This window comes from Aythya fuligula, chromosome 3, assembly GCF_009819795.1.
Source record: "Aythya fuligula isolate bAytFul2 chromosome 3, bAytFul2.pri, whole genome shotgun sequence".
In the NCBI taxonomy this organism is placed as follows: Eukaryota; Metazoa; Chordata; class Aves; order Anseriformes; family Anatidae; genus Aythya; species Aythya fuligula.
Window position 1 is genome coordinate 98,914,058 of NC_045561.1, and position 576,716 is coordinate 99,490,773.

At 37.1% G+C, this 576,716-nt stretch overlaps 2 protein-coding genes across 5 annotated transcripts; both read left to right on the top strand.

Moving 5' to 3' along the window:
- Positions 1-193,448: 193,448 nt before the first annotated feature.
- SNTG2 (syntrophin gamma 2) lies at positions 193,449-435,079 on the top strand. 4 transcript variants are annotated; one of them, XM_032184891.1, is made up of 17 exons: positions 193,449-193,470; positions 274,625-274,762; positions 295,891-295,947; positions 296,044-296,101; positions 307,609-307,652; positions 307,771-307,812; positions 327,622-327,709; positions 332,850-332,941; positions 348,120-348,247; positions 361,796-361,925; positions 369,646-369,684; positions 384,938-385,054; positions 393,912-393,983; positions 398,002-398,244; positions 414,117-414,209; positions 419,964-420,074; positions 434,545-435,079. In XM_032184891.1, the coding sequence occupies exons 1-17, from the start codon at positions 193,468-193,470 to the stop codon at positions 434,674-434,676; spliced, it is 1,587 nt and encodes a 528-aa protein (XP_032040782.1). In that variant the 5' UTR covers positions 193,449-193,467; the 3' UTR covers positions 434,677-435,079. The 4 variants fall into 4 exon arrangements, with proteins under 4 accessions (XP_032040782.1, XP_032040783.1, XP_032040784.1 ...); XM_032184892.1 differs by having other exon boundaries at positions 398,035-398,244; XM_032184893.1 differs by lacking the exon at positions 369,646-369,684.
- Positions 435,080-465,342: 30,263 nt separating this feature from the next.
- TPO (thyroid peroxidase) lies at positions 465,343-506,395 on the top strand. Its single transcript, XM_032185194.1, is given in 14 exon segments — positions 465,343-465,436; positions 465,618-465,668; positions 468,207-468,288; positions 472,061-472,230; positions 474,585-474,717; positions 479,478-479,607; positions 482,319-482,525; positions 487,913-488,428; positions 495,371-495,629; positions 496,209-496,379; positions 497,669-497,906; positions 501,972-502,180; positions 502,739-502,909; positions 506,235-506,395. Coding segments are annotated over 14 exon segments (2,592 nt in total).
- Positions 506,396-576,716: the final 70,321 nt, after the last annotated feature.

A 576,716-nucleotide genomic window follows, 5' to 3' on the forward strand; every position in this document is an offset into this window, starting at 1 on the left:
GGAGAGGGTGACCATTTAATCAATCATCTTGGGGAACAGATTCCTTAGTACTGTTGCATCTCTATGGGAGTATTTCAGCCTTTTCTATTACTTCCCCCTTTAGACCATGGAAGACAGTAATTAAATCCCTTTTTACCATAATCTTCTCAAGGTTAAATAAACCAAGTTCCCTCAGTCTCTTCTCATGTGTAATATGTTCCTCCTATGTAACATGCTCCAGCCTCCTAACAGTTTTGGTGGCACTTTGCTTCTTGCTCCACTCCACTTCATCATTATCTCTTCTACCGGATCAAAGCTATTCACAGAATCCCAAATGCAGCCTTACAAAAGCTGAAGAGAGGGTTAAAATCCCTTGCCTTAACCTGCTGGTTGTACTTATGAAATTTGACGGCAAGGAAGTTGTTCACAGACTGCATCAACATAGAGAGAGCTATTCTGTCCCAAATCGAAGACTTCATATGTACATGTACCTTCACAAGTTTTTTCTTGGCAACTGTTCCTCCAGTTGTTTAGGTCATCTGAGTGGCAGTGCTGGCCTCCAGTGTACCAACCATTCCCTCCAGCTTGGAGCTATCCACAAACGCAACTTGGAAATGCTCTTGGATAGCATGCTTCTGAAATGTTTCTGAGCATGTTCAGGTACATGCATGTATTTAGGGATTTTTAGTACGGGTGGGCACCTGATTCCATATGAATCATTCTCATGCACGACCATTTAATTCTGCCTCATTCATAACCTAACAGCTTTTGTGCTTAACCTCTCTGTGCCTCTCTTCCTTATAAGACATGACAGAAATAATGGCTTGCAGTAAAGACAATTATCTTTGTTCTGCCAAATGATGTTTCCAAAACATCAAAATTATCATCAAATGAGAAATAACAATATCTGTCTTTGACAAGCTCTCATCTGAATGAGCAATTGAACTAAACTGGGCACCTGCCTTGTTCTAAAAGCATTGCAACAAAAAAAAAAAAAGACACATTGAATGTAGCAAAAAGTAGTGGACTAATTTGAGAAGGCATTTTATTACATAGGTAGCATGACAGACATTGCAGGGAATGTGATGAAATTCTGCAACAAACTCGGCTTTGCCTGGGAAAGCATTTATATTATTACCCGTTTGCTTTCTCCAGTAACATACAGAATCACAGAATCACAGAATTTCTAGGTTGGAAGAGACCTCAAGATCATCAAGTCCAACCTCTGACCTAACGCTAACAGTCCCCACTAAACCATATCCCTAAGCTCTACATCTAAACGTCTTTTGAAGACTTCCAGGGATGGTGACTCCACCACTTCCCTGGGCAGCCTGTTCCAATGCCTCACAACCCTTTCAGTAAAGAAGTTCTTCCTAACATCTAACCTAAAACTCCCCTGGCTCAACTTAAGCCCATTCCCCCTCGTCCTGTCACCAGACACGTGGGAGAACAGGCCAACCCCCACCTCGCTACAGCCTCCCTTGAGGTACCTATAGAGAGCAATAAGGTCGCCCCTGAGCCTCCTCTTCTCCAGGCTGAACAAGCCCAGCTCCCTCAGCCGCTCCTCGTAGGACTTGTTCTCCAGGCCCCTCACCAGCTTCGTCGCCCTTCTCTGCACCTGCTCAAGCACCTCGATGTCCTTCTTGTAGCGAGGGGCCCAAAACTGAACACAGTACTCGAGGTGCGGCCTCACCAGAGCTGAGTACAGGGGGACGATCACCTCCCTAGCCCTGCTGGTCACACTGTTCCTGATACAAGCCAGGATGCCGTTGGCCTTCTTGGCCACCTGAGCACACTGCTGGCTCATATTCAGCCGACTATCCACCATCACTCCCAGGTCCTTCTCTGCCTGGCAGCTCTCCAACCATTCCTCTCCCAGCCTGTAGCTCTGCTTGGGGTTATTGCGCCCCAGGTGCAGGACCCGGCACTTGGCCTTGTTGAACTTCATGCAGTTGACCTCAGCCCATCGGTGCAGCCTATCCAGATCCTCCTGCAGAGCTTTCCTACCCTCAAGCAGATCGGCACACGCACCTAACTTGGTGTCATCTGCAAACTTACTGAGGGTGTACTCAATGCCCTCGTCCAGATCATCGATGAAGTCAATGAATACACAGAATAAACAGAGAGGCCCAGCAGAGTAAGAGCAGCACTGACTGCTGGTATTCCTGGAGTGTGGCACTCCAGTGTGCTAGGTGGCACTCCAGGATGTCTGTGCTAGGCTTGTTGCTATTTCTCCTTCATCATATTCTCCATTCTTCATCTCCATTCATAAATATATACAAAATACAGCCCCTACACAACCACAAAACAAATCAAAGTAAAGCAAAGAAAAACAATACAAAAACAACAACAAAAACAACTTTGACTTAATTATTTATCTCTAAAAGATAATAACCAACCTGGAAAATGTAGTTTCTGCTGACAAGTTGTGCATATACATAAAATAGCTTATACGTTAGCATGAAAGTAGAGCACAGCTGTTTTCTTTTTTCCATTTTGGCTGACATTTCTGTCTCTTCTGATGTTACAATTTCAATTATTTCAATTCTCCTGCAATAAGTCTTTTTAAATTGAAAATCTGCTTTGCTGACATGAATTAACATGGAAACTAAAGCTACAACATTACAAATGGTTGTGATTTCATTTATTAAACTGTATAATTTTAGAGCCAGGTGAATCATTCATATTAAAAAAAAAATCAATTAACCTTCCCATTTTGGTTGTACTTGTATTGTCTACCCATCAATTAAAACCTTCTCTACATTTTACTTATTCAAAATTATTTTTCAGAATAAATTTAGTAATTAGTTCTTGGTTTTTGGATTATTCATAAGTAATTCAAACAGAATATTGTGTATTCATACAATGTTAAATATTGGTTAGTTCTGAATGAAAACTGTCAGCTCCAACAGTAATCTAAGAATTTAATGAAAACTTAAAAATTCCCTGATATAGCTAATTTAATAAAAATAAAACCTTCTGAGTGTTCATCTCTTTTTTTCCTAAGACCATTTAATACATGTGTGTCACTCACCCAGACGTTTCCTTTTCTGGAAATTAGCTGCACAATATTGGACAATTAAAAATATAAATTCTTATGCTCTTTCTATGACATGACTTCAGTGAAAGAAAAGAAAAACGTTCAGAGGTATGCTTGTATTTATAGGCTATGTGTTTTTGCTGTATGATAAAAGAAAATCTGAGAGCAGTTTTGTTATTCACAACCACTGCTTCAAGCTATACCTAAAATGAGGAAATGACAGGGGATTTTAGGAAAAGATGAATTTAATGTAAGCTTGTTGCGTTCTTGCAAGAAAGTTTAATAAGAAAAGACACTTTTTATTTTACGTTAACCAATCTCAGGTTTTATCCAGCACAAGCATATAAACTTGCTAGTTTAGGAAATCTTTTCAGATTCCCTCTGCTGGTCTTGTAATATTTGCTAAATTGATAAAGGCCATTCAAGGAGCTTTTAATCAGTCTTGAAGTCTTCTAGCAGAATGTAAGTCTAGTAAGCTCAGACTTGCATCCTAAATCAAAATTTTCCTATACAGTTGCAAAATCTCTAAGGAAAGTTTTCAGCACAATCAGTTCTAAGTAAATTATGAGACACCTGGATGTCTAATGAGAAAATAAAAACATAAGATGAAAAATATGTAATTTTGCATGTATTAAAATGGTAACATCAGTGTTGTAGGTTGCAGGAAGTAAAAATGTGCAATCCAGGAAGGTAATTATAAAGAGATTATTATATATATATTAATTTCAGGCTTATTATACTACTTAAACCACATAATTTTTACAGCACCTTTATGTATTACTTTTTTTTTTTTAATTCCAGAGAAAATTTCTGACAAATTTTCAGAATTTTTCTGAAAATCTTTATTAATACTTATTTTTAGGGTTATTGTTCATATCCATTTGCCACTAACATCACTCAAAGAAAATTTGGTCTGTAAATATAAATATATCATAATGAAACCTTAACAGGTTGGATATAATTTTTCAAGTGATGTACTTTAAATGGGCTGTGAACTTTCCAGAACTATGCAGATGAGAGTGATGGATCTGATTGTGTAATTAAAGAAATGATCTCTGCACTTGGTTAAAGAAACATCCTAGATACTGTGAAAACACTGGATATTACTGCATATTCACTAAGATATTGACAGCAGAATAGGTAAGAGACTGGATATGTTTTTGTTTGTTTGTTTGTTTGTTTCTGCATTTTGGTAATTTCCATTAAAAAATAATAATAATAATGCTGGAACAGCTCAAAAATGTCAAATTTTATTCTAAAAAGCAAGGTTTATTGAAATTTAGTGTCAAGGTTGAAAATCCATTACTGGAGTTCTCTCCAAAACTTTATGGTCATATAATGTATTATGAAGACAGCAATAACCTTTGCTACAGATGCCTAGGAAAGTTCTCTGGTTTGCGGTGGTATTTGGAAATCTTATTTTTGAACTATCTCTCAATTAAGCCAAATTCTACAATCTCTTACTCCCCCACTCCCTCCCTGTTTTTTTTTAACCTTCTTCCCTCAGGTACAGAGATCATTTCCATCATTTCTTTTTTTTCACAGTCACATCCAACACTCCCTCTAAAATCCACAATATTTGGCTAATAACTTCAAAGATACAATCTTAGAAGCTGTTCTTAAAATGGAACTGAAAGCTTCACTCTCTGACTTTCTAGCAAGAAATCTGGCCTCCTCCAGATAGGCATAACCTACTGTATTGCCTACTAACTCAATAGTCCTCACCCCAAGAACAGGAAACTACAAGATAGACAGGAAAAAAAAAATAGTTTTATTGCTTCCAGTGAAGCTTTTTCTGATATGAAAAGGTTCTGGACATCAATATAAATAGATAAATAATACATATTTAGATGATTTATTCGCTCCAGAATCACATCTAATTTTCTACCACAGTCAGCCAAATATTGGAAGGAGTTTTATATTGACCTGAGTCTCATACTTAGGTTATAAGGGTGGAATTTTGTCTTTGGGTGTAAAGGGTGCTCAGGAAATTTGATATAACTATTAGATATTTTTGGATTACTTTCATTGTACTTTGAAATGGTAGCTTAAGTTTAGCTATAAAATTAATAAAGTGAGCAGGGGAGTTAACTTAATGAACCCCTGGGGTCCCTTTCAATCTGAAATAGTTTAGGATTTTGAGATTTTACAAAAGTGTTGGATGGAAAGAAAAGAGATCATAGATCACATCTGTAAGGCTTATAAGTGATGCAGCTTGTCAAGTATGTGAATTTTGAATGTGAAAGCCATCTGCAGAGGTTTATGATACCACCAGTTCTTTATAGTTTGATGGTGAAGGGATTTTGAAACTAGACTTTGGAAAAGGTTTAGAGAACAAATCCAGAGTAACCTCTTGAGTGATGGCCTAATCTCTTTTTGTTCCTTGCTATTGATGGTACTTTAACAGTTCTTACTGTGGGCAAGACAATGCCATCAATTTTTAAGCACAAGTCCTCATTAATATAAACGTGTTTTTTTTCTACTTAGCAACAGATAAGATCCCGAGTCTTCACTCTCCCTTAGCACTCCCTTAGCACAAGTTTTTCCTTTTTCTTCCTTAAAAAATAAAATAAAATAAAATAAAATAAAATAAAATAAAATAAAATAAAAATCCAAAATTCCCTAACTAGTTATTTGACTCATCTCAAATCTATGATCTTGATAGTTGTAACTGTCCTCCATGGAGCCAGATTATACTACAGTCTGTACTTCTCATGATTATTCTGTAAAAATCATCAGATAATTTGAATTCTGGTGGCATTCAACCACTGGCTGCAATGCTTATGGAAATAAAGATTGTTCAGATGCTTACAACTGGAGTAAATATTAACACATTTACACCAATGCAGATACCTCTGACATCCAGGCAAACACTTGTCAAAATGTCAAGTCCTGCTTCCAAAGCAGGGGAGCTGCTGTCTTCTCATTCAAAAGGTTGCAGGAGGGATTTTGGATTACACTTGCTCTAAAAACTTGCAGGACCTTGAGGAGCAATGCACATTTAGGGAGGAAGACCTCACAAATATAGCTCACTGGGTGACCTTGACTCTATTTTTTATCAATCCCATGTGTTGTGGGATAGGAAGGCTATGCGATCCCACACACTAACAATCTACCCCCAATGAGCAAGTGGGAATTACAGTGAGGGTTGTTCTTTAGCACTTCTAGAAGTGGTGAGATGAGACCATACTTTCATTTTCTAAGCAGAAATATTCATTGATATAAATGGGCATTTCTGATTACTAATCAAAAGAAACATCTGGCCCTCAGTCTTCTCTGTGTTCTCACAATATTTAATTTTTGTTTCTATGGCAGATACAGACTTGTTTTCTAACCTGCCACTGTTATCCTGCTTTGACCACATCACCAGTTTCCTTCTACATCTAACTTTTCCCTCATTTGTCTTTATTTTTTAATCCTAAATTACCAGTTGGATATCCCTTGCTGAAGGATAATGTCAAATATACACACAAGCCTCTTAATTTCAACCACTAGGGTCCAGAACTGGCATAGTCAATGAGTACAGCTGTTTTACGGTGTTCTGTTTTTTTTTTGTGAACTTGTCTTAGTTTTCCCAGAACTAATTAAAAATCCGAGTTGAATAGATTGTAATTGAACATGTTCAGTTTAGCAAGTTACTTCCACAAATTTCGTTTCTTTTTTTTTTTTTTTTTTTTTTTTTTGTAAAATATTTACTATCGTCAAAGCTGTAATACAGTTTTTCCATCTTTTTTTTTTTTTAATTTCACTTTTAATAACAAATTTATGCATAAACTGAACGTTTTTTCCATGATATGTTCATAAAGAGGAGATCAAAGCAAAAGTAAAATAAAATAATCCTTGGTGATGGCCTGATGCATTTTTTTGATTGCTAAACTGAAGAATAGAAGTATTAGTGAGTTCTGTCCTTTGGTTTTCTTGAAAATGGGATTGAGAATCACAGATTTTACTCAGTGCCTGGAACTCAGATCAGATCTGAAAATTGATTTATTGCATTTAGTGCAGCAGGATGTCTGGAGTTCCCAGAGAACAAGTGGAGTCATTACATCTGGCAGAGGATAGGGACAAACCCCTAGTTCTGTGCTTGGGCAATAACTATTCGAGAATGGCAAGAATCCTGATGAGCAACTTCCAGGTAAAAATGTGGACTATGTTTGTAACTTTTGGTTATTCAAGCCAATTAACATGGGTGGAATTTTATATTTGATCGTAGGACCCACCAAATAATTTCTCTACACACCAAATCTGCTTCTAAAATGTTGTTTCTTTCTTCCCTATTTGCTCTTGGGGATGGAGAGTCACTCAGCTAAAATCTGATTGGCATTACCAGAGTTCATATGGGTTACGACATTTTACCACATATCATTGATAAATACATAGCCATATTTTCATTTTTCTCTCACATTCGTTAAAAGATATAATATACATTGCTGACCAGCATGTAACAAAAATACTTTTTTTTTTTTAAGAGAAAACTCATTAAATAATTTAAAATATAAGAACAAGATTAAATGCACAGGGGTAGTGAGCATATAAATCAAGAATGATCTAGAATCCAAAGGTGATATCATACTCAGACTCCCATGCAGCTGATGAAAAAGTTAGTAGTATAAAAGCTGAAGAATGTGGTTGGACATATGCTCAAAGGAATAATAAAAATAAAAAAATAATAATGAACTAATAATAATAATAACAGTAATAATAATAGTTAACTTTATCTTAAAATAGTACTTCAGGGCAATAGGGATTGTCCAGCTGTAAAATATTAGTGCTTATAAAAGCAGATAATCAGTGTGACATACCAAATTCCAATCTGATATCCAAATTGCTTCATAAAGTATTGATTGACAGAAGATGGCCAAGGTGTACTGAATGGTAAAGGTAATTGTTGAAAAGAAAACTGAAGAAGCAGGTCATGTCCAAAACTGATCTACTTGTAATTTTGTCTCAGTATTCATCCTATCTGAACTGGGAATCTAATTACCTAGTACACCCTATATCATGACTCCTAGGGAAAATTCAGCTTTTTCCTTTCCTTGAATCTAGGGAGAGCTGAAGCAAGTAACTTACCTTCTAACTTTGATAACTCAATGTCTTTAAAAAACCTGTCAGACGTAATTATATTCCATTTCTATTCGCTGTCTACAGTGATATCACAAATTACTCTTAACTCTGAATAGAACTGAACAGACAGTTTCCACCTGTCTTTCAATGGTCACAAGAGCTTGATAATGTATGTGATTTACATACTGATAAATCACAAAAGAATTTTTCATATATGTGTATTTTTTGTCAAGATGATGATTTTGGTGGAACTAATGTGAATAGTAAAAGAACATGATAGAAGTAGATTGCAGATAGTGTTAAAAATATACAGATTTTTCAACTGCCACAGTTTAATCTGGATCCCCAAACCAGTTTTTAATCAATAAAATATTATTTCTAGTACAATTTTTCAGCCTGCAACCAAATATCTTTTATACATTAAACAAACAAACAAACTACTGCAACAAAGAAAGACATTTTTTTTCAAGAAATAATATATTTTACCAGCCACTGAGAAAATATCCAAGTAGAACTAGTCACTTTTTGTCACAACTATCTTATGACAGAGGGGTTTTGTTTTATTTTGTTTTTAAGATAGAGAAAATATCTATAGTTTGGGGAAAAAAAATAAAAAAATCCTTTAATAAGGATAAAAACAAAATAAAACAATCCCTCTGTGCTTCTATCCTGTAGAATAATTCTCTTTTAAAGCATGACAACAGTCTGAGAATTAAGCCTTCAGTCACTAACAAGTACTATTCTAGCATAAGAATAAAAGGGAAGAGTACTCTGTACCATGAGTTGTCTTTGGCCATAAGACTAACCCTAAGAAGGGAAAGCATGCACGAGACATCAGTCTGAAGCTCTCAGAAATGCTTTGACAGTCTTTCAGATTTATTTTCTTTGTGTCAGAAGTATTTGTGCTCATTACTTAATCAAATCATTGATTTCATCTGTAGCTCCACGACATCTCTGGGCAACCTGTGCCAGTGCTCTGTCACCCTCAGAGCAGTGCTTCCAGATGTTCAGATAGGCAGTTTGTGCAGGTTGACTGCTGCCCTGTCCCTGAGTCCCACTGAAATGAACCTGGCTCCATTTTCTTTTCACCCTTCCTTTAAAAATTTATATACATTGATGCGATCCCCCCAAGCCTTCTCTTCTCCTGGCTGAGCAGTCCCAGCAGGCAGAATTCATACAAGGAGATTGATGGTTCCTTGAGAGATGAGATGTGAGAAGTTTCTGGAGAGCTCCAGTGCAATACCTCCAGAGGGAACTTGTTGAGCAAGCTTCCCAACTGTGAAATGCTGCAGAAGGGCCAAGAGCCTATACAAAGTCAGTCCTTAAAGGAAAAATAACCACTGTTCTTACATACTTTGGCAGAGGTTTTGTAGATTCTGCTGAAAACAACAGCTACAACAAAAATATAAAAATCTGAATTGAAATTAGAAGAAGGGATTCTTCAAGGTTTTGTAGAATCAATAAAAGTCTCTCTATAAATTAATCTAAAATAGACTGAATAGATGTGAGTGTTTCAGAGGACTTTAATTTACCCGAACTGGTTCTTCATTCATTACTGTCAACAGACAATGCCTAAGAGCCTAGGTAAAGGATGTGGACACTCATCTGCCTTATTCTTTACTGTGCTGCATTTCTTCTCTTTTTCTCTTTTTAAGTTTTACATTTTTGTATGTTATGCCCATGATTCTTCCATGATTTTTTTTTCTGGTCAGATAAGTTAAAAGGAATCAATAATGGAAAAATTGAAAATAAAAAAAAAAAAAAAAAAAAAAAGGCAAGGAAATTTTATATAAAATATAAAAAGTTGTATTTAAATATATAAAAAGCAAAGAGGTCTGTCAGGGATTACTTGAGCCATTAAGGGAAGAGTGGGAATTTAGTGACAGATACTGTAGGTGACAGCGTGAAAGAATTCTTTGCTTCATTATTCATACAAATAAACTGAGGGTCAAATCCCAGAGAGTAAGGAACAGTAAATTTTCCTGTGCAGTGAATTAAAAACAGTGGAACAGGAGAAGTTTAGAGGCTTTATGTCTGCACCAGAGCAGATAGTTCAAAATAGTCTAGTAAAGGTAGTAAAGGCATTGAGCCTATCTTATAGCTGTGAATGATGATGGAAATAGCAGGGGATCCAGGAAAGGTACCATACAGGCTTTGGGAAGTATTTAAACAGCTAGTGAAAGTAATATCACAGAATTGCCAATTGTCCCTGCGAAGAGCAGGATGAAGGGGAGAGCTGGGAATAGTGAAGAAAATTTTCTGTTCTTACTGGGAACTCTGAGAAGAGCTTAAAATATGTCCTATCACTCCCATTTGCTAGGGACCGAAACTGGGTTGTTGTAGAGCAAACAGAAATAGATTTGAAGGAAGTTAAATCCAGAATAGTGTCATCAGGGAAAGAGAAGCTCCCTGCACCATCCAGAGCACCCCTGCATCTGTGGTACCCAAAGGCCTGCCTGTATCTTTCTTTCTTCCCTCTTTAATTCAACCACTAGTGAAACCCCACTATTGCTATGAATTTCTGTGCTGACATAAAGGAAATTTCCAAGAGTTTTGTTTTGTCTGGTATTCTCTCCCTTTCAGCTCAACAGAGGACTAAAAATATAAATAAATAACTTGAAGAAAAAAAAAAAAAGAAAAAAAAAAAAAAAGGATGAGAAGAGTGACTGACTCCCTGGTATGGACTAAAAGAGTATAGGAGGTGTGATGGAAAGTGCCTTTCATTTGTGCTCTGTAGTCCCATAGACCTTATTGGTTAGTGTGTAGCTCATTATACTGCTTTTTGCCTACCCATTTTTTTCAGCTATAGCAGCTCAAAAGGGTAGCTGAAAAAATGGTCAGTAGTATCCAGTTCTACCAATGAACATGAGATATGGGTATGAAGTATGTAGAAACTACATTGTTCATTTCTGGTTATTTTTGTTTGTTTTGTTTGTTTGTTTGTTTGTTTGTTTTCCTACTTCATACTGTTTCTTTAGGCAAACAGTCTTTGAAATCACAGGAAACTGTATTTGAATGGAGCATTCCAAATTGAGTTATTTTCAATCCTTGCTGCAACTGAAACAATAAAAATAGGCTTTCTTTTTCATGTGATAGTCTTAGAGTAATGACTCAAGGCTCAAATGTTCTAATAATTGGGAAGTAATATTATTGTCTAAAGGTCTCTAGTTTAATATGCAACTTCTGAATAAAACATTGTCTCTTGTTAAAAATAACTGAAAACACATTGGGGACCTTTAGAAGGAATTGTCTTAATTAAGAAATTAGACATGACAGTGCATTTATGTTAATTTATTTTCCACTTCCTAGATTATAAAAGTCATTTCGTCTTCAGTTTGAGAATATTACACTGAACCTAAAACAAAAAGGCAGAATGCATAGTCAGTATTGATTGACTTATTAATTAAAATAGTTTCATCCCCTGAGAAGAAGTCTAGCTAGCCTTGTCTTTATTCCCATACTTTTCCTGGTCCCATCTCTATTCCTGGTCTCTGATGGTTTTAGATCAATAAACTGTTTCCACGTAACTTGCATTTTTAGACATTCTGTCTTCCTATCCTAAGTGAATAGAAAGAAAGTCATTTGAGGAATATATATTGACCAAAACTTTCAGCTAGAGCAAATAACTGATGTCAGATGTGCAATAACAATGATGTAATCCACTCCAGCTACTGTTCAGAAAGCACTAAAACTGGGGGAGGTGAGTAAACTCAAAATTCTTTCTGGGAAAATTGGAACAACTTTTCTTTCTGCTAACGGAACATGTCTCATTTCTCTTTCACTGGTGTCTAAAAAGCAAAGCAAAGCAATGATATATACATAAAATGGAACAGTTGCTCATAAAGGTACAGTATGAAAGAGCTGGTGAGTTATTTGCATCTGTTTGGCTGGGAGGAGGTAGATTTTTTTTCCTTCAATCAATACATTCTTTGGGGAAGACAGAGGTGCAAATTCTTATTAAACAGGAACATAAGCAATTATTTCTGAAGAGAAGGAGAAATTCTCTTACTGTGAGGGTGACTGAACATAAATTGTCCAGAGAGATTGTGGAGTCTCCATCCTTGGAATTATTTAAAAACCATCTGGACATGGTTCTGTGCAATTAGCTTGACCAGTGGTAGCCAGGAGGAAATGACTTCCAAAGGTTCCTTCCAACCTATTCTGTGTTTCTGTGAAATGTTTATGGCCTGAAACTTTAATAGTCTTTTATGTTCTGATTTATAATGGGTAATTTTAAAATTATTTGATTTATAATCCTATGTGGGTATGTATTTATTTATTTATTTTGTCCAAACTAAATTTGTATATGACATACCTTTCTTTAAAACAAAGTGAATTAAAATATCTTCCATATTAATTTTATTCGAAGTGAAGGAAGTCAATAATTGCTGTAAGTCCCTCTGAGTACTGTAAACTGGATTTTTTTTTTTTCCTCAGTAACTAGAGTCTGTGCAAGATTGCAAGCAGCAAATACTGGTCTGTTCAGCATAGCCTTCATTAGCAAATATGTTATTCAAAATCAGCAGTTCTCTGTGTATCCAAATATATATATATATATAAACAAACTGTGAGTTCTGAAATGTCTTAAATGGGATGAAATTATTAATCAGTGTATAGCTGTTCTAATGACTTTGTCTGAGAAAACTGAAAATATTTCCTCTGTGTAGTTTACAGCTACGGGAATCTTCTTTTAGCTTTTTGTTAGACATTAAGAAGTTAGTAGCTGAAGTGCCATGAAGATAAATTTTTCATTACTCCCTGATGCTAGGAAAGGATGTGTAACTTGCTGGGAACTTCTGTTCTCAGTGGACTGAGAATGCTAGTTCCTCAAATCTGGCTAAGTGGTGCAAATTAGGTAAAGGACATCTTGTTCATTTTCAGATGAAAATGTCTTAAATATAAGTTAAACTAAAATTAATCTACATTTTAAAGACATTTAATGTGTCTCAGTACCATCAAAGGAGAAAATCCCCCTGCAATCTCAAAAGTTGCTCTTAGTAATGATGCTGTTAGGAAAATATATTTGAGAAAATATCCTGTTTTTTGGTGATCCTCCAGGACCACTCAGAATCAGTAGGAGCATCTGAGACTGATTATCATGCTTTGATTTTGTTACAATTATTCAAGGCAAGTAAAAGACAAAGCAAGACTTGAGTGGGGAGGAATGAGTAACAATGAAATGAAGAAAATAGGGAGAACTTATCATGCCAATTGCTTTAATTCATTCCATCACAACTGCAGTGGAGATTATTCATAGATGCCAGTTGAAATCCATTTATGAAGGCTTTTGAGTACTCCTCTAAATCATAAACAACTTAATACTTTACATATGGTTCATTGCTTAAAATCTAAATACTTTAAAAAATCCTGAATTCCTTTTTGTAAATCCCATATCTCCTTAAGTCTTAGTATGACACATACATATTAAATGTCATTCAAATGTTTTACATCAAACTTCATATTTAGGTATTAAAGTGCTTCCCAGAAATGATGGTAATTAATGTCACCAAAATAACAATCTTTTTAGTCATTCTCAGTAACAGGTACAAACATTATAGAATGTCTGATGCTAATTGCTGACATAATTCAAAAACAATATAAAAGTTTTGTACAGGTAACATTTTCCAGAATTTTCAGGAACAGTGCATTCATATTTGGTTCTTTTGAAAAGACAGCTAAAAAAATCTGTCATGTATCCTTGCTTAAAAAGGATGTTGTTTATTCCAGAGATTATTCCTGCCTTATCAGAAGAAAGAAGGTGACAAATAAAGTTCTTTTATCATAAAATACCTTTATACTTCCCATCTACCTTTTAAAAGTAGTGAATTGAGATAAGGCAATAAAGTCAATCTGATAAAACACCAAGTTGTGATCCACTTGCTTCTGATACTGTCTTTCATGGCATATAGTTTTCAATATTCTATGCCCTCTGCAGCAATAAGACATTCAGAATTATGCATCAAACAAGGTTGTGCTCTGTCTCAGTGAATAGCTGTAAAATGTGCCAAGATTCAGTGTCATGTTTTGATGCTTATAAATCAGACTTTCTTCAGAGGTATCACCACAATACATCATACATATAGGGATCTATAGAACAAATTATGAAAGTCTGAAAAGTCTTTTCTTCATCACAGCGACACTAAGACACATCCGTTCCTGTATTTAGCAGACTTTAAGAGTTTTGAATCAGCAGTTAATCTGAGTTCCATCTACTTAAAACATGATGTGGTCACTTGCAAAAAATATAAAAGATGCCTATCAGCCATAAACAGGCAAATAGTAAAACACTTTTGTATAAACAGGATAGTGACCAAAGAACAAGACTAAACTGTGCTGCTATGTGGACTGCTGGTTCTAATTTAGTAGGTTTTAACATGGAAGCTATCCTTTAATAGGAAAACTGACCATTGCATTTGACAAAGAAAAGATTTTTCAATTTATTAATATAAGTCACATACTAGGATTCATCTCACTGTGATATGCCATGTGTTTATAGTCTATGAAACAACTTTGTTCTTAACAGAAAGAGCTAAAGAAGAAAATGTCATAGACACATGAAAAATACCACAAGCATAGTAGTATATCCAACAAATAATCCGTCTGTCATCAGCGATGATGAACTTCTGGTGGTTGAAAATTTCACTGTCTCTACAAATGTGGTAATTCGGTCACAACTGTTACAGTTACTTGCCCTTAATAGCAGAACACTTGAAAGTTCAACAAGCCTTATTGGTATAGCATAAACAGTGAGAAGAGCTGAAAATATTCTCACAAATTCAACAATTAGCAAACCTGAAAATGTGTAGGCAGATAAAAGCAGTCTCAAATTGGTAGAATCTGTAGGTAATTCCACCCAATGCAATCAGCACCTTTTGTAATGCTTATAAATTGATTTCAGTGTTTAAAAATAAAATAATTGAAAAAAAAAATCAATACTTATGCAGGTATCAAAATGCTTGTTTATGGTTTTCCTATTTGTGAATCTGTGGAGCTAATGTAATTATGTTTCATCAACAAGTATACAGTGCACACACCATGTGTAAAATCCACAATGTCATATGATGCTACAAAAGTGGCACTGTGGACTTTATTTAGATATTAGAAATACTCCTGATATGCATATGGATTTATATGTTCATCTTACATGAAAACACAAACAAAAAAAAACTTCGTGGTTGCAATTGAAATTGTATATGCAAGCACATACATTATTATAATAATTATTTTCTGTGGAAGAAATCCTCAGACTTAGACGTATAATTGTATAATCAGAATGCCATTTTGTGTTATACTAAAAGGGTTATATTAAATCTAATAAGGCATGTGACTATGATATTTGAAGTTTCATAATTTTAACATCAAACCTATTTAATCCTGACATAAATCTTCAGTGCTTTGTGGAGCTGGAGGAATGTTCTCAAAATGCATTTACAAGATAACATGGAAATTAAAATTGATTTCATTTCAGTCCATCTACTGAGTAGGAAGAAGACTCCAAAAACAGCTGTAAAATAAAATTAAATACTAATACTACTACTAATAATAATTTTGACTTCTGTTTTTGTCTTAGTTTTGTTTGTTTGTTTGTTTTTGATCTGGGGAGTAAATCCAGTGTTGCCAACTTTAAGACTTCAAAAATGAGTTCAAAAGGTATTCAAAACACCAATTATGTCTTAAGAAAATCACAAATTTTGTCTTGAATTTAGGATTACTTTATTTACCTCTAGCTCTCTCTTCCTGCTGCTATCATTTCTCTGTTTCTCTTCACCCTTTAACAAAAAAACTGTCAAAGAGCAACCTTATTAAGAAGGGATATTTAATTTTTTACATATATATTTTGGTACAGGATGGGAAGTGAATATTTCACAGAAAGATATTGACATCATGAATTATATCCAAAAAAACGTTCTTGTATTTTCTTCCTAAAGGACTGAAAACCATCTAAGCAGTGCACATAAAAATACCCAAGCAGGTCCCACACTGTGTGAAAAACATACATGCTACGTGTGTATTGAGAGTGAAGAATATTTATAATTTCACAATTTGATGTAAATAGAACATTCAAATTGCAACTTTTCTGTAGATATTTCACAATACGTTCTATCAAAACAGTAGGAGTAAATAGGTAGAAATAATCTAGGGAGAACAGGAGGACAGAAAAATGCTATGGAATAAAATGAAGTTAGCAGAATGGAAATTAGGAGTTGGAGACAGACTGTTGGTCTTCCCTTCACAGAAAAAGAAAAGCACTTCCAGTTGCTAATGAGTTGTGTCATCACTTTCTTGATGTAAAAGAATAGAAATGTCAGTAGTGTCAACTGTATCACAGAATTTCCTAGGTTGGAAGAGACCTCAAGGTCATCGAGTCCAACCTCCAACCTAACGCTAACAGCCCTCCACTAAACCATATCCCTAAGCTCTACATCTAAACGTCTTTTGAAGACTTCCAGGGATGGTGACTCCACCACTTCCCTGGGCAGCCTGTTCCAGTGCCTCACAACCCTTTCAGTGAAGAAGTTCTTCCTAACATCTAACCTAAAACTCCCCTGGCTCAACTTAAACCCATTCCCCCTCGTCCTGTCACCAGGCACGTGGGAGAACAGGCCAACCCCCACCTCGCTACAGCCTCCCTTGAGGTACCTAAAAAGAGCGATAAGGTCGCCCCTGAGCCTCCTCTTCTCCAGGCTGAACAAGCCCAGCTCCCTCAGCCGCTCCTCGTAGGACTTGTTCTCCAGGCCCCTCACCAGCTTCGTCGCCCTTCTCTGCACCCGCTCAAGCACCTCGATGTCCTTCTTGTAGCGAGGGGCCCAAAACTGAACACAGTACTCGAGGTGCGGCCTCACCAGAGCTGAGTACAGGGGGACGATCACCTCCCTAGCCCTGCTGGTCACGCTGTTCCTAATACAAGCCAGGTTGCTGTTGGCCTTCTTGGCCACCTGAGCACACTGCTGGCTCATATTCAGCCGACTATCAACCATCACTCCCAGGTCCTTCTCTGCCTGGCAGCTTTCCAACCATTCCTCTCCCAGTCTGTAGCTCTGCTTGGGGTTATTGCGCCCCAGGTGCAGGACCCGGCACTTGGCCTTGTTAAACTTCATGCAGTTGACCTCAGCCCATCGGTGCAGCCTATCCAGATCCTCCTGCAGAGCTTTCCTACCCTCAAGCAGATCGACACACGCACCTAACTTGGTGTCATCTGCGAACTTACTGAGGGTGCACTCGATGCCCTCGTCCAGATCATCGATGAAGATATTAAAGAGGACCGGCCCCAGCACTGAGCCCTGGGGGACGCCACTAGTGACTGGCCTCCAACTGGACTTGGCTCCATTCACCACGACTCTTTGGGCCCGGCTATCCAGGCAGTTTCTAACCCAACGAAGCGTGCGCCAGTCCAAGCCAAGAGCAGCCAGTTTCTTGAGGAGAATGCTGTGGGAAACAGTGTCAAAAGCCTTGCTGAAGTCAAGGTAGACCACATCCACAGCCTTTCCCTCATCCACCCAGCGCATCACTCTGTCATAGAAGGAGATCAGGTTCGTCAGGCATGACCTGCCTTTCATAAAGCCATGCTGACTGGGCCTGATCGCCTGCTTCCCCTTCAAGTGCTGCATGATGACTCTCAGGAGGATCTGCTCCATGAGCTTTCCTGGCACTGAGGTCAAACTGACAGGCCTGTAGTTTCCCGGGTCTGCCCTCCGGCCCTTCTTGTAGATGGGCGTCACGTTTGCTAGCCGCCAGTCGATTGGGACCTCCCTCGATAGCCAGGACTGTTGATAAATGATGGACAGTGGCTTGGCCAGCTCCTCTGCCAGTTCCCTCAGTACCCTTGGGTGGATCCCATCTGGCCCCATCGACTTGTGCACATCTAAGTGCCGTAGCAGGTCACCAACCAGTTCTTCATGGATAATGAGGGCCACATCCTGTTCCCCATCCCCTTCCACCAGCTCAGGGTACTGGGTATCCAGAGAACATCCGTACAGATGTTCTCTGGATGTTCTCGTATCAGAGAACATCAACTGTATGAGACACTGCCTTTTGTGTTTCACAGCCAGGTGGTCAGATGCTACTTGTACTTGGAAGGAGTCTGCCACTGTCCTAGACCTATAGCAAACAAACAAACAAACAAACACACCACTCTGAGAAGAAGCTAGTAGAAAAACAGCAAATAGACTTCTAGGGATCCTTCAATAAAATGTGACTCCCCACTCATTGATCATTGGCATACATTTCAATAAAGATAATTAAGATTATAGTACAAGTGGCACAAGGTAATACAAGTGGCAGGCAATTCAGAGAAAGAAATGTGACTGGATCAGAGCTGCATCTTGGCTATAGCAATGAAAAGTCAGTTGCAGAAAGGGAGAAAGAATTAATCTGGTCTCTTTCATGGAGATCAGTCAGATGGATCATACAGCCACTTCTTTTCCTGCAGAGATGCATTCAGACTAGGAAGCAAAGCCTACCCCATAATTAATATATCATTGGTTTTGTTCAATTCAGTTACAAATTTTATTTTAAATATACAAACAAAACAAAACAAGCAAACAAAAACAAACAAAAAAAACCAGTTTGGTCTCAATCTTTACAGTGCCTTTGTAGAATGCTAAATGAGTAAAAAAAATTTAATCAAACTAAAAACATTATCTACAATATTTAGCAAGTAATTAATTATCCTTTACATAAGACTGTTTATGCCCATTTCCATGCACAGTCTCTATCTTACAGAATGCTGTATTTGAACGCATATCAGAAATTCCATAAATTTACCTGGACTCTCCTCTAATGTAATTCTATAATGTAATTTGTTACATTATAGAAGTTATATTCGCTATAACAAACACAAAATTCATCAATACCTTAATATCTCATTGAAATCTGAACACAATCCCAGTTTCTGAAGTACTTTGGGGCTTTTGACAACTCAGGTGTTCTTAAGTATCCTGTGAAAGTAATTAGCATTACCCATAGCCATTTGTTTGACAGTTTTATCTTGATTCCTGAAAAGAACACTTTGCATTCCTTCATAAAGAACATTTATAAAAATACTGGCGTACTGTTTGTATGAAGAAAAATTCCAGAATATTTTGGTCAATGGGGTTTGGACACAAAGTGAACACTTTTGAAATACCTGTGCCTGCCACCACAAAACCCCTGCAGCAATACCACTTAAGTCATTAACTACTAAAAAGACTACAGCTATGGATTTAGAGCATGGCTTGACTACTATGTATCAAAAGCAATGCAAATAAGGAGGACATCTGTTCAGCTTCACATGGATCTCTTAAGATTTTTAGATTCTTGGAGCAGTTCTTAATAGTTATTATATCCCCTCCCCACCCTACCCCTCCCCTCCCCTCCCCTCTCTTCCCCTCCCCTCCTCCCCTCCCCTCTCCTCTCCTCTCCTCCCCTCTCCTCTCCTCTTTTTTCCACCATGGACATTTCCAAGGCTGCCTTCAAATTCTTTTTCTCTTTTTACTTTCTCCTAGTCTGTTCAGAGCTGCCTTCTTTCTCCAGGAGAAATATATCCATGGATGTAATATTGAATTACTGCAGCTCTCACAATGATACCTGAGTAAACTCCACATGGGTGGAAATCTTCTGCCTAGAGCACCACTGACTTCATGGGAGTGAAACTGTTATATGCTAAGCAAAAGAGAAGCATTGCCAATGTGCAACATTTCCTTAGGCTTCCTGAAAAATGAGGACAAAACCTGGTGTCTGGGCATCATTTGTAGTATATGAGCTTTATTTACTGGGTCTGTCATAATGGTGGATAAGACACATAGAATCACCCCAGTATTTCTTTATGGCATGGCGTTTCTAGCTCCTGGCAGCCATAATTTTATACAAGGTTGTATGAAATAGTTACTTTCAGTACTTTTAAGTTCTGAGAACCAAATAAAGTAAACTTCGTGGTGGCTCAAAGACACCCAAATTCTTCAGAAGGTGTCACTGTATGGCATAGAATAACATTTTTAACTGTGCTTTTTTTTTTTTATCAAATGTGACAAGCTGTCTTACATTGTTTGATGTTTTTAAAGCAAACTTACTACCTTGCAAAAATGTACTATTACAATTAATTATTTCAGAATTAATTTGCAAAGCACCTACTAGTAGATATATATGCGTTCTAGACATTCTTACACAGCTGTAATTATCAGTTGTCTATAGAGAGGACTATAACATGACTTCTTTCTTGCATTTTTTCGAGAATTGAATTTGATATTAAATCTCATACGAAGAAACACTAGATCTTAAATTAGTTTCTTAAAAGTTGGAAAAGGGTATATGCAGTTATTTTCTAATGAATATGCAGAAGTCATAACAGGGCACATCACTAAGAAAATTACTATTTTTTCAAAAAAAAAATTAAAAAATATATTAAAAAAAAAATGATAGAATCACATTTTAGGCCACTTGCTGTGTTCCTGTGGTGTAGCACAAACTTTTCTATACAATGAAACTCTAATAAAGAGCTTTAAATATCAGAAAAGGAAAGCTCCAATTGAAATAGAAAAATGGCTTAATAGCTTTCCTGGTTATAATTAAAAGGAGTTTTGTTCAACTCACTGTCCACAGTCTGTGTAATCATTACCTGAAACAACATTTCAATAGAGTTGAACTACATAATGAAGCCTCTTTTACCCTGGTAATTAACAAGGTTAAATGTCATTTCTGTAGCACAGAAAAAAAAAGTATTGTTTAAATACATCCCTAGTCTGATTGAATCAAGAGAAATAATCAGCAATAAAAGCATTTACTTTATATTTTCTGATTTCCATGTAAAGTGAAAAACTTCTAAATATCCCATAGGGATTTTTATAATCACATGCATCCAAAACAACAAAAACAAACAAGCAAATAAAAAAAATATTATAAGAAAAATGAAAACAAACCTCATTTTTCAATAACAATTCTCCCTCTTAGTACTGCATTTAAGACTATACAAATTACTTTAGCATAAAAATGAAAAAATTTGATGCTATATATAGCAGATAAACTGTGATGTGTTTGCATTTCATCTTACAGTTTGAAGATGTGGTATTACATTATCAAAAAACTTTGTGTCATTCTTTTTAATTCTGATCTTGAAATTCTTTGATGACTCTTGTTAGAGTACTTTTAGACACTTCCATTTTGAGGGAGAACTATTTTCCAACAGTTAAAATTCTGTTTCTGTAACATGGATGCTTTCTCATTCCCATGTCCAAATATTAACTATTTATCTGTTTTTCAGAATCTGGGTCAAAGAGCCTTTGTGATATTTCATGAAGGTTATCTTTAATTAGTTAAATATAAAAAAAAAAAAAAAAAATTGTTAAATTATGTAACAATTTGGCAGACAAAAATAAGGTTGGATTTTGCTATCGTAGTATGATTCTATGTAGTGTTCAAAATACAGACAAATGAATAGTCATGTATATTTGACTGGCTTTATTTGTATAGGGGTAAGTATACCCATAGGATCTTAACCGGATCAAGGTCTTCAATACTACTTAATAGTTTACCAATTTAAATGCAAGTTTCTAGATCAAGGTTTTTAAAATGTAATATCTAAAACTTTAAATAAACTGCAGGACGCTAGGTATGTTTTCAGGCATTTTGGGATGTCTATTTATCAACTACAAACAGGGTTTTCCAAAATATTTTTGGATCAAATGCCTTATTTCCTGAATGTCTTCTATTTCAGTCAAGCCTTATAGTCAAACTTATGTATCATACACCTATGTATTGTAGCAGCAACTGGCCACCTTGAAAAGCAACTATAACAGAACTGATCTTTGAACTTTATTGTTAATGGAGATTGTTTTTCCCTTTCTCATACTGTCTGCAAACAAAATTTATATAGTACTGCTTCAAGTGTAATGTACTGAATTTCAGATCAGCACTGAAACACCTACATTTCTGAACTACTCCTGACCAGAAGAGAACTTACCAAAATATGAATAAAAAAAAATAATAATAAAAATAAATAATAAAAAGGCTAGCTAAAAAAGTAGATTATAAAATTGAAATCCTTAAATTTATGTATATGTAGTCTCTTCCTGTCATAGTATAAAAGAAAAATAATGAGATAAGGAGTTGAACAGTAGGGAGCAATAAAAGATACACTTTTTAGATGTTATGATTATTTCTTTACTCTTATTATCACATTCTTTTTCATATTCTTTACTGTCTTAGTCCACTTAAAATTGTATTCTTTATCTCAGATCCTAGTAGTTGGCAGATGGCAAGTGGACTACACCTAGAGTTCAGAGCTGCTGAAGGCTGATTATAGCTGCACAGAGATGGTGAGTTACATGTCTGCTACGTGGTTCTGGTTATTTTTGCAAAGTTCAAATGTCACTCTGATTTTTAGCTGGTAAAGTGGAATTAGATTCCATTACTAAGATGAAAGTAATGATACTTTTCCAGAAAGTATCAATAAATATAAATTTTTAGTTTTTAAAAGATTTTAAATAGTATTTTATCCTTTTGTCTGGGTATACCATATTCTATTTTCTTTAGTTCAGAGTTATAAAATTAAGTATATGTGTGATTGAACTGTAACTGGGGTTCAGGGATGCTATAAAATGTGGGGAAACATGAGAAGAACTGAAATATTCAGTCTGGAAGAAGAGAGACAGAAGAGAGGCAAATAACTACCAGCAAACAAAGAAAAGGGTGACACGAGGATTCTTTGACAATGTTCGGACACTTTTGACAATGAACTGCCAATAACATAACAGTGAGACAAAGCAATAAACAACTACATTTGGGTTACATATTATCAGGAAACAAAAATAAATATTAGTGTGTCAGGCAGGGAAAACAGGTGAACAAAAGATAATTTAGAAACAATTTCACGCACATGAAAGTGAGATCCAGTCACACATTTGACAGATGTGTTCCAAAACAAATCAAGTCCTTTCTTCAAGAGGAAGAACAAAGCACTTATCTCTGATCTCTGTTATTGTCTCCCAGATCCTGACTTCCTGTACTCTGCTGGCTTGCAGCGTGTGAGTACAGTTCCCTGCAGTTTTGGGCAGAAGTGCTAGAGAAGGAGAGCATGAAATACCTACTCAATAGTAGGAATACTTCTGATATGATTCCAAAGGCTTTTTTCCAAAGCCTAGATTGGAAGGCAAAGTCCTGAGTGAGTGTCTCTAATAGGAAACCTAAGATCCCAACCTAAATGAGTGAGCTGATCTAAGTCATTGTGTTACTGAAATTTTAGAAAGGACTCTTTCAGTATGTCAAATTATTGAAAAGTGAGGATTCCTCTATCCAGTCTACGTATCAACTCATCGAGGAGAGTGATTATAAAAATTGCCTTTTTGATTTGAAAAACTCCATACTGGATGGCTGATCTTTTCAACAATGAAAAAGTGATCTAGCTCAAAACTGATGCCAGTATTGAAAAGATGCCAGTCTTTCTCTTGCTTTCTCTTCCATGAAGGCTACGAAAGTGACTCCAATCTTGATTTGCAGATATTTGAGATTCTGAGTTTACTCAGAACATAAAAACATAAAGCTCATCTGCCTTACAGCAAAAGAAGAAAATGTCTGGCTGCCAGAGATATGGAAGAAAGTCATTTATCTTTAGAGCAGTTTAAATTGAAAGCCATTTTGCATTTGTGGAGGGAGAGATGGGCTTCCTGAAAAGTGGAAGCATATTTTTAGCAATTTCCATTTGTTAATAGTTGTCAAGGGGACACATAATAATACACAGGTATTCTTAGTCATTATAATACTCTATCTACACTTAGGGTCCCAAGGAGAATAAAAAATATGTATATCCTTGAGTATGCAGAGTTCAATGCAACAATAAAATGGGAAACAGAATGGGAAACTCAGTGACAAAATAAGCACTATTTCTTCAAGTCAGCCAAAAAAAAAAAAAAAAGACTCTTCCTCTCCTTTTAGCTATGGAAGTAGTTGTCATTTTAGGGACTCAGCCTGCAAGGTGCTGTGTATTATGAGCTTGGTGATTCTGCCTGGTCAGAGGCAGAAAAGTGAAGGAGTTGTGTACTCAGACTCCATCTTCTAGAGTGTGATTGTCAGAATTAATGAAAGCAAATAGCAGTATAGGAATGAATTGAGAAGTCAGAACTTCTGCCTTCTGATAATTACAATAAGACTGTTAAAAAAGCATGTCTGTGTTTAAAACAATTCTCTTTTCAAATTTAATTTGCAATACTAGGCAGGTAACCATGTAAATGTTACATATAATTGGAATGAAAATGGTAAATAATGCAAAATAAAATTTAGTAAGCTTGAGGAAAAGTCTATTTATTTCAGACGTCAATAACAGTCTGGTGTACTGTTTTATCAATATTCTCAGAAAAATGAAAAAAATGACATAATGTCTTTTGCATGTGTACTTTCATAAGGATAGTGGAAGCTGGGATTTATGAAGTGTGTATTACCATTTATAACAATAACAACAATTTACATATACTGTCTAACAACTATGTATACTAGACTAAAATAAGTTGTACCTTAGGTAATTTTAGAAAAGTTAAGGATTTTAATTTGACATCATATTTAGCAAACTAATGCAAAAGTATTCTTTGTTAAAAAACAAACAAACAAACAAACAAACAAACAAAAATATTCTTAATTGAAATCTACACATCTCTGTCTCACAGCAACCCATGTACCGGGCAACATTTGTGCTGTCAGGAAGTGCTCTGAAGAATTAAATAACAACATCAACATTATGAATAGAAAATGGGCTAAGCTTTACAAAAATGTGACTCCTTGTACTATTTGTTTATTTTTTTTTTTAATAGAGAGTTTTACTAACAAAATCCGTGCACCTTTTCATTCTCTAGGGGTATCTGTTGTATCTTTTTCTACTTTTTTTGCTAGATTTTTGACAAGAACAGAATCAAAATTGTCTCACATGTTGTTTTCTGTTTTGTTTTGTTTTGTTGTTTGTGTGTGTGTGTTTTCTTTCAGCTTTGCTAGACTGAGCTGAACTAGCTCTGACTACTAACAAGAGTTTAAGCTATTTGTTGTTTATCACACACATTATTTATAAGGCACTCTATTGCATAGATACAGAAGCGGACATGTCTCACATCTTGTCAAAATGCTGCAATTGCTCTCAATTTCACGAGCACTCACACCTCTTGTGAAGAAGTGGATCAGATACCTGAAAATGGGACATCCTGATCCTGACAGTTCAGCTGGGAAACGTTTATATTCACTGAGTGTTGCTATCACACTGTCTGCTTTGAACACATGCACATACGCACACACAGATGAAGTTGTAAGACTAACCTACAGGCATGATCTTAGCCATGTGGTGACATGCCTGCTTCTAGAGCTAATGGCCTGATCTGAAATATCAATCAAAAAATACATGTATTTGTCTCATGTAGCTCATAAAAGGTCCTAAAAATGTTCTGTATCTTTAGTTTGTGTAATTGATCAGGCATTTACAGTTTTGGCAACACTGAGCATTTGAAAATCAGGAGTCACTCCTGAAAATATCAAATGTTTAGCTCATTTTAAACAAAACAGCCTTTTTGTCATATGACACTTCAGGATATCCTGAGCTCTTCAAGTTTCCCTTGTACAGCCACAAGAGAATGAGAAATTTGCTTTATCTAAATATTTTTAAGTGAGAGCTGAGATTATGGCATCATTATCTGATTCCAGGAGTGAGAGATTAAAATTAATTTCAAAATTCTGGGAAAAAAATAATATTGAACAGCTATCAGAATGGAGAGACAGCCAAAAAGATGAATAAAGAAAATGATATATTTTCACTATTATTAGGACCAGTTGAGAAAATTAAACAGAGGATGAATCTTTCTGCTCTCTAATTGGAGGAAGAAGAAGAAGGTATGAATTCAAGCTAAGGGGGTAGTGCCAAGGAAAAGCTGAATACACTTGTTACAGATAAATCAGGATGTAATCCCTTTCATGCAAAATCCTGATGGAGAATCCTAATATAGGTGCTCAGGGGAACATTTTCCAGGGGAAAAAGGTAGCAGTAATGTCTCTCCCTGTGATAATGTTACTGAACAGAGCCACCCTGTATGTCTGGGGATGGATGGAAAAGCATTGTGGCAGAACAATGCTTTTCAGGCCCTTCACTGCCACCACCACATCATCATCCAGGCTTTCCAAAGCCATGCACGCTGTCCCCAGCTAGCCATGGTTTCTTGGAAGACCTCACAGGCACATTCAAATAATTGACTGCCCAGCTATAAGTAATCTTTTGTGAACCTCTGTGTCCTTCAGAGGGTGACAAGTGGAGAGAGAGGCCGAAGAGTGCTTGTGACCTGTACAGGCACATACACAAGTATGCAAAGTTACCAGCCTCTGAGGTGCATTTGAGAAACAAATGCAGTGCACTTATAATTTATTATAAACAAAAGCACAAGTAAGAGGTTCCTATTAGCTAGAGTCTTTGGTCAACCAGCTAGCCTTGGAAAAAATAGGGAGCACTTGTAATTATGTCCTGATTTTAAGACCCTGTGTGAGAGCACACGTGGCAGTAACTTCCAGCCCAGATGCAGAAAGGACACCAGAATTTCACCCAGTCAGGCTTTCTCTGCTCAGTCCCATCAGTGATGACATTTGAGGTTGCTGAGGGGACCTGGCACAGACCCCACAGAAAGCAACCTTACTGCTCAAGGGCTCACTGCAGGGGCCCAGGAGGCCACAGACCAGCCTTGGGCCAAGACTATCATGTTGACTCTACTGGTGCACCTTCTGGGCTGCCATGGGGCAGGAAGGTTGTGTGAGGAACCACAGTGCTGACTCCTTTCCTGAAGTGGACGTCTCCCCAGAGTGGGACCTGGATGTTGAGTCCCACATCAACATTAAATCAGTGACTAAACATGCTTTAGTATCTATGCCCATCTAGTCCCCACACTGTCAGCTCACTGTCAAACCATGACAGACACCAATGTCACAAGGGCTGGAATAGGCACTGTCATGGTGATGTCAGGATGGTTGCCATGCCAGGAGTGCCCTTTCTGCAGGTAAGCACCCCATTTCCTATTTATTCATTCTCTTTTTCATCACATTTGTACCTCCCTTTCACTGCATCAGACCCCTCCTAAAGTAACAATCTGCTCCCAAAATACCTTTTCTCTATTGGTACCATGTTTGCCAATTCTGTACAAAAAAAAAAAAAAAAAAAAAAAAAAAAAAATTAATATACCATCACACAAATATTCTTAGTTTTATATATATACATACATATAGTATTACTGTTACAATTATCTAAGTAGTACTATCCTCTTAAGGATACTGCTCTGAAGGTCCTCAGTACTCACCTTCGACCACCTAGGAAGTACACCTGTTTTTCCTATAATTCCCTTGGAACCACCTTTGAAATCCAGCTGTCCCTCATGGCACTGTCTTTAACTTCTGCCTGCCATTTGTATTGTTATCTGCCATGACTGGCAATTTCTCATTCCCTATCATCTCTTATGTCCTCTTCAGTTAGCTTAACCTTAGAATAAAGACAAGTGAGTCTCTTAGTCACCTTCCTGAAGCCCTATCAGGGCATATCACCCAGTTTTTGCATCAGAAAAGTAAACATGACATTGAATTACACTGGATGTTCAAGAAGACTGTAGACTACCAAGGTATGAATTTCTGTATGTAACATATATATATATAAATTCATATAACTTATGTATGTAAGTATATGTATAGTTGTATATTTCAATCTCAAAAAGTAAAATTAAGTAAATAATTATTTTGTCCACTGCACTTGACTGAATGTATGAAAAGGATATTTATATGACAAATAGATAACAGAGTGCAGTTTTAGAAATTCATCTGTTTATTTAAGATGCATTCTCTCATACATAGATTCTGAATCTTGAGGTACAGGCAGAACTTTTCTTAATCTATACCATTAAAACTGCCTTTCTTTAATATTTTTAATGTTATTATTAAATATTCACTTTAATAGTCAAGTATAATTGTTGGCCTGCTGCTTTTTATAAAAGCAGTTATTGAACTTTCACTTTTATTTCTTCAGCGTGGGCAGACTGACAAAGGTGAGCTGTTCTCCATCAAAGATTTTTTTATACTGGGGCAAAATAGTCTTTCATTTTGATGTTGCATTTTCTGTATTTTTTCTTTATCAACAGTTTTGTTTGCTTTGCCTGCCCTTCATTAATCTAACCCCCGATCACTCATCTGTTTGACTGTATATAATTCTGTGTTACATACAGTTGGGTATACTTTATTTCTTTATTTAAATGGATCAAATAATGGATGTTTTCTAAAGTAAATGTGTGGTGTTTTTTTTTTTTTTAAAGTGGTGAGTTAAAAAAAAAAATCTACAAAATTATTCTAAAGCCAATGTTTCCATACTAAAAAGAAATGTCAAAGAGAATGTGTACTATGTTTTTAAAACACTTCAGTTCATTGAATTGAGTGGGAAGGGATTTACTGACATGGATAGAAACTGGTAATTAGAGTAGAAACATGTTCTGGAAAAAAAAAAAAGTGCCCAGTTTCTTAAAAGAATATGAGATTTTTTTTGTAAATGTACTGTGAGGTTCACATTGCCCTATAGGTAAATGGTCTATTTAAACATTAATTCAAACAAAACATTGAGCTATAGGGCCTTGGCAAGTTAGCACACTTATAAAATGAGTTACAGTGACTCTAAAGTCATCCAAGAGTCAATAATTGTGTGAGCACTCTTATCCTGTCCAATAGATATGATTGCCCTTCACCACAAAATTTGACTTGCTGACACATAAAGTTGATGACTCTAGTACTTTCTCACAGCCTTTTTTATCAGAATTAAGACTCCACCAGGACTAATACTTTTGAATTAAAAAGTCACTTATGATGTTATTAACTGTTTGCTGAGCAGAACTAGATGATAATGGAGAAAGCAGAAAGACCTTTCTAAGCTGATTTTGCAAATTCGTACAGAGGCTGGTCTGCCTCTGATCCTGAATAGTCCTAGGAGACTTTGCCTTCTGTTTATTTCCACTTTTTATAAAAATAAAATAAGAGTTTCCTTATTGATCTCACCAGGGAGTAGAATATGGGTCACAGGCTACCCAGAGGTGAATAAAACTGGAATTCTTCAGGGGCTACCCTGGACCTGTCTTACTTAACGTCATTAGTGACTAACAATAACGTGGGCAATGGGCACTGCAGTGGGCTCTCAGGAGGGCAGATGACACCAAACTAAGGTATGCAATCAATATTCTTGAGAACAGGGCTGCCATCAAGCCAGACATGGAGAGGCTGGAGGTATGGGGCAACAGGAACTTTATGAAATTCACCAATGATAAACGCCAAGTCACAAACCTTAACAAGAAAAGCCTGGGGACTGGCTCTGCTGAAGAGGCCCTGGAGCTGGGGTGCTCAACTTGGTGGGCAGCAGGTTTAGCATGTGGCAGCAGAGCCCTGGAAGGCAGGATGGCCAACAACATCCTAAGTTGTACTAGCAGTAGTTTGAGACCATGTCATTAATGGTACATCCAGTTTGGGCCCCCTAATACAAGAAAGATATTGATAAACTGAAGCGAGTTTGGTACAGGACCACCAGGTTGGTCAGATGCTGGAGCACTTTCCCTGTGAGAAGAGGCTGAGGGATCTGGGCTCATTCAGCCTGAAGAAGAGAGAGCTCTGGTCGGGACCAAACAGCAGCTCCTCAGTACCTGTAAAAAGGTCGCCAGGAAGACAGAGCCAGATTCTTCACAGTGGTGCATTGCCAGTGAACATAAATTGTTATAGGGGAGTTTCTGACAGGACATAAAAAGAAACATTTTCTCCATGATGACAGTCTGCAGTAGAGCAGATTGCTTAGAGAGGCTGTGCAATTTCTGTCCCTGGAGGTTTTCAAAATAAGACTGGATAAACCCAGTTTGATCTCATAGCTAGCCCTGCTTTGAGCAGGACTGCCTGAAATCCCTTTTGCCCTGAATTATTCTATGATTCTGTGAAAAGATTTTCAATGAAACAAAATCCCTTAAAGTTGCCAAAAGTAAAAATTAAGATGGCACATACCTAGTACAAGTGCAGTTCTGTGTTAATCATATGCATCCCTTGGAGTATATTTTATTTTACTTATCCAGGTAGTATTCTTTCTGGATATCATCCTTTGTGGCTGCATTTGAAATACCCTAAAATCCCTAACTGGGAAAATATACCGTTTAAATTTAGGATTATATTATATATATATAAAATTTCTTGTTGCTTGTATGTTCCCCTGCTATTGTCTAGTGCTGAATACAGCACTTAGCCCAATTTTGACTTTGTGTAGCTCAGAGACCACCCACATAACCAGAGAACACCTCATTATGCCAATCTTGATGGTTGAAACAGACATGAAGGGCATCAGTCTGTTTCTACAACAAGAAATACTAAACTCAGTGAGACCAGTTCATCTTTCTGATTACTTTGCTACTTCCAATGAGCTGAATGAGGTTCAATAGTCTTAGCATTATGAAAAATAAAAATAAAGGGGGTTGGCGGGGGAGAGAGGAGGGTGTCATTAAGCAAAGGATACATCTACTTGCAGAGGTAGCCAAAACACCTGTTACACACAGATAGAAAAAAATACCTTTTGACCATACATTCCTTTAATACAAAAACACAAACTGTTTTGCTATATCCAGCGATTACCATACTCACAAAAAATGTACTACTTAAATATTATTAGTGCTTAAATATTATTCCTTTTTGGAAGAAGAAAGAAAGATATCCACTAATCCAAAATGCAATGTGTTGGAAAAACATGTCATTTTTCTAAGATTGCAAAATGAATCCTGAAAGGACTTATTCCACATGTGAATTATTGGACAGAGCAAGTCTTTTCTTCCTTAAATTTTCCTAGGGATTTTAAAAATTACATTAAAAAAGCACAGAATTTTAAAGTAAATTCTCCATAAATGTAGTGCAAAGCTCCATACAAGCACAGTCTTTGTGGGACTGAGATCTAAAGACATAGTAATTGCATCAAACTACAACCTGAAGAACTGAAGCATTGTGTATAAAGGTAAGGAAAAGAAAGGTACTTGCCAATGCATGCCAACCAGCTAATTCCGATTTGTATTTTTCCTGGGTATGGGACAATCATATTATGTCACTGTTCAAAAACAATACTCTTTCCTGGGTAATGACTGAAAAAATATTCTGTGCCACAAACTTCTCTTAGAGTCATTAGAGAGATATGGCAAAATGCAGGCATTGGTGCATTCTATATTGTGTAGGTAAGGGAACAGACCAACACCTCTGTTTTTTTAAATCTTTCCCGAATTTTAACAGCACAAATCTGCATGCTTTTTGCAAGGTATGAAATCTTAATGCTGCCCTTTTTATTTTCATCATCCATAAAATCCCATTTATAAAAACAAAATAAAATTAAAACAGATAAATTATTGCTTTGTATTTGTATTATGTCTTTTGTCTGTCAACAGACAGTAAATGCATCTCAAGAAAATTAAAGATGTAATTTTGCCTAGTGATATTGTTAATGCCAGAGGGAGTTTAAGCAACATAAAATTAATAGTGTATTTATTCAAGCAATACAAACATTATTTTTTTTCCTTCCCTCCCCAAAACAACGGTGTGTAACAACTCAAATTTTTCAGATTTAATAAAATGCATATTTAGGCTAACTATTTTTAAACATATATGTATAAAAAGTGTGTGTTCTTAATAAAATAAATATACACAGCTTTATTTTAGATTTATTTTCACCTTGCTTTTTTTTTTTTCTTTTGAATAATAGTTAGAAATTAACATCAGTTTCTCATAAAATAATTGCAGAAATTTTTGCAAGCAATATAATCTATATATTTTGCCAGGAAAAATAAAAGAATTTTTAAAAGACTATTAAGAAGACAAAAGCATTTTTGAAGTATTGAACTTTAGCGACACACGAAAGTACAAATCTGGAGACAGGAAATATGGCTAGGGGCTGAACTGAACAGTGAAGATTCCCTTGGAGATAAAGAGGTTAATTTAAAAGTTCTGCATGTAAATAGATTTCCTATTAGATTTTTCAACATAAAACAAATGGAGTGGGGGTGGTGGGAAGAAAGAAAGGAAGAAAGGAAGAAAGGAAGAAAGAAAGAAAAAGAAAGAAAGAAAAAGAAAGAAAACAAAACTGTTATTTGGCACAAACTAAATAAAGAGTATCTGTTGAAAAATTTTGCTGAGAATTAAAATGTCATATAATGTAAATAATAGCAAATGACTTTTTTTTAAGTATCTTGGACAGTCAGTAAAAGAATAATATCACAAATTGTATAGAAATCATGCTATTATGATCATCTGTTAACTGTTGTTAATGTATGCTAACCAGAAGGGCTTTTGAGCTTTTACCCTAAAGGTTAAATGTTTGTCCTTCTCCAGGATCTCTCAATTATCAATACCCTTTCAGTTTTTCAACGACAGTGTAAAAATGAAAAACATCGTATTGATTGCGTTCATCTTTTTCTTCCTCTGTACACTTAAGTAAATACACTTAAGTAAATACAAATACACTTAAGTAAATACAAGTAAATACAAGATCAGCAGTCATATGGAGATGGAAAATGTGTGTTCATATTTTGAGAGATCTCAGTTCAAGTGTTCATCCAATGCAAGAAGTAATCAGAAACAAAATGAGTTTTGGCAGGTAAACTCTTCAACATCCTGATTTTTTGTAGACATAGTGGGATTGAGCCATGTTTCTAGTTAAAACTACAGGAGTAGGATAAAGGAACACTGGCTTTAAAGTTTATATAAGCAAGAAAAAACAAAAGGTGAAGAAAGTCAATAAAGGAAATCAACACGTTCAATTGACTTTGTCTCTATTGCTCACAAACTTTTTCATTAATGATATGTCAGTATGTTAGCACTCTTTAGCTGGACTAAATTCATTGAGGTTTTCATCTATCTTCAAAAACTACTAGTACAGTTATTTATAAAGAAGAAAATTATTCTCTTTTTCATCATAAATGTTTTTTTCTCTCATTTTATTCATAAATTGTAAAAGATAGGGCTTAAGATATGCATTGTTGGTTTCTTGTGTACAAAACTATTATCACTCAAAGATCTCTACAACAGCATGTCTTAAGCTTCCATATTAACAGTTAAAGTTTCTGGCATACTGCAGGCAGAACCATTCATATTGTATTTTATCCTCAGAGACAATCACGTTAGCAACTGCTAGGATACATATATACTATTTTAGATTAAATGATCTGGGGTACTGGACTGCTGTGTTTTAATTTAAGAAATGCACACAGGAGTCACCAGCCAGAGCTTGTCCACTGGCATCTCTGTCTCCTCTCTTATCTCATGCAGTTGTGACAAATTAAAGAACACCATTGGCAGGAACAGCTATATGGTATTCAGGTTTTTAATACAAGTCTGACTTCATCTGGTTTCAAGTGTTTTAACTTTAAATCATTTTTAGACTAAACAGGTGTAAAACACACATTCCGTATCAGGAATCATGTACTTTAATTCATTCTTAAAACTTTCTTAAATGTTCTTAGATAAACTGAAGGAGACTTTGTTTGTTTTGTTTTGTTTTTTGTTTGTTTGTTTGTTAAAAGTGAAAATATTTACTTTTTCGAAGCACAGACTTACTAGCGGACTGAAAGACTAGGGGGAGGGTATGTTAGGGTGGCTTAGTCTCTTTTTTTTTAATCATTGATGGTAACAGAGAATGATGAACTGAGACTGCTCATGCTACTCTACAGTCTTCACATTAATATCAAACATCTCCATTCTACACACAAGGATTTATGTTAAGTGTATTATGTAAAATGTTCCTAGTGGAGAGGTCTGAGAAGACGTTATCTCTGACATTCTGCCTTCCCCTGACATTTTTAAAACACTGTCATCCACCCCTTGACTTTTTCAGGAGGAAAGACACCATGCAGAATTCCCCACCGCAGGAAAGTGGCGGGTTCAGTCTCTTTCCTTTTTAAAGCAAATGGCTCCTGCATGGCAATTCCCAGTTTGTTCTGAATTCAGCAGGAGCTGTAAGAGCTCAGGGAGACAGTCAGAGAGTTCAAAACTCAGCAGGAGTCTTGGACTCTCACAGAGTCAAATAAACTCTTCAAAATGCAGCCCTTCCTGATTTCCAGCTCCTGCTGAGTGCTGTGAAAGCCCACCTCTTGCTAAGCTGGAAGCCATTACCCCATCTTTTTGTTATCTCTAGCTTCAGTACTTGCCTTCACTTTAGCCACAGCACATTTCTTATGGATACATTTCTTCATATAAGCACGGGAAGAAAACTAGCAAAATATTGCATTCCTTGCTCCTCGTACTCGTTTAAAAACAGCTTTCTAAATTATACAGCTCTAAAATTAGTAACTTACCCAAAGTATGAATTGTAATATAATTACACTTAAAATTGAGAGGGAAAAATGAAAAATTTTTAAAAGAAATTAAAAAAGAAATCTTAATGTGCACCTTTCATTCTCCTATTTTCAGCAGAATTTGTGTTTTACTGTTTATACCTTCCAATCATAGTCTTAATGCAACTGTATACATGTTTTGGTGGTGGATCTAATGTAATATTCTAATCTCAACAGGAAATAAATTTAAGTAAAAGAACAGATCTCTGGGAATTTCAAAATTAGTTTTACTATTATGTCACCACTGTTGGGACAAATCATGTGGCACCACAGCAGTTGCTCCCAGCTATTTGTTAGCATGTGTGTAGCCTCAAAAATAAATGTTTATAGGAGTTGAAGGAAAAGGGTGTATTTTTATGTAATTTTGAAGTAACACATGGTAGGATGGCATCTCTTGTTCTAGACAGCTTAGAGATACTTTAAAATGTGCAACAATATCCTAGTCTTCTCATGAAAGGCATGCAAATTCACAAGGAAATTCACTCAGATGAATAATCCATTTCCTGCTGATGTCACTTTGACAGAATCAGTAAATAGTTTCACCAAACTGTATTGTATGTACTGTTCAAAGAGATCAGAGACATTGAAATGCTAAGTGTTATTTGTAAATCAAAACCAGATGGCATGATGGGATGATACAAATGTGTTTTTTCTATGCTGAAATTCTATAGTGCCTTCTACAATCCATTTGGCAAACAAGTGTTTGATAATTGAATTTGATGCCAGGTATTGAAGATCAGACCAAGCTCCAAGTTCTGTACATGGATTCATTTTATTCTTTCCATGTCTCTGTGGAATTCCATTTCAATAGGTGGTTTATGGAGAAACACTGGAAATTATTGTCTATGCTATTCTTAAAGACATCCAGAAATATATCTATCACACTGATACTGTGCTGAAAGAGAATTAGTCTATAAACTGAGCACTAGGTAACCTGAGAGCCCTGAGAGCTCTCCAATTCTCATATCAAAGGTGCCTTCTTATACCAATAGAGAGTGATATAAGAGTAGAACCTCCAAATGTGATTTATAACAGCTGTGAAAAGTATTTTCTGCCAAGTAAAAGCAAGTCTTATGTATTAGATAGAGACATACAACCACCCTTTTTAGAGAACTTAATTCAAGATCGTTGTTGAATTTTTATCCTACCCTGTCAAAACCTCTCTCCCAAGTTGTTTTTGTTTGTTTTTCTTTTTGTTTGTTTATTTGTTTGTTTTTCTCCCTTTCGAAGAGCTTATCTATTTTACTTTTTTCAATTATCAGAAGTTTATGGTTTCTGAGAACTCTGTACTTCCAATAACTGCAAGGTAAAAAACTGCTTGCTTCTACACGTCATCAGTTGCTTTCATACAAGTCTTTCAGTTTCAGTGCACAATCCACATACACATTTGCTCAAAGGGATTCTAAAGTCCATAATTAATTCTGCATTAAGAAGTTGCAAATTGGGCCGTTCTTCTTGCAAGATTGTATTGGCATTAGAAACATAAACTTGTGTGTTAGTACCTAATAGGTAAGGTTTCCAGATCATATCAGTAAGAACAGAGGACATTATGTCTTCTGAAACAAATGTGTAGGAAGATTATTAAAAATTTCCATACAAAACCTCAATCTAAACGTAGGCATAGGACAATCTAAAAAGTAGCACTATACTGGGTTGGCTAATTTCACCATAAAATGACTTAATGTTACTCAAAGCTTTTCTTTCAGAACTTAAAATGTTTAATAATTCTGGGAAATTCAAATCATACTGGCAATAAAACACAAGTGTTTTGTTATAAGCCCCTTTTTGTTATGAGATTAAATTAAAGAGAAAAGCCATTGCTCTGTGATTAAAAAAAAAAAAAAAAAAAAAAAAAAAAATCTCTTCTTTCATTAATGCACTGAGGACTAACATATAATTCAAATGAAGAGAGATTTGGATAAATCCTTGTGTATCTACAGGAAGTCATTTCCTACAGCCTTGATCCTGCAAATAACTCAGCATAATTTTATTTCAGGTATGTGAAAAGTTTCACAGGCCATGATGCAAGATCAGGAACTATGTAACAAATAGACAAAGATAAACTCATGTTTGATTGCAACAACTAAAATGAATTATTAAAGTAAAATATTTTTCTGTCAAGTAAAATGTGTAGGAAAGCCTAATTTCATCTCATTCTTATTTACTTACTATGAAATATAACTTGGTTGCCATCACGGAGACGTGGTGGGACCAGTCTCATGACTGGAGTGCTGCAATGCCTGGCTATAAGCTCTTTAGAAGGGACAGGCAGCACAGAAGGGGTGGTGGTGTGGCTCTCTATATTAGAGAGTCTTTCGAGGTTGTAGAACTCGAGGCTGGGAATGACAAGGTCGAGTCCCTTTGGGTTAGGATCGGCAGGGACAACAAGGCTAGTGTCCTGGTTGGGGTCTGCTATAGACCGCCGAACCAGGATGAGGAGGCGGATGAGGAACTCTACAGGCAGCTGACAGAAGTTGCAAAATCGTCAGCTCTTGTACTCGTAGGGGACTTCAACTTCCCTGACATATCCTGGAAGCACAACACAGCCCTGAGAAAGCAGTCTAGGAGGTTTCTGGAGAGCGTGGAAGATAGCTTCCTGACGCAGCTGGTTAGTGAGCCTACCAGGGGTGGTGCCCCGCTAGACCTTCTCTTCACAAACAGAGAAGGACTGGTGGAGGATGTGATTGTCGGGAGCTGTCTTGGGCAGAGTGACCACGAAATGGTGGAGTTCACTATTCTTGGCGAGGCCAGGAAGGGGACCAGTAAAACCGCTGTATTGGACTTTCGGAGGGCTGACTTTGAGCTGCTCAGGACACTAGTTGGTGGAGTCCCTTGGGAGGCGGTTCTGAAGGGCAGAGGGGTCCAGGAAGGCTGGGCGCTCTTCAAGAGGGAAATCTTAATGGCGCAGGAACGGTCTGTCCCCACGTGCCCAAAGACGAGCTGGCGGGGAAGAAGACTGGCCTGGCTCAACAGAGAATTGTGGCTTGATCTTCGGAGAAAAAAGAGGGTTTATAAGCTTTGGAAAAGTGGGCAGGCCACTAGGGAGGACTTTAAGGATGTAGCGAGGCTGTGCAGGGACAAAATTAGGAAGGCCAAAGCTCATCTGGAGCTCAATCTGGCTACTGCCGTTACAGAAACAAAAAACGTTTCTATAAATACATCAACACAAAAAGGAGGACTAAGGAGAATCTCCATCCTTTACTGGATGCGGGGGGAAACTTAGTTACAAGAGATGAGGAAAAGGCAGAGGTGCTCAATGCCTTCTTTGCCTCAGTCTTTAGCGGCAATACCGGATGTTCTCTGGATACTCAGTACCCTGAGCTGGTGGAAGGGGATGGGGAACAGGATGTGGCCCTCATTATCCATGAAGAACTGGTTGGTGACCTGCTACGGCACTTAGATGTGCACAAGTCGATGGGGCCGGATGGGATCCACCCAAGGATACTGAGAGAACTGGCAGAGGAGCTGGCCAAGCCACTGTCCATCATTTATCAGCAGTCCTGGCGATCGGGGGAGGTCCCAGTTGACTGGCAGCTAGCAAATGTGACGCCCATCTACAAGAAGGGCTGGAGGGCAGACCCGGGAAACTACAGGCCTGTCAGTTTGACCTCAGTGCCAGGGAAGCTCATGGAGCAGATCCTCCTGAGAGTCATCATGCAGCACTTGCAGGGCAAGCAGGCGATCAGGCCCAGTCAGCATGGGTTTATGAAAGGCAGGTCATGCTGACGAACCTGATCTCCTTCTATGACAAAGTGACGCGCTGGGTGGATGAGGGAAAGACTGTGGATGTGGTCTACCTTGACTTCAGCAAGGCTTTTGACACCGTCTCCCACAGCATTCTCCTCAAGAAACTGGCTGCTCTTGGCTTGGACTGGCGCACGCTTCATTGGGTTAGAAACTGCCTGGATAGCCGGGCCCAAAGAGTCGTGGTGAATGGAGCCAAGTCCAGTTGGAGGCCAGTCACTAGTGGAGTCCCCCAGGGCTCAGTGCTGGGGCCGGTCCTCTTTAATATCTTCATTGATGATCTGGACGAGGGCATTGAGTGCACCCTCAGTAAGTTTGCAGATGACACCAAGTTAGGTGCGTGTGCCGATCTGCTTGAGGGTAGGAAAGCTCTGCAGGAGGATCTGGATAGGCTGCACCGATGGGCTGAGGTCAACTGCATGAAGTTCAACAAGGCCAAGTGCCGGTCCTGCACCTGGGGCGCAATAACCCCAAGCAGAGCTACAGGCTGGGAGAGGAATGGTTGGAGAGCTGCCATGCAGAGAAGGACCTGGGAGTGATGGTGGATAGCCGGCTGAATATGAGCCAGCAGTGTGCTCAGGTGGCCAAGAAGGCCAACAGCATCCTGGCTTGTATCAGGAACAGTGTGACCAGCAGGGCTAGGGAGGTGATCGTCCCCCTGTACTCAGCTCTGGTGAGGCCGCACCTCGAGTACTGTGTTCAGTTTTGGGCCCCTCGCTACAAGAAGGACATCGAGGTGCTTGAGCGGGTGCAGAGAAGGGCGACGAAGCTGGTGAGGGGCCTGGAGAACAAGTCCTACGAGGAGCGGCTGAGGGAGCTGGGCTTGTTCAGCCTGGAGAAGAGGAGGCTCAGGGGCGACCTTATCGCTCTCTATAGGTACCTCAAGGGAGGCTGTAGCGAGGTGGGGGTTGGTTTGTTCTCCCACGTGCCTGGTGACAGGACGAGGGGGAATGGGCTTAAGTTGAGCCAGGGGAGTTTTAGGTTAGATGTTAGGAAGAACTTCTTTACTGAAAGGGTTGTGAGGCATTGGAACAGGCTGCCCAGGGAAGTGGTGGAGTCACCATCCCTGGAAGTCTTTAAGAGACGTTTAGATGTAGAGCTTAGGGATATGGTTTAGTGGGGACTGTTAGCGTTAGGTCAGAGGTTGGACTCGATGATCTTGAGGTCTCTTCCAACCTAGAAATTCTGTGATTCTGTGATAAAACATCAAAGATCAGGGTTTAAATACAAGTTGAAATACCCATTATAAACATTATAAAGTATTCATTAAAGAGCACAATAGCAGTAGCACAATAGCAATTAGATTACTTCATATTGAATTATTTTAGGAAACTATTTTAACGAAAGATCATTCTTAGCTCCGAGCTGTATTCTTTTAGTAGGCTAATCCCTAATTTCATACTTCAAACAGCCAGTGAGAAAACTTTACTTTTAAATGTTGATTTACATTAATGTTTATGGCATGTCTTTAATTAAATATTTTCTTTAATGTTTGAAAAATTTGTGCTACTATCTGGCTATATTTCTGAAGAAAAGAAAAAGCGTCTCTAAAAACAAAATATCAATAATCGGTTTGTATCTCACTGTGAATATAACTTCACTATTGCTTGAAAAGCAATAAAATGTTTCTGTATTTTGTAAAAGAACTACAAATAGGCTAACACAAATCTACTTGAAAGATTGAATCCAACATGTTTTTTTGTATTGACTTATTTATATAAATCTGAGTGTCACTTGATTTTTATAATCAAAGTATCAATTCATAAAATTTAGTGGACATTAAACACTCTTTCCTGAAAATTTATTTCTACTTCAGGCTGGTAAAATATCTACCAAAATATATAAAGAACTGATGAATATTTGTCAAGTACACCCTACTCACTTGCAGGGCAGCATGAAAATCCAAAAGTCCTTGATTCAGCATAAGCACTTCTCAGCAACACTAAAATATTGGTGTGATACGAATATTACTTCTATCTTAAATGCTAAACACAGCACCATACCATGTCAATAAAATTTGTACAAGTGCTGTGTAGTTTCTAATTTGTGAATGTGGTTTGCACTAAAAGATCTTGAAGACTTACAGAGGGTATATCATTGGTTATAGAAACATAGAATATCCTGAGTTGGAAGCGACCCACAAGGTTCACTGAGTCCAACTCCTGGCTCCACACAGAACCACTAAAAATCAGATCCCATGGCACTGTCTAGATACTTCCTGAACTCTGGGTGCTGTGAGTACTGCACTGAGCAGCCTGTCCCAGTGCCCTCTGGGTGCAGAACTTTTCCCTAACACCCAGCCTGACCCTCCCCTGTCCCAGCTCCATGCCGTCCCCTCGGGTCCTGTTGCCGTCCCCAGAGAGAAGAGCTCAGCACCTTTCCCTCTGCTCCCCTCGTGAGGGAGCTGCAGGCTGCCATGAAGCCTCCCCTCAGCCTGCTCTGCTCTGGGCTGGACAAACCAAGGGACCTTAGCTGTTCGTCCTAAGTCTTGCCCTCCAGACCCTTCGTATTATTGTCTGTTCAGTACAATTTTATGCTCCTATATGAGTTGAAGGCTTTCCTTTTAAATTTAATAATATTAAAATATAATATTTTCAGCTATGAATTTTAAAATCCAAAATTTCTATCTATTTTTAAAGTATCATAAACCAATGGTAAGGACAATTTTTTAATTTGGGGGGGGGGGAATAAATAAATAAATAAATAAATAAATAAATCGCATTATTCTCATTCCCTCTAGCTAAAATGTAGGTAACATGTCTTATAAAACTTCACCAACTCTTCTGTTTCCTTCTGGAAGGAACACAGAGTCTGTGACAGCTGGAACTATCTGCTGTCATGCCATGTGCTATACAACACCATGATACAGTAGAACATTCTCTAATGGCCTTATTGAGAAATACACATTACAAAACTCCTTTGCCTACTAAGGAAAGCAGTGTCTGGATTTTAATTACTTCAATACACAGTATTCAATGTGGAAAATAAATCTTAAAGAATTGGCTTTTTAAGGACACAATTGTACTGACACTTACTAATGGAAATACTTACACATTTTAACAATCATCCATCTCATGAGATTAGTGCAGTGGCCTCTGGTTTTTGGAAAACTGAATAGCAATCACAGGTAAAAATAGGTTTGGTTCCATACATTTGCTAGTACTTTTACTTACTTAAGCAAGCCACTGTTGGACTGTATCCCGAGAGCACTATCACTTTTAATACCATTGACAGTACTGATTAGGGAGTGCCTATAGCTTTTGTTTGCAGATGACTGCTGATAAGGCAGTCTCAAGCACACATTCATCTGCTCTAATGGGGATGGTAAGGTAGGATTGTGTAGGATGGGATAGTGAAGGAGCAGCTCAGGCTTATGCACCTCTTGTATGGAACAAGCTGAGTGAGAGCTTGTGGGTCATATCAGAGAGACCAATGAGGGCGTTGTCCTGAGGGAGTGTATTACAGACCACCTGATCATTGTGGGAAAGTGGATTCAGTATTCTTTAAACAACTCAGCCTAGAGAAGAGAAGGTTTCAGGAGGTCTTTATAGCAGCCTCACAGTACCTAAAAGTAGGTCATTAGTAAGACAAAGTCAAACTCTTCACAGAGACTGTTGTGTGTGCTGGAATGATGAGTGATAATGAACAAAAGTTGAAACAAGATGTTCAAACTGAATATAAGAAGAAACTTATTTCCTGGAAGAACAGGCAACCAGTAGGGCAGGTTGCTCAGAGAGGTTGAGCCGCATCCATCTTGGAGGTTTTCAAGATCTGCCCTGAGCAATTTGCTCTGATCTGACAGCTGGCCTCTCTTTGAGCAGGAGATTGGACTAGAAACCTCCTGAGGTTTCTTCCACCCTGAATAGCCCTTTAGTCCTTTGAAAATGGTCTGTTTCTACAGCTCCATATACTTCACAATTATGAAAACCTTTTTAGTAATGCTCACTAGGAATATGACACATACAATACTTGTTGCCTACTGTATCATACTTGCTGACAGAGGAAACTAGGTAATAGAAAATAGAGCAGCTCCAAAGATAAAAATATTACAGATTTTATTACCCTGGAGACCAGAATAGTCTTCTCAGAATACAGAAAATAAATATGAAAGATATACAGTGGTTCAGAGCTCCAGGGTTTGCAGTGTGTGCAAATGAACTGTTGTGGTCTTCTGTGATCCTAGTGAACCTGGAAGACCTTCACAAACAGGGAACTGAAAATGAGTGTGAAGTTCATCCAGAACCCAGAGGTACACAGATTATACAGGCCAATATATTATAGTGAGGAAAGCCTTTGACCATTCATGCCAACAGCAGAAGTAGATTTTCAAATCTGATTCAAAGGTCACTGGTGTTAATTGGAGTCTGATATTCACAGCTGTTGTTAGTTGGAGTCTGATTTCCATAGACACAGATTCAATTCCAGCACTTTTACCCTTCTAAAGGAAGGCATAGGCGATGAAGTAACAAATTTTATATAAACTACCTAAAATTCAAAGTATTTTTAAATAGTGTCATTTTTCCATCTAACTAAAAATATGGTACAAGCACTTAAATATAGAAATAGAAAAAGACCAAAACCAAACAAAACACAGCAGAATCCAGATCTGTTTGCAAGATCTCAGGAAACCGCTGCAACACAGAGGAAAAACAAGTTCATGTTTATGTACTTCAATATATAATACCTTTTAAAAATAAATACATGTGTGTGTTAGGCACTTAGGGCTATAATTTTAAATTGCATTTATATATAATAATAGAGTAGATGCTGTTCATTGACCCTAAACCAGAAAACTATACTGGAAAAGTAAAGAAGGAAAAACATTCAAAGCACTAGGATACATGGCCAGGATTATCTTGGGAAATAATAACAAACGTGAAGACCTGTAGTTTTCTCAGGAACACCTCAGATATTTTTAATGTCTGAGATAGCAAGTGCCTGGACCTCCAGGCACTGGACCTCACCTGGACCTGGACCTCACCATGCTTCATGTTTTCCTTGGGCCCTTGCCATCCCAAAGAGCTTAGGTGATAAGAGAACATGGATGGAAGAGGTGTGACGGAGGAGTGGGAAAGGTCAATGCTGATTGTTACATGTGGTCCTTAACATGCTGATGTGATTTCTAAGAATTAGATTGTGTGATCTTTGTTTGCATACTGATTGCAAGATCTGGCCCTGAGTGGACTATTTTTTAAAGCCTATGCACCAAATGACTGGAAACATGAGTAAACACTGCACTTGTTGATAATCCTTTGGCATTTTTGCAAAACACTTTGAAAAAATGCTAGTCTTAATGCTGTGCAGTGTTATGCCTTGCCATAAGGTATCAATGTGTTTACTGAAAGGCACTCAACCCTTTTTATTGGAACAGAAAGATCAAAATCTTTTGTGGGAATGTAGAAACTGCAAAACAAATCAAAGTCATTGCTTTTTCTTTTCCTTTTCCTTTTCTTTTTCTTTTTCTTTTTCTTTTTCTTTTCTTTTTCTTTTTCTTTTCTTTTTCTTTTTCTTTTTCTTTTTCTTTTTCTTTTTCTTTTTCTTTTTTTTTTTTTTCTCTTTTCTTTTTTTTTTCTTTTCTTTTTCCTTCTTCTTCTTCTTCTTCTTCTTTCTTTTCTCTCTTCTTCTTTTCTTCTTCTTCTTTCTTTTTTTTTTTCTTTCTTTTCCTTTTTTTTTTTTTTATTTTCTCCACATTTACAATTGTCTGCATGTGAAGAAAATGCAACTCAGAAATACAAAAAAAAAATCTTCTGTTCCCATAGAGAGTTTCAAAACAAAACTTGCTTTTAAAATGTAAATCAACCAGTGCATTGATATGAGGAGGAAAAAAAAAAAAAAAAAAAAAAAAAAAAAAGGTGGAAGGAGGCAAACACCACCAAGAAGGAAAGGAAAGGAAAGGAAAGGAAAGGAAAGGAAAGGAAAGGAAAGGAAAGGAAAGGAAAGGAAAGGAAAGGAAAGGAAAGGAAAGGAAAGGAAAGGATAGGAAAGGAAAAAGGAAATCTAAGACAAGAAATTTAAGAAATAGAAAATAATAATATAATAAAATAAAAAGAAAATATAAATAAATAAATAAATAATAGACAATTTGCTAAGGTAGAATGCAAAGGAATCAGTAGATATGCAAATATACAGTATACAAGTTCTCCAGCAGGCTCCGATCCTCTGGTGAATAGAAAAATATGTTTGGTATTTCTGAAAAGAGTATGAATAAATCAAATGTCTCACGTTATGTAAAACTAATTTGTGAATCTGGTAACCTGTCAATTAATACACTAACAATATATGCAGTAAAATAATTCATTTATTATTTATGGCTGTAATTGGGGACAGAAACAGGGAAGAAATGTTTATTCAGACTACAACACAAAAGCAGTTCTGGGTAATGAACCCTAAAAGTACATATGGCTGTGATTTTCAGAACTGAATGAAATAGAGACATAACTACCATTAATTTTAATGAGTACTGACTGTGTTAATGATCCTAGACAGCTTTTAAGATCTTACGTATCTTTTTTTCCTGTCATCTCTGATGGTCCAAAACAAGGCCGTGGAGGTAATTTGAAGTGATTGCAAGTAAGAAAGTATCTTCAGTGAAATTGTTTTCATATTTCCTTTCCTTCTCTAGTTTTTTATAGACATAAGTGATATGAGGTGCTTTAAGAATTTAGGAGATTCTCCTACTTAACAGTGTGAAAAGGATTGTGACAGGCAATGAGAATCTCTAAAAGGAAGTGAAGTCATATTGACTGAGGCATCAACAGAAACTTAAAAACTGTTTATTTATTGGCTAATATTAATTTGTCAGCATAGCTGTAAGTGCCTTTAAGTCCATGACCAGAACAAACCTTGTTCTAATGTTGCAAATGATTAAGCAAAGCCTGTTTGAACACTTGGAGTGCCCACAGAAAACAGAATCACAGAATCACAGACCTAATATTCCCAGCACTCCACAGCCTAGACCCACAATCCATACAAATTATTACAACTCTACCAATCCAAAGATTTGCCCCAGTTTAGCCAGCAAAACGGCCTCGATACAAAAATGGGAGTTGGTAACCAGGAAGGCCATGTTATCCACAAGACCCACAACTAACCTGTGCTTGTAGCACAGGATACAAAGACATAGAATAGAGTCCACATAGGCTTTTAAACAGTAATTGTGATGACTGTCATTCATCATCTAACCTTTGTGCCAAATGCCATTCTCTTTTGTAGCTAGCAGAGAACAATATGCTTCTGTAGAAGGCCATTGAGATAGCATAAAAGATCTTCTGCCCAAAATTGAGCTCTGGATACACATCCTCCTCCTCTGAGTGGCTACCCAGAAATGTTCCTGTAAAAATCCTCTTGCCCTGGATTCTCATAGTTAGATCTTGTGACTCCCTGCCTTGCCTTGCCAGAGAGCAGAGATGTTGTAAAAGCAGGAAACAGTTGCCCAATACAGTTCCCCTAAACTTATCAGCTATTCACCCTAATCCTTCATAGCACTACTGCACAGTATTCAGCTGAGAAAATTCCACTGTCAGCAACATTCTTTTCTCCTTCCTCCCACAGATTTTAAGCCACATTAACAGGTCTTTCCTAGTTTTTTATATCATATAAAAAGCCAAAGCAGACTAAATTCACACAAAGTTTCTCAAATGAGGATGTGAGTTTTACATTTGAAATAACATTAAAAAAAAAAAAAAAAAAAAAAAAAAAGATGAAGAAGAGTAAGTGGAAAGTATGTGTGGGAGGGATAAAGAAGACGGAAAACTATTTAAAGGTTTAGAGAAATCTGAATGAGTATTTGAATCTATTGATGCTAATTCAAATAGAACTGCCTGAAGTTTGTCCCAGCACAGCTGGGACAGAATGTGGTCGCTGTCAGCAAATTCCCCATCAGAATGTTACAAACTACTTCAAATGACAAAGCAGAGAGAGGGGACAATAAGAAGATAATCCAAAATGTAGCAAGGGTTAAAACATGCAGCTGAAAAGAGAATAAATGGCTAGTCACTTGAAATCTATGACATAAATGTTTTCCTTATTGCTGTCATTATTCAGCTGACAGATCTACTTATTTTTTTCCAAATATAAAAGATACTAATGTTTCAGAAGAATCACTATGTTCAGTGGTGTATATTGTAAATACTTGCCAGCTTGTTTATTAATTCCATGTGCAGCTAGAGGAACGTGCCAACTTATTTAAATTACAAGATTTTGGAGAATCAAAGAATCTTAGGGATACAAGGCAAATATACATACATATATATATACATATATATTTATATATATATAAGTAGTGGCATTACTACAGTTCCCATTAAAATTATCATATTTTTGAAAACGACCCTCTCTCCCTAATTGTGCAGGCAAGACGCAAGTATTGCTTACAAAAATACCTCCAACCACTCATACTTTATATAATCAATTGATTTGCTAATGAGATATTTTTCCAACACCCACGCTTTTTTTTTTTTTCCAGATCCTTACACTTTTTTTTTCCCTTTTGTTCCTGCTTCATATAAAGCAGAAGATTTTTATTTTTTTTCCAAACAGCCAAAGACATAAACCCTAAATTTCCATTAAGTAAGTTGTAATTTATTTTCACATCCTGCAAATATGAACTACTTCTGAACGCAATAAACAGCTGATCCCTGTGTCATTGCGGATATATTTATGTTAGTTTTCAGTTTAGATCATGAGAATTATGTTGTTATCTGTAGTTAAAGGAAATTCTTCATAGCAAGTCATCCAAGAAACACCACTCTCTTGTCCTTGATAAGTCTCAAGGTCAGTATGACCGAGTAGGTTTTCTATTAAACCATGCAATTAATTTCATATGAACAATTCTCATTGTTCCTGTATAAAAACAACTTTCATGCATAGCTAAAGATCTTTCGCTGCTTTGATGTATTATATCAAACATTCATACTCAGATTTTAGTAAGATATTGTCCCAGATTACTACAAAGCATGATTTGGCATACTTATTTATGCCAGGCTTCACTTCGGATATTGTCAGGGATATTCAAAGTCAGTCTCTATGGTATAGAAAAATTAACCTACTCACAATTCCTACCATCCACATTATGTATGATGCTCTGAGCTTAAAAAAACTCAACGATAGATTTCATGTAGGTTTTCTTGTACTTTTCATTACAGTAAGAACAATAGGAACACCAAAAGAAGGCCTTAATACTGCGAGTAGGTGTAGTTAGAGCAGGAAGGAAAGCAATAGGTTTCTGTAACAGAAATAAATAAATATACATAAATATATACATATCCTCTGTCAGGTTATGGAAAGGAACAGGACAAGGAAAAAAGACAAAATCTAGGTATATGGCTTCTTTGTAGGTGAAGTCTTTTCTGGGACCTTTGCATTCAGAATTTCAATATTGTAATAGATCGTCATCAAAATGTCAGAATAGTCATCTAATTCTACCAAAAGAAGTGTCTGTCAGTGGACTCGGTAATCTTTGCTCAGGTATTTCAGTAATCATAGCCCCACAGATCCTTCCTAATCAATCAAAACAAAAGTGGCAATTCACATTTTTGGTAACATATGAATTCAGGCTTTATACCTAGTGTTGTTTACTGCCTGAGGCACTTATCAGGTGTTCGATTTCTCTTAAATTCCATCATGTCTTAGAATCTGTCAGAAGTCATTCTGTCTCTGAAGGCTAAGTAAATATTTTGTGTAGAATTAATTAAACAAATAGCATTCTTTAGAATAATAATTATGAACATATATTTCCCTTTAAAAGACAAAAAATAAAAAGCATTATTTGAAACCTGTGGGTCTTTTCCATTTTTGGCACTTTGGAGATAAGGAGAGCTTTCTATATAGAAAAGCTTTGGCTCTTTCTGTGCCAAAGTCCACCAAGCAGAGATATGAAGTGTATATTAATTTGTGAATATTAATTTTCACATGGCTGGTAAAGAAAATTTTTAGATTCTCTAGGACATTTCTGAAGTTCATTTCACTACCCTAATCTGAATATTTGTCAATATAACATCCCTGATCTGATATATGCTGATATATTGCATGAATTTCATCCTGATTTCATTGACTGTCTCCTTACTTTTTTTTTTTTTTTCATCTTTCTAGCCTGCAGGTTTTGAAGTGTCATTAATATACTGCTAACTGTGCAATAGTCTTAACTTAAGATAGCCACCCATAACAGACATTATAAGCTGCCACAGTAGATCAATGTTAACCTCATAGACTGAAAGAGGGGCAGCTTTGAAACTCATTTTTCTTGGATGGCAACGTGATAATAACAGAAGCGCTAAATGCCTTCCTCCTTTTCCTATAGTTTTTGATCATTTGTAAACAAAAAGAGACCACCTTTGTACATTATTTCTTTTTGCTTTACAGCTGACTGCCTCTGCATCTTCTGATGTTCTTAAAGAGAACAGTCTTTTATGAATTCTCAAAGATCTCATAAAACCATTGAGCTGTGTGGTTGCAAAGAAGCATTGTCAATTTTTCTAACTTTCTAGAAATAGATGCTTTTGCAAATGGAAGCGAAGTGCTGATAGCTTTTCTCTCACTGTTATCTTCATTTCCTTGGAGCACTTGAATGAACCCATCTCACCTGCAATATATGTTAGGTACTAAAAGTTTCACATATAGTCTAAACTAAGCTGTCTGGGGGTCTCTCAGCAACCAAGGCTTTTATTTTATTTTATTTTATTTTATTTTATTTTATTTTATTTTATTTTATTTTATTTTATTTTATTTTATTTTATTTTATTTGGTGCAATTAATTACCCACTGGATCAACCTGTTTCTACAGCGAGCATAGGAAGTATGATTCAGTATGACTAGGTTAGGCAAGATGCTTAACTTTAGATGCTGAAGTTAATCTCACCATCATCCCAATAACAGAGAGTGTGTCCTGAATATTAAATATTGTCATTGGAGCATTATGTTCTATAGCACCTTGGAAACAGAATCAACTAATACAGATGTGTCTCAGAAGGAATTTCTAGAATCCAGACCCTGAGAAAGCATGACCACGACAGATATCTGTAGTGGTTCAGAAAACAGCACAAGTCACCAACTTGAATTTGACTAGAAACTCCAGAGTAAATGGGACCTTACAACAGTACAATACCTACTAAGCCAAGTAGCTACTGAAGCCTGCTGCCCTATAATGAGGCCAAAAAAAGCATGAGGTGAGGTACTATAACTACCTTGATGATACAGAAAATTAACTAGACTAAATCAGGAATCCTAGCAGAAAGGTTCATTTGTCCTCCACCCAAAGTGAATCTTTCTGCTGACATAGCTGCTGCAGAATGTTTAGGGAACTCCATTATCTTTTTTCTGGGAAATGAACCTGATTCTTTTCCATTTTAAATTACAAGGCTCAGGCTGAACTGTGATGAGAATTTCCAAAATGTTTTACTGTTTTGAGAATATTTTTCATTGTCATTTTTGGGGAATTCTGCATAAAATATGATGTACGTGTTTATATACAAGATTATAGATAATATTATTTAAATACAAGCATTTTCAAGGCTACATAGCCTGTGTAGTAGACAAACAAGTGCTTCATGACTGATAATGCTTGGTTATGACAATAGATGGCAAATGGGGATTTAAACGTGCAGCTTCTGTTGTTGTCACAGGGAACTATATATAAAATTCTAACACACTGTGCTGAAGGATAATCTCCAAGAATCAGATGTTCTCTCTCAAGATTAGTTTATAATAGAAATGACTTTCATACCTAGCTCAAATAAAAACAGACCAGTTGGCAACAGGAACAATTGCATAAAAATGATTAGCAGTGTCATTCGGGTTAATTAGATCATGTTTCTTATCCAACTTGTTTTCTAGTGGTCATTTTTGCTTTTCATTTCAATCCCTCCACTACACTTCCCAGTCTTCTGTTGTTTAAGTCTACAATGGATGTTTTTACCATCTATTTATGTGCAACAGGTAATATGTGAAAAATAATTGTTCTCCCTTAGCATCTGTCTGAAAAGTATGTATAGAAAAAGATTCAGAGAAAGTCAGGGAAAGCTCTTAGGAAGTCTAAGTAGCAGATCTGATAATGAATAATGAAAAAGAGGGAATGCAGACAAAAAAAAAAACAAGAGTATTATCCACAAAAATTTGAAAGCATAAACAACCACATAATAGAAGAAACATTTAAGGTATTTGACGATGATGAACCACATTAGCTTCTGATAGGCAATAAATTTGATATCTTAAGTCTTTTTATTTATATCTTCTAAGTAATGAAAAGAGATAGCTGAGCCAATAGACTCAAAACACACTAGATGTTATTAGTGTAAATGTATAATCTTCTCTACTTTGAATTTCTTCAATATTAAAGCCCTGTAATAGACTGCTAACACATTATTCACTACTACCACATTTCCTTAAAGAGGGATAATAAATACTTATCAGAAATTTTAGACCAGTTAGGACTACTTTTGCCATGTTCTGATCCTATTTTTGTCCTCAACATTGTGTAAATAATTTTTTTTGAATCCTACAACTTTTCTGTTTTTCTTATAGTAGACTCTCCTGTCTTTGAAGTCTATCTATCTATGAAATGTAGAGAAACATACTATTCATGGAAATATACTTTATTAATACTATATTTTAAATATAGTTGTTAGCTGCCAACTGAACCACTGTACCTCTGTTGCACCATTTCCGATTTGTATTTAATTCTTTGGTTTGACTTTAGCAAATTATGTTAGCAGTGCTAGACACTGTTGCATGTGGATGGAAGCTGGGGAGAGGAAGAACAGGAACAGTGCTTTGAGTCAGCTGGAATTGATAGTATGTAGAGCTATCAGGACTTTCCCAGTGTCTACAGATGTGCAGCAAACCAAATCACCAGGTAACAAAGCACTTTTTGTCAGCTGGTTTAGTTTATCTATCCTAGTGAATGTGTATGCAAACTCAAACTCAACAAGAAAAAAAAAAAAAAAAAGACAAATCTGAAAGCAAAATGAGAAGATAAATTAATTTCATTAAGGTTATTAAAGCCAATTAAATTTAATTTGAGATAATTATAGGCAAAAACTTCTAGCATGCTGTAAAACTGATTCATCAGTTACAAGAAACATAAAACTGAGTTTAGACAAAAGGTTAGTGCAGTAAATTAACAAGGTGAATGTGAAGCAACAATGAGATATATGTACCAGGGCCCTCAGGGCACCACCAGCCCTGACTGTCCCTGCTCAGCCTCTCTGGGGCCTCTCACATAGCCCAGGACCCCACGTCATCCCCAGGACCATCATCCCTTCTCCAGTGAGGACAGCATGGACAGTCTCTGGTTCTCCCCAGTCCTGCCCTGCCCAGACATGGGCTGTGCTGAGCCAGGCTTGCCCATGGGCCTACACCCTGGGCCAGCCTTGGCCCAGCCTGGTTCCCAAGGAAGTACGTGATGGACGGGGCTGGAGCTGCCCCAGTGCTCCGGCTGTCCTGCTCCTGCCTGGGGGATGGGATGGACATTGGTGCCAGCCCCTGACCCTGTGGAGATGCCGACCTTCAAAGCTCCCTGTAATATACACAGGGAGAAAACTGCAGCATAAAACTTTAGAACCAAATAAATAGTGTGGGAGCTTCATTGTCCTGCATTATAACTTTGTACAAACTTTATTGAGTCAACACCAAGGACTGATTAGGTGTCTGTACTCAAAGGTGATTACACTATTACAATGCCTAAACACTTTGTTTATTACAGCAGTACTTTTGTCAACACATTGCTTATGTTTAAAGTTAGAAACACTATCATGTGTTTCTAATCAGTCTTTTAAATATGTTTTAATACACCAAAGGACTTCTGCTGGTTGCTTGTCAAGACTGAACCAACTTCACTGAAAATCTCTTCACATTGGAAATAGTGATAAATAGCAACCTACTACAATCACTTATTCATGTGGGTGGACATTCAGGTGCTTTTCATCTAGCCTATCTTTAGCACTCTGCTGCAGAGATACCTACCTACCTGTGACCTTCCCCCTTTATAATTAGTAGAAAGAAATAGATACTCTAGGACATGATTCATATGACCTACTTGTCATCTACTTCGGGATGAGATGAATTGCACCCTAGAGGTGTCAATCTCTCCTTTGATTATAAATAGAGTTTCAGATCACTAGCCACATGTATAAAGACATATCTAGATGTGGCCAGATGAATCTCACCCTCAGTGACATGACTGAATAGGGTTTCAGCCAGGCAAGCTTTCTCTGAACATAGCATAGAACTGGCAGCAATGGAACTGTAAACCATCAATGACCTTGAGAAATCCTGTTATTTTATTCCAGTGTAAAAGGAGAATTTTCATACCTTTACAGTATTGACTACATTTTAAACTTTTTCTGTCAGGTTAAAAAATGTATATGAAATTTATTGCAGAGTATAATCTACCTTTTTTCTTTGATCATATTCTCAAAAGAGCTGCACTCATAAATCATATAGAAGTTGTATTATGTACTGGTTTAATATAGTAACTATTTTTATTCTTGTCAACTTACTTTTTTTTCTTTATAATGAGGGTTGTAAAGTTTTTTGATGTTGTTTATGGTGGCTTGAGGCTCTACATATCATTTCACAGATTACAAACTTTCCACTGCCTAATACTCTGTTGAATGCAAAACACATTTTATTCTGTACAATTGCAGTTTGTGCTGAATACATATTACAACCAATTATTCCTCATTACAGTGTAGCTGTCTACTTATGTCATACCTCATTATTGTGTCTTAGAGTCTGAATTCTGGTACACAGGAGTTTAAAATATTTGAATACAAAATAAGATGCATACAGATCAACAATCTTATGTTTATTTTTAGCAAGACATTTTTATCAGATTGACATTTTAAAAGACCTTGACTTTAGGACCTTGACTTCCTTGCTCTTGGATACCAGTGTCATGAAATAAAGTATCATGTTTACTTTACTCAGTTAGCTTTGTGTGTCAGGAAAATCATTTGTCAGATTAAGTCAAACGAAACTTCTATAGACTGTGGAAAAAGAATTGCACTAGTCCTGACCATATTAAAAATACTATTTAGTGTCTTAAACTTTTTATCTATACTACAGTAAAAAGAAATTTCACTGAATTATTCCTGAAAGTATATTCACAGTGGGGATCCAAACAACATCTAGGTGCTCGTGTAACTAACAGGCCAGGGAACCAAGTATAAAAATGCTATCTTCAAAACTCCCTTTTAACCTAACAAAGGTTCTCAGAGGTTCCTGAGATCTCTCGGTGTCCCAATTTTCAACATGTTTCCAAAATAACTCAAAGCCTGCTTCTGCCCCAAAAGTATCTCAGTCAGAGCTTGTACCCCAAACTATGTAATTAGTCAACTGGGGAAGGACCCAAGACATGAGTATCAGCAGTAACACTTAAGAGTGACTTTAGACACCACATAACATACCAACTTTTAGTTTACCTTCACATATCTTGATTGCAAGAGGGGTCATTTTAGTTTTAGGCACAACCCTGTGTCGATTAAATTAACATTGTTTTAAAAGCTTCCTTTTTCTTTTCAGCTATGGAGTTCATATGTCAGAAAGAATGCTAGTCACTGCTTTCTCTGCTGAAAATCAAACTGTAGTTTCAAAGCCTTCTTACTGAATACGCTACTTACACAAATGGAATTGCAATGTTTAACTTCTAAGTCTGATGAAACAAAGCAAAAACAAAAAAATGGGCAATGATAATGGTTTTATTGTTCCTGAAATGCTGTGCTGTCATGGAAATTCAGTATGGATTGTGAGACCCCATGAAATTTTGTTGTTGATGGTGGTGGTGGTAGGGGAGGAAGGGGTGAGGAAGGAGAGGAAAGAACTGTAATGCTAATGAATGATGAATGATCTTTCTTAACTTTTTTTAATTATTATTTTTAACGGAATATGATTATTTTTGTCCTATCCGAGTTTATCATTTGAGAAAACAAAGGAGAAGAACAGAAACGTTAAGGTTACTATGGAACATAACAAATACTTTTACACAAAGCAGATTTAGCCTCACTTCTAACTATCCAAGTATGACTTCCCACTGGGCTTTCTCATTGCTCCTGCTGTATACTTCAAAGGTCCATTTGAAAATTCAGCTCTTTTAACAAATTAAAGCATTCTGGCAATCCAGCCATGAGTCAAAGTTTTCTTACTCAAATCTTCTTTGAGTTGTTATGCAAAACTGTTGCTGACAGATCTGTTTTGTTTAAATACAGGATGCATTTTTGCCAATGAATTCCATAAAAGAAACTTGAAGAAAAAATGTAGATATTTAATAACTCACTCCTTGATTATTCACAGTCATACCCAAGTGCCTTGAGCAGTCTAAACACGATCTGTTCCACTATTAATAGTAATCAAGATTATCTTCTATTTCACTTTTTTCTAATATAGAATGACTTTAATCTGCTCTTTCATTTTTACTTCTAACTTCTCTGTTCAGCTTTTGAGTTGTTGTTGTTAATATTTATAAAGAAAACAGGCAAAATAGTTTTCAATTTGAATATAATTGCCCAATAGATTAATTACTGTATCCATATGAATGTTTAATTATAGTTTACTGCTCTCTTCTGAATGCAAATTATAACTTTGTAAAATAATTGTTATAGATAAATAAGCACAAATTAATAAATAATCTCTTTTAATATAACACAACTATTAAGACATATATTAATTCTATTATTTGTTTCCTGTATGTCACTGAAAATGAGTATGAATTAGTATATTTATCATTTTCAGGACAACTCAGAGCAAAGATGCATAGTTATACTTTAGACCACTTAATTTCTAGCTATCTTGCTATATAGCACTACCAACCTTACTACAAAACAAAATTTATTTAAGCTTTCTGGATTTTCTTTTTCACTTGAACTTGCAGTCATTGAAAAAGAAATAGCTTGCTTCAATTGCTTTTGGGGAGAGCATAAGGTCAAAAAGACAAAGCAAAACAAAGATGCCAAGACTTTGGCATATGCATTGAGCTAAAGCTACAAATATGTTTTGAAGGTTAAATATAGTAACCACTCATGCTTATGAGAATGTGTGTATACATGTATGTAGATGTATAAACACATGTATATATAATTAATATAAGTATTGCATACATAGAAATAAATTGAGGAAGAAATTCATGCCTGTGGAGATGTAAACTAAAGAATCTCAATGCAGTTGCTGTGCATTGATTAGCTTGCTATTGATTATTACATTTTGCCAGAGTGATCCTGGCAATGTTCCAGGAAAAAATGTTCCTCCACATTGTTCACTCGTGGAAGGGAGGAGATGTTTACTTCATTAACTACCCTGTGAAAACAAAACAAAACAAAACAAAACAAACAAACAAAAAACACTAATGTAAATATATTAGCTCTTTACATGTTTTTTCAACAAATTATTTGTTTAAAGGTCACAGTTTTAACACCTAAGATCATCAGCTCATGGTGCTGAAAGGTGAAAAATTCAGATTAAAAACAACAACAACAACAAAATAATACTCACAAGCTGCACAACAAGGACTTGTAACTTTCTGACCTTTTTTTGGAGTTCATGGGACAATGCTCCCTTCCCTCCTGTGCAGGGCAGGAGCTCTGTAGCTGTAGAGGTACCTCAGCAAAAGAGAAGCTAAGTGAAACAATAGCTACTCACCTCAAAATACTTGAAATAGTGTTTTTAAGTGTCAAAAGAAAAAGAAGCTGCAGACGATAAGACAAGATACAAACACTGAACACATTGGTCACAGCATACAGTCAAGATTACATGTGTGTTCAGAGAACCACTTTGAATGGAAAGCAAGGATGTAATTGTATACTGCATTACTGTTACTGAGCTGGATGTCCTACATGTATTTACAGATATCCGTAACATACCTGATTTCTTCATGTCTGTGATGCCTTCCTTTCTCCCTTTATTTTTCCTTTTAAGTTTGTTCTTTCACAGTTGATTTAATTTTCACAATCTGTATTACATTTCTGATTCTATGTTCATCTGCAGATTTTTCCCGGTCTATCCTAGTTAATTTTTCAGATGTTCTGCATTCAGCTATCTTAGGAAAGAATGGAGAAGATGCATCTCCCATGAGCCAGTAAACAGAACACTAATAGCTGTCTCAGACAAAACTGCATGTTCCATATTTTCACCCAGAATAACAATTTTACACTCACTGCTCCACTTACAGCTATATCACTGAGACAGATCTGACATCTCTCCAGCAAAAAAAGCCCAAACTTATAACAACAAGAAGACGCATAGCACAACTTTCCTTAATATTAATAAGTTTAGCATCCTAGGAGTGCACAAACCACCTGTCTCTGGGCATATGGTTACAGTTTACTGTTACCCTGGAGTGCAACGATGAGTGGGTAGGGAGGAAAGCCAGAGAAAGCTCTGGGCAAAAGAGCTAGAATAAAGTATAAATAAAGACAGGGGGTGGGGAACTGTAAAAATGCTTGTTCTGTTAAACTCCTTGCTTCAGATTCAGGAAATAAATGAACACTTCAGTGGTGATGTGTTCGTACAAACCTTGTGGAATCATTTCCCAAATAACTTGTTTCCCTTGTACTTAGTTCTGTCTCCTTTACTAAAAATGAGGATGTTACTTTGGGTGTGCCATTTTAGTAGGGCTACAAAAGAACTAAAAAAAAAAAAAAACAACAAACAAACAACTGAAAACTATTGCTGATATATACTTACTTTCAGTAAAGCTTCTTTGTTTAATGGCTTCACATTTCAAAACCAACAAGAAAAATGTTCTTCACTTAGCCATATAAATATTAATTCTGTCAGTTCAATATCTTGAAGAATTCAAAATATAAGCTGAAAATTCAAAATTTGAATCACTGTTAATATACTTGATATTTTTGATAAAATACAGGTAAAAACTTAAATCCTCATGCTTTTAAAATACTTGTAATATATATAGAATGATTCAACCAACTTGACCAAATTGATCTTGACCAAAATGATCAACCAAATGATCTTGACCAATTCAACCAAATGATCTTGAAGGCTCCTAATCAGGAAAAATAGAGCTATGGGTATAACTTTTCAACAATATAATAGAAATAGTATTCTAGAAAACCAGAAGCCATTTATTTTCAAGGCTGGATCATGCAAAGACCTTCAGTTTGCACAGAAATTGTTATCAACACAATTGATAATTTCCAGGGGCTCTTAACACAAGACAGGATGTTAAGATATAAACTTTATATTAAGAAGTCGTAAACATGTTGGTTTATTTAGAACTTTTTCCTTTGAAATAGCTCCAGATGAATTGAAAAATTATATTTGAAAACAGTTTGGGAAACAAAAAGAATGTGAGAAGTGTTAAAGAATTATGACTTTCAATGTTGCAACAACCACAAAGACTCTTCTACTTCCACATATTTTAAAGAGATAATGTTGACATCATTTTGTATGGAAACTGAAGTTTCTGATGTTTCAGAGACATGTATAGTGCAGTCACATGCCTAGCTTAAAGAAAAGTCATCTTCATTCTCCACTGCAAGAGAAGCATATTTATCATGTTGTAGAGTAGCCTAACATGACAAGAAAGGTAAAAATAAATAAATGCATATAATGGCAATGGTCATCACAAATTATGCTAATCTGTCACAACAAAAAAATAGTACACTGAATTTATAATTTAGAATATTATATTTTGTAAAGCTTATCAGGTACTTGTAATTATAACAGACAATAAGAACAAAATCAATAACATTTTCATAGCACATTCACTGAGTGTAATGAATCTACCTTTGCAATGAGATGTGATAAATACAAACTAAGTAAACCTGACTCTGCTTTTACAGTTTCCATGATACATCATAAAATGCTTCATGATATGTCAGAAAAATAGTCTCCGATCACTGTTTGAACAAAAAGTGAAATAATACTACAGTATGAGAAGTATAATCTTCCAGGGAACTTTGGTTAAAATAAATCTCTTAAAGAAACTATTTCAAATAAGATGACACTGTTCCAGCATTTAATTTTAAAGATCACGTGTATGCATTAAATTAGTTTTACAGGTAGGATGGAAGGAAAATGAGCACAGATATTTCAAGGGAGCTATTTCTACAAATAACCAATAATAAGTATTCTCTAAAACTACCTTATGGAATAATGTATATATAGTTTTTATTCAAAACAGTCCATCTACTTAGTAAAGAATTCTAGGTGGTCTACTACCACTATTAGTGTTGCTACTTGAGTTAACAATGTAGTGAGAAGAAATTAAGTTTAAGATAGTAAGGAGGATTGCTAGATGATATAAAGACACTATGATTAACTAAAATATGAGAAACCATAGTGATCTTGTCAGGAACATTTGGGAAGATTTATGCAAGAACAGTTTGGAGAAACACATAAGTAGGCAACGAGTGAAATACTCAAGGCTCAGATTTAATTTCAGTAATGAAAAGAACAACCATATCCTAGAGACCTAACATTTATAAATTGAGCTATACCACAAAGCTAATCAAAGAAAATGCATAAACACAAAGCTAAATCAAGAATTTTGAATTTAAGGTCAGGACAGCATTATTATGCTGACAGGATATATAATAGAATTTGAGGGAAAGAACAAGAATTCAGTAATAGTCGATACGAATTTTACTATGGACTTCACTAGATTAAACCCAGTTTATGCACAAATTACAAACTAATTACATTGTTTTACATTGAAATTTATTTTCAAATGTTATTTTCTATTTTATAGCTTTTATTTTAATGTTATGGTTTGATCAAGTTCAGATCTTGTGGGTCTATTAAATACAAATAAACTCTTCTATATCACAAAAAATAAATCTGTTATAATTAAATGTTAATCTGAATATGATTAAATCTTAAATTTTAAATTTACAAAATGCAAAAGTCAGTTATTTTTTAAATTCTGGATATTAAAATGACTACAGAACTAAATAATTTTTAATATTTCCTAGCATATTCTCTAGGGTCTATTTCATTCAAGTGAATATGGAGAGTGGTAAAACAAGCCCACACAAGTGCTCTAAATTTTCACTTGAAAATTTAAAAAGGGTTTATTTTCAAAGGTTCATTTTATTTAATTTGCTTTCTTCATATGGAAGAGAATCCTAGTTTTGTCAGATTCATTTAAATCTGTGTAAAGGTAGTTAGCTTTCAAATGAAAATATGTTTTGGTTGAAATAGACAAAGCTAAATTTCTGAAGATTTGATAAGGTTATAGAATTTGAAAAATCAGAAAAGTGAAAAATTAAAAAAAAAAAAAAAAAGTGATGCTTTTGCTGTCTTTAGCACTTGTATTTCTCTCTACCTGTTGCAGGTTTCCCCAGATATAAACTAACAAGTTGCTGTTTGTTCAATAGCACTCTGACCTCATAGTGCTTGAGCATCCTTGACTCTAGAGCAGCTAAGGTTTGGAGAGCTTTTCCTTATCTTGTAACTACTACTTTCTCCAAGGGAGAATTCTTCCTATCTTCAATATTACCCTCTAGGTCTCTTTGTAATAGATTAATGTAGCTTCAATAACATAGAGCTCTTAACATTTATAACTGACAGTTCTTTCCCTCCCTCATTCTTCATTCTTAGCTAGTGTGTCAGAAACTGATAATGTAGCAAATAGAACTCTCATCCTTCCTGTGGGCTTCTGAAGGTGTACTTTCCTGTTGTGTCCAGTAACTACTGCTTTCCTTTCAACTTTAATGAGGAGCATGAGATTTGATCTCTTTCCAAAATCATAGTTTTTGGCTTACTTTGAGACTTTTACACAGACCACAAATGATATGTTAATAAGAAACTCATGCAATGAGGTATTCTTTCCGATTCTACTTCCTACCTTTTGATAATTCTAGGAATTCCTGCTACCAGGCTTATCTACATAAAATGAATCAATGGATAACTCAAACTCCAGGCTTATCAGTTCTTGTTAGGCTAAGTGATATTGCTTAATGGATAAAAAATAAATAAATAAATAATAAATAAAAAATCTTGTTTGTTAGAATAAAAAATCTTTTCCTTTTACACTTCAAAATATTTATAATATTAATACTGGTATTTATAATTAGAATTAATGAGAATTAGTAATAATAAATTTTAAAATGGGGTACATTTAAATCATTTTTTGTTTATTCCACTATTTGACCTACAAAACCTTCCCTAACTTTCCAACTGAGACATTATGCAACTCAGAAAACTGAAGCAGGAACTAGAATAACTAGAAAAAAGCTAAAAACAGGGTGAGGATTTTTTATTTCTGGCTGCTCTGTTGTTCCAGAGAGCAACAGTAGAAAATCACATACTATTACAATAAAACATTAGGTGGCTCTAATGAAGACTATAGATCTCTTTTTATTTTTTTTTAATGAAGCGCTCATTAAAATTAAGAGGACAAAAGAGATATCCTTTGCACCCAAGCTCTTACATTTGTCCAAGAAGGTGCAGAACAAACAGCTCACCTTGATACAGAAGTGTCAGCAGAACAACATGCACTCTGCGAGAGCTCTTAGGCAAAGAAGCTGTAAAAGCAGGCTTGTTTCCAGGGGGCCCAGCATCAGTAATTTTAAAAATTCCCTTGAATGAAAAAGTTATTCTTTATATGCTAATTGATTCAGTTCAAAGAACAACTGAGTTGTTAAAAGTATGAACACAAAGGGAAAACTAGGGGGTAAGGGGGATCATAAGTGGCTTTGTGGAAGAAAGTAAAATTTAGCTGCCAAGAAGGAAAACGCCACCAATTCTCATTAGAAAACTTCTGTCTCAGCTACTCTGGCTTGAGGGAGGGTATCCAATGGAAGAAAGAAGATTAGTTTTTGTCACCTCACTGATCATGTCTGACAAACTAGTTTGTCACTCAAATGTGAAAAAGCAAACATTTTAAGGCTTATAAACAACATGTAAACAGCTGCTGTAAACAATCTTTCACTCTGAGGGAGCTGGGAGTTTAATTTCTTGTTGTGCCTATATTTCTATTTTCATTCAACACCAGAAGTTAGGTTACCTACACCTTATCTGTTGCTGTGGCAAATAAATCAGTCCAGATTGGGCAGCCTATCAAGCACATTGAAGTTCAATTTTATGACCTCGTGGGAACTAATACACCATGGATCTGGCTAGATTTTCTCATCCCAAGGAATACTGAAAGAATTCCCCTCATGGGAGTAGCAGTTTGGTTACTCCTCTGGGATCTGGGAGACCCCAGATCAAATCCTCTCTGTCACCTCTCCAGCAGCATGGTGGGATGCACTCATCATCATTAGCATGGTGGGATGCACTCATCATCATTAGTGGCTGGTGTCACCACCACAGGTTTCTCACATGGCAGTTTCTTTGTTCTCCAATAAAATTTTAAAGGAGGCAGGGATGTACTCTTACATACCATCACTTTCAGCAGAGCAGAATGAACTTCTGTTAGCAACTAAATATCAAATTTTTATATTTACATAACAGAACATTTCCAAAACCTAGAATGTTGTAGTAATGAGAGAGGGAGTTACTAACTCATCATAAATAATGTGGTCATTTATTTGGACTTGTGCAAAGCATTTAACAATGTCCCATATGACATCCTTGTATCCAAATTGGAGACATTCAAATAGGACAGACAACAGGATGGGGACACATTCCTGAATCGCTTGAAATAGGTATATGATATACATGTAAGCACAAGGCTTATTTTCTGCTGTGGGAAAGTAGTATCTAGTCTATGTGCTATCAACCTTTTGTTATGAAATTGGACCTTAAAAGAGTTGGGCAGAATGAAATCTTTTAACTAATATTCCCCAAATCCAGACAAAACAAGTTTCCTTTCATTACTGCCAGCATGCATAAAGGAATTGCAAAAAGAACAATACATATAATCCCAGATCCCTGAAATCAGAGATGGCTCAAAAAAAAAAAAAATTAAAAAAAAATAAATAAATTGAAACTTCCTTTCCTTTAGGCCTTTAACAGAGGTTAAACAAAAGACATTGAAAGTGAATTATAAATTAAAATCTAAAGATCCTCAAGAAAATCTCATATCTTAAAAGATGTAGTCATGGTTTTTACTGGAACCAGTATTTACTACTTCTATACTTTAAAAACTCTGAAAAAAAAAACCACCCCTGTCATGGTAAATATTATTTGCTTTTCATAAAAAGATTTCATTTATTACCAAGACATTTCTTACAGGGGTGAGAGCTGCAAAAATACATCAGATCATTAACTTCTGCCTAATTATAATTAATTATTGCATTACAGTAAAGTAGATATGCAAAAACACCTTGATGCTCCATTGTATTGGGCATTCAATCCACACATACACATTACAAAAAAAAGCTCTTGTCAGGAAGAGATTATGATCTGAACAACACAGGGTAACAGAGGGTCAGAGAGATGAAGAGTTTATACAAAGTCACATAGCAGATAGAAACTGGACCTGAATCCCAGAGTAATTTCTCTTCTGTAAACATGCTGTCTTACGATATTTGTGAAAATACTTTAAGGACCCTCTTCTGGGTGTGAAACATTTCCTTCAGAATAGACCACTAAAAACTGTTCGTTAATATAAATGATTAATGGGGAATAAAAAAAAAAAAAAAAAAAAAAAAGTCAAAGCAATTAAGATATTTTTTTCACTTACACCATTTGCTACATTCAAGTTACCAGTTTAGAGGACAGGAAATGATGTTGCAGCAAGCAAAGTCGAGCAAAGTCATTGTTACAGTTTTTGTATAGTGTCCTGCTAAAAAGATATATCAATGATTTTCATTGAGGGTTACTACAATACAGCTTTGAACTGTATTGTAAAATCAGACCTATCAGGGAACAATACAGGAAAAAAAAAAAAAAAAAGTGGTATTCTATTAAAAGAAACTGAAATACTGACTTGATGTAGTTTTCAAGGGGAAAATATTTCATATACAGAGAGTCTCGAAGCTTTTGTGTGAAAGAATTTATTCGAGAGAGTCCTCCAATTTTGCTATCAAAATGTAGCACCTTTCTTGCAAAGAAAATCTGAAACATTTATCATTTTGCCTTAATGTTACATTGATGTAAATTCCAGGAGGACCATCAGTCTCTAGAGTAAAGGAGCCAGTTTTATCAGGTGGGAAATAATAAATGTCAACACACAAAAAAAAAAAAAATAAATAACAAGGCAATTATATTTAACAGTCTGCTGACACTGATTGGCAGATATAGTGACAGAGATTCTTATTTCATAATGACCTAAGGGTTCATTATGAAAGCATCATTTCAAATACCAGTGTTGTTTTGTTATTGTTGTTTGTTTGTTTGTTTGTTTTTGTCTCATCAATTTATAGCAGCAGGAATAATGAAGTACATGTTCCTTGTAATAGAAATACATTGAATCTATGTCAATGACGCGTGGACACTGTATCTTTCCCCTTGGAGAAAGGTAATTGCAGCACTGATGTGAAAACTTCTATTGTTGCTTTCTTACAACAAAGAGCATTTTGTGTGTCTTTATGACAAGGTTTTTGGGTCCAAGGTGATCATCAATAACTGTTCTTTTTACTTAGTGATTTTTAACTGGTAATTATAAGAGACTAATTATTTGATATGATAGAGCCACAGAGAGGAGCAATACTGAAAAATATGTTAAAATATTATTCATTTTGTATAAATAAATAAATAAATAAATAAATAAATAAGAGACCTTTTATAGAAGCATTAAATGAGAATTGTACAGGAAAAAAAAAAAAACAGCTGGGAAAAGGTTACTCAAGAGCTTCCCATAAGAAAAACTGTGTCCTAGATTTGGATTCTGACACATCTGTTGTGTTCAAAATCCACAGCATAATCATTATCTTTATTATATTTTATTATATAATTATTATATTATATTTTCTTATTTAAGGTTGCTTGGGTAAGTGTCTTCGTTTTGTGAGACAAAAAGTCCATTGTAAATACAATTACTACACTTCAAAAAGCAGATGAATTTTCACTTCCCCTCAAATATCTAGATATCTCATAGCAAGGCTGGTTACAGGATGGGTATCAGACATCAACATCTGTAAAGAAATTGCTATGTTCTACTTAGTTCAAAGGAAGCAAAAAATAAAAACTAAACTAAACTAAACTAAACTAAACTAAACTAAACTAAAATGTAGCCCTTATACAAATTTCACAAAAAATCTCTACATGATTTTTGATATCTGTTTGTCATATTGCATGTGTCAAATTAATGGTTTATTCATTACATAGTTTTATTCATGTTTCTGATGATTGCAAAATATTTTTCAATTATTTCTTCCCTCTGGAAATTTTTGAGAAAATTTTTCATTGCAACCGGTGGTTAAGAAATAAACTATTAATAATAAGTTTAGAGTGATATTATTCATGATACATATGTATGCATATTTTGTTGGATTTTTAATAAACTTTTTTTTCTTTGAAGGGATTGCATATTTTGGCCCAAAAAAAAGTATAATGAAATTCTTTCTGAAACAACTTTCAGTGAAATTTTTCAAAGCCCTTAATTTGAACATTAAATTTGTATATGCAAACATTAATTACATGGTCTTGTTTTTTCTTTATTTATTTTTTTCTCAGAAATTAGTTGAGAACCATCTGTTAGAGTGGAAATAGCTTATGAACAAATGACAAATGGTAAAAGATTAGAATTCTCTTCTTTTCCTTTTAAGAAGAAATGTAAGCAAGTGCTGTAGTATTTCTCCAATGAAATCCTAAAATAGATGGATTTTAAAAAAACTGAAATCCATCCATCTATCAGCAGAAAGAGTATCAAATACCATCTTTGGAGCTGTCATATGAACTTCAAGTTTGAGGCCTTTTACTGAGAGATATAAAACATTATTATTCACTGACCAATTTGAAAACTTAATATTTTGCTTCAAACTTTATTTGCATTTCAAATGGCTGGAACAGGTAAGCACATGTCTACTGAAATAAAGGTTCCTCATGAACCTCCTTTTCTTTGTCAGGCAGTTCTGCACTATAGCATGAAGAAAATCCTATCAAGATACCGCTGCATCTGACAAATGGGAACATCATGTTTTTCAAAGCTCGGTGTTCTACATTCTAAACGTGATCTGGAAACAATTTCTTTTGCTTATGTCGTGGTTTAACCCGACCGGCAGCTAAACACCACGCAGCCGTTCGCTCACCCTCCCCCCTCCCTCTCTGGGACGGGGGAGAGAAATGGAAAGTGAAGCCCGTGAGTTGAGATAAAGACAGTTTAATAAGACAGGGAAAAAAAAAATAACAAAAATAATAATAACAATAATAATAATGATGATACAATGGTGATAATACGAAGTAATAATAGTATGTACAAACAAGTGATGCACAATGCAATTGCTCACCACCCGCTGACCGATGCCCAGCCTAACTCCGAGCAGTCCGGCCCCCTCCCCCCGGCTAGCCACCCCTATATATTGTTTAGCATGACGTCAGATGGTATGGAATACCCCTTTGGCTAGTTTGGGTCACCTGTCCCTGGGTCTGTCCCCTCCCAGCTCTTACTGCACTCCCCAGCCTGCCCGTTGGCAGGACAGAGCAAAGGCTGAGATGTCCTTGGCTTAGTATAAGCACTGCTCTGCAACAATTAAAGCATCGGGGTGTTATCAGCACTCTTCTCATTCTAAGCCAAAACACAGCATTCCACCAGCTACTAGGAAGAAAATTAATTCTGTGCTAACTGAAACCAGGACAGCTTAAAATCTGAAAGAAGACATTGCAAAATACACTTAAAAAGGCTGTTACTTAGGCTGTCACTATTCCAGAGTAGGGACATGTTGGCATTTCCTGAAAAGGAGTCTTCTGGGCAGATCTGATGGAGAGCAGCTCTGCAGCGAGGGACCCAGGAGTCCTGGTGGACAGCAGGCTGATCATGAGTGATCAATGTGCCCTTGTGGACAAGAAGGCCAATGGTATCCCAGGCTGCATTCAGAGGGTCAAGGGAGGTGATCCTCCCCTCTACTCAGTCCTGGTGAGGCCACACCTGGAGTATTGTGTCTAGTTCTGTGCTCCCCAGAACAAGAAAGACATACAAGTACTGGAGCAAGTCCAGAGGAGGGCTATGAAGATGATTAGAGTACTGGAGCACCTGTTGTACGGTGACAGGCTGAGAGAACTGGGCCTGTTTAGCCTGGAAAAGAGAGGACTGAGGGGAGACCTCATCAATATGTATAATATCTGAGGGGAACATGTTAAGAGGATGGAGCCAGTCTCTTTTCAGTTGTGCTCAGTGACAGAACGAGAGGCAATGGGCACAAACTGAAGCACAGGAGGTTCCAGCTGAGTATGAGAGGGCACTTCTTTACTGTGAGAGTGACAGAGCACTGGAACAGATTGCCCAGAGAGGTTGTGGAGTCTCCTTCTCTGGAGATATTCAAAATCCGCCTGGATGCCATCCTGCACAATGTTGCTCTATGTGATCCTGCTCAGCAGGGGGGTTGGGCCAGATGGTCTTCAGAGGTCCCTTCCAGCCTCGGCCATTCTGTGATTTTGTGATTCCTTCCTATCTCCATATCTGTGAGAAAAAACAAACAAAACAAACAAACAAACAAACAAACAAACAAAAAAAAAAAGAAAAAAACAGAATAATTTTCTAGACAGAAAATGAGTCTCCAGAGAGACCTGGAGCACACAAGGCCAGGCAGCAGGCTGGTGGCAGGGAGAAATTTCTTGCATTCGTGCTCCATTTCACTGGATGTCTTGTTTTCCTATTGTATCTCAGTAGATGGCTGTCTCCCTGTAGACCTCCTGCACTGTTCCTTACTGCTCCTGCACAACATCACCAGCTGCTGCTGTCTCATCCTCACTTCCAGCATCTACCCAACACCACCAAAGCATTGCCCAGAATAGTTTATTTGGCTTGACGCACTGGTATGCCATGTGGTATGCCCCATTAATAATGCCATTTGCCGAGGCAATTGGCTCCGGGGCAGATGCGTTCTGCAGCGGAGCGGGGGATCGGGGCCAGGCAGGGCTAATTTTTTCCGGCATCGAGCCTACTTGAGGGAGCCGCCAGGACCCGGCAGCCCTCGTGAGGGAGGCTGACAAGGCGAAGGCGGAGCCAGCAGCGCCCCCCTCCCCAGGTGTTCAAAAGCTGCCCCTAGGGAGTGCAAGCGACCAGGAGCGCGGCGACCAGGGCGTGGTGCCGTCAGAAGGGAGTGGCACGGCAGTTAGCGCGGCAGTTCGCGCAGGAAGGGCAGAGCGCTCCCCTACACACAAACAACACATCCTTAACAACAGCCGTAGCTAGGTGATTATGGTCTCCACCAGGCAAGGCGCGCTCTCCAGGAAGTCGGTACACACGCAGACCGACTACCCGTTAAAAAATGCCGCAGTTCAGGTCACCGGATGCGGGAGTGTCTGAGCCTGTTGCTGCCATCGGCGGGAGGCGGAGAAAGTGCGTGCATGAGGTGCGAGCAGGTGGATGACTTGGTCCGCATGGTGGCGGAGCTCAAGGAGGAGGTGGAGAGGTTGAGGGCCATCAGGGAGTGTGAGCGAGAGATAGACTTCTGGAGTAACTCCCTGCAGGGCCTCAAGGGGAGGTATCGAGGTGAAACTCCTCAAATGGGGGTGGACCCCCTGCCCTGTAGCCGACGGGCAGAGGGAGGGGATCTGGGAGCTGAGGAGGAATGGAAACAGGTCCCTGCTCGACATCACAGGCGATGCCCTCCCCTTCCGGCCCCGCATTCCCAGGTGCCCTTTACGCAACAGGTTTGAGGCCCTGGAGCTCGACAGACCAGTAGCTGAGGAAGAGGTAGCAAGTGTTCCCAGGAGGATGCCTAGGGCGAGGAGGTCGACTCCACGCCTCAGGACTGCCTCCACCAAGAAAGACAGGAGGGTTATTGTTGTTGGAGATTCTATTCTTAGGGGAACAGAGGGCCCTATTTGTCGGCCTGACCCTACCTGTAGGGAAGTCTGCTGTCTCCCTGGGGCCAGGGTCAGGGACGTGCCAGGAAGCTTCCCAACCTGGTATGCCCCTCTGACTATTACCCTCTTTTGATAGTCCAGGCGGGCAGTGACAACATCGAAGAGAGAAGCCTCAAGGCTATCAAAGAGACTTTAGGGGACTGGGTCGGTTAGTGGATGGAGCAGGAGTGCAGGTGGTGTTTTCATCCATCCCTACCGGTGGAAGGCGGGGTTCAGAGAGGACACGGAAAGCCCCACCTGTTTAAAACCCGTGGCTCCAGGGCTGGTGCCAACACAGAAATCTTGGGTTTTTTGATCATGGGGCACTTTACTCAGCACCTGGCCTGATGGCCACAGACAGGTCCCTATCTTTTAGGGGAAAAAGGATCCTGGGGCCAGGAACTGGCAGGGCTCATTGAGAGGGCTTTAAACTAGGTAGGAAGGGGATGGGGATGAGGCTAGGATTGTTGGGGGCTGAGCCAGGGGGAATTGATGGCAAGGCCGGAGGATAAGGCAATGGCCCAGCTGAAGTGCATCTACACCAATGCACACAGCAGGGTAACAAACAGGAGGAGCTGGAAGCCATCGTGCAGCAGGCAGGCTACAACTTGGTTGCCATCACGGAGACGTGGTGGGACAGTCTCATGACTGGAGTGCTGCAATGCCTGGCTATAAGCTCTTTAGAAGGGACAGGCAGCACAGAAGGGGTGGTGGTGTGGCTCTCTATATTAGAGAGTCTTTTGAGGTTGTAGAACTCGAGGCTGGGAATGACAAGGTCGAGTCCCTTTGGGTTAGGATCGGCAGGGACAACAAGGCTAGTGTCCTGGTTGGGGTCTGCTATAGACCGCCGAACCAGGATGAGGAGGCAGATGAGGAACTCTACAGGCAGCTGACAGAAGTTGCAAAATCGTCAGCTCTTGTACTCGTAGGGGACTTCAACTTCCCTGACATATCCTGGAAGCACAACACAGCCCTGAGAAAGCAGTCTAGGAGGTTTCTGGAGAGCGTGGAAGATAGCTTCCTGACGCAGCTGGTTAGTGAGCCTACCAGGGGTGGTGCCCCGCTAGACCTTCTCTTCACAAACAGAGAAGGACTGGTGGAGGATGTGATTGTCGGGAGCTGTCTTGGGCAGAGTGACCACGAAATGGTGGAGTTCACTATTCTTGCGAGGCCAGGAAGGGGACCAGTAAAACCGCTGTATTGGACTTTCGGAGGGCTGACTTTGAGCTGCTCAGGACACTAGTTGGTGGAGTCCCTTGGGAGGCGGTTCTGAAGGGCAGAGGGGTCCAGGAAGGCTGGGCGCTCTTCAAGAGGGAAATCTTAATGGCGCAGGAACGGTCTGTCCCCACGTGCCCAAAGACGAGCTGGTGGGGAAGAAGACCGGCCTGGCTCAACAGAGAATTGTGGCTTGATCTTCGGAGAAAAAAGAGGGTTTATAAGCTTTGGAAAAGTGGGCAGGCCACTAGGGAGGACTTTAAGGATGTAGCGAGGCTGTGCAGGGACAAAATTAGGAAGGCCAAAGCTCATCTGGAGCTCAATCTGGCTACTGCCGTTACAGAAACAAAAAACGTTTCTATAAATACATCAACACAAAAGGAGGACTAAGGAGAATCTCCATCCTTTACTGGATGCGGGGGGAAACTTAGTTACAAGAGATGAGGAAAAGGCGGAGGTGCTCAATGCCTTCTTTGCCTCAGTCTTTAGCGGCAATACCGCTTGTTCTCTGGATACTCAGTACCCTGAGCTGGTGGAAGGGATGGGGAGCAGGATGTGGCCCTCATTATCCATGAAGAACTGGTTGGTGACCTGCTACGGCACTTAGATGTGCACAAGTCGATGGGGCCGGATGGGATCCACCCAAGGGTACTGAGAGAACTGGCAGAGGAGCTGGCCAAGCCACTGTCCATCATTTATCAGCAGTCCTGGCGATCGGGGGAGGTCCCAGTTGACTGGCAGCTAGCAAATGTGACGCCCATCTACAAGAAGGGCCGGAGGGCAGACCCGGGAAACTACAGGCCTGTCAGTTTGACCTCAGTGCCAGGGAAGCTCATGGAGCAGATCCTCCTGAGAGTCATCACGCAGCACTTGCAGGGCAAGCAGGCGATCAGGCGCAGTCAGCATGGCTTTATGAAAGGCAGATCCTGCTTGACGAACCTGATCTCCTTCTATGACAAAGTGACGCGCTGGGTGGATGAGGGAAAGACTGTGGATGTGGTCTACCTTGACTTCAGCAAGGCTTTTGACACCGTCTCCCACAGCATTCTCCTCAAGAAACTGGCTGCTCTTGGCTTGGACTGGCGCACGCTTCATTGGGTTAGAAACTGGCTGGATAGCCGGGGCCCAAAGAGTCGTGGTAAATGGAGTCAAATCCAGTTGGAGGCCAGTCACTAGTGCATCCCCCAGGGCTCGGTGCTGGGGCCAGTTCTCTTTAATATCTTCATTGATGATCTGGACGAGGGCATTGAGTGCACCCTCAGTAAGTTTGCAGATGACACCAAGTTAGGTGCGTGTGCCGATCTGCTTGAGGGTAGGAAAGCTCTGCAGGAGGATCTGGATAGGCTGCACCGATGGGCTGAGGTCAACTGCATGAAGTTCAACAAGGCCAAGTGCCGGGTCCTGCACCTGGGCGCAATAACCCCAAGCAGAGCTACAGGCTGGGAGAGGAATGGTTGGAGAGCTGCCATGCAGAGAAGGACCTGGGAGTGATGGTGGATAGTCGGCTGAATATGAGCCAGCAGTGTGCTCAGGTGGCAAGAAGGCCAACAGCATCCTGGCTTGTATCAGGAACAGTGTGACCAGCAGGGCTAGGGAGGTGATCGTCCCCTGTACTCAGCTCTGGTGAGGCCGCACCTCGAGTACTGTGTTCAGTTTTGGGCCCCTCGCTACAAGAAGGACATCGAGGTGCTTGAGCGGGTGCAGAGAAGGGCGACGAAGCTGGTGAGGGGCCTGGAGAACAAGTCCTATGAGGAGCGGCTGAGGGAGCTGGGCTTGTTCAGCCTGGAGAAGAGGAGGCTCAGGGGCGACCTTATTGCTCTTTACAGATACCTTAAAGGAGGCTGTAGTGAGGTGGGGGTTGGCCTGTTCTCCACGTGCCTGGTGACAGGACGAGGGGGAATGGGCTTAAGTTGAGCCAGGGAGTTTAGGTAGATGTTAGGAAGAACTTCTTCACTGAAAGGGTTGTGAGGCATTGGAACAGGCTGCCCAGGGAAGTGGTGGAGTCACCATCCCTGGAAGTCTTTAAGAGACGTTTAGATGTAGAGCTTAGGGGATATGGTTTAGTGGGGACTGTTAGCGTTACGTCAGAGGTTGACTCGATGATCTTGAGGTCTCTTCCAACCTAGAAATTCTGTGTGATTCTGTGATTATCCAGTTGATTTGCTTCATCAAAGAGAATTCCTGAAATATTTTTCCAGCCATACTTGTACACGTGTTCTTTGTCAATAGCATGTTGCTAACTCGTTCTGGAAGATCCAGATGCACTACCTGTCTACCTTTGTAATTTTCTTAGTGTCGTGGTTTAACCCGGCTGGCAGCTAAACACCACGCAGCCGTTCGCTCACCCTCCCCCCTCCCTCTCTGGGACAGGGGAGAGAAATGGAAAGTGAAGCCCGTGAGTTGAGATAAAGACAGTTTAATAAGACAGGAAAAATAATAATAACAAAATAATAATAACAATAATAACAATAATGTTACAATGGTGATAATAGGAAAATAATAATAATATGTACAAACAAGTGATTGCACAATGCAATTGCTCACCACCCGCTGACCGATGCCCAGCCTAACTCCGAGCAGTCCGGCCCCCTCCCCCCGGCTAGCCACCCCTATATATTGTTTCGCATGACATCAGATGGTATGGAATACCCCTTTGGCTAGTTTGGGTCACCTGTCCTGGGTCTGTCCCCTCCCAGCTCTTACTGCACCCCCAGCCGGCCTGTTGGCAGGACAGAGCAAAAGGCTGAGATGTCCTGGCTTGGTATAAGCCACTGCTCTGCAACAATTAAACATCGGGGTGTTATCAGCACTCTTCTCATCCTAAGCCAAAACACAGCATTCCACCAGCTACTAGGAAGAAAATTAATTCTGTTCTAACTAAAACCAGGACATTAGTCTATGAAACAGTTTAAATATTTGGTAAGAATCCTTCAGAAGTAACAGAAGTAGGCTTGCTATTTTTAAAACTATATGCAGCCTATACCATACTGTAGGCCTTGAAAGAACAATTTTCAATTAGAAAGATCAAAGGTCATATACAAACTACAAATGCTTGAAACAGTTCATTTCTAGTATTTTGTACAAGCAGTTTTATTTTTTGAGGCAGAACTGAGTAACTGCTGTCACTTTCTTTCTGCACCCAGGCTACTAGATATTATAAGAAAAGTTAACCAGATTTTTTTAAGAAAGATATTTCTTTTCAGTCTACATTACAATTTGCAGTACTCAGAAATAAATTACATAGTGGGTAGAACACGTTTCTCCAGTTCCTCCTGTGACTCTCCTCCCCCTCCTCCTTTCTTTTGATTTACTATACCAGAATTTTTTTATTTTTTTTTTCTGAAAGCCCTTGATCTTACAGAGTATTAAACCAAATAATGCTCCTGAAAATCAGTTCACCAGGTTTTGTCTTCATCCCCTCACCTTTCAGAATTGATTCTTTCCTTTCCAACATGTTCATAGCCAAGAGAAATATAAAAAGACACGTGCAGTTCATTATTTTTCATCATATTTTGAATAATATCAATTTAATTCTTTAACTACTTGAAAAGAGAGAATTCCTTGGTGTTGGTAGCTAGGCTCCACACAGGCACTTGCTCAGTCACCCCTACCTCAATGAGGGAGAGAACCAGAAAGGTAAAAGTGTAAAAACTTGTGCAAGCTCCTGGATTCACAGAATATATGTGACAACTTCTTAACTCACAATGGCTTTGAGATTCCTTCAACATTACTTGTAATTATTGTTTTTAATAATTGTTGCAGTGATTACATTTAATCTAGAGAAGACGTTTCTGGAGGTTTCCTAGACCTACTTAAGCGTCTAGGACTCATTTCCCTTGTGACCTGAATTTAAAAGTGTTGTACACAGAGTCTATCTGAATGACACAAAATTAGAGAATGTATGTAATAAACAGTTTTCTCCTCCAACTGATCCTGCAAAGGCTGTAAATATCCATGGAAGAGTTTGAACAGGAAAGAAAGCCATGTAAGCTAATTCTTTCAGATAATCTAATGGTTAAATAGCATTATGAAAGACTTTTTTTTTTTTTTCAGTCTCTATGTTCCTGTGGGAAGCTACACAAACTCCTGTTGGCAGTTTCTTGCATTTTAAAATTTGTACGGCAGGAACAGGAGTGTCTAGATTTTCCAATCTGTGTCTCCCTTATAAGATTTTAAACTAACAGAATTCACATCTTCATGGACAGGTCACTATTACAACACAAAAGTCTATTTTAGATAACAACAGAATTTTTTTATCTCTAACCTTGACATCACATTTACAGTGCTGATCTGTCTGCTATTGTTTCTATTGCCTTTAAAGCTTATAATATTACTGCAGAACAATTCCACATAAAACAATTTATTATTTTTTTAACTTGTATACAGCAAATATTTCAAAGCCTTTCTTCTGCAAGTCTTTATACCTAAGCTTCTTATCAGAGAGGTATTCAACAAACATAAAGGTTACTCAGGTATAGCGTTTTGACTGTAATTTTTATAAGAGCTGAGTCTTCAATTTGCTCTGCTGTAGTTCAGGGCTCATTAACATTTTCATTATAAACCCTGATACTAAGGATAAGAATATCAGCTGTCACTAGCCACGTATCTGAAAATAAAGCAGGTTTTCAGCCTTGAATATATTTTAATGCATTATTAAGAAATTCTGAATGGCTGGTTGGTGAGAAAAAGTACTTTATCCAAGAACAATATGCACTTATTCAGGTACAATGAAATGTCTAACCCATTAAAAGATTTCCCAGAATTTTGTTATGCTAAAGGTTTGTTCATTGTATAAAAACATTCCTTTGAATTATTTCTAACTAAGCAGACTTGAACGGTGTCAATAATTTTGAATGAACACGATGAGGAAAATATTCAGTGGCCCTTAAAACATATAACTGGAGAAAGTCTAGCACAAGGCTACAAAAATGATAAAGTGACCTGAACATCTTACATGTTAGGAGAGGCCTAGAGAGCTGGGACTGGTCAGCCTGGAGAAGAGAAGGAGAAGAGAAGGCTTAGGGGCATCCTATCAACATGTATGAATATCTGATGGGAGTAAATGAAGAGGGACACAGACTCTTTTCAGTGGTACCCACTAGCAGGACAAGAGGCAATGGAGACAAATGAAAACACATTGAATTCCATCTGAACACAAGAAAACATATTTTTTACTCTGAGGGTAGTCAAACACTCGAATGGTTACTAAGAGTATTAGACTCTCTACTTTCATTTAATATATCTGTAATTTCTGATATTAAAAATAATAATAATAATAATAATAATATAATTTCTATCTGGGGAATAGCTGAAATAGAAGTATTGATTAAGATGCCACAATAGCCAGAATGAGTGTGTGCTGGGGCTGGCTGGGATAGAGTTAACTTCCCTGCAGCAGCCCATACAGTGCTGTGCTCTGCACTTGTAGCTAGAATAGCACTGGTATCACACCAGTGTTTTGTCTGCTGCTGAGCAGTGCTGACACAGCATCAGGACTCCCTCCAAACCCCCCAGAGCCAGCAGACTGGGTGGGCAGGTGATGGAGAGGGGACATCATCAGGGCAGCTGACCTAACCAACTAAAGGGATATTCCATGCCACATAGCGTCACACTCAACAATAAAAGGTGGGAAAGAGGAAGGAGAGGGGAGGCTCTTGTTATGAAAACGTCTATCCTCCCAAAAAAAAGCTATGTTTATTGAGGCCCTGCTTCCCAGGATGGGGCTGAACATCACTAATTGATGAGAAGTAGAGACTAACTGCTTTTCTCTCTCTGTGCTTCTGCACAGCCTTTGCTTGTTTTTGTTTGTTTGTTTGTTTTGTCTTTGTTTGGTTGGTTTTTTTTTGTTTGTTTGTTTGTTTGTTTTTTTTCCCTCTTCCCATTCCCCTTAATTAAATCATCCTTATCTCAACCCATGAGTTATTTTTTTCTTTCCACTATACTTTCTTCTTCCCTTCTTCTTGAGGAGAGGGAGTGAGAAAGAAGTTGTGGTGGAGCTCAGCTGCCCACTCAACTAAAACCACCACAGAGTGTAGTCAACAGACTAGTTTGTGAGAATACTGGAGACCTAAGTCAGGCCTATATAACAAAGATTTGAACCGCAGCTTCCCAGTATTACATGGAAAATTCCGTTATCAATGTCGTGGTTCCGCTCGAGTGGGCAGCCGAGCTCCACCACAGCCGCTCTCTCACTCCCCCTCCTCAAAGAGGAATGGGGAGAAAATATGTGAAAAGGGCTCAAGGGTTGAAGATAAGGACGAGAAAATCACGCAATAATTATTGTAACGGACAAAACAGACTCGGCATAAGGAGATAGTAAGATTTATTGCCTACAACTAACAAGCGAGAGAAGTGAGAAAACAAAGGAAAAAAAAAAAAACAAAAGCACCTTCCCCCCCCATCCACCCTCTTCCACCTCCTCCCCCCAAGCGGCGCAGGGGAACGGGGAATGGGGGTTATGGTCAGTCTACAGCACTTCTTCTCTGCCGCTCCTTCTCGGTCACTCTCGTCCCCTGTGCTGTGGGGTCCCACCCACGGGATGCAGTCCTTGATGAACTGATCCGGCGTGGGCTTCCCACAGGCAGCAGCTCTTCCAGAACTGCTCCAGATATGGGTCGGTACCACGGGGTCCATCCCTCAGGAGAAAACTGCTCCAACCTGGCTCCCCTATGGGCAGCAGCTCCTGCCGGGTCACCTGCTCCTGCGTGGTCTCCTCTCCACGGGCTACAGGTCCGGCCCGGAATCTGCTCCGGCAGGGGTCTTCCACAGGCGGCAGCCTCCGTCGGTGCAGGGCCACCTGCTCCACCGTGGTCTCCTCCACGGCTGCAGCGTGGAACCCTGCTCCACCGTGGTACTCCATGGGCTGCAGGGGGACATCCTGCTTCACCATGGTCCTCACCACAGGCCGCAGGGGACTTCTGCTCCGGCGCCTGGAGCACCTCTTCCCCTCCTTCTGCACCGACCTTGGTGCCTGCAAGGCTGTTCCTCACTCTCACTCTCCCAGCTGCTGTGTGGTGCAGCGTTTTTTTCCCTGTCTTAAATATGCTCTCACAGAGGTGCAAAACAACATTGCTTATTGGCTCGGATCTGGAAAACAATGGGGCCCTTCCCAAACATGGGGCAGCTTCTAGATCCTTCTCACAGAAACCACCCCTATGGCTCCCTGCTACCAAAACCTTGCCACGTAAACCCACTACAATCAAGTACATATTTATGTGTGTGGTAAGCTTGCCTACAGTATCTCCCCAAACAGGAGTAGAAATAGCTACTCTGAGAATCTCTCTTCATTGTGATTATAATACCTATGGCATCAAGGCAACTATCTACCTAACAAACAGAGACCTACACACCTTTGTTAATCTGGGTATATATTTGTTAGTGGATGGTGGTCTATGAAGCTTTAGAGGTCAGAATTTTCAGAAGTTTCTGAATTTGCCAAAATGAGTTTTATGATTTTAATATTAAAGCAATTTCAGCTATTTACTGAGGTCTGGACCAGCAATTTTAATCAAGCAGCTGGCCTGTGGGATGATTGTGATGTGGGTATTAGTCCTTAGAGTGCATTAAAGCTGCAATGTAGATAGAGATTTTCTTTTTTTTAAAAAAAAAAAAAAAGTTTTGTGTCTCAGCATGTACCCTCTTTAATATTGTAATGCTTAAAAATTAAAACTCCCAATTCTTTGCCAGTATTTCCAAGTCAGCAAATTAGCAAATTAGCAACAGAACACATTATATAGGGATACCTCATCAAGACAATCAAAATTCCTCAGCATCCTTCTTTTTTTAGATTTATTCTGGTTTAGTGTGCAGGGTGTGAACTGAATGACACATCATACCTGTTAGAGATTCTTTTGCAGCTTCTTCTTGGACTGGAGAATTCCATCGATTCTATTAAATATCATTAACAACAGTGAAAGTATTCCATACAGTTTTTGTTAAATCTAAACCCCAAGTTATTACCCTAATATGTATTTTTTTTCCCCTCATTTAACCTGAACAGCTTTAATCAGCAATTGGCTCATTAAAATATATGAGGAGTATTCTGCACATTCAACTGATGGTGAAAGGTACATGATGTTGTAACAATGAATTGTCTTTGCATCACAATATTACTTGCTATGTACTGCATTTTGAAGAAAGAAATATATCCTATGAGGGGAAAAGCAGAAGGAGACCATATAAATTGTGTCTTTAACTAGCAAACCTATCCTCAGAGCATCTATAATCACATATTATTATAATTATTTGCAACTGTAAGACCTGAACATAAAAAAGTTCATCTTCTCTTTTCTGAATAATGTGTCCCACTTCTTCTACTATCCCAAGCTACATTCTCCAATGAGCTCCATGCCATCTTCAATTTGCAGAAACACCACTTTTCACATGGAAGTTGCATAAATTTTTAAATATACATGTATGGTAAGTTAATATATTTCAGATGATTTGATACTATTACCTGAATACGGTGTTGTCAACAGTTTACCATCTCAAAACTGGAAGATTTAGTCTTTAAAGCTCTAAACAGTATCTATGTTCCCTCTTAATGATAAAACTGAAATCTAAAATCTATGGACTCACTCTTTAGAATATTTTAAACAACTTAGCCAACTTAGTCATTGTCTAGCCAAGGATCTTCCTTGCCAGTAGTAGTACCCATCTGTTAAGACTCTGAACATACAAGAGGAATTCCCAGAAGCAAGGATAAGGTGTATTATGCTGTTTACTGCACACCACATAGTTTATGTTAAGCAAGTTAGTGATTTATCATTTTATTTCTTTGTCAAGTAAGCATGCATCTTTCCCCATGTTATCTTACAAATGGTGTAAATTCAACATTTTAAAAATACTTGAATCATTTTACTTCAGAGTAAATTAGGGCAGAATAATTAGAATTATCAGTTCAGTTACAATCAATTTACTTGATAAAAAATTATAAATTCATTATGTGTTTTTCATATTATTTAACTTCGAAATAGGCCATAAATCAGCAAATATCAGAAGTCTGTTTAAATAATAAATAATTTTAAATTTTAACTTTTAAATAAAACTTTTAAATAAAAGTCTGTCCAAATAATTCTATCCACGTCTGTGGAGTAAGTAATACATGGGATTGCAGTTAAATGTCTTACCTTTCTCATCCTCAGAAACCACCAAGAACAAATTAGTGAGTATGACTGTTCTGAAAGGATAACAAATATATACAAATATTGACTTTCTTTGTTGTTGTTATACTGAGAGCTGTCAACTTCTTTTTCAGTGATGATGGGTTCATAAGATTTTTAAAAGGAGGGGGAGAGGGGAAGGCTTTTAGGAAGCACATACATCAAACACCTGTGAATGGACTTTTTTTCACAGAATCACAGACAGGTTGAAGTTGGAAGGGACCTCTGGAGGTCATTTGGTCCTACCCCCTGCTCAAGTAGGGCCACCCAAAGCAGGTTTCCCAGGACCATGTCAAGGTAGCTTTCGGAGATCTTCAAGGAAAATGCTCCACAGCAACCTGTGCAACCTGTGCAAGTGATCCTTCACCCACACAGTAAAGTGGACTTCCTCATGACACAGACATCTTGCTTTCTTGTTTGTTCCCATTGCCTCTTGTCCTGGCATGGAAAACCACTGAGAAGAGAGAGAAGACTTGTAAAATACAATCAAGAGAGCCAAGGGACTAGGAGACAAGCTTGATAGATTTTGCTCTCCAGTTCCTGAGAGAAGGAATAACATCTTCACTAGTTGAGTTGCTCTGAGGTGATTTCTGTATTTCTTAGCTCCTTTCCCTTGGTTAGCAAATCATATGCAAACCACTTAAACCAGGCTTGATTGTCTTTGATTGTATCCATTATTCATGGATATTCACTAAAAAGTCTTGATAAACACTTTTCAGAGATGGCTTCAGGGCTTTCGATATTTGCTGTTAGTCATATGTGGTATTCTTTCAGTCACATGTGAAATGTTTCTGCTCTTTGAATGGATAACTATTCTGTTAAGAAAATCACACAAAGCATTCCTAGACAGTGATGTTAATGACAGTCATTTGTACTAAAATGGGTTTGCATTTCAGATTCTCTGTCCTCCATTGCCCAGACAGTTGAATAATGATTAATGAAAATGAATATAGATGGTCTTAGAAAGTAAAGTACGCTTACTGACCAATCAAGTAAGCTGGTTTATTATTAAAACTTCATGCAAAACTTTAAAATCTTCCTAGGTTAGCTTTTCACACAAGTCCAGGAAATATGAAATAAGTAAAATATGTTCTCATGTATATTCCTAAAAAATCTGTTAGGTTTAAATTTATTGGTGCATTTTAGGTTCTCCTCTTTTGACTTACAAATATGAGTTCTGACAGGTGTAGCAATATGTACCAAAACCACAAGTGTAACTTCATTTGTAATTGTAAGTCTAGCTGACATCAGTAACAGGTGCATTTGTGTAGATGAAAACATTTTCCAATGGGCCTCTTACAAGTCTGAAACTGAACACATTGGCCATTGCCTCTGTAAGTCTGAAATCTTCTCACTACCTGTGTTTGTTGGATAGCATTTAAAGCTTATAACAACCCTTAAATTCTCACAGTAATTTCTGCTGCTTTTCAAGTTGGTGGCTCATGTAAGTTTTAACTTTACATTATCCTCTCATTTAAACAGCTATGGATGTCCTCTAAAGTAATAATAACATTTCACAGACTTGTGTCTGTCACCATCATCTATATTTATTATAGTGAAATAGTATTTCAGTAATTATGAACATCTCATAAATGACTGTTGCATTTTCTTACCTGGAGACTTTTGTTCATCCTTAGCCAAGATTCATAAATTTTCAAAGTTCAAGAAATAATCTATCCAACAAAAAAGCCATAAATTCTGTCATGGTTTTGGCTGAGGATATAGTTTGTTTCATCAAAGAGGCTAACACAATGTTGTGTTTTGGATTTCTGGTGAGAATAACACACCAATGTTTTAGTTTTTGTTGAGGCAGGTGCTCACACAGAGCCAAGAACTTTTCTGCTCTTGGTGGTGCCCTGCAAGGCTGGGGTGCACCAGGAGCTGGAAGGGGGCACAGCCAGGACAGCTGGCCCAGGCTGGCCAAAGGGATGATGCAGGCGATCAGGCCCAGTCAGCATGGCTTTATGAAAGGCAGGTCATGCCTGACGAACCTGATCTCCTTCTATGACAGAGTGACGCGCTGGGTGGATGAGGGAAAGGCTGTGGATGTGGTCTACCTGGACTTCAGCAAGGCTTTTGACACCGTCTCCCACAGCATTCTCCTCAAGAAACTGGCTGCTCTTGGCTTGGACTGGCGCACGCTTCGTTGGTTAGAAACTGGCTGGATAGCCGGGCCCAAAGAGTCTGTGGTGAATGGAGCCAAGTCCAGTTGGAGGCCAGTCACTAGTGGCGTCCCCCAGGGCTCGGTGCTGGGGCCGGTCCTCTTTAATATCTTCATCGATGATCTGGACGAGGGGCATCGAGTGCACCTCAGTAAGTTCGCAGATGACACCAAGTTTAGGGTGCGTGTGTCGATCTGCTTGAGGGTAGGAAAGCTCTGCAGGAGGATCTGGATAGGCTGCACCGATGGGCTGAGGTCAACTGCATGAAGTTCAACAAGGCCAAGTGCCGGGTCCTGCACCTGGGGCGCAATAACCCCAAGCAGAGCTACAGACTGGGAGAGGAATGGTTGGAAAGCTGCCAGGCAGAGAAGGACCTGGGAGTGATGGTGGACAGTCGGCTGAATATGAGCCAGCAGTGTGCTCAGGTGGCCAAGAAAGCCAACGGCATCCTGGCTTGTATCAGGAACAGCGTGACCAGCAGGGCTAGGGAGGTGATCGTCCCCCTGTACTCAGCTCTGGTGAGGCCGCACTCGAGTACTGTGTTCAGTTTTGGGCCCCTCGCTACAAGAAGGACATCGAGGTGCTTGAGCGGGTGCAGAGAAGGGCGACGAAGCTGGTGAGGGGCCTGGAGAACAAGTCCTACGAGGAGCGGCTGAGGGAGCTGGGCTTGTTCAGCCTGGAGAAGAGGAGGCTCAGGGGCGACCTTATCGCTCTTTATAGGTACCTCAAGGGAGGCTTGTAGCGAGGTGGGGGTTGGCCTGTTCTCCCACGTGCCTGGTGACAGGACGAGGGGGAATGGGTTTTAAGTTGAGCCAGGGGAGTTTAGGCTAGATGTTAGGAAGAACTTCTTCACTGAAAGGGTTGTGAGGCACTGGAACAGGCTGCCCAGGGAAGTGGTGGAGTCACCATCCCTGGAAGTCTTCAAAAGACGTTTAGATGTAGAGCTTAGGGATATGGTTAGTGGAGGGCTGTTAGCGTTAGGTTGGAGGTTGGACTCGATGACCTTGAGGTCTCTTCCAACCTAGAAATTCTGTGAGTCTGTGATATGTGGTGTCATGCTCAGCAATAAAACTGGGAGAAAGAAGGGGGAAAGAGGGATGCGGGAGTGATGCCATTTATCTTCCCAAGAAACCATTCTGCATGATGAGCCCTACTTGCCTGAGAGTGGCTGAAACACCTGCCTGCTGATGGGAAGCAGCAATGGAATAAGCAACCTTGTCTGGCTTTGTTTTTATATGTCTTTGCTTTCCTTACTAAACTGGTCCTTATCTCAACCCATTAGTTTATGACATTTTTTTTCTCTGGGAAACCTGTTACAGTGCTCTGTTACCCTCACAATAAAGTGCCCCCTCATATTCAGCTGGAACCTGCTGTGCTTCAGTTTGTGCCCGTTGCCTCTCGTCTTCTTGCTGGGCACAACTGAAAAGAGACTGGGCTCACCTTCTTGATACCTTCCCCTCATAATTTATACACATTGATGAGGTCTCCCTTCAGTTTTCTCTTTACTTCTAAGAATATTTATAAATCTATGGTAAGAATGTTTATTATCTAAAAATGTATATGAATAAGCACATTGATTTGTTTCCAAAATCATAAATTAGAAGGTGACCATAACACAGGCACGTTTTTTAACAGACTAGTCTTTGTTATGTTCAGAGGAAGCCATTCATCATCGTTTTATCACATAGCTTTTTTTTTTTCTTATTTTTAAAAAATACATATTCATTAACTAAGAGGCAGAATATATCTTGTGCATAGTTTGAAATATTACTAAGAATAAAAAGTAAATGATCAAAAGAAAAGTAAATAAACTTCAATTATCTAGAGTCTGTTCTTTGTTCCAGTAAATACATGTTAAACACAAAGATATTCACAGAAAGCAGGACTGATTAATTAACTATTCACATGAAAGAAAATCTTGGTTTATTTAGTCCTCAATTAATTCCACTGCTATGAAAGTAAGATTATAATCACAGTTGTTTCAAATACAATTGCTTGAATTGTAGTGGCTTCACTTTTAAAGAGGATAATGAACATTTGAAAGAAAATGTTAAAATTTTTAAACTAATTCATTTCTGTAATACCATGCTTAAAATTGAAAAGCATTTGAAAACTCTTGCTTAACTGAAGATGTACTGATGAGTAGCAATTCTGTTAGGATAGGTTGTCCATTGAAAGACCACAATTATTGTTATGCAAGATATCTGTAAATGCACTTTTTAGTGCAGCATTTTGCCAATAAATAAATGCTGTCCTTATTCTATATTCATCTAACATATGCACAGGCACATTTTATGTATTATTTTTATGATCCTTCTCTCTCTTCCTTGGAGACAATTTAAGTGACAGATCAACCTAAAGACTTGCAAGCTAATATGCAAAATTTGGTAGGTTTGTCATATCAGTGTTTATAATTAGTGAGCTAAGAGTCTCGTCCCTCTGCTGTAAGGGGTACTGGAAATTCATTGGGAATATCCTTTACATTGTTTCTGCCCAGGTGCTGTGACTCCAGAATACCCTGCATCCAGTTTGCGAGAAACACACCCAGAGCTCCCGCTGCGCACAGCCCCAGCTCTGCTACTTATGCTGCAGTGGGAAATTCTGTGAGCAGAGTTTTACTGGACTCCTCAGAGCTACACCCATGTTAGTAATCTTCACAGGTCCAGGACATGATTCAATTTTTGTTAAGCTCTTGTCCATGATGAGTGAACAAAGTGCTTTGTGGATACAATAAAAGCTTGGTGGAAAAAAGCATTTACAGATATTCCATAAACTCTCCTGACCATGGCCAGGCCTATTTTACTTACTGTTTCAGGCTCATGTTATTTTCAAATAGAGCACAGCAATGTTTGTGGTGTAGGCTCATTACCTGGTCCAACTCTTCTGATGCTCTCTTTGCCCTGGCGTTGCAGGGCAGATTGGGAAACAGTACTGCTTAAGAGCTGTACTGTTTGGGCCACGAGTCACACTGTCAAACCTCTCCCAGAGCCATAAATCCTGAGGTGCCATCAATACATGTACTTCCAGTGCAAGGCCAAGGTGGGTTTTAGGGTGCTTTGTCTTCATACACTCAAACCTGGAGCCAGACAACTTTGTCAGAAGCCAGTCAGCCTCTATGATGAAGTGTGTCAAATCTCAAGAGCTCAAAGACGTCTGACATTCCTAAGACAAATTTATCTTTTCTGGAGGTTTTTCAGTCATTTTTTTTGGCAGGGATGATTCTGCTGCAGGGATCATTTTCTAATTTTCTACAAGACCACTGACCATTGCAGCCCACAGCTCCTAATCAAGAAGAAGAAATGCCTGAAGGCATCCATCATTCCAGTGGGATTCCTTTTGCTGTCCCTCTGACACTTTCTGTCCCTTGGTGACACAAGATGCTCCATGCATGCTGAGTGATGGGCCCAGTCCCCATTGCACAGGATAGCAAGTTGCAAACAAGATAGAACAGAGCAAGACATAGTAACTCAAAACAGATTTTGTTTTTCAGTCTCTGTTATGAATAAAGTGGCTTGAATATCAGCTTAAAGGTGAGTATAGTTTGTGGTTTAATTGATTAAAAAGAAATGGTGCTTTTTCGGCTTTCAAAGAAATAAAAACATTCAAAGATCCAGTGGTCCATATGATTAGTTTTATTTTCCTAGTTTTTATGATCTACTTAGAAAACAATATGTTATGATATTGAGATTATTTGTGATACTGTGCAGACACAGCCTACATTCACTTGATATAAAATTGACAATGCTCACTGCTTCAGATATAAAGTAAATAAACCTGTGGGTCCATGTCAGCTTTTGATTTTCAGTCATGTTGAGGAATGTATGCAGATCAGCTCTTCATTAATTAACTAAACTGAAATGTTTACTGTGGAAAAAAATAAATTATATATTTTTAAATTCTTTGTCACACTGAATTACGAAGAAAATTAACCACAAACAATAAATAGTGTGAATCATAAAACAACTCTAACAAAAATAATATTTGATTAAAATTACTAAAACCTCACAACTTGATCCAATTGAATACCTGATGATCATTCATAATATTGAGGAAGAAAAAAGTCTACAAAAATAGTTCAACATACATGCAAAGCTTTATGAACTCCTGATCTATAAAACATTAGTCATTAAATAAGAAATGACTTATTCCAAGTGGGAATAGGAACTCCATAAACTTTAAATAAACAAACTAGTTGATATAATCATTTCCAATGGTCACCATTGGAACTAGCCAGTGATGTGTGATTGCAACCCAGTAATAATACAAGCAGATAAAGTAACTAAAGTAATCATGATCAAAATCTCAGCTCACAGCTGTTCCTTTCTCCTATGGATCTCGAAGAACTTGCTCAGAGTGGATTCAGTTTTACACACTGTGAAAGACAAGAGTTCAGCATTCAAAATTTCTGTGAATTCTTTTATCTTGCTTATGTCTGTATTATTTAGGCAAAAATAATAATATAAAAATCTCCTATTTACTTCAGTAGCATGTCTATTAAAGGAACACTTCAGAACTGTTTCCCTAGCTAAAGACAGATAAGGCAAAGCACCTGACCACAACAGAACTGACAATGCTGATCACTCTTCTATTAAATACAAGCTAGTGCAGGTAACAGATACATTTTTAAGATTTTGGACACTCATTTTATTCTGCAACTAAAGATACCTACTGAAGACACCTTAGTATTTGAGCTAGTTATTATCACAGGCCACATTACTGTTATCACTTATAATTTATATCAATTATAATAGTTGTACTATTAGTGTGTATTACTAATGAATAATAAAATTTGTGGTCAGTATCTATCATGCAAAAGGATAGTTCAAGAACTAAAATCTCATTAAAATGGGGATTCTTTAGGAGACACATGACAGTTCCTGGTGAAAATTCCCACCTTGTACACACTCCTTACTGTATACCCAGAATTGTTTACGCTGAAAGGGACCCCTTGAGATCATCTGGTCTAGCTCCCCCTACTCCAGAAGTCACCTAGAAAAGGTTTTTCCAGAACCATGCTTTAAATATCTCCACTCTACAACCTCTCTGAGCAACTTGTTGCCAGTACTTGGTCACTCTGACATGGAAAAAATGTGTTTTCTTGTGTTAAGATGGAATTCATAAGTTTTTATTTTGCCCATTGCCTCTTGTCTTACCAGTGGGTACTACTGGGAAGAGTCTGGTTTCCTCTTCATTTCCTCCTATCAGGTACACATTAATGAGATTCTCCCTGACCCTTCTTTTCTTCAGGCTGAACAGTCCCAGAGCAGCCTCCCTTCATATGAAGATGTTCTGGTTCATTATCATCTTTGTGTCCCTGTATTTCTTGTACTAGCACCTAGAACTGGACACAACACTTTGGATGTGAAGGGAAAGTGGTGGCTGTCTGTGCATGTACCAATTCAGGTTTTTAACATCTCACTGGAAACTGGATCACCTTTATAGTGGGTAATATCACTACATTTGTCCATGTTGCATGTGCATCAATTTGTATAGTCAGGATTGACATTACTTTTCAGTACAAAACATAACCTTTGATGAAGTTATTTCTGACAATCTGTTAATGTAATGTGCTATAACATGGATCATACAGTGAGCTCTCTCAAAACAATACAAGACACTATTACACAATAGTGCTTCACACCCAAAATATATTACATACTCACTGATTTCATTGACACATTCATCAGTTCTGCTAATTAGTTTGTGTTCTATATATATTGACTCTTTTCATTGACCTTAGCAGAATGCTACAAACTCAATTAGTGTCTTAATAGACCATATATTCAATAGCTTGGTAAACTGTTCAACCTGTAAGGCATTGATCCTTGACATTATTGCCCAGTTTATGCATTCCACATAATAAATTCTCTTTACTTATAACAAACACTAATCAAGTGGCAAAGGTATTCTGGCAGTGTGCTTCAAATATTAAAGATTTATGTCAACAAGATTACTTTTATAATCGCTGCTTGTGTGGAATTTAGACGTGTGTAGATTAATGGATCTCACTTCTACTGTTGTAGATCTTTGAAGTTCGTTCACATTGAACTTTATTTCCCTTTGGCTTTAAGTAATTGAAGATAACTGCTCTACATAACTACTCATCGCATTAACAGAGAAAGCTCCTGAACCAGAGAAGAGGAGAGCCCTTGTTTGTCAGGGTTTTGTGTGATTTAGCTCAGTGATGTAATTGGTGGATATGAACTAAACCCACAACTTTATGAAAACAACAATACAAAGTTGAAATGTATTGTCAGGACAAACACAAAACAAAGCAGTACTTTCCCAGATTTACTGCAACACTTAACAGCAAGAGCATCTATCACTAAGGACATTCATTGCTAAAATACATGACATGATTACAAAGGCTATTATAGAGCTGAATGAAAATAGCTTTAAACAGAAAGTACTCTTTTTAAAAATGGAGGTTCCTTCCTTAATAGTAAGGATTAAACAAACTGGGAGAAAGCACATTTTTCCAACACATTTCTTATCCTATTCAAATTAATATTTTCTCTTATCCTATTTAATCTAGTATTAGTCCCTTATATGCTTCATCAAAGATATCCAAATCTCATTAACGACAAAATGACTATAGTTCTACTTTTTTAAAGCTCAAAAACAGAAATAGGTAGAGGATATTTCATTTCATTTGCCACAACCTAAAGCAATACACGCTAATTTTTACCATAGTTATCTTAAGGAAATATCTTTGTAACCATTGTAACCGGGTAGGTTACAGTTTTCATAGATTCATTCAGAACTTGTTACCCCTGTAAAATGAATCTCTGTGAAATCTCCCATTAGGTCAGGATGTGTTTATTATGTGTAATATTGGAAAATATGTCTTATTTTCTTAGTATCCTCTTGTTTTATCATTGTAGTGTTATACCTTGTGGAAGATTTTTTTTTTTTCAGATTAAAGAACAAGTAAACACAAAAAAAGTCCTACTGCCTTACACTGGCTGTCCTTCCATCACTGTAGTGTGTCCCTGGCAGAGGCAATAGGAGACATCACTTAGGAAGTGCTGCCTGATGTTCAGACAGAAACTCCCATGTTTCTCTTTGTGTCCATTGCCTGTTGTCCCAGCACTGGGCACCACTGAAAAGATCCTGGCTCTTCGCACCCTCCCCTTAGGTACTTGTAGACATTGATGAGCTTTCTCTCATCTTTTCCTCACAGGAGAGATGCTGCAGTCTCTTAATCATTGTAGTGACCCTTTGTTGAACTCTCTGTAGTTGCCCCATGTGTCTCTTGTACTGGGGAGCCCAGAACTGGGCACAGCATGCCAGGCATGGACTCACCAGAGCTGAATAGAGGAAAGGATCACCTCCCTCAACCTGCTGGCAATGCCACTAATGCAGCCAATACTATTATCTGTCTTAGCAGTGAGGGCACATTGCTGACTCATGCTGACAACTAGGTGTTCAACAGGAACCCCAGATCCTTTTCTATAAATCTGTTTTCCAGCTGGGAGTCCCCCAGCATGTATTGATGCATGGATTTGTTCCTCCCCAGTTGCAGGACTTAAATAAGTTGATTTAAAAATGGACAGACATGCTGAGGCAGGGATGAAGAGAATGCAGACATCCTAGATAAAAGTAGCAATTACTGGATTATTGAATATTGTATTATTGCTTTCCTTAGTCTAATAAAATTCCTTTCAGTGCTAAAATTGACTGTTACTGAAATCTTCTCGCTGTCAGCTCATAATCTTATAAACTCTTCTAACTGTGTTATTTAGATGTGACCTTCTCACTGGTTTTATACTACCTACCGTATTGCTTTCATTTGTCCAATCTTCAATACAAGCTTTGCACATTGCCTTCACCCATTTTCTACCACTTCCCAACTGTCTTTATTCACTATATGAAAGGACCCTTCAGCATCCCACACTTAGCACTAGTGACTTTTACTTGCTAGTCCTTCTCTAAATAGCTCTCCTTTTCCTGCCATGCCCAATAAGAAGGAAGGCAGTACCGTAGGAATATGCAGTGCATCAGAGGTGTTTAAAGTTTTGACAAGAAACAGATCCAGCAGATTTTGTGAGTGTCCAGGGAATGTTGGGAAATAGCCTCATTTGATATCTTCAGCTTGAGAAATTCTTCCCTCAGCAACTTTCCACTTGTTGCCTGGAAGTGTTATGAGACAGGCTCGATGCCTGAATCAAACAAGACTAGTCCCCTCCATTTTCATCATGATTTCCCCTGTGGCTGTAAGCGGGAGAAATGCTTGAAAGGACACAGCTGATGAAAGGAGCTGTCAGCCTCCAGGTGCCAAAGGGCAGCCTTCCACCTCCTGTTTCCTCTATGTCTCCCCTAGGTGTATAGTGGAAAGAGGAGATTATGGCAGAGGAAACAGTAGCAGTGATCACTTTTGTAGGGGTGTATTTCTGTCCCTTTCTGTCCATGACCAGAAGGTTCTATGGTTTAGCAGGAGGCTGCTATGGCTTTTATTTTTTTTTCCTTTCTGCTTTTAACCAGTGGTATAAAACATTTTGTAATTAGTACTACTACATGCTTAATGTTCTGTTTTGTCTTAATGGAAGTAGTGGTAGAATGAAATCTCTGTAAAAATTTATCATGGCAGATTTGCCCTTTCTGTCCTGTAAAAGATCCTGTAAACATCAGTATCAACTGCCGGCTTCTGACCTCTGACTTAAAGTCCTTATCCACCTGCCCTCTAGAGAAGAAATTTACATTCCTACTCTCTAGTTGTTGTTGTGTGTGTTACTTGTTGTTGTTGTTGTTTTTTTCTTTAAAAAGGCAAAGAAATGATTTCTTGCTTATAACACCTATCACATATTCCTCACTTCCCCGAAGACAGAAAGATCTACAATAGCCCCTCTGTAAATAGGAGCAACATAAGTCAATGTGTAGTATTCTTAAACACTATAGTGGTTGTATATACTTCCTATCCCACCTACTTATTTTCATCAATCAGCTGCTCTTCCTTTCTCCCTCTTACAAGCTCTCTATAGTATGTGAATTTGATATAGAGAAAGTTCTCCCTCTCTGGTGAAGATAATTCTATTGAGATATAAAACACTTAATGTTGTGCAGCAAGAGTGGCTCTTATATCAAGGATGTCATTTCTGTCTAACCTGTTTTTTAATTCTAGTAAGATTCTATAGATAGTTGAATCAGACAAACATGACGTGCTGAATTTAAGGAATATATACTTACATTTAGGGTTTTTTTGGTCACCAAATTCAAATTTTCACAAGCCACAACAAACTCACGCATTGCACAGCACTAGCTGAAATGGTAATTAGGGTACCAAAAATACCAAAGAGAGAGCCATACTCTTTCAGTTGTATAACAGTGCAGTAGAATGTCTTTATAAGAAAGTGTTGATTTCACTATATTGTTTTAAAAGGGAGCTATTAAAATATTAATTGTCTGGTCAACAAGGTTTTGAAAAGAAAAAACTGAAAAATTTTCATATCTATGTGACAAATGCAGAAATTGTCAATCATGGAGAAACATCATAGGATCATCTTTGATCTTGTACTTAACTGCAAGCTATTCAGGGAAGTCATTTTTAGTATATATTCACTATTTAGTTGAGAATATTATATGTTTATAACTATGTAGTTGAGAATATATTGTTTATAATCTTTTAAACAGGATCCTAGACTTTAAGCAAACTATGGAAGCTAGGCATTGCTTCCTCAAAGGGGTGAAGTGCCATCTCCTCTCATTTTAGATCAGATGTATAAGGGTTGTGTTCCCTGGCTCTGCACTTTTCTACAGTGTGCCTTTGAAAGAAACATTGCCTTTGAAGGAAACATTGCCTTTGTAACTACAACAATATAACCAGAAGTGATTTGCAGTAGAACAGATAAGGGTTTCCCAGAGAAACATTTATTGTTCCCTTGATCAGTTTGCCTAAGTCAAGCAAAGGGAAAATAACTCTCAGAAAAGGTAGGCAGCCATATGTCACTGTAGTCCTTATTGTCTATATTATCCATTTCCTCTTCTACTTTTTTTTTTTTTTTTTTTTCTTTTCCCTATCTATCTCTCTTGCTTCCTAATCTCACTCACTATTGAAGGTAGGAGACTAATCCCAGTGACTGGAAGTCATCACATGTTGCTACAAGAGGCAGCCTCACCACAGAGTCTCACCTCCAGCCTCTCGTATTGTTCTAGGTTAGCCCTAGTAGTCAGCTCAGCACCACCCAGACACTCACTTACTCTCCCTAGGTGCAATGAGGAAGAGAATTGGAAAGATAAAAGTGCAAGAACTCCTGGGTTGAGATAAAGACAGTTTACTAGGGAAAGCAAAAGCTATGCATGCAAACAAAGCAAACCAAGGAATTAATTCACTCCTTCCCATCAACAGGGGCAGACAGGTGTTCAGCCACTCCCAGGAAAGCAGGGCTCATCAAACAGAATGGTTTCTTGGGAAGACAAACACCATCACTCCCAGCGTCCCCCCCTTCCTCCTTCTTTCCCCCAGCTGTTACTGATGACTCCACAAGACATCCCTTTGGCCAGCCTGGGCCAGCTGTCATGGCTGTGTCCCCATCCAGCTCCTGGTGCACCCTCAGATTCTGCACTGGCAGGGCACCACGAGGAGCAGAAAAGTCCTTGACTCCATGTGAGCACTGCTCTGAAGCATCAGTGTGTTTTCACCACTATTTCCATCAAAAATCCAAAATACAGCATTGTGTGAACCTCTACAAAAAATAAAAATGAACTCTGATACAACCAAAACCATGACAAGTATACAGAAAGCAGGAAAAGCGCTATGTGTCCAGATAGCATAAAATTATACACACCATTACCACTTACCAAAATAAACAGCAATGCTTGAGAGTATTAAAAAAAAAAAAAAAAAGTTCCCTTAAGAAGTATCACTTATGAATTTTAAGACCGATGATAGTGAGAGAACAAGAGAACACTTCTCAGCATGGTTTGGCTGTAGAAGAGCTCTGAGATCTTGGAAAGTATGTGACTGGGGCAAAGAGGTACTTGTGGTTCAGAAAAGGGACCAGAGGTGAGATCCTGATCTATCCTCCACAGGACTTACTCTGCAGGGATTTAAGATGTTGAAACACTGTGTAGTCTACCTGTTAGAAGATCCCCTTAAATAATCCACTTTTAATCTCGTATTCACTGCAGGCAGTAATTGCAATCATCCTGGAAGAAATGTGGAAGAAGTTATAACTACTTAGTTTGTCTTCACTTGTTGTCTGTGCAGGGTAAGACTTTGAAAATTTCTGCTCATTAGCAGTACTGAAAGTGAAGAAAATGTTCGTCTTTCAACATAGACCAAAAACCAATTAAAATAAAATAACAGCAAAGTTTTGGTAATTATAGGAGTTTTTAATTCTATATTCAGAAAAAAAAAAAAAAAAAAAAAAAAAAAAAAAGTTGCTTTTAAATCTCACAGTAACAATGAATTTAATTTTGATGTATACATTGCTTTTGTCAATACAGCTGATACTTTTTTCTTTAAAAAACAGATGGAAAAAAATAAAACCATACCATGCACACCATCATAATAAATGTACTATCTTTCTGTACACACTTCTTCATTAGCTTTTACCTTCATAATCTCATAAAAGACAAAATACTACCAGATTTGAACTGAGTGTGGGCACTGGACATTCTTAAAATTCATATTATCAATATGAATTTTTCACTGAATTGAGAACATTCATACATTTTTGCATATATTTGTCACATTTGCATTATCACTGTCCCTGATAGTCAAGCTAGACTGCATATTAGTACGTATTATCTATTTGCTATGAAAATAGTACAAAATTCTTTGAATTGAAGTAGAAATGTAGCATTTTCCTGTTTCTGCATGATGAGAATATACTTTTGAGACTGTAATGCACTATTTATTTTTGAAAGTTAAAAATAAAATCTTCCATTACTTCCTTGAAAGTATTAATGTTGTACTGTCAGGAAAGATTACTGTCCAGAACTGAATTGTTGTGTGATTTATTCTCTGCAGATATACCATAACATTTGATTATTAAAGAAAGACACAGCTTCTGGAGATGGAGCATTAGCTTTGCTTTAAACTTGTTTCATCATTGATCTTTTTTCTTCAGGTTTATTTTTCCTTGAGAAAAATAGAAACAAAAGTAAACCTTTTTAGACTTTGCTCATACAGAACATTGTTATAAGAATGTTTATTAATAATTTAATCAATTTCTATGAAAAGATATCAAATTTAAAAAATTGGTTTTATTATTCCAGACAGAAATATATTCCAGTTTATCTGGTATATCACATGTGAAAAAGTATGCCATGAAAGCTATTTTACTGTATCAAGTAAGCAGAGTTAATCTCATATCAAATGAAACTAGTACCTTTACATGGCAATGAAATTCAGAATTGAAATATTTAAATGTATTCACTACATGTACTGAAATCATTCATAGAATCTAAATCACCTGAAAAGTTAATAAATATGAATTATCTTTTTTCCCTTTGGTTTGTTTGACTTTTGTCTTTGAAGATGGTAACAAAAAAAAATGAATCATGAGATTAAAGTTCTATTACTAGAAAATATTATTAACAATTAATTTTAATTGAAAATGGATAATATTATTAACAATTAAATTTAGTTCTTATAATTCTAGTGGTAAAGAGTACATAGCATACTTAATACCTTTTCAAAACAATCTAGACTACTTATTTAGATGTGATACTCCACTTGAAAGCTGTTTGAAGATGCTTCAAGTGAAATTCTGCAGAATTAATTTCAGTACAATTTTCTAAATTCACAATCTTGGTAAAGTCTTCTGATTGGAGAAAGACATCAGAAAAGTTATTCAAACCAATTTAAAAGTTTGGGGCAGAAGTTCCATACAAGGTGTCTATCAGATGTCTTGTATGTATTTCATTTGAATTGCAAAATGACACATTTCATGAAATTACTAAAATATCAGTTATTTCATTAGTAGATGAAAAAGGCAGGTAGACCCTATTACTTTGGAGGAATAATGTTGGAATAATATTGAAATTATTAATATGAAATGTTAGAGGGCGTTGCAGGAAGCACGGCCGAAAGCACGACAGACATCAGTAGTCAGATCATGCTCCATTTTATTGCCCGAATAGCCTAACTTTTATAGTGAACTTAACAGGGGCGGACAGTGTTTCATACAAGATTATTGATCAAAAGCACTCAGACAAACAACTACAAGAAAACAACCCCACCTGCAAGAAAACAACCCCCCTTGTGATTAGCAGTCACGTAGATCTTGTCCTTGAAGCCAGTTGTGGGTAACAATATTTTTCTGAATTCCTCAATTGGGCAATGTGGGAACTCTCATAGTTGCCCTGGTAGCTTGGTTTGCTCAGCTACAGCAGGCCATGGGATTTGCTAAGACCTACTCCTGGTTGCTTAAAGCAAGCTCAGATCAAACAATTGTTTCACGGACTCATGTCCACGCCCTTTGTGCCAATTCCCAACAATGAAATATAAAGTTATTTTAATAAGTTTCAACAATGGCTTCAAAGCAGCAACTTAATACATATCACTATACAGAACTGTTTCTTTATTTTCTATTTATGACAGTTTCATGAACAAGTCAAAAGTGGAAGGCACTTCCCAGATTTACCATCTTTTCTAAGAAGAAAACAATTTTTATATATGCTGCAGAATGTGTAAGGCAGAGGTTACATTTCTTTGCTGAAACTCAGATTCAGAGAAAGTCTCTTTGGTAATTCTCATTTCTCCAAGGTTTCAGAGAATACCTTTGAAGCTGAGAAGAACATTCTTCCTAACATCAATGTCACCATGGAACAATTCCTGGAGCTGACCCTAGCACCCTCTTCTCTCATAACCTATTCAGTGGAAAGGAGGCAAAGATCTTCTGAGCGTCATGGGATGACACTGGAATCATGACCCTTAGGTATTCCATCAGAGATTTAAAGACGAATCCTTTGAATTTCCCCCCAAAAAAACATCTGAGGAAGTAGACCGGATGTAAGTTTAAAGTAAATCAAAGATCTAAAAGCATTCAAAAGGGAGAGGTTTTTGTCAAACTGCAAAAGAAATTTCTTTTTTCCTTTACTTTCTAAGCAGATGGGACAAACGACTAAAAAATAAAATAAAATAAAATAAAATAAAATAAAATAAATAAAATAAAATAAAATAAAATAAAATAAAATAAAATAAAATAAAATAAAATAAAATAAAATAAAATAAAATAAAATAAAATAAAATAAAATAAAATAAAATAAAATAAAATAAAAAGGAGAAAGCATACCTGAAGTATATTTGTGTAAAACAAAGTTCCCAGAAGAGAGAAGAGCCAAAAGAGGACCTCAAACTTACAGTTATGTGCAGAGAATCATGGAATAGAGGCTTGATTTGCAACATTTGAAACTGTTTACAATTAATTTTATCAGTAAAAATTCTTGCTGCATTATTTCCTATAAAGACTATTTTCTTCCAGCAGTGATGTAATACAATGCTCATAATGCTAGGTTTCACAATACATCTATAACATATATCAAACGGGAGCAGGTCTTACATAAACTTACATAGTTTGGGTAGGATCACAGAATGATTGAGATTGGAAGAGATCTCCAATCTCATGAAAAAAAAAAAAAAAAAAAAAGCAGAGTCAGCTACAGCTGGTTGCTAAGGGCTTTGTTCATTTGGATTTCGGGTATCTCCAAGAATGGAGAATACATATGCTAACATTATCATTTTGTCTTACACATACACACTAAATAAATAAATGACAAAACTGGGTGCATTCAATTGGCTCAATCATTAATATTTGTACATGTTAGATACAGCTGTAAAGTACTTTTTTTTTTTTTTTTTTTTTTTTCCCCAGAAATTTCATTCTGGGACAGGGAGAGGCCTGTCATGATGGAGGATCCCATTAATGTTGGTCATTAACAGGTAATTGCTGATGGGAGGAACACACTTTCTGCAGCTCTACATGGCGATGAAGGGTTTCCCTGGGTCCTCACAGCACAGGCTTTAGGAGCTAGAGAGAATGTGAAATACTAGACTCTGAGCACTGAAGAACCGTAGATAGAATTAGTGGATTTGTGAGAAAAGTGATGTGAAAATCCTCACTAGTCCAGTTAAATCTAACTCTTCAAAAAAGCCTGTAGCAGAATGGAAAAGGAATAAATTAGGTATTTTGTCAAAGTGGCAGAGTAAATCAACAGAAGAGAGCCACTAGAACTCCATAACCCCACACCTAAATCCAGAGCTTAATTTATAACAAATTTTGATCATCTTTCTTAAAGATACCCTACTCCTTTGCACATTTTTTTACTAAAACCACTTTGAATAAAAGGTTGAAATTTGTGTTTCTTTTACTAGGAATCAGTTTCTCAGGTAAATAAAGCACTTAATTCAGAAAGTCAATATTTACCAAAAGATTTCACCATGTGCTCCAACCAATAATAAAAAAATAGCTTAATCATAAATTCAAGTAGTTTACAAAGAAAATACCTTTATACCTTGCTACAGGAACTTTAGCTTCTCCTACAGTGTGTAGGGGTTTTGTTTTGGCAGGACCAGCATGGCTGTCAGATCCCCTGTTGTTAACTAGCCAAGTGGCCTCTGGTAGATTTATATCCCAGTGTTTCCACGTCCCAGCACTCAATGCTCGTGACATAGTCTTTAACAGTCCGTTGTACCTCTCAACCTTCCCAGAGGCTCGTAGGTGATAAGGGATGTGATACACCCACTCAATGCCATGTCTCTTGGCCCAGGAAGTGACCAAATTGTTTCAGAAATGACTCCCATTGTCATACTCAATTCTTTCTGGTATACCATGTCGCCACAGCACTTGTCTTTCCAGGCCCAAGATAGTGTTTTGGGCCGTGGCATGGTTTACTGGATATGTTTCCAGCCACCCAGCAGTTGCTTCTACTATGGTATGTACTTTTTGCCTTGGCGGGTTTGTGGGAGTGGTCCGATGTAGTCAATCTGCCAGGCCTCACCATATCAAAATCCAAGCCATCTCCCCCTATGCCAGGGAGACTTTACCCTCATGGCTCATTTGATTGCAGCACAGATCTCACACTGATGGGTATCCTGTGTAACAGCCTCAATGGTCAGGTCCACCCCTTGATCACGAGCCCATCTGTATGTGGCATCCCTCCCCAGATGTCCTGATGTTTCATGGGTCCATCGAGCTACAAACAGCTCACCCTTACGTCCCCAGTCTAGGTCCACCTGAACTACTTCAATTTTCGAAGCTCGATCTACTTCTTTGTTGTTCTGATGTTCTTCGGTGGCACGATTCTTAGGCATATGGGCATCTATACGACATACCTTTACAGCCAGCTTTTCTATCCGGGCAGCAATATCTTGCCACAGGGTAGCGGCCCAGATAGGTTTACCTCTGCGCTGCCAGTTGTTCTGTTTCCATTGTCGCAGCCACCCCCACAGAGCATTTGCCACCATCCATGAGTCAGTGCAGAGATTCAGTACCGGCCATTTTTCTCTTTCAGCAAGTTCTAGGGCCAGTTGTATGGCTTTCACTTCTGCATACTGACTCGACTCACCTTGCCCTTCCATGGCCTCCACAACTCGTTGTGTGGGACTCCACACAGCAGCTTTCCATTTCCGATGGCTCCCTACCACACGGCAGGATCCATCAATGAACAACACATACTGCTTTCTGTCTTCTGGCAACTCATTGTATGGTGGTGCCTCTTCAGCACGGGTTACTTCTTCTGTCGGTGCTGTGATGATGTTATGTTTATTTTGGTGTGGTGAATTCTTTTTCTTTTTGATGTAAGTGAAGTTTGTGAAGGTTGTGATAATTGTAAAGTAAGAGTATATTGTGATTAATCTTAAACATGCTTTTAACAGAGGTGAGGGGTGGAATGTAGTGGGTTTATGTGGCAAGGTTTTGGTAGCAGGGGGCCATAAGGGTGGTTTCTGTGAGAAGGATCTAGAAGCTGCCCCATGTTTGGTAACGGGCCCCACTGCTGACCAGGAGCCGAGCCGAGCCAATAAGCAATGTGGTTTTGCACCTCTGTGAGAGCATATTTAAGACAGGGAAAAAAAACGCTGCACCACACAGCAGCTGGGAGAGTGAGAGTGAGGAACAGCCTTGCAGGCACCAAGGTCGGTGCAGGAAGGAGGGGAAGAGGTGCTCCAGGCGCCGGAGCAGAAGTCCCCTGCGGCCTGTGGTGAGGACCATGGTGAAGCAGGATGTCCCCCTGCAGCCCATGGAGTACCACGGTGGAGCAGGGTTCCACGCTGCAGCCCGTGGAGGAGACCACGGTGGAGCAGGTGGCCCTGCACCGACGGAGGCTGCCGCCTGTGGAAGACCCCTGCCGGAGCAGATTCCGGGCCGGACCTGTAGCCCGTGGAGAGGAGACCACGCAGGAGCAGGTGACCCGGCAGGAGCTGCTGCCCATAGGGGAGCCAGGTTGGAGCAGTTTTCTCCTGAGGGATGGACCCCGTGGTACCGACCCATATCTGGAGCAGTTCTGGAAGAGCTGCTGCCTGTGGGAAGCCCACGCCGGATCAGTTCATCAAGGACTGCATCCCGTGGGTGGGACCCCACAGCACAGGGGACGAGAGTGACCGAGAAGGAGCGGCAGAGAAGAAGTGCTGTAGACTGACCATAACCCCCATTCCCCGTTCCCCTGCGCCGCTCGGGGGGAGGAGGTGGAAGAGGGTGGATGGGGGGGGAAGGTGCTTTTGTTTTTTTTTTTTCCTTTGTTTTCTCACTTCTCTCGCTTGTTAGTTGTAGGCAATAAATCTTACTATCTCCTTATGCCGAGTCTGTTTTGTCCGTTACAATAATTATTGCGTGATTTTCTCGTCCTTATCTCAACCCTTGAGCCCTTTTCACATATTTTCTCCCCATTCCTCTTTGAGGAGGGGGAGTGAGAGAGCGGCTGTGGTGGAGCTCGGCTGCCCACTCAAGCGGAACCATGACACTTATCCATAGTCTCGATCCAATATTTAAATATTTAGTTTAAGAAGTGTTGGGATTGTGCTCTTAGTCATATGGTCTGAATTTCCAGGTAGACCTGTGTGGTGCCAGGAGTTGGACTCAGTGATCCTTGTGGGTCCCTTACAACTTGGGATATTCTATGATTCTATGATTCTGTAAATATTACAAACTGGTAACTGCTGGTAAGCTTTAGTGTGCTAAGTTCTTTGTATCACTCTAGATCTGCTTGTACAGATGCTAATATTCAAATGTAAATGTAGTTAATATTTTAACTCCCAATCTATCTTTCCATCCCATAAACCTAAATTCCTAAGGAAAAAATATATATTAATATTTAATTTAGTATGACCCTACAGCAAACATGAAATAAAAAGTCATGGAAAATTGTTTTACCATCTGCTCAGCATGGTCTTAGACCTTAAGAATTTAGATAAACTGGACAGGTATCCAGAATTTTAAGTGCTCATTTCACCTGATCTTTAGGGGCCTTCAACATTATGCATGTGTTTTTTTTGTTTTTTGTTTTTTTTCCCCTTCTTTGAAACTTGCATGTCTCATTGCATATTTTATTTTCATAAAGTCTTGCTGGTTCTTTGAACATAAAAAAATACATTATTTTCACAAACTCTATAACATTTATCCCAGCTATTCTATGTAAAGCAGTTGCTGTTTGTGGTATGAAAATGTATTAAAGAACTTTAGGCCTTTTCTCTTATCTGAACTACAGAAAAATTTGGAATGACTCCATGAAGTCACTCTGATTTTACTGGTGTAAAATGTAATGGGAACAAAACTACATTCACCTGAGGGCCATTTTTTTCTCTATGTTTATTTAAAGTATTTTAACATAATTAGGCTTACCATGCTTTAGCTACTTGTGTTTGTAATGTCAGTTTTAGAAGGTGAAAAACAGCACAGGATCTTTGTCCTTATTAACTTTTCAAATCCATTAAAATAGAATTTCCTATTTTATTAACTTGCGTTAGTTAAGTGATAGGTGATACACTCTAGGGAACCACAAAATCATGAAGCAGAGAAGCAGAGGGAAATCGAGGTGTTTCCATCATGAATGTGCAGGTGCTGTGATATATACCCTCCTGAAAGTACTTTTTCCCTCCTCTTTGCAAAATTTGTCTTACAGCTTAAATCTAATGATTCTGTATCTTGAAGCTAAAAACATCAAATCATAGACTATCCTGAGATAGTGTATTGTCATTTTTTTAGAGTAACCTTTGAGATTATGTTTGATTAAAATTCACTTGCTCTGTTTTTGCTGGTGACAGATTAATTTTCTGCATTTAATTTAGCTAGAATCTATAAAGTGTCATCAGTTTGCTTCTGGTACTTTTTGATTTTCAAGGGCCTAGAAACTAAGAAATAAGCAAAACTACAACAACTGCTTAATCCCAGTGAATGGGAAACAAACAAACAAACAAACAAACAAACAACGCTATATTCTAAAGCAGGATTTCTCATCTTTGTGAAACGTGAAATATTTTCTGATAGTTTGGGTTTTGCAGAACTTGTTGCTCATTTATCAAAATTACTTTCTTCATGTCTTTTTAAAAGGTGCGTCCAGAAGAGCACTTTATAAAAATCTATTTCAAGCCAGTACCCCTGTCCACACTTTAAGTTCTTTAACTCCAAAATACTGTAGTGCATCTGTTCTATATTGTCACTTATCCTTTAAATTCTTATTGCAGCCCAAGAAGCCCTAATAAGCTCTCCAACTAACCCCATATGCTCCAGTTAGAACTGCCAATCAACGTGACCATACAGCATCACCACAGATATCTCTACATCAGCATAACCACTGGAAAAAGATAACATTTACATGCAGTTTACATGCAAAGCAATGATTCCAGTGCCCTGCTCCTCTCAGAGACCATGTCACAACAGGGACCAGATACAGACTTTAGTGTCAACATCCACAAACTTTAGGCCTTTAATATCCAATATATTATTGGACAAATTGATGGAATGAAACCTACAGAGTTCAGCTCCTCTGCCTTACAAATCTCTCGACCCCATGTCAACAGATGCTAGAAAAATGTTTCAGGGTATTGTGGGTTAACCACCAGCAGGCACTAAGCCCACACAGCTGCTTGCCTCATTCCCCCTCAGTGGGATGGGGAGAGAATTGGAAGGACAAAAGCAAAGAAAACTCATGGGTTGAGATGAAGACAGTTTAATACATAAAGCAAATGCTGTGCACACAAGCAAAACAAAATAAGGAATTCATTCACTACTTTCCATTCACAAGCAGATGTTCAGCCATTTCCAAGAAAGCGGGGCTCATCGTGCACTAACAGTTACTTGGGAAGACAATCGCCATCATTACAAATGTCCTCCCCCATCTCCTCCACTTCATTCCTCCTTCTTTCTTTACCCCAGCTTTTATTGCTGAGGCATGCTGTGGACATCCCTTTGGTCAGCAAGAGGAGCAGAAAAGTCCTTGGCTCTATTTAAGCATTGTTCTGCAACAGCTAAAACATCAACATTTTATTTATCATAAATCCAAAACATAGCACCATATGAGGTACTATGAAGAAAAATAACTCTATCCCAGACAAAACCAGCACATGGATAAATGTTGCTTTATGCTTTTATCATTCTTACACCCCTCCATACGTGTTTGCAGCTGGACACTCTGAAAGGTTGTATAGGTGGACTTCTATCTGATTCAACATTGCTATATTTAATGATGTCTTGTGATAGTTTTAGACTTTCACTATCAATATTTTTTATAGAACCAAAAATTCGCAACAGATCGTATCCAGTTTTCATATGAGTAACACCCTGGATCTATACCAAGATCTGCCACAAATCTAGAGGTAGTATGTTCTTTTCAGGACCACTTTATTATCCAGACAGATTTTAAGAATCCTGCAGGTTGTAAAAGTCAGAATCTTATAGTTTGAAAGGGTCATCATGCACTTTCCAAAGAAAGTTCTTTGTTTTACTAAACCTCTTAATTTGTATTAAAGAACTGAAAGTCTGGCTAAATTCATCTGCATATTAAAGCAGCACAATATAAATATATGTTTCCTGTCAGATTTTATCCTGGCATGTGAACATAGACTGTGCCTTTGAATTTGTATATAAGAGGATTTTTTTATTATTATTTTTTTAATATTTAGTGATACAGACAAAGAGGGATATTTCTAAAAATGTTAATACTTGCTACAGGGTTTGGATTGCTTTTCACACTTCATGCATTGAGAAAGACTTGCTTATAAAAAGAGAAAGAAGAAAATTAAGACTAACTTTAGTACAGAAGTTGGTGTTACAACCAAAATATTGATATAAAATTGTGTCTTAAACCCATTTTAACAAAGCAGTTTGACATATATTTGGAATTACTAAAGACACATCTAAGCACCTTACAAGTTCAGATTCATATTAAAAAATGATCTGAGAAGTTCACATCAGATAAATACCTATTCAATGTACTTGACACTTCTCATGTAATTTGTTCCATAACATGTTCTATACTATTGTAACTTTGGTATCATTCTACAACATAAACCAGTCAAAAGCTGTCTTATTAGAATAAACATTAGAATAAACAAACTCCTGCAGCCGCACCAGTTCCAGCTCCTGCAGCTGCTCCAGCTCCGGTTCCTGCAGCCGCTCCAGTTCAAGCTCCTGCAGCCGCACCAGTTCCAGCTCCTGCAGCTGCTCCAGCTCCAGTTCCTGCAGCTGCTCCAGCTCCAGTTCCTGCAGCTGCTCCAGTCCCAGCTCCTGCAGCCGCTCCAGTCCCAGCTCCTGCAGCCGCTCCAGCTCCAGTTCCTGCAGCCGCTCCAGCTCCAGTTCCTGCAGCTGCTCCAGTTCAAACTCAGCATAGTAGAAGCTGTAGAAGCTGATATGTCTGATTTGTGTCTAAATAACTCTTATTCTTTTTTTAAAAAAAACTTCTCTCTTGGAAGGAGTTGAAACATTCTTTTACTTGTAATTTTTCTTTACTTGTGTAGCAATTTTTCTTCAGCAAGCCTAGATTGAATTTTAGGACACTATTCCCCAACCAAAAGCATACTTTTTATGATTCATTTTTTCCAAGAATAAACAAGCAAATAAATAAATAAATAAACTGGGGAAAAAAGTGAAAAAAACATATTGAGAGAGTTATAAGGTGATTATTATCTGAACTAAAGTACTCCTTTAATAGGAGTAATAGACTAATCCCCATTTTCCCAATTTACCTTATAAGTAAGAAGATACCACTGCCTGTTCAATTTTACATATTTATTCTATAAATTTATAGCAAAACCATGTTTTGGTTGTATTTATCAGAATAATATGTCAAGTAGCATTGCACACAAAATGAGATGCAAGTCAAATTCAACACATTTTTCTTCCAAAGGATCCAAGATTACACCTCATTACACTGAACTGTCTTTATGCATATGCATTTCTTCTTTGATCCTGGCAAATAAAATTTATATGCTGACTATATCAAATAAAAAATCTGGAATTTTACAAATACTATTTTTATGTTTGCAAAATTTAGATATCTTCTGTATATAATCCTTGTAGTTTGCTTATGACATTTTTAATTTAACTGTTCTCTTCTTTCATGAGCACTTTTTCATCAAATTTAAATTTGTGAAGTCTTCCAAGGACAGTGACAAGGAAAAGACAATTTATATATACAAATAGAATGAATATACAAAAGGAAAACCCATAAACTACCAATTGCAAGGTCGTCTGTCTTAGATCTGACACTATTTCTATTATTATCCACACTGTATCTAATAGCTCTGTTCTCACCTATATCAAGAAATATGATTCCTGTCTTTGTTTACACTGTTCTCATTTTCCTCTGAAAAGACATAAGTAAAGCACCAGTTCAACAAATCTACTATTCTTTTATCATTTCTATCCTTATTCATCTATAATTTCAGCAATTTTTTTATCTTCAGTCTCCTGTAAATATAGTTGAAGAACAATTTACTATTAGCTGAAATGCACTTTGCAATTCAATGATTAGTGTATTTTTGTGTTCCTGATTCTTTTAGTGTTTTTCTGATCTATTATGTCTATTTAGCAGATATCTGTAGTTTGAAAAACATGCATTAATATTTTGTTCTGAGGTCAAAATGCTCTGCTAACCTGGATTCAAGATTAGAAAACTATCCTTACAAATCTGCAATACTCAGAAGAGAATGTGGTAGTGTTATTGCTAAAGAGAAAAAAAAAATGCACATACTGAAAAAAACAACACAACAGTTCTTTATCATGCACATCAAAGTATCATTTATTTATCTGTGTAAGCATTCATGTAACTGTCATCATCTCAGTATTTAACTGCTTCCCAACTATTTAAGCAGAGTAATATATTTAATTGCATTTCTCTTGTCCCCTTTCTGAAGGAGACACAGCTGGATAGCTGTGACAGGAAGTTACAAAGGGAAAATAAGTATAAGAAGTAGAAGTTGTTTTTATTATAGTACATGTTACAATGTGAGTGATTCTTATCTGCCACATCAGTGGACGATAGCTTGCATCCTCTATAAGAGCTTCATCGTCAGAAGCTCATGAACGTCCCAGGGCTGGCTGACCTCTCCACCCATGCTAGCAGCTACAGCTGAATGGCAAGAGAATTGATCTCTACAGTTGTGAGGGACCTGTCCATGAAGAGGTCCTTTGAACTCATTCTTTGAACTGAATTGCACAAATGCACACTTTTCTTTCTTTGCTACTTTCATTCCATCTTTGGAAGCAGTGCTATTTTTGGATCCAGAAATTCATTTATAGCTATGAGTTATCATCCTATGTAGTCCAACATTCAAAAGAAAGACACAATGTCCAGCAATTCACATTCAAAAGGAAACAAACAAACAAACAAAAACACCAACCAATGAATGAAAAACAAACAAACAAACAGAAAAACAACAACCCAAAACATAAGAAACAGCCAACATACCAAAGCAATTGTGTTGTAAACTTTTTAATGGCAATTTTAAGATGGACAGATGTATCATTTAAAGGTATCCCGGAATATCTTGTATTGTGCTGTAAACTTCCAATATGAAGTCTTGAAATTTTAAAAATTATACTATCTGAAATACAAAAAATATACACTTTTTTTTTTTTTTTTTTTTTTTTTTTTGTCGTGCTAAACTTTCCACAGAAAACCCAGTTGCAACAATTTTAATAGTTATTGCCTAACGGTTTCGGATTTTAAATGTCATTCTGTGTGTAGATTGGATTGGTCAAATGCAGAAAGAATTAATTTGCTAATATTATATTAAAGAAACATTTTATTGCTATATGTTAGGTCATATTACTTGCCATTTATAACTAGTTACTTATTCATGAAAATATTCATAAATCTTTAAAGCATTACCAAATTAAGCATAAATAGGAATGTATCAAACATTTGCTCTAGCTGTGTTTTGTTTTCATTCACTACTTGCCATTTATTATTTGTTAGTTTTAAAAAGTTTCAGTCATCCAATTAAAGAGAATAAAAATAAAATTTGATTTATGAGTTATGTCACACTTACCAAGTAGTCAGTGTAAATAGTTTGCAAAGAATACATAGCTGGAAAATTTTTGAGAAATCATTTATCTTGTGTGTGTGAATAATGAATGCATCTGCCAGAAAGAGAAGATAGTTTTGCATAATCTTTATAAACAGGAACAAAAAATAAAACTAAATTCAGCTAAGAATTTGTTTCTAGAGAACAATTTAATGAGCAGCACTAATGACACTTGAATAAACTTAGCATATGGTAATTCAGTGAAGTGCATTCCCCTCGGTATTACATTTGTCTGTTCAAAAACTTTCAAAACAGATATGAATGTATGTATGTACATATGTGTATGTCTGTATACATTCAGAATATAGACATGAAATATATACATGTTCAGCTTTTATTATTTTCATTTCATATTTTCATTTTTCTTGTTGCCTACTCACATCTGCAGCAGCAGTTTCCATCCTAGAGGTCCTACCTGAGCTCTGGTTACAAAAGATTGTTCCTAAAGTACACCATTAGCAAAATTCTTGAATATATGTGAGCATATTTTTACACACACATATATACAGAGAGCGTAAGTCTGCAAGGGCAGACAAAATGCCATAAATAGTTGATGAGGAGTAGCAGGTGTGCAGAAGGCAAGTTGACTTACCTTCAGTTCCTGGTTGTTTTCTGATGGAAATTACCATGAAAAATATTAACTGTCTACTCAAAGCAGAACTGAGATTACCTCAGCCTGGTTTCAAGAGCTGTTGTATATGCTAAAGTTTCTTTATTCACCTCCACTGTGCATTTTTCTTCTACCTTCATTGATCGTTGATCTTTTTTATTCTTATTTTTTCCCCTTTAACTAAAGTTAAATTCTCTTAAATTCTCTGTCCATGAAAAATGTTAGAAGACAGCAGAAAACCATGCATGAAGCTGGGACGGGGGGGGGGTCAGTCTGGGTGTTAGGAAAAGGTTCTTGCACATCTTGTCATCACGCAGCACTTGCAGGGCAACCAGGTGATCAGGCCCAGTCAGCATGGGTTTATGAAAACCCGTCCTGCTTGACGAACCTGATCTCCTTCTCTGTCTCTAAAGTGACATGTTTGGTGGATGAGGGAAAAGCTGTGGATGTGGTCTACCTGGACTTCAGCAAGGCTTTTGACACCGTTTCCCACAGCATTCTCCTCAAGAAACTGGCTGCTTGTGGTTTGGACTGGCATACGCTTCGTTGGGTTAGAAACTGGCTGGATAGCCGGGCCCAAAGAGTCGTGGTAAATGGAGTCAAATCCAGTTGGAGGCCAGTCACTAGTGGCGTCCCCCAGGGCTTGGTACTGGGGCCAGTCCTGTTTAATATCTTTATTAAATCTGTTCGAGGGTAGAAAAGCTCTGCAGGAGGATCTGGATAGGCTGCACCGATGGGCTGAGGTCAACTGCATGAAGTTCAACAAGGCCAAGTGCCGGGTCCTGCACCTGGGGCGCAATAACCCCAAGCAGAGCTACAGGCTGGGAGATGAGTGGTTGGAGAGCTGCCAGGCAGAGAAGGACCTGGAAGTATTGGTTGATAGTCAGCTGAATATGAGCCAGCAGTGTGCTCAGGTGGCCAAGAAGGCCAACAGCATCCTGGCTTGTATAAGAAGCAGTGTGGCCAGCAGGTCCAGGGAAGTGATCGTCCCCCTGTACTCGGCTCTGGTAAGGCCGCACCTCGAGTACTGTGTTCAGTTTTGGGCCCCTTGCTACAAGAAGAACATCGAGGTGCTTGAGCGAGTCCAGAGAAGGGCAGCGAAGCTGTTGAGGGGCCTGGAGAACAAGTGCTGTGAGGAGCAGCTGAGGGAGCTGGGCTTGTTCAGCCTGGAGAAAAGGAGGCTCAGGGGTGACCTTATCGCTCTTTGTAAGTACAATAAAAGAGGCTGTAGTGAGGTGGGGGTTGGTCTATTCTCCCATGTGCCTGGTGACAGGACAAGGAGGAATGGGCTAAAGTTGCGCCAGGGGTGTTTTAGGTTGGATAGCAGGAAGAACTTCTTTAGTGAGAGGGTTGTTAGGCATTGGAATGGGCTGCCCAGGAAAGTGGTAGAGTCACCATCCCTGGAGGTCTTAGAAAGACATTTAGATATTGAACTTTGCAATATGGTTTAGTTGAGGACTTGTTAATGTTAGGTCAGAGGTTGAACTCGATGATCTTGAGGTCTCTTTCAACCTAGACAATTCTGTGATTCATCAAGAGGGTAGTCAGGCACTGGGACAGCCTCCCCAGGGTAGTGGTCACAGCACTGAGCTTGCCAGAGTTCAAGTGTTTGGACAATGCTCTCAGAAACATGATCTGTTTTTTGGGTGGTCCTGTGTGGAGCCAGGAGTTGGACTTGATGAACCTTGTGGATCCTTTCAACCCTGGATATTCTCTTTCTGTGATTCTATGAATATAAAAGCATCTCACTGCTTTACTGCACTGAATATGCCATTTCCTGTTTTCTTTTCCCCATCCCTTCAATAAATCCTGAAACATGATATTTTAAAACCCCAATGAATTTCCAGTTCAGTGTCCCTGTCATTCTAATATTAATCTCATATAGTGCTTATATTTGAAAGCATGAAAAAAAAGATGAAAGAGAAAAAGACATTAGAATTCTTTTTAATATATTATGCTTTGCCATACCAGCATACGGCTTATAGTTTTACTTCTGTCCTTACTGATGAAACAGAATCATGTCTTCAACTCTCCTTGTTTCATGAAAGTTTCCACAGTTATCTGCCTTAGGGATTTTGTTCTATTTTATTTTAAAAAATGTTAAGCTTTCATTAACGATTTTTCAATTTCTAAGTTGTCTCTGTCAGCTGCAGCAGCAATATCAACTCCTGGAAAGTTCCCTGTTAAGATCTGCCAAAGACTGGGCTCCTGTTGGTTTGCTGTTATGAGACCCCAATTCAGCAAAATACTTAAATATAGTTAGTAACTTCCTCCATAAACACTGACATACTAACTAAGACTAACTATATGTCTGAAATTAAAGGTCTAAATAAATCCCAGCATGAATTTAGGTCTGTATGTGCAATATTGTTCCAGAAATAGTACTGCATTTGCAAAGAACATGGAAATTTCAACATGAAGCACATCTTCAGGAATGACTTTTTTTTCTCCTTTGAGAAAATTTTCAAAGCAGAAGTACAAACTTTGTAGATTTACTATGTGAATATTTATGGAAGGATTAGGGCTTGCAACTGCACTGATAGAGAATCTGTTCTTGACAAACACATGAGGCTGGCTCACTTTTTCCTTCAAGATATTACTGAAGTATTTTACTTAATTTTTTACAGCAAGCAATGTACCAGACTTGCTTATTCCCATATTTCTCAAATAAAGACTTGCAAATTTTTGAGGAATTCATAATATATTATTCTTTTGTGTTATTTATGGCAATTAAGATCAAAAGATTTTATCCAGAAATGGCTTTTCACAGAATCACAGGCTGATTGACGGACCTCTGGAGGCATTTAGTCCAACCCCTCCTCAAGCAGGGCTACCCCGAGCAGATTGCCCAGGACCATGTCCAGGTAGCTTTGGAAGATCTCCAATGAGGGAGACTTCGCAGCTTCTCTAGACAACCTGTGCCAGTGCTCCATCACCCAAACAGTAACGACGGGCTTCCTGGTGTTTAGACAGAACCTTCCATGTTCCTGTTCATGCCCATTGCCTATTGTCCTGCTTGTCAAAGAGCCTGGCTCCATCTTCATTGCATGTTCCCTTCAGGTATTTATATACACTGATAAGATTCCCCCTGAACCTCCTTTTCTCCAGGATGAACACTCCCAACTCACTCAGCCTCTCCTAAGAAAGGTGCTCTAGTCTCTTAATTATCTTAATGGTCCTTCGTTGGACTCTCTCCATTATGTCAATGTCTATCAATGTCCAAGGAACCTAGAACTGAATGCAGTACTCCAGATGTGACCTCACCAATGCTGAAAAGAGTGGAAAGATCACCTCTCTTGACCTGCTCGCTATAGACTACCTAATGAAGGACAGGACATCACTAGCCTTCTTTGCTGCAAGGACACATTGCTGGCTCGTGTTCAACTTGCTGTCCACCAGGACCCAGGACACAAGGACTTATCTAGATATCTTTATTTTTTTTACAGACTGTAAAATAGATCTTTATTTTTGAACAATTTTTAAGCAGTTATAAAACATTTAAGTATAGCAGATTTAAATCACGCTGACCTTCTTAAGCAGTTAAAAATTATATGCTACAATTTCTGAAAAAACAAATACAGAGACAAAAAATAGAGACAACAAATAGAGACAGCAGCAGGAAAAACATACTTTAAAGAAAGTCAGAAACACCCGTAACACCATGTGACCTAATCTGTGACATGGATGAATGTTATAAATATAATAACTGACTTAATAAAACAAAATTTAGCATGTAGTGGTCTCACCTTGTTCAGCCCCCGGGGCCATCTTACAGGATACTGTTCGTCGTTAGATTAATGACCTTTACTCAAGTGCTGCTTCAGTGAGTAAACTCATTTTTATTAATAGTTTTATTTCTTTTTTTTTTTTTTCCACTTTCTTCTTGTTTTCTCACTTTTCAGCAAGCCAATTTCCACTATAAAAAAAAAATAATTTTTCTATGTGTAATGAATACTGGCCAGTTATTTTCATAATAGATACATAAGATCGTCCTATTAGAACAGAAAAACATATTTATATTGTTCTCATTCATCTATAAAAGTGTCTCTTTCTGAAATCTAAAATTCATTAACCTTCAGGATGATACTATCTCTTGACAGTTTTTTTTAACTTCATCAATACTGTCAAATTAAATGCTATATCTGTAGAATACTGCATCAAAATTATAAGCAAACCTTCAGGGCAAGGTGTCAGGCCAAACAAAAGCAATAGAATGTTAAGACTTATAAACAGAACCAATATATATTTCCTTTTAATTATAATAATAATAATATATAGCAGTACTAGGTATTTGAGTGATTAGTTTTCCATGCCCAGTTCTGACTTAAGGAACCCGCACAATTAGTTGCTTTCCCTTCTGTAGTTGCTGTTTTTCCTTACAGCCTTTAAGAGGTGAGTTGCTGATGACATGAATAATGTTAGATTAGCCCATTTTAATCATACATACATCCTTGCTTAAGGGTCACAGAATATCTCACCTCACAAACATAGAGGACCATTAGAGGATATAGATACATAATACTTTAGTAAGCACTTGTCATTAATCACTGTAAGTTACAAAAATATGACTGGCACGTTACCAGAATTAATTCCCAACACAAGCAAGTTGCCATGATGGGAAGTCAAGATTCTGACTGAATGAATATGAAAATATAATCTGTATAAACTGAGCTCATAAAATTCTTGCAATTACAAAAAAGAGTTAGTCAGTCAAACGTGGCATTAGTATGTGAGCCTCATGGGCAAAATATATCTTAAGGAATATTATTGAAGGAACATTTGTACCGGATAACCATATGAAAGAATCAAGAAAAATGAACTGGATCATTAATTAATGATAGATCATTTACACTGGGAAAAATACACCAGCTCTGTGTTTCTGATTCACTTTTAATTTTTCAGAATACATGGGCTGGGATTGTAAATGGTACATTTAGAGACTGCAGAAAATAAGTATATTGTGTGGCCAGAGTTCTCCATTGATAGAGCATGCAGGTTACCAAGACTTGTGTGTTTGCACATAGTTGCTTATTTATACAGCATGAGTGTTAGCTCCTATTTTACCAACTGAACATTATAGGCTGAGTTCATCTGCCTAACGGTAGGCATCTAGTACCATTTGAGATGCTCCAACATACTGGAAAAATCTGCATGACACTGAAGAACTGATATTTAACCTACAAGAGGTCCTTGACCTTTTAAAGCAGCATCTGAAATCTATATGGGCATCACAAGTGGAACCGGATGCATTTAATACACTGAATTGAATGTCTATGTTTAATCACCTGAGTCGAGCCAGTATACAGCAACCAGTTTACACTGCAAATATTCTCACTGGTCACCAAGTGTCTTCTTTAGACAGTAACTTGAATTATTCTCAAGGCTCCATTGCCTGGATTGACTAGAACTCTGCTCGCTAAAATAGGTTCTCAGACACAGGGATTGATTTGGGTATCCAGAAAGAAGCATCTAGTGCCAAGTGATACAGCATTAGAATATCTGAGTCATACACAATGTGGTTAGTAGATATGACACAGGCACTAGGGTAGATGTAAACCTTTTTGAGCTGCACAACAAACAGAAGGTTCCAGGTCACCTCAAGTAGCACTAAAAGTTTTTATCACTCGGAGGGTGAGTCAAGCACCCAGCTTACATGTCCATGTACATGTGGACACATTAAGATCAAAATTAATCTCTTCCCTTTCTATGCAATACTCCAAGATTGCCACTAATGTGGAAATTAGATGCTATAGTACCAGCTTTTTTTTATACATGTACTACTACTATTATTTATCACGTAACCTCAATAGATTTGGAAACAGTTTAACATAACACAGGTTTGTTTGAAGCATACGTGGTGGAAGTAGGAACCAAGCTCTGAAGTGGAAGGTGCAAATAGACATTCTCATAAGCAAGCACAGAAGATGTGTAAAGTTTAAAGAGCTTCAATAAGCCCAAATACAAAAGTCATGTCATTTCAGGACTTAATGGATTTTTTTATTTTATTTTTTTTTTTTTTTTGGTAAGGGTTTTCAAGATCTATGATTCCATTTAAGTTCTGTACTTGATTAGATCATGGTTGATCCAAGATACCTCAGGCTATATATAACTGGAACAGCATATTCACAGTGAAAAGTTTTTGAGTCCTTCATTTGCCTTAACAGAGGAAAAACAAAACCTTTGAAGAAACTAGGTAGGTCGGACTTATACAAATACTTAAGTGAGAAATGTCACAATCAAGAAGATAGTTGGCAGGGTCCATTCATTGTCATTTTGTGATTTTGACAGCAGAAGCATACATAGTATCAGTCACAGGGCTAAACAAATGCAGTTCAGTGGACTCTGGTTTGTAACTAGTTCAGACTGCGAGACCAGATGCTCATTTACCTTTAAAGTACTGTGCTGTTGTACACTGTAATTCAGTTCTTAAGTGACTCTCAAAGAGTTATCTGAACGTCTTTCAAAAAAAGCATTGTATACTTGCATTGCTATTTGTGCATTCAAAGTTTAGATGACAAATACAATATTGCACACAACTGTGAGACTGGCAGCTCAGACTTTGAATGTTCAGAGATAGAAAATGCTGAATAGCAAGAACTGTGATCACTAAACCAAATATATCACTCTTGTGATCTAGATGTGGTAACAAAGACTGACTTCAAAGTGCGACCTTTGAATCTATAAAGTTATTAATCAAAAGCAGATCTAAGTGGATTTAAACTTTGGAAGAACACAAGAATACTATCATCTATAATTACAAAGGGACATTTACTGTCTATCAGAACAACATAATGATGGACAGTAATGCCAAAAAATAACACATTGCAGAAATATAGTTGACAGAAACCAAATCACAGCTTTCCAAACAGTTTTGAGATGACATTAAGTATAAAATGTGAAATGAGCTGTGGCTTCCTCAACCCTAAAAATTCAATCAAATTTCACTGTCTATGTCTGCTTCAATCATCTATTTTACTCCACACAGCGTTAGCAGTATTCACTAAGGGACATCTCACCATTTTCTGGAAAAACACTAATAGACAACTTGAATTTACTGGGATGTTCAATACAGTGAAATATCTTGGTCAGTAGTTATCTGACACAGCCCTTTGCCTTCAGAAATTAGGCTCAGGTAAACAACAAGGTGTTGAACATCACCAAAATGTTCATTTTCACTTCTATACCATTTTAGCACAATACAGTGTTGACCTGGTGCATTAAAAACACTGCAGTTCATAGTGGGGACAGTTGTTCAGCCTCCCCAAAAATGATAAGCAATTCAAAAAAGTCTTTATTGAACCTTACAGTGAATAAGTAGGGCAAAATCAATGTTATATAATTGTCAATGCCAGACCACAGGTTCAGTTTCATGTCTTCCGGTGTTACAGAGGTAGAAGAGTTTTCCATTATTCTAGTGCAGAGAACAAGAAAGAAACCCCCCTTATTTTCAGTCAAAACATTACAGAATCGGGGTGATTAGCTTCCTGGCCAAGGTAGGATCCCATCTATTGCCAACTTCTCCACAAAATAAATGTCCACATAGGTGGTTGTAGTGATCCTTACCTGAAGACCTTGTGCATTGAAGATATAGTGATCCACATAGCAGGTAAACTGAGTGGGTCCAGGCCTGTGCTGTGCTGCACCATGCTCTGCATACAGCCTGGTCTTCAAGTTGTGCACAGATCCTTTGGCTGCAGGATAACCTCAGCCAGCTCGTTCTAAAAGAGGAGTCCCCAGGCTCTCAGTACCAAACACTCAGTACCAGCAATTATACCACCTGCATGGGATTGCCTGTATCTAAAAGTACAGCAAGAAGTTCTTGTGAGAACGTCCTTTATGGATGGAATTGTTTTCTTACAATAAAATTATATAATACCTCAAATGATCAAAAAGAATGAACCTTCCTCCATGTATGGATGGAGGGGAGCTGTGCAGTGTGTCTGCACAGGGAAGATCCATCTGGGGCTCATCTGAAGCTGTACAAATGAAGGGTACCCAGCATCTGAAGGAATATAATGCTTACTCACTATCTATCTATCTATCTATCTATCTATCTATCTATCTATCTATCTACCTACCTACCTATATTTTTTTAATCTCTCCAATTAACTTGCTGTAATACTAAGCCATTTGTTGTTGGGCCTTTCTTACTGTGATCCAGAAAGAACCCTGCACCAACTCTGTTCCCTATGCCCCATCCCAGTACAAAGCAGTGGCATGATGTGCAGTGCTAAAAGCACTAACATTAGTAGGCATAATTTGTTCATTTGATAAAGTTCCTTATATTAAGGCAGCACAAGTACTACATGGGAGTACTACAATGTTTTTCAAATAGTTAGATTGAGTGAACTTCAAGTATTTTTCCATCTTCTCCCTGCTCCAGGGGAATGTTTCCAAGATGCAGGTTTCTCAGTGTTATGTGTAGCATCTGGGAACATTACGCAAGGATCTGTCTAAAGGTTAATGGAAGAATATTCTCACAGCCCCGCAGTCAGGCTCTACAAAGTTCAATACAAGCTAGTTCTTAGATTAACATAGAATTATTTTTTTCCATGGGATAATTAGACTGCTGATGTTACTCACTTTGAAGTGGCACTTAAATAATTGTGATGGCATCTGCTAAGTGCATTTTGAGACAGTCCTTTATAATTAATTACTCATTTTCATGAATCATACCTCTGTCTGAAGTATACCTGTTACCAGTAAGATGGCTGTAATGGAAATTTAATAGTATTTTCTTAGTCTTTAGTGCATTGTGGGTTTTACACTTTTGTCCATCTGTGGTGGACATTATATCTGAGTGATTTCAGTTAGATACCATGACAGCCTTGATTCACTGGGCTATATCTATACCTGTTAAATCACTGAATGTTCAGTCACTGGCAACAGGCTCAAGTTGACAAAAATGCACAGTCTGCAAAGCTATAACAACTTCTCTTCTGGGGAAGAGATATCTTGTGTGCAAAATCCCTCCTGAATATATGTGGAAGAGGACAAGAATCATGGCACACTCTACTAGTTCTTCTAAGCCAGTTTCAAATATCATCTTAATTTCATAGTGCAATATGTTTAGTCTATATATGTTCGTATATTTATGTTTGTTTGATTTCTTATTTTTGGTAAGAATTTATTTTAATCCATGGATATATAAAATGCCTCAAAGTGCATGCAAAGCTTGTCTAACCACACTATAATTATTTTTTTTTTTTTTTTTTTTTTTTTTTGATAGATGCATGTTTCACTAACAGAATTATTACTAGTAATGTATCAATACTGAGTAATAGTATTACATATAGAAAGTTATCATATCTAAATAAAGTTCTTAGCTATATACATCTTCAAGAAACATTATTAGAACTTCCTGCCTTAGGGAAATCAATAGGAGAAATTTCTGGTTGTGTCTGACAAAGTAATAGCTATGTTTGGTGAGGTGACACTTCTCTTTTTCATTTTTTGTGAGATCCAGATCTCCCATATTTCTCCCTTATCCTCTAGTCTAACACTTTCTAGATGTAGCCTTCCAGAGCAGACTACTTACTATTTTTTGGCTTGCTGAATGCACGTTAACCAAAGTGATAATGTACTGTTCAGAAGTCCTACCCCCTTTAAAAATCATTGGTTGCTGAGAAGGAATTTGACAGATTATTTTCCTTTCACTGCTTATAGGCTGCGTGATGTCTGAACAGCAAATTCCATAATTGGGGCTTAGACACAAGTATTCCAACAAAGGCTAAAGAGCTACCTTAAAAATATAAAATAAAAATCTCAGGAGTTGCAGATAACGCAGTACAACAATGAATAAATATCTGTGCAATCAGGGTTATCTTATGTGGTCTTCATCTGCCTAATGGGAGGATGCAAAGCAAAGAGCCAGGTGCTTCTTGGAAGCTTGTAGGAATATGACAGGAAGCAATGGACACAACTTGCAACAGGAAATTTTGACTACATCCACCCCACTGAGTGGTTAAATGTCACAGGTTGCCCTGTAGTGTGGGATCTCCAACCTTGGAGATAACTCTAGTTATAGTTGACATCAGGCAGGATGCTGTGCTAGATGATCCTCAGAGATCCCTTCCAAACTAAATTATTCTACGGTTCTATGAAACACTCCCTGTCCTTTTCCTTCACCATGAGTAAGTTTGGCCTGTGATTCAGTCAGCTTTCCTAAAAGCTACACACTCTCACAATTCAATTTTAATGGAAATGATTAGTCTGTAAAATATGTGAAAGACATGCAGCATTTTAAATTATTTTATAGCTTTAAGGGCCTCACCCTGACACTTTTACTGTGGTAAAGCTGTCAGTGGTTTAAGAGTACAGTAGAAGTTATTTGTATTATTTTAATCACCATGTCCTAAAGACCTCAATATAAATATCCTGTTACTCTATAATGAATTATGATATTTGTATAGACAGTAGCACAGTACAACTTTTACACTCCTGAAATTCTACTTTAAATGAAATCTAATCATCTGGAGATGTCACTCAATTTGGCAGCACATTGCAGAAGATGTAATGCCATGCTCAAGCAAGTTGTAATTGAACTGCCCAGAAATTTAATTCAGTTACTTGAAAAGGGATAGTAGACAGATTTTGTATTCATACCTCCTATAATAAAATTCACGTTCATTCCTTTACTGTGTTGCAATTATCTTCAGTAGCTAATAAGAGTTTATCAACAGATCATAAGTAACTCAACATTACACATATTTTTAGTATGTATAAGAATAAAGGTTTCATGGTGAATAAAAATTTAGTTAACAAAGGAGGTTGCACTGCCAACTGCTATGCAAATTAAAGTCACTGAAGCATTGTTCAAGGCTCTTGTGCAGATCTATTTAGTGCTGCAAATATTTAGTATTTGTCCTTTTAATTAATTAACTAGTGTAGCTTTTTGTATGATTTGTTATACATTTCTGATGTGCACCAGAACAGAAATCCTGGCACAGCTGATAACTGTTGGAAGATCTCCTCTGGGACATAGTACCACTTTGGATTGAATGCAAAATAACAGATGCCTTGATAGTGATAATATTACATTGCCCAATTACAGTTACTTAAATAACTATACAAATGTTATGAATCCACAGGAATTATGTGGGTAATATATTCATTTGATATCTAACCAGATAACGAGCAGATAAAATAAAACAGTTAAAAATGATTATGACTATTAAGAGAATTCCTGCTGGTGTGCAAAAATAACCTCAAGCAGGAAGTTTGTCTTCTGCAGCATAGGGTAAAACTTCTGAAAGCAAGTGGAAGGATCTTTGGCACTGGCCTGTAATGACATCTGGACTCCAACTTCCTCTTAGCCAAGTGTTTATATGAACATTTAAGTACTTAGCAGTAACTCATCAACATCCAGCCTAGAAAGTATGTACTTTCCAAGAAGAAACTTCGGTTCCTCTACCTTTGCTTCTGTTCTAACTCCTCATCATCATCTTTGAATCATGTATTTCCACCATCCATTTTTTCTTGGTTCTTCCACTACAACTGATGGATGACACTTTCAGCAATCAGAAATTAAGAGTTGTGCCTAATGCAAGCAATATTAGGCAAATGAACTTTAATTAACTTCAAGGAATTCCATCAATTAGGAACTAGGACTGTATTCACTGTAGGCAATATTACCCAAATGAAAATTATTGAACTTCTGAAATCTGAAGCTACTTTTGTGAAGATACTATCAGCAAGGGTTGTCAGTGCAGCTTCTGTGTGGGGAAGGACCAAACATGAAGTAGAAATCTCCACATGGAAAGTTCTATCAAGCCCTAAAATTTGCATGGTTCTTAATGGTTCTTATACTCTTTCCCTAAACATCTGCTGCTCTCTAGTATCTGAGGTAGGATGCTGAGTTATTCTATACTAGACATTTAATCTACATGTATAGATCAAAGGCTGTATCTTGAGAGTATAAGAAAGCTTGAACCATACAGATTTTATTTCAGTGCCACAGATCCATAATTTAAACCTGTAACCCCAGGATCTAACAAAAACAGTTACTTTTTAATATTGTTCTTAAAATAGACATAAGTATTTTCGTAAACACTGGAATCAGTGGTGTCTGATCTCCTTTAGATTTGTGCTAGTTAACTTTGAATGGAGGTAAAAATATTTACCTTGTTTGTAGCATTATAAGGCCACACTGATGTCTAATAAACTGATTCAGATCATTGACGTCTAATAAATGTAAAGGAATCCTTCAGTTATATCAGTAGCACAGTCTCTTTTCTTTGTTCCATGCTAGATCCATTAATTTGTTATTTTAACTGTGGTATAGCCATGTATTAAAAAAAAATGTAGGAAGAAACATAGAGAAATACTTATGTATGTGCACCATCTTTGTATAAAGCTTGCTTTTTCAGAAAATGAGACTGTGGCAGTCTGTTTAATCTCCTCTGCTCTTGCTTTCTACAGTTAACTGCAGCAGCTGCTCAGTAACACCTTTCTAGCAGATTATTCTTCTTTTGACTGTTCACGACCACTACCTATTCTAGACATTATGACCCAAGAAATTTCAAATATTATGAGACTATTCTACCCAGATAATATAGAAAATGTAACCCTATCAAGCTTAAGATAAAATAATTCAGTATTAAATGATAGTCATTTAAAACAGATTTTTATGTTCCATTTCATCAATTTGAAATATGCTTTTAAATGATTCACAACAGTAAGCAATTATGCAGTTTTGATTAAATCAAACTATATACATAAACAATACTGGCAATGAATCTGTCACCATTTGTTTTCAGTTAGCACACTGCTAAGATGAATACAGGAGCACCCTCACTTTCAGTTATTTGTTTATTCTTATTGAAAACTCAAAATGTTTAATTCTATTACACAAAAATCTAAACAACATGTTGGGAGAAAGAAAGAAAAAAGGAATTTTATTCTCAATGCACCATCAGACGGATTTGGCTCACAGATTTTCATCCTGCAGTGATGTCACTTCTAGCATTTTTCCCTGCCATGATGCATCTAAACCAACATCTAAAGAAGATATACTTATAAATGCAATTTACTTTACTCCTATATTGAAACTAAGATGGGATTGAAAGACAGCCAACATCTTACTGAAATTACTGGTTTTGGTAGCAAATGACTATTGCAGATAGTTCTACTTGTGAATACATGCTCAGCTAGTTTTGAACATTTCTGACATGAATGTATACATTTCCATAGGTACACAAACAAGGTCAATAACAACCACATGGATAAATAAGAAAAAAAAAAAAAAAAAAAAGAGAGAGAGAGAGAGAAAAGATTCTGAGCAAAATCCTCTTTCAAAGCTGATCTATTTCATTGTTTACTATGTAATCTTTAATAATCAGTTTTCCCCATCTATATTATGTTTTTGTTTAGTCTGTTTGACTCTTCATGCTCTCCTGCTGGTCCAAAGAAGAACTTCCTAGATATTTGACTTGTTTTAACAAGGCATTTGGGGTACTTTCCATGGTATGAAGTAAGTGAATTTGGGAAAAGAGCAGTAGAAAATGGGCTTATTTTATCTTAGGTCCATCTAGCTATACATGAACAAGAACTGAAGCAGCTTACTTAGGTCTCAGGGTAAGAACAAGAATTTTCCTCAGAAGAATTTTTAAATCCATATGTTTTCAGTGCCCTCTGAGTGTCTGCAGTGCACTTGTTATGCTATTAATCATTCAAGACTCATGTAAACCCACGTATCCCAGCTAATGAATTAATGTGTGGTAAAGCTACAGTGAGACTCAGCTGGCATTGATGTCTGCTCACCTCTCAGCTGCTCTCTGCTCACTAGAGAACAAAGCAGAGAGACAACTTCCTTCCCACTTGCTCAGAACAGCTATGGTACAACCCTGCTTGTGGGACTCTGGGTAATATAATCAGGTCTCATACACATCACTGAGGTTGCTTGCTCCTTTCTAGTGATCTCTGAGGGAAAGATATTTGTCAGGGAATGGACACAAGGTGCCTCAGTAACCAGCAGCCATCCTTGCCCAGCCAAACTGCTTTCTCCTCCAGCTTTGCACCGACAGTATTACCCTTATTCCCTGAATCCCCTGATTCAGTCCCAGCACTGACCAATGAGGTAAACATTCTCCAAAGAAAAATACAAAAGTTTGTATCTATTCAGTGAAGAGGTCTGAGGTATGCCTCATTCCATTAACATGAATGTAGAGAGCCTTTTCAGACTCCAGATGAGAATTTGAAGCCCTTTCCCACCCCAGTTCTTTCCAGCACTGTTTTACTGTTTCTACCCTGATGGCAGCTGAGCAGGTCAAGGCACCTAAGCACCCAGAGGAAGCTGAAAGGAGACAAGGTCAAGCCTTAATTTCCCCAGACCTTTCGGTTACTCTGATGTTACTGAGCCTTTGATACTCTCTGCCATCATGGTGCTCCAGAAGAGATATCAAGATCAAAATAAACAAATAAACCTTAAAAATCTCTCTCTCTCTAATAAATAAATAAATAAAAATAACATTAAAATTTAAAAAGATAATCATTTTATTATACTGAAAGATCACTGGAAAATGACATGTGAACATGCACCATGGTGCTATAATTTACATTAAAGAAATTATCTGTAAATACAATGCCATTTTGATTTTTTTCCACTCATAGTCTCTGTTTTTGGTGATGTAACTATTTCCATACTTAACCTCTGTTTAACATTCTTCATAAGAGTTGGTAAAACAAACAAATAAACAAACAAAAAAAACAACAACAACAACAAAAGGGAAAATGTTCTGAAAAATACACAGACAGTGTATTTTGCAATGTCTTCATTAATATTCTCCAGTTTTTAATTATTTTGTATTAGCTTGTTTTTAGGGTAGCTACAGTGTTCAGAATCTACCACAGAATATAAATGCCATTATTAGACCAACTGATACAGCTGGAAAAAGTGAGGTTTAACAACCAATTTCATGTTCAAGTCTGAAGCTAAAGGTTGAAAAATGGGTCCAAGTTCACATTTGTTTGGTGAATGAATTAATTGCTGAGCATGCAACGACATTTAACTGTTATTGCAGTCACTGACATATTTGGGAACTATTTCTTTCTGTAAGAAATCAAAACTACTTTGACATAATTTAGCAGGGCAGCCAGAAAATCAGAAAGCTTGTGAAAAGCCAGAATTTATGAAAGCTGCTATGATCTTGAAAAGTCAGGTAGGTACTTCCTTGTACTTCATTCTGCCATTCTGTACCTAATTCTGTGTAAATGGAGAAGCTGTCCACAACTCTCTTCATTCCTTATCACAAGTGTTGGACCAAATGTAACAGGTGAAGGCTATTGTGTATTCTGGTGCATGTTCCCTGCATTCATAGTGCTAGCTTGGGAACACCTATAGCTCCCTGTCTTACATATCCAACAGTGTTTTGGAATAGGAGAAGTTATTCTGTTCTACGAAACTTAGGTGACTGCTTTGCTTCATAAGAGCTTGTTATGCAACATTGAGTGATTTTTTTTCCTTTTTTTTTTTTTTTTTTTTTTTTTTTTTGCATTCAGACTTTGGCTTTGCTCTGTACTAATCCTTCACAAAGCACTGATACAGCTAATTAATTCCTGTTTCAGTTGAGGCAATGTTGTCATTTTCCCTGTTTCTCACCATGATGAAGAGGAGGACTGCATAAGCAATAAGATAGGAGCTTATTTATTTCTCTCTAAAAGATGTCAACAAATTACAAAATACTGACATGTCTGGGGTACATTTATGGATTATATTATAGCCTAATAGCATAAAATCAGGCTTGCTTTTAAAAAGGTGACCACATAGGCCTGTCAAACTTTTTATGGAACATGAGAATGTCTTAAAATGTGACCTAAAATTTCAGTTCCCCTTCTTCACTTTTTGTATTTGGCTTACTATATTGCAATAATTTAGGGGAAAAATCTAGAAAATATAGCTAAACCATAAAATCATTTCATACAAATGTCATGCTAATAATCTGAATTTAGTGTGACAGTTTCACATAAAATATCGAAGTGAATAGATGTGTCAGCTAGAGAGAGAGCGAGACAGCAATGACAGTGGTGCAGGCAAGGAAACGAAGGGGCAAAACACGTAGTGTGGGAGAAATTAGAAAGTATCAAAGAGGAGAGGAGAAGCAAACATTAGGTGTCAGAGAGGCAGAAAGATCACAAACACTCATGAGCAATAAAGCATTTACAACTTCTGTTAAGTTTCCCTGAATCTTTCCATGTATTTGCCATTTTCTTGCATTTCTTCTGCTTAAGAAACTGTGCATAAGTATGTTTGTGTGCTTTATTTTTAGAGAAATAGCTGTAGGTAAGAACCTCCTTACACCCATATTTCTGAGTTGCTGCTTTGGGTTTAAGTGTTCAGTTGTGAACTCTATAATTTGAAAATCTGTTACTTTCACATTGTTCTAGTATAGAAAAATCCATTGTTGAGAATAAAGATGCTCACAAAAATTAGCCAGAGCTATTAATGGAAAGTTGTTAATAGTTAGAAAATCATAGAATATCTTGAGTTAGAAGGGACCCCCACAAGGCTCATCAGGTCCAACTCCTGGCTCCATGCAAGACCAACCAAAAATCAGATGTTATGTCTGCCAGTGTTGTCCAAATGCTTCTTGAAATCTGATAGATTTGGTCCTACAACCACTTCCCTGGGGAGCCTGTTCTAGTGCCTGGCCATCCTCTCAGTGAAGAACATTTTCCTAACATCCAGCCTGAACCTGTGTATTGGGTTTACATGGCAAGGTTTTGATAGTGGGGGGCTGCAGGGCTGGCCTCCGTGAGCAGAGCCCAGCAGCTGCGTCCATGTTAGGTAAGAGACAGTTTCAGCCAGCTGCAAAGGGACCTGCCACTGCAGAGTCAAGCCAATAAGTGGTGTTGCTTGCACCTCTGTGAGATCAGATTTAAGAAAGGAAAAAAACCTGCAGCTGGAAGAACAATGAGTGAGAACCAGGCCTGCAGCCCCCAAGGTCAGTGCAGAAGCAGGGCAGGAGGTGCTCCAGGCATGCAGCACAAGTTCCCCTGTGGCCTGTGGAGAGGCCCCTGGTGGAGCAGGCTGTCCCCCTGCAGCCCATGGGTCCCACATGGAGCAGATCTCCACGCTGCAGCCCCCTCATGGGTGGAGGAGCCCCCGGTGGAGCAGGTGGATGTGGCCTGGAGGAGGCTGCAGCCCATGGAGAGCCCCTGCAGGAACAGGCCCCGGGCCGGAGCTGCAGCCCGTGGAGAGGAGCCCACACAGGAGCAGGAGGTCTGGGGGGAGCTGCTGCCCACCCGTGGGGGACCTGTGCTGGAGCAGTTTGCTCCTGGGGGATGGACCCCGTGGTACAGAGCCATATGGGAGCAGTTCTTGAAGATCTGCTGCCTGCCCCTGCAGGCTCAGTTGGGGAAGGACGGCATCCCGTGGGAGAGACCCCATATGGAGCAGGGTCAGAGAGTGACCATGAGGGAGCGGCAGAGACGAAGCGTCAGGGACTGACTGCAGCCCCCATTTCCCATTCCCCTGCATTGCTTGGGGGGAGGAGGTGTTTGTAGTTTGCTTCTACTTTCTCTCTGCTCTAGCTTGTTAATAATAGGTAATAAATGACATGAATCTCCCTATGCTGAATCTGTTTTGCCCAAGACAATAATTGTTGAGTGATCTCCCAGTCCTTATCTTAACCCTTAAGCCCTTTTCATCATATTTTCTCCCCCTTTTCCTTCGGGGAGGGAGAGAGAGAGAGTGTTTGTAGTGGAGCTCAGCTGCTCAGCTGGGTTAAAATACTATTCCCTCCCCTGCCATCCATGCCATTCCCTCAGGTCCTGTCGCTGTCCCCAGAGAGCAGAGCTCAGTGCCTGCCCCTCCACTCCCCTCGTGAGGGAGCTGCAGGCCGCCATGAGGCCTCCCCTCAGCCTGCTCTGCTCTGGGCTGAACAAACCAAGTGACTTCAGCCACTTCTCGTGTGTCTTCCATTCCAGACACTTCCCTATCTTTGTTTCCCTCCTTTGGACATTCTCTTTATCTTTTTTATACTGTGGTGGCCCAAACTGCACACAGCACTCGAGGTGAGGCTGCACCAGCACAGAGCAGAGCATGACAATCCCTTCCCTTGACCAGCTAGCAATGCCGTGCCAGACACAGGACACAGTAGGGCCTCCTGGCTGCCAGGGCACACTGTTAATTTTGTAATTTATTTGAACTGTTCCCAGAGCTGTTTCTCAGTACTTTCCCCTACTTCCAGAACTCATTATCACTAATAATAGTGAGGTGACATCAGGAAGAAAAAGATAGCCCAAGAGCATTGTTTAATTTGTTCCATAAGTGTAACTAGTTGTATGTGTTCACATAAAATGTTGCATTTCACTTGAACCTGCACATCTGTTTTTCTGAAATCAGGTGCAGGGGCAGTTCTTATCTGGGCAGCAGCGGGAACTCCATGGGAACTTCATAATCCTCATTAAAATCTTACTGAGTTTTATTTCCCCCTCTTTCTAAGCATGGATAGCACTCTCATCCCAGTACAATGCCCTGCAACACAATATACCAGTACAACTACATGCTGCCAGAAGTAGATAGCATTGCACAGTGGTAATCCCCAACAGCTAAAAAGTACCAAAGCCACAGTTTCAGTGTTATTTACTGTACTATGACTGGAATTATTTTACTCTTTCTATTTAAATCCCTATTTTTAGAGCTTTTAATATAAAACTTGCTTCTGACAACTATTGACATCTGACTGCATTTGAGCGCCTACTTCCTCCAGCTAAACCAGTGTTGCATGTATGTAGAATTGTTGCTTACATCAGAGATTTCTAAAAATAGATGCTATCATGCCATCTATAGCTTCTTCAGAAAGCTTGTAACTGTCAAAGTGTCCTCCTATTAGGAAGGATCAGAAGAATTCTGGAAAAGTCAGGTAGAATCTCTGAAAAAAAAAAGAAAAAGATTCAGTCACAGGAAAATAATTTGTGTTTTACACATGTAGGTAGCAAGCTATAGGTTACAGACAAATGAAAAGACTAATATAAATAATTACTGAAAGCCAGAAAATAACTCAAATAATTTACAACAGAATTAATTCCTGATTCAGTATTCAGAGGTCACAACTGTACTAGCACCAGTAAATATTCCAGGTCACCAGATCTCCATATAGAGTCAGTAGAAAACAACCTGCCAAAATTTGGCATGGTTATGGTGCAGGTTGAGTAACATATCTCTCATAGAATTCATGGTATTTTGAATGTAGTATACCTCCCACATTTTCCCTCCCCATTTGGAGGCTACAGAATTTTAATTGCTGCTTCCTAACAGCCTCTGTGCCTGTAAATCGTTCCTGGCATGTTTAATTTGCTAGTACAGATATAGCCAGACCATTTATTGAGTCCTATTAGAAGTATAGCAGATTTCAGATGCCATCTGAACTACTGTGATTCTATAAGCTTATAGGGATTGCATTATATACAGGAATTAAATGTAAGCCAACTTGAAATATGGCTTGAGAGCATTCTACTGATTTATTTAAAAATCTATATATGTTGATAAGAAACCAGAGGAATATCACAAACACAACCTTAACGTAAAACAAAATAAAGCAGAGTAATTTTGCAGAGAGATATTTTGTAGCATTCTAAGTACATATCCCATGTATCATGCTTGGATTCTTAAAAATAAGATTTTAATTGTCCTTTAGCCAATGAATTATTTCCAACATGAACACAAAGCAATAACAAAAACAGCAATAGGCTTACCAATACTTACAACTTTAATTTTCTGGTAAAGGAATATAAGACCATTAGTGAGCTCAGAACATTGTCCCTCTAGGGTAAAATAAAATGGCTTAATATTTCTGGAGCTGCTTAAAACACACAGCTACTGTATGTTGCCAAATTAAAGTATCTTCATTTCATTGTGCTGAAGAAATAATCCCTCAAGCATTTAGAACATATAGATATATAACAATCGGTATTTTTGTTTAATAGTGCATAGAAAATAAGGATAATGTATTTTAGAAAAGTAAGCTTCTAAATCCTCAGGGACCCGAGGATGAGATATATAGCCAAAGTGTTAGAGTGGCCTGTTAAAATAAGTTTCCTAGTTTACACAAGATGTAATATGTGAAAACATGGTCCACAGATCTCTCTCTGTTTTAAAATCTTTCTATCTGTGTTGGTATCTCAACTGTTTGTACATTAGAGTCCTCTTAAACACCACCAAAAAACGGAGCAACTCTGTCATTAGAGTAGAAGTGGAAAGGGAAAAAAAAAAATAAAGAAACAAAAAAAAAGCATCTTGAAATGAGAGCAGAAACAAAAGAAAGTATCTTCAAATGTTGGCATAGAGGAAAAAGCAATTACAGTGTGGAAGCAACATAAAATTAAATATAGCACTGGGAATGTAGCTGAAATAAAGATCTGAAAAGAAAAAAAAAATCTCTTCATGAAGGTGAGAGGAGTCACAAAAAGCAACAACATAAATATATTTTTAAAAAATAAACTGCTGTCTCTCAGTCATTTAACTACCTTCAGTTAAGAAGGGAAGAACAAGTTGCCAGACTGTGCCACAAAAGTTTGCAGATCATTGCATTCCTAGCAAGAAAAAAAGCTTTTGAAACATCTTACTTTCATTTCATAAAGCAGGAAAAGGTAAGAAATATTTGAATTATTTAATAAAGATTTTTGTGTTCTTGAGCTGAATATTCAATTTTGATGAATTTACAGACCCCCATATGAGATCAGATATTAATGGACCTCAGTAGCCTAAGAGAGGGAGTGACATTAGGAGAGGTTGACTTAAGTTTACTACACCATAGAGAATTAAAAAGCAGAACATTCACTCAGATCAGCTTGCATGTTCTGGCGAGGCAAAAAGGAGTCTGTTGCAGAAGAGAAAATCAGGCGCCCACACAGACATTTATTCCAGTAAATGCACAAAATACTAGCAGCTTAGCCTTTTCAGCAAGAGACAATTAATACACTAGATGTGGAATGAAACACAGCTTCAGCATCCTGCTTTTAAATTGAACTGCTGTAACAAAGACTGTTAAAATGTTGAGACTGGAACAGCATACAAAGAAGGAAAGCCTAAGTTTTTGGCACAGAGGAAGCAACACTGCCCAGAACAACAGCAAGCTGTGTAAAGATGGCAGCAGCTGCAAGCAAGGGAACTTCTGAACACTGGGAATGATTTTAGATGCATCAACTTCAATAGCACTTCTTCACAGAATTTGTTCAGGAAACTCTCGAGTGTTGGATATATCTCATTAAATTTTAGATGTGTACTTGCTAGACATCTGAGATGGTCCCCCAAGTTACTCATGTAGGTAGTGTTGGAGAAATAGCCAATCTTAGAATTTGACTCATCCTAAATACCTGTTTTAAGAAGAGATGAACCCCTCTTAAAAAGACTATTTGCTTCCATCAGCTTCCAAAGACGTCAATATGAATATGTTCAATTTAGTTTAGGTAGCGCGTATAATGTTAGTCAAATGTGTCTAATGTGCCACAAGAGCTCATGGAGACAGAAAGAAAAAGGTATACACAGAGAAAACATTAGGACAGGAAAAAAAAAAAAAAAAAAGAGAACAAACCAAATAAAAGTAAATTAAAAAAAAAATCTTGAAATTAGCAAGAGACAATCAAATAAGTGAGATCAAGAACATAGATTTGAAAACTGTGGTATCATCAAAAAGTATGGACTGAAGATGCACTAAAGCACACAACAAATAAGAAATATCAGAATCTTAAACTTTCTGTGAAAATGTATTCAAGAAATGTTAGATATATGCTGCAAGATTTGCATAGGTTTGTTTATGCTGAAGAAATAATTGCATCCTGCTTCTGGATTATTATTCACAGTATCTCACGTTAGTTTGTTTTAGGGACCTGAAAAAGCAGCTGTTCAAGTAATCCAGCATTGATATCTGCTAGACATGGATTCCAACTTTGATAATGACAGAAAATAAATCCTGATTATATTGTTAAGAATTTAAATATTTTGTACATTTTTAAACACAGCACAATGATTGTGTCCAGATCACCGGGGGGGAAGATACATAGGGAAAACCTGTTGGTGCTCAGGATCCTGAAGCCACGCTATAACACTTCCAAAGCTGAAAGCATTATAACTGCTACATAGGTTTTGGAGGAAAAATGAATTTGGGCCAGCTGATATAGTGTACGGTTGCTGGATCACTAATCTTCCATTGTATAATATTGACTGTGAAAGATACCATCATACATCTAGCTGTGATCAGGCATTTGTCTTGGTAATAGATGGCAGTACACATATACACTGCATATATGAATAGGAAAGTGTAGGCTTCCATCTTTCTTTCATGAGAGATAACTTTATGATTGAGAGGTGATTTTGCATTACTAAGGCTGTTTTCTAGTATCTGCTACAGAAAAACTTAACTCTGTGCTTCTGAGCAAAAAGCTGGGGCTGCTGTCTCAGCCGTGCACCAGCAGGCTGCTGAGAGCATGTCTAAGTGTGCCAGCGACCTGCCCAAGTGAAGAAGCACAGGTATTGTGTGAGTATGAATGGCTTGATTTTATTAATAACAGCTTAATGACTGAAAGATGCTGAGGAAAGGAAAGGAAGAAATGTTATTAAAGGCTAGTCCTACTGTCATCAGTTAACACTCTAAAATTAGAAATCCTGAGCACTCCAGACTCCTTAGTTGTACCTAATTCACAGTGAATGAGTCAATTTAGAGAATAACATTTCAGTCATGTATATTTTTAAAAAATGACAGCATCTCTGGGTTTTAAAAGTCTTGCAACTAATAAGAGGTACAAAACAACCATGAGCATAATCAAAAATATCAAGTGAAACATCCACATAGGGTTATACTCGGCTTTGAATTTTCAACAGACTTTGAACTTTCAAACATTTTACACTGATGTTGACATTTGCATCTCTTAGTAGTTTCAGTGCAACACAAAATTAAAAGATGTCATTGAATTGTATAGGTCTACAACCTGCATATCATGGATTTTATAAACTGTCCCTTGGTTCTTCTGTTTAAGATCTAATAATGCATATTTTAACTAAGTGGTACTTGTATTTTGTTACCCAGTAGTTGTAATCTGATACTTAAACTGAATTTATGAGATTTTTCTTTTTCCACCATCATGAGGAGCAATAAGAGATTAGAGCAATCTTGGGGACAGAGAAGGCAGAGGACAGCTCAGCAGTTTGAAAGGACTTGAGAGATAGTGCCTGTGTACTTCTTTCAAGCCTATCAAGCTTGCTGTCATTTTCAAAATTACATTTTTTAAAAAAATAAAACCGCCTATGTGATTTTATTTACTATAGCAGAAGGAAACTGAATTCAATGACTGATGGGTCTGCTGCAGTCTTAAGAACACTCATAAACAGCCAAAAATCTTCATGTAATCTCCGATGGGTGCTTCTTTTCGTTGTTGTTGACATATTTAAGAGTTCTTGAATTACAAACATTTAAATGGATTACCTCAAAAATAGTTTTTCATTTCCTAGTCCATGTCCAAAGTAATAGCAAAGGATTTAATTTAGAAGCTCGGTGTTCTAAACTCCTTACACTTCTCCGTCTGCTGTTTGTGTGTTCCATTAGCTGCTTTCCCAAAAGGTCCACCTACAAAACCTGTTTACTTTCCACAGGATTACAAATATATAGTCTGGTCAGAGAGCAGCAGTTAATTACATCTCATCTTTCCTAATTCATTCTGTTTCCTCTTCTTGCATATTCTCTGGGGATTTCATGATTCTTCTTGCTGCATTACTGTTATAAAACTAAAACAGGAAGGTTCTTCAACGGTGCTAATCTCACTTTCCTCATTTTTTTTTTATATCTATAAACCTTGGTAGTATGCTGACACATTATGATAGCCTGCCCAAGTCTGACTGTAAGCCAGTGTGGACAAAGAGCAATAATCTCTTACATGGCACCTTTCCCATTATAAGTAAAAATATGCCTTTGCTGAGACTACTGAAGTTAAAATCAATTCGTATTGAATAGTGCTTCGTGTTTACTCTTTATAGGTTATTTTGGTGATTTTTATTGTTTCTGCTTCTGTATTTCTTGTATTTATGATGATTATCTCTACATGAAAACACTTCTCCTACATGAGACTCATTGAAATATTGACCCTATTATCTTGTATTAAAACTGACAGTGTATTTAAATCACTTCTTCAAATAAAAAATTTATATTAGTTCAGATCATAATAGTCTCCTTATCTATTGAAATGTTCTGTTACAATAGGCTTTATCAAGAACTTCTAATCACAGTTTAACATTTATGGATGCTAGTTAATCCTTTAAGAATGATTTTGTTAGCTTTCTGATGTATTTTACACAGGAGGAGCTGAGACTTCCAGATTTAGTTTCATCTTTGCCTTAAGCACTCTGGAGTCTAATTTGGTAGACGGTTCCCTCTGGAAGCAGCCCTGCGGTATATTAGTAGGGATGCCTCAAACGGTTTGCTGCTTGCAGTCACCTCAGTTCAATAGCTGATTTGTATAAAAACATAACATTTGTATAAATATTATGTGTGTTTATGATGAAGAAGCAATACTACGGACAATGCAAAACCTTTGGATTGCTGGTTTATTCTTTCCAGTGGCTAAAAGACCTGCAGAGAGCCCCTCATTGTTTGGTACAGAGTTGGATTATAGGTCAAGAAAATATGGAAACTGCTTTATCTATTCCCACTCCAGGTGCACAAAGCTGCCATAATCCCAGATGAATTTATGTTGAATGATTATCTGGGAATACTGTCTTCTAGTAGCTTATACACAAGATCTTTGTGACTTTGTAGGTCATGTGGACAAGAAAGATGGAGATAGGATAGCTAATGTCATACCATACGTATATTATGTGAACTATTTGGAATAGTTTTCTAGTCAAGTCATCACAGTAATGGCTATTAGAAGGCTTGGGTACTCTTCACACTCTTTATCCCTCTGTGTAACCTTAGGGGAAATTGCCACATGTGTAATTTCCAGAAATGCATAAGCTTTTCAGTGGTTAATGGACTTTTATTCCTAAGTCAATTAAGAGCTTATTGAAAGTTCGGGTCTGCTAAGACTTTCCTAGCAAGTCTATGCCCTTTATAAGAGCAGCATTTTCCCATGCCATGTGGATTAAAACATATTGTGTAGAGAATCATAGAGCATCAATACACTACCATATACAAATAATAAAAAAACATCAAAATATCCAGATTGGTCTAAATTACTTGTGGAAAGTCTCTTACTTTGAACTGCATGAAAGCTCGAATTACAAAAGAGTTACTCCATTACAAAAGTTAAAATTCAGATCCTACACTTTTAATGATGAAGTGTTACAGTGTTTCATTCCTTTCCTGTAAATGCTGCAGCCTAATGGGACTTTCAAGAATTAGAATGATCAAACCAGAGCCTGGCAATTAATGGCCTGTCAGTCTCACTTCAGTGCCTGGTAAAATTATGGAGAAGATTATTCTGAGAGTTGTTTAAAAACACTTAAAAGATAATGCAGGCATTGGTCAGAGTCAACATGGGTTCACTAGGGGAAGGTCAGGTCTAACAAACTTCATTTCCTTCTATGACGAGATCACCCAGCTAGTTGACCAAGGAAGCTTTTCGGTGTAATCACTATGGATTTTAGTAAAGCTTTCAATACAGTCTCTCACAGTATCCTTCTGGGCAAAATGACCAGAATAAGTTAGATAAAGCATAATAAGATGAGTGAAACAATTGGCTGATGGGTTGGGCCCAGAGGGTTCTTGTGAATGGAGTTACATCAGTCTGGCAACCTGTCACTAGTGGGGTTCCCCAGGGCTCCCTTTTAGGATCAGTCCTCATTTTCAGAAATGATTTGGATGAAGGTTTTGTGAGCAAGTTTGTGGACAATACCAAATTGGGTGGAGCTGTTGACTCTGTTGAAGGTGGTGAGGCCTTGCAGAGAGATCTGGACAAATTAGAGAGCTGGGCAATCACCAACAATATGAAGTTTAACAACAGCAAGTGCTGGATTCTGCACTTGGAAAGGGGCTTATGAAAAGCTATTTCACTGAGGGTGGTTGGGCACTGGACAGGCTCATAGGACCGAGGCCACAGGAAACGAGCCTGCTGGAGTTCTAGAAGTAGTTGGGACAACACCCTCAGACATATGGTCTGATTATTTTTTTTTTGGTGGTCCTTCCTTCGGGGACCCAGGAGTTGTACTCAATGATCCTTGTGGGTCCCTTCCTACTCATATATTCTGTGAAACATAATTTTATGATTTAGTCAAAAATATCAGCATATTGTTTATAATTTACATGCAGCATTTTTCATTGAGAAATGGTCAATGGATTCTACATTTAAAATTTTCCATTCTTTCTGATATATTCCATGTATGTTCTTATTCTTTCTAAAACCTCATTCTTTAAACGCTTCCTGTCATTGAAAGAATAGTACGAGCACATCTAAAACTGTTTAACAAGACACACATTCAAACAGCTGCTTGAAATATTTTGTATGTGTTTTTGCAGAAATTTTTCAACTGTCTTGCAATACCACAGAGAGGTAAGGAAATTAATTCCAGTCAGGTGTGTCAAAAAAATGAAAAGTTTTGATATAGAAATCTTGCCACACGAACTGTTGAGAAGAATCCCAAATGACTGGAAGACTCTCATTAGTACTGCGATTTCTGCATTATTTTCTGCCCCCGGTGCAATCAGATATTACTGCACATATACATTGAATATCGTCCTCAGAAACATACTTGGTATCCACAGAATGCACATAAGTTTTGAAGGACGCCTATATTTAGGCAGATACTTCTATTTATCTGAAATAGGTGTCCAGCCTTGGCCTGTGAGGGCATCCTTGCAGGCCGCTGTCAAGCTGGAGGCATCTTCTTGAAGGGCCCATGCTCTCGTGCAGTAAGAACAGAAGCTATTTCCATTGAGCACAGGGTCACCAGAAGAGTTCCTCTTCCACAGGACTCCCAAACTACACAAGAGTAGGGAGCAGAATGAGAGCTCTGCAAGTTTTGATGTTCCTGGAAAAGAAGGAAAAAGGAAGCTTTTGACTCAGTTGCTGCAGACCTCACAGTCTGCATTTGCAGTAACTGGATTTTCTCTGTCGTATGCTACCCACAGCAGGACTCCTGCTGAAGCTTTTTCTCAGATCTGTGCACCTGCAGGATACATTTCATTCTGCAGTATAGATTAACTCCACGTATTACAGATTTAGCAAACATATAGAAAGTAAACCTCTCGCACGTAACCAGCATGTTATTTGTAAACTCTCACAACTTGGTCAACTCAAAACAAATGCTTGCAAGAACATTCAGAGGCTCTTCTTAAGGGCAAGAGGTCTTTCCATGCCAAGTTTCAGCAGTTGAAACAGCAACAGTGACAGTGGTGCTGGTAAAAAAAAAAAAAAAAATGGAACTTTTTTTTTTTTCTTTTACTGTGAGAGAAGCATATTTCACTCTCCTTTTTCATGGTGTTCTAAAAAATGGTGAATTTGTGTTTAAAGAGAAAGAACAAACCTGTGGGAAGAGATTAGGTCTAAAAAACTGTTCTGCAAAGTTTGAAGTGATGGACAACTGAAATACGTACTTTGAGACTATATTGCAGTTACTGCTTTCTGCAATGAGAAATTTGATTTTGAGCAGACCTTTCTGAATATACTACAAATTCTGAAAGTGTAAGAAAGAATCCATGGATTTTACTTCTATTGTTTAATTTCAAATCAACAGATTTTATTTAAATATTTTTAATCTTGAGTGCCTTACAGCATATCCCTGTACGTCGAGGGATCGAAATACAAAAGGGTTGGATTTTTCTGTTTGTTCAGGGCACACTGGGAAATCTGTGCACAGAAGGTCAGATATTACAGATGCTGTTTACTTGAGCCTCTGTGTACCAAGGGAAAAATAAACTCCCTGCAAATCTTCTCAGACAAAATATATATATATATATATACTTTTTGCTACACTGGAGAGCATGTTGAAGGTAGAGAAAAACAGAAATGGTTTTTAGTTTGGGTTACTGCTTTTACAAGATTTTAACTAATTCTAAATCCACCAAATTAGTTAGATTTAATATGACTGCAAGCCTACAGATACAGAGGCCTAAAAATTCTTGTCACTTTCAGATACTATGTTCATCGTTAAGCATCTCTGCTTGTTATAACACTGAGAGAAATGTTATTATGCTGCCAGAAAGATGAAGTATTATCGGCAGTAGCAGAAGCAGAGGCAACCTCCTATGTAAAAAGAAAAAGAAAAAAGAAAGAAGAAAACAACTAAAAACCAACTGATGCTTTCCACTTCCTTTCTCCCCTACAAAAGCGATAGTGCTTTTTAAGGCATTCTGCCATAGTGAAAGATCACAAGGCTCAGAAGATTGCGTATATATATATATATATATATATATATAATTTTTATTTTTTTTTCAACTACTTTATCATATAGATAAACTCAACGTTATTCTACCTGCATATGTCAAGGTGCCATGCCTGCCCCCAGGACAGACCCCTTGGAGGGGCAGCATTTCTGTTGTCAACACTAGGCAATGGAAGCTAGTTGGGATAGTGCCTCTATACAAATTACCCAACTAAATAACAGAAGTGATCTTGTTAGGGCTATTATTCAGCTATGCTAGCTAATACAATAACAAATCTTGCTTTAGATATATATATATATATATTATATATATATATCCAAATTGGTTTTAAATCCTATACAATTTGGGTTCCAGATTTTAAATTTCTGTAAGGCACCTTTGTTTTTTTCAGTTTATACTAGTTAATACACCATTTACACTAAGGCAGAATGTAGAGAACAGAATAACAATGACTGGTCATTACATTTAGATCTAAATTATAACTCTATTATAACACAATGAACTGCAATAATGTCAGCAAATGAGCACAGAAGCCCAAAGTATTTTTCATAAATTTCAAGGGAGGAGCAGTCTTTTGGGTACTTTTTTTTTTTTTTTTTTTTTTTTAATCAGGGCAGGTCTACTTCAAGATAATAGTGCAGCAATCATAAGAAATGCTCTACTGTTAATGTACAATGTATCATCTATAACATTATACCTACACTGGCTTTCCAATCACAGCTCCTGACATATTTTTGAGGACCAAGATTAGGCACTTATTCAAACACTAATAGCACAAAATTAGAGACAACAGTGTCACAGTTCAAAACATAATGTGCAGATTCAAACAGAGATGCTATCGAATGTACACATAAAACTGGGCTTTGCAAATTAGAAGCAACCTGAAAATTTGCCCTTTTCAAAACCTGATTGTAGTGCATGAGCTTGAATAATTCAGTGAATGGCTTAATATTACTTGTTTCTAATATTGAAGGAAAATATCTGATTCCCCTGAACATTTAAAGTAATGAGAGCATCATCTGATCGTTGTCCCTTGAATTTATTTTTTTAACTTCTTACTGATCTCAGTGAGGCACAAGTTGGGTCCTTTGACAAATGGGAACAGTTTCAATACAAAGAAGAGAGTTATGGAAACAAACATTTTTGTTCTGAAGCTCTTCAATTTAAATGACACCAGAAAACAAGTGGGGGCAAAACCTCATAAGCCAGTTTACCATACTTTATGTGTGGGGTTGACCTGTTATATTAAGATACAATGGTAGAAGTTAACTTAATAATGCTATTTGCTTTTATAGTAAAGTGTTGGTGATTTTTGTTTGTTTGTTTAAACACATCACTTGACCTCTGTGGAAGAGGAAGCGTCTTGATGTTGCATCTTAAACTTCTTATAAGGGATGCAGAGTCCCACTGTTATGCTATAAAGAACAAACTTCAGATCAAAGATGTACAAAGTATTTTGTAGTTCTCCTTATTTTAAAATGAAACAAATGCTTTTTGAGCTATCAAATCATTTGGCATAGGTGACATCAACTCTTTTGGATAAAAATATTTACCTAATAGATTATTATGAAACCACTAATTATTCTTCATTTCTGTAAGGCAAAACTGTTCCTTTCTGCAAAGGCTGCAAAATTCTGACCTAGTGAGGCATTTCTGTCAGGCACTAAAAATTAACATATGAATTTACTGAACACTAGCAAACCTTTGATGTTTTAATTCTTTCTGCTATGAATGGGTATGATCTTTTATTTCAGGAGTAATCTTTGATGTTGCAGTTACACAAATATATTAGGAAAATCCCACTGACAGGAAAAAGTGTTGATGAAATTACTGCATTGCATGAATAAATTCTTTAAAGTGGCAGATGACGTGACTCACTGCAAATAAACATGTGGTTCATGTAAATTCCAGCTAAATCAAACTGGACAGATATGTTGCTTAATCAGTACCCTATGCCAACTGCATAGATACACGGAGAAGAGATTATATAGACATAGTTCTTTACGAGGTGGCTTATCACTTGTCCGGAGTGATAATGTGTACTTCATTCGGGTGTGATATCATATTTTTAAAACCTGTATATAATGAAACACATTGCACATACATGTTAAGAACAGAGTGGCAAGATTATTCAAGACATTTTTTCAAGATCTTTTTCATTAGTGGTTAAAAGTCATAGCCCAAACAAATTGACCTGGCCTCTCAAGCATTTCCATCAAAGTGCCAAAGGTGTAATAACCTTTGGGTAGCACAATCAGTCCATCTCACTCTTTCTGTGAAAGTCACTGCAAGACTATGGCCTGTGGTCAAAAATCACGTTAAGTGGACAGAAGGCAGCCCCTCCACCTTTGAATTCTCTTCCTACTCAAGAGCAGAGCAGAAACTTGGTTTTCAGGTCATAATTCATATTCAGACATGCCTTGAGTTTTACTAATGTATTCTATATTTATCAAAGGTCTTTGTATTGAGGTTATACTGAGCATGAACTGTTGTCACTGGTATGCTGTTCATCACCCTGATTTGTTCTTGTGGATCTTCCTTCCAACCTTAGAGGAAAGCTCTAAGCAAACTATGCAATCTTTTGATAATTTCTCAGGAGAGAGGTTGGAAGTGAAAAAAAGAAAAAAAAAAAAAGAGTTTTAGTTTGGATTCACTTTTAAAGTAAATCTTCTGATTTACCATCCTTGGGTCTGCACTGAAGAGTGCTTGAACTACTTTGTGTATTCATCCAAGATGATGATGTGTTGGCTGGAACTAAAATCGAAAGGTGCTCTTGAGTGCACCTGAACTGCTGGAGTGTTCAGCTTAGGAGACCAGACAAGAATTACTCTCCTTGAAACATGCCTTATGCAGGCATAAGGTCTTCACACCTGTTCTCTACTTCTGCACCGTATTTTTGGACCACAGTAATTACATTACTGATTGTTTATTCATAGCTGTTAAATTCAAGGAGTGACGGAGTATTAGGAGATGTTTGTTTGTTTGTTTTACAACACTTAAATCTTCTGTTCCTGAGACATGCTCAAATAATCTGTCTGAAGTTTCAATTTATGAGGGTTTTACTACCAATACTAAGTCTGGAGAGTATCTACTCTATCTGCCCCCCTAGCAGCTCATTCCCTTTTAATAGGTGCTTTTAAACATTGGATTTGGTCAGGGATACAGTCTACAGAGATACAAACAAAATTTCTTTGGCAACAAGCCAAAGGGTTGCACACACAGGATGGATGTGGAAGTTTCTCAGTCAAGTGCTATCACCAGATTACGCTCATTGTAGAACTCTGGACTCATATAATGACTATTAAAATGGAAAGGTGTTTCTCACCTTTCAAAACTTTTTTTTTTTTTCTTCCCCATATCAGGTACATATACATGATATGTGCCCAAAATAAATAGATGGATCCTTTGCTTCTGGGTGAAGTATATGATTTTACTCAGTATTTCATCATATTTAGCAGTTTTGTTTTTTTTTTTCTCCATATTTTTATACAGACTATGCTAATTGTCTTTTCTCTTTACATAACCTATTATTTTTCCTATTCTACTACAAATGTAAAATGGCAAGCACTATCTGCCTCAGAATTAATTAATTTTTGTACTAATTAATATAACAAATGTCTTGACCTAATTCTGTTAGCTATGTCCTGATGCTAGTTTTATTCCTGAGAATTCCTATCTTATTTATCACACTAATACTCCTCTAATGAAACAAAAAACAAACAAACAAAAGCCCCACATCTATCCTCATTGTATAGAATGGAAAATAGGGAAACAGAGGAAAATGAGTGCTTCTCCAATAGCACCTTAGAGTCAATGACACTTTCCTAAGTGAAAAAATTTCTTCATTAACTCTTTTTTAGTTCTCTGTATTGCAACATTTTCTCCTCAATACAGCTTTGCAATTTTAGAATCACATTTAAATACGTCATCATAGATTTAATCAGAAACTTTGTTGTGACTGCAGGTGTCCTACAAAATAATAATAATTAGAAAAAAGCATTTATTTTTTCTTTTTTCCCTAAAAAAATCAAAAGGAAAAAAATATTTCTATTCTTACCACCTATCGAGTTTTCTATTTTCTGTAGGGGAATTCTGCTGTAAATGATTGCTGTCCATGAATGACAAATGACAGACACTGAAGTCTCATACCTGACAGACAAAAAATTTCAGTTCCAAATGAAATTTGATTACTCTTTTATAACAAGGTGTTACTCTTTTATAATAAGGTGTATTACTACCTGAACTGGAGCCTCTGTTGTTATTCTTTGTGAAGGCATAGAACTGAACTTCACTGTGGCACTCTGAAAAAAGTCCAAACTATGTACAGTGTGAGTCTCTGTGTAGATCTTCTTGAACTACTTAGTATCCCAGACTGTTTCCAGACATCTATAGTTCTTTAAAAAAAATAATACTGACAGTGCATTTTTAATTCAGATTCGTCTTTCTTGATACTGCATTTCTGTGGGCACAATCAACAGTAATATAATTGAGGCCAAGAACACACCCAAGCTTTTGAAAAAAATGTTTTCTGTTTCCAATCACAATGTTAATGCAAGTAAACATATCACTTCATTCTTTACCTTTTTATACTTTGAAATAGAAGACTAAAGCAGTTCCTTAATTTATAGAACCAAAAATAAAATAATTGGCTTTCATAGCAGAAGAAAAAAATAAATAGAACAAAGACTGATAAGAGCACATAAACAAAAGAAAAATAAAAGTGCTGTCAACTTTGTCTACAGCGGTTTGTTTACTATACAATTGGCAAACCATATGATCCCCTTTCACTCTTCAGTAAATAAATTCTAAGTAAAAATGAACATTATTTATATTAATTTCCTCTTGCCCAAATGATCCTCTTACATGAAACATTCACAATGGCTTTTGTGTTATATCCTTGGTGAGTAGAGAATTCTTCAGCTCTCTAGTTTTCTGTTTATTGCATATTGCTTATCCATATATATCAAATTGGATTGAATTTCAGATCTGCCTAATTCCATCAAAATTCCAATTGGTTTGAAAAATAAGAGACCACAGAAGTGGACCGATAATTGCAAAAAGAATCAGAAGAACTTATTGTCTTGAATGATCAATTAAAATTTATATAAAACATCAGATTATAATTATATGCAGGTTACTTTATTTTACCTAAATAATTGTCTCTTACTTAATAAAAATTACAACTGAGTCTATGAAAAAGAGACCACTGACTTGATCAGAATAATAACACTTTTACACAAAATATGACAATTACAGCTGGATCTTCGTCTCACCGAAGCTCACTGCACACTGCCTTGAACATAAATGTTAATAAGAATTCAGAGTAAACAGCTCACCTCTGACAGAAAGAGTAGAAATTGAATCAGTTGCTAGTTTTATCTGTTGTCTCTCAGTACATTAAAAATTGCTAAGAAAAAGATGAAGGAACTGAATGGAACAAATCTTTATTGAATATGCCAGTTTTGTAAAGGGAAACCATGGAAAGGTGGTGGTGGGGAAACAAGTAACAGGATTAATAGACGTGGTTCTTTACATTGATTGAATTTAAACTTCTGCTGTGATACCAGATGCACTCAAAATTGTATCTAAGCCCTACGTCTACTATTTAGATCCCAACTGGGATCTACAAAACCCACATGGTTTTACACTCATTATACAGGATATCCGTGTAGTTGCAGCATACTGGATACAGGTCTTGTACCTGAAATGGTCAGTCTGAGAACAACATCTTATACAAAGTACTGTGAATTTGAGAAGGCTCTCTCTTCCTGGTATTTTATAAAAGTTGCATGCAAAATTATTCTGGTAGCTCCACACGTTACTATTAATACAAGACATTTTAGTGTCTTCAGTGGGAGACCAGTGGGTTTGTTAGAGTAGATTAAGAGGATAGCTGCTAAACTCATGGAATATATATTTGGACAAAATGAAGACATCACATTTAGACTAGAGGCTAGAGAGAAGTGGGGATCAATCTCTTCTCCTAAGCACCAAGTGGTAAGTCAAGAGGAAATGGCCTTAAGTAGCATCAGGGGTTGTTCAGGTTGGATATCAAGAACAATTTCTTCACTGAAAGGGTTGTGAAGCATTGGAACAGGCTGCCCAGGGCAGTAATTGAGTCACCATCCCTGGAGGTCTTCAAAAAGTGTAGTTGTGACATGGTTTAATAGTGGACTTGGCAGTGTTATGCTAAAGGTTGGACTAGATGATCATAGAAGTCTTTTCCAACCTAAATGATTCTATGATTCTATGACTACCACTAGTTGCATTTTGCAAGAAGCACTTGGTGGAGAACCAGGTGTTGTGGGTCTTTCAGCTGTCTACCAATACTAGAAGTATTATTCTGAAACAAAAAGCAAACCCACACACAAACAAAAAAAAAAATGCAGGGTTTTAGTCCCTCTTCTGTAAAGTGGTAAGGCTGGTTATCCCTTTGACCTTTATTCACCCTTTTGTACATCTTATTCCCTCAAGAGAGCCATAGGGTTTTGTTTAGCCCTTTGCTCTTTGTTGACTTCTATATAAATTCAAAGCTTGTCTCCTCTAATGAGGAGGCAGAGGACTCTGCTCCTTGGCCAATGGATACTTCAAAGAGGTTTCTTCTGATTATTTCTCCTAATCAGTGAAACAGGAGACTTCCCAAAGTTCTCTTTCAGCAATCGCTCTCTCAGATATTCAGCAAATCCTTAAAGGTTTGCCTACGTTTGCCATCATATTCCACCACTTTGTTGCATTAAACCACATGCAATTAATTTGGCTTAACAGAACACCCGTCATATGCAGAAACCATGAATTTATTAGTAGTCTAATTAGTGTCTTCGCAGTCTAGTACAACAAAGACATATCATTAATCCAGTTACAATGATACTAACATGTGTATTCAAAATATCCAATTACTGCTAATCCCCATTAATCTTTATAATTTGAGTTGTTACATACTGACTTTCTGCAACCTTACCTTACCTCAGTGTTAAACTTAACCACCCATGACCTCCTGCATCCTAAAATTGATCCTGACAGCCTCACTTTGTAAGGGGAAATGTTTGGACCAAGTCACCCATGACCTGAGTTCTCTGCTGGGAGTCTTATCTTGCTTTTTTTTTTTTCCCCCTTGATCTTAGGGTTCTACTTAGGGTTCTTTTCATGCATTTTTGTACAGTATTTTTGACCACCCTGCCTATTCTCATTGTTCCTTAGGTTAGTTACACCATCGTCACTTTTTTTTTTTTTTTTTAAATGATTATTTAGACCATACAGTTGCAGAGTCAGTGCTAAGCTAAGGCAAAAGCAAGATGAGCAATAGCTCCCTAACTCTTAGGCAACTTTGCCGGTGCAGTTAAACAGAACACATGATCCTCCAAGGCAATTCCTGAAAAGTCCTTGTTATTTGTTAAGTTTATTTGAAAGCCTCTGATCAGCTGCTCACAGAGTGTATAAAAATCCTAGTTGCCTTTGTTTACATTCACTTAATCTTTGTGTTTAATTACTGTGCAATCACAGGAAATAGGCTTATCAAACATTTTATTTGTCCATTCAATGAGTATGATTGAACAATGTAATAACAAAAAAAAAAAAAAAATTATTTGATAAAGGTAGCTAAATGTCTTTGGAAACATTTATTTGGTATGAATGTTTGACATTTTTCCCCAATATCTTAAATATAAATACGACTGCAAACCTTAGAGAAAAATTGGATTAGGAAAAAAAAAAAAAAAGAGTATTTTGTGGTGCCAGAACACATGTAGCAAATTTTTGTTGTAGAAAGATGAGCAGAAAATGGAAATTATCGCTGCAATGAATGTTTTCTTTCATTTCCTACTCCATTTTGCATGGGAACTATTAAATACAGACTCTTCTGGTATTTTTCAGGCAATAAAACCAGCACTAAAATTCTTAACTTTCTTCTAATTGTCCACTTCCCACCATTTTATTTATTTATTTTTTAAACAAAGCACATCTGTCTCAAAAGAAGCTGCATCTGTGTCTCAGAAAATGAGCTGAAAATTGATTCACAAAGGTATAGTGTAGTCATGCAGCTATATGAACAATTCAAGAAATGTATTGCACTCTTAATTCTGTTTATGAATTGGCCACGAACAAATCAACAAATCCGTAAAAATAATTTCCATCAGTACCAAAATTATCCAATGTACAACGCTATAGGATTTTTGGCAGAAGTAGCCCATGAATTATCTACTCAGAAGTTTCTATTTGGTTTATTTATTGGTCACGCAAACCACATAACATTGCATCTATTCATTGATTATAACTTACCTGTGCCTCTACCTACAATCAAATTTATTTTCTTTGCAAAACACATTTTCTTTCTTAATTAAATGAGTCTCAGCTATTTGCATACACTCATGTGATTCACTGGTCAAATACTGTTGAAACATAAATAATTAATATAAGCAAACAAGCTACATCAAATAGCTTGCAATTAGGGTTATACATTTGCTGCCAAATGTAATGAGCAGAAATCAGAACAAAAGGGAAAGCTGGAAGGAGCATCACATGCTATCCCAGTGATACAGACACTTTCCAAGACGGAGGGATTTCTGTATCCTAGTGCCTTTTCTCAGAACCGTGCCAAGTAATCACTGGATAAAACTGCGTACTGAAAGTAGGTTTCCAGAACTCAAGTCGTTGCCTTTTCACAAGCTTGTGAGCACAAACTTGTTTGTGCTTTCTTTGGCCACGATATTGTATTTCTTTTTTGCACATTGGCACAGTTTTAAAAGAACTTCTTGACATGTTGATATCTGCAGAGAATGAGTACACATAAAATACTAGTTTGCAGAACATCAGCTCCTCCGTTTGGTAATACGAGGCAGATTTTCAAGGACAACGCAAGTGAAAATAAGTGCTTAAGAACATATTCAAGAAATAGTACCGAAATCCCACTTGGTTCTGCAGCACCCAAAACATTTGCCATTTGTCCACCTGCTTGCCACTTACTCCTTGCTGCTATTCCACTGCTGGCGATGAATGATAGAAGTATACATGGATGTTTTCAGAGGTATCAAAATTGTCTGATTCTGAAGTAAGAATACATACTGATCACTCCAATATCTCTCTATGAACACCTGCTGGGAATACATCTTTCAGATACCCAGTGGTTCAGATACCTATTTTTGATCATCGTTTGTATCAACCTGCTCAGGGCAGCAATGATGAATTCCTCTCTTGAACAGCCTGAGATGCTGAACTCCTGATTGATGCAGTCAATATTCATCCCTTCATCAGGAACAGACACAATCGTACCAGTGTGCCTCAGCCAACCTTTGGCAGCAGGGTGCCCTGCTAAGGTCTACTGCCCCTGAACAAGGGAGTCAGTCAGCAGCAGGGCAGGATGGTTTGGAAAATCTTCCTGCTGTCTCTCCCATCCATGGCTCAATCTAACTGCTGTAAAAATATGAGGTGTTTATTTCATCCACCTTTAATCAGTGAATGCTTGCTTGTTCAAGGGAAGTTTTTGTTTGCTTGTAGTACAGCAGTGTCTTGCTTTCACTGGATGCTATGCTATTTTACTGCCTCTTTACATTTTGCTGCTCTTGTATGTACAATTACAGTTTCTTACCCCACTCAGCAAACTGAGGAAATTTCTGGGACAGCAAGTTACAGGGCATTTGGTGCACATTATAGATTGGTGAGAACAAAGAAGTGTTTGTCTTTTGAAGCAAAATAACATACCTGTGAAATTTTAGTGATTTATCATTGTATATTTTAAGCAGTATCTGGCATATTACTGTGCTGTGATGGGTTGCCAAGATGTAATGCCCTGTAATTTGTCCTTTAAACAAGAGCTGAATAATTAAAAAAAAAAAAAAAAAAAAAAAAAAAAAAAGCAAGCGGAGAGTACATCAAGATAGGGGTCTAATGCTGATTTTCAGTGTACTAGGGTCTTCCTTCCTCCTTCTCCTAAGCTGGGGCATACTGGTGGCTAAATGGCAACTTCTCCATGAAAGGCTGTAGTTTCCTTGAGACATGTGGCATTTTTACCTTGCTTTACATGTGATTTTTAAGTGAGAAACTTCTAACTGGCATTCCTTAGAAAAGTGTGGTCTACTTCCTCATAGCTTTGATCTCTCTCCACAAAATTAAATGAATGAGCATTTATTTTGTTAGTACAATATTCAGTATAATGATGCTCAGAAAGCAATTAAGTTTTACAGAAAGGCCTTTTTTTTTTCCTGAAGAACACAGCAAATATTAATGTCTAAAACTGGAACATCTGCAAGTTTTCATATTTATATTAAGACAACAACCTGACTTCAATAGCCGTGTGGATGTTTATGTATAGACAGAGAAATGTTTGTAATGTCTTTTTTAAGACTTAGCAACATTTCATGGAAAAATATAATTACACAGTTTCATCCACTTTCCTTTAAAAAGCCTTTAACCTTGACATCTATTTGGCATAATAAAATAAATTATTAATTGTTTTAATGGAAATAGTCTTCATTTTTCATTCTGTAAGCCAAGCGTCTGTGTGCATGCACTTTTATGTATGAATGCAAGTATCTGTATGAAAACAGAAGGAAATAAAGACAGATGTGTAACATGGTATTTTCTGAATTCACCGGTTTGCATCCATTTTCATGAATTCTGAACTTATTCAAACTTCACATACAATTGGAAATCTTGCTATCAACCAGGTTAAATCTTAATGAAACTTTTTAGGCATTATCTAACATAAAACATTGGGAGTTTGACTTACATTCATGGTATTTTACTGAAATCACATTTTGCATTCTCTTGACTTACTCTCTCTTTTTGTAACATTACTTTATTACTATTTTTTTTAAATAAAATCTCCATGACTAGAAATTTCTAAATATTTGCCCTATTCCAAATTAAAGGGTATATTGTAACGCAGGAAAAAAAAAAAAAGTTAAAACTGTCATCACTGCAAAAGCTACCTGACAGTTAGCTTTCAGTAGGTGTATTTCAGGAATGCCAAAAGCAAGGATCAGGTATGCAGTGAAATTGAAAAGTTATGTACAGAGGAAAGAGAAAAACACATAAAAGCTTTTCACTAGTAACAAACTGAGCGATGCATGAACTCCTGAAAAGCTTATAGGTTTCATAAACTATTAAACCTTATTGTCCCTTGAAAATGAATTTATTATTTCAAATTAATTAGTTTTGCAGACTATCACAAATTGGCTTAGCTTACATAACATTAAAAGCCATTTTTTTTCTTAGTTGTCAATCAAATCATGTATTCCCACTTGCTTTCAGTACAGCAATACTGCAGGAGAATATAATTTTGTGAAATGCATTCATTAAATAAATAAATAAAAATGGTATTAGTAGTTGCTTAGCTGTCTGATGTTATCCAATATTCAGTGCATTACACAAATAATTTATGCAATTGTCAGTTTTCAGATAAGCTTCCCAGGAAGTTGTATTTTGTGCAACGGTTGTTATATCCAATTGACAAAGAGTTTAAAATTTAAAGAGTACAGTTTATAGATAAATAGAAACATTCTGAAAAGGACAGACTTATCTCTGTAAGTAATTTTCCATATTTTCCATATTTCCTGTACACTACGATACTACTATGCCATGTACTTTGTATTTACCTGCATCTCAATTTTTTAAACCCCACTTATGCACCACATTTATGTAAGAACATAAATAACCATGAAAAATGTGGGCAGGATAACAAGGTTTTAACTAGAGCAAAACTAGTATCCATACTACCAAATACCCGTATCTCTTCACAGAAGCCAAACTTCAGTAATTCCCATCCTTCCTAAATGGTCTAAGCACATTTTCATTAATAACCAATACCCTACTTGCACATTATTAGAGGTGTGTACATGCCAACAAAACATGCTGGGTGCATGGGAATTGCCTGTGACTTCTGCAAAGCACAACCACAAAGGGGCTAGGTGTGATGTTTCTCGAGTTAATCAGGACAGCCACTGTTACTTGCTGCTTCCTCTCAATCCCCAGCCCTGGGAGCCTGGGGCAATCCATCTGCAAACAGGCTGCAGCTCTTCTGCGTGGCTGTTCTTTTTCCTTATTCTTTCACCATAAGCAGAAAGACTCACACCTCTCAATGTCAGCACACTCTGCATGCACACAGGTTTATATGGTTGCGTTAGGTTCCGGCCTGGACTCCCTAACGTTTCACACTGCCAGCTTGTTGTCACACATTTTTCTTCAGGCATGGAGTGTGATAAATGATTTTTTTTTTTTATTTTTTTTTTTACCCACAGGGTAGATTGGGACAGATTGGCTTGAGTATGAGCACTACCTGTTTAGGAGAATCACAGCAACTACTTGCTGCATGGCAAACTCCAAGGCTCTGGGCATGGCAAAGAAAACCACTCAGGCACAGGCAGAGAGTCCTGAGCACATCTGGAGAACACCCAAAACACCATAACCTCTCAGAGCAAGCTGCCCTCTTGTCCATCTCTCCACATCTTCTGTGGGGCTCTGGTATGTGCAAAGGTGAATCAGTAAACAGAAATGGCATGCAGCACAGCATGCAGTACTTGTTTGAGATAGTATGTGGTTCCAAGAAGTTTGGGATTTGGAAAGAGAATTTTCTCGATAGAGTAAAGCACAGCAGTGTTTTGTACAGTTACCTCTGAGGTGCACTTTTCATTCCTGCTCTAACTACTGTGCTGCTTTTACAAAAACAAGCAAAAAAAACAACACTACTTTTGCAAAGAATAGAGAGAACATCCTTAAAATTAACTTTAGAAAAAAACATGGCTTGCTCCACTCATCCTTTTTTCTTTTTTTTTTTTTTTTTTTTTTTTAATTTTTTTTTTTGCATGATTGATTCTCATGCTTGCAGGGAAAGACAGCAACTTCAGAATGGAAAAAGAGTGTCTTTTCAAACTTTAGTCAGGTAAGAGAGCAAAAAGTTGCATGTGTGAAACTGCAACCTTGTTAAATAAACCAAGGGAAAAAAATAAGAGCAAAGCTTTTCCCTGTGTCCCTTCAGAGACCCTACTAACAGTTACTGCATCAGGGATCACACTGCACCTCTTCTCCTTAATTCAAGTTCCAGTGTTGCAACACAGGCCTACAAAATTTTCCCAGAACTGATGGCCCAGGCTACCCAGGTTAGGAACTTAGGTGCTGGTAACATCGGAGTTAAAACCGAAGATCAACAGAAGAACAAAACCCTACGGTAACATTTGGAGGTGCAAATGTTCCTCTCTTGAGTGACACCATGATTAGCAGAGGGATGTCAAACCCCTCCTGATCTTGATTTGGAGATGACTTCAGCAGGGTGTGCACCTTGCGGGATGGCCCTGTGTCACTGGGGCCTGCACACTGACACCAGCATGGCAACACCCCCTAACCCTGGCTCCTGCAGCCGCCCAGCGTCCCCCTTAGAATCACAAAATCATTAAGGTTGGAAAAGACCTCCAAGATCATCTGGTCCAACCATCACCCTACTGTCATCATCACCCACTAAACCATGTTCCTAAGGACCACGTCCAACCTTTCCTTAAACACCCCCAGGGATGGTGACTCCACCTTCTCCCTGGGCAACCTGTTCCAATGCCTGACTCCTCTTTCTGAGAAGAAACATCTCCTAGTTTCTAACCTAAATCTCCCCTAGCACAAGTTGAGGCCATTCCCTCTAGTCCTATCACTAGTTATTTGTGAGAAGAGGCCGACCCCCAGCTCCTCACAACTCCCTTTCAGGTAGCTGTAGAGAGCAATGAGGTCTCCCCCGAGCCTCCTCTTCCCCAGACTAAACAACCCCAGTGCCCTCAGCTGGTCCTCACAGGACTTGTGTTCCAGGCCTTTCACCAGCTTCGTAACCCTTCTCTGGGCATGCTCCAGGGCCTCAATGCCCTTCTTGTACTGAGAGGTCCAAAGCTGAACACAGTACTCAAGGTGCAGCCTCACCAGAGCTGAGTACAGGGAGATGATCACCTCCCTGGTCCTGCTGGCTACACTATTCCAGGATGCCGTTGGCCTTCTTGGCCACCTGGGCACACTGCTGGCTCATGTTCAGGCGAGCATCAACCAGCACCCCCAAATCCTTTTCCTCCGCACAGCTTTCCAGCCACTCTGCCTCAAGCCTGTAGCGCTGCATGGGGTTGTTGTGACCAAAGTGCAGGACCCAGCACTTAGCCACGCTGAACCTCATCCCATTGCCCTCTGCCCATCGACCCATCCTGTCCAGGTCCCTCTGCAGGACCTTCCTACCCTCGGGCAGATAAACACTTCCCCCCAACTTGGTGTCGTCTGCAAACTTACTGAGGGTGTACTCAATTCCCTCATCCCAGTCATCAATAAAGATATTAAGGAGGTTAAGCCCTTCCCCGGGCACAAGCTCCCCGGGCAGGAGCTGCCCATCCCGCCGGTGCCGTGCCGGGGAGGAGCAGAGCCGCCCTCCCGGCTGCACCCAGAGCCCCGTCTGTCGGGATGCGGCCGCAGAGGGGAGGGGAGCCCGAGCGGCGGCGCCTTCCCCCCGGAGAAGAGCGAAGTTAAATAGGCAGCGCTCCTCCGCCGCCTCCCTCTCTCCCCTCCCGGCTCGCAGCCTCCGGCGAGCCCCCCGCTCCCCGCCCACCGTGCCGGGGCCGCGGTGCGGAGCCGGGACACGCCGCTCGCCTCTCGGTGCCTGCAGGCGCCGCGTCCCGCCGAGCCGCCCGCCTGAGAGGAGCCAAGCCAGCTGCATGGGAGGAGATGAGCGTGGCGGGGAAGCAGCCGCCTCCAGCACCGCTTGAGCGCCCCGGCAGCCTCCTCGTCCCCACCTGGGCAAGTAGCCGAGCTCCCCGCCGCCTTGTCCCGGCACCAACTCCCGCCGCGCTGCCCGGAGGGAGGCGCCTGCCTGCGGGGAGAGCGGGGGGCAGCGGGGTGGGGAGCGGGGCGAGAAGGCAGCCCGGCCGCTGCAAGGCTGCCCCTCTCACTGGGGGCTGCGGGCAGCACCCTCCTGCAGCCCCCCGGGAAGTTTTGGGGGCCCCGAGGGGAGGGAGGTGGCGGTGGGGGAAGCTGCCTCAGGCCGGGGGGCTCGGTGCGGTGATGGGGGGGGGGGGGCCGGGGAGTTGGGAAATACTCGCGACTTTGGTGGCAGCGCCTTTGAGAAATCATTTATAAACGATGCCCTCTGATGGTGGTTCTCAGCTGTCCTTGATTTATTAAATTAACGTCATCTAGTGTGCCCTCCGTACCTTTTAAAATAATGACGGGCTTCGTGGTTTAGTACGGCGCTCGTCTTGGCATTGCAGGGTTGTTTTGTGGGAGTGTAATTGCAGTGTTTTTCAGCCACTGTCTAAAAAGTTGCATCCGTTATAAAATAGTTTACCGGTGCTAAAATAAACAGCTGATTCATTTTTTTGCCCTGTCCTTCAAGCTATTTCGGTGACCACAGCCTTGTGATTTATGAAGAAAAACTGTTATCTTCCTAGTGTTTTACCTACCGCATTATTTAGGAGTCACCTGCTTTCAGCCGTGTTCTCCTTCGCAGTAATTTCGTAACTTCTTTGAGTCTCTGTAAGCTTAGGACAGAGGATAGGTATTTGGAAGACACAGGTGGAGAAGCAAAGATACAGGTTTTGTAGATACCTGGAATCACAAGCAAGTACAACTGTCTGCAGATCTGTGGAAATAAATTTCATCGTGTCCTAGCCCACTTTTGCACTGTATACGTTTGCATTCCTCTTTTGGCAGTGTAGGAAGAGATGCAAGCATTTCTTTTTGGGGGTCTAGAATTTTTTTTAATTAAAAAGAAAATAATCAAATTATTATGCTGTAGGATCCTCTGTGTTGCAAAGCTGTTGCACAGCTCTTGATCTGCAAGACCTGTTCCTGAACTGTAAAAATAATTTGTGCAGCAATTACCTAAAATGTTAACAGCTGAGTAGGTTGTATGGCAGTTCAGAATATTTCAGCGTTAAAGGTGAGGAATAATCACTATCATTAGGTGAAATTTATGACTGGTATTCTTGTAGTGGTGTTAAATATATACATCTAAGGCCAATAGGACATGCTGTTCCTTCTGATACTTGTGGGACTTATGCCTGTGAGACTGCCTGGAGCAAAGCTAGTTCCCAAATGAAGGTGAGCTGGCCCCTTGGGCAAGTGTGGTAAGAACTAAAGGCTCGTGGGCATATAGTTTACCTGGACCCTCAATGAGAAATAGGAACATGAATCAAAATCTTTGGCAAGCTGTTTCAAATAAATGCAGAACAACTTTGCCTCACTTTCCAGAGTATTTAAAATATGATTGAAAGAATGCCTATATACATAGTATTTAAAAAAAAAAAAAAAAGTCTTATAGACCTTAAGTTCAACAGGGACATCTTATGGCAGATATTCAGATACTTATTTATATGAGTTCATAACTGCATAGCTTCCCAGAGATGTAACGTACTTGTGCAGAGAAGTATACTCTTAATATCTTAAAAAATAAGGCCTTCTTTTATGATTAATAGTGTGATAGGTGCTTGATTAATTGAGTGGCTTTAACACTACTGGAATCTGAGTCTGTTTACCTTGCTAAAATAAAAATCTCACACATATTAGTATCAGTGAATGGATTGTGTTTGTGCAAGTTTTCTCAGAAATAAGATATGACAACACCAGTTACCATTTAACTATTAAATATTGCATGCTGAGTCCAATTCATTGGGATTGTAGTAGCTAGGCAGCCTTAATTTTTAAGGGTACCCTTATTTTATTTTTTTTTTCTTCTTCAGAAGGATGACAGTTAACACTAGTCCTTGGAAAGTAGCTCAGCTTACTTCTAAATTGAAGATAGCATTATTTGAAACATAATCCCCATTTATTTTATGTGTTTTATGTGAGCCTTTTAACACTAAGGGCTCTGTTAAGGCTTTTATTTTTGCTATGGGTCTATTAACTTCTTAAAGTTTAATTGCTGATGCTCTGTTCTGTAGAACTGAAGTTTCAGTTAGACTTTGTCTCTAACATTTCGATACTCGTCATTCTGGATCAGACACATGCTCGTATTGAGCCGATTTCAGAAAGCTGTGTGTTTCCTTCATCTATAGTGAGCTTTTTATTTGGATTTCTAGTATAATTCTTCCCCTCTTTGCCCCTCAGAAAATACCAAGAGGTCAAATCCTTTAGGGATTGTTACCCACTATGTCAGCATGTATCTGCCACAGTTTTGTGTGAATTTTTTCAGTCTCATTGTTCTTAATGTGTTAAATATTGTGGCTTTCATTGTATTACTAGAAGCATGAAAGAGAAAGATAGCCTTACAGTCATTCATACTACTGATATGCTAGTTTTTTAGAATGAAGAAATAAAAGTATATAGCTCATTGTTATGTAGGAATATCTTGTCAGTAGTTTCTTGGAATAGGGAATATTCTCTTAAAATTCTATTGTTTAAATTACATGTCATCAACTAGTAGACTGTTTTCTAATAGCTTTTCTTGTGACTCTGTATGGAAGTTGTCAGCAGACTTTTTATTTATTTATTTTTTTTATTTATCTGTTTGTTAATTTATTTATTTATTAATTCAGCAGAAACCCAAAGGAAAAAAGGGATTGGGAACTTTTTTGGATGGTGTTCTTATCGGGAGTTACCCAAATTGGGATCTTGATAAGAGGACAAAGTGCAACACATGCAGATTTTCTGTTTCTTTTCCCCTCTTTTTTTTTCACTATATCTGTGTAATTCAGATACTCGGATAGAGGCGCAAATACAAATATTTATTTACTTTTGTGTGTGTATGTTTGTTTTTGTTTGGCACCCACCAGCACAGAAACTTCCCGAAGGTGAACACTAGGTGTCATGTTACCACAAACATCGCTGCAGCTTGCCTTTTCCCTAGTCACCTTTTCAGGATCATCAACATTCAAGCTTGCCATTTTCCTAAAATAGATGGCCACCACTGATGTTCCACATCAGTATTTTGGTAGGCTTGGACCACATTCAGCCATACTATATGTGACCGTAAGAAACACTGCTTGCTTCAACTTTCTTTTGTTTTATTATTAGAAGTTACACCAGCACTTAGCATGGATTTCAAGTTTATTTCCATGGTCTGTCTACACCACAAAATGAATCAATAGGATATACTTACTAATTGAAGCTTTTGCTACTGCACAGTCATTTTTGGTTATAATTTATTGCTGAGCAAAGGCTGATCTCAGATTTTTCTGTTAGCAATTGAGCTAATTTGACTCCTAATGTGGGGATGGAAAGCACAAGAAGACAGATAGTAGAGCTTTATGATATGGAGGGGGTGTCCTGGTGTTCCATTGTATGAATCCAAATGATTACTTATCAGTGCAACTTTTGTTGATTTCACACCAATTTGGGAAGAATGTGGTTTTTTATTGTTATTTTTTCATTTTTTTCCCCCACTAAAAATCTGGAAAATAATAGTTTCAAGATCCTATTAAAAATTTACCAAGCTTTTACTAAACATCAGACAGTGCAAGTTTTTCATGTTTCTTTACTCTTCAACCCTCCTCTCAAAAACAAAATCTGACTCCTGCTTCTATCTGTATGTATCTCCATGAAAACAGTTATCAAACCTATAAAAATAAGATTCGAGCTTCTGGTTTTAACAACTTAATGGAAATAAGCCTTGCGCCCACCTGCTGCTCTGAAAAACAATGTCTGATCTCAGACAAAGAACAGCGTTGGTATTCTCTTTACACCTCAGATCTGTGTTTCATATTGTAAGCATTTTTTTTCCTGATGTTTTAAACATTTTATGAGATGAATATAAATAGAATGACTTGCGCTTGGGCACGCAAAGACTGCTGAGAATAGAAGTGGTAGCAGAGCTCAGCAGAAGGAATAGTGCATGACCGTGTTCCTACAACGTGGACAGCTAATACTGCTTGTCCGTGACACTGTGGTAATAGAGACAGCATGCAAAAATCAGACTGACTTGAGTTGGAAGGGACCTTGGGTGGTCAGTGAGTCTAACCTGTGGTAAGCAGCGACAGTGTTGAGCTATGACTTAGCTGCTTGAGGCTTTTCACATTGCATCTTGAAAATCTCCAAGGATGGGGACTGTCAAACCTCCCTGGGCAACCTGCTCCACTGCTCAGCCATTCCCATGGGGAACTGGGGGGCTGCTGCTAGGACCCCTGAAGCCATCTCTTCTCCAGGTTTGACAAGCCCAGCCTCTCACAGGGCTCCAGGTCTGCTCTGGCTCCCTTGGTGGGCATCCATTGCCACTGGTCCAGTTTCTCAATATGTTTCTGGTCCTGGGGGGGAGAAAACTGGATGCAGTGTTCTGGAGGTGCTCTAATGAGCCTTAAGTAAAAGGAAGTGTTCAGGGTGATCTCGCCTCTGATGATGCTGGTGCTTCTAGCCTTTGTGGCTGCTTTTTTTTTCCTTGCTTTTGGAAAAAAAAATAAAAAAATACTGATGTTGACTTTCATCTGAAGTTAAGATTCATTTATTATAAAAAAACTTCCTTCATGTTAAAGTAAAATACTTGGAACGATTTGCTCATCCTTCATATTACCGACGAAGCTGACAGTTAAAGCCAACAGAGGCCCAAGATGGTGCTACATTCCAGACACCATTTATCAGCTTCACTCATTTAATCCAGAGGTGATCTATTTTTTTTTTTTTTTTGGTCTGTTTTCTTTTAAAAAGGGCAGGCTGATTCTCATGTTTTGAACTCCTCTGTACCTGTCTGTCTGAACTTTCTGTCTGAAGAACAGAGTGACTCCAGTGAGATCTGTCACGCAGGAATCCTTCTGCCACTCCTTATTTATGTTTGTCAGCAGGCAGATTTCTGTAATGAGATTAACAAACTCTCTAAAGGATATAACCTTGAAAGCTGGAACCCTTTAGCACAGCCTAATCAATATTATCTCATTTATTATCTCCTTGTGAAGTTCAGATTGTAGTAGGCACAAAATACGTTTGTAGTATTCAGAGACAATCTGGGTAGGAAAATCAATGCAGAACCTCAGTTGTTCTGTATTGTGTTTGAAGAGGTGTGGTGCATGCTCGCACCACATATGCCACTTTAAAGCCATTAGCCTTACAATGCTTTCCCCTGCCATCCTGAACTTGCACAACTGTTTGTTGCTTTGGGATTTTTGTCTTAGCACAGTTTGTATAAGATGTCCAAGTCAACGGATGAATAAAATCTGAGGAGAAACTCATCCTGTGACTAGACACACTCTGTGTAACACAATCTGCTGGGGAAAGTGAAGCCAGGATAGTTTTCTTCACAGGCAGTTCTTAGCCATGCTGTAGCTGCGTTTCCCAGACTTTGAGTAGCCCAATTTCATAGCACCTTGAAGGTTTAAAGCAGTGCTTACTTCCCCATTTTTGTGATGGAGCTGTAGGGTTAATTAATGTGGTGAGGACCACAGAAGCAATCTTATCCAAAGAGGGATGAAACCAAAGCCTGTTAGTATCAAATCTTTATTGTCATTTCACAATCATTGCTCCCTGCCATAAAAGGGAATTCTAGTTGTTGCACCTTTTGATGGGGATTCCCTTTTTATGACCAGTTTTGCTGGAGGACTAACAACAAGTAGACAGGGTTCAAATGGGGCTCGGAGAAGCTCATTGTTGTGATGAACTAGAAGTAGAAGCCTGTAGAGAAATGGTTATGTAGGCTACACTGTGTGCTCTGGTGGACAAGAGCTTCTTCAGTGATATTGTTCTGATTTGTACTATCAGTTACTAATATCTGCCTGTAAATTGGAAAAAAATAGAAACAGTAATACACCACTGCGAGTTGCCAATTATGCTGCCAAGGGGGTGGGCATTATTATTCCTACTTTACCAGTGGAGAAGCTAAAGAAGTTATAGTTAAGGTGTTGGGTTAATTTGTTTGTTTGTATTAAAATTCTGATTGAGTGAATTGTTTTTGAGTAATTTATATGTCTTGAATACATGCAGAAACTTTTCTGAAGATTATATGGAGAATGTTTTTCAGCTTTAATGGTTTCTTCCATATCTCAATTAGATACGTTTTTGGGGGGCTTGAATAAGTCACGCATTATCCTGTCTCATCCAGTAATGGACATGGACCTCTGTGGAGAACACTAATTCATCAAACTGAAGTGCATAAACATACTTGCTTCTGCTGCTCACGTAAATCAGGAGTCATATTTTTGTCGTCACTGAAAATGTCAATTTGTAATATAATTTATATAATAGTTAATATGTAACATAAAATGTTAAACAGAAGAACAAGCAAGCACGTTAAAAACTGTCTTAAATAACATGGGAGACAGCGATTAGTATTTATTTTATTTCCTCTATGGAAACTGTCTTTAGCTTCTAAATGTATGTAAGACTATTCAGTTTATTGGAGTAAAGCATCTAAATTGTTCTCATATTGAATATAAGGAGGATGCATTCACATTTGAAAACTTTTCATTGCAAGCATGTATTGCCATCTTCCTCTCCAGCAAAAGCTGTTCATTCAACAGGCAAAGAAAGAGATTATTTGTTTGTTTGTTTGTTTGTTTTTTCCACTGGCTGCAGCTAAGAGCTAGATACTGCAAGAAAATTTATGGGCACATATCTTTCCATGCAAATCCCATTTAACAGTATTAAGTCAATTTTTTAGAAAGGCTTAAGGACTTATTTACAAGTCTGGTTGTATTAATAAAATGCAAGTTTCTTTTGTACCAATAAAATATTCTACTCTCTTCCAAGCAGGAATTAGAATCTAGTTTTATGTGCTTTGTCGTTTCCTTTATTTTTTTTTTTATGATATCCTTCTGTCTTAGGCAGTGTTTTAGTAAACATAACATTAGTCATCATTCTGCTACCCTCTGTGAGCCCCAAGTGAATGGCAATATAAGGATGTACAGCAATCCACAATATTCTAATTTTTAGAGTATAGTTGAAGCACAAGGTATGTTGCCAGATGAGTCTGCCATTCTTCTTTTGTGATGTAGCTATCGCTTTTTATAAAATCCTTTCTTTTTCTAGTCTTCAGTTGTCAGCGTATTTATCAGTTGCATCAACACACTGTTTTATACAAGTATTTATTGTACTTTTCATTTAAAAGCTGGATTAATTACTAAGGCATCTGGTGCGTCATATGGTGTATATGCTGGATGTGCTAAACAGAACAGTCTTTTTTAAATAAGAGAAAAGTGACATTGCATAAAAGGATTAGACTTTCAAGTGTGCTTTGAAGAGTTACTTTACAGTACTAAAATCTCCAAGTCTGTTCCGGATTTTGTGATCATTAAAGGAATCTTTGATTCTACTGGAAAAAATATGCATGCCTGTATGCATCTATACTTGTAATATATTCAAAACATTAAAAAAAAAAGACACTTTTCTGACAAGAACTTTATTATATACAGGAAAGTTATATGATACTTCTTCCTGATGAACTTCACAGAACTGCTGCTACAAATACTTCTGTTTACAATTTGTAAGGCAAGGAGTTTTTACTGTCTATAGAAATTATGTCCTCCACGGTTATCATACACTAAACAAAGAACTTCTCAGTGTTCAGTCTATAGATAATAGATACACGCTTAATACAAACTCCAGGCTTATTTTACATTAGAAAATTACTGAATTCTACTGTAGCCAAAATTACTAAATGACACCAGTTTAAAGTTGAATTACTAATTTATCACGTTGTGGCATCACCAGGGGAAGGGTGACAGAAATTGAATATGGATCAATTTATTCACTGTTTGCAGTTTTACATCTCTGCTCCCAATTGACTGAAATTAGGTATGTATTACCCTTTTTACTTCAGAAGTTTCAGAAGATGAAGCTTAAATTTACCTAGTGTACCTTCCCTTTTCAAAAATTAATTTCTTAATTGAAGTTAGACTTCCCGCAGTTTAATAGCTGTGTCTATATGTGCACATATTTATATTATCTTTTGTTAAATGTGGCATTGACAAAAACATGGCACTATCACAACTCAGTTTCAGCAGTCAGAACTGGAAATGTGGGATGTGCTGGTCTCAATGGAATTTCAAAAGAAAAGTGATCTTTTCCGAAAAAATACTGATTCAAAAAAGAAAGCAATCTTCTTTGAGTGGGTCCTCCTGAGAATCTGTTTAATATCTTTATTAATGATATAGACAGTGGGATTGAGTGCACCCTCAGTAAGTTTGGGGACGACACTAAGTTGAGGGATGCAGTTGACACAACAGAAGGAAGGGTAGCCATCCGGAGAGACCTGGACAGGCTTGCAAAGTGGGCCTGTGCAAACCTCATGAAGTTCAACAAGGCCAAGTGCAAGGTCTGCATCTGGGCTGGGGCAATAGCTTGAGAACAGCCCCCTACAGCAGGACTTTGAGGTACCAGTGGATGAAAAATGCGGCATGAGCTGGCAATTCATGCTTGCAGCAGAGAAAGCTGCCTATATCCTGGGCTGCATCAAAAGAAATGTGGCCAGCAGGTTGAGGGACTCCAACCTCAACTTTCAGCCTTGTGGGACCCCACTTAGAGTACTACATTCAGCTTTGGGGCCCCCAGCACAAGAAGGACATGGACCTGTTGGAGCTAGTCCAGAGGAAGGCCATGAGGCTCATCAAGGACTGGAGCACCTCTCTTACAAAGAAAAACTGAGAGAGATGGGGTTATTTGGCCAAGAAAAGAGGGGCTCCAAAGATACCTTATAAAGAGCTACCCTTAGACCTTCCAGTACCTAAAGGGGGCCTACTGGAAAGCTAAGGAGGAACTCTTTGTCAAGGACTGTAGTGATAGGACAAGGGGTAATAGCTTTAAACTAAAAAAGGGTAAGTTTACATTAGATAAACTGTGATTTTAAAAGGGAGGTGTTCTGGGAAATGAGCCTGAAATTTGAATTGTCAAAATGGTACCACAACAAGTCTGCTGATGTGGATTAGTGAAATGAAGTTATTTAGATCTGCTTTACATACACAACCCAGAAGAGCTTTCTCTCGATCTTGACAGTCAGACAATAGAAATCGTAGGTTGGAAGAGTGCTTCCTTCTCCTGTCTTTTACCACCTGTAATTCAACCTTTACAGAAAGAAAACAAAAATCAGAGTTACGATTGTTACCAAGAGCAAACTTGGAGCTGTTGGAGTCATCGGTGACTAATACCCTCAAGAATATTTCTTTCAGATGTCAGGAAGTAGGAAAGAATGGGTAATCTTGTACTGACTCCAAGTCAAAACCAAATCAAACCAAAATCCACAATCATTAATAATCAGACTCGACTTTATCACCTCTTCTTTTTTTAAGTTTATTGTGTGACTAATTCAGAAGTGGTGGCAAGGGGCAGGGCAAACAAACTGCTTATATACCCCTCTATTTCTGTATTTCACTCATTTCTGCTCCTTTCCTCTTTATAATCATTGTGTTGTATCTCAAACGAGGAGTTTCTGGCTTTCTCATTAGCATCTACTTTTCAGAGACGTTCTGTGTAACTGTCACATTGGTTGACAAGAAGTAAACACAAATGGAGAGAGGATAAATATATATTATATATATAAAGAACAGAATCATTACTCGAGGAATGACTCCAGGGTAGTTATTCAAGGGAGTGGATGTGAAAGAAGGAGTGAGAAGGCAGCCAGGAGTTACCTAGACCTCAGGGATTGCCTGGTGTTTTTTTTTCCATGTGACTTGTATCAGTGTGTAAAAAGGAGAGTCCATACTTCAGTCTGATAGCTGTGTTTCTTCTTTTCAGCTTTCAGTAGTTTGACAGACTTTCAGAAATGTCAGTAAGGTTAACTTAATGTCTATTGGATGTAGGTTTCATAGCTAAATATAATTAAATGTAGTAAACCTGCTTGAATTGACTCTGTAATTCTTATAATTCTAGTGTCATTTTAATCTGTCCAGGGTCAATCTAATTCTGTTCCGCAAAAACAACTTGCTTCATCAATTTATAGCATAAATTGAAGACTTCATCATTTAAATTTTATAAAATTTCCCTTCCATTAATCTAACGTGATTCACTGCCAAGTGCTACAAAAAAGTGCAAAGAGTGCTTCACGTATATTTTTTAAGCAATTAGTGCTAGTGCTGTCTGCTCTGGGAGAACTATAAAAATATTTTTTCTTTGAAAATTAGCTTCAGACTATGCAGCTCTACAAAAGTTATGACTTAGCGCAGAATGTCTAGCAGAAGAAAGATAAATAAAAGTAAAACAAACCCACCAGCATACTGCCATGGTTTATGGCGCTGAGGTGTGAGATGAACATAATGTAGTTCTATAAATTCCTTTTGGTTGGAATTTATAAGTGGTAAAAAGTAGACTGTTTTCTAGAGCATCATTATTTTTCAAGAATTTCTGTGAAACTTTGGCAAACTGGCTCCCGTCCAAGAGAATATTGCCAACATAAATGTAAAAGTCTTGTCCTGAGGAGGAGGGATCTTTCCCATTTAAATTAAGTAATGAAAACATTCTCTAAAATGGAAAATGAGGGAACATGATTTAGGGATAAGGACAGTTTCCCTCTAACTTACTTGTCTGACTATAATTTTTGCTTTTATTTGTGGTGATGATGTTTCATGAGGAAGGCTTCTGCTCACTGAGAGCTAATGTTCTATCTTATATTTAATTGGAAGTTGTTTAAAATAACAATCTAAGCAGAGTCTGTGTGCTCCTTATATGATCTGCAAGAAATCTGAGAAGTCCTCTCTTTAATATCATGGAAAATTGTTGTCTTGAACGTTATTCCACAGGATAAAAAATTAGATATGCTAATTGTAAATTGCAGTCTAAATAGTCACTTAGCAGCTTGCTTGATATTTACAGATCAAATATCTCATGGAACTAATTTCATGTTCTTATGTGAAATTAGGTACTTTCACTAATGAGCTCTTACAGATAGTTTTTATGAGTGTTTCAGTTATCTGGAACTTAACAACTTGTCATGGTTTTTCAAGACATAATGGTCTCCTAATCTTTCCATGAGTGATATTTAGATGTATAGCTACACTTCAAAGTTTTGTAGCTCTAGGCCCTCAGCTGCTTTATTTGCTAGTATAGATTTTACCACTTGGACTTGTCCTTCTCGCTGTGGCTGTCCTGTTCATCAGTGATGTTAACCTGATGTGCTCAGAAGTCTCTTAGTCTTGCTGACCCTTTTATTCAGGGGAGTAAACAAGCAGTGAGCTGAGTAAAGAGCGAAGAAGGAAACTGTTTTCAAAACAAACATATATTTATACACTCTGTGGCTTGCAGAACAAAGCACAGAACTGCAGTGGAAAATACTCCCTTGCAAAGAGTCTTTATTTCATCCTAAGAAATGTGCATCCATATTTTACCTTGGATTAGGGATATGCTTTTCAAGTGAATCTCATTATTGCCCATATTTACTGCCCTGCAGTCTGCATTGTAAAGTGGTTTGGAGTGCACCAAAGGTACGTTAGGCATTGGTAAGTAGTGCTGAATATGTTTAGGTTTGTGGAGTAAGGCAGAGGCACTGAACTACATGAATGTCTGAGGTTTTATTTCAGATTAGCTATAGCCTTATCCTGTGGACTGTCTACCTGTTAGGGGAGCTCACGTGCCCTAAGGCCATGCTACAACACAAACCGCAGCACGGTAAGTGGGAACGACTAGGAGAGATTTACTTCAGAAAATGTACTTCAGGTGTGAACTAACATGCTAGTACCTAGCAGAGCTTCTTTCATCCTGAAAGATATTTCAGGAAGGCACCTGATTAATAGCAGCCACTAATGAGGGTTTGGTCCAAGGGACTATGCAAGTCCAAAATAGAACCTTCCCAAAATGCTGATGGTAGAAAGGCTGGGTCCTTGACAAAGAACAGTATTGCTCTGCAGATCTACTTCTCTTCATTAGTAGTCTGTCTGGACATAGTCTCAGTAAATTTCATTCTATGTTCATATTCCATCTGATTAAAAGAGGCAGCCTTCTTATTATATCCTTTTTGTTGTCTCTCATTTTTTACCCATTAGTGTACAAATGAGGAGAGTGCCTGTCTCTTCCTCGCCTTTGCCTGCTAAACTCCCACTTTCCTTAGAACCTGCAAGCTCTAATACAGCATATTTAAGCTTCAAGCATACATAGCATTAGAGAGCAGGCTGAATGAATAAATGTTGACAGCGCTTTCTCTTACTCCTTATTCCTACTCCTTTCCAATTTTCTTATGTTTGAGAAGGCCAGATTTTGAGTATTATCCTTAAACATGCTGAGATGTATGACAGAAAATATTTCCTCAGTTTGTGAATTCCATTAGTTGCACAAACTGAGGAGCTTTGTAAAGCACAGAGCTTCTGCTTCTTGAGGTGGCAGAGCAGATTGTTAAAGAATATTCCAGGCAGTAGACATGGCTTATCTCTGAGGCATGCAAAAACATCTTCTTTTTGCTAGGGGAAATTATTCCTGTTATTAATTAACCAGGAGAAGTTAGGAAATACATTACAAATTGAGTGGGGATTAGACTTTTAAAAAAATGTTTTGAAAGGAATGTGCAGGCTCTTTAAATCTGGTTCAGAGCATCTTTGCACAGGAGATAGCACCCAAAATCTATCAGTAAGGTAGGGCTTTTTCTCTCTGCAAAAAGGAATATATAAAGATGACTGCCACCCTCAGTGCCCAGTGCAGGTTGCCGAGTCTAACTAATATCTTGACTTTTAGTCTGCCAGTCACTACTCTGATTATAGTGATAGTGAAGGGAAGTGAAAATATGGCACAGCTGTTGGTTTTGTTTGTTTGTTTTTCATTATGAACAGGCAGACTTTCTTCTGAACTGGCAAAACTTTCTGATTTGGTCAAGCTTAAGGGGAATAGGCATGCATGTCTCTGATTCGTGAATTACCTGTGTCTATTTGTAAACATTTCTCACCTGTTTGTATGTTTTGATCTTGCACTTTGGCTGGTGCTGTACACTGCTTTTCTTGCTTGTTCCCTCTGGGATGTGCTTCTGGTTGGTAGGGCCTCTGCCCCTGCCTGCTGCATGGCCACCCTGGGCTCCCACTTTCCTGCTGGAGCAGCCCCCTCTCGCTGCTCCATGGCATCCGGACCTCCAAATTGATCACTACCAGATTAAGATTATTAATCTGCATTTCTTCATTCCTTTGGTTTAACTCTTTTTATGTGTGGGGGTTTTTTTTTGTTTGTTTGTTTTTCCCCTGCATTTGAGGCTTTCTCTTACTTTGTTTAGTCTTTGAAGTAGGATATTGTTCTTTGCAGCAGCTTTTTGTGTATCTGAAGACTATTAATAATTGAACAATAATTGAGACTATTAATTTTACAGTATAAGCAGCATCTGTCTCCTGACTCCTTTAGTCATGCCTTTTCTTTGCACTTTCTTCAGTTGGTCTATATCTGTCTATAAAAATACATCATTGATTTATGTTCAGCTTGTGATTTTCCTTAATCATCCTATTTCTTTTCTGGTAAAAGGGTACCAATGTTTTTTGTAGCTGTTCCTTTGTGTTAGAATGTGGTTTTGTCTCCCTGACTCTGTTAGGTTGTTCTTTAGCATCTGTATTTCTAGCTTTTGGAGGGCAAAATGCCTTTATATGATTGCAAAGTGAATGCTGTTCTTTTTTTATAGCAGTGATACCAGGTTCAATAATTGAACTACTTGTGTGGTTTCTGTATAGCATGTCCCATAAAGAGTATTCAGAACCATACACACCAACCGAGTCCACAGATCCAAACTACGTGTTTGCTTGGTGCATGTGGGAGGAACAGGGTTATTAATTGCTGCTCAGTTTACATCATGAATTGTGGGGGAGAATCATTCTGCTTAATTTTTCTTCAGCAAACTAAACGGGAATTTGTGATTCAGGAATCGGGAAGCCTTTCAGGAATGGAATGCTATATAGAATGCCACTGTCACCCATGTGCATGTATGTGCATATATTTTGCATTTTTCTACTTTGCCAAGGTAGATCTAAGTTTCAGAGCTAGGACAGTCTGACTCTTTAAGGTATCAGAAATACCTACCTTGTGAGGTCATAATCCCATGATCCCTTAGATGTGGTGGCCCAGGGCTTTCTCCAGTTAAATTGTGGAATCCCTCTCCTTAGACACGCACAGTCATCTGAGCAATCTGTTCTCATGCAGTTTCATGGTGAAGTGCAAGTTTGAATTCTAATAATTGTTTCTAAAAAGAAGAAAATGAAGAAACACAAGGAAATGAAGTTGACTCATCAAAAGTTGCGTTGTTTTACCAACAGCAGTCTTTTTCTATAAAGGGGATATGTAGAAGAGTTCAGTTTTGGGGGTTATGAAATGTTCTTCATTCTCTCCCATCTTTTCTGAAGATTTTTTATTACTGGAATTATTTTATGAAGGAGAATGAAGGAAGCCTCAATTTTCAGAGTAAAATAAATAAAGATTTGGCTGTGACACCTATCTTTAAGATCTTAATGTATCTTTATACTAGTAAACAATGATAATGATACTGTTTTGCTTTGGCTTTTTTGCCATATGAGATTGCTTTTGTAATGGTGAATTCTGTAGCTAATGAGGTCCAATTCTATAGGTCCAATCTCTCCAGCCAGAGTGGAGACTGGAAGGTTTAAATCTTGGTCTTACTTGCGTGAAGGATCTTGTGGACACACATTGTGTATGTGTTTTAGCTGCTGACAGCCTGATACTTAAAGGGTTGCAAAAGATGACTTACCCACAAAATGCAGAGCTGGTGTTATATATTGCTTTTGTGTATGAGTATGAAATAGAGAATGAAATGAGAAGTTTCTCTTGTTTTGTGCTACTTCATTTATTTGGCTAGTTTCGCTACACTTTATGATAAAACATAAGCTTAAATACAATCTCGAAATTTGTCTGAGCTGCAAAATTCTGTAAGAAAGGATTGTTATGATCCCTGTTCATCCAAGGGTGAAGGAACCATCTAACTGCGGGAAGAGCTTATTCATATGGTAATTGTTAGGGCAGAGATACTACTTGTGCCAGATCTCATTTTCTTAAATAAACCCCTGCTTTGGTACGTGAACTCTAATCTACTGTCAGACCAGAAAGGATTGTGCTAGAATTCTTATCAGAAGGCTGTGACATTAACTTTTCTAAGTTAGAAGTTAATCAATAATTTTTGCTCAAATGTTCAAGTATTTATTTCTTGAAAATACAAAGCTTGGTTTTGAATATGCTGTTTACTACTTTTCAAAACTGCTCTTAAAATATTTTTTCTCCAATTATCTTAAAAGTGAGAACCTGTTCATATAAAGCCCCAGTGACTAGTGAGGGGCTGGAGGTTTTGTTCCTTCAACAGGCAAGATAAAAACAGTATAGAAAATTTACAAATTTACTTAATTATAACTATGAATCTGTGTGAGGTATATCGGGAAATTCTTTTTTTTTTTTTTTTTTTTCTATTTAGAGTAACATAGGAACCAGAAAATATTCTCAGCTCAAAAATAAAATAAATAACCTCTGTACTACACCCCTAACTCATCTATTTAGTAGATTCGAAGGAATCCTTGTAGTTTCCTGATCCACTGCAGCAATTACCCGCTGAACTGCTGGATAAAATTCTTTCCCATAGGTAAAATGCAGCAATGCTGCTATATTTGTGCATCTCCGCTCAAATACTAAAACTATTGCCATTGCTATAAATGAAGGTGCTGGAACAAGATCTGTGTGCATAGTTACAGAACAACCATGAGGTGGAACAGTTTGCACAAGTGGAGCACTGGAGTGGGTGGATACCAGCTCTTCAGGAGGGGCAGATGGGTCAGTTAATGTGTCGGGGAAGATGGAGAAGGAAGAGTTAGCTTGTGTATGAAGGAGCAGCTTAGATGTATGAAGCTTCTGCATGGGATGGAAAACAGGCTGGATTAGAATTTTTGGATCAGGAGAGGCCAATGAGGATGACCCTGTGGTAGGAGTGTGTTACAGACTACCTGATCAAGTGAGCACACTTCAGTTTCCAGGGAATTTATATCCTAGAAATACCAGCTACAACACTGAAAGGTAAAGGTATTCAGGAAAGCCAGCAGGTCTATAAGCAGTAATATCCATCGCAATACTCAGGATAAGTAGACTTAGCTGGATAAGAGCTTGGCTCAACAGAGAACTCATGGCTAAGCTTCAGTGCAAAAATACAGCAAAGATGATAAAGGAGGAATTTGTAAAAAGTTGCATGGTTGTGTGAGAATGGTATTGGGACAGCAGAAGCTCAGCTAGAGTTCAGACTTGCAAGGGACGTGGAGGGCAACATGAGTTTCTACCACTGCACTAGTAATAAAAGGCTAAGCGAGGAAAATGGGGGACTGTTGCTGATTGGGGCAGGTGACAGCGGACACGGACAAAGCTGAGGCACCTGATGCCTTCTTTGTCTCAGTTTTCACCTGTCAGGTATCCCAGACCTCTGTGCTTTTCAGGATAGTTTGAGGAAAACTACCTGCAGTGGGTGAGGGGCAAGGCTGAGTTTTCTTGCAAGAACTCATCCTGTACAACTCCATGGGACCTGATACGCTACATCCTGAAAAAACATACTGAAAACACTGGTTGATGACTGTGCAAGGCCACTCGCTATCATCTTTGAAAGATCACAAACATCAAGAGAGCTCCTGGATGAGCAGAGAAATGCAGATGTTGTAACCACCTTAAGAATAGGCCTAGTGGGCCTACAGGCTTTTAGTCTTGCTTTGTGCCCAGCCAAAATCATGGATGAGTCCTCTTGGAACATGTGAAAGAGATGTCATGAACATGAAGATGAAGAAGGTGATTGTGAACAGTCAGTGTGTATTTATCAAGGCTAAATCATGCCTGACCAACCTCATTGACTTCTGTGATAAAATAACTGGATTTGCGGGCAAGGGGAGAGAGTAACAGATGTCATTCACCTGGACTCTAGCAAGGCTTTTGAAATTGTCTTCTGCAATATTCTTGTATCAAGGATGCAGGCACATTATGGTCTGGATGGATGGACAACAGTGTGGGTAAGAAACAAACTGGATGGCTGGACTCTTGGGGTGGTGGTTACCAAACCCTACCAGTCCTGGGTGACCCTGCGTTGAGTAGGAGGTTGCACTGGAGATCCCTTCAGCCCTCACTGATTCTGTGATCCAAACAGTCTGTGTGGTGCCTCTAACAAGTAAAATATAAGTAATACAACTTGGATAGAATTACAAAATTAAAATCTAGCACTTTTGTTACAGATATTGTGCTAATAGTATAATAATGTTTGATTGTGTTAGTGAAAAAGAAAGTCATGTTACATTGCAGAGTCTCCTTCTCTGAAGATACTCAAAACCCACCTGGATGCCCTTCTCCTCAGTGTGCTCTAGGTGATCCTGCTCAGCAGGGGATTTTGACTAGATGATCTTCAGAGGTGCCTTCCAATCTCAGCCACTCTGTGATTCTGTGATTAAGGCTCTTGCTCCTTCAGAACTGCTGGAAATAAAATAGGACAAAATGAAACTTAATCCCCAGACAAAACATGAAAAAGCTGCACAATAAAGTGGCTGTTACTCTGGAAATGCCTCATCAGATGCTTTTTTTTTTTTGTATTAAAAAGTAACTAAGAATATTTTATTTTTTAATACAAAGATTTAACTTTTTTGGTATATATCAGTGGTATAGAAGAAAGTAATTTTGCAGGCTAATGTTATGCTTTCATTTTCTTTTTCTATAATGTGAACTGTTTGGTGCTTTTCTGCAGCAATTCATTTATTAAAACCTTGAAAATGCCAGCATTCAGTAATGAATATTTGTTTTCATATTAACAATTAGAGTAGACAAAATTTATTAAGGATGTATTGTTGGGGATAGACAAAACTACATTTCAAATTCAAACCCAACGTTACAGTTTTGTTATTACAGTTTTTAATTACTTATTATCAGATCTTTTAAAATAGTATCTGAGTAAATCTGTCGTGCAGTCCAGGATTTTAATTTTCACGGAAGTACTCAAATCATGAAGCAGCTGAACAGAATTTGGAAACTCTTTTTGGAAACTCTTTTAATTTTTTATTGTTTTTGTTTCAAACCAGGACACAAAACCAGGAAACCTGGTTCATGACCATGGATGAAAAACTACTAATACAAGATGTAAAAGGAAATAAATGGATGGACTAAAATGTAGACAAGAAATAGTAGGGGGGGAAAAAAAAAAGTGTGGCATTATTTTCAGCAAAACTTTTTTGGTTTTCCTTTTGAAACTGTGGTTGTCTTAGTTTTCTAGATATAACTGAATTATTTATTTCAAGCAGTAAAAGGCAAAGCATATCTCTTCTGTGTGTAATGCAGGATGGATATCTGAGAAAATAAATCTGCAGTTACTACACAGCTTACATTAACAACTAAAGCTGCACTGAGAATAGATTTTGAACTGGTTGAGCATGGTCAGCGATCACCGATGTCTTTATTAATAGTCCCTTCATCTGGGAGCCTTTACCTTACTAGGGATATATATAATGTTGCATGTAAAGCTTGTCTCTAAATAGCTTCATACTCTTCAGTATTAGATGAAGTCCTTCTGTGTTAGGCGCCAGAAAATGGAGCTTTACACAAATGCACATAATTGTCCCGCATTCTCGGAAGTCTTTCTAGCCAGTTTCCAAGAGTGCCTGTTTACTGGTGTCAAAATTGCCTTCCAAACTGTGTTAAAAGCTGGTTTTAGTGTCAAGTTCTAGATTCAGTATACACTTTGACTCTTGCTTTTGAAAATTTTGAGTTCCAAGAGTCTCATACTCTTTCAGATATATGTTATGAGAAGTCAAAGCAAATTTTGTTGTTTTATTTGTTTGCTTGCTTTACCTTTTCATTAATGTTCTATAGACTATGTCAAAAATCTTTTTAATTTTGGTTATTGCATGGACCTACTTCTGCAACGTAATGTATAATAATTGGATTATTGAGTGACTATAGTAGTTATCAAGAATTGAAGTAATAGATATAGGCAGAGTAATTTCATGCTTTTCAGATGAGATTGTATTACATTGAGGATAGGTCACAAATGACTCCATAACTTCGCCAATTTTAATTAACTTTAATATCTAAGAAGAAGAACCTTCCTAAAATTGTCAATCTTTGTAACTTCGGTTGTTACTTTACAGCTAGCAGTTTTCTGCACAAAAGATTTTATCTTGTAATTTTTTTTGACATATTTCCTTTTCATGGTCTTTTCAAAATGTTTTCTCTGTTAAACTGAGCTGTCCTTGAAACTGAAGTGGGTGATCTGCGAGACTGAGGTTGATTGTTCGCCAACCTGCCAGTCACTTTTCTGTTTGCGAGGGGACTGTTATTGAAGCTTTGATGCAGGCATCTCGATGTTTTGTCTGTGAAAGCCATTTAATGTGAGGCTTGAGATCTCTTATAATAAGATTGATGAATTTTAGGGTTAAATATCACGCCTCATACTCCTTCTAAACCATGGAAATTTGCTCAAAGGCAGTGCTTGTGAAGTAGGCAATGCAGTGCTTGTTGCTGCCTTAGTAATCTCCTTGCCAGTTACACCCCTTGCTAATTTCTTTCCCTTTAAATTATCATATGCACTCCACTAAATTTAATATCTTCACAGTTCTAACTTGGGTTCTTCTAGACTCCCGTATCATTTACATAAATCACTAAGGCATGCAAGAAGCCTCGTCCCAGCATGGCACAAATCTGCAGAGGAACTCATTTTAATCACGACATGGCTCTGTGCTGTGCTGGCTGCATCATGCTGACAGAGGTTAGCCTGGCTGTGGTGAAACTGCTTAATTTTCACAATTCAGAAGTCATAAACAGAGCTTACTTCAAAGCTGAGATAAAACACTGTAAAATCTCAGTCATAGGGTGACATTTTGCAGAGTTCTCGTGCCTTCGGAAGCAGAAGAGAGGCATTTTGGCAGCAGTTGAGTGGCAGAGCCCTGAGGCGCCAGCAGGACGTGGTGCCTCTGACCAGCCTCCCCTGGGGCCTCCTCTGCCCGTGTCCCAGGAGCCCCATTTCAGCCTGGACCTGCTCCCACTGCCCCTGCATGAGCCATGTCGTCACTGCTTGGCACCAACTCTCTTCCTGCGTTGTCGTTTGGGCTTTCTGCCTTGGCATTGGCGTGTCCCCATGCCTGATGTTCGGAGGTCTGTCTCCAAGACGACCCTCACTGCCAGCTCGTCTCCCCCTGGGGTGCACCCCTTCCTCCTGCAGCTCCCCGACATCAGGTTCCCGCTGTGCAGGAGCTGACTGTGGCAGCTGGCTGGCTGCCACTGCTTTAGTAGTTGCCTGAGGCTGCATTTATTCCTGTACCAGCTGGTGTTTTTTTCCTCAGATAAGGTATAGAGTGGGATAAATGGCAAGCAAGCAGTATTGATTTTGTTTACATGTATAGAAAATATATGCAAAAAATACAACTGAATTAATGTCATTTTCTGCCCCCAATCATATTATATTCTCTGAATTTATGAATTTCAAAACAGTACGACAAGGAGGGAAGGTTTACAATGAAAAGCTTTATTAAGTACATTGCCAGTCTAGTAATCTTTGAGGAGGCTGTTTACAATAGCATTTCTCCTGCACATTATTACTAACTAAATGAAATAATTCAGATTTGTAATAACAAGTAATTTCTGTAATCTAATCAAACCATTTCACTTTTGGAATGTGTTTCTTCTGGAATGTATGGACAACCCATTACCAATTTGGCAAGACAGATTTATTACTTCTGGCTTCTCTGATAGGTGTCATGTTTCAAGCGATAATGAGTCTGTAACTTCACTTGGCAGATTGTTTAATGATGTGGTAACTATAATTTTTTCCTCTGGTAGGGATGCTAATGGTATAGTACTGCAGCTTGAAGTGTTGCCTCTTGTTCTGTCATTAAGAACAAATGAAATTAATTGTTTCTGATGCACTTTCAAATGTATAACAGGACATTATAAAATAGTTGTCAACTTTATCATCAGAATTTACTTCGAAATGTGTCTGTGCTATTCAGTAAAGGTCTGATAAAATGACAACAGTGGTTGGAGATAGGAAGTCAAGTGAGGAATACTTTGTGTTTCCACACAGATGCAATGCTTCTGGTTGCAAATCTCCTGTAGCCTGGAGGAAGCTTGACCAAAACACAGAGAAAAGCAAAGTTTATGTTTTATATCATTTAAATAATGGAATTTCTACTCTATGAAATTTGTGAATAATACAGTGTATCTGTTTTAATAATTTCAAGTTGTTTCTGTAGACATAATGCTTTGAATTGAAGATTCACAAATTCATCATAAAACAGGTTGGGAGATGGCAAATGAATATGGGAAAGGTGGGGTTTGTGTTTGTTTTTTGTGGGAGCCCAAAGGTAGCATCACAATGTAATCTTACTGTTTTTAGCAGGAAATTCATTCCGAAACCTAGTTAGCATCAGTGATAATGTTGTATTGCTAATTGCATCCCACTGAGATGAACAGTGAATGCAGTTCATCCTCTTTTCAGACTTCTTTTTTAAGCTGTTTTGTCATTCAGAGTGTCCATGTTTGCACTGTGCTGCCATATGTTCCCTAGCACCATACACAAGTCTTGAATCTTAACCCATGGCCATTCTGTGTGCAGGCACTGCAGTGTCAGACTGTCAGCTAGCAGCGTGGAGATACTGGAAACGACAGTGCAGATGAATTCAGAAAGTTGCATTCACTGGATAATAAAATAATCAGTTATTTTACTTGGTATGGAAAAACTATGTAGTCCTCATTTTAAAGGTAATTATATTGTGAAAACAGTTATTCTTAAGTATGAATACTGTTCCCTATGATTGATAATGCTTCATTTTGTGCCAAGCATGCAAACTTTTCATAAGCTCCTATGATCAATGACGCTTGGTTGAATGCTCAACAAAGATATATTTCTGTCTTCCTCTTGTCAGGCTCATAAGACTTTCATATTAAAATAAGAGAAGAATTTAGGAAACTAGCTACAGATGAGGAAAGCCTGAAGCTACTCCTCAGCACTTTTTGCAATAAGTGACAAATAAGAAAGGGATTATGTCTCATTTTTTAGGGCATACTCTGTGTTAGCATGGCTCTGCAGTCATGGTATGATTAAAGCTAAAGACCACAGCAAGTGCTGAGCATGTAAGGCATCTGTAGCACAAATAAGTGTCAACTGGTAGCTGTGTGAAGACACTAAATCGAGGATTTCAGGATTACTGTCCCACATGTTGCATGTAAAAGAGATTAAACAGCATGGAATACGGTTAAGTAGGTGCAGGTATATAAAATGCAAGAGAGAGAAATTCTGTGATACTCATCCAGTGAATGAGATTAAAATACTGAGGAAACATGCTGAGCTAGGTGTTTGTGTAGACCCTCCTCTCTTTTCTTCTAAACATTTTACTAATTTATAGCATTATAGGATCCTGCTGTCTATAATAAGATTCAAATCAGATAGACACTTCTATAATATTTCTGTTGAGCAGAATAAGGCTGTAGAATCAGTCTCCTTGCTTGATGGAGGAGGGTGGCTTTTCTTGAGTTCCTGACTCCAGGAGGGGGTTAGCAGCTCTGCGTTCTCAGCTCAGTGTGTGTGTGTCCACCCGTCCTCTTGGAAAGACCTCCAGTATTCCTGTATTCCTCAGTATTCCTGTTTGCTCTTTGGGGCATATCTGATGCTTAGTTTGCAGGTGCCTGGCAAAGTCTAACTTGGTTGCTTGCCTCCTTCTTGTACTAAAGAGGACCTTGGCATCCCTGAGGTGCAAGAGTTGAGTCATGCTAAGACACTGAGCTAGGCTTACCTTTCTTATTAGGGTTATTTGCAGACTTTATCATAGTCTCTGTAAATCCAGGTGCCTTCTTTGAACCTGCAAAGTGTGTGTTTAAATACACGAGCCTCTCTATTACGACAGTCTTGTCATTTCGAAGAAGTCATGTGATGTTACCAAAATATCAGGAACTATTGTACAAGTGTCCTTTTCATCTATTTTTCAAACTCAGATTTGTCTGGTTTAATCATTTAAAAAGGTGTATGCATATGTGTGTTGGGTTGGGGTTGGAGGGAGCTGGGACATAACCGTGGAAGTGGAAAGGGTGAAGGAATCTATTTCCTTTTGGAAATAATGTAGAGATTATCAGGCAACCATTACGTAAAGAAAAAGATCACTAAAACTTATATTTTAGCTATCAGCTACAGTGGAATTTTCTACATTTATGTGAAATGCACTGGTGCAGTTTTGAAATACTGCTCTTTTTTTATCTGTGAGTTAAGTTCTAAGGGCAAACCCAAAATTCAGTCATGTGAATAGTTGTGTACTTTTCAGTGTCTATTGACTTCAGTAAGAATTGAAATTGCTTCCATTTGAGTATGTTACAGTACACGAGGTTTTTATATCCAAATGTTACAAAAACATATTTTCTGGGACAAATGTTTCTTAGGATTTATTTCTCTTCACAAATGGCATATTTGGAGACTAATCAGTTAGCCAGTGTCATCTTAAAATGCCTGATTCATTTGAAATGTGAATCAGTCCTTCAGTTTGAGTCTTAATTCAGATTACCTGTGGGTTTGAGGATATACGCTTGAGTCTCTCATTTAAAGTTTTAAAGATCAAAGAGTTGCTGTCTAGCTTCAAAGTATATTGCTAAAACCCTCCATAAACAATTAAAGCTGACTCAGTGTCTCAGGAGTAAGACTCCTTAATATATGTACAACATAGTAGTTAACAAAATTAGAAGTATCTTAAGGGATGGTCGCAGTGCTTATGTTGTGCAATTATGTGGAGCATAGTTGCCAGTCTTACTAACACAATTAGGTAAAAACTACCGGAGGAGACAAAGTAAAGGTTGGTTTGTCAAAATAATTTCTTAAGAATGCAGTCAGGAAACTGAAGCAAGATTTATCTTTCTCCTGTTTGTTTGCTCTCCCTCATGAGTTGCTGGGTGATTGCATATGCTGTAGACTATCTGAAAGAAGCAGGGCATTTTTTTAAAACTGTTTCCCTGGAGCCATTTTCATTTCATAATGCATATAGCTACATTTGACTTGATTAAATCGAGTAAATGTATATCCGTAGATTAACTTTATTATTCATGTCATGGAATAGGGATGGTTTGACACTCACATAATCATTTGGGAACTATAGTGCTTGGAGGGTGGGTTAAGACAACATGATTTTTATGAAAATGATACAATCTGTTAAAGCAGCATCTATATAAGCTGTACACGTACTTTCTATTTAAATTTATTGAGACACAATTATGACACTTTATTAATTTCTGTCTCAGACATGTAATCCTAATTTCAACAAAATTAAATCTACCTTAACACAATATGCAACAAGCTTCTGTTTTACTGCCTGATACACTCCTCTGTTGCTGGTGCTATTGAAAACTTCCGTGGCAGCTGCTTCATCCAGTCTTTGCAGGACTCCTCATGTATCATCATGTCTTCACTGTTCTCTCTCACCTTGGTCACGTAGTGCTGCAGCTTTTTCACCTGTTAGGTAAGAAATGTCCTGTAGACTGTGGCTGCGTTAGGTATCAGAGTATGGTTCCATGAGTTGCAGGCTCATTTGCACCAACATGGGGAGGTCCTGCTCGTGACCACATGAACAGCTTATTTTGTCTATGTGTTTTTGTTACGCTTATACAGTAAAAAAGCAACAAGCACACAAGTTGCAGATGTCTCCAGAAAAGGCTTTTCTTGGAGGAACTGGGGCCAAAGTTCAAGTTGGTGAAATGCATGCATACTTTAAACATCTTGTAAACTACAGTTATTTTAAAGCAAATAAAATGTTCAAAATGGTGTAAAAGAATTGAATTTCAACATAAAATGTATCTTTGACTACATCTGTTGATGTAAACCAGAGTTACTAAATATCTGGAAAATGCAATGTCACTGACAGTAGTCATGATGCCTTTTCCTAAACAGTCATTCACTAAATTTGTAGTGCAATCATCAATAATAATAATGAGAAAAAATAGTAAGATTATACATGCAATTTTTAATGTCAATGAAAACTTTTTTCTTCTTTTAATGGGAAATTGAAGGCCAGTCAGAATCTGTGTGAGGGAACATCAGGCTTAGGCTTTATATTTAGTTATGATGTGATATGATAAACTGTGGCTCTTTGTCTTATCTTAGTGTATAATTTCTGTAACAGATCTTACAGTTACCTCTTAACTGGATTGTTGGATTGAGAGGAGGGAAAGATACAAATACTCTCATTTTCCTGAAATAAACTGTCCCTGCAAGATTCCAGGGAAGGGATAGATGGAACATGACCTTACACAAGAGTCTCAAGAATAAACATAATACAAGCCACCAAAGGGTTAAGGAAGAGCCAGTTAAGCCCATTTAGGTTGTCATATAAAACAGTGAGTGGGTAGTTTTAGTTTTTCTTTTTAAAAAGTCTGCCAATTGTAACTCTAAAATTCTGTCATGTGCCTGAAACTCTAAGCAGTAAAATTTTTGTTACCTGGAGAAAGAGAAAGCTCAGACCTACAGCTGCAGTGAGATTCAGGCATAGGAGCACTTCCATGTTTTTCACTGGTGCTACTTGGGTGTCCAAGTGTTTGCTAATTTGAGGTTATGGTTGTCAATTGCTGTGTCTGTCTTTCAAGTCTAATATAGAGAAAGAGCAACTGTCAAAAACTTTCTGCTTGTCATGTCACAGATTGGTACTATTTCCACCTGGGTCAAGTTTTAGAAAATGCTTTTTTTTTTTTTTTTTTTTTTTTTTTTCTGGGTACTGTAGAGAGTATTGAAAACTAAGATTTATGTGTGCTTAATAAAAGACTCAAGGATGAGAATTGCTACCAGTGGACAAGGATCAAGTCTGGCATTGCTTTGGAGAACCTGGCCCACACAAATCTTTGGCACATGATGGGCTGTATCCAGGAGCACTGAGAGAATTGGCTAATATCCTTGGATATCATTCATACATGTCAACCATGATACCCTCCCCCCTTATGCCCCCCATGTTCTGTCATCTTCAAAAGGCTGTGGAGTTCAAGGGAGGTTCCCAACGACTGGAGGAAGGTAATGGTGCACTAGTTAAAAAAGACTAAAGAAAATATGGGGAACTTCAGACTGGTCAGCCTTGTTTTGTTGCCTGGGAAATGATGGAACAAGTTCTCGTGGAACCTATTTCTGGGAACGTGAAGGAGAATGGTTGGAAACAGTCATCGAGCATCATATCACAGAGCAGTGGACATCACTCACATCAGCTTTAGACAAGCATTTGATACTGTCTTCCAAAATACTGTATCTAAGAATGCAGATCTGTTATGGTTCAGATGGACAACTAGATGTGTGCAAAACTATTCGGGATTAGAGCTTAAAGGGTCTACATTACATGGAGGTTGGTAACAACTGCAGTTCCTCCGGAGTCTGTCCTGAGACCTGTCTTGTTTGATGTGTGTATTAGTGACCTGGAGGAGATGACAATGACAGCGCTTTCACATGACACAAACCTGGATGGATTTATGGCTATTTTTGAGGACAGGGCCGGCAGCCAGAGCAGCCTAAACAAGCTGGAGGAGTGGAACAGGAAATTTTATGAAATTTTGTGGTGACAAAGCCAAGTTGTGCACCTGGGAAGGAGGAGCCCCTGGAAGCAGCACTCAGCACACAGAGCCTGAGCCAGCAGTGAGCACTAGCAGCAATGGCCACCAGCATCCTGGGCTGTGCTAACAGGAGTACAGCCAAGAGGTTGAGGGAAGGGGTTATCCTCATCAATACCAGAAATACCAGAAATAAATTGATAAACTGAATGAGTTCAGTGGGGGTCACCGAGATGTTCAGTGGTTGGTGCACTTGCCTTAGGAGGAGCTGAGGGAGCTGGGCATGCACAGACTGGAAAGAAAAAGGCTCTAGGGTGACCTAGCAGCATCCACCAGTTCCTGTGAGGATGTTATCAAGAAGGTGGAACCAGGAAAGACAACAGGCACAAGCTGCAATGAGATTTTTCTGACTGCATGGTAAAAGCAAAGCAAAACCTTCCAAACACAGAGGCATCCAAGCAATGGAGTAAGTTGGCCAGAGAGACTTTGCAGTTTTTATTCTTGGTAGTTGTCAAGACCAAGGAAGATGAAGCCCTGACCAACCTGGTCTGACCTCATAACTGACCCCACTTTGAGCAGGGAAGTTGGACCAGGTGACCTACTGAGATCCTTTATAACATTTTTTTTTTTTTTAATAGTTTACATGAATGTTTTGGTAAAATGTAATTATGTCATAAAATTTAGATTAATGGTGTGCCAGTGACTAGAATGATGCATTATCTGTGCATTGTAGAGGATAATGTACAGTTAAAATCAACCTAATTCCAACAGCAAATACCTGTACAAGCTGTGCTAGCTGGAAAAAGTGATATAGTTGAAGACATGAGTCAGTGGGGTTAAGGTACGCCACATGCTGTGTCCACCTGTAATCTATAAAGCTTTTGTACCTGTTCTGTGAAAATGCTTTGTAAATTATAGGGATTTTATACAGAGGAAAAATATTTATCTGTCAGTATTGTGGCAGTTAACCTACGTGGCTGTTCTTGCCATGCTGGAACCCAAATCTTCAGAGCCCTTTTCTTGCTGTCAGTCAAGACAAGGAGATCTCTGCACTTAAGCATGCCAGATCTCACAGTCTCTCTCCTGACCCCTCAAAAACTATGCAAACATAGTTTTAGGGCCGGTACTTTTCAATATTTTTATAAACGATCTGGATGTAGGAATAGAAGGTATTTTGAGCAAGTTTGCTGATGACACCAAACTTGGAGGAGTTGTGGACTCGAATGAGGGTGGAAAGGCCTTGCAGAGGGATCTGGATAGGTTGGAGAGCTGGGCGATCACCAACCGCATGAAGTTCAATAAGAGCAAGTGCCGGGTCCTGCACCTGGGACGGGGAAACCCTGGCTGCACGTACAGACTGGGCGATGAGACGCTGGAGAGCAGCCTAGAAGAGAGGGATCTGGGGGTCGTGGTAGACAGCAAGTTGAATATGAGCCAGCAGTGTGCCCTGGCAGCCAGGAGGGCCAACCGTGTCCTGGGGTGCATCAAGCACGGCATCGCTAGTAGGTCAAGGGAGGTGATTGTCCCGCTCTACTCTGCGCTGGTGCGGCCTCACCTCGAGTACTGTGTGCAGTTCTGGGCACCACAGTATAAAAAGGACATGAAACTGTTGGAGAGTGTCCAGAGGAGGGCTACGAAGATGGTGAAAGGCCTGGAGGGGAAGACGTACGAAGAACGGCTGAGGTCACTGGGCCTGTTCAGCCTGGAGAAGAGGAGGCTGAGGGGAGACCTCATCACAGTCTACAACTTCCTCGTAAGGGGGTGTCGAGAGGCAGGAGACCTTTTCTCCATTAACACCAGTGACAGGACCCGTGGGAACGGGGTTAAGCTGAGGCAGGGGAAATTTAGGCTTGACATCAGGAGGGGGTTCTTCACAGAGAGGGTGGTTGCACACTGGAACAGGCTCCCCAGGGAAGTGGTCACTGCACCGAGCCTGTCTGAATTTAAGAAGAGATTGGACTGTGCACTTAGTCACATGGTCTGAACTTTTGGGTAGACCTGTGCGGTGTCAAGAGTTGGGCTTGATGATCCTTAAGGGTCCCTTCCAACTCAGGATAGTCTATGATTCTATGATTCTATGAAACAACCCCCATTAGGAAAGCAAACCCTTCTTACCCTGCACAGCAGCTGAGTGGCGCTATGTTTTTCTAAGGGCCTTGTGACTATCCTGAACGGTAAGAAAGGAGATACCAGATGTGTTACACTGCTCATCCCCAGGGCTCTGTGGTAGAGGTGCATCATATGATGCCCATCTGAAATCCTGAAATACGTGTTAACTCATTGCTTTGAGAAAACATTGTGAATATAGGTATAGTGCTGATTCATATAATTGCTATGAAAAACAGTATTTTTTCTGATACTGTAATGCTATAAAATTACCCGAATTCAGATGTGGATGGGGTGGATCCCAAGAAGTTCTTTATTTGCTGCATCTCGTGTGCCATGACAGCCCTCCATTAACGTGTATGCTGCGTGTTTAAGGCAGCATCACTTACAGCCTTACTGGCGTGGGGTCGGGGCAGCAGAGTGCTGGGCCTGCTGGGCTTCTCTTGTCTATAGAAGAGGCAGCAGGAGAGGGTGGCTGTGCAAGGAGCCCAGGGGGTGTTTCTAACTCGTTGGGAACATGTACACTTTCTGTAATGGGGGATAAAATGATGCATAATGTTTTTGCATTTTTTTTATGTTCCTCTGAACTATCGATTAATAGGTGTAGGCTATACTGATACCTGCACTGTTACATTTTTGTGCAGTGTTATCCTCTGAGTTCAGACAGTTCCCTTCGTTTGAGTTCTGAGGGGCAGACTGATAATTGCTTCAGGTTCAAGAAGGAAAAAACGGAATGGCAAGAAAGTTCAATGTCTATTTTCTCCTGCTGTGAGACAGCACAAGAAAAGCTTACAGTTCTGGAGCGAATATTTTCTTCAACCTCTAGAGATTATATGATCACTGTTACAGAAGTATGTCCCTCACAAAAAGTGCAAATAAAATTAATTGTGAATTGCTAAGCAATTAAGCAGCTAGTTGTGAAAGCCAATTATTGATTGATTTATTTATTTTTTAATTTATTTTTTATTGCTTCAAGCCTCTGCACATGTTTGGAAACACGATTTCCACCGTGTCAAGATTACAGACTAAGATATGGTCAACGAGAAAAAGTTGATAGCTAAAGCTCTTATATGTAAAATACCATGCAACTAGCTTGAAACGAAGCTTCAAACAGATAAAGCTGTGCACTGTCACACCAGTGCCTTCTGAAAAGAAACTCATACATCACATTTTTTCAGGTCAGCCTGTTGCTAAATCAATTAGCCACACCACTGAATTCTGACTTCCTTTTTTTGGCTGTCTCAGTTGCCCTTGTTTGGATATGCTGCAGATCTGCAAGACTTCTGCAGGGCTTCATCCAACTGTGCAGATCAGAAAACCACACCTAAGCCTGTGGTACTGCAAGAATGTATAGCAGAAAATAACATCTCTTCTGTCTCCATTCAAAAAATGTAATCATTTCAGTTTGTTTCTCTGGTGTTGAAAAAGGAGGTGGCAATGAAGAAGCCAAGCTGCAGGTACTACTGATATGTTGAAAGACAGGGCTGTTTAAAGACAGATGAGAAATTTTGCCTGGATGTGCAAGACCACAGAATGTATTAAGGAAGAAAATCAACTCTCTTTGCTATTAAAAATAATACTAAGCAAGTTTCTGAGCCAAATACGCTGCTTAAATAAAAATGTTTAGGAATGCCATATTTACCATGGTCAGGTGCAATCGGTTAATAATATATTATTTATTTGGGCATTGTTTACTTCTAAGGTTGTACGATATGGATAACTGAGATCTTGTATGCTTGCTCTTGGAAAATTACACAAGTGAGGTTACTGTAGCTCAGTTTCTTTCTTAACTTCAGGTAACCTGCAAATACCTTTATGGTCAGGTGGGGATTTGCTTCTCCTCACCTTCCATACTTTTTCTGGAAAGCTGCTGTATCATTTGATTAGAAATAGTAGTATTTTTAGACTTGACTATTTTACACCTATTAGTTTTGTGCTGATAGTGACTTTAGGAGAAATAAAAATCATCAGACACAGAGCAGATCTTTCTCGTGTATTTGTGGAGAGCAACCATATCCTTGGTTTTCATTTCCTTGGTAATCTTTTTTTTTTTTTCTTTCCCAGATTTATGTGAAACATAGTCCCTTCCTCTGATTTTTCTCCTTGCCAGCTTCTGTATCTGTAATAATATTACTTCATTTTCCTCAGATATAGCCAAAATTTTGGACATGCATATAACATTTTAGCAGTGTTTACTCATCCGTCTTTCATCCTGGTCTGATAGTACAGATTTTTTTTCTATTTTTTTCTTTTATTTTTCAGCGTCCATTCACATGTTACAGCTTGCAGTTCTGTTTTGACTGTCACAACAGAGTCTTTCTTATCCTCTAACTACAATGTATAAACCTGGGGAAGAAATTCTTTCTTTGTCCTTTCTGTGTGGCCCTGCATTATGTCCTAACTAATTGTATATCCTACCTTTTATACCAATAGTCAAGGCTTTACCTTCTTTCTGGAAGGTCCTAACTGGTGGTAACCATCCATTTTATATGATCGGTAGATTCTGTTAGTGGTTTTAGCTTCTCTGCTATTAACCTACTTCTTTCTCTTTCCTTTCTAAAACTGGAGACAATTGTATGCAGAGAGTGAAAAAAGAAAGTAAGTGAAAGTAGGGATTTGGAATAAAAAGGTTTTATTCTTTAGGATATCCTCTTTATCCTCTCTACAGTGATGTTAACATGAGAGATTTTAACAGCATTATTTTTCCCCTCAAATTAAAAACAGAATAAGAATTAAACATAGTATCTTGTATGTAAGAAAATTATACTTGCAAAATTGGATTTGTAGCCCTCTGGAACTTGAAATCAAGATGAATGTGGAGAATAGTTGCCATTACAGATACCAAAAAAGATTTATATAGTTAACTGTTGGTGCCTTCCTCTCAAGGAGTCTGTATATTTTATCAGAACATGTGACTGAGATACAGTAGCAATAAACATCTGATTAAAAGAGATGAGAAGTGGGGAAAGTTGATACACAGTCTGTGCAATCTTGATGTAAGTAGAATTGAGTGAACTGATGTATAAAAGGTGAATCAAAGCATCAGTATCTTGTACTATTGAAAATTCCAGTATTCGTTGTGTATGTTTTCTGTCAAGGTATTTGGGATAATGCACACCCAGTTTCCCATATTGAATAATTTTATCACTTAGCTGCTTAATGATCTTATCTGTTTGAAAATCATGCAAAGTCTTGTTAATAATCAAATCTTGTAATAGTTGTCAAAGTGAATCTTTCTACTTACAGGGAAGTGAAAGTGTTGCCTTCCTGGTAAAGGTGCAGCCTCAATATTTAAGAGAATTGTGAATTTATTTCTTCATTCAGCCTATTTTTTGTTCATTTGTTTTCTCATAAAAGGTAAATTTTGACTTAGAATGCTTGCTCTGAACCACAGTTACTTTCTACTTCTGAGATTTGTGAACATGTCTCAGCAAACTACATCTGTACCATTTCTTGCTAGGATTTTTCTTGTAGATCATTTTGGTAGCAAGGTAGAGAAAGCTTGTTCCAGACTTCTCTGTAGCAGGCATTCAAGCCCATCGTTACCTTTTTTTCTCTAGGTGTCTGCACGGCAAGCAAATAATGCTTTGCCTCACAAGTGTATTGCATGAAATGCTCTCAAGGCTCTAAAACAATTAGTCATTGTGTGAAAGGGATTTATAAATTACATTACACGAATGATTGCTAGCATGTAATGTGTTTGTACTTTCTTCACATATTCAGGGAGACAGTATCTTTCTTACAGACTTTTATTTCTCTTTTGTCTTTTTTTTTTTTTTTTTTTTTTTTTTTAATTAGTGAACTGTCCTTCTGTTGCATAAACAGAGAAATAACGGAGTGTTCCAGGTATGGAAGTCTTAATCAGCTTAAAATAGAAAAGTTTAAATTAATTTTTGATGGGTAAGTCTTACTTTTCCAAGAAGATGAAACATATGAATGCCTCACTTTCTGTAATGCTATAGTATTGTGGCTGTCACTCAGGCTTTTCTTGCTAATCCAATGAAAGTCTAATGTGTTATGATTAAGTAAAATACTTCTGGCAATCCTTTAAGGCGATATTATGACTAAAAGTAAATTAGTTATGAAAATACTCTGTTTTGTTTTAATAAAAAAAAGTTGTTTCATTTAGAAACAAATACTAAAATCTTTGTAGTGAAGAGTGCTTTAAAGAGACTTTCAAAAACTAATTTTTTATATAAAATAAAATGAACATCACAATAGTTTTTGGAAGAACAGAGCAATGATATCTTAGTGAAACTGGATGTTTAGTTAATACGAATCTGAAAGGCATATGAGTTATGCTCCAGATGCTTGTAATAAACAGCATGTTTATATTGTTAAATAGTGATAAAATAGCAAAATGCACATATTAGAGAAGAAAAATATATTCATGCTATCAATGTATTTCATAAAGACATATTTTGGTATAGTTGGCTTTTCACTAAATAGACTGTTAAAGAGCTTCATAAACTAATGTATTGCTCTTCTGTTCTTTCATCAACACAGTTTTTGCAGTGGTGGAAGAAAGGCAGGGTATATGAAATCACTATTGGTTCTTAATTGGCAGAGGTACTCAATGGCTACTCAAAATCTAAAAGGAAAAGAAAAAAGAATCATTCAGACAGTTAATGTGTTTCAAAGAAAAGCTGGTATGTCTGTGAGTGGTATGCCTGGGAGAGATCTTAGTTTCACTTGTGCTGGTGAAGTTCCTCTTAATGAAGATGCTTTCTGTTCATCTCTATTAGCACACCACTGGCACAATGCTGCAAAATGGGTATAAATGCTCTCACTTTCTCATAATCACTTCCAAGTTTTTGGTTTGTGGTCTTTCAAGTTTTTAAACAGGGCTATTTAATTCAAGTCAAAAAGTCTTGTATTTTACCATTTATTCTAGCTGTTGGCTCTTTGCCAGAGAATGTCCTAAATGCACACCAGAGTATGTTCTGAATGTCAAGAAAAGCTTCTAATTATATTTTCCGTATAGAAACCTGTGCTTCTACACTTACCTATTGGGTTTTCTATTGCTGAACCTGTTGTAATAGCTGCTAACAAATAGGTTTTGAAAGTGTTTTTTTTTTTTTTCTTTCTTTTTTTTTTTTTTTCTGTCACTTCCTGTCAGATTTACTCCTTTTATTTCCTGCAGAGGAATTCAATTCTCAGTTCAGGAAGGGCTGCTCTCAATTTTTCTTTCTTTACTGGTGAAGTAAAATTTGCAAAGGTAGCTCCTGTGTTAGGTCAATAAAACTGCATGAAAATACTAAGCTTTGAGCTAGAAGAAAAGGTTTTGTTTGTTCTGTTCCGTGTGACAGATGTATGAGTGACAACTCTATTTCTCTCATACAGAGGCTTCAGTAAAGCCATTTGTCCATCATTACACATTACTTGTAAAGATCCTTGTGACTTTATCAAATTATCTAAATATAATATGCTCTGAAATAGAGTTCCTTTACTTAAGAACACCGTAGTATAAACGTGGTTTTTTGTTTTTTTTTTTTTTTTTCCTGATTGATGCTATCAGACAAATTTGAATACTATTTGAATGCTAGTGGTACTTGATACCTAAAGCACTTGTGGTCCATGCATAAGTCCTCTAAAAACCAAGAAATAGTCTTGGTATACATGCATGTGTGCAGTGTCTAGCAGTAACTAATACGAAACTAGAGCCAGGAGTTGGAACTTAATGATCCTTGTAGCTCCCTTCCAACCTGGAATATTTTATGATTCTGTAACTGTTTGGGTCTTTTTTGTATATTATACTGAAATGATACATTCAGTATTCAATCGAGCCACTTATGCTCTCAAATTTTATTTAAAGTTTTGCATTTTACAATGCCAATTTAGCATGTCTAAAATTCAGCAAGAAGTAAAATGCAATCAGGAAAAAAAATCTCTCTTTAGTGTTGGGGAGAGCATGTGTTCTTTGTTTAATTTGTTAAATGATGAAAATTTATGCATGCAGCGGAAACTTGCTAATTTGCACTTATCATGTGCCCACTCTAATTCAGACTCAATGTTCGACATCTTCATTCTTTGTAAGAAAAGATTTTGCAACTGTGCTTTGCTTTTAGGTCTTCTGTTACCAAGTTTCAAACATTCTGTAAACTAGATCATTATATATGTTTGACTTCAGAATATAATTTTAAATAATTTAGAAGTAAATAACCAACAAGTACATTTTCACACATTACCATGCCATTTTCAGAGTTTTCGGTTCAATCTGTAGCTAGTTCAGTTTGCATTGGGAAATTTCAACAATTATTCAAATGTATGCAGATTACACAAATTAATTGTCCTAAAAGTGAAACTAGGCCAGATTTCTGGCAACTCCACACATAAGACTGAGTGACTTTTAATTTCTTTAAAATTTTATTTATATTTATATTTAAATAAAGCATTTCCTTTAAACAAACAAAGAGACAAAAAACAAACAAACAAACAAACAAACAGAACCAGAATGAAACATTCTGAAATATTCTAGATAATTGTTCTTTAATTAAACAAAAAAAAAAATACATAATGCGTATCTATAAATAATGTTCTTGTTTTAGTTTGAGGCAGCTTCCACCTATTCAAATGGTTAATTTAATTGCATTCATCAAATTTATCATCCTGCGAAATACCTATTTGAAGGCACTAAATGGCCTTTAGGTTATTAGGCAATGTGTGCTTAATGTATTGGATCCGTTGAAGACAAAGCTTTCTGAGGTCTAGCTCACAAATTCACTTTGAGTCAGATGTCAGGTTTTTAATTTTGGCTGCACATTGCAGAACCAGCCCGATGTTGAGACAGCGGTGATGGACTGGGCCTCCTCATGGCCTGGATCAATGTCGGCAGCTTAGAAGGCCAATAACTCAGCCCGAGGAGTCAGACAACTTCATGTTCTGGTTGTGATTGCTTTCATGCTGCTGAAGCCTCTGTTTTCTAAATTCCTGTGTGTCTTTTTCTCTCTTTTTTTTTTCCCTCCTCTCTACAGGGTAGAGCAATGGGAATTGGGCAGGCCTGCGTCTCTGCAGGGCTTTCTGGCCCTGTCAGCAGGACTCCATTCTTAGACTAATAAATGGGAATGAATGTGCGAGTGTAATAGAGGATTACTTTAGACTATGAAAGTGTTCATGGTGTGATGTGGTGGGCTTGTAGTTTTGTTACTAGAGTGATCATTTGATAGATTTTCATTGTGTTCCTGGCCATAATGAAAATGACCTGACCGCCTGTTGTCGGAGTTGGAACATGGTGACTTCAGCAGGTGATGATAGCTCACAAAAAAAAAATACGCTGATACTTGATGTCCACCCTCATATGTAAGTCCTGTAATTGCTTCTGGTCTTTGCAGTTGTATGGCATGATCTGATCCTGCTGGTCACTCTTGCCCCAAGTCTCCAAAATGATTGGTGTAGGTGACAGGGGGGCTTGTCGCCATGCTCTGCCATGTCCAGATGCCTCCACACAGTGATGGCTTACCTGACACTGTTCAGGATGACAAGGTTGTAGCCATCAGGAAGATGATGCAGACCTCTCAAGTAGAAGAGCAAACAATAAGTGCTGTGGTGCCAGCTATATAAGTAGCAGGTGCACCACTTTTTTTGTGGAGAAAAAAATAATAAATTGTGGCATTTTTCCAGCTCACGTGGGAGGAGGGAGGGCCTTTGAACTGAACTTTTGCTGTCATATGGATATGTGTATCTGGTAGCTTACTGTTGGGTATGGCTTGGATATTGTATTAGAAGTGTGCTGGGTAGGGGCTATCTCATGAACTAGTGCTTGCTCCTGGTGCTGAGAAGTGAAAACTTAAGTTTTCTACTCAAGCATGCATCAGAATACTACTGGGTTATTCACTTGCTTTCTGTTGTACATGCATAAGTATCTAGTATCACTAAGATGCCTCTAAGTGCCTTTCAGAGATCTGCTCTTTGCTGCCACACTGCAGGACACAGGTCTCCTGTAGGTCTGGCTTTATCCCCTGGTTCTATCCATCTTCCCCCAGAGGGCCTTGAATGACATTGGATACATAGGGGTAGGCACCTAAATCAAGCCCCCAGCTTCAACTGTTTATTGAACAGGGTTTTTACCTTTTTTTTTTTTTTTTACACATTTTTTTTTCTTCAGCTCTTTATTTTAGTGATTTTGTCTCAGTATCGATTGTCCTGGCAAACACTTTTAATGAGAAATAAGTCAGTTTGAGACGTAGATTGCAGCAGCTAGTATGAAAATGGGATTTGGCAATTAACAATTAAGTCTAATGCAAACAGCAGCACAGACATTCTAGATTTTGTTGGATTGATGAAGATTGAAAGTTGAATTTATTTGTAAGACAGTTTTTACTGTGCTTTATTTGTATACACAACTAGACTTATGGTCAGATGTCAGATGTCATGACAGGAAACTAGACCTTTTGTTTCTGTGCAATAAAACTGTCACTGAAATAGGTGAGCTGTTGCAATTGGATTTCAGAATTTCTCTAAAAACAAATCTTGTAATGAAACCCTAACCATTTATTTGCCAAGAGGTGTATGAAGATCCTTCATAATTCTGCATGAAGTTTTTGAGGTTGATGAACATAATTGCCTTAAATAGTCCTTTGAATCCCTGAATTTTTTGCATCCAGATATAAAACGAATGCTTATTCCTAGCTATTCATTTTCTTATAGTACTTCTGTTATATATCAACATCTTCATTTTGGTTGTTGAGCCATTTTTGTTTGTTTATTTTGTCTTGGTGCATTTTACATTTTTTTATATGTATAGTTTCTTCATCTGCAAAATGTAAACGTCTGATTTTCAATATCATATTATATATTCACAGTAGAACACAAATTTTAGTATGGAAAGGGAAAATGCTGATAATAATGGAAGCAGTTGTTTTCTGGTGGCCTATAAACCAAACATTTGAAGAAGACAAAAGAAAATAGGATGCTACAGAGTCTAAGGAATTACAAGTGCTGTAGGAATCAAAAAGAGGCATCGCAGGAGCTCATCATTGACATTTGAACTGAAGCCCATTGAAACCAGTGGGGAAACATCCCAGTGAGATCTTTGAGTCAGGACTTAGATGAGATTGTGTCAGCTCTTAGAGCTGCATAACCACTGGGGTGGGAAGGCACCTCTGGAGATCATCCAGTCCAACTCCTTGCTCAGCCCAGGGTCAACTGGAGCAGATTGCTCAGGGCCATGTCCAGTTGGGTCTTGAGTATCCCAAAGGCTGGACAGTCCACAGCCACCCTGCTTAAGCTGTTCCAGGGTTTGACCACCCTCACACTATCAAACCTCTTCATAGTACATCTCAGTATTACCAAAAGTAGGGCCAGAGCAATTTATGGCTGTGGTTGCTACTTATCCTGATACACAGTAAGACTAAAATCAGTCAAATATTCTTGGTCATTGACAGCAGTGTTGCTCAGAATCATCTTTTTGTGCTTTTTGAGTAGTATAGAGAGATGTGTCAAGACTGCTTTGTGCTGTTGGACACAAGCAGGATATTGGTGGTGGTGCTTTGGCAGAACAGAGTGGAGAGGAAGGCTGTACAGAGATCTAAGCGACTAAGTTTGTGGAAGAAAAAAAAATACGACTGTAAAGAATAAGGACAAAATGCTTATATATCTCCAATGAGAAAGGAGTTTGGAGAGCTTTAATGTTATTTGGGAGTAAGAATGAAAGAAAAGTAAGAACATTTGAACAGAGCACTTCTAACGTGCTTGAGGGAAAGAATTTGGGTGCCAAGAACCTCAAAAGAAGGAGGACTGCGCTAATTACTGTGGTTCAGGTGGAAGAGGAATAGACAGAAATTTACATGCTATTTTTGTATGTTTTCCAAGTGGTTTTTGTGTCCCCGGGGTCTCCTGTAAAATCATATCCTCCTCTGCAGAAGGAAGGATAATGGAAGGTGTTTGACAAAATGGTGATTCTTTTTATTTTATTTTTACTTCATAGCTTTTACACTGTAAGCAACCTTCCAAAAGTATTGGTATTCAAAGCTCCATTATTTTTAAAGAGCAGCTAATCACAAAGGCAAGTGGCATAAGAAAGAACATACCTGTTATGTACCTACTTGTAAGCCTGCTGCCTGAACAGAAAAAAGGTTGACATACAGGTTAGGGTGAAATTCAGCTCACCTTACTCATACAAACATTCTGTATATCTTTGGGGTTTTGGGCTGTGGGTTTTTTTGAAAATCAGATCAGAAAACCTTTTTTTTTTTTTTTTTTTTTTTTCCCAGCATGGGGAAATATTTGTGTTAAGAGCGTAGCGATGGAGGTGGGCAAACCCATTATCTTTTAGCTTTCAGCGCTGTTGTGAGTGTATGTAGTATTGAAGTAGCTCAGAGAGCAGCGTAAAAGTGTCAGTGAGAATGACTGCAAGGAAAGTACATTCTTGATCTGGTTTTGGGATTTGAATATGAATCTCTGAGGATCGTCTGTCTTGTGTGTAAAATGTAATTACAGCTTGACTTTGAAAGAGCGAGGAGATTGAATAAAGATTTTTAGTGTCAGTTGTTGAATGATATTGTCCAAGTAATTAGTGTTTTTGATTGACAATTTTTAGATTTTATGTAAAACACATTCTCAGTAAGAAAGCTTGTTTCATATTTTCTTCCATCACTTTTATGCTGAATGAAAATTCTATTATAATCCTAAGTTCATGACTCTTACCCTGTGTACAGTATTTTCAAGGTATGAGCAAGTTGTGTGTGTTTTACCCTGCAGCCATAAAATGGATGACGACAGTGAGCTGGAAAGGTTAGCCTTTTATCCTGAAGTGTTTCATTTTCTTCTTTTTCAGCCTTAAAACAATACTAATAAAACCTGTCTATATAAAATACTAATGTTATGTCTCTATACAATGCTAATAAAAACATAAATCTTGTTTTAATTTACACTTCTGTAGTGAAAACAGTCAAACCTGTTGAAAGAAGAGCAAATTTATATTAGTTTATTAATAGTCTAGGATTCCTTAATACAGTAAACCAAATGAAATACAGCAGTGTGATAATTCCTTCAACTGTTGTCTGCAGAGTAAGTCTGAGAATGCATAACTGGGTGAATTTAATACTTCATTGTTGAACATACGAGGAATCTGTAGTTAATGAAAGAATATACAGAGAGAATAGCATCGATATAAATACATAGATAAGCAGAATGTTACAAAAAAAAAAAAAAAAAAGCTGTTTCCTTTCCAAACAAAGAATTTTTACTCTCTTGCATTGCAGGTTTTCTTTCCTTATTTATATATATGAAGGGCATTGAAGAACATATACAAGAATAATAATATGCATTTAAAAAAGGAAATCTAAATGTGAACTTCAGTGTGCATTATATACCACACAAAATAAATGGAACAGAGAATACTAACTCCCAGAATTCTCGAAGATATGTATTAGCTGTCATATATAAAATTGGAAGTGAAGGGGATGAATGCACCATAAACGGATGCATCATTTCACAATGACTGGATGAAGTTGTTATTCAGTACAGAAGTTTTAGAAAAGTAGAAAAATGTGCATGGTTTGTATGACATGGTTGAGGGTAGATACGATAATGAACTTAGTGACGTTACTAAATGAGAAATGATAAAAAACAACATTGCAAATTTGATAGTAAGCATACAGTTACTCTACACACAGGAAGAGGGTAGAGAAGATTTTGTCCAGCAGAGAGAAGTTAGTAATTCAGCAGATAAGATCATCATCACTGATTCTGGGGAAAGTTGTTGTTTGGATTTTCAGCTGGATGTCTAATAAAAATACAAATATGAGCATGGGTAAATGTGGAGAGAAAGAAAAATGGTAGGGGAAGATGAGAGGTGACTGGAGAGAGATAAAGATATCACTTGTTAAATAGAAAAATGTGTACCGTTTGTGTCATGGTTGCTCCCAGGAGAAAAAAATGCTTTATCTAAATAACTCGTACTATGAGTTCTGTGTGAGAATATCTTGCATGTCCTTGTATTTAAGGTTAACTTTATTGCTTCCAACAGTGCAGAATAGTATATTTGCTATGTTACAGACTGAAGTCTTTCTTTTTGAATTAAAAGACTCAGTGCAATTGAAGGTAGGAAAATTAAGATTTTAATTGACAAGGCTTTAGTTATGGGGTAATCTTTCACATTTACAATAAAACAATAACATTTTCTAGCATCTTACTGTTGTTGACAGAGCTGTTTTGGATTCCACTTCTGAAGAATTTTTGATGGTAGGGAAGATGATTTACTGAAGAGATACCTGGTCCAGCTCCCATTGAGGTTTTTCAGTGCCGAAGCAATAGAGATGTATTAGCGTCCTTCAACCAATTATCATTACTGAGAAGCATAGTACTTCAGACATTTTGGGTCTACTCCCATAACATAATGCTGCTTCTCAGAGCCAAGCTAACTCAAGTACCTCTCTCTAATTCTACTGAGACCCTAAACATTGACTTCTGTTCTTTCCAAGCCATAAGGCAGCCTTTTTGGCTGCAATGTCAAATACCTGTTTTTAAGGTGTCTAATTCAAAATCAGGCCTTTGAGACTTTAATAGCGTGTTTTTGGGGAAATTTCTCTTCTTAATTAAGCACCTACTTTATTCTCCATAATTACTAAATTAAATGGATTCCCTGGGATGCATTCCCACAGAGCAGTTCGTAAAATCAAATCCTGCTTGAGTGTCATGTAGAGCTTCAGCTGTTTTCTGATCTTTATGAAGGTACTCAAGAAATTTGTGCATGAGGACTTTTGCAGTAATATGTTATCCTGTCATAATAGGTGATTTTTTCCATATGTACCAGGATTACATATGAAGTGTGGTTTTAGGGTCGATCATAGAATCACAGAATGGCTTGGGTTGGAAGGGACTACCAAGATTCTATCACACAGTTCCACCCCCTCCTGCCATGGTCAGAGACACCTCCCACCAGACCAGGTTGCCCAAAGCCCCATCCAGCCTGGCCTTGAACACCTCCAGGGATGGGGCATCCACAGCTTCTCTGGGCAGCCTGTGCCAGTGCCTCACCACCCTCAGAGTGAAGAATTTTGTCTTAATACCTAATCTAAATCTACCCTATTTTAGTTTAAAACTATTCCCCCTTGTCCTATGGCAAAAAACAAAAAACAAACAAACAAACAAAAAAACACACTTTTTTTTTGTAAGCCTCCTTTAAGTACTGAAAGGCTATAAAAAGGTCTCCCCAGAGTCTTTTTTTCTTCAGGTTGAACAACCCCAACTCTCAGCTTGTCTTCATAGGAGAGGTGCTCCAGCCCTCTGATCATCTTTGTGGCCCTCCTCTGGACCCACTTTCAGAATGCACCTGCACTGGAGCTGATTGCCTTGGCGAGTCAAAACTTGACTTTTGATGTCAAAACTGAAACATTTCAGAAAAGGAAAAATGCAAAGAAAAGGTTTTTATTTAAGTATTTAATTTGTCTTCTATTCCCTTTATCTCCAAACAACTGTTTTCATGTAAGGACACCCAAAGACCTCATCTGTCTCAAGTGGACCCATTTTTTGTTGTTTTTAACACACTGGTATGATAAACTGATGGTTTTGAAGAACCATAGAATGGCTGAGGTTGGCAGGACCTCTGGAGCCCACCTTGTCCAACCTGTGCTCAAGCAGGGCCACCCAGAGCAGGCTGCCTAAAATCATGTCCAGGTGGCTTCTGAAGATCTCCAGGGAGGAGACTCCACAACCCCTCTGGGCAGCCTGTGCCAGTGCTCCATCACCTGCACAGCACAGAAGTGTGCCTGGTGTTCTGGTGGAACCTCCTGTGTTCCTGTTTGTGCCCATTGCCTTTGTCCTGGCAGCCTGTCAATGTCTTCTCTGGACCCTCTGTTCAGGTATTAAAGGGATGTTTTAAAGGGATGAACAAGATATGTCTGCTCAGGTGTTGACAAAGGTATGGCCAAAGCTGTTTTCATGACATTTTTCAGACAGTGAAACGTGTCAGCATATGAGGCTGTTGTTAAAGTATATGTTTTGCCTTATACTGTTTATTTTATTGACTATCTATTATGATTACTATTTAAAAAAATACTCTGTAATGAAGACTGTAACTTTTTATTTCTATCTAAATTGTGAATAAATTATTCTTCATGGTAATTTGGAATTGTTCCCCAGTTATGTTTATTCCAAAATAATGCAAATCATTCAGAATCATCAAACCATTTCTGTGTCTGTACATATGACAATATCCCTTCCTGGAGCACCAAAATAAGTGTTAGCTCAAAAAAAAAAATTGTCACTTGTTTTAAAACAGCACCTGAGATCTCAAACTTAGATCAGGTGTTTGCACAAATGTGTATGAAAACATTGTCAATGGAAACATTTCTACGTGCAATGAGACTAAGAAGGGAATGGATTTTAACTGGGTGTGATTCAGAATAAGCTGTTGTTAATTATAGCTTGACAGTGCTAGAAATTAACATGCCCTCTGTCACAGTACTATAAATTATGTTCAGCCTCTGCCTCTCTTAAATCATATAGCTTCAGAAAGAAATTCTAATGTTTCATTAAAAAGGGAACTATTTTGTAACATGATCACTTGTTTTTTCTAAAACCTTGGCTTTTTAGTTATAACATCTTAAGGAAAATAGATAGAGATGGCATTTCAGCTGATTCCAAATATAATTGACTAAAATTCACTAAAAATACATATATTTATAAAGTATATTTAAAGTCAGATTTAAGATAAATCAGATTTTTGTTTGCACATTTGTTCAGTTTCATTACATAAAACAAGATTCGTCAGTGTATCACAGTTTAACTTCCTTGTTTTGAATGTTGTTGCCTGTTTGCCAAAAAAAATATATATTTTAAATATATACCCTTGATTTTTTATTTTATTTTTTTTGTCATGAAAAATTGAATTTCATTGCAAAGTCTATCTGGCCTATCCCCGCTCCTGACTAATTCAACAACTCTGTTTAATAATAAGTTCATGTAGGGATGTTACTTACAAATAATAATAATAATACTAAAAAAATCCAGTGCTGCAACTAACTGCTCTTCTGTGCAAAACATGAACAAAGTTTTTACATTGCTGTAATATATGAGGTTATTTGCTGATGTGAAACTCAGATGTGTGGATGTTACATGAAATTATAGCTACTCTTTGGATAAATTTGAACTGTCTCAATCTTGCATACTCAATTTGTGATAGACTGAATATGTAGTCTGAAATACAGTTTTGCTGTCCCACATAAGGATGCTCTCTTACACATGGGTGGACTCTGATGCTACAGTGAGGGTCTTGTTTGTTCCTTCTGCAGTTTCACGAGCTCTCAGTGCCATGGGCTGAGGCAGGAGAACAAAGCTGTTCAGCTGGTGATGGCACCATACCTGGATGTGGAGTATCCTTCCTTCCAAAGCCCTTTGTGCAAGGGCTTGAAAAGGGCTGACTTTTGTATTTATTTACTTTTATTTTTAACACTGACTTGCTAGTAAAGGTGCCATAACAAAAGCACCAAATAGAATGAAAAACAGAGGTAACACTCTAAGTTAGGAACTATTTCAAATAAGGTGCACTTATTATAGGCTTTTGCTTTATATAGTATTAATAGTGTGCGCAGAGGCAGTGTCTTGATGTCTTGCCAAGTCACATGCACCCGTCTCCTTGCTTGGGTACAAAGACACAGCATCTTGCTATACTGCTAACTCTTCCAGGGCATTGCAGCTTGCTAGTTAACAGCACGAAGCCTAGCAGTGTTTGACCCAAACAGCTGGCGCTGGCTCAAATGCTTCACAGACAGAGTCAGAAGTTAGCAGGAGGTGGAGGAGTTTGGGTGAGGTCCCCACGGGGAGGGACACGGGAAGAACTAAACAGTAAGGACACAGCCGTGTCAGCGGGGCTTCAGGCCAGAGAACAGTCCTTGGCACATCCAGTTCATGAGTCTAGACATAGTTTTTGGGCTGCAGCCATGCTCAGGGCAGCAGCCAAGCAGAGTAGACAGCGAGCGCACAGACCATGGACCTCTACAATGTCACTCCTGGCTTGAGTGAGAGCTGACTGTGCTCTTCTTCACCTTGGAAAGTTCTTTGCTGTGAAAACGGAACAAGTAAGCCCCTGCTTGCTGAACAGGCAGAGCATCTGCTCTGGGCAGTGGTGTGCAGAAGGCAGCAAGCTGGGAAACCACACTCTGGCCTTGGCATGGTGAGTTTCTCTGCACTATGTCCTAGTGGTGCGCTCATCACTCTGGCATCTTTCAAGGGCTGGGCTGTGCTTGGATAGAGGTGCTAAGGCACCTTTCTAGTGCCATAATCCTGCTCTGGTCTCCCCCTCCTTGAAATCTCCATGAAGAGGCAGGGCTGCTGACAGTGTGAGCTGCTCTTTTAATGTCACCTCTTGCTCATCCCAGATAAGGGAGGAAAAGGGTTGGGCAAGATAAATATATAAGGCCTGATTAGGAAAAAGTTAACTTTTTTTCAGCTGGAAGTCTGGTTTTCCTGCAGGTTGGGGTCTCAGGCCATTTGGTGAGGTGATGCAGAGCTGCTGGCAGTGCAGGGAAGTGAGGACAGATGATGGTGCAAACTGAAGGTGGGACCAAGACGGACCAAGAGCAGAGGCTGGAAAGGATGGCATTGCTCTGAGGTGATCCATCAGCTGTGACTTAGCTGGATCAGTCACCATGTCTTCTGGCCCAGCCTGGCCAGGCACCCAAGACAGGTGCAGTTTTGTATGAGTGAGCGTTTTCCCTTGAATTCTGCATATTTCTCTTGTTTTTCAGTCAGCCATATCAATAAAGCTCTACTGAATGTAGCTTATTTCTTGACTAATTACTTCTTCAGGTAACATGCTCCTTAAGCTGATGTAAAGTACAGGTAGCTGTAGGATATTCGTAGAAATCTTTAGCAATGTTCTTGAAAATTATTTTCTGAGTCTTTGCACTAGCAACAGAAATAACAAATCTCTAGGTTTTGCAGTCCCTTTGACAGTAGATAAGGCTATTTTATCTTTTACTGATACTGTAGGTTTAAGATACTGGAGAGGTCTTTAAAGTGCCATTATATTCGGAGAGCTGAAAATTAAGCTATATCAGGTGATAATGGAGTCCTGTAGAATTAGATAACAGCATACAGTTGGGCCATATAAAATGGTGATGGGAGAATGACATGTTAGAATGGCAACCCTTTCTGTGCCTCTATAATATTACATAAACATGCAGTGCTAGTTACACACAGGAGTGGAATTACAGTAAATTAAATAATCTGCATATGTCTTAGTTTAATGGATGTTTCATTAGGTTTGTTGTTTTTCAGTAGGTATCATCTGCTTTATTCATTTTGTTTAATCTTGAAACCATAATGCCTGTGCCATATGTTGTGCTGTCTTTTTCAGATAGTATGTGGATAAGGTAAACTTTTATATTTTGCTTCAAATCACAAGCTCCACTTTTTTTTTTTTTCTTTCTTTTTTTTTTTTAATAAGAAGCAAAAATTAATTTGAAGAGACTTCTTTGAAAGTCTAAGACTTGGGGAATTGGTAAAATGGCTTGGGCGGATGAGTGGAGTTCTTAATTCCTTTCAAATGAACAATTCTAGAATCGTATAGACTTAATAAAGAGATGTTAATAATTTTTTGTAAGGACTACATGAAAAGGTCTACGGAGTCAGACTGAAGGATGACAGAATCTAGAGCTTAGTTGGCAAAGGGACACTGTAAATAAACCTTTCATAGCTATTTGGCAAGCTGAATATCTTTCTTGTCAATATATGCCCATATTGCTTTCTTTGAGAACAAAAAAGTAATCTTTGCTTACAAACTGTTCTTAAAATTAAATGAAAAACAGAGGTTGGAATTGTCCATTAAAAGGCATTTGTTGCAGATGAAGCCAATGCATTTTCTACCCTCATTCTTAGATGCAATTTTGAGCAATGCTTTTGCTAATTGAGTATGTAAAATGCTTAGCAGTATAGTGACTGTAGAACTTCTGGCATATATTAACTAGTAGGATTTTGTGAAGAAAATTTTTGAAGCCATTAAAATGCAAATGGACTCTGCTTTGACTAGTATTCATTTTGACTGTGCTTGTTTTGTTTGCTTGGTTTTTAGACTTGAGATCTTCTTAAACTTTTCAAGGAAACTTGTTCACATTGATACTTTAAAATTGATAGGTAAAAACTTGATTGACATTTTTATAAGGTCAAAGCATGTTATACTTCCTTAATATGTTGTAATAAATTTTTATATTCTCTGATGTGATTGTTATTTACCAAGGAGTTCTTGTTTATAAGGAGCATAATCTCGGTAAGCATTTAATGCAAATGCTAAAATACAAATATTTAGTGAGTTATATATCATAGTAGAGGTTGTAATTCCAATTTATTTCAAATACTTCCCTGTGGAAGGGCAGTGTTCCAGGTGTCTCATAGCTTTTTTCTTTGTTTTTTTTAAATAGCATGAAATTCATAAAATATTTGGAAGAAGTGTAGATACTGTGCAATTTAGCAAATAGCACACACTTTAAGTTAAAATTTCAATTAAAAAGGAAGAATATGTTCTGTATTGTACTTAAAGTTGATGCAGTTGCTGAACTTTACAGGATTGCAAGGTGCAGGTGAGTAAATACTGAGAAAAGAAGGGATGGAGAGTGGATGTTGTGATGAAACTACCTCGGGATGAGTGTGGATGAATGACAGCTCACTTAGAAGCAACTAGTCTCTTTTCTGCTCATAAGTGCCCATGTGTACTGCCCATTAGACCTCGTGTCCTTGGTCAGTGCTGTCACCTGAGCTGGACTGGGGCACTTGCTGGGAGAATGCTAATTAGCACAGGCCGAACTGTACCGAGGAGTAGACTAACATTTAATTAGTATGGGTGACTTCTGTGCATGTTCTGTCCCTGGTGCTGTGAGAATGGTTGTGCTTTGGGAGAAGTCATAAATTTTCTGCACAATTTGTCATCAGTTTTAGCATACGTCTGACTCAAATTGCTTCAGCTTGTAATCACTGGTTGACAGTAAATCCTTCTTCATTTAAAATGACAGGCTTTCTCTAACATCTTCATTTTTTGTCACTTTAAACATGCTGCTATTACATTTTATGCTAAAATTTATTTGCTTGAACTCCTACCAAATCTGTAAGAATTGTTTTGCGAGGGGTTTCCTGGGGTTTGTTTTTTTTGCAACTCAAATTACGTTTCTAATATTGTACGTGGTAAATGCTGTTCAACACGAAAAAAATCTGACAGTTATTTCCTCGTTGTTTATAGCTAGAATAGTGATACCTGATAAGAAATTTATAAACAAGCCATTTATTCATTTTGTTGGTTCATAGATGTGTATCCTTATTGTTTCCAGCAGATTTGCATTTAGAAGTGGTTATATGTGAAGAGCAAACTCTTTACATATCAGAACTCTCTGAGAGTCCCACCCTTGTGTGCCTAATCATGTCAGATGCTCTCGTCCTTGATCTTCATGGGCCTTTCCAGCACTTGCTCCAGTATGTCCATGTCTCTCTTGTCTGGGAAGCCTCATACTAGCGCTAGCACTTGAGATGGCTTGCCAGTGCTGAGTGGAGAGATAGACTCACCTCCCTTGACCTGCTGGATAGTCTTCATTGTGCAGTCCATTGCTGCCAGCATTCTTTGCCACAAGGGCACATTGTTCACTCAGGGTCATGGATTATGCTCAACTGGGTGTCCATCAGGATCCCCAGGCCTTTTTTCTGTAAAAGGGCTTTTAATAGCCAGTTGCCCCTATGCTGTGTTGGTGCATGAGGTTATTCCTTCCCATGTGCCAGACTTTGTGCTTCCCTTTGTGTTTCATTAGATTTGTATTCGTTATATTTGTATTTCTTCTGCCTCTCAAGGTCCACCTGAATGGCCTACAAACATCTTGTATGCCACCATTCCTACTTGTAGTCTGCAGATTTGCTCTGGGTGCGGTATGACATATTTTAAGGACATAAATGATTGTGTTAAACTGTATTTGCCCTCATATCTGCCTCCCATGTACTGCTGGCTTGCTTCCAGTTCGACATCCTGCTGCTCACCACCACCCTTGAAGCCCAGAAGTTCAACTGTTTTTCAGTACACTTCACAGGAAACTTTGTCTGCATTCTTGCCTGGTTTTCCTTTTTGCTGCTTATATACACACAGAAATCATTTTTGTTGCCCTTCAGGTTTTTTTGTTGCCCTCACCAGATTCAACTGTCAGGTGGGCTTTAGCTTTCCTTACCTCATCTCTGCACACTTGGATGGTGTCTCTATAAGTCCTCCCAGGTCACTTGTCCCTGAGAACAAGTATGCATGCTTCTTTTTCCAGTTGCAGTCCAGTCATTCACCCATGCAGCCTCCTTCCACCTCTGACTTCTTGTTTGTCAAGATGGACCATTCTTGAGCTTGGAGGAGGTGATCCTTGAAAATCAGCCACACCTGCTGGACTCTATCTTCAGGACCCTATCCCATGGGATTCTTTCATGCTGGGCACTGAACAGGCCAGAGTCTGCTCTCCTTAAATCCAAGGTTAGCATCCTTCTTTTTGCTTTCTTCCAGATCCCGAAGTGCACCATCTCATGGTCACTGCATCTAATTCTGGCCGTGGCTTGCACATTGCCAAACAGAGCATGTTTTTTTTATGTGAAAGTTGTGAATAGAGCTATACAAGAAGTCTGTCTGAGATAAAGTTTACACTTACAAGGCAACAGAAAAGGAGAAAAGTTTCTGTATGGCATGCTCTGAACTAATTATAAATTCCCTATGTTTGAAGAGATTTTATTAAGTTGTAGTTAGGTGGAGATTTCATTAATTCTAGATACTTTTTGATCGAATCTTTTGTGCCAGACACTTGTAAAAATAATACAAGTACTGTCAGAGTTACTTCAACTGTTAAATATCTCATATCTTGTGAGCTATTTCATTTTGGTAGCACAAATGCAATTTGCAGATAATAGTCATGTCACAAACTTTTTGACACTGAGGACAGCAAGTATGCCTTACAGAAAAGAGAACAATCTTTCCTTCACTTTATGTATTTGTTTGTTAATAACCAGTTAGAGCAGGGACCGCTAGAATAAATGGACAACAATGTGTTTTTATTAGATCGAAGCTGTTTTTTTTTCCCCAAAACCAGAAGCTGTCAAGTCCTGAAGCTTTTGAATCCTGCTGGAAGCTAAATTCTACTCTTACTGCTGCCAATTAAAATGAAAAATTACAAAAGGTGCTGGCTGTTAGTGTTTTGTGCTTCACACTGTATTTTTAAACTGAACAGAATTCAATATTTGGAGTATATTTTGGTTTAATCTTCAGGTAGGTAATGGCATTATTGTAGCCTTTTCCTTTCTGACACTTTTAGTGTTTCTTGAAGAAAAGTGTATTCCTGTATGCACTTTTTTTTTTTTTTTTTTTTTTTTCAGGGAACAGAGAACATATAAAAATTGTACTGCCTTTTCTGCCTATGCCTGATACAACCTGAAAAATGAAAAGTTGTTGTCGTGGTTTAACCCCAGTATTCAGCTAAGCACCACACAGCTGACTCCACAGGGGAATTGGGAACAGAATCAGAAATGTAAAAGTGAGATAAGTGATTGTGGGTTAAGCTAAAACACACTTTAATATATAAGCAAATGCTATGTACGTAAGCAAAACAAAACAAGGAATTCATTTGCTATATCTCATCAGCAGTTCAACTACTTCCAGGAAAGCAGGGCTTATCAGAGATAATGCTTACTTGGGTAGACAGATGCCATCACTCTCAAATGTCCCCCCTTCTCTGTTGTTTCCCCCAGCTGTTACTGGTGAGTGTGATGCCACATGGTAAGGGACATCCTTCTGGCCATCCTGGGCCAGCTGTCCTGGCTGTGTCCCCTCCCAGCTCCTGGTACACCCCCAGCCTCCTCTCTGGCAGGGCAGCACAAGGAGCAGAAAAGTCCTTGGCTCCGTGTGAGCACTGCTCTGCAACAACTAAAATGTCGGTGTGTTATCAACACTTTTTCATCACAAAACAAAGCACCATATGAGCTTCTGTGAAGAAAATAAGCTGTTAGACAAAACCAGTGCAGGAGTTCTTATTTTTTTTGTTTTTTTCTTACCATATCTGTTGGATGCACTTCGATGTCCTGGTCATAAAAAAAGTCCTTGAAAAGGATTAGTTCTATTTTATTTACTCTAGAGATAACATAATTTCAGTAGGTGTTCCTTCAGGAATCATAGTTTTTGCTGGAAAAAAAATAAGGTTTTGTTGATTTATTAAGGAAAGTGATTGCATGTAGATATAAGCAGAGGAGACTGTGAAGCATTTAGGAGGAGCAATTCCATGGGAGAGCTGAAAAACCAAGGATGCAGAAAGAAAAGAATGAGATCATGTACTGAAGCTTGTTGCGTTTTCATCAGTGAAGTCAAACGCTGGGAATAAATGAGAACTTGGCATATTTTTGCAGGGAATGGTATTTGGTTATTGGCTGATGTCTTACACTAACACTTTGGACTTCCATTTACAAAGGAAGAGGTTTCTCCTTGTTAAGGTGAAAAGTGAAAGTTTTGAAGGATTTTTTTTTTTTTTTTTTATATTTAAAGGATAGGCCTAGGCTTGGTGCTTGCTTTGACGTTGCTTCACCTTCTGTGTGATGCCAAAGTCTAATTCAGTTAGATTGGCTGTGGAAGGAAAATTCTTTTTAATAGTTCCAAGGTAAATAAAATAAAGAAGCAAACATGGGGAAAAATAGAAGCACATATGATTTAATTGCGACTAAGCTAATTTTTGTAAGGGTGAGGGTGTTTCGCTAATGACTGATGGATAAGCAAATGCAGAGATCTTGCACTGAGAGAAGGTAGACTGGTCTCAATAGTGACAGTGCGTTTTGCTTCTAGTTGAAGAAAGAAGGAAGAGGAGAGGGTGAAAGAGCTGCATTAGAATGAGATGACTTGCTTTAACAGGTTTGATAAGTATTTATAAATTTTCAGTTGATGTTTTCTGTATCATGTGGTTTCATAACAGTATACTTGATTATTGATATTTCATCAAGAGGGTGGTCAGATACTGGAACAGGCTCCCCCAAGAAGTGGTCATGACACCGAGTCTGCCAGAGTTCAAGAAGTGTTTGGACAACCCTCTCAGGCACATGTTCCAATTTTTTGGTTGGTGCTGTGTGGAGGCAGCAACTGAACCTTGGCTTTTGATGAACTCCGTGATTTCCTTCAAATTCAGGATATTCTATGATTTTATGATATTTCTTCATATGTCTGTCTTAAACTACATGCCATTACATCTTTGTGTATACATTTGATGACCTGGAGGCAGAATGTAGGCATGTGCATTAGAGAATTTGTCTTTATTCCTCCACCTTTTTCTCTTCAGTTTTAATAGTTTGAAGATTATTGAATTTATCATTATAATTAATCTAGGACGTGTTCAGGTCCCCTGGGAAGACTTATTTGGTAAATGTAAGCAAATACTGATATTATTACAGCTTAGTTTGAGATTTGATGCACCTTTTTAATAGGAAATTGCTGTAAATGAAATTAAGAAATATTTAGGTATTTAGTCTTGAACTTACTTTAAGCAGAAAACAAGGGGGAAAAGAAGAAAACTATATTGAGGAAAGGCTAAAAATTCCAATTTCTAACAGTTTTGAACTAAGATTTTTTGTAAACTTTAATTTGTGCATAACTTCTGCAGAATGGAAATAAATTCTACCCAATCTGTTTCTTGTGTCTGTGTCAAGGTTAAGGTACAATTTACTGTACTTCGATGTAAGCAAAACCAGACTAGCTTTATTCCCTCCCCCTGGAGCTGGTTGCATGTGGATTGTAATATATGGTAGAAATGACCTGTGAATTGACAAATAGAAAGCAAACTAAAAGAGCAATAAGGAAAAATAATGGAAATGGTGGAAGTTATTGCAAATAACTGCCAACCAAACTGCTGGAATGCCATGCAGGTTCTGCCAGGTATCATCTTTCTCCATTATGTGTGCTGCAGTACAGCAAGCCAGCCCAGGCAGTGTTTCTGGGCATTCAGTTCAGCTGCCTGCTCTTGCAGCTTGCTAGCATGATCTTGGGTTTGTTTTGGCATGGGCTACGTGGTGTTCTCCCATCTGCCATCCTAGGCATGCAGTGGGAACTAACTGTGATAGGGGCTGTAGGCAACAAGTGTCTCATCTTCTTAGTCAGGAGGGCAAACAGCCTGGACCTGATCTATTCTGTGCTATTTGGCCTTGGTGATGGAGGACAGTCCTTGCTCCATTGAATTTATTGTTTTTTATCCTATTGCGTGAATGTTATCTTCAGTGGGAATAGTCAGAAGATCCCTGATAGCTTTTACTCTTTCTGCTGAGGGTAATGTCAGGATGATAGTATTTATATTAAACGACTTCATGTTTTGTATGATATCCCCGATGAGTATAACAAATCTTAATAGTATAATAGAAATAGAATTTTCCAATCATTACATAGTTTGTGTTCCTGAACAGGAGACTTGTGATATGAGAGGGTGCATGAGAGCAATACAAATTCAAATTATTGGCTTGTGATAACTGTTGTATCCAACTGAAGAATCTGATTACACTGTTGAAATAATATTTGTTTTCCCAGTAGGTTCTAAATTGATCTTTAGTCGTATTGTTTATTGAAAATGCCTGCAGACTGTTAAAGGCCTAACTTTGTGCTAAGCAGATTTTTGTTGTGGTGTAATGTATGATGTGTTTCTGATCACATTAAGATTGTCAAAAATTAATAGCTAGAAAACTAAACCAGTCTGAAATACTTGTGATTTTTTTTATAATTATTTATTTCCAAAAACAAAGTTGTACCCTACAACAAGAATGCTGTTGACTACCTGACAGCAGCCTTTCTCTCTGGGAGAGAAGTTTAGAGGATTTACATTAACTGGTAGGGGATTAGTGGGTTCAAATAGAAATAGATTTGTGTGCTTTATTTTATTCCAGTCTTGATGTTCACGTAGAATATTAAATCCTGTGGTGTCTGCAGCGCAGCAGCAGAGGGATAATGTCTGCCCCACTAGAGGCATTTACCTTGAGCTCATGGGCTGTTCTGTGCTCAAGTCAGGGTGCCTGGGTCCTGAAGTTATCTGGGTTTCTGGAGAAGCAGGCAAGCAACTTGGACCTGAGTTAATTCTCTGCTTCCGTGAAGCAAAAAGTGTAATGGAAGTCATAAGATGATGCTATTTAGGAAACAGTAGTATTGGAATATCGTAACTCATATTTTGACTTTCACAGATGGCTGAATGCATTTAAGAACATAAAATACTAAATTCAAGTACCCATAAAATGCTGGGTTTGGTTTTGTGCTTTTAAGGAAAAGTGATGTTTGATTAGAGAGGTTTTGACTGAATAACTCAATGTATCAGCTAACCACCATGATTAATGCAGTACTTGGTGGTGTTTGTCTATGTAGGCTTTATGTAGAACTTTGTAGTAAACAAGAAAATGCAAAATGAAACCGTGAAGGGGAAGAGTAGCACATGTCCTCTAAAAGACAGTTATTTTGACAATAGGGTTTGTTTCAGATGTAAACAGCAGGGAGGTGTCCATTATGATGTTCTCAGGTCTGAGTTATCATACGAATATTGTTGGACAACACTTCAGGCAGTTAATTCAATTTAATAATGTTTTTGACGATTTACCCAATAGCTTATTTTCCCATAGACAATGTCTTTTTAATCTTCAGAGATCTTGTAATTCTAGTGATCTGAACTTTTTTATTTCAGTATTACACTTCAGTCAGTAAAATACATTGATATAAAAGAGTAAAAATAATTCTTACTATTCTTCTAATTATATATCATGTAAACAATTTTATCATTGTTGTGATCACTGTCAACTTTTAACATATTTTGATTCTCAAAGATGCATTAGGAATACTTCAGGTAGTATGCCTGAATCTTACTTCTCCTTGTTAACTTCAGTTCCGTATCTATATGTTAGAAACTTATGATCAGCAAGAAGGAAGTGAAAGATTAATAAATTAATGCTCATTTTATGCAGAGGAATTGACAGGTCGGACTGCAGAAGATAAGAACAAAAACAGCCATAATTGCCTGCTAATTTTTATTTCCCAGCTCCATTGGAAAGTTTCTTAGCATAGAGGAAGTGGCTGGAGGGTTGCCTCCCACGAGGAGAGGCAAACATGTCTTGTATTTAAAATAGGAAATATGGGAATCTCATGTGCACAGGCCAGTTTTGCTTGGTATTTCTAGATTTAGTAACAAGTTGTTCTTTGCCACGTGAATAACTTTGTCATGAAATAGAACCACCACTAAAGAAACACAGGAAAAGGAAAACCCCTTTTCCCAAGCACGTTTGTGCATGCTACATAGTTAATCCCCATAATAATTTGAAGTATATTCAGCGAAGATTTGGAGTTTTTAATTGACAAAATATTTTCAACAGAAGTGATCATTTGGCACTAAGTTTATAGAACGTTAATTATATTACAGTAATTAATTCTACCTCACTTTGAGACAAAGGCTGCGAAGTATGTGCCAGCATAACAACACGTGCAGAGTCTTCGGTTTATGCCTTGGCAGAAGTTACAGTTCTGCTTTTGCTACTTCTACAACACCTGCTTAAATTACGTGCTCTTATGCTCTTAGCTAAGTTTCTCTACAAAGTTTGTAGTGTTTTTATATTCTTCTAAAGACTGTTTATCCAAAAACCTTTTTTTCCCCGCTCCTCTTTACTTCAGCAAAGCTACCAGTGACTCCTGTGGATATCAGACTGCCCGAAGGCTTCACGGTGCCTGTTACAGCCTTACTGTGGCAGCAAAGAGATGCATCTTTGCAGAGGGTCTCGGGAGAGACTCTTTGCAGTGTAGCAGAAATCAGCAAAACTTTCTCCAGGGTCTAGAGAGAGCTCACCAATAGAGAGATGCCTCTGTGGCTCCGGAATGTTGTTCTGATAATATATTCAGTATAATCAGTTCAGCTGTCCCGATATGTATAACCATCTGCTGTCATGGCTCACTTATAGCCCCCAGTTACTCTGCTGTTTTTCCTCATGTTTTCAAATAGTTCTAGCACAGATATCTTTAAAGACTGAAGCCTCACCAGGAGAGTTGCATACAGCCATTTTTCTGATGACTCTGGCTACTATGCTGTGTGAATGCTTACATATCTTTTTAGACAACTTAGGTTTCCAGGATGGGTAGCAGGCTAGTATGCAGTTCAGCTTTTAAAGGGTCCAAATGCAGATTCCTGGAAGATGTTTGTTGTGTTAAGCACTTGCAAGTGGAGGTGAAAGTCACGCAAAAAGTGTTCTGGCAGCTACCTTGAACTGTTGGAGGTGCAGTTACAAGTCTAGTGGAGCCACAATGATTCGGTTACTGCTGGGTAGTGGAATAAGGGCACCAAATGCAACTTCTGTGGTTTGGGTTGAGGGTAGAAAAAAAAAGATTTCCTCTAGAAGATGGGGTAGTACAGCACTGGAGAAGTTTACTTAAAGGCTATTAAACCTCTTTTCAAGGAAGATTTTCAGGATCCTCTCAGACAGCAGCAGCTGAACTGGTGACCTAATGGTGGATGTAGTTCTGCTTAAAGCTCAGGGTTGGACAGGAGACCTCTAAAGGTCTTTATTGTTGGCATGATCCTGTAACTCATAATACCGAAGTGGATCAGCCAGACCTCAAACATGTATTCCCTCAATTAAGCCACTTGCTCAGTGAACTTTCAGGCATTTTTAATTCTCCTTCTGATCCAGGTATTCCCAAGTCTTCCTATATCAGGCCTGACCTTTGAAGACTTAGTGTTTCCAGTGAAAAGCAGTTTTAAATATACTTTTTCCAGCTTTCTGGCACTCTCATAAAACTTCCCCTGCAGTCATTTTGTTGCTAATGCCAAAGCAGTAACAGGAATGTACGGGAAAAGCAATACTGGACTTTAGATGGGGAGAGGCTACTTAAGGAAATGCAACGCAGTTCGAAGGGGAAGTAAATACAATCTTTTAATACGACTCTTAGTCTCTTGGCCTCAGGCAGTTCAGATTCTGAGCCAAATATCCTTCACTTGTTTATAAAACTACAGGTGTTGGAAGAATCCATTTATCTAACCAGAAGCATACAGGCATAAAGGGAAGACAGGTTAAGCAGAGGGCATCAGGGAAAGAGTCATGTTTATTTTATGGTTGGATGGTGCATGGACAGCAATATCAAATTATAGCTCCAGATTACATGAGCAAAATCCCTGAATTAAGTAGAAAGCAAGATGAAAAATAAATCTAGTTGGATGAATAAACAGTGTTGTCTTCTGATAGGAAACTGTTTTGGGGGACCAGCAGGTTTTAATTAGTCTTTATATCTGAGGAACTAACTATATATATATACTTTTCTGGAAGCTGTTAGCATACAGTACTTGTGGATAGATACCACAAATTTAAGACTGTCTGCCCCCATTTTCAATTTCTGTCTAAATACTACTGGAAATAATCTTTTAAGGGGATGGAGCTTAAATGATTTGAAATCTGGTAAGGGTGACACCTGGAGGAAAAGTTGTATTTGCTTTCCTGTGGAGTAATGCACAATTTTGACCAAGCTTAATATCTCTAAGTGTCTGTTGTTGGTGATCATTCTAATGTTGGGCATGTGTATTGAGAGTGGGAAGTCTTTTCTGTGCTTCTGTACCGTTTAATACAACATAGACAAACATAGTGGATCGAGTGCAGCAAATTTGCAGATGACACCCAGCTGAGTGGTGCGGTTGATACTAAAGAAGGAAGGAAGGAAGGGATGCCATCCAAAAGGCCCTGGACAAGCTTGAGAAGTGGGCCCACATGAACTGCATGAGGTTCAACAAGTCCAAGTGCAAGGTGCTGCACCTGGGTTGGGGCAATCCCAGGCAGGAGTACAGACTCACCCTGCAGAGAAGGACTTGGGGGTTCTGGTGGATGAAAAGCTCGACACGAGCCAGCAGTGTGTGCTTGCAGCCCAGAAGGCCAACTGCAACGTGGGCTGCACCAACAGGGGAGTGGCCCGCAGGTCGAGGGCGGGGATTGTGCCCCACAATCACTTCATTGTGAGGCACCACCTGGAGTACTGCGTCCAGGTCTGGGGCCCCCAGCACAAGAAGAATGTGGGGCTGGCAGGGTCAGTGGAGAGACATGAAGATCATCAGAGGGCTGGAGCACCTCTCCTGTGAAGAAAGGCTGAGAGAGCTGGGGATGTTCAGCCTCCGAGAGAAGGCTCCGGGGACACCTCATTGCAGCTTTTCAATACTTCGAATTACTTACTACTTTCAATACATAGGATTACAAAATACTAATTACTGATTACTTTAGGTTAAAGATCAGGAGGAAATTCATCATGCAGAGGGTGCGGATGCACTGGAACAGGTTGCCCAGAGGAGCTGTGGATGCCCCATCCCTGGAGGTATTCAAGGCCAGGTTGGATGGGGTTCTGAGCAAGCCAGTCTAGTGGCTGGCATCCCTGCCTATGGCATGGGGTGTGGAACTAGATGATGTCTTTAAAGTCCCTTCCAACCTGAGCCATTCTATGGTTCTGTGTTTCTATGATTCTATAAGAGAAGTTTATACAGTCATTCCATCATCTCTTTGAGGGAATGTACTGAACAACATCATTTTCTCTAAGGAACATAATATTTTTCAGACTTTATGCCTTTTCTTATCCAAATTCATGAACCTTCTCAGAACCCACTTTTGTCTCATGTATGTGATGGAGCAGACCACCAACTACTAAACAGCGACTTCTCTGAGTAACAGATAAATATAGAAAGGCTTCAGGCATTCAGCGAACCACCCCAAAACACATTTCATCTTATGCTGAAGGAAAGAACTTAATCCTTAGCAAGTTGCATGGTTCTAACAGATAAAATTAGGTTACTTAAATACCACTTTGCTTGTGAAAACCTGCTTTATTAAAAGCAGACTTTAAAAATAACTTTCTTGAACATTATTTCACATGGGAATTTGATCCATTTAGCAGCTACTCATGTGTGATTATTGACCTAGTAGCTGTTCACTTAAGCCGTAGGTTTATAAATATGCATATGTTTTAGTTTTGTAATTGTATTATCTGCCTTTTTCGAATACTTAAAGTATTTTTAAACTATGTGGAACCAGATACTTTCATTATTATTATTATTATTATTATTATTATTATTATTATTACTTTTATTTGAAGATAAAACATAACCTGCTTTAAAAATGGACTGTGGATATTTAAATGATTCAGAACAATAATCTCTTTTGAAATGGATGATTTTGCATTCCTTGCAGATTGACCTATTAGTGAACTAATGGCAGATCTGTTATGTGGAGAACTAGGTTTCTGATTAATGCCTTGTTACTAGTTCAAATGAGTAGTCTTAATGGGGGCGGGCAGGAATATGTATACATATACATAAATTATTCTTTAAAGCAAATGATTAAAAAAAAAAAAAAAGACCCAAACACATCATACAGCAAACACTAATGGTATTCAGCAGAGGTGGATTCAGCAGAGGTGGTGTGGGGGAATTTCAGATCTGGATTTAGAAGAATATGTAGGTGTCTATCTTCACTTGAAATTTGCCGTTTTCCTTGTCTACTGTTAGCTGCAAAATATGTATTTAATTAACTTTTCCCACAAGTAGTTGAAGGCAGAAAAAATAAAAATAATCTTACATTGCTTTATTATTTTCTTTTGGATAGCTAGAAATGTTCATCTTCCATAACCAAACTTTTTTTTTTTTTTTTTCCAGAAGTCTTTTCTTATTGGAAAGTTGTAACAGAATAGGGAGTGGATTAGTACTAGTAGTAAGGAAATGGAATATTTTCTGTTTGACAAGCAGTGTTTTACCTCCTTCTGATTGCACTTGATCTGCTAGTTTGCTCACAGCCATACAGATACTTGGATGAAAGGTTAATGAATCTAGAAGACAGCAGTCATGCAAGCAGCACAGGAAGGGACCCTTAATTTTGGAAGACTTCACATGGTAATCATAAGACCCCAAAGTAGACCTGCTTTGTAATTTATAACTCTGGCTGCTTCTGGAGACTCAAGCTGGTAGTAGCTGCTGGGAGCACTTTGGATTTTGTTTTGCAAGCTATTTTTTCAGCTGTCTAACTTTGAATGTTTTAGTTTAACTGTCTGAAAAAGTGTATGTGTACCCAGTAGCTAGGGATTGGTACACATTCAGGTACTTCTGCGTTAAAAGTTTATAGGATTGCTTTTGGCCAAACAGTATGATTGGAAATATTTGTAGTTAACTGTATTTGCATGGCTTGCAGACCAACCATTCTTAACAGCAGAGCACTTGGTTCCAAATCAGGAGTCTTGCTAGGATAGAAAATGCACACCAGTATCACAGTAAATGTTTTCATTGCCTGTGACAGGCCACAGGTTTGTCTTTCTTCACTTTGCTTCCTGACAGTGGCTTGTCAGGCTTGCTTCATTAGACCTTAAGCTTGCCTGGAGCTCTGTTACAGCTTGCTCAACTGTAATTGCAATCATGTTTTAAAAACAAACAAACATCATGTTTAAAAACAAACAAAAACAGGTAATTGTTATCTTATTGCTGTGGTTTAACTGGGCAGGCAGCTTAGCACCACATACTAAGTTTGCTCACTTCCAATTCCAAGTGCAACAGGGAAGAGAATTGGGGAGGGGGGAGGGAGGGAGGTAAAAACTTGTGGGTTGAGATAAAGACAGTTTAATAAGATGGAAAGGGAAGGTGGAATAATAATGATAAAAATCTGCAGATCAGCTCTTCAAGAACTGCTCCCATACAGCTCTGTACCACAGGGTCCATCCCCCAGGAGCAAACTGCTCCAGCACGGGTCCCCCATGGGCAGCAGCTCCCCCAGACCCCCTGCTCCTGCATGGGCTCCTCTCCACGGGCTGCAGCTCCAGCCTGGGGCCTGCTCCTGCGGGGGCTCTCCATGGGCCACAGCCTCCTCCAGGCCACATCCACCTGCTCCACCGGGGGCTCCTCCACCCATGAGGGGGCTGCAGCGTGGAGATCTGCTCCATGTGGGACCCATGGGCTGCAGGGGGACAGCCTGCTCCACCAGGGGCCTCTCCACAGGCCGCAGGGGAACTTGTGCTGCATGCCTGGAGCACCTCCTGCCCTCCTTCTGCACTGACCTTGGGGGCTGCAGGGCTGCTTCTCCTCCTCATTCTCCCAGCTGCAATTTTTTATTATTCTCCCAATAATAAAAAAAAAATATATTTTTTTTATTATTATTATTATTTTTTTTTTTCTTATATCTGCTCTCACAGAGGCACAACTACTGCCTCTCCCTGACTCGGCTCTGGCCAGCAGCAGGTCCCTGTTGGAGCTGGCTGGAGCTGGCTCTAATCGGACATGGGGCAGCTGCTGGGCTCTGCTCACAAAGGCCACCCCTGCAGCCCTCTGCTACCAAAGCCACTACAGGTGCAACCCCAGCTGCCTTGCTGGCAGGGCAGCACAAGAAGCAGAAAAGTCCCTGGTTCTGTGCAAACAGTGCTGAGCAACAACTGAAACATTGGTGAGTTATCACCAGTGTTTTCATCCAAAATACAAAACACAGCACCGTACCATATACTAGGAAGAAGATTAGCTCTTTCCCACCTGAAACCAGGACACCTATCCATTTTAGGTTTAGCCTAGTTTTGTAGGATTATCTAGTGAAAAAAAAAAATCATTTTTGTGTGTGTAATTTCATACATTTTTGTGACTAATAATGCAGTAGGAACAAGCTGTTACTCTGCATAGGATGAACCGTCTCCATAGGAGAAACGTCTATCTTGGAGGAATAGAGGCATGCAATGACAGCAAGGAAATTAAAATTACAAGCACAGAGAATGATGTGCAGACCCCAGGGCGATGAACAATTCACCAGTGTTCAATTACTGATCGCAGAGGGAATGAACTCTTTGGAATAAAGAATAATTGGTTTTAGGAATTAAAAAATAATAATCCAACATAGAAAACATAGTAAAGCAGATTAAATTGTGTGGTATTGCAGGTCAAAGAAGAACATACTCTGTTTTCTCACGTACAACACTTCGTGTTCTTAATTTTCTTCTGAGTTATTTTGGTTGTAGTTAATGAGAATTTTTCTACCTATCATCTACTATTCGACTACACTATTTAATATATTATACCATATGCTATTTAATGCATTTGTTGTGAAGGGTAAGAGTAAGAAAGGTGGGTTGTGCAATGAGATCTCTGAGCAGAGTTCCAGGGCAGCAGCTCAGTTGTGTCTTAAGTTCAGCGGGACTATGTCAATACAAAGATACAAAACCTGTAGGATCTGAGCATAAGAGTGTAGTTCTCTCATTTCGTTTTCTTTGGCAAGAAGATGAAATTTAGTTTTTGCTGACTAGTTATTTACACAAATGTAATTTACAGCCCATCCCTGTAAAGAATTGTATTGAAATAACTGAGGAGGTTGCAAATTGGGGGATAGGAGAGTTGGTTTGGATTCTTATATTTCTTATGCTACTAAACGAATTACAATTAAATGTAGGAGTCCTTCTTACCTAAAAATGTTCCACTGCAGTGCTTAGAGTGCTTTTAAGATGAGTATGTATTCCTGTTACTTTTTTTTTTTTTTTTACCATCTTGCATTTGTATAGGGCACAACCATATTTTTTTCCAAGTTTCTTTTTCTAATAATCTACCTGTATTGCATTTGTCTGCATTATGTGGTAACGTTAAGAATGCTTAGCAAATTTATGAATGTTATAATTCCAGTGAATAATCACAAAACATAACTTTTACTTATCAGTTACCTAAAGCTTACTGCAAGACTTGTTAACATAGCTCTTACCTCAAGCCTTCCCTTTTCTTCCCAGATCCCTGTAAGCATCTTTGTCAAAGACTGAGAAACAACATATTCTTAGCAAATGAGAAAGTATTTATGAAGAAATAAATTTGACAGGAAAATGTTTCAGCCTTCTCTTAAACAAAAATATGTTAACTGCTTATTGGGTTCGGTCCTTGTTGTGGTTTTACCATTCTAGGCAGCTAAACATCACAACCACTCTCTTACACCCTCTCATTAGATGAGGAGGGAAAGAAGTAAAGTAAAGAACAACTCACAGGTTGAGATAAGGATAATTTAATTAAAGAAAAAAGAAAATAATTATTAATGAAAGATCATTATTAACTAAACAATTTAACTAAAGGGAAAAAAAAAGGAAGGGGGAAAAGGGAGGGGGAAAGGGAAAAAAAAAAACAAAACAAATGAAGGCTGTGTGGAAGTGCAGAGGAAAGAAATTACTCTCTACTTCTCATAAAGGAGCGATGCTTGACCACATCCTTGAAGCAGGGCCTCAACGCACGTAGCCGGTGTTCGGGAAGAGGACCGACGTTTTCTCAACGAGAGCCCACCCCTCCCCTCTTCTTCCTGTTTCCACCTTTTATTGCTGAGTGTGACACCACATGGTATGGAACATTCCTTTGGTTGGTTTAGGTCAGCTGCCCTGGTGATGTTTCTCTTCTCGCTTTTGCCCACCCCCTAGGAGGGTTAGAGAGAGTCCTGATGCTGTGCCAGCACTGCTCAGCAGTAGACACAACACTGGTGTGATACCACTGCTGTTCTGGCTACAAGTGCAGAGCACAGCACTGTATGGGCTGCTGTAGGGAAAGTTAACTTTCCAGACAGACTCAATACAACCTCCACCCCTTATTCCATAACATTTGCGTCACTCTCAGATCCCGCATACTTTAACATATAAGTATTCTCATCACCATTATTCCTTGTCCTTTAACAGATTAATAGGGAAATATATCTTTTCATTCCATAGGTCTTTCTTGGAAAATGTTCATAAGAACTGTTGACGATTTGGTCTTCATCTGCCAAAGTAGTCACTCAGGGCAGGTGGAGTTGGATGTCTGGACGCCAGCACCAGCTTAGCTCAAGTCCTTGTTGTACTTGCCCGGTTCCTTGCAAAGTTGACTTGTCGTTGATCCTGCAGTGTTCTCCTACAACATATAACTTAGATTACAGATTAGTTTTCTCTCAAGGTTAAATCTCCTTGAGGCACGCACTTGATATCCCCATTCCTTTGCATGACCCACCAGGTATACTCCGGTCCTTGGGTGAAGACAATCCCACGAGTGGGTTTGCCTTTACCCAAGGCAGGAACAATCCACACTGCCTTCCCCATCCACTTTCCTACATGCACTACAGGGACTTTAGCTCCTTTCACTGTGTGCAGGGGTTTTGTTTTGGCAGGACCAGCATGGCTGTCAGATCCCCTATTGTTAACTAGCCAAGTGGCATGTGGTAGGTTTATGTCCCATTTTGTCCATGTCCCAGCACCCAATGCTCGTGACATAGTCTTTAACAGTCCATTGTACCTCTCAACCTTCCCAGAGGCTTTTGGGTGATAAGGGATGTGATACACCCACTCAATGCCATGCCTCTTGGCCCAGGAGGTGACAAGATTGTTTTGGAAATGACTCCCATTGTCAGACTCAATTCTCTCTGGTGTACTATGACACCATAGCACTTGCCTTTCTAGGTGAAAGGTAGTGTTTCAGGCCATGGCATGGTTTACAGGCTATGTTTCCAGCCACCCACATACCATAGTTGCTTCCACCATGGTATGTACTTTTTGCCTTGGCGGGTTTGTGGGAGTGGTCCAATGTAGTCAATCTGCGAGGCCTCACCATATTGAAACCCTAGCCACCTCCCCCTGTTCCAGGGAGATTTTACCTTCACGGCTTTCTTGATTGCAGCACAGGTCTCACAGTGATGGGTAACCTGTGTGATGGCCTCAATGGTCAGGTCCACCTCTCAATCACGAGCCTATATGTATGTGGCATCCCTCCCCAGATGTCCTGATGTTTCATGGGCCCATTGAGCTACAAACAGCTCACCCTTATGTTCCCAGTCTAGGTCCACCTGAGCCACTTCAATTTTCGAAGCTCGATCTACTTCTTCGTTGTTCTGATGTTCTTCAGGAGCACAACTCTTGGGCATATGGGCATCTACATGACGTACTTTTACATCCAGGTTTTCTACCTGGGCAGCAATATCTTGCCACAGGGTAGTGGCCCAGATAGGTTTACCTCTGTGCTGCCAGTTGCTCTGTTTCCATTGCTGCAGCCACCCCCACAGAGCATTTGCCACCATCCATGAGTCAGTGTAGAGATACAGTACTGGCCATTTTTGTCTTTTGGCAATCTCTAGGACTAGTTGTATGGCTTTCACTTCTGCATACTGACTTGATTCACCTTCCCCTTCCATAGCCTCCACAACTCGTTGTGTGGGACTCCACACAGCAGCTTTCCATTTCCGATGGCTCCCTACCACACGGCAGGATCCATCAGTGAACAACACATGCTGCTTTCTGTCTTCTGGCAACTCATTATATGGTGGTGCTTCTTCAGCATGGGTTACCTCTTCTGTCGGCACTCCGAAATCTCTGCCTTCTGGCCAGTCCATAATCTCTTCCAGGATTCCTGGGCAATTAGGTTTTCCCATTCGAGCCCGCTGTGTAATTAACGCTATCCACTTACTCCACGTAGCATCAGTCGTATGGTGTGTAGTGGGAATTTTCTCTTTGAACATCCAGTGTAACAAAGGTAGCCGTGGTGCCAAGAGGAGCTGTGCTACTGTACCCACCGCTTCTGAAGCATCTGGAACACCCTCATATGCCATGAGTATCTCTTTTTCAGTTGGGGTGTAATTGACTTTTGATCCTCGATAGCCCCAGCTCCAGAAAGCCAGAGATCGACCTCGAGTTTCTTCTGGGGTTTTCTGCCAGAGGCTCCAGGTGAGGCCATGCTCCCCAGCTGCAGTGTAAAGTATGTTTTGCACAGCTGGTCCAGTACGGACAGGCCCAAGGGCTACTGCACGAGTTATTTCTTGTTTGATTTGTTGTTGCTCAGGGCCCCACTCGAAAGAATTTCTCTTTCGAGTTACTCGATATAGAGGGCTCACAAGCTTACTACAGCCTGGAACATGCATTCTCCAGAATCCCACAAGGCCTAGGAAAGCTTGTGTTTCTTTTTTGCTCGTTGGTGGAGACACTGCCATTATTTTGTTGATCACATCCATTGGAATATGGTGATGTCCATCCTGCCATTTTACCCCCAAGAACTGGATTTCCTGTGCAGGTCCCTTGACCTTACTCTGTTTAATGGCAAAATCAGCTCTCAGTAGAATTTGGATTACTTTCTTCCCTTTCTCAAAAATGTCTGCTGTGTTGCCCCACATTAGGATGTCGTCAATGTACTGCAGGTGTTCAGGAGCTCCCCCTTGTTCCAGTGCAGACTGGATCAGGCAAATGGTAGAGCTGTGTTTCCACCCCTGGGGCAGTCGATTCCAAGTGTATTGGATGCTCCTCCAAGTGAAAGCAAACTGCAGCCTGTATGCTGCTGCCAAAGGGATGGAGAAAAATGCATTAGCAATATCAACTGTGGCGTACCACTTGGCTGCCTTTGACTCTAGTTTGTACTGAAGTTCCAGCATGTCCGGCACTGCAGCACTCAGTGGTGGCTTGACTTTGTTCATGCTGCGATAGTCCACTGTTAGCCTCCACTCACCGTTAAACTTTCGTACTGGCCATATAGGACTATTAAAGGGTGAGCGAGTCTTGCTTATCACTCCTTGACTCTCCAGCTGGTGAACCAACTCATGGATGGGAATCAGGGAGTCTCCGTTGGTGTGATATTGCCATCGGTGCACCGTTGTGGTAGCAATTGGTACCTGCTGGTCAACCTTCAGCAATCCTACAATGGAAGGGTCTTCTGAAAGGCCAGGCAGGGTAGACAGCTGCCTAATCTTCTCTGTGCTCAAAGCAGCTGTGCCAAAAGCACACTGGTACCTGTTTGGATCCTTGAAGTACCCTCTCTTGAGGTAGTCTATACCAAGGATGCATGGAGCCTGTGGGCCAGTCACAGTGGGATGCTTTTGCCACTCATTCCCAGTTAGACTCACTTCAGTTTCCAATACAGTTAGTTGTTGGGATCCCCCTGTCACTCCAGAGTTACAGATGAGTTCTGTCCCTTGGTAGCCTGATGGCATTAAGGTACATTGTGCGCCAGTGTCCACTAAAGCTTTGTATTCTTGTGGTTCCGATGTGCCAGGCCATCGGATCCACACAGTCCAATAAATCCAGTTATCCCTCTCCTCTACCTGGCCAGAGGCAGGGCCCCTCTAGTCCTGGTTGGAGTGCCTGCCACTTAATTCTTGCAAATGAGAAGCAGACGTCCCTTCATCAGGGTCAAGAATAATATCTCTTCTACTGCCTCTGGGGAACTGCCCAACAGAAACTGGAGCAGCATTTTTCTTAGGAGCCCCTCTTCTTGCTGCTGTATTTCCTTTCAGTTCACGCACCCGAGCAGCTAGGGTTGAAGTAGGTACACCATCCCATTTCCTCATATCTTCCCCATGGTCACGCAGATAAAACCACAAGGTGCCATGTGGTGTGCGTCTTGGGTACTCTCTCTCTTGAGCAGGAAAATGCTGATTCTTAGTGGCTGAAATACCACTCTGTCTTGATGAGGAGGGATATGCTTGTTCTATGGGGTGATCAAGTCTTTCAGACAGTTTGTCCACAGCTGAGACACAGGCCCGTAGCGGAACAGAGAGATTGTCCTCATATTTTTGAAGCTGGCAGGACAGATTATACACTGTTGGTCCCATCCCCTCAGCCCACTGAATTACTGCCATCATATTGGCATGTGCTGATGGTGCACTCTGCACCAATTTACGCCACATGGATGTTGTGCACTGGACTTCATCGGGATCTTGAGGTGTCTGGGTATTGTCCAAATCACTATAAATCATCTCCCGCACAGCTAATTCCCGCAGATGCTGGAGACCTTTATCCATAGTGGTCCACTTGCCTACTTGATATACAATATCTTCCTTATGGGGATATCTTTCTTTCACAGCTGCCAGAAGTCGCCTCCAGAGGCTGAGAATCTGTGTCCCTCTCCCAATTACTTTGTCAATTACCATTTCTCTAGAGAGGGATCCCAGCTGCTTGGCTTCATTGCCTTCTAATTGTAGGCTATTGGCCCCAGCATCCCAGCATCGAAGCAGCCAGGTGAGGATGTGTTCACCTGGGCGTCGACCATAATCCTTTCGTATTTCTCGCAACTCACTCAGGGATAGGGATCGAGAGTATCGAGTGGTTTCTGATTCCTTTATGATTTCCATCTCTTCTTCCTGCTGTTTTTGTGATAGCTCTGCTTTAGAGGTGCCTGCCTTTTCCCCTTCTCCCTCCTTCATAGGAGAGGCTTCTTCCCTTACTAAATGAGCTGACTTCCATTTCCATTGTTTTGACTTGACTCTGGGGGTGACTGATACCATAGTCGGTTGGTCCTCTGGGTCAGCCACAGCATGTGTTATCTGGTCATCAGACTCAGAAACTTCCTCCTTCTCTTCAAGGTGCTGGATGATGTTAAACAGTGTTTGATAGGAGTAAGCCAGGACCCAGCACAATGCTGCAAGCTGTCATTCTCTGGCATTATCAGGGTCAGGACATACAGCTCTCAAACATTCTACCAAGTTTTGAGGATTTTGCACTTGCTCAGGGGTGAAGTTCAAAACTATTGGAGGAGACACCCGTGACAGGTACCTGCCTATATCCTCCCACAAACCTTGCCACTCGCCACAAGACTGTTTCGAGGCAGATTCATGGGTAAGCTTTCTAAACAATCGACTAATCTTAGAGAGAAGAGGAAACCCGTAATTCAGAATTAGAAATAGCAATATATGGGTTACACATGGATATTCAAAATACTCAAAAACTGTTGTAATTAGCCCACTGTGAAAGAAGGAGGAGGTACCATTCCTGAAAATATTCATAAACTGACATCCAGATGAGGAAAGGAAGGCAGTGTAGTTCTGAATATTCTCTAAAAGATAGTTTCCAGGAGACCCAAGTGATAACAGTGCAGAGCCTGAATGCCAGATTAAACTCAAGGCCAGTGCTTGGCAGTACAGCGATTTGAAAAAAACGAACACATGTTGTAGCACATTCTCAGATGGGATATAGAGGAGAAAGGAGAACATGACACGGATTGTATGACATATGATCAAACAAGCCAATATTAACAGGAAACTGAACATGGTGACTAGCAAGTAAGCGTGTTAGTTGTATGCGTTTTAATCAATTCTATTGTTATCTCAACCCTTCGAGCCCCACGTTGGGCACCAAAAAGGGCTGTGGTGGTTTTACTGTGCTAGGCAGCTAAACACCACAACCACTCTCTCACTCCCCCTCCTTAGATGAGGAGGGGAAGAAGTAAAGTAAAGGAACAACTCATGGGTTGAGATAAGGATAATTTAATTAAAGGAAAAATAATAATAATTAAGGAAACATCATTATTAACTAAACAATTTAACTAAAGGGAAAAAAAAAAAAAAGAAAGGAGAAAGGGGAGGGAGAAAGGGAAAAAAAACAACAAAACACAACAAACAAACAAAGGAAGGCTATGTGGAAGTGCAGAGGAAAGAAATTACTCTCTACTTCCCACAAATGAGCGATGTTTGACCACGTCCTTGAAGCAGGGCCTCAACGCACGTAGCCGGTGTTCGGGAAGAGGACTGATGTTTTCACAACGAGAGCCCACCCCTCCCCTCTTCTTCCTGTTTCCACCTTTTATTGCTGAGTTTGACACCACGTGGTATAGAACATCCCTTTGGTTGGTTTAGGTCAGCTGCCCTGGTGATGGTTCTTTTCTCACGTTTTTGCCCACCCCCTAGGAGGGTTAGAGAGAGTCCTGATGCTGTGCCAGCACTGCTCAGCAGCAGACACAGCACTGGTGTGATACCACTGCTGTTCGGCTACAAGTGCAGAGCACAGCATTGTATGGGCTGCTGTAGGGAAAGTTAACATCCAAGCCAGACCCAGTACACTTGTACAAGTCTAACGTATTAACCACTACGTACATGATTTAAAAGAACTACGTACATGATTTAGGGTTCTCTATAATTACCATTACTTTCTGGCTGTATAACTAATCATTCTTAAATTTCCATCATGTTTTTTGCTATATAGTAACTGAGTAAAAAGTAGTGTTGATTTTGTGCATACTTACATAGGCAAAGCAAATTTAAAGTTGGATAGAGTTAGTTTTGAGAAATCAGACTTAATTGCTAGAGTACTAGAAAATGCTTTGGTAAACAATTGATCTTAGTATTATGGATGTATATTAATATTTACTTTCACTACATTTGTAGATGTGGGTTGCAAGGGTCTTCATCACATGTACTCTAGCATGGTCTTCTATGTATTCTTTATGAAATTACTATTACAATATTACACTTTACGATCTTGCATTAGTAACTGCGTGGGGCATGGCAATCAGTTTTCTGCTTACCACTCTTTACTTCATCTTTAGGTTTAATACCTGCTTCATTCTTACTGACCTTTATCATAGCTGTTAACTCAGTGAGGGAATGCAAAATCATTTCCTGGTAATACAGATCGAGTGCTAATGTAAGTAAAACGCCTTGTACCATAAGTATTTTATGGCTACTCTTACGCATGTTGCACATAGCGTGCTTCACAGTAATGAGAAAAGGATAATGGATTTGGTGTGTCATTGTGAGTTAATGATACCATAAACACTCTTCTAGGAGGATAACATACCTAGTATGCAGAATACATAGTATGCAACTTGTCAGTGCAAACTTCAGGGAGAATATAATGACTGTGTAACATCTTTATCTTTTAAATGGAAAAGGTAGGGATGTGAACGGTATCCTGCAGGGATGGCATATTCTCTGAGGAAGGAAAGTAATCTGTGCTCTGAACACTTTCAAGAATCTGAATTTAATTTTAGAAAAAAAAAAATAAAAATTGATCTTCCTTTGTCACAACCTGCAGTTACTGTGGATACATTGTGAAATGGACTACAAATAGGAACATTGTGAAATGGACTACAAGTAGGAACAGTCTAAGTAGTAATATTACTATTAGCTGGAAAAAATATTGGGAGTTTTGGCACTGCAGTGGACTTTTGATAGGTAGCAAATTCTTATTTATTGATTGTTACACAACAGTACTAAAACAATAATGCATTATCATAAACTAGCTTTAATAAACATTTTCACTATTGATTGGTCTTTATCTGATGTCATGCAAAAGTTCAGGTACCTTTCTTGTTTAGTCATTTTAATCTGCCTGTATGTACTTCACAAGGTGTTTACAGCAGAAAACTGTATACCTCACAGATTTTATCTAGCATACTAATAATGGCTTGAAAAATGTTCTTCACCACTGAGGATAGTTTTAAATATTTGTATTGCTCTCACATTTTTGTTTATTTTTCAAAGGTGTCTTTGGATTGCTTTTTAGGCTAGTCAGCTCTTAGTTATACTTGGCTTTTCCAGAATAATCAATATGAAGTTAGATGTTTTTAATGGAGCTGTTTTCCATACCAAGTACTCTAAAGCAGAGCAAATACTATTTAATATTTATTCCAAAATTTTAAATATATCATAGGCAAAATACTTATATTTTTTCCATTTATTCTAAGTTGAATCTATTATATATTGTGCTTTATTTATAATTAGCATTTTATTCTTTTTCTTTTATTTTGTCTTGTATTTTTAGGGGTTTTTATGCTTGAAAAGAAATTGAATTAGATTCACATAAAGCAATGACTTGGATTTTTGGGTATTTCCCCTTTTCTCTCTAAAAGATCTTAGCAAGGGAAGCTTTTAATGATTGTTCTCATCTAGCTTAATTAACTTAAAGTGCTGAGGCTTCTTTTTTTCTCCTGTAGACAGAAATGATGTAGGCTCAGCAGACAGCAGTTGCCAATGGAAGTGTGGCAGTTCTAGTGTAAATGTACCTCTGCATACATACCCTCCTGCTCTATGTCTCTGAGCAGACGTTGATATCTCTACCAGCGTCCCTGTCATTTGATAATGCATGTTCATATGTTATAAACAGAGGTACCATGAATATTTAGAGTGTGTGTATATATGTTCTTGTATGTATGCCTACATGTATATGCTTATGGCTGAACAGAGGAAGAAAATTTTATCCTTCTTTTTACGTGTTGAAGCAATAGTCTTAATTTTTCAGATTACAGCAGATACTTACACATGTGATATGAAAGCACAGGTATTTGATCAGTTCTGATGAAAGTACCTATGGATTTGCTCCTTTTGTCTTGTTAAAAGAGTAATCTGAATTTATTTCTTACCTTTTAAGTTGGCAAATACTTTTACACTTAGTGTGTCTCATAGAATTGCATTCTGTGTTTTAGCAGACAAATATAGAGATTTCTTATGGTCAAGTTGCATAACAGGCCCTTTTAATTTAGGGTTACTTTTTGTGTTTTTTTTAAAGTAAGAAGGTTTGCTAGTGGATGGTTGTTTGTATTTTGTTTTTTTTTTCTTTGTAAACAAACATTTCCCAGTAATGTGTATCAGTGACTGAGTGAATTAATTTTAACTTATCCGTGAAAAAAAAAGGGGGGGGGGGGGGAGTTGAAATTCGAAGGATTTGGTTTTATGTGATACAAAATTTCAATAGAGAATTAAATTCTAGAAGGTGGAGCAATATGTTCCCCTGTCTGAGCAAGGTAAGACTATGATGGCATAGATTTTTTAATTTTTTTTTATTTTATCAAAAATGTCTTAATGCTTTCAGGTGATTTTTCTTTGACTTCTCTTGCCATAATTTTTCACAAGAAAAAATCTATATTGTTCCTCATTTGTACATTTGATATTCCACTTCTGACATTTCCTGTTCTGCTGGGGGGGCGAGTCTGGAAGTTTATTTTGAAATCTGAAAGATAATGAAGTTTTTACAGGGTTAGTGAGGATTAGTGATTGGTAAAGGAGGACAGGGCAAGTAAAGTTGGTCTCTTTCAGGGAAGGCAGGAAGACCTTCATGCTGCTTGAGGAAAGCTGGCAGAGCAATATACCTGTATTTTCCAAACCATCTTTTAACTTAAGTAGAACGACAGATGGTGAAGGTAAGGTGAGAGGTAGTGAAGTAATAATGGAGGAACTGGTCTTCAGGAGAGCGAACGCTGGCCTGCTCTGGGACCTGTTGCTGAAGTCAGAGATCAGCATGGGATGATGGCTTCTGTTGCATGCTGTCCTGGAAAGAAGAGAGGTCCAGGAGAGCTGGTTGATTTATTTTATTTTTCTAGGGTTAAGAATGGTTTCCAGTTTCCAAATCCCAACAAGCAAGGAATCAAGCAGAGATCCTCATCTGACAGAGGAGCTTCTCACTGAACTCAAACCTAAATAGGAAGTGTACAGAAGATGCTGACAGGGACAGGTGACCTCAGGAGTATAAAAACACTTTGTTTAGGGACAAAATTAGGAAAACCAAAGCTCATCAGGAGTTGAATGCAACAAGGGTTTTTAAGGGCAGCAAAGTGGGCTTCTACAGCTACCTCAGCTGCCAAAAAGAAGACTAGGGGAAACGTGGGCCTATGGCTGAATATGGTGGTGAACTTAGTGATGTATCTTTTTGTCGTGGTTCCGCTCGAGTGGGCAGCTGAGCTCCACCACAGCCACTCTCTCACTCCCCCTCCTCAAAGAGGAATGGGGAGAAAATATGTGAAAAGGGCTCAAAGGTTGAGATAAGGACGAGAAAATCATGCAGTAATTATTGTAACAGGCAAAACAGACTCAGCATAGGGAGATAGTAAGATTTATTGCTTATTACTAACAAGCTAGACAAGTGAGAAACAAAGGAAAGAAACCAAAAGCACCTTCCCCCCCAATCCACCCTCTTCCACCTCCTCCCCCCGAGCGGCGCAGGGGTTATGGTCAGTCTACAGCACTTCTTCTCTGCCGCTCCTTCTCAATCACTCTCATCCCCTGTGCTGTGGGGTCCCACCCACGGGATACAGTCCTTGATGAACTGATCTGACGTGGTCTTCCCACAGGCAGCAGCTCTTCCAGAGCTGCTCCAGATATGGGTCCGTACCACGGGGTCCATCCCTCAGGAGAAAACTGCTCCAACCTGGCTCCCCCATGGGCAGCAGCTCCTGCCGGGTCACCTGCTCCTGCGTGGGCTCCTCTCCATGGGCTACAGGTCCAGCCCGGAATCTGCTCCGGCAGGGGTCTTCCACAGGCGGCAGCCTCCGTCGGTGCAGGGCCACCTGCTCCACCGTGGTCTCCTCCACGGGCTGCAGCGTGGAACCCTGCTCCACCGTGGTACTCCATGGGCTGCAGGGGGACATCCTGCTTCACCATGGTCCTCACCACAGGCCGCAGGGGACTTCTGCTCCGGCGCCTGGAGCACCTCTCCCCCTCCTTCTTCACTGACCTTGGTGCCTGCAAGGCCGTTCCTTTGCTGAAGGTTGGGCCTTCAGCAATCCAAGGTCCCTGAAATGAGAGGAAAAGTCTGGAGCAAAGATGACATTCCCTTGGTGGAAGAGGATCAGGTTAGGGAAAACTTAAATCAGACACAGACAAGTGCATGGGACCAGATCGGATGTACCCAATTGTTACCATTAGCAATTTGGCCGGTGTCATTGTTGGGTCACTCCTGAACTTGGAAAAGTCAGTTAGTAGGGGAGGTTCTTGTAAAGGAGAGGAAAGCAAATATCACTGCTATTTTCAGGAAGGGCAAGAAGGTGAATCTGGGGAACTGCAGGATAGTCAAGGTCACTTCCTTTTCTGGGAAGGCGGTGAAGTAAAAAAAAATAAAATAAAATAAAATAAAAATTCTGGAACCATTTCCAAACGCATGATGGACAAGGAGGTGATCAGGACTAGTCAGCATCAATTTACAAAGGGGGAATCAGACCTGATGAACCTCATGGCCTTCCACAAGTGCCTGTCACTCAGTTGTGAGGGGTTGGGAGTGGATGTTGTTATTTTGGCTTTAGGAAGGCTATGTGCTGTCTCCCCATTGTCATACCCAAACTGATGATTATGCATTAAATAAGTGCCCAGTGAGGTATGTTGAAAACTGAATTAACTAAATGCTGGGCTTATGGAGTTGAAATGAGTCAAAAGTCCAGCTGGGGACTGATCACTGATCGTGTTCCCAGTGTTTGATACTAGAGCCATTACTATTCAAGACCTTCATTAATGACCTAGACAATGCAACAGCTTGCATAGTCAGCAAGTCTCCAGATATAAAACAGATAGTGGCTGATACACCAGATGGCTGCATAGAGGCATTTACTGGCTGGAAAAATGTGAAGAGAGGAACCTCATGAAGCTTGAGAAAGAGTAAATGATAAGTCCTGCATCTGGGGAGGAATATCCCCAGGCAACAATACAGGCTGGAGGCTAGCCAGCTGGAAAGCAACTTTGTAGAAAAGGACTCTGTGGACACAGAGTTGAGTATGAGCCAGCAACACACCCTTGCAGCAAAAAAGGGTAATCGCAACTGTTGGCTGCATTAGGAGCAGTGTTACCAGCAGGTCAAGGGAAGTGGTGCTTCCCCTCTAGTCAGCACTGGTGAGGCCACACCGGGAGTGCTGTGTCCAGTTCTGAGCTCTCCAGTACAAGAGAGACATAGATGTACTGGAGCAAGTCTAGTAAAGGACCATGGAGATGCTGAAGGGTATGGAGCAACTTTCATATGACAAAAGGCTGAGAGCTGCAACTCATCAGCCTGGAGGAGAGCAGACGGACAAGGGAAATGTTCTTGTCAATATGTGTAGAAACTTGATGAGGGGGGTAAAGACAGAGCCATATGTTGTCGACGGAAGGAAGACACAGACGCTCAATATGAGTGAACAATGAACTTCAACTTTAATGGATAGCTCAGTCGCCTTTTATCTAGTTCGAACATAATCAACTCATACATATTGCAAAAACTAAGCTCAGGATTGGCTAACATTTCCCGCTCTTTTCAGGTAGTTCCTCCTTCTTTTAGCCACCATCCCGCCTTAGGGACTTTCCCCATCGCTCAAGGGCATCGTGTCCTTGAGCCTGATTGGCTCTCAGCCAGCTGCGTACGTGCCAGACTCATGTGAGTTGAGTACGGTACTTCACTAGCCCATTGCCTCCTAACTGCCCAACATCCACGTGTCCTATTTCACTTAACCATTCCTCCACAATTCCCCCATTTTTATTTTGCGCTACAAATACCTTCTCTGTGAGTTGCTCTAGTTTCTTAGTTAGGCAGTTAAAGATTATACGTGCAGCAACTATAATCAATATAATTATAAGTAGAAAGCGAAGTCCCTCTTTAACTAAGAAAACCCATCCACCCATGTTCCCAAAAACAGATTTAAGCCAACCTTCAAACCAACTATCTTGTACTACAATTTTTTGTGTATGATCCCTTAACCATTTCAACTGGTCGTGAATTGACTAACCATGGTCAGAAAGATAAAAGCAACACATTCCTTCTACATCTTCACACCCATGTCCCTGAGCCAGCAATAAGAAATCAATAGCGGCCCTATTTTGCAATACAGCATGTCTTAGACTCTCCATATCTTGTGACATTTCAGAAAGAACTTGTGTTGTTACATTTGATTGTTTAACAGCCCAACAAGCAAGCTTATTAATGTTAGTCAAAGCGTGTGCAGTTCCCACACCAGGCACCAAAGAAGCAAAGAATCTTTCTGCTGGACCCCACAATTCTACATCATCATTACAGTCAGAACCCAAAGTTTTTAGTTCTCATTTAATTCTTCTGCTCCTTGTCGAGTTCTGCCACGAGTGTAAATCTGGAGCGAAAAGTGTGAGTCGCCCTAGGTAACACGGTCCTCCAAAAGCATTGGCTGGTACTCCTTGCCATGCACGGTCTCCACAGATCAAAAACATGCCAGAGAGAAGCAACACAGCCGCCGCTGCTTCCATGGTTACGTCAGACAGGCTGCAGGGTCCTGATGTCCGTCCCTCTGCTCTGTGCCGACTCGCCACACGGTGAACTCCAAGCGCAGCGCTGCTCGTGGCGGTGACTGAGGGGGGTGGGGAGGCTCCCATTGCCCCGTAGCCCCAAGGCAGCGTTATCATTCTCTCCGAAGGCAGCAGTGGGCAATGCCCAGCTCCAGCACTTCCCGGCAATCCCAGTCGCTCTGTAGCGGCAGCAGCGACTCTCTGCTCAGCCTGATGTGTAGCTAAAGCGCTAGTGACTGTTCTCCAAGGCTTCAATAAATTTTTTAGCAGACTTAATATCATTAATAACATCATCAAACAATTTATCTCCAAATTTACGCCACTCTGTTTGTTCAAAAAACTGTATCAGGATTTGTAAAACAACCCTGCGCTACTGCATATGCTAATAACCCTGGCAAATCTTTTTCTACAATCTATATCTAAAATACTCCGCTTTTCTAAAAAGCATCTGAGCAAATTATACGCCGCTTGTCTTTCGTACCTTTATATATACAGTTGCAGCCTTTGCAAAGACCTCGGCGGCGCTTTTCCGGCGGGACCCTTTATAGGCTCATCCTGGGTGCGGGGACTCCCTTCCACCTTCCGAGCTGCGGGTGCGGGGACTCCTGTCCCTTTCACCTTTCAGACCTCGGCGACGCGTGACCGGCGGGATCCTCTCCCGGGTTCGGGGACTCCACGTCCCTTTCACCTTCCCGACGCGGGTGCGGGGATGCTTGTCCCTTCCACCTCCTGGGCTGCGTTGCAGGACCGGATCCTCCCTTATTCCGTCCAACACGTGGCCCAGGATCACTGCCAGCAGTGTCCAAATCCCGTTCAGACCGGTCCCTGTTCGGGCACCAATTTGTTGTCGACGGAAGGAAGACACAGACGCTCAATATGAGTGAACAATGAACTTCAACTTTAATGGATAGCTCAGTCGCCTTTTATCTAGTTCGAACATAATCAACTCATACATATTGCAAAAACTAAGCTCAGGATTGGCTAACATTTCCCGCTCTTTTCAGGTAGTTCCTCCTTCTTTTAGCCACCATCTCGCCTTAGGGACTTTCCCCATCGCTCAAGGGCATCGTGTCCTTGAGCCTGATTGGCTCTCAGCCAGCTGCGTACGTGCCAGACTCATGTGAGTTGAGTATGGTACTTCACTAGCCCATTGCCTCCTAACTGCCCAACATCCACGTGTCCTATTTCACTTAACCATTCCTCCACAGCCATACACTCTTTGGTGTTGCCTGCTGACAGGCAATGGGCACAAACTGGAATATGGAAAATTCTGTTTATATTTAAAAAAATAAAGTTTTTACTGTGAGGTTGATCAGACACTGGAGCAGTTCAGGCAGAGGTTGTGGAATCTCTTGGAAATATTAATAAAAGCCAAAACAACACGTATATGCACACACAGATTGACTGGACACAGTCCTGTCCAGCCTGCTCTGGTTTTCCCAGTTGTGAGCAGGGGTGGAACTAGATGATCTTTACAGTTCTCCAGCCTTTTGTCTACCATGACTGTTGTGGTGGAGTAGAATTATGTATTATATGTCCACCTAAGTAACCATGCTTTGTGAACTCTGTTCAGGTTTTCATTTTTTCCTTTTTTCTTAACAAGCCCCAAAGCCTCTTTCAATCCCATCCTGAAGTGCCTTGTTCTTTTTGCCTGCTTTCTCAGCAGTTTTCTACATCCCTTTAAATCATATGCCCTGAGTCTGCAATACATCTGTGCACTTTGCCGCTTGGAAAAGTGGGCAAAAACCGCTGTGAGCCACTTGATGGTAACTCCCACAGTCTCCAAATGCTAGTTAAGATTTAAGAAATGCTGCTGAAATACAAAGAGAACAGAAGCTATTCTAGCAGGATTTTAGTAGTGTATTCTTTTGTCACTATGTGAGAGGAAATCAGTGCTAATTTTTTTTGTAAGTGAAAAAGGCAATACATGGCTTGATACAGTTAATGTCTCAATATGTCGCAATCCACTTAGCCTGTATGTACTTTATTTTCTTGTCAGTTAAGCTTTCATTTTCAAAAATAACTTCCAAAATTACCTACAGGTGTTGACTCTAATGTCACTATAGTGTTGCATTGTTCTGTTTGGCAATAACTTACACAAAGAAAATACTTTTTTCCCTACAAAAAAAGAGCAAAAGTATAGATTTTATTGCAGGAAGAAATGGTGTAAATTTGTCTGTCATCCTTTCAAGCTTAGTAGTTATGAAAATTTTGACCTTTTAAATTACAGTTGCTTCAACAGCAACTCTATTGTCTTCTCCTAAGTTTTTTATTTTTAGCATTTCAAGCTGGCATCAGGCACTCAATCCTATTATCTCCAGTTTGGAAACCACAGCAAAAATAAAAATTTTCACAGATTTTTTTTTTAATTATTTTTATTATTTTTCATATCAATTTAGTAGTGTGTCTCCTAGCAAAGGAGAAATGTAAAACTATTTTTTTGTGGAACAATGAATGTTATTCTTTGTAATTATTAGTAGTAAATTCTAATTTCATATGCACAAGTTTAATGGTGGACTGCGTGCTTTTAAAGTAGGTTTGTTTTTAATAGGAAAGGAATCACCTTAGAATTTTTAATGACATTGAATTGCTCTAAAAGCATTTTTAGGTTCTTGAACAAGACCATAGTTCAGCTGATAAAGAAAATTTTCTTTCATTCCTTTGACTTTATTCTAATATTGTCATTTTTTTTAGTTTGAGTATATAGCTGTTCAGAGTATACTTGCATAAGAAGCAAGTAAGATGCCTTTGTCATTTTAAACATGATGTTTTTCTCAAGAAGAGAGCAAGAGGCACAGTGCATTGTTGTATGCTTTCTATTTGCTTTTATTGACACATAGGCAAATTAATTCTATCAAATATTTCTCATCTAGAATGATAAGATACCAAGTTTGGCTGCGTAATGTAGCTTTTGTTATATATATATATGTAATATTTTCTGTTTACCCAGTTCTTTAATTATTGCCTTTACAAATTGTACTGAGCTCTTTCATGATCAGTGAGGTCAGAATATGATGCCATCCTTGCCCAGATCACTTTCTCCCTTCCTCCCAAATGTAAAAATGTAATGTAGGCACTTCATATACACAGTAGTCTTTTCCAAATCTTTATAAAGGAGATATATATACCAATATATATTGGTAACATTTCTGCCCTGTACAAGCAAAGCGGGGTATAAAAGATTACTTACAAAGTAACATGACTTGTGTTGGTCATAAGTTTGGTGGTTTTTTTTTGTTTTTTTTTTGTAACTGAAACAATGCAAGGTCACGTGTCTAAAATATTGTTAATCATCAGTTACCTAGCATTGGGTGCTAACAGTCAGATACTTCGTGACTTGGTTGTTAGTTTGCATTATGTTATCCTGTATGAGCAAGTAAAACTAGAAAAAACTCATCACTTTTGCTTATTAACACTGCCATATATATATATGCACATGTTATTAGGTTTGTGTGTGTCTGTGTAAATATATATATAGGTACATATGCATAATAGATACAGATAAAAACGATGTGAATGCAATTACCTCCTTTTTTTCCTAACTCTCCCCTTAAACTTACCAGGAAAACAAACAAGCAAAAGCCTTTTACTACCCTGGAGAGGAATATCCTCTAGAACTATGCCTTTAGAAAACAAAAAGGATGTGCATAAAGATCCACTGCAAGATTCAGAAAGCTCCATACCATTATGCTAAGTAGGAACAGAAACCAATGTCCAACAGAGTTGCTCTTCTGTGGTGTCCACAGCCCAGTTCATCATCTTCAGGGCTCAGAGTCTCATTGGAGTAAGTAACAGGATGAAGCACAGAGTCCGATAAACTTTATAGGAAAAAGCTTTTCTCTACACATGTACAGGGAAGGAGGCATTAGAATAAAAGCAGTCATATTTTTCTCTAAGTATATTTTATACTTTTATCTTCCTGGTTGTGTGTCGTGAATGCTAAATATGTACTGTGAATGCAAAAGTTGAAGGACTTCTGTACGGTTTTTTACCTAATGCTTTTTATTTTTTTAATGAACTTTCTGTAGCTATGTGAGCAGGTTACAATATATATGCAATATAAGCTGTGAGTTTTGTTTAACTTAGCAATATCTTATTCTCCCTCATTCAGAACATTGTCAAGGATAAAAAGTCAGGAGAGAGTATGTAGGTTGGGCTTCATTAGAGTGCATGCATGAAAAATAAATAAAACTGAAAGGTGACACAAGTTAAAATCAAGCTCTCCAAACCACTTACTGTAAACACAGGCCAGTATTTTTCTTTCTTATAGTAACGTTTAGCAGATGGGTATAAATGTAAGTTGCTATTATCCATAGTCTGTGCCAGCAGGAGACCGTCTTCAATGTGGAAGCAGTACCATTTCATCAGCAAAGACTGTTTTCCAGTTTGCTGAAGGTTTTGAGTTACAGCACTTCACTGAAGTAGCCAGATGCCCCATTGTGGTTGAACCCAGCAGGCAGCTGAGCACCACTCAGCTGTCTGCTCACTCTGTCCCCCTTCTCCTCACCCAGTGGCATGGGGAAGAGAATCCAGGAGGGAGGAGGTGAAACTCACGGGTTGAGGTAAGGATGGATTAATAGGACAGAAAACAAGATGATAATAAAAGGATATAAAAAGCAATCGATGCACAATACAGTTGCTCATCACCTGCTAACCAGTGTCTGGCCAGACCCTGAGCAGTGTCTGTCCCTGCCCTCAGACATCTCCTCCCAGTTGTTATTGCTGAGCACGACACCACACAGTGTGGGACATCCCTTTGGTCAGCCTGGGCCAGCTATCCTGGCTATGTCCCCTCCCAGATCCTGGTGCACCCCCAAGCCCTCGCTGGCAGGGCAGCACGAGGAGCAGAAAAGTCCTTGGCTCTGTGCGAGCACTGCTCTGCAACAACTGAAACATCAGTGTGTTATCACCACTGTTTTCACCCAAAATCCAAAACACAGCACCATACCAGCTACTATGAAGAAAATTAACTCTGTCCCAGCTGAAACGATGACTCCCTTCAACCACGATTGTTTTTTTTTTTGTCTGGCTATCTTGGAAAACGAGCAGAAAATCACTGCTTTCTGTAGAAAAATCCTAACTGTCTTAAGTGTAGTTAGAGGGAACACTGAGTCTGGAACAAAAAGTGCTTCATCAATTATGATACTGTTGTAATAAAGGCCATTTCTTTTATCGCTTCTGTAGCAATAGAGTAGACATTTACATTGATTCAGAAACGTGGGTAATGACTCCTTAACGTGAAATACTAGCTTCCTTTAACAGGAGTTTGATTTGCATTCACAAATACCTGGTACTCTGCAGAACTGCTAGTCATTAAAGATCCTTCCCTACAGATGAGGGAGTAATTTAGAAGTATATCATATATTGATTTACCATGCAGCTTCTGTCTAGGAACATAGTAGTTGATGTATAATATGGTTGTTAGTGATGTAATTATAGCAAGTGGATATCCTTATAACAGTGTTGAAAAACTATTTTGTGGATTTTTATGATAATATGATTGAAAGCTGGGTTTGATAACTTATGTAAGGAAATTTGTAAGATGGGGTAGGAATGTTAGGCAAGAAATTGGAAACAGATAAAGAGTGCTTAGACTGTGACTCAAGGTATTTTATATTAAAAGAACTGTAAATGAGAAAGCAAGGATCATAAACAGATCAAAGATATTAATTAACTATGTTCATTTACTTCATTTTTATTCATCATTTTAATTGAATTTAAGAAGTATTGAGCAGAATTTGAGTAAAGTATCCGGGGTCTCTTAGGTGAAGCATTAAGTGATTAATTATCTTTGAGTATTTCTGTATAGGTCTAATTGTACAAGATGCTTTAAGAGTTGAAGACTGATCCCGCACTGAATTTGGGATTGTAAAACCAGACTTTTTAAGTATAGTTTTCATATTCATTTGCATAATATATATGTATCATTGTAATTATATATGTGAGTATTTATATCGGTATAAGGTACAGGTGTAGGTATTAATCACAAGTATGTATAACTTGCATAATTACTAGGCAGGAGTTTGAGTTTTGAAATCAGCGTATATACTCTGGTGTTTTGTTTAATAGATTTTTTTTTTTGTAAGTATACTTAGGAAGAAAGTTTATTAGGGTAGAGTACATGTACTTTTAAAATGAATTATTTATATTGAGTCATTCCTGCTGAAAGTGTATATCTAGTAGAGAAATATTGCATGTCCAACAGGAATAATGAGTTGCTTGCAGTCCTTCATTATGTTAAAGAACTATTTCCGTGAGTTTTCTAAGCGTATTGCGGAATTGTATAAATTTATTTACTTAGAGAGCACTGCTTGGAGATAAATAATCAAAATGAGAGGCACTACTGGGTAATTTTGTTTTTAAAAATAGAGAAAGACTATTGTTGTGTTATTGTCTGTACTTAGTGTAAACTGAACCAACATAATGTTCATTCTTAAAGGTAGAAATACTTCAAAATAGAATACTTTGAATAGCTAATTACTAATGCCACAAGAAAACGATCCATTAAAAACAGCTGTCAGTGTTTTGAGAAGTTTTCTTACTGATTCATTTGAAGATGATGCTCTTGAACTGAAAACCCTTCACATCAAACGTGAAATAGAAGTACCAGTTTTCTGTTCAGTGTCCTTTGGGACAATTTTGTGGGATTAAACAGGGAAAAAATAGTGTCTAATTTTGCTGCAGATAAATTGGTGTTCTTAATCCTGATTTAGAGATCTAAGTGCTCTTTACCTAAACCTAAACAAACCATCCTGCGTCTTTCTGGAGGATGGATGATCATCTGTTTACAAAAACAAACAAAAACAAAACAAAGAAACCAACAAACAAAGGTGATCTGCCATCTCTTCCTACAGTAGGAAGGTGAATTGCATTTTGTATTTGTTGCATTAGCAGTTAGAGACGCGGAGATGTTATGCTTTCCTGACCTGTGTAAGCTCACTTAATTTTTATTTAACTTTAATTTCTTAAAATAATTAGAATTGATTAAAAGATGTAAACAAAACAAAAGAAAACCACAATTTTAAAACTCTAATCTAGACGATTTCTTACATCTCATTCAATTAAGTTAATCCCCGTTTCCAAAGACTACTAATGCAGTGAAGTTTTACAACTTTCTGGAGAGCATTCATCGTGCCCAATCCAGGACATTCATCTGATAGAAATTTAATCCTAGAAAATTTTGGAAGTGTTCTTTCATCAGTCTGATGCTGAGGGAATAGTATTAGTACAAAGAGGCAGAAAATGGAGGGAAAGAAAATGGTCACACCTCTTTCTCTAGGTGCATTTACGCTGTTGTAAAGACAGGTATTTTGAGGTGCTATTCTAAATAATGCAGTCACAAGACTAATTTTAAGGAAGTTCTTCATTTGTAGAACATTGGGAAACTGGAGATGGCCAATATGGCTAGCTCAAATTCAGGGGGAGGTTTAAGCTTCTGCAGGAAGTTACTAGGGCAGAAGAAAGGAAGGGCATCTTCTGGCTGAACTCCTGCCGTCCTAGCTGACAACTGATTGGGGTGCCTTAGGCTGTCCTATGAGTGGTTCATAGGGTAAGAACCTAATTTATGAAACACGTTTAGTAAGCCTCATGGTCAAGGCTTGCATGAATCCATTGCCACTGTGGTTCGTTGGCACTCTGGCTCTTGTCTGCCTCACAGCTTTTAAAAACTTTGAGGCTTTTGTGCTAGTGGAAATTACAGGAAAACATGTATTGTATGAAGCCACATAATTCTTTATTCTTTCTGTATTCAAAAGTAAAATTATAAGCTGCATGCAATTTGATTATTTACAGTTCATGCTCTTACCTCTTTCGCCATAGTTGAGCAGTTGCCATGGTTCCTATTATGCTGTCTGCTTTGAGACAAACTTCATAAAGAGGCATTAAATGGAGCTGGGCTTCTGCAGTGTACTGCTACGTTTGTAGTGCTCTCAGCGGCATCTGGAATTTATCTGTATTTTCCATAGTCTCCCCTCAATAGGGTGGAATCGTAGGTCAGGGCTCAGAAGAATTGACTCAGAAGGATTGAGAAGAATTGAATAATACAGTGCAGGGCCTACTCTTCATTTCAAAGGGTTGTGAATGGGGATAGACAGTAAACACGGTTTGGTTTTGCAAGGATGAGAAGTTTGGTGCAATTTGAAAAATACCAGCTTCAAGGTGTGAGAGGATTAAACCTTGGAAAAGGAGTAGGTCTGTATGCCCTGTTACTGTGCTCACATCCTGTGTAGATGGTGGAGATATCTGCATCCAGTAACTTCTCATGGTTAAATGAATAGAAATGCACTGTTCCTTGTAAGTTGTGGACCACTACACGTCAGGACCAGCTATGACTTGATTTTAGAAGTTACTCTGCAAAGACAACAGACACATTCAATTCATGGTCAAAGACCAGAATTCAGCATAGGTTTTGTGTCTAGTGTAACAGTTACTTTTGTTTTTTGGTGATTTACTTCTATATTAACTGCAATGATTTATTTTATGTTCTGATACAGTTCTCTTATAAGGGGAAATTGTTGGCTCCAGTTAACTTAATTAGCTCTCTGTTTCTGTCTAGAGAATATTGCTGATAATTTGATTGTTGGATTTTTTTTATCAAAATGACTTAGATGCTGAAACAAAACGAATTTAAATACAATTTACAAATAGTTTATTTACTCTACTTTGCATGAAAAGGGTTAATGATGACTAGCTCACTTTTATTTGTTATATCTTTCAGCATTTTTGAACTCAACTTAGTTTTCTTCATATAGAACGCTTCAAAAATTTGCTTAAAGATGTCGCTGATTTTTATAAAAGGCTGCTTTTCAAAAAAACTGTGTACACCTGAATATATTTTGGAATGAAATTGTATGGTTTGTATTATTCAGAAAAAAAAAAAAAAAAAAAAAAAGACTGTAATGGCTTTGTTTTGCATCTGTAAGAATTCATGAAGAGCACTGTGCTATTTTTGGCTATCATATGCTTGATATTTGCCTGCCTGTTTCTTTGTAAAGAGTGAAAGAAGATGGAGTCAGTGTTTGAAACGAGCAGTTATAAACAGGATTAAATATGACTGCTACAATCCAGAAATCACCAACGGGCTTGAGAAAACAGCGGAGTAGTAGCGGATATGGGAATACTGCTGGCCTTGCTCCAGTAAGGCTGGCAAAGCCTGTTCTCTCTCTAGGTTTCTTCTAGGACCAAAGAGGACAATAAAACTTTTAATGTTGGTGCTACAAAAGTGGGGTGGAACAGTGTGTTGCTGTGAGGGGAAACTAAGAAAGACATGGAAGTGCTCAGTAGAACAGTGTTACTATAAAACTGGAGATCGGATGCCAGAGATGGATGTAGCTAGGATGAGTAACATTTTTTTCTTGAATATATTCATTTTATTAAGATCTGGTGAAGAACATCATATGGGTATTAAGAGCATCTGGGGCTGTTGTGTTTACACAGTTAACTTGTTCCTAGAGTTTGTCTGATTTTATGCTCCTGCCCCTCTTCTCTCTCCCATCACTTGGGAGTCAGACAACCAGACTGGTTACCTTAGGGATGCGCTTAATAAGAGACTAGTTTAAGCTTACTTTACTAATTAAAATATAATTGCTGTCTCAGTTTCACAAGTGCAGTAATTAAATAGCCACAGAGGTATCTGGCACAACACTGCTGAGACCATTAGAGGAACAATCTTTATACCAAAAGACTGAGTTTCTTTGAGATGACTGTATAACTGTCAGTGGGTGAAGTACATCAGTTACTTTGTAGGATACATATATGCCTTTGTGTTGGTATTCTCCTTTGTAATTTGAGTTTATGGTGATGCCTTGTGATACCCATAATTCTTTTAGTGTTTTGTTTGTAATTTGTATTTTTTTGTATTCATACTGAGTTGCTGCAGGATAAAAAGCACCCTAGGTTTCTGAACTGCTTGTTTGTAGTACTGGTTGCTACATTCAATAGTGTGTGTTTATATAAAAAAACATACAATCTTAAGTCACAGAGACTGATTTTTTTTTAGAGATACAAAAATCAGAAGGTGGGCTGGGGCAGTAAAAATCACTTTGCTTAGAGAAGTTGAGTGAATTTCAGAATATAATGAAAAGCAAATTCCTATTTTTAGAATAAGGCTTATTCCATATGATACCAAGTAGCGAAGAAACTGTTTTGCTAATTTCACTAAGGTATTTAATGCTGGACCAATTATTTTAAATACTTTCACAATCCGCTTTTGTATGCCACCTATTTTCTAGACTTCTCATGACTTGGTAGTTTTAAATATCCTACCAAGGGGAAGATAAATTAAGAGTGAGGAAGTGGCTGCAATGCTTAATAGTCCCAATTAAAACACTGAGAAAAAAATGTTTTAATAACTAGTTGATTTACACATTCAAACTATTAGTGACATCTTAAAAACATTAATCTATTTATAGGCTTTTCTGAAAATGTTGACAATATCATTGCATTTCTATTAATTATCCATTCGCTGATTTTCATGTTGGGGTAAATTAATGTGTCACACAAGTTCAGATGCTGAATCTGTTACCTTTTTACAGGTGCCATTTGAAATAATGTAATTACAGTTGCAAAACAAGTTCTCTTCATCACATTGTTTAGCGAATCATTAACCTTTGAATTACAAATTTTATAATTATGTTGTAGTTTATATTACTGTCTGTGATATTTGGGAATATCAGCATTACCTTTAGCTGCTTTGGGAACCGTGGACTGGAGAAAATCTGCAAATGTTGACTAGAAATCAGAAGTTAGATTTCTGAGGTCAGGAAACTTCCACCTCTCTTTTTAGCCACACCGACTTTGTTCCCTGTGCATGTATGATAAAAATCTGGAGTAATTTTGACTTCCCAGTTAATGAATTGATATAAAAGCGTTCAAATGAAGTAGGCTGGGGATAAAACAGAAAACTTAGGAAATGTCACTGTTTGCTGCTGTTATGATTCTGTTTTTCTTCCCTTTTATCTATTGCCTTTCATTACAGATGGGACACTTCTGAGGAATGTGTTGTTTCCATGAGAATTGGGTAGCATGTCTTGTGTTCTGCAAGTCCTGACCTAGCCTCTGCATCAACACTTAATGTTAATTAGAACAACCCTCAAGTTGTTCTGAGTAGGCTATTAAGGCCAAAATATTTCCTGCCAGGAAAGAAGATGAGAGGTTAAGAGAGAAGTGGAGAGGTAATCTGGAAACGCTTAAGTCCACTTCTGGCTTGTGAGAACTACCATCTCATTGCACCCAAGAATCTGCCCTTTCAGTGAGCTATGGGAGGTGTGGCAGGAAAACATATACGAACTGTGCTCAGTATTGCCAAGTGCTTATAAAACATCATAAATAATTCCTACTTTCTTCCTGTACTTTTAGCCAGACAGTCCTCTGAGCAGTGTCTGTCTCTCTTCTAATCCCACTGCAAGCACACACTTCAGAACACAGCTGAAAAGCTGAACTATGCGGAGCTGCCTGTTGCTGGAGTGAAAAAGAAGTGGCAATTCTTTAGCAGAAGTGTAGCAAAAATCAATTTGTGCATGAAGAATGATTCTATATGCAAAGGATGAGGTGGAGAAAAGAGTTACTTAGCTGAGTTGTTCTCCCATAGTTAAATACACAGCGAAAAAAATGATTTTTTTTGCCAACCCTAGAAGATCTGCAGATAGTCAATAACCCTTATGTGAAATGGATTAAGAGGGAAAACAAAAGGACTAATGACAGGTTAAGTTGATATTCAGAAATTTTGAACTGGTCCCAAAAAAGTTTCTGCTATCTGCATTGATGGGGGTGTATTTTCCATCATACAGACTACTTTTGCTTCAGTAGTGTGAAAATATTCAGGGAGCTTATGCTTTTATCACTGACTTTTTGTATGTATGAAGATAAGCATTGAATAAAATTGGTGTGAGTGGAGTAATTAAAACTTAATTGTAAAAATGCTAGAGACTAGCTGTGCAGGAGGTACCAGTGGGCTTAAAAGTTAAGTACTTTGCTAGTGAAAAGTAACTGAAGTATTCATCTTCAACATGTTTTCATGAATGACCTCAAACGGAGAACTTTGGAATCAGCTGATTAATCAACAAAGCTACTTACATACCTAGTAAGATAACAATACCATAAACAGCCTCGATGACAAAGTCATAAAATGAAATGGGGTGAAGATTAATACTAAAAAGTATGAGCTCATTCATGATTTTTTTTTAAAAAGTGTATTTTTGTTGCTGTTAACTATGAAACTCAAAATTGCCAAAGGAGAGGTGAAGTGGGGTTAGTTTATATTAGCAGTTGTAGGATGTTTGAGATGCACTATTAGAGTTTTGTCAGGGAAAAGACAAATATGATTCTTGACTATATCAAATAAATTATGTCCAATAGTGATGAGAGAACAAATACTGTTCTGGGAATCACATACAGTGCTGTTTCAATCATGTTTTGGAAAGACTGCTTCAAATCAGAACAGGTATAAGATGAGCTCCTGCAGTTGCTCAGGTAAAGAAAACTCATCTCATGAAAGATGTCTGAGTTTCATGTTGCTTTTTTGCTCAGCCAAAGAAGGTCTGAGGCAGAAGGTAGTAGTTCTCTATAATTAGCTGCTGGGTTGGATAAAAAAAAGGTTTTCCAGAGTGGCTCTTCAGAAATGCAAAGCTGCTGGAGTGGTTGGGGTGAGCTGTTTGTATCGCTGTTGGAATGAGCATGTCCTGTGGTGACTCAGGGTAGTCTGAATTTCAACAAAGAGCTGGATCGCAGGTGGGTACTTGCAGCTGGACAGTGCTTTGTGCTTGCTTCCTACAGGATTTTAGGAAAATAACATGAACGGAGTGAAAAACTTTTTTTCAAAATAGTGGGACTAATTGCAAAGGAGTGTGTACTGAGTCGGGATTTTTGAAGGCCCTGAAAAATTACTTAGATGACTGTTTGCTCTGGTAAATTAACCATGCTTCTGTGAAATGCCATAGTCTGAAGGCAAACACTTTTTGAGCAGCTTTGTTTGTTAAGCAGCCATATATTTTCTTCATATGCCACAGATCCAGTGAGGCCACTGAGACTTCAGGTAAATGCGAAGCATGCTTTGAACCTCGCTCTGGAGGCAGTAGGAGAACGGGGAGGACGGGGTGACACAACAGGCTTACCAATGATGTACCAGTGTTGTGCAAACATGGTTGCACACTTACCATGGCAGAGGATAACAAAGCAGTGCTTTGCTTTCGCAGGGGTTTCTGCTTTTGGGGTTCTGCATTTTCATCACTTGTCACCCACACATGACTTGTGTGAAGCACCAGTGCTTTCACACTACCCAGGCCAACTTGGTAGAGCTGAAAATCTGGTTGCGTGCAGCTGGACAGTTGCTCCTGTTGCTAGTATGTGGTTGCAGAAAAACTGCAGGTAAGTAAGGGTACCTGTGTCTGCTAAACTGTGAAGAGCTTGTTGCAGAAAAGTTATGCTATGCTAATTCGCGTTCCAAGAAAAATGCCAAAGTTGTGTATGCCAAAGTTACCAAATTTCTAGTAGGTTAGGTTCAGGATACATAGGTAAAATAACTCTTCAGAACAGAAATATAAAATACTCAACAGGCTTTGCAGGTCACTTGAACATTAAACAGGTTTCTTTTCATTGTGTTTTTTTTTAGCATATTTTTACAGAAATATCTAGGTGAGTGCTTTCTCAAAAATTTTGGAGGTTGGTAAGATAGTTCAAGTTGAAGGGATCTCAGGAAGAGTCTAGTCCAACCCCCTGCCAGAAACAGGGGCAGGTGTGAGATTAGACCAGATTGTTCAGGGCTTTCTTCAGTCAGGTCTTAAAAACCTCCTATGATGGAGATTGCACATCTGTGGGCAACTTGCTCTACTGCTGGACCACTCCCAGGGGGAACGTGCTGTTTTGTCCTGTCTTTTCCCGGTTTACACCCATTTCTTCTCATCCTTCTGCCATGCCCTGCTGAAAAGCCTGGCTCAGTAATCTCCCTGCAGGCACTGCGGGCTGCTTTTAGGTCCCAGGGGAGCTGCAGCTGCTCCAGGCTGCTCGAGTCCAACTCCATCGCCTCTCCCCACAGGGTCTTTCATCTCCTGCAACACAGTGAAGTAAAAAGGCAGTTTCCACAAAGAGTAAGTGTCTATTCATGAAATAGCATTTTAAAATCAAAAGTAGCTACAAGAAGTGTTTGAAGAAAAAAAAAACAAAAGTCCTTTAATAAAAACAAAACCCCCAAACCCGAGTTCCTTGCAGGTCATGAGAATGCAGCTGAAGCTCAAATCACTGCCTAGTGCCACAATCTGCCATGTACATTAGTCAGACATTATAGCAAAAAAACCTGTCAAAACAACTCTTTCCTCTTTTCTCAATGGAAAATTTGACAGGCTTTTTTAAGCAAATGGCACAATTTTGCACAAAGTGCTAGCTATAGATATATAATAAAGAATTGCTTTTTCTTCAGAAAATAGTAAAAGCTACTGAGTTCTTTGGGAGACCCAACATGAACTTGTAAATTTAAGAAGAAAAAAAAAAAAAAAAGGAAGAAAAACAAAATCTAAATCACACATGCTACTTAATTACCCCTTCACTGTCTTTCCTTAATTAAGAAGCATCACTTTTTTGGCATTTTCCATGCTGGCACTATCTGACTATATATGCTACACTGTGAAAGTCCACAATTATTTCAAAACAAGGACTAGAGGAATAGGTTCTAAAATTTCTACTTTTTTTTTTTTTTTTTTAGTCATTTCACTTTAGGTAGTCCCATACTATATACTGTCCTATTCACTTCATAATTTTTTTTTCTAGTTGGTTTTCTCTTCTTGAGAAAATCTTCCTGAGGAAGATGGCTAAAAAGTGACATAACTAAAAAAACAGGTATGTTGAAGTCACCAAGGAGCTGCACTATGTACAGTGTGTTTCCTTTTGTTTAATAGCTTGTGGAGAAGTTAATAGTGCATCGGAAAAATTAATTGCATCAGAAAGTAAGTCATGTTCAGCTTAAAAATAAGTAAGAGGGAGAAAAGTTGTGACGTAGACTTTTCCAAGGTTATTTTTTAGATACAATCTTCTACTTGGGTTCCTTTAAAATCCCTTCAAAACAGTTCCTCACACCAATTCTGTTCAACATTTCCTTGTGAAAATGAAAAATCAGGATTTTATTGTCTGCAGTTTGCAGATAAGGCTAATGACTAATACTTCCAATGGAAGTGCCTGCTGTGAAACAGCAAAAGGAGGGGTGGGAGCAAACGAGAAACAGAGCAAGGCAAAAGATAGGAAAAGTGATGTGCTGAAGCAAAATAGGTTGAAAATCTGACATATAATTCAGAAGAAGGAATCCTATAAGAGCATGAAAACTGAGAAGTAGTAGAAATACAGAATATTATGAGTAAAAGACAAGACAACCAAAAGGATCCCATGAAAAGGCATGGATGAAATTCACCTTTAGCAGCTTGTTCATCTTGCTCTGCCCAACGGGGGCAATACAAGCAAGCAAACAGAAGTGTGAAATGACAACAAAACAGGACCACCATAAGTCAGATCAGGGCTACTGTGAAGGAAAACAGAATGCAAAAAGAAAAGTGCTTTCTTGATGCAGTGCTTTTGTCATAGCAGCTATTCACAATTTTCAGAAGACTTAGCTTTCTAAAAAGTGCATTCCACCAGAGCTTCTCTTTGACCTCCCTGCTGTATCTGTATTTAGAAGTAAACATGTTCTGAAGCTCAAAAGGTGAAAACATCTGCTGTACGTAAGCATGTAGAAAAATCACACTCCAGTCTAAAGGTTTTCGTTAATTCACTTTGACTTCTTGAGAAGAGATAACTCGGTTGTGGGTATGCGTGCATACATGCAGCTTGCAGGATCCTCAGGACCCACTGTACACTCAACAGATTTTTTCTACGTTATTTCCTTCAAGGATTGTTTAAAAAAATGTTAGTGGACTAGTGAATGCAAAGTATCTTGAGATTGTTCTTTACGGTTTAATTTCATTTTTTTTTTATTATGCTGTTTTTCTTAATGAGGCTCTGCTATAGTCTGTTACCAGAAATAAGATTATAGCTGCTACTTCTCCATCAGTCAGACTGTTGTTGCTTCTTACTGATGCTAATTGGGGTGATGGGGCCTCACATTATTAGGAAAACTTGCTGACACTTTCATTGAATAACACATTCCTGTCTGGAATGGTGTTGGAGGTTGTATGAACATGTATGGTAGGACTTCTGCTGCGTGCTTACACCTGCATGCACACCTATGTCAAAGAAACCCTCTTAATTATGGTTTTCAGTGATGGCAGATATAAACAGGGAGGTGCCTTATTCATAAATTATTTTAAAATGATTCATAGTGCATGTATGCATTGGTACTTTTACTATTGATAATTATGGCTGGAATGGTAAAAGGTTCAAATGATATTTGATGAAACCAGAATCACTCGCTATTTCTGCTATATAACTGTGAACTCAAATTCTGTTTTCAATACTATTTCCTCCTTAAGTATGAAGTGTTATACAACCAACTGCTCACAGTTGAATATGCTTTTTTCTCTCGAAGGTGCAAACAGTACGTGAATTTAAAATAGATTGTTTATTCCACAGTAACTCTCCCTGCTCATCCTTCTGCACAATGATGAATGTATGGCTTATCACTTTTCATAATGTATCTCTGTTTACTTGAGGATAATGGTATACCAGGGGCAAACTGCCACAGAGGAATTGCTAAACTGTAGACTCCTATTTAGACTTTTTCTTGTTTTCGCATGCTGAGAATAGAAGCCCTCAGATCATGACTGGGAGGGGATGATTTTATTTTAATTTTACTTTTTTTTTTTTTTTTCTTTTTTTCTTTTTTTTTTTCCATTTAAATGTAAAGCAGTAGAGATGGAGGGGATATGTAATGGGTTAGCGGCAGAGCAAGACTTTATAATGAGTTGCAATTTTTAATCCTTCAGTCCTGTAGAACAAGATTTTTGAAGGCTGTGGATGAACTTTGTCTCAGGCTCTCTGGCCATTCTCACCCTACTATTGCTTTGGTAGGAGTGCAGTATATTTATATTATGCTTTCTGATTTAGTAGGTTTTAATTTGGCTATAGGCAGAAAAATGTTGTCTTTTGCTACGGTAAACAGCAATCATGTTACAGTCTTTCCTGTATTTGCAGCATTATATTACTGTATTTGTTTATTAGTAGTGCTGCTGCTAGGTTCTTAAGTTTTGGTGGTATATTTCGGAAATGCAAACTTTTTCATACAATTGTATATAATTGGTATTTCTCACCTTATTGTGAAGAATGAGACATTAATTACACTTAGAAAAAACATGTTGGACTATAGAAATTATTAGAATATGAAGTTAGTGAAACATTTTCAGTGTAAAGTCTGCTGGTATCTATTTTTCACTCTGTATACTGTTGTGATACAGCACATAGCTTTATTTTGCAGACTGAAGTACACAGTCCTCTTTGCAGTATATATCTTAACATTTTATTACAATTCCTTCTTACACCATTAATGAAACATTTATATGAAAATGTTTTTCTTAAATATTTGAATCTCTTTGATAATTTAATAGTGGGGGTACTCCAGACCAGCATATTAAGAATAGCATAGGTGTGCTTTTCCATATGTACTCATGTGACAAAATACATGTAATTTTAACTAATTAATTTATTTTAAACAATCAGGTAGGTATTTGTGCACTCTGCTATCATGGTAGTGCAGTTTTATCAGACATTAATCCTGTAAAAAGGGAGTGTGCTGAATTTCTTGTACACTGGTACAGTGGATGGTTAAGAAATGTAAAGCCTTGTGCTCTGGTGCTGTCGTGGTCTTTTGTGTCTAGTCAGATAGGGGATCATGAATGTGTATTGCCTTAAGTGTCTTCAACTGACAACTGGATCAGACAAATAAATACAGTAAGGTGATTCACATTGATTCTTGGGAAATTTTAATAGCTAACAAGTTCCTTTGTCGTGTTCCTGCCTCCTCCACACGTGCACAGCTGTGTGGATTTACAGTATAAAAAGGAAGTAAAGCAAGCACAAAATGATGAGATGACAATGTCATGTGCCCAAACAATGTGACAGCTAGTCTGTAGTTACACTTTCATTAAATAACTTGATTATAACTTTTTAATACAACTTTGAAACAAAGTGCAAATGGGTGGAAGACAGGCAGCCAGGCACAGGGATTTCACGGAGCTGCTGCCATGCACAGTATAAAATGGGAATCCAAGTGTTTAATTTTGGAAGGAAGAAGATTAATGAAGAGAAGAATGCTGATAATTATAGTGCTGATACAGCTTTCTTTTTCCTGCTCTAATGCCTTCATTATGTTTTGCGGATGACTTTTTCATTCAGTGTGGTGTTTTACAAATTGGTCCAGTGACAGAAATATGAAATCCAGTTACTTTACACTGTATTACAGATCAAGTTATTTCTTGACCATATTATTATTAATATTCCAGTATGACAGCAATTGGAAACTGTTACATTACTAATATTTTTTGCATGCATAAAGGTAGAGCAGAGCTAAGAACAGCCCCAGCGTGCACTGGTTTGCTATCCTCCTTTTTCTTTAAATGATTCACTGTAAGTATGTCAATGTCAATATTCATTGTCAGAAGCCAACATTCATCTATAACACAAATGCTTCCAGATTAAATGCCTTCAATGGAAAAAGCCTCTTACTGTTTCTTTTAGTAACAGCTGGATTTCTGATTTGTCTCTCCTGCATGTACTTGCAAGCTACTTGGCTAACCCACCTGTTGTGGTGTAACACTGGTGGGCAGCTCAGCATGGCCATGCTGCTCTCTCACTCCCTGTCCTCCTCCATAGGGGACAGCCTGCTCCACCAGGGGCCTCTCCACAGGCCACAGGGGAACTGCTGCTGCCTGCCTGGAGCACCTCCTGCCCTCCTGCACTCACCTTGGGGGCTGCAGGGCTCATTCTCTCACATTTTCTCACTCGTCACTCTCCCAGTTGCTATTGTGCATCAACTTTTTCCTTTTCTTCAGTCTGTTCTCCCAGAGGCCCACCCAGTGTCTTTCCCTGGCTCAGCTCTGGCCAGCAGCGGGTCCCTTTGGAGCCAGTTGGAGCTGGCTCTTACCTGACATGGGGCAGCTGCTGGGCTCTCCTCACAGAGGCCACCCCTGCAGCCCCCTGTTACCAGGCCCTTGCCACATAAACCCAATATACCAGCAAATACTGTGAGAATAAAAATACCAGTTAAGTAGATCTAAAAAGAGAACAAATAAAGTCCAAAGCTCTTAGTTCAGTGTTGGGTTTTGTTTTTATTTTTTAATCTCTTGGCGCTGATGGACTTCAGATTATGATAGTCTATGTGTTGGTGAAAAAATGACATCTTTAAAACTGCAGAGGTTGAAGCCCCACTAAGGGATTGCATGTGATCTGGGAACACCTGCAAATAAACCCTGGTCAGCGTGCTTTCTGTCACTGTGCAGACTTCAGAAGTACAGGGAATGGTGACATACTGCATTGGTTTTTGTGCCCTTACTCCTTCTGCACTTAAAGCATCTCTAGACCTGTGAGAAAAGCCTTGTTTTTTGATGTTCGTGACTGGAATAGCAGCCAGCAGCCAGGTCGAGCATGACTGAGTAATAACAGATAAGCAAGAACTGCGCAGAAGTCTTCAGGGGATTTGGAGAATGAGAAGAGGGCTTGATTTTTGTACTTCCATGGCAAATTGATCTTTTCAGTTTCAGATATGGATTCTTGCCATCTGCACAAGGACATCCTGGAGATCTTGAGTAGAGAATGTCAGTGTTGTATATGCAGCGTCAAAAATTATTAGTCAAAGGAATTTCCTTTTTCCTGCCATCACAGAATAATACTATTTGTGTCACTGAAATAATAGAAAAGAGCAACCTCATCCATTATATATATACATTTTATTATCCTGCTCAGTTTTTTCTTCTGCCCTGGGTTTTTTAGTCCATGTTCATGATAATGCACCTTTCAGAATTAACATAGCATCTATGAAATGTACAGAACTGGCTAGTCAATTTGGTTTTGGTGGGATTTTAGCATATTTTATCTGTGCTGTAAAAGCATAATAACCAGAAATATGTGTTTTTCATCTTCTTTTCAGACTATATTGGACTAGATGATCTTATAGTTCTTTTCCAACCAGAATGATTCTATGATTCTATATAGAAATATATGGGTACAAATCATGATGACACTGCTTTGTCAAAGAACCTTACTTTTTCTTCTTAACACCAGATCTTCAGTAAAAGTTTATATGTCTATAAAGAACAAATAATTTTCCAAGAGATTTCAGCAATGGTAAAATACTATGACAGCCATATTTTTTTTCCTATCTGTCTTGCAAATAATAATGGTAGGCAGGAATTTTAGAAAGTGTGTCTGTCCCCTTCAGTTGCCGTTTTTCTTTACTTCCTGACTGTATTTTGGCTGCAGTACTGCACTTTAGCTGTCACTTTACTTCAGATTTAGTTTCTAAAAATGCAGCTTATATTTTCAGTACCTTGTACAGATAATATACATTTCAAATGCGTTTTACTGAAAATGACACTTGTCCATCTTGTCAAAGTTTGACTTGTATTATAATTGATTGGTGCTGGCAGGGAATATTCTCCAAACTGGGCATGTACTCAGTTTGAAAGTTCACCCATAAAGTTTAGTCTTGATTCCTCAGCTGGACAGATAAGAATAATTGAAATTTAAAAGACTTTTCAAACATCAAGTTGTCTTTTGTTATTGTAGAAACAATAAAGTTAAACAGAAACAAAAGGTAAAGATAGTTCCAAAATAAAGCAAAATTCATGATGAATATGATTTATTCGATGTTTGTGTAAGGAATTCACAAAATATAAAATGTAGCAATGATAAATCACTTCATATGCATGTTTATGGACAATCTTAAGTTTGCTTTTTGTTGTTGTTGTTCATGGATATCCCTTTCCAGAGCATTTTTGGTTGTTTTGTTTGTTTGTTCATTTGTTTTTAACTCTGTCATCCTTGTTATGTAATACTTGTCAACATGATTTCCCAAGTCTCTATCATTGCATCTCTGCAGATGTGATACAAAGAATGCTGCTACAAAATCTTCATTAAGAAAACCAATTTCATTGCCTGTGTTACAGGAGAAGAGCACAAATTTCCTAAAGAAGGCTGTTGTATCAGCTCAATTCAGGTTGTTTCTACTTTTCCTTTTAAATGTTTGGGTTTGTTTAGATCTTAAAGAAGACATTTACTTTCCTTTTGTTCATTAAATGGGATACACAAGACATAAGGGTATCTATTTTCGATCTCTAATCCACTTAAAGTAACAAGGTGTTTATGAACGTTTAAAGTCAATGTCTGCACTCACCACAGTGTAAACCCAGTGAAAGAGCATACAAACTTTATGAACTCAAATCAAACTGGACTCTGAAAAGGGAAGTAACAATCCTGCTTCATCAGCATTATTAAAGACAGAACTGAGCTCATGAAATCATACTGAATTAATCCTTGATGGATGACTGCACAGTTAGAAACAGAGCTAGCAAGTAAGTGGAAGGGGGCAATTAAGGCTTTCTAGCCTTGCTTCTCAACAGTTTATTTTGGAAAGCTATGTTCTGATATAATAATAATTAAAAAAATAATAACAATCCCTACAACTTCTTTTTTAAAAAAATCTTGGTAGTGAATTAATTAAAGTTTTAGAACTTGGATATAACACCAACATTTATGTTGGGGCAATCCATGTAGTAATATGTAATTTCAAAACATGTAGAAGTAAAGCAAAGAAACTTCAGTGTATGCAGTTTTTTCTAAGGCGTAGGTTATTTTTTATTGTTGTTAGTGCTGTATTTAAGCAGAAACTGCTTGCAATGGTGATTTAGGACTTCATATGAAATTCCATTTTTCTTAATATTTTTAATCTTTTGCATAAGATTATAATTTTTATAAGGATACATATGTTCCTCATCAATTGGAATCAATTATGTATATATATATATGTACTGCTGTTTATTACACCTGCTTGTGCATGGTCCTTTCAGGTGCATAGTGATTGCTATATAAATTAATATATATATATATTTATAAATTAAATTCAGGCTGAAACCACCTTCATTATTGTTCTTTGACAGATTTATGAACTTTTGTGGTGTTTCTTTCTTGGAGAAGCAATCTGGTTTTGATCGTACCTTTCATTCCTTGAGTTAGTTTGGATAGCTAGATGAAGAAAAAAACTTGCAGAGTTTTAGAAGGTAGAAGATGCAAAAAGGATAAAAGAAATTAGCAGATTCTGAAAATTTTCTGGTCATGAAATCAGATGTTTGCCATTAAAATGGGTGTCAGGACTGAGGAAACACAGAAATAAATACAGAAGCAAGTAAGGGACCTGCATTTTAACAGTTAAGTTCTATCCATTTATCTTAGTCTCTTGATGGGAGTGTATGTCTTTGACCAGATAACCTTTAATCTTGCTTTCTTCATTATGATAACCTTTTATGAATCTGCCCTCATTCATTTCTGATGTTGTAGTAAAGGGCTTTAAGGGCTGTTCTTCAGGCTTCATTTTGACCTTAGTGTCCTCAAGTATTTCTGCCTAACTTGGGAATGTGTGCTGTTGCCTTTTCATGTCGTGATTATCTTCTTTTAGATTAAGGAGTATCTTGAATAGCGGTTAGTGATAGGTTGGCCCTGGCCAGCAGCTGAGCTTCATGTAGTGAGGTGAGGGAGAGAACTGGAAGAGAAGAGTGAGAGAATTAATTAGTTCTGATTAAGTCAGTACTAAGAGAAGGAAAGGAGCAGCAGGAGAGAAATGATGTAAAGGCATCACAACCTCCCACAATTAGACTGATGCCCAGCCAGTCTCCATGCAACGGCTACCTCCCCCAAATCCTCTGCCCTCAACTGTTACTGCTACATGTGGAATTCTTCTTGGGCGAGTTGGGGGCAAGTCCACTCCAAGCCTCTTGAATACCCGCAGGCTACTCAATGGAGGGCAGAATGAGAACAAGATAAAGCCTCGATGCCATGCAAGAAAAATTGCTGCTGAGCAGTGGGTCAGCAATAGCTGAAACGTTGATCAACACTGTTTTAGTCACAGATCCAAAACACAGCACCATATGGGCTGCTAGGTAGAAAACCCTGAAGTTCCATAAAGTGCAAATTTACAGAACAGGAGCTCTAAACACCCTGATGTACTCTATTGTCAATTAACTTGCTCATATAAAGATTGCTCTTTCATAAATGTAGTTCGCTAGTGAGTGTTTGAGTGAAGAAATAAGGTCTTTTCTTTTTTTTTTTTTTTTTTTTTTTTGTTTGGTTGTCCTTATCCTTTCGATATGAGTATGTTTGAGTATAGGTAGAAGCTGTCTTTTTTTTCCCTTTCCTTGGAGAGGCATTGCAGAGAAAAAGCTCAATTACATTGTTTAAATCAAACCAAGAATGAAGCTGCTTGTTTATTTAGAAACTGTAGATAATTAACTGATGATACTGCCTGTTCAGGATCAGTATCAGCAATATAGCAGATAAAATACAGTACTGGATACTTCCCAAAATGTTAGGACACCCATGTATTTATGAGCAGTCCCTGTTTAGGCACCACACATTTACATCTCGTGCCGGAGCTTTGGGTGCTCCAGCTCCGTGCCCCTGCTGCTCCCCACAGCCCACTGGGGCTCATACCAGTGCCAGAGCCCCTGCAGGGTCCCATGAACACACCAACATGTGGGTCCCCTCTCGTGGCATCACCAGCTGGGCATGAGTGGCTCACAGTAGCCTGCAGTATTCTTCTGACTTCAGTTTTAGGACCGTAACTCAGAAGTGTTCTGGTTAAATCCTGAATACGCACTGCAGTGGTTCGCTAAATCGAGCCCTGACCAAAGCTTTGTCATTGACTTTGCTCACTTTTTTTTTTTTTGCAAAACTTGGGCATGCATAATGGTTTTATTTTCCCTTTCACTATAAACACACATGAATTGTATTTCTTCAGGACAGTGTCAGCTCTGCATTTTAGCCATTATGTAGCTGCAGATTCTCATTAGATCTGAATTAATTAGGGTGATTAGCATTTGACAAATTTGCCTATCTGTGATGAATATGGAAAGATTTCTACTTTATTGTGAAACCTAGTCTTACTGAGGTTAGTCTTATATAATATTTATAATGTTCACTTTGTTTTTAAATGAATATCCTAAAATGGTTCAAAATACATTTGTCAGCACGCACTCGGTCTGACCTCCAGTCTGACCCACCCCAGTAAGCTACTGTTAGGTTATAATTAAGCTATTGAAATAAATCCCTGAGAGTGCTGGGCAAAATTCAGCTATCCAGGCAGCCAGTGTGCAGAGTCTTCATATTCCTTTTGCACATCAGATCTGTGCTTTGGTCCAATACCTCACAAAGACCTGTAAAGTTTCATCCCAAGAGTGAGGCATTGATGTGAGCATATCAATTACAGTGATGTGCTTTACATGGTGTGGAAGTGATAATATAGGGGCAGAGAAGGAATGGAGGGGCTTTTGAGGGATTTATCATATAGGTGATCTGTGGTGGCTTTTGTTTCCCCATTCTAAAACCATTTTTGGATTCATGTGCAGCATCTATCCTGTGTTCACTTCTTTGCCAGAATAAAAAAGTTGCAGTGTGTGAACAAGTGAGTTTTTAGCTTGGCGCTACTAGCTATCCTGTTGGCTACCGAAATGCAGTGTAAAAGTAATTATGAAGGTGTTGACAGACAGTGGGATTAAATGTAGAAATTGCATGTTGGAGTGTAATTCAAATTCCCTGCATTTCACTCAAAGTCCAAACCAAAGTGAAAGGTATACTGAAATGTTAGAAACTATCCTTTACTTGTTTTTTTCTGTGTTTCTGTCCAGGTTACCTGTTTCCCCTTTCAAATAAAATGAATAGCATCTTTTATAATCTCCCCTGGTTCTTTTAACAATTGCTATATGCATACATAAAATCTTTTTTATCAATAGCTTGTATTTTTGAAGGCAAAGAGGAAATATTGAAAGGTCCCTTCTATGTAGGTAGGCATCATTCACTGATGCAAGGGAGTTTTGCTCACATTTACACAGTAATGATAATGATTAATTTTTAAGCACTGTGTTGTTGGAACACTGAAAAGAGGAATAATGTCCAATTTATATAGTGTACAAGAACAGCTCACAACTTGTTTCTTTTTTTTTCCCTCCCATTAAGTAATTTGTCCATCCTACTATATTTTAACATATTTTTAACTAAAAACTAAGCAATATGTTAAGTGCATTTTAATAATAAAATTGTTTCTTAATAATGAACTTTTGCAATAACTTTAAATATGTGCAGTAAATAATCTGTTGGAAACCTGAAACATCTTAGGAAAAATAAGCTTGCTGAATTTTTTACTGTGCATAAAGTCTTTCAATTATAGCAAATTTGGGGTGGAGAAAATGTTCATTGTGTGTATAATTATAAACTTAGGAATTAAAAAGATGAACATTTAATAATATTTAAATGTTATTATACAAAAAAAGAGGTAGTATGTCTTATAGAGTAATAGTTCAGAATCAGTTCCTTACTGCTATACATTTCTGCCATAGATACTACTGCAATGTAACTAGCACAGTGGATCCAGACAGAACAAAGAGTAAGTGATTAATGAAAGCAGTTGAGATCTGTCAGCCAAAATTCATGAAAATGAAGCTGTAATGCTTGCAGACATTAGTATTGCAATGTTTCTCATCTGCTGTTGGCCATCATATCAGATAGGAATGAAGTGTTATGCATAATAGTACATCTGAGAAGTCATTAAGCTAAGCAGCCAGTCTACCTGTTTCATCAAATACTGTTCCTCATATCTCATTTTGGAAAACACTGTTATCCTAGAGCAGAAAATATGAAGGTAACGCAGATGTAGAGGGCCAAATCCTGTTGCTGATCATCCACAACCTTTTTAAAACCTGAGAACAGACTGTAGAATGCACAGAGTGTTTTTCATCATTCTAAATCTATTTTTTTCCAATATCATATTTAGGAAGTGTTGTCGCACTAATGAAATTCACATTCAAATTCATGTAGTCTAAGAGGACACGATTCATATCTGTGTGGATGTGGTTTAGTTAATACTAGAATGGTGTTTAATGCACGTCAGAGAATGAATCATACATCCAGCCCAATGCTTTCTTCCTGTCCACTTTGTATTGAGCAACAGTTGTACAAATGTGAAAGTGAGCTGTGAGAATTAACAGAACATATCCCACACCTACTGTTGCAGACCTGTGCTTGGTATGCCTAACTATTTTCTACCTTTTGTCAGAAAGGAAAAAAAAGTTAAGTTGGATTTTTAGTTCCATACAGATTGTTTCTGTCTGTCTCCTTGTCTGTCAAGAAACAAATCTCCTCTGTTTACAGGCTGTGTTACTGTTTCAACAGGGATTTAATTCTCTCTTTTCTCTGTCTCTTTGCTTATCTGTTTTCTTACCAAACTACTTACTACCTCAAGATGTATGAGAACAAGGCTATAGGAAGATAAAAAGACACAAAAATATATTGTTTTCCATGGAAGAAACAAAGAAACAACAAACTGTTAGAAATATTCAACTTGAGGCAGTGTGAGTGCAGCAGAGAGAAAGATGCCAGAAGCTCAGCATTACAGTGGAAAAAAAAAAGGATTATGTCTGTTTATATTCTAATTTGGCACCCCTGTTTTAGCATTCAGTGCCAGTTATATGAATAACACATAAACTGTAATAGGAAGGCTTATAACTAAATTCAAACATTCAAAAATTTAAATATTCAGAAGAATGCTCATAGTTTTATTTCTGTCTGTAAAATAGTTTGGGATCCTTTTTTCAGGTGTAAACAAGACACAATTTCTGAAACTAATGTCCTGATTTAAAATAATAATAAAATCCTTTAACTTTTTGCATTTCTGAAATTTGAATTAGTGTGGGGAAGTCTAATTGAGAGACGCTGGTATGCTGAAAGGCAAGTACCTGTAATATTTCTTAAACAATTTTGCTTTTACTGACTGGAAATGAATCTACCAAAAAAATGAAACCCACCCTATGTAATAGGACAGTTAATTTTGTGATTTGGGGAGCAGGTATAGCAGAAATAGGACAGTTAATTTTGTGATTTGGGGAGCAGGTATAGCAGAAACCTCTTTTTTTTTTTTTTTTTTTTTTTTTTTTTTAATAGAAGAAGGGCTATGTTAGATGTCAGGAAAATCAGGAAAGAATATATTATTGGAGATTGCCAAGATGGAAGCCTACGGCTGTTCTGAGTATAAACAAAGAAAACTTAATTTAACTGAAAATATGTCTTTTGGGGAATGCTTATTTTTATTTAGGACAGCTTATGGTATCTGGCTTTATCATTTCTCCATCTTTGGGTAGGGATGTTGTGTAATTTATTGTAGTTGCAGTTGATTCAGTATCAAAATTAGAATTACAAAATGTTTTATAAGTATCTAATTTATTTCAAGCAATACAAACAGGTGCTAGCAGCAGAGCATCAAGATGTATGTAAAGCTGCAGTTCATGAATTAACATCTGATTAGCAGGGCTTTATATAATTTAATAGTTTCCTGAATCAGTTGTTTGAGGAGGAGGAGGATTACTATATTTTTCCCCTCCTTTGTATGTTAAGATTTCTAGTTTGTGAACCATCAGTTAATGCCAAAGTGTAGGTCTACAACATATACTGTCTTCTAGATAGGGCAATATAACTGTTTTAAACTTCACCGTTCAGTGAATTATTAAGTTGGGTTTAAGAAATCACTCTGTAAGCAACCGTAGTGAAGGGACAAGAAGCATTGCCAAATATGAGAATTTCTGAATTCCATTTAGTTAACAGAACTGAATACCCTGTTCACTAACCTAGTCTAGCTCTCAAAGTAATGTTCTGAAATAGAAGCTTATAAACAGTAATTATAAAATAATAGTAAGAGTTAAATAGTGAAACTGTATTTTGCATTATAAAAGTAGTGGTTTTGAAGATAATACATATTATATATTTTTCTAAAGAACATAAATTTGCTAGGTTTGACAGCTTTTCCCCTGCTGTAGTTAATTCCAGGCTAGTTTAGATGAAACTCTTCAGACACCTACACTTCAAATGTACTTTACTGTTAAGAATTTAAGCTACTTTTCTAGCTACTAGTATCTAGTTATATGTGTACATGTATATAACTTACTAAAGATCTATGGTTTCCTCACTAATTTTCAGAGTTAAATAAATAAATAAAAGATGTGTGGATGTGGTAGAACTGTACATTTATTACGTTTAGTTATGGCATAGATGTTATAGGCAGGACAGTACTGGGTCTTCAAATATTCACTTGCATTTCACCTCCTGCAGCCTCAAGATAAAGTTTTTCACTTTTCCTGAATGATGATAAAGTTATCACTGATTAAATAGGTGAAAAAATGTACTGCTGGTGGAACTGGTGTAGTTGTGCTGGTTTAAATGAAGTTACAATAGGGTTAGCTGCTCACCCTCATCACTCTGTGAAGATTCCACTACATATTAAGTATGACTTAAAAGGACTGAAGAGAGGGAAAACCATTTGTTTTAATCTTTACCCGCTCTTCACAATTAGAAGTGTTTAGCCTTGATGGACCCATGTTAGATGGATGTTAAGTGAAAAGGACACGAATTGGTGTTTCTGGTTGCGCAAAGGAGGCCTGTGATTTATGAATAGGCCGCAAGATTCTGTTGCTTTCTTCTTTCCTTTTGTATTCTTTGTTGATTTTGCCTCTTTTGCAGTGTATCAAACACAGAGCACTTTCCTTTTTTTCAGTACCTGTTCTTGCCATACCTGTTTCCTCTTGCTTGATAATGAGACCAGCCTTTGCTAATCAACAAATCATAATGCCAGTTTTTGTTTTCTTCACAAATATGTTTTCAAGTTACATTTTCTGAAGTTTTATTTTCGAAAGGCCTCATTTAAAAAACAAACAAAACAAAAACAAAAAAACCACCCTTCCCTAAAATTCAACTCACGTTTGGAAAGAGTTTTTTATTACAGTTTATTTTTAGTAAACTGTTAAAAATATAATAGATTAATAAACAGTTTAATAAACAGTTTAATACACAGTTAGAGACAGTTATTTTTAATACAGAATTTTTATTACAGTGTTTCTCTGTTGGTTTACTGGTTTGTGATCTGTCTTAATCTCTAGGAGTCCTTTGGAGATTGCTGTCTTCATTCATTAAAATCACAAGGAGGTTAGTGTAAATGTGTACTTATCTTAGGGATTTCAGAAATGTACCCAAAAAATAATGGAGATGACTTTGGGCTATGCTATCGTGGTACCTTCAGTAAAGACAGAACGAGGGCCTTTAGTCCATAATTAAGGTACCAGTTACTACATACGATGTACAGATAGTAAATCTACATGGCTGGATAATTAGTTATCTCTTTCCTACTTTCATGTTTTCTAAAGATTTCTGCTAGTATTATTTTGATGTTTTAAAGTTAACAGTTAACTGGAACAGTTAACTGTTCCAGTCCTAAGATATGTTGAACGTACATAATGGGAAATTAAAAACTAATATTGAAACTGAAATTCCAATAATGTTTAATTTAACTAAGAACAGCATTTTATAAGGTACATACTTACAAAAATGTTCCTAGATCTTTTTAATCATTTCTAGGTCTTATCACAGTACCTACGTTCAATCAAATACACCCATAGATGCTAAAAACCCTTTTAAAAAAAGTAAATAAATATCTGTCAGGCAGATAGTTCATCAGGTAGATGACACTGATATCTTGAATACCACTTTAGTGCTGCTAAGGTTCTCTTTGTAGCCTGGGAACCTACAATTTCATCCACTAGTTGTTGCTGTTTAATAGTAAATAAGCTGTTTTGATTCTGTTTTGAGGAATAACTTATAGTTTCCAAAATAAAATTTCTATTGAGTGAGAAAATATCCTTATGTCACAGGTCTCATTTCCATGCATGCTGCACTCAAACTTTGTAAAGGAACACCTGGCTGAAAATTTGAGAATAGACTTCCCTGTTTTTGGTAGTGCATTAGAGAAACTAGGCTATGTTGAGTCTTTCATCTACCTAGCAGATTTTTTTTCAGAATTTTACCCTGTTATCTTGAATGATTTTCTCTTACCCGAGTCCCAAAAGTCCTATTTTATTCACTTACTTAATTGCATATTTTATATGAAAAATCTGTGTTTAGTCTAGAGTGTTGTCTTTCTGCCTATGAAGCAGGTCAACAGGAGCTAGTCTGTTTAGCAGAATTCAAGATGCCATCTGGATCTTTCAGAATTTAACTGTTGGGTCTAATCTACTTAGCTGAGTAATATCTTGTTCTCAGTTGCTGTTTTCTTCATCTTACGTGACAGCCCTAACTATTGCTTAGTGTAAAAGACACTTCAGGCAGCTGTTTTGCTAGTTGGTTTCTTCTTCAGCTCATAGGAGCATAGATGGAGCTATCTCAGAACAAGCAAATTGTATCCATTATCTTCTGGATAGCAGATTTGATAACTATCAGAAAAAAACAAGAATTAGGTAGGATTATGAAGCACAATAACGTGAAAGAAAACTTCACTCCACTTACAAATTTATAGTCAGTTTATGAACTTAGAAGAACTTAGAACTTAGATTTTTGGAAAGTTTTTAAGTAATCTCAAAATAATTTAAAACAATTCTCTAAAGCGTATGTCATCTTCTCATAAAAACATGGAAGCTGAAACATAAAGCTTGAGAAGACAACAAAGTCTCCAAGAAGACTGATTTCAGGCATGGGAATTCTTGTCCTATGTGAAAATCTGAAGTGACTGACCTAGTCTAATCAGTATGGTGCTGTCATAAAACAAAATTTTCAACAAGCTAAATTGGTGTGTGCAACTCGTAACAGCTAGTCTTTTCTCATTATCCAAACAAGGCCATGTAAAGCTTAGCTACATATATCCCATGTATGCTTGCTTTTGCGTGGAAAAAAATACACACACACATGCATGGATTGTAAACATTGTATTTTTATTGAAACAGTAGGACTATTCATCAGTATGTTCATTGTCCTTTTCCTGAAGGAGAATAGAAAGAGCTGGTGCTTAGTTTGATTTTGTAGATACTGGTATTTCAAAATTATAGTGTAGGCAAACTGGTTAGGAACTGCTTATAGGCTTACTCAAGGAAAGGAATTAATTCTACATTTTTGTCCTTTCTTTCTTTTTGTAGCCAGAACTTTGGTATGCCTGGTTTCTCTTCCGTAATTATTTGAATGATATGATAAGAAGAACTCTGAAGTAATGTGTTTTCATAAGCTCCTACAATTGTAACATTCTCCCAGTTTGATTTTATATGACTTACTTATTCTTACATAGCTCGTGGAAAATACACGTCCCTACAATATTCTTAAATTTTGACCAGAGTGAAAACCAAAATATTTGCACAGAACATTTTGGGAAGTATCTCCCCCCCCGTCCCTCCCCCCGATGGAAATATGCATTAAGTATGAGATCAGGTACCAAAACATTATATTTTATTATCCACTTTATTCGCTACACATATATTTGCATACCAGTGTTACATTTCAGGGTATTCTTTAAAATACATTGTTAAACTTGTAAGATTTTTTTTTTTTATTTTTTTTTTTCCCTACAGCCATGTGACTATTTCAATTTGGTATATTGTCTTGGGTTTGTTAATTCACTTTCACCATTTCACTTCATTTACTCTTTAAGGCTCAGCAGTGAATAATACACATACGTAAGTTTAAATAAGTATAAATGAAAAAAATACTGGATCATAGTTCTTCCAAATGCAAGAACAGTCAATTCTTCATCTACTGTCTGTTTCCAGATGAGAACCGATATTTACCTTTAAGATAGTTTTAAGAAACATTTACAGTCCTTGTATGTCCATTTATTTTTGCCTTACTTAACCATGGGATATTGTAAGTTTAAGATCCTCAAAGGAAGGAAAAACACAAAAAGCATGATCCTAACACCAGACTTGAGGCAGGCAGACCTTGGCCTGTACAGGGATCAGCTTGGAAGAACCTCATGGGTTATAGTCTTGGGGAAAAGAAGGATCCAGGAGAGACTCCTCATTCATTTTCGAGGATTACCTCTTCGATGCTCAAGATTGGTGGTCCATCCTAACAAGCAGGATATCAAGCAAAGGTGTAAGGAGGCCTGCATGAATGAGCAAGGTGCTCCTCATTGACCTCCACCATAAAAATTAAGGATGGAAGAGGTGTATACAGGGAAATGCAACCTGGTAGAAATGGAGAAACTGTCCAGTCCTGCAGGGATGGGGTAACAAAAGCCAAAGACCTCCTGGAGCTGAATCTGATGAAGGTGTGAAAGGCAACAAGAAAGAGTTCTACAAAATACATCAACAGCAAAAGGAAGTCTAATGAAAATGTTGTCTTGCTAGTGGATGAGTCAGGGAACCTGTTCATGTAGGACATGGAAAAGGCAAAGGTACTCAGTGCTTTGATCCTTGGAAAGGTGAAAGAGCACATTCTTCTGCAATCCATTTCCAAGCACATAATGGACAAGAAGGTGACAGACAGCATTGGTAAGTAGATTTGGTTTATGAGGCAAGGGTTTGTCAACAGAGGGGTCTGCAGAGGTGGCCTCTGTGAGGAGAGCCCAGCAGCTGCCCCAAGTCAGATAAGAGTCAGCTCCAGCTGGCTCCAAAAGGGATCTGCTGCTGGCCAGAGCTGAGCCAGGGAGAGACACTGGGTGGGCCTCTGGGAGAACAGACTGAAGGAAGGGGGGAGAGTCTGCTGCACATCTACGCTGGGAGAGAGGAGAGAGAAATGTGAGAGAAGCAGCCCTGCAGCCCCCAAGGTCAGTGCAGAAGGGCAGAAGGTGCTCCAGGCATGGAGCACAAGTTCCCCTGTGGCCTGTGGAGAGGTCCCTGGTGGAGCAGGCTGTCCCCCTGCAGCCCATGGGTCCCACACGGAGCAGATCTCCACACTGCACCCCATGGAGAGCCCCCGCAGGAGCAGGCCCCGGGCCAGAGCTGCAGCCCGTGGAGGGGAACCCATACAGGAGCAGGGGTCTGGGGGGAGCTGTCGCCCACCTGTGGGGGACCCGTGCTGGAGCAGTTTGCTCCTGGGGGATGGACCCCATGGTACAGAGCCATGTGGGAGCAGTTCTTGAAGAGCTGCTGCCTGTGGGCAGCTCCCACAGGCTCAGTTCAGGAAGGATGGCATCCCGTGGGAGGACTCCAAGGGGAGCAGGGGCAGAGAGTGACTGTGAAGGAGCGGTGGAGATGAGGCATCAGGGACTGACCACAGCCCCCATTCCCTGTTCCCTTGTGTTGCTTGGGGGGAGGATGTGGTTTTAGTTTCTTTCCTTTGTTTCTCACTGTTCTAGCTTGTTAGTAATAGGTAATAAATTACATTAATTTTAATGTATGCTGAGTCTGTTTTGCCTGTCATGATAATTGTTGAGCATAACTGTAACTTCTAGACAGGTTTCCTAGCGGTCTCGTAAAGTTTTTATTTTTATGTTTAATTTTCACCTTTTTAACATGATTTTATGTTGCTTTTGTGTGATTGTTTCTGTGTTTTTTTTTTTTTTAGTAAATATTTTGATAGTTATCTAAAGGATTAGTATTTAATTAGGCCCATGATATTATGAGATTGATTTGAAACAGTCAAATTCAAAATATTACATCTTAGATTCTTTTTAATGTCATATTCACATCTTGAATGAAGAAATTGCATATGTTTATGGTATGATAACCTACCCCTTTATGTTTAGTAACTGGAAGGAATCGTTAATGAGTTATGAAAAACAGCATACGTTGTGGAGTCTTGATATCTGTTAACAAAGGAGTTCATACTGATTCATCTAAAAAAACAAACTTTGAAGAATCCTGAAAGATGTCCTTCTGCATGAATTTTTATAGTTACAGTAGTAACTGTGCTATGGATTTTGCAATTTGAAAAGCTGTCAACGTTTCTGACAATTTACACTAAATATCTTTCCGATGAAAGCCTGACTTGACTGGGAACTTTCAATTACCTTCAACTTCAGTGAGACGAAAGTTAAATCCATGGTGTTTTGTGGTCCGTTTGTGTTAGGATGCTGTTTCTTTTCGTATAAGAGGAAAGCAATAGCTTGATTTCAGGTGTGAGGAGAGGAGATAGATTATTTAATATTTACTCCCAGGATTTTTAATGGCCTAGTAAAATCTGTGCTGATCATCTGAGTACAGAAAATGTGCATCCCTGTAACACAAAAATCCAAGGAAGGTAATAAAGGCTGAAGTAAGCCTTTGACATTTATGAGATGGAGAAAACCTAAGTAGGAACAGGGCAGTGCCATGCACTGACCCTTCTGATCAGAAGATCCTCAGTGCCTCACAGGCATAGGTTTTGTGAAACTTGTAGGAGTAGTTAGATCTAAAACCAAAAAGTCAAAATGAAAATAACTGTACAGAAAGGCTGAAAGAGTAATATCTGTTCCATCTCTAACGTTTCTCTCTCTCTATAATTTAGAAAGCATATTGTTTTTCTTCTTTGTAGAATAAGGATAATAGAAAGTACCACGGTATGTAAAAAGAATGTAAAACACACATACGTAAAAATACAGTCATGGCAGTGTTAAATGGGATTAAATAATCAGTGATTAAGTGTAACAGTGATCCTTAGGGTGGCTGGTGCATCTGTGTACTGGCACACATAAGGAAGGAAGTTGTAGAAAGTGGTGGCACAGTTTCTCTTGGCAGTCACCCCAGCGAGCCTTCTGACAGTGATCTCTGCACTGGTGCACCTCAGGCAGAATCCTACTTAGTGCCAGCTGTGTTTTGTGGGCTTGGTTTTAGTTTGGCTTTCAGTTGTTTTGGTTAGCACTACTGCAGAGTACATCTTGTAAATTCTGTTTCCATTTTTCACACAGATTTTGAATATCAACCTTGAGTTGAGTTAACATTCTCCTATGGACTAGTAACCTGGACTGCACAGTCTTGCAAAAGATAAAGACGTATTTGTTGATGGACAACTACTCTGTTTGAAGCATGCAATTTTTAAAAATTTGCCTTTTTTTCATTTTTTTGTATATTACTTTTTTATTTTTTCTCTCTTTCCTTGTTATTACTGTTAATTCCTCCTGATGCTCTTCCTTTTATTCTATTCTTATTCAAAGTATTCTGTATTCTCTTACTTTCTCACAATATTTTGTCATGCGAAGAACAGCTCCCCTGTCTTTCTACACCTGTGCTCGTTCTCTTCTAGATTCCTTCACAAATTACAAACACTCTTGTCTCTCACCCTGAAAATCTCACTTTTAGACTTGTATAAAAACATGAAAATGTCAGTGGTTTAGGAGTTTATACCTTTTTCCAGCCAAAGTATTTCACAACTTGTTTTCAAATGTGTATAACACAGGAGTTTGTATTCAGGCTATCACATCACCAAAATACTTGTGGATACATGAACATTGTCACCTTCATGTTTCCACTGTGAAATATCGTTAGGATAATCAGGCAACAGTTCTGTTACAGCACTGGCATGATTATATGGTGCTGCTGATGCTGTTACCAAAACCACTTTAATTGAGCTATGTGGGAAAACTGGCACTCACTTTGTCTGTATCCTTACCTGGCAGGATATGTGTTATTTCCAACTGTGTAATGCTTTAAAAGAGGATCACCTGAGGTAAATTGCTGGCTAAATGAATTTTTGTTTTTCAAATTTTTGTCTGTTTTGAGGTAGTGGAGAAAAAAAGTAGAACATGCAAGAAGCATTGTTGATTTTTGTTGTTGTTTTTGTTTGTATGATTGTTTTTGGTCTATTACCTTTGTTAGGAAGAAAAAGAAAAGACGGTAACTCAAGAACAAACTCACATTTTATATGCTGTGCACTTTTGTGCTTGCATGCCTTGAATACTGGGCAATGCTTGTGGTTGTGACCTGTTTTATGGGAGGTGTGTTTTTGAAATTAATTCCCATGGGTTTCTAGACCAAGTACACACTTCTCTTGTTCAGTGAAATCTGTCAGCTAGATAGATGGACTATCTTTATGCTGAATGGTGCTGAGTACTTTTGTGTTGACACACTATAATTTCTTTTTCATCGTGTCTTTGCTGTGATAGCTTTTCTTGGAATGACTAGGAGCCTAGTTTTTCTGTTATCTGTCACTTTTTTTTTTTGGTGACATTGTTGAAAAGTAAAGCAAACAACTACCACAACAACAACAAAAAAAGTGTTACCGCATTTATAATGACTTTTATAATATCTAAACATTGAAAATGCTTTCTGTAAATGTTATTATTTGACTCATACAAATATGAAAAGAAAATAAAGAAGATAGGTGGACTTTCTCACAAGTAGCAAGAATGCAAATAGGATTTAAATTCTGTGGGATTTGACATTTTGTGGGCTTTTTTTTGTCCCAAAAATTAATCTCAAAATGCTTAAGCCACATACTCTGAGGAGAGGTAAGATCTGGCATTTGAGGAGAAACTTTATTATAAATGAGGTTCTGCATAAGATATTTACAAAACAGTTTGAACTTAAGTAGTGTTCTTGTCATGGTACAGTTGTTTTCTGTTCTGAGACATATTAAGCCAAATTCAACACAGAAGAAGCACATTCATTTCACTGGTTTTATTACCTGCATTTATACAGAGTTGAATTTCACAAGTGGCACTAGTTCTGGATTTCCATGATACTTCAGAACACTGTTTTCAGTTCTCAGGTTGTTATCTCTGGCTTCAGATGCATTTTCATAAAGGAATATTCTTTTTAGAATCAGGCTCTTCACTACTTTATCAACAATGATCTAAAATAATCTATTGAAGTTTTCAAATTGTTTTTCTTTGGTTAAGTGCACTCAAGTTACAAAGTTACTCAAGTTACATTACTCTGATGTAATAAATCTGCAATTGGTTAATCTGATGTAGATACGCTATGACTTGAAACTTGCGTGTTAATTTCTGAACTCATCTTTCTCCTTGTCCTTTTCTTTAGTTATCTTTACATATGTATATAATATATGTATGTATACGTGCATTTTTAAAGACTTTTTTCATCTAAGTAGCTTTCTACAACAGTATGAAAGTTTATTTAGGAAGATTAAAGTAAGAACACGGAAAGGACAGATAAAATACCAGCTTTCTCTCCATCTGATTGTAGCTTTTCTTGTTTTTTGGCTCTGTTAAAGTTCTTTTGCTTCCATGTTCTGAAATTAAAATAAATCCTCTTGATCCTTTCTTTTTGTCCCTGCCATTTGTCAATAAAGCGAGTTTGCTCGTTACTGTTTATACTGTCACCTGATGGACATCTTTTCCCTAACAGCAAGATTAACGTAAAGTTTCCTAAATATCTTGAGTTAAAAATTCTCATACTACTTGGCTGTCCAACTTCCCTTTCCTACTCCGCCATGCTAAGCACCAATTCATGCTTAATTTTATGCAGGGGCCCTGTTTTCCTGACTTGCTGCTGTTTCGATAAGTGTTTAGTAAAGCTGTTACCCCTCTCCCTCTGTAGTCTGCTTTCTTCATGCTATGCTGCATGCAGGCACAGCTGAGTGACTGCCTCCATGCTGCTTAGGGTCTGCTCAGAGCTAATTCAGCTGCCTCTGCGCTGCTCTGCAGCACGTAATGTGCACTATTGGCAAGCAGTAGTGAATGACAGATGACACTGGAGGGACAATTATGGATAAAAAGCAAATTCTGTAAATTTCTTATACTCTGAAGCATATCTGTTTTGGTAAGAATTCTGCCAAAAGCCTTGAAATTTCCAGCTCTATCAACCTGCTTATTTTGAAGTGCTTTTTACTTAATTGTAGTCGCATCTTTTTAGATTTTCTAGCAGTTTTATTTTTCTGCTGTGTTAAATGGGTATGGATGTGTAAATGCAAATGAATAGGCATAAACCAAATGGTTTTAGTGCCTGTGTTTCAAAATCAGTTGTATACACTGGCCATAAATCCATGGATTCTTCAAATCGAGAAAGATGGGAAATAAGTTTTATGGGAAACAGCCAGTTTTTTTTATATATATATATATATAATCTTCTTGCTTGATTATTTTTATGCTAATGAGACTGTGTGTGCTTTGAAAATAGAAGTTGCTTTGAATTCTGGCCGAACATTTATTCATCTTGGACCCTTTGTTATTTTTTTAAAATGCAGGTGAAAATACATTCCTACTTGACACCTCTGCCTACGTTTTTTGTTGCCTTTGAAGGGTTGTTTAGAATAGGTACTCTTCATTTTAATAAATCTTACTCATCATGAAGAAGTCTGATTCAGGGAAATCACATAGTTTTCAATACTTAGATTGCCTATACATTTTTTGTTACTATCGAGAAGTCCAGAACACATTCAGTTGCTCCCATGTTTCCTCTTTGTTTGTTATTTTCTTTTTTAAAATGCCACTTAAAAGGATGCCTGTCAAACACCTTGAATCTGTTACTGATTTATTTATTTAGTCCCCTTCAGTAAGCTTAGTACTTTATTTCCCTACTTGGAGTTGATTTGTCCTTTCCTATCTCTGATATTTTCAGGTAATTTTCCATCTTCTGCATTTTGTGAACATCTCTTTGTTTATTTATTCATTTATTTTTAGTTTATTTTCAGTTTATTTTTGGTTCATTCTTGATTCTAAAATAATACTGAACTGATGTATATTAACCCACTGTTAAAAGTAACCATTGCTTGTGTAAGGACTATCTTGTTGCAGAAGATCTATCTGAAACCAGTCCATCTCTGTGTGCTTACCATTGATGAAATGATTTAATAAATGCAATAAACACTGTGGAGCAGTCCCAGCAAGCTCAGAAACTAATTGCTTAAAACCTTGTTTATCTTATCCATTTGAAAACATCTATTCCTTGAAAAGTTTACAAAATAGTAATCACCTTTATACAAATGGTGTAGGTACCTTTGGATTTTTTTTCTATTCCTTATTCCTAAGAAATTCTCAAAATCGGAATGAAACTGTAGGGTTTTGTTGGTAGTGTACTCTTGCTGTGGGAAATCATGATGTTCCATGACTTAGGTATAAACAGACTGTTTCTTATCTTTTTTCATGGCATGAAATGCCATCAGTTTATAAATGAGAGTCTTCTCCACCTTTAAATAATGACTCTCCAGGTGCCGCTGTCATTTTTTGCTCTTGTATATGAAATTTCTGTCAAAGGGTAACTTCTTATCTTCCTGCCTGGCTTCCATCTTAGTCATTCTCTGCCAATTCCATTACTTTTCACAGAAACTTATAAACTTGTTACAGAGTTTTATTTTTCATATCATTTATTTTATTCTTTTCTCCTTGACATGTCCCTAAATTCTGTTGTTTTTTTTTTTTTTTTTTTCATAAATTTCAGTAATTAAACTGTTGTATTCTATTGATGTTATCACCCATATTCTGTAATTCATCCAGTTTGTTGTACTTTGTTAGTGTTCTGTCTGCTAAATATTAGAAGTATTAAAAAGTTACTGCACATCACAGTTCCGTTTGAGAATTGCAGCCAAGAAGAAGAAGGCGATGTAGCAGAGGATAAACATAAACATGCCATTAAGTCTTTGGATTAAATCGAACTGTCTCATTACTTTCCAAGCTAGCAGCCAAATGCATGGCTAAAAAGATTTTCATTTCCAATAACTGGGTTTACCTGAGCAACTGGACTGTAAAAACAATAATTACAGAGGAAAGTAAATGTTTTTCCTTGGACTTACTCTAATGGGAATCTTTAAATCGTATTGCATTCTTGTGATTAATCTTTACCTAAATCTTGCTATGCCCAGTAGCAGTAGAAGCCAATATAGTATGAGAAGTTCATGAAGTTCTGAAGTGGTGATTTTTTTTCTTTTCTGTAGTAGAAGTCACAGTAGCATGAAGAAACAGACTTCAATTTTACCATTTCAAATTTAGAAAGAAGCTAGAATTTCCCATCTTATTCAGAAATTAAGCAGTTAGACATAGTTTTGCCTAGTTTGTCTTGGTAGAAAAAATCAGCATAGTTTAATCTTGGTTATGTTTTGGTTATGGTTACATAATGTTAGTTACGGTTATTGTTTATTGGCTGGATGGTTGCACTCAAAGAGTTGTGGTCAATGGCTCATTGTCCAGGATATTGGTAATGGGTGGTATTCCTGAGGGGTCGGTATTGGAACCAGTGCTGCTGCTGACATGGACAGTGGGATTGAGTGCACCCTCAGCAAGTTTGCTGATGACACTGAGCTGTGTGGTGCGGTTGACACGCTGGAGGGAGGGGATGCCATCCAGAAGGACCTGTACAGGCTTGAGAGGTGGGCCTGTGCAAACCTCATGAGATTCAACAAGGCAAAGTGCAAGGTACTGCACTTGGGCTGGGGCAATCCCCAGCACAAATACAGGCTGTGTAGAGAATGGATTGAGCAGCCCTGGAGAGAAGGATCTGGAGGTGTTGGTTGAGAAGCTCAACATGAACCAGCAATGTGTGCTCACAGTCTAGAAAGCCAACTGTATCCTGGGCTGCATGAAAAGCAACGTGGTGAGCAGGTCAAGAAAGGTGATTCTCCCTCTCTGTTCTGCTTTCCTAAGACCCCACGTAGAGTGCTGTGTTCAGCTCTGGGGCCCCCAGCACAAGAAGGACACAGAAGTACCAGAAGGAGTCCAAAAGAGGGCCACAAAGCTAGCAGCCAAATGCAAGGCTAAAAAGATTTTAATTTTCAATGACTGGGTTTACCCAGATGATAAACGCATTAGAGCACTTCTCCTATGAAGACAGGCTGAGGGAGTTGGGGTTGTTCAGCTTGGAGAAAAGAAGGGTCTGGGAGACCTTATAGCAGCCTGCCAGTACCTGAAGTGACCTACCGGAAAGCTGGGGAGGGACTGAGGGACTCTTCGTCAGGGGGTATAGTGATAGGAGAAGGGGTAATGGCTTTAAACTAAAAGAGGGTAGGTTTAGATTAGATGTTAGGAGGAAATTCTTAACTCAGAGGGTGGTGAGGCACTGGAAAAGGCTGACCAGAGATGTTACAGATTCCCCATCCCTGGAGGTGTTCAAGGCCAGGCTGGATGGGGCTTTGAGCAACCTGGTCAAGTGGAAGGTGTCCCCGCCCATGGTGGGGGGGGGGGGGGGGGGGGGGCGGGGTTGGAGCTAGATGATCTTTAAAGTCTCTTCCAGTCCAAACCATTCTTTGATTCTGTGATAATAGAATAGAAATATATATATATATTTTATAATGGTAGAACTTGTAGAATGAATGTTGTAGAGCTGTATCAATGTTAAAGGGAAGGAAAGACAAATGAATCAGTAACCATACTTAATCTAGAATAGAATAGTTCTTGTGGTCTTTTAGGTCTATTACTAAATCATTTAATCTGAAGTGTGAAAGTTATGCTTTCTTACCTGACCGGTATGAACATGCTGTAAGTATAGGAGCAGTTTTATATTCTTACGCTACCTAATTTGTTGCCTGAAAAATGAGGCTTAGTATCTTCAATTTCCTTGAAGATATTATCTACATCAAAATAAAATGAGGCATCTTTTCTAATACTTATTGCTTTGGCTATTTTCTGGGGTAGAAACTGAATTCTAACATATTCAACTATGTAACATTATTATTTAGCATTGATTAGAATTTTTATTTTTAAACAGGCAATTTTAATTCAACATGACATTCTGAAAGTTAATTTTCCAAACATGCATTACAGGATTCAAATATTTGTGTCAGATGTTTTGAGAGGTGCATGAAGATGACAATAATCAATCATATCTAATTAGGTGGTGACACACTGTGCTTGCAGTAATTAAGCAAGACATTACTGCTTTACTTTCTAATGATTAAGATCACACAGATTGAGAGCCAGCTGTTAATCACTTTTCTTGCAAGGCTAATGTCGTTAACAGAAAATCCCAACAATCTGCCCTTAAAGCTATTTTTAACAGAGCTCTTCTGTTAGATAAGCTGTGATGTAAGCAACAAAATTATTTTTTTTTATTATTTTTTTTTAAAGTTTGTATTTTGAGCATCTTTTCCAACTGTTGTTGTCTTGAGTTAATACTCATCCTTGTAGATTTCCGTATGCCACAGATATTTAGGAAAAACTTTATTGTGAATTGCTAGAAATTACTGTGATGCTGCTGGTAAAATTTACTACAATTTTATAATGCTAATATATATTTTGCAACTGTATGTAGTGAAACATCATAATGTCATTAATAAATGCAGGCATAAAAAATAAGATTTATGAAATCTTTATAAAAAAGGTAATTTTCAAGATAGATATTTCAGTTTTGAACTGTGCTTTGGGGGAAAATGTACTGAAATTTTTAAATATTTGTTGCTGACAATTTTTATTTCTGATTCTTATTTGTATCATGTATCACCTCACACTGAAAACTTATACCATAGTGTAATTCAATTTGTTTAGCCTTAATTGACCTGCCCTAGCATTGTTAATGTCCATCAGATCTATTCCACTGGATTTTGTGTGTATATAAATCACCTATCTAAAAGGGATCATCAGGAATTTGTGACATTCTCCGTTAACTGGCAGTAAGTAGTACTTGTGGGCACTATGAAGTATGATAGGGTGTTACAGCTCTAGTAAAAATGTAAAATCTAAGGTCATACTTGAAATGCTCTTACTAGCTACTTATTGAGGCTATGGAGCAGGTTTGTTTGCTTGTTTTTTGCATAGTTTTTGGTGAGTTTGACTTGATGCTTTGTTTATTTTAACCAGGAGCTAAAAGAAAATTGTCTATGTTCTGAATACATCTTAAGTTAGGCAGCTGTAAAGTTAGCTTGGATGTTTGTATGTTCTAGATACCTTTTTTTGTTGTTGAAATGTTGTGAAATTAAAAGTAATCTACTGTCAAGCATTCACATTAGCAGTTGCTTTCCAACTAGAATGAAATTCAGATTTAGTGTAGTTTCGGTTTTTTTCAAAATATTTCCTTTCAAATTGATTTAAGATATTTCTCTTCAAATCTGGATGGAAGCTGATGGGCCAGACCCCTGGGACAGGCACAAGTTTCTTGTGCAAGGGGTCCTCTGAGCTGTTAGTGCTGTGGCCCCCACTGCAGCTCTTGTGTTTGTTTGGAAGGGAGATAGAAGCACCTGGTGGTGAGTTACATGTGCACGTGGAGGGCGAAATGGGGGCTGTAGACTGTTCCTGAAGCACAGTGTGGAAGGCATAGGTGCGTCCGATGTAGTCCTGGCCTTTGGACTCTGAAATGGGTTGAGCTAGAGCATCTCCTGGCAGTGCCTTGGGGCCTAACAGGTGTAATGACACTGCCACGTCCTTCTGTATTTGGAATCTGTATGTTTGTGTCACTGGTGATGGTGAGCAATAGTAATTTAGAGCAGCAAGGTGTCTGGAAATGTGTGTTTCTTCTTATTTCCCCTCTGCAATATTTTGTGTTAGGAAGCCAGAAGTTCTTGACTAGGAGGAGGGGGGAAACTACCAAAACCACCAGCAGAACCTTTTGGTGCTCTCTGACAGAACATCCGTATTTTGAAACAACTTTGGATATTAGTGTCACGTGTGTAATTTCGTAACAAATGTTGTGATAACTAGGCAATTTGGAATTTTTCATATAGCTCATATTCAGTGAGTCTCACAGGTCCCTGAACTACTGTAATTTTTTTTTTTTTTTTTTTTTTCCACTTATTCAATTAAAAACAGCAGTCTTAAACTACTTTTTCAGATATGGGGTAAATGCATACTGTTTAGACATCCATAGCATTTTTATGTATTTTTTTATTTTTTTTTTTTTAACTTAGAAGGCATGCACACTCTGCCCCCCAGTATTAGGGAATCCTAATGTATCTGAACAATCTGTTTAAGGGATTCACTATCATTACAGTCAGAATTTCTTAAAGGAAAGAGGATTACGGTCTTGGCAGTTGTGAAGGGGTATTGTTAGGCCTAAGAGCTATAATATGCTAAAGCTGAGAAAAAGCACAAGTCCATGTGTATTAAGAGGAAAAACATATTCTGTAAAGGCACTCTCTGTAACTAATTTCAGAAAGATATAATTAATCTCTGTCTTGTATCTACTTTTAGTTTTACCGCATGTTTCTTTTGTGTGCTTACAGTACTAATGGAATCATTAATTTTCTGCATTCCACAGCTGCATTATCGCTCACCCTACATATCTGCTCTTCTTATCCATTCATCCCACGTTGGTCTATTGAAAAGCCTGCTTGTGTTCTCACTCAAGGCCTCTTAAGCCTAGAATTAACTTCTGATCATGAAAGGCAAAGGTACAGTTCTTTTTAGGTTACAATCCTCCTTCAGATTATTTGTTATAAGAATTATTAGACAATTTTATTTTAAATGTCATTCATCCACTGAGAAGGCCCCTAGAAGATAAACTTCAGGTCTTCTAGTTTTATTTTTCATCCCTTCTATATCAGTTGCAAGTTGTTCAGTGCAGGTGCTCTCCTAAAGCCAGTCAACCTTTCTCCTGGATGCAGAGGTTCAATCATATGCAAGAATGTAATTCTGAATGTTAGTCTCAGAGACAAACAGATGAGAAAGAAATCATCTTCAGGATTTTGCCCTGTGAGAGGATTAGCACCTGTGCCATTTAGGCAGAGTAGTTAAAACATCTTAAAAGAAAGAGATTTCTGAATTATCTTCTTACCTGATTGTTCCATTTGTCTTTGCAATATATATTAAAGTACTTAAAACTGTCATTATGTCCTTTTGTTTTCTGCCTTTAAACTAAACAACCTTAATCAGTGTAGAATTACTTATGGGTTCTATTTTCCAGGTTTCTGATCACTTTTAATTTTTTTGTGTTTCTAAGGACTCTTTTTCAGTTCATTATCTCTTTTCTATAGTGTAGTCATGAATCAACAATGTCATAATACTGTTTGGAAGGAAACGATATACTGTGATGTATTAAATGCAACACTAATGATGGATTACTTCATGGACTTATTCCTCCCTTATTCAGTAGTGTTGAGGAATGTTTTGTACTACACAGCTGAAGAAGAACCGTGTTTACGTTTGGGTGCTGTTTTCACAGAGTGAGAAAAAGCAAATCTGTAGGAAAGAACCCCAAGGAGAGCAATCAAAATACCTATGCAATATGATATTGATGACAATATTTTGCTGTTGATCCTCAGTGCTACATTTCCTTTCCTGCAGAAATTGCACAAGCTTTTCTTCTGTGCAACTGGCTGTTCCTTCTAGAGTGTAGCACCTTGCACCTTTTACCTGTTATGCTTCATCCTGTTTCTTTTTCTTTATTTTATTTTTTTCATCAGTCAAGTTTATTTTAAATTCAAATTCCGCCCTGTGCTGATAAAATGTCTGTATCTTTTGATCACAACAGTAGATGTAGTCTATAAAATGTATCAAAGGAGTTACGAAAGAAAGTAAATTTGAGTCTGTTGTAATTTATTGTTCAGAGCACAGACTCTGTGGGACAGCCCAAAGTGCTGCCTAATTTGAAATAAGGTAGGATAAAAATAAGTGACTCCTCTTTTCACATGCCTTCAGCAGACGTCCCAGCCATGGGTATGCCATAGATAGGAAATTTCAATGGAGTGTTTTTATGGAAACAAAAAAAAATAAATTGGATTAGAGAATTTGTTCACTAGACTTCTGAGGTGTAAATATTGCTTGTAAAATATTTACATGTGGAATTTGGAAAAGTTTAGGTTCAAATATGATGCTTAAAGATTTGTCCTTAAAATGTTGTAAGTGTATAAATCTGTAAATGCATTTTATCATTAAAAATCAAACTACCATGTCACTGAAGTAATAAATATAAAACTAAGGATGAGAATCGGCAAATTCTGATTTCTGCTGGAGGACCAGTGTAACTAAATGGACAGGTGAAAATGATGAATTAAAGTAGGGGAAACTCCAGAGGAACTGTTTTCATAAGGGAAAATGGAGTATGTTAACATACTGCATTTAGTTTGTAACAGATCACATGCAGTAAAATACATAGACAGAGGGAAGGGAGGTTTGGATTTACTGAGAACCTCACAGTCTAATTCAAAATAATATCACTGCAACGCATGCATTCTGACATTCCCTCTACATGCATACAAATACATAGTGATTTTTATTTTTTTTTTTATGACTCATATTTTCTGATGATCTGGGTAAGAGCTTTGAACATGTTCCCCCAGTCTTCAATTACAAGGATGAAAAGCGTGACAAATACTGCTGTGTCCACCTGAGAAACAAATGGCCATAAACAAATCAATAGTGTCTACAGAAAACCCAGTTTTCAAAAAAAAAAAAAAAAAAGCAAAAAAGCTTTTTCAAAATAAAACTTAGAGCAGGGAAGACAAGTGTTTTATGTCAGTTAGACCAAAGTTTGGCTTAGAGATGTCTACTTGGAAACAGGATTTGCAGCTCTGAGATTTAGTCTTTAGTGCTCTAAAAGAACTGGGGTATTTTGAGTAGGGTATCAAAACATTATTGCAAACAGGAGTGCTTTAAAGCAAATACACTGGCTGGGGATATGCCTGAAGCAGACAAGATTAAAATCGACAAAAGTATTCACCTGCCATTTTAGCTCCCTCTAGAGAGTGCTGATTTCCTCTGTGTGGTATTTAGAGGTTTGGGGCTTGCCTGAGAAAGTAAGTTTCAGTAATTTTTCTTTCAAAAACAGGATGGTGACTAAGCTTTCTTACAAGTCACGTCTGGTGTGACAATTATGCTACTGTTCTCCTTTTCTCCCCCCTTCTACCCTCCATGTGCGTGTGCACACACATGGACACAGGCACACATCCTCCTGCTCCATTTCCTGAGTCCAGTGTCTAGAAAACCCCTCAGTGGTATAGAAACCAACATTTAATTTCCTCATTTGCCAATTGAGTTTTAATTTATATTCCCATATCTCTCATTGTAAGCACTTAAATCTTATGCAACTCCATGCTCTTTTACGTGTTGTTTTTTTTTCTTTTTTTCTTCTTAAAAAAAAACACATGCAAATCTGACATATTAACTCTAAAATTACTACGTCTGTTTGGAGAGTTATTTTACTTTTCAATCCTCTTTCTGGTACCAGTTTTTGGAAGAGGCACTGTACAGAGAGTGTTTTTTAAATGAGAATTCAGGACAAACCTAACGTAGTTAAATTGGTGGATATACAAGTACATGCAAAGACTAAATTCCCATTAAAACCTCTTTCTTTGAAGATGTACTTCGGACTGAAGTTTGCACGATAGAGTTGCATGTATCATCTTTTCAACAAAAGAGTGAACAGGGGAATGTTTGAACTCTGATTCACAGTCATTTATAATGGTCTAAAAAAAGCAGACTTGAAAGGCTGAGAGAAATCTAGATTAATCTTATTGATTCTGAAAGCAAATAAGGTATTGTTGCATGTCACTGTAGATCACATCAGGAGTTAGATGAAGTGCGAGGTAGGTATTGGATTTTAATAGGAATAGATGAGCTTCAATGAGACTTACAGTTTAAATAATGTGATAGAAAATGCTAACATATTTAATCAGTTACTCTGCATATTTCATTCGTTACTTGATTGTCTGTTATAATGAAAGTTCATGTTTTTTTCCAAGGTGCTATTCTAAACCTATGTAACAATTACTAGCCAGAGAGAGGTCTGCTTTTAGACTGTGTAAAGTGCTAATGTAGGGTTTTGCTCCCTCAAGATGTGTCTGTAAAGCATAGCCTGGTCTGTCAGCAATAGTAACAGCAATTGCCAATCTGAGTGGAATAGCCATGCAGAACCTGTGAACAGCAGAATGGTGAGGGAAAGGTGGTTTTGCCAGGTAGTTCTTCTACTGCTCCAAAATACCTTCTGTTACATGGCATAGCTTATAAGCAGAAAGTATTGACACAAATTCTGTACATTTTCATTTATAAATAATATTGATATATCATTCACAGATGTTGGAAGTTTAAAAAATGTGAAAACCTTGGAAATATTGATACACATCGGTTTCCCAACAAGCAAGAATAATTAAAGGTTATACCCTCGCTGGTATCCTTTAAGCATTCCCAGAGAACACCGTGGGCAGGATTTATCTGTTCCGAATGAGAGACCTGTGTCTGAGTTGTCATTTATATTTATTTATTTTTAAGTCACAGTAGAAAGCTATGATGCAATTTGTTCCCTTCTAGACGGATGTAGAGAAGGGATCAGGTAAACGATGTTTCAGAAATGTCTATTGCTCACCACTGGCTTTTCAGAATCTACATGACCGTCTTAGATGTGAATTTCTACATTATAAAACCTTTGAGATTCTTTTCAAGCTTAAGATATCCATGTGTGGATGTCTGCTGGCATGGTCAGTGTCTGCAGCCTCTTATAATCACGGAGGTCTGCCCTCATCTCCAGCTAGAAGGACCCAGATCTCCCCTAACACCTGCTCAGCCTTACATTTGTGGATATCTTAGATATCCTAAGGTGTCTTAAATGGCAGCTGTGGCCATGAGTGTGTGCTGTGTATGTCCTTTGGGGGAAATTTAATTGCTGCACTTTTCATTTCCACCAACTGTAAGGGAGGCTTTGACGTTAGTTGATGCTTAGAGCTACACCACATCTAAATTTAAGTATTTAAGTGTTTTAAGTTTAAACTGCCTTTAAAGATCAAAAGTTTTTATTAACAGACACCACAGACCTTTCTCCTTGGTTCTGTGGAAATTAAAATAGTATTATAAAGATAATGTTCCGTGTTTGATTTTACTTTTAAATCAAAGGACTTAAAAGTGCACAGGGCATGTTTCTTCTTTAATTCATTACTCTGTTCTTTATGTAATCTACTATTTAATGAAATTTAGAGCAGTCTTTTGAAAACAAATGCTACTGCTAAACCTTAAATTAGGCATGATTATTCTTCATTTGCATAGAGGAAAGTGCAGTGATCTGATAATATTGTTATATACATTATAAACTAATAAATATTATTCTTAAACGTGATCATCTGTTTCAGAAAAGATCTGTTGTTTTTCCTCTTCCACGAAAAGACTATAAAGCTATGAAATTGCACTACTCTTCTTATTTTAACAAATAGCTGTAAGCAGTCCTAAATCCCCATTTTTTGTTTAAGGAAATAGCTGACTGAATATCAATGGTAAATTTGCACATAAATGAATAAACCAAAAATTAAAACAGGTATTATTTACAACTACTTATGGAGAAATCCTTGTTAATACCAAAATACTTGACTATCCAGAGGAGTTTACTTGTTAATAGTCCAGTAGTGACTTTGGAAATACAAAATTGAAGCCCTGTAGCACCTGTATTTATATGTGGTTACAGTGTGTATATTTGTGTGTTTCACAATATGAAAACCTAATTTCAAACCATAATAAAACTTCAAGGCAACTTTTAGAAAGGATACAGAACTTTTTCTCACACAATGGAAGGAACATATCTGAGTCAGAAGTGGTATTGCACATCTCTACTTCGTTATGGAACAGGAAAATGCATTCACGTACATTTATACATATGTACTATGTACCTATCTGCTTATAATACTGTTTCTCAGTAAGTCATAGAATTAAAAACAGATAGAACGTGCTTCAACAACATTGCTTTGTGGAACAGTACAAATGTACTGTTTTATGTATTAATGCCTATTTCAAAGGCAATTTAGCCCACTTTTTACAGAACAGAAGAGGCTTTTTATGTCTAATCCATTTGGAGCTTGAATAGCAGACCAGTTTTCCACTTTCTGTAAACAGTGCTTCTTTATATGTGTTTTATGTATTGAATGGGATAGAGGTTATTATTTATCATTAAGAAATGTTTATATACTTAAATTTTTGTTTCTGTGCCTTGCTTTCACAGACTAAAACTGGTATTGCTTTGTTGTATGATGAAGTATCTGAAAATGCTTACGACATCCGACTGAAGCTCACAAAAGAGGTATTAACAATTCAAAAACAAGATGTCGTCTGTGTTAGTGGAAGTGATCACAGTGCAAATGTAAGTGCTTCTATATCTCTGTGCTTTCGACTGCACTTTAATGTCTTCTACAGAGATCAGATTATGGTATTGGAGTGCAAGACATTCTATTGGGTAATAGAAATATTTAATGATGAGTTGGGTTTTGTGCATACTTGCATTCCTGTGTACACAAACTTATTTGTTTATTTTTTTTCTACCAGTGGTGTATGTGCTTTATTCTGACAAATACAACCTTAACAGTGGAGAAGATATCTATAAATAATGAGAATACAGCATTCTTCCACCAAATATTGTTAGGCTATTAAATGGAAAAAAAAAAAAAAAAAAGGAGGGAGGAGGGGAAGGGGGGGAAGCTCTATTTCCTATAGAAAACATTTTAAGAGAAACTAATACACCAAAGCTTTTTTGTTTTGTCTTGTGTGTGTTTTTTTTTTAATCAGAGTATCAGGTATGGGCAGTTATCTGTTTAAGACATGTCTGTTATCTGTTCACAGATAAGGGCACAGAGGTGGCTTAGAAAATACTTGACAGACACTTAGTTCAATTTTTTAAGCAGAGATTGGGCTTAATTGGTGTCAGCATTTATATATGTATGTCTTTCTGTTTTTACTTCCAAATTCAATTATTCAAACTCAGTCAGGTGATTTTTCAAAAACATTTTGCACTCCTAACCTACAGAGGAGTCTTCTGTATCACCATTTAATAATGTCACTAGAAAAACTAGTAGCAGTTTGCATAAGACATACAGCAATGCTCTCTAGATTATGGGCATTCCCAAACACTGCATTTTATTTCCTCATATAAATAGTGTTCCTCTTAAAACTAAGTATAGGTATCCCAAATGTTATTGAGTCAAATAAATTTCATGAACTGTAATGGTATTTGCTAGGATGAACAACGAATGGCAATGCACCTCCTTGGAGAGGGCCAAGAGGGAATCTTCTGTCTGCTTGCTGTATTGCACATTTCAAATAAGCAAAAAATCTGGCACCGGGAGACAGGAAGTGAGTTTGCGATACCCTGCTGAAAATTAGGAGCCAAAAAGTAGATAGGGAGTATAAGTATATAGACATGTGTGTGTATTATTATGTGAGAGAGTCTGCTTATATACCACAAAAACACATTTCATTTCTGTCAAAGTAAATATGTATATATAGTTTAATGTCACACCAAAAATTAATTTGAAACAAACAGCTTTTAGTGGTTGGAAGCATTTTGTGCTGATTTCAAAACTTGCCTGTGGAACTCAATGGAACATGACATGCTCTTAAAAAAAAATAATAATAAAAAAAAAAGGTTGCATCAGTTGGCAGCTAGTGGGAGACCACTCAGTGAAGTGAGAGACATGTCACATGCTGGTTGGTTTGCTGAAATAAATATAAACCTAAGCCAAAAATAATCAGCATGCATATACTTTGTGCTTCAATGGGAAATGTGAAATACTGCAGCTTTTAACTGCAGACATTGTTGATAATGTTGATAAATTTTATACTAATTGTGGTTACAATAATTATAGTAATATGTGAATGGCTGCAATATGTTGTATTTTGTGCAATATATTGTATCTGTGCATATAAGGGTATATGATTGCACCAGACTTGGTGGTATTTAAATGCCTTGTGTATAAACTTCCTTTCATAGGAAAAGATTTGAAATTCTGTCCTACCTAGTCTTATGCTGATTCGTGAATGAATCAGCACAGGCTGACTGGATCTGAGGAAAAGTCGTATCCAAACTATATTTCTATTAAGCAGCACTCATTGATCTCTCATAAAAAATAAAGAAGGAATGGTTAACCCAGATACTGACATAAAAGTGTCAAAATCTGTGTTGATTATGATTCTGATACTCTTTACCTCTACATTTTATGGATACCCTAAATAGTATTTCCTGAAGGAAGACAGAATAGAAGGACAGGCTCTGGAAGTGTTATATTAAATCCATGTGGGATTCCTTTGTCAAAGTTTAGTGAGAAAAAATGGATTAAGTCATGGCTTCAAGGCAATATTTGCTTTTTCTATATTATACTTTAACAAAATAAAAACTTTCGGAGAATTAGTATATAAAATAAAGGCCATTTAATATGAACCCTGTGTATTTTAACAGGGTATGAATTACTAGTATATAGGAGCTCAAAAGAAGAATTTGAAATCAGGCTGAAATAGCTGGTTGTTCTCTAGGGCTATTTTTGGTAATTCTGAAGTCTTAAATTTATAGCTACACAAGCTAAATTCAGAAGAGATAAATGCTTTACTTTTCAAGTGGTTCAAGAAAATAATTTTCATCCCTCGTCTGTATGATTCAAAATATTAATAGAAAACTGTAACTTGAAAGTCAGTTCTGTGGTAGTCATGAACAATCACTTTGTCTGACTGATTTATTCTCCTTTCTATGCTTTTCTTTCTTAGTTACTCATAGTTAATCTGTATTTGCACATGGCCATTCATCAAACTAGTTCCTTTGCAACAAAAATAGAAATAACACGTTTGTTTTCTCTCTGTAGTCTTCTCAAACTCATAGAAGGAATTTAGGAAGATTTTCCTTTTAGAGTAACTTTTCTTCTTAGGCGGGATATATGTGAATAGAGAAATTGAAAAATAGACCTCTGTGTCTACTTGTGATACTACTTTGGTCTGCAGCCAGTTCTGTAGGACAGCATTCATACGATACGTTTGCTTCCAGCCCCAGTTTAGCTTACAGGTTCAGTGAGCCTGAGGACAGGATTTGCAGATGCTTAACTCAGATCTCAGCTGGTCCCACGCAGCAATGAATGCTGAGGAGTGGCAGACACCAGCAATCACAGGTACTGCAGTGGTTTGGGCTTTCAGCAGTACAGATTATTCCCAACAATCTCATATTGATTGTACAGATAAAAGGCTGTCACTGTAAAATACCTGTCTTTTACTAGCATCATCTTGATCTTAACTTATTTCAGACTATGCCACCCTGCATTCATTCAGGTGCTATTTTTATGCACAGAGAAAGCTTCACCTGTGATGAGAAATTGTAGAGCTGTCTTTCTATCATTTGACTTGGATGTACAGTAATGAGAAAGAAGAACATGGTTTCTGGAATTCAAGATGTTTGTAGAAGCAAATGGTGTAAAAATAACTGTTTATTTTCCTTAGTTTTCAAGTTTTTCCAAAGTAGACAAGATGGCATTTAAATGTCTGTAAAAATCCTTCTGGGAGTGGAACAATTGTGGGAAATAGTATTTTTCAGTGTTTGATTATGTATTATTACATTTATGAATCATAAAACAGATTGTATGTAATATTTAAATGATTTATATCTTTATTATTAAACATCTGATCGTTCCACCAAAATGTATTTCAGGAATTCAAGTTTGGAAAATCCAAACATTTGAAGCAAATCTTCGTGACTATTGTGTTTGGGGGTGTTCAGACTTTTAGGAGGAGATAGAAGTGTGTAAGGGTGCATCAGCATCGGTGTGCAAACAAAGCATGGAGATACTGATGGAACTGGTATATAGAAAAAAATAGAAATTTTAATTAACTTCTAAGTATTTTTTGACAGAAGATTTTTTTTCCCTGACATGTAGTTCAATAATACTCACAGAAAGGAATCAATTATATGAAATCCAGGGAAAGATCCATTGTAAGTTAAAGAAGAAACAGAATTCCTTTTTTTTTTTTTTTTTTACTTTTCATAATATCCTTTTTCTGTATAGTGTGATCTTTCTATAACTTTTTGTCATTTACCATGTTAAAACTAATTTCTTACATATTCACAATGCCTCACTCCCTTCCTTAGTACTCTGTTTTTCTTCCATGTGTATTGCTACCATCCTTTTCATCTTATCAGCCCACAGTTTTAAGCCTTTCTTCTTTTCATAAACATTTTTTTCTTTTAATTTGTATTCTATTTCTGCATCCCTTTTTTTCCCTGACAATTCTACTTGCAATGTAAGAAAAATAAAAGAAATATATCTGGCTTTTTACCATGATTCCCTCTCACAGAGCTGAAACGCTTCAGACTTGGTCAGTGGACCTGCAGGTTTCTGAGGCAGGCTCCTGGTTTCTTGATGGGAAGAGGAGTCTTCAGAGGCTTGTGTGAGACTAATAGAATTAGAATGACAAAAACCTTTGCATCCTGGGTACCCAATTGTCCAGCTTCACAAGTCCTGTCTTAGTTTGACAGAATAAAGTGAGGTAGGTGAATAAGGTACCTTTCAACTGAACTATTCGATTTGATTTGATTCTAAATGGAGAGGGAAAAAAAGAAGGACTGGGAGTTTTTTTAATTCAAAAAATAGAAACAGTGCCATAAAGTACTATTTCAATCCCTGATGAGATGGCTGTCTTATTTTCTTTATAACTTAGATGCTAATAAGGACACAGAAGAATGTTATTTTAGCATACCTCTAGAGAACAGGGCTAAAGTTTATTTTTTAACCCATGTAAATTTTGCTCCTTTCTAGATAACTATTGTTATTACTGTATTTTCCCAGAGTCTGTTCTGCCATCACTGATATGGTATTTTAGTCTGAAATAATTTTTAAAAGAGCTTTTAAAAACAGCTATAAAATAAAAACTTCTCTATATTTTGAAACGTCAAATGGGCGATTAAAGGAAGACTCTTCCTTTTGAAACTAAAATTATTTGTACGGAGAAATTGTATTATTTAACCATTTGTTATTTGTTTTAGTAAGTTGGAAAACTGACCTAGATACCTAAATAGTTGATTAGGATCTTTATTATGAAAGCTCACAAACTTCTGTCGTTTTGAGAACAGTTAAGACTTTGGATAACAAAATAAATAATAAATATGAGTATTCATCAGCATGATGAAAAAAAACAAACTTTAATAATAAAGATAAAAAGAGTAAGTAGCTTAAATAAAAAGAAAAATAACTGTAACAAAACAGAGGAATGCAAAGTAGGCTATGGATATCCCTGAAAAATCATCTTTCGAAGGAGAGTCCAGCTGAGGATGAGCATTCATACCAGCAAGATAGAGAGGAATGTCAGCACACTGATGTTACTACGTGGTAAACTAGGCATACATACAAGTATGTATCCTTTATTAAAGTTTCAGTTCATGTGTTTGTAGTGGGTTTACGTGGCAAGGTTTTGGTAGCAGGGAGCCATAGGGGTGGTTTCTGTGAGAAAGATCTAGAAGCTGCCCCATGTTTGGGAAGGGCCCCATTGTTTTCCAGATCCGAGCCAATAAGCGATGTTGTTTTGCGCCTCTGTGAGAGCATATTTAAGACAGGGAAAAAACGCTGCGCCACACAGCAGCCGGGAGAGTCAAGGGAGTGGGAGAACAGCCTTGCACCAAGGTCAGTGTAGAAGGAGGGGGAGAGGTGCTCCAGGCGCCGGAGCAGAAGTCCCCTGCGGCCTGTGGTGAGGACCATGGTGAAGCAGGATGTCCCCCTGCAGCCCATGGAGTACCACGGTGGAGCAGGGTTCCACGCTGCAGCCCGTGGAGGAGACCACGGTGGAGCAGGTGGCCCTGCACCGACGGAGGCTGCCGCCTGTGGAAGACCCCTGCCGGAGCAGATTCCGGGCCGGACCTGTAGCCCGTGGAGAGGAGCCCACGCAGGAGCAGGTGATCTGGCAGGAGCTGCTGCCCGTAGGGGAGCCAGGTTGGAGCAGTTTTCTCCTGAGGGATGGACCCCGTGGTACGGACCCATATCTGGAGCAGTTCTGGAAGAGCTGCTGCCTGTGGGAAGCCCACGCCGGATCAGTTCATCAAGGACTGCATCCCGTGGGTGGGACCCCACAGCACAGGGGACGAGAGTGACCGAGAAGGAGCGGCAGAGAAGAAGTGCTGTAGACTGACCATAACCCCCATTCCCCGTTCCCCTGCGCCGCTCGGGGGGAGGAGGTGGAAGAGGGTGGATGGGGGGGGAAGGTGCTTTTGTTTTTTTTTTCCCTTTGTTTTCTCACTTCTCTCGCTTGTTAGTTGTAGGCAATAAATCTTACTATCTCCTTATGCCGAGTCTGTTTTGCCCGTTACAATAATTATTGCGTGATTTTCTCGTCCTTATCTCAATCCTTGAGCCCTTTTCACATATTTTCTCCCCATTCCTCTTTGAGGAGGGGGAGTGAGAGAGCGGCTGTGGTGGAGCTCGGCTGCCCACTCGAGCAGAACCACGACAGTCTTTTTTGGCGCCCAACGTGGGGCTCAAGGAATTTGAGATAAGATGATAGTTAGTAGAAGTAACGGGCAAAAATATGTGCAGGATGATTGTTAGGAATGTACAAGTTGTGAAGAATTAAGAAAGCAGTAACTGTGATATGTTAGTGTGGTGAAGGGACGAGGGGTGGTGTGTGTGTAAAATGTCCACCTTGTCGGTGCTGTGATGATGTTATGTTTACTTTGGTGTGGTGAATTCTTTTTCGTTTTGATTTAAGTGAATTTTGTGAAGGTTGTTGTGATAATTGTAAAGTAAGAGTATGTTGTGAGTAGTCTTAAATATGCTTTTAACAGAGGCGAGGGGTGGAATGTAGTGGGTTTACGTGGCAAGGTTTTGGTAGCAGGGAGCCATAGGGGTGGTTTCTGTGAGAAAGATCTAGAAGCTGCCCCATGTTTGGGAAGGGCCCCATTGTTTTCCAGATCCGAGCCAATAAGCGATGTTGTTTTGCGCCTCTGTGAGAGCATATTTAAGACAGGGAAAAAACGCTGCGCCACACAGCAGCCGGGAGAGTCAAGGGAGTGGGAGAACAGCCTTGCACCAAGGTCAGTGTAGAAGGAGGGGGAGAGGTGCTCCAGGCGCCGGAGCAGAAGTCCCCTGCGGCCTGTGGTGAGGACCATGGTGAAGCAGGATGTCCCCCTGCAGCCCATGGAGTACCACGGTGGAGCAGGTGCTCCACGCTGCAGCCCGTGGAGGAGACAGTGTTGTACATGGAGACAGGCAGGTTGTCAAGATCAGTAAATTACAACCGTATATATTGTGAGAGGTTGTATGGCAGTTTAAAGTCTTTAAAAGCTAGAAGCAGAATACCTGCAGTGGAAATGAGCATTTCCAGTGATGGTATGTTGGATAATGATGGATGCAAGCTCTGCTGTTCATCTTCGTCAAAACAGCAGTCATCATATGAAATGTTGCACAAAGTGAATGCAGATGACATTATTCAAATAAAGAACAGGTGTTCTGGCAGGAGTCAGCTATAATTCATGTTACAGAATGCCTTTTGATTTGAAGGAAATCAGCATTTTTTTTTTTATTTTTTTATTTTTTTGGTGGGAAAAAGAGTCATAATCATATCTTGCCACAGGTTTCTGTGTATGTTACTAGTAAATCTGGAAATCCAGATCCATAGGCAATGGTCCTCTGTATTGTCAGTTGCAGTCTAGGTCCTTCATACTGCTTACCGAAGGAAATTCTTCTCCCAAATAAAGAATTTTACAACTCAGTGGAGATGTACCTGAGGATTCTTGTGAACTCATACTGACATTGACTGTTTCATTCAGACACGTTTAATATGATCACTACACTGTTCAGAATAAACTGTGGTGGGGTTTGTCACAGTCATCTTTACTATAATAGATCCCAGAATAATTTGGATTGAAGGGCACCTCTCAGAGCCACTTAATTCAACCCACTGCTCAGAGCAGGACAACTGCCCAGGCAAGTTGCTGAGGGTTTTGTCCAGTCAAGTTCAGAATATTTCTGAAGATGGAGATTTCATCACTTCCCTAGGCAGCCTCTTCTCATGCGTAATCATTTTTACTGTGAAATTCTTTACAATTATGTTCAATTGGAATTTTCTTAACTGCAAGTAGAAACTTGTCTCTCATCTTTTTGCTAGGCAACTCTGAGAACAATCTGATTCTTTTTTTCTGAATAATCCTCCTATAGGTTGGCAGGCTAAAATAAAATGAGTGACTTCGTTTTACTCTCTTAAAAAAAAAAAAAAAAAAAAAAGCAGAGAGACTTTGATATACAGTAATAGAAACAGTTATAATAAGATAAACCAATAAAATATCTTACTATACCATACTTATTAAGGATTCTCTGCAGCTGTCCCAGATCTCAGCTAGCATGTGGAAAGATCTGCTTTGTCTCTATACTACAAAACTTGACAGCTACTGGCATGCCTCAGTCAGTTGTTATAGATGCACTCGATCTTCATGTTCCTTTGGGGAAAAGATTGCATCCTGTGCACTGCAAAATGTTGAAAGTTTAAACTCTCTTTTCCATTCATAGTAATCTTTTGCTTTCTGTCTACTTGTTCCCTAGTATAGCCTGCCTCCTCTTCATGGAATTGTGGAGTGAGGCATTACATGATGCCATGGAGGATTAATTCATGTCTTTTTTGAGATTTTTTTACTTGTATTTCCACTGTCATCATAATTCCACTGTCCAAGACATTAGACTTTCATTTTAATACTAGTATAATTTTTTCTAAGACTATAAAGACACTTGAAATGACACAGACTTGGGAATAAAGTTTATACAAACACTGTTTTTGAATTTTATCATTTTTTTATTTATTAGCAAAAAGCTTTTCCTACAGGCTAGGCATGTTATAACCAACAGTATAGAAAATACTCTTTGTAGCAAAGTTCTTCGATTGACATCCCACCCTAAATATTGTTTTATGAAAAAGCTGTTACATTAGTTTTCAATGCATCATTTGATTGTTCATCTGATCAATTATAAGATGCTGGTGTTTATACTTCCTAAGAGGGCAGTATTGACAACTTGTGAAAATGCACAGATGTCTGGCCAAAGTGGCTAACCTAAATTTACATTTTCCTCATGCTCCACTGATTCCATCAGATTTTGTTGTTCTTGTGGTCTTTAATAAAGACTATGGACCATATGGTAACACAAATAGTAACAGCGGTGGCTAACGAAGCAATTAAAAATCAGTACTTTCTGGATAAGTTGTGTTCGTTCGACAGTTGGTTTCAAAGTGTAGTGCAAAAATCTCTGTATGCCAGTCCTAGATGATGGCACTGTAATTCTTCTGACATGCTGCATGATATGCTGTAAGATACCTTTACGTGCCAGTATAAAGCTGCATGGTTCTAGCTGTATCATGTAGATAGATGCCTAAACTGTTGGACAAGGTGATTAACCATAACCCGTAACCTTCTCTTGTAAGGGCTGCTGAGTGCGCTCTCCTAGGCATGGTGTTTCTTCTGAATTGTGCGTGGAAAGAATCTCGCCAAGAGCAGCCCCTGCTGTAGTCTAAAATCCACATTTCTAGGAAGAGAGACAGACAAAAGGTTGCCTGCAGCTTGCAACCACTGGGAAGGTGGAAATGCTCTGCCAATCAGTGTGAAGTGGGGGTTGTGTGAGCAGAAGTGTCAATCTCAGCACGTGGCAGAACGCCAAATGCATGTACCTGAAGTTGTTGAAGCTCTGGGAATGGAGAGGCAGAGAGTGCGAGCTGAGAAAATCCATATCCATGCTCTATCCTCATCTTTGTTGAGGAGACAACTTCCTGGGGGATTTCAAATATCCCTCTCCATGCACCATCTTTCATTCCTTTCGAATATACAGCAACTGGCAGGATGTCTGCATTTTATTGTACATTTCACTGGGTCTCACGTTCTCGCAGGATCTGTTTCTTCGATCATTTCTTATCTCCTAACTTCCTTGTGGTAGCTTGAAGAGTTGCTGAAAAAAGATAAGATATGGCTGTTATTTTAAGTACTTATCTTCTTTTTCCTTCTTGTATCAGGCTTTTTCTTCCCTTGCATCCATGTTTGCAGACTTCTCTTTTAACTCTTAATATTGAATTGTTCTGTTCTTCCTTTTCCCTATGTTTCCCAAGGGCTTGGATGGCAAACTGCTGTTACTGCCACTGTTGACCAAGACTGGCTTTTATTTTCTATTGTGGATAGAAAATATTGTGGATCCATCTATGGATGGAACATCTTCCAAATATATCCATTTATGTCAATGCATGTGGCATGCTTCAAGCACATTCTCCTTCTTAAATCCCTTTAGTACATTGTTCATTGGGGTAATAATATTTTTCCTAATGAAAGATCTTTTTCTGCAAGTGCTGGTCTTGTACGTTAACAACTTGGTAATAATGACAAAATGGGCAGGCATTACAGGGGATATAAAAGCTTGCTAAAAACCTAACTAACAAAAATAAGGGCTGTAATTGAATTCTCACACTGCCCATTAAGCTCCAGTCATGCCACATCATATGAATGAATGGAGACATAAAAGACCTTTCTGAAGAGAAACTTTTCTGTCAAGTCATTGTGCTCTGTAAGAGTCTAGAAAGCTTTTTTTTTTTTTTAAATGTCAGGAGCTATTTCATACCTAAAAGACAAGTACTTGATCATATAATTTTCCAAAGTGCATTTAAAAGTATCTATTATTTTTGAAACTTTATTAAAACTATAGGATTGTTTTCAGCTACCTTTCAGTAGATAGGCATATATAATAAGATGTTTTTGTTTGTTTTAGGGCAATATGCTTAAAATGAGGGTGGCCATTCATCTTTTTTCCCAAGGGCAAAAGATTTCAAAAAAATAATTTTAAACCTGTTGGAAATAAATCTCTTATTAAAAGTTTTGAATTTCAGTAGCTGTTAAAAGCAGCATTACATCTCTGGACACTAGCTAATCTATATAGTTTATATACTATAATCTATACAAGTATTGACATGTTGTTCTTTTATATGGTGCCTGCATTTGTTATGTTTGAAAGTTTATACCAGATCTGTTTTTCAACCTATTATTGTCTAGAATCGTTCTTGGAGTTCTTGAAAGCTTCTGCCTCACTGGTCTTTATTTCAGTAGTGATTACTGAGACCTTTTAAGACCCTCCTCCCCCCATGTATAGCTAGCTACATGTTCTTGTTCTGCACAGATGCATCTGCATCTTAGGCTGGAGCAAAAGTATTTCTGCTTCTTTGTATCGTTAACAACTTCTTCTGCAGTGCAGTTGTTTGCCTCAGTGCACAGAAAAGGATACTGTTCCAAAATAAAGACATAAAGCCCCTGTCCCCAAGCTGCACATGCTGATGAGGTATGAAGTTGGTGGTCACGGTCTGGCTCTCCTGCAGAGTAAATGCTACTCCATGAGAGGGGTGGTGACTGAGACAGTCGAATCAAGCACCTAAATATTGCTTCTAACCAAAAATTTAAATTCTGTCCTTCAGCTGTTGCAGCTATTGGAGTTTAATCCGTAGAAATCTCCTTTTGTAGCTAGCTAGCAGTCTTGGTGGTTGTAAATATTAGTCTTTCACAGAAGGAAAGTAGGCTGCTTTTTTAAATGCAGTTCAGTTGTCTTTGAATGTACGTAAACCAGTCAGCACCTGTATTCTTCTACGTTTTTGTTCATTGGAACAAGACAAAACTTCTACTTGGGCATGTGTGATTAGGCATTATGGATTGCCTTTATTACTGTTTTTTAAATTCTGTATAATGGAGAAGAGTTGAGACCTTTGACAAGGTAAGAGTTAGAACAGTTGATTGAAGTAATTCAGTCTGAACCATGACACCCATGCAGGTATGCCATTAAGGACAATGAGATAAGTTTTCTGTGGTAAAAGGAATGCTGACTAATTTGGAAGTTGTTTTCATAGATCTGAAGATAACACAGCTGAAGCTATGACTGGATAACATCGCTTAGGGATAAATGAAAGGGAACTATTTAAACAAATCATTTTTTATAATAAAAATAATACTTGAACAACAGGAACAAATTTGTGAAAAATTAAAAGAAGAATCTTCTACCTTGGAAGCAAGGAAATAATCTTCTATATGGGAACTGTTGTTAGCTCCAGAGCATCAACAAAAAAGCCTCACTAGTTTCATTTTATTTTTTTTTATATTTTTGTTGTTGTTGTTTTTTCGTAAGGAACATTTTCATTTAAAAATGGAAATAACCAAAATAGCATGAACATAGAACAAGCTTTTTGTTTTTTAAAGATATTTTTACCTGTTTGCTTAAATTTCAAGCACCGTATAATGCAACATTTTTATGAAATAGATTGGTTATCAATCCATGTCCTTGAAACACGTATTATTGTAGTGCTATATTAATTGTTTAAAATACAAATCCTATTACTCCTATATTTAGAAAAATTGTAGTCCTAGTTGGACTTCGGCAGTGAGTATTTCTGTGTTTCCTTCTAAAAGATTCCTTTATTGCAAGTTTTATTAGAAAATGTATGTGTTATAAAATTTGGACTACACATTGACAGTAGAACATTTAAGCATTACAAAAATGAAAATGGTAGTAGCCTTTTCAGTTTTGCAATTTGTCATTCAAAGAGAAAATAATTTTCTAAACTTCATATTCTTCCACAGTAAATTAAGTCAAAATGAAACAGCCAGCTTACCCAATCAAAGATCTGCTGGCCATGCAAGCAGGTAAAACCTCCTGTCGAACACTTAGTGGGTAAATCTGCCTTCTCTTCCTGTCGCTGGTACTTTACAAAAGCCTGATGCTAGAGCTGTCATACCCAAGTTGTTCATCCAATTCTTGAACTTAATATAGGTATAACAGAGCCAGTATCACTTTGAGGAACATATAATAGAATCCTCAACAACTTGCAACAATAAAAGGTCCCAGAAAAACAGTAATAGTTCATGTTGGTATCCTGATCGGTTTTAGTAATTACGTTGTCTGTTCAAGTGCATCCTGAAGTTCCATGTAGGGCACTTAACGCTTTCTCTTGTTGCCTAGAAGCAAAATGAAACAAAAATCCCTACTATGCACTGTGCTATAGGAGGTACATAATTGTTGAAGGAGTTGATCATTACAGTGTACACACTTAGTACTTTGGAAACCTTTAAAATGAAGGATTAAATAAATTCTAGATTGTATTAAAGTGTATAATTAGCAAAACAAAATGCTAGTTAAGAAGCATAGAAGTATTAATTTTCAGCTTTTCATCAAAATAATCATCAGACTGATGATTATTAACGCTTTCTAATGATTTTTTTCTTGCCTATAATGAAATAAAATGACACAGCTATTGTACAGTCAAGTGTAGCTTTTTTCTTTTTTTCTTTTAACTGATAATGATGGTTGCCTTACTTTAGCCCCAAGTTACAAATAAATGTCTGAAAATAAAAAAGATGCATAACATCTGCAGACAACTAAAAAATGAAAAAAAAAAATGTTTGTCTGTTTGAGGCACAAACACTGTGTTTTAATCTGCTTATGTTCATGAAATTATCAGTAATATCACAAATAAAACTTTATTTTCCTGACAAATACTGCAATTCAGTTTTGGCATGAAGTTCCAGGGTAGAATTTTCTTTCATAATTGCTTGCAAAGCTAGTATGGGTTTCTGTCCAAATTTTGCTGTCATGAAATTTTTAATTTATAAAAAATGAGTTCTGAGTTCAGAACTGAGTCAGACCTAACATCTACTGAGTACAGTATCTTTTCTCCAACAGTAGCTGTTGGTGATAGCTTGGAAAGCTGATAAGGCAAGAATATGTGGTACTTCTTTTAGAAGTTTTCCTGCCTCAAGTTATTCCTGTGCAGAATATGGTTTTGCATATTTGTCTGATTTCCCCATGAATATGTGTAGACTTTGAACATCCAGATTTCTTTTTTCCCACCAAACATTGCACAAAGAATCACTTTTGTTTGTTTTGTTTTAAACCTTGTTCCTCTTAATATCATTTGATGATGTTTTAGCAAACTATTTGATACCATTTCCCACAGCATTCTCAGTACAGATACACTGTTCACTGGGTAAATTTTGTCTGGGTGGCCAGTCCAAAAGGGTCATCGTGAATGGTGTTAAATCCTGTTGGTGGCTGGTCACAGCTGGTGTTCCATCAACCTTACTGGCCTTCTCTGAACCTTTTTGAGCAGTTTTAGGTATGAGGGGACCAGAATAGTCCAATGTGGACTAAATCCACGTAGATATGGACTATATGTGGACTAGTCCAATAGTTCAATGTGGGGTGAACTTTAGATTTTTACATTGCTGTAATAATGTTCTTTGCTTGGTCTGTGTTCTTTTGCTAAGACTTCCAAAAAAATAAAAAAAAAAAATAATTTGTGCTTTTGACCACTACTGAACAATAAACTGATGATGTCTTACAGTCATGGAATGGTTTGGGTTGGAAGGGACCTTAAGGATCATCTAATTGCAACCCCTCTGCCATGGGCAGGGACACCTCCCACCAGACCAGGTTGCCCAAAGCCCCATCCAGCCTGGCCTTGAACACTTCTAGGGATGGGGCATCCACAGCTTCTCTGGGCAACCCATTCCAGTGCCTCACCACACTTACAGTAAAGGATTTCTTCCTTATATCTGATCTAAGTCTACCCTCTTTTAGTGTAAAACCACTCACCCTTGTCCTGTTGCTACACTCCCTGATAAAGAGTCTCTCCCTTGCACTTTAACGCTAAGGTCTTGTTAGACCTTAGTGGTCTCTGTATTAGAAACAGCTCATTCAGAATCAATTGTAATTTGCATTACATTATGTAATAATGTACATGGGAAATGTACTTAATAATGTATATGGGAAAATTAATTTCTCTCTAGCATTTATCTACTATAGTATTGTACTGCTGTCTTGTTGCCTGATGACTGTTTAATAAGATCTGCAAATATTTTCAGTTCACTCATCCTTCCTACCTCAGTAAGCAGTGAAGATAATCTCATTGCTCATACCTTTAATTAATTATATATGTATATATGTATATATCTTTGTGAGTAATTTAAATACTACAGGTTACAATATAGACTGCAGTGGAACTTCACCGGTGACCTTCCTCCATTGTGAGAATTACTCATTTAATCCATCTATTTGTTTTCTATCTACTTTTTAACTAATTTTAGTTAGCAGTATATCTTTGCAAGGCTTTTCACTATGGTTCCTTTGTTTCCTTAAAAGTAGTCTTTGTCAAAAGTCTTTGAATAATTTAAGCTTATTTTATATTTTCAATAAAAAATCTTTCATGCTTGTTGACCACGTCAGAGATTCCTGGTAGATTCGGAAGGCATTGTTCTTTAAAAAAAGTGCTTTCTCTTTTTCAAGGTAGATTCAAGTGTCTAGCAATTCTGTTCTTTGTTACATTTTCCTCTTACTGTCTGTAGATACATACACTTCTTTTCCTACAGTTCTAATTTGTATAGTGCAGGCCTTAAGTTTAAACCTTAATTGAAACATATTATGAAAAAAAAAATAAAGGAATTTTACTTGTAGTGTTGTAGTCTTTGAATATCAAGGCTTTCTTGAGAAGTAACTCAAGTTAGCACTCCAGTGCTATTACTTCGTTTCATCCTTGAGTTCCTTTAAGATCAGGGTGAATGCTATCTGACCCTGGTGATTTGCTACTGTTATTTAGTCAATTTGCTTCTAAAGTGATTTCAAATTAAGACAGATCCATACATCCTTTGTGCTACAAAAAATGTTGGAGGAACATTTCTAGTTTCTTTCACAGTGAAACCTAATGAAAAGTGTTTATTTATCTTCCCTTCAATACCCTTCTTTCCTCTGAGTATGCCTTGATCATAAATTGTTCCTGTGGTTTCTTTGGCAGACCTCCTGCTCCTGATAGATTTGAAGATTTATTAGTAATTGTGGTTCTTTTCGGCAGTTGTTGAAACTCTCTTTACTGTTGCTGCCCAATTCAGTTTTTAAATTTATTTGCTTAAGTTCCTTTTTCTCATTTTCTTTTTAAACATGATGTCCGCCACTCTTTACATCTAATGACCTCCTGTTTAGCCAAGTTGTTTTCCTTTTTTTCTTAGCTAAGCCTTTCTAATAAGTGGCATTCAGTGGATCTGTGCTTTCAGTGTGGTAGCCTTAAAAACTCCTCACGCTGCCTATGGAGTTTTAATTTTCTTAGCTGGCTCCCCTTTATTCTTCCTTTCAACAACCTTCCTGACTTTTGAATAGTTCATTTTTGGGGATCACAGTGGTATAAATGTTGAATAAAAAGTGCATAGCGGTTACCATTACAGAGTACCTTTTCATATGTAAAGGTTTTAACTAATTCCCAGCTAATGCATTCTCAAGGCAGCCAAACATCTGCATGTAATTTCCTTTGCCTTCTTGCTTTCCAGCAGCTGGTGGACATTGACATTCTCACTGATTTCTGTTCGTTTGTGAAAATTTCAGGTTAGTTTCATTGCATGTCCCTGGAATCAAAGATCTGATGGAAACATTATTCTACCACCTCTATACGTGAACGTCAATTATTTTGTTTAGATTACATTTGTTATACAATATGTGTGCAGACAGTTCTGTTTTCATACAGATCTTCTTAACCATACTGAAACATGTCAGTTGGATATGTAATCCACATTTGTGTAACAGATTAGGGTGTAATACAAACGAGTATTGATAATGTCATCAGTTAGTCTTGTCCTTCCCAGTTCTGCACAGCTGACAGCTTGAGGGGAAAAGCAGAGGTAAACAGGTAGAATTACCTGTATGGTAATCCATATTCAGGAGTTCTGCTACCAGTAGTCAATCAAGAGCACAGCCAGCACAATCTGCTTTGGCAGATAGTGTTGTTAGCTGGCAGTAGAGATGCATCATCATTTAGAACATATTAAGAGAAAAATCTTTCATGTTATTTGGACCAAGGACTTTGCTCATTCTGTAACAGCTGCCAGAATTTCATATACTTTTCTATCAGAATTTAAATAACATATAATACTCACTAATATGAATTTTATCTTACATGTATGTTTTTTGCTGTACATGACTACCAATTTTGTAGGGGTATGTTAGAAATACTTTAATTTAAATCTGTGCATGTAGTTCATGTACATTGATAACTTTTTTTTTTTTCCTCCCTGTTTATTTACTGTAAATGAGTTTCATAATAGAGAGGGGTGCTGTTTGGTTTGAATTAAAAGTGGAAAAAAAGCTTCCAGAATTTTGAGTTACAAGGTGGGGAAGAACAAAAGCAAAGAAGGGTCCTGAGAAGGGAACAGAACCACAACAGAAGTGAGAGGGGGCAGGGAGAAGTGGTCAAATGGAAAATAATAATTACTCTAACATGTTTGCCTACAAAACCTGATAATTAATTTGATAGTGTCTTGCTTTCTGCAGGTATCTAAAGGTGAATCCCTCCTAATTTACTTACAGATTTTTTTTCTTAAGCAGTGGGCATCTACACTATGAATTTAAGGGTCCAAACAACTGACTGAATGGAAACCAACCTGTAGTGAACCATGTGAATTTGTGGGCTTTCCCCCCCACCCCCACCCCCTTTTTTTTTTTTATTTTAATTTCTGCCTTTAAAACAAAGTTGCAAAGTCAAGTATTAGAAAATTACAATTATATAAGCTGCTGTCTTTTGAGCCTTGGCCCTGTGTTGGTTTTTTAATATTGGAAGACATGCAGTGAAGAGTAGTCCCAACACCTCATGAATGATTCTTCTCTGGAAATAAAGGTGCCGTGTGGTCCTAGCTGTGTCATATACATCATACTTCACACTGCTGATCAGGAATTAGGTGCTTCTCATCTGATATAAAACTAAAATGTGCTCAAGTGCTGAACATTCAAAGCTGAGATTGCAGTTTATCCACAAGACATTTCAAACAGATAAAGTTCATACGAAAATTAAATACTTAAAAAAGGATTCAGGCATTTCAAATCAGTAAAACAATTCATTGACCCTAAATCTTTGTGTGTCTGCATTACTTCTCTGTAGAAAGAGCATACTTGTGGCAGGCTGTGAAACTAATTTCACTGATGTGGAAAAAACTAAACACTGTTCTGGTTACTGCCATAAAAAATCCCATCGGGTATTTTAGTAATCCTACAGTTAGAGCTAATTTAAATCTTTGTTCGTGAAATAATGTGACAAATTATGCTTTAAATAGAGATAAAAGAAGAAATATCTGTGCATTGGAAAGTCTCAAGATCATACTACTATTTTAAAGTGTTTTCATTGTTGTTTTTGTTTGTTTGGTTGGTTGTTTTTTAAATCCAGTTAAGATGCATCATGCCACAAAAGTTTAAAATCATGTCTTGTGTCTGTAGCCTGAATGTGTCTGTTTTGAACTTTAAGTCATTTAAATTTTTATTGTGTCAGTCTGTGTGATTTGGTCATCTTCTGCCAAGGAAGATGCTTTAAGCCTGTGCTTGATCATCCCTGAAAAGTGCTTTGAAAAGCTAAATATATTTCACTCCTGGTATTTGTTGCATTTCTAGATGAATGTCTCAAAGTACTGGTGGCTCTTGCCTGCTACCACTGCAATTTATTTGGATTATTTTGAAAATGAACGTATCAGCACTGGCTGTATTATTTCAACTGTGTGGATATCTTTACAGAGAAATAATTTATAGTCTCTCTACTCCTACTTAATAGTCTTTTGATGATATAAAATTATGCTAGTGCTTTTGGCCATAGCTTTATGCAGGGAAGTTGTTTTTTTGTGTACTGAGCATGACAGTTGAATGCTTTTCCCTATTTGTTTGAACTGTTTTCCAGCTTACCAGAATGACCTTGAATTGCTGTATACTCAGGCTCTGTTCTGTTCATAATTACTTTCTCACAACTGTTGTGTCACTTACAAGCATCATTGTAATTAATTGAGGTTTTCTTCAGATCATTGATTTTTTATATATATATATATTTAAAACAAGTACTGTCATTACTTCACCAGATGTCAATAAAAAGTAACTTTATCTTAATTACATTTTGATTTGAAATATTTTTGTCAACTTAAATATGTAAATAAAAATAATAAAAATATAATAATAGAGTAAAAATATAGCATACTATTTCATATATTTTATGTTTTTAATCAAGTTTTTATGTGTTATCAGATTCCTTCATTTTAAGGGTTGTTACAACACTGGTACTCTGTCATCAGTTTCATTTGAAAATATATTTTCCACATTATTCCCCCTTAAAATTACTTACCTTTAATTTTTTATGAAGTAGGTTACATTTATTCCATAATGGAATGGGTTATTTATTGTCAGATCTAGTATTATCTGACCTTTAAGCATTGGGATATAGTGAAGATCCACAGCTGTATTTATAATTTTTCAGTATTGGTCCAATATTATATTTCTTCTAATTTTCTGGAATTGGACACTATTACATTTTAAAAAATTCAAAATCGGTAACAAAAATCTATATACAGAAAACGGAATGTGGTGTTTGGTCTTATATAACTATTGGTTGCAATCATAGTGAACTATATGTGATCATAGAATTGAATAAATTTGTGTAAATGGTCTTGGTTATGATACTGCTCAGCTTACGACATTTTAATTTGCAATATGAACATCTTCAAATGTAGGAGATTTTTGTGTTTTTGCAAGTAGCTCTAATTTTAAAAGCTGTTTTGTAAGAAACTTTTAGGTACATACTTAATAATTTCTCTGAAAGCGTTCTTCAACAGGAATATTTGAAGCTCTGTAATGAGCTATGCTATGATCTATGAAAACACAAATGCCAAACTTATAAAAATATATTATGCAAATAGAGTGCTTTGTAGAGCTATAAACTAATTTATAGAATCAGTATTATCATGTGAAATGTATCTACTGTATAAAAATAGGAATGTTAGTTATAGTTGAGTGGACGCAATAGCATTACGTAGTACCTTGTTCGTCTTTTATAAAAAGGCCAAGGCTATCTATGTAGTGTACGTGTATTTCAAGCCCAATAATGCTCAAGCAATCAAGCCATTAAAGCACTTATTCCATCATTCTTATGTGATGGGATAGATTGTGATAATTAGTTTACAGGTTGTGAGTATAAGTGGAAAGAAACACAGTAATTAAACAGGATTTATGTCATAGAAAATGACTGTTCTGACCATGAAGGCAGAAACATGTATTCTAATTCAGATTGGATCTGAACTTTCTTAGTGCATTTGAATATTTTGATTGAAAGTTTTGAGTCAGTTCAAAATGAAGAAGTGTACCAATAAAGCAATTTAAAGTAGTGCAGATTTCAATAAAGCTGTATTATCTGGTCTGAGATTGAAACATACACAACTTTTGATTTAAATCAGATACTATATGTCAACACTTAAATTAGTGTCCATTTTTAGCACAGACTGCTGTGGTATAATGTTCATGGTAACAGAAGAAAAAAATTTTGGAAATGTGTGAAAGTTATCTTTTTTTTTTTTTTTTTTTTTTTTTTCCCTTCCCATATGCTTTTGTTTTACCTTCCTAAAATGAGACTGAAATCAATGATGCATTGTATTCCCTCTTTCCCTGAGTTAGCATAAATCTAAGTATGGCAAGGTGGGTTTTAGAAAAAAGAAAAAGCTAAGAATACCTTGTTAATATGTGTTTATCGGCTTCAGTATTAAAATCAAAAAATCCGTTTATCAGAATTAGAGAAATCATAAAATATCTGATCAGTAGGTATCCATATAATGTAATCTTGTCATTCTGTACATAAGAAATCATATACAAAAAAAAAAAAAAAAAAAAAAAAAAACATTTAATCTTACATGTTCACGAATTACAGTTCCAGTTCTTGAACAGTGGCATTATATACACTATTGTTCAGCATGTTGCAAAACAGTTCTCACCAACTCTGTGATTAGTGTCAATGAATGAATTGATATCATTGTGTTGTCAGGCACCAAGATTTGCACATTAAAGCAATGCCAAATTCAGTGTACTATTAAACATATGATAGGTTGATACGGAAAAGTATTGATAAATGTTTATCTTCTTTATGCAGTTAAACATGAAACGCAAGAAAATAACCATTTGAAGTGGACAATCATAAAAAGCCTTTTAGCATATGCTGCAAAAAAAATGGCATATGGCTGAAGATATGGATTAGAAGACATTGGTATTTGCGATTGAAATATGAAAATAAATATAATGTGTATACCCGGTAGCAACTAAAGAAGATAAATCAGCTATGAAAATGTGCAACCCAAAGCTGTTCATATAGTTTTCTTGTGAAAACATTTGTCAAAACAAAGAAAAAGCGTGTAAAAGTTTGTTTTTAGGAAGAGTATCACATCAGTGGTAATAAATAATAATAAGTCTGCATGCAGAATTCATACAAAAGTTCTGTTCTTTGTGTTAAGGAGAGTGCCTATATATAAGTGCCTATAAATCAGTGTTGAATGATACTTCAAAACAGAACTTGAATGTTTAGTTTCCAGGGTACCTTTGAAAATCATAATTTTTTTGAGTAGAATGAACTCTAAAGCATCTTCTGTACTTATTCAGATATTGTGTTTTCACCTAAATGTATTTTTTCTACAATTTTTTAAAGCACAGAACTGTTACACTTCGTAGACAACCAGTTGGTGGCTTGGGCTTAAGCATAAAGGTATCAATAACTTCTTATTTCTTCTTTTAATTTTCAGTATGACTGGTTCACTTCAGCCTTAATTGAGATCTCATGATTATTATGCATCTTTTACAGGGTGGTGCTGAGCACAAAGTGCCTGTCGTCATATCAAAAATGTTTAAAGACCAAGCAGGTAAAATATATATTTATGTTATTTAAATATATAGTACTGTATTGTACATGATTTAAAAAAAAAATTAAATGTTCTTTAAACTCAGAATTAATTCTAGTTAATTCTTTCAGTATCACACGGTCTTTAAGCCTTTCTGTAAATGTCCAAGTGATCCACGTGCCTTTGTATTGAATTTAAAATCTATAATCTTTTAAAGTCTTTAGGACCTTCACTTGAAGTTTTACTGTTAAGTAATAGTTTCACAAAAAAAAAAATTTACTGCAGTAAGACAGTTGTGTTTTAAACAAAGCCCTGAACATTACTTGTGAAAACAAAACTGTGATACAAGATACCTATTGATGCACCTAAGTTCAATAACGCAAAGGATAAAAAATATATAAACAGATATATAAACCAAACATATCTTTTCCTTGCACAGTAATTCATCATACAGCATGACTGACTTTGCCTAGTTGCAGAGAGTGATTCGTAATGTTTGTTACAATAACATTAGATCTAAATCAGTGTAGCCCAACACAGTTAAGTATTACATTGACATTTATCTATCAAAAATAACCTTTTGGGGACAATGATAGACTGATCTTGGAAAACTGCTCTGGAAAATAAAGGGGACAATCAGTAAAGTAGAACCATTGCATGGGAGTGGGCAGTGCCTTGCAAGATGGCCTAAGGGTCATTTAGTAGTAGTTTCATTTCGGGTGGACATGGACACAGGGACTAGTTTGTTCTTTGCTGAGGCAATCTTTACATAGATGTAGAAGTATTGTGTTCCTATGATAAATCTTCTATGCATTTCCTCTTCCCTAGAATAAATCTACCTGTTTCATGTAACCTTTTATGCAAGAAAAGGCAGAGTGCTATGTTATGATACTTGGTGCATGCCCTGCTCCATAAAGGACTCAGAACCACTGACACCATCTATTTACTCATCAGCCCCTCTTCTTGCTGTGCCTCAGTGTAAATTGTGAATATTTGCTTTTACTTGGCAATGTGTCCAGCCTCATGCTTTAGTAGATCTCAGACAGTACTTTTTCTTCTCTCCATTTTCTTCTGTGGGCCCATGTTTTGCTTGAAGTATAATACCTGAAGTTGGTAATCTAGTTTCAGATGATATCTAGTGAACACTGAATAGATTGTCTATGCCGGTATCCAATTAGAAAGACTCCTTCAAGTTTCCTATGTTACGGCACTTAGATATATTTCAACATGGTGATTCTCTTTTATGATATTGTTTCTGCAGAAGAAAGTGAATAGATGTTTTTATGCCAGTTGTGTTATTGTAGATGGAACATTAATAGGTTCCATGAATACACAGCATAATAAACCATATGAAGAAAGTAAATACGTAATAATAATAATAAAAAAATACTAATATAACCACTGAGGTCTAAGGAATGTAGTTTATGCAGTTAATCACCAACAAGATATCTACTGCCCTTTTTAGGACAGTGCTTTGAATCAAAGTTAGCTGTGGTTTTATAAATCAAATACTTGTATGCACAGTTTTGTATCTAGGCAGTTTTTCATGAACTAACTGTGTTTATTTGTAGAGTAATGAATGCAACAACAACTTAAGGTGTCAGTGGTATACCACAGATTTGAAAATCTGTCCTCGAAAGATATTTGCAACATCTTGTAGCCTTTTGCCGAAGGAAGCTCTAAAGTGAGTAATAGTTATAACCAGAGACAATGCTGTATCACAGTAAGTTCCTATACAGTGTTCATGGCTGAATCAGTGAATGGTATAAAGACACTGGCACACCTGACAAAGTATGAAGAAAGCTCTATAGATACTTCATCAGTTGCACCTCTGTCATGAAGATGAGAACCTTGGCCCTGCTTTCACTGTGGGGGGTCTGGAGTAGGTCAGCTCCTGAGGTGTCCTTCAGCATAAGTGATTCAATGATTCATTGAGCACTGCCAACTCCTATTCCTATGATGTGTGTAGCTGAGTATCCTGAACTTTGAAAGGAATCAGTTCATTCAGGCTTACTTGATGTACAGTGAACCTGTAAGAAAATATGTCAGATCCATTAAATGTACTTAAAGGAATCCTCGTAAACAATATAGAGATAAATGATACAAGCTTTTCTGTGATTATATCTTTCCATCTAGTGTCTGTTATTCCCATCTGTAATTACTAAAATATTTTTTATGAACTTTGATTGTAGGTACAAGTGACTTTTATTGCATACAGTGCTGTATGTGTTAATTGTAAAAACTTTATGTTCCTCTGGTCAAGGAACTGAATTTCTGTTTCATGTTGCAGGGTTATGAAGTTAGCAGTCACATTTGGTTACCTTGATGCAGCTTTCCATTTCTGTGAGCATTGCTGTAATAATCTGACTACTGCTGTGAGCTCTGCTCATATCTCACATAACATGTGGAGTCAGACAAGCAGCAGTGATGAAACAGAACAGTGGGTTCAGATCAATGAGGCATGACAAAAATAGTTAAATAAAATTGAATAAAAGCTGGTGTAATAGGGATAGTTTGCATTTTGCCAGTTTTGCAAAGGAGAGCCAAAACTGGTTAAAACTTTAATTTGAAAGCATTTTCCCACCTCCTGTGATAAAGGGTGACTTGTTATTTTATGAGTTTAGCCCATTTCTGAGGGGAGATGCCATATAACCTGGCAGGATTGGAACAAACTCAGGACATTCAGCCATTGAAACATTTTTGGCTTGAAACTCTGCGCTCTCCAAACACGGACTGTGTCCAAGTACCACATCCTGGCAGCCTCCATTTGGGACCATCTGTTTGGAGGACACAGTGCCAGTTTGATGAGGGCTTACAGCAGTTTCACTTACACATATATGCCAGACAAAGCTGGTTTGATATGGAAGCATATGTGATAATGCCCGCAGAAGTCTTTTTTCCTATGCTGACTCCAGTCATCCACGAAGGTGGTGCAACTAGAGTAACCAAGCCTAGTATGGATAAATCATTGGGCATAGTGTGAGATTACAAGCAAGATGCACAGCACATTTGCATTTGTAATTTATATTCTTCATCACCTTGGCTTCATCAGCCTTAGAGCTTCACTTCAGCAAGGTCAAGATTAAGGTAGAGTTAAGCCAAGATGGAGATATTTATGTTCATAAGGAGTTCAAAATGAATCCAAAACTTTCATTATATGTTATGAAAGTGAAGGCTAATACAAGGCTATCTTTAAACATAAGAAAGACCTGATTTGAAGATTTTTTTTTTGAAGTTAGATGGTATTTTATCTATGTACACTATTTCCTAGTATCAGCTACATATTAAATATACATACACTTTTGATGGCTTATTCATATTTTCTATGTGTCATTCTAAATTATATTTGTCAGTGTTATTTTTCTTTATTACTGAGTAGCTGATTATATTTAAAGGTAACATTGACTCATCATTATCTCTATTGAATCCATGCCTGCAGCATTAAATGTAGTTTCACAGGACAGAGAAGAATATTCTTTGCATTTTTTATTTATTTATTTATTATTATATTGCATCCTTGAGACCAGCAGTGCATACGGTAGAAAGGATATCCTAATGAACTGTTAAAGAGCAGTTAACAAGCAAAGTGCAGATACTCTGGTCCATGATTCAGAAAAGTATTTTTGTTCAATAGAATAGTTAAAAGCATACTTAAGGTCCAATTATATTAATTGGAGTCAGGAGTCATCAAATATATAACAAGATGCATATAGATAGGTAAATTAGTGAACAGAACACTTCATACTATTCAGGTTTGTATCAGGATTTAAATGCTGAAGCATGGGACATAAGTTATTGACCTAAACCTTAAGAATTCTTTGGTTAGAAGGATGCAAATAGTCAAATTTATGTGTTTAACTGAGCAGGTGTATAGGTTAAATCTAATCTGTGGAATATGTTTACAATGATGATGTCTTCATTATTACAGTGAAATATGTATTTTTATGCATTTAAATTATTTCTAAAAAACAGGATGAAATATTTGTATTTTTGTTTTGTTATAGAATTTGACTTATTTTTCTTTTTATAGCAATTAAGATTGTGATAAATCTAAACCACATTTTTATGGAGAAAATTAAAGCATTGCCATGGGTTAATTTGAATTTGTTTTCATTCCATTCATGGCTAAAAATCAGAAACAGTGAATTTAGTGTCCAACTCTAGATTTAAACAGTCACTTACATACTTTCCCAATGTGAGGTTCTCTCTCTAGATATATTTATGTATACACGTCTGTTGATGTATATAAAAATTTGTGCATTAAGTTCCTGATAAAGAATAATGCTTTTTTTTAAGTTTTTGTTTGAAATTGTATTCATAGGGTAAATAATAGGGTAAATAATAAAATTATTCTTAACAGATGTGAAGATTGACTTTTGATTTTAAAAAAAAATATTTTTTGCTTGACAGCTGTGTTAAAATGTTAAATGTTTCTGGGAGTATTATTTCAGTTCCTTAGATATTTATGGTGAGTATTCTCTTTGAAAGGTGCATTTTCCAGTTTCTGAAACAAAAAGGTTGATAAAATCTGAAAAACGATATCTGTAATTTCAGTGGACCTCTAATGTTATGGTTATCATGTGTGTACTCCAAATTTCATAGAAAAAGGTACAAAATATTGCATTAGTTATCTGTTGCAGTTGGGTGAAAAAAATGCGACCCAAAGATGCCCTTTAAATGTACAACTTCTTTTTTTCTGCTCACCTACTGATCTTAAAGGTCTTTTTCAACTTTAATGATTCTGTGATTCCATAATTATGAATGGCTGACAATGTAATTCCCTTATGAAATGTAGAAATCTAATGAAACACATTTAAAATTACTTTTTGAATTTGTTGCCACTGCAGTCCAGACTGAAGACAAAGGTTGATGATAATTTTTTCATGTAGGAAAATTAGAGAACTATATTGTACATGTTCTCTCAGGTAAATTTTTTCAGGAAAGAACTGCTTGAAGTGCTTCTGAAGATGAATGGTGTTTTGGACTTTGGACTTGAAACTTTCTTTTTACCATAGAAAGTAGTTTAGTATAGAAGTTTTAGTATAGTAGTTTTAGTATAGAAGCTGGAGAAGCAAGCAACTAGGCAGAAACAATCTAAAATGTAGCAAAGATGCCTACTGCACTGAAAAATACAAATTAAAGTCAGAGTAAAACTCATTCAGATTATTTGGGCTGAAGCACAGTCAAGAATCATACAGAATATTTGATGGAAGGAACAAATGTGACAACCCTTCTGCTTGGAGATACTGTCATATGGAATAATATGAAAGATTTAAAAACATCCTTCGGCAACTTCATAAAAGTTCTACTTTTGATCTTTTCAGTGTTCTTATCTTTCCATTACTAGTTTCTGAAATAAAGACTTTCTAGGCTATTTTAGAAAATGTATCTCTTCTTTCATTGTGTCTCATTTAATGCATGTATTTCCATTATTTCAGGCATCCCCCCTTAGTCTGCAAGTTTGTCTTCCCCTCTACAGCATTTAAAACTTTCTTGCATTCTGTAATAGTATTTAATGGAAGCTGTTACACATTTGTGAAAAAAAATGAAGATGCCAGATTTGCCTTTAATTTATATCCTAATATAATGTTACATATTCATAACTTGTCTGACTATGTTATTCAGCTCAGCAAGCCTTTTAGATGTGATATTAATCATATGTCTATTAGAGCTATCCTTATGCCTTAGAATATTGCAATTGTATGATCAGATTAATTTTCCTTTACATTTCAATACATTTTTCTATCAGTGAATTATTTATTTCTATTTATTTATTTCTATTAGTGATTTATTTTTTTTGTAATGCACACAACTATTTTACTTGAAAAAACCTGTAGTAAATCTGGAAATACCTGATTTAGATTGATTATATGTATAGAGTACCTAGAGCTTTTAATACTACTAACCATATGAAAGACCACAATTTTGTCATTTTAAATAGGTTTTCAGTGACTCTTAATGGAGTGTTAGCTATACCTGGCTATTATAACTTTTTTTTTTTTTTTTTTAATGACAAAAAATAGCTTTCTTGTAGGTATAAGTATTGCTTTTGCCTCTTAACTATTGCTACTTAATTCTGTATGTATACAATGCCTAAATATTTTTACTTTTATTTTCAAAGGCAAGAAACTTCCTAGCTAAGGTTAAGCGTGTATCCCCAGTGATAAATAACAGTGGCAATTAGTATCTTCAAATTTTCTGAAGATTATAGAATCATAGAATGGTTTTAGTCAAAAGGGACCTCTAAAGATCATTTAGTCCTATCCCCCTGCCGTTGGCAGCGACATCTTTCACTGGATCAGGTTACTCAAAGCCCCATCCAACCCAGCTCTGAAATCTTGCAGAACACTTCTTTGGGCAACTGTTCCAGTGTCTCACCAACTCAATGTAAAATAAATAAATCCTTATGTCCAATCTAAATCACAGAATGTTAGTGATTGGAAGAGACCTTGAAAGATCATCTAGTCCAATCCCCCAAATATCTACCCTCTTTCAGATAAAAAATGTTTTCTGTGCCTTGCCACAACAGGCCCTGGTAAACAGTCTTTCTCCATCTTTCTTATAAGCCCCCTTCATATACTGAAAGTCCAGAATTAAAAATAAAATAAAATTACTCTGCTTTTCTAGTTGCCCCAACTCAGTTGCCATGCCTTTCCTTAGAATAAATAAATAAGAAGATATTTAAAGTGTTTATATAAATAAAATAAGGTGTGAGTGGTTGAGAGTACAGCCCGTAAGGGTGATACACTGAAAATTAAAAGAAAGTGAGACGGAAAATCACAGAATCGTCTAGGTTGGAAGAGACCTCCAAGATCACCTAGTCCAACCTCTGACCTAACACTAACAAATCCTCCACTAAACCATATCCCTAAGCTCTACATCTAAACGTCTTTTAAAGACCTCCAGGGATGGTGACTCAAACACTTACCTGGGCAGCCCATTCCAATGCCTAACAACCCTTTCGGTAAAGAATTTTTTCCTAATATCCAACCTAAACCTCCCCTGGTGCAACTTAAGCCCATTCCCCCTCATCCTGTCACCAGGCATGTGGGAGAATTAAAAATCAATGCCTTGGTTTCTCTCAGCAAAAGTTGTCAAGAAACCAAGATGGGTTGCATAGAGTACAAAGGATAATTCTGAGAAGAATTAACATCTGAGAATCAACCTATCAAACTAAATTCTGTTTTCATTCCAAATATCCTTATTTACAACAAATACTTCCTTAATAGGTTAATTGTTGCATTTTGAACAAATATGTTAAAATATATAAAGGTATTCAATATAGTCTTGTGTGCAGCTTTGCAAATCACAGAATTTTTGAGGTTGGAAGAGACCTCTTAAGATTATGTAGTCCACCATTCTGCTCAAGCACCATTAGCTAGAGCAGTGTGCCCAGGACTGTCCAGTTGAGTTTTCTTTATTTCCAAGGATGGAGACTTGACAACCGCTTTGCATGACCTCTCTCAGTTTTTGGCTCAAGTCCTCTAAAGAGCATGTTAATATTTTAAATCTTCCTTAACAAGGTTGTATTTCATACCTGAGTTAATATAGTTCTGTTTTAAAGTATTGATTACAAATACAGGTACAAGACTGCTTGTTTTCAAGAAAATATAAAAGTGAATTGCACCAGTGGTGTCTTTACAATCACAACTGTAACTATGTCCAAGAGAGAAGGGAAAAACACTTGAAAATAACTTTATGAAACCTCTTGCATTCTAAATACCAATTTCTCCAATCTTCTCTTTTAAATTTGTATACTTGCTTAACTTGTCATTTAAATTCTTGTTATGGAGTTGAGCACTTTTACATATATTCAAGGTTAAGCTTAAGAATCGAGAGGTCATGAAGTCAATGAACTTACCTGTATGCCTAAAACAGCGTGTTTTTGTGTATCATAAATACAATGTTAGAGGACTTAGCACCCAGTACATGTCTCATAGTATTCAGGAATTCAGCAAAAATTTATTGAAAGTATGTATTGTTATAAGTCTTGAAAAATACAAGCACATCGTATTACTTACAGACTCAAACCTGCATAGATCTGTGCATCACTACCATGTGGTAAGTCAGAGTTTCCCAAGAATCTGGTGAATTAACCATTTCACTATCTTGTAAATTTTGAAAACTTCAATACAGCTAATGGATATGAAGAGGAAATAAAACAGAGTTCAGAAGAATTACTTGTTCTTTTTTCCTTTCAAAGGGTGCAAATATCTTTCATAGTCCATGTTTCTGTCTATTTATTTATTTATTTATTTATTTATTTATTTTTAATAGCTAGTATGATAGGTCATTTACTCTTGGGAAAGTTTTTCCGAGTCTAATATATTCTTAAGAATAGGATTTTTTTTTAATTTATTTTTTTCTTTTATGGTTTATTTTGTATCACTTCCTCTATAGAAGCCCCTTTGGGTTTCCCTGATGCTTTCCTCCAACTGCAGTAACACTTGTGAATTTAATGAATGTACAAAAGATAATTGAAATGGAGAGTTGTTATCAGTGACAAATACTAATTGTTGCAGCACACACCTGATTTTCTTTTAAACCCTGGTACATTTCTGCTTATTACTACTTTGTGCATGTTTTCTTTTGAACATGTTTTTCTGGCCATGTTCAGTTCATTACTTATAAAATATTATTTCAAGTTAAGCTTCAAGAGATATCCTGAATTCCAGAAAAGTTGTATTTACTGTTTCTCTGAATAAGATTATATGCTACTTGGTATCTCAAAACACTTTCTCAAGTGGTCTGTTTTTAGTGCTGATTAATTCTATGCAGCGTGACTCATAATTGCAGAGCAACCTTTCATAGACATCTTTGTATGTGAGGGTGCTACCAGTGAGAGACAAAGTTCCACATAAAGTGGAACATAGCACTTGAAATTAACAATGTTTTTTTTCATTCAGAGAAGGTATAACTTAATGAAAGCATAAGTAGAGTTTGAAATGATACACTACTTGTCTTCAGATTTAAAATGAGAGAGAACAAGACTGTCTTTTTGTCTCTTTCCAAGGAGTTTTTCAGGTCACTTTAGTTCTAAGACACTTCCTTACTATATTGTGTCTTCTGCTTCGCAGTGACATTTCCTCTACAATTTGACTTCTGGAAAATATTTGTCTTAGAAATCATCATTGATTTTTAGCTATAGAGGATATATATATAAAGCAAAGTGTTTCATCACAGACTTGTAAGCATCATTTGCCAGAGTACCATCACTGGCCATAATGACAGCAGCCATGGAGGTGTCCACATTATTGTGTTAGTTTGCTGTATAATGCACTTTTGAAGTGAATGTCCTGATTCTGCCTATTTTCCATGTTTTATTTCCGTTCATAGAGCATTTGGCATCAGCTGTGTAACTCTCTCCCTCTCATTCACTTTATCTGGAGAACTTCAATTGTGTGTAAAGATTCTGCAAGCAGAATATAATTGCTTTGTGCACTTAAACTATAATATTTATTGGCTAATGCACACAATAGGTAGCTAGGGGCATTGCAGTACTCATCACTGTGGGATGAGTACTTGGCAGTCAGCAATCAGGTGGGGAACGTTCAGCCTCTGTTGCTCCCTGGATGGGATTTACCTCCAGTGCTGCTGAGTTACCATCCTCCAGCTACCTGTTTTTGTTCCTTGAGATTTTTTTTATAATTTTTTTTTTTTTTTCATGTCAGTGTTTTTCCTCCTCAGTCCCTGAATTGTTTACTAACCCTATCTCAAGAACTTTGTGTTGGTAATTTTCCCTTTCCTGTTTTTATGGAACTGTTACACAAAACTTATGTGGGCCCCCAAGTAGCCCATCCTGAAGCACAGCAGCCTCACAGTGATGCACTCCTGCTACCAACAGTCACTGTAGAGCCACAGAAGCTGACCTTACTTAAAAGCAATACAGCAGCCCCTGAAACTTTTACCTCCTCATAATACAGTGCTTGAACATCTGTTGAACCAGAAATACACTAGGGAGGGGTCATGGAGGTATGGGTGGGTCTCAACCTGCTACAGGAGGACACCCCTAATGAACCAGACTTGGGCTATTACTGGGCTATAATCCATCTCTGTTCTGCCTTATCACCTGCTATTACAGATGTAGTAAATATTTCTCAGCTTTGTTCCTAGTCATTAACACAAGTGGGCATAAATGAATAAAAAAATGGATCAGATTACTTTCACTATTGGTGTATGTATTGCTAACATCTTGACCAGAAGTTTAATACTGAGATGCCCAAGGTAGCATCTGTCTCCCCTAGCAATACAGGTACCTCTACAGGCTACACGGAATTGCTTGTGTTTTTTTCAGTGCTTTAAATCAGTTGCGGTTCTGTGCAACTGAATTATGCTATTACAAATTGTGTGCATATTTTTAAAATATAAACTGGGATTAAATGTAGGGTAAAGACCTTCAATACAACTTTTAACATGGTATTTAAAATAAATCACAAAATCTTTCCTAAGTACTGATAAAAGTACTAATAAAATGTATCTTTTATCTGCCAAAAGAATGATGAAAAATCTATTAGAAATACAAATTTAATAGAAAGAAGCTGTTTTTTGTTTTAAACCAAAAGTGGGACATTTTCAGTGGCAAAAGCTTTATTGTAGAAATGGTAAGAATATTTTTAGTTCATTCTTTTTTTCCTTCCTTCCTTCCTTCCTTCCTTCCTTCCTTCCTTCCTTCCTTCCTTCCTTCCTTCCTTCCTTTCTCTGTCTGTCTCGCTCTCTCTTTCCTTCTTTCCTCTGTTTACATATCTCAAAATACTATCTTGGTTAACATTCTTCAGTGTCTCAAACTGTGACTATAAGATCGCATGTAAGACTATTCATATGCTTAATTTAATCATATCAGTCTGCAGGATTGGAGACTTTCTTTCAATTAAGTGCTAAATTTCAAGAGGTAAACATCCTTGAATTCTGCTAAAAATTAAATAAATTTAAAAGCTGATGAATACACCTCAAAAATGTCATTGTGTCTGGGTAGAATTTTCTTTGCAGTTTCATTATATCATTCCCATTGATTTTGTAAGGCAGGAAACATGCAAATTACCAACTGAAATAATGTATTATGTTATTCTCAGGAACAAAGATAAGTCAAACTTCATGTTAAAGAGTTGTATTAAATTCTAGGCACAACCTCTTTAATTATAGCAGTCACTGTAAATTTGTTCAGGGGGAAAGGAATTGCTAAGTAGTTTCAGAAATTCCTATTTCCCTTTTGTAGAATAATAATGAAAAGTGTGAATCATGCTTTCCACATAATTTAATGAAATCCTTCATTAGTGAGAAATGACATTTGTATTCCATATTAAATACGTTCTTTGTGCAAGGGAAGTAACTCTCTTAATTTGTTTAAAATTGCTAGGAATCTATTACCTTTTTAGAATGAACACTGATTGCTATGCCATTGGTATTTTCACAAGCAAATCAGTTTCAAATGATGCTTACAAACAGCATGCTAAACCAAATGCTGAAAGATAATATACATTGTTTTTTAGTACTGCTTTGAATTAAATTATCCTCTTCCTGTTATCCCACAGCTGACCAAACCGGAATGTTATTTATAGGAGATGCAATAATGCAGGTCAGTAAATGTTTGCTTTTTTCTACAGACATTTGTTTCATACTTGCCTTTATGTTTGTTTCATTATCTCACTTACATATTGGAAATCATTCTGTTCCTATTGCATCTCTGTTTTTAGGTTAATGGTATTAATGTAGAAAGTGCTACCCACGAAGAAGTGGTAAGTCCTTCCACTTTGATTTTTTGATAGCATACAGAATATCCATAGTATTTTGCCTCTAACCTTTCACCATATGAGGTTGTTCATATTGAAGCATTTCACAAAATAAATAGAAGCACAATGTGAAATGTGAATACATATCTACTGGTTTTTGTTTGTTTGTTTGTTTTTAAGCTGCAGCTCATTAGCAGTGATTTTCAGGAAATGTTAACAGTATTTAAGTTTTGTTAAGTTTAGACAAATCTCTAGGTTAGAGCGGAATCAGGTTAAATACTACTAGCACAATATGTTGAATCTTGAAAGTGATTCATTTTCATGGTGCTGTTTTAGAAGTGGACCAAGGTTTTCCAGTGTGTTCTAGGGAGTTATTAGTACTGTATAATAAAAGATTATGGCTTACAACAATCAGAAGATTATCTGATATTTTTTAGGCCAAGAACTCTGGAAAGCATTTTATTTTCTTAAAAGGAAAATTATTAAAATGTTTTCTACATTCCTTTGTAGAATTAATATGGCAAGGACTTCTCAAAATAACGTGGTAGCTTTTCAAACTCCTTTATCCCCCTTTTAAAAGGTGATAGATTTCAGTGGGGGTGACTCTGTTCTTGGGGGAAAAATAAAGTAGGGGAACTATTTTATTTGTCTAAAATATTTTTGTATGTAGCATTAAGTGCTTAGATGTTTGCAACCAAACCTCAAAAGAGAAAACACTTATCAGTTGCTGTATATTACCTGTCAGAGTTTTTATGAAAGGTAAGCCAAAGGTTCGTAGCTGAATTTGCAGAACATTTTTACCATCACATCACATATAGTAGGCCTAAGATGAATATTTGATGCCAGTGTTCTGGCCTAATTTCTTGAAGTTTCTTCTCCACTTCATATTCTATCTCAGTTTGAGAATAATTTCCACCTCAACCCTCAGACTAATATATTGGCAAGCACAGAAGAAAGGAAGTGTTTGAGTACCTGTTGATTTTAGAAGCCACTAAACCATTATTGACAGTATTGGCCAATCCACTGTTGAATGTTTCTGCATTCATTCTCCAACTGAATGCATAGCAAATCCCACTCCTAAATTCCATTCAGGTGTCAAAGAACACAAACCTAAAACTTTGAGATTTGCACACAGTGCAGTATTTTTGAGCACCTAGAAAGGCCACTGGAGAAGTCAGTGTTGCAAGTTGTTTTAATTACTATTAATATAGCAATTTAGTGATTAGGGATACTTTTCCAGAAAGCAGGAGGCTAGGGCTGGAGGATTCATCTAACTTTTGGCAAAGTATACCTGTATTCTGTCTCTGTAAAGAGTCTCCTACTTTCTAACTGTGTCAGTCAAATTAGTTGAGAGGCATCGAGCAATTCTGTTCCGAAGGCACTCAGCATTGAGGCTTATCTAGCGTCAGTTCACACTGGGTTACATTTTACAATTAATCTTGTTAACATCCTACAAAGTATTTAATTGATGGGAGTATGCTTGTCAAAGGTTATTCAGCAATTATTTTTCTTTCTTTCTTTCTTGCACCACGGTCTCATATATTCAGTGATCTACCCCAAAATAGGACTTGTGAAAGGTCATCCTGTGATATAGTTTGAACATACTTCTTTTCTTGCTGCTTCCATTCTGGGTGATGAAGACCTCATTTGCAAACACCTTATTCAAGATTACAAATTGCACTGTGTGATCCAAAGGAGTTGTGCTTGGTAGAATGGAATTAATTTTTTTCATGCAGCTTGTATGGTGCTGTTTTGGATTTGTGACTAAAACAGTGTTAACTAACACACCGGTATTACAGTTGCTGCTGAGCAGTGCTTGCACAGCAGCAAGGCTTTCTCTTTTTCCCACCTCTCCCCACTCTCAGCAAGTAGGCTGGGGGTGGACAAGAAGTTATTAGGGGACACAAGCTGGGCAGCAGACCTGAACTGAACAGAGGGATTTTCTGTGCCACATAACATCATGTTCAGCAATAAAAACTGGGGACAGTTTTTTTGGGGGGGAGATAGCCATTTTTTTGAGACTGCTTGGGCATCATTCTGCATGTGAGGAAGTTCACTGAATAAGCATAATTTTAGATAACCTGTCTTTTATTAAATGTAGGATTATATATAATTATATACCAGTTCAGCTCACAGATTTTAAAGACTTAAAACCCACAGGGGTAAATACAGGGGTGAGAAGGCTACAAGATCTGGGAATAGTAGTCAAGGAGGCCAATTTGTTGTGTTTACTACCTACCATCTTCACAGCTGACACTCGAGACTGTTATGTATGCAGCTGATCCTGATTGCACCAAATACCTGTGTTGTTTGTTTTTTTTTTTCTCTTGAGCAAGGTTGAAAGGTGCTTACTTCTGTGCAAGCCAAACAACTGGCTTTCCTGGTTTTAACTTCCAATTACTCAAATTTGCTTTTCTTAGTAACTCTTCAAGCTGCTACTGACTTGTAATCTCACAGCTTAGTTCTGGCTAATGGTATGAATAGATACATGAAAAAATGGAAATTGGGTTTGAGGAAAATCCGTCTTTTACAGTAGGTAATACAATAGACTGTGGAGAACTGAAAATAATTTATATTTTTTGAAAAATAAGTTTATTTTCATAAATAATATATTAGTGTGGAGAGACTGTGAGTGCAGAGAATGTTAATATGGAGATTAATATAGTTTCTGTATTGATTATATGCAAGGGAAATGTATTTTATTTCCCTGGTGGCTAATCAGATTATCACCCTGTACAACACAAATGGAACAGTCAGTTCTCCTGATAAAATGTCATTTTACTGTTCACCCTAAAGTACACTTTCAGGATGAAAAATTATATTTCGTCTGCATCAATCTCATCCCTTGTGTTGGAATAAAAACTGCATATATATGTTTTTTTTTTTTTACTCCTTTCAAAATTTAAAATGAAAATCTTTGAGTCACTTTTTCTTTTTTTTTCTTTTCTTTTTTTTTTTTTTTAATAGCAGTGTTTCAGTACTTAACAGAAATCAAAACTAACTATCATTTTAATGGTTCTGGATCAGGAGTTACAGTAACTGTGCTGTTTAAGATTTTTTTTTTTTTTTCTGTTGTCTTATACCTCTCTAAGTAGCCTGTTTCAACTGAAAAATATTTCTGCAACGTAGAACCTATTCCTCCAGTGTTACTGAGGATTCATTAGGGCATGGGGAAGAGATGTCTGCCAAACTATAAAATTTATTTGACAAACTCCCAGTATATTAATTTACATTTAATTTTTCGGAAACTGTCAAGGAGAGTTATGTCCATAGCAATGCACTGGAGATCCTGTTTTTCTGAGCTATTCTACACTGCTGTAGGGTATACTACTATTAAATATTCCTGTATTGTCTGCGGTAGGCAGGTGATACATATGATCAAATAGTAGTATTAAGCATTTGCTGGAACGTTTGATCAGATTATTACGAAATAAAATACATTTTCTGTGATATTGATAGTAAAGCATATCTAATAGCAGGGAATAAATGCCTCCTTGTGAGGGTGAGCTATACAGAGATGTGCTTGCTGGCCCTTTACAGCCAGAGGGAAAGCAGCCTTGAATTTCTTTATTTACTTCTTTTAAGCAGCAATAAGAAATACTCTAAGCAAAGACATTTTTTTTGCCAATTAAAGAGTATTATACGTGGATAAAACCTCAGCAATTCCTGTTGTGAATGTCTGGAGATTTGTAATTTTGGACATCATTGGTTTCTCTTCTTTCTCTCTGTCACACGGTGAGATGAAGCAGACAGAGAGGGTGCAACAGAGGAGGCTCCTTTCTGCTGGCTGAGTGAACGTTGGTTGGAGGAAAACGAGTTACTGCCTCTCTGGGCAGGGAGATGGAATTGACTGACTGTGTCCAAACATTTAGGAAAGAGTGTGAAGATTTTAATTTCAGATTTTTGTTGATAGGAAGGTTTGCAGGTGCTCATACTGAAGACTTTTGGTGGTAGTTTAATGAGTCGAAGTCAGTGTGATGCATTAGCTGGGCACTGCACACTACATCATTTCCTATCCAGTCGCTTTGAGGTTGCCTGGTACAGCATGACATATGTCCATGTAACTAAACTCCCTCACCTCTCCTGAAACAGGGAGCCTGTCTGCAAAATACTTACTGATAATGGCCCTTGGCCCAGGCTAACCCAGTCCATGCTAGGACAGGATTTAGAAGAGTGTGAAGTAGTTCATGTCTAAATCATACCATGCTCTGTTCTGACAACTTAACTATATGGAATTTAACTAATTATGTTTCAGTGTTTGAATTTGTGTTCTGATCATGTTTAATTTGCTAATTTAAATGTCACCATAGGGACCATTTACTTGATAAATGATGACACGACACTTAACTATTCAATTAAAAATGAATATAAAGCAAGGTAAAAAATAATATAAACATGAAAATATAATTAAAATTAATTATTTCTTATAAAAATGTAAATTTATATAAAGTATTTGTATTAGAAGAGGTGATGGAGTAAAATCATAAAACCATCATAATGGTCATAAATCATCATTTGGTTTAAATATAATTGTTTTAAATTAAAAGACATTGTCTAAGGTATGTTGATGTGTGGGGACTGAGAGGTGAAAAGTACATACCAGTGAAAGGTACAAAAGGTGATCTGTAGAACCACAGTCTGGTAAGCCTGGTTGTCTGTTCTAGTGAAATAATTAACAATCATAATTAAAAAAATACCATTGACAAATATATAGATAAAACATTTTCTGGCAAAGAGTTGCTGTGTGTCAGAAACCTGCCTGTACTTTGTGAAGAATCAATAATAATGCGGATAAAGTATTGATATAGTTTGCTGGAGTTTTAAAAAGACTCCCAACAAAATCCTTGTTTCATACGTGCCTTAAAAGAAACATAATAACAATGGTTCTTGTTTGGATAAATAACTGTTTGAAAGATAGAAACAGGGGGGAAGAGTAATTGGGTTGAAGTTCACAATGAAGGGATATCCCACACAATCCCATTTTGCTGGGACTTCTGTTTTCAAGATATTCACAACAAACTGTGAAATGGAATGAAACACGAGGTGACTGTTTGCTCATTCAGTACTGGGTCTGGCTGGGACGTTAACTTTCCCTGCAGCAGCACATACAATGCTGCGCTCTGCACTTGTAGCCAGAACAGCAGTGTTATCACACCAGTGTTGTGTCTGCTGCTGAGCAGTGCTGGCACAGCACCAGGACTCTCTCCAACCCTCCTAGGGGGTGGGCAAAAAAGTGAGAAAAGAACCATCACCAGGCCAGCTGACCTAAACCAACCAAAGGGATGTTCCATACCACATGGTGTCACACTCAGCAATAAAAGGTGAAAACAGGAAGAAGAGGGGAGGGGTGGGCTCTCGTTGTGAAAACTTTGGTCCTCTTCCCGAACACCGGCTATGTGCATTGAGGCCCTGCTTCAAGGACGTGGTCAATCATAGCTCATTTGTGGGAAGCAGAGAGCAATTTCTTTCCTCTGCACTTCCACATAGCCTTCATTCATGTTTTTTTGTTTGTTTGTTTGTTGTTGTTTTTTCCCTTTTTTCCCTTTCCCCCTCCCTTTTCCCCTTTCTTTTTGTTTTTCCCTTTAGTTAAATTGTTTAGTTAATAATGATCTTTCCTTAATCATTTTTTTTTTTCTTGTTCCCTTTAATTAAATTATCCTTATCTCAACCTGTGAGTTGTTCTTTACTTTACTTCTTCCCCTCCTCATCTAAGGAGGGGGAATGAGAGAGAGGTTGTGGTGTTTAGCTGCCCAGCACAGTAAAACCACCACACATTCAACAGAACTGTTTAGACTGGGAAGGGTAAGGGACAGCTCTGAAGAATGACAACAGGACTCACTGATTAAGTGACAATACAATAGAAGGTGAAGTCTTAGGATCATAGAACCATCTAGGTTGGAAAAGACCTTCAAGATCATCAAGTCCAAGCATCAACCTGGCCTACCAAGTCCCGTTACTAAACCTTAGTGCAATGTCCACACTTAAATACCTCTGGGGATAGGACACCCCAGCTTTCCTGAGCTGCCCATTCCAATGCTTGACCACCCTCTCCATGAATAAATTCTTCCTAATGTCCAACCTGAACATCCCTTGGTGCAACTTCAGACCTTTTCCTCTCATCCTATCACTTGTCACCTGAGGGAAGAGACAAAGACCCTTCTTGCCACAACCTCCTTTTCATATAAAAGCAAAGTTGTAAACATGGGAGGGAAGAGTCCTTGCTCCACGTAAAGAATGATGGGCTCTGAACTGATCCCTGCAGCTGTGAAATAAAATCTCAGGCTTTAAGAATTCATAAAAGCTAACCAAATGTTGGAGGTGTTTGGTGGTTTTTTTTTAGAAAAGGAGTAGAAAGCAGAACTGAAAACATCCCTGTATGCATCTAAGGTGGCTTTGTATCTTCAGTACTGACAGTATTTCTGGTCCTTTCACTTCAAAGGATGCAGAAAAAAAAACACAGGAAAAGGTTCAGAGAAAGCAACAAGGCAGCGAGCAGCATGATCAAAGATGTGCAACAGCTTCTAAATGGTGAATAGCTAAAAGGCAGGTAGAGCTTTACTCTGAAAATGGGATAATTGAGATGAGATATTGTGGAGACTTGTAAAGTTGATTGGCATGAAAGGGATAGTAAAGGACAGATTGTTCACTGTCTCTGCCAGTAGAGAAGCCAGAACTACGAGTTATGAAATGAAATTGAGATCTTTTTGTTTGTGAGACCTGAATAGAGAGGAAAATGATGGAGATTTGTCTGAAAGAACTTGACAGGGCTATGCTGTAAAATAATTTGTTGGGGGGGGCCATACCGACGGATATCTCTGAGTCTCCTTTCATTTTTACCAAAGTATTTTTCTGTGAAATGGTTTTAATCTTTTGAAGATTAAAGATTGAAGATTGAGCATTTTCTGAATGTTCTCCTTAGATTGTTTCAGAATTGTTTCCTGAAATAATAATGAAGATAATAATAATAATAATTTAAAAAAAAAAGCCAAAACCTTTAGCAGATGGTACTTTTCTTACTCAAGTTGATTTCTAACACTACTCTAAATCGTTTGAAGAAGAAATGTAGAGCTTTTTTCCTATTGACTTTTCTATGACTAGTTTCTGTATATGATAGGTAATTTCATTAGTTTGTGATTAGGTGTATTGTTGTCGTGGTTTAACCCGGCTGGCAGCTAAACACCACGCAGCCGTTCGCTCACCCTCCCCCCTCCCTCTCTGGGACGGGGGAGAGAAATGGAAAGTGAAGCCCATGAGTTGAGATAAAGACAGTTTAATAAGACAGGAAAATAATAATAACAAAAATAATAATAACAATAATAATAATAATAATAATAATAATAATAATAATAATAATAATAATAATACAATGGTGATAATAGGAAAGTAATAAAAATATGTACAAACAAGTGATGCACAATGCAATTGCTCACCACCCGCTGACCGATGCCCAGCCTAACCCCAAGCAGTCCGGCCCCCTCCCCCCGGCTAGCCACCCCTATATATTGTTTAGCATGACGTCGGATGGTATGGAATACCCCTTTGGCTAGTTCGGGTCACCTGTCCTGGGTCTGTCCCCTCCCAGCTCTTACTGCACCCCCAGCCTGCCCGTTGGCAGGACAGAGCAAAAGGCTGAGATGTCCTTGGCTTGGTATAAGCACTGCTCTGCAACAATTAAAACATCGGGGTGTTATCAGCACTCTTCTCATCCTAAGCCAAAACACAGCATTCCACCAGCTACTAGGAAGAAAATTAATTCTGTTCTAACTGAAACCAGGACAATTGTTTTCCCAAAGTATTGTTGTTATTATTTCTTTAAATGGGAAGATTGGGGCACTAAGTAAAAGGGTCATATCTTGACTGACAGAAGCTTTTGATGTGTTCCAGGCTAAGAGACTATCTCCAGTTACACACAGACATGTGAACAGAAACAACGGCCAATCAGCTGTGAAGATTTTAATGAAAGAGAATTAGTTGAAATGATCCCAAACTCTTCTTGTGCTCCCCATTATTGGGAGATTTACATTTGGGGTCAGCCAAAGCAGGAATATAGGTTTGAAAGCATTTGTAAATCTTTTTCAAACAGAATGTTTTTTCCAGATACAGATAAACAAAAAATTACAGTTTTTCTGTGAAAAGGAAAAATCTTTGTTTTTTAAAGAGGAGGACCTCTTCAACTGTGAAGCGTACCAAAAAACTCAGTTTAGTTAAAACTTTTAAATATATTTTTTTGATTAGAGGGGAAAAAAAAAAGAGAGAGAGAAAAGATACCAAGCTTTAGAAGATTTTGCTTTCTTAATTTCATCTTGGTAGTTCTCACAGGTTTCCTTTGTCATTGCCTAGCCCAGTCCCATATATTACATGGACGGCAAATACCTGTTGCAGTGAGCATATAGCTACAGAATGGCTGCATTTATAAAAGAGCTTGAGCAGGAGCTGAAAGAAGAGAAAGAACCTTTTATTAGGAAGCAGGTAATGCATAGTTGCTTTCATTAATTGGGACTTAACATGCATTTTTAGAAAATTAGCTGTTGCTATGTAGGTGGGCAGTAACAGAAAAGAAAAATTGGACAATTATAACAAGAATGCAAATTTGTGTCATTAGACTGCAGAATGAAGTTCATAGTTTTCCTGTTCTTTTAGTTGCCCTATAGAATTTTTCTGAGCTGTTTTTCTGGGGATTTGGTTGTTGTAGAAAAGCAGCCCTGTTACTTGACGGTGATACAAATAATTTTTAAATGTTCTTAGGTTAAAAAGATCTGAATTTAGTTTTATTTCTCCAACTGCTGATTTGCCATAAGTATTCTGTATCCCAACACAACATAAAAATAAAAACGCATAAAAGCAGCAAATTGTGGTACTACAGTCAAATGTTGAGGGATATACAATTCAACCTCAGTTTGCCAGATGCCCTAAGAAATGTGATTATTTTATAACTGAATGCATCTGGCTGCATTCCTCATTAAGAAGCAAGTTATAATGAACATTTAATATCCAATATCTTTTACATGCAAATGTTAAAACTCACATACACATTTTTATGAGTTAAATTTGTACCTTTTTGCACCTTTATATTTCTTTTGTAAAGGATTACAAGATTGCAGGGGAAAAAAAAAGTTTAAAAAATAGAGTATGTTTTATGGTATCTGTATTAGGTGTGTACTTATAAATATTACATAGTTTCTATAATGTACTCTTGGAAACTGACATATTTTCAAAATGTAAGCATGTTAAGAAAGCATCCACAATTAAGGAGTTCTAGGTTTCAATACCCCTATCTTAGTTTACCCCTATCTATTTCACAATCATTAATTCCCTGGGTTAGAAAAGCAGTGAGTTCTCTGGCATTATGAACAATTATAGTGCACATATTCTTTGAGCACAAAAGCAGAATTACTATAATTAAAACCTATAGAAAAAATCAGCTACCTGCCACAAAGGAGCAATAGGTAGAATTTAAAAGCTTTTTATACTGTGGGCACAAAATGTAGCACTTCTTAGATAAAGCACACAGAGAGTGTGGCAGGGCAACCACTATTCAAAGCAATGCTTCCTAAATGTAAAAAGTTTTAAAGTTTTTGCTTGTTCATTTGTTTTTCATTTAGTTCCTGACTGCGGCATCTTTTTTATTCCTTCTGATTTTAAAAATGTGGAAAGACTTAAAACAAATTCTACTGGCCTCTTCAATAATAAAATAAAATAATCAAAAATGGGATCACTATATGGGAATGTGTAAACCATGGAAAATACAAGTGCAGTTCAGAAACTGAAAGTAACTTTGTTTTATAAAATTAAAAAAAAAAAATAATGCTGGAGGAGACACAGGATAACTAATGGATGGTTAGGAATGAAAATATAAAAGCAGACTTTATATCTTTGAAGTGGGATCACAATTTACATATTTTATTATTGGTAAAATAGGGGAGTCCCTGTCTTAGAATACAGAAAAAAAAAATGGCACATAACATTGCAGATTCTTCTACAAAATTGAACAAATTAATCAGAGTTGTACAAATACCAGGAGAAAGCAAATATAGTATATTTAACAAAGTTCTGTCTTTTATGGAATAGGGATAAGCTTGATTTAAGCAGCTTGCTTTTAATAAGATGCAAAATAATTTTGGTCTTAATCCACTGCTTGGAAAGTATACCAGACAAATAGAGGTTGGGTCAAACAATACAGGTTTACAAGTAGGTCATGTCAGATTAGCCATTTTTCTACCTGATTTATGATTATCCAATGTTTCTGCCACAGAAAAGAAGTAAAAGGGGCATCCAGGAGTTTTTCAGGCATATGAAATAAGAGAACTGGTACAAGACAGGGCAATTTTAGAATCTACATAACGTGCTCAGGATAGCTATACTGAGTCCATCTCCTCTGTATCATTTTTGTATGGAGAAGGAGAGAAAGAAAGGGTCAGCCAGCAGTGTGACTGATTGGGGCAGGAGTTCCTGCCCTCTTCATGCAACGAGCCAACCTTTACTTTTCCCCAAACGCAGACAAGGTGACCACCATCAACTACACCTGCATCCACACTGCTGTTGGCATTGCTGCCAGCACCTCCTCTGTGCACCCTTAGCACCTGGACCCCTGTGCAATGACAACCAAAGACCCTGGAGGTCAGAACCCTGTGCTGGTCACCCTCCACACTTATTGCTCCTCACTACTTCACTTCTTTTTCCACACTTCTTTTTTTACCTGCATGAAACTGAGCACCATGGAGGGAGACCAAATATTGCTAAAGGAGAATGTTAGAATAAGAACAAAAGGGTATAAAACATCCATGAATAAATCTGGAGTGTCTTCTAAAAAGCTGATAGGAAAATAAATCATCTCTCTCTCTTTCTTTCTTTCTTTTTTTTCTTTTTTTTTTTTTTTTTTTACATAAATAAATAAATAAGGACCGTATAATGTCCCTTGTTTTTCCTGACAATTGCTGGGAAAACCTTTCCACTCTTGCTTCCTTTGATCCTTTCATCATGTGCAACATCTAATTTGTGTTTTAATTTTTGGTCACTTCTGTGGGTTGCAGTTACAGTTGACATAGTTTCTCTGAAGCAATATTCTTTCCTTCCCCTTTCGGACTTCCTTGCCCAGCCTTTTCTACCTAAGCAATGTTCTTTTGTTTAGTCTTTTGAAACAGAAATTAGTCTTTTGACTAATTCACTACCTTATATTGGATGAGCCTCAGCTTTTCATTAGGGTAGAGAGAACTATGGAGCCCTATATAATCTAGGCTGATTAAGAGGACTCAGCAGAAAGTTAAAAAAGACTTAGTGTACACTCTTGTGATGTTGGATTGGTTAATTAAATAAATGTGTTTGTAAAAGATTAGACTTAATCTGTTTATATAAGAGAAGCTCAGTTATTTAGCATTTGGTAAATTTCCTCAAATTGGAAGGAAAATGCAAGTTATACAGAGTACTTACACCCACATAAAATCAACTTATTAATAAAATTACTGTATTTCTGATGACAGGTGAGATGAATAAACTCATTTTGTATTGTGGTTAGAAAAGATCGCTTTTTTAGTTGTACGTAAGTACACGCATTGGAATGAGTTGCCCAGGGAATGGGGGGAGTCCCCACCCCGGAGGTATTTAAGAGACATATATACGTGTCACTAAGAGACATGGTTTAGTGATGGGCTAGGGAGGTGAGGTTGATGGCTGGCTTGGCGATACTGAAGGACTTTTCCAACCTAGGTGGTTCTATGATTCTGTGATTCTATTGTTTCTCTTCATAAAGTCATTCACTTTAATGGGAGCATGATCTAAACAAGTGAATAGGTATCATGAATATCATTAGTATTTCAAGCACATTTGTTTAGCCACTGAATGGTGGCTAGATTCTGGCACTTGTTCCTTTTTGTAGATACCAGACAAAACACTTGCTCATAGAATATGAGTCTGTTCATGCACTTTAGATAGCAAACAAGCGAACTCATTGAATCAAAACTATTAAAGAACTGGATCAGGAAATCAGAAAGTTTTTTGTTTGTTTGTTTGTTTTTCCTATTCGATGGAATCATAGAATGGTTTGGGTTGGAAGGGACCTTAAGGACCACCTAATTCCAACCCCTATGCCATGGGAAGCCTCCCACTAGAAACCTCCCACTAGACCAGGTTGGTCAAAGCCCCATCCAACCTGGTCTTGAGCAATTCCTCCTTTAGGTACTGGGAGGCCACTGTAAGGTATCCCAGGAGCCTTCTCTTCTCCAGGCTGAACCACAGCTCCCTCAGCCTGCCTTCAAAGGAGAGGAGAAATTGTGTATTTCTACAGATTTTGATTCCGGTTAAATATACGCATTTCCAATCTCAGTCAGATATGGGTATCTGTAAGAACAGATACACAGTGGCACTTTGATACTGTGTTTCTTACATACCGTATATATCAGTAATGATATGATTAAGTTTCCATCTAAGAATTATGTTTTGTTTTCTGGTTATTTGGCCATTTCTGTCTACTGTGATTATTTTTTTTTATTCTTGAGGTTTCTTTTTTTCTTTTTACAAGTAATACATAATAGTAGTTGAGCAATAAAACATATTGTTTCTTGTAAAATTATGAGTTCCATGGCTTTGAACTCTGTTCAGTTATAGCACATTAATGACAGTTGAGACAGACCTGAAGTTCCAGAGAGAAGTCACTGTGGTGCACTGTTATTCTTGGAGTTATTGAAGGATAGCAGTGTTACTTTCTGAGGGATGGGTCTTTAGGCTTCAGTTAAGAGTTAGCCTTAAGCAAATTTATTTAAACTTCCATTGCTTCAGGGAACAGCTGACTTAGCTTAGAATATATTTTCCAATCCACAGTTTGTAGCATTATTTTTCATATCCCAGACATTTGTGTAAGCATTGTTTTGAAGTGAAACACAGACTGAAATGTGTGATTAAGTAGATAAATCAATATATAAAATCATCAAAATAGTAACAATTTCTTGTTATTCTCTATAATTCCTAGTAATTATAGCATACGGGAGCAGTATTATGTTTTAAAATGAATAGTGAAGCTTTGTGGTTCAAAACATCTACTGAATTTGTTGATGGAAGTAAGAGAAAAGTATCAATTGAATAAACTAAGAGAATTGGTGGTTTAATTTAAATCTGTGAAAATTTCTGTATGTTGCATTGCCTTGATAGGTAGGTAATAGACATGAGAAATTTTTAAAGTGGTAGTAAATATGACTTAGTTTCTCTCAGAACAGTATGTTTTATTTTTGGAGTTGGTGACCAGTGATCAGTCTATGGAAGGAATGATGGCATCTTGCCCTTATTAAGTAAGAAACACAGCTCTGCAAGGGAGAAGCAAGAGCTTGATGAGGCCAAACCACATAATTGGGAGTCCAATTAGATCACAGAGCTTGGGGAACAGTGGTCCAGAACAAACATGCAGGGAATCATACAACAGTAGAATTTTCTTCTCTAGGCCAAATAGCTCTCTCAGCCTTTCTTCATAGGAGAGGTGCTCCAGCCCTATGATTATCTTTGTGGCCCTCCTCTGGACCTGCTCTAAAAGGTCTATGCTTTTCTTATGCTCTGGGCACCAGAGTTCAGTGCAGCACTCCAGGTGGGGTCTCAGGAGAGGACTGCAGAGGGGGAATAATACCTCCTTTGACCTGCTAGCTACATTTTTTTGGATGCAGCTCAGGATACGATTTGCTTTCTGAGCTGCAAGCTTGCACTGCTGGCTCATACTCAGCTTTTCAGCCACCAGTACCCCCAAGTCCTTCTCTGCAGGGCTGCTCTCAGTCCACTCATTGTGTAGACTGTATTCAAGCGTGGTATAGCCCCAGCCCAGGTGCAGGACCTTGCAATTGGCCTTGTTGAACTTCATGAGGGCCTACTTCTCAAACCTGTCCAGGTCCCTCTGGATGTCATCCCTTCCCTCCACTGTTCTGACTGCACCACTCAGCTTGATATCACCCTCAAACTTGCTGAGGGTGCATTTGATCCCACTGTCTATGTCATTAATAAAGATATTAAACAGTCCCAGGCCCAGTACAAACCCTGAGGGACACCACTTGTCACTGATCTCCACCTGAACATTAAGCTGTTGACTGCCACTGTCCGGATGCAGCCATCCAGCCAATTCCTTATCCACTGAATAGTACATCCATCAAATCTTTGTCTGTCCAGTTTGGAGACAAGGATTCTGTGTGGTGTCCAGCATGCTTTGGGACAAATATAAAATGCTTTACACAAGTCCAGGTAGATGATGGGTAGAAATGGGTAAAAGAAAGTGAAAGTGAAAGCAGAAGTGAGAAAAAGGAAGAAGGAAGAAAAAGAGAAAAGAAGAAAAGGAAATAAAAAAGCGAGAGGAAGAGGAAAAAAAGAAAATAAAACAGGAGAAAGAAAAGTAATAATAATAATAAACTAAAGAAAAAAAGAAAAGAAAAAGAAAGTGGAAAGACCTACTATTAAGTTCCATGTAAAGGACTTGCATTTCCTTTTAAGCTCAGTTCTTTTTTGCTGGTGGCCAGAATCTTCCTTCCTCCAGGGCTCCACTTCCCTGCTCTTCTTGCTCCCTTTGCTCTCTCCCCCCCCGCCCCTTGCCCCAATTCAATCTACACTTAAATTACACTTTACTTATTTCCTGTAACATCTGCAAACGTGATGTATTACTTCTGAAGAGCCAAATTTGGTAGGTAGCTATGCAAATTATGTCCTACTGTTAAAAGATTGCTATTAGTTTATCTGCAGACCATTACAAATATGTGTAATGTGTATTTCTTATATATAATAAAAAGTCTATTTTATAGATATTTCTTATTTAATCTATATTAAAATAATTATATATATACAAATACGCATACATATTCATATATATATACACAAATATTTTAGTCCAGATTCCACTATGACATTATTTTTAAATACTTCTGAAATTCTTCAGTAACTGGATGTTTTCTTTTAAATTTAGTCTGATTTAAAGATTCAGAATGTTTACATTACCTTTAAGTGAGATGAAGCTCAATAGTTTAAATTTAATTCAATAAATGAAATTGATATAATATTTGTTTCATTGATTTAGACAAGCTACTTAGCACAAAATGCTCAGAAATTCATAAAGCTATGTCAACTAATATAAAAATTGCCTAGAAAGTAATATTAGGGTATTTATACAGATCTATTATCACATAATATTTGGATGCACCAGCAAGATTAGAAATTAATATTCCAAAATGTAGTTCTGTTTTGGAAAACATCCTAGATTAATTCAATGGGAGCTAAAAATATAGTACTTACCTTACAGACTTTCACTATCATTCTGTCACATATAGCTGAGCTACATACATATATATACTTATACAGATTTTGCTTGTTTTGTTCAAAAGCTGTGATAGAATTATAATAGTCTGTCAAACCATATGACTCATATTGAACCATATGCGAAAACATAGTACAAACAGAATTATGTACACACATTTATATACTTTTCATATATGTGTAAATCTTTCTGTATATGTATATATGAACTGTCACATGAAAAATACTTGTGTTAAAAATTGAAGAAACTGTTGGTATAGCCTTATATATGTTTAAATTAGACTGCAGTTACTTACCACTCTCCAGCTGATGAATTTGTCTTCCTAAACTGCATTAATATCCACATTAGGAGCTGCAAAGAGTTTATGTTCTCTTTCTAGCCCTGTCACACCAATTAATGACTTTGCACCAGGTACACTAATCTGCATTGCTATGGAGCCTTCAGAACTAGACTGAATGTTTTTATGTTTGATCAAAGCATGTATAAGAGAAAATCAAATTTTTGCCACACTGATAGAATCATGGAATTTCTGAGTCATTGACCAACAAAGCTTAATTGGAAATATTTCCTACGTGTCCAAGTATAAAGTTAACAGATAATGAATTCTCTATTACCATTCAAAAAGTTAGTATAAGGGAAACAGGAGGTCAGAGTTTGTCAACTGCAAGTTCATGTCACAAAATGTTCCTGTATCTTGTAATATCATTCTGCTTATCATTATGTGGTACCTATAACACTGTTTACCTTACACTCAGTATAGAACCATCAGTATTTTGTAAAATCCAATAGATAATTTCAAAAATCACAAATTTATAACGTAGTCACAATACTGTGCTGAAATATCTATTGGGAAGAAACATAAACCAAATAAAATAGATACAGAGAACTCACTCTATTATTTATAACAGTTTTTAAAGAAAAGCTCCAAATGTTGACCTTTTTAGTTCTTTATATTTGGAATAACGAGGAAGAGTTTCAACCTAATGGACAGAAAAATTTTGAAGTAGACTTTCAAAAAAAAGCACAAGAACTGTGTTTCCTCTTTATTGATTCAAAGGATGTTTACACATTATGGTATTTATCAAGGGGGAAGAAAATACCATTCTGTGATTCTATGAGACTGCATGATCAACGTACTGCCTAGTGTACTTTTAGAAGGTCTTAATCAAATATTACAAAGATAAATCCAATCGAAGTTAGTGTATGGAACAAAACATTAGCTTAAAAACCATTGCAGAGAATTAAATTTGATTTTTATTTCAAATGATATGAAGAGACCTCATAATATTAATGTTTTCATTTAAAATTACCAAACCTATGCCTTAGGAAATATGGTATCGTATCACACTTTCCTGGAGCCACTTTATATTGTTAATGCCTGAAGAGATGGGATTATCGAGCCGCATATACTAAGAACAAAAATAAGATTCAATTTCAGTGCTCACAAGAAGCCATTAATGGTGCAGAAAGTCACTAAATAATGTATTTCTCTGTGGTACTGAAGCTTTTGCACAAGTCCAGTAAGTCCAGCAAGACAAATCTAGCACCTTTAAAGTTACATGAGCTGTTGCACTATTGCCTTTCTGTAGCAGTAGAAGGAGAATTTAAAAAGTGACTGGATTGTTTTTTTATGGTTGATCAAGTAGACTGGCTGCATCTAAATTTGTGTGTGTATACACGTACTTGTGTGTTCATATGTACAAAAGAAAAAGGGCATCAAAGGAAATGCTTACTTTTCATGCTGGCTCTAATTTGTGGAATTTGCATAACTCAGTTAAGTGCATTTATCAACTCAAGTTTTATTATGCTTCTCTTTTTCACATCTATTTCTCAAGAATATAACAGAGAGAATGTAAAAAAGTATAAACAGGAGCTCCTAGATCTCACTTACCTAATTACACTCAAGAGTCTGTGGAGCAAAATATGACTGATATTTTAGCGAAACCAAATTATATTTGTTGCCTCATTTTTACTGTTAATGCCCACTTTAGGTAAATCCTATATGCCTAATTCAGGAAGGAAAGTCAATGGCACAATTCATAGATGATATGCATTCTTTTTAAGTTCTGGTGCCTTGTGCTTACCATTGCTTACTCTAAACTTTCAAACGTACATGATCATTAATATTCGAATTGCTCAGAGATTTAGATGGGGTTTTGGTTGTTTGAATTGGGTTCTGTCTTAATATAGATCAAAACTGTATCAGCAATTAAAATTGAAAAGGAGCATCTCTTTGAAGAATGAGTTCATCCATATGGCCCCTTAGCTAAGATACAATTCCAAAGTGGTTGTCAATATTTTCCCTAGAAATCTGCAGAGATCTTAGAATAAAAAGTATTCATCACCTGTGAGTGTTTATCTCTGAATAAAGAGCCTAGTTAATAAACTTATACTTTAAACATATGAAGTTCAGTGAAATCAATCAAATCTCTCATCTATAGATGAAAACACAAGACTAAACACTTAATACAGGCTTAAAGTCTGAAGCAAAAGTCATAAAGTAAAAGGAAGTGACTCTCATGATGATTGTCTGATCTTGAAGTACATTTCAGAAATAAAACACCTGAAATATTCATGAAGTACAAGTCCTAGACTTGAAAATTACCTCGGTGGAAGATTATGAAGGCAAATGACCAAAAAGTTGTAGTCAAGGGACTTATAAAAAAGATGGGAAGCAACTCTTTGCTCAGTTGAATACTGTCAGGATGAGTGGGAAAGGTTTTAAACTAAAAGAGCTGAGATTTAGATTAGATGTTAAGAGGAAATTTTTCACTCAGAGGGTGGTGAGGCACATGGCTGACCAGAGAAGCTGTGGGTGCCCCATCCCTGGAGGTGTTGATGGCCAGGTTGGATGGGGTCCTGATCCAGTGGGTGGCATCACTGCCTATGGCAGGGGGGTTGGAACTAAATGACCTTTGTGTTCCCTTCCAACCCAGGCCATTCTATGATTCTAAGAGAGTTAGACCATAAAATATAAGAGTAAACAAAACAAAATGAAACTGTGAAATCTAGAGAAAACAAAATTTAGGGTTGTTTTTGTTGTTGTTTAACCTTAATTCTCCAGTGACTTGGAACTCTCTCAGTCATTCTATTTTCATGTTGGTATCTTATAATATAAACTAAAATTATTTTTACATAAATCAATCACAGATATCTTGCATAACTATCTACCTCAAATTTAATTTTTCCTTATACTTCTCTATATTATCTCTTTTCAGAAATTTTTGTATGTGCCTGAAAAGATTTGTAGCTTTCATAGCCATTGAGCAAATCACAAAATGAATAATACAACTGTCTATAATATTGCTAATAAATCGATACTCTCCATTTTAAAAAATCTGTCCACGTGACATTATATGGTGTATGATGTTAAAGGCTGAGAATATTGATTTTATTGCAGATCCCTATTGCAATGTCCTGAATTTACTCCTCCCTTCTTTCTCATCTGGAAACAGCCTTACAATATTGTAATTCCAGAAAGCCATTAGTAGCCTGCAAAATACTCGTATATGCCCAAACAGATAGATACACATCAGAAAAGGTATAAAGTAAGTAATCCCTACTTTGATTAATTTGTTGGTTGTAATCCTGCACCTTGTGATGTTAAGTCAATGTGGCAGTGTGCTGAGGTCTGAAGCTATACAAGCACCTGCTTCCTTCAAGCACATTAGATCAGTAAATACGTTTATAGGAGTTACTGTTTGCTGTTGTTACATTTCTGCTTGATGCATTCAAGTTCTGGTTGTGCTCACCTGAAAAGCCACAGAACTTGGTATCTGTTTCTGACAAAGGGACTGTGGTTGCAAACCTTACGTGCAGGCCACTTACCAACCAAATGCAATACCTATTTCCTGGGTGTCAAGGATATGAAACAAGGGAATAACTCTGACCGCAAAAGGAACAAAGTTCCATCAAAGATGTTATTCGAAGCTCTCATTTTTTTAAAGTTCCTTATGTAGTAGTGTGTTATGCCTTCAGTTAAATTCTAATGTTTTAATACATGTATGTCTGTATGCATACATGTGTATATGCATAATGAGTGTGTATGTGTGTTCTCTTCTGGTTAGCAGATATTTACAGATAATGAAGATAGTCACAAAAACTATATTTGAAACAAAAAAAAATGTGTCTAATGTAACACCTGAATCAACCCAAATATAAATCAGATATGAAATATGTGTTGTTATTAATTTATATTTATATAATGTGTCTATATATGTGTGCATACACACAATTAATATGTTATATTTACAAAACACAAATTTCCCTACTACTCTATGGCAATTTTATAAAATGTGTTTGTTTGTAGAAGTTACCTTCAGCTTATATAAAAACAAGTTACTCACCAGGTTATTTCTTCAGGTTGTTCCATTGGTCCTGCCTACTCTTACCCTTTTTTGGTGTGGCTTGATACTCTCCATTCCCAGTCAGCAGTATTCATGCTGTTTCTTACAGATCAACAGAGATGCTGATTTCATTGTAACTAATATGCTTTCCATGACTCGTGGCTCTATGGTTTAAAGTAGCTGTTATTTGTACACTGACAGGTACACCTACTGCGAAATGCTGGCGATGAAGTTACCATCACTGTTCAGTACCTCAGGGAAGCTCCATCATTTTTAAAGCTCCCATTAGGTAAGAGGAAATTAACTGATAGGAGTAATTTGTTTTCCCCTTTGAAGTATTCTCATAATAATATGACATTGACAGAAATAAGAATTCAATCCTTGAGCGTTTTACAGCAAGAAATGAAAAATTAGTTATGTACTCTTCTGATAAACTTATAAGAATCTAATGCATACTGCATGATTGTGTCTGTATAGTTTATTCAAAATAAAAGTGTAAAATCCACTAAATTGCAGTACAGTCATGGGTGATAGCTGGAAGTTTTTCTAAAGAAGCTTTGACTGAATGCAATAAAATAGTGTTTACAAACGTTTGAGTCATGCATTCATTCTGAAAGGTATGTTCTTTTCAGAAAAATCAAAAGCAGAACATTTACAGAGCAAATGGATAACATTAATTGTGTATAGTTTATAAACTACTTTGATATTTTAATCATTTTTGTCAAAGAACAAAATTATGGTGTGACAACTGAGTAGTTTACCGATTGTTTATGGACAATACAGATGAGGGAAATTTTTGGTTCTTGTGGTTAGCAAATACTCTCCCTCATTTTTCTCTGACCTCGGTGTTCATGGGGCTGTTTCTCACACTTTTTCCTCACTCCTCTCTCTGTTGTGTAGGATTTTTCCCTTACTTAAACACACTTTTTCAGAGGTGCCACCAGCTTTGCCTAGTGGTGGGTCTGTTTTGGCTGGAGCTGGCTCTGTCCATCACAGGGCGGCCCCTGGCTTTTTCTCACAGAGGCCACACCTGGAGCCCCGCTGCCTTTCCACCTATACTCAGTACACATCCCGTGTGAGACAACTGCCACCTTCACATGGTAGTGCATGCAGGTCCAGGAACAAGAATTAGTGAAAAATATAACAACCTAAGTATCATTTCTACTATACAACTACATGCATCCCAACTCACATTGCAGGCAAGATTAAAGTGCATATATACATAAATCTGAAGTATCTGAGGCTTTCCTGGCATCCCAGAAGGTTCACGCACATGGTCCCCTACATCCAAGGATTCAGTCAGACCAGCTGCTACCCTAGCAGTTTTAGTATTATGGTGTGTTCGCTTCAAATGCAACTGTACTGTCTCTTCCCATTAACCAGTGTTATTACTATTTCTTATAAGCACATAATCAGGAGCAGCATCTGCCTCCCTTGCTTCCTTTTCATAGCTCTTCCTTCCCTGCACTGTCTCCCACTGTGGGTACTAAAGACATAAGATGTCACAACAGTTGTGCCTGCAGTTCTCACCACATTTGCTGGTTTCTTCACTCTTTCAGAGATTGTGAACAACTAGCATAGGTTTTGACATACTCCAGGAGCACCTGACTTAGCTTCTTCAGGGTGTACAGCTGTGTGCCTTTGAGGGCACACCCCTGTAGAGTCTGGACACTGTGATTCAGAGTCCTCTGCAGAATGAGAGTGGACCAGCTAAGGAGTGGTGGGCTGAGGGTAGTCCACCAGTCAGGTATCATCTTCTTGGAGCTGCATTGCATGATCAGTAACTGTCTACTCATTGCATTGTCTGCCCCCCATGGGATGATTCCACATCCCATGACCTGTGATCTGCTCTGAGGTGTCTTCCAGCTAGAAAGAAAACAAATACATGTTTCTGGAAACCAAAATAAGAAATTTCATTTTTTGGAGCTGTGTCAGGAGGTTAAAATTGGATATGAGTGTTATTTCTTAGCCTGCTACAGAACATTACAGCTACAGCCTGTTGGTACCATCATTGAGGATTCTCTAAGACTAAGTCCATTACCCATCCCAGAGCTGAGCAAGACATAAGGTGTTTACCCTTTTAGATAAGATACACTCCTGCTGGAAAGAGTCTTCAGGGCATTTTGTGGTAAATCAGGCTCTCTTAAGAATTTTTTGATTTTGGTGGTTATACCAAATTATCAGAATATCCGAAGGCTACAAAGCCTCTGTTTCTATTGACTTTAATTTGGCGGTTGTTCTAGAATAGTCTTTTTGTCTATTGGAGGCTGTCTATGACAAATTTAGCAAGTCAGATAAATGAGCTTGTTTATTTTTTTATACAGGACATCTCTAGTATCATTCAGCAATGTTAATCATAAGAAAAATTGTAGTGTTTTAGAGGATAAAGTCTTTCTGACTGCCTTACGTTGATATGCTCATTTTGAGGTTTTTGCTTGTTGTTTAGAGGTTCAGTGTAATTCACTGACTGAAATACATTAAAAAGATAAAACTGATGATGATCTTTAAAATAGACTTTTCCAGGTCTACTAAGTTTAAGACTTTTAAGGTGTAATATATATATATATATATATATATATATTTATATATACATACACATGTATATATATCCAGGCTTTATTAAACTAAGTAGCAGAACACCTGACTTTTTAAATTGAAAAATCTCAGTGATTCTGTCAAAAAGAATTAAAAGGTTTTATAAACAACTCCTACCTTTTCCACTGCAAATATTTTATTGCTTTAGGTTTAGTGTCAGATAACTTGGTGATTTTCCTGAGTTACTGCTAGATCTGCAAAATCCCCTCTGGTCTTTAAGAAGTCTCTTTCACTCACCTCTGAGTTCTGGCTTTTTCTTGCCACCCTCAGGAGTATCTCAGTCTCTTTTGTGGACTGAAAAATCCTATATACTGGATATCTCTCTCTTTCTCTGGCCCTTTCACACATCACAGGGGAGGTTTTTTCCTCTGAGCATAGTCATCTGTTGCTCAGGTAAAAATCTTTCTTTCCCATACTCACAGAATCCTTTATGAACTAGCATTCTTAAGATAACAAAAATGACACAGCTAAGAAAAAAATAATAAAAATAAACAGATAAGACCTGTCATAGTACAAGTTTTCATTTCTCATAGCTTGACTGCCTAACTACAATTTGGGTGGAATAAGAAGAAAGCTAGGTGATAATAATGGTTGCTGAAAGTCTCACAATATACCATGTACCTAGCTTCTGGTATCAGTCCCCACTAGTCATGGAGAGGGGAATTGTCTATACCTGATGCTTTATTTTAAAAAAGCGCTTTGTTTAGATGATTATGAACTAATGTTCCAGAAATTGAACTGGTACCCAGCACTTGATTTGGAGTCTCATCTATTTGGGCAAGAGCTATAGTAGCAAATAATATAAGATTGCTTTTTGTTAGTGTAATTTTTTGGATCATGTATTTGCTGTGTATGTATATCCTATGTTTTGTTCAGCCCACCTGATTGCTTTGGGACTGCCATGCCAGGAGGCAGGCAGAGCTCCTTGGAGAGATGAGAGGACTGCACCTTCCATGAAAGCAGTTGAATATAAACAGAAGCTTCCAAAATACAGAACGAGGCCATGAAGGAATAGTCCATGAGTGCATGAGGCCGAATAAGCAGGGAGCAGACTAAACAGCTTGTGAACTTCCCTGCAATCAAGTGGTGAAGGTGACAGACTGAGGGAGGCTGAATAGTTTGTTGTGACTCAGAAAACCAAAGAAAGCTACTAAACTGAAAAGCAAGTCTGGAGTGATATGTTGGGAGGAGGAAAATATGTTACTTCACCTTTTATTCTAAGCTTTCCCATGCAGCAGATGTGAGTTTTACATACTTAAAAACACTAATATAATATTTTGTATTATAGTAAATCCTTCATTCAGAGTTTTGGAAATAATTATATTTGTCTATTTTGATATGCTGAAACTGCAGAAGATGTGGGATTGGTCCACATTAAGAATCTGATCAACTCATGGACCTGTCATACGTGTCTGTTATGGGAGATAATGAAGTTCCAACAGACTCTTCCACAAGGAATTTAATGTGAAGTTTTTTATTTAAACATTTTTTTTTATAAAAAATTAGATATCATTTTCTGTTACAATAATTCCCTGTGGTCACCTACAACTCTGAACATCGATTTTTGTGGTGCACTGTAGGTTTATAGTAGGTACAAAATGTACCTGGCTACTAAGTTGGCACGTGGGTTAGACCTGTATCAGCGAAGCATAGCAGTGCCTCCTGCTGACATCGTCTGAAACTATACAGAAAAGACTATGAATGAAAACATGCTGAAACTTCAGAATGCAGAGTATAATTTTGAGATCTCAATACTGGACTGACAGAGAGTTGTTATGGAGAAAACGAGCCTTTGTTGAATTAACTTCCATTTTGCTAAATCTTTCAGATATGTGGAATAGATACATACAAAAATATATGACTTGGAATGACATTTTGACTCTTGTGATGTTAGATTTGACAGACCTATTAATATGAAATGATTTAAAGGCAATTTCAGGTGACTTCTTCAGACAGAAAAATGAGGTTTCAGTAATGATGAATATAATGCTGTGAAACTGATTTTATATGTTTTATTGGTAAGGCCAAGTGTATTCTGACAGTAATTGGGTATTATTGGTGCTATATGTTACAATTTTATATTTAAACAAAAATTACACAATGATGCGGCTTTGTATTGTTTCTGTTATATTAAACGAGTTATTACATACAAATGCATTAAGCTTTCCTAGAGTTCCATTAACTGCTAAAGTAGGATCATGAATAGCTGTTTAAAGGAACAGATATCTCAAAGAATATAGCTGTGTTATATTAGAATATTAACACAGTATCAACATTGCAAGATGACTATTTGCTTTTAATTTCTTAGTTTGAGAAGGTGCATCATTCTTGAAAGTAATTGCCACTTTATGAAAAATATATATCCATTAGTAAAATGTAAGTATGTGTACTGTTAATACTTGCTTGAGAGTTTCTTATTAGCTTTGTGTATAGATACACTCTCCATAATTATACTCAAAGATGAGACTTTCAACACTGAGTAGGAAATTTATTCATTAAATTAATGGGATTTGTGTAACTGAATTTGTTACTTGATTTTGAATGTCTCACTCTCAGTGAAAAAAAAAAAAAGGCTTAATCCTGCAAACAATTAAGCATCTAAGGTCCCATGAGCACAGCTTTTACAGAATGACAGCCTCCATAAAATGACATCCAGCTACTTTTTTCTTCTTAGACATATATTATATGATTGACACATTTTATTGTCTATCCTCCTAAAATGCAGTTTTGGTTTGGTGATATGTATTAGAAATTCTTAACATGTTTTACAGCTGGAATAGATATATACATATATTTTTAATATAAGCAATTATCTTTCATGATCTGATTTCCAGGTTCCCCTGGACCATCTAGTGATCACAGCAGTGGAGCTTCATCACCTCTCTTTGACAGTGGCTTACATTTAAATGGAAACTCAATTAACACTGTAAGTAAATTAATACTAAAAGCATAAGTTATATAAGTTTTTGCTCCATTTTGAGCTTCAGAATGCTAATGTAACACCATAAGACTAGCCTAATTTTTTTTTTAGTGTTTGGTTGGTTAAGCATTTTTTGTTTTGATTTTGTTTTTATTTTTTTTATTATTTTATTTGTTTTGTTGGATTTTTTTTAAGTGCCTATGCTGTAAAATTCTATATACTTGTGAAGTAGCCAACATGGTTGCTATTCTCAGTTGCTATGAGGCAACACTGATAAGCTTCTCAGAATGATCACAACAAGGTTGGATCATTGTGTGGAGATGAACTCATGTCAATTTTTAACATATTTTGTTGAATTATAGCATTGTGCTATTAAATTTAGTAAAGATGCTGAAATGCAAATGGAATTCAAACGAGAATGTTAAGGTTGAATTATTGAAGCAAACTTTGATGAAAAGGAAAAAAGGAGGAAAAAAATAAAATGAGAAAGCAGACTTAAAACAAGTCTATTACTTCAATCCAGAGGATGGTTCTTTCTTACTTTTTTTCAGCAGCAAACATCTATGACTGAATTAAGTGCAGCATTGTGGGAAAAAATACATTATTTTCTCTGGGAAAGATAGAAATTGTCAAAACCAAGGAAGATAAGATGTTTTAGTAGGTGACAATGTTGCTGTCTTCTTAAAATGAAGATTGAAGATGTAAATAATAGCTGTATAAGAACAGCGGTTCATGCTGAAAACTTGATTAGCTCAACTAATTGCAGCTGTATTCTTTTCAGTTGGATATTACATTGTAAAGAACGAATGCCCTGTGAATGGAGTACAGGCTTCTGCTGACCTCTGTTGCTTTTTTTTTTTCCAGTCATGTGTCTGCTGCTTCTGTCAAGTTTTGAACATTTGACCACTACCTCTCTAAATTAATCCTTACAGCTATTTTTCATCAGATAAATATATATTTCCTGTCAGTTTGACCTCAGTGCCAGGAAAGCTCATGGAGCAGATCCTCCTGAGAGTCATCATGCAGCACTTGAAGGGGAAGCAGGCGATCAGGCCCAGTCAGCATGGCTTTATGAAAGGCAGGTCATGCCTGACGAACCTGATCTCCTTCTATGACAGAGTGACGCGCTGGGTGGATGAGGGAAAGGCTGTGGATGTGGTCTACCTTGACTTCAGCAAGGCTTTTGACACTGTTTCCCACAGCATTCTCCTCAAGAAACTGGCTGCTCTTGGCTTGGACTGGCGCACGCTTCGTTGGGTTAGAAACTGGCTGGATAGCCGGGCCCAAAGAGTCGTGGTGAATGGAGCCAAGTCCAGTTGGAGGCCAGTCACTAGTGGCATCCCCCAGGGCTCGGTGCTGGGGCTGGTCCTCTTTAATATCTTCATCGATGATCTGGACGAGGGCATCAAGTGCACCCTCAGTAAGTTCGCAGATGACACCAAGTTAGGTGCGTGTGTCGATCTGCTTGAGGGTAGGAAAGCTCTGCAGGAGGATCTGGATAGGCTGCACCGATGGGCTGAGGTCAACTGCATGAAGTTTAACAAGGCCAAGTGCCGGGTCCTGCACCTGGGGCGCAATAACCCCAAGCAGAGCTACAGACTGGGAGAGGAATGGTTGGAAAGCTGCCAGGCAGAGAAGGACCTGGGAGTGATGGTTGACAGTCGGCTGAATGAGAGCCAGCAGTGTGCTCAGGTGGCCAAGAAGGCCAACGGCATCCTGGCTTGTATTAGGAACAGCGTGACCAGCAGGGCTAGGGAGGTGATCGTCCCCCTGTACTCAGCTCTGGTGAGGCCGCACCTCGAGTACTGTGTTCAGTTTTGGGCCCCTCGCTACAAGAAGGACATCGAGGTGCTTGAGCGGGTGCAGAGAAGGGCGACGAAGCTGGTGAGGGGCCTGGAGAACAAGTCCTACGAGGAGCGGCTGAGGGAGCTGGGCTTGTTCAGCCTGGAGAAGAGGAGGCTCAGAGGTGACCTTATCGCTCTTTTTAGGTACCTCAAGGGAGGCTGTAGCGAGGTGGGGGTTGGCCTGTTCTCCCACGTGCCTGGTGACAGGACGAGGGGGAATGGGTTTAAGTTGAGCCAGGGGAGTTTTAGGTTAGATGTTAGGAAGAACTTCTTCACTGAAAGGGTTGTGAGGCACTGGAACAGGCTGCCCAGGGAAGTGGTGGAGTCACCATCCCTGGAAGTCTTCAAAAGACGTTTAGATGTAGAGCTTCGGGATATGGTTTAGTGGAGGGCTGTTAGCGTTAGGTTGGAGGTTGGACTCGATGACCTTGAGGTCTCTTCCAACCTAGGAAATTCTGTGATTCTGTGATTCTGTGATATATATGGTAATATAAATGGTAATATAAATAGGCAAATATTTATACGATAAGTAATAAAGCATTCAGTTCTGTTTTAATATCTGTACTTTAGTGCTTGGGGTCCAAACTGAGTATAGATACTGAAGATATCATGTTTATTTGCTTGCAATTATCCAGATAATTTTTACCTTTGGTTACCTTGCACTGTTGTCTTAGCAAAAAAACAAACAAACAAAGACATCTGCCATAAGGGTCCATTATTCTGCAATGCCTGTCTACCGGCTGCTATGCAGCCAAACAAGTCCTTTCTTCAAAGTGCTTGCATTATATGAAGAGGGCTATGGTCAGGTGATTTCCTCTGATTGCATTAGCATGCTTTAGCAAATTAATGCCTACTAACTGCTAAAATGTGTGCCATAATAACTTTCAATCATCATTACGACTATACAATGGGGATTGCACGCTTGGAATTCTACACATTACAAAAGTAAGTGGCTGGAGTTTTATGGACTTGTAACACAAAGTAATTCAGAGTTAGTTTCCAAGGTAGCACACAAAAGACTGTATGTAAGCTTCTGTAAAAACAGAACGGGGAATATCGAGGTACTAACTTGTTTATATACAGCAGTTTTCTGTCTTTTTCTGAAGCTGGACAAAAAGTCATGAGAGGAACTCACACCAGACACAATGACCTAGAAGTGAAGCTAAGCAAAACAATTTACATTGTAGCCAGTAAAAGTGTCACAATCTCACTTCATAGGAAATAAAACCAAAAATTGCCAGATTCTTATAATGTACAAAAGCAAGGTTCTATGTATTCTATGCTGATACGGCTGGCTTTTGAGGTAGTCCATCTTTTGGACGGACATCTATCCAGCTAAGATATAGATAAGCTGTGATTAGATCTTCAGAACTGCATGTTTTTCAGGTACCAAGTAGTGGATGCTTCTAATTTGAATTAGGTATTTTCATTTTTTCAGTAAAGCAAGAGCTGGACTGACATTCCCACTGACTGTATTGCCCAGTAGGAGTATTTAAACCCCATCTTGGTAAGGGAGATCTGACTCACTCTGAATGATCTGTTACATCATGTTGTATGTACCTTCCTAACCACAGTCAGATCCTTGCTATATTAATGACAATGCACATGTATTTATGGATGCTACTTCAAAAATCATACATATTAAAGGAAAGGACAGGAGGTAGAGAATGATTATTATGGTAGTTTTACCAGACTGTCATTCAGCATGTCTGTTCTGAAAACCAGTAATACAGAGACACCAGAGCTAATGCTATCTCAGGCAGTAACATTTGCATGACACCAGAATATATTGTGGTGTTACTAGTTTGTATCATATAGGAAGTAGTTTAGCCGTATTAACATCAAGCTGTCTCTGCCTAATATGATTACACCATTTTCAGTTCTCATGCTAGCTTGCCTCTGTTAGATATATCTTTATTATATCTTCTGTGAAGCATCTGTTATATGTGATTTGATATCATCTTCAGGATTTATAGAAATATTTCCTATATATTTGAGTAGTTTGCAGTAGAGTGCTTCAGAGGGCTTGCCCTGAACATAGAGAAATGAGATGAAGTGCTCTCTTCACACCTAGTTGGTTTGTGCTTGAGCAGTGTGACAAACGCTGTAGAGACTGGTAGTATCAGATACATTCATCTGTATCTGATACATGGTTTATTAATCATACTCTGAAATTTCAGGGAACATAGGTTTAGAAGAGCTACTCTCTAGGCCAGTGATTATAGTACATGTAGATGAAGGATTCTAACTACAAAACAATGGAGAAAATACTGTAGGGATATTCTTCTAGCTGGATTTCCAAGTCAGCCCTCTGGACAAATAAACAAAGAAGACATCTGAAATAAAACCAATTGCTAAGACACTATTAAATAGTATGAAAGTTGCCATTCAAAGAGAAACCGTAGTAATTTTTCACTTCTTTGAATATCCAACTTCCCTGAATTGTCTAAAAGTGATATTCTGATAAATGGACTAAGACTAGAATAGATCATGTAATTTAAGAATTCTAATTTAATTTTGATAGTGTATGCTAAGTTTAGTTGGTTAAATGAAATGAAACAAGCATTTAGAATTTTCTAAGTTGCTTACATGTTTATTTGTTTTTTTTTTTTTTTTTTTTTTCCTTTACTGTCTTTGTTTCATCTGTTCAATTAAAAAGTTTTGATTTAAGAAAGATGCCTACTTTAGCACCACATACTGTTTATAAAAAGGAAAAATACAGATGCCCAACATCTGGTGGGACCTGTAGGTCCTATGTCTTTAACATATATGGTAGTCCTGATTTCAGAGTGAGAGAATGATACAGCTCAGTCCCAAACCAGTAGTCCCAAAACAAACCTCCCCAAAAAGGGAAGAGAGTGCATGCAAGGTGTTGGAGACCCTTGTACTGAGGGTAAAAGCTATGCTGATGGATACTTCAATGCAGTAAGTAACCAGACCATTGAGCTGAAATGAAATGGCTGCACCACATCTAAAAGCTTCAATAATTTTATTTTTTCTGTAGTGCCTTCCAATTCAGTATAAACATGCTATTTATCATTCTTAATTTGTATTTTATTCTTCATTTTTGTCATTCTGTAGCTCACTTTAAAGAAGTTTCAAGATTTCAGATCAATATCTTTTATGTTATAGTGATTCAGTGTGTGATACCAGTAGACTCTGCCAACTCCTGATCTGAAAATCCATGATTTTCTCACTGTGTATGAAAGAATTATAACTTTAAATTGACTTGTGATTCATAGCGTATCATTTGGTAATGTATTTGCATAAGAGATAATAAATCTACTAAATACAAAAAGTAGCTTAGAGAGACAGTGCTGGTTACCTTTATGAAAATAATCATCACCACGTCTTCCTTTTCCTGAACAGAAAAGAAAATACTTAAAACAGACATAGCTAGCTACACTTGAACTGAATACCTTGAACTGCTTCTGTGGTGAGATCCTATATGAAAAGAGATAAAACGCACTGCAAATAAGCACACTCCTTTTTCTCCACTATAAAATATGAAACAATTTCCTTTCTACATACAGAGAAAAATAATCCAAATTTTCTGTTTCTGATAACACCTCTCAGAAGTCATATCAGTAGAAAATAAAGCTATTTGATAATAACTTCCTACTCTACTACTCTAGATCTGCTTTTGATAAAAATGCTTTTGATATTGAGTAAGGAAATTGTTTATCTGAGATTTAGAGGTTAAAAAGTGCTATGTTTCTCTAATTCTGAGTTGATTAGGACTTTTGCTATGATATTAATGAAATGAATAAAAGGTGTTTTTAAAAGTCTCATCTTTTATTGATCCCTATTGTCATTGTTAATCTTGTTAATCCTTTCCATGGGTTTATTTCTTCTTCTATTTAATATGTGATTCATCAGGATAGCCATTTCTTCTGCACAGAAATTAAACACTTGTTTAATTTCCCAATCTTAATTTAAGTCATATTTTGTTCGTCACATTGTGTTTTTGTTTTTTAAGGTTTTTGTTTTGTTTATTAAACTTAGAGACTTAAAAATGGTGGTGAAAGAACTTACGGCATTGAATTAAAAGGAATTCTTACTAGATACTAAATAAATGAACACTGAGCAATATGTCAGTTTCGTGACATCTAATACTAGTTTCAAAAGTACTCACTTAAGCACTGAAAGTGAAGCTGATATTCACACACAGCCCAAGAAGAAGTTTTACAGTTTTTTAAGTGGGGATTATCCACAGTAAAAGAAATCAAAGACCAAGAAAGGTCAACTAGAAGGTTCTGGCTTTTTTGTTTATCTTTGAGAAAAAACGTGCAGCACAATCACAATATAAATAATGTGTCAAGTAAAAAAACAAACAAACAAACAAAAAACTGTTTTTGTAACGTATCTGTTTTCATTTTTTGATTCTACCTGTTTTCCCATATACAGTCTCTTGTGAATGCATTTCTCCTATTTCTTATGAACTTGTTCATTGTAGTTTTCAGCAGCAGTGAAAAGAAAATGGCTTAGGAGATAAAGCCTAAGTTGTTTATTTTTATCAGTGCTGGTAGAAATGCGGTGATTATACAGTTTCTTTTTAATTACACTTGTAATTAGAGTATTTGGAGTACCTTGCTTATTTGATTGTAGGGAGCAGTTATCTGACCAGTCACCAGGAATCCATTTTGCGGAGAGTTGTATTGCTCTGTAGATTGCACTGAGTGCATTGAGTACCATTCATTTGCACATACAGACAAAGAAGTTTGTGGGAATGTTGTTTATTATTAATGACCAATGCTCTTATGTTTGGCTTATGATGTTCAGGAATGCAGAATGAGAGCTGGGGATGAATTAAATTTGCATTTGATTTTTGTACAAATGCATCTCTCTTTTCCCTCGTTATCTGTTCTCCTGCTTATGACTACAAAGGCACAAAGTGGACTGCTTCAGGGCAGAGCTAGATTATAAAGAGAAGTTATACATGTAAAACTCCATTGCATGACTAAACAAAATTATGATCCTTTATCAACTTTTGGCAACAGAAAGAGCAGCAATCTTTCAGGTATGTTAGCAGGGAGTAGCAGAAGTCCTAGGTTAGAAAGAAAAAATATGTGGGAGCATCCATGAGATTGAAGACTGCATGTGTTAGAAGATGAAATGTTAGAAATGAAAGCAAGCATTACTAGTATTACTATAAAAGATCCTTTTACTGTTGCCATAGTTAATGTTAGATTAGTGTTTCAAATACTAGGCCCAGGTAATGAGCAGCAGGGAAACAGAGGTGAATAGTGATGACCCATATCTAGATGTGATGTTAGCATAGATGAACTCCAGTGGTTCAGATATACATAAAAGGTTTATAATAATAAACAACAGTGAAATCAAGGCAACAGGTCCTCCCTCAAAGTTGCATCCATTGTCATTCCACAAGTTTCTGCAACAAATTGACACTGAGTTGCCAGTCAGTGATAGGAGCAGGAGACAAACCTCAAATTTGTCCCAAGGAATTTGCAGTGTGTGAAGGCCAAAAAATTTCTCTAACCTTGAGCTAATTCTTCTCAGCAAGGACAGAACACCCCATCTGGGGATATGAAAGGCTGCCAAAAGCGGTCTGTAACACTGAAGTTTCAGTACAGTTGCATTTATGAAGTGACTATAATAATTTCAACACTGTGTTCTGTTCTGTATTTTTCCTTATATACTTTTAACATAGTGTTTTGTTTCCTGACTTCTGTTATAATTTGAGAAGAGTCACAATTACTTTCTGCTTTTGTGCTGAGATTTATTAAAAACCACTTTATCCCCTTTTCCAACCCCCCTCATCCTCCAAAGAAAGAATATGCCTGGGAAAGGTGTTGCAGGCAAGGTTGTTGAGGTTACTCAGGAACCAATTACATTTAGCCTAAGGTAAACAAATTAAGAAAAAGGTGCAGTAGTCCATACATTTTCTTTAAAAATATCTTAGTCAGGCTTGTACCTTATTGGTTCGTTTAAAAAAGAAAAAAAAAAAAAAAAGGTACAGCACCTAGCAGCACAGCTGTAATGAAATATTCATTATTTTTTTCCATTGTAAATCACTTCTAGAAAAAATTATATAATTGAAAGATTTTTAATTTGTTCCTCACCGGCAGAATAGCAATCTCATTGACTTAAATGCGTATCTACTGCAGTGAATAGGGCAGCAGAGAACCCTAACACGTATACAGACTCCATGTAACCACATATAGGTGCTCAGTGTCTGCAAAACTATCCATTAATTCAAATGCACTACATGTCTTCAAGAGCAGGCATTAAATTTCAGAAGCCTACACGTGATGCAGCACTGGAATTAAATCATTTTTTCTGTAATAGAAATGGAGGGGCAGTATCCTTGTTTCACATGCTGTTTCACCTTCTTCCCATTTAATTAAACAATGTGTGTCGATTAAAATAGTGTAGAATAGAGCTGTATAATTAAAAGTTGCTTCTTTCATCGAATTTTAAAGACATCAAATTACTTGTCCAAATTGTTACTTCATCTGGAAGAGCTTGTTTCCCGTATAAAAGCCTTTATTAAATGATTTGGTGATGCATACTTTACCACATAATTACTGTCTTCTTAAAGCTGTCACAGAACTGCGCACCTGCCTCTAAGCATTCCATTAAAAATAAATAAACACAGACCCTCTTCTGAACTGATGCTACATCAAAGAAATGCACAGGTATTTTGATATCATCATTACATCCCTCTGAGTTCTGAGACAAGCTGAACACTCTAATTGACTCCTCTTTACAATAGATACCTCAATAAAGTGTTTCTTTAGCTGGGCACTGCAAGAATTTCAGTCATGTCTCTACTGAACACTTGTAATTGTGTTGTTCCATGATTAATATCAGCTAACATAAGACCCTTTTACTGCTAAATAGAGCGGTCTTGTTTTCTTCCCCAGTTAGTCAGCAGCGTCTGTTTCCTGTCTCTCCCTAGAATAAGTGTTAGCAAATGCTCAGCTATACATCGATCAGATTAGTTCATTGATCCCCTGAAAACTAATCCTACATATACATTTATTTATTCATTTGTATATTGCATATGTATATGCAATATACATACAGATATCAGTCGCTGACCTGACTGAAACGTGTAGAGAGAGCACCACCAACACACTGTGAGCTGAGGGGTTTCCAGTGCTGCTGCAGGAAAAGATATAATTCTAATTCCCTTCCTCCAAAATAACAGTAAGACAAATATGCCTACTTTGAAAAGCGTATCATATTGAGGGCTTTCTTTTGAGTGTGCTGCAATATCTTCAGTAATAGAGTTTTGACAAGATGCTCTCCAGCTTGTAAAAAAAAAAAAAAAAAAAAGCGATTAAGTTAGTATTAACTACACTGAGTTGTTTTGGTTTTCTACCAAAGTCCATAAAAATGTATTAGCCATTTTTTTCAGTTACAGCTTAAAGAAATTAAGCTATGCTATACCATGTTTTAGCACTTCAATGTCAGAGTTGTTTTTCCTAGGAAAATATTTCAATATATGAAGATAAAATGTTGTATTAATATTGCTAGCATTTTCATACACATATCTTCAGAGAAATATCTGATACTCTTTTCAGAAACTCTCAGCAACGCTCAATAAAGAGGAAATAGCAACAACAACAGCTCAAAAGATAAATAATAGCATCTGAAATTGAACCAGTGTTCATCACAAGTAGTAATCTAAAATAAGTCATGTCTGTTACATACACATGCGCTTGGTAGAAGTACCAGTTTATGGAACAGCCTCAAGAGTTTAATGATAGACTTTGAAAGAATAAATCTTCTAAAGCAAAAAGTGGATGAATTGTCAGTAAAAGTCTTACAGGAAGAAATACAAGATCGCAGAATTTAAGCTAAAAATTTTCCTAATGCATATCACAATTGCTTATTTATTTTCTTTTATATTCTTTTATATTTTAGATTTTGCCAAAACTGTCATTAATTAGATTTATTAATTAATTTAAATTAAATTAACTGAAAGTTAATTTTCCAGTGAACATCTTGCCAGTCTTCTGAAACCCTCAAGCATAATTTAGCAAAAAAGTGCAAAAATTAAGGGGTTTTCATAGAAAATGAAAGTCATATAGAACACAAGCCTTTTGTGGAATCCTTTGTGCTAGCTGCACTTACAGTTGAAATTTCAGATATTGATAAGGAGTCCTGTCTTCTCTTTATTTCTTAAGGCCGCTGGCAGCAGCAAGGTAGCATGGTAATAAAGAAAGTACTTTCAAGGGAACAAATCATTGATGCCAATTAGTTTAGTCCTTTAAGAAAAAACACTATCAATTATTATTACCTCTGCTTAATTGTGATATGAGAGCGTGTTTGATAGATACATTTCTGTTCCAGGTGTAGTCCTTCATCCACTATGAAGACTTTGCAAGACTTGCCTTTCTGCGAACCAGGCAGTGTTTATACTATGAATTGACAAGTATATTTTAAAACAAGATTAAGCTTGCTGAGCAACATGACTGTAAGTATTTCTGAGTCCAGAACTGATTTAACCCAGCTTCAGCCTGCCTAAAGCCCGTGTTTAAAGAAGCAGCAGCATGTCATTCATTCTAAAATATCACTGTGGCTGCTTTCAAGGTGCAGGCCTAACAGAAACGACAAATTAAATTACTAGTGTGGATTCAGAAATGCTTCCTTTTGAGGACATGACATTTTTCTTGCAGAGGTTTTAGAATCAATGACAGTTTAAAATTAAAATTAAAAAGGTAAAATAATTGAGTTGCCCAAGTTCAGCAAATAATATGTCACAAAAAGATAAAAAGTTGACAATCACAGTGAACTATGATCTATTTATGTCTTTCCTATATTCTTAGTGGAAGCTTAATTATAGAGACATGTCTGATTAGGTCTCCCACTTAACGGAGGCCTTTTCATTCTACTTATGGTATGACTTCATGGTTGTCCCATAATGAGTAGTTACAGAATATGTTTTTAAAAGCAACAAAGCACTAGCCCACGTTGTCCTTCATAGGTCAGTGATTGCTAATGGGATATAGGATCATTCCCTCCTCCAGGTCAACAGCACACAGCTGTCCCAGGTGGATAGTGATTATGTGTCATTACAAACTGATCCTCATTCAGTGTTCTGTCAAAAATGAGATTTTTGTACTCAATCCATTTCTTAATGGACAGGTGTTGCAAGCAAATTGGTATTAATTGGCAACATTGTTGGTGATCTCAGCAGAAAGCCAAAGGTGTGAGATGAACCAGAGGATAAAAGCTGCAATTGAAGAGATTATCTCTAAACAGTCATTTTTTTTTTTTAGTCCTTTGGAGGAATGGTGTGCAGAGCATGAGCAGCAGCTGTTTAGTAGACAGAAGGCTTGAAGTTCAAGCCAGCTCTGTACACTTGGTCAGACCAAAGGATCATCTAGCCAAAAAGCTCGTCCCCAACAGATGCCCTCAAGACAATCCAAGAATAGAGGAAATATGTAGAATTATTTATGGGGTATGTTCTCTGCACCTCCAGTGATGTTTTGGATAGGTGCTTCCTGAACTAGAGTTTCTTATATACAGAAATGCATTCTTTCATTGTTTTTATCCTTCTGTATTTTAGGATCTTACTATATTTTTAGGGAAAGTGTGCCATTATATCCTAGTCCCTTTCTCTGTGTTCTTATATACACTTGTCATACAATCATGTCAGTTACTTCTTTTCCAGTCTAATTAGTCTTTATTTACTTAATCGTTATTTGCTTGAAAGTAATTCCATACATCTGCTTTTTCTGCAACAGCAAGATGTTATTTTGAGTATTTATCATCTGTTCATAACCCATTACAGTCCAGGAAAAGTTAATATATTCTTACCTCATAAGCATTAACATACATTTATCTATAATATTTTTAGCAGTCCTTTTAGCAGTCATTCAGTATCATGAGGTGCTTCTGCTGCAGTTTGCAGTTTGATCTCCTTTTTATTGTTTTTCATTACTTGTTTCACATTGTTGACTTCATCAGTCTATTGCTTACCATCTTGTCCACATCATCAATTGGTACGCTGAATAGCATGTATATCTGGGAGTCCACTGATAGTACACTCCGCTGCAAAAACTGTTTACTAACAAGTATTTTGCTTGCTCTATTAACCTAATTATTAATTTGTTTGAGGGCTTTGCCTTACTTCATAGCAAATCAGTTAAGAATCTTTTGTGAGGACAAGTGGTATTTGGAAACCAAAGTACATCGTAGCAATTGGTCCTCTCATTAACTAACTGCGTGGAAAACTCTAAAAGATTTCTGAAGCATGACCTCTGTTTGCAAAGATTATATTGGCTTGCTTCTTCACCATGTTGTTTATCCCCATTTATTCACATTTTGAAGGGATGTAGTGAAGGATCTGTCTCTGATTGAAGTATTAGTAGATTATAGGGCAAACTGAATAAAATGGGCTGCTGGGCCTATGATAGTATTTAATTTTTATGCAATGGCCTTGTGGCCATGTGTATGCCCTCTTTTGTCTGTAACAAGATAAGGAGGTTTCTAATTTCCGTTCTACCATAAACAGGTTAGTATAATATGGCTTAGTAAGAAACAGAAATTTGAGACTTGAGCCAGATTGACCTCTTTATATCATTTCCCTATTCTTGGTCATTACTGGCTGGATCATGAGGTATGTATTCTACATGTATAACCCAGAACTAGGGTGGTGAAACACATAACCATCTGAAAAACACTTTCTCATATGTTTATCAAACACCAAAACTTTGAAATAGTCTACAGAAGCCAAATTTCCTTAGGAGTTTACACAAGTTATAACAGATTAGCATTTAGAATCATAACTTTGAGATTAATAAATTTTGACCAAGGGTTTTCCCCCCTTTAATTAACAAATCTAGTGGATAATTGTGATGTAGATTTTCTAAAATTTTTATCTTTACTTACAAGGAGATATTTCTTCTTTATGCTGTTATCCTACTAAAGCATTTGACTGAAGTGTAAGGGACCACACTGAAATATCAAATTGCTAGTGACCCTTTCTTTTTCTTTTTTTTTTTTTTTTTTTTTCTGTAAAATACTCTTAAATTGAATATTACATAATAGACAGAATAGACCCTACTAAAAGAAATACAGGGTATGTTAGACTCTGTTATCATTTTCAACTTTAGGTTGCCTGTCATTCTGTCAATGATTTTCATTTGTACAGAATGCTAAAATATGCATCAGTTTCCTCACTATGATATTACCAAGTTTAAACTAAGCTTTCAAGCCATCTTTTTGTGGCTAATTCTATGACATAGAATTAATCAATGGACTTGATTATGAAATATTCATACTGAACATCAGGTGATCTCAGTCAAAAGAAAGCTGGATTGTCTAGGGATTGCAAATACTCTAAATGAAACTCTATGATTCTTTTCCTTAAAGAGTTTGCAGTGTACAAGATACTTTACTGTTAACCAACTCTGCCAATTTCACTACATTTTTTTTTTATTTACTAGAGAAGTGTTCCTCAATCACTAACTCTCGGTTATCCTGTTAGAATCTGAAAGTCAGTATTTTGATTTATTTAAAGAAATAGAGAGATCAGTTGCTGCTGACTATAAGAAAGAACTTCAGGAAAAAGAAAGAAGCAAACAAAAACCTAAAAGATTTATGAGCAGGAAGAAAAAAATAGAAATGGAGCAATTCCCAGAATGCTCTCTATTTTGGGTAGGTTTTATTTTTTTTAATACCTGGGCATGAGAGAGCTGATGCTGGTCCATCATTTGGTTTATTTGCTTTTGTTCTACTTGGTGCATGTTTATGGCTCGTATAAAAATAACCATCTTTAAACTCACTCCTCTACTGGTAAGTCCTCTGGGACAGGTAATTTCGGTCCAGATACAGATAGCATAGATGCCTAACTTTGACCTAAAATTCTTTTTTTTTTTTTTGCCTGTCTTTACATAGTAATGGCTCTCTTTATAGAAAAGTGAGATATGCAGATGTCATGGTAGTGCAGAGATATAAATACCAATTTAAAATTTCAAGTGCATTGTTTACATGTGTTCTGTAAGAAAATCCTAGCTCATTCTGTTGTTCATTTAATAAGCCTTTTATATGCTCATAATCATGATTATAAATCTGAATTGGTATGCTAAGCATTGGTTTCCATCATTTTCTAATCAGTTCATAATTTAATTGATATTTACCTGTAAACACTATTTTCAAATCATTTGCAAAGAAAACCAGTTACCACCTTTGTCTTTTTTTCCTTTATTTTTCTTCACAGTTTAGACATAGTTTTGTACTTTCAGTCAGTGATACAATAGTGTAAACCTCTGGATATTATTTCTCAAGGAAGAAACTGAATATTCTGCAACTGTATTAAGATGTGTATTTCTCTGAAGTTCCCTGAAAGTTTTAGTGTCAGTAGTTCTTTGACAACTTTTAAAATTTCATAAGTATTTTATTTTAATCAGGTTTCATACTGTGTTGCTTTCATGAATTAATTAAATATTGAGTTGCAATACATAAGATGCTACACGTATGGCTAGACTGAACAATCTATATAACCTCTACTTCAGGTTTGACTAATAGCTATATATTCAGGCTAATTCCCTTAGCTTAATTTGCACTGGCATTTGCACACATTTGTTTTAACATCATTTTCTTATGTACGCTGTAATGAGTAGATGATAAAAGTATGTCTTTTCACTGTTGTGAGATCTGGACATCCTCTACTGCTTGGAGAGTATCAGCAACCTTGTCTTTCCAATAGAGGCACTTGAAGGAAAACTTCTAAGATGAAATTTCCAAAATTCATCATTTCATATATAGGTAGTGATAACAAAGAAAACAGAGTTTTAAATCAACTATTAAATAATACTACGGATAAAAGTCTGTTGCATAAATAAGAAACCAGTCTTCTCAATGACTCCTGTAGTACTTACATTAGGATACTGTGTCTTTTTCTTTGATAATTGAGGCATGTCAAAGAGTTTCATGGACCAAATTAGTTTAAGTCAAAAATGTAATTCACATTGCATTTAGATAAAATTCAGGACATTTATGATTAAAACAAAACAAATTGCCTTCTTATTTTCAGTTATAAAAATATATGTATTGTTAGTATTCAGGCAATATATATTATTTAGTATTAAGGCAATACTAAAATTAAGTCAAAATAGTATCAAATTATATCACATATATTGTCAAGATGGACAGCATTGCTTTCTTCGTGAATGTTTTTATTTCTCTACTAAATTCATGAGTTATTAAATCTACAAAGTTTAAGAAACTAAAGTTTCTTAAATAGTTTTATCACTATATATTATTCCTTTCTGAGACAAGCAGAGCCAGAGATTAATATTCATGTTTTTTGCACTATGTTGTTTTGTAAACTGTACTTACTGATTCTCATTTATTCTGCACAGGCTCCATCATCACCTTCTTCACCCATAGCTAATGAACCAAAATATGAGAAGCGCTGGCTAGACACCTTATCAGTTCCTCTGTCAATGGCTCGAATCTCGAGGTACAAAGCTGGAACAGATAAATTAAGGTTTGTAATCTAAAAGGAGAAGCACTGTTTTAGTTAGCTGTACCTAATGTTTTACTGTGGAGTGTTGGCTACATAAGGATTCTTTGAGTGGAGATATGAAAGTCTTGTTATTAAAATCTATGTAGTCCATCTTCTCTTGAGATTAATACCATGCATTATGATTATGAGACAAAGTAAAAAGACTGTAAATGTAGCTCCTATAAATATGTTTTTGTAATCTGATGTACCTTGGGAATTCAGTTAGCATCAGCAGCTAGCACAGAGGTTAAGCTTGGCATTACTTGAATTAATTTTTAAGGTATTACATTTCACTCCATATCTCTGTAATAGAGTAAGTTCAGATATTGTCAGTAAACACTCCTTTTTCTTTAAAAATGATAACATTCTGCAAAATGTTATGTGCCTATCATTGTCATATAGGAACTCATACTGACAACAGATTTTCTCAAAGTAGAGGGTACAAAGTGTTTTATTTTTCATCATAGAATCTTGCCACATCTCAGATACTTAGGCAATAGTTCATAAAGCAACAGTGGAGTAGGATAGCAAAGGTGATTGTTGTGGGCTTCAGGAAATAAGTAAAAGCAAAAGTGAAGGCTGTTGAAGCCTCAGTAAATAATATGCTTGAGAAAGTTCTAACATTTTGCAGCATGCATATTTTTTTTCTGCAATCCTTTAAGCGTGGTAGGACTGCCACAAATCTGTCACTAATTGTGGTTCAAGTAGTCCACTGTTCTCCATATTTATGAGAACAGCAGTTCGTTCACTGTTGTTAGTTTCCATTTTCTTTATGGGTTGCCCTATATTTATATATTTCTGATTTTTGAAAATGAGAGAATTGGAATCCTTCTTGAAGCATCAACTGTTAAGGTCACCTGCTACCAGGAAGTATCAGAAATTAACGTGTTTGTTTTTCTTTATCTACACCAGATTTGTTACCTGTTTCCAAAAAAAAATGATGTGAATTATCATTTATTTTATTTTATTTTTTTGTAGGACAGTTATCCTGCTTTTAGCTTAGAGCAATTGGTCCCCTAAATCTGTTGGCGTCTCTTCTCCCAGACTTTGTGATGAAGTGTCACAGCTCAATAATAATAAATTGCACAGAAAACTTTTAAGTTGTTCCACACCCTCTTCTGATCTCTTAATTCCATTTTAAAAAGTCTCTCATAACTTCCTCCACCACTTTCTTCCTTCCTCCTTCAGCTGACCTGTTCATTTGATCCAACACTTCCCAGTCTATCACAGGCCTCCAATCCATTCAGGTCGTAGAGGTTCTCCTGTGGATTAATTTAATTTATCTATGCGTGCACATTTAAGCATCAGCTCATCATCAGCTCATCATCAATGTTTGTGAATTTAAAGGATAAGTGGAAGAAGACAGAACATTTAAACCTTAGAATTCAGTTATCACCTTGGTAGTTTGGAGCTGTTTAACTCCTGTTCTATGCACTCTATGCATTAGATGAAGCAATCCCAAGAGATTCCACTTCTGAAAACAGCTGCTGTACGTTTTGAAAATGCCTTGAAATAACGTATCTTCTGATACTGTACTGTCTGGCTGGGGTGGAGTAAATATTCTACATAGCAGCCTGCATGGTGCCATGTTTTGGATTTTTGACTAAAATAATATTAATAACACACCAGTATTTTTGTTGTTGCTGAGCATCTCTTTTTCCCACCCCCAACAAGTAGGCTAAGGGTGGACCGGAAGTTGGTAGGGGACACAATGTGGACAGCTGACCCAAATTGATCAAATGATTATTCCATGCCATGTAACATCATGGTCAGCAACAAAAACTACGGGGAAGGAGGTCTGGAAGGGTCTATATGATCGGTAAGGAGAATTCCTGCTTTTTCAATATAAAGGGAGACTGTGAATCTGTATGTAATCCTTGTCTTGAGAAGGCACTCTGGCACTGGTACAGCCCCGTCTCATTTTTAAGTCTGTATCGTTGAACAATTGAAACTATTTTCTACGGTGTCATATACACAGCTGTGCGCCTTCTCTTCTAGGTGGACAAAAAGGACATTTCCCCTACTCTTTCCCTGAATTAAATTCTGAAAGAGAGGTCTATGTAATTTTTCTACCAAAATGATCTGTCTTTTTAGCTTTTGACATTCTCTTGAAACTTTGTAAAATATTACAGCTTGGGAAAGGATATTAAAGCCTGTATGATTATTTGGCCATTTATTCACTCACAGGTAACACTGAAAGCACTGCTTTTTCACCTCTGAAATTCTTCCAGATGGTCACAGAACACATAGCATACTCTTTTACTAAAATCAATTGTGTGTGCTAAGTATAGTATCTGTGAGTCCAACTACTCTTGCTGTTCTGATGTAATATACTGCTGTCAGACAGTCTAGAAAGCCCCTCTGACCTCATTATCACTTTTGCTTTCATATTTAAGATATGTGTATGTATTCCTAGTGTTTTAATAATCTAATTTTCAGACAACCTCAGGAACAAGGTCGAGCAGAGTCTGATTTATTACTGAAAGGCAACTTTTTGATGCCTTTGCTTTGTAAAAGGCAGAGTATAACAATGTATAAACTGTTAGCATCTTCCTCAATATTTTTGACTATTTTTCTGTTAGAAACAGGTTATATAGTTAGAGCTTTCAGATAGGCTATGGCATATTTTTTAGTGTGGTTTAGATCAGATCTAGCCTAATCTAATCAGATTGGGCCATATTATTTCCTTTGTGGTTAAAGTATGTTGTAGTATTTCATTGGAGTCTTCCAGTAACTTTGGCAAGAAAATACATACTTCTAGCTTTTGTGTCATAAGATGGTCAGGAGCACCTCTATGTGACAAGTATTCTTTTTTCATGGTGTAAGAAAAAGGAGTCATATTTTGACTTTCATTACACTGGATTTTTCATTTGACTTTTCCCACAAAGTCTGAAGATTAGTGACTTTATGACACAACTATATCTTTCATATATTTTAGATTTTGCACTGTAGGTATTAACAGAAAAAAAAAAAAAAAAAGAAGAAAAAAAAAAAAAGAGAATGGGATAGGTGGTTTTCCTTCCTTATACATGAAGAGGAATGGAAAAAAAATACTGCAAAGAGTCTGAAGTCTCTTTTCCACATAACTAAACAAAATTTTAAAAATTCCCAACCCTAGAATATTTTAAAGGAAATATGAACATCGTAGTTGATGTTTCTCATCTTCTCAATGCAGGATCTTTCCAGTTATATCTTCAGAAAGTATGAACATCAAGATAAACATTATCTTAACTGCACAAATCACTTGTAATTAGTGCAGTTCATATTGATGGTATAATTGAAATATATTTGAATATTTCTTTGTAGCGTATAGGTTAGTCTGCTCTTTTTGATTACTTACTAGTTCGTTGGCTTTTAAATGTCCTTGCTTTTATTATATAGCACCACTACTTTTATAATTTTACAGTTCTCGCCAGTCCATTTGTGCTATTTTTCTCTGTAACTATTAAGGTAGTATGGACAGTGAGAATTCTGCTCCTGTGAGTACACGCAATTGCTAGGAATGGAAACATTTTTTGACTGTTAAAGACAGAGTTGGTCACTAAATGTGATACAAGTTTAACAGTGGAATAAGTAAGCCTTGCTTACCCAAAATAATTTTTTGTTCCTGATGTCGTTTGCAGACTTTTTGTTTTTAAGATAGAAAGGTAAAGACCAGTAGTCACATAGAAGGTGAAGAACATAGTTCTAGTCATTTATGATCTTTCATATTTTCTAACAGAATATATAGAACCTTATTTGGAACTATGTGTAGGTATTTCTAGTCCTTACAATGGGCACTGACAGCCCTAGGTAATCATTTTTGTTTGCTGTATTGACTGATGCTTTAAGTGAAGGTAGTATAGCTATAACCTCTTGAACACTGTAAGTTTAGAGACTGAAAAAAAATACGTATTTGGAAGATGGAAACTGAACAGAAGAAATGGGTGAGCTGGAAGTAACTCTGGTCCAGCACCTATAAGCCCTAGTAGCTGTGATCCCAATTACAAAAACAACTTAATTAAATTCTGGTATTATTTTCGATTTGCTAAGGAGCGAAAGAGAATAACATCTGATAAAAAGTAAGTAGAAAAAGAAAGCAAAGGTTTTGATGGATGTTATTATCTCTTAAGGACTATCTGACTGATGATACAGAAAATAAAATTATACTAATTAAAATCATTAGTGACAGAATCAGCATCCACTACACAGAAGAAGAGCACAATATGTTATGAAAGGATAGAACAATTGGAAATGGAATACAACATAATAGTGCCAAGTGTAGGGGAATGGCATTAAGGATTCTTACTAGAACAAAAATCTAGAACAAATAAATTCATTTTCCATAGGAGCCTAATGGAGCCTTTTGGTGGACAGCAGCAGAGGAAGGAATGGATTAGGTCCATACCATAGTTAGGCAGAAAATAACCCTGGGATATCACTGTTCTGCAGACTTATGAAGGAAAAACAGATATTTTAGAATATAGCAGGAGAAACAATTTCTAGAAATGAGAAGCATAAAAACCATTGTACAAACATTGCTAAAACCCGATCTAGAATCTGTGTACAATTCTGGTTATTCGAATTAAAACATAAAATTTGAATGGATACAGTACTTAAGTGTACAGTGTTTTTAGTTAATCATATAGAAATATATCCTATTATTTTGATTTCTTAGGGTGTTGGGTTAACAGGAAGGATAAATCAGGATAAAAATCAGCCAATGGTTTCTAACCACTGGAATGGTGGTATTCTAGAGCCGTCTCTGTAGTAGTGGAACTTGTCCTGTCTAACTGGTTAGCAAAATAGGATTTAATAGCAATGAGATTTAATAGTAATGAGCATTGAGCAATATATGATTTATTTACTTTTTTTAACTTGCAAATGGCAAAGCATTGGGCGTGATACCTATACATGACTTTTTCCTCCTGTGCTTCTATGATATGTTTTACTATTCTGTTAAATGTAGCAGCTTCTTATTCAAAAATTCGTTATGTATATAATCCATTTAAAATATGACATGATTTTGAAGAAGAGTTATTTTTTTCTCTTCAGGTACATTTCCTCCTTTTAGCTCTAGTGTTTTAACATTTGTCAACTGGAGGGTTTTTTTGGCACTTAAGGAATTTAAACTTCTTTTTCTTCCCATTCAGCATAGGTATGGAAAGTGAAAGCAATTTTCAATGACTTTTAGACCTAGTAGCCTTGTAATAAATGTGACATATTGCTGTGGGCAATGTTTTGTGATTTTTACCATGCCTATTGATTTTTGAGTGTAGTTATAAAGTACTAAAGAGCTTGGTACCTGCCTGTAAGGAAGTCTATTCTGTAACCTTTGTTCTGAATTTCTTGAGCTTTTTAGCACTACATAAAGTACTTTTTTTCTGTGTTTAGGAATATGATGTATAGGACAATTTATTGCTTTTTGCTACATTGTTAAGTTGATAAGTGAAAAAGTCATGAAATCTGAGATTTTCTTTTTAAAATTGTGCTACCCACCAATTTTTATTAGCTGCCTGACCACTGCCATGTGTGTTTTTTATTAAAAAAAAAATGTTGAAATAAGTATTTCTAATACTACTTTTACAATTTAACTTAAACAGCAAGATGTTCTGGAAGTCAGTTGCTAGGGGTCAGGTAAATACAGGCTACAGGATAAGCTCTTCTCAACAGACTGTTAACAGAGAGATGCCCAAGAAATGAATAGTTATTCTGTAGATCTCTCCACAATGAGAGACTGACACACCCTAATATAAAATAAGGGCTAACTCAGAGAAAAGTCAAGCAGGAAAAAGGAGCTAGACAGGAGCTATGCCATGCAGTTAGAATAAAGATCAGCACTGAATACTGATTCTTAAAGTTAGGGACCAATTTAGTACCTGTTCCTTATGTTTTGGCCAGAATTTAGACATTCTGGATGCAAGATATTTGCAGTCTAAAAGTGCATCAAAAATCAATGGCATCAAAATTAAGGGAATTGCTGCTGCTTTGCAGTCTAGGGCAATATAGTCACATGCTCAAACACATCGCTTTAATTCTGTTCAGTTGCAGGAAGCCAACTTATGGAGAGTGAGGTGGTTTATTTTTTTTATTCTTCATCCTCACAATATTTAGCATCTAGTTTTAAAATCTGTACTGCAGCTAAGCACACGAATGTACGCGGGAACCATTCGCCCTTTCCCCCGAAGTTGTGTTGCTCTGGAAAATTCATGTGGCACCTCTTCATTCTTAGTTCTAGTAAATAACCTCCTTTAGAAGACAGAACAGTGGAAAAGGAAATGTAAAATAAATCCTTCTCCTCCCTCCCTTCCCCACCACCCCCCAAAAAACAAAAACAAAACAACAACAACAACAAAAGAATATATATATACATAACAAATAACAAATTATTACTCCGGGGGATTGTGTATATTAATATTACCACAGAGTTCAAAGAATTATTACCTTTTTTTTCTGTTTCTGGAGGAAGTGAGACATAAGTTATCTTTTCTTCTGCTGACAAAATACTAAATTCTAATCCACCAGAGTTAGCTCAGCAAGACTCTGTCCCCACTAAATGCCTCAGGATAAATAGCCTTGAGGTTCTGTGGCAGGTCTGCTTTCTTCCCACTAACTTTGACACCAAAATAGCAATAAAGAATTCTGGAGCTAGCTGAATGTGTTGAAGCATGTAGCCTGTGGTGCTCATTATTTAGCTTTATCACTGTTGTTTTTCACAGTATCTTTTTGTTCCAGAAATGCATTTTTTTCAGAGGCATAGACGGGTGTTATGGGAAAGAACCTGGTTTGCATTGTATTATCAATAATAGTAATAATAAAAATACGATAAAGGTATATTGTTCTTTCTTCTGAAAGCAGACAGGTTTTAGATTTCAAAGTAAACCTGCCACAGTGCTAAGTGAAAATCAAGCACATGGCCATGTATTTTTCTCTAACAAATGTGTTTGAATTCCTTATACAGTATAAACAGTATATTCAAATCAGCTGGAGAACTGAAAATGTTCAAGAAGTAATCTTTTGCATATAATTTAAACATAATGACCCTGATGAACTCTGTAGTCATGACAAAGAGTTGTTGTCATGACTTATAGACTCCCCTTATGTCAAAAGACATATAGTTCTTGAAACTGAAACTTAGCTGGCATTAAAATGGGAGGCAGTCCAGTAAAAATTGTCCGTGTATTGTGTTAGCCATCTTATATGTGCCAGAAAGAAAAAATCGTGTATTATATTTGAGATTTACGCTACTGACCTATTAAGTCAGCTCTGAAGACATCATTAAGATAAATTTGATCTTCCTATAATGAATAATATGAAATACAGTTTGGTGGTTTATTATTTAAAATTTTAACCTCTCCAGCATGTTTCCATTGTGACAAAGGAACACAAAGGAGAATCTAAAAATTTGTCTGCATGCTGATAACTTAAGGTAAAATGACGATCGCATAGGTTCTTTGGGACTATTCACATGCTCAAAATCTATGTGAGGTTCGAATTTAATGGATGAGATTCATCTCATCTGACTGTAGATATCTGGTAGTCATTTGCCTACAAATACACTAAATCCCTGGACTCACCTTGGAGTCAGTGGATGGAAATAAGGATGTCTTGTGTTTCTTCTGTCTCACACAGTCCCTTACGCTAAACCAAAATAGTTCCTGTGTTCAGCATGTCTCACTTCTAGAATCATAGAATAAGTCAGGCTGGAAGGGATGCCAGCGGTCACCCAGTCCTGTTCCCTGCTCAAAGCATGTCTAATGAAATCACATCGCACAGGGCCATCTCCTGAACACCTTCCAGGATGGAGATTCTACAAACTTGGTGGGCAACCTGTGCCGGTATTTGATCATCCTCATGGGAAAAACAAAAGAAAAAAAAATGAAAAAATGAAAAACCTGATGTCAAATTGGAATTTGCCATGTTACAAATTGTGTCCGTTGCCTCTCACCTACTTAGGCAACAGAATTTTGTTTGCCTGAATGGGGTGAAATTGAAATCCTCTCCCTTGAATTATCAAAAACCAATGATTGTGCTGAAATTATAAAACGCATATTGATAAAGATACATATATTCCATTCTCCACCCCACCACAGTGACCCATCCTACTACCGTTCTGCACTCAAGACAGGACAGTAGCACAGTGATACTTCATATGTCTTTCAGTCATTCAGGCTGCTTCTGTTCTCCAGCAAGGCTCCTCAACCTCTTTCTTTGTTCTGCAACAAGTAAAGCACGCTGAGTCTGGCAGACTGTAATTCCACAGATTTTTCTCTCTGCAACAAAGCCAAGTATCTCACACCTGCATACTACTCTCTTTTCAGCTGGTGACAGTACCGCTGTTAGTTCCCATCAGCAGTACTACCGTAACTTTTTGTGTGACTTCATGGGGTACAGGATAAGACACCTAATCAATGCTAGAACCATCCCATCTCCCACAATCCTTTTTTTTTTTTTTTCTTCTACGTGAGTTATTACAAATTTAATGGGATACAGCTGGGAGCTGTTAGTGGCGCATCAGTTAGATAGAAGCAAAATGTCTGTGTCACTTCAAATTATCTTAAATCATTACTCTGAGTTTAATACAAAATAAAACAAAGTTACAATACTGGAAGCAAAATGTTCACTAAAAAAAAGAAACAAACTCGACATGCAATCCAAGCATGTGTTTAATACCTCGATAGCTTTTTAGCTCAATAGTTTCTGTTAGCAGTCTAATTATATAAGCAACTTTGCCCATTTTTTGAGGCTGTATTTCATTTACAGTAGTACACCCCATTATTTTTTAACACCATTTCAAAGAGATTAAATAATTTAGACAATTCTTTTTTGGGGGTGAATTTTCATTCCATAATCCACAATACTTCAGGCTAATTAGAAATAGAAATTCTGGCAAGAGAGTCATACAGAAATGTAAACAAGCCATTAGAAAACTCTGTAATAAAAGCAATAAAAATTGAATTCAGACATAAGGAGGAAGAAAGACTGAATGACTGAAATCCTTACCCTCCAATAACACAAAAATTCAGCTTTTTGCAGTCCAGCTGGCATTGAAAATAGATTTTCTCTTAGAAAAGTCTTTTGACGTAACACCTCTTTATTTACCAACTGCTCTGTATCACAAAACTCCCAGTTGCCATTTTTTGTTTTATTAATATTAATTGATGAAAAGTGTCAATGTCAGGAAGAGAACTAAGTCTACCAATGCCCATCTATTATTTAAACTAACATTACTCTTGCTAAGACAGCATTTATTTTATTAAAATAAGTTAATGTAATAAAAAGAAAAAAAAAGACATTTCACAGTAAAAGTGAGATAAAAATAGGCTGAGTAAAGAAACCAGTGCTTCATGCTATTTAGTGGAAATGCTTGTGGGAAAGAAAGTTTCAGATTGGGATACAAATATGAAAATAATAGAAAATGTGAGGGTAATTCATCCCAAATTTCTAGAATTGAAGAAAAACAAATATTCTAGGTGTTACCATTCACACTCATGTGTAGAGTTAAAGATAGTATGGCCATATTTGGTAGAAATGGTAGAGAAACAGGAAGCTTTAGAAACTAATATATTTTAATATGAAATATTAAAAGGAAAATATTTCCATCTTCAAAGAGCTTTTTCTGTATCTGCAGCATTTGTGTATTTCCCCATAGAAGACACATCAGCAGAAAGGATCTCTAACATTAGACACTGAAGCATATTCTTGGCAATTAATCTTTGCTAGTGGAATGCTTCATCCACACCTGACAAAGCGATGATATTCAGATGCTGGCAAACAATGTCTGGTTGTGACTTCACAGCAACTGTGATATTTGTCTCTGACCAGACTGCACTGGAAACCACCATGAAATTCCAGTCTTTCAAGATGAGTAAAAGGCCTTCAGTTTTCTCAGCCTTGGAGTTCAAACAATTCTCGCAACAGTAAGACTATTTTTATGTGATAGATTCAGTGATTGCTACTTTGTGATGAAGAATGCTTCCAATCATATGGAAGAAGGGGAAATTCCATATGACTGATGAATCTATTGAAGTGGAAACTGGAAGGATTTTGTCTTGTGTTTCATTCAGAGAAGAGTTTAATGAGCTTTGGTAGTGACTTAAAATAATTATGTAAAATTCTTGATAGTGTCATCAGGTGTGTATTTCAAGTGATAGTCAGTGTAAAGGAACAGAGAAGTTACTGCCTATGTTTCTGTTTCCTGTTTTGTGCTTTTTTCTCCTTTTTTTGGTGGTAGGTGGCATTTGCAGTCTTAGAAAGATTTGAAGCCTGTTAACCCCATATATAGTTGTGTATAGGTTATAAGTTGCAGTCAGTATTCATTTTCTGCTGTTTCAAACTATCAGAACTCCACTCCATTTACTTCTGGTTCTCGTTGCAATAATATAATAACAGCAGGAATAAAAGAGACAAGAATCTCCTCTAGCTGTGTCTTAAAATGGTCTTTAAGCCTTCCCCCTTCTTCCCTCTTCTAAGCCTCCACCTCCCCTCTTCCCCCCCCCAAAAAACAAAACAAAACAAAACAAAAAAAAGCCATGTCATCTTATTTTGTGGTGATGTGACTTCATAGCATCTTGAAACCTCTCAAAACTCTTATGTGATATTAAAGCTCATCCTTGTCAGCAAGCAGGAGTAGGTGCTTAGAGGTCCCTCTATTTTTTTTTATTTTCTGTGTTTTGATGAAATGGAGAAAAGTGTGGTATTTAAGCCTCTAGGATTTATTTTCACCTAAATTTCAGTGCTGTCTTGGTGCTTGCATCATGTACTGGTTGTTTCACTTAAAGTGGAAAAAAAAAGTTCAACATTTCATTTAGCTTTTGGTTTTAGTTTGGATAATTGTTTTCACGTCTTGCCTTATATACATTATATTTTACAGACCACAGTGTGATACATACAACAATACATTATGGAATTTGTAGAGGGAAACAATCGTAATTGAAAGCAAGAAATAATATAGTAACATTGAGCAAGGTTGAGAACAAACCTTGGTTAGTATGTGGAACATGAGTCAGCTGTATGCACTTTCAGGGAAGAAGGGTAGCCACAAATGGGACAGTATTAGTAATAACAGAGTCAGCAGGTCAAAGGAAGCGATTATTTTCCTCTGCTTTGCATTTGTGAGGCGACATCTGAAATACCTGCATCTTAAATACTGCATCCATTTTTGGCCTGGACTTTTAGGATCCCTCACATCCTACATTTTGATTCTGTGCAAATATCGTGTCAGTGAATCGTTCAGATATCTAGCTGCCTTTGTTTGAATTTCTTAACTGTCTTTTAAAACCGATCACAATATTTTAATAAGGTAAAGGACAGCAGAAGCTTTAGTGTCATCTGCAGTATTGCCAGAACCATGTTTCAAATTAGAAAAGATTGGTTAATTTTTATAACAAAACTTGTAGAGGCCTTTGTTTAAACAAAAACAAAACCAAACAACAACAACAAAAAACATGATTGTGTGTTAGCTGTATTAGCTGTTACCCTAAGAGTTCATTTCTGTGATCTCTCATCAGCCAATTGTGTAACTTTGTGCCACTTAGATAAGGAATTCATGTTGCCTACATTTATGTATCTTCCAAACCTGAGTTATTATGTAGGCACCCTATGTGGTGACAGTGAAGTGCACCATTTTTCTGTCTTAAATGCTCTGGATTGTCCTCTCTCACTTGTGTAAGGATTCTAGTATCTTAACTTCGATATTTTAATTTTCTGTCTAAATTATGCATTGTGAATGGATTCTCTTCAAGGCAGCAGTTTGATTGTTTCCATGTTCCACTGTATATCAATGCATAGTCAATAATAGATGTTCCCTGTGTCAGAGGGATGTTGAAGAGATCATACCATAAGTCATTCCATTACAGCACTGCAGGGATGTTTATGAGAGCCTTAGATAAAAGGAACCGTATGCTCAAGGGGTGATTATTTCACTCAGTTTACTTGAAGATAATATAACATGTTTTCTTTTGGTTTGTTTGTTTTGTTGTTGTGGTTTTTTGTTTGTTTGTTTGTTTGTTTGTTTACCTTTTCTTTCTTTCTAAAGAGATGAAACAGAGATCTCCTGAAACGGAAGTGACACAGAATTTTGACATTGTTTTTAGGTTTTAGTAGGTAACATGATAATTCAATCATGAAAGGAAATCAAGGGAATCTACTGATAACATTTAAGTCTTCAGACCAAGAATGTTATTTTTGTTAGCAGCAAGTATAACACTTAACAACTCATTTAACAGTAAAGGGTATCAGCTATGTGTACATATATATAAGAATATTGCATCTTGCTAATATTGCATATGATGGGTATTTTATATTACCTTTTTAGTATGTAGATTTTAGTCTTCATGTTTACTATCAAACTCCCTACAAATTACAATTGTTAAGTTAATAACTTTTTCAGTAAGGGTCAGAGTGACTCACGTAACCTTTGTGTGTCATTTTGAATGCTCATATTGACATATATCATAAATTAAACAGTAGAAAATTTCACCTTAGATAAGAGATTCCTAGATAACAACCCAACCCAGCAACTTCACAGAACAGTATTCTGGATTCAATAGAAAGCAATACAGCATTAAAGTATAAATATAGCAACTATGTAAACATAACAGAGAGTGGTGATATTCTCCAAGTTATAAAAAAAATACAAACAAAATAGTATATAAGTAAAATCTAATTCTCATGACACGCATGGACACCTAAGAAGTAATCTATGTAACTCTCTGAAATTTAGTTGAAACTATTGCATGTCGTATGTTTTAAATATATATAACCAGTGTACTTCCATGCCACTGCTGAATAGACTTCTGTTATTCCTACTGAAAAATTTAATAGTTGAAAAAGTGTATCCCACCATCATCCAGATGTGTGGGATTTTAGAGCACAGAGTTCAGCTTCCTACATCTGTTAAGGAAACACTGGCATTTGTAGAACAAAGTTGCTTTAAAGATATAAACGAAGCATAAAAATTGAATAAAATTCAGTTGAATATTAGCACATGTAGATGCTGTTATGAGAAAGGGCCTTACATTCAAAAATATTATAAATGAACTTTCAAGTACATTTCTCACATTCCTATGTCATAAAAGAACTTAAAGGAAACTTTGGTTAGAGTTTTGTATAGAAAGTATAGGAATTTAATAAATTAAAACTAGAGAAGGCAATTTGTTGCAACATTTACATTCCTAGCAAATGAAACCAACAATGCAGTAAAGAAAAAAGTCATTTTGGTTTCAAAAATATTAATATTTATTCAAAAAGATCTAATTCATATTTCCTGAGTACACTACCCTAAGTTTAGTAATTATAAACAGTTGGTATGCTTAAGGGAAGTAAATGATCAGCACATATAGATGCTGGTACAGAGAAAGTATTTATTGTATGTGTTGCTGCTGATACTGTCCATTATTATCCTTCTTTTTGTTGCCTTTCTTTTTATTTGTAAATTCAACCCCCAAAACTTTTCAAAAGTTGTAAGGATCACTTAAACACTAAGAGATATTGGACAGTTTCAGAAAACTGATATATCTTCCTTTACGGATATATTTCTTCTTACTGCAGATCTAATGCATTTGAAGTGCTGGCACTCGATGGAGTTAGTACTGGGATACTTCAGTTTTATACAGCCCAGGAGAGTGCTGACTGGCTGAGAGCAATATCAACTAACATCAGTGATTTGACACTTCAAAATGTATGTTACTTTCTGCATATTTTCTTGTCTGTGCTGTTGTAAAACTATTTCTAATTTTCCAAGGGCAGAAAATAATTCACATTTAAGATACCATATATATAAAATGTGTGTTTTGGGGGAGGAAAAGGAGTAAGGGAAAAACAGGAACAGCATGTCTGATCAATCAAAAGTATCAAGTTCTCAAGAGTTGCAGTGTTATAAATCAGAGAGTAGTACAACTTCAGATTGCATTTATTATTTTAAAGACTTCTTAAGGAAAAGTATTGATCCTTCTTGGTCATTACACAGAGCTTTAGATATGACCAAATATTTGTTTTTACATTTTTGTAATTAAATTGTGCTTGAAATTAGCACTTACTGATTTTGAAATTCGAAATTCTGTAGCTAGTGAAGTGTGACTTACAGGGTCTTAGTAGGAGACAGTATTTTTACCTAAGTTCTCTAGGAGTTGTTTTATTTAAATTCACATTATTTAATCTTTCTCTATGGAAGTGGAAGGGTGTTTATTGTATAAATGATTCCTGCTAATTCATAAGTAGCATTTGCTGTTGCAAGCAGAAGCATTAAATAATCCTTGGAGAAAAAGAAATCATTTGGACAGCACATTATTATTCCAAGAAAGAACAACAGAAAATTTGAAGATCCTGGAATGAATCATAAAGTTAATAGACAACTTGAACATGTAGTATATTGAAAATATATTTCAGTCTCTGAGATGTTAGAAAGCAGTGATGAAAAAACTATTGGACAGTTGTCTTTGAAATAAGTCTTTGTGCAAGTTTTTAATCTTTTTTTCTTAGATGTGTTAGACTGTAATTTCATTTCATGACTGTAATCATGATCTGGTGGCATCTCTAACTTTATCTCTATCTTTAACTTGCACTTCATACTCCTGGTTAATTACTGCTTAGTTCTTTAGATTATAATGTGTAGAATTTGTGTTAGATTTCAATGTAAATTTTTGGTCAAAACAGATTATAATTTATTTTTCTGGTCTTCAAAAGTTACTTGGAATCAGATTTGATCAAAATAGCTTTTTAAATAAATTAATTGTTATTTAATATTCAATTACTTTAAACAGTATATTTGACAAAATCAAATATTTTTGCTTATGATGCATTCTGTATAAATATAGGTCTTGCTATTTGAGATTTCTAAGAAAGCTATGTAAATTATTCATGAAATTTCATAATTCCTGCACTGTTAGTAGTAAAAAGAAGTGAATGGAAATATTATTAGAGCTTTTCCAGTTCGTGGTTCCCAACCCAATTCTTTTGCTTTTGAAAAATTCCAGTGAATAAATGTCACTTTAAGAATATGGATGAATAAGCCAATAAAAAGTGGCTATAGGTACAAGCAGATTTTATCAGAGGTAGGGTTCTAGTCTGTTGTTTTTCAAAATACACTGTATGCAGCAGCATGTGTTCTGATGTAGTATCTTCACTCTATTGTGACTGGTCTGCATAAATATTTTATTTTATACAGAGTTTTTTTCTTGGTCTTCTCAGTTATTTATCACAATAGTGAATTCTGTAAACCAAGTGAACCACCTGGTGTTCATCTAAGTGGCTGTTTGGGGGAAGGATCTGATAGGGGAAAAAAAAAAAAAAAAAGTGCTGTGAAAAACTCCTGTATTCAGTGCTCTTGGTCAGATACAGAGTAAAGTCTATACAGAGAATTAAGAAGAGATTAAACTTTTTCTTTCAAATCAGTGCTTTACAGGCTCTGTCAGATATGCTGCCTATAGAACAACTAGACAGGTCTGACCACAGTGCTGTTTTAATTACTCATGATCAGAATAGGAGATATACCAGCCAGTGACTATTCCTTTCACCACAAACTACTTTTTTTTTGTTTGTTTGTTCTTGTTTTTAAAGACCAAGAATGTGAGGTTGGAGTGTAACTTAAGTGTACAGTAAAAGAAAGCTAGGGACTGCCCCCTGTCTCTGAGGGGAAAAGGGATATACATGCTGTTTAGGACAAGGCCTTCAAATTAGATTTATTGAAAATCCATTCTGGATGCTTTTTATTACCTCACTATTACCATTTCACAAAATGTTGTTGTTGTATTTTTTCTGCACCTCTTGTGGAGTTCGTGAAGATAATCTCTACTGGTTCAGAGATTAATTGCCAGATACACAGTAACAATTGACCTTCCTAGTGATACTGTTGGCATAAAGAATGTCAGCATTCTTACCTGCCGCAATACTATGTATTTAAGCAATATTTTCCATTGTTCAGTTTTACCTCTTCACAGTTTTAGATTTTGATTCTGCCAATATTTATCTCTTGATTTTATTTACTCTTCCTGCAGTTTAATCATTCCTAATTCAGCTGTGCATATTTGTGCTACTCTTTTATATACAACTTTTGTCATATACTTCTGCATACCATTTTGAATATTTCTCTTTGAATTTTAATTTGTAAAGTGCTCCTGATGCAGATGAATTGTTTTCTTGCAGTGCACCCTCTCTTTCATACATCACTTTACCTTAATATATTTTATTTTGCCACTGTACAATCTCATCCAGCAACTGGCAGCTCTGTCAGATCTCCTGCTGATGCCAGAAGATAATCCTAATGTAGGCAGTATAAAAATAACTCTGCCATAATGTGACACTTCTGCTAATGTCAGACTACTTTTTTGAAGTACTGAAACATCTAACTTCTTTGCGAAGGCAAGCTCTCTGGGGATCAAGCGTAAAGGAGGAGTTGTCTTTCAATAGTGAAGATGTGAGGAGTCATCACTGCATAAGAATGCTACCCCTGGATGCTAGCATATCTAGAAAGTGTTACTCAGTAAATGAGAAATAGTGATTCTGGTACAGCCTGCAGAGTGATAATTCTTACAAGACAGAGAAGTATAGGGAATATTGCAACATGGAGAAAGATGTAAGGGTGTCTTTTTAACCCTCCGTACTGATACATGTCCTACATGCATATGTTTAGCTAGGAAAATCTTCCTGTAATTGTGAGTTTTAGAAGCAGTATGGATTACATTTTTCTAAGGACTCTTGCCAGAATTTATTCACAGCTCCATTCATATTCTTGTATTCCACATACTTTTCTGACAGTTTGAAATTTCCCCATCTTCTTTCTTTGGGATATTATTTCCAATCTTCTCAGTGTTCTCCAAGCTCTTCACATTTACCTTTGGCAGAAGAAAATAATAGAGGTGAATCAGGACCTCACATTTACTTTTTTGTGCACCTTTTTTCCCACAGAAGGAAGTGCAGCTGAAGAAGCTGAGGGGAGAGAGGGAACAGAAACTGCCAGTGAAGCTGCCATGATGAATTGAAAAGCACAGGGACAACTCAGTCTGAATGTGCATCTGCATTGCACTGCTCCTGTTCCTATTCGCTTAGTTAGAAGGTTTTTTTTGTTTGTTTTTGTTTTGTTTTGTTTTGTTTTTGTAGTGTGCAGCAGCAATGCTGTGCTGGGAAAGTTCATCACAATTTGGAATAATTGATATTTTTCTGTTTTGTGCCATTCAAGTACAAACTATTAAATATATGAAGCTTTTCTCACTGATCTTAATTGTTTTCTTTCAAATATAACACTGAACATTAATATAGTAATGATATGCAGAAACACATAAACTTAATGCTGCCAGTTCATTTCCATTATTTCCATTACTGAGACTTATTTCTTGTATTTATAACTTTTTCAAGTTTTTCTTTTTTTTTTTTTTTGGTACATTTTAAAGGTGTCATTTTTCAGAACTTTAATCACAAATAGATGAATAAATCATAAGTAGGTAAGAAAATTAGTTAAGATACAGTTGTTCCACTTAAAGTATCATTTAAGTTTTTTTTAAAATCATTCTAGCAGCTTCCAGAGAATTCCATTACGGAGAGTGGTAGAAACTTAAAATTTGGTTTCAAAACAGGGATATTTGTTTTTGACAGCTGTTTCAATTGTACATGTTGTAGTATTAAACATTTTCTGTTATGCCTTCATGTACAGGTATATCTAAGTAATACCGTATATCAAAGTGGAGTGAAATTTCGGTTTGGCTAGTGAGAGACTTACAAATTAGGAGTTTTGAACTTGCATATAAAAAAGAAAGAAGAGGGAAGGAGTCTTGCTGCTTTCTTTACATAGCAATATGTGGGGTACCTGTAGATAGATGGAAACATCATCCTTGGGTGCCTACGTAGGAAACAAATATGACTACCTCAGTGATTAAAAAAAAAAAAAAAAAAAAAAAAAAACAGTTCTACTGGTGGTATAAAAACATGGTATTTCTTTGCTGCCTTTTTTTTTTTTTTTTTTTTAACTCACAAATTCCCATCTGAAAGTATCACAAATGAAGCCATCGAGGTTGTAAAGAAGGTTGTGTCAGTAAGGCTAGGAACCACATCACCTAAATTTAGCCAAACAATAAGCAGTTGCTTATAGCCCTCTGTTACCTAGAAAATAAAAAAAAAAAAAAAGTACCTGTCAAAATCTTTTTTTTTCTCTCTGCTCACTATAAATGGAGTATAGGTATATTAGATGTAAAACTTTTTCTTTTTCTTTAGATTGTCAAAGTTATCTCCAGCCTAGGAGATATTTGAGTTTAAGCATGTGGTTCTGAATGATTTTATCCCTATTCTGTTTCTGCCCTGTATGTATTTATTTAAAACAGTGTAGTAATTACAGTTGCTTTATGCTTCCTTTTCCAAACTGCCTGCAGTCTTTGCAGATCCAGGATTTTGGTTTTATCTCTCTTGTTGTCTCCAGCTCCCATTATTTTACTGCAGTGCTGAATATTAATGCAGTCCCAACAAGGTGTAGCCTATTCCATTTGTATGCCTGTCTCAATGCACCAGCTGTGGAGGAATGTAGAGAGCACGTGGTACTGGGCAAAGTGCAGAGTGCATACTTCTCTCTCTTCAGGATGTAACATGGTGCAGAAGGAGTTCTTTCCTCTCCCCACAGTCCCACATTAGGACAGCAGCCATCCCTGCTTTGAGTGAACTAGGTCTGTACAGTGAAAAGCTGCAGAGTCCAAAGCATTCTTTCCTATTGCCTGTACCAACAGGAAGCTGAACTGATGGTGAAGATGCTCTTCATGGTACTCTTCCCTCATTCTCCAGAAAAACTGCATGGCCAGTTTCACACTCAATTTTCCAGGCACATCTGAACACAATAAAAAAAAAGTAAGATAAGAAAAATTATTCCTATTATATAAGGAGCTTAAGTGGTTTGGACTGAGCCAGAGAGGCAGGTGAAGCAGACAGGATCACTGCTAGCCCTGCTTATTTGCGCTGTTTTATATTATCATAGTCGTAGCATGTCTGTGGTCACCTGCATGGAAATAATATATTACATTTATATTGCTTGGCTTCTGTGTAGTTACTTTGTGTGTGTATTTGTCTCTGAAGCACTGGAGATAGTCTGTAGCTGAAGCTGGGCAGTGTGTGATGGCATTCCTCCTGATGTTACAGGTTTCCATGTGCCTTTTCATCGTGTCCTGCACAAATGCTCAGGATTAGGCCAATAGGATCAGGCCACTCGCTAAACCAGACCAGTGAGGTCTGCTTCCTTCAGCAACACTGGGCATGTCACCAGTTTGTTTTATCCACATTACAGTGTAGGATTCTTGAGTTCTCCCTGGCTTGTTATTGTCAGTGCCCCAAGAAAAAGGAGCTCTGCCGCCTCTCCTCTCTTCAGGCCACATGTGGCTATGCAGCCTGGGGTCAGGCTGCTGTGGGCAGAGCTGTGTGCGGGAGCTGTGAGGAGCCATGTTAGTAGCCCCCACTTTGCTTGGTGGCTGCCTGTCAGCTCCAGTCCCCTCCTTTTGTCCTTGTCTGTGCTATGGTACATGTGCCCGCACCTGCAGGCTGTGCCCTGTCTCTGTTGTGGTTGTCCCTGTTCCTCCTCTAGGGTGGTGGGGAGGTGGTGCAGAGCATGGCAGGATCCCTCCGAGGGCCCGTGATGGGTTAGGGCTGACTGATGACTTCATATAGGCCTGGGCCTTTGTATCTGCCTGTGTCCGTAAAGTGAAGGCTCCTGCTGTCATCTTAAACTCCTCTACATCACATTGTGTTTTAAGGCTATTTTGTTTGCAGTCATGGGTAACTCTATACAGAATAACAACTTGTTATTGCCATCTATTAATTACAAGTGTATATATACACATATATATCATTACATCCTACAATTGTACTTTGCTAAAACAAAATAGACAATAGTCTATTATATAGCTCATTATATTGTTATTTTATCGCTAAACAAGGTGTAAAATAGCTTCAGACAGCCCAAGACAAGTCAAGACAAATCCTTACACATATTGAGGCCTCTGTCATTCGCATAACACAAAGCCTGTTGGCCGTTCACAGGTGTGCTTGGTCTGGCTGGGATAAAATTAACATTCTTCATAGCAGCTGTTGTGGTGCTTTGCATTTGTGGCTAAAACAGCATTGATACCTTAAAAGTGTTTTTTTCTGTTGCTGAGCAGTGCTTGTAGGGCATCAAGAATTTCTCTTTTTCTTATTCTAACCCCCTCTGCCCCTCAGTGAGGGATAGGTAAGAAATTTGGAAGGGAAACAGCTGGGATACCAGACTCGAATTGGCCAAAAAGGTATTCCCTATCATCATCATTGTGTTCAGCAGTAAAGCTGGGGGAGCATTTGTCTTCCCTGGTGCCTGTTGCTGGCAGACTGGCTGGGCATTGGTCTTTTTGTAGGAGGTGGTGAGGGATTGCCTTTACATCACTTTTTTTTTTTTTTTTTTTCTTCACTTATTAAATATGCTTTATCTTGACCCACAAGTCTTCTTGCTTTTCCTGTTCCTATTCTCTCCCTGTTCCTGCTGGAAAGGGGAAGAAAGAGGGCAGCTGTGTGGGCCCTCAGCTGTTGTCCAGAACTGACTCACCATAACAGGTAATGGTGTCACTGTATTTACTAAGCTACATGACTACAGACATGCTCTGCTTTTCTGCAGATTTGATCTTACAAATCTGCTCTTGCCAGGATACAAGAGGGAGCCCTGGTTTTCTTCTGCTCTTTTTCTGTTGAAATTGTAACTTCTCCTGTTCATAATTGTAGCTTTTGGTATTTATCACAAACCTTTCATTTGTTACAAAATAGGTTGTGTAATGACAAGATCCTTTGGAAGTGTTTATCAGCTGCCTGACTCTTTGCAGTTTATAACCCTGCATGTAAAGGAGACTATATATACAGTCACTTAGTCTTACTCCATTTCATTACTACACTTGCTAATATTTCACTTTAAAGAAGGGAATATTTGCCAGGATTTGTCCACCACTCATCTGTGGAAACTATGACTGCCAAAGAAAATCTAAAATCAGCAGGACTCTTATTTGAACAGTGAGAAGAAAGATATGTAACTTTATACTGACAATAAACTAAAGGATATTCTAAGCAATATTCCTTTTATTTTTAAACATGTCATATACACTGTGGTATTTGTTTTCTTAGGTGAGGTGTCTACAGGACAGTATAATATTTTTACCCAGAGTGGAAAAGTTAAATTCATAAATGCAAATTTTTGTGAAGGATTTCATGAAAACTTACATAAAAGGTTTCCAGTCTTTTTTGTTTTGTAAACTTAGTATAATAGTATAAATCCAGTATTTGTGGATGGAACTATATATTTTCTTATAATTTGAAAGTGTTAATACAGTCTTAAGTAACTACCTCAGTACTAATTGAGAAACTCCTCATATCAGTGTATTAATAACTCTGAGTATTATTCCATCTCTGTTTCATAGATGAAAATGGCAAATAAATGCTGTTCTCCCTCAGACCAGGTAAGACTTTCATTATTTTACCCGATTTTTCTAATTATTGTTTAGCTGCAAAATTTAAGAGCTTACATGCACACATTTAGCCCGTTTGCAAATTAAAAAACAATGTTTTCTGTGTTTTTAAGTTCTGAACTGTCCTTTTTAGTACATAATGTATATACATGAAAGAGGGGTCAACATAAATTACAACCATGTTGTGGAAAGCACAGTGTGTGTTTGCATGCAGTATCATTGCAGTGAGTCTGACAAGTTAACTCTGTATTTATATTGCATATCATGCACAGATAGCCAAGCAGTGCATTAAGAAACCAATCTGGTTTGGATATGTCAAGCTGTTCAGATTACGTTTGCCATGAGCATTTGTCTGGGATTTACGGAGCTCAGCCTGGTGAGATATTGCTTCTGCTCCAGCTAGCCAAATGTCCCAAAGACCCAAGGTGAATTTACCATACTGGGAAGCCTTCTTACTTTTTATAGCATTGTAAAGAGGTTTTTTTTCTTTTACTTTGTAAAACATAATTGTAGCATTTTCCAGGCTAATCCTGTAATTCTGGGAAGCACTTTGAATATGTTATTAGAAAACTTCACTTTATATGTGCTTTCATAGCATCAATTTGGCATTGTACCATTACTCAGGAAGAAAGTGTCCAATCCTTGCTGTTTCCAAAAATGTTGGCTTTGTTGATTGAAGAAGTGAAAATTAGACAAGCTGTCTTTAATATTTAACATTTTCTCCTGTAGAAATTTATTTATGAAGTTTTATTACAGACATCAAAAGATGAGTTAAAATGCTTCATATCAGAAAGAAATAAATATCTGTTACTAGTTTGACAGCTTGTACACTTTCTGTATGTCACTGTTTTGTCATCTTATTTGGAAAAGGTACTTGGAAATTTATAGACTTTTCAAGAAGTTATTAAAACATTTAACCGTTAACATTTTCTCCTGTGTTAAATTATTTTCTTATATTTAGGTCAGTATTTTGAAATAAAAATGCACTTGAAAAAAAAAAACACAAAAACAATTCTGTATATGGCAGATGATCAGAAGTTACTCCCAGTCCAAAACAAATACCTCTTCTGTATAAGAAGGAATCATTTAATTGATCTCTCTGCCGTGGTTTTTAATTATTAATAAAACCCATAAGAAAAACTGGTGATTATGAAAGCTAGGGGAAAAGGTATTGAATCTGAATGTCTGTTGTTGGGTAAACTGTCTACTACAAGTTACTTAGAAACTATTTAAAGTTTACTTATATCAATTTTGGTATACGTAATGTGTAATTTTACAGTTTTAAAAAGACATTCTTTTTTTTTTAAATACTGAGGGCAATCATGCAATCCAACCCTAACTATCTAGGTTGATTTCAGCTGTTACTGCTGAGCATGACACGACATGGTGTGGAACACCCTTTTGGCCAGCCTGGCTTTGTCCCCTCCCAGCTCCTGGTGCACCCCCAGCCTCTTCTCTGGCAGGGCAGCACAAGGAGGAGAAAAGTCCTTGGCTCTGTGTAAGCACTGCTCAGCAATGACTAAGACATCAGTGTATTATTGCCATTATTTTTCATAAAAGAATCCAAAACATAGCATCATACAAGCCTCTACAAAGAGAAGTAACTCTGTCCCAGCCAAAACCATGACACCTAAATTAACAGGTTAATGTCCATAAACTATCCACATAATTAGTGCAGAAAATTATTCTCTTTCTGAGAGTTGAAATATAGCACTTGGTGCTTTAAATTATTCTTTGTAGGAGCCTTTTCTCTGTCTTTGCTCTACTGGAGTCGTAAGAGTAGCTTCTTAGCTTATCATCTAAGGTATCATCTAAGCTTATCATCTAAGGCCTAAAGTTAGGAAGTACTTATCCTGCTTTTTCCATGCAGAATATGGAAGCAAAAGAAGATACAATTAGAAACTTAATTTCAGGAACTGAAAATTTAAGGCAGGGTTGACAGCAGCAAAAAAATGTATTATCCTCTTGTGTTAGTTATCCTAAGCCATGCTTTACTAGTTAGTTAGGGACTAAAAGGATTTAACAAATATACAGAAATTACAAGTAATTAAAAGGTGTTCAGTAAATACCACTGATAAAGCTGTGGCTCTCTGTATATATAACCTGTGTAGATCTCAGATAACATCTAGGCACTGGATACTTTTAGAGAATTTTGGTGCTCCACAAGGATAGAGGGGTATTGAGCCAGTACATTATTTTATTGAGTACAAAGGCTGTTGAGTCACCACTCTCCAAATACTACGTTTTGATTCTGCCTGATATAATTTATTACAATGCTCTACAGACTTGAAAGCACTTGATTCAGTGTTATTAGCAGGCATAGACTGGGGACTCAATTTTTAAAAAGACACACACTGTTGGATTTCTGTATATTTTTTATAAAACGGTAAATTAGGTGATTATCTGTACAGAAACACCACTTTCAAGGTGTTTTTATATTTCATTTACTGTTTCTAATTCTTTTGAGAATAATAAAAAACATTTCCTGTCCTGTCCTGCACTAAAATAATATGATTTATTCTTGGTAGAGATAGGAAAGTATTGATCAAATATTAATTAAAACTATATATTTTATTCTTATGCTATAAAACAGGTTTTTGCTGCTTCCTGTGATGTCTCCTTTCTTTGTTTTGATTCTTTTGTAGTTGAAAGAAAAGGTGAACTCCCTATCTACGTATGCATCTGTATATTTAATTTTTCTTCTGTAGTGATTGTGAGGATTTCAGTATTTATAAAAATCAGTAATTTAGAGCATTGTGAGGTCCCTTAAGTTTGGAGTCTTGTTCAAACACTTGTGTTTTTTAGCAGGTTTGTGTGTGGTGGTGTCTCAGAGACAATGCGTTCTGCATCTGCAGCCGTGTAGTTGTGAAACTCCCACTAAATTATACCAAAATTTCACATCTGTATCTCTGCTAACCCATAAAATGATTGTGAATCTGTTTTCACTGCAGAGATACTTCACCAGAATTATTCATTGGCCTTCACAGCCATAGTCAAGGCTTGCAAAGACTTCAGTAATTGAATTAACTGGGGTTTGAATCATTTTATTTTGTTGTTTCTGACATATCTCTTCCATAAAGAAAGAGTCAGATGCCTAAATCATGAGTTCTTCATTGACCTCTGGAGGAAATCATACAGAAGATGAAATCTGGAAATAATGATTATAAAAGCATAGCATATGACTACCTGGAAGGCTAGGACAGATTAAGATGCACCAGCAAGGAATAAATAGGTAACAAAAATTACCCTCTAAGTGCATTAATTGGAAGAAGACAAAGAAAATTGTTTGTCTTCTACTCAGCATATCAGAAGTCAGCCTTCAGTAAAAAAGGTCAACTGCAACAGGTTTTTGTTGCAATTAGTAATAGCAAAAATGGTAAAATCTCAGATTATAATATGGAAGAAAGTTTTGGTGGTATTTGTGGCTGGTGGTATTTGAAAGACTGGTCAAAGTAATCTCAGAGCTACAATCAAGAAATTTCAAGAAATTTAGAATAGAATAGTTCAGTTGGAAGGGACCTTCAAAGATCATCTAGTCCTGACCTCTTCAGAGCTAATCAAAAGTTAAAGCATATAGCGAGGGCATTGTTCCAAAGCCTATTGAACACTGCAGGCCTGGGACATCAACCACGTTGCTAGGAAGCCTGGTCCAATGTTGGACCACCCTTACAGTAAGGAAATTTTTCCTAACGTCCAGTCTGAACCTCTGCTGGCACAGCTTTGTGCCGTTCCAGCATGTTCTATCATTGGTTACCAGGAAGAAGAGATGGGTGCTTCCCTCTCCACTTCACTTCCCCTCCTCAGAGAGCAGTGAGGTCACCTCTCAGACTTCTTTTCTCCAGACTGGTCAACCAAAGTGTCCTAAGCTTCTCCTCGCAGGACATGCCTTCCAGCCATTTACCAGCTTTGTTGCCCTCCTCTGGATGCTTTCAAGGACGTTAGCATCTTTTTTATGTTGTAGAGACCAGAACTGCACACAATACTCAAGGTGAGGCCACACCAACAATAAATACAGTAGAAGAATCACCTCTTTAGACTGGCTTGTTATGCTGTGTTTAATGCACACCAAAATGTAGTTTACTCCTTTGGTTGCCAGGGCCCACTGCTGGCTCATGTTCAACTTGCTGTCAGCCAGAACCCCCAGATCCCTTTCTGCTGAGCTGCTCTCCAGCCACTTGTCTCCCAGTCTGTGCCCGTGTCCAGCATTACTCCATCCCAGGTGCAGAACCTGGCATTTTGCTTTGTTGAACTTCATGCTGTTTTAGATCTCTGAATGCTTCAGTCCAGATCCCTCTCCAAGTCTCCTCGTCCTGCCAGAGTCAAGAGCACTTCCCAGTCCAATGTCATCTGCAGACTTGCTGAGGACGCATTCCAATCCTGCATCCAGATTAGTCATAAAAATGTTGAACAGGACCAGCCCTAGAATTGAGTCCTGGGGAGCACTGCTAGTGACCTACTGCTAGCCAGATGTAGCCCCATTCACTACTGTACTTTGGGCCCTACTGTAAAGCCAGTTCATCACCTTCTGTAGCACGAACCTGTTTATCTCACAGCAGGATAATTTTTCCAGAAGGATTCCGTGAGGCATGGTATCAAAGGCCTTACTGAAATCTAGAAAGATTACATCTGCTACCTTCCCTTCATCCCCCAAGCAGATATACTGACCTTATAGAAGATTGAATTTACTAAAGTAGGACTTCCCCTTAATGAACCCACATTGACTATGCTTGATAATTGCTTTGTTATTTAAATGTCTTTCAATAGCCCCCAGGACAATCTTCTCCATAACTTTTCAAGGGACTGAGGTTAAACTAACAGGTCAGCAGTGTCCTGGATCTTTTCTCATGCCCTTTTTGTAGATGGGTATAACACTGGCTAGCTTCTAGTCAGCAGGGACCTCACTGGACTTTACAACCTTTGGTAAGTGCTTGAGAGGGGTCCAGCTATAACTATCACCAATTCGGTCAGCACTCTGAGGTGAATCCTGCCAGACACCATGGATGTGAATGTTACACTGATACAAATGATCCTTTACAATTTCAGTGACCACAGATGGAAAGTTATTGCTCCCCTAGTCATGGTCCTCCAACTCTGAGGTCTGGGCAGCCCAAGATCTGTCATTACTGTTAAATATAGAGGGAAAAAAAAAAAAAGGCATTAAATGCCTCCGCCATTTCCCCTTCCTTACTTGTAAGGTGACCATCCAGTCTGAGTCCAATGTTTTCCTTTGACCTCCTTTTGTGGTTAACATACTTGAAAAAAGTATGTTTGTAGGATGACATACCAGACTAGCAAGGGTCAAGCATCATGGTGTTAATGGAAAAGAAAGAAAAGCAATAGAATTATAGACTAGTCAATTTAACATCAATCACTAGAAAGAAATTTGAAATAAATAAGCAAAATATTTGTATGCATCTGAGAGAACAGATGAGTGACTGCCCTGAAGGATTTGTCAAGAATAAATAGTGACAACCAATCTAATTCCCTCGTGTGGATGGGTGACGTGGGTGACAGGTGTTTGCTGCAACATATCTTGATTTCAGTAAGGCTTATGACATTTCTTGACACAACAATATTTTAAATAAGTGTTATCAAGATTTGGTTATACAAACTTTGTTAGATAATCCAATAATAGGTATAAATGGTTCACTTTCAAAACTGAATGATGTATTGACTAGAAGTCCTGAAAAGACCTGTCCTGGATCCAGTTCTCTTGAATATTTTCTTTATGGTGTATTAACAAAAGTAAGCCTATTAATTTTGCAGACATGAGGCTTTAAAGAATAGCACTAGACATAAGAATGATCTTGACATATTGAAAAATGAGTCTGAAAAACAGGGCGGAAGTCAATTAGAGTAAAGCATGTAAGCAAGTATAATCAGCAAATGTATGTCAGAGGCCACAGGAACAACTGAAAAGGTGTTTACTGGAAAATACTTGAAAAGTATATGGAGAAAAAAATTCTGTTAGTGAGCTTTGGTCCATCTTCCATTGCATTGCATTTGCAGGTAGGGTGGAGGGGACACTTCAGTGATTCCCAACTGCAGAAGCCAGTCAGATATATGGTCAACAAGTCAACAGATTTATTATTATGGTTTATTTTTACATCAGCCTGTTGTAATCAAGTACAGGGCTTGTCAGTCAGACCCTGCAGAAGCCCCAACCACGTAGATTATCTGCATCTTTTTTAATTTTTTTCTTTTTGTTTGCCTATTACCCCCCCTCCCAAGAAAAGTAACCCAGCCAAATTATAATATTTCTGCTTCTCCTTTTTTATGATTTTTACATGCTTATTTGAGTATTTCAGCTTTTGGCTGTGTTACTAGCAACAACCAGTAAACCAGCCCCCGTATTGTCTCTATCTTTTGACATTCTTCTCTCAAATTGAGTTCCTGTATTTTCTGTCCATATATTTCACCTGCTAGTTCACACCATTATTTAATTAGTTTACCCTTGGGTTTGAGCTGGCCAACCACTTCTTGCTTTGCACTGTACACAATGTCCAGCAGTTTCTCACATTACTTCATCAGTTTAATGTCAGGCCAGGGTAAAAACTCTTACACGGTAATGGTGATTCATGTTAGACATGAGGAATAGATTTCCTCATTACTTGTTAAGCTAATAAACTTATGGGAGATTATGGGAGAAATTTTGAGGGCACTTTTACTTGAGATCCTTAGACCAATAAGGAAGTATCTGTTAGAAACAAAATAGATATCATTAGACCTGCATTGCAGAGACATAATTTACTAAATTTCTCAGAAGACTCTTTTCCTCTCTGTTTTTGATGATTGTATGAATCCGAATTCTGAAATAAGGGACTTTTCAGATATGGAGGGTTTGTTCCTTATAGCAGAACTGCTGCCCTGGGTGTACCATGAACACCTTCTCTTGGCTTCATGCTGCAGATGAAAAGAAGCCGTCCTGTAAGATCAAATTTCCTTCTTTATTAAAAAAATAAATAAAATAAAATTAAGATTACATTATATGCCATTTTTTTTTCTCCTATTTGTTAATATGGAGAAATTCAATTCTTGCAAACAACAGCTTTACAATTTACACCAGTAGAAAAGGAACAGGACTAAATTTCTTCAAGCATAAAGTAACAATGTAAAGGTTATTTCCCTGGTAATTGTTTTAAATTTATTTGTATGGGAGGTCAGTTACACAATTCCTAATGAAATTCTCTTGATCTGCTTCAGAGATTTTTCTTGGACCTCTGCTCTTTCACTGAAAACACAACTTGTTCTAAGCACCACTTCAAAGCACTTGAACTTTTCAACCTATAGTCTATTAGCTAATATGTAGTGCCTCTGTGAGGTAAATAATTATTACTACTATACTGATTTTAGAGAGGAGGAGGATGCAGATAAAAAAAAAAAAAAAAATCAAGAGATTTGCCAAACTTTCTGGAAAAAAACAATCCTTAATATTGAATACCAATTTTGAACACCATGGTTGTGTTTCTGAACATATTGTTCTCTAAAACACGTTTCTCAGTGTCCACGCTACGTATATGTTCCATATTTGTATGTTAATTAAACAGTTTATCTTAGATTTCTCTTCAAAGTTGTAAGACTTGTAAACATTGGATTCTAGAAACTCTAGAATAGGTCAGATGAAAGAAACTTACTCCTTTTTAAGTTAACGTATACAGAGGAGTGTATTTAAGTAGTGTCCCTTACCCTAATATGTTGACTGCATCTTCTAGCATTCAGCTGGATTTACAGTGTATCTGGCAGTACATGGAACAATGTAATTCGGTCTTCAGTGAAAAATCATGTTCTCTGCTTAAGCTGTCTTCTTTAGATGTTAGAATACATCTAAAAACCGAATATAACAATTGTTCTTTATTCTCCTTTTCACTCTATATTTCTGCCTTGTGAATTGTTAGAAATAATTTAGAGTATGCTCTTAACAGCTTTTAAAACACGTTTCTTTTCCACTCAGTATTATAGAAATGCTATTTCGCTGGATTAACACTATGAGACCAGTCCTTCTTCAGGATGATTCTTCAACTAAAATTATTTTAACACAATTTTAAGCAGAACTGTTATGTGATTGTTTGGGGGATCACAGGAAGAAGGAAGCTGAAACTCATTTTCAGACTGAATTTTCTTCTCTGAGGACTCCTTTGCAACAGATGTAGTTTGAAAGATTTTTATTTTTTTATTTTTTCCAAAATGGCAGAAGAAACAAATTGAGTATTTGGCGAGGAAGAGAATAGCTTTCTAGGTATACTTTAATGTTGTTGTAGTATCACTAAAATATAGAGTAGGCATGTAAAACAACAAAGCAAATATGAAGGACCTGAGCTTTCAATTTTCAGTTAGTTTGGACAGTTTCTGCTGAACAAATAGTTCTACTGATTTAGTATAATATGAGAATCATAACAGAACTGTGCATCTGTTAGTGTAGGAGAATAAGAATCACAATAGTTAAATAAGACATATCACAACAGACCAACTGTTGTGATATGAATATTGCTTTTGGAGAGAGAAAATGAACAAATGTACAGCATGGATAAAGAATTAAATCTAATTAGGCAAAATTAAATTCAGATTCAGGTGCAATTAATTCTCATTAATTCTACATTCTTGCACGACATTAGCTGTGGAATGATTTCCATGAAAATGACAGAGAAACACAGTAACTGGAAGAACTAGCATGAAAAAATAGGAGAAAAAACACAAATGAGGAGGCTAAGAAGTCAAGGCAAAACTACTTGGCTTTGATATGAGAAACATTGAACTGTTTCAAAACAAAAGCAAAAGGATTTAAAACTAGATTTAAAACATTTACAGAATATGAGTCTTGTTTGGTGATAGCCATTTTTCATGATCTCCAGATTCAGTGAGGGAACTTGACCATCTTCCTATCCAGCTCACTAACTTAGACACAAATATGGTCTCCCAGGAAGAGAAGATGCAAATGTGTTCAAGTACTGAAACTTGTTAATCTTATCAAACACCAGGTCAGGTTGCTCAGAGAGACTATGGAATCTTCATCTTTGATATTCAAAACAAACAAACAAACAAAAAAACCCACCTGCTATTATGTTAACTGTGTTATGTCATCTGTTATATGTTTTTTATGTTGATACTTAAAAGTCATTTGGACAGATCGCTGAGCAAACTAACTTACATTGGCTTTATGCATGGTGTTGGACTAGATGACCTCCAGAGGCCTCTATCAGCATATGACTCTGTGTGGAACTTCTTTCCAGAAAGACTCTTAAATATCATCATATCATCAAAGAGAACAATGTCGGCTGCTTGTTAAACCAAGCGAAGAGGCAAAACAATTTTCACTAACCAAAGTACTCCAAATCCATATTTTGCATCAGCAGCTAACTCCTGGGAAGCTTCATGAATTCACATACATATCAGTCTTCATAGTTTCCTTTCGCTTAGTACAGACATGTTGCTATTTGTGGTGTTCAAGCTGTGCCTAGCTGGAACTTAGAAAGTCTGCTTTGAAGATGAAGCATGTAAAACACTGAGTGTCATCATTTCTAAGTTCCTCTGTGGTTTCATCTCTATAACATTATGTTTTGAATAGCAAACATTCTGTAACCATTAATCAAAACTTCTAGCATTCCTTTTTTGGAGGGGGGGGGGGGATCATTGTATATGTGAAAGGCACACAAATACAAAAGGTGATAGAGAAAACCTGTAAGATTTTTTTTCTTCCCAATATGTAAAATTTTAAAACAAGTCTACCCACTTGTTTTTTGAAAGACCAAAAGCATCTACTTATGTTACCTCAAGATGTACTTCTCTTTGCTTTCTTAATTTTGTATTGTTCCACGATGCTTCATGGTACACTTGTTCTTGACTTGCAGACCAAGCTGGCATCTGTTGTAGATTCATATCCCACTTTGATTACATGAGTGTACCCATCTGTTCTGACTTTTCATACATCAGAGATCTACTTGATTTTCTTCATTTCCCTCGAGTGTTATGCTTCATTTACTTTTCTTAACCATTTAACTAAAAGTACTATACACAAAACATACCAATTGCTTTATTAAATATAACACACATTAAATTTCTAGTCATTGCAGTATCAAGATGCTTTATTGCTGTAGGAAAACAGTAAGTGCAAATAAGAACTTTCATTTATCTGCAATGATTGGATTACATTTTGTTACTGACTTGTTTTATCTCCTCATAATGAGTGCCATTGCTCATTTTGTTCATACAGGAACTTTTGCAAAGTATGTTAGAACACACTAGAAACTTAATAATACATTGATGATGTATGGGTAATTTTCCATGCAGTTTCAAATGGTAGTTTCAAATTGGTTATGCAGTATGGGAATAGAGTGGTGAAAGCAGTGCTGAGAATGGGACGGTTTGTAGTGTTATGCCTTATTACTCAGTAAGAAATAAAATGGCAGGTTTCAATCCAAGTAACAGAACAATTTTTATCCCACCCACGTACTGAGACTCAATTATAATCTCACTTACATACCAAAGAAACACAAATAGCTTGATATTGGGTACCAGCATTTGGTTGCTTTTGTTCCATACAAACTTTTTTTGAACTGAATAATTATTCTTTGTCCACTCATATGGTCAAAATAACCATGAAATAAACCTGTCAGTAAGAAAGACATGGGGAGTGAAAGTAAAAAATATATTAGATTTTTTTTGCATCCATAAAAAAGATACACTTATACATAATATATGTATGCATATATGCAAAATTTAAGCAAACCTTCTGAAGAAGGAAATTATATTTTCCTTCTTTACTTCTTCAGTGTTTTATGTTTTTGAAGTATACATTTGGAACTCTTTTTTCTTTATGTTTTTTTTTTTTTTTTTTGCTTCCAAATATTCTTGTATTTATGTTTCTCAATTTCTACACCTATATAGTGTCCTTTCTCTTTTAATTTTATATTTTCTTCCTGTCTTAACAAATTAGTTTATTTCTCCTTCTTGAGCATCTTTTCCTTTATCTTTTTGGTTTATGTTTGCTTTTCTTCTTTTTCATAGTCATTAGTGCTTAATTTCTAGTTTGCCTTCCTCTTATCCCAAATAACAGTAATACAGTTCTAAATCCACTGAGCTCACTACAAATCTTTCAATAGTAATCATTCTTCTGCTACCTAGCTTGACTGACTTTCTTCCCCTAGAGAGTATCTCATTCAATCTTCCATATCTGGTGCAGCGATCTGCATATAAATCAACTCAAGCCCTGGTTTTCTCCTAAATACACAAAAACTCTAAAACAAGCAAGCAAACAAAAAAAAAAAAAAAAAAAGCTTTTATGCCTTCTAGTTGTACTATAATTCTCTTCCTAAATATATATATGTACTGAGACTTCAGTTAATATTCTTCAGGGATACTCTTCTCTGACTTCAGAATTGATCTACAAATGTTTTATTTGTTGAATTTTTTCACATCTGTGTTAAAAAAAATGGACAAAGTTGATATAGACATTCATTTTTTCAGTGTTTTTTAGGAAGATCATGAATAGTAGACATTTTGTCTACTAACACCTTTAACACTTAGGTAAGTATTTTATGGTGGTAATATATAAACTATAATCTTGTGATTTAAAAGACTGCAGAGTGGTTTTTTTTTTTTCTGGTGTTGTTTTTCGTTTGTATTAGTTTTGGTTTTGTTTTCAAATTACACTGAATTATAACATACCGTCTAGTTTTTGTGCATAATTTTTTATTTTCTTTTGTAAGACAAAAATCATCAGGCCATTTCATCCTTATTTTTGCTGCGAGGCATATAATTGTTTTTTACTTCCACAAACTATTTTGATGAGGTGCAGTTAAGTAAAGGTTTTAAAGAAAATGTAAACTGAAGAACTGTTGATCAATGTCTGATATTTCTTGGTAATTATAATCAAATTTTGAAACAAAAAGGCTCTTCTCATGTTTTTAATAGTTCTAAGACTCTCTTTGCTTTTATGATACGTTATTCAGGCTTTTTTTTGATTAGAGTTCTTGATTCCTGGAACTGGAGTTTTTGTTGGTTGTTTCAGTCAAGCAGACTAATATTCAGAGCAATGTATTTGAAAAGTGACTTAAGTACTGATGTTTGTTTTTTGTGTTGACTTTGATAAAGTACAACGAATAGGTGAAGTTATTCCATATCCATGTATTTTTTTTCCATAAAAAATTAAATGAATAAGAAAATAAATGAGAGATGTTAAAATGTTGCAATAATTCAATGAACCACTGAATGTACCATTCCCTCAAGAAGTACCATTCTCTCAAAATGGGGTTCACATTCCCCCAAAAGCTAATCCAATGAATGTGGTTTTTAATCATTCTTTTTCTTTGGTCTAAGGTTGAAAAAGATTCTGAAAGATTCTGTAGAACAGGTTACCAGCTTACTATTGAGTTTATAGATGCTATTAGTTATAAAAATCTGTTTGCAGTGTGGAGAATCAAATTTAAAGCTGATTCTGGTCTACCACAGGTAGGCTGGTCACAGTATGGTGTGACTACAATAAAAATAAATAATCAGTTCCATCTCAGCAAAAAAACTTTGAACACGTGCCAAAAAGTATCTCTGCAGCTAATCAGAAAATATGGTCTGTGATTGTAGCTCAGTACATTCTCAAGAGAATAATCTAAAAGATAAGTGCTACACTAAATCAGGGCTGTAATATTTTCTACTCCTACTGCATCTTGCAGTCATAGGTAAGAATACAACAGCGACAGTCTCACACACATTCTATAAAACAAGTAAAGACCATTTTACAGATGGAAAAGGTTGGCATAAGGCACATTTTCATTGCAAAGAAATCTCATTTTATTTCAAGTTAGAGAAATTCAATACCCTTTCTCTAAATGGAAAATGTTCGCCAAAAGAAGGTTATTGTTGTCTTCTGCACTACTGTTGGTACTTAAAACCAATGCTTACTGGCCAACCTGTGTTTTTTGTCAACTACTGTCAGCAAAATAAAATCAAGTTTATTTGGAAGTGAAAACACACTTGTATGGAATTGCAGTCCTCTGATATCATCCTGCCCTGAGTTTCAGATAAGAACTTGTTTTAATGTACTAAGTAAACATCTTTGATTTGCAACAAGATATATAGTTATGTTTCTTGGGATGTGTCATGTTTGTTTTAATATATGATGTTTGATGAATGGCCTGGACAAGCTGAAGACTATCTGTGACAGTTTTGCCATCTGACATTGTGGGCAATTCCAAAATTCTTTGGTGAATGCTCCTTTAAGAGTAAGTGGTGATGGTGGTGACGGTGGTGATGTCAATGATGGTAATGAAAAACATAATAGTGAGATAAATCCTTTGCTTATCAATTTAATCAGTAATTTATTTTTTTAGAAAAAAAGTAATACTGTTACAAGTTAGTTAATTGTGTACATTTGCACGTCAGCAAACACGACTTCATGAATGTAAAGGAGAATAATGTTTAGGTCCTGTGTTTTGGATATGGTTGTTTTCTGAGTTATTTGGTATTATACTACCATGCTGATAAAAGCAATATATGATACAATTTGTCGTAGATTATCAGCAATACTATGGTATATTTTGTTAGAATTATGATGCGTCTGAATATTTTGCTTCTAAACCGTTGCTGACTAGTATAGATGCAAAGTTTTGGTGAGACATATTGGATTTATAAAACAGCAAAGTGAGAATTGAAAAGGCTACTGTATTTATTGTGCTGTTTACTCTTTAGAATGATAGTACTGGACCTCAGTAGAAGCGTATAGCAGAAGCAGTGTCTGGCTCAACATATTAATCTATATAATTATTTCTAAACAAATAGGTTACTAAGAGACATATGCTTCATATAATAAAAAACTAGAGAACAATGTGTGAAATCCTCATGATACAAGAGTATGAACGTACTATTAGCTTATCCTTATCCATTTTTTCCACCTTTGTGCTCTGCAGTAGTAGCAACGACACATAAACATACCAAGGTTTCAGTAGAAAAGTATTTGTTGTTTTTTTTTTTAGTTTTTCTATTTTTGTGTGTGTGTGTGGTTTTCGTTTGTTTTTCCCAAAATCTATCCATAGCACAAATGCTAAAGTTTTCATACAATGTAACGAATGCTTTCTTCAGTCTGTGTGTTTACTGACTTCCAGCAGAAGTGGGCTCAAAATATTCGCAAGTGTTATGACATTTCAATCCCTATGTAATTCAGTATTTTTCATAAGTGTAGCCTTAAATGAAAATGAGAATGCAATAGCTTTATATTCACATTGGTGGAGCATTCTAGAGTCCAATTCTTGTTTCAAGGGCAATATGCTCTTTTTAAAAACTTTAAAATACGAAAACATTTTTAATACATTTAGGTTATTTTTGATGGGCAACTACTTTTGTGATATCCTACTACCACACTATGGGATTATTCCTTTACAAATTTGCAGATACCTCAGCAAGGAAGCATGTTAATGCTTAATTTTATATTATCTTAAAATTAATTTATCTGAAATATATTTTTAAAGTATTGTAATACTGTTGGAGCAGAGTTCTGTAACAAATGATGTTGGCGTTTAATTCTACCAGAACATAAATCGTGGTCATGAGATAAAATATACCTAAAAAAAGTATATAAATTCTGTAAGACAATTAGCGTGACAAAGACAATTTCTTAACAATGGCAAACGTGAGCATACAGAAAGCTATTTGATTTCCGGTAAATCTAGTGACTTACTCAGATGTATTTCTTTAGAGGTGTAAGCAACTGAAGGTTTGTTTAGTATTTCCAAGTTTTGACTGTGCAATAGGAAGGGTAGGATCATGTTGCATATAAACTGCTGGCTATAATATTTATGTAATATAATATTTAGGTTTTCTGCTGGCTCAAGTGAGAGTCTGCTGTGACGCAAGCAATGATTTCTCAAATGGTGATTACTAATGGAACCTTCTAACTTCGCTAGATTCACTGTCTTGGTACATCTGCTTTTATAATAATTACTTAATTTTTACATATTAAATTCCACCTATTCTCTGTGACTGAGATAGACACACAGTGTATGCAAATCTATGCAAAACTTTTGCTGACTGGGATCGGAGCAAAATTCAGGCAGCCTGTACTGTAAAGGTACTTCGAAGGACTTTTACACACCAGCATGATTAAAGGCTTCAAGAGTCAGGTAGTTGTGGGAAAGCAAACATAAAGAAGATGATGCATCCTAATCTAAGATGACCACTCTTCCTTGTGGAAAGACTATTCAGATATATTTTTGACCCACTGAAAAATAGAGCTTTCATTTTAAATTATTTTCTTTTGCAGGTCATACATATGGGATGGGTACATGAGAGACTTGAAGGAACTGATTCATCTCAGCTCTACAAATTCAAGTTTCTGGCATTGAAGGGTTCATCCTTCTACATTTTCAGTACTCCACCGGTAAAAAAAAAAATATATATATATATATTTTTTTGTTACAGTTCCATTGTATATGGAAACCTGTTTGTTATGTCTGGGTTTATTTTTCCTTACTAAGAGAAGTTGTCAGCTGAGATTTCAAAAGCAGTTAGAGCCATAAGTGCCACTGAATTTCACTAAGCTTTAGATATTTAACATCTTTCAATGTCCTCTGAAAATCATACCAGATCTGGTTAGCTAAAAGAATTCCTTATAGGGAATATACTGTTTTTACTTTTTAAAGTTTTTAAGTTCATATTTTTCACTGGTTACTTACAGCCAAATTTTTTTATCTTACAAATTCAAAGACGTTTTTGGAGATGTAATGAGTTGCTAGTAACTCCTTCTTCTTAAAGACAAGACGTGTCATGAAATGCACCATCCATACTGATAGTAGATGTGGATGTTGCGTACAAACAAGGGATTGAACTGTTAGAGAGAATCCAATGCTAAGTGTACAGTTCGAACAAATGACAGCATCTTGCTTTGATAGTTTCTTATTATATAGTTAGTAAAGAGAATTCTATTTCACAACAGATGACTTACCTAATATTTCTGGGGAAAAAAAAAGAAAAAAAAAAAAATCACCCTAAGAAAATTAATTTACAAGAATGGAACAGAAATGAGTTGTAGAATTCTAAACTCTTAAAAAAGTACCCATACTTATCACACTGTATTTTTTTATCCTTTCTTTTCTCTCCAGAAAGCCTTTGCTTTTTTAGCTAATCAAAAAGAACAATATGTGGAATTGGAATGCAATTTCAATTAAACAGCTCTGTAGCATTATTACTCAGAAGGTGGTCAATCTCCCAATTTCTTCAGCTGATCCAAAAAAAATCTCATCCTTTACATGTATGCCGTCTACTGTACCTTACTGAAGTACAAACTTCAAACCATATTTATGAACCTTAAGACAAACCAACAGGCAACATTTTATCTTTCTCTAGATTGTAATTCTAAAACCAGGGATTCCTATTAACTTCAAACATTATTTTTAAGTGGCCAAGTAATAGTAATTTAGCACATCTGGGAAAAAGTTTTATGTTTTTTTTCCCCTGCAAAAAAATGATTACTCTATATGTTAAGTCAATAAACTAAATTTTGATTCAATTACTGCAATCCAATTAAAATGCAAAAACAAACCAAAAATATTAAACAAATAAATAACACACCACATAAATGCTTTTCCTTTATAATTTTTTGTTATTGCTTTTAGTCTTGTTTTTGAAGAAACATCAATATAATTAAAACTATCCATCTACATGATACTAATTGGGCATAAACTGCTTCATTTATCATGTTCAGCACTTTACAAAAGAACAGACAAATGAGGATGAATGTTTAATAGTATTTTACCATGTTATTTGACAGTATCTACTACATCCTATTTTGTTTCTGTGCAAAATTTTTGTAGAAACAATGGCTTTTCAGAAAAATGCACAAAGGTGACTCTTTAGTCATTGTGTTATGTCACATCAGTAATCAGATACACTAGTGAGTGTAAAATATTAATGACAGAGCCTATTAATAATAAAAAATCTGTAGACCATTGGCCTTGTTATTTAATCATGCCACTGATTTATTGTATCGGGGCAAACCAGGAAATTAGAAGTTTCCAGCAACCACACAAGTTGAGAATTCAAAGCTGAATCTAAGGTGTGTTCAACTTCACTCTTTGAAGTTGATTATCAGGGCCCTGAGGGCACCTCCAGCCCTGACTGTCCATGACAGCCAGGACTCCATGTCAACACCTAGGGCTGTCAGACAATGAGGCTGCAGCAGGGCCAGTCTCCAGCTCCCCAAAGGCCTGCCATGCCCAGCGATGGCCCCACCAGGCCAGTTCCACCCATAGGCCTGACCTCTGCCATCTTGGCCTGGCCTCTGCCCCATCCCCAGCCCAGTGACCTGAGGCTTCTACGGTGTCCCCAGCTGCCTGGCTTCTGCCTGGGCCTGGTTGGAAGGGACTTTCCCCATAGCATCCCCTACGGTGCTGTGTTCTGTATCTGTGGCTAAATTAGAGCTGATAACACACCCATGTTTTGGCTGTCGATGAGCGGTACTTGTATACCATCAAGGCTTCCTCTGTTTCTCACATTGCCTCCTCAGCATGTAGGATGGAGGTGGGCAAGAGTTTGGAAAGGGACACAGCTGGGACAGCTGACCCAAATTGGACAGAAGAGATACTCCATACTATATAACTCAGCAACGAAAAATAGAGATTTTGTCTTTAAAAGAATAAGTTGCTTGGACACTGAGCATCGGTCTACTTGGGCAGGTGTGGTGTGTGTGGTGTATGATTGTATTGTTGTTTTTTTTTTGTGTGTGTGTGTGTGTTTTTTTCTTTTGCACTTGTTTTTTCTCTCTTTCCACCAATTATTGAACTGCCTTTGTCTTAATCTGTGAGCTTTCTTGGTTTTGCTCTATTCTCCCCCTTCTCCTGCTGGAGGTGGGGGTGAGTGAGTGAGCAGTTGGATGGATGCTTAGCAGTTGACCGGGGTCAATCCACTACAGGTGTCATATACCCTGTCTTGAGAGACCCTGCCCTGCCAAACCCCAGGGGGAGTTCCCACAGCCCAGACGCTGGTGATATGTCATGTCCCAGCTTTGTAGCTGGAAACATCGGTTGTCAACAAAGCCATGCAGTGAGCTGCTTTACTATTTTCAGACATTTTTAAGGGTGCTGATCTTATTGTTACTTCTACTGACTTCTTTTTTTAAATATTGGATTGTTCTACCACAAAAATAAAAATGTTTTAACATTAACATGGTAGATAAGATTTTTCCACTATGTTTTATTTTGAGATGTATCTATGGTGATATTGCTATTTGCGTACTAAACCACACAAAGTAGATGTCGTACACGTCATCTTTAATTGTAATTACCTTACTTGCAACTTTACAACTGCTTATAAAAGGATCTAGTGCAATTTTTATTCTTTTTCTGTTTCTTTGTGTGTAAAAGATCATGAATGTAAATACAGCTGCTAACTTTCATAAGAATGAAAAGCTATGGTTAACCATGCACAAGAACCAAGAAAAATGTAGAGCAAATGTTAATTTTATAATATGAAAGAATCTATGTAAAGTAGTCTATTTTTACTCTGTTTCAACAGTATCTTAGATGCTGTTTCTAAGAATGTAGAATCTTCAGAATAAAAGTAAATGTCAGCAATGTTGCTCACTAGATAAAGGTCTTCATGCACCCCTGAAGTGGCTCATCTAACAGTATTTAAGAAATCTGAAGATTTAATTTATAGATTGTATCTGGATTATGGCACATTTCTGAAAACTACGCGTATGAAAAACACCACAGCACAAATAGAATTTATTATTTTAGATATGTTAATATACAAGCAGTATTTTAGTACATTCTAAAAGCATCTGATACATTTCTGTCAATTTTCAGGTCTTGAAAGTGTTCTGAATTCATATCCTAGAAGAAATTGTGGAGACATCATTCAGAATTATCATTTAAAAACAAACTTTTTTGTTTCTTTAATTGAAACTTTACAGAAAAATGAAATGTTTTCTTTTTATTGAATATGTGCTATATGTTTGGGAAGATGGTACTGAGTGATTTTTTTGTCATACTCACAGATCAATATTGTTTTTCAATTCAGGTCTTAAAGTAGCCATGCCTTTGGAGTTGTTATGTTGCTCTTAATTACAAAACTGTCTTTTTCATTGTGATTAAATAGTACTGAAGTGATTTATGTGAAGGTAGTTAAGTAATTACTGCATATCCTGCGTTTTAAGTTTAAAGAAAAGGAATAAATGCAACAGTACTGTGTAAGTAACAGAAATAATTATGAAACTAATATATTTTATCAGTGTTCCATCTTTGAAAAACATTGCAGAGAAGCATTCATAATTTAATTAGCATGACTGTTATCCGTAGGTTCATGCCAGTGCTTTGTATGTCCATATAACAACAGAAAAGAGGTGGCAATGAGTTGTAGGGCATAGACTTGACCATGGATGCTTGACCATGGATGTTTTTGGTGAACTTTCTAACTTTATGTACAAATTCTTTCTTTATTTTTTTATTTATTTCTTCACGTCTTTATTAGGATCTGATTGCTCTTTAGTGTGTGTTTTGTAGCATCTAGTTTGACTTGGTTTACAGATCCTTAGGCTTCTTATACTGCTATATCACAATTTGTCTCAAGAACATTTCTCAATATATTTTTTCCATTTTATTATCTTTTTTATAATTTTTTAGAATTAGACTTGGCTCATTTTTTTGATTGGTGAAAAGGCTAGTGAAAAGAGCTGCTATTGACCAGAAAATTTTCAATCTTTTGTCTCTATCATTTTGGTATTTCTAGGTGAATTGGATGCTTTGAAGTGTGATACTCCTTTAAATGCAGCCGTTTATTTGCCACGTGCGTAGTACAATCGTTTAGTGCTGATCTCTGAATAAGCATGCAAATCTTTTGTGATTGGTTTCATTACATAATTCTCTTTTAAGGATTAGCTGTTCTTCAGTTTGTTGCTTGCTATATGTATATTGCAAAATGAATTTAACTTTTTTTTCTATATCCTATTTTAAATTGTAACTTTTTATAGATCACTTGGTCTAAGAAGAATTGAGTAGCTTCCTTTAGTTTCTTGAATCCTTTGTGATGTCTGTTTTGAAAACATGATATGCTTACAGAAACTCACACTGAAGTTAAAAGTCCTTCTTGAATACTTAACATTTTTGTAACTCTTAAGTGCTTATTTCAGTCTCTCATTATGGATTTAAGACTGTAAGTTCAGATTACAATTTTATTTTTTTTCATTTCTGTTATCTCTTTGGTCTTCTGAGCACTTATGCTCCCTTTCATCTCTGCTTAGTGTTATTTGTGAGTTTACAAATGTGTTATTTTTTGATCTTTCTGAAAGAGTTAATTAGCAAAATACCTACAAACCCAAATTTTCTACAGCCTTCGCAATTTTTCATCATGTAATGCATGAGTTAGCTGGGGAGTTGGATATTCACCGATTATCCAATGTTGTAAATAACAGCATTCAGCTACTCACGGTCATAAATTTATGTGTTAGACAAACAAGAATTAGTGACAGCTAGCTGAATTCTACTTGGTATTATCATGTATTTTTTACTTTTTTGGGCACATTGCCAGAACTAAATTGTTTGAATTAAAGTATATCTCCTTAAGCCATTCTGAATATACATTTTTAGAAATGTCTGGGAATATGTTTCAATATTACATTTATCTTAGTTACCTACATTTTCCTATCAGGAAAAGGTTCTTCACCAAGAGGGTGGTCAGGCACTGGAACAGGCTCCCCAGGGAAGTGTTTATAGCACTGAGTTTAAGTGTTTAGACAGTGCTCTCAAACATATGACAATGTTTCTTTGGGTGATCCTTTGGGGACCCAGGAGTTGAACTCAGTGATTTTTGTGGGTCTTTTCCAACTTGGAATATTCTATGATTCTGTAATTCAACATATGATTATTCGACATGTCATTTAAACCCACGTTTAAATGGGTGATGATGGATAAACCTTTAATAAATGGAAATGTCCCTTAAAACAAATTTAGATATATTGCACTTCTTGTGATTTTTTTTTTTCTGATCCTTTCCAGCTTTTCTCATTAACTAGAATTATAAGATAATTTGTGATGATATGCAACTGTTAACAACTACATTTTAAACTTAAACATACTATGATTATTCTGGGGTGAAAACTGTAATAATGTCAACTGTCTCTTTGGATTCCAGTATCCCTTTGTATTATGTTTGTTTCCCTCCCTTAAGGGGAACCTCCTCAAAATGTCATTCATGTTCTCCTGGTGACCTTGCACACTATGATATTCAGACGGTTTCACTCATCTTTAAGTATTGTAGTATTTCTCTGATATACACAGTAGAAGAAAATCTTGACTGATATAGGTGCTGGTAGTGATCTGTGATCATTAGCTATCTCTGCTGAAAAAGTCATAAGAGGTTACAGAGAAACAAAAGATGAAAGAAATACACAGGATAATGGGGAGAAGGCAGTAGTCAGGATAATGGGGGTATTCAGAGTGGATTTAACAGCAGTATAACCATTGTCCATGGTAGCATCATTAGTAACAGAAAAGAACTCCAACAGTTTAAATTAATCTTCAGGAATCAAAACAAAAGATGTGAGGAAATGTAAGTTGAGTCTTGTCTCAACAGTTTTTAGGTTATAGCCCATGTCACTAAATTCAGTTTCACAACAGCAGATGAAGAGGTGCTTACGCTTTTATGTTTTGCCTAACCACTAACAGGAATGAAGGATTCTCCTGTTTTTAACTGAGATTGGAAAGAATCTTTCCTTTTCAGAAATTCAAGACCAAATAATGAACTAGCCACCATTCTAGCCTGTAAACCTTAATTTGCAAAAAACATGAAGATCCCCTTTGAGGATCAACAAAAATCGTCCAAAACCTGTAATACTTAATTACTTTATTTTAAAAACAGCCATCAAGTAAAAAAAAAAAAATATATATATATCCTGTGGAAAGGATCAAGCAAAAACCTTCAGTACTTGCTGTATGTGAGCATGTTTAAAACTATATTTCTTTATGAATCAGTTTTATAATTTCTCAGTTTCAGTTGTTTCTAATCTTCTGTGATTGCTTACTTTTAGCAATAATTAAAAAGCAAAACTCAAAATAGTGAATGGAACTTGAATGAAATGATTAATGGAAATCTAAAAATTAGAACTGTGTGACTAAAAATGCCTATACTTCATGAGGTGATGGGACTACAAATCTACTATCTAAAATTGCTTTAATTTTCTAGTCTGAAAAAAACTTTCTATAAGGAAATTGCTAACCTTGAAAGTTAGCATTAAGTAATGGTTTAAGTTTTAATTTGTAATGAGAAATTGCTCATAATATAACAGAAAGAGTAAGTATACGACTTTTATATACTTTTACTTATTTTACTGCATGCATTGTATTCAAGTGATGTTTCTCACTTGACTGCTAAAATATAAAAAGTTTCAAATAGTGAACCCTAGATTTTGAGTCCCTTTATACCCTGAAAAGAAGTGGTGATTGAACTTTCTCTTCTAGAAATCTTCAGTCCCTTTTGCAGTAGGTGATTCATCTCATCCAAATTCAATCATGTAGAGTGTAAAGATCTGATCTAAACTTATCAAATTCTACATTCAGTGACTGAAGATAAAAAGAATTCCCAAAGTCTGTTCATCAGTCTCATGGAAAGGAGCTAAGAGAGCTGTGAGGAAACTTTCTTTTTTTTTCTTCCCCAATATACAGAAGTTAAAACTAAATTAACAATCGGATTCAGTTATTAAAATTAGATCTTTCTGATGCCTAAATTTAGGTAAGGTGATTGCCTTCTTCAGAATTCAGGTAAATTCTGAAACACTGCTTTGAAACACACAGAAATAAAGGGCTGTTTGATAATAATGTTCACTGGTTCCAATTGGTGCAGATAAAAAGCATATATGATTAGACAGAAACTAAAACCAAGTTCACTTTATTCCTCTGGCAGCACTCAATGAAATAACTTCATAACTAGTAAATGTCCCAATAATCTGCTCCCAAGTGTTGTACTGGTTTGGATGTTCACCATTTTATTACGACTCACAGTTTTCTAAACTCCTATGGTTTAGAATTCATGAAGACCTGGTAATCCAATGTAAAAGTTATATTAAAAAAAAGAAAAAAAAAAAAGCAGTTCTTCATACAAAACAACAGGAGCAAGATTCAAATACTATAGGTGAGCTTTGTGCTATTATCAATACAGAAAAATATAATGCATTATTACACCATTCTTTCCTGATTATGTTTCTTCCACAGAAGTCGGATGTTTTGTAGCCAAATTTTGCTTTTGCTAATAATTTAAGTGACATTTTCTGCTTTCTTCCTTTGAGGGGCAAGGCAGGAGAAGAAAACAAAGCTGCATCTTGCTTCGTATTTTAAAGCATCCAAGCATCTATTGCAGTCACCAAAACACTTACTTCCATGTGCTAAAAGCTTCAGTTTAGTCACATTTTTCATATATTTATACAGACCTTCCTATACATTCACCAAGAGCTAGTATTTTGCTCTAAAATATGTAATCAAAATAATGTGTATTCCCTTGGTATTTTTCATACTCATCGGTTCTCTTTTTCTTAACCTATGTAGGTTAGATACTGTTTTTAAAAGAAAACAGATTATCACATTGTGTCATGACCTAGACTTTAGGAAAAATATTCAACTATCATTCCAACTCTTAACTTCTAACAGCCTGTAATATGAACAAAATAATGTAACAAAAAACACATGTAGTAACATCTTCTATCATTATGAAGCACACAGCTGACAAGATTTTAAATTCAAATTTTGTAAACACATAGTCCTTTTCAGTTTGTAATATAGATATAAAGATATTGATGGCCTACTGTATATAAACTCAAATCTGAATTTAGGAACAGATCTTGGGTCTGTTGGTTCTAAGAGTTTTATTAAATTGAGATGTGCTGCTGAATGCCTCTGGGTTTAAGAAGGTTTTGTGTGTTAGCATATTTTAAAATAAATATGCTTATGTACCTCACCACAGAGATTACAAAGAGGTTTCCATCATGCGGTAGTAATAATGGAAAAAAAAATCAATGTAAGTATATAATACCTTTTAATTATAGCAAAAGTCATGTAGATGCTGTTTCTGGAAAAACTGAATACTATTTGACAGACTTTTCTAGATGTTGGATATTAAATGTAGTTAATGCTTGCTTATACTTAAAGCATCTGATAGAATAATGATTGGTGAAATCTTTATAATATTTTCATCTTTATATGATTTTAGAATAAAGAAGAATTTGTTCTTAATACTGTATTTTGATATTATAGGTAAGCACACTAGACTGGGTACGAGCTGAAAAAATCTATAACCTCTGTGAGGTTCTATTTAAAATTCACAAGGTAGGTTTCCTAACAATTACATTATATAGTAAAAAAACCTTGCCTCTTCCTGTTAATTATGAGCTCAATTCAATCACATCTAGGAGTAGCTAGCATATAAATATCTTCTATGTTGTTATAAAACCTTTTTGCAGTGGGCATTGCATTACCTGTATAAGACACTGGAAAATGGATTAAGCTCCAAGTGAGCCAGTTCATAAAATTCTTCTAAATTGGAGATTTTTATTTTTTTTTTCTGTGTGAGAACCAGTCAAATGAAATAACAGTTAATCATAATGACTGTGGATATTGTATATTTTTAGTAGCTTAGCTTTTTAAGTGAATGTAATGAAGAATGCTTTCAGTGTAATTCCTGATGTACATAAAAATGCTTTTATTCGAGTCTGAGTAATAAGAAGTAGACAATTCTGTCATTCTTAGATCATGGCTAATTTGATAACATTATAGTTGGTTTTACCTTAAAAAGGGCAAAATGTTCCATTTGTGCACTATAGAATTATTTTTTCTACCATCTAGAGATGTTGTCATATTTTCTGTTTAGCTTATCCCAAGGAAGGATTTAGGGCAAACCTTTAGCGGTCTGTTTAAATAATTCCCTGGGGTGACAGGGAGTTTTCATGTCCTGACTGCTCAAACTACTTGTACTAATCTGACTTTCCACAACAAGGGCAAATGTCCTACACAAATTCTGTGAATTGTGATTTTAAAATAAATAAATTGGAAACCTGACGAAGTTAAAAACAGGGCCATAAGCACACGGAACTGAAACAACAAAACAAAATAAAAAGGAAGATTGCTCTCAAGTATGAGCTGATAGCTGCATTTTCCAGAGGTGTCAATGCCATTAACTGGCTGCCAGCAGAGCCTGATGTCAGTTGCCAGTTTTGCAGTTGTAACAGTTCAGCAGTTCCAGCCCATCACTGTCTGTCTTCATTTTGTTATAAGCCTGCTTTCACTGGGCAGGGGGTCATGATTTTAGCAGAAGTGGGAGAAGGAAGAGTCCTGGCCAGTGCCATGACAAGAATCTGGCAATCCTCAAGTTCAGGACTAGAGCTGAGCTCCAGAGCACAGGCTGCAGGAGTTCAACCCTATTTCTGTGTGAATAGTATTATTTTAATGTGACCTTATCTCCAACTGGATATCTATGGGTAACTTCAGATTCTGAATAGCACTGAGACAGCTGCAAAAAGCAGAGAATTTAACCCTGCTTATTGATTCTGTCTCCTTTTCTTAAAATTCACATTTTTCCAGATAAATAAGTTGGGCAGCAATAAAGCAAACATTCATTATGTTTTTTTAAAAGGTTTTATGCTGTCATGGGTTTTGTTTTTTCTTTTTTTTCTCCTTGAAATATTAGTGATTTGAAACTCACTCCTTCCTTGAATATTCTGGTAATTTCAAGGACAATGTAAAATTGTCTTTAAAGTAAATTCTATGATATTTTTTCATTATGAAAAAGAAGTAGGAAATAAACTACCAAAGATTAAACTTTTTAATGTTCTTGACATTTTAATAAATGAATGCTTAATTACCGGTCTTCATGAGTACATTAACTAAAGTGCAAAAGCTCAAATTCAACACTTTAACCTCTTTTCTGTAGATTCTTTGATATAAATGACAGCGAGGCCAACTGAGCAAATCCAAGATGGAAATAATCTCAAGAAATTAAAGTTTCTATATTGCAGACTGAAAGGTGGAGCTTATGTTGTAAAAACTGCAGTTTGGGAGAGTGTTTTTAAGGATTTTGGGGAGCTTGTAAGATCTAGTGCAAAGCTGTGATGTAGAGTGTTTTTGTATTTTCTTAAGAAAGCTGGTTATAAGGAAGATGCCCTTGTTACTCACTTAAATGTAAGCTTCTTACCTATCTTCATTATGCCATAAGAGTTGAAAATGGAAAATAAGAATATAAAATGCCATATAGGAATGGCATTTTAAAATCAACGTTTGCTGTATTTTAGGGTTATGTGTGTATGCATATGTGTATGTGTATTCACATACGTATGCAAATATGTGAATTAAAATTTATATATCACATACTTGCACATACATGGGCATTTAGTGGTAACAACCAGGAGTTTTAAATGTTTCTCATTTATCACGTGTTTCCTCCTAAGCTTGCTTCACACTCTATATTTACTGGAACTGTTACTGAAAACCTGTATTTTTCAGAGGCAAGAACATTATATATATTTTTAAAAACAGCCTGTCTTAAAAAACATTTTATCTTTTTTATTTACTTATTTATTGCATAGTATTTTCACACATCACATTTCTAAATATAAAATATAAAATATAAATGCATTAGTCTAATTGCTAGGAGTCTAATTGAAGTACTGAGTCTTGAAGCAGGCGTAGGCTTCATAACTGTTACTCCAGATAATGTGCAGTTATCCTTTTGTTCAGTTTTGTTTTGTTCAGTTTCCTTTTTACCAGTCCAAAGAAGTGGCAAAAAATAGCTTTGAAGTGCCTCAAGACCTCTCTGCTAGGCTAGCTGTAGGGCCTTTTGTGACAACACAGCATCATGTGCCCTGGTGGCATTATGTGCTGCCTCTGAGATATTCCCCAATGCATCCATAACTTAACAGAGTAAATTGCGTAGAGTTACATATGCTAGCTTTATGTTATTCAATAATTCACTAGCACAATCAACGTTTTCAGTTCCCATGTGAGTATATCCTGTTTGCTGAATCCATATTAATAGAAGCAGTACACATGCACCGGTAGATGATTTGTTACCTCTGTTTTTTATTACTTAAAAGTCGATCTTCACTGCTGTCCTGTAAGGGTGGTTGTGCGTGCATCTAGGGCTGGAGGGTTGCAAGACCCTGAACTTTTAAATATTTATCTTACATAAATCAAAATATTTCAGGTTACATTTTCTTGTACAAGTCCCAATTGATTTTTTTTTTATGTGCATAGAGTTTCAGCTTCAGGCTTTGGTAACCTATAATAGACTGTTAGGGGCCCTAGGAAAATAAGATTCTTCAAAAGGTTTATCCTTACTACAAGATTCTAGTACTTGTGTACCAGTAGAGAGCTGTGTTCTGGTCTTTTCAAAGCCACCTAAGTCCAGTCCAGTACTATTGCTTTTATCTCAGATCTGTTTGACTCAAGTTCCTAAACTTAACGTGAAGTACTGGAGAAATAAAATTGTTTGCAGCTAAATCTTGAAAATAAGAAATAAGATTCTATTTGTAAATTCCTTCATTATTTTCGATATTCTCTGCCCCATGTCATCATAGGGAAATAGAGATAGGAAAGGGCTCTGATAAATAGAAATTTTAAAAATACATAACTTGGAAAATCAATCAGTAGTCAATAAAAATACTCAGATGTATAAGCTTTTAATTTAGTTTTGTTTTTCTCTATGTTTATGTTAGTCAGTGAACACTTGAAAGATTAGGGAAACTTCTTTTAAAAATTTATTTTCATTTACGAAACCTTCTGTTAGGGGGGATACTTTATATTATGAAAGACTAACGTGAAATTTCTCATCCTTTTCATCCTGAAGGTGATGACAGGATCTCACTTCATTCCACTTGTAGTTGCAAAGCAGCACTGGCAGCTATTAGGGAATATTTGAAAGCTGGCATCATTATTTCCAGAATTAGCCCATATGCTTGATAAATTACTGCATCTCTGGGTGTTCAGTTTGGAACCCAATTAAAATGGCGTAGTTATATTCTGCTAGAAGGCTGATAAACAGCTCTTGAACTGTATTCAAACAATTTAGGAATTCCCTTCCTCTTCAGTGTAAAGAACATATTGCTACAAATTCCTTTTAAATTATGTATGCATTGCTTGTACAACTTTGACAGTAATTCTGAACTACAGAAGTAGCTTAGATTACATGATACAAGGTAAGGTGAATAAGAAGCAGTGAGAGAAATTGACTTTGCCAGTGTTGCTTAATTCTCAGAATATTTCTTCAAGATAATTATTAACGTAATGATGTAACATATCCAAGTACCCATCACTTACAGAAGACAATGTTGCTTTAACTGTTTGTTTTTGCTAGATGAAGAATCACATACTGAAACATGTCTTTCAGCTCTGGCTTGCTGATGATTGCTGGCTACAAGCAAACTTGTATTTAGGTATTCATCAGGACTTTGATCTTGAAGACCACAGGCCATATTGTTTCAGTGTTATGGTTGGACATGGCAAGAGTCATTATTTCAATGTAGAGCTATGCAGCGAGTTGGCAGTGTGGGAGAAATCATTTCAAAGAGCAATTTTCTTGGAAGTTCAAAGAACTGGGGTAAGTAATGAATAATTTAAATCCTGGAGCCATTTCATCAGTAAAAGAAGTATAACAAATCTTTAGATAGTATGCCTAGTATGCCTATGTAATAACAATCTGTGAGTATAGTTGACCGTGATTACATAAAACTGGAAATTGATACATTTTGTCACTGAAAAACATTTTCGTGGAGATTTTGTAGACTACATTGAACATTTTCATAAACCTCACATAAGGTACATTTGTTTTACATGATGGTTCTATTTTCAAAAACAGAAATATTTTGCTTTTACATTGTTAATTGAAAACTGGGGCTGACTATGTTAACACTGGAAGAATTGGAAGAATCAGAGTAAAAGAGGAAAGTTTGTTGTATTAAATCTTAAATTCTGTATATTAAACAACAGATTACCAGTTTCTCCTGGTTAGTAAAATTCTCTCAAGCCAATTATTTCATTAGACCTGAGGATGCACTTCCCATTAAATGGTTTGGTGTTTAAGGTTAGGGTCTCTAGTATAGATGTCTAAATATGTGTCTGTTAACATTGTGGTGTCTAAGTTCCCATTAGAATCAGCGTGATTAGATCAGTGAGATCAGAGAATGAATGTAATCATCCTAAAGTAAATATGTTGTTCTAAAGAAGATATTTTGTGACATGAGGACAGAGAACATCTATGGATTTTTAGTTAAGTTGTAGACTAAAGCAACTCTGTATTGTTACATAAAAAAGTTGTTTGCTGTACATGTGGATCCAAGTGAACTGGTTCAGTGGTATGGGAATATATGGATTAAAAGTATAGGCCTTCTCTAATGATAAACATATTTACATAGTGCAAATGCAAGCTTGATCTGGCATGTGCTGATTGACAAGGACCTCCTAAAGATGTTTGCACTAGCAGGAACAATGGATCACAGCACTGCATTAACACAACATGCGAGGAACAGGAGTCTTAGAGTAGCTGTTGAATCAGCTCTTCTAAATTTCCAGGTCTCTGGGATACTAAGGAGGTTTGCAGGCGCTCGCATAGAACAATTCTAGTTGTCTCTTTGAACTGACGGGGTGACAAAAATGATTTTGTAATGGTGATGCTGTTGCTCCTGCACCTCTGAGAAGGAATGCAGTTCTTCAGAAAAAATAAAAATAAAAAAATAAATAAAAGGATTCTTCCTGAAAAATCGTGCATGTCAGGGAGGGAATCATAATGCTAACTGAGTATACATAAAATATTTTCTCACATAAATTCTTCAAGAAATTATGGTGCATCTGTTTGACCAACCATTCAATTATCCTATTTATCATATAAAAAGCAGATAATATTTCTTTAGAATTAAGTGCAATAAGGGTGGATATCAACTTGTTCTGTAACCGATTTTTTCTGAAGAGTTTATTGCTGAAACTCAAAACTTCTTGTTATGTTGCACGCTAACAAACTTTAAATTAAGAGATGTTCTTTTGCTTATGCAATGACCTTTTGTCTTTTCAATCCAACAAACTGCTAGACCAATATCCATAAACACCATTAATATTTCTTCCATCATTGGTTTAACCTATCTGAAACCTCCAGGAGAGGCATTCTATTAAAATCCTGATTTCAATGCTTAAGTCTCCATGTCTATTATCGTTTTAATTTTCAGTTGTATGCATAAAAGTTTGCTGAAAACTGCTGTGTCACTAGGCTGAAAAGTGGTGTGGTCATTCTTAAGCAGTGCAAAGTCTTCCTTCAAAACATGAATACTGCTTGCATGCCCTGGTTTTCAGATAGATATCAACGGCAGCATGAATGATATGCATTCTTAAATTGCATATATATTTATGCAATTTAATGTTGCATAGATTATTCCAAGCCATAGAAAAAGAATTAACTTTTCAGTACTCAGAAGATTAAAAGCTGTAACCTATAGGTTAGATTGTCCATAAAAAAAAAAAAAAAAAAAAAAAGAATAAAAAACATAATTGCAGCAGGAAATTCATTTTTATTCATAAGTGTTTGGGGTGTGGTTGGATATCATTTCAGCCATTTCAGCTACGGGATTGTGTCATTTCAGCCATTCGTATTTAAACTTGGCTTCCTTCTATTTTCTTTCAATGGCCATTAGAGTCTTGTCTTTGTCAGAGCTGTTGTTAACCATATCCTGTACCTGTTCTTTGGCTATGGTATTTTTATAAGAATAGTAGTTCTGAGAAAATTCTGTCCTTACACAGTCTAAGAGAAACAATGTTAAGGTGCAATGGTATGTTCAAAACTGTGATTTGTTATACATTTCTTCTGAAAATGTTACCAGTTTTAAATGATGGGAAGAATGTGGTAGGGAAGGAAGAAATTCCCCTCACAACATCATTTACATTTCAGGTATCCTAAAACCCTATTTCAAGCTGCAAATGTTTACAGACATGATCCTACCACAAAACTCTAAATTACTCTTACTTTTATTCTTACTAATTCTTTGACCCTTAGTACTGGCTTGCTAAAGGTAAAATTATCCACTGCAGCATCTCTGAAAAACCTGCAGTTGATTTATAGTGAGGAGGCACAGTTACATACTCTCATCATTCATCTAGAAACTTTAAACATGAAAGTAAATTTTCCCTTCCAGCTGTGTTGCAGATGCTGCAAGTGCTGTCCCATAGTGCTGGCTAACCTAGTTTCGTGAAAGCATTTACTTTTCTTGGACAAAAAAAAAAATTAAAATCGGTCAGATGTTGATCTCTAACCATTCATAATAGAATAGTTGAGAGGTTTTGCTGAATGCATACTTTCTGTGCAAAAAGGTAATTACTTCTAGACAATTTCTTTCCATTGACAGACAAATTCTGGAAGTCAAAATAAAATAGGTATTTGTTGAGGACAGGGATATGAATGAGATAAGAGACACACGAGGAGTGAAATTCAGTTTCTGGAATGAAATAAATTCTTCCTGTCAGGAAAATACTTTAAAAATAACAAGACACCAATCATTTTTCATGAACAATGTAATCATATTTCACTTAAATTCATGTCATGTGAATCATGATTGGAAATCCAAAAACTGTGTGAGCATGAATGTACAAAACAAGTATCCTTTTTTTTTCACCCTTTGTATTCTCATTAACATTTAATTATTAACAACTTCCCTGGCTGTTTTATCTTTTTTATATGCATTTTTAACATTTATTTATTTTCCTAAGAGTTAGCAACAAACAATTCTTCATAATGAGATTCTTGATGCTGAACATGTAAGCCAGACTGGCTCATTGCGATGCAGAATTGGTTGCTGATTATGTCTGTTCCTGACTAACTGCAACAATGATTATTAGGAATAATTGTGCATTCAAGCCCAGGGCATTATTTCTATAGGATTCCCATATGAAGCTTTCATTTTATTTTCAAAACTGGTTTTCTGTTAATACACCATGATTAATATTCCTAAAAAAAATAAAGCAATATTTAAAACAAATGCGGTTAGTTAATTCCTTTTCTGTTTTGTAAGCAACAATAAATTTCTTTTCAATATTACTCTGTCCTGCCAATCTGTGAACATGAGCAGTGTTGCACAGTTATGAAAGATGACAGGCATGAAAGTAACATATATCACAGCATCCTTAGTTTGTGAGCTTCCTACGTCAGATTTTAAAATTTTCCTCTATACACTGTACATGTATGTTATTCAAGACGATCTACATGAAATGCCTGACAAGTCTAAAACCACTTTATTGATGATTAAAGCAAGAGGAAACCAACCAAACGACAAAATCCTGTAATTATTTTAAAGAAATTGTTTACACAATTATTTTCTTCAGCTTTGTTTATCTTCGCTTTTTTGCTTGATGGCCTACCTCTGATTTTGTTGCTGGTTGTGGGTACTTTTTTTTATCCTCTCTTCTATTCATCTTTTCAAATTTCCTTGTATTAACTTTTCTTAAATTTCATCCGTTCTGCAGTTTTAATTCATTTCTAATCCAAGTTGTCTTCCATGAAACAGATACTGTTTATTGTATAAAAGTAATATTGTTTATTGCATAAAAGTAAAGAAATTAGTCTGTGCAGTCTCATCATTCCTGCAAACTACATGCTGTTTGTTCTGGACTATTACTTAATTTTTCATGCGTATTTGTGTTAAAAATGCTCTGAAAGGGCATTTCACTAGAACTAATTGAAAATATACAGAACTGATTTCAGTAATCTTTTCAGGAGAGCAGTATCTCTCAGAATTTACCTTCAGGTGCATATATAGTCAACTGACTATATTGTATTTAATATCAATATAATAGTGACTATATGAAATCAATATAATAGTGACTATATGAATTCACTGTAGGAAGACACTACTACCTAACCTTCTGGATGTGCTAATTTTTTGAAAAGTTAATAAATAAATAACTACACTGACATTTTAAAAAACTACATTTTCATCAAATTAAATGAATTAATAATGAAGTAAAGGAATAAAGTATATTCCATATTTGGAGCAGCTCCAGAAAGACACAAAATTGATTTATATATTTGGGGGGTTATTCTCAGCCTACTGGAGATAACAGTAAACTCCCATTGAAATTCCTTTAAGTCAAAGGCTTCTAAACAACTTCTAAACATTTTTTTTTCTACTGAACAGCAATACAGTCTTGCACCTAGTTTTGTTTTATTATGATATATATATCTTAGCCTATACATATATTTTCAATTTTGTTGTTGTTGTTGTTTAGGTCTTATTATTTCTATTCAAAATAAAAATCTCACAGGACCAACACCTGGGTCAGAATGTAATAAGTATATTATTAGTATATTATATAATAACTACTCTGTTATTAAACCAGGACAATATTTTTAGTCTGAAGTAATATAACTGAAGATGTATTGGAATGCCAGTTGACATTATTTTATGGACAAAAGATTTTATTCCAAATGGCCCAAGATCCAGATGAGATTATATGTTGCACAACAAGAATAGTAGAAAAGTATACACATAGTATACACATAGTATATACATTTTACCAAGTAGACTGATAGTTTCATAAGAAAAGAAAACAACTGAAATTCACTATGCATGCCAAGTGTTTTTAAAAAATACCTAAAATGTGGACCCTTAAAATGTGGTCAGCACCACATTTAGTACACGTGCTTCAAGTTGGGTTCTGCAATAATCTTTTATTGCTTCTAAGGCAAATAATATTTTAGCAACCTAGCATTATAAAGCAGTTTATACATAGAGGTGAACATTAAGGAAGCAACTACAAGTGTGAACAGTGGAGTGCACTGGTCAGTGATTTGGAGTCCTCTCATTTCTGCTGTATAGTGACCAAGCTGCACAGAAGTGTGAAAACAGCCCCATCTGAAGGTATTTAGTAGAGTAAAATGTACAAGTCTGATGATTGACAATTTTGGATTTAGAGAAAAATGAAGAAAAGGAAGTTTGTGGTGTTTGGATCCAAGCATCCTAAAAGAAGTTTAGTTCCTGGGTCTTTCTTTGTCATTCTTAAATGGTGTTTTAATTTGATCTTATTACAACACAAGTTAGATGTAATCAGAATAGATCTCAGAGACTGTGTTCCCACTGGGACTTGGGCACAGGTGAAGTATCTTTCTACTCATCCTGGTATCACAACTAATCTGGCTCTTCTGACTACCTAATTTCTGAGATGCTTAGAAAACCGGATGTCTCAGAAACTTTGTGGTCAAAACACACACTGATTGTATCTAGGAAAATTTGGGAATTAGGATAGTCTAGATCATCTTCTGAGACTGTGCAAGAGAAGTCCACTTCAATGGGGGAAAAAAAAAAAAAAAGGCAGAAATTAGGCAGCCTGAAAATAAATAATTGTCATTTCCAGCTTGTGAATGTATTAATTATTTATGGTCAACTGAGAGGATGAGTAAAACAAGATTGTTTAGAATGTAATACTTCTAAGCTCCAAATAACTTATTTTAAATACAAAAATGTTAAATACAGCTGGCAATGCTATCTCAATTTTATATTCTGATGACAAAGCATCAGACATATATAGGAATACCTTAAATACTGGAAATGCCACCATATTAATAATTTCAGAAGATACCTCATTCTTATTTTTGAAACAAACTAAAAAATAAACTGAATATCCTTCTTAAATTTAGGTAAGATAATAAAAAGCAGTTAGATTAGGTTAGATTTATAGGATCATTAAAAGATACTTATGAGTTTGTTACAAGAAGCACTCAGTAAACTGAGTGCTTTAATTATACAATTAAGTTTTAGATTGTTTTCATTATGTACAGAAAGCTTTTAATTGGTCATCTTTAGAAATGCTATTAGTTTCAAATTCATTTTCACACTAATGAAACACACAAACAATTCTCCAACCCCCAAAGAAATATGCTGAGAACTATACGGATTAATTGTAAATATATTTGTAAAAATGATTAATAATTGAGCAATTCAGACAGCGGATAAATTCTCTTGCATTTTTTCCAATAAGAATTTAGTAATTTACAATGATAGTGAAAAAAATCTTGTTAACATATTCTGTATTTTAAACATGATTAATATGAAATGTTGATTTTCATGAAGATACACCAACATTTCTGAAAATAATATGTTCTTAAAATTACAGATATGGAAAGACTAAATCCAAAGTCTTGCTTGTATTTTAACATATTTATATTTATTTATAAATGCAAAGATTTAGATAACAATGATGTGTTTTGAGTCTAATTTTGTTACTGTTTTCCAGATTAGACTGTTATAGACTTGAATAAGGATGAAAGAATTCAAAGTGTAAAGTTACTCTAATGGAATTTCAAATTTATAGAGAAATGTAACCTTAGCATTTTGATATCTTACTTTCTGTTTTCAAAAGTTGGTGTTCTCTATTGTTCTCTACCTATGATTTCTTTGTTAGAATCAGGTGAAAAAAAAAATCCCTATCTAAGCATCATTGATCTGAATATTGTTCTGGTAATGAACACTTGAACTGCTTAGTTGTTCTGGAATTGAATTGGTAATGTCTCGTGTTGATACTTCTAATTAAAATCTTTTCTGAACAGCAAAATCAGTAGCATTTTATAAATTCAGGTGTTTATAAATCACCAGAAAAATACTTTATTATGTAATAAAGAACTGTCTCAAAAACAAGTCAGTGCCTTTGCTGAAGTAGATTTCCACTGAAATGAATGGTGCCAGCCTGATTACTATGACTGTGAATGTGCTTCAGGTATGTAAAAATATATGTGGGACAATTTATGGGTATTTAATTCATAGTTGTATTTTTTTTTTCTTGTGGAAAAATCAGTTACTACAAAACCAGAAAATGGTTCTTCCTCAGATGAGGAAGCACAATCTGTTCTGACATAAGCCAAGGTTTAAGAACATATTTTGAAATCTCACTGCTAGAAGAGGACAACCAATAAGCCACTGGGCTCTGATTTTGTCCTCCTACCCACATTTCTCACACTGCCTCTCCCTACAACCAATATAAGCCACAACCTGCCTGCTCAGCAGAGGATGTAGCAAGTCTTCTTTTGTCTTTTGCTTCTTTCTCCTGTCCAATGAGAGTTCCAGTAAAAAATGTGAATGTATTAAACATAGGTGTTTTCTTTTTGTTGTTGTTGTTTGTTTGTTTCTAAAGCACTGCTTCTACTAAAATCAACAGAAGCTTTATTTGAAGTTTGTTGAAAGTATAATAAGCCATTATCTGAGTCCTTAGAAAAATCTTGCAATTAGTGCTAGTGTGTCTTGCATACATATATGCTAAACCACATGTATGCATCTGTGTTTAAAACAACAACCAAAAAAGGTATAATGTCTTCTTGAAATCATCAGATCAGAACGCTGTCTTTTACAAGACACTGTACTCATTTCTACTAATACTCAGCAAACCAAGAAAAAAAGTTTAAAATCATGCTAAGGCATTTGATGCAGTTACTCCCATAGCATTAATTCCAGAAATTGTAGGAATGTTTTTGTTTTACAAGAATGCTTTTAACCAGGTTTATATTTTAATAAAGAGGTTTTAAATTTATCTATCAATAATTATCACATTTCTGTAAATTTTAATTGTGACATGATAAATTCCTTAAAGGCATGGCCAAATGAGTGGATCTGACACATTTTTAAATCAGGATAGTGCTCATTCATGCACACAAATAAATTATTGCATTGATCCTTTTGCGAAGTTATGTAGGGCAAGAATACACCCAAGCTTCAAAGGTCTGTTATACATGAAATTTCTGAAAACTTTTGTGCTTTTGATGAATTTCAGATTTCATTGTCATTTTATTTTCTCATGTCTTGTGGATTCAGAGTGAGAATATTTTCAATGTATTTCATATTTTAAATGTACTGTATATTTTATCTTTTAAATTTTTGGCTTTTTTTCCTTTAATTATTATTTTTTTTTTATCTTTCCAAATGGAGTATCAGAGGTTTTCTAGAAAGCCAAATTACATATATTTTAAATTAAACTACTTTGGGAATTTCAGAGTTTAAATAGCATTTCTGTTCATCACAGGTACTGCTGTACAAAAATGCTGTTGATGATTTTTCACTCTGTCTTCAGAATTAAGGGTTTTAATTCTCTGTCTCCTAATACACTTTCTGTATGTGGCCTGTGATTTATTTCTCAGTACAACGATAATAACTGTTTGCTTTTATGCTCTCTCCAGATATCCATACTGACAGAAAGACTAAAGAAAATGTTAAATGTAATATAAATTGGTATTTGCTCTCATATACAGGGAAAAACAAATACCAGTGATATTTGGAAGATATTAAAATGTTATCAGTTCAAATTGGTAACACAGGAGTCTTCTGTTAATAAGATTGATATGTTGGCCAGTAATTGATTTCTAGGGAAATCTCTTTACAATTAAATTCAATTACTACCTTACTCTCCAATTTAATACAGTATGACAAAGAAATCACTTCAGGCTGTTAGAATTTGGCCCTCCTCAACATCTGTACACAGCTCACTTCCTAGTCTGTATGAGATGATGGGCTTTGCTGAAAAGTCAACACCTTTAGTATGGAAAACTTCTTAGTTTGATTATGGCTGATCATTAATACTCTGTGGGTTTTTTGGACATTTAATAACAGACAAGTACTGAGGAGCTAAAAAGAATTTTTCCATTAAATCTGTCAGATTTTGGATCATCACTAAATAAACCAAGCTAAATGCATAAATTCTTGTTATTGTTTTCTATATATATCAGCTGGCATTTAATTATAAAAAATGAAAAAGATCAGAACCAGGTGATGATAGTTGTTTTATAGTATCTGGAGTTTTAACTGAATGTGATAGAACTGTTCTCATCAATTGTATTGTTTATTCTACATTCTATTCTATATTGTAATTGGGATGGCTTGTCTCTGGAAAACAATAGATGTTGATAATATAAAAAATAATTAGATTAATAAAATAATGCTAATTTAATTTGAATGCAAATACTACCTAGCTCTAAGCAAAGTAAAAATTTTATTAATATTTTCACAGTTACTGATAATGTTTTATTTCTACACAGAAGCATAGCACATTTTAAACTTTAAATGAATAATAAGAAATGTATGCAATATGTATACTCTATGCATATGGATATGGTTCTTGCCCAGATCTTTGCTGTCTGGTTATTTTTGTTATTTATTTTTATAAAATAAGTATGTTTTGAACTGTACAACATGACTATACTGAGAAACGGTGTCTGTGTTCCCACTCACATGTAATGAACATTTACAGACCATCTTAGTGCAAATTCTTATATACATCTATAAAGTAGTTGACAGAACAGTAGGGGAAATACAAAATTTAAGCAATAAAGTGTAATGATATTGTCTACTTTCCAATTGTTTTGGGTTTTTTTTGGAAAATAAATAAGCAAAATAACATACATGCCAAATTTGTATGCAATTATAATAGAAGACTGTGTAGTTTTTTCATGTATTTTGGCTGATAAAGAACACCAGAATTCCTGCTTAATTGAACATAACTTAGTCCAGAATGAGTGAATATATTGAGTATGAATGAATGGTATAGCAAACAACAGTAGTTAATGCAGAACTGAGCTTCTCTTCATTCAAGACAAAAAATAACCAAAATATAGCCAGGTTTCAGCTGAAATTTTGAAATTGTAAACTTGATTGGGCGTTAGAAACAACAACACTAAAGTCATAAAAATAAACTCCATTGAAAGGAATATATGATATATAATTTTTCTTACCCTTGTCCTTACATGAGCATTGTCACTGAATCTCAGTTGTTCGTAGGAAATTTTATTTGCCAAGGAAATAAGTGAAATCTTAGGAAAAGGAATGCTGTCTGAACTGATCACCCTGATTCTTTAGAAAATTATATGAATTTATTTTTTTTTTACTATGAAACATTTTTGATGATCTACGAACACAGCATCCCAACCAGCAGTCGTTATTAGTAGTTGCTATTTTAAAGACACAAAAAAATGGAACCCCTATGTCACTTGGGCAATCTGGGAACAGAATCCAGTCCCAAGTCAGAGAAATATTAAAAGGTTGAATGTTATGGAAATGTCCAGAGGTGCTACACTGGACACCTATGACAGAATGTAGACAGATTAGGGCATTTCAAAGGCATTAGGGCATTCAGCAAAGGCATTTTAATAAGCTCATATTCCAGCAACCACAAAAATATTTTGCATGTACAGATTTATTTACAAGCATTTGGACTGTAGTCCCCGAAGCAACCCAAATGACCTATGGCTTCAGGTTAGGCAGGAGAGCCAAATGCTTGTGCTGAAATTAGATGGCCTCAGATCTGGCAGGTATACTTACTTCCTTCTTGCTTTATACTATGGCTCTGTGTGGTCAAGGACCCCTTTACACAGAAGACAACTCAAGAAGAGGAGAGTTCCTTGCTTCTTCCTTGCTTCTTCCTTGCTTCTTCCTTGCTTCTCCTTCACAAACAGCTATGGCTCAGCTGCAATGGTACCTATTACCTGCCAAGTCTCTAATTCACAGAATCACAGAATGGATGAGGTTGGAAAGGACCTCTGGAGACCATCTAGTTCAACCCCCCTGCCAAGCAGAATCACCTAGAGCACATTGCACGGGATGGCGTCCAGGCGGGTTTTGAATATCTCCAGAGAAGAAGACTCCACAACCTCTCTGGGCAACCTGTCCCAGTGCTCTGTCACTCTCACAGTAAAGAAGTGCCCTCTCATATTCAGCCAGGAACTCCTGTGCTTCAGTTTGTGCCTGTTGCCTCTTGTTCTGTCACTGAGCACAACTGAAAAGAGACTGGCTCCATCCTCTCGACACCCTCCCCTCAGATATTTATACACATGGATGAGATCTCCCTTCAGTCTTCTGTTTTCCAGGCTAAACAGGTCCAGTGCTCTCAGCCTGTCACCGTACAACAGGTGCTCCAGTCCTCTCATCATCTTCATAACCCTCCTTTGGATTTGCTCCAATACTTCTATCCTTCTTGTACTGGGGAGCACAGAACTGGATGCAGTACTCCAATGTGGCCTCATTCCAACCATGTCATAGGCCAGTGCCTACACACGAACTGATCCCTCATTCTGTTTGTGTCCCCATCTCTGTGTCTCACTGTACAGAAATTTGAGGCATATTCCTCTGCACCCTTGTCTGAGTGGAAATAAGAAAGACCGTCTTGTCTTTTCCTCTGAATTTGTTCTCTGTTTTTAGCACTTCCTTACCTTTTTACTTAGGAACCTGACACATACGAATGGAATTTAAAGCCCGTCGTGTTGAGTTACCAGATCTGTTCACAAACACATTCCCTCTTTCCAAGGGAAACAGTCATTGTGACTGTTTATCATAATAGCCAGCTTTGAAATGAATTGGCCCGTCCTTGAATGTATTTTAAAAGTCTCTGCTCATTGTTACACAGAATGCTACACCAGTCTTTGTTTTGGAGTACTGGAGCAACTTGTCCTCTGTTCCCTCCGTGCTTTAAAAACTGATGGAAGATAAGCATTAGAGAAGTTTTTCTGTTTTTCCTATTAAGAGATAATTGACCCAAGCCTTCAGTGCTAATTACCTCCTGCAGATTCCAGGATGTGTGTGTAGTCGTGGAAGATACTAATTGACTCTCTGGTGATGTGGACAGAAAAAAAAATTAAAAAAAAAAAAAAGGAAAAAAAAGTGCTAAGCTTCCCAAGCATCAGAAAATTAGTTAACTGTATTGTCATGCAGTGGGGTGTATGTGTGAAAAGTTTTGTAGCTGGGAGATGAAAGATGAACAGCTGTCCAGATGCGACCTCCTTACAGGGCTGGAGTCTTGCCCTGGGATAAACATAGGGACTTCATTTTGTTCTGACGGCTGCATTAAAAGGGTACTTACTCTCTCTGACACCTCCTGCCCCTAAGCACAGGATCTCTTTTCCCATCATTTAGCTTCCAGGACTGTCTGATCAGGACTACCTCCCACAGAAACACTACCCACTCTTCTTACTCCCCTCTAAGAATCTCAGTTGCAGTTTATGTAAAGGCAAGGGCTTGGCTTTATATTAGTGATTTGCTGAGGACAAGTGGGAATTTCATCATCTAGAAGGAAAAGCTTTTAGCCTTCCCCTACTGCTGCTGGAACAGAGAGGCTTGCTCATTTCCACATGAGCTGCTGGTGAAGAGGACCCAGTCTGAAGGCATGGACAAGATGTAGGCAGAGAGCATGTGTGTTCAGGACTGCTCAAACCTGGTAATACCAGCATGTGAGATAATGCTAATTAGTGCATAATAATGTTAGTATTGCTTGATGTTGCCTACATTTACAGTGTGTTGTTACCATGATGCTGTCACACTTTCACCCAGTTTCTGAGTAGGCACAGGAAGTCTAACAAATTCCTTTGGCAAATGGGTTATAAACACTATTCTTCCCTTATTTGGACAGTCGTATTGTCAACTTAATGATCTTTTCATGAGTTACACGTATATGCATTATGATATTGATACCTGGGGGAAAAAGAAAAAAAAAAAAAAAGGAAAAAAAAAAAGATACAGAGTTTTGTAATTGTCTTCCATTACAAATGATTATTCTACAGATCACTTCACCTGTGCTTGGAAGAGATTAAGTAATTGATCTGGGATATATACTACAGTTTTCTGACCCAGTGCAGTTCAGATGTGATGCCTTGTTTTTAATAGCTTAATTCTTTTTACTAAAGAAAGTTCATCAGGCTTAAACTCCCAGTCTCTGTAACCATTGGCTTTTATGATAATCAGTTACCATCAGAGACACCAAGATTACAGCTGGAAAACTTTACACCTACTCTGGAGCAGTGTAAGCCAAATGTTGTCACTATGCCACATTTGCTACAGTTTTGAACTTTCATATATACATGAACTGTGTAAATTAATGAAAATTAATGTGACTATTTGAGTATAGCTTAATGATAGGAAAATATTGTAATGCAAAATTTAAATTGATACCTTGTAAGTTCTCAGCTATTTACAATTCCTAAGTGCTCTGTGATAAACCAGTATTAGACCTAAGCTAAGAAAAATCTCATTTCCAATTGGTAAGGAAGACTGCTTAAAATAACCTATATTTTTCCTCACTGGTGCTTAAACTGTGAATTCTCAAGTTGAACACCTGCAGAGAGCTGGCTGATATGTACTAAGATGTTTTTTTGGAAAATTACATTGAAGACAGCTAAGATCAGATTTCTATTGTTAAACCTCTATGTAAACAACTTCTGTAGAAAAACAAGGGTGATCACATAATTGCAAGTATATGGGAAGCTTATTCCAAAGACAAGAATTAGAAAGGATAGTGCTTTGTACTAGTGTGAATAAGTGGGGATAGGGGTCCTTATTAGAGCTATCTGAGAACCTGTTCAGAGTCAATGAGCAAATGCCAGAGGCAGGTTTTTAAATTTAATACCTGCCGTTATCTCTCTTATATGGCAAAACTCAAACTACTTCTGTTATAAAGAAAACGTTATTTTATTTTTTTATTATTATTATTTTTTGGTTAAGTACAAACCTTATTTGTAATGGTTATCACACTGAAAATGCAGCATAATCTGTTTGCCTTTAGTATTTGCCTGCAAATCATTTCTAAACCAGTTCCATTATTTGCAAATATTTAATATTTGTAAAATAGTTTGGGCTAATTATTTGTAAATAGTTCATTTTAATAATCACCATGTGTGACAGAGCAATTAGATGTTTACTCATGGGGGGAATCTAATTTAATACATTTTCAAAACTGCATTAGTGAGTCAGAGCCCAGCTTTTTAACTATTTAAATTGGATAATAAAAGAGAATAAGTTAAGACTGATGCTTAATACCACTTTACAATTACTGAATAAAATGTGGGAATATTTAAGTTAAATATATTAAATGCATATACATAAATATTTAAATTAAAAAGTGTTCTGATTGATTATCAATCACTGAAATCTTTTTAATACCAAATAATATGATCTTTGAACACTAATGAGCAGAATAGTTTATTCAGAAATAATTTACATCTGTCATTGTTCAGTTGATTATAATACTAGTCTGTACTAATAAATGAAATTCATTCCCAGCCCTTTCAAAATCCTTTACAAAATGTCATGTCTGTAACTCAGAAATTCTTACTGCAGTGTAACTCTAAATATTTCTTTAAGTAGTGGAATAAGGAAAACTTCACAGTTACTAAAAACAGAAGTTTTAGATTATGCAAAAAAAAAAAAAATTGAAGAACAACTTCATGGGACAATTTTCAACTTAAGCAATTTCATTACTTCCTGCAATCTCCTTTAGGCAATTCTTGTGTTAATACCATGTTTCTGCATTTAAAGAAACTATCCAGTTAAAAAAATAAATAAATTCCAGCAAACAAATGTCTAAGGGTAAGGCAACAATGTGATTTATGAAATATCAATGAGAGCAAAATAATGCTCCCTTGGGGGAAAAAAAAAATCATAAAGACTGAGGGTATTTATATATCATGAAATGGCTGGTAAGGTGAGGTGAGGAAAGGCTCAAGGCACATTCTGACCTCTATTCATGATGAAGGCAGTGGGCTTTTTGCCATTTACTTTAATGTGAATATCATTAAGTTCTGTCATATTACATCAGCAGCATACTTTGTCATACGTTCAGAATCTAGGAGAGACCAAAGCCTTTAAAAATGCACGCAAAGAGCATTAATTGATTTTTTGATGTAAATTTTTTTCAGAAGTTAAAACAAAAACTTCTTGGTGTGTTGGTTCTTTGGCTGGTTGTTTTTTTAATAAAACAGAATTTTTGTACTCCCTCTTAAGGGAGATTGAAGATTGAAAGGAGATTGAAGAATTGGCATATATATAGCACTGGCTATGTATCTAACAAGTAGCAGTGCTAAATAATGAGTACTAGTTATTTATTGTAATTGCTAAATTGTTTTAAACAATATGAACCATCATGGTGTGTCACTGACATGTGAGCCAAGTTTACAACCGAAGACGTTGCAAAGTAAAAGACTGTCTTCAAACTTTACATCAAGCAGAGAGATCAAGTAGACAGACAGTTCTTTTATAATTAGACTGCAATCATTAAACATTTAGGCAGTGTTACCCCCGTATTTACTGGAGAAGACGTGAGAAGTCATTAATAGGTGCGGTCCATGCAGTTCTCCAATAGCTTTAAAATAGTCAGATTGTACTTTGTTTTCTGTTGCATTTGGTAAGGAATGGCTTTCAAGAACATTGTCTTTATTTTGCAGAAGAGTGATTTGATATAAAGAAGATCTCCAGTTCATCTCTAGCTTACAGATCTCATACAAACTTAGTCAGAAATTTTTGACAATTTTAAGATACGATAAGGCAAGTACCAGTGCTACTAGATGAGTGTCTTCTCACACACACAAAATCATATGAAGTATTATTTTTATGTGATAAATTGAGATGATGGTTGCTCTCCTAAAATTCATGTGTGGTTGTTTTTGTTTTTGTTTTGTTTTGTTTTGTTTTTTCCCAGTCTAAAACATATATGTGCAGTTGGCAAGGCGATACCCTATGTTTCACTGTCGACTTTGCTCTGGGATTTACCTGTTTTGACAGTAAAACAAAGGTAAGATGAAAAAAAAAGAAACAAAACACAAAGAAAACATAACTGCTTTATTCTACTGTTCTTGAAGTTATCAGTAACCATATATTTATATTGATGTGGAGTATTTTTCCTCAAATATAATGTACTTTTTATTTTTAAAGCACCTCCAAAATGCTTTTCTAGTCTCTAATTTGAGACTAGAAAAGGATTATCTACTTGTGCCATAGCATGTAAAGATAGATATTGGAGAAAGATATAAAAAAAAGTAATTTCCTTTCCAAGCAATAAAAAAGAAGGTTATATATAGCAGAGAACTTGGTTTCTTAGTAACAGAGAAACTTCAAGATTTTGAAAAGATTACCAGCTATGAAAAATACTGAACTTTCACCTGGTTCTATTTGTTTTGAAGCTACAGATAGAATGAATTATTCTTCCATCATAAGATATTTAGGCTATATCTAAACTAAACAGAACAAGGGCAAATGCATTTTAAAGCCAATCTATATGATTAAATTCACTTACCTTGAAAAATTGAGTGGCTATATAAAGTGACTATAGGGAATGCTTTATGGCACATTCCAATTTCAAAACCATATCTATAATTCTACTATTTTAAATATAATTTGAAGTGATTCTAACTAAATTTATAAATTTATTTGCCAGTAAAAGCAAACTTACATAAAAAAAAAATGTTTCCACCTTAATAGAGCTGTACAGTAGAAAATCTGTCCTGTAAAATATGATCAAATCCAAACCGAAATGATTTTTATAATATATGCTAATCAGTTATTATAAATTAAGATGAAAGATACTGCATTTTGAAACATTGATACCTTACCTAGTTTTCATGTGTTGGCTTTTTTGGTATTTTGGCAAAAATATACAAGTTTATTGAGATCCCTATGCAGTGAAATAATGACCAAGATGATTATTTGAAAATTTAGACTAGTTGCCTTACATGTCCTATGAGTAGTGTAATAATTCAGAAAATATGTTTCCATATTCTACTTTGTCTTTGGTGATACTGCATTCTGAAATTAGGCTCTGCATAGCACATTTTGCATGTAGCCACAGGGGAAGTAGAGATGGTAATCATCTCATTAGTTTAGATTATGGAAGATGTTTCTTTTAAATGTGAAGGTTGATTTAGTGTACTCCCACCTTTAAAAAAATAAAGAATAAAATCTATTGACACTCCTTTTCAAAAGATCAGTAAATGTGTCATAACTAAAATCTCATTCCTACTGCGTTCAGTAGAACCAAGGTATTACCTATAGAAAGGGTAGGACTTCGACCCAATGTCAAAGGTATACATTTATAGGTGTGTGTGTATATATATATATATATTCTATACTATATATACTGTATAGGTGTATATAGGTGTGTATATATATATATAGTGAGGAGGATTTTGATTAACCTTTGATGCTTACCTAAAAGGGGAAAAAAATAACATTAGATATATTAATTCTGTTGTTAAACTGTGTAAATTCTGGAGAGTTCATGCATGTTTCTTGTTCATGCCTATGAGAGATGGACCTGCTCTGTATCCTCAAGCCTGTGTGAGGCAGTAATGGGCAGCTTCCACTGTTCATTCATACTGCCCATAATGGTCGTCTGAAGTTGACGGTGTTGCTACACAATCAGTCTTTTTAGAATATTTCTTACCAAGACTGACTAATTTGTTGAAGTGGTCAAGTAATTAGCAGTTCATTAGGGACACAAAAATTTTGCTGAAAATAAATATTTTCTCGTCTAGACAATGAACTTCAAATTAAGGTCATCTATTGATGCAAAATAAAAAAAAATCCACTTAAAGCACAGCAGGTACTCATACAGGCTTATTAAGATGAAGCACATTCATCTGGTCTGACCTACAGCTCTAAGGTGGATCTCAAATTTGGGGCAAACAGTTCATGCACTCATTAAAAAGTGTTATTTACTACAGTCTTTAAAGGGATTTAAAGAGGCCTTCCACATTACAAATGACAAAATAGAAAGGGCAAGAACTTTTCCTTAGGAGTTTATGCATCTTTTAGAAAACTCTTCAATAGAACAGTTTTGGGGGATTCTCAAACATGTTTGAAATAATTGCTTCATTACATACATGGTCTATTCTATGGTCATCATGGACTTAACTCATTCAGATATACCATTTGGGGCCCATCACAGAGATACCATTGCATCCTGCTACTGCTTTGTCATAGAGATTTTCTTTATCTGTTGGCTTAGTTGGTTCATCTTCCCTATCCCATGCCTCCAGCCGCTTATCCAAAATAAAGGGATCCCCAAGTGTGCATTTTCTTCTTTCCAGAGCCATCTATTTCTCTTTTCCACTCAGTGTCAACTGTTGACTTCAGCAATGCCTATTATTGCTAAATTGTTTGTGTTTCATCCGCATCTAAGCAATTATAGTATATAGTGAACATTGCTCCATCCTATTTAGATCCAAACCTATTTAAGAATACCTTTCAGATGGTCTAATTAGGCCCTCTGGACCCAGTTAAAATTTGTTCATGAATTTTAAGCACCAGCAGAATGCCATAGCATTGTTGGTGGGGTGAGTTTTTTTCATCCTTTATATTAAGAAATCTAAGAAGTCAATGATGTTTTTGTCTGCAGGGAACCAGGAGATGAAATAAGGCTTTTCATACCTTTTTATTTGTATAAACAAATGCATAAACACATTTTGTTTTGTTTGTGCATAGGGTATTCCTTCTCAAACCATGAGTAGGGTTCTAAAGATCACACAGACAAAAAAATAATTGAAATTCGTGAGGCTTTCATCATTCAATGTATAGATTATCACGCTTACCAGTTGTCATTAATTCAAGTGTTGCCATATCCACTAAAAAAGGAAAATCATTGACTAATGACACAAATACAAAACCTCTACCTTTATCATTCTAATCATCTCTCAGGCTGGTATTTCTTCTTTTCTGTGTTCTGGTAGCACCCAGAAGAGTGGGGATTTAGTCACAACAAGGATATATCAAGTTGAATGTAATTATTACCATTAAAGGCATCAAGGCATAATAACGTAGTAGCTGGCAACAATGTGAATAAATAATTTACCAAAGTGCTAATCTGAAGGAAGCAGGTCTCCTGCTCTCTTCCAAATTACATATTCTAAATTAGGAATAATCCAACACTTCCCTTGAATTTACTAACTATGTTGCAGGACTCGAATTGACTGGCGGCTAGCAAATGTGACGCCCATCTACAAGAAGGGCTGGAGGGCAGACCCGGGAAACTACAGGCCTGTCAGTTTGACCTCAGTGCCAGGGAAGCTCATGGAGCAGATCCTCTTGAGAGTCATCACACAGCACTTGCAGGGCAAGCAGGCAATCAGGCCCAGTCAGCATGGGTTTATGAAAGGCAGGTCCTGCTTGACGAACCTGATCTCCTTCTATGACAAAGTGACGCACTGGGTGGATGAGGGAAAGGCTGTGGATGTGGTCTACCTTGACTTCAGCAAGGCTTTTGACACCGTCTCCCACAGCATTCTCCTCAAGAAACTGGCTGCTCTTGACTTGGACTGGCGCACGCTTCGTTGGGTTAGAAACTGGCTGGATAGCTGGGCCCAAAGAGTCATGGTAAATGGAGTCAAATCCAGTTGGAGGCCAGTCACTAGTGGCGTCCCCCAGGGCTCGGTGCTTGGGCCGGTCCTCTTTAATATCTTCATCAGTGATCTGGACGAGGGCATTGAGTGCACCCTCAGTAAGTTTGCAGATGACACCAAGCTATGCGCGTGTGTCGATCTGCTCGAGGGTAGGAAGGCTCTGCAGGAGGATCTGGATAGGCTGCACCAATGGGCTGAGGTCAACTGCATGAAGTTTAACAAGGCCAAGTGCCGGGTCCTGCACCTGGGGCGCAATAACCCCAAGCAGAGCTACAGGCTGGGAGATGAGTGGTTGGAAAGCTGCCTGGCAGAGAAGGACCTGGGAGTGATGGTTGATAGTTGGCTGAATATGAGCCAGCAGTGTGCTCAGGTGGCCAAGAAGGCCAACGGCATCCTGGCTTGTATCAGAAACAGTGTGACCAGCAGGGCTAGGCAGGTGATCGTCCCCCTGTACTCGGCTCTGGTGAGGCCGCACCTCGAGTACTGTGTTCAGTTTTGGGCCCCTCGCTACAAGAAGGACATCGAGGTGCTTGAGCGGGTCCAGAGAAGGGTGACGAAGCTGGTGAGAGGCCTGGAGAACAAGTCCTACGAGGAGCGGCTGAGGGAGCTGGGCTTGTTCAGCCTGGAGAAAAGGAGGCTCAGGGGCAACCTTATTGCTCTTTACAGATACCTTAAAGGAGGCTGTAGCGAGGTGGGGGTTGGTCTATTCTCCCACGTGCCTGGTGACAGGACGAGGGGGAATGGGCTTAAGTTGCGCCAGGGGAGTTTTAGGCTGGATGTTAGAAAGAACTTCTTTACCGAAAGGGTTGTGAGGCATTGGAACAGGCTGCCCAGGGAAGTGGTGGAGTCACCATCCCTTGAAGTCTTCAAAAGACGTTTAGATGTAGAGCTTAGGGATATGGTTTAGTGGGGACTGCTAGCGTTAGGTCAGAAGTTGGACTTGATCTTGAGGTCTCTTCCAACCTAGAAATTCTGTGATTCTGTGAATATGTAGAAATAGTTTAATATTTAGAATATGTAGAAATAGTTAAAAACTTAGCAGAATAACTCTCCTCTCAGACAGTGAAAAAAGTCTGAACTTATATAGAAAGGACTTCTTCTGTAACTGCATCTGACTCACTGAGCAGCTATTCCACTCCAAATCCAGTCAGTGTTATCTACAGGATATTGGAAAAATTCACAGAGAAAAAGTCAGAAAATTTATAAGTGAAGGTATAGCGTTGGTCTATATGAAGAAAATATTTTACAGGCAGGTATATTGAAAAATGAAACATAGCAAACTTTTCCCTGATTATGTTTGCTTTTGAAAGAGCCTTTAAAGCATTTAAATCATGTTTTCTCAACAGTGTCCAGGGACTGAATCACATTTCAACATGTACATGAAATTTTCATTAATGCTATAGGTATAAGGAAACATCAGCAGAAGGTCTGGATGCAATCTAATAGTTGTTTGTTTTGTTTTGTTTTGTTTTGAAAAGTATCTCTATACATATTAAAATACTCCTGTGAATCCGTGATGTGCCAGCAGTAGTAAGATCCCATGAATAAACCTGCATAAAATAGACCAAGAATCCTAGATTTCCTATGTATTTTAGAAAACAGCTGTGTAACACAGAACATATTTTTTGTACTTCACAAGACCACATTCAATAATAAAGTTTTTGCATCTCTATTTCATATTTATCTTTGGTTTTCAAATCACTTTACACATTTTTTGGCCAAGGTGAATTCAGCTTTGCATCATTCATGTAAGACATTTATCTACATTATGCAGATGAGCCAGCTGAAATATGACAGATCAAGATATGGTGCAGAATTGTGTTCATACTGAAACTGATACAAATATCCTAACGGATCTTTTTAAAACTAAGCTTTTGTCAAGGATATTGATATTATATCATGTAGGCAATGGAAAAATTTACATTTCAGATAATTTCTATGTAAATTTTTAATTAGTGAGTATTATTATTGTATCCTTTGTTCCCACATGTGATACAGAGCTGTTAATTTTATTTGCTCTGCAACCAGCCTGTTATCATGCACTGTGTTTACTGCCCTAATGCTTCATCATAATACAAAAACATTAATCATTTATCTGTAGTTCTAGGTAACAGTGTGTAACAGAGTCCTTAATCAAATTTCTTTCTCTTTAGAACGTGCTGTGGAGGTTTAAATTCTCTCAGCTCAAAGGCTCTTCAGATGATGGGAAAACGAAAGTAAAGCTGCTTTTTCAGAATCTAGACACAAAACAAATTGAGACAAAGGTAAGTGACATATTCCTTCTCAGTTTAGTAAGAAATGAAATGGAATTATCAATTTCATTTACTGCAGCACTTGCAAATGGTGAACTGCAAATCACAGTTTATCTTTTTTTCTCCTATTCTGTAGAAACTCCACAATAAATAAAGTGATATAACATCTATAAATTTATTGCAGTATTTGTACAAGTCTGTTACTGAGCTGTGTTTTGATGGTGTTTCACTATATCAGAAAGATGATTTCTTTAGTGCAGTTGTTTAGCCTACCTGTAATCATACAGTACCTTAAAATTGCTTTTGACAAGGATAAAGGAAAAATAAAACTATTTAATGACTAAATACATTTTAAGCTGCTGCATAGTAGACAAATTCAAGCAAATATGTTTAAGATATGCAGAAAATAAAATATTGTGTAACTTTTACTAGGAAATAACCTTAAAAGAGGCCAGGCACTTCCTGAAATCTATTGGTTCTACTGTGACTTAGGAGCTTTGCGGGATCTGGCATCAAGTTGTGGTGACAGCCAGTCACTACTATAGATGAGATACTGCTGGTGTCTGTTTCTGCTTCTGGCAATATGATATGGTTGTGAAACTTAGAATTCAGATTCCCAACTGAACTTCAGCAGTTTCTAATTCAGGGTTGTACTTTGAATTATCATTGTGAGGTGTAGCTGTAATGCCTGAATCTGGCCTCAGCTTCTCCTCTGTGATCCTAAGCTTCTTGCAGTTGTACACACAACTTAAGGGACTGGATGAAAATTGGAGAAATGGAATACTAAGGTAGAGATCATTGATGAATAAACAGAGTGAAGAATAATTCAATAAAACATAAATAAATGAAGACAGAATTATTCAATCATGACGTTCTGAAAGGAATGAGAACTTTGATTTGATATGACAAAGAAGAGGAAGGCAAGAGTGAGGTTCAGCTGGGATTTGGTGGACAAAAGTCAAAGAAAAATCAAAAAACAAACAAACGAACAACAAAACAAACAAACAAAAAAACAACCATGAAGATCTATGAAAGCTCTCAAATACTATTACCTGGAGTTATACTGATTAAAATGACCTATAAAGTGAAAATTTGCTGCAATGACCATATCACAAAGGTAGAACAGATAATATCTTTACCTATCCTTTAAGATTTTCTATTCTCATTAAGATTTCACATTAAATGGGACTGTGCTAGAACTATGCAGCCTCCCTGCTCCAGATACTTGGTTCATATATTTTCACAGAATCACAGAATCATCTAGGTTGGAAGAGACCACCAAGATCACTGAGTCCAACCTCTGACCTAACACTAACAAGTCCTCCACTAAACCATATCCCGAAGCTCTACATCTAAACATCTTTTAAAGACCTCCAGGGATGGTGATTCAACCACTTCCCTGGGCAGCCCATTCCAATGCCTAACAGCCCTTTCAGTAAAGAAGTTCTTCCTAACATCCAACCTAAATCTCCCCTGGTGCAACTTAAGCCCATTCCCCCTCGTCCTGTCACCAGGCACGTGGGAGAACAGACCAACCCTCCCCTCGCTACAGCCTCCTTTAAGGTACCTGTAGAGTGCAATAAGGTCGCCCCTGAGCCTCCTCTTCTCCAGGCTGAACAAGCCCAGCTCCCTCAGCTGCTCTTTGTAGCACTTGTTCTCTAGACCCCTCACCAGCTTCGTCACCCTTCTCTGGACCCACTCAAGCACCTCGATGTCCTTCTTGTAGCGAGGGGCCCAAAACTGAACGCAGTACTCGAGGTGCGGCTTCACCAGAGCTGAGTAAAGGGGGACGATCACGTCCCTAGCCCTGCTGGCCACACTGTTTCTGATACAAGCCAGGATGCCGTTGGCTTTCTTGGCCACCTGAGCACACTGCTGGCTCATATTCAGCTGACTATCAACCAATACTCCCAGGTCCTTCTCTGCCAGGCAGCTTTCTAACCACTCATCTCCCAGGCTGTATCTCTGCTTGGGGTCAAGTATATGTCCCTACACTTCTAAATGGTATTATTTCTTAGACTTTGGAATTAGAGAGTAATCATGAAATAAGCATCTCTAATACCCATAGTACATACTGCAGTAACTGCCTCAGCTTAGTGTACTGAAAAAGCCAGATGTTGCTGTATGGTGAAATGCAGCCAATAATCAGGAATAGAAAATGTCATCAAATACTAGAAATTTCATTTCCACTACATGTGAAATAAAGCTTGATACAGATGACTTATGTTCACTTGGCAGTAATCAGTAGCATTAAGGTTGCAAAAAATTTTTCCAGATTACATTGAGTTCTATATGCTTATAAAATCTTTGGGAAAAAAAAATCACATTTGGAAATTCCATTTTTGCATCTTGGTTACTAGCTAGAGATGGTATTTTTTCTCCTACAAATTTTGAGCAAAGTGCTTCTTCCTGTGCACTTCAGTTTTATGTGAAGAACAATATATTTTTCCATTATTATTTTTTTTTTCAATTCAAAGGCACTAGTAAGTCCTAGATTCCTGTCAGTTGTATCTTCTTCAGGTCCTTCATATTCCCTACAACTTCCCCTTAAACTTTACCATTTCAATACTTCTCTGTACTTACTCTTCCTTTAATACTTCCAATAATACCACTTCAAATCCTTGAAACCCCTGCAAAGTCAGCAGAATGCCTGATAATGGGAAAAAAGCAGTTGTTGCAGATAGTTTGCAGGTATGTGTCTATTAACTATTTAGACAACCCATATTCAATAGGTGGCCAAGTGACCCCTACCCCAGTTGTTGGTCAGGGCAGGAAAGGACAGTGATCCTCCTGCCTTCACTTCAGCATGGGGTGGTGCCAGGACCTCCCAATGTGTCACATCAGCAACTTGTAACACAATTCTAGAAATTCAGCTCCTTTGAGGTATCCACCACTTCAACAAATGTGAAAATTGCACAAGTGTGTACCTATGTAATTTCGGCATGTTATTTGTTTAGGAAATCAGATTTTTTTTTTTAAAGCTCTTAAAAAATCTGTTTGCAGCATAGCATGTAAATGTTTTTCTATGAAGGAGTAGCTTTGCAGCTGTTTTGAAAGGAGGGGGAGGAAGACTAGTTATGAAGTGTTCCTGGACCATGGCATTAATATATAGTTTATATGTCTGTGTGCTCTTCCTTGAATCAAAAGTTTGTAATTATTTGAGCTGCAGATGCCCTTTCATGTCCCTTTGGCAAGGGGCTCTTAAACCTCTTCAGCCAAATGGAACATATTCATTACACATAGATTCACAGAATGACTTAGGTTGGAAGGGAACTTAAAGATCATCTAATTCCAATCCCCCTGCCATAGGCAGAAACACCTTGCACTTGACCACGTTGCTCAGAACCTCTTCCAAGCCGGCCTTGAACACTTCCAGGGATGGGGCAACCACAGCTTCTGTGGGCAGCCTGTGCCAGTGCCTCACCACCCCGAGTGAAGAATTTCTTCCTTGTATCTAATCTAAATCTTCTGTCTTTAAAGCCATTACTCCTTGTACTATCACTACAATCCCTGACAAAGAGTTTCCCCCCAGCTTTCCTGTAGGTACTGGAAGGCTGCTACATTTTAGGTACTGGAAGGCTGCTGTAATGACTCCCTGGAACGTTCTCTTGTCTAGGCCAAATAACCCCAGTTCCATCAGCTGTTCTTTGTAGAAGTGCTCTAGCCCTCTGATCATCTTCATGCCCCCCCCCCCCGCCCCGGACCTGCTCTAACAGATCTATGCCTTTCTTATGCTGTGGGCCCCAGAGGTGAATGCAGCGCTCCAGGTGGAGTCACAGAAGAGAAAGCAGAGGGGGAGAGTCACCTCCCTCGACCTGCTGGCCACACTTCTTTTGATGCAGCCCAGGATACGGTTGCCTTTCTGGGCGGCAAGCACACGTTAATGGCTTGTGTTGAGCTTCTTATCAACCAACACATCCCCAGGTCCTTCTCCTCTGGGCTGCTCTCAATCCATTTTCCACCCAGTCTGTATTTGTGCTTGGGATTGCCCCAGACTATATGTAGACCTTGCACTTTGCCTAAGAAGAAAAAGAATCTGTGAATATTTTAGTAGCGGGGAGAGCTGAAGTCATGAAAGCAAATAATAATTCATAGCTTACTGCGTAAACTGAGCAAATAGCAGACGAGAAGGGTACATTCTGTGCTTTTTTTGTTTGCTTCAGTTATCAAAAAAAAAAAAAAAGGAAAAAAATTACACCCCACATTACAAGATCAAGGGGTTATAAAGAAAAGCCAGAATATGGAGGGAAAATGGTTGGAGTATTTTTAAATAATAGTTTTCACACTAGGAGGCAGTGGAAGTTGTGTTTGAGAAGTCCAGGTAAATAAGTAAAATTACAGAAAGATAATTTTTTTTCTTTAAAGGACCAAGGGGAGATGTAGAAACATATAGACCAGTCAGCCTCAATTTGATAGTAGAAAAATACAACATTATTAAATAAACACAAAGATTATTGAATAAACAATTTGTAATTACATAATTATAGAGAAAATAACAGAATTGTAGGAAGCAAGGTAGATTTTTGAAATGAGATTCTGTTAAAGTTGCCTCATTTCCATTTTTTGACAGGATAACTGCTGTGGGAGGAAACAATAGTCATGATTTGTCTCGATTTTATTCAAATTTTATGTGATATTCTCATAAGTAATTTTGGTAAATAGAACCTAAGTTACCATAAAATCAACTGAGTAATTGAAAAAGCAATTTAAAAAGTAGGTTCCATCAGTTGCTTGAAAAAATAGAAGAATATAAAATACCCAAATTTTCCTGATCAAGAGTCACACTCCTTTAATTTCCTGTCTGGTGAAGGTTTGAAGCTGGAGCATGCTCAGCAAAAATAATATCTTGGCAAGTAAATTTTCCAGTTAACAAATTTGGATAGATTACACAGGAATAATAAAAAACAACCTCTGATGCAAATCTTGTCTTCCTGCCAAATTTTAAAGTCTTAGGAATTTTGCCTAAAGTTTTCTTTTGAAGAGTAATTTTGTTGCTGGCACAGTAAATATCGGCGAAAACATTTTATATTTGGCAAAGTTGTATATAACTTACGTACCTGAACACATGGTCCAGTACAGACAAAGTTCCAAGTAATGTCAATAACGTTAGATATTCTGAGTCTACATGGCAAGTACACTTGCTTTAAAAAAAAAAAAAAAAAAAGAGAGTTACTAATATTTCTAAGATTGTATTCATGTTTTAACTCTAGCTACCTGGAAGATAAGATCTTTTTTTTTTTTTCCAGGCATATTTTAATTGAGCCATATAAGCATTTTTTTCTCATCTTGTTTTGTTTCTATCCTCTGTTGAAAAGAAAAATGGAATTATATTTTAGCAATTCATTCAAACAGAGAAAGGAAAGAGACCTTATTTATCTTTCTTCACTACATTTCCTCTTTTACCAACTTGGTCACAAATATTTAATTGAAGAAAGAATACAAAAATAAATCATATTTTCACTAGTCTGTTGTGAGCCATATTCAAGCATTCAAGTAAATGTTGCTTTTCTCATGCACTTCCTGTCTGTTATGCATATAGCGTAAGAACCCTGCATATTTATCAGAGTGCATACAGTATTTTTTCTTCACTGACTTCAAGCCTCAACATAGTTGTACAAGAGCACACTCTGATATGCTTTTGCAATTAGACTGTGCAGCACAGTTTGCAACAAACCCTTTTTTATTTAAAACAGGAGAATTTCAGAAGAGTGATCAAGGACAAGTCAGCAACTGTGCTTCTGCCTTTAGATTTACTATATGCACCTGAGAGGAAATGTATTCCACATTAGTTGAGAGATATGGGATATTAAAGAGAGTCCAAGTAAAGCTCTCTCTTTATAGCAACATTAATCTCTAGCATCAATAAACCATAATCTAGCACTCAAGCCCGTCTGTTTTTTTATTAATATGGGTCTTTTCTTGCTGAAGTCTGGTAGTTTACTACTGAACATCTTGAGAGCTTGAAAAACATTTGCAAGATTATGATGGATATCAGTTAAGACTTTACCCATTTGACAGTATTGGACAGTCTGATTGCTGTTGGAAATTAATTTTAATATTTTCTGGAAGGGGTGAATTTAATTGCCTGCTCCTAGACAAGCATCTTCAGAACAACTTTTCAGATGCCTTTCTTATGCATTAGTAAAGTTTGCGTCTGCCAATGCCACATTTAAACGTATTCCAGATTTGACAGTAGACAGTGGCAGTCGGAATCACTGAAGCTGACACTGAAAAGTCATCTGATTCTTCTTGGTCCCTGTAGAACACTTAAAAAAACTTAAGTACGATTCATAGATAGAGTTGCAATTTATCTGGCATTGATTTTTGGCACCATGGATCTAGTTCTTATGCTTACAAGGTAAGAGCACCATTTTAATTTGCATGTGTGTGTGTGTAAATAATAGTCACAAATATTCACAAAGAGTTTTAAATAAAAATTTACAGCTGAGCAAGCTTTCATACCTCATTCCATAGCCAAAAATTTATTTTTGCCTGTTTATAACAGTTTTAAGCTGCACAGTACTAACACATTTGTTCTTTTCAACCATTATATGGCAACCAAGCTGTGGTATACTTTCTAAAATTTAGAACTGAATTTAGAATTTCTTGTTCTGTTTTGACTCCCATGAGGACTACAGTTTAAACCTAGATATTATTTGTTTTTGTTGTTGTTGTTGTTTTTGTTTTTGTTTTGTTTTGTTTTACTTTCCAAAAAAAAGAATGGTTAGCATTTCAATCAAAAAGAATGAAATAACATGCTGAAGAATGCAGTGGTAACAGTTGTACTCATGTCAACAATTAATAAACACTAAGACTCACCAATGTCCTTAAAGAAGTCATGAAATGCACAGGTGCAGAAAATGTAGATGCTGACAGATAGAGCCTTTACACAATACAGGCTCATATCTTGTTCAAATAGTGATTCAACATCTCTCAGAAGTAATCAATAAACTTAAGTGTGTGTGTGGTAGTGGTGCAACAGGCCTGTTAAAGTCTTTATGATATATCATATATCCAACTGTTATAGGTGGGTGGGCAAAGCAAAAACATACATTTTTCTTACTTGGCTGTGCACGTACAATGATCAAGGTCAGTGCAGTGTGCACATATTTTATATTCTCAGTACCAGCAGGCAGTTTTGTAGTCGTGTCTTCCCACTGCTTTAATCCAATCTTTTATGCTCTTCCTTGCTTGCTGTCTTCCTTCTAGTGCCTTTGCTGTACTTAACTGCTTATTAGGATGCATATAGAAAACTGAAATAGCCTTGATTATTGAAATATTAGACATGCAGAGATTCTTCTAAATACACATAAAATAGACAATTGTAATTAAGGAAAAAAAAAAAAAAAAAAAAAAAACACAATACAGCAGTCACAGATGAGGCAAGCAAGCAGATAGGTGGAGTTAGATGATGCAGGGCAGATAACTCAGTTATCTGCCTGGCTGGGTATGTTACTTTAAAAAATAGAGATTGGAGTGATTCTTTTCTTAGAAAGAAGTATCATTGGTGTTATTTTCTACAAAAACAAAACAAAAAACAAAACAAAACAAAACTAAAAATCACATTACATTCTAAACCTGAAAAAGAAAAATTTGCACCCTATAAACCATACTCCAGATGGTCATTTGTTAGCAGACTTTGTCTCCATGTCCTCTGACAATGCAGTATCTACATTTCCCCTGTCCCTCATGCCATCCCTATCTTTCACCAAATCCATATTTCCAAATTAAACCCCTAATCCTCTTCCCCTTTCCCTGTTGTAATCTTCATCCAAGAATATATTCACCACCAGAACACCAGTTCTCTGATCTAACTCCATCCTCAAATTGGGGCACAGGCCTGTACCCCAACATCTGTTCTGGATATACACGACTGCCCCTTGCTAGACAGCTTCAAGGTTGTGAAGGCATCAAGTGTCTCTCAGGGACAAAGCACCACATCCCCACCCTCATTTATGTCCTACTTTGTCAAATACTCTTGTGATTAATTGGATTTCTCAGGCCTCAGGGTGAACATTACTTCTCTGATGACCATATCTAACACAGTATCGCAGTTGACCATATCAGAGCCCTGCAACAGAATACTTTCAGAGTTCTTCTTCTCTCTTCGTATGATCTCACCCTAATAGAAAACAATATAAAATAGTGAAGATGTTAGAGAACATAAGGGAAGTGAGCTAACTGTTAAATTACATGTATAAAGCTCATATGCTACCTGTTTGGCTACCTTGTTCTATAACAATTTCCAAAAACAGTACCGCTCTTAAAAGTAATCCCTCTGAGGGACCTGCAGCGTTATCTGGAGAAAACAGAGTGCTGTCTTCACTTAAAACACAGGTTTGGCAATGCTTTTCCTCTTTCAACTGCATGTAAATTATATTATATAGAAATAAGATCATATTGTAAGTATCCAAAAGATTAATTTTAACAGATTAGACAAAATTCTGAGGTACATGGGAGGAACTGCCGCAGTTTGGTCTGTACTCTGATAGAATCAATGAGCACTGTGCAGTAGGGGAATTGGATTGACTCCCACTGATGACACATTCCTATCTCTCCTCTTTTCTTATCCAAAAACTCTTCACATAATATTGTTGGAGCAGTCTGAAATCCTGCCTACAGTCTGTGTTAGCTATCTCTAATTGTTTTTCTTGATAAATATGTACAGCTTAGAAGTGAATATATTTGCAGAAAGGAAATGAAAAGCTTTGTAAAAGGCTCTGAGCTCTTTTAGCTTCAGACACTCAATATGTTGAATGTCATAATGAATCAGTCAGAACCTAAGGTGAAATTGTTGGATGAGTTCCGTTAATTTTGGAGCAAATCTAAGACTAATGTGAGTGCTTTTGTATTTTATTATTTATTGTTTTTAAATATTATAATTCAAGAGATTTAAACTTTGACTTAAGCTGAGAACATATACATTATTCTATAGTATTTTATACAGAGTAGCATTTATTAAAAGTCCTGTGTGTATGCTAGATTTTAGTTGTGTAAAACTTAATACAAAGGGAGTTAAATAATGGCACTACTTTTTTTCTGAATGTTTACATTAATTTTATATTGTTTATGATAGACATATATTGTCAATAAAATACAAATAAAATAACAATAAAATGTTTTAAGAAACGTTTCCTTATGACCATATCTATCAATCAAAATAGAAGTGGTTTCTTTATGCCTCCAAAAAATCAGAATAAAGATTACATGGTCTAAATTGCTCAAAGGATTTTAACCAACACTTACGCTTCATTTTTCTTCTGCAATGAGATCTAATGTTGAGTATGAGGCCCAAATGAATATTTCAGCAACTGAATGCCAATTATTACACATTACTGAAGTGCTTGGTTTGATATTAGTTCTCAAGAGATTTTTCTTCTTTTAGGGCAATTATTTCTTAACCTATTAACTAGCAAGTACACAAAAACAGAAGTTTGAGAGAGTTTTGCTACTTCCCTTGATGTTATCTTATTTTTTTTATTATTATTTAACTAGATATGAATCATAATAAATTGCACAGCCTGTTCATTGGTTGTGTTGGCTTATGCCTCTATTGTTTTCATAAGATTATAGGGTGTTTTGTGTTTGTTATTATTTAGAATCTTGGAAGTGTCCAAGATTTCCATATAAATGGAAATTTATGGAAATCTACTTTCCAAGTGTCCATAATTTCCATATAATTTCCATTTAATTTAATTTCAGTTTAATTTCCATTAAGTACAGGGGGGTCCATAGTTGTTTAACACAATTAAGAGAACTTCTATAATTGACAGATTGTTTTACTCCAGTTAAGGTATATTTATCTGCTCACACAGAAGCAACCAAGTGCAGCATTTAAAGGCGTAAGGGTTTATGAACTTTTTTGCAATTAGATGTTGCAGGTAGCAACATTTTCCAGAATACATTTTGATAAACTTGTGCTGGTTGACTAGAGATTGGAAGTAGTGGGAAGTCACCTAGCAGTTTGCATTGCGTTTCAAATCCATTGAATTATACACTCAGAAAGCAGAATTTTGTAGTAAAGAGCAATGAAAGATGAATAACAGCACACCTCCCTAAACCTTGATTTAATCAAGATGCAATGTTTAAGATTCCTTAATTTTTGTCACTCATCTCTAATTTATTCTCCTTTGTTAGCTGCTTTCAGATAAAAGAATATCTGACTTTTATTGCAATATTTCTTTAAAATCTACTCATAAAAACTAAAATGTTCTCCCATTGCATGGAAGGAAAATAAGCAAGGAAATATTGCAGAGGCACATTGTATAAGAGATCCAATTATAGTAATCTGTTTATAATGGCTTATTAATTCAAATGAAAAATGGCCTGTGCATAGTGTCTGAATTCACCTATTTTTACTTTAAAAGCTGTAGGAAAACTTCAAAAATTTTTGAAGGGATAGGGGAGTCATTTCATTTATGTTAACAAATTCTCAAAGCTATAGAATTACAAAATTCTTGTGGTTCAAGATTCTGGAAAGTTAAAATTTATTTGTCTGGTAATGAACCACTAAACACAAATTATTATATACATCCAAATACCTCTGCTTACATATTCTGTGTAGGATTTAGGGGATGAAAGCATTGTTCTCCCAGGCTTATGTGTGCACTGAGAGAACAATCTCTGAGTGCTTGCTTCCAAAACGTACTCTGTCCAAAGGTTACTGTGTCTGAGGAGGACTTTTCTGTAGCTTTCTTGGATGTTTCATTGAGCATGAAGGCATTTGTAAGGCCTTTATAGTGCAAAAGGCACTTGTAAGGCCATGATACCATGGGTATCATGGTGTTATGAGCATATCCTGGAAGCATGCTGAATATGATCCCATTACTCTTGTTGTACGGTAATATTGCTTATTGCCACAATATGCTGGCAAAGTAGACAGTAAAAGAAGATTACATTTGTCTGAGAATAATAGATTTGTTTAGTGGAAAATAAAATCCCTGAGACAATAAACTATATGTGCCTGAGCTTGTAAGGAAACAGTGCACAATTGTTTGAAAAAATATATATACTCATCTTCATCATGAACTAGAGTCTTCAAATATTGAAAGTCTGTTGCCACCTTCTTCTTCCACCTTTTTATTTTTCATGTGTCTGATCCTGTTTGCTTCATAATTCCACCAGAATCCCTGGCTATTTCCTGAATGAAACAGTAAAAAGGCAAATATCAACTTGGTTTTATTCTGCAGAATGTGAGGTAGAATAAGAGTCTACAATTTGTGTTCTCCTGCTTGTAGCCTAGTCAGTATTGAAAAATAAACAATGAACCTCTATTTTTGATCATTTTATTTAAAAAAAAAAAAAAAAGTTGGTTTGTTTGTTGTTTAAATAATTTGAAATCCCCAATGAGTTAATTTCATTCAGGCTCTTGGAGACCACATTTGTCCTATGAAAACTCTTATTAGCATTTGTCTTAGAGGGAAATCAAGCAGTTTTTCCTGTATTTAGATTGAACATTGTGTCCTGTATCACACCAGACTATTTATTTGCTTTATTTATTTATTTATTTATTTATTTATTATTTACTTAAAACATCCGGATTGGTTTTATTTCTACTGAGCCAAGTACAACTGTTTTTTAAAAACAAAGTATAGTACACTTAAACTGGGGAATCTACCAAGCAGAAGCAAAGAAATATGGCTAAACTAAATCACATATTTTATGTGAACATAGTTAGTCTGGCTTATGAATCTTGCCAAATGCTTACAGGTTGCTTTCCCGTAATGAAATCACAGTATTACTTGTTGTGTATCAGCACCTGAGTTAGTCATTATCTGCCTTCTGTGGAGATGTACAAAATGACCTCGTATTCTGGTAATACTTTACTGCCACAGAAGAGGAGACAGTATGATTACGATCATATAACAAAGAGACATAAAATATTTATTAAAAATAATAAAGGTATCTATCACTATGGCTGTTACTTACTTAACAGTATGTTCATACACCAAATGTTCATATACCAGATGTTTACAAGGACACCTGTCCCATTATCTTTAGCTTCTGAAGGAATCGACTACCTCAAAATAAAAAGTCAGTAAAATAAAGATGTTGAAAAGGAGAATAAAGAAGAAGGTATATAAAAGTTATATATTTCAGGGAAGTGCTTAATCACAACAATATTGGAAGTAGGGTAGTAAGGAATACTGGAAAAATAAAAATTCCATGATGAAAAAATAAATCTCTCAAAATCTCTCAAATGCCAAACATCTTACAATGAACACTGCACATCTGGACAAGCAGAAAAACAGTTTCTGACTACCTGTAGTATTTTTTTTAAATATTGTAGTACAGACAGATGAGATTCATCATAGTGGTCCATTTTCTGGTATATTCTTGTTAACTCCTTTGGTTCCTTGAACACTCAAAGGTGTTGCAGAAGTGTGGTTAATGCAGGTGTCTTCAGAATGTCCGCTTTAGCAAGGTTGGGCAGATCCTGAAGCTATTACTCATGTAAGTAACTCTTCATTCTCAGGAGTACTTCCAGTAGTTTCAGTTAGGAGGTCCCTGAGTATGGACAGTGCCTGCGGTGGGCTGTCCCCCCCCAGCAGCTGACCACCCATTCAGCTACCTGCCCCACCATCAGTGGGAGGGAAGAGCAGAAATGAGCACATTTGTAGGTCAGAAGTAATAATAATAATAATAATCGTCATCATCATCATCATCTGCAATATATCTTGCAAAATTTAACTTAAATTAAGACATTTAATTACTGGTTCAGGTGCTGGGAAAGAAAGATCACATTTAAACACTTAGGAAAAACACCTTTCATCCCTTTTCCCCAGTTCAGAGACCTCTGCTCCCAGTTTCCCCCCATCTTTGCTATAAGATATACTCAGGCCTTCTGGTGAGGTGGCACATGAAGTTGGGGTTAAGATGCAATGGTTTCTTTCTGACACTTCTCGATTCTCATTTTATTCCTTTGTTGCTCCTTCCTTCCTACTCATTTCCTCTGCTCCAACACGGGTCCCCAATGGGCTGCAGTCTTTTTGAGGGTGTTTACCATGGAGCACTTTCTGCTGCACTGTCCCACTTTCTGCTGCATTGTCCTTGTTGCTTTTTTTTTTTTTTTTTTTTTTAATTTGCTGCCCTTTCTTAAGTGTATTTTTAATCACCACCATCTTGAGTGCTGGGCCTGGCCGTGCCCTGCAGTGGGGCCTTTGGAGTCAGCTGGAACCACCTGTGTCCGGCATGGGGCATCCCCAGCCTCTCATAGAATCACAAAATCATCAAGGTTTGAAAAGACCTCCAAGATCATTTGGTCCAACCTCTACCACCAATATTAGCCACTAAACTATGTCCCTAAGCACCAGGTCCAACCTTTCCTTAAACACCCCCAGGGACGGTGACTCCACCACCTCCTTGGGCAACCTGTTCCAATGTCTGACCGCTCTTTCTGAGAAGAAATATCTCCTCTCCTAATTTCCAACCTAAACCTTTCCTGGAACAACTTGCTCTCCTTACAGAGGCTGCCTATGCAGTCTTCCCACTACCAAAAATTTGCCAGCAATGGCCAATACAAAGTTGCCTTTGATAGCAAAATGGTTTCCTGAACAGGAATACATTCCAAATGTTCTGTCTAAGGCAATTATGTTTAGGAGATATTGTAAAATACTGTAATAGGAAAATCAGAAGTTCAGTGCTTTAATTTTCATTTAAAAATAAGCAGATAGGTTATTCCCTGATAAGCTACTATGTAACCAGTACCTTTAAATGCATATCCTGTTGAAATCAAATGTGTTCTCCCCAAACCAAAAACTATACCCAGTGTCCAGCTGCAGATTTTACAAAGAGTAACATCATATAAATTTAACATGCTTTTTATACTATATTTTTTGTTATTATGTTAGAATATTGGTCCATTTCTGTCTGTTGAGATTGGGAAAGAGAAATGTTGTCCATTGTGCACAGGTGAAATATTTTATAAAAAGTCAAGGGAATCTGAGACCTGGTTAAGAGTATTTTTCTTGCTGAATTGGGGCATATGAATTTCAAATAGCCCTATTTTTATGTGCAAGCTGTGGTATGAGTTTATCTTTGCTTCCACCTGGCCTCTGTCCTTCTAGCTTCCTTCCTTTAGAGGCTGCCAAGGTATGTGTCCTCATCAGCCTCCCCTGGCTGAGACTTGAAACCACATCATTCCCAAACACCTTTAACTTTTCAAATAATTTAAAACATGGGGTGATATTTAAATGTTCTTGCAAGTTGAATGCTTTCATTGCCTAAGCTGAGTGAAATGTAAACAATGAAGCAGCAGAGGGTGAAAATTAAATTGACATACTGCACTTCCAGTGAATGAGGTATGGATATCCATCTTTTATTCTTAGCACTTTTAAATTTACAGTTCCCTTTAAAGGTTCAAATTTTCATTTAAAGTCCATTGCCGTTTGCTGATTAGTCTTTTCTGTATTTATGTAAAAAATTTATAGACCTGAATATGAAATCATGTTTTCTCTCTTTTTTCTCTTGCTTCCTCTTTCAGGAACTTGAATTTCAGGATTTGACGGCAGTATTACACTGTATTCACTCCTTCATAGCAGCAAAAGTGGCATCTGTGGATCCAGTATTCATAGACAGCCAGAGCATTGCAAGAAAATATATGTACAGTAACTGATATAAGATTATATGTAGTGATTATGGAAAATAAATTATTTTCTTAAAGAAAGTAGTTATTTCATGCACAATATTGCAACTTTGTGATTTTCTAAGAAGTCTGTAGTTGTGTTATCTGTAATGTTAACAGTTTTCACAATCTGTTCAATATTTTGAATCTATGAGTTAACAAATATTAAGTCAAACTGAATCAGTTTGTTGTCTTCAGCATTAATGTAAAATTCTGAGCAAATATTCATTCAATAACATTTGTGGTGTCATTTTGATTTCTGTTCTTATGGTCACACATATCCCCCATATCAGATAAAAACATGGACTAACGTTTGAAAAGTGTGTGTCCAAAGATTGGCCTCTTAAGTGCATTTTGAAAATTGCTGCAGCCCTCACTGTAGAAAAAAAAAAAACAAAAAAACAAAAAAACATAAAACAAAAAAAACTAATTATTCTAGAAAACTGCAATAAGAATTGATCTTAAAACACAATGTACTCTATTTGAGACTGAGGAAAAGGCATAAGCACGCATTTGACATAACTATAAGCACCGACCTGTAGGGTTTTCTTATATATTATTGAAGTTTCCATGAATCAGTCATCTAATCATTCATAGATTGCCTTGACATTAGCCTCAGATGTGATGCTGTGCAGACATTCTTCAGTGACTTCTTTGCTTGGCAGAGGATGTTGTCAGTATGGTGATAGCTGGACATAAAGATTTTTCTAGCTCACTTAACTTTTTATTTTCCTTTACCTCTAATCCTGATTTACATACATGCTTAAATAGAAATGAAAAGAGTTTCTCCTTGCTAAGAAAATAATGCAGGTCTACTTTTAGCATATCCTTAACATTCCTTTTGAAATCACTTTTTTACTTGCACAGCTAATGAAAACATCCTGATACTGAAAAATTATAAAAGGAAGACATTTTAATCTTAGTGGTAAGTAATACCAAGTATTCCAGGCTTCTGTAATAGAAGTCTCATTTGTTCTTAAGTGCAGTTTTGAGTCAACATCAGGCAATATCTTTGTGTGTGTGGTTTTTTTTTTTTGTGTGTGTGTGGTTTTTTTATTTATTTATTTTGTTTTTGTTTTGCTTTGTTTTGTTTTTCCCTGAGAAATTAAAAAAAAAAAAGCACACAATCAAGAAACGAAGCAAGAAGAATATCATAAATATATACAATGAGTATGGATCAACATAATCAAAGCCCTGCCTATATTTTAGGAGCACAAGAAAATGTCTTGATAAAGTAAAAGCCTAAAATCACTGTATGCTAAGAAAAGAAGGTATGTACCTTTAAAAGATCTCAGATAAGGAGTCTTTACATAGCTTCAGTGCTCAAATTTAGTCAGAGAGGTTCCTCCTCTATCATAAGTCAGGTAGAGCAGATTGCAGTGGGCCTTAGGCACCTACTTTAAAGGGATGCTTATCTGTCCACTTAAACCTCATGCACAAATAAAGTGTCTGAAGTAGGTGATTTGATCCTACCATAACGATTACCTACTGCAAAGTGGTATCTTGAGAGAAATTAATTTCAATGTTAGAGATGCTGGTAGCAATTCTAGTGCTGTTTACAGATCTGATGTTTGCAAGGAGGCATAATAGAAGAGCTAACTACTGTCAAAACACTATGTAGCAAAACTGAGAAATATTTTTATTGACTGTAAATATGTACTTATAATCATTATGATATTTTAAACAAATAGCATCCAAATTTTATATTACTTTTTTTTTCAAAGATGTATTTCTCAAACATGCTTTTATTGAAAATATTTCATATAACTTTCAGCTTTCCTTTTACTTTTCAGCTTTTTGTGTTTAATGAGATTTTAACATTCACAAATGATAGCTTATGATAGATACATGATATGATAGATATAATGATAGATACAGTCAATTCTCAGTTATTAGCATGAACAGTTATAGATGGCAGAGTGACTGTAGTTTGAAGAATGATGGAATTCTTCCTCTGTTTTACTGCTATTCCCTTACATGCAAAGTTCAGCACTAGGAAAAAGAAAAGGAAAAAGAAAAAGAAAAAGAAAAAGAAAAAAAGGAATACATCTCCAAATACTGTAATTAAAACCTTAAAAGAACTTAAGTTAAATTTATTAAATAATCTTTCATTTCTCCTAAGAAGTTCCTAAGTTTCATCCTAAGATGAAACAAGTCAATATCAAACTAATTGCAAATACAAGATGCAGTTAGGACTATATTCATGAATTTTAATAATATTAACATTAGAGGTCAATACAATAAACTTTCTGGTAAAGAACAATTTCTTGGAACTATAAGGATGCCTCTAGTATTTCGACAATTTATTCCCATGCCCCTTCCACTTGGAGGTTACTGATTATTCTCAACAACACACATTTGCTTGCAAATTATTTCTCAATTTCTCATTTCAAAATTTCTGATTGTCTGTTATATTTTTCAAAACAATTCTATTTATTTCCCTGTTAAGGATTTGTCTTTCTCCATCAGAATCCTGCATTTATTTTCCTTAGAGCAGTTTTGTAAAATAATTAATTAATTTATGTTTGTCAAGAGCATATATTATAGAGGATATTGCATATCCTTATGCAATCCTATCTCATATTATAAGAGGATATTGCATATTTTCATTAGCCACCTTCAGAATTATTATATGAAGTTGCTTATATTCATTTGAAGTAACTTTCTTACTTGTTTGGGGGAATTCCTGACATTCTCTACCATTTTTGCAAGATAGGATTTTTCTTCTGATATGTGCAAATCAATCCCTAGAAAGATAAGAGAAAAAGTTCTTAGCAATTCACCACTTGGACTTTAGGGCTGTATTTTAGAAATAATTCTCCAAAGATGTTTTTAAAGAGACACTTGAAATTTCTTGTTAGCTCACTCTCTTTTTCCTTCCTTTCGCATTCTGCAACAATCCCAAAGCAGAGACTAAAGGCCAGCCTTCAGAGGAAGTTGGCAGAGCCTGGGAAAAGCTAACACAGAGCTTGTTACGCAGCTCTGATATGGGTTTTATAGGACTTCCCCAGGATCTTGTATTTCTTTGTAGTTCTCTTAACAGGGCAACATACATGTATGTCATATGGGAAAATGTTAGACTACCAATTTGTTTGGTGTCTTATGTTTATTTGTTACATTTTTTTAATGTCAGTAAAATATATTGTTTTGTCATCACCTTCACAGCGTATGTAATATAGCATGCTGGGTATCATCACTATTGTCACTACTTTTCAGCTCGCTGAAGACCCCAAAACAGTAGGATCCCCAAATGGTAAATAGATCTACTGGTGGCTAGGTAACCTCCACAGTCATCCCAAAAGACTCAATCACTGAAGCAGAGGACAGTTGTTTTGTGGTATCTGGGCAGCTGGAATGTCAAATATTTGCTTAATAATCAAAACTGAAAACAAAATTTAATATACTTTCTTATGTGCTTGTGATATATTAAGCTTTAGTTTTGCTACTTCATTATTCATTTGTATACAGTTTCATCTTATTTTTTTCCAGTGATCAAAGTGATACCAGAGTGATCAAAGTGATACCAGAGTTGAGTAAGGGGTAGGAGGAGAGAGGCATTTGCTACAGCAAAGCTCTAAACAGAAGGCCAAGTAAAGACACACAGAAACGCTAGAAAATTGTGCAACATCACAAAATCAAGATAGCCACTCATGATTAGAAATGTAGTAAAACCAAGGTATTTTCTATATGTCCTGCTTATGTCTTTAATTTAAACTCAAAACTTCAAACTGCTAAGTAGGACTCCACTTGAAAACACGATATTGAGTTGTTACTCACTTGAACATGATATATGACTTGTGCCATGGATTTAATGTCAGTGATATATATTCTAACTAAGGAGTGCTATGGGAACTGGACTTGGGAGCTGGACTTGAACTGTACTGTAGATTTATTAAAATAACTCCTGGCATTCTTTGATCAACGTTAATTGAAATCTGCAGAAAAGTTCTGTGCACAGTCATGAGCTGAGTGAGCTAAGGTCTGTTCCCAGTAAATGTCTTGGTTGTGCTACCCTGTTTAACATAAGGGAGACTTTAATAGAGGTGCTGTGTTCAGACCATGCGGGATGGCCTCAGGGATAGAAAATGAGCACTGACAATTTTAGTTATAAATTTAGATGTTGCTATAGATTCACACTGACTTCAGTTGAGGCAGGGCCTCACCCAGTGCAGCTCACCTATATTATTTATATTTATTTGTTGCAGGAAGAATGGCCGAAAATACGACAAACACTAGTATGGTCAGATCATGCTCCCTTTTATTACCCAAATAGCCTGACTTTTATAGCAAACTTAACAGGGGCGGATGGTGTCTCACACAAGATTATTGGTCAAAAGCACTCAGACAAACAATTGCAAGAAAACAACCCCACCTGCAAGAAAACAACCCCCTTGATTAGCAGTCACATAGGTCCCATCCATGAAGCCAGCTACTGGCAACAATATTTTTCTAAATTCCTCAATTTGGCGATGTGGGAACACTGTCATGGGAACTTCTCATAGACATCCTGGTAGCCTGGTTTGCTCAGCTGCAGCAACTCATGGGATCTTTGATGGTTCAAAAATCCCTCAACATTTATTTTTGATCATAGATGTAAAGCATAGAATTATAATATTGAAGCTGTGCTGATCCAGCCAAAGCTTAAGTTCTGGATATCTGACCTAATTCTTTTCACACTAGGATCTTAAAAAAAAAAATTGAAAGTATTTCAGAGTAATAGCCACTCTTGTGCTAGTAAGCTTGAAGCATAAACAAGATTTTATTTTATTTTATTATTTAGGGGTGGGTGGAAGAGGATAGACTCTGACAGATGTTGCAATTGTAAATCTAACACCTGTTTTCTTTCTGAACTACATTCATTCATAGGTAACTTCCAGCAAGGCATGCTTTTCCACAAAACCTTTAATATATAGTCTGATCTTTGTAGTGGCATAAGCATTATTTACAAATGCCTGAAGTTCTTTTTAAGTAGATTTCCATAAATGTTTCTAGTGTTGGCATTTTGCAACACCTCCCTACCCACCTGAATATCACCTCTACTGCTATTGCATCAAAGTGCATCAAAGAGAATGGACATTCAGAAGGAATCCCTTTCCTCCATGCCTACGTGAGAGGTCAAGAGAAGACAGTGGTGATTTCTGTCCCCCTTTCCAATGTATAGGAAGTGGATCAAAGCACTACAAAAATGGAGGCAGGGAAAGGATGGACAGACTGTACAGTCTTAAATAGACTCCTTTACATAAACATACAAGCTGAAAGTATCTATCACTCTTGACAATTTCATAGAGAAATTCTTTCATGTAGTCCTCTTACTTTAAGTTGATTGCCATTGAGTTATAGCTGCTTAATAGGGAGCTATTTCAAAGAAAATAATGTAAAATATATCATGTAATCATCTATTTAATTTCTTAATGTATGCTTCAAGGATGTTTACATACTTTTTTTGTTGAAGCATGTAGAGAAGAGATTATCTGATGTGAAGTAAAAGACCTTGTAGTAAATTTATTAGAAAGCACAAAAGGGATTTATGTTGCATGCAAGATGAAATTGAAGATGTATTTTAATCTGGTTCAACCAGAAGAACTCTACAAGTAAAATCTTTTCATTAAATTTGAAGTTATTAAGTCCTATGGACTGGAGCCGAAATCCACTGCTGTTGATGAACAGACTCCAAGTGACTTACATAGGACTTAAGCTGAAAAAGAGAAAAAGATAAACAATTTTAAATTATACAGGCAGGGAGAAAACCTGTTTTCTTTTCTAATATTGCCTTGGTGCACAGCTGCTTTCATTGTCAGTACATGGGTTTATTCCTGCAGGGAAAAACAAAACAAAACAAAACAAAACAAAACAACAACAACAAAAAACTGACTTTTCAGTGAAAAATCAAAGCCAGACTACTTGGACAGAAAACTATAATATTTTATTTGGAAAGGCTGCTATGATGCCCTATAGGAACTACAGTTATGCAGGTGTTCATACCTTCAGTCTAGATGCATCACAGACTTTTTTTTTTTTTTCCTCTGGAAAAAACATGATATATTGTGTAAGTGTCACTACATTGGGAATTGAGAGTGGCAGAAGGGTCTAAGCTACACAGGAAAGTAGGCTGCACAAGAGTCTTCTGCTCTTGTAAACACTGAAGTGCTAATTTCTAGGGAAAGCATTGCTCTTTCTCTATTTTGTTTTTCCCCAAGTCAAAAGCTTTTAATTTTGAGTAGGTGAGTGGGGGCTGGAGAGAAATTATGTTAGAAAGGGTTTTGTTGCTGTTATTGTTGTTTGGTTTGGTTTTAATACAGAATTTATTTATTTACTTTAATGCTGAAATAATCTTTTTTACTAGAAATAAGACATATTTACAAGAACTCTTAACTGAAAATATATTTAATGTTCATGTATTTAATATTTTTATTACTGTTAGAGCTGAGAGAGTACTTCATTCTTTCTTTCTGTAACACTAACTTGATCATGACTGTCATAGTCGTGACAGTCTGACATAGTCTGTAGGATTGCCAGAATAGGAAAAAGGGAAAGGAAGTTAAATGTGAGGAGGATTTTATTTTTCTTTCCTAGTTAAAAGTTATTATTGGAACATTATTTCTGTTATATTTCTAGGTTAGGAAGCTGCCAGGTTTTTACATGTCCTCAAATTTTCAAATATGATAGAAATATGATACATGCTTATTAATGAATTCATGTAGAAATTAGTTGTCCAGTCTCTGTTAGTTAGCTTTCTCAACTCATAATAAGTGAAAAGACACTGGCAGTTGAGGAGTGTGCTTTAATCCCACCTGTTATAGATGCCTAAAACCAGTGGACTGAATCATGTTCTGAAAAGATATTCATCCTTCTCCACTGACTGTCCTACACTAAACAATGTTCGCAGATTATGAAAATAAAGTAGAACAATCCTGGAATGAACGGAGTATAAACCAGTTTGTCATCCCCTTAAACAAGTATGGGGCGAGGGTGAGGAAAGAGAGAAAAAACTTAGCCTACTTTTTCAGCCAGCAGTTACTACCTAGTGCTTAGTAGAAAATATTTCTAAAATGAGGCAGTAGAAATTGTATTAATTTGTAGACTGGTTCTATGTCTCAGGGGATACACTGACTCTTATAACATCAAGCTACTCATAACAAAAATATTAGAGACCTTTTACTGTGTCTTTAAGCAGTTTGTTCAATTAAAATTCAGAGCTGAGCTAAACTACAGCCCTTTAGTACACCCTAAAACATCCATAAGCAGAGTACATAATCAGCTCGCTCTTTTCTTATTGCACAGAAGCTGGACAAATATTCCCCAGTTGATTTAATATGAATATTTAATTGGCTTTAGGGATAAACTTTCCCTGTGTTTTAGAGCATAAATCTTTTACTGAACCAATGTGTTTAGTTAGATTATTTTGCTGTTGGATAAAACAGGAAGAAAAAAAAAAAGTTTCTTAAATGTTTCATACCAAGATGAGACTTTGGGAAATTCTATGGTTTGCATTTGCCTTGTGTTCTAGCTTTATTCAGTACTGCAGAGAAGAGTTTTTGTAGTAAAGGTTGTGTTTTTTTCCCACCTGTCTGCTACTAAAAACATATTGGTTACCACCAAAGCCCTAGCGCTTGCCTGCTTGCTTAGTATTCTGTATGTACTTGTAAATACATGCAGTCAGAGAGAAGTAGGAAACATTAAAGAGCTGCAGGGTTTAAGCCCTGCAGTATCAGAACCACTTCTGGGCTTTAGTTCTTCCTGGAAGCCAATGGTGTTTTTATCATCATTTTTAGAATTATCACAGATATATTTCTCCCAATCACCAGAATATTCATAGCAGGATGAGAGGATAAGGAATTAAATTCAAAACTAAAGTTCTACTTCTTTTGCCCTTCACCTTTCTTTGGATCAAAGCACTGTGGAGTTTCAAATGTTAATATATATATATACTACTGTATATATATATACTACTGTATACTGTAGGTGAGAATACTATCATTCTGTGCCATGAGAATACCTCATTCTGTGCCATGAACTGAGCCAAATTCTGAGTTTGTGGTCATTTGTACAACTTGTACTGAATTAACTTCTTACCAGTTCTGCCTGTCACTTCATTTTGCATTTTAAATTTTTCATTTTAAAGAGATCTCAAAATACTCTTAAATGTGGTGTGTTTTTTTTTTTTATTATTATTATTATTACAGTAATTTTGATTGTAATAATTTCCTATAAAATATATGCCAAATCATTCTAATGCTTTCTGTTGCCACGTTAACCATTTCTATTCTCTGAACTCTCAATATTTTTTGCATTTCCTTTTACTTTCTTAATACATTTCTCAAACACCCTTTTTATATCCTGTAGATTTTATATCCTGTAGTTCTGCAATAAGTCATAAAACAACCCTGTAATCTTTAGTTTTTGAATGTTTATATAAAAATGGTGTATACAAAGCTTTTCTCTTCCTTTTATGGACATTTTCCTTTTATGAATCTTTTTTAAAATATTCTTTCATGTTTTTATTTTTTTTATTCCCCTTGGAAAATCTTGCACCATACTCCTTTCTTGTCTGGTGGATTCTAGACATGGTAGTACCATACATCTTTTCCTGTGCTAAGTAGCATGCATTCCTCAATAGGTGCGTTTTCATCAGTATTATATACATTTACATGTCTTCTTATGATTTTACTTAATCTAGCTAAGAGGCATAAAACAGGTTTAGATAGAGAAAAGTTTCCCCAAAATAGATTTGCCAGCCATCAAGTGGTTCCTTGCAGTCAGAATTAGTTCGCTCTCTTGCCTTCAGAGGAATTGTTCTCCTAGTTTGACATGACTGATTTTTTTTTTCCTAACAATACAAGCAAGCAGACAAGGTACAGGTGGTTTTTTGTTTGTTTGTTTTGTTTGTTTGCTTGTTTTGTTGTTTTGTGGTGGTTGTTTGTTTTTGTTTTTAATAATCACAGTATTTTTTCTCCCATCCACAGCTGTACAAATTTTCTGATACTGCTTGCAAAAGTGTGTTGGCTGAAAGTGTATGTATGTTAAACTTTGTGTAATAACGGGCCATGTTTTTCCTTAATGCTATTCAGCTGCTTCAATTTTGTTGGTGCATTTTAATCTGCAATATACATTGTCCTTTGATTTATCACAGCATTTCACTTTTTTTTTTTTTTAATTTTTCTGAAGAGTATATGTTGTGTTCATTTGTCACAGGTCTTTCCAAAATCAATCTTTATTCTTTTATAGTTGCTTTCTGATCTCTTGTCCTGAAAAAAAAATTCAACAGCCTGAAAAAAAAACCTCTTTGTAGTTGTTCTAAAACAACTTTTTTTTTTTTTTTTTAATGGTATTTTTGTTTCTCTTCATTTTTGGTTTGCTGATAAAAAGATAAGAAATAAAATTAATATTTTGATTTTTTTAATGGTATGCTCCATCCTTCTCTTCATTTACCTACATTCCTTATTGATTTCCAAAGCAAAACCAGCATTTTTTAAAAGATAAATTGGACTAGTTGTTTGTCATGAAAACATCTGCTCCAAATGAAAATGCCTGGAATTCAAACTGTATGGGAAAAAAGAAAAAAAAAAAAAAAAAAAAAAAAAAAAAAAAACAGTTTAAAAAAAAAGGTCAGTGGTTCACTATTCTTTGCCATCTCAGACTGAAAATTGCCAGGAGTGTGTGCAGAGGTACTTTAATGAGTTTGAACTCCAAGTAAAAATTAAAGTGAGGGAATGGGTGTTTTGTCAAGTATTGCAAATACAAGGAACATTTGTCTAGCATAATGAAGACAAAATGTCCCAATATTGGACATATAATGGTTTAATTACCTTAAAATCTTATCCAAAGCAAAAGAACTACCATTTTGGGTTCAACTAAGATTTCCCAAACCTCTTCTTGTTTTAAAGTACTGTATGCAAGATCTTAAAAAGCCTAATTCATTCACTGTGTTCTGTTTGCAGACTGCCTGTAGGGGAGGTGATATTTTGAAAATACTCACAAAAAGGATAAATAGCTAGGACCCAGAGCAAGACAAAGACAAAACTGTAGTGCCTTTATGAGCCATAGTTTGTGACACTGGAGACCAGGCTACGAAACATCCACAGGGGTTCATTCAGAGACAGCTTGGAAGCCAGCAATCCTAACCAGCTCCATACCTAACCATCTAACTAGCTCCTAACTAACTAGCATCTAACTAACCATCTAACCAGCTCCTAACCATAACCTTTGCTATTCCTGCAGTGGAAAAAAAAAAAAAAAAAGGACAGCCTTTCTATTCAGATGTGATTATTTAGATCCTCCCACCCCTCCCCCCCCCATGGGCCTAATAATTAAAATTGCTGAGTACTCAACCATCTACTCAGACTCACTTTGAATTCCTAGACCTTTGCAGTTGTTTACTGAATGTGTTTCACTTGATATCTGCAATGAGCTGGGAATATGCTTCCAGATGATTGCCATGCCTCAGCTGATGAGTGGAAGTCATTAAGGTGTAATCGGCTGTTTACTTATGGTTATTTATCTGTGAATATATCCTGTGATTTTGGGGTCAAATAGATTAGCCCCACTAGATGTGTGCTTCACTGTTGGATTTGAAACAAATTAAGAATATAGTAATATAGAATATAGAAAATTTTCTGCAAAATATTCTTAGCGTGACAAGAGCAAATATGCATAGATATATCTACAAATATTACAAGCAGAAGAAAATAAGCACATATGATGCACTTGAAAATTCTATTGTATTGAAAATTCATCCCTTTTTTTCCTAACTTCTAATTTCTAATCATATCAAATTAGATCATATTTTGTACTCATTGCAACATATTCATACAGAGTAGGAAAGACAGCCTTTAAACTGTAATGCTGTAACATTTTCAAATATGAGAGGTCATTTGGTGCATCTGACTACCAGTTGCATCACCATTTAACGCTTATTTCTTATGTACTTCTTTCTTTTCTGCCCATATGCAGAATAATCACCATTCTTAGTCCTAGAGGCCCTGAATCCTACAAATACACTCTGCTACATTAGAAAGCAAAGGTTCACCATTTCTTATAAACATATTTTGTCTCAGATTTTTGTTAGAGAGTAAAGGACAGTTTTATGTTCAGACCAAGAATCACACAGAATCACAGAATCACAGAATTTCTAGGTTGGAAGAGACCTCAAGATCATCGAGAAAAATACTTTCTTTGCTTGAACCAAAAATGAAACAAAACAGGGCAAACATTCTGAAAGCGTTCCATCAGCAAGGTGTTAGCAAGCAAGTGGGGTCTCAGCTCCAGTTTTCTACACACACAGAGACATTTCACCTCCCAGCAATAAAATGTGTTCAGCAGACTGCTAGGTCCCTTGTTCTCTGTCATAAAATGAATCACTTCAGTAAATACTGGTCTGCTGAAACTCAGTGAGGAATAGGAAACTTGGTGTCACTGTAATAGCTCTAAAGGGCAAATTCAATTGTCCCTGCACAAATGCAAGTAGTGGAAGGCTGAGCTTGGGCTGAACAGAAAATGATTTGATTAACAGATCATTTGAAGTGGAAAAGGCACAGTGACTTATTCAGTGCTTTGTGTACACAAACAAGGTTGCCAAGGGGCAGAAATATTGGTGGCTATGAAAGTGTTACAATAAAGCACAGACTTTCTGCAGGAGAGACCCTGTGTCTGATACATTTTTCTATAGCATCTCGTTTCTAAATGTATTCAGCAAAGCTTAGAATTTGTCAAAAACGCATTACAGTCTTCCTGGAGAAGGAGTGCAAGACAAAAAAAGCAATGGAAACCAGGAATTGTATTTAAATCTCTGAAACAAATGTATGTTTCTCAACTGTTAGAAGGAAAAGGGGAAACGACCTTGATAGGGGAAAGTGGACAGCAGAGACTGGAATCCAGCACATGGGAAATTCTCAACCCATCAGTTTTCCTGTTAGCTGCCATGCTTCATCTCTGAAAACAGGCCCTGGATTTTAAAGATGTTTCCAAGTTCTTCTGTTTCAATAACGGCACAGGTTGCAAGGAGAAAGGCATGGAGAAGTGTCTTCTCATTACAATTTCCAGCACTGCAGATGGCAGAAATTAATTCACTGTCAGGATGTACTTAAAGTGAGAGATGTCCAGTTCTCCTCTTTCTGTTCGCTAATTGTCTTGCTTTGGTATTATTCCACAATTTGAGCTATGCTTCCGCAGCTTGTTTATCACTGTTATGACTGCACTCACAAGTTTTCTCCACATTGAAAATGGTGTCTAATCATGCAGAGGAGTTAAAAAATTATGGAGTATCTTGAACTAATTCACTGCCTAAAATTTGCAGTTTTCTCTTGTCAAAAGTGTTCAAGCAAAAATAGACTACTTTGATATTTACCGTGACAGACAAGTGTATTTCATCTAGAAAGACTTGCTATTTAGTTTCAAACATTAAATATTTGTGCTCTTTTGTGTGTGCATGTGTGTGTGAAAACAATATCCATGATACAACATGTAATTACAGACAAAAAGACAAAATTTAAGTAAAACCTTCAGGTAAATAGGATAACTGCATTTGCAAGGCACTTTTCTGTAGACCACAAAGCTTCACGAAAGCATACATAAATACTTCTAACCTCCTCTTATACACAGGGTAATATATTTCTGATGAGTCACTTTTCTTTGTGCCATAGATGAGTGCAATGTTCATAATAAAGAGCAGGACTCCATAGTCTGCTCCATGAACAGTCAATTAGATCACTGATGTTTAGAAGTCATTTCAAATATGAATTCAATGGTGGGAAAGAAAATGATATTTGAACTGTAGAAGAACTCTCTTAAATGAAAAAAAAAAAAAAAAAAAAAAAAGGGGATATGAACAGAAAAAAATGCAAGCTAGTAATCTCTGCTGGAACTGATGCAGCCAGGTACTTGGGAATGTGCTGAGCATGTCCTGAGGAACTGCTAAACTGGCTAGAGTAGGCAGGGTAAGTGATCACAAAAATGTTAAGAGAATTACAGAGCATTTCCTTACATTGCATAATAAGAAATACTGCTCAATTATTAAATAACAGCAGACCTATCAGAGAAAGTGAAATCTTTTGCGCTTTTTTATGCTTTTTGTTCTAGTGAGAGATATTGCAAGTGCAAGTACTTTCTGTATCTCTTCTTGAAGCATGTAAATGTATACCTCATTACTCTGCTACCCAGATTATAATGTCATCCATCCATTTGGGGGGACATTATTAGCATTCACTGAGCAAAATTACGATCTCCAGAGGTCAAATCCCTGATGGTCACTGCAAGTTGTTGTAATATGTTCTAACATGTCCTTTGCATGTGCTTGCTCTGCAGCAGTTGCCCATTCACTATTCCTATTTCTTCTATTGACTGCAGTTGTTCACCTCTATCAGCATCCTTGCTTTTCTGTTAGTGATGGTGGTGTTTAGTTGCAGTTTGTGCTCTCTCTCTCTCTTTTCTTAATCTGGTGTAGTGCATTCATTCGTTTTATAAACCATTCATTTGTTTTATAAACCAAAAATTACATTCCATTAAACAATTTCTTCAGAATTTCTCATTTCCAGCCCATATTTTGGAGTACTTACATCTCTCAGAGATAGAGGAGTCTAGCCTCATTTAGAGCTTACTGATAGCCCGTTGTATTTGTATACAAAATGTCTTTTATTTTAAAGTTTTCCTTTGACCTGACACCATCCAGTGGTGATATTAATAATTTTTTATGGTTATGTCAATATATTTATCCCATTGCATTAAAAAAAATGGAATACTTGTAATACGATTATTAAAAAAAAAAAATTAAAAAAGGAATAAAAATTCTTGACTTTAGATTCTGAAATCTGTATTTGTCTTTATCACCACTAGAAAATTCAACAAAATGAATGAAATGCTATACAATGAGATTGGTGGGTTTTTATTTTAATTCAACTTTTTGGGGCATATTTCATATATTATTATATTATATATAATATTAGAAAATTTATCCAATACTACTCCAGTTTCCACAGAAATATGACTAATGTCTTGGGCTGGTAAAGATAAAATTTTATAAATAACTGATTATTTCAAACTAAGGGGATTTAAAGTTCTCACAATGTTCTCAGGTTTCACTTAGATGTTAAAAAAATGGAGAAAATACATTATTCTTCATGAAAGTGGTAAATAAAAGCAAGGGAAAACTAACTGACTTCTTGTGTTTGAGAGAGGTAGTTATTATATGTGTCTCTAAAATTTATATTAATAGCGTTCCGCATGTACTTTTATATCAACATTTGCAGGAGTTTCTATCTCAAGCACTGCAGTAAATTTTGCCACTATGGGTGGAAAACACCATTTGTAACAGAACCAAGTACTACATACAGCAGTGGGAATTTTCTTCCCAGAATGATCAGTGTGAAATATGTGGCCACTGCTCCCCCTCCTCCCCATCATGTGATCTTTTTTTGCAAAGTAAAAAGTGATTTCTGTTTCTTGGTGAAAACCTACAAAAACACATTGTGGAAGTGAAATGTAGATTTATTTATTTATTTTTTTAATCATGAAATTAATGCTTTTCTACAGTGTGTGGCAACAGTGCTGTCTAGAGTTTGTTCACACTGATCAGAAGCTCATAGTACAGGATAAAAAAAGTGTTTCTTCAACAGGCTGATAGCTGCTTACTCTTATTCAATGAAAAATGTGTATATTATTTTTAATATCTTCTTTTTTTCAGCCAAAGAAGAGAAGGAGATATTAATATTTCAGATACCTTATAGGAAATGTTTTAAACCATTTCCAGACTCGTGCCTTTGAAAATCAATGGACATTGTTGGAATTCCCTAAGAATGAAGGTGTCGTGGTTCCGCTCGAGTGGGCAGCCGAGCTCCACCACAGCCGCTCTCTCACTCCCCCTCCTCAAAGAGGAATGGGGAGAAAATATGTGAAAAGGGCTCAAGGATTGAGATACGGATGAGAAAATCACGCAATAATTATTGTAACGGGCAAAACAGACTCGGCATAAGGAGATAGTAAGATTTATTGCCTACAACTAACAAGCGAGAGAAGTGAGAAAACAAAGGAAAAAAAAACCAAAAGCACCTTCCCCCCCCATCCACCCTCTTCCACCTCCTCCCCCCGAGCGGCGCAGGGGAATGGGGAATGGGGGTTATGGTCAGATGGTCAGTCTACAGCACTTCTTCTCTGCCGCTCCTTCTCGGTCACTCTTGTCCCCTGTGCTGTGGGGTCCCACCCACGGGATGCAGTCCCTGATGAACTGATCCGGCGTGGGCTTCCCACAGGCAGCAGCTCTTCCAGAACTGCTCCAGATATGGGTCCGTACCACGGGGTCCATCCCTCAGGAGAAAACTGCTCCAACCTGGCTCCCCTACGGGCAGCAGCTCCTGCCAGGTCACCTGCTCCTGTGTGGGCTCCTCTCCACGGGCTACAGGTCCGGCCCGGAATCTGCTCCGGCAGGGGTCTTCCACAGGCGGCAGCCTCCGTCGGTGCAGGGCCACCTGCTCCACTGTGGTCTCCTCCACGGGCTGCAGCGTGGAACCCTGCTCCACCGTGGTACTCCATGGGCTGCAGGGGGACATCCTGCTTCACCATGGTCCTCACCACAGGCCGCAGGGGACTTCTGCTCCGGCGCCTGGAGCACCTCTCCCCCTCCTTCTACACTGACCTTGGTGCAAGGCTGTTCTCTCACTCCCTTGACTCTCCCGGCTGCTGTGTGGCGCAGCGTTTTTTTCCTGTCTTAAATATGCTCTCACAGAGGCGCAAACAACATCGCTTATTGGCTCAGATCTGGAAAACAATGGGGCCCTTCCCAAACATGGGGCAGCTTCTAGATCTTTCTCACAGAAACCACCCCTATAGCCCCCTGCTACCAAAACCTTGCCACGTAAACCCACTACAGAAGGGCATCTAGGATTAAATCATCAGTGGTGCCATTAACACTCAGGTTTCCTCACCAGCTGCCATTCATTCTCATTTATAGCCTGTAAATCTTTCTTTGTTGAAAAGGAAAAATCATCTTCTCTCCAGAAATTGACATACATTTTAAAATATCAAGTCTATTGAAGTCTCTGGCACCGGGAAAAAAAAATAAAAAAAAATGAAGTGAGCTACACCTGATAATTAGCGCAAAATTTTCAGCTTTAAACTTTACACAATATGAATGCAGTTCTTTTTTTTTTTTTTAAGAAAAAAAAAAAAAAACACACACAACATTTTAATTAGTATACTCTATTGCAGCCAATAGCCATGTATTATTAAGCATTTCCTGACAGTCTACTAGATTTGTCCAAAAAAAATACACTAAAATGTTCAACACATCATAATAGAGCCAAGCCTAATGGATATTAAAATCCTATACAGTCACATAGGGACTGTTTGAATGTTATTGTTCTTGGTCATGTGGCAATTAAATGATTGTTATTTTTTTTAATGAGTTTTTGCATATTGCAGATTTCTTTCCAGTTTAGTGGAAGGCAAAATATGTGCAACAAAATGATGCAGTAAATATTATCACCTCAACAGACAGCATAGGGAACAGCTTACAAGTAACCTCTTAATTGTCAAAGAAAAATTAACAAGATTTTTTCACATTCATAATTTTTCACATCTAAAGTTATATTCATGATGTTTTATGTGTTTTATGTATTTTACTTAGCAAATTTAAAAAAAATAATCTGAAATGCAGTATTTTTGTGTATGAAGCTTTGCTTTTTTTCCTTTCCTTTTTTTTTTTTTTTTTTCCAAACTTGCAACATGTGCATGGTTGTAGTAAATAGTGTAAAATTACTGTAATTTTAGCTGCTCAGTTCAGGAAGTCAGAAAAGGATTTAAAAGGTAGTAAAGATTAAAAAAGGAAGTAATATAAAGGCAGAGTGTGTATATTTTACACTTTTAAATATTTTTTTATAATAAGAGGACCTATTATCATATGGTATACTGTAATTCCACTTTCTAGTGATACTCTTGCTATTGTCACAGTGTTGTCTTTACATCTGAATATTACTAGTTTGTATATGTACACACTTTGAAAGTGATTTCTATAATGGAATATGTGCTCCCTGTCACTGAACATCCAACTCAAAAAATATTCACCAATTATTATTTTTTTTTATAAATTATGAATGTACAGTGTAAATTAGTAAATCAAATATTGTAGCAATGAAGAGATGAACTTTAAAAATGTAAAAGTGTTTATCTCCAAGAGTGTTATTTTGTATAGATGTTTTTGAATAAATAATTTATTGCTCATTAGTGTTTTTTTTTTTTCTCATTTATAAAATAAATATAAGGGATTTGTTACCAGTTATTTGAGGTTTATCTATCATTAGTTATTTGGTGGGCTTCATGAAAAAAGGGGAAAATTTTCTAATTGGACTTAATTTCACCTTTAATTCAGTAATCCATCATTGGCTTGACCTAATTTCTGTGATAAAGCCTAGGTATGATACATGATTCACCCAGAAGTCCTGATGTCCTGAGAAAGGACATCAGCTTCCTCCAGCCACATAGACCGGTTTTGGCAATAGAAATCAAGGTATGGAGGGAGGGATACATAACAAGGTAGAGTCACATTTTGGCCTTGTTGATAACCTAAAATAAGGGATTAGAAACATTCCCACTTCTCAATGTTTAAATACAGCCAGCTGAGATTTGCTGAGACATAATGACCACAATACATATTATTTGTTTCGGTGAAAGATCAGTGCTGAAATCCTGAATTCAAAGGTGCAACGCAGCAAAAAGTCCACAGCCTTCAAATCTTGGCAGAATTCATTTGTAACTTGAGATTGTTGTATGCTTGTTCCTTGCTTCACTAACAGATGAAAAATGTAGCATCCTTCCACCTCCAAACAACTGTGCTTGAATTATTCAAAGCAATCTTTGGAAGAAGGGACTTCAGATTTTTATTTTTTTTTTTCCCAAATCTTCTCGTATATCTAGTTTCTACAAAGACGTCATCTACATTTACCCCCATAAAGGTAATATTCATATTGTTAACCATGGAATCTTTGATGGGTAGTGGTGGTTAATTGTAGAAGGAAATTCTTCGTAAAGCAAACAACAGCATTTCAAGAGGATAATATATTCTGAATGAATAACAAATCCTAAATTTAAACCTAAAATAAAAAGGATGTGCTTGTAATGGAGCTGAGCATTCTTTCTTTGTTAATGCTAGCACAGCGTGACCAAAAACAACCTACAAGTAATTTAAATGTTTCAAAATCACCTCATCTCTTAGTCATTGTATTGAGGTATCCTAGTATTCCTATTCACACTCTCAGCTACCTTCTGAGAAGAGGCTGCAGACCAGAATACTTGCCTACCTTGTGGCTAACAGTCTGGCACTTCAACTCCAGTGGTCCCTAGAAGAGGGCTTGTTCAGCGTGCCAGGCTTTGAGCAGTGTTGCTGCCAGAAGGCTGCACGTTTTTAAGCAAACACTCTTTGCTTCAGCATGTTCCTGAGCCCTTAGGTGCAATGTCATAGATGCCTTCTTCAACTCAAGAGGTACACTTTTCAGCCTCCTGCTGAGGCACATTTGCTGGGAAGGGAGAGTAAGCACAGCTGAAGTTGCATGCTTTTGCAACCCAGCAGGCAGAATACTCATCTGGGGAGGAGTAATCCTGAGCAATTGTCCCCTATCTAAAGAAATCATCTGTGCTTCACCCAGTGGCTCTGTGACGCAAAATGCAGAGCAATAAGGAAAGTTGCATCATGTGCAGATTATCTTGTATTTTACTGTGACATATTGACATCCTGAACTTTTTCACTTCCCTGTAGTAGTAAATTGTGCTTCTCATGGCAATACATGTATTTGCTTTGCACTAAATTATATTAACTATTTCATCTGCTTTGTTTTATTTCATGCTTGGAACTACACAGCTGAATTATTTCCTGCTGTACACAGTTCAAAAGAGAAGAAAATTCGTACTGATTGGGAAAAATGTTTTTATTTCAACTGCAGCCAAAGTGTTTAGACAGTGGTTAATTTTAAAGTTATTGCATTGATTTTGTTCCTAGGATTTTTAATTCTGGTTGTTGCTAGTTGTAAGCTTCCTGATTTATTTATTTATTTTCCCAAAATGGGAACTGTTTTCTGCACAGCTCACTTCTATTAAAGTAGGTCATAGTCAATCTGTTTTTGTAGCCTATGAACTCAGAACTGGTAGCATCACACCTGACAAAGAAATGGGGTAGGTTAATTTTTAACTAATTAAAGAGAAGAGACAGTCTTACTTTTCTATATTCTTAAAGCTGGACTTTGTTGTTCCCATGTAGCCTTGTTTAATGATTTAGGTGCTGCTTTAATGCATCCAAGGGGGGATCTTGATTACATCAAAAGTAAAGCAAGAAGAGCTTAAGACTGTTTGTTTGGTATCTGTGAAACTGCCGTTGCATTAAATACTTATTACCTACCCAGCTAGCTGGTCTAAGAGACCACCCTTTCTTACCTAAGGAGCTGCAACAAGCTCAGATTTGCAGAACAATCATTTTGTGGTCTCAGACTGCATAGTTCCCAACCCAGCAGCAGCCCCAAATCCTTTGTGCAAACCTATACCAGCCTAGAAAGCACTACCAAATCCAAGGATTTTACCAAAAAATATTTTGTCTAACTAGCACAAAGTATTACCTCTTTGTGTTTTTTAAAGCACCCTCCCTACTGAATCCAAATTGTAGTGGAAATCAGGAGAATGGTTAACTGTCAACTAAATGAGACCCAGGATGGAAGAAGTAGGATAAGGACAAAGAATATGGTGGAAATAGAGAGAAAGGGATAGAGAAAGGGGTAGAAAATGGAGGGTGGGAGCATGGGAAAGCATTGGAAAATGAAAACTAGAAATATGGGGTCAGCAAGAGGGGTCTGTATGAAGACAGTAAGAGATAAAAATGAACGGGGACATGGAGAGTGGGTGTCCTGCACTAGAAAAGTGGCAAATGTCTGTACCTTTGACTGAGAATCAGAGTGGTGTCTCCTTTCAAATATTAACATTGAGCATTTTAAGGTGTGCAGTGGGGGTGAGTGAGCATGAAGCAGGATGGAAAAAATAGTGAATAAAGCTGGGGCAAAAGTGAGTTGGAAGGAAAGACATTTCCAGCTGATGCAGGGGAGTTGGTATAGCTAAAGATTAAAAGTACGTTAAGTTGCTAGAAGATTAGGACTGGAGGAATGAACTCAGAAGGGTTGGGCTTTCATGTCTTGCCCTGGATATTTAAATCTTATCTATTCTCAGAGCTACTTTGTTGTAGATGTAATTGGGACTCTCGTCCAACTCACTTTAGAAATTAGGTGCACTCACTTTAAGGAGACAGTTGTACCTCAAAGTTTTGGCCAATGTGGGGAACATGGAGACAAAGCAAAACTTCGGGTGATAAACAAGGTAGAGGTAACATACAGCTAAGAAGAAAAGAGGAGAAAGTAGTTGGAGGTTTGAATGGAAAATAGTGAGGAAAAGCAAAGAGTCAGAGCAGTCTGTCACAGGTGTGGGAACAGCTGAGCCACCTGAGCAAAATGACTTACACATGGGACAAGTTAACACTGACACATGAAGCAGATTTAAATGGCAGGCCACAATATAATTTTAACACCAGAATTGTATTTAAGCATACCAAAAGCCTCATGAGCAACTGGCCTTTGCCAATTCTTATCTGTTTGTTCACTGAGCAAGCTTGTTATTCTTAAAAGCTATTGGAGTTAACTGATAGAAATACTCTGAAAGATGCCAAAACTATTACTGGACATATTTACTACTAATATTTTTGATGCAGGACTCTTCAAATTTCTTCAAGTGGTCCCATATAACTAACCTTGGATTGTCCCTGTGTCTGTTCAGCCTTCCAGCATCTTGGATCCAAATTCTCCAGCCTAATAACTGAGCAAACTATGCAGTTCACTGTATAACAGGAGCCATGAAGCATCAGATCTTGTGGAAAAAGATGAGAGCAGTTTCTTCCGCATCTTCCCCCTCCTTAAACATGTGCAATGAATCTACAGGCCCCTGGCATACCCAGGGCTAAAGAAGCGTATATATATGTACACCTACACAATACTGTACATACTGGAACATGCATAACTTCATGAATGTCTCCTTCCTGGCTCTCAGAGAAAGTTTCCTGCATCTGCTGTCCTGAAACCAATATGAAGCATCTGCTAAACCATTACTCAGACCTGGCACATGCTTTATTTTAAAAAGAATGTTATGGCATAAGCAGCGGAGTGCAAAAGTCATCACAAACTCAGGTTCCCATGGGGTTCATGCCATCTGCTTGCTAATACCACAGCCTGGTTGTTGCACAGAAAACAAACAGCACTGCTGGCAGCTTCCTCCTGCCATATAATTACTGCTACTGGCACAGGCAGACTTCCAGGAACATTATGCCTTTTCCTGCCCATTACTGTTGCCACTTTTTACATGTTCCCTCTTCAAAAGATAGACCTGCTGTCTCTGCCACCTTCCACCTCCCTTTAACCTGCTTGCATCTGCCTTTCCTGGCCTGTGCTAATGTCTCTGTGCCAGTGAAAGTACAGGCTTCCTGTGCTGCAAGAACTTTGTACTGAGCTAATGCTGATGTAGCAATGGAGCATTTCACATCTACCAAGATCCTGGTAGTCTTGCATAAAAATCCCCTTCTTACTGCCTTGGCAAATAAAGCGTGTTTTTTTTTTGTTTCAGATGAGATCTCAAGAGATGACAGTTAATTCAGGACAATCAGGGCACCCTCCTCTGGTGACCAGTTCTCTTGGAAATAAAGATCTGTGCACATCAGCATCTTCTTTCCAGTTTTCCCCTGTGTATGGATAGCTCTCTCCTGTGCCTAAAGAGCTGTCCAATGGCGGCCACGAGTCCACTGTGTTTATCTGTTACAGACAGACTTGAGAATTAATAACCAGTTAATAACCTGGAAGGCAAGAATTGCCTCCCCACAGCTATTAAGGTCCTCTATAATCATGGTGGTTTTGCACAGGTATGCAAATGTGATGATGTTTTACTGATGCAAATTCAGGTGGTTAGATGCTATCACAGTTATGGAGTAACAATACTCAATGACTGAACAGAAGCAGAGGATCTAAACTCTGTGCTTTAAGGGGAAGAGAATATGAACATCACTTCTAGATTTATATATATTAAGAAAAGCTACCTAGTGTCATAACATTATTTGTTCTTAAATGATGTATGAAGATTGTAAACACAGGACTCCAGACTATGCTTAATAATTTCTCATCTGCCTGCAGAGGGGTTATTTTTTATTCATGCTCCTTCAAAGGTATTACATTATCTTTGTCACATCCCAAACCTTCAACTGGTCCTGTCATGTAGTGTGTTTTTATGGATGAATACCCAAACCAAACTGATTAATCATGTACTCCTGTTAGAGCTCTGGGAAGCTTATTTTGTCTTAGAGAGTGGCTATCAGGAGAGCTTGGGCATGTTATTTGGTGGAATACCACCACGCAGGGAAGAGTCTCAGATACTTCCATCTTTCATGTCAACAATATCCAATTGTACTGAAAAAATGAACAGAAACTTTATTTCTCTAGCTGTTTCTCTAGTGAAGACCCTTTTGTTACTTCAGTGCTAGTAAATTAAAACATATCAGGAAATCTTCGGGGGATCTGAGATATGATTATCTCTGTGGTAAAATTGTGAAAATGGTTCCTGGCATGATTTTGCCCAAAGCCAGCCAATTTGTCTGTTAAACAACCTGTAGGCATGTCTGATGAATTAGAAAGGAGCAGTTTGTTACTGGCAGTTTAGCTACACTCATCCTGATTGGAAATATAGGAGATTTCCAATAGTGCAGATGAAAGCTATAGCGTCTCAGGTCTTTAATTTACTGTTCAGCAGCAGCTTTCCATTCAGAGACTTCAGTGTCCATATACAATCTCAGCCGCACAACATTGGTACCACGTACCAATGAAAGGCACCCATGTCTTGTATGTTTGTTTTTTGGATGATAAGAAGCTCTTTCATCCTTGATGACATTACTGAAAACTAGAAAAAAAAAAGCTGGGTATCAAGATGCTGAAAGATAATACAGGACAAAACATGCTGTAGACTTATAAAGGTTATAGTCTAGTAATGTAAACACTTATGTTAGTATGAGTGCATTTAGCAGTGCAATGAACCATAGGGCCAAAGCCCTTTTGGAGGGCATATGGTACAACTATGCTACCAAAAAAGCATCTATAAATGCTGCTTCCCACAAATTGACATTTCTGCAAAGTGTTTTTTTCTCATTAAAACAAATTTCATTATTTCTGAGGGGAACTATGATCCTCTCCGCAGGCAAAAAAAATGGTTGTTAAATACCAATGAGCTGACTAGTGCACAGATTTGTTTTTCTATCAGCTGAGAAAGGGCTACATTTTGCTTCAAGGATCAACTGCAAAAGTAAAGAAATTTCAGATACCTTCTCAGAAAAAAATAATACTCAGATATTTTCCAGTGATGGTATACATAGCAGTATGCAAAAAAATCCCAGTGGTTTACAGCAATATACACATGAGCAGATATCAGCTGATCTGCCAGCTTGTCTCAGTTGCCCATAATAAATAAATGCCCACCTACTGTTATGTACCTTGCACCAAGGTGATGGTTAAAATATCAGCCAGCTGGGTGGTTAATGACTGGGGACTGCCCAGCCTGAGCTCACTGCCTCCAGCTGGGAGGTTGGGCAGAAGCAGATGTTCAGGAGGGGATGGGCACTGGGCATTTAATCTGCAGGTTAAAGTGAGGAGAATATAGGGGGAAGAGTGGGGTCTTCCCACTGCTGTATGCAGTTCTTGCATTTGTGCTTCTTCTTGCACAGAACAGGTGCCACAGGACCAGTCACCGCTACTCAGAGAAATCATATGTGAGAGTGCTGAATTAAGGCATGCCTGGGGGCTGTATGAAAAGCTTTCCTTCTCTTTTTTTCCTCACTGTTCATCCATGAACTCTTTCAACTTTTAATTGCTTTTGATACTTGGAAGTTATATTTTATTTAATAGATGAGGTTGCTTAACTCCAGGACAGCTCACAGGTATTGTATCTTATCTTTTTCTGCAGAATTGAAAATTGCTCCCTGTAGGCTCTTTTTTCCAAGTGTAAATATTCAACCGCATCAAATGTCATTCTCATCATTTTCTCACCAAACCAAGCCCCTTTAAGTCTCACTTTTGTTAAAGCTTGCTCACAACATCCAGACCTCAGAAGTGAATATGATGAACTTATAGAAGTGTTACCCATTCCATACATTGACATCAGAACAATGATTTTTATGAATTCTCTTTCTAAATCTCAGGGGCACACATTAGTTTCTCTTGGTGAAGTCCTATCTTGAAAAACTATGGAAAAACTTACTTGTGATAATTCTTTGCTGTGGTTTAGCCCCAGCAGGCAGCTCAGCACCAACCAGCCATTTGCTCGCTCTCCCCAGGTGGGATGGAGGTAAAAGTGTGAGAACTCATGGGTTGAGTTTGGGACAGTTTACTAGGGAAAGCAAAGGCCATGCATGCAAGCAAAGCAGACCAAGGAATCTGTTCACTGCTTCCCATCGGCAGGCAGGTGTCAGCCCCACCCTGGGAAGCCATGTGATGTGATTCCACGTGATGAGCCCTGCTCATCACATGGAATGGTTTCTTAGGAAGGCAAACACCATCTCTCCCAACATCCCCCCTTTCTTCATTCTTTCCCCCAGCTTTTACTGCTGAGCATGACACCACATGGTGTGGGACATCCCTTTGGTCAGCCTGGGCCAGCTGTCCTGGCTGTGTCCCCTCCCAGCTCCTGGTGCACCCCCAGCCTCCTCTCTGGCAGGGCAGCACAAGCAACAGAAAAGTCCTTGGCTCTGTGTGAGCACTGCTCTGCAACAACTGAAACATCCATGTGTTACCAGCATTGATTTCATCAAAAATCCAAAACACAACATCATATGAGTGCCTGCAAAGAAAATTAACTCTATCACAGTCAGAAACATGACATCCCATTATATCTTTTCCATTATATATATATATTTTTTTTCCGAGTCACAGGTTTTCGAGAATATCCCATCATGTCTACATTACCCACACAATTAATTTTCAAATACATTATCTTTTATTTGGCTGCATTAAAAACATTTTTTTTTTTGATTTTTCAGTATACCATTGCATATATTATTATTTTTCTTCAATTTACATATGAAGACATTAGTGAAAAATGAGTTATTTTGTTATGAGTATCTACATATGCTTTTTTATGTACACCTACATACAACTACCCACACAGACATGGACTGTCTTGTGACTTCAGCTATTTGAACTATTCCCTGCTTAGTCTTTCACAAAGTGTTGATTTATATTAATATTCCTTTAAATATGTTGGGTTTCATTCTTGTCATTAGTTACTATTTAATGCTACAAGCCAGGTAATTCTCATGTTCTTTATTCATGTGTATGTTTAAACACAAAAATAAGAAAGCTGTAACATCTCCTGTGTTTTTTGTTTGTTTGTTTGTGTTTTTGTTTGTTTGTTGTTGTTTTAAGCCTGAGAGTTTATTTATTAAGCTGCAGAATGCTTCAGACTCACCAGGGCATTAACAATAACAGCTCACGTTCTGTGGAACCTTGACGTGACATCAGTTAGCCAAGATGTTTCTATTACGCAGTCATAAGGCTCACTTGAACACTAAATGTCCCAGAGTGGTGCTGTGTGACCTCTGAATATTGGTGCTTGTGAAGAATGTTTCATTTAACTTCTTCAGACCATTTACTTTCCTGATTTGAGACAGACTAATGAAAATTTGAAGATGAATTCAGAAGCATACACATTTGCTTGAGTGAATATAAACTTGGCTGAAAAAAGTTTGAGTATCTCATTAGTTTTAAAATGTGTTTTTCAATTAACAAAATGTGTTTATAGTGTAGGATGTGTTACTGAATAGTCCATCTAATGATCTGGTGGCCATATTGAGATATTCTTTTATTGCTTGATTTACTAAATAGAAGTCTAATTTTTCAGTAGGTGTTTCCCTTTATTAACTCTTTCTCCAAACTGTTTCACAATTCCATCTCTGTAATGATTTCTTACCGTGTGAATGTTTAATGTTGCCTAAATCTTAGAATCGATCAAAAAATATTAATTTCAAAATAAATAATACATTTTGGAATGTTGATGTCATGCTTGGGAAGCCTATCAGGCGATTCACTGAAGCAGACCAGTAGAAAACATTTAAGTGTAAGCATGAATTCAAGCACTGCTACTACAAGTTATTGGAACATTTTTGTCCATGGAGACACTTGCACATCACAACCTTGAAAAATGTAATCTCTGATTTTGGGAAAAATATCCAGCCTAACAAAACTCAAGCCTTTTAGACAGTGTGGATAGAGAATAAGTCTCTTCAAAACAGGGCGTACCAATGCTGTCATACTGAGACACCTGAACTAGGTAATAAAAACAGCTGAGAACATACATATACCAAAAAATGTGTGTCAGGGTATATAGCATTTTCACTTTTCACTGTAAGGCCAGTTTCTGTCCAGTCAGGATTCTCTGATCCTCTCCTTTTATAGCTATCTATCTATGTCCTTTTCCTGAGCACTACTACTCTTTCTGTTCTTTCGCATGATGGGCACAAAATGGAAATGTGTTGCCACTGCTTGAATTTTCACAATAACTCAGTGCTAGGAGGCAGGAGGTGGAAGTTCTTACTGGACCAATGGAGCTTCTCACATGAGAAATCCATGTGTCATGGTTCCTGCCAGGGTTTCTGTAAATAATTCACTCATTGCAAAACACTACAAAAAGTAGTAGACAGGAACACCGCCCATCTGTGGGCACTCTGAATATGGCAACAAATAACTCTCCTGCACCTCCCGGTTTTCCTTCGGGGATCTTAAATCCTCTTGTATGTTTGTCAGTAGTCACACTGAGAGCCTCATTCACAGGCTAAAATTGGTCTACCATAATTGTATTATGTGGTCATTATTTTTATTTACTAAATCAAATTCTGTTTACTGTTAAGTTACAAAAGATCGCATTTTTTACCTTGTAAGTACTTGATCAGCTTAATGACTTCATGATATGTGATGTATCTACACACCATCCTTAAATCCAAGACATCATCTTCATTATATGATACCTCTGTGGTCTCTGCAAGAAGGGCATGCATTGTAAGAAGTCAGGAATCTTGCCATTAAACTTTCCATTAAAATGATATGTCTGAAAAAGAATTTGGGCTGAAATCGAGATGGAAAATTGTTTTTGTCTCATTTTAAAAATAAGTTTTGTTTTGTTAATCAAGACATTGAATTTCAGACCTATATATTAAAAATTGTTAATCTGTTCAACATTGTTCTGCATAAATCATAATTTGCTCTTTAGTTATGGCAGAGTTTTCAAACAGTGATTTGCAAGCTTGTCATGAATTAAGATGCAAGGAATACAGTGGACTCTCCTTTGCAGCTGAATTTACCTTTAGAGCCGAATTTACTTTTACAGCCTCTTAAAGTCCTTAAAGTGACTAAACTCATTAAGCCCTGGTAAACTCTCCTTGTGAACTACTTTTCTTTAACCTTTTTCTTATTTATTTATTTTTTTGACTTGGCAGCACTTTGCTAACTAACTAGAAAGAGACTAATTGCTGTTATTTGTACAATCTTAAGCTGGAACTTCAGCAAAATTACTTTAATTAGAGTACTGTATAGTTACATGCACTTTTTGCTTCTCCTCTGCAAAAGTGTTCATGGAATTTTAATAGCCAGAGGAGATCAGAGACTACTTTTTCTACAACAAGTTATACACCTGTGATAACAGAGTGTCCTTCACACCAGGCTAGAGCCCAGGATTGCCACTAAATGCTGCAAAATAATATAATCTATTATCAAAAATAGCTTCCGCAGCTGCACAGATATATCTTGGAGGTCTCTCACTCTAATCCAATGTTTGTAAGAACTGAATATAAGAGTGATAATGCCTCAGAGAGTTTGGTGAGGCTGCAGGCTGTTACAGTGCAAATGCAAGAGTATTTCCGAATTTAGAGAAATATGTCTGTTCCCTTTATCAAACAACAGCTGAAAATTGCATAATATTTTAAGTAAGATATTTTCTCTGAATACTCTAGTAAGTTCAATGACAGGATTCTGAATGAGCTCCAGTAAGAATAAGAATACAACTGCATTTCTCTACACTGGTCCAGTGTAACCTAGACTTCCCCCATGTTCTAAGTAAAACTGTGCTTGAGGCTCAGTGGGCAGTTTAACATTTACACTCATATTAAAAGCACGAGTTGTGATACAAAATATACTTATATCATCAGATAAAAGAAATAAAATAGATGTTGCCTTTCAATTTTTTCATCACAGGTTGATTTACTGCATCTAGCAACTTACATTCCACTGTTGAAAAATACTTCAAGCATGACTATTGAGCAGAGGTTAGGATTCTTTAATAAAAATTGTTGTAGGCAAGCTCTTTTTGAACTATATGGGAATGTTTTGATTTTGGACTGTGAAACTGCAGAAAAAGCAGACCCATTTTGACACTTTAAGAAAGTCTCTCAAGTGTCAGAATAGAAGTGAGATCTAAGATACTTGTGAAGCACGTGAAATGCTCCTTTTTCTATTAGGAGTTGAAAGCTCCTTATTCTATTAGGTGTTTGAAATGGATCTGCTTTTGTCAATGATTTGCTGTGCCATATATTTATGTTTTCTCGTGTAAGGAGAAAGCCTTAAAAGATTTGCAATTTGGAATGGGGTTAAAGAGTTTGACTTCTTGTCTGCAATCTTAAAGCCCCCGTCTAAGTGGCATAGACCTACTTATCCAATGAGGGTCTGTTTCTCTTTACTCTCTGCTTACTTTTCACCCAAGTTCCCTCATCCTTGCAGGGAACAGAATTATGGTGGTATTCCTTAACTGAAATTTACTGTAAGCCTTGAGTTTTACCTCCAATTTGTTCACATGTTCATAGTTGTGGGGTTTGTTTGTTTGTTTGTTTTTGTTTGTTTGTTTTGCTTTGGGTTTTGTTTTTCACCACCATATGCTGTGTACACAAGCTCCAGGATGCTCCCGGCTACCCAACCCCTACCTAACACTCATGGCAGAGATGAAAGCACTGATCTTTGGCTCCACCTTGTGATTTCCCTCTCAAGATCAACAAAAATGAAATGAGGGAAATCTCAATTCTGATTCCAGGGCTGAAATCGTCTTTCCCTTTTCCCCCTACGTAGGAAACAAAACAAAACAAAACAAAACAAACAAACAAAACAAAACAAAACAAAACAAAACAAAAACAGACAAGTAGATTCCTTATGTCTAAATACTGACTTAAGAAGAAGCAATGGGGTTGAAAAAGTATAACTACAGGTAGTCTTAGAAGCGTAAAATGAATTATCTAAAAGAACAAAACTAAACAAAAAGCCCTGCAGGAAAGTTGGTAGGCAAACTGGGGACTATCAGCAGAGTTTATAAAGATTATTTTGATAAAGCGTTGATACTAGAACACAGAAAATGGAGCACGGAGTTGCCTTCTCTTCCAAACTTATTGGCAAAATTAAAAGTGTGCCTAGAAAGTACTTCTGTAAGTAACATAGCGATATAATTTTATTTAATCCAAACATTTTTCTCTTGCATATCCTTGAAAAAAAAATCTGGTATTAGAAATGGCTACAAAGGTAGTTCTTGGTTCATTAAGAGGACAAAAATAAACAAGTTAAGCATTAACGTCAATTTCTGCAGTGTGAACAGACTGTTGCCAAAAAAGATTTCTGAAATCATTTGCACTTTTAAAGCTTGAGTGAGTAGCACTGCATCAAGGTGATATTGTAGGCTGGGCCCCTGGAAAGTACTTCACTTTCATATTTCTGAAGAGTTACTGCCATCAATAAAGTACAGAACTGTGGAAGATCAGATCCTCAGCAGACAAAAGGTCAGACTGTGAAACTTTTGCTTGCCATTTTCCAGAATAAATTCATCATATTAACTTGTGAAATATAAAAAGAAGGAGTGCTTTCACATTGATTTCCTTTGGGTAATATTACTTCCCTGAATTTTTAGTTGAATTATTTATTTATTTATTTATTTATTTATTTTTATATTGATGGAAAAGAGTGCTAAAAATATTTTAAATCTTTCAAACTCTGATCACAATATAGCTTACGAATAATATTACTTCTTGGATAGATTATATATGTATTTGCACTGCTGTAATATCTACCAGCCAACCAGTGCACCGAAATGGAGAATGTAGCTCATATTTGCAATATGTGCAGCTTTGATACCATGATGGGTAGGACTATAAACAGTTCTGATAAATTTTGGCTTTAGTTTTTCCATTTTCACTGTCTTATATGCAAAACAAAAGTTACAATCAAACCATGTTAATACACAGAGCAGTTCAAAATGCTTGGTAAAATATTGCTGAATTTCTAACATATAGGCTAAGTGCTAATGTTAGCAGAACATTTTAAGATATTAAATAAACAAAAAACGGTGATGTAATTCCTTGTGCTAAAAGTTTTTCAAAAGGAAAAAAAAATGTACTAATGAAAAAAGAGAAAAGGAACTACAATTATTTCTGAAAAATAATATGTTGAGTTTCTAAAATATATTCAAGCACATGGCTACAAGTCTAATTTAAAAGTAAAATTTACAATATGAAAGAAGTTATTTATAGCATGCCTTACAATTAGTTATAAGATGAAGGCATTTATTTTGTCAATACTAATCTCTTCTTTCTTCTAGATGAAAGTGTTCATTATTTTGGGAATTTCAGCAGCTATAGCCTTCACAGCTATTTTCTTTTCTTTCCTTCAGATAGGCAAAGATGTCCTCTTTGGTAAGTAATAGATAAAATACCTGTTATTTCCTTTTGTCAGTGATTACTATTAAGCTGTAAATACACTCAGACTGCAGACAGTTTAGCAATGGCAGTTTAGCTTAATCTTTTTTTTATGTGCAAAATACACTATCTGATTTTTGTAAGAATTATTTCATGGGTGCTTTCTTTTAAAATGCAGGTTTGTAACTTGCCAAAGGAAAACATTGGATGTGCAATGTATCTGAATTATGTATTCTTTGAGTAGGAGTGATTTAACTTTCTTAGTAGCATCCATACATCAGATGTAATGTTTACAGGCATGATTGATGGATTTCTTTCCCAGAGTGCTGATCACTACGTTTACTAACCCTGGGCTAGAGTCAGTTGCTATGGGATGTCCCACCAGGCATCCTACAGCTGGCCCACGATTATGCACATCTCCAGTGGGTCTGTTATCCACTAGCACCTTGCAGATAGTGGGGGGATTTTACAGCATCTCAGGCTGCAGAAGTGCCTATGTTCAAACAATAACATCTCACCTTTGTAAATACTGGAGCTATTAATCTGCATCTGTTCAATCTAAATCAGTGATATTAATAAACTAGAAATACAGTAAATAGAAGATTGAATTTTAAGAAAAGAATTTCACAGAGACTGATTTTACAGTGAAGTAGGGCAGAGACTGTGAGGAAACAGGATTTTTCAATATTTACAATTTCTTAATTTTATAACTGCAGATATGGTTTGGAAGGAAAAGTTATTAGGAATGTTTTAATCTCAAATTAGGGTAGAATTACAAATAAAATAAAATGATATCCAGATTATTAAAAAACAAAACAAGAAAAAAAAATGTACCAAACCCACAAGACATTGCTTTAGATGACAAATCTATTGATCCCTCTGGAACAGGGGACCAGATCTGTTTTCCATAGTGACTTCTCCGATTTTTCCGTATGAATCATCTAGAAAGAAAGATATAGATTAAAATGATTTTATATTTTATGTTAGTTAATAAAATAAATAAATATATTTGAACTGTTAAAAAAACTGGATAGATTTCATATGATTCTTTTATTTTTATAGGGAGTGTCCTTCGGTTTAACGGGAACTATACACACACACACACATACCAAAAAAAAAAAAAAAAGATAAAAAAATAGCAAGAACTGCATTTCTGAAAACACTGCATTAGTAATAAAATCATACTTCTAAGTAGAAAAGAGAGACAGTGTAATTCAGGTATAACAAATGGATTTTCTCTTCAAGATTAGCATCTAAGTCAATACCACATGATGAACATTACTATGAGAAAATTATATTTTGAGGTAAAACTCATAATGGTAATTAAAAATCCTGCAATATTAAATTCTAGTATAATTTTATGGCCTATGAAGATCAGTCTTGATTTTTAACTTAGACTCCCAAATATTTTCAGATGTAAGAAATCTGAATGATAACATTAAATGAATCATATGAATATTTTACTTTATGCAGGTAGAAAATAAGTAAAATAACTGAAATAATGTGAAAATATTAGTGAAATAATTGAAAAATAAAATACTTGGGTGGTGACAAGATCTTTAAGACAGTGAAGCAGAATTTTGCTTTGGAAAGCTTATTTCTCAACAGACTTATTATTTTCCCTTCATCTGAGCACCTCATTCAAAAAAAATGGATCACAGAAATAACACAACATGGACTACCATTAAGATATGACACCAAAAATTGCACTGTGCACAAATGATGAGCAATTGTACAGTAATGATTGTTAGTAATCATTACTTATGATTCATTTACTAAGAAAAAGTGTATTGATCCCAAGGAAAACAGATAGAAATTAAGCCATGGTGTTTTAAATATAACTGTTTCATTTAATATAAAACTAGATCTACATGAAAGGGGAATAAATTATATTCTATGATATAAGCATGCAAAATAGCACAGATGAAATATTATAAGGTTCATCTATTGCTTTCCATCAAACACAGGTGGAAAAATGTGAGGAAAAGGGCTTTCATTGGTCACCTGTGCCAGATCCCAGGTGGATAATTTTGTTAATTATGCCTGAATATGGACTTGAGTTCCTCAAGTGGCTTAGGCCAGCTCATGCTACTTCTGAGGGAAGCTCAGATTTGTCCTTTCAGTCCAAGGACAGTTTAATGCAAAATATACATGACGCCTAAGGGGCATAATCATATACACATAACACTACACTTTTCAGCTGAACTTGTAAGGTTTGGTACTGCATGATGTACATTGATGGAATTTTGCTGGAAGAAAAAGAAGGAAGGCCTACCTGCTCACATTTTATAATCACAGAATCACAGAATTATCTGGGTTGGAAGAGACCTCAAGATCATTGAGTCCAACCTCTGACCTAACACTAACAAGTCCTCCACTAAACCATATCGCTAAGTTCAACATCTAAACGTCTTTTAAAGACCTCCAGGGATGGTGACTCCACCACTTCCCTGGGCAGCCTGTTCCAATGCCTCACAACCCTCTCAGTAAAGAAGTTCTTCCTAATATCCAACCTAAAACACCCCTGGTGCAACTTTAGCCTGGCGCAACTTTAGTCTTTCATAAACTATGGAATAATTGTTTTACTACTTTTCCCTTATTTTTCAGAAAGGTCAGTAGCCACAGTGTTAAATATGGAGATCAGTTTAATGGGGAAAAATACATATAATTTAATATTACAAGCCTCAATATTTCATAAATGTTAGTAATTGAATAAATGTTATTGAAAAACATTTTCTTTTGTTTTGTTTGTTTTCCTGTTGAGAAGAAACTGAAGATAACTGCATTACTGAAGCTATCCTGAAGGGCTCAGATCTGGTGGATTATGCTGCACAATATACACTGAAAAGGTAAAAGAAAAAGAAAAAAAAGGTTAAGGATTTATTCAGCAAAAAGCTTTCATAACAGATTTTTTTTTTTTTTATCAGACTGTTTCTTTGAGAAAGCATATAATGATCCATTATATTTATGATGATCTGTAGCAATATAACATTGTGCATTATCACCACATGAGTTGCTGTTTTAAAATGTGAGAAAAAATAGAAATATGAAAACAAATAGGAATGTTTTTCTGATCTAAAGAAGACATCGCATTCATGAATGTGTAGCTCAGAAGTTTCCAATTTTATAGATGTTATGTACCTGTGAGCAATAAAATATTGCTTGAAACATTGCACTGTGCTCAAAAAATAAAAGTTTCTCTTTACAGTGCAGATTGAGGTGGGAACAACACCTATTGCCTTAAATGCAATTGAAATTGTTGAAATGAGTCTCACATTCCCCTTTCCATCTAAAACAGATGTAATGAAAAAGGAAAGGAAATAAAATATTTATCTTGATGGGTAATAAACAAATTAAAGAAAGGTCCTTCTGCTTAAGTTATGCTAAAAGAGAAGCACACAGTGAATCCTTTCCAGGAATGATGAAAGTGCCTCTGGATGACTAGCCAACACTTCTGTGCTATCCAAAATATCCAGTCTTCTCTCCTGTGTTCAGAACACATGAGCCAAGTTCTAGGGGTGCAGTCACTACCTTTTGCTTAGACTTTTCTAAAGGTATTATGCTGTGAGGACTTATCTGTGTGTTTTGAAAATGAATCACAATTTGTGGGTGTTTGCATAGACAGAACATTTCAAGTGCTGTGGCTGCTCACTACATACAAACTCAAGTGACTTTAATTTTCTATCATTAGTACATTTATGACAATATTGAGGTACTCAAATTTTAGAAAAGTAAATCTCAGCCTTTCAGTGGAAAGGTTTCAGCGGAATAGAATTAGAGGCAAAAGTGTCCTATGCCTGCATGAGGAGTCTGATATCCATGAGAATATCACTTGCTCTGTGTTGTGTTAGCTGATGTAAAATCTTAGGACTGTCAATTTAAAAATGATCATTATCAGAAGTGAAAATTGTATTTCCCTTGTGTGCTCTTATATAATTCAATTCATTGTGGCCAATTAAGTAGAGCAGTGAATTTCATAAATGTCATTGGAAGTTTTAATAAAGGCTGGTAAATGGGTTCTACACCTGCCTCTTAGACCTTGGCCCTTTGCAAAGTACAGAGGACTGAGCTATTGTCTCATCTGATTATTATAGTGAGAAGGGAATGCGTTTAAATCCTTAAATTAAATACTTCTGCATTTTCATATCAATTTAAAACTACTAAGGCTTTTCCTCCTTTTTAACAAAGAATGTTGTATACTTGAATTAAAGCTTTGGTCAGCATAAAGACTAAAAACAAGAAGGAAATGCATCTGGCTGCATATTTCAACGTCTGAAAGTTATAGAGGTCACAGTACTGTGAAAACTCATTTTACTTTGGCTTACAAGTAATTGAAGAAAACTACGGTGCAATACAGATGAGCTCAGTGCTGTCTTTGAGACTGAAGAGCTAGTTCTGAGAGGAAAAGTCAGCTTGTTTTTCAGGTTAGAATGGGAAAACTCATAATCATTCCATGTACAGTAGTCCAACCTGATGTTCATCGAATTCGTGATCAAGGGGTCTGAACTGCAAGCTACAGAATCAAAATAACTAAATTTCTTCTGAGACTTCAGTTTAACCTTGAATTGTGATTGAAATGGACAAATATGTTTCCTCACATCAGCTGTTTAATATGATCACTTAAATTCTTCAGTTGTTTTTTACTACATTTGAACTAGTCCATTTCACATTTTAAAAGAATCTGAATTGTAAAACTCCCAACTTCAGATTTTTATTATTATTATTATTTATTTTTTTTTACTGGCCCCTGTCTACTGCCGATTCAAAAGGACTATCTATAGAAGGAACCATCTATGGAACCATTTACGTGCACAAGGAAAAAGAAAAGCATTTTCCAAATACATCATTACAGTTACATTTGCAGAAACTTATTGAACATCATCATTTATTTAGTGCCACTCAGGTCTTAAAGCAAGAATAGCCAGATGCATGCACATTTCAGGAAAGAATAAATGATATTCCCTTTATTCTGTACACTGCTGCTGTTTTCAGAGATTTGAATGGTGGCAAGTGTGTAAGGCACAGTTCAGGTTAGAAATCTCTAGTTCAGGTTAGAAATGTCTAAATAAATTTTAAGGCAGAAAGAAATCTCTGAGAATTAAAATAATAATAACTAATTATTAAAAATAATTAATAACTCCAGAGATGGAGACTCTGCAGCCTCTCTGGGCAGCTTGTTGCAGTGTCTAACCTCACAGTAAAAAGGATTTTTTAAGTGGAAAAAAAGTCATCTCATCAGACTTGAGCTACTTAAAGGTAATGTCAGGCTTATAATCAACATATAGCCACGTATGTCTAATGAGCTCTTGCTAAACTAGGTGCTGAAACTTTGTATACAGCTAGTCAGTACAAGCCAGGTGTTTGGACCCTTTCTGAGAGATGTCTCTAATTGTCATCTGCAGATAGCATCTAGACAGCTGTGGTTGTCTCCTAGGTGGAAGGTCAAGTTGAGAATCTACTTAAAATCATAGAATCATGCCAGTTGGAAAAGACCTATAAGATCATCTAGCCCAACATTTAACCTAGTACGGAAGTCCACCACTAAACCATGCTACACATTTCTTGAAAATCTCCGGGGATGGTGACTCAGCCACTTCCCTGGGCAGCCTATTCCAATGCCTCACAACTCTCTCAGTAAAGAAATGTCTCCTAATCTCCAACCTAAAACTCCCCTGGCACAACTTGAGGCCATTTCCCCTCATTTTACCACTTGGTGCTTGGGAGAAGAGGCCAACCCCCACCTTGCTATAGCCTCCTTTAAGGTAATTGTAGAGAGTGATAAAGTCTACCCTGAGCCACACTTTCTCTAGGCTAAACAACCACCGTTCCCTCAGCCACTCCTCACAGGACTTGTGTTCCAGGCCCTTCACCAGCTTTGTTGCCCTTCTCTGGACATGCTCCAGGGCCTCAATGTCCTTCTTGTTGTGAGGGGCCCAAACCTGAACACAGTACTTGAGGTGTGGTCTCACTAGAGCCGAGTACATGGGGGCAATTACTTTCGTAGTCCAGCTGGCCACACTACTTGTGATACGAGGCAGGATACTGTTGGCCTTCTTGGCCACCTGAGCACAGTGTTGGCTCATATTTCAGACAGCTCTCAACCAATACTTCCAGGTCCCTTTCTGCCAGGCAACTATCCTCAGCCTGTACATGGGCCTGTTTTGCCCCAAGTGCAGGACCTGAAATCTAGCCTTGTTAATACGGTTGGCCTCAGCCCATCAGTCTAGCATATCATACTTGTAATGACTGAGGTGGTCTTTGATATTAAATGTCACATAAAAGACTACTCACTTAGATGTCTCTAAATGGAGAGTGCTATAATGTGACTATTCTGAATAAGGTCTTCCCAGACACTTTGTGCTGCCCGCTCTGTCCATGCCACCTTTCTGTCTCATCCTTAAGGCTTTGCACATAGAACTTTCCTCTCTGTTTTCACACCACATCCTTTGATACCTTAAACTCATAATATTTGGACTCAATGATCTTTCAAGGTCCCTTCCAACCCCTTCAACTCTGTTATTCCGTGATTCTGTGGTATACCCAAAATAGATAAATACATCTATCAATAACTTCTGAAACAATATGTTTTAAAAAACTTATTTTATTTTATTTCAATTATAGAAGTATCCAAGGAAAGGGAATATCAACTCCTACCTTGCTGCTGGCTTTCTCAAAATTTCCAGAACAAGAGAGTCAAGATATTTCCCAAGCAGCTGAACGAATGGAAATGTCTATTCAAGCGCTGAAACAAAAAGTTTGCCAGAAGCACAAACGTTCATTGCATCCAACTGGTAAATATAGTGTGTTGACATTGGCCAAAACCCCTGTTGATTTCTTGAATATTGTCTTTTAGATTAAAGTAGTATTAGTTACACTTTTATTTTACCTTAGGCACGAGTACATATCTTGTCCACACCTTGGGGCCAGGATGCCTTCTCTGCTGTTCCTGAAAACACCTCACATAGCCACTGTTTTACATTTTTCTTTACTGGAGAGTTGGCTGCGTTCCTATATTTGAGAAGGGCAGCACTTTGCTATTGGCATCCTGTATATTGCATATCTGCAGTGTCACAAGCTTCTTGTTTACAGAAAAATAACTATCTTCCCCAGTACTTTGGGTTTAGTGCTTCTGAGTTCTGGAGCTTACAGATAAAATAATATGATTTCCAACATTCTATGGCACTGACATTTTGAAATACACTTCCTCTGGTCATAGGTGGCCTTAGTAATACCCCTCTTTTAGGAAAATACTTTCTTATTTCCAAAATCAATTTAATACTGCATTGCTGTTGCACATTTCTTACTTTTTTTTTTTTTTTTAATTTTATTTATATTTTAACTGCTTTTTATTTAAAATGGATAAATAACAGATGGTACTCCAGAAAGTTCAACAATATACATTTGTCTAAGTAAAGTAAAATTCTTGGTGCTGCTAATTCAAGATGAATTTCAAGATGAGTTCCTGGTATCTGGAAGGCTCAAAACCCAGACATAATTTTATTTATTTACTTTTCTTCAAAATGTAATTCCTTCACTTAAAGAAGTATTAACTAGAGAATTATAATTTGTATTCTCTATTTCCTTATTGTAGCATGACAATATTTTTAAGATATGAAAGTATTAGAGCCTTATAAAGCTTCACAGTTATCTCTGTTCTTTCTTCTTCCTTTATATTTTTCCTTGATGAAACAACTGGCTTACTAATCTAACTGGATATTCATAGAACTAAAAATATATCCATCTGTATGTACCCGTATTTATATATATATATACACGGGCACACATAAAGATACAGTGATCTTTCTGCTGGTTCAGTTTCAAAAGAACTTCCAAATCACAGACAAAACACACAAAACTCTTGTCAATTTACAGAAGTTTCCAGTTTACATGGAAGATGAATAGACCTTATATACATTTTATGTGCCATGACAAAGAGTAGTTTTCTGTGAAGCAAAGCATCAAACTGACTTTAAAGAAAACACGTGAATCAATACCTAAGCAATACAGATACCAGAAATTGCATTCTTAGTATGACTTTGAACCTGAACTAATATGGAAGTGCAGCCATATCCACAAGTTTAACATGAGTAACAAGTACATAATGGAGAGGTTACATAGATGGTCAAACAGCCCATTCTTCCTTCACTGTCACCCCTACCTTGCACAAATTCTAGTTGCTCAGCAGAATATTCTTGAGCTAATTTGACTCTTAAATCTTTGTTTGTTTGTTTTTCTGGCAGGCCTTTTTTTTTTTTTTTTTTTTTTTTTTTTTTTCTTTGGTTAATGGACTTATTCAGCTTAGTTCAGGGTTGGATGGGCAGAAAAGACAAGTGGTGGGACTGGGTAATGTACAGCAGCCAGTGGGCAGTAGGGAGACAAGAGTCAAGTCAGTTGCTGCCTCTACAATTTTTTTTTTTATCACGTGAAAGTTGCAGTCAGTTGGAAATGCAAGATTTCTGAGTTTGGGAAGGATATTGTTCCTCTTACATTTGCACCTCTACTTCCAGCCTGACATACCTATGTTTACATACATGTGAGCTAGAGAGAGGGTGCCAGCTCTCTGGAGCTCACAGGATAATGTGAATTTGCCCCTTGTCACTTGGATACCTGTCTGTGATCCCATTACTAAGATATGAACAATATGCAGCCTGTTTTTCTCTAACCTTCAAATGCTGCTTAACAATTTTATGCCTCTCCCACTCCACACTTAGCTACATAGTCAGTTGGTCTTGCTTCAAATTTTTGCAGTTTTCCAGTCCCATGTTTTTGCTCATTAGTATATATATTCATTCCTGAATGACATTTTTTACACCTTTTTTATAAACAGAGGGACTGGCCAAATGATGTGACCACAGTACGGGGAAAGAAGGAAGCAGAGAGGAGAAAATTAAAGGAGAAAAAGGAGCAGGTCAATCTCAGGTCTCAGCTATGGTTGGACCCTTGCTCTCTACTCATGAGATGATAAAACTAGCTCTTTGCTTTCATCCCATAAGCCCCTAAGACTACTTTCTGCAGTACATATCACTAAGTGCTTTTTCCTAGAAAGAAGAAAGAGTGCTGTAACTGTATCTGTCAATAATGTCTTTTCTACTGCAACAGTCATATAGCAACAGAGCAAATTGCTTGTTTGGGTTCTTCCTTACAGATCGTTTATCAGCTGATCTGCTTACCATGATTGCTAACATTTCTGGATGTCTGCCTTATATGTTGCCACCAAAATGTCCAAACAATTGCTTAGCTAATAAATATCGTCTCATCACTGGTGCCTGCAATAACAGGTATGTATTATAAGAATTGTGCCATGAAAAATCCTTCTTTCTTTCTTTTCTTCTTTAAACTCAATGATTGACATTTACTTTTTTTTTTTTTTTTTTTTTTTTTGCCTATAAATGTTGAGAGTGTGACCTCAATCATGTAACTTTGGCATCAATGTCCCTCTAAATGAGGTGCCCTGAAAGCTCCTAGGGGAAGAGCCACTTCATCTAAACTTTGGTACACTATTTTTTGCAGACAGGCTCTTCCTTTGAAGACTTCCAAGATTATGTAAGGAACTTTACATTTATGGTAGACCTATTTAGTAGATGCTTTTTTCTACACCAATTAATCTGACTGAATTCCAATCCAGCTTTAATTTTTCATTAAATTGGATAGAATAGTATAGAATGGGAAAAGTATTTCTTCACATTGAGCAATAAGAAAATCAAGAAGATTCTAATTTTTGCATTTTTTTCATAACCTTAATACTTAGCAAACACACATCTGAGAATTCTGGGTGATATTTTTAGTTTCATATATTTATATAAATAAGTTCTGAATTACTATTATTTATTACTTTTACCTACTTGTATCCAAATATAAGTGGATTGTTTATTGCAAAACCCAACCTAACAGATGCAACTATATTTTCAGAATCCTCAAATGCAATGAGGATGCAAAATAGAGAGTAAGAGTCCTTTCAAGTATAAGAGTAAATGGTATTTATACTTAGCTTCTGGATACATAGGGATAGGGTCACAAGCTGAAAGGCAGGCTGCAATGTTACAAGGCTATAGAGCTGTAGATGGAAGGCCATTAGTAGGTTAAGGCAGTCTGTAATGTGGTGAATGAAGAGTGGTAAAATTCTGTGGTTTTGTTATTCAATCAAACTGTCTTCTTAATAGATTAGTCAGTTTTCCTATATTAGAAGTCATTTGTATGAAATGTGCATGATAAGCTCTTTGTTGAAAGGACACAACCTGGTATGCATTGATGTTATAAATCTATGTGGATATCCATAAATTCGTTCAGGCACCCAGGCACTTGCAGAGTTGCTTGGAATCTGAACTAACAACTAATATTATTATTTGCACTGACAACTTCATCAGACCTTGAAAATGTTGGCCAAGCAGCTGAATTTAGACACATGGCTGAAGCTTTTAATTTGCTGGCACAGCTGCTATAGTCTTTCTCCATCTCTGGAGGGAAAGACACTATGATGTGAGTAAGGTAAAAAATCTTTTTCTCTTTGGTGACTCTAGTAATAATACCTGGATATGTATAGAGGTTTCTAAAATTGGCCAGAGTAACTGTGATCCACTGAGTCTGGTTAGTCTAGTCTAGTGCTGTGATTGCCTAAAGTATGTAAGGATAGAAAATAATATAAATTGGCTCAAGGGAGAGGGGATGTCAGGGAAGATACCACCATCAGAAAAGATACCACCATGAAGATACCATCCTGACTTCTGGATCGGTCAACAGGCTGAGCTTCTCTTTCCCCTCCTATTGGGATGACTTTGGGTGAGTTTTAAGCACTTGAATAATCTCTAGAGTCTGTGCCTTTTAATGTTTTAGTAGCCAGGCTGTACACCTGAGTATTTCATGCATGCTAGCTTGCTTTTGCAGACAGTAAATTATCGCCAGCGATCCAAAGAACCTGTGTACCTGTTGCTGTAATAAATTGCACTTAATTGCATTGATTCTAGCCACGATAATTCTCATTTAGCATGACTAGAGTAAGGGCATGTTAAGCTGTTGGAGAATCCGTGATCGTGATGGTTCAGTACTCTGAATCCGACCAGACCCATAAGGGTTAACTGGCTACACCCCTTTAATGCGACCCCATGTTTTATGCTTGTAACAAACCAGTTTTCAAAGCTATCACTTACATTTGGTGGTATTTTAGTCTCCTTGCTATAAATGTCTGTAAAAAGTTCAAGGTAACAAAAAGCCAAAAACTATGACTTTGAAACCATCGGGCCAGATCTTATCTTAGTCTAAAGCTTGAGTCTCTTGAAATACCTCAAGCTTTACTGAAATATATCTGCTGGAAAGGTCCATTATACTACAATGTAATCAACATACTCTATAATGTAAGCCAGCTTCAAAGACTTCAAACATTAAACAAAGTAGTAGTCTGTATTTCTTGGGAAAACAAGCAAACAAACAAACAAACAAATAATCAAACTGAAAATTTAAAGCTGTATTAGTGATTTTAGTCACCCAGCAGGAATGTGCAGCTGTGCTTCTTCAGGTCTGTTAATCTTGCATTTCATGGCTTACATTTAAAAACAAAATTCAACGTGGAATTAATTGTTTACATATAAGAAAAATCTAGTAAATATATTTTAAAGTGAGCATGGAATTTCTTTACAGATGTTTTGCTTAATCAGTTTGCATATCTGGGACAAATCAGCTCAACTGCAATATACTTATTCTTCAGTACCAAGATTACTTTATTTTAGTGTGAAATTCCTGGAACAAAGGAATAAGAGAATAGCATAAACATAGCCTTCTATTAAGAATATCAACAGGACATCAAACATGCCCAGATGCATCATTATGCACATTCACTTGCACATCTTCTATGTGTCTGAAGACATGCATATGAATAATAAGCAAAATAAATTTACAATATTTTTATTGAACAAAGGTACACTCTTTTTACTCAAAGGTACAGCTTTTGTTTGTTTATTTGTTCATTTTTATGACTAACTGGCATTGATCTTTGTGGGTTTTAATGTTTAGTGCAATGAAAGGGATTCAAAGGTAAAGAAATTACAGATACTAAAGGAAGAGCATCTCACAGTGTAATTAAAGTCACCTAATCTTAGATTTCTGAGGTCTATGTCTACTATGAGGTTGCATCTTTGGTTGTTCTTGATAGTGAGAGATAGGACAGGATGACGGGATGGCACATAGGAGTTATTTTTTTGGTTTGATGGGCAGGAGTTTTGATGACTGGATTACATTTTTATGACTAACATTTGGGCATCTAGGAGGAATTTTATCTGTAAGTTTTCTATTTTACTGTTGTGACATTAACTATTTGTATGCAATTCTAGTATTTAACAAGTCAATGAAAAGTCCCATTTCCCATAAACAGAATGTATCATAATCAAATCTGACTTCTGTATAAAGTTGTATGGTACCGAATTCTCATTATTTCATCTGCCCTACATAAAAACTTTTTAACTCATGCAAGATTCCTAGACATTATCATGTCTAATATAATAATAAAAAAGGCATCGGAGAGGGGTTTCACTGAACTAGCATTCCAGTGAGCTGCTAAAATATAAAAGCAATCAGGAGAAAAATCACTAGTTAAACAGTTAAATTAACATTTCATTATTTTTAATTGAGTAAAATAGCACTACACTCTGTGCAGTATTTTATGTAATTTCCATAAAGACAAATCAACCGTAACTAATTTGAATGCTTTATTGAAACATACTTAAACCTTCAAGTGTGAATTATTGTAGATAATTAAGTGTATTACTGTACCATATAACTTGGCAAATTGAATCATTTCAGTATGCTAGAGATCGATGAAGTATTAATAAAATAATTGTTCCCTCTTTAGCATCCCAATAGACATATAAATGTATGTTTTAATACCCTGTATTTCTGTATTTCTATTAACTGTCAGAGAATATTTTTAGTTCTGTGTAGCTCACTTTATGATTTTGATCAAATGGGTGTATTTCTCAAATAGTATTATTTCTTATTAATATCTCTATATATTTAGCAATTATAAAATCTATTGAACAGCCCATGTAAAACAAATGGACAGACAGACAAACAAACAAAAGCCATAAAATATTCTTTTCTTAGGGGAAATGCAATAGTTCATGATAGACTGAAAATTAATTGGGTTAAGCCCAGCACTTACTGACTAAACTCATTAATAAAAAGGACCAGGAATAATTTCCTGGCCCCCAAACCAGAGATTACCCAACTGTTGTCTATATGTACTCTTTTACTCTTAGACTCTTGTCTAAACCATTTTACTTCCCTACCCTCTTCCAAACAGGCTGGCTACAGGATACCAAAATGCCCTGCCCTAATCCCAAGGTGCACCCAGCCAGGTGCCATTTGCAGAAATGCTAATTGATGTGTGCCATAAACACAGTATGGTTAGTGTTAACATATCAATGCATGAGCTTCTGTGTAGGCCTTCCAAAAGCTGTAGCCAAGCTGTTAATACAGATGCAACTGTATTATGGGAGCACTGCCATTGAATTCAGCAATTTCATTCCCCTTTCCTGCATACTGTCTCCTTACGTTTTGTTAAATGACAAAATGTTTTGTTACCTCTGTATGACTAGTATCCATTTTTCTTTTAAACTTTTACCTTTACTGTAGGGTTCCTTTCTATTCTAAATCTGGATTTCTTATTGCTCTAAACAAACATCTTTTAAAAAAATGCCAGAAAAAGCTCTTAAGAGTATATCTGACCTCATAGGTAATGTGATTTCATTATCAGGAGATCATAGCATGAGCAAGTATTTCAAAGATATCAAAAGGTAACCAACATCAACTAGAAACATAAGTCAGACAGACTTATGTTAAGTTAAATTGAGTTAAATTGTTGTTGGCATACACGAAGACTAATAGTTGATGCTTTTCCAAAGACCATTATACAAATATCTTACTACAAGGAAATGTTGGCCTGTGTTGATAATTATTTTATATTCGTTATTATACAGTGATTAAAGTTCTTTTCAAGTGTTTTGTTGATTGGTTGGTTGGGTTTTTCTCTTCTTCTTTTTTCTTTTTCCAGGGAACATCCTAGATGGGGAGCATCCAACACAGCCTTGGCTAGATGGCTCCCACCAGCCTATGAAGACGGACTCAGCCAACCTCGAGGATGGGATCCCAAAGTTCGATACAATGGAGTCCAGCTACCCCTGGTTAGAAAGTACACCGTTAGATTATGTGAAATACTGGCTATAACTATATCTGCCACCAAAGCCATCCATTTCCATCAGTAACAGGAAAAAAATAATAATAAACTGGGCCATAGTGGAGAACAGGCAGGGCTTACACCAGTCACAAGGCAGCAGGTGGGGATTTCTAAGCCTAGACGAAAGGAGGCCTAGGATGGACCTAGTCACAGACTCCCTGTGCTGAAGAGGCTGAAGTTACCATCTCCACAAGGATATACATTGACAGGGCAAGAGACAACAGTTACAAGTTGCTCCATAAAAGAAAAAAAAATTATTCTGACAATGATTAAATGTCTCAGTAGGCTGCCTAGACTACTGCTGGAGTATCCCCCATGTGAAATGCCCAAGACCTGGATTGATGGGACTCTGAATAACTTAGTCCCTTCTTGTAACAGAAGGTTGCACCATGCAGTCTCCAGAATTTCCTTCCAACCTAGATTTATTTTTTATTATTTTTTTCTTCTTCTCTTTATTCAGGGAAGGAGGACCACAGCAAAGACAAGGGTGGGTGTTAGCTAAATAAATATAAAGCACATACAATATCTGCAACATACATTATGTGTGTATGAATGTATACCACCATTGCCTCCTAGGTTAGGATACCTTAGCTGGAAAGAATCATAGAATCATAGGGACCCATGAGGATCATTTTGTCCAACTCCTGATACCACACAGGTCTACCCAAAAATTCAGACCATATGACTAAAAGCATATTCCAACACTTAAACTCCTACAGGCTTGGTGACGTGACTACATCCCTGAGGAGCCTGTTCCAGTGCGTGACAACCCTCGTGGTGAAGAACCTTTTTCTGATACCAGCTTGAACCCACCCTGTCACAGCTTGACTCCATTCCCCTGGGTCCTAAAGTATTACTATCAAACCAGAATTTCATTTTTTTAGAAACCCCAAGTTACTGACTTCAGAGGACATTGCAATATTTATGAATTTTAGCAGCCTATATACTTATAAAATAACAGGATTGCTTTAGAGGAAATTTTGAACAAAAAATATTTGCATGGAGGACTGGGTAAAAAATTCTCCAGTGCAGTGTGCAATGATTTGAACTGGATTTACTATTTCTGGTTTGTTATCATTGCTTTGAAACATGACTTTTAATGCACTCAAATTCTTGTTATTTTAACCACTGTATGTTTAATAAGGATAAGAAAGAGAATTTAGTGTTAATGTCACCTGCAACTCACGTTATTAATTAAATAACATTGTCTCTAAGCTGCATAATTTAGTGCTTGAAGATGAAAATCTGACATTTGCACAAGTAAATTTCCAGTAGATCATACAAGCTGCCTATATTTAGATTCATTAGAGTACATTCTTGTGAAGTCAAACACACTAAACCAAAACTTGCATGATTGCACAAAATCTGGTCAAACCTGATCACCAGCAAGCTTCTCTGCCTTAATTTGAAGATAGGATAGAACTAGTGCCACAGATGTTTTTCCTGAAATTATTTGCACAATTTCATCTTTTTGTACTTTTAACTATCTACACATATCCTTTAAAAAGCAACAAGAAAATAATGCGGAGGTAAAAGATAAGTGTGAGGGTCATTATAAAGTGATATTCAAACATAGCATAGCTGAGGAAGTTAACAGTGGTGAGAAAATCTTACAGTAAGAAAAAAAAGTTTGTGTTTTGTGACCACCAAAGCTATTCAAATAATGATATTGAATCATAATTAGAAATATAAGTCCTTACTTATATTTCTGATGAATGCCATGTATCTCCAATCTTGGCAGTTTCAATATAAATCCTGATGTTTCTAAGAAGTCCCATGTTGCTTCTTGTCCTCACCAATTATGTTTAACCTGTCTTATGCATTCATCATATAGGCCTCATATTTATTACAGATTCTGTGACTCTTTATGTACTGCCCTTTCTTGGGGTTTGTCTCCTAAGTGATGGAACATTTTGCAGCATGAGGGAGAAATCTGTGGATAATAACAGTATCCTAATCATCACAAACTGCTGATTTTGCTCAAATGGCTTCAACTGAGGACCAGTGTAGGCTGAATGTGTGATGTAGATGTCTCCATGTTCCCTCTCAAAGAATCTATGCAGTTTTCACAGAAGTGCCGCAGAAATATATTGCTGCTTCTCCCTACCTGGAAAAATGAAACAGAACTTCTTGCAACCATGCCTGTCTCCTGGGCTGTATAAGCTGCTCCATTTACTCATGGAGCAGCCCAGTGCCCCTGTGTATCCACAGTATCTGAGGTTGCCCAGCAAAGTCCATTTGTTAAAGGAAAACAGAATAAATAGAAAGAAAACTTTTAAGCTGTCTAAAAGAAACATGCAGTTTTCAAAACTATCTGGAAAGGAACAGATCAAAAATACACTGCCACTGTTCATTTTGCAATATATAGAAAAATTCAGCTGAAACATCTTGAATCTGCTTGTGGCAGAGTTATTTCAGCTCCTGAACAGAAGTAACAGCCTGTCATACGTTGGATTTTGTTGTTTTTTATCTCTCTCTCTTTTTTTTTTTTTTTCCTTTAAGCAAGCTATTAAAAGTACTAAAGTACTCTAGGGAGTACTGGTGGGGGTGGGGTGGATAGCTTTTATCACTGCTCCTCCAGCTTTATAGTGTTTTATCATTTTATAAGAAATAAATAAATCCTACGTAGCACTCAAGGTAATTTATTTCTTTTCCCAGGTTCGTGAGGTGACAAGAAAAATTATTCACGCATCTAATGAGGCTGTTACTGAAGACAACTTATATTCCGATATCATTATGGTGTGGGGACAGTACATAGACCACGACATTGCATTCACACCACAGAGCACGAGCAGAACCGCCTTTCTAACTGGAATGGAGTGCCAGATGACATGTGAAAAACAAAATCCGTGTTTTCCAATAAAGGTAAGATTTTAAATGAATTTCTTCAAGAAAAATTCCGGACTCTAAACAGGTAAGTAATATAAAATACATTAGAGATATGCATACACTAAAGTAATTGCAGGGGAAATGGATAGATCATCAATAATACAGCATATGCTGATAGAAATATTGAAACCCAGTGTAATTATTAAATGAAACAGGTAAATATTTAAATTGTTTTACAGAAATAACAAACTACAACTACGGTATTTAGTACAAGTATCATAGTTTTCTACCTCTCAACTTTATGATGCAAAGAAACCTTATTAGTCTCCCCCCAGTGTTATTTTTCTCACACTTCAAGGTTTCAAATTCCACTGAGGAAAATAGGGAAGTAGTCATAAATAATTCTGTTTTTAAATTGCCAGCCAGATAAACTGAAAGGAACTTACCTTTACTCACTAAAAGCAAAGATATTTCCAGCAGCTAATGCAAACTTTTGAAGAGAGCTACCTTTTCAATGTATGTATAAAATGATCCTCAGGGAGTTGCTGAAACTTACATATATCACGTTTGCTTTGGGTAGATGTAAAATATGAATTCAAAGCTTGTTAGAGGGTTAGAAGGAAATTGGTATAAATATAAAATCCTATGTTCTTGCCTGATTAATTTGGAAACAGACGTTCTGCCACTCAAAAAATCAAGTAGCAAAGTCAAATCACCTTTTTTGTTTGTGTTTCTCAGAGACCAGACTGTCCATCTCCTCATGCTGTAGGAGATCCCCATGCCCATCGCAGCCCTTGGACTGATGCCCCAGTTTCTGTCCAGAGCAACCTAAATTACTTTCCTTATTGCTGAAGTTTGGTTACTGACCAGCTTGTCTATGCACTGAAGTTTGTGTAGGGTATAAGTTCCATCAGAACAGAAAACTCTTATTCCCTACCAAATTGATAACTAACTGAGAAGTATAACATAGTTTCCCTTTCCCTTAAGTGTATCATTCCACTTCCATTACACATAAAGAAAAATATTCTGCTTGCTGTAATGGGAACTGAATCAGTTCCTGTGTTGAAAGGTGGCTCATCTTCCACTCAGCAAGATAATCTAAAATTCAGGAAGGCTAAGTAAAATAACTGCCTGGAATTTTACCACAGACGGGTAAATGTTTTCTCTCTTATCCAGCAAATTTGGATTTTTGAAAGTTGGCAGTCATAGCTTGAGAGAGTTCAGAAAGAGCACAGAGATCTTAAAGAATCACATTCTCAGGACACATCTGAAGTATCCAATATATGAATGACTGGTTTTTAATAGTTCATTAATGTGACCAGAGGAACTACTTCGTGAACATTGAAACAAAATGCTAATAATATAACTAGAACTATATCCCCCTAGAACTGATTTTCTCCTGTAATCTTCACTAAAGCTAAAATCCATCTGATAAATATTTGGAAATCAGCCATGGTTACTTTCATGGAATCATAGAATGGTTTGGTTGGAAGGGACCTTAAAAATCAACTAATCCCAACCCCTCTGCCATTGGCTGGGACACCTCCCACTAGACCAGGTCACTCAAAGCCCCATCTAGCCTGGCCTTGAACACTTCCAGGGATGGGGCATCCCTTTCATACATTTAATATTTTCATATAAGTCATCCCTTTCATACATTTAATGCTTTCATACAGTCATCCTCTATATGAAGAAACTGCATCTGGTTTCCAAAGTCAGTAAAACTGATAGCATATAGTCCATCCATGCAAACAGAAAAGATGCCATTTGCACTCTCGCTGTGTTCCTAGAAAGAGGCAGTCAAGGGAAAATTCATCCATAAGGAGAGGACAAAAGTACTTCTCTGGGCACTCTGAGCCATAAGGCCTCTCTGGGTGTTTCACCAAATAAAACCAGCTCCTGCCTGCACATGTTAGGGAAGCTGTCCAGAAAATATTTTGAGTCAATGCAATTTAATGACAGTTTGGAAGTTGCAGTAGAACATATTAAGAATGTGTAGGTAACAGGAAAGTTTACAATTTTCTGTTCTGGCCATTTTCATAGTAAAAGCTATACAGAGACACCCAGTAATTCTCACACCAAAGCTATAGCTTCTGGTAGAGCCTGAACATCTATTTTTGGTATCTCTTTGGAATCCCATAGTATGAAGAAAATGAAAAAAAAAAAAAAAAAGTTTTTATGTGTTTTTCAGCAGCCTGACACATGGAACTGAGATGCTGAGATAACCTGTCATTCCACAGATGATTATTTCAGATTGAGGCTGAGATAATCATGAGGCATTAGAAAGACTTATTGTCTTTATTCAGTATTAATTACATTGCTGACATTAAGATAGGCATAGCACATACACATAGTCAGACTCAATCCTGAAATGCTTTCATTCAGTTAGTTCAACTACAGAAGAGGTGGAAAAGAAAAAGAAACACGGAAAAGTGAGGAGATTTGCAAAAGGTGATGTGTAACATGACAGGTTCCTGTCTCAGCTACAAATGGATTAGTCTGTGCACTCAACAGCCAGCAAAGTGAGCACCTGCCTTTTTCCTGTATTTCAGAGGTAAAAACTCACTGTCAGATGGGGACCCTGACTCTTCTCTAAGCTTCATGTCCCAAAATACACGTTTATGTCTTCCTTGCTGGCATACTTACATAAAACATAAGCTAGTTTTTTGTTTTGTTTTGAGTACTGCAAAAATCCTATTAAAAGGATGACATTTGCCAAAGGAAAAAGAAAAAATATTTAAAAAGATTTTTCTTTAAATGCAATAATGGTTTCGACATCATGGTACCCTGAAACAGTTAGTGATTCCTACACATCAAAAAAAAAAAAAAAAAATCACTCCAGGCAGATTTAAACATACAAAACAGTTAGCAATTAATCAGTTTAAATCAACATGTAGCTGTAGCAGGAAAACTATTGTGGCCAGAGAGGGATTTTTTTTTTTTTTTTCTGACTTTTCCCCCTCTAAAACTATACAGACAAAGAAAAAAATCAATATGAATATTCTTTATCAGTTTTGGAGAAAAATGTAATTCTGTACCTATTTCAGCAGAAGGTTTTTATTTTTCTCAGATTATTTTTGATGTCATTTGAATAATAACATACAGAATCTGTCATTTGCACATTCAGCTGCTGGCTGCACGTTGCTTACCCCACGAAAAGGGAAAGTACTACATTATGCAGTTCTGCCAGTCCCTTAATGTTCATTACTGCTGCTTTTCTCCACTGGGGCACAGAACAATTTGAATTGAAATTACAGAGGCAGTTAACCAAAGATTAATCAGTATGAGCTTCATTCACTGTTGATATGTTTTGTTGTGAACCTCACTGCTTAACAACTTAAAGGTGGCTCATACATTTTTCCCAGTGATACCTGAATTCTTCCAGGCTTTCCTGATAAATAGAAGAAGGAGGCACTCAGACACATACAACATTGCAGCTGCCAAGTTCATGTATTTGTAGTGTGAGACAAGCTTCTTGTTTATATTATCAGCTGAAGAGAAAAAAAAAAAATTGCAAGGGACTTAATCATAGAGAGAAATATTAAGTGGAAAACCCAAGGAAGTAAAATTACTGATTTTCACTGATCAGTGAAAGAAAGAAAAAGAAATTATGTATTTCCTTCAGAAATAGCCTACTTTAATTTGTTAAAACCTAACCAGTGGAAAAATATTCATAGAAGTTCTTTACCAAACAAAACTTGAAAAACAAATGAAACCCTTTCTTAAACGTTCTGTTGATATCAATCCCTACTGGCTCAAGTTCTCAGTAATAAGAAAAAATTACTTGGCATAATAAGTAAGGTAATAAAGTTGTTAAACAAAGCTCATTAATTCCATTTGAAAGTTGCCCTGTTACTTTTATCACTGTTAAGGAACTGTTTGAAACTTCTGGTTCAGAACTGGTCCCTTCATTGTTAAAAGTACAAAGAATAAATTATATCATTTTATATAGCTTTTGAAATATTCACTGTCACGTGCCAAAGAGTTTTTTCAAAAATGAACAGCAAGCAAAATAGAAAGAAAAAATATTAGCTCAGGGGTCTGCACAAAATATTTTTTATTAGTCAAATATTTGAAGACTTATTTGTTTCGAGCTATTTAAGCAGCTGTTCTAAGTGTTATCTGTACCTATTTCATATTAGCCTGTTGATAGGAAAACACTAGTTTTATACTTGATGAAACTCAGACTTCATTTTTTAATAATTTTAACTGATGTTAATCTTTTTTTTGAAACTCATGGAACTGACTCACAGCTATGGCTCATTGTGTTGCTGCACAATGAACTGTTGTTAAAATTTGGAAATAAAGCTCTTTTCTGAAAAACAAAGTTTATAAAGCCAAATATGCATTAGATAATGAAGATAGATTTCAGTCATTTTGAAACCTGATGATTTTTGGTATAGTGTTCTTTGAAATAGAATTGCTAGCCTGAGCTTTTCTCTTAGATATCCTACCATGCACATAAAACCTTTCTTGCATTTCCTCTTTCTCCTCCCTCCAACATCTCTGCTCCCCTCCCTACAGCTGTTAGGGCTGTACATACCACTTTAAGTACTCTCCAGTAGCAAAACTTCCAGCTTTCTGATTTAGGCTGTATTCTACCCTTGTGTATTATGTGTACCTCAAGATCCCATTAGACAATTCTCACATGTCTTTCCCATGCCCTTTACCTGCATTTGGAATAGTTGACTGAATGACAGGTTGGTTAAAACCTCTGATTAGCAGACAAATACTGGATCACCATTTGACCTCAGTTTCTTGGTTGTCTGTGGATCAAAGGGCTGGGAAGAGTTTCACTTCAGAAGGACTATAAAAAGCAGTCTTTGCTTTTTATAAGGACAATCAGAATTGCAAGACACTTGCAAGACAGCTTTACCTGTAAAATAATGTGGGGGAATGCTTGTGGAGGACCAACAGAGTGAATAGTTATATATGTATTTTTCAATTAGGAAACCAAATTAAAATAGTATAGAAACAATGCTTTTACGGCATGCTGCTGCAGACTGACACTCTTCATTATATTTTTATGTACACATGTAAACCTGCAGTTTCATTTGGAGTTCAGTACAACATAATTTGACCAGATGTTCACATCTCCACTGTGATACATTTTGTGAGGAATTTTAATTGTGAAGACAGGAAAATTCAGGCATAGAAAAAGGGTTACCTCAGTAACCTGATCTTATGCTAAAGGTTTTCATTTTATTATTTTTTTCTGTCTTGTCTTAAAAATAATTGATATATATTTTCACTTCAATCTGAGAGGTAAGAAAATGATCTCTGTGAGTTTAGAGAATGTCACTCCAGTAGATGAGATCTGGAGGACAGATGAAAATGGAGATGGGACAGAAATATTTACACAAAACTTTAAACATCCACAGCTCTGTTGCCTATAGCTCAGGAAATACTTTTTTGTTACACAGGTAACTGCCAATGACACATTATCCACAGGGATGGATTGCCTGCCCTTCTACCGCTCATCTCCTGCATGCAGCACTGGTGATCATAGTATTCTTTTTGGAAATCTGTCGGCCCCAAATCCAAGACAACAGATAAATGGTTTAACATCTTTCCTTGATGCTTCTACTGTCTATGGCAGCACCCCCGCTGTTGAAAACAAGCTGAGGAATTTAACAAGTGAAGAAGGTCTTCTTAGAATAAACAGTAAATATTATGACAACAATCGGGAATACCTACCCCATACAGACCAGGTCCCGTCACCATGTGCACAGGACTCAAATGCAAGTGAAGATGAAAGGGTTGAGTGTTTTATGGCTGGGGACAGCCGATCAAGTGAGGTGACATCTCTGGCAGCCATGCACACACTGTGGCTAAGAGAGCACAACCGCCTGGCCCGGGCCCTCAAAGCTATCAACAGACACTGGAGTGCTGAGATGGTCTACCAAGAAGCACGGAAAATTGTTGGAGCTCTCCATCAGGTGGGATGTTTAGTTGCTTAACAACATGTTGCAGTGTTGGTTGCAGTGTAGAGCAGAACCAGTCACAGAAGTTCAGATATGTTTCTGAGTGGCTTAGGAGATCATATGAGCTTTTCTGTGCCAACTCTTTCTGTGCTTCCACTTTGGCATGTTTAAAGTTCACTCTGTTCTCCACTTTCCTGAATGCAATGTCTTCCTCCTTGGTTTGTTCATATCCCAGATCTGAGTGCTCTGATTTTAATGGCAATTTCTACTCTGCTTCATCTTTCTGCAGATTTCTCCTGTGTCTATTTTGTCTGTTGAAGTCTATTCCTTTTCAGATGCATTTCTTTGCAATTTTGGTGTTTTTAGGTTGGTTTGTTTGGTTGGTTGGTTGGTTGGTTTGGTTTTGTTCCTTTGGTTGGTAAAGGAATCAATAGCTCTTTAGCTATGTTTCTCCATTTGCATAGTGCCTAAAATATTTATTTTCTTATAATAATTATATAAAGAAGTAACTTCCCTGTGTAAAAAATGCTTGTGAATTCCTTAATGCTGTATTAATATATAAAATTCAAGGTCTAATCTAGATCTCTATAGGATATATTTGTATAGGAGGCAGGAGAAATTAACATGCAAAAAGTACATAAAAGACCATAAGAATGTTTATATTACACCTGTGAATAAGAAAATCTATTCCTACTCAGCATTTTCTCTCTTTCTCTTTCTCTTTCTCTTTCTCTTTCTCTTTCTCTTTCTCTTTCTCTTTCTCTTTCTCTTTCTCTTTCTCTTTCTCTTTCTCTTTCTCTTTCTCTTTCTTTCTCTTTCTCTTTCTCTTTCTCTTTCTCTCTCTCTTTCTCTCTCTTTCTCTTTCTCTTTCTTTCTCCTTCTCCTTCTCCTTCTCCTTCTCCTTCTCCTTCTCCTTCTCCTTCTCCTTCTCCTTCTCCTTCTCCTTCTCCTTCTCCTTCTCCTTCTCCTTCTCCTTCTCCTTCTCCTTCTCCTTCTCCTTCTCCTTCTCTGTCTCTTCTATTATTTTTTTTTAATTTTATTTTATTTTCCTCACAGTCACAGTTCATGTGCTCATTGTGGACAGCTTCTGCTCCTGCAAATACAGCATAAACTGCAGTGATCAAGCACGGTTCAGTCAGAGGAGCAAACTGATCAGACAACGCTTCATGCTCAAACAGCCTCTTTTACTTCCAAAGTTCACACCAATCCCTTCTTTTCACCACCTTTATCCCCATTGCTGAATACACCAGTGTTTCACACATTCCAACAGTCACCAGTGTTTTACACATTCCAACAATGCAATTTTTTAATATTGCATGCATGCCAAGTTTTACACAGTCCCCTCTTCTCCTTGCATCCCACCATGAGTCCTACCTCCTGTTAGCCTTATTTCAAATATAATCCTGTTAGCACTCATTTAGCTTGCCCAACATTCAGGTGACAGTTTCTTTCATTGTCTCATCTCGATGGGTTTATCCTCGAGTTTGGGGTATGGCCACTCTCTTTGGTTGCCTTAGAGAACAGCCAGTCCCTCAAGCTCCTTTTTGATAGTTTGGGTACTCAGGTTACTCCACCTGGCATTGCTCCTCTGATCTTCACCAGGACTTTTGCCTTTATTCATCATTAATGTTATATCCGGACCAGAATAAATTGGAAGCTAGATGAATTTCATATGCTTTCTGACTATTAGAAAGAGGTTATTTGGTGTCAAAAAATGACAGTTTTGAAATTAAATTGGGGAAGAGGTAGGAAAATATCACTATTACAATAAAACACATATCCTTTCTTCTGTCAGAAGTTTTAGTTAAGAGAATATGCATAATACTTCCTGTAAGAAACCACCTTCCTTCTCTGGTGTGTTGTTATTTGCACTTAAAGCCAGATAATTTCAGAAAAATAACATTAATTTAATTTAGTCAGTCCTTTTGAAAAAATTGACATTCTTTATATATATATATATATATATATAAAATTTATTTTAACTATGTCAGCTCCTTTGCTGTACATGTGCTCTTTGCTTAAAATAATTGCACTTAGTCAAAATGGTTGTTAGTATTTGTTAGAAGAAAAGTGGAAATCCAAAAGCAGACTTCTGTGTGTTCAAGTACTTCTGATCTATGTCCAGTAGCATTATGGCCTGAAAGAAAATACTTTGTGCAAGGCAATATGCTCCATAAATCTGGGCTACTCATTATCTCTACCAGTATCACAGTCTAATGAGATTTGCTTATGGCTCATTAGAATTGTGATTCAGTTATATCTGGCTAGTTCAGAGATATTCATTTAAGAGAGATAATTGGAGTATCTCTGTTAATGTGGTATGCTAACCAGCACAGTAATGACAGCTCTAGCTGAAGTTACCTTGAAATCTCCACTCAGCTATTTCAGTTGCTACACATTTCTCAAATTCTCTCTTTTTGGAATGAATAATTTCAAACATAATTTTTGCCTGCTGCTATGTAATTATAGGGAATTGAACAAAAAGCCTTCCTTTTCTTTCTAGAATAAGGAAATAAAAAAAAAAAATAATATATATATAGAGAGAGACCATGCTTTTCCTCCTAGATGCTTTCTGACAGCATAAATAACTCTAGTGGCAAGCATTTAATAGTAGAAACCTGACAAAGTTACTAAATATAACAATTGCCTGTTATTGTCATGGACAAAACTGACTTTTTGTTTGCACTGTTGGCATGTTTCATTGGTAAGTAGTAGTTTATATAAGCCATAACAGTGGTTAATTCCATTCTTGTATTTTATGTGAAAGACACATACTTAACTCTACACTATACTGCAATATGCTATAGTAAAATATATATACCTTGGTTTATACAGTGTTTTGTGAAAAGAAAGAAACAAACAAACAAAATACATTTTTTTTTATTGTAATCTGCTTAAAAAAATGAAACCAGCTCCTTGTTTCAGTTATTCTTATTTTGACCTGAGACAACAGAAAGAGCAGAATTAGGACACAGAATCACAAAATGGTTAATGTTGGAAGAACTCCTTTAAAGCTATTTGAGGGAAAATAGTTTACATTTGTTTTTCCTTTAAACAAAACATTTAGACAAAATAGGAAAAAACATTCAGCTATGGAACTGCTAGTCTTTACATTGCTGTTCCATATATATGTGGTTTGCAAGTTGAAACTGCATGCATGTGCTGGTTTTGTTCTGATGTGCTGTTTGGATTGTGAATGCCAAATGAAGTGGCACTAGTCAAAGAGTGATGCAAGAGTTTCACAGATCAGTTTGATTCAAATTCTCTTTAATTTATCATGGTTTCAGAGAAGAATCTCTGAAATAATGGTGTTACTGCCAGTTAATCCCACCTGTAGCTGACAGTTACATTTAGTTTTCAGTTTGTAGGGTTTTTTTTTCTCTTCCTTCTATATCTTCTTGTGTTCTCGAAGTATCTTACATCCTTACTTCTCTGCCTTATACTTATGGGTGGGTTGAAAATTGGTCTCTTAAGTAGCTGACATTAACTGAAGTAAAATTATAGGGTTCAACATGGCTAACGTGGATGAAACTTGTTTGTGAAACTGGATCATTAAATAACTCCTCTCAGAGCTTAAACTTAAACTATGAAATGATAGATAAAAAAGAGATAAATAACAAATATTATAAAAGAATGTTTCATTCTAACATAACTCATGGCTATAAAGAGTATTGAATACTAAAGAGTATTCAGACTATTGACTGAGCCATTATAATGTGTTAATTATTTATTGGGAGTTGAACTTTCATACAATCAATCTTTATAAAAGTGTTTAGGTCTTCAATATCAGCTGTAAATCCTTTAATATTTACTATGGGAATTTCAAACAGCTGTATGTAGTACTTTAAGAGATTAAACACAATCAATATATTTGCCTGTTCTCTGTTTTAGGAAAGAAAGTCTGCTGAACCTAATGAGGAAGTAATATGAATTTCTATATCTCTTGCACCTAATTTGAGATTGCTTTTAACATGAACAAAAAAAAAAGATCTCAAAAATAGTATGAAATTACATAACTTATTTTCTATTAACTAATGTATGGATGAATTCCACTGGAGGTGGCCCATCCTGGAAGCAAATCCAGTCAGGATGCTTGCTGAGTTCATAAGGACATTTCAGAATCCCTGTTGCAATTCCACCTTCTGAATGAGAATGATGTTGCCTTTCACATAAAGCCTGTTTGACTTTGCATAGCATTTGTATTTGCAGGTCAAGATTTAGTTATTTTCTATACACAGTGTATAGATTCATCATGCTATGATGAATCCATACAAGGCCTCTTCTGACAGTGTTATTATTTAGATTCTCTCTGGATAATTACCAGATGTTTGATTGTATTGCTAGGAAATCAGAATTTTATTTTCTCTGACATGACTAAGTTAATAACATTTAAATACTGTTTATGCTTCTGTTACTATCTGGTCATACAGGCTATTAAAGTCATTTAAATACAGAGCACATGGCTTCTATTTAAGACAGTGCTCATTTTTCATCATTTTTTACTAAATTATACCTTTGAAACAATGACTGTCTTGAGACAGTAGAAATATTGACATTATTGATTAAAGTTAACTTTATGAGGTTTCTATGGAATTCTGAGTTGATTCTATGAGGTGCTAAATGTCTCTTAAGAGGAACTAGGATTACCACTAATCCACTAATGTCATAAATGTCACAAAGAGCTGAGATCACACCCAAAGTTAACTTATTCTTTATAAATAGACTCAAAAGAAGTAACAAATGGCAGCATGGTTCATTGTAGTTGCTTGTACTTTTTTTGTATAGAACTACCTCTTTCTGGTTCTGATTTTACTGACATATTTTTAGACGAGAATGTTACTTCTTTTCCACAGAAGAATCTCACCTGTGGAAGAAAAACTGTATTGAAGGAAGGTATTATGCTTATTTATGCCAAATGTGAAAGGGAAAAAACCTTTCAAATAATTCTTTCATAGCAGGGAGTGCATGCAAAATAATTTTAAGAAAAATAATTTTGCTGTTTCTGAGCTGTTTACACCTTCTTTAAAACTTGTATATGTGTCAGTTCAAACCTGTAGTGAGCCTCTCCTTGTTTTCATGCAGACAAATTTAGGTAAAGTATGTTCAGAGTCTACATGAAGGATGCTACATGCTACTTTGGATATGGTTCTGTCACATTCCAGATTCTTTCTGTCAGTATCATTTTTCTGCTTTATCACCTTAGTTTGTATTGTCTGAAGATCTACGTGATGGAGCTTTTTTTTAAACTTCATGTTTCCATCAAATATATGTCTCTCCTAGCTCAAGGCAGGTATATGACTCCTTTTTACCTTTAGCCTTTTAGTTTTCATGTCTAGAAACAACAATCCCTCTTTCCCTGTCAAGGAAACATAAAATTCAGATCTTGCCTCTGGAGCAAATGAAAAATCTGAATTGCCCTTTTGTTTGGGCAATCTGGCCTTTATGGGTTGCTTAGCTTCAGATTTCATTTACAATGAGCCAAAAAAATGAGTCATATCAGGATGTTTGTGTCCAGGGCTGATCTAGAGCTATTTAAGGTCTCTGCATGTCTGTTAAGATGATGGCAAAAAATACTTATATTCTTTTCTACCTATTCTTTTGAACTTGTGGGTACAGGTGCCTCGTTCATGCTTCTAAGTCACACTTAACCCCAAGTCAAGATGAATGAGACTTGGAAAACCTGTATTTCTGCCCTTTGTAGTAATGAAACAATATGTCATTATCTTGCCTATAAAAAACTAACTAAATCTAAAATTAGAAGGAATTGTTGCTTTGTAAAACCTTTGGGAATGTAGGAAAAGGTTAACTTCTCCAATGACAACGTGAGTATTAATTTCCAACAATTATTTAATTTTAATTTTAAGCTGTATTAAAGGACCAGCAAAGGGAATTCTAACTTATTCTTTCAAATAGTGTGTTTGCTTCATGACCTAACTTAATATATCTGAAAACATAAAGATTTTGTGAGCTCTGCCTTATGTGAAAAGTGTGTGAATTCTGAAGGGTCTTGTTTGTCTCTGTGTCATGTTTAAAATAAAGATACAAGTTTCTCATACAGTCATTTTGTGACATCTAGCTTTTCAGTATTCACTATACCAAGCTCAAAGTACATTTACTCAAAGTATATTTTACTGCACAGTGTATTGAATCTATAATGTGTTTTGTTGAATTCACTATGCTTCATATTCATCCTGTTATGCTTTATTGAGTGCAGTGTAATCTTTAGTCTATAATACTTTCATTTTATTTGGTACATTAGATCTTTTTCCACTTTTTTTTTTTTTTTTTTCTCAGTATTACCTATATGATTTTTTTGTCATGCGACTAATACTATCATATTGCAAAACATTTGTCAGAAAGTGTTTATCACCATTTTCATTTTTGAAGTGTGTTTTTTAGGAGTCTATAAATTGGCCTAAGTTTAGTATAAAACGTCTGCCAAGGGATTCTTGGCATCAGTATTTTAAAGTTTGGATATTTAAAATATTCAGTAAAGAGGATTTGTGTCACATATATATGTCTGAAAATAGAATCTGTTCCTATCAACAACCGTTCATGAATGTTTTTGTAGTAATCCATGCTTTCCTTTCTCTTTTTAAGGGCATTATAATTTATGCTATCACAATCCAGGTTTAGGAGCAGAGCTCCTAAGGGCTGGATTTACCCCCTTTGGACTGGAAGTGAGCAATATTGGTACTCTCTGCTGAGGATGGTTTGTCTAGCTTTTTAGGTAGGAGGTTAAAGGAACCTCATTAGTGTACTCAACCCTACTACTGGTTCTCTTCAGTCATTTTTCTACTGACTACAAGAAGTACATTATTATTTACCAACTCACTTGTTCATCATGCTAAATGCTTGGGAATAGATGAGTGATGAAAAAGGCATTCTATACATATAAACCTTTACTTTTCAACTATCAAAACACTGAATGATATGTTTCTTTTTCTTTTCTTTCAGATTATTACTTTAAGAGATTACATTCCCAAAATTATTGGTCCAGATGCTTTTAATCAGTATATTGGCCTATATACAGGTTATGATCCCACAGTAAATCCTACAGTTTCTAACATATTTTCAACAGCTGCTTTTCGTTTTGGTCATGCAACAATCCAACCAATAGTAAGGCGATTGAATGCACAGTATTTAGATGATCCAGAACTCCCAAATCTTCATTTGCATGAAGTTTTCTTTAGTCCATGGAGGCTCATTAAAGAAGGTATGTTTTTATTTAAACTGTTGTTTTATGTATGTGTGTGGAGAGTGGGGGCAGGGGGAATGGGGTTGTTTTGTTTGTTTCCCCCAGAATATTATAACTTTTAAGGTCACTGGTCTTAAGGTAAGAATAGGAACATTTATTTAATTACATCACTGATTTAGGCTGTTGAACAGGTTCCAGAGAACACTGGAACAATTATTTTAGGTAAATAGTCCACTAATTATTTTAGGTAAATAGTCCACTGAATCAGACAGAAATTACTCTCCAGATTAAATCAGTCAATTGACAATAAATTGATGATATCTTATATATATATTTTTTTTTGCATACATGTATTATCAGGTTTAAAATTTTCTTATACCAGAAGAAACAGGTGGAGCCTTTTCATAAGATTACCACTCTTATGTCAACCTGAAGCAATTTTTTGCATTTGTTTGAATATAAAAGGCTACGTGACCAATGTTTAAAAAAATATAGAGAAGCATACATACATTTACATACATTTACATACATGTTTGTTAAAAACATTCTAATGCTTTATATACATGCTCTGACATTATTTTATTTTTGTGTTTAAAGGAGGCTTGGATCCTTTGCTAAGGGGTCTTCTTGCACATTCAGCAAAACTACAGGTGCAAAATCAACTGATGAATGAAGAGTTAACAGAAAAACTGTTTGTGTTGTCCAACAATGGTTCACTTGATTTAGCATCATTAAATTTACAGCGTGGCCGTGATCACGGACTCCCAGGTCTACTGATTTTTCTTAAATCTACTTCCAATCAGTAACTGAACTATCACTGCTTGTATTTAGTATATAAGTTATTTAATAATAGGTTTTTATCAGAAAAGTAATACAAGTTTCTTTTAAGATGCTAATACTTTTGACTTTGATGAAAACAAAATATTGCCCAGCATTTCAAATTAGAATAACCTCTCAGTTCTGGAATGTGGAAGACCAGTATTGGTGAGTAGATGTGGGTATGCCTGGTGCAGGTACCTGACACTGGTTCTTGCTGAATCCAGCTCCAGAGGAGAGGGACTTTCTGTCTGCAGCAGCTACTTGAGGTCTGCAGGCTGCACCCTGCCTGTGAGAGAGGTCTATTTAGACACAACCTCATTGGCTGGACTGAGAGTAAAAGGTGTTAAGGTGTACTCAGGACTGGTATAAGTAGCTTAGTTAGATGTACACGTCACTTTGAGAAACATTACATTTTTATGCCTACTTTTTGCATTAGATTTCTTGGTCTGTGCACCCAGGGTAGAAATAAACTCTCAAGGACTATGAGCCTATCAGGTCACAGATGTACAAGTTTAGAGAAGACTGCGCTGGAGTTTAATTAATTTAATTATATTGGCTATTAAAATCTATGGTATGTTTGCAGTCCTGACGCCCTGCCTGATCAGACCACTTGTTTACATGAATAAGGAACAAATGCTGTTCTATGCTCTGAGCCTGATGGTCTACCCACTAGAAGTAGAACTGTCTGAAGATGTTTCTGGGTGACAACTCGCTCCACTTCTCCTGTTAAAGCTGTGTGATGCTGTAGCTAGGAACGTGGCCCTGGACAGTACAAATAAAGTCTGACTCCAGCCTAGAGTTTAAAGCTCTCGGCTACACTACAGTAGAAATAGTTTTGGTCTTCAGGGCCAAAATGCAAGTATTGTTGGGAGGTGGGGGAAGTTAATTCCAGTGATGCAAAAGAATTGTATATATATGTCAACACAAAGTGTATGTTTCTGTTTAGATTATCTCAAAAATAACCCTTTATTATCATGTTTTCATTGCTTAATAAATATTGGAGAACTTAAAACCTTGTTTTCCTTCACAAAAATGATGTGACATTTGCATATCTTGTTGTTTCAGATCCTGCCATAGTTTCTCCAATCAACTTAACCAATAATAATAGGTCTATTTTTAGACATAACTGTCCATAATAGAGATTAAGGTTGCCAGAATCCAGTGATTTTAAATTTATTAATTTAAAATATCTTGTTTAATAGCCAAGTCTAATCTTCCTTTTAACATCATATTTATAGGTTATAATGACTGGCGTGAATTCTGTGGCTTACCAAAACTGGAAACTCAAACTGACCTGAATACAATAATAACTAATCAGAAAGTCACTGAAAAAATCATGGAATTGTACCATAATCCTAGCAATATTGATGTTTGGCTTGGTGGTTTAGTAGAAGACTTTCTTCCAGGTGCTAGAACTGGTCCCCTGTTTGCATGTATAATTGGGAAGCAAATGAAAGCACTAAGGGATGGTGACCGGTAAGTTGTTTCATGCTGTGGAATCATTTGTATACTAATCAAAACCAATGGTCATCTTACAGATATGTGAGGCTACTTCCCAAAATGTAAGACAACATGATGCTTATAAGTATTTTAAACAAATTCAATGCTGATTACTAATTTTTATCCTAGTTCCTCTGGGATTTGTTGGGTGAGCTCTTGCTTTTTCTTCTTTAATCTGTATATAGTTTCAAATTAGAGATTAGAAACAACATAGAAACAACTTAGAGATTGTTTCTATGGTACTAAGATGACCAACTTTATACTTCTGATGGAAATGCAAGGTGCCAACATCAGTTAATTGTGCCGGGGCAATTAAATTCTGTGTGGATGGATGTAGCACTGTACAGTCTTAGCTATCCAGTCCCTGAGGGCTGCACTAGACTCAGGGTCCTTAACTGGAAGGATGTTAACACTTTCCACAGCAAACAGCAGATTCAGAAGAGAGATTTGGAGAGATGTAATACAGACTTTCTAGAAAGGTTAATAAACACTAGGTAGTTAGTCTTATGGGATTCAGGAATGCAAAGTACTCCCAGAACAGCCTTAACAGACAGAGGAGAGGATCTTCCTTCACCTAATCCTGCACAAGTGCCACCAGTACAACACTCCACACCAGGAAGGCAGCAGAAATGCAGTTTCAGGCCACAAAAGGGTGTGAGGTGTTGCTTTATCATATTTCTGTTCCTGAAGAAATTACAAAACCAACATATTTTTCTTAATTTCCGTGATATATACTTATGGCAGTAATTTTGAATCTCCTGAGAGGACTAATTTTAAACGACTTACACCATGCTAGCGGTGGTGTTTTAAGTACATCTGGTCCTTCCTCTCACCTTTACACTCTTCTCATAAGTCACTGTTGTGGAAAGAAGCCATTATGTAAATAAGCATCCGAGGCAGAATTTAAATCTGAACTTTTAAAAATGTTAATTAATTAGCTCACAGGAAAAACCAATGTTAATCATAAAGGTGGTATCTTATTAACACAAACTGTATAGACAGCAAACATTCCACTCAACAGAGTTAAAAAAAACGGTTGTAAGTTTTCTGCCCCTATCTGGGGAAGGATATCTATTGGGGTCCTTCTAGACTTGCTTCTATTTTTCAGTGTCTTATGATACTATTAACATTAATTAAACCTAAGATAATTTAACATGTTAACTCCAAATTGTGAAAAGAATATTTCTAATGTTAAATGAATTCCCCAAGGTTCTTTCATAATTTTTTAATGACAGCTAACCTAAATGTGAAATGATATTCAGTTATTGAGACTATGATATGGAACTATTTATGAAAGTTAGGAGGGTATAAGGTTATCATTGTCTCACAGTAAGAGTAAGAATGGAAAAGTCTAAAATTCATTGCAGTGACTTGTCACATGCTGTATTGGATACTACCTGTGTCTGCATTAGCAACACTACATGCATACCAGCATCGATGTGTCAGTAAATAGGAATTTCAAAACATCTTTTTGAACATATTGGTTTAAGTTCATAAATCATGGATAATCAGAATTTTTGACTGACTTCATCCTCATAGCCTTAAAATCTTCAGTCAAATATGACAAAATATGTCATATATGTCAAATATGTCAAATATGACAAAATAAATGGATTTCTTTTTCTAATGTATTAAACCCAGGCCCTATCTGGTCAAATCACTTGGTCACCTGGAACCAGTTGTTTCCATTCCATTGGATGTTATTTTATTTTTCTGTTCCTTCCTGCTCTGAATCTCTCTCTAATCTCAGAATTTGTAATGACTAGATGAAAGGCCTGTAGCTGACTTTGCCATTTGCATAGGGATTGTGCAGAGGATTGTGCCTCTATTTAATTTTATGTTATTCTTCTTGTTTAGTCTAACCCTCTAAAATTCACTTGTAAAATTTTGGTGATCTGATACATATCTTCTGGAGCAACCTTTGTTAGAGCAATCCCCTAGCTGCTGGGTAGATTAAAAAATAATGATCTGCTCAAGCCTTCTCAGCAGCATAGACAAAACTGAATTTTGTGATGAAAGTAGAATAAGTTTTAATGTACATGAAAGAAGAAACTAGAAAGTGCAGGGGAACTGAGTGAAGCAAAGCCTTTGACAGCTTTGGGTATGGGAAAGATTCTGTAAGTGTCAGTGACCTTTCAGGATGTTCTGGGAAGTCTGGGGTCACTGTGTAGGTAAGAGGCAGAAGGAATGTGCCATTTATTTAGTTTTTTCCCCTCTCTCTCCAGGCCCCCCCTCTCTCTTCCGTGATTCTTATCACAGTGCTCCTGAAGTATAGGACATTCATCCCATCCCTGGTCCTGTAGATTCCCTCCTCCTCCAACACAGGCAGAGTGGGACAGGCTTCCTCCCAAACTATTTTACCATACGCAACTATTTTCCTGCACCTAAGGCTTGTTCTGCAAAATTTCACATGCACTTAGCTTACTTAACCAAGTTTTATGACTCTGAATGACTTTGCACTTCTGAGAAAACTGTTGACAGCAGGGTGCAATTTGTCCTGAAAACCCCTACGGGGCACGTCACCAGCCCCTACGTTCCACAGAACACAAACAGGATTATCAGACTTCTCATTTGCATGGTACCATTTCAAAGGGCTCATATAAATACCACACATATGCAGGTTTTTTACAGGGTCCACTGCTCTTCTTTTCCAATTAGAGGGGTGTAAACATGAAAACCACAGACAGCCCTTACTAGAAACCCCAGTGTTGATCCCCCAATATTACAGATACCCAAGTCTTGTGTTAATCCTGAGTTCAATTGGTTCAATCCTGAGTTCAATTGGTTCATTCATTGTCTACTGGTAATGGTCTTAGACCATGTTGGCTCAGATCCTGCCTGCCTAGTGGTGGGGAAAATAATAACTGACCTGACTACCACAGGGTACTATCTTAGCAATTTAACATTGCTTGATAGTGTTTAATATATAAACAGAGGTGTGTTATCAAATTAAAAAAAAATAAAAATTGCTATTCATGATGTCTCGATGTATAAAATTAAGTCAAATACACTCTCTGTGATCTTTCATAGAGTTGCCCCATCTTTGTTATAAAAATAATAATATCCTGTTTATCTTTTTCTTTCTTTTCTCTTTCTCACTAAGCTTTTTATATTTATATATATTTGTATGTGTGCATGTACATATTATACATACATATTATTTATATGTAGTATTATTATATAGTATATATACTATAATATAGTATGTACTGCATGATATAACATAATATAAAATAAATAGTATTATTATATATTTAATTTGTAATATTTTCTATATATTATACATACTATATATTATGTATGCATATACATTGATATGGTGCTGCAATACTAGCACTGTTTTTTCATTTCTGCCAGCATGTTTCTGACCTCACAAAATGTAAGATGCATTTCATCTCTCCATTTTGTATGATCAAAATGACACTTGCTGTCTGTAAATATTCTGCTATAGCTAATGTACATACCCACATCTTCTTAGCAAATGGAGAACTGAATGGAGATATACAAAGTAGCATTCAGCAATACCTGTTTTCATAGCAACAATTCTGTAATAGCAAGAAGAGTTCAAATGTATGGGTATCTATTATGGCTGCTCCTGTGATTAGCTGTAATACATATTTAGAACAATTTATGAATGCTGGTTTGCATGAGATTAAGTATCCAATTAAAATAATTTATCTTCAAGAATTTTTCTCTCAATATTATTCTTCAAGAATTTTTCTCTCAATATTATAACTTTTGTGGTTTTCTATCATTACTGAAGAATGATTCTGCATCTGTGAATAATTAATAGTTTTACCCATCTGACTTTAACAAGACATCTGAGGTCACCAGTACCATGGACTCACACTAGCCTTGCCATGGCTTGTATTTTGGGTATGCAAAACAGCATATTATGGAGTTTAAATTTATTATTGTTGTATCCACCTACATTTTGCTGTAATTCTTATTTTCTGGTCTCTTACGTAGGATACTGTGAAAGCAAGAATAATCAGCTCTTTGAATTTAATCTCTTCAAAATAATTCTATCAACCTTTCCAGATTCTGGTGGGAAAATGATAATGTTTTCACTGAAGCTCAAAAACATGAACTCAAAAAGCACTCTTTGTCCCGCGTGATTTGTGACAACACAGGGATTTCTGAAGTGCCAGCAGATGCCTTTCAACTTGGAAGATTTCCACAGGATTTTAAACATTGTGGCTATATAGAGGGGATGAATTTAGAAGCTTGGCAAGAAATCTATCAGGAAGGTAATCTAGTAATTAACTTTTTTTTTTTCCTTTTTTCTTTCTTTTTTTTTTTTTTTTTATTCTGATGGGAGGATAAGTAATCAGCAGTTAGAGCACTGACCATGGTTACTGCAGGTCTTGAGTTCTTGGTCTGTCACAAACTTTTAGCATTTCTATCACTTTGAAATGGGGGTCTTGGTCTTTGTCTCTTTCAAATATCCCCTCTATATCAGGTTACTGTTTGAAGCTTCACCTTGATAACATGAATGGTTTTGTGAGATACCCAGACATTATGGTAATTGAGGCAGGAGTTCTTGGACAGATAAAAATACATTAACTAAGATTTCTGTTGAGCACACTGTTAGAAGGTAATGTTAATTTTACAATAATTATAAATTGATCATGAGTTATTCCATATAAATTCTTTGTCCAGAAATAAAAAATAAAACTCTTGATCATCTTAAAACATGTGAGTAATTTCCCTTAATTTAATTTGTAGCAATAATGGAGAATAATGTCAATTTTTGATGATAAGCTGGGATTTTTTAATTTTTTTTTTTTATTTTATTTTATTTGTAGAGGAAACATGTGGAACACCAAAACGGGTGGAAAATGGTGATTTTGTATACTGCTCGGAATTGGGAAAATCTACAGTGACTTATTCTTGTCACCATGGATTTCAGTTACAAGGAGAAGAGCAATTAGCTTGCACAAGTAAAGGATGGAACTTTCAGGCTCCTGTTTGTATAGGTATATCTCTCTCTATATATTTTTGTTTCTGAAATTTCTAAAAGCTAAAGTCTATCACAGTTTATTAGAAGTAAATTCCTTTCTATGTTGTCCTGAAATGCATGGTTTAAAAGTCTTTTTTACTTTGTGTTCCCTGGAAGTATGTATGAATGAATCTTATGGATGTAGTTCACAAGATTAAAAGACAGTCAGCATTCTGTGTTTATAGGTAGGATGACACAGTAACGTGAAACTTCCTTGATCCAGCATTGCTATCTTAATATCTTCCCATCCTGATTCAGCAATCAGGTTGATGATAGGGAAATGTCATTTGAAATTACCTAATTAAGAAAAAATGAGTAAATTAACAACCAGTAAGGAAAAAAAATAATTAAAAAAAATAATTTAAAAAAGACTTATACATTGCTTCCTGCTACATTCAATAAAAATCAGACTGTTGTCATTTTTCTGCAGTTGCTTCAATGGATGCTCTAGACGGAAAGTGAACTCTGCACCAGTAGTTGGTGTATTATACTAATAAGTTAAGCAAAGTTGGCAAAGAAAAAAAAAATGAATACAAGTGAAATTAAACAAATTATTTATCATTCTGTTCCAAACTCCCTCTCTCTTCACTCCAGTCCATGAAAAGATTTGCCAGAAGTGAATTATTTCTACAGGTAGAAAAGTAGAACAAGTAAGAAATCATTAAAATCAGTTCATTTCATGAACAGTTTCAGAGGAATGATTTCCTGTTAATTTAATTATTTTTGTAATCTTCTCTCTTCTTTTAATCTTATTTTTGCTGTTGAAAGGAAGAGGATAGGGAGAAAGAGAATGTGGCGAATGTTTCATTACAAGACTTCCACTCTTCACAGCTATGAAGTATGAAGTCTTGCTCTGTTCATATTTCAAATAAGTGCTTTTAATGATATATATGTATATATATGTATATCTATATGCATACTCTGACTGTTCAGAGTTATGAGAGCATGAGAGAAAATGAAACCTGAAAAGGTTGTATTCAGGAATATATTATGGATGGTGGCAAATTAATTTAAATGCAAGTGCTGCAGCTGATCTGCAATAAAGTCTGCTTATCAGTATTTCTGTGACAGCAGAATAGAAAGCTATTCATTCTAATTGTATACCTGGTATATAAAAAGTCAAATGAAATTTGCAGCTCTTTCCTTTATTCAAATCCTATTTATCCGCTGAATCCCACCCACATAAATACCATATAAAGAAATAAAGCTGTTAAATGAATTATAATAAAATCTTTTCAATAGTTTAATGTTCTGGCAGCAAACTGAATAAATAAGTTATATGAATGAATCATTCCTTGTCCTAGTTTCTTTTAATATGTTCAGCAATGTAAACAAAAGACTGTATATCTGCTATAGGAAAACAGGCTGCTGCATATATTAAATAAGCAATGCCTTTATTAAAAGAAAACCATCAAAACCCACTTATGCAGATGCTACTTGAGTTTTACAGTAGAAAGCACTTTGTTCCATGTATGTCTGTGCAATGTGTTCCCATTCTTTTAAATGTTCAGCAAATCAGGAATAAGTCAAGCAATATAATGAGGAGGATAGAGCTTAGCATTTCTGCAGATGGTTTCAAAATTACATGCTGCTCTGGAAAAGACAGAGTGGCCTGCTGGCAAAAGCATAGGAATTTGAGAGCTGTTAATTTCTGCTTACTAACTTTGGCTTTGACAGAAATCATTTCTATTGATTCAGGAAGTCATTTAGTGCTAGACTGTACTACCTTTATATTAAGTGTTATCTTACATTGGATAGATAACTGTGTTTACTTTGCTTCAGTAAAGTACCACTATCTTTGAGCAGTAGTGTAGGCTAGTGAGATCTGACATACACTATTTGGTGGTCATAGAATGAGTTGGTTAACAGATAACATGACTATGGGCCTACGCAAGCTGAAATAGCACCTTTGAGTTACAGTGCAGATAAAGTGTGTTCAGGTTTTTCCTTCCCAAAGATGAAACCAGTGGAAGTTAACCTAAAATGTGGTCTTGAAGTGTGTAACAATTAAGGAAAATTAATAACTCCCGAACAACAGACTAGTTTCCTGCTTCATGGCCTTTCCTGAGGCATTATGGGAGATAGTTCTTAAGGATTCATAAATTTAAGATTATTCCTTGAATGATTACTCTTTTGACTGTCTCAGTTGACAGTTAGATTTGGACACAGCTGCAGCTTTGTGTTAAAATTTAAGAAAGGATCAGGTTTGATCCCATTTCCAATGACAGCTTTCCGTAAGTGGTCTAAGAGACAATGCTAAGCTAAGCCAGTAAATTGTTTTTATGGGATCAGTTTCTAATACTGATGAAGAAAGAGTTACTTACACTGAAGTAGCAGATCAAACATTGTGGTAGGTGAGGAAGGGAAGTAGTATAACAAAAAAGAGAAGTTACTGAAGGCTATTGCCCACGTATTGGCTTGCAGTCCTTCCCAAGACAAGGGGTCTGAGACATTGAATAGGCTGACAATTATACAGCACTGATGGGAAACCATCTAAAGCAGTGCTGGACATCTACCTTTAAGTAACCAAATGAAGACTGTAAGCAAAATTACACAGAAAGAAGAAAGAGAAATAAGGAAAAACTGCATTCTTTGCCTCATTGGGTATTTTCTTTCTTTCACACTACACTGACTCCCATTTCATTGCATAATAAGACTGTGAAAGGTCTTGAATGGCCTCAGAGAAAATATGTTTATATACGTCTTCAAATGGGTGATTGTTCATCTGCTCATCATTCTGCCAAGATACTGCCATTTCACAGAATTTACGTAGCTTCTAGGAACAACCATTTTTGCAGTAATATCACAGATTACTGTTATAAATTTCATATCCAAAGCTAATCTGAATGCTTGACTCCTCAAAATTATACCTAGAAGTGTATAGAACCATGTCAGTGTTATTGCTTTCATTACTGCTTAAAGCACAGTATGAAGAAAGTTTATAGAAGAACTAGAAGTCTTAGGACACAAACACGTTCAAGAATTGTTCTCAAATATATGGTTTGTATTTTTGAAAATTCAGCTTGGTTACATTTATAGCTTCTTGCAGATTACCAAAATAAAATCTTTATTTTTCATCATTTTCAGCTTAAAAAAAAAAAAAAAAAAAAAAAAAAAGCATGAAAAAGGAAGTAAAAACAACTTTGCACTTTAAACTAACAGTGAGGACCTTTGGCAGTATCAATGTCAACCAAGTGTGTGATAACTTTCACTTCCAGATCCTTGTAGTGGGAGTGTATAAGAAAGTAGTAATCCCTATCTAATTTATGATGATTATTGATCATTGTGTATTTATTTTGCAGACATCAATGAATGTGAAAATGAAATTAATCCACCATGCTCTCCATCTGCTAAATGCATTAACACTAAAGGCAGCTACAAATGTCTCTGTACTGATCCTTACAAGCTGGCAGAAGATGGAAGAACGTGCACTGGTAATGCCTGTAAACCTATTGTCCATTAAGATTTTATCTGTTCTTTTTTTTTTTTTTCTTTTCTTTTTTTTTTTTTTTCTTTTTTTTTTTTTTTTTTATAATGCTGTAAAAATCATAAAATTAAGATCTATGGAAAAGCTGTCAACATACTTAAAAAATCTATGCACACAGTCTTAGGTACAGTCAGATTCTGTAAAATAAATGAAGGTACTGAATAAATAACACAGACACAGAAGTAAGCTTTCATTTTCCATTCTTGTTGTAAATAAACCACTATTTCCTGAGTGTTTTTATGAAGGGATATCTAACCTGTCTCAGTTCTAATTAGTATCCAAATTCAGCATCTGAAACAGATAATTTCCACCTATTACATTCCCAAACAGTCAGTCCTTTTAGGGATAGCATAAATTATGCACTTCCTCCTTTTTCATCATTTCAGCACATCTGGAAGCTGTATTTGGCTTTAAACTCTATGTTGGGAGCTTGAGTGTAGTTACACACTGATGCTGAGTAGTACCCGTTCTGGGGAAACAGGGACTAGATCTCTAAAACTCCATGAAAACCTACAGTGGGAACTCAAGTAGATGAATATTTTCCTTGCCAAAGTGCCCAAAAGAAACAAAGAAACTTTAAAGTGCTCAAAACTTGCATATTCAGTGCTGTATGCCACACAACTATATGTGAACTATGAATCTCATTGAAGGCACATTTCTTGTTTCCTGTTTCAGTGAATACCCTGGTTGTGATGTGGGATTGAGCTGTCCATTGTTGTTAATTGCACAAAGAAAATACAGGATAATAATTCCCCAGCAAAATATATTGTCTCACAAACAAACAAGCAAACAAACAAAATACTTCAATGATATGATGTATAAGCAGTTGTTTTTCCAGCTGTTGTTCAGGACCACTCTTTGAACCTTTTTTATTAGTCTGTGGACTTCTTTCTTTCTGGGAAAAAACTAAAAAGGAATGGTGCTAGTCATTCATAGTTTCATCTTTAAAAATACCAGGAAAAGAGAAAAAATACCTTCTTTGTAAGTGTTTCTTATCTTTATTTACAGTTTATTTCTTTACCCTTTCAACCGTGGTCATATTTCTTTACTACTCTAAATCCAGAGACAAAACCTGTCTTCAGATTAGCATAAAGAGATTAGTTCACAGCATAAAAGAGATTAGGTATGAGGACGCTGCACTGGCATGAATCCAAGACAGCTCCAAATATTAGTTAAATTTTATATTTCAAGGGAGGAAACAGAGAGTGCTTACAGACAGTGCCACTGTGCCAAGTATTCATTGTCCCAGACCAAGCCAAATGTGGTTTTTTAAAGTCCTCATTGGCCTTCTGACAACTCAAACATACAGGTGCAGGTACAGCAACCCAGTCCACTGATGAATGTCTAGGATGTAAGGCTAGCAAAATCCTGTAGACCAGAGCGACTAGAGTTTGTTGTCTCCATCCTTGGCCCATCCTTGTATGCTGATGCTAAAGTTTGGTATGCTAGATCTCTGGAGTCAGTTATGAGAGTTTCTGCTGTGTAACACACATTTCTGATTTCATTTCTTCCCTTTAAAGTTATAAGCTATGGAAGAAAGAGTTCATTGGCACATGACTGACAAAAATTGGCAAGTGATTTCCCAAATATTCCTGGCAGTATTTTATAGAAATAATATGTCTTACTTTACAATATCTCCACTATAACTGCATTTAAAATTGTTTGGTTAGTTCAAAGTTGTGGCATTAATCAGTCAAGTGATTTAAGCCACTGCAGAGTGTCAGCCATTACATATTAGCTATAATTTATATTGACAAACTTTGAAATGACATCACGCCCTTTCTTAGATTCAAAGATATTATTGCAGCTGTTCTTTACTTCCATATTGGTTCTAAACTAAACAAAGGGAAATGTTTGAAAATTAAACTTTCTATAAAGCGACATCTGAGGTATACATACTGAAGAATTAGTGCTTCATCCAAGTTCCACTGTTATGATTATGTGAATTGTAACCCATATATGCGTTACTAAAAGTCAGTTTACAGTTACAAGGCTATGATCTCATGAGGTGATTGAAGCATGTTGGGATAGCTCACACAGCTGGAGTGATACGATAGGTGGATACAGGTTGTTTAGGAAGGACAGGCTGGTAATGTAATGAGGGAGTGTTGCACTTTCTGTGAGAGGTCTGCATTAGGACCAATCAAAGGTCAGGAATCAGTGGAGAACTTATGGGTAAAGATTAATAGAAAGAGCAACATAGGTTCTGTTTTAGGGAGTATGTGCTACAGACCTTCTGATCAAGAAGAATTAGAAATCTTCTTCATAGAACAGGAAGACTCACATTTGCAGACCCTGATCCTCATGGGGAAATTTAACCACCCTGCTAACAGCTGGAAAGATACTGCATTGGAGTACAAAAATCTAGGAGTTTTCTACAACAATTTCCTGACACAGGTGATCCAGAAGACAAAAGTGAAAGGTTGCTTTTCTGGATCTGATCCTTACAAATAAGGAAAGGGATGTGAGAGTGAGAAGCAGCCTTAGCTACAGGGTCTATGAAATGACGGACTTCAAGATCCTCAGAGTAGGGGGCAGGACAGCCATGGATTTTAGGACAGCAGACTTCAACTTCTTCAAAGATCTACTTGGAAGAATACCATGTAAGATATGCTTGGAGAGAAGAGCAGTCCAAAAGAGCTGTTTGATATTCAAGGATCAGTTTCTTCAAACTCAAAAACAATGCATGCCAACAAGTGGAAAGTCAAGCAGGAGGTAGCAAGAGGTCTTCTTGAAAGATCAAGGAGATCGTGGTTGAACAGAGACATAAGAAGAGTGTTTACAAGATGTGGAAGCAGAGGCAGATGAACCGGGAGAAATATAGAGCTACTGGCCAACCATGCCTGCAGGGGTGGGGTAGGGAAAGTCAAGGTCAATTTAGAGTTGAATCTGTCAGTGGATGTAAAGGGCAACAAAAAAGAATTCTATAGGTACCTAAACAGCAAAATTAAAATGAGGGACTGTTAGTCCTAGGTGGGACTAAAATGGGACAGGGAATCTGGGGGAAGAGGACATTAAAGTGATGGAGTAACTACTCTTGGAAAACATTTCCCAACACATGAAAGACAAGAAAGTAGTTGGGAATAGTCAGCATGGATTTATGAAGGGAAAATCATGTTTAACCAACCTGATAGCCTTTATAGGTTACGCAACTTGATAGGTAGATAAAGGAAGATCACTAATTCCGCTTGCTTCAACTTTAGAAAGGCTTTTTACAGTGTCTCCCATAGCATCTTCATAGACAAGCTGACAAAGTATGGGTTAGATAAGTGTACAGTGAGATGGATGGAAAACTGGCTTGCAAAACAAAGGGAAACACAAAATTCTGCACCTAGGGAGGAATAATCCCTGGCACTGACACACACTGTGGACCAACTGCTAGAAGACAGCTCTGCAAAAAGGACCTTGGGGTCTTGGTGGACAACAAACTGACCATGAGGCAGCCAGGCAGCCTTGTGGCTAAGAGTACCAACAGTGTCCTACGCTGCACTAGGAGGAGTGTTGCCAGCAGGTCAATGGAGGTGGATCATATCCCTTTACTCAGCACTGGTGAGACAGCATATGGAGTGCTGCTTCTTTTCTGGGTTCCCCAGTACAAGAAAGACATGGAATTACTACTACATTGAGTCCAGTGAAGGGTGATGAAGATGATAAAGCAACTAGAACATCTTTCATACAAGGAGAGGTTCAGAGAGCTGGAACTGTTCAGCCTAGACAGAAGGCTCAAGAAGGTCTTATCAATGTGTATAAATGCCTTTTGAAAGAGGATTTTGTTGAGAGAGACAGGCTTTTCTCAGTAGTGCCCACTGATAGATCAAGAGGCAATGGGCACAAATTAAAAACTGTGAAATTCCAACTGAACACAAGAAAGCACTTTTTTACTGTGAGGGTGACTGAACACTGGAACAGGTCTCCGAGATTTGTTCTGGAGCCTCCATCCCTGATGATATTCAAAACATGACTGAACAGGACCCCCATAAACTTGCTTAAACAGGAAATTTTGACTAGGTGATCTCAGGAGAAGGTTCTTTCCAACCTCAACAGTTCTGTGATTCTGTAATTAGGTATGATGAGGAAGAGGTTTCTAGTAGTGTTTTATATGGTTTCTTTGTAAACTGGCCCGTATGCTTGTCTTTCTGTCATTTCTCATACTGTTTCCATTGAGAAAGAAGTAGTTAATTAGCTACTTGACAGTAGATTTCTCTAAAAATATTTGTATTAACAAGTGAAAGGAGAATGTCACCAAGAGTCAACTGTGTTCTACTTTGTTTAATTTCCATGTTAGAAATATTTATGACAAATTTATACAAAACAGCTTTTCTCTCTTTTTACTTTAGCTAATATAATAAGTGTTATGAATATTGTTGGTGTCTTGGTTTGTTTGCTTGTTGTTTTTGCATTTTTAAGAACACCTTTCATAAGGCCCAGATAATTTCATTGTTTATTTGGAATGAGGTTCTGAACCTTGATGAAAAAGACAGTATAACACTTTTCTAAACCAACATATTGATTATAATAAATGAACTGCTGAATTTTAGCAGTAATATGAATTTGGAGATCTGCACTATAGAGTGATTTAAAATTATGAGATCACCTTGTATTATTATGAGCATTTCAATCTTCAAAACTGAAGCACTCTTAAAATTTTGAAGAACTCTAGTAATGTTAACTGTTCAATACTGCACATCCATATAACCTTCACTCCTATTTTTATTGATAGAATTCATCAGTAGGCTCATGGCTTTCTTATCTAAGGCTGGATAATGTTTTTGACTCAGTTGGAAACTTATATAGGGTAACTTCATTAAGGAAGTGAATTTGTTATGTTGCCTCAAACCAAAGACGACTAGCCCTTGCCAGTTTGGTCTGTTTGCCAGTGTTTGAAGTAAAAAAAAAAAAAACAACAATGCTGATCTGAAAAGTACCAATTTTTGGTCTGTGCATACTGTAACCATGAGAAAAAGACTGTTATGTTAACACAGTATGAAGATATTTAAAACACTTAAGTTTAGCCCCCCCAGATGAAGTAGGCTAAAACTAATAATTTATGAAGGCTTAGCCAATTGGCAGAAGCTTTTTAAGTTAAAATGTATGATAACTTACATTATGATTACATTAAATTACACGTTCCTACCTTTCTAACAATAGAAATATGCTTGGTTTTATAAATCTTGTTTTCTTTGAACTAATCTCAAATTAAAAGGATTCTCAATGTATTTAGCCACTATTTACAGAAGCAACACATATATAAAAATAAAAAATACATTACAATTTAAAACAGCTATATTAAAAACACATTCAGTCTGCAGACTAGTATGTGCTTATGAGAATGATGGATGAAGATTATACAAAGTCCTCATGGGAAACATCTGTGTAATTCAATGAGTAATATGGTTTGGACTTTAATTTTTAAATTACATGATAAATCCATGAAAAATCTATCCAGTGTACTAAATTTCTAAAACCTTAATGGGATCTTTGAATGCCATTATAATATGAATGCGTTATACATGAGGGGGATAAGAAGCTGTTATGTGAAAGCCCTCAGTCTTCCTCCTGTCTATGTTGTGGGCAAAAAATAAGCAATATTGGACTCTTACTCAGATCTTCATTCAAAATGCAGTAAAGATTTAATTCTGTCATTAACGGTGACATAATGTAGTCCAAAAGAATTAGCATGAACAAGTGAATAGATTTAAAATTAAAGATCAGTATAAGTAAGTGTGAAAGAGTCTAATCTTCATCTCTGTAGTCCTGATGAGCAGGTTAATAGTAACTCCAACACTGCATACTGAAGCAGATGTAATTTCAAACTGATAAGAAATTCATTCATTCTACCCTGCTGTTTCCCACAGTGCTAACAATTACTTGTCTGCTTTGACACAAATATTCATATATATCTGGTCCCTTCCTTACTTTTTAAGGCTATGAAACTCAACTCAGTAGAAGTTTTAACACTCATAAACATTCTGTTTTTATGAAGCCCTTTAGTCTCAATATTCTAGAAAGCTTGCTCTGAAAGAACTTGGTCTTCACATACTTGATTTTCCTTCCACTCAGTTTAATTCACCTGCTACTAATCATTAACTGGTAGTATTTGCTGTTGTTACTTCAGTAGCTTTCCTTTTGTGCCTTCATAACTATTACCTTTGAGATTATACAGTATCTATTTGTTTTTTCTTTCTTTGGATGATGTTTAAATTTGGTTGGTAACTTCATGTTACCAACCTTGAGAACTGAACATACATATTTCTGTAGACAGTTTAACCAATTTTTATGGTATACACACACACACAAAAGAGCAATTTAGAAAACGTTTACTGCAGCTGCCACTGGCTTCATTTTAGGACAACTCCCACAGAGATATGGTCCTTAACTGTTAATCCCAAAGACCAAATAATTTAAGAGAAGATACGGAGTCAACAGTGGCATGTCAGGTTTACCTATAATATTTTAATAATTTGAAGACCAAACCTTCTGACAAAACACAGTGAAACACAGTGATTTAGTTCCATCTCTACTCCTGAAATGAGATGTAGCTGCCAAGAAGTAATTATGCTTTTCCACATAAAATATTTTCAATGTAAATCAAAATGAAAATGAGACATTTTCATTGGTTTGGCTGGAAAAACAAGGTGATGGTAAAACTCTGTTTGTTGTTGTTGTTGTTGTTTTTTGTTTGTTTGTTTGTTTGTTTGTTTTGTTGTTGTTTGGGGCATGGACCTTGTGGTTTCTTCTAAATATGTGTTATAAATACTTTGTTCTTGGAAAAGGTGCTTACAAACACTTACAATCAAATTATGTTAATTTACCTAGTTGTAGTGGGTTTACATGGCAAGGTTTTGGTAGCAGGGAGCCATAGGGGTGGTTTCTGTGAGAAAGATCTAGAAGCTGCCCCATGTTTGGGAAGGGCCCCATTGTTTTCCAGATCCGAGCCAATAAGCGATGTTGTTTTGTGCCTCTGTGAGAGCATATTTAAGACAGGGAAAAAACGCTGCGCCACACAGCAGCCGGGAGAGTCAAGGGAGTGGGAGAACAGCCTTGCACCAAGGTCAGTGTAGAAGGAGGGGGAGAGGTGCTCCAGGCGCCGGAGCAGAAGTCCCCTGCGGCCTGTGGTGAGGACCATGGTGAAGCAGGATGTCCCCCTGCAGCCCATGGAGTACCACGGTGGAGCAGGGTTCCACGCTGCAGCCCGTGGAGGAGACCACGGTGGAGCAGGTGGCCCTGCACCGACGGAGGCTGCCGCCTGTGGAAGACCCCTGCCGGAGCAGATTCCGGGCCGGACCTGTAGCCCGTGGAGAGGAGCCCACACAGGAGCAGGTGACCTGGCAGGAGCTGCTGCCCGTAGGGGAGCCAGGTTGGAGCAGTTTTCTCCTGAGGGATGGACCCCGTGGTACGGACCCATATCTGGAGCAGTTCTGGAAGAGCTGCTGCCTGTGGGAAGCCCACGCCAGATCAGTTCATCAAGGACTGCATCCCGTGGGTGGGACCCCACAGCACAGGGGACGAGAGTGACCGAGAAGGAGCGGCAGAGAAGAAGTGCTGTAGACTGACCATCTGACCATAACCCCCATTCCCCGTTCCCCTGCGCCGCTCGGGGGGAGGAGGTGGAAAAGGGTGGATGGGGGGGGAAGGTGCTTTTGTTTTTTTTTTCCTTTGTTTTCTCACTTCTCTCGCTTGTTAGTTGTAGGCAATAAATCTTACTATCTCCTTATGCCGAGTCTGTTTTGCCCGTTACAATAATTATTGCGTGATTTTCTCATCCTTATCTCAATCCTTGAGCCCTTTTCACATATTTTCTCCCCATTCCTCTTTGATGAGGGGGAGTGAGAGAGCGGCTGTGGTGGAGCTCGGCTGCCCACTCGAGCGGAACCACGACACTAGTCTATTTGAGTGACAGTATACTTGAGCATGTGCCCTCAACTTTTCTCTCTCACTTTAAATAAAAAACTACTTTAGAAAAGTAGTACATAATAAATTCAGTTGCCAAATAGCTTTACTACGTAAATATGGATCATTCAGGCAAGATAACTTCTGTATCAAATATTGATGTCCAATAAGAGCAAGATCTCCACCAATTCATTGTTAGATTAATTCTTTATAGTTCAGACAGAAGAGAGAAAAGGATGCTACAAAGATGAAGGTATTACAAAACAATGGTAAGACAGTTGTGATCTAAGTCTGTAGTACTTAGGCTTTCTGATCAATAAGCTGTTGTCAACCCTGAATATTTCTACGGAAACACACCTATATTTTAAATTTGAAATTACTGTATGGGCAGAATAGTTATGTAAGTACTGTAGGTTACTTATAGTATGCCATATAAATGGCATACTTTTTGATTTTGCAGATTCTGGAACACTTCCTAAAGAATCTTTAGTTTCCTTCATTTTTGGAGTCATCGTGATTTATTAGTATTATTATTTATTTATTTATTTATTTTTATATTAAGTTTTAAAGTATTTGGCCAGTAGTATTTTAAACCTTCATTTTATCTTAATCTACGCATGCAAACATTTATTTTCTTCATTGCAGAACCTCTGCCTGTTGTTTTTGTTGTTGTTGTTGCTGTTTTTGTTGTGGTGGTGCTGCTGCTGTAGGGGGGGTTGCTTGTTTGTTTTGTTTTGTTTTGCATAGCCAACTAGCAGCAGATGAAATGTTCCCAACTTTTGAACTTTTGTAGTATTCCTTCTTAGCAGAGTATTATTAGACATTCTAAGCTTGTACTTTTACTGATTGAAGAATGCAGTGAAGCACATGCAGATTATTTTGAAGTTACCATAATTAAAAATGAAATGGTATTGAAAATATACAGTGACATTTTTGAGTAAAAAAGGGGAAATGTTTTCTTTTGATATGAGTTTTAAAATCAGATTCTGTCTACTTGTTGCTATTTCTACATTTCTACCTGAGCAATGTTGACAGAATATAAAACCTGAGATTTAATGGATTAGATCCTAGGTATGTCTCTAAGACTATGCTTTCCTGGAAACTTTTCTGACTCATTGCATTCTAAAAGAACTAAGTTATTGAGGTCTGTTTGATAAGATCAGGAGTAATAACCATGACAATACTTGGGACACTGAATCATCTGTCATGAAGTTACAACTCTAGACAACTACTGCTGTTTCTAAGAACTTTTGAATTTATTGCGTATTTTTCCCATAGGAACTTGGAAACTGAAAGCTCTGATTTTCAAAGTCAATCACCACAATATGCCAGAATTTAATTTTGGTGAAAATGTTAGTATTTCATACAGTTCTGAGTATAGAGCTTAGCTTACATGCCAGTTTACATGATTATTTTTATTATTATTATTATTTAGTACATAATCCTCCTTAATTATTACTAGAAATACCTTTCTATTCAAGTTCATTTTACCCCAGCACAATAAGATTTCCTCAAAGTCATTCAACCTAAAACTTTGTCATTGGCCTCTTAATTTTAATTAGCCTTTTTTTTTTTTTTTTTTTCTGAATTTTATGACAGTGACAGATTGTAACCTTTGGAGAAATGTTCTTACCTTTCTGTGTGCTTGTAGTGTTATGTCAAAGCTACATAAATCCTGAAAATGATACTTCTTTAAACTTTGCTCGAAATGTGGTAAAGGACAAACTTTCTTTGCTGTGCTGCAAAATGCAGGATGTTCTAAGTGACTCATCTCAGCAGGTGCTTTAGCCTGCAAAGTCACTTAGTAGTCGCAGCACTGCCCCCTGTGGAGGTGAGAAAACCAGCTGGTCTGAGGTAACAAAAACTATGACTTTTGACACTTTTGTCAAAGCTATGATAAAAATGGTTCCCTTCTTTAAGATTTATCCTTATTTAACTTCCCTCCTCCACCCCACCCCCAAGGGAATCCCTGGATTCTGTGCTATTCAGGTCTTTAAAAACTAATATTTTGATACACTGTTTTTTTTTATTTTCCATTAGAAGGATTGATGTCCTTGTAAATATTTAACTGAGAAACTAAGATAAATACTGTGCTGTATTCAGGGGGCTGCAAAGAGAATAGATTGAAGCAAAAGAGTACAGCACTTCAAATTAACAATGTACTGAACTCAAACCATGATTTTATTCCACTAATGACTGAGATGTGTAAAAGCAAAATAAAGTGCATGAATGAAAGCAGAATTGGAGTGTGTTTCTACAATACTTAGCAGCTGTTACATTCTTTTCAGATACGTCCTCTTCTATTAGATTATTTCAATGAAAAATATTAAGGCTGAATTACAATTTCTATGAGTATTTGTGACAATTGCCTTCAGCATTTCAGCATACATAAGAAAAGTTTTGCACATTTATAACAAATTAAGGGCATTGACAATGACATAATTATGTAACCAATTTAATAATTATTTTTTTCAAATGTTCTGTAGGGCTTTTGGTGGACAGCTAATGAGGAATTAAATTACTTCATATTATTCTTCCCATCCTGGCCCACATGAACATCCTGGCTCAAACGAACTTGCCATACTTGCTCCATACTTTCACTCCAGTAGAGTGAAAAAAGGCACAAGATGCTCTGACACTTGACACAGCAGAATAGATTCATTGTGATGGGCTTCTGAATATCTATCAGCACAGGGTGTGTAGATATGTAAATGTGAATCCCAAGTCAGTGGACACGGCATGGACAGCTATGTAGACCTTATTAACCCAAGGTTAAGTCAGAGGCAACCACTTCAAGGCAAGCAAGTCCAGACCACAGGACTGAACTCATGCTGAAAGGCCAGTTAAAAGCCAAAGGTGTGTGTGCTGAGCATTTCCCCCAGGGTAATGTTTTGCACTTTATTACATGGTGCAGAGTCAGAGCTATGATTTTAGATGCTCTGCTTTTGCAGAGCAATGTTGCCAAACTGCCTGTGCAGTGCTTGAAAAAGGCGTAGGCAGACAGTGCTCAGGCAGAATTATCATTCTTTTTCCATTCTCCTTTTATATATTTCATGCACCTGCTTTCTTATCATATATGTGGCCTTCAGGCTCTTTCTCTGCTTTTTTATCATAAACGTGTACGGTGCTTATCCTTTATTCCCACTCATGGTTTCTAAGGGGTTACTATATTAATTCTAATTAATTACACCTTCACTGCTTTGATTGCTGAATGAGATTTGGCCACAAGGGACAGGATAAACATTATCTTTGGAAGAACACAAGAAATGTTAATATTGGATCAGTCCCATGAAGGTAGCAAGAGAGATTTCAACCAATGTTCCAAATGAACTGCAATTTTCCCAGTTATTTCTTCCCAGCGTTTATCTGTCGTTCAGCTTGGTTGAGCACTATACATTATGAGTGCTCAGTTTCACATCTTCAATAATCATTGACGTGACTGAAATAAAAGTCTTGTATTTCCCTTCCTTTCTGAGCTCCTAGAAAGAAGAAAAATGTACACTGTCACTCTGTATCAGTAAAGGTAAACAAGCACAGGCTGAGGTTAGTGCCCCTCTAGATGAGCTTTAAATCAAAGGTACTGACCCGTTGAGGTCATTAAAATCCCATGAGGTCTTGTGTGAATGTAGAGATTTAGAGCTATGGTTCAAAGTTCATATACTCCACAATGCTTCAGGGAGTTTCTGACATTTTTCACTGAGATGACAAGTAACGAAGATGTCATCTAGAAAGTATTTAAACAACACTACTTTCTTTGACAAAAACAAAATGCCAGCCTATGGCATTTATAACTGCTTTCAACTATTTTCCATTCTGTGATCAAATTTGCAAGATTTATCTGCCTTCTGTTCTTACTTTTTGGAAAAGGACAAAACTCTCGGCTGGATCAGGTCATCTTACAACTAGAATAGCTCTGGAGATATCTTTTGTTTGTTAACTCTGCCATGACAGGGGATTCTGGGTTTCACTGGGAATTCTGATCTGCTGCAAACAGTCTCCAAATATCAAGTATGTAGATTGCTGAACACCCCAGAAATTTGTCAGGTTTGGAAGCAGAGTTGGTGGTAGGATAGCCAAACTGTTGCTGGCTACGAAGATCTCACTGGCTGTACATAACTGCTGATGCTTCTGTCCTATAAATTCAAATCTGAATCCTTCATTTTAATTAAAAGATAAGAAATATGACAAAGTGACAGTGACAGTTGCATAAGATTTCACCAGAAGGAAATAAAATAATTGTTATTTTTCAGAGTGATGCTATTCATAATCAGCTCTGACCTATTTTTGACTTTCTGAATGAATTACTCCATGACATACTCTGACATATTATTCAAATACACTCATTAAATTAAATTATTTATCATGGAATGGGAACCAGTCCTCACACTATAAAATTCTGCCATTTTGTTCCATGGGAAAATAAATAAATAAATAAATAATCTTCCTTAGGGCTGTTACCATATAAAGCAGTACTGTTCTTTTTTGACCTGTTTCTGAGCTTGTGATACCTGGCTTCTATCTGGTATGTATAACACTTAAAATAAAGGCAATCTTTCTGTTTAGTTGAGGTAAGTACAGTGGGAGTACTGAAGTGAGTATCTTATACAGAGTGATTCTATTGTGTTCTTTCTTGTGTTTTCTACTTGTTTCTTCTTATATTATTACAAACTTTGGCATTAATTTTCTTTACATTTAACATAAAATCAAATTATTATTTATAACTTCTGTGAAAAAAAAAAAGTGTGGCAACAATAAAAAGAAAAAGAAAAGAAAAGAAAAGAAAAGAAAAGAAAAGAAAAGAAAAGAAAAGAAAAGAAAAGAAAAGAAAAGAAAAGAAAAACAGCTAACGTAAGGCACGTTCCTCCCTCCCATGTCTTTCTGCAACAGACATGGCCCTTGATTTCTTGCAGCTAAAGGCATGCTCCATAAAAGCAAAATCATAAATAACTTAGTTTAAACTAAAAGAAAGAAAATGATGATACATGAAGTCAAACTCTTTGTCACTCCTACTTATGAAAGAAGCAATGATGTTTTTCACAAGTGGAATAACATCTAGTTTCTTTCCAATTTTGTATTACAGTAAAAGTACCAAAATTTATATATATATATATATATATGCACATATATATATAAATTTGGAGATTACAATGATTTAAGTTAAACAGTTCACTTCCCATGAATCCAATCCATTCGCTTTCTTAATTCATAAGCATTGCATTCCAGCAACATTATCTTGCAAACTATGATATACTTTACTAGAAAGGAGAAAAGTATTTATATCACTTAATTTTAAATTTCTGCCTGTAGTTGAAATCAGGCTTCCTCTTTTGGAGTCTGGGAAAAAATGGTCTTGCTTGGGGTACAGTTCTTCTGATACAGTTCTTCTGACCTACATGAGGGTGGGTCCCTGTCTGTTATCAGGGACCAGGGGTGGTGGGGGCAGCTGGCCTGGGCCTGGCATCTGGGGCCTGTCCCACCACCAGGTGGGACAGGACCAGAGAGGTGCGGGACACTGGGGTCAGACAATACATATTTTATTTTTCTGGAACAAATGAGAGTTCGTGGTTACTTAATGGAGTCTTCATTATCTTTACAATCTGAAGTTTCTCTCTGTTACAATAAAGACTACATGACACATAATAACTGAGGAATCTCCTGTGAAAACTATTTGTGTCTGAACTTAATTTTTGATACATCTTGAAATTTTTGAGTTAGGAGAATTGTTTATTTATTTATTCTGTCACTACAGAGACATATAATAGGCAAGACTGAAATTTACTTAAAGAAATTAATAATGATTAATCATATATCTGCAAAGAGTTTCTTCTTCTGTAAGCTCTTGAAATACTTTGGAGACAGCTAGCCCAGTCTAAACTCTTTTACATCACTGCATTTGTTAGTAACTACAGCACCATTTCTTCACTAGAAGAGCTACAAATGAAATATATATTTTTTTATTTATATATATATATTTTTTTTTTTTTTTAGAAAAGAAAGAACACAAACCAACTTCTTCAGTTTTAACAGCGCGGAGGAATTAGATTTCTAGTAAACTGGAAAATTAGGATCAGCAACAGACTTAATACTTTGAAAAGTATTATTGAGATGTGCTGGCATTGGTTAATAAAAATTTGTGATAAAGAAACTCATCCAGTTCATTTACTTATGTGAGACTGTTGAACGCATGTAAATTTGACACCTAGGCTGCCTTCCTGCCTCCAGCAAATAATAGATCTACACTTTATTCCTTATATCCATTGCACACTGACCTGCATTTTACATTCTTGCACAAACTCTGATTTTGTAATGACAAGTCACCTAATATTTGGGAGCTATTTTTCTGATACCCATAAGAAAACACACAAAACAAATTAAAGATGTACATACATATATATATATATTATATTTTTATATATATATGTATTCTAAACTGCTGCATGAGCTTTACAGCAACTCTAATTTTTAAAGTTATACCTAAAACATTAATAGTGTTAATAAAACACAAAGGGAAGAGTGGTAGATCAGTAAGTTGATGCTTGCTACAGCCTGGATTTATCTTTCCTCTCCTCTCCCGAATAAACTGTTTTTTTCACCCCTGACCTCTTTCTCTTCTCTGCAGCTTTCTTTCACATATAGTCAGAGAGCTGGCATACATTAAAAACAATAAATAATAATAATAATTAAAAAGTTTAAAAAATCTCTTCTTGCAAAGGTCTAGGTCATTCATAGGTAAGTCATTTGTTCAATAAAATTTGATCTTCTAATTTGACTTTCATACAAAACAGGAGTTTACACAGCCTTTTGAATTTCCTGTGCTTATTCCCAGTGAAACTATATTTACTAATGAGCATTTTTACAGAAACACTTGGTATATTTTCTTCAGACAACTTTTTAAAAAGTATGTAGGAGCCCAAGGGCTAGATCAAGTACAGCAAATTAGCAGCAGCTAGACTAGTTATACAGTGAGAGATTTGCATCAGAATGACATTCAGCTCCCTTCACCAAATACTCACACACACAGAAATGTCTATAATTAGGCTGTCTGAAAATACTAAGTATGAAGCATGTCCAGGCAACCCACAAATCTCAGTACCTAGATGAAGGCTGAAAACCAATGCATTCTTGCATTCGGGATCCAAAAACTAGACTCTGTCCCTGATATGAGTTTTCTTGAAAAAATGTCTGGGACTTACCTTTTCCTCCTCAGCTAGACCCATACCAGCTAATAGCTTACAGGTTGGAGAAAAGAAGACTTTAAAGGGTTCACAGCTACATCTAGCACATCCCAGGAGACCAGTAATTAGAAGACTAAGTTTGATTCTCGACGTTGTGCCATGGTGCACTGATATCCAGTGAAGATGAATTAGCAGTATAAGGTGTCTTAGACTTTATCATGTATATGCATTTAATTCTGTTCTGATTAATGTATAAAGCAAATTGCTTACATGGCACTTATTTTAAAAGGTGGTTTGTTTGTTGTTGCCTTTTTTTCTTTTCTTTTAATTTTCCCATAAACATGCCATGCCTGATAGGACCTGTTAAATTATCTTCCCTCTCAAAAAATATGGGGTGATAATAAAGGAACTCTTTATGGGATTAAATCTATTGCCTGTGTGGAATATAGAGCATATCTCCATTAGGCAAATTGGAGGAAGGGAACAACCTGTACAGAGCTAATTTACATGTTTGACCTCATATCTACAAGCAGCTTATTTAGTAGCCAACCTGCTGCAGAAGAACTCTACAGATGATGAATTAACAATGTCTTGTCAGTATTCTCTAATAATATTGTGTTAAATCCCTATTTTAAATTCACACTGAATGGAGATAAATACCTCTACTACCATCTTTTTCATATTTAATTATTTATCTGTCATCGTAGGTAAAGACATGTGAACAGGATTTGAAATCCCTTTTTGTCTTTTTTTTTTTTTTCCTGTCTGTTTCTTTTTTAATTAACAACTGTTAAAAAATAAATGCTTTTAAAATGTTTTTTAAAAAATGTTACTCAGAGATATTTTCATTTAAGGCCCCTAGCTGAAATACTTAAATGGCAGTAATAAAGAAGTCTATGTTTTTTGACTCTACATTGGCCTTTGTTGCTGTTGTTGTTGTACAGTAAATTATATTGAAAAGAAGAATGATTGCAAAATGTTAAAGCTGATCTGTGCGTCCTTGTCTGTGGGTGTATTTGTGTGTTTGCTTGTATGTACACATATTGTTTGGCAAAATAATTGTCAATTAGCTGAAGGGAGATGAAAAATGGAAAAACTCTCTGTATTATAACTTAAAGATGAGTATTTTAACAGCATATCCTTTGTCCTACCTTACTGATAGTCTGAAAAAAATAGTCTGAAGCAGTTTTAAAGAGCTAAGAGTAAGCTAAACTTAGAAAAAGATTTTCAGCGGAACTCCAAAAATAATTTAACAAAAGTGTAGGTGGTTTCACAGAATCATATATTATCAAAGAATGATCCAGTTTCCAAATTCAGCATAAGAGTATAGAAAACGGATGCGGTAGAAAATTTGAAAGTGCACATATAAAACCCTGCAGAAGCATTGCGACTTTCTTACATGTTTTCCTAATATTTTGCTCAGTAGTTTGGGGCAGATTATTGTCTTTTAATTTAAATATATCTTTGAAAATATGTGAAATACTTGAATAGGTGTCAGAGACAACCTGGCACATACTGATAAAATTAATAATTGCCCTTGTTCAGGAACTTGAAATCAAGTTAGTTCTTCTTTCCTTCCACATGAAAGATACAGATAAGATAACAGATAAGCCTCAAATACTAGAGATGTCAGCAGAACACTAGATGGAGACTGGGGTAAAACTGCCTGTAGACTGCTCTTTGTGTTGAATCCCAAAATAACCAGGGAGCCAGTGAAACTGTATTAGAAAGGACATAGATGATGACACTGAGTACTTCAGCACACATCTGAAAGAGCAGATGGCAACGATACTCTGTGTAAATTAAGGAATGTGGACCTTGGGAGACAGAAAAAAAAATATTTAAAAGACAAGAAAAGAAAAGATGAGTGAATGCAGGACTATATTAGCAAGGTGCAGAAACAGTCAGTGGATGCTGAGACAGTTCCATATGCACAAAGGTTTACTAGCAAAGTTCATAGCTGATTGCATACATCAACTCTAATACTGAAAGTTACTTGAGAGGAGAGGAGGTGGGGGAGCTAATTAAAAGGAAAGAGAGAGGGAGAGACAGAGAAAAGGAAAGGGTGTCCCCATGACAGTCTCCTGCAGAAATGACACAGGTTTCATCATAACCTGTACATAGTCTAGTTGGTTCTTCCTGCTCATGATGCTGTTGTCACTGACTGGTGAGAACAAGGAGGAGAGCATCCTGCTCTGGGATGGCTCAGGTGGTGCTGTGCAGTCTGCCAGTGGAAGGAAGCTGCACACCTGTACAGAGGAGGCTTTCAGCTACACAAAGGCATCTAAGACCCTGTGCAACAGCATGTACACAGCAAGTTAGTGCCCAATATCACCATTGCCTGATGAAGTTGTGTAGTGTGAAAATCCTTTTCTGAGTTGTGAGACATAAGCCAGTTTTGTCAGTGCTTTGTCACTCACCAGATTCAGATTTCTAAAATTAGATACTTAGGATCCAAATAAGCAGAAGATTTTCTTCATGTGTGTGGCAAAGCATTAGATGTAAAACTTATTTTTTCTTTTCTTTCTCCTTCATAATTTAATCAGTATGTAAATGTCTTAAAACATCTTGGAAGATAATGTAAAAATTCAGAATATATCTAATTAATTTGAAAGCATTCAGTATCCAGACATTTATGAACTTCCTTTATTAAAGAGCTTTCATAGTTAATATCATCTTACTTTAAACTCTTTAGAGTTTTAGTATCCTGTATCATTGTTCATATCCTCATTCATGGTACGGTACATTTAAATCTATGTGATCCTCCAATGTTTTTAAGTAATTAAAGAGAAATACAATATTTATTCTGAAAAGTCCAATATGCCCTCTTCATTTCATGGCATACAAAGTTGAACAAATTTATTGTTTATCTAGCTCCAGAGCAATCTTCAGCAGGAGAAAAAACAGCGAAAACTTAACAAACAAATGAATAAATAAATAAATAAAGAGTTGTCATTCTCTCTCAATTTCATTCATTTGCATTTCATGCACATAAATGCTTCTTTCTGAGCCCCTAGCACATCCACTTGACATACAGCTTCCTTGCTCTCTATTCATCCAAATTACCACTTTTACATGTTAGCCATTTAGAATCTTTAAAGATCCTAGGTTTTGGCAACCTTTGTTGAAAAACAGAATTAGGAACATATAAGCAGGATAGCTGCATATCCTAAGAAATGAAGATTGAAATGAAACAATTGCATTTACACAAGTGTATAGCAATATTTCAGATTGTCATATTTGCTGGTGTTTATATCCACAAAGATCTCTGAACATGACTTATAGTTAAGACAGTGTCTTGATGCTGACTGTCCTTTCATGCAGGTTTGAACATGATGTTTTTGCTTCCCCATGTGTACAGACAACCACAAAAATGACTGATTTATTTATTTATTTTTTTATTTATTTACATTTCTGATAAATTTGACTGCATATTCAGAAAAGAGCTCATTTTTACTGATGTTGGTTGAGCTAATTTAAAATATGGTCTTCCTTCTTTCTAATAAAACTTTGTCTTCTGTATCTCCTTCTTTTTTCAGAGCTTCTTTCTGGAGTTTCAGGCACCAGTAAGAATACAGATATTTTACGTATTAATTTCTTATTTGAATAAAGGACATTAGGGGGAAAAAAAAAGAAAGAAAGAAAGAAAAAAAAGCTATTTGAAATGGTTTGATTTGGTTTGGTTTTAGTTAAATGTCTGTAAAAGACAGCCAAGAAGCCTGTAAATACATACAGAAAAATCTGTAGTCTTCACTTGTGAATGAAAAAAAAAATAGAAGAAGAAGCTGGTGTAAAAAAAATGCTTCAAAAACTATTTTTCCTAAGGCATATGAATGAATGTAAACATGAAAGCATGCACAAAGCAGAAAACAAATGCCTGTAATACTACCTAGCACACAGATTCATCAAGGATTTAGAATCACAAAGATTGACAAACCATTTGAGTTGTTGTCACTGCCAATGGCTATCAAAACCTGTTTAAAACCTGTTAGCACCAAGATTTTTCAGACTGTGCCTTCAGAATTTTTCCTTGCTCTCTGTCTTAAAATTCGCACTGCATTTCCAAAGGGATGGTTGAACAATGCCTTATTTCTGCATTGTAAGGCAGAATAGCAACATACTATGGTACAATACAGATTTACTATAAGGCATTACAAAATAACAGGGAGCTTCTAATGAGCTCCACTTATCACTTTGAAGTGACAAATTCACCTGCACCACAGGGACAAAAAATATTAAACTCTTCCTACAATATTAAAAAAAGAAAAGAAAGAAAAAAAGAAAAGAAAAAAAGAATCAATTGGTCTTGAACTCTTTTCTGTAGCAGTAAGAAGAATCAATTACGTGTTGTATAGAGTCTACAGTTTGAATGCAGCACCACAAAGAAATATTCTGTTTAACTCCAAATGAGTTGGTATTTTTACACAGCACAATATAGAGACAGGATCTGGCACTCATGGATATGGCATGTAAGAACCAGCCTTTTTCTTTTTCTTTTCTTTTTCTTTTTCTTTTTCTTTTTCTTTTTCTTTTTCTTTTTCTTTTTCTTTTTCTTTTTCTTTTTCTTTTTCTTTTTCTTTTTCTTTTTCTTTTTCTTCTTTTTCTTTTTCTTTTTCTTTCTTTCTCTTTCTCTTTCTCTTTCTCTTTCTCTTTCTCTTTCTCTTTCTCTTTCTCTTTCTCTTTTTCTTTTTCTCTTTCTCTTTCTCTTTCTTTTCTTTTTCTTTTTCTTTTTCTTTTCTTTTTTTTTTTTTTTCTGACAAGACTGCACAGTATGTTACAGATGTACCCTTAAGCATTTACATGATTTGTGAGTTTGCTACAAAGCTGATGGATTGAAAGTTATTTCCCATTATCTTCATAAACCAAGGGTCAATGCCAGGGTTACATCATTGTAATACAGTTGACATGAAGTACATGTACATGAAGTACAGCATATGTGTAGATGATACGAAATTGTGTATCCAGACAGGTAATGGGTCTCTGTCCTCAAAGGTCTTCAAGATTCAAAGCCCTAGCAAACCTACTCCTCTGTTAAGAGTAGTTTTGCTGTGAACAGAAAGCTTGCCCAAATGGCCACCAGACCCTTCTTCAAAACAGTGTTTCTGTGATTCTAGAGTCCTGTATTAACATGGTTATGGAGTTATCTCAAATGACACTAAGATGTTAGACCACTTAAATTCTAAGCAGGTCTGGTACCACCACCTATTACTCAGATTTCCCCAATTTCCCATGATCCATGCTTCCTAATTATTTTGTCCCTTTATGAACTAAGCATTGCCACTATAAGATTTGTCCGGTGTCTGAACTTCTTATTTAAAAGTTTTCACCTGAAGATGCCTTTTTTTTTTTCAAAATGGAAGCTAACATGAAAGGAGTTCCCTTCAAAAGTAAATTACAAAATGCCAACAACTGGACTTTGAAACCATCCATGTTTTGGAAAACAGATGTGAAAATGATAGTAGGATGAATATTTTAGGAGTTGTTGGGTTGTTCTTTCGTTTTGTTTTGGTTTGTTTGTTTGTTCATTTGTTTTTTTTTGTTTGTTTGTTTTTGTTTTTTTTCGGGAGTGGGAGGAGGATATGCCCAAATTTAGCCAAATTATTAACTTTTCCCAACCATACAAGTAGAGCTAAAAATTTTGGTGGTATTTTGTGCAACAAAATGCCTGTAGAAAGCTCAACAAGAAGATGCAGCCCACAAAGCCTGTGGACAAGAGCAGGCAGCCTAAAAACACAATTTAGCTCAGTATACAGTCTACATCTATATTAAGGTATAAGGCTGGGGCTTGGATTTGGTACTTTTGTCCCAGCCAATGTGGGTTCATGAGGGATAGGTCCTGCATAACAAATTCGATTTCCTTTTATGATAAGATCACCCATCTAGTTGACCAAGGGAAACCAGCTGATGTGATCTTTTTGGACTTCAGCAAGGCTTTTGACACAGTTTCCCATGGAAACAAAATGTCCAGTGTACAACTTAACAAAAACATCATACAATGGGTGAGCAATTGGCTGACGGGCAGGGCTCAAAGTGTTGTGGTTAATGGGGCCACATCTGGCTGGCGGATGGTCACTAGTGGGGTCCCTCAAGGCTCCATTTTAGGGCCAGTCCTCTTCAATGTCTTTATGAATGATTTGGATGCAGGACTAAAAGGTGTTTTGAGCAAATTTGCTGACGACACCAAACTTGGAGGAGTTGTGGACTTTGATGAGGACAGAAAGGCCGTGCAGAGAGACCTGGACAGATTGGAGAGCTGGGCGATCACCAACCACATGAAGTTTAACAAAGGCAAGTGCCAGGTCCTGCACCTGGGACGGGGCAACCCTGGCTATATGTACAGACTGGGCGATGAGACACTGAAGAGCAGCCCCGCAGAGAGGGATCTGGGGGTTGTGGTTGACAGCGAGTTGAATATGAGCCAGCAGTATGCCCTGGCAGCCAGGAAGGCCAACTGTATCCTGGGATCCATCAAGCACAGCATCACTAGTTGGTCAAGGGAGGTGATTGTCCTGCTCTACTCTGTGCTGGTCCGGCCTCACCTCAAGTACTGTGTGCAGTTCTGGACACCACAGTGCAAGGACATTGGAGAGTGTCCAGAGGAGGGCAACAAAGCTGGTGAAGGGCCTAGAGGGGAAGACGTATGAGGAGTGGCTGAGGACACTGGGCCTGTTCATCCTGGAGAAGAGGAGGCTGAGGGGGGAACCTCATCGCAGTCTACAATTTCCTCGCGAAGGGAAGTGAAGAGGCAAGTGACCTATTCTCTGTAATCACTAGTGATAGGACCCACAGGAATGGTGTTAAACTGAGGCAGAGGAAGTTTAGGCTGGACATCAGGAAGAGGTTCTTCACTGAGAGGGTGGTTGCACACTGGAACAGGCTCCCCAGGGACGTAGTCACTGCACCAAGCCTATCTGAATTTAAAAAGCGATTGGACTGTGCACTTAGTCACATGGTCTAAACTTTTGGGCAGACCTGTGCGGTGCCAGGAGTTGGACTTGATGATCCTTATGGGTCCCTTCCAACTAGGGATATTCTATGATTCTATGATTTTCTCAGAATCATCCACGTGGTTTTTTGACCTGTATCAGTTCACATTCTCACATATAATTCTGGGGCTCCAAGTCCTCTGAATTCAAAGATGGAGATGTTAGCATGAAATCCACAAAGAAATTAATAATTCTCATTCAGAGCTGAATTTAAATGGTGTGCAGTAAGTATGGCATGGGGTCACATACTGAATGTGACAAGAAAATGCTGAAGAGCACAGATATGCTGTTCACAAAATGAGCTGTGCTGGTTCATGTGGAAAAGAAGATAATATATGAGCATACAGCTAAGGAAATGAAGCATAAACACAAGGGACTGAAGTATCACAGATGATCTTCAGAGTGGCATCCCTATTTGAATTTGCAGTCTTAATTATGCTTTTTTATGTGCCAAACCTATTTTTTTATTTTTTTATTTTTTTATTTTTTTTGTATTCTGGCCTGGTGTCTTCCCTTTCTCCCATATTTGTATATGAATTGGAGGTAGTTTAACACTGGTAGGTAGCTCAGCTCCACCGCACCACTCTCTCACAGGGGACAGGGAGAGCAAAAAGCTCATGGATGAAGATAAGGACAGAGAGCTCGGTCAATGATTACCATCATGGTCAAAACAGACATAATAAGGGAGATTAATATAATTTTTTAACAGATAACACACTAGAACAGTGAGAACTAAAACCAAACTAAAAACGCCTTCCCCCCCCATCCATCCTCCCCCGATCAGTGCAGAGAAATGGAGAATGGGGGCTGCAGTCAGTCCATAATGTTTCATATCTGAGATCAGTCCATAATGCTTTGTCTTCATGATCACTCTCTTCCCCTGCACTGTGCTTGTTGTGGTTTAATCTGGCAGGCAGCTCAGCACCAAATAGCCATTTGCTCACTCACCCAGCCCCATAGTGGGAAGAGGGAGAGAATCAAAGGAAAAAAAAGTGTAAAAACCGGTGGTTTGAGACAAGACAGTTTATTTAATAGGAAAGAAAAGGAAGGAGAAATTATAATAATGATGATGATAAAAGAATACACAAAGCAAGGGGTTCACAATGCAATTGCCCATCTCCTTCCAGCTGAAGCCCAGCCCTGTCACCCCCGAACAGTGGAAGCGCCCTCCCCTCAGCCAACTCCCCCCAGCTGTTGTTGCTGAGCATTATGCCACATGTTGTGGGACATCCCTTTGGTCAGCCTGCGCCAGCTATCGTGGTTGTGTCCCCTCCTAGCTCCTGGTGCACCCCCAGCCTCCTCGCTGGCAGGGCAGCACAAGGAGCAGAAACATCCTTGGCTCTGTGTGAGCACTGCTTTGCAACAACTGAAAAATACATGTGTTATCACCACTATTTTCATCAAAAATCCGATATATAGCATCATACCAGCTACTGGGAGGAAAATTAATTATATCCTGCATCAACAGAGGCGTGGAAAGCAGGTCAAGGGGGATGATTGCCCACTCTCCTCTGCCCTTGTGAGGCTCAACTTGGAGTGCTGCATCCAGGTCTGGAGCCCCCAGCACAAGAAGGATGTGGACCTGTTAGAGCAGACCAGAGAAGGGCCACAAAGATGATCAGAGGGCTGCAGCACCTCTCCAATGAATAAATATGACTGGGGGAGATGGGGATGTTCAGCCTGGAGAAGTCTTGGGTGACCTTGTTGCAGCTTTTCAATACTTAAAGATGGCATATAAAAAAGATGGAGACCAACTTTTTGCTTGGGCAGATAATGATAGAAAAAGGGGAAATGGTGTTAAACTAAAAGAGGGGAGATTTAGATCAGATGTTAGGAGCAAATTCTTTACTCAGAGGATGGTGAGGCACCAGAACAGATGCCCCCATCCCTGGAGGTGTTCAAGGACAGGTTGGATGATGCCCTGGAGGGTAGGGGTGTGGGGTGGGCAGAGAACTAGGTGATCTTTAAGGTCCCTGCCAATCCAAACCATTCTAAGATTCTGTGATCCCAGCCAAAACCAGGACATGTGTGCTCCCTGCCATGGGATACCGTCAGACTGAGCCTGCAGGGTCTTCCCACAGGCAACAGCTCTTCAAGAACTACTCCCACATGGCTCTGTACCACAGGGTCCATCCCCCAGCAGTAAACTGCTCCAGCACAGGTCCCCCACGGGTGGCAGCTCCCCCCAGACCCCCTGCTCCTGCATGGGCTCCTCTCCACAGGCTGCAGCGCTGGCCCGGGGCCTGCTCCTGCGGGGACTCTCCATGGGCCGCAGCCTCCTCCAGGCCACATCCACCTGCTCTACCAGGGGCTCCTCCATGGGCTGCAGCGTGGAGATCTGCTCCATGTGGGACCCATGAGCTGCAGGGGGACAGCCTGCTCCACCAGAGGCCTCTTCACAGACCAGAGAGGAACTGCTGCTGCATGCTGGGAGCACCTCCTGCCCTCCTTCTGCACTGACCTTGGGGTCTGCAAGGCTGGTTCTCACATTTCTCACTCCTCTCCCAGCTGCAGTTCCACAGAAGGTTTTTTTTTTTTTTTTTTTTTTTTTTTTTACCTTTTTTCAACCTGGTGTCCCAGAGGCCCACCCACCGTTGCTCCCTGACTCAGTTCTGGCCAGCAGCAGGTCCCTTTTGGAGCCAGATACAACTGGCTGTTATCTAATGCAGGGCAGATATGGATTCTTCCAGAGTCTTCTCACAGAGGCCACATCTGTAAGCTCCCCTGCTACTAGAACTCTTCCATGCAAACCTAATACAGTGAAATAAATGCATTATTAATGCTGAAATCCATCTCAACTTGGCAACTAATTTCTGTCCCTACCTCTTTACCAACCTCTCTGAATTTCGCAATGTCAACATAACCGTACATAGTATATTGAAAAGCAGAATTGTAAATTTAATGTTTAAAAACCTTTGCAGTCACCAGAAATTCTGTTCTTGGTCATGGGTGAGACATTGGATTATAATAATCTTCTTTATAATTAATTCTTTTAGTTTTATAAAAGATTGCTTAAGTGGTCAAAGAATTACCATGTGGGCATTGCAAACAGGAAGTCATTCCCTGATTGTGTAAAAGTGTTTTCAATAATTGTTAAGCCAATAATTGTTAATTGTTCATATCTACAAAACATTTCCTCGGCAGAAATTAAGTCTAGATTACCATGATATGCATAAAATATTTCTGTCATGAACCATTCTTGTCCCTCTCTGCATATATTTAATCAACAGAAACAAAAGCATTTAGGCTGGCCTGGCTTATACCCACATAACACAGGAGTTCCTAGTGTTGAAAACCAATTTTCTGATCAAAGTCAGCTTGAGTGAGAAATCAGTAGTCTGTGACTCTTTGCAGACTAATTGGTGTGGATGGGGCTCCATAATAGTTTGCCTGCATTGATCATGTCTATTCTGTGTGCATTTCTAATGTAATAGCTTGGGAGCCCCTGTACTGTGCCTTATTTAGCTGTGAAGATGCACTGGGTAACTGCTCCAGAGCTTGTACAGTGATCGTTGTTCTGAACAGTTTCAGGCAACAATATTGGGGAGCAAGAATGAATCTTTTCATAGCACCAGATACTATGAATCTGTGACCAGACGGCGCTACGAAAATTTCCAGGCAGCAATACAGACAAGTACTTAAACTGCTTGTCTCAGTTATGTGAGCTATGTGTACTAAATCTTCAGTGTGAATTTTTATAATATGTTTGAAAATTCTCTTCATATTATTTACATAATTAATATCTTATTGTATGTAATTGGTATTGGTTTTGACAAAATCCTGGTGTGACTTCATGTAAGATGTTTGCAAAACACTTATATTTGTTTATATTTGCTTAATGAACAGTAGTTGACAGGAAGAGAAATCATTACCATCATTTTATACCTTTCTCTTTAGCATGGCAGAGGAAAACCTCTTCCTTCACCAGCAGAGAAATACTGAGAGTAAGAAGGAGATTCATGTACGTAAGATAGAAACAAAGCTTATAATTATGGGTGCTTTTGTGAAAGAGTCTGTAAGACTCTTGAAAGCTTTAGAGACCCTGAGGTACTTTCATTTGTTTCAGATCTTTGCATAGAGCACAATGCATTGACTACTCCTGTACGAGCCTGACAACTCAGCCAGTTTCTCACCGGTAGTCTCCCACTCCAGGCAGTGATCCATTTTTTAGTGCTTGGGCTGCAGACGTGAGAATCAGTGTTTAGTGCACCTGTCAGAGAACATCTGATAAGCAAGGAGTGGTGCTCATTTTGCTGAGAACAGCTTGTGGGAAGTGTAAAGATTCAACAGGGAGTTGTAGGTTTTGTGGTAAATGTGAGTGAAGTAAGCCTCTTTACTGGTCTTAATGGTTTCATGGGAATTTTGATTGCCTGCAGGAGGCCATAAATTGGCACAAACCAAAGCACCTTAATCTTTTTAAGTAACTATCAGAAGCTGCCAATCACTGCAGTCCCTCCATGGGGCTTCTTAGTCATAAAATGGTAAATGGGCAAATATTTTTTTTTTTTTTTTTTTTTTTAACTAGTTCCAGTATTTTTCATGTCAACATTAAAATTCAAATGAATGCAAATGTTAATGCAAGTTCTGTTACATCTGAAAACTAAATGAATATACCATGGATGGAGTTGCACATCATGGGAGCCACTCTAACTGAACAGGCTGTTAAGGGAAATGTTACCGTATGCAATTGAAATACTCTCTTGTTGAGCTCAGCCCACAAATACGACTACATCTGTCAAGTAGAGCTGAGAGAATGTCCCTGAAGCCAGCACAGGCATTTTCTTCTTCAAACTTTTCCTATTATAGCTGAAAATTCACCAATTCACTCTAAATGAGAGGGAAAAAATAAAAGTTTCTGATATTATATGCCCAATCTTGAACACCTACTTTATAATTGACTTCACTTTTTAAGAACAAGGTTTAAAGTATCTGAATCAAAGCCTGTAGTACACTGCTTATCTGTAATGAATTCTTGGGAACAGAAACATCCTAAAGACAGGAAAGGTGTAAATCTATCTCAGCTTTACTTCCGCTGTTATTATGGGTACAGCAGCCACAACTGGCTAACTAGGAGTTTGGCTAGGAGTTTGGTATCTGCAATATTCCTCCTTCTTTTATTTATTTATTTATTTTTTTTAACAATTTAGATATGCTTGTCTAAGTGGAAGCGTATGAAATACAGCAAAGCATTTACATTCTTTTTCCCTCAACTTCAATCTTTGAGAACATAGAATAAGGAAAACTTTATTTTTTTTCCCCTTTATTTTGCATATGAAGTTAATATTCATCAAAACTGAGTCACTCAGTATACAAGTGACTGAAACAGTACAGGTTTTTGTACTTCAGAAAACATAGAGTGACTCAGAAAATTGTGAAGTTGTGGAAATTTATATCATATTGAGTTAGTATATTTGGTGTTTTCATGAAGAATTTTTAGGATAGTATCACAGCTCAATTATGTGCTTTTTTACTACAAATTGTAAATATCTATTTGAAAGAACAATGTTTCTGATGTGGCTGCATCCTAAGGACTTTGGCATGCAGGATATACAAGGTGCATTTTGGTAGAAAACTTGTGAAAATATAAAACACCTCTGTGGAAAAAAAGTCCTAAAAATAAAACTTCAAATTGCATTAGTGAAGTAAGGCACATAAATATCAGTTGTTTCAGATATTATTTTTTTTTCTAAAAATATATATCTATAATGCTCTGTATTTGCACTTAATTTGAATACCTCATCAGGGATGGTTGATTCATTCAGTCTCACTCTGCTCTTCAAACCTGCAGAAATAATTGTTGAAGACACGTGCCAACTCCTCCTAATCCATTAAGATAAAAATGATGCATAAGTCCATAAATCTTGGCACTTGAGAAAAAATGATTTTCATATTGAGTGTTGAATTTCACTTGTATCCAACCTTATTAGTTACTCTTTTGAAGAGACTCCCATTTTGGTTCATACTGCAGTTATGAGTCTAGGAACCCTACTAAACCAAGTACTATGGTTTTAAATATAATTTGGTTAAATCTACACATCACATAAATACACATTAAGAGTATTAACCCCACAATAGAACACTAATTAACAACAGTGAAATTAATGAATGAAAGTTCAAATTAAGAAAGTTCAACGGAATTTCACTTTTACATCAAAATTCTGATGTATCTCTATTTAGAATAGGTATATTCAAGCTAAATGTGTATCATCCAGTTTAATTGCAGCACTTGAACTTCTGTTATGGCTAAAAATATTGAGAACAAATCAGTGGTATACTATGAAATAGATAAGGTATTTTATCAGAGGTGGAAACTATTAAAATGAACTAGCCTTTAGCTGTGCTATTATTATTTGATTTTTTTTTTTTTTAATTAATGGCTGCTAAAAATACTACATAGTTCATTTATGGTAATGATGCTCATTTGTATTCCAGTGTCCTTCTCTAGTTGAAGATATTCATTGCTGTTTCCAGCAGTTGTAGAAAAGCATACCAATGAAAACACTGCAACTCTATCAGAACATATGGGAGAAATGACATAGCTACATTTCTCAGGACTATATTTGGAGTGCTGGAAATTACATTTTTCTTGATTTATTAGTTGCATTAAATAGGTAACCATTAAAAGGCCAGATCCCCACATGCAGTACTCCAGGGACCTCAATTTATTCAAGATTACCAGCAAAACTCATATTCACTTTTAGAAGACAAAAACGTTTAAAAGAGGAATGGCTGAGTAGAGAGGGCAGATCTGGGGACAGAACAAAAGGAATGGAGACAGGGACTAGGGGAGTGGGGAGGGGATATGAAATGTTAACAATGAACTAGATTGTACAAGCCCATTCAACCTAATGGGATTTTAAAAGCATCAAGAAACAAGAGTTCTGTGTTCAAAACAATCCTCTAACCTCCTATCTATACACTGAGCTATTTTCTTATGTAAATCTGGTCATCAGGATAAGGTATATAGAATCGAACCAGTTGCTTACATCAATATATCGAGCATTTAGAAGGGTATAGGAGCAATCAGGTTACTGTAAATACATGCCAGGAAAAGAAATTACAGCAAAGCTAAAGCAGACATACACAGTGGTAAGAGAATGGTACAATATCAGCAGTGCAGTGGGAAATAAAAAGTTTCCCTTTGAAACTGGTGGGAATTTCTTTCCTGTTCAATGGTCACTAAAAGTAATGGCTTTTTTGTTGTTGATGTTGTTTTGGAATAAAAAATATTATTGTAAATAGTCCTAAAACAATTAACAAAAAACCTGATCGCAAATTCAGGAACTGAAAAGACAAATCAATTATTTCTTACAAATAGCTTATGACTAACTCATGTTAACCGTGTCATTTTTTTATTGACACTAACACTTCATTGATGACAAACAGTTTTGTCATATAACATCAAGGAATTATCAGGACTGACAATTTCTGCTACCAAATTTGCATCTTAATGAAATTTCTGATCACGCAGCCTGCTGCTACTCCAGTTTCTTACTGGAAGTGGCATATTTTATGTTCAGTGCTTCAGTCCTGTAAAATACTTCAGAGAAGGAGAAAGATGTGGGAGATGGCAGCTAGGCTCAGAAAACAAAAAGCTGAGGGTGGAAAACACAGCCGAACTCTCAGGTGTTAAATTAGAGGCTGGATGAAAGTGCCTGGCAGATGCTTTCAGGGTTTGTCCCACCTCTTGGCAGGCAGGGTGAGGTGGCCACCAAAGAGGAGACCACATCCTGCCCTCCTCAGTAGTGCCCACAGGCTGACCACAACTCATTGCTCCAGCCTCTTCTTTCCTTCCAGCATCATTCACAGACCAAGCTCCCATGTGTTGCCCAGCCATACGATGCAGCTTGACAGCAGTGCTGTTATTTGGCACCTTTACTTAGGGCATTATTATAGCAGTGTAAGCCTCTAACTGCTTAATAGTCATACCATAAAACTCCTAGTTAGACTGTCTGTTTTTAGGACATTATATCCTTTACATTTCTTCTAGCCACATGCAAAAAACTTGGGCCACAGGAGGCATGTGCATGAGCATCTTTCTCAAAGCAGCGCACCCAAAAGCAGGTAGACTTTGCTTCTTGTTCCACATCCATGGAAGTAAAATCAGTCAGGATCAGAAATACACACTCTCCTGCAACTGCCCCTGCTCCACTACTTTCATCATCACCAAGAAGATTAAGGGCAGGATATCTCCCAGAACAAAAAATTAAGAGCTGCAACTGGTAACTGATAGAAAAGTAGGGAAAAACAATACCCTCATAAGATGTTGATAAACAACTCAGATAGTGTTTTACCTGAGCATCCACTGTAACGTGAAGCTGCTTATACAGTCAGTGTTTTCTCTTTCCTTGCATTACTCCCCTCATCTCTCTTTTTTTGTATGTTGCTTCCTTGGCTCAGGAACCAGTCCATGTTGCACAGCAGAACTAGTGGAGCCTCCACAGCTAGATGAGGTGAGCTAGAGTCTTTCAATGATGTGAAAGAGCTTACTGAAATGGGCTGTGTGTCAGCCTAGGAGTCCCAAGAGACATGTTGCTTCCAACAAAATGATAAGCAGATATTGAACTATAAGCACTACAGTGCAACAAAAGCTTTTTCATCGTTTTCTTGCTCTCTTTTTCTTTCTCTCTTATTCGTTTTCTTTCTCTCTTTTTCCTTTTCCTTTTCCTTTTCCTTTTCTTTTTCTTTTTCTTCATTTTCTTAGTTTTCATTGCTAACTTCACCCTACAATTATTGTATTCAGTGGGCTTGATCCTATTTTGTTGTATGCTGATGCAGCTCCAACAACTTTCAAGAAAAGTATTTTTTTGTGTCTCCATGAGATAAATGTTCCTATAACAAGGCAAAAAATGAGGGGATTACTTAGCAGTCTCAGCAGAAATGCTAAGCAGTGAAACATCACAGAGACCTGCTCATCCTGCATTAGTGTAAGGCAATGCATCACCTTCAGGATCAGCAGCTTGCTGCCCACTGCAACCACCTTTCCAGGCAGATCAGGGGTGACTCTCAGCAGCTGGACAATTGGCTCTGAGCATTGTGCAAAGCCTGAGCTTGTGGCCCAGGCTGCCTGCCAAACTGCTGTAAGGAGAGCCTCCCTCACATTTTACATCTAAATAGGGTGGCTTCTGCTACCATCAGGAGTCCATTTGAGTCACCACTGAGACAAAAGAGAGGACTTTTTCTTTTTTTTCGTACAGTATATCAAAAGCATCAGTATAGGCCACTTGAAAGAGACAAACTTTATTTTAACTCCAAAGCAGGTAGAAGAGACACTGTGCAATAAAACGGGAAAATTCCAAAACATAAATTCCCCAAGCTTCTCTGAGATGGGGGATAGGGCTGTAGGAGCATTGGCAGTAACAGAGCAATGCTCTGCCCTCCTCCACTCCCACCCTATTGCCGGAGCCACTTGTGTCACCAAGGCCAGCTCCAGCTTGCAGTGTGCAGCTGTTTCAGCCAGGCACTCATTTCTGCTCTGCAAACACGGGTTACCTTTCAGTGTGAAGCAGAGCATCATAAATTGATGTCCTTTGAGACTTCCCTGGAAAAAGAATTGCTTGTGCCATATGCACTGAAGTTGATTTTTAGCAATGTATTTTCCCTGAGCAGTAAAAATTAATTCACATTGATTCTCAATGAAGGAAGAAGTTCTTTGTGTTTGTTTATAAAACAGTGATGGAATTTTCTCTCAGGAAAAATATAAGGATGAAATCTCCTTGCCTTGTTACATCCAAGGCAGAGCAAGCAAAAGAAAAAAGCAAGAGCTTTATCCTTCTCAGAAAGGATATTCCTTTAGTGAGGTCTTTCTAAACCTCACTAAATAGCATATGCTACAATACATACTAGTATTATGGCAAAAAAGTCAACATATTTTTCATTATTTCTTTTTCTTTTTAACAATCCTATGTTCAAATATAAATCACACATAAATTGCAACATGTTTACATGGCTGTTCACAATGATTTGTGTGTTAATCCTGAATGCAGAATAACTTTATGTTAATCATAGCTAAATGGTTTTAAATTAGCAGTCAGGGTGCAAAGCATATTTTATGCAACAGCACCATCTACAGTAAGGACTGAGATATCTGGTGGTAAAGTGACTATTTTATCAGATGTCAAATCTCACCATAGGCATGAATTTACATTTGTCTGTGGTCTTCACAGAATCACAGAATCACAGAATTTCTAGGTTGGAAGAGAGTCTTGTTATGGCTAATCCCAATAGCCTCCCTTTGCAATATCAAAACTGCTTATTCTCTGATTAATTGATGATAATCCTTGCTTTCTCATTGATTCTTATTCTAGGCATGTTTCACTTGTTTATATTTTATATACCAACTTTCCTACTTTTCAATTTGATAATACTGTGGTCTGTTGTAATTCTTCTTAACTCTGTAAGACCTATGAAGTATTTAGGTCACATTAGATGTTGTGAATGAAGCAGAGATCTGCAACTTAACTCCTCAGCTGTGTCACACGTTATGTTCCATGACCAGGTGTCTTCACTTAGCCACTTTTTTTTTTTTTTTTTTTTATCACAACAGGTAGGTGCTTGCTGCCAGATGAATTTGCTGCCCCACTGTGCCCCCATTCTGGTCCACTGGTCATCCACTAACATGTGTGTTAGATTACACCCAACCTCTCTCAAAGAAACTGATTAGCTTCATATGAGTGCAATTCCCAGGTGTTTTTGGTTGTTTCTTGTTCTGAAGCAAAGGAAAACAGATAAAATCATGTTTTAATTCCATGACTCCTGAGTTTCTGTAAATGTTTTATCTCTAGAGGGCACTATCACACAAAACATCTTTCCTTGTGGTCTTCCATTTTATTCCACCCTCCTCTGAAATCCTTTTAATTGTACAAGGTCACTGTATACCTCATTGTATAAATTTAAATTCAGTATTTCTGTTAAGTGTGTGTAATTTTGCTGGAACTGTCTGTAGTTTAATACAGTATTTTTAATTGCTCATTGCTTATGACCTTTTCTTTTTCTTTAAATCCTATTTAAGATGTAAGAAATAATTTCCTTATATATATTTATTACTAATTTATACTAGTTTGCACTGTGAGATTGGGGGATATACCATCCCAAATGCTCCAAAGTCTAAAATTGTATTATTTTACCAAAATAAACTTATTTTAAACCCATAATTCTGTGTTGCTTACTGTCAGGGTAGAAAAAACAAATGAACAAATTGGACCAGAAACTAGTGTGCATGAGTTACAGTACTTATTTCTGTACTATTACTAGCCCTTTAATCCTTAAATTCTACTCCTCAAATAAAAAACTGTTGTAGGCAAAGAGAAAAGTAAGGCAGGGGGTGAGGGGTGGGGTAGAAGTATGAGAAATCTCAGGGTAGGAACTTAAAAACATCTTTCCCATTTCCTACAGCAAATCTTCTTAACCAAATGCTTCTGAACAGTTTCAGCAAATTATTTTCCCTCTGATAATATAGTGCAGTCTTAGAGGATTCATTTCATACTTTCTCCTGTCACAGCTCATGAGTTTGACCTAAGAAACAGGTGGAATTAGAATTACAATCCTATTTAATTTAAGAGAGGAGTTCGATGTATGGAAAGACTCTGTTGTAAGTTGGAATAATGGCTCCTCGCAAGCAGCCTTCACAGTTAATAACTTTACCTTATGAGTGTCAGAAAAGTATTGTCAGAGCTAAGAACTGTAGGAGCTGTACTGGTGGCCTAATGCTGACTCTTAAGTGGAATAATTCCTGAAGGTATGTGTAATGTAACATGCATTTGAAACGATAAAGCAGCTGCTGCACAGCTTGCTCCAATTTCTCAATAACACTAGCAGAAGGTACATGAATCGAGAAGCCAGCTTACACTTCCTGTAAATTTTGCAGGGCAACAGAGATGCCTGAAAATTTCCGAACTGTCTGTAATTTATAACTTCAGGTAACTGGATGTGGCATTTACTTCATTTTGGCGTGGTGGTGGTGGTGTGTGTGCTTTGTTTTTAAATGCTGAGTCAGTTTCAATAGTCTTCTTAATCACAAAGTCCCCCCAAGAGTGTTCATTTGTCTTTATATATCTTCCAGTTACGAAGAAATGATGGCCTTTTGTACACTAAGAGGGAGAGAAATTTATTATGTGCAGCCTGTTCACTTAATGACACGTAAGGTTTGAGGCAATTAAAAAAACATTAGACTGCTTGGTCTGATATGTCATGTCTGACACACCATTCGTTTTTATACAGTTACCCTTGCCTCAAATCCTATGATTTATGATAAATCCCATAATTTATGTTTGATCAAAATTTCAGCAAGGTTTTCTGATATTTTCATAGATGAAAAACAAGAAAACAGTGAGAACTCTGCATGACTGGATTAAGCCACTTGTCCATCCTAATCTCATGGTGGTGCTGCCCTTTCTATTTCCTACATTCTAGGGTTGATATCATATTATCCTATCTGCTGCCTCCAGTTCTTCCCCTGTTTCTAAATGGGTATGAGATGTCGTTTTAGCTTTAATTACATTTAATACCTCATTTGTAGCATGATTGTGCCTCCCTGGCTGAGAATTAGTCATGATTTGGAGAGTGGGAGAGAACATATCCCTCATTTCATGCGTAGTCCTCTCCATCTGTTAATGGTACTGTGTCTTGTTTTGAATGTAGTTCTCTGGGTTTGGGTTTCAGTTGCATTTTGTAGCCTTCCCTGCTGCGTGATTTCTACTCATGGGGGTATTAAGATTTATTTATTTGTTTGTTTGTTTATTTGTTTGATTGTTTGTTTATTTATTTATTTATTTAATATTTTCACTCAGAGGGTGGTGAGGCACTGGAACGGGTTGCCCAGGCAGGTTGTGGATGCCCCATACCTGGAGGCATTCAAGGCCAGGCTTGATGCATCTCTGGGCAGCCTGCTCTAGTGGTTGGCAACCCTGCCTAGAGCAGGCGGGTTGAAACTAGATGATCTTTAAAGTCCTTTTCAGCCCAGGCCATTATATGATTTACAATTTTGTAAAAAAGTCACAGACTTTTTATTATTATTATTATTAAAGAAGCTGGAGTTTTTATTACAAAGTATTTTCTGTAGTCCTCAATTGATTTTTGAAACTCTCTTTGCACCTTTTCAACTTTTTCAACATTTTTAAATACCAGCAGGGCTGAGTATAAATAAAATATAATATGACATCTACTACTCTTATCTTGTATTAAATTTTAACCCAGCATCACATCAGCTTTTTTTGAAACAGTAGTATCTTGAAAGTTTCTGTTGCATTACTCAAGACCTTTCTGAGATGCCTATTTGAAGAAGAGAATCCTTTCTTCGTTAGGACTGCATATTAGTTTTGTATATCTTAGTTAATACTTCATACAATTTTATGAATGAGTACCAATGCTAGATCTATATAATTTTATGAATGAGTACCAATGCTAGATCTATATAATCCTCAGGTTAGGAGCTAAAGTTACCAACAGCTTAGACCATGACTGCCAAACTAACAAGTACCAGGAATGCTGTTCACTATTTTGATGCAGAGGCCACTGTTCAAGCAGAAATGCAAAGAGAGCAGGACAAGACAGAAAACTTCACTTTGGCCTAGTGGACAAGACATTTATTTGGGAAGAAGCAGAATATCTTTTCATCTGAAATAAGTGTGTGTTTTTTAAATACTTTCACTGTATATGAGAAGGTCCTGGAAGCAGTACAAGTACCTGAGGTTTTCTTCCTTTCCACAGTCCCACACTAAAATTTAGATGATTGTACATTCTCCTGGAAATATTTCAATTTCCCACAAAATCAACAGAAACTGAAGGAAGCACATGGAAAAGTCATGTTAGAAGTTATAAAATAAAAATTGTATGAGAAGTTGTCTCACTGAACAGGAAATGGGTATAGTCTTAGTGGTTTAACTAACGAGAGATGAAGATACCACACTTGGTAACTTGAAGTAAAATCATGACATAATTTTTAATAAAAACATGTTGACACACAGTTTAGTCATAATAAACCTTACTCTCAGCTCCACCAGCTGTAAGAGGTCTGGCTTATAGTACTTCCAGAGAGGTGTGAGGCTTCTGGCTCTTACTAAATTTGGAGCTTGGAGGAGCTCAGTTGCTGAAAGGCAGGTTCCCTCTTAGTGCTCTCTGGATCCGTGCTCTAGCCCAGCAGATTTCATGACACTGAAAATCTATCTGTGTCACAATTTTCATTTATGATCCCCATGCTAAATATTCTGCATACTCATACTATAAAATCACTCCAATTCTGTTTGATGACTTGAGTCCAAGTCAGTGAGTTGACTTCCTAGGGTTTTGAATCATGTCTTGTGATTTGCAGCAAAGTAAGTTGAATTTCCCAGCAAGGGCTTGAAACTCTTTTTCATCAGTATTCATTGCTGGTATGGCTAAACGTTACCAACCACAATTATCAACAACAGAACAAAACCCAGCCTTTCCTGAGAAGGAGAGTATCAGCTTCTCTGAATGCTGACAGTGAAGAAAAATACAGGGATAGCATAGTAAGTTAAGTTCACACCTCAACATAAGATGATTTGGGGCAAGAAAACCTGGAAACACCCGGCCTGATACTCTTTTTCATTATTTTTTCTCCTGTTTAATATTTCAGTTCAAATATGGATTTTCTACAGATGAATGATTATTTTTATCATCAGAACTTCATTTAAGTGACCAGCATGCCAAAATAAGTATGTGCAAATGTCTTTGCATGACAAATTTCAATCTACCATAAGCCAAATGTTTTGGGGTTGGGTCAGGGTGTTGTATGTATAAGTGTGTTTTACAAAGGCATTGCTAGAGTTATAGTCACAGCCATGCACTTAAAGACCAAAACAGTAAAAAACCCTCAACTTTTTCAGCATTCTTGCTTCAGATGTTAAATAATCATTTGTGAGAACTTGAAACCAGAGTTGAATAAAACTATCGATTCTTATTTCAGGGCAGAATTCTGATTCTCTCTGCACCTCCTGAAGCTTTCTTTTTCCTCAGTTGCTTCCCTACTGTTGGCAGACTGGGGGAAACGTGGCGCTCACCCCAGCTGGTTCATTGACGGCCAACAGCTCATCTCCAACATAGCAGTTCCACCTCTGGTTCTCTACTTTCACAACACATTCAAAAATCACTACAATGGCTCCACCAACCTCTGTTCCATAGTCAGATGGTGGCACAAGCTGTTAATAAGATAGGTCCGTGGTGATATTAAAGTATGCCTTTCCAGTCATTTCAGGTATATCTACACATGCCTATATAATTGAATTGAATGAAGAGTAAATCATCACTATCTTTCAAAATTGCTTTGATTAATTGTCTCATCCTAACTCCTATCAACTCATCTTTATAATGGAGGATCACTTTGGTATATTTGAAGATATATCACATTATTGCTGCAATAATATTTTCTCTTGTTAGTCTGCATTTTTGCTAAAACACCTCGGTATTTCCTGCAGGGACCATAACTTCTGCTGAGCAACAGCATTGGAAAGACTGCTGAGCTTGGGGTGACTTCTAAACTTGAGGTCAGATAGAACAGGGCTAACTTCACTTCTCAAGATGTGAAAATAGATTGCTTTCCTAGTAAGGTGCTTATACCTTATTTTAATTTGAACTTGTTTAGCTTTAGCTGACAGTTACTGGACAATTTTATGCCTCAGTTTGCAAGATTAATGACCCATATACTCTCAGAAATCATTTCCCATGTAGGTACTTACAGATTTTGATTCAGCTTCTTGCTAGAGTCAGATTAGAGATTGATATCAGCTGTTTTAGCATTGCAGTACCTTGTAAGTTCCTGTCCAGTTTGTTATCCACCATGATAAGGCTAATTCCCTTTCTGAGTCTGTGCTGTCCCAGCTTGTAAGTAACATCCTCTTTCTCTAGAATATAGATAGCCTCATGTTAGCTGCATTAAAATATGTATTGTTCAAATTAATTCAGCTAGCTGCAAAAATAAGTTTGTTCTGGAAAACTTATTTCCCTTATTATTATTTTTAAGTCTTGAAATTTTGTTTGTTTGATGCAGCTGTGCCAGCAAGGCTTTGTATCACTAACAGTTTTCTGTAGGAAAACTTCAGTAGGAAGCTAAGAATATTTTCTTCACAGAATCACAGAATCACAGAATCACAGAATTTCCTAGGTTGGAAGAGACCTCAAGGTCATCGAGTCCAACCTCCAACCTAACGCTAACAGCCCTCCACTAAACCATATCCCTAAGCTCTACATCTAAACGTCTTTTGAAGACTTCCAGGGATGGTGACTCCACCACTTCCCTGGGCAGCCTGTTCCAGTGCCTCACAACCCTTTCAGTGAAGAAGTTCTTCCTAACATCTAACCTAAAACTCCCCTGGCTCAACTTAAACCCATTCCCCCTCGTCCTGTCACCAGGCACGTGGGAGAACAGGCCAACCCCCACCTTGCTACAGCCTCCCTTGAGGTACCTAAAAAGAGCGATAAGGTCACCCCTGAGCCTCCTCTTCTCCAGGCTGAACAAGCCCAGCTCCCTCAGCCGCTCCTCGTAGGACTTGTTCTCCAGGCCCCTCACCAGCTTCGTCGCCCTTCTCTGCACCCGCTCAAGCACCTCCATGTCCTTCTTGTAGCGAGGGGCCCAAAACTGAACACAGTACTCGAGGTGCGGCCTCACCAGAGCTGAGTACAGGGGGACGATCACCTCCCTAGCCCTGCTGGTCACGCTGTAAAGATTCTTGAAGAATCTCAATTGAAATATACCTACCGAATAATTACTAACCATTTACATTCATCTTTTAAGGATAATTATTTTAGCGTAGACTTGAAATTAAAATGTTAAATATTTTATCCAAATACAGTGCTACATCAGCTGACATTTAGTTTCTTCATAAATCAAATCTGTAATAATACAACTAAAATTTGTTTTTTAGTAAAATGATCTAATAGCTATAGAAAAATGTTTAGTTATATTAATTAGGTTACACTGCTTTAATTCCTTTATGAGAGCATCATGCATCAAATTCTTTCATCACAAATGTAAAAATAGAAATTTAGTAATTGAAGGTCATGTCTAACTTCATTAAAAGGCAATGTAAACAGGAAGGTATGATTTGGAGAAATATGATTTAGAGGAATTGCAGATGAATGGAAGTGCAGAATGGGATAATTCATCCCAAGTCTGACCAAGGGATAAGTTAACATGAATTGGAGTTTTGCAAGGACGGTCTTTTTTCATTCCTGGAAATCTTCTCAGGGCAAAATATTTTCTCAGTATTTTCCCAGGATTTCCAGATGTCCTTCAGCATAGCAGGAGCTCTAATCATAATGTCTGTAGATGAGTATATGCCCACTGTGAAACCTCAAACAGCACCAAAATGTCCACTGTTACAGATCTGATCCAGACGTACTGAACATGTGTTTCATCATTGTGTCTGGACATACTGGGGTTACTGCAGTTGGAGGAAAAAAAAAAAAAAAATGTATAGGACATGTAGGGTTTCTGGACCTGTTTGCTTTTTTGGGCCTGATGCTTTCTGGACATGTTGGGCTCTCTGAAGTGCTATGCATACTCACACATAATCCTCAGCAGGAAATTTAAGCAGAACTTTGGACTTGTTGCTGACAGCCATGTGGTCTCAATGATCTTTTGTAGGCAGTAGTTGTGTGAAAACATTACCAGGAGATTTTGCTTGCAAATTCCCAGGAAGCAGTTGCAATACGATACACTCCAATGATCCTGGACAAAAGAACAGATCTTGGAAGCTGTGACCTGTCAATTCAAGAGAGCAACCCTGAAGCTTTAATTTGCTTCAGCAAATTACCAGACTCCCCATGCTCTGTGGCCAGAAAGGTCACATTTTCATTTTCAAATAGAAGAGATGCTAATGAAATATACTCACAGTAAGAAGGTAGAAATCATACAACAGAGCCAGGGTGACTATCTGAGGTACCTAATTTAGGTGCAAAGGGATCTGAATATTGGGCAAACAGCACCAGTGGGGAAAACACAATCTACTCTACTTGCTTAAATTCTTTCTGCAGTCAGCAGAAGAGAAAAAAAAAAAAAAAAAAGCTATAGCTTTTAAGGCCTCTGGAGAACTATAAAGTTAAAATACACTAAGGTATTTACCTCTCTTGTTGACTTAATTGAAAATGCCTACATCCCCTGGCAACCTAAAAAGCTGGCTTCCTTTAAAGCATATAGCAAAGTGGTCAGAACAGGACAGCTGCGTATGAAACTCTTTTTCCCCTCTCTTCCAGGGAAATGCCCTAAGTGCTAGCTTTTGGGCTTGTCTCCACTCCTTTTATAGTTGTGGAGCCAAAAGTGCAGAAGTGGAAAGTCATGAAAGAAGAAGGGCAGGAAAGAGGGAGCCCAGATCTGACTGCAGGGGAAAGACTTGGACTTTCATCTCCTGGTCTGTCATGCCAGGAGGGAGAAAATTGTGTTTGTGGGTAAAAAAAATAAAAAGATTTTAAGTTTTTGATTTAGAATAAGAAACAGACAACTGTCGTCATTGCCCCAGCCTTTGTAACACATTCATCTCCTCAGAAGATAAAATCATTAAAGTCCATATATCAGAGCAAGGCAGTGCTGCAGTGGTTGAAAGCCATCCATCAGACAAGTTGTCAAAGTTATTCCATCAATTTTATTTAACGTCTATTAGAAAACTGGATGCCTTTATTGAGAAAATGAGATATCTTTCAATTAATTTATACTGTTGTTAGCAAAATCCTCCAGGGATTAGGCCTGAAATTGATTTATATGAAGGAGTTCTGTATAAGAATGTATATCAAAACTCAAGCAAGCATCACACTTAATTACCACTCGTAACAATATTTCAAAGATATGATGTTTTACTGCTTGTTGTCAGTGCTTGCTCTCTACACAGGTGTAAATTCACTCTAATTCTTGATAAGTACAAAGAGCTAATAAAAAACGTAGGTGATGGCCACTTTTTGCTGCTCTATAGCTGTCAGATCATCTGAAATCCTTATTTTGCTCTTGTGATTCCATTTCTGTAACAGACGGGAAAATAAGTTTGTGACATAAGCATGAGGTCTGCAGTGAAAACAAAACTCTAAGGAGACTTCAATGATGCCACATATAAAAACATAGCATTGAATAGATACTTCAACACAACCAGATGCTATGTAGATCTAAGTTATTGCCTGGTTTATCGCACTTATATACAAAAGACTTACAGCATAAAATATTTAATTTACTTTAATTTACAAAGCAGTTTATTGATTTGTAAATGATGAAAAACTATAGGTAATTAGTGAACAATACATTCACAATCAATATAAGCAATATGACAAAACCACAACACTAGATACATACCAGATGTCAACGAACACCTACAAATTTATGGATGCCCTTTCATAATGAGTTCCAAAAAACTGTAATCCTATGCCAACACAGATGCACACAGATGTGCATGTGCGTGCCCTCTCAATGGTCCTGTGGGTTACACATGCACCCCCCTCTCCTGGGTTTGGTGGCTGTCCATTTACAAACTTACACTTCTATTTCCCCTGGAGATGTGGGTGCTCCAGCTCTGTGTGTGCCCCTGCAGCTCCCCACAGTCTGATGGGGCTCATATTTATGTGAAATCCCCTGCAAGGTCCCGCAGGCACATCGAGGTGTGGGTCCCCACATGTGGCCACCAGTCAAGAGCAGTCTGCTTGTGATGGTCATCAGGAAGGCTGTGATGCCACAGAGCAACTCCTGGCAGTGCCAAACTAACCTCATGTGCTTTCTCACACCTTCACCCCAAGGTAAAAAAAAAAAAAAAAAAAGGAAGTATTTTATCTTTTATGCATCCTTCGAAGCTGAGCCACTTCATGAATCAAAAGTCCCCTGGCAAATGCCTGGCTATTGTTTAACCTGGCTGGTAGTCATCCTCCTCTGCAGCAGTACCAGTCTGGGGACAAATACCCTTGCAGGCAGTTTAGGGTACTACATTCACACACACGGTTTTCAAGCACTTGGCTTTGTTACCTTTTGTGTGTGTTTTTTGTCTGGTTGGTTGGTTTTTATTTCCAAGATACAACTACTGATTTCATCTGCTATGGTAATTTAAGAAATGTAGCGGATTGGTTGTAAGTTGTAGTCAGAAGTTTGAAAAGGGCTTTGAAACCAGGTACTTAATTTTTATCTTCTAGGAATAAGGTCCTTTAACAAAACCTGTTTTCAAAGATGTCTTAGTGTGGAAGAGAGATAAAGGTTTATCTGACTGCTGCCTAATGCAAGGCTATAGACAAGACAGAGCTAGAACTTTCATACCAGTGATCAACAAAGAGACAAGTACCAGTTACAATTTGCAGCAAAGGGAACTTCAAGTTTTTATTGACATGTAGAAAGTCCCCATGAAAATGCTTAAGAACAGGTTGCCAGGGGTCTTGTGGTATCTCCATCACTGGAGATATTCAAAAATTGTCTGGGAAGCCCATGAGCAACCTGAATGGACTTGGAAAGCTTGGAGAAGGAGGTTTGGTTGGATGGCCTTGGATCACCATCCTAATTCTGTGATACAGTGACAGCAGGCACTCTGTTGCAACAGGTGTTTGCAAAGGTGAGAGAAGCAGAAACCCCAGAGCTGGCTAGCACAGAGCATCAGGATAGAAATATTCCTGTTCTGGGCTTCAGCACTTCATGACTTCAAGTCCTTGTACCATCCTAAGGACAAACACATGATTAGTGAGAGTTCATCTGCAGTCTAGCCTGGCAATTAAAGCACTCATCAGCAACACCACAACTACAGTACCAGTAGTAATGCATCAGAATGAAATTGGCAGAATCTGGACAACACTGTTTACTAAATTCTCTTAAACACCAAAGCAGATAGGTGTCATTGCCAGAACCATGAGAAATAAAGAAAGATGAGCTTGGTGCAAGAAATTGTTAGATACTTGAGGAATTATATAAATCTGTGCTAACTGTACCACTATTAGGAAAAAGTTGTAATAGCTAGGTAGCCAGAATTAAATGTAAATATCATCGTAACTGGTCTAGTAATAATTTTGACAACTTTAGATTAAAAGGAAAAAAGTAATGGCTCCTTGTAGAAGATGTGTTTCTTTAGCCCACTTTACTCACATAGGGTTCATCCTTGTACCCTAACCTTAATAATGTGTTGCTGAAATTTGGATGTAACAATTGATGGAAAATGTGGTCAACCAAGGGTGTAATTGGGGATGCTTCAGCTGATCAGGACAACCAGGGTTGATTTAAAACCAGGATTATTTGGAAAATTGCAAGACAGCCTGTACTGTAGGCATACCTAGGGAAAATGTTACCATACGGACTGTCAAGTTCTAGTGTCCTTGCTAACTAGCAAAAACATATCCTAAAAGAAAGACCAACTATTATCCTCCATGGACATTAAAAACTATTTTCTCCACTATGTTTGTGAATGCCTTATACAGTGGTTGATAGAATAAGTACATCATCAACTCTATTTGAAAACAGGCTGAGAACAAACACAAAGTGTAGCAGTCACATAGTGATGCGGACACCTTGCTTGATGAGTAAGGACAGACCTGTGCCTGCTCTCCCCAGATCAATTATACATGTACATCTTCTTTGAGGCTAATAAGAAAAACAGAAATACTCTTGAGAATAAACACCTGACATGAGAACCTCCTGTCTTCTTTCCCAAGGGAGTTCCCTAGCTGTTAGTCTGTTCTGAAAAAGTGGTGCACCACTCCCCTTTCTCAGGTGGTACCATCGTGGTTGCTTTGCAGTACTTACTGTGAGGCAAGCAGTGCACAAAGATAATACCTGGTAGATACTGCTTTCTCCAGCGTTTTAGTGATTAAGGAGGCATTGGGGAGGCATTGGGGAGGCATTGGGGAGGCAAGGACAATCCCCAGACATGGACTGTATATCTCGAAACAAGACACTGAAACTCATGATAAGGAAGCGGCAGACGGACAGAGAAACAAACGTAAGGACTATAAATCTCAAAACTGGACATTGGAATTCATTATAAAGATACAACAAACGGAAGAATTGGCAACAACCAGCTCTCGCAATTAAGAAACATGCCAATTCAGCAGATTCCTGACCAAAGGTGAAAAGTACACTGTGAGGAAGACTCGGGGTCTTCCTCCCAAAGACCCCTGCCCACGTCCCAAAGACCCCTGCCCACAATTCTTGGAAGGCTCTACGCAGGCGCAAGGTGCCAAAAGGCTAATTAGCATGAGAAGCGAGGGAAGGCGGGGATAGGTAATGCATATGTATAGGTGCTTGTAGAATATTGATAGATTGATTGTATAAATTCAAGACTGCTTTCCGCTTTAGGTATGCACGATAGGTGGAGAGATCCCCCGTGCATCCAGCGCTGCAATAAAGAATATACCACTTAAAGGAATTTCGGCTTCGATCTTTGAATCAATCTGGCGACCCAGATGGGACGACCTCTCTGCCGGACCGCAGGACCCGCTGGGAACAGGACTCCCTAGGGTACCCCCGGGATTTCCCGGAGGGACTCCTCGACTCACCGGATCACTGCGGAGGCAGACAAGGACCCCATCATTGTAAGTGAGTATATTCTTTATTCTGGTTTGGTTTTCTGGTAGACCGGTCATCTGGGACTGTCCAGTAAGTCGGAAGGTGACTTCTGCAGGACAGTATTTGGTATATACTTTGTGGTTAGTACCACAAGTATATCTGGGGACCTTGGGGTCCATCTGTATCTGGAACTGTCTGTAAGTCAGAAGGTGATCTTCTGCGAGGCAGTGTTTGGTATATACTTTGTGGTAAGCACCATAAGTATATTTGGGGACCTTAAGGAAAGAGCTCGCTTTAAGGTCCATCTGGAATTGTGTTGTCTATTTCGGTTTTCTGACTCATGGAGTATGGTATTTAACTTTGGTTATTGTTACTGTGATTTTGGCTATTTTTCTGGTGGTAATAGTAGGTTCGTGGCATTGTTATAAGAGAGATATCGTTACGGTGTTACACAGTTCGGTTTTCTGACTTATCGCATGTGGAATTTGACTCTGACTATTGTTATTGTGATTTTAGCAATATTGCTGGTAATAGTAGCTTTGTGACATCGCTACTGAAAGATAATGCGTGCCCGTATTTTTGTGAGTGATACGTTTTGTGATACGCTTTTGCAAGTAACATGTGTATTCTGAAAGTGTAAACTGGAAAATGGGGGGGCAAACAAGCAGTGAAATTTTAAAGAAAAGTGTGTTAGGATGTGTTTTAAGTCACTGGAAGGATATTGGAGGATCTGCCGGTGGAAGCGTGAACAGGAAAACATTGATAAAATATCGTAATCAGTGGTGGCTGCTTTATAAACTGGAATGTGGAGAAAAGTGGCCCCTAAATGGAACTTTAAACTATAATATTTTGCTACAGTTAACGTTGTTTTTTGAGAAGCAGAACAGGATGAAATGTTGTATACTGATGTTTCAGCATCTTGGTGGGAAAAAGGTACGGAATTAAGTTGGCCCCTGACTGAGCCTTTGATGTTGGCATTAGAGAAGTACAGGCTGGAGAAAGATAAAGGAAGTGTTAAAAGGGTTGTTGAAAGTGTTAAAGGTGTTTGAAGTTGAATGAGCAGGGAAAGAGGATGTAGGAATGTTAATAGTTCTGCCTCTGCCCGAGGCAGAGATCTTAAAATCATGGGTGTTAGCCCTTTGGGGCAAAGGGACCATGATGGGTCTGAGAGAGTTGTCACAGAAACAGAAAACCAGTTAACTCTTAAAACAACCTGAGTTCATGTGCGAGCTCAGATTGCCGATGGGACCGCTCAGGGAACTGTGGACAATTGCATTCCCCTGACCGACCCCCGCTAAGACCCAAATCATCCTGAAAATTATGAACGGTTAAATAAATACTAAAACCTGGATGAATTGGGAATTGAGAATATGCTTCCAACAAGGTCTAAAAGAAACCCCTATGGAATTTTTAGACCAACTCTGAAATGTAATGAAAATAAATAAATAAATAAATAAAACAAAACGGTTTGGACCTGGCTTCGGAGGACAAATTGACTAGCCTTTTCCTAGGGTAATTGACCCCTGATTTCAACAGGAATAATGGGGACTTGGTGAATCTACCCTAGCGGATCCTCCACTGGTTATAAGGAAGCTAGGGGAGGAATGGAAGTGAAATTTCTTATTGATATGGGGCAACATATTCAGTTCTAAATCAAGCATTAATGCCTTCACAGAATTATTATGTTAGGGTAAAAGGCGTGTCGTGGTTTAACCCGGCCGGCAGCTAAACACCACACAGCCGTGTGCTCACCCTCCCCCTCCCTCTCTGGGACGGGGGAGAGAAATGGAAAGTGAAGCCCGTGAGTTGAGATAAAGACAGTTTAATAAGACAGGAAAATAATAATAATAATAATAATAATAATACAATGATGATAATAGTACTACTACTAATAATGTGTACAAACAAGTGATGCACAATGCAATTGCTTACCACCCGCTGACCGATGCCCAGCCTAACCCCGAGCAGTCCGGCCCCCTCCCCCCGGCTAGCCACCCCTATGTATTGTTTAGCCTGACGTTAGATGCTATGGAATACCCCTTTGGCTAGTTCGGGTCACCTGTCCTGGGTCTGTCCCCTCCCAGCTCTTACTGCACCCCCAGCCTGCCTGTTGGCAGGACAGAGCAAGAAGCTGAGATGTCCTTGGCTTGGTATAAGCACTGCTCTGCAACAATTAAAACATCAGGGTGTTATCAGCACTCTTCTCATCCTAAGCCAAAACACAGCATTGTACCAGCTACTAGGAAGAAAATTAACTCTGTTCTAACTGAAACCAGGACAAGGTGTAACTGAAAAAGCTTATTTTTGTGATCCTTTGAAGTACAAGTTAGGGAAACAATGGGGCATACACAGATTTTTATCTATGCCTAGCTCCTCATGGGCACTCTTAGGTAGGGATTTATTAGAGCAAGTAGGAGCAGAAATTGTCTTTGAAAAAGGGAAAATGGAATTAAGAATAGGAGAAAAACAACTAATAAATGTGTTAAGCTTGGCACTAATACAAACTGACCCTAAAAGTGAAATACCTTTAGAGATCACAGATCAAGTATGTCCAGGAGTTTGGGCTACCGAAATCCCTGGAAGAGCTAAAAATGTGACCTTAATAATTATTAAATTAAAGCCAGGAGAGAAACCCGTTAAGGTTAAGTAATATCCTTTGAGGATAGAAGATAGGAAAGGAATTAAAGAGATAATTAATAAATTTTTACAGTATGGATTATTGATTGAATGCGAATCAGAATACAATGCACCCATATTGCCAATTAAAAAGGCAGATGAAAAAGCTATAGGCTAGTTCAGGATTTGAGGGCCATAAATAAAATCACTGAGGATATACATCCTAGTGGCAAACCCTTATACTTTGCTGACTAAATTAAAGAATAGTCAAGTCTGGTTTACCGTACTGGATTTAAAAGACGCCTTCTTCTGCCTAGGCTTAGCCACAGAAAGACAAAACCTATTCGCCTTTGAATGGGAAAATCCCGATTCAGGCAGAAAGACGCAGCTTACGTGGACATTACTACCTCAAGGATTCAAGAATAGCCCCACTATTTTTGGAAACCAATTAGCAAGGGAACTCGAAACATGGATGCCTCCGGACACTGAAGGTGCTTTGTTACAATATGTAGATGATCTCTTAATAGCTACCGAGACTAAAGGGAGTTGTATTCAATGGACTATAAGTCGTCTTAATTTTCTGGGTTTAAATGGATATCAAGTCTCTTGACAGAAAGTCCAGCTGGCTCAACAAAGTGTGACCTATCTGGGATTTGACATTTCGGAAGGACAACGAGAACTAGGAACTGAACATAAGGAAGTCATTTGCCAGACTCCAGAACCTCAAATGGTAAAGGAGCTACAAAGCTTTTTAGGAATGACAGGTTGGTGTCACCTTTGGATTTATAATTATGGACTATTGGTAAAGCCTCTATGTGAATTGATAAAGATTAACCAGTCAAAGTTAGTCTGGACTGGAGAAGCACAAAAAGTCTTTAAACAACTTAAACAAGAATTGATGATTTTGAAATATCAAGCAATATTGGTAGAACAGGACAATGTGGAAATTGTGATAACTAATATTGTGAATCTAGCCTCTTTTCTTAGTGATGCTCCGGCACAACCTGTGATTCACGATTGTTTAGAAACTATAGAGACTGTGTATTCCAGCCGACCAGACCTTAAGGAGGAGCCCATGGAAGATGCGGAAGAAACTTGGTTCACGGATGGGAGCAGTTTTGTTATGCAAAGACAACGTAAAGCTGGATATGCTATAACAACTACTCAGCAGGTAATCGAGTCTAAGCCTTTACCCCCTGGAACATCAGCTTAAAAGGCAGAGATAGTTGCTCTCACGAGAGCATTGGAACTGGCAGTGGGAAAAAGGGTAAATATTTGGACAGATTCTAAATATACATTCGGCGTGGTACATGCTCATGGAGCAATTTGGAAAGAACATGGATTGCTGACCGCTCAGTGAAAACACAAAGTATGCTGAAGAAATTTTAAAATTGTTAGAGGCTGTAAAACAACCAGAAAAGGTAGCTATCATGCATTGTCAGGGACACCAAAAGGGGAACACCGATTTTGAAATTGGAAATCGATTGGCAGAGGCTAAGCAGGCAGCTGAAATAACTGAGGTGAAGGTATTGTCTTTGATACCAGACGGTAAAATCCAAACTATATCCAAATTATACAAAAGAAGACTTAAAATTAATTGAAGATTTGAAAAGTAAAATGAAACCAGATGGATGAGTATATTTAAAAGATAACCACATAGTAATACCCTCTAGTTTGACATGGCCCATAGTTCTTACAGAACACAATAAAACGCACTGGGGAGCTGGCACACTGCATAAGAGCCTGAGTCAGACATTAGTGGGACGATATGATAAAACAAGTAACTCAACAATGTAGCATTTGCTTACACAATAACCCCAATACCAAGAATAGAATAAAATTTGGAATAATCGGTAAAGGAAATTATTCGGGGCAACAGTGGCAAATTGATTTTTCAGAACTCCCTAGAAAAGGGGGGTATCATTATTTACTGGTTCTGACTGACACGTTTTCAGGAAGGCCTGAAGCCTTTCCCTGTCGAACAAACAAAGCAAGAGAAGTGGTTAAAGTCTTGTTAAATGAAATAATACCATGCTTTGGGATTCTAGTAGCAATGTCTTCTGATAGAGTTTCACATTTTTGTGCACAAGTGGTAGAACAGATAAGTAAGATTCTAAAGATAGATTGGCAACTGCATACTCCTTATAGACCACAGGCAAGTGGACAGGTAGAAAAAATGAACCATTTAATTAAACAATAAATAGCTAAAATTGGATAAGAAGCTAATTTGTCATGGCCTCAATCCCTCCCTTTAGCATTACTTGGAATTAGAGTTAAACCTAGAATAAAAGGGAATTTGAGTCCCTTCAAAATCTTATATGGAAGGCCATAGCAATTTCTATTTAGTGGAGAGGACCTAACGCAGTTAGGATCAGAATATTTATATGCTTATATAACTGAACTTCAGAAACAATTAAATAAAGTACATAAATTTGTTTTAGGGACCAGAGCTAGAGGGTTGGATCAACCAATCCACCCCTTTAAGCTCGGGAATTATATATATATAAAGACTTTTTCAGGACAACCCCTACAGGAAAAATGGAAGGAAAGTGGATGGGACCATACCAAGTATTACTGACAACACACACCGCCATTAAGATTAAGAAGCAAGCAGCTTGGATCTACAATTCAAGGGTGAAGAAGGTCCCGGCGAGGATATAGACCACCACTCCAATTGGACCAACAAAATTATGGTTTTCCAGATCCTAATGATTGCAGGGGTGCGGTTCTCGGATTCGGGGTGGGCAACTTGGGATGAGAACTTACACCTGACCTTAATACAAACAATTTCTCAAGTAACTAATAAGACGAACTGTTGGGTATGCACCCATCTGCCACAGCATGGGAATAAGGGTGTATCGTTAATCGGGATTCCCTTGCCTGCAAACTTATCTTGGACTAATTTGTGGGAAAACACATCTTGGGGTCGAAAATATTAAGAAGTTTGGAACTAGAAGTGAGTAGCTTCATGCCGTTAGAATCCTATTATGTATGTGTACAAAGGTGTAACCCGCCTAAGGGTATAGGAAAACAGCATTGTATAAATACGGATACTACTTATGTGGGAAATCAGACATCTTGTAATTGAACAATTAATATTAGTACGACTAGCAGCTGGGTAAATTCAACCAGCTGGACGGTTCCAGAAGAAAAAGGGTGGTATTGGCTATGCAACGATACAGCTCGTAAGGTCTTGCCTGAGAATTGGAAGGGAACTTGCACTCTTGGAGCGGTAGTCCCCAATATGACAGTACATGATGTAGTGCCTCGAGGTTACTTGAGAACTCATATGCGGAGAATCAGATGAAAAATTAACAATCCATTGATAGAGAGACACACCGCTTTTCATAATTTCGTTTGATGGTTTATCCCATGGTTAGGAGTGAGTGAATTGGAAAAGGCGATAGTTAATATTTCTGCAATTATAGAGAAGTTAGAAAACAAAACTCTGGATGCTATAAAGGCTCAACAAGAAGAGATATCTAGTTTATCACAGGTAGTATTACAAAATCGGATGGCCCTGGACTTGTTACTGGCCGCTCAAGGGGGAGTCTGTACAGTAATAAACACAAGTTGTTGTGTGTATGTAGATCAGAGTGGAAGGATCTCTACCGACCTGAAAAAAATATGGAAGCAGACAAGGGTCCTACATGATATCAGTAAAGATGATCTTTCGTGGAGTTTTAGTGAAATATGGAATAAGTTAACCTCCTGGTTTCCCAATTTTCAATGGTTGAAACAAGTGTTCATTGCTCTAATCGCATTAGTAGTGTTAGGAATATTTGTGTGCATGTTGTTTAGATGCCTGCTTTGTTGTGTTACTGTAAATAATGAAAGTATCTGATGCAAAAGAATTTGCATGGGAAAAGAAAAGGGGGGATTGATTAAGGAGGCATTGGGGAGGCATTGGGGAGGCATTGGGGAGGCAAGGACAATCCCCAGACATGGACTGTATATCTCGAAACAAGACACTGAAACTCATGATAAGGAAGCGGCAGACGGACAGAGAAACAAACGTAAGGACTATAAATCTCAAAACTGGACATTGGAATTCATTATAAAGATACAACAAACGGAAGAATTGGCAACAACCAGCTCTCGCAATTAAGAAACATGCCAATTCAGCAGATTCCTGACCAAAGGTGAAAAGTACACTGTGAGGAAGACTCGGGGTCTTCCTCCCAAAGACCCCTGCCCACGTCCCAAAGACCCCTGCCCACAATTCTTGGAAGGCTCTACGCAGGCGCAAGGTGCCAAAAGGCTAATTAGCATGAGAAGCGAGGGAAGGCGGGGATAGGTAATGCATATGTATAGGTGCTTGTAGAATATTGATAGATTGATTGTATAAATTCAAGACTGCTTTCCGCTTTAGGTATGCACGATAGGTGGAGAGATCCCCCGTGCATCCAGCGCTGCAATAAAGAATATACCACTTAAAGGAATTTCGGCTTCGATCTTTGAATCATTAGTCAGCTCTTTGTCTCAGTTCTGAATCATGACATAGGTGAGACACAGGAGACTAAAAAGTCTTCTTTGTGTTGGTATATCTGAGGGAATTCACAAATGCAAAATGTAGACAGCAGTCACAAGTATGGTCTGGAGGTGAGGTTTTCCAAATTCCTCTTCTTGGCTGTGGATCTGGTGGAGCTGTGAGTCTGGTAGGATTTTTGAAAGAACACTGTGCCTGAAAGTTTGATAACAATTTGATAACAAATTAGGTGACAAAAATAACTAATGATGAATGCATCTGGGCTCTCAGAAGGTCTATATAGTCAGAAGAAAAAAAAAAAAAAAAGAAAGAAAAGAAAAAGAAAAGGGACCTGGAAACTGTCTTGAAATATATGTGTATACATATCTATGTATATATGTGTATATATGTGTATATATACATATATACACATAGAACTCAGAAACTTATGTATTTAAGAGTCATTGTGAACAAACAATACCAGGAGCAGGAAAACTAGAAACTTCTCTCAGTAAAATCCCCTTCTCCCTGGAGAAGGGGCTTCCTTTAGCTTACTTCCTTGCTTTTTTTTTTTTTTTTTTCTGGTTTGTGTTGTAAAAAGTCCAGGTTCAACAGAGAAAGCTCAAAAGAGAATCAACCCTGCCTCTTCTGCCATTTGGGGGTCTAGAAAGCAGTAGAAATTGTAGTGCAAACATCCTCTGGTTAGTACAAACCCAGAGACTTTTCCTGATTTCTTCCCAACTGCTGTACCACAATTTGAAATAAGCCATCCTGCTTGTAGTGCCTTCTCCCAAAAGTGTAACCAGTGTCCAGATATTAAGCTGTAAGAGGTGCCTGCTATGAATCCTATGCTGGTCACCTTTCCATTCACCCATCTGGGACTTCCCAGGTAACAGAGTGGTGCACTCCTAACCAACGCTGTCTGAAATCACTGTCTGGAGACCCCCATGAATGGGTAGGAAGCCTAGGAGCAGCTTAGGTTCCCTGAATCATTTCATGAAAGCCTTTTTAAAAGAATTTTTAATTACTGAAGGATCCAAATTAAATACATCAGGTGGGCATTCTAAGTGACAATTTTCAGTTATCTTTGAGTAGTATAGGTTTTCTGCAATGGTTTTCTCCAGTGCAGGCCAAAACAAAACAAAGCAAAACCAACAAAAATTATTTCACCTTTGTAAAGTTAAAGCCATATTGTCTTCTAAAAAAGCATAAATAAAATTATAGCATAAATAAAATTATGCTAAGTTATGCTGGAAAGTATTATGTTATTCTTATTAAATAATTATTAATAATTATAATTAATATTATATATTATTATATATTATATATAATTATATAATATATTTATCATATAATATATAATATAATATATATTATTATTTAGGGCTGAGGTCAACTGTATGAAGTTCAACAAGGCCAAGTGCCGGGTCCTGCACCTGGGGTGCAATAATACCAAGCAGAGCTACAGGCTGGGAGATGAGTGGTTGGAGAGCTGCCTGGCAGAGAAGGACCTGGGAGTATTGGTTGATAGTCAGCTGAATATGAGCCAGCAGTATGCTCAGGTAGTCAAGCAGGCCAACAGCATCCTGGCTTGCATAAGAAGCAGTGTGGCCAGCAGGTCTAGGGAAGTGATAGAGTGACAGTCCCCCTGTACTCGGCTCTGGTGAGGCCGCACCTCAAGTACTGTGTTCAGTTTTGGGCCCCTCGCTACAAGAAGGACATGGAGGTGCTTGAGCGGGTCCAGAGAAGGGCGACAAAGCTGGTGAGGGGTCTGGAGAACAAGTCCTATGAGGAGCAGCTGAGAGAGCTGGGTTTGTTCAGCCTGGAGAAGAGGAGGCTCAGGGGCAACCTTATCGCTCTTTGTAAGTACCTTAAAGGAGGCTGTAGCGAGGTGGGGGTTGGTCTATTCTCCCATGTGCCTGGTGACAGGATGAGGGGGAATGGGCTAAAGTTGTGCCAGGGGTGTTTTAGGTTGGATATTAGGAAGAACTTCTTTACTGAGAGGGTTGTGAGGCATTGGAATGGGGTGCCCAGGGAAGTGGTGGAGTCACCATTCCTGGAGGTCTTTAAAAGACGTTTAGATGTTGAACTTAGTGATATAGTTTAGTGGAGGACTTGTTAGTGTTAGGTCAGAGGTTGGACTCAATGATCTTGAGGTCTCTTCCAACCTAGACAATTCTGTAATAATTATTAAATATTATTTCATCCTGATAGCATTCTGCTGTACATGGATTTTTTTTGCTACATAGGTACTATGACAGAGAAAAAAGAAATCATTTCTAGTAGTAAAACGGTTTCCTTCTTCAAAAATACAAAAGCCCTTCACAGAGCTTTTATTGTATTTTAGAAAGTGTTTCAAAGTTTCCTTTTACTTTTCTAAGACCTAGAGGAGTACCTCAGTGGTGTTATAATAACAGATTAAGAAAAAAAAAAAAAATGTTTTCACTTTTCTCTGTAAAACTGATGTTGAAAATTATCCAAAAGTATTAGGAAATTACAGAGTTAAGTTTCCAATTCTGATGTTAAACCTTCAGTATAGCTCTTATACTACACCCTTTAATAACATAAGCATATACTATATTTTCCACAGGATGCTACGTCATTCAGTGCATAGGATAGACTGTAAGGCCTGAGGTGAATGAAACTGTTGTCTGTACAAACCCTGCTTTATGTCTGATTGAGTTTGTAAATTGGGAAGGGAAGGAAAAAAGAAAGGAAATAGGAAAGGAAAAAGGAAAGGAAAAAAGGGGAGGCTTTAGGAGAAATGATGGTCTTGTTTGTAAATTCTCTGAGTACAGGTTGGGTACTATTCTGCCTCTGCCAGAGGTCCAAATTCTCAGAAAAGCCTAATTTAAACATATTTTATGACAATGAGCAGAATTGTTGGAAACACTGTGCAAAGTGGCTGTTAAATACACTTATCCTTTTTATTATTATTATTTATTTATGCATGCATTAAACATATTTATAAATTTTAAATGCCTTTAGAAATCAAAGCTTAAGTCATAATATTTTATGAAGTGTAGACAGTTGATGCTGCTAAGCAAAAATCAGAAGATAAATCCATCTATTGCAATACCTTGTAATTTGTAGTACAAATTGCTTTCCATTAAAATATTTGCTTTATTTATAAATTCAGCACTTTTAAACTATATTTTGATTTTGGTTCTCCCTCTTGAGTACATAGGAGCTCCAGGAATATTCACAGACATAATACTTGTACGTACTGCGACACATTTCTTCCCCACAAGGTGGTGATATTACTATGTCTTATAATATTTTTGTCTTGGAACAAACTTAAATAGTTGTATTTCCAAAAGGAAGAAAATGTCATGCCATTTCATGTAACTAAAGCAGTAAAATTTAAGCTCATGTTTATCTAATTAAAAGGTTAGATGACTCCAACTTTTTCAACTTTTAGGATTAAAATATTTTTTATAGTAATCTTTACATAGAATTACCTAGACGGTAATTTTATTTTATGAACCCAGAAACAGAGACGGATCAGCTTTTCTGTGTGGTTAGAGGTGTTGGATCTTCTCAGCTATACAGAGCACTCACATACATTTCTAAGGGTTCTCAGCATCTCACACAAGGGTTTTGGGGAGCTGATGACCAGTGTGCCTGGTTGTGTGGAAGGGAGAATTGGCTAAACTGCATGGTGGAATAAAAAATCTCTTTTATGCCATTGATTAAAAATCAGTGTTCATCACTAAATATTGAAAATTGCTTGGATAAATTAATAATCAAATAAGTTTCAGAGTGGTGTCTTGTAGCTGTATGTCCATTTCGAAAGAACAGCAAACATTGTAGTGCTTTTTAAGTCCAATGAAGGCAATAAACTGAAACCACTCCCAGACACAAAGAGAAATGAAGCAGAGAATTCAGATATCACTGTAGTTATTAAGACAGTAAGTCTGTCCTATCTTAAACTTATTTTGGAAAGTGAACTCAGGAACTGAACATCACAGCATGGCTGATATTGCTATCAACCAAAAAATATCTGCATCAAAGTATCAGAAACGTTGCTATTTGGAACCATGTGTGCACTTGAGATAGAAAGGGTCATTTTTCTGATTGCTCGGTGTTTATCAGATAGTGTTGCAAGTGTTGCAAGTGACTTTTTACAGGGAGGATCAGTATACAGGTGTTGTGCTACACAAAACATCAGGTCAGAAGTGGTGTCTGAAGACTCAAATCTCAAAACACTGTTAACAGTACTGGCATGTCATTTCTAATGGAAAGGTGTTTTATAGATGCAAAGGTTGCCAGCTTTAGATCAGCCCTATACATATTAGAACATTAAACCTGGTAAAAAGTTATTAAAATTTATTTTGCTGAAGCATCACATTTCTCCTTTAATCAGAGCAATATCTATGAGAATATGTCAGATATTAAGATTTTCACTTCAGTGAAAATACGGCACTGAACATTACCAATCTATGTATAGTAAAATTCTGTACAAATCTTTGGCATAGCCAATCTTAATGTAGAGTAACTAAGCGCAACTGCATGGGAAACAAGCTTTTGGAAAACAATGGTAAAACAGCTAAAATCTGCCCTCAAAAATGCACACACTATTCACACTGGGGAAATTATATTCTTAATTAATGTTTTACAACCTGGTTCATTGGCCACCAGCATGTATAATGGCAGAATTTAACTTTCACATAACTGAAAGCAGACTTTGGCACTCAGTAGTTTCTTCAGGAAGCCTGGTGGTCTGTGAATGTTACTGATGCATCTGCAATCATGTGAGAGAAACACATTTAAGCTCAGCTCAGAGGAAGCATTTTTACTCCAAGCTACGAAATGCACTGATCGTATCAGTCATTTCTAGGATAAAATTAGTGTGAGGAGTGACCTGCTCTGAATAGCATTGCTTCAGATAACAGCTTGCAAATGGAGAACAGCAACAAAAAATGCAGCAAAAATTTGACTGCAGGCAGCTAAGAGGAAACTCCCAGCAACACTGAGGGTTTGGCCTTAGTCTAAGAAGGGATAAATGAAGGTACGTTTGTGAATAGGATGCTTTATATTAAAATCCTTAGGAGCTGATTTATTTTTGCTTTTGCCTTGAATCACATTAAGGAGAGGTTAGATGAGAAAATAATTAACATGTTCACGGTATGTTCTTCTGAAGCTCTTTGCAATCACTCTATAATTACTTTTTAAAGCAATTTCTTTGCAGAAACTGTTTTGGATATTTTTCTCACTACCTAGATAAACAATCTGGTTAAGAGATTTTATTTTTTAAATTGGTAGGAAAGGAGTGCTTTAGTGAAGGAACAATAAATGCCTTAGTGGAAGAAGAGAGTTAATAAACAATTGAGCATTGGTCCATTTTACTACAATGACATTTTTTTTTTAGGAAAAAATGACAGAAGAGGAAAGTAATTCATCTTAATGATAGTTAAAGCTGTCCTCTTTTGTGGCTTTTGTGCATTGGTAAATTGGGCTGCACTGCTCCCGTTAGGCTCTTAATCTGTGAGTCTTGTGATTTTTTTTTTTTTTTTTGATTTTTTTTAACATATGTGAAAGAAGGTTACTCACATTAACTGCTGTGTACATATGCCAAGTACATTTTTACATCATTTTTACACTAAGATGGTTACGGCATGCAAATCTCAGCTTCAGGGTTTCTGCTAGCTGCCTGAGGATTTTCCCTATTACCTTTTGAGCATGTGCAGTATGGACTGTCTTTGCTTGGGGAATCATGCTTGTGAGCATCTTCTATCTACTGATGTATAATTGAAACAACAAACAAACAAACAAACAAACAACAACAAAAAAAAAACTTTGAACACTGCTGACATCCAATCACTACCAAACCGTCCAATTTCTATGCACACCAGGAGCAACTCAGGGTTACTCGTCTTTTGCTCCCTACGTGTGATGTTCATAGTACAGGAATTAGAGCTCAGGACTGTCCCACTTCCACTACACTTTGTGATGACTAAGCTTCCAAGCCAGGCTGCCCTGTGTTTGTTCCCCTTCTGGCTATCTCTTGTGTTGTTTCCTCCATCTGGCAAACCGCAAATGAAACAATGGCAATACTTCCCATTCCACTTCAGTCTCACATTTGAGCTGCTCTTCACCAAGGAATGAATTTGAAGTTATATATCTCCTTTAACTGATGCAGTAAATAAATAAATTAATTGACCCTAAGGTCAAAAAACTAAAGATACTTATACAAAAGATGGGCTTTTTTTGCTACCTTTATAACCCATTCCATAGTCATCTTTAGAAGCATTATATTTTTGATGCCAATCTAACATAAGCAAAGAACCTATAATCACTGAGGTCTGGCACAAATTCCTAAACATATTAATGCCTGGAGGTGGCACAGAACCAGCTACAGTTTTTGACATCAGAGCTTGAGCATCATGGGAATCCTGTTCATAACAAGAACTTGAAAGTGGTCTTAATTATTCTTAGATAATTAAGGTAACTCTAAAACATACTTTAATTAGTCAATAAGCCTGTCTGGAGCCTTGACTCTGTGCTTAAACTTGAATGAGCCAAAAAATGTTCACCATAACCCATCACTGGCCATTTCTGTTGCGTACCCTTCCCCTCTCAGTGCACAGGGGGTTCTGAGTACCATTTTGAATTTAACAACCCTTCCCATGCTCTGGGGACTGTAACTCTTGATTCTGGATTGAATGCCAAGGAAAAGTGCTTAAAATAGAGTTGCTGCACTGCCTAACTTCAAGATCCTTAAATCCTCTCTTGGCTCAAAGCTAACTTCCCATTGGAAATCTATCCTAATGCCTAGGAACCCTATGAAACTGAGAATTTCAGACTGCTAAAAATGTAGGATTCAGAATAAGGTCAAAAAAATACATGTCTGAATACATCATGCACATTTTTACGTCTTTTATTCCAACTGCAGATTAATTAAATTAATGTAACATTATTGTAATAAAACCTGACACTGGGAACCACATGAGATAATTGAATGTACAGAACTGAAATTAAGCCTATTTAAAGATTCCCTAAACTTCATAAACCTTTTCATATTCTCCCAGACCACTTTGAGGTTTTACACTGAAATTATGTCTAACTTGGGGTTTTGATGTGACACCAAGTGAAATTCTGTTTCAATTTTTCAAACACAAAAGAAAAAACAAAACAAAACAAAAAGGACCATATCCTTATTTGCTGTAAACCAGCATGTCTACATTACTTTCTATAAGGCTGCATAGGTTTACAGCAACTGAAGAGCTAATCCTAGTGAAGTAAAGCCATGTGGTGAATTGAACCAAAGAAAATGTTCAAATGAATAAGGCCAGCTGTACAACACAAGCAGACTCTGAAGATGGGCACTGTGCCAGGCTTCCCCATTAATTGCCTCCCTATGCTTCATTGAAGGAAGTTTGAAGCTGGTCCAAATTTCCTAAGCTCCCCAGCACCACCCCTCTGTTTCTACTCCAGCTGCGGCTTCCAGACACTGCTCTTGCTGGCATCCAAAATGGGAATACACACGAGGAAGTTTTCTAAACAGTACTTTGCGTGAGCTGCAGAAATGGGACTCAGTTGAGGGTAACTTTAGTTCCTGGAGCAGCGGTGTTGCAGGGGCTAATGAACAGGAGCCAAGTGGAGGAAATGAGGTAGGAGGAGGAGCTGATGGAGAAACAAGAAAAAAGAAGCATATGGGACAGTTAAGAGATCATCTGATCTGGTTTCAAAGGAAAGGGAAGAGGCAGCTCAGAAAGCATGAAGACTTTGAGAAAAGAACAGGATAGCATAGGCCAAAAGAAAGTGCATCGGATAAGGTCTGTGAGTGAGGAGATGTTTGCGAGGCAGTGCTGTGCCTTGAGGGGAAATGTGGAAATGGAGTGGGGCAGTGTGGTAGAGGACTGAAGAACTCTTTTTGGACATAGTCAAGGATGATTGAGCAGGCCAGAACATTGTGGGGGTGTTAATAAGAGACACTGTGGCTGGGGAGATTGCAGCTGAAAGCTGGAGTAGGAAAAAATTATATTGGATAAAAGTCTCAGAAGGAAAAGCATGGACTGACTGAGTAAAAATCAGGAAACACCTGACTGAGGAACTAGGAGAGCAGGGAGTCTTGGCCCAAGCATGGAGGTGGGGACAACGGGAAAAAGGCTTCCCCTAGGGAAAAGATATGACCCAAAATGATGGTATCCAGTACAGCACAGTCACTTTAAAGCTGAAAACACAGATCCTCATTCCTGAGCATCAACATTTCTAGTGACAGGACATAACAGGGAGAGCCAGAGCTAATTTTATGGTGGAATGATCCAAAATATTGTGTACTGGAACGGTTCTGCCCATCGGCTATCTGTGCTGTGCAGTGTTAGTGTTCTGGCACTTTAGTTCACTCCTTCCAAAATAGCTCTGATGAAGCCTATTGGCAAGCAGTCTCCGATCCCTCTCATGGCTATTGCAGAGATGATAGCAACTCATTACTGCTATCAATTAAACAATGAGTTCAAGTGATTGAAGAGGAAATGGGAACACAGTACAAGCTGTGTTGTGAAACTGATGAATGAATGCGTGCAGGCCAGAAGGGCTGTTTGGAAAGACTTTAAAATCTTTATTTACTCCGAATTTAAAAGTAAATAAATAAAGATTTTTAAAAGAGAATTTCATAGTTTTGCTACCTGTAGGACCTCTGCCTGATATGTCTCAGAACAGAGATGACAAGAAATGAATGAGACAGGGAGGAAAGGAAAATTACTGGAAAAATGCAGTTCTATCCTATAGGGTGTCACAAAGTCCCCTTGCCATGCTGGGCAATCAAGTCTGTCATCCAAGGCACAAAGTCCGTATTTCCCATTCCCTGGTCCCTATCTTAGAGGACTGAAACAAAGACTATTTATTGTTTCCTTTCTCACTTTAGCTATGCTCTCTGATGAAAAGTGTTCAGCTTCAGTACTTCAGCCTGCTATCAAAATTCTCAAATTGGAAGGGCTGATGGCTTTAGCTAGCACTTTATCTGCTGCTTATAACACTAGTTCTGTTCAGAATTACGCATACAACAGCTATGATGAATACTCAGAAGACAGTTTGCTAAATGTTTTAGTAAGTGTTGCACATAATCAGTAGGGAGCAATACAGTTTGTTTTTACTTTTTAAGTCTTCAGAGCAAATGCGATCCTTCAGTCCGCTCGCCCTGGCAGGCAGTTCATATGGCAGTGCCAGCTGATGGCTCCTGGAACACAGCACAGAGCGGGCACACTTCTCCCTCTGCTCCCTGCCAAGTACAAATCATCCTCCAAGTGTGCATGCTATAACTCTCTCTGAACAGGCAAGTCTTCAGCTGGCAAGGCAGAGTCATTTTCAGTTGATTCTGCAATGCCAAAGGAGAAAGTTGAACCATGAATGGAGTTTTACATTTTCTCCCAAATATTCATTGGCACAAAACTAACTGCAGACATCATTCCTTCTACTTTGATCAGTCCAAACGTTGGTCCAAACTTTGCTGTCAGTTAGGATGATTTAGACCTCACACAATTATATTCTACACCGAAGGTACAACAGTGTGACTACTACAAATCTGTAGTTATAAAGGCTTAAATTCAAGTCCCACTCCTTCTGTACCATTCTATGTAACTACGTTCTGTTGTGGCTCCTCTTAATCAGGCCTTTCTTTGTTGTTATGTCTGACAACAGCAAAGACAGCATTGTGTCATCTGTAGAGTCCAGCTTTTATAGGTTTTTGGTTGCTTTGGTGAACTACTCTCCCACCCCAAATCTCCTGTTATAAAGATAGCATGGGAGGGATAAATGATAGAGGGATACATGACAGAGGGATTTTCCTTCTTTCAAGTAGTTGTCCACGGTATTTATCCCAGAGGGGGGGGAAAGAAAAGAGAGAATTAAAAAAAAAAATAAAGCAGAGGTTATATGAAGACATTTGAAAAACATGTGGATGGCATGTACTGGATTTATTACCACTCTATAAATTCCCACAAAGGTTTGACTTCCTTTGTTTTTAATCACCAGCAATGAAACAGTTCACAGTGCACTGCAAACACAGAGCCAGCTTTTTGTTTGAGACAGTTGGAGAGGAGGGGGAAAGAGAGGGGAAAGGCTCATGAGAAACATGAATGAGTAGGTTTTGCTGACTCTTCTAACTACAGGGCTTGACAAAGTGCTTATAAGCACATTTCCCATGCTGTTAATAGCAGAGCAGGAGCTTTGTTGTATGATATGTGGGCATTTTGAAGCTTGTCAAACCTAGACAAGTGGGAGGAAATAGCAATGAACATAACATTAAAAAGTTGGTCTGATGTATAAAACATTAACTTTTGTACCTACCTCATCAAACAGTAATACACAGAATGCTTTTGCTTTATTGAATATGTTTTTAAGTCACCTCTTTAATTAATGACATTTTTTAAATTACATAGATTTTTCAAGTCTATATAATCCATATCACAATCTTTAACCACAAATACTAATTTTGGTTATTAAGTACAACGCCGCTGCTGCCGGGAAAGTTAACATTCCAGCCAGACCCAGTACATCCGTTCATGGTGTATTGCACAAATGCCATTACTAATTATGTAAGGTTACATGATTGCAAATAATATTTAAAAAAAAAGGGGAGAGAGAAAATGTATGAAAATGTATTCCACACCATGTACCTGAAAGGAGTGAATTTTTCCATAATTATCTTTCACTTGCCTATATGGTTAGAATATTTCCTGAAAAACTGTTTTGGTCAAAAATTTAAAAAATATATGTTCTAGCAAAACCCTGTGGAAAAAAAAAAAAAAAAAATAGCAGACATGAATATGAAGCTGCATTTCTTTTCCACTAAAGGAAAGAAAAAGATTCAAGTGCTCATTGTGATTTACTGTGCACTTTTGCTTTCTTTTTTCTTAGCTAAATCCACTGAATCCACTGAATTCAATAAATTCATTTACTATTTATTAGAAAGGGAAGAGATATCTGTACTGTATCCAAATCATACCAACATCTTCTGAAAATTATGCAATAAATCCATGTTGCATTTCCAGTTGGCATTGATAATTTCTAAACTGTATTTTTGCTTCTTATTTGCATGAGGCCTGAGATATATTTCTTTACTATTTCCAACGGAACAAAACTACAGAAGCATACTAATGCAATCTGATGCCTGTAGTTGGGAACCAGATGATCCTCAAATCTGGCTGAGATTTCAGTGAAAATTCAGGTCTATAACATACCCCCTGTAGTTGCACTCTGGAGTTCACATAGCATTTTCACTATAAAAGAGCCACAAAAAAGCATTATGCATTTGCTTAGTGACATTTTCCATGTGTTTCAGTATGTATTCCTCTATTCACTACCCTCACTCCCCCTACTCCCTTAATCATATATCATCTTCCGCGACACCTGCGTGATATGTGTAATTGGACTCCTACGCACAAATCCAGTTGAACAGACACGTTTTAGAAATGGCTTCCTTCTTATGTCAAAACTATAGATCCAGCACCACTTCCTCCAAAACTTCAAAACCTCACTCCCAATGAACCTAGTGAGTAAAGTTGTTTCCTAACTGCCTTCATCCATTACCTCACCTTAGTTGCCTCAGCAATCTCTTTACATATGCAAATATGTATTTATACACACATAAAGTCTCAGATCTTAATTTTTTCCATAGGTTCACTTTTTTTTTTTTTTTTTTTTCTTTTTTAAGTGGGATAATACTGAATCACAGACTGTAAGTCTCAGGAGGCAATCACCATCCAGGCTACTGCTCATAGCACAGCTTATCTATACATTTGGTGCAGAACCTTCTTTCAAACTACAGCACTTTTGTCCAATTGCTCATGGCCTCCACCATGCCTTCTCCTGTTGTTCATCAAACATAGATTTCCGTATGGCATTTTTCACCATAGAAGAAATAATCACTAACTTTTTGACTCCAGCCAGTGGAAAGAATACATGTATATAGGGAGCCAAATGTCTATCACTTATAGCCTTAAAAGGCAAGAACAAGAGTGATAGTTGATCTGATTTGTATGAAAAGATGTGCAGGGGAAAGGAAAACAGTGATGGTGATGAGGTTACTGGAAGAAGCCAAACAGAAAAATGAAGGTAGAAGACTGTACATAAGAATAGAGAAGACCTGAGAGGCAGGACATTGTCAGTTCAGTAAGTAAAAATTCACTGCCCTTAAGCTCAGCATCCTCACCCCAGAAGAACTTATGCAGCTGCTCCCTCCTTCAGGTGGCTCTGGCTACCAGCAGGTGTGAGATAGGGAGTGTGATGTACATTTATAAAAATAAAAGGTCAGGCCCTAAATGGGAGGTGAAGCTTTGGCGTAAGATTGGGGCTCTTGGTAGAGCAGGCTCTGGGGCTGCTGCACATTGAACTTGTGCAGTATTTAAACAAGAAGAAATTTAATGCAGTTTTCTAAGATTTCAAAAGGTGCTCTTCCTAGGATGCATTTAAACATACTCAGGTTATAATCAAACAATGATTCTGGAGGCTTTAGTTACATTCATAAAATCAGCATGAATGTAAAGCATGAAAAAACATGAGAGGAGCTTTTTTTTGAATGAAAACCATTCAAACAAAGCTTTTGTCATTTTTGACTCCAGGAGATTTAGTAAAATGAGTAGTCTGAGGAAAATGGCCTCACTATAGCAAGTGTCACAATCTGAAGTGCATTTACTTATTTCATTTCTACTCCATGGATTTGTGTGGACTGCTATCTCAGCATAAATATTAGACACTAAGAATGAGTGAACCTAGTAAAATAGCACAACATGTTTAAAGTACTGTGTAGGCGAATGAAAACAGGGTATCTAAAGGAGCACTGAAAATCTAGGATCTTAAGAGTTTTCCTGATAAAAAGCTTACAGCAGCCTGTTTAGACAGAAAAGCATATGATTCTTTAAAGTATGGGGCTTGTTCCTGAGCCAAGAAAAGTTTAAGACATTGTGCTGCTCAGGGCTGCAACACCTGAAGTTGTGTTCCTGGCTGCACACATGGAGCTGACAGTGCTGTCTCTGGTACTTCCATCCTTATACTGTGAGTACAGGGAGAGTGACAGATCTGTGCATGAAATTCCCAGCAGCCAGCACTGGGCATGGGCTACCCAGGCAAGGTCTTCAGGACCAGTTTTATTAAAAGGCAGTTATCAGCACTGCATTTAAACTCCTTGATGTGTATCAGATTCACAGGGAAGGATTACAGATAAGAATCACATTAGCATTTCACTTCAAAACTGAACATTGTTTTTGAAGGGAATATCCAAGCCCCCCCCCCCCCCCCCCCATGCTTGTGGTTGTAGACCACCCAAAATGGACTGGTTTTGAATGAACCAAACAAAGTGTTCTCCAACTACTAGGAGACATTCAGTTTATGGGACTGTGGTGGTTTTACCTGGATGGACAGCTCAACTCTACCACAGCCGCTCTCTCACCCTCCCTCCTCAAAGGAAAAGGGGGAGAAAATACAATGGGAAAGGGCTCGTAGGTTGAGATAAGGACAGGGAGATCACTCAACAATTATCTTCACAGACAAAACAGATTCAGCATAGGGATTTTAATATAATTCATTGTCTATTAGCAACTGACTAGGGCAGTGAAAAACTAAAAGCAAATGAAACTAAAAGCACACTTTCATCCCCATCCACCCTCTCCTACCTCCTCCCTCTGAGCAGTGAAGGGGAACAAGGAATGGAGGCTGCGGTCAGTCCCTGATGCTTCGTCTCTGCTGCTCCCTCATGGTCGCTCTCTGCCCCTGCTCCACATGGGGTCCCTCTCACGGGATGCCGTCCTTCCTGTGAACCAAGCCTGCAGAGGCTGCCCACAAGCAGCAGCTCTTCAAGAACTGCTCCCACATGGATCCATACCATGGGATCCATCCCCCAGGAGCAAACTGCTCCAGCACGGGTCCCCCACGGGTGGGCAGCAGCTCCCCCAGACCCCCTGCTCCTGCGTGGGCTCCTCTCCATGGGCTGCAGCTCCGGCCCGGGGCCTGCTCCTGCGGGTCTCTCCATGGGCCGCAGCCTCCTCCAAGCCACATCCACCTGCTCCACTGGGGGCTCCTCCACGGGCTGTAGCGTGGAGATCTGCTCCATGTGGGACCCATGGGCTGCAGGGGGACAACCTGCTCCACCAGGGGCTTCTCCACAGGCTGCAGGGGAACTGCTGCTGCGTGCCCGGAGCACCTCCCGCTCTCCTGCACTAACCTTAGGGGCTGCATGGCTGCTTCGTCTCACACTTTCTCACTCCTCTCTCCCAGCTGCTGTTGTGCCCAGAGGCAGAACCAGCATCGCTTACTCTGGCCAGCAACAAGGTCCCTTTTTAGAGCTGGCTGGAGCTGGCTCTGATCTGACATGATAGCTGCTGTGGCCTCACAGAGGCCACCCCTGCAGCCCCTCTGCTACCAAGCCCTAGACACATAAAGGGAATACAGAGACAAGACTAGTGGTAGTTTAAAATCTGCCCCAAATGTGTAAAGCATAGATGCCCAGTGCTAGCACTAAACATCCTCCCTGGAAGGCCATTCTTAATGTGTCACATGACTTCCTAACATAGCCACCACTTCTAGCTACTTCTTATGCTAAAGTCATTGCATTTTGTGGTTCAGATGACTAGATTACATTTTTTTCTCCTCAAACATTGCAAATGCTGTGCTGTTCAATCCTCAGAGTGCAATTAGAAACCCAAACTCCGAGACGCAGGTCATACCTGATTGAGAACATGTCCAAGCGCCATGCCAGAAGCCTGGGATGTCACACTTGACTGTAGGAGACCCACTACCATGGACGTGGGATTAATAGCTGTGTATGCTTGAAGCTCAGAATAGCAATCAATCATCATCCAGAGACTAATGGAGCTGAAAAGGGCATGTAACCTGGCAACTGGATCCAGTCAAAACAACCAAAACTCTGACTAGCAAGCGAGACAAGTACTAACAGGTATCAAGCAGAGCAATCTAAAGGTTCTCCATCTTTCTCATTTTATTGCTCTCCTTATTTCTTTGGAGCTACAGCATGGAGAGGCTGGAGGGAAATTGGAGAAATCCTTAAAAAATATCATTAAACCCACATGTTCAGAAAAACAAAACAAAACAAAACAGAAACATTGTTTACACTAAATACACAATGCAGGAAACTGTTCTATCAGATAAGATGTTCCTCACCTGATTATGATTCGAAGGCAATAAATAGAAAGAACTAGTCATAAAATAAATGTGAACTGAAAACACATGCATTTAGGTCTTAGGCTCCAGAATAAATCAAGTACAAATGTCGATTTTTCATATATCTGCCAGAAGACAAAAATGTTTTGTTATTTTAGCCTATTTAACAGGTTGCTTGTATGAGAACTTAAAAAAAAAAAATGAAATATTGTGAAAGAGCTTTAAAGATTTTGTTACCAATACAGTTAATATGAAAGGGTCTTTTCTGCTTTTCTGTACCTGCACAGCTACCATAAATGCCAATTAAGATTCCGTATACATGCTAATGGTAAAAAGGGTCCGTAAGGTCTATTACATCATTAGGTCTGTTTACTTCTTTAAGTCTTTCATTGTTAATAAAGACTGTTCTTAGTAGTTTATGTTTATGTTATATATATATATAACTATATATAAAAATAAAAATAAATATATACATATTATTAATATATACAATATATTGATATATGGATTATTATATATTTATATAATATATATATTTAAACTATGTATAGTTATATTTATTTAATTAATTTATTTTTTTTTAATATTAGAATTTAATGGGTCACATTCAAAACTAAATAGTTGAATTCAATTCACAGGTAATACAAAGTGACTGCTAACATTTAAAGAAATATTCTTGATCCAGCCATTGGGCAATTTTGATGACAGCCCTGAACTCCATAAACTAATGTTCAAATCATTTTCCTCTAATGTCGTTCCCCTGAGATAGGGTCAGATCTCTTTAAATTACATATTTCAAAAGCACTTAGACACCAAAGTCAATTAAATCAATTTCAGTGAAAGTTAGTTGCTTTGTCAGTGTAGGACTTAGTCTCCTTGTTTTTCAGTTTCTGATTTGTTGTACAGAAATTCCCAAACATCACCAGCTGCTCAAATGTCACTCTGAACAGTAAATTTTCACATCAGAAAGGGCAAACGAAGCCAGGAGACTGCTGAGCACCAGCAGACATAGATATTAAGTAGTTTATGTTCTACAGTTTTTCCAAGTCGTTGTCATTTTATTTGCAGAACAGCTCTATGATTATCTTGAGACCTTAAAGAAGCAGAAAACTTTGATGTTTGGAGCTCACTGTCATTCAATGGGACATGTCACCCTCCCTCAGAAGTATCATTTAACTCTCCTACGTACTCCTCTATATACTCTTTCCTATGTCTAGTTTTATCAGCACTTCTGAAACACCATAAAGGAATTAAGGCTGCATAGGCAAGTGTTATTCTGTGGGTGTGACACACTGCTTTTTCATAATCTTTAACTACTTTATCATTAGAATTAAAACATTAGGATTACGATGGTATTTAGGAGTCACACTCATGTTACACAAAACCTCACAGCAGTAGTGAGTCCCTGCTGTGAAGACTGTAGGCTCTCAGTAGGTACAAGAGACCAAAATAAATAAATAAATAAATATCTCTTTCCTGTTTAAGCAGTAAGTGGCAGCATTGCAATAGCCTTTGCTTCCTGATCTTTGTTGTCTTTCAAGGCAATGTCTTTCAAAACAATGTTTTCTTATTTTTTTATTTTTTTTTTCAGAAATTCATTCTCTGCCATTCGTTTCTATGTCTTTAAAATCTAATTTTACACTGGAGAATTATATGATATATTTAGAATACTTTTATACGTGATAAAATCATGATAAAAAGGAATTTGCACATTTTGTGTCTTTGGTAAATGGAGTCTGTATAGCTCAAATCCAATCAATCTGTTTGTATACTCAGTCAGAGGGTGTTCTGGATCCTTATTAACATTTCTATATTGTGTGTCCTGAACAAATTAAAACAAGTATAAGGACAGCTGGAGTCTTTTCTTTCTGCTCCTGAAGCAGAGGATGTAAATGGGGTGTCTATAATTTAGATCCCTATTCTTGAGCTTTCTATTTGATAGCCTCCAAAAAGTAAGCCTGAAAAATCAGCATCAGATCATTTCATGTTAATTGCCTTGCCAGTGATACAAGATTGGATTTATTCCGTTTTCAAGTGCTTTTTGAACAACAGCTGTGATTTTTCCTGGCTCGTAATCATCAGCAGCCATAAGGAAACTGCAATCAGAATGGAGGAGACAGATCTGCTGATGAAGCACAAGCCTGCCTCCTATCTCACTCCCTCTCACAGTCTTCTTTGTTGGCTTTGCACTGCTAAAAGGAGCAACATGCACCAAGAATTGTGTACCGTCATTTGCATAGGCCTAAATAGGAATTACACCCTATTCAAAATCTACAGAAGTCAACAGCAAATTTCCAGTTGTGGAGTAGGACTAAAGAATGGAGCTGTTCAGCAAGAAAGGGATTTCTGGGATAATCACTTTCCCAGGTAGACATACAGTGATTAGTTTGTGTAGACTTCAGTTCTTAAGCTGTTTTCACACTATCTGGCTGCCTGCATACCATGATGCTGGATGTCAGTTCTCAAAGGTTATTGCTTCACTGCTGTGCCATTTATGCTACTGACCCTTGCAAAGAAATGAAAAGTGCATGCTCTGTCTCTTGTGGAAGTGTGTCTTTATAAAGATCCAGTTTCCTTGTAAGAGCACAGAAAATTGTGTAAATCAGCTTTTCATTGAGAAATGCTGCTTGTCACCTGTCAAGGTTAAGAGGTGAATGAGAAGACTCATTTATTCTTCAGGGAAAAAATTGAACATTTCCAGTGACAGACACTCTGGAAACACTTGCAACAGAAAGAAAATTGTTTCATAATAGCTTGCACGATGCCTTTCTCAAAAAATCACCGGTTTTGTGACATTTCTGAGTCCCCATCATATTAACTCAGGTCTGACTTGGTGCCTGGGCTCCTTTTGTCATCCTTAGGAGAACCAACCATAATAGTATTTTAGTGGGAACTTAAAAAGAAAAATAGTTAAAATGATGATACACTGTGTAGTCTGGCAAATTATTCAAAATTGTTTCACTGATTTACAAATGTTTTTCTGCAACAATCCATCCGAAGTACAAATGTTTCTATTCATCATGTTTTAATGTACTTTAGAATATTCGGAGTAAAAGTGCTTTATATATATAAACCATTACTATTAATTATTACTACAGAATTTTTCCTTCATCATCTTGTGACCTTTAAGGAACATTAATGAGAAAGTTTACTTGTGAGAGTGAGCTGTTTTTAATGGATGTCTTTCACTGAGACTACATGACTACTAAGATGAAAGCTCTCAAATGTTAATGCACTTGAGGTTTATAATGTCTAATGTTAATGTCATAGGACATAGGTCAGAGAAGGGAACTGGGAATGATTGTGCATAATAAACCATCTGCATGTTATTTTGCAGCAACAAAACAGGGCAAACAAAGTCCCAGGACACATCTACTGAGTTATGAAGTTATTGCAGGACTTCATCTAGCATTAATGAGGCCTCATTTGAACAAATGGGAAATTCTTGAAATAGGATATCACAGAACCAACTTGTAAGGGTCTCAAGGGAATGAATCTTAAGAAAGGTCTAACTAGATTTGGCCTTTAATGATGCATAGGGAAAAGGAGGAGAGCAACTTCTCACATTTCATACTCCAGT

Excerpts from the sequence above, each read along its gene's own strand:
- SNTG2 (XM_032184891.1), top strand. Across the intron at positions 307,813-327,621 it reads GTGCTACCCACGAAGAAGTG|GTACACCTACTGCGAAATGC; the intron begins GTAAGTCCTTCC and ends GTACACTGACAG. Across the intron at positions 361,926-369,645 it reads GTGATTTGACACTTCAAAAT|ATGAAAATGGCAAATAAATG; the intron begins GTATGTTACTTT and ends TCTGTTTCATAG.